The sequence below is a fragment of the Nyctibius grandis genome, chromosome 4 (genome assembly GCF_013368605.1).
Source record: "Nyctibius grandis isolate bNycGra1 chromosome 4, bNycGra1.pri, whole genome shotgun sequence".
Lineage (NCBI taxonomy): Eukaryota > Metazoa > Chordata > Aves > Nyctibiiformes > Nyctibiidae > Nyctibius > Nyctibius grandis.
The window spans coordinates 53,289,808-53,866,523 of record NC_090661.1 but is presented as its reverse complement, the minus strand read 5'-3'; the positions used below and the strand labels follow the sequence as shown (position 1 = coordinate 53,866,523).

Below are 576,716 nucleotides of genomic sequence, written 5' to 3'. Positions count from 1 at the left end.
GTCTCTTTACCTTGGAGAAGAGGAGACTGAGGGGTGACCTCATTAATGTTTATAAATATGTAAAGGGCAAGTGTCATGAGGATGGAGCCAGGCTCTTCTCAGTGACATCCCTTGACAGGACAAGGGGCAATGGGTGCAAGCTGGAACACAGGAGGTTCCACGTAAATATGAGGAAAAACTTCTTTACGGTGAGGGTGACCGAACACTGGCACAGGCTGCCCACAGAGGTTGTGGAATCTCCTTCTCTGGAGACTTTCAAATCCTGCCTGGATGCGTTCCTGTGTGACATGATCTAGGTAATCCTGCTCCAGCAGGGGGATTGGACTAGATGATCTTCCGAGGTCCCTTCCAATCCCTAACATTCTGTGATTCTGTGATCTGCCTGACGTGGGCAGATCCACTGAGGTGAGGTTGATGGAATTGCACTCCACAGAGAATCTCACCAGCTGTGTGGCGTAGGCCTTGTAATTTGGTCCAGGTTATTCTGCAAAAGATGTTTTACGAAATATCCATGGTAATTTTTATGTATTAGGCCTTTTTTTCTTTTTCTCTGCCCCAAATGCTCGCTGCTACAGAGGCCACTGAGCAGCGTTCACATGGGCTCCCAGGGAATCCAGGGTAATGAAGCTCTGGTCTTCGGTGCTTTTTGTGCTGTGTAGGCCATGCTTCCCCATTTATTTTGGCCAGATTAAGGTGCTGCTGGTCCTGGCCCACGGGGCTTAATGGCCTGTTCAGTGGTCTGTTCTCATGGAAAGGCCAAATGAAAACCCCATCCCATAACACTCGCCAGCAAATGCACATGAAATGGAGGTGAAAAAGAGGGAAGAAGAGTTCACAGCCGCCTTGGTGGGAAACCTTAAGGAGCAGGTAAAACCTGTAGGATTTGGGAAGAGCTAAGCAGAGCCAGCCCCAGTAAAGATGCTTTGGCTGGATTTGCTGTCCTCTTTATTTGTTGATGCGTCAGAAATGTCAGGATGGAGGACAGCGTAGACTCCGTTGCTTAACTGCCTTTTTTAGCTTGTATTTCCCCAGAATAAATCCAAGCTATTGTTTCAGGCTAGTTAAAACCTTAGGCAAAACTTCTTTATATGCCACTTAATGCCTAGGTAATAGCTTAAATTACTTTTGGTAATGTTTGTTAGAAATACTTTGTTTTTTTAAATTATTGCAGGTTAAAAATAAAAATTAATGGGAAATTACTTTGTTTTTTTCTTTTTTTTTTTTTTTCGATTCTCCTTTCTCACCAAACATTTGCAGCTTCTCAAGGAATTTCACAATTATCTGTAAATTGCAAACACAAGCTTCCCAGGGAATTTCCCTGAGTCAAAAAATTTTCCATTCAAGTTTCCAAGACAAAATGTTCCCTCTTCCTAGGGAAAGCAAGAGCACCCACACTGGCAGAGCTACTGCTATTCCTTTATTTTGAAAAAAAAATTTAAAACCAACCAAAAAGCAACAAAACACTCCAAAATGTGACACTAACAAACCTTACCTACTTCATCATGAGCAGATTGTAAAATATCTGTTCTCCTTCTGCTATTAATACCACAGTTCCTTGTGCAGCTCCTCATCGTTGGGGTGTGACAAGGATGAGTTTTGTGCCTAACTTTATTTGAAGATAGAAGATTGTTATTTATTATTATTTTCACTTTAAATTTATAGGGAAATTACTAGATTATTCCTCAGACCTAACTTTCATTGTGGTGACTTTATTTCTCATGCTGGCTTTATTTTTGCTTATTTTTTCCTTCCTTGAAGCAGCCATTCAAGCAGTGGTTAAATAAACCAAACATAAGTAACATGCAGCGTAGATGCCAAAGCATGAGTAAAATTATATAGTTACATTTTCTGTGAATGGTTATTTTTGCTTAGGTAAAGGAACTGGTAGGTACTTCCTTTTATAAATTTTTAATTTTATATTCTTAATGTTCTTGCTTATTACTGGCATGATTAGCTTAACAAACCCCAGATCATCCTTGTTGCATTGCGTTCCCCATCCCACCTGTAACAGGCAGGGTGAGTTATCCTTGGGAATTGAAGGAATTCTTTAGTAACTAAAGGACAAAAATATCGATTGTGCTTTTTTGCAAAAATCAGAGGGCTGCATTTGTCTTAACTTCAGATCTGCTGTTGATACTGACAAAGTGCTCTTTCTGCTGGCAGTTCATGACTCACATTTACTCTGGTCCTTTGCATAGAATTATGTTGTGAAATACCTTTGTAAGAGCTGCTATCAATAGGGCAACCGACTTGTTGTTGACTCCTAACTCAGTAACCCCTGATAGAATCTCATCACACAGCAAGTGAGCACCACTTACTTTTCATAAGCTTGTTCATCCTCCTGTCTGCTGGTATGTAGTGGTTATAAGTAACCGTTCGACTGCCTGTAGCTAAGAGTTCTGACTGTCCTGAATTTCCCTTTGAAATTATGTTACTTATACAGTAAAAAAGAGTATTTTTTTTTAGCAAACCTGGAACCTGTCAAAATCCAAACCCAAGTTACCTGTACTGCTTTCTTCATATCTTTTAGCTGAATGTTTCCAATTACATACCAAAAGTGTCACCTATGGGTATACAATATCTGTCATGCAGAAGGATCAGAGATAGATAAGGTGACATTTAAACTCCACATAGGTTTGCTTTGTTCATCAAAGGAATATAGCTGTTTCTGGTGTGGAATACAGTAAGTATTTTTCAGCAAAACTTTTTGCCATTTTGCAAACAGAATGTGATTACCTATCTTTTTTAAAAAAAAAAAAAAAAAACAGTAGAGAAATTTAAGGAAGATACATCTGCCCTTGGTAAAATGACTGAGACTTACTTTTGTCTTATCCTGAGGAACACCCCTCTGAAAGGCAGAAGCATTAACACTGTGCAAAGGAAATTATTTCCTTACTGGCTGGAGATCCAGCTGCTGTGAGTCCCATCTGGCTCCTGATGACATTAGCAGCAAAACTCTATCGATTAACAGTGGGAATGGAGTCCGTCTTTCCAAAGTCCAAATTTACCTCTGCAGTGCTTGAGGGTTGTGCCATTGTGCTATGGCCAAATTGAAATATTTTAAGAAGAATCTGTGCATGGTACTTCTAGCTGTATAACTATGGTTGAGATCCCTCAAGCAAATAAAATAGTCCATGTCAATAGGATTAAAAGCTTTAGGAACTGTCCCATGGACTTTCCTGAAAGAGCAAGGCACTGCTTTAAAACATGTGAAAATACTTCAGTTTCTGGAAATTTTGAAATAAAGTTCTGAACAAAAATTGGGGAAAAAATGAAGTATTGCTTTAAATAAATTTCCCCTTGCTGTTATAATAAGCACAGAATTCTTAAATAGCTTTTCTTCCCCTCTGTAATTTAAAAATAATCCAAACATCAGAGCAAGCACTTGTTTTAAAAAGTCTATTATTGTTTCAGTAATAAAGTTAGAGTTCCAGCCAGAACTGTGAGCAAAAATAGATTCCGCTGGCCAAAATCTGTCCCCTGAAACCCAGGGGAGTTCTGTCCACTGATGATCTAGATTGAGCTAAGTGAATCACCGATTCATTTCTTAGTGAGCGTGTGGCTGTATAGAATGTCTCAGAAGCATGTGCGGAATGTGAATGGTTTAGACATCAGTTTATTCAACTTCTATTAATCTACTAATATCAATTATAAGTAATTCTTCGTATCTTGTGTTTGAGCTACTGCGTATCAAGATGCAAATCAGATTAATTTACTTCCAGGGTACATACATGACTTTCGACTTTGTGAATATCCTAAAACACTCTGCCTGTACAACTCATTTTCATTTCTGTGAATATCCTTTGCTGATTCTCTCCTTGACCTGCTTTCTCTTCCTTTTTTATTTCCCCAAGCAGAACTGGTTGGAAATCTTTCAAAATGTAAGTGAAAATCAAAGATTTTTCTGAGATGCAAATGCTATCCATTTCCTGACCAGTTCCACCATAGATGCCTTTCTTCTGAAGTGTATTAGTATTTCCTTTCCTCCCATTTTTTTAAGTGATTTCTTTTTTGCACCTTTCTGTGGACTTCTGTTTTTCTTTGTCATCACCCCTATGTGCAGTCCCTCCCTGTGGGATGCTAACCCCATAGTAGCACACCTTCCCCCAGGACATTGCTTCTGAAATCCCCGGGTCTTTCATTCTATTTTTATGCTGTTTTGAAAGGATTGGGATCTGGAGTAAGTCCCATGGGCAGAGCTTTTGGATCCAAATTATAGCCCCTTTATGTAAAAGCAAACACTAGAGACTCAAGAGCAGAGTGAATCAGGGATGTCTTTTTGGCACATGGTCACTCTGCTCCATGGAACTGTAGCGTTCCTTTTATTGGTAGTCTCCCAGTACAAACTAACAAGTAGGAGTAGATCTGATAACAAGAAAATGGGCTTCTTGATTTAAATCTCATCTGTTAAAAGCCTTGTTCATTAATAACCTAGTCAGTAGGAATCCCATTTGAGGTCCCACCTATTCTGTCCTGTGTTTGTTTCCTTGGAGGAAGAATTTACTACTATTATTTAATCGAAAATTAGTAGCATGTGATTTTTATTGAGCCACATTGCTCTGACTATTAGCTGCCTAGTAAAATCAAATAACTTTAATTTTATGCTAATTTATGATAATTTTTAACATCTTTAAATGTAAATTTACCCTAAAAATGAAGAATCTGTCACTTAAAATGCATCCCGTGCTTCCTCGTAATGACTGATCTTAAGGAGTTGGTTATAAATTCACCTTACAACTAGTTTAGTATGGATGATTTCTTCTTTTAAGCATTTGGCATCGTCTAATGACAACCCCTGCAGTGGCAAACCATCACAGAGTAAATGCAGGTGGCTTGCTGCACAATCATGAATGACATTGCATTTAGTTATTAATAATTGAAGGAGCTTTGTGTATTCCTTCTGGGTTCTGTATATAATTTATGGATCATAAAGCTACTTGAAAATCTAGGGGAAATAATTTTGTTGAGCAAAAGAGGTTGGCAAGGGGCTTTCTTTGCTAATGACTGGGCCTTCTATTATATACATTTCTTTGAAAATACTGTAAATAAGAACATTTGGAATGACTGATTAATTTGCTGCCTTCTAGCATTGTCCTGTCACTGGTTCACAAAAGCCTGTTTCTTATTTCAACAAGCTCTACAGACAAGAGCATTTAGATGAACAGGAACTGCAGAATTACATACCACTTCTGCATTTTCCACCTTTCAGCCTTACCTTTCAGAAATGGATAATACTCTGCTGTTTCTTCTGTAAAGAAACCAGACGTGAGGTTCATTCCCTGAAAGCTAAAGCACTTTCCCATTTTTTAAGTAGAAGAGCAGTAATACTCTGGACTTGCCACTGTGCCATTCCTCTTAAGAAATATCTCTGTTCAACGTGTGCATTTAAGAGAAGGTTTTAATCCAACATGGCTGTGAGTGTGCAGAAGCACTCTAGTGATAGCATGAAGATGGCAAGAGTAGATTTTAAAGCAGTTTATCATGTGATAGTTTAAACAGTCTTGCTTGGTTGTTTTTTTCTAACTGATAGAGAGGTTCAAGGCTGGTGAACTGGCAGATGATGATGCCTTTACTCAATGAGCATCCTCCTCCTTTTTTTCAGCAGGAATTAAGCACTGCACAGGGTCAGTCCCTTCTTTAACAGACTGGCAAACAGTGTATTCTGTATTGTAAAGTCAGTGGCAATGCTCTAATACTTCCCAGTGCAGAAAGGAAAACTGTTAGTTTTTAAATATAGTGTGCTGCAGTAGTTCTCACAGCACCGAGTGCCATAAAACCAAAGGGGAAAATCACAAGTTCTAGAGCAAAACCAGATATTTTTTTTCTACTGTTTGTTTTTAAACATGTTTTAGTGTTTTGTTGGCAGCTACTGGCTTAAGATTGTATTGCTTTTAAGATTATTCATAAACTGATCACAATCAGAAATGTGACTGGACCTGGGTTTTATACTTAGTTGCTCCTTCTGTTGGAAAGAGTGCTAAATGGAAGCTGTGCTACTTCCAGGTGAAACATCTCCTACCCTTGAAATGCTAGAGCTGGAAAAGAGTCTTTGAGGGGAGGCAGGGAAGTACTCCAGAAAGCTAGTGTCTCTTCCCCATGTTTTTGGTAGTATCATTTTATATGGAAAAGGGGAGAGGAAATTCATGCAACTCATCAGAGTTTATTTAATATCCAGTAGATAAAATAATGAGGTTTTTTTTCTTTTTAGTTTTTTTGGAAGTGTAAACTATTAGTTGACGTAAATCAGGACTGTTCAGACATCATTTATTTGCAACCGTCCCCTACTTGGTCCTGCCTCTTATGCTGTTACGTGTCTTTTGGCTTGTTTTATGTGTGGAGTCCAATCCACAAGCAATTTGAGTCAGGCTTTGAAACCAGCTTGCATGGACATTGCTTTGATAGTCGTAATTTTAGATTATATGTCAGTTGGCTTTATCATCTTTTGCACTGAAGCAGGATCACATCTCTCTGGCTCCTAAGACTGCTTCGATTTGTTTTTACAGGAATGGAATAACAAACTGCCGGATGCGGACAGAAAGCGAACAGTCCTGTGGCTCTCCAGTTGTTAGCGGTGACCCAAAGGAGGACCACAACTACAGCAGTGCCAAATCTTCCAACCACAGGAGCACATCACCTGCTAGTGACTCCGTTTCCTCTTCCTCTGCTGACGACCAGTATGAATTTGCAACTAAAGGTAGCCAAGACAGCAGTGAAGGAAGTGAAGTTAGCTTCCAGAGCCATGAGAGCCATAGTGAAACAGAAGAGGAGGAGAAAAAGCAAAATCGGAAGGAGACCAAGGATTCTTTAGCTGACAGTGGGTATGCATCCCAGCACAAGAAAAGGCAACATTTAATGAAGGCGAAAAAAGTACCAAGTGACACACTGCCTCTTAAAAAGAGACGTACAGAAAAGCCCCCTGAGAGTGACGATGAGGAGATGAAAGAAGCAGCAGGATCGCTCCTGCATTTAGCAGGAATTCGATCCTGTTTGAACAACATCACCAATCGGACGGCAAAGGGGCAGAAAGAGCAAAAGGAAACCACAAAAAATTAGAACAAATCAATGATTTGTTTGAACTTACAAAGTTTTGTTTCAGCACGTCAGGTGAATTCTAATGATTTGTGGCAATATCAGAAATTTTTTCCTTTTTTTGTTTTTCTTTCTATTTGGTTTTGTTTTGTTTTGGGTTGTTTTTTTTTTTCTTTTGGACCCTTAAGATTTTTATTTTTAAAGGAGATTGAAGCCATAGAACTCATACTGACACTCAGCTAATTTACAAAAGTTTTTCATTACCTGAAGACAAAAAGTTAACAACAAAAAAAAAAAGCCAAAATCGCCATTGCTTTCTCCAGCTTGTCAAAAATGCATGGTGAATATGCAGTGACATCAACCTTAATGTGATGGGAGTAAAATTGGGCACTTGGAAATCACTCTTATACTAGAAGAGCTGTGCATAATTTAGTAATCATTCAGGCGTGGCCCTTAAGAATATTTTTTAATGGCCTTACGATTGGGTTAGAAGTGAATGTGAATAAAGAGATTTGGGGGAAAGAGGAGGCGCGTACTTCTCAACACCAACCCAAGAACCATCTAGTGGCACTTGGATGCGTTGTGCCGTAGAAGTCTTTGGACAGCCACTGGTGGCAACTGCGCAAACCGTAATGCACTTCTAGTGCTTCACGTACGATATGTGGCTCATAATGTGAAGACTGATAACTTTAAGTTTGGGGAAATTTGAACTATGTATGCAATGGGTTTCAGTGAAATAACGAGAAGAAATGGGAGGGAGGGGTCACTGGTAGTAGCATCATTAATCATTGAATTCTGTCTTCTGTATTAAATTAAGAGAATGTTCAAAAAGCCATAAGCCCGAAGATTGGCACTGCGTGCAAAAAATAATAGTAATAGGGAAAAACAAGCTATGTCTTCTAAACTGCCTGAGTGAAAAGCAATCAAGTCTAAGAAATTACAGTAGATATTAAAGAAGGAAATACATCAGAATCTTTTTCTGTGGATCAAGTCCTTGATCTAACTGGGGAAACAAAGCTACAAAACCTGCCATTAGTAGCATTCTGTATTTAAAAATAAAAGGAAAGCATATTGGTGAACAGTAAAATTCAGAAGTTCAACAAAAGAGCTCCTACACTGCCCTCAGAAGTGAGCGTGCAGTTACCGTCAGTCAGGATTCATCTGTTCAAAAATGGCAACAGATTTCCAGATTCAGCCAGCGTAGCCAGCAGAAGAAATTTGATCCACACTGCATGGATTCTTTTTGGGAGGGGGGGAATAAAAAAAGCAAACAATTTTTTTTTATTCAAAGATGACAAAGTTCTTGTAAGGTAAATAATGTATTTAGCATGAAGCATGAATTATTTTCATATAAATATAGAAAATAGAGAAAAAGGCTATGCCTCTAATTTTTAAGCCCTTAGGCTTAGAGTTTGTTTCTTTGGGTTTTTATTTTTTTCTTTTGTTTTTTGTTTTGGTTCTTTTTTGATGTTGTTGGGGTTTTTTTGAAGCAGGTGTTTAAGGTTTAACCTTCTTCAGGGACAAACACTGACTGTTGGGGAACTTACTCTGCAATATTAAAAAATAAAATCTTCATGCTCTGGTAGGGCTTGGATGGTTGAATTATACTGCCTTGTCTGCACATTCAGCCCCCCTCTCCCTACTTCTGTTTAAAAAAAAAAAGAAAAAAAAAAAAAAAGTGTGTCCTTTCTTCGTCTGTACATGTGTAACATGACGCAATAATCTGAGGGCAAATTTAGTAGTGAGTGTGTATGACAGAATCAAGAGAATAATGGGAGGTTAATTGAGGAAAACTCTCTGATTTGATTCAGGAATAAGTAGACAAGAAAATAGCTTTGCTAATTTGCCATGAGAAAATGAAGTTAGTAAAGAGCCTTACTGAGGTGTCAGAGAAAAAACAGTGTTAGAGAGAGTGTGACTGAGGTATAGTGCTGCTCTCCTGGTAACGACGACTGTTCTATTGGAGATCCCTACAGCAGGGGGAAGCTGTGAAAGAAGTAAGACAGTCTCTCTCACGTGGTTCATGAATTTGGCATGAAAAGTTCTACACTTAGAATATCCTAGAGGCAAGAAGAAAATCCCAGGAACCAACCACTTAACAAAATGGTCTGTTTCTTAAAAAGAATATAGGTTTATATTTATCCCTAGCAGCAGTTTCACCAAGACAGATCTAGTTTAGGAGGAGTGAGTTAGAGAAGGGTTTGAATTCCAGCTCAGTGGAGTGAACTAAACGTGGCGTTTGGAGATGCCCGTGGTGTGTGTTTGGTTAGGAAGTGGAAGGACTGAAGGGTGGGCTGGCCCGGACCTGCTCCTGTGCTCTGGAGGCATTTTGTCATGTAAAGAACAGGGCTGCACTGGGAGCAGCACAGCAAAACGGTGCCTCTCCCCCCATCCCAGCCAGCGTGTCCTGGGATCCAGGAGCTGCCTGACAGCTGCCAGAGCCCAGCACAACTGCCAGCTGTGCAGATAAGGAAGGAGAGAGCCAAGGATGGGGCAAGGAATAGCTCTGCGCTCCCCTCAGTTTGCTGGGGCCAACACATGCAGGGTTGATTCCCAGCCTTAGTTACTAAGTCAGGAGTACGTGGATACTAACTTTTGTTGGCTGCCTGCAGCCCTTAAGATAAAGTTGGGGAAAACAGGAAGGACCAGTGCCATGGCCAGGTAGCACAGAGATGAATGAGCCATCGCTTTTGCCTTGTGTGATTGGGCTGGGATAGTCGGCTTCTTCCCAGACCCATGCTCCCTGCAGCCAGGGTCCGCAGGCAGTGAACCACAAAACCCCTGCACAAGAAAACTTGGTCCTTCATCTTTTTACGGACTTTGGGGAGAGTCATTTGAAATATAAAATACTACAGTATCAGTTTGCCACCACCTTTGCTCATTAATGCATAATTGTACCAGCTTGGGAGCGGTTTAATATTTATCAAAAAAGCAACATTGAAAAGTCAAATTTAGTGGCAGAAAATACACTCAAAGCATGGCTCAGCCGTTTCTGTCCTCCAGAGAAAGCAATGCGGTTGTGTGCTGGTGGCCAGATTCTGTCCACAGTCACAACGTTCATTCCAGAGCAGCTTCACTGATGGCAGTGTGTCAACGCAAGTGAGATCAGTATCTGCTGAACAACAAGTACCATTCATTAACGTGGACTCTTGGTGGCTAAATATGTAATTACCACTAGTATTACGCACCTTAGAAAACAGTCATTTTGCATAAATATCTAATTAGAAAGGTTATCTTTATATATATATATATATAATCTATCTAAGACTTCAACAACTCCTTTATATACTTGCTGGTAAACCTAAAATGTTGGCAAGCATCTGTTTTCATGTAAAATATGTTGCTCCTAGTCTGATCTGCGAAGGAGGTATTACTTCAGTAGGAGTTCACAAAGTTGTGTTCAGGAACCAGCAGTTTGGCTGAGGGCTAATGCCGTCAACGGATTATTTCTGGAGTTTAAAAACAACTTGTCCTTACTGACCCTTACTCTGACTATTGATGAGAAGTACATAACTTGGATTTGTATAAAATATTTAGGAGTCACCTTTTAAAACATTTAATGCTTGGCTGACAATGGCAGCTTTGTCAGAACTAGTTCTACTTTATCAGAGAAGTTCTCTTTAATAAGAATTGAGACCGATTTCTTTTCCAACAGATACAATGTCAGCTTTTCAATCCAGTTGTCTCTACTTTGACTGAATCATGCCAAAACGGAGTGGTAGTTGCACTGTATTACGAACTCTCTCTTGCCAGACATGAGGTGGTTTGGTTTTGCTTGTTTCTTTGCTTACTAAGCCATTTTGGGGTGAGAAGTTGTTGAATCTCTAATTTCCCTTTTTCCTCACTCTATCAGTATTGCCAAATTAGCGTTTCTCCGAGCCAGGTGGGAGCTAGGGGAATCCCGGTAGGTCAGCAGGCATTGAGTGGCGAGTTTCACATAGGCGTGAATTGTCAGGGTCGCTGGACTTTGTGATGGGTTCCTTTGGAATATGCCTTTTGCAGCAAGAAGCTCTTGCAGGCCAGAGCTAATGCCACAAGCAGATTTCATCGGCGTCTGCAGGGAAACGAAATCTGCCAGTCATGCTTGCGTTCTGCAAGCAGCTGGATGTCCTACTGCATCTTGATGCAGATTTTGCCTGCATTTGAAAACTCAAGTGCAGGTCTTGAACAGCTTTAATGTATCACCCCATAGCTGTTTCTCAAAGCAGTCTTGAGTCTGATCTTCTCCTGGCAAAACCAGCAGTAGTTCTACCGAGGTCACAGGGTTTTACAGCTGGAAAGCCTGATGTGGGAGCGAGGAGGTGTGCCGTGTAGGACTAGAGAACTGTCCTGCGACTGTGTTCTCTTCTCTTCTCTCTGGCAATTCCATTGAGGTCTGTATCCTGGCTCTTCTCTTACCTTAGCGGGAGAAGGGAATCCCACAGGCGAGTCATCGGCTCCCAGTGTTCAACTGAATTACTGTCTGCCTTTGGAAAAGATACAGAGAAACTCGGGGGCTGCATTCTTCACTGGAGTGAGGTAGAGTTACATCGACAGACCTTGAAATCCTAAATTGTGCACCAAATGGCACCAGGGATAAAACGACCAAAACAACACTTGGTCCCGTGTGCTTGGTAGCCGCAATTGATTTTCACTGAGATTTTGGCTCCCAGATCGTCTAAAGATGTAGCCAGGCACAATCTGAGGTTTTCTAGAACCTGGAGGTGTCTAATCTCCTTTGCAGTCAGTGGAGCTATAGGCACCCAAGCGCTCCTGGAAATCTTTACCGTTTCACTATTATTATTATTATTACCATTTTTCCTTGAATCTCGCCTGAGACATTTTTGAAAACATTACTCTCCCATGCTCCAGGATCAGAATAAAACTACAGAGCGAATGCATTTCCAGTTTCAGATGCAATGCAGTTTACTTCACTTCATGGAGAATGCAAACCTGGCGGCTTCAGGTACGTCACTCCTGCCTGAACAGCTCCTTGGCATACTTTGCAGGAAATCTTTTGAAACATTTTCTTGACTTTGCCACCAAAAGAGCATTTGAACCATACATCCTCCTGATTGTAACAGATTATCAGTGTTGACCGTCTGACCAGTTAAGTTTTAGTAGTGTTCTTCACAGCCCTCCAGTAATATATCAAACACTGTTATGCACATAATGCAGCACTGTGATCTAATTTAAATAATACTTTTTTATTATTTATACTACTCTATGTAATATACATCAACACTTTGCTATATAACCTAAGTGATAACCCTCTTCTTAGTTATCTGCCAAACTTTGAATTTCTGTTTGGTTTCTATTGCAGTTAGCACAGTTGCCAAGTTGTAATGATGTCTCTTTTCCTTTGAAATGGGATGTGTAAGTCAAACTATACATTTTGTGTGTTTCTGTTTTGAGCTGGAGTTTATAAGGATTTACACACAACATTTGGTGTTCTGTATAAATCTGCATACATTTGTGAATTCATCTGTTAATCCCCTTTTATTTAGAAAGTATTAATTGATGGTGGTTTATTAGGGGTTTATATTTTTGCATTTTTGTTTTTCGTGCTGGTTATTCTTGAATTAAGCAGAGACTTGTCAGCTGGGTTGCTTTATCTTTGATCATGTACATGACCTTATAATTCTTCCACAGTTCAGCAAACAAGTGCTAGCTTCATTGACCAAAAAAAAAAAAAAAAGTCTCAACCTAATGTGTCTATGGTGCTGTATTTTGCTGGTGTACATTTAAAACCAGAAATGACTTAAAGGTCACTTTTGAGTTATTCTAATAAGTAGCCTTTCATTTGGGGAGTTTGGGGTTTGTTTTGTTTTAGCATTGAAACAAGGTATATTTATCTGAAGCTATGTAATGGTTTTTCTACTGTATCACATTTCCTTTTGCAAAGAGGGGGAAATCGACCTGATGTACCATCCTTTCACAGTCCGTGGAAGGGGGTTTTGTTTCGCTTTTTTATCTTCATTTGATTTTGTTGGGCTTTGGATCAGGCCAGCAGTTATGAGAGCTCATCAGCTGAGGGTTTAAGGGATAAATGACCACTTGTGCTGGCCCTCAGTGCTAGAAGGGATTTTGCTGGATGCTAAAATTACATGCTGGATTCTGGGATGGCTGATCGTCTAGAAATGGGATTCTTTTTTATTTGTTTACTCTGGCCTGAAATCCCAAGACTTTCTTTTTTCGTTCAGATGACATTGAACTCGAGTACATTTTTAAGTTGCTAGAGCATTGTACATTTCCTGAGTATGTGGGTGGGACAACAACTGAAAGTCATACCTGTATTTGATAACCAGTTCCATGCCTGCATCATTCACACTCACTACTTAAAACTGCCATGATGTAAATGTTGGGGGAATGATTTGTGTGTGTATGAAAAGCATTATGGACTTGTACATTTTTTTTATACTCTGATCTGTAATTTCTGAAATATTTTGTTTTACAGAAAAAAAGTGATAAAGCAATCAAAAGACCAAGAGATTTAGTATCAATGCTTAAGGGTCACAGGACCTTAACTGGCCAATAAGTTAATTTAGTGCAGTGATAAGCCAATTTTTTTTCCTGTACTTGGCGTCTGAAACTGCCAATTTCATCAATATTAAAATACGAACTGTGATGGGGAATGAACAGTGATGTTAAGTTGTATTTGTGTTTACCTAAATGAGCAGTCCGAAGGCAAGTGCAATCAGCTGATCTTTAGGAAATATGAAAATGTTGATTTAGAGGCATACTTGCATTTTACATTTTCTTGATGTGTAATCATATTGCCAAAGACAAACTATTTCATCAATTATTATTGTAAATAACACTTTCCCAAAACCTACCATAAAGTTTCTGTGATGTATTGTCTTCCAGTTGCAATAAAAATTACTGAGTTGCATCAATTGAACAATTGTAGTCGTGTGAGTATTGGCTTCAGAATATACCCAGATATTGAGGAGGAACAACAGCGATTTTTTTACAAATTACTTCCTTCATTATTAAATAGTTTTAGTCCCCGTGGGACGTTACCTGTATCTTTACTGCAGTAGATACCAGCTCATGTTAATTTGCTGCCATGTGCAAATGGCTAAACATACTAAATTGCTGTTCAGTTAGGCCTGACCTTCTGTTCCCACCAATCTTGCAGCCTGGAAACAAAGCTGATTTCACTGGGAATTGTACCTTCTTTTTGAAATTAGCAACAATTAGAAGAGTTTCAGTAACAAGACATGTCTAATGATATATATATAACATCCTGAAAAACATTGCTTTCTAATCTTTGCATCAACCCTCCCCGGGCTTTATTCTGGTTTCTGCAGCACCAGAACTCTTTAATTCTTTTGCCACGTTACTCCTTTGCCTTGCGGCCTGAAGGGACTGTTTGCAGGAGTATATCCTGTAAAGCCGAGAGCTTCAAAGCTAGTTCAAGCCTAAACTGGCTCGATCCATAACCACCTAGGAGGTATCTTGCTCTTCAAATACCTGGAACCTCCCCTGGTCACCTTGGGCTGCTACAGGAATCAGTAATGCTCTTTGTTCACCAGTGCTAAAAATGTGCCCATTTGGTGCCTCTGTATAGATCCAGCAATCCAGCCTAGGTCTGAAGTTGAAGAAAACAGTGCAAAAGTCATCTCTTCAGAGAGTGAATAACAGAGGGTATAAAAAAATTGTAGTTGCCTCGTAGCTTTTCCCAATTAAACTGAATAGTAAAATCTTACAAATAAAATCATCCCCTGAACACTGTGGTTTGAAAGTGTTCTATGAACAGCCTTAAGTATATATAGATTAAACTTTTTAAAGGATCAAGAAGAAAAAAGCCCCCTTCTTCTGGCAAACTAAAATCTTTCCTACGCCTGGTTCGAAACGCTGCTGAAGCAGGGGAGGATGGTTTCTTGGCTGATGGTGTGGCTGCTGAAGCTGGAACTCCAGCTGACCCGGAGCTATAAAAGTGTCCCCCGTCATTTGTCTCGATGCCATCCTGAGCGGTTGGTATTGGAGGCCACTGCAGTAGGCAGCTGAGGGACAAGATGGATGTAAACAGGTCCTGGGGGGAGTGGGGCAGAAGAAACAAATGTCCGAGATACACACAGAAAAGCATAAAAATGCCCAGCCCCGATACCTGACCAGGCAATTGATACTTCCCGTTTGTAACCTGTCCTCAGCGTCCACTGCCACTGCAGTGGAACAAAGAAGAGAAAAAAAAACCTCGGCCAAGGGGATGAGATGAGAGGAGACTGGTGAGAAGGAAGAAACACTTAACTATGCTCTGGACCGCCGTCCTCTAATGGACCCCCCTCCCATCCGCTGCCAGTTAAGCGGGTATCACGCAGCACGGTCTGAGGATGGATCCATAGTGACATGTAGAGGAGCAGGGAGACCCGCAGACTCCACAGAAAATGTAGCCTTTATACTCAAGCCAGCAAGCTTGCGAAGAGACTGCTCTGGGGCTTGTTTCAGTATAGGGCATTACATGAGGGCCTTAAACCGTTTAGATCAGGCACGCTACTTGAGATATGTTGAATCCCAGTTGTGCTACAGGCTTTTTGTGCAACCTTGCGATTTGCTTGTCATGGGCAAAACAGTCTCAAGTTAGTTTTACTTCACCGTCAATTAACATAGACTTCTGATCGCTCATGTGGGTATTCAGAAAGGACACAACCAAACAACTACTTACATAGACACCTGTCTTACCTCCTCTCCAGCCTCAACACCCTTATTTCCACCATGGGTTATGCTCAGTTTGCCAAACTGCCTCCAGCAAGCCGTTGGGCAGCGTGAGCAGTTGAAGTGATTTATGTACCGGCTCTTTCTGCTGCGCTTTGGCGCTCAATGGTTGTCCTGTTGGTTTGGGCATACCCGATTCCTCTGCTGCTCTTCCTTCAGGGTGTCCCTGCTCCAGCATGGGTGGCCCATGGGCTGCAGTCCCTCATGGTGTCCCTGCTCCAGCATGGGTGGCCCACGGGCTGCAGTCCCTCAGGGACGCACAGACCCCTTTTGACCTCAAGTGGGTCTCCAGCAGCCCTCCATTTGCTGGTTCCATTATTAGATACACCTGAGGAGGATCACCCCCTGCTCCCCTGACTGCCTGCAGCCGTGGCACCCAACGGGTTCCTCCCTGTTGTTGACCTCAGCCCTCAGCAGGCTGGAAGCGGCTGTGACCAGCTCACGGTGGCTCCTGGCCAGCTCCCACATGGGTGGTGCTGCCGCCCCCGTGCCAAAATCTGGTCCCTCCTGGCCACTGCAGCACCTCAGCGCCTCAGCTGCGGTGGCAGTGGTGTTTGGCCCGCTCAGGGGGCAGGCACCATGGCTGCGCTCTGGGACGGAGCCCGTGCGGGCCGCACGGGGCAGAGGGAGAGCACCAGCCGCCCTCGTGGCCCAGGCACCCACCCCTGGTACAGGCACCTGCCCCGGGGTGGCTGCCTCTGTGCTCCCAGCCCCTTGCATACCTCCCCTTTGGTAGTCCCCAGGAAAGTGTGATGGTAGGGCTCCTGCCCCTCCTCACTGGGTAGAAACAGATGTGATTGTGTGTGTGTGGTTGTGTAAGTGTGTAACACGTGTAGGACCATGAGCTTTTACATTGCCAGTTTTGGCTACAGAAGTCGGAACAGCCTAGGCAGCGCAGACGGGGTGCTGCCCACGGAGACAGCAGAGCTACCGCGCATCCCTGTCCGGACGCCTCTGTGGTCTCCTCGCTGAAGTTCAGCAGCTGTGGGGCCAGAGGTGCGAGGCTTTGGGGACCCAAATAAGCAACCAAGACAGACCTCGCCTGGCCAGGGCACTCGAGGGAAACTGTGAGTCCCCAGGCTCACCCGGCTTGCTTGCAGGAGCAGGGACCTCATGGGTGTCTTGCACAGAATGGGTACACACAAAATGCCCAAATCTGTATGGCCTCGTGTTAAATTCATTTCTTTACACATCTGTTACTCCGGATTCCCCTGTAAAGAAGCTGTATTTGACCCTTCTGCTCGCATCTGCGTGCTGCTGGGTGAAGTTGCCTAGAAAGAAAGAAGTGAATATTAAAAAAAACTACAAAAGGCTTTGTTCTATGTACTCCAGATCCTGTATTGTGCCAGGAAATGAAATAACAATGGCTTCTGTGACATCTGCTTTTTAAAGAAATATTGTAAAGGAATAAATCTTCAGCTTTAACACAGTGTGGTGCTTTGACTGGGCACGTTCTATCCACATAAGATAATTAAAGAGTTTTTAAGCTTCATCATAAAATACAGATGATTAACAATGGTGAGAAACTCCATGGAAAACACTCCACAGCAAACATCTGTCAGAATTAATAACAAACATACACCCTGCTTTTAATCTTATGCTGTTTGACATAATTTTGATTGCCTATAAATCTGCAGGTTTTGTTTATGTTTCTGTTTGCGTTAGGATTGGTTACCGCTTTATATTTGATCAGCAGTGCTGCTATTCACCGTGGTGTAAGAAATCAAATAACAATTGTGTATATATAGCCATCGGAGCAATACAGTGCAGGAGACTGTAAACACAAAATTTTAAAATCTCTGCTTATCATCATAAGCGATGTTCTCTCCAGGTCTTTAATGACAATCAATTTCTAGAGGCTTTTCCCAAGTAACTGTCATTGAAAACAACAGCATCTTTTTTGGTAGCTTGGTCCTGAAATGCAGTATCTTCCTGCTGCTGAGACACAACTTCTGGTTAGCTGTCTGTTTTCCATCAGTTAGACAATACACAAAGATAGTGACGACATTTTTTCTTTTCCTGCTTTTTTAAATGGATGTTAGGACATCAGCAAACAGGAGGAAGAACACTTTTCCCAGATGCACCTCAGGAGTCAGCAGCTGTGCATTAGGGACACCCTGTAACTCGGCTGCGTGCCGTGGGATGACGCAGCAGATTCCCCCTGAGCCGACATTTCCATATGTACGCACCCAGTCTTAAAAAACAAATGGCTTATTGGCAAAATATAATACAAAAAGTAGGATGAGATAGAGTGCCAACGAAGAGGCTGCTGGCATGGCTGCTTTGCCCTTAATTAGGCCAGGCAAACACAGAGCCCTTTAAAATAACACAGTCTCCTCTCGTGCCTTTGCAGCTTTTTTTTTTTGCATCTCTCAAACGCGGATCGGTCTGTGATGCAGGGACCTGATTTTAATCATCATCTTACATAATCTCTGCAATCACAGTAAAGAGCAGTGCTGTTCAGTGATTTTAAAAATAGCTTTATTCTGCTATCATCATACTAATTAATACACTTGCTTATTCCAACCTAGTTCATTCACCGTCTCAGTTAGCGAAGCCACGCTGCCTGCGGTGTAATCAAATACAACTGGCTTTGCGTATCACCGTACTGTAAGAAGCAGCTCATCAGTCAGGAGGAGAGACCCGGCTCCTGTTCCTGGTGGCCACCGCCTGCTGTCTCCTCCTGGCACGGCGGTGGGGAGGAGCCGTGCCTGCAGCGAGATCTGGCTTGCGATCCACCATGCAAAAAAAAAAAATATGGATTTAGGGAATTTTGTCTAAAAGGCTGCAAACAGCATTCAGCCAGCCATTTTGAACTGCTGAGCTTTACGAGCAGGCAGGGAGGAAGGGAAGGGAAGGGAAAGGAAAGCTCCCGCTGGATACTGAGGAGGCAAGGTGATAGCATGGGGGGTTCCTGGTGCTGCTGGGGCACCCAGGAGCCATGGGGAAAGGACCAGGGGAGAAGCCCTGTCGGAAGCGAGTGCTCAGCATCTGATGTAGGCTCTTTGTCTCTGCTAGCCCTTTGGTTTCTGAGGGTCTTCTCCCTCACCACTTTTTAAAGCATTCTGCTTACTCCAAAGCATCATGGCTGCCTGTTCTGTGCCACCGCTGCCACAGTCCCAGCACTGTGGCTGCCTGTGGCCATCTGGGGCCCAGCTGCCTTGTGTGACTTCCTCACCCAGGTGCCAAAATTAAATGCTGTTAAAAAACTGCCTGGAGGGCTTTCCTGAACCTCAGTTAGGCTAAACACCGGTACCTCCAGTGGGCTGGATGGAGGTTGATGAGTGCTGATGTGAGTGAGAACAAAATCACAGCCTTGAAATTATTGCACCTGTTAAATGACTTGGAAGAGAATCATCAACCGATTCCCAGGAACCACGTCAGGATACATCCCTGCTGCTGAAAAGTCATGTCTCCATCCTCCTTTCCTCTTCCTCACTATCGTGTTTTGCTTCGTTTCGAGCAACTGAACCATATCCTAGGTGGTGGCAGGCTGGCTGCCTCAGACGCAAAATCTGGGTACTAAGTACCTTGCGCCATTTTTTTCTTAGCTCTGTTTTTACAGCTATTTGCAAAGAGGGCCCCCGACTTAACCCGGTGCCTGACCTCTTAGGCAGGTCTCACCTTACACAGGCATTGTGTTTCTTTAGTAAGCTGGAGTGTCAACAAATGTGAAAACAGGGGACTGCTTAAATTCGGTGAACAAGAAGACTAATTGCTTGGGCATTTAGTGCTCCCACGCAGGCGGTAGCTGTTTGCTTGCCCCGCTGCTTTACCACTCCCTTCAAATGAGGCTGCAGTAAAATTAATAGTCTGTGACAATATATCTATCTGGAAGCAAATCAGTCACCTCCGTCACACTGGTAATACCATCTCCATCAACAGTGGTGTTTACAGCGACTGGAGGGATCATAGGGGCACCCTGGTGTGTAGGACAGGTTGCTGATGAAGAAGTAAGGACTGGGCATGGCCACGGAGCCATGAGTAGATGGGCTTCAAAGCCTACATTGCGTGACCTGTTTTAGGGTTAAGTAGCTGTGGCAAAAAAAAATGGATTAATTATTTCCAGGAGTTGGGAGATATTTTTTTTTAAGCAATTCATCTTGAACCAGCCAAGTAATAACTTGTGCCTGGCTGTGTTTGCAAGGGAGAATTATAATCATTTCTGGTTCAGGGTTCAGGGGCAGAAGAAAAGATTATTTGCTCAAAGGCAGGGAAAGCTGGTATCCCTTCAAGTGCCTCCAGTAGTTTATTCATGCAGATTGTAAATGTCACTAAAATACATGAGAGCTCGCTATAAGGACAACTATCTGGTGCATATAAACATAAAAAGACAAACATATTTAAAGAAGATCTGTTACTATAAAATATAGATTCTGAGACAAAATGAGAAGCTTGCAAGTAGCTGCCAACGGCAGTGCTGGGCTGCCAGAAGGATCAGCCCCGCAGAAGTTTTTCACTGGGCCCATGGCCACGGTTTGTCAGATGACACTTAGCCCACTCCTAATGTTAAGGTTAGGGTTAGGAGGGAGAAAAAGCCTGGAGCCCCGGTACCACTCAGGCTGCAAAGGGGCTGCCACAGGGAAGGGGTACGTCACCAAGACAGAAATTTTTCATGGGAGCCAGGGCTGGGATTCTGGGGCGAAGGCTCAGCCCACGCCCAGGCAGGGAGATGGACAGAGCCTGGAGCTGTGGTGTGAGCGGGGATGCAAAGGGCTGCCAAGGGAAGGGAGGGTCCCTCCCTGACAACATTTTCCTCTGGGCCAGGGTGTTTTGTTTGCGTCTCCTTACCAGTGAGTCTTATCAAATTGTTTGCATCTGCTGGGTTTCATCTGCTCAGTCTTCTGCTGAGGTACGAACTCATGGAAAAGACCCCGGTCCCAAACCCGACATTATCCAAGACATCTCACTGTCTATCTTTGAATTTGAACTTTCAAAATGCAGATTTTTTTGTCTCGGTCTCTGCTGTCACAGAGGCAAACACTGTGTGGATTTATTGCCTCTAAATACACAGCACATCCTGGCTGGGTTTTAGTCACCTCTGGCAATAGAGACTCGTACTTTCTCTTGTGCTGTGGCTCATGCGTACCCAGAGTCTGAATGTGGAAGTTAATTACACATCCAGAGAGGCATGTGGGGATATGGTGCAACATGCAAACCATTTTCCACTGCTAACTGGTGAGGAAAATCTTCAGCCTGCAAGCGCTAACCCCACTCGAGCTGCTAGGGAGGGTAGGAGACTGGTTGGTGGGACCCCTTGAGTGCAGGTACACAAGGCGGTTGGTGCCGAATGAGCTACCCAGGGGCCAGGTCAGCACACCCCAGCTGTGCTGTGCTCTGAGCAGCAGAGATCGGTTACCTGGAGAATAGCGCAGCAGGAACACACTTGGACCAGCCCTGACACCTCTGTATGGCATTGCTGTGGAGACATCAGCGGGACTGTGTACTTGGAGTGTTCGTTGTCTCACACTGGCAATAGGGATGATCAGTGTCTGTGAGATGCTTGAGCTAGATAGATAATACCTTTGCACTTCACTCTCCATGGGGGCTTTTGTGCTGTGCCAGTGGGTGAGCAGGCCAGACAGCAGCTGTGCTGGTCAAGGGACTCCTGTGTAAACGGTCAGAAATGCTTCCTGCATAGGTCCTTAACATGGCAAAGGAAGGTTGCGCTGCCTCACGTTATCTTCTAAGCAAACAACTGCTCTTCTCTAAGATAACCCACCCTGTGCTATTCCTAAAGTTTTCAGTGCAGGGGTGGATGCTCCAGAGCAAAATCCTGTTTAGACATAAAAGTATCCTGGCATGCTCAATTCATTCTCTTCGTGAGCTTTTCCTGCATGTGAAGTATTTACTATCATGACATGAGCAAACACTAGCTCCAAACTGAGGTTCTTGCTGAAGTGAAAAAGCAAGCATTTGTCTTGCACAATCAGATTTAATGTCAGGGCACTAACAGACCTTGATGGCCCTGACCAGCCTCATCTGGGATCTCCACCTGCACCCCTGCCCATGGACACAGGAGCCCCATTTCGGCTCAGCCCTGGGCTGTCAGTCTTTGCCTGAACTATATTGTAGGAGTGCCAGTCCCCAGCTCAGCCACAGCCATGCCCGTGCCTGGCCATGGACTGTGTTGATCCAGACCCTGACCAGCAGACTGACTTCCCAGCTTGACCCCAGACCTGCTTTGTCACTGTGGACCTGTCCAGCAATCCATTCAGTAGGCTGGAAAATATAACTAATTCATTTAAATTGCTACTGAAAAAAAGTTGTCTGTCTAATCAAGTCCAAATGGAAATCTAAATGGATTACATTTTCCATCAGGCTACAAATGACAGCCTTGTTTCTCATCACCAGTGCTGGTATCGAAGCCATGGTGTGGCATTCCCCGCAGCCCTGAGGGCGAACCTCCTGCATGCACGGCTGCTTTCCTACCAGAGCAGCTCACTGCTGGAGGTCACCTCCTGTCCGCACGGTGCAGAGCTGCTGTGCAGCTGAGAATTGGCATGCTCCATCATCTGCTGGACCTCAGACCTTCTTGCCAAACTGTTCCCCATGTCACCAAGGCTTCAGCAGCCCTTAACCAAAGTGCTGCCCACAATTCTGCCAATGGCACCACTGACTTCATCTGCACTCTACTGACATAAAACAATTATTCCCTTTGCTGAAGAAAGGGATTTGTCCTTTGATTTCACTTGACCCTCTACTTTGCCCTGCCCTGACCCTCACTTGAAGGAAATTTTGTATGTGAATAACCAAATAAGTATAACTAACTCTGAAGGTAAAGCAAGGAAGCAAGAGGAGCAAAACTAAACCTGTGCTCTCCCCCATTACCTGTTGTACCTGTTGCATATTCATATTCTCAGGTGAGAAAAAAAAAATCATGAGATGATTGTATTTTTGGCATTTCTCAGCTACAGTCTAATGGTCAGGCTCAGGTTTTCTTAATTTTCATACAAATAATGGTCTTTTTGTCCATATTGGCCCAAGAGTACGATGTTGGTAATCTTGTCAGAGATGCTGCCATCCAGCTAACCAGACCATCATTCCTGGTTCCACTAAAGCTGGCTGTGAAACTTAAATTGGCCGAAGACCAGGGCTATCCCTTCAGTAATGCACAGCTGTAGGTACGTCTATTTACATTTGGTCATTTTTAACAATTTTAAACTAATAGAAGACTCAGTTACTTCTTTTCCAAGCCTATAATTTTCTTGTCATTTCCCTGCTCCCTTTTCCTTTACACAGGCTCTTCTGTACAGCTGCTGCAAGTAATCTCCACAGGCACACACAAAAACATGGCAATGATTTTGCCTCTCTCACCCCATGCACATTATCTCGTTTTGCTCTAAAGAACCATCTTCTGGGCGGGGTACTGCAGATCCAATTAAATATGCTTCTGGATCAACACTGCTCCTAAGCAAAATATATTGATTGGTGAAGCTTTGGACCTACTTTAATCAAGTAATCTAAACAGGGCTTAAGCTTCAAAAGCCTGGTGATGCTCCTAGCTTCAAAGCTTTTACTTACACTGAATTAATTTATCCTGGATGTTCTAATGCTCCCAGCAACCCTATGGATTATAATGTTAGAGGTTGCAATCATGACTCTGATAATCTCTAAGCTTAGGCTGTATTGATCATAATGTAAAGGCAGAAAGGCGAGTGGGGAACACAAGGAGAGAACAAAAGGGTTTGATTTGAAGCGGGTGTGAATCTGTTCACCCCTGTAGCAGGCTGCTGGCAAGGAGTATCAGAAGGTGTTAACAGTTTTTTTTCTTGACTGAAGATCTATTCTGACGTGGACTGAGTGTCAAATGCTCATTTCCAGGCTCCTTCTTGCATAATATTGTAGGTGTATTATGTCATAAACACAATTCTTTGGCAAAAGGAAGGTTGGTTTGGATTTCATGTGCAGTAGCTAGCACAGCATTGTTGAACATCAGTACAAGTTACAGTATTAGTCTCAGCTCCACTCTGGGAAATGGGAATAACATTTTTCCCGAGTCCAAGCAAGAGCTAGAAGCCATTGTGTGTAGCCACCTGATGCTAAATTATATGTGCTAATCGCAACTGACACATGCTCAAGAAACAAACCTGGCAGTGTTAGGTTAACAGTTGGACTCGATGCTCTTAAGGGTCTTCCTAGGTTCTCGGCTTCTGTGAGTCTAAGAACATTCTCATCTTTACAAACCAACATGTTTGTATTTGTAAGAACCAGCAGTGCTCTTCCATACACCCCAGCTGATGCATTGCACACCTGTGCAAACACAGGGAAATGTCCAACCTGGTTTGCACTGTAGTCTAAAGATGTCATTAAATCTGATATGGTTTTGTCTTCATTAATGAGAAGAGAAACGTGACAGTGTTTGCTGAAACAAACGTAACTGCCCCCCTCCGGTGTTGATAAAGGGTCCCTCAGGGCTGCGGGCGTGTCAGCCAGTGGCACCTCGCAGTTTTATCAGAAACACACAGGGCTGGTGTCCTTTGCTTCTGTTCCCCATGTCAGACACCTGGGATGGTCTATATGGGTAGCTCCATCCTGGCAGGGTACTGCCTGGTGAGGTTTGCATAGGGGCTAGGCAGCAGGGCAGAGCTATCGTCCATCAGTGGAGGGCGGCAGAAACTCCTCTCCAGATAACCCCCAAAATTTCTTCAGTGGCCTTGCCCTGGGCCTTGCCTGTCTTCCAGACATTATCATTAAAACAGCGTATTGGTGAATGAAATAAAAGCTGATTTAAAGCAGAGATAACTTTCATGTTGTTATTAGGTAGCCAGGTAAAAGCTCATACTATTTTCAATACAATCTCCTGCTTTATGAAACTGAAAGCCTATGAAGCGATTTCACACAGAGAGCTCTGATTACTACAGCAATAATTTCTTCTAACAGCCTTTCAAACACTTATTAATAGAAAAAAATATCAGTTCAAACTGTCTTCCCATCACACAGAAAATATCAGTGTTCACAGTGTGAACTTTAAAATCCCATCTGATTAGTTAATGCCAACAATTATTAGTGTACTGTCAATTTAGATTTCTATTGTCCTCCATTGATCTCAGACTCCATATACTGTGCAGTGCACATCACTTAAAAGGCAACTTTTCTATGCTGACTGGCGAGGGATGATTTTCTGTCCTGCTGTCAGCTGGCAGTGAGTAAAATAGGAAACTTTGGCTACATTTTCCTGTGATGGGTTCCCACCTCTCTGCTTACCACGTAGGACAGTGTCTTTAAGGGTACAGAAAGTGGCTTCAGGAAGGGAGCAGGGGGGTGATAGCAAGAAGTGCCACTTGTTTTTGTTTCTTATACTCTTATTTCATAAACCTTTGGGCACACGCAGATGGCAACTTTTCTATTTTCGTCATGGCAGAGATGACTGGTACCTCCCGTGAGAAAAGACACAAAAAGGACCTAAAGGTCAGTCATGGTCTGGGTAAGATATCGGTAGTGCTGCACCTGGTGTTTGGAAGGCATCAGGGCTTCTAAAGTATTTCTTTCTTCTAGTCTGCTAGTGTCAGCAATCGTATTCCTCCAAGGGGTAAGGTAAGGCAGCCTCTGGCATTTTGGCATCCCTTCTCTCAGCCCTAATTAAGCTTGAATGCTATTACAGTACTATTTAAATTCTGATTGACTGTATTGTGGCCAACCTAAGCTTGCCCCTTTTTGCACTTAGGTTCTAGAATGGGTTGAATTATTCCATGGCCACTGATTTCTGAAGCAGGGTTAATATGGGCTGTAGCTGTGAAAGCCGTGAATGAGGGGATCGCACCAGACCCCGCTTCCCTTACAGTTCTCCCACCCTATACTCCGAGATCTCTTAAGAGAGACCAGGACATTTAGACAGCTGCATCCCAGTGGAAGGGAGGGACTTTTAGCTCTGGAAAATCTGCCTCTCAGGTTCACAGGTGCTGGAGAAGACTGAGGAGACCCAGTCCAGCTGATTAGTTTTGCTTAAAGTCACGTAACAGAACCTCAGTCCTGAATAAATGTGGACTCCTTGCATACACGCCTGGTGTTGTGAGACAGTACGGGTTTTTTTCTATTTTATTTCCAAAGCCCTTAGAAACTGTATATAAAGAACAGACATCTGGACTCCTAATTTCTCTCTCCCTGTTCCTGCCTCCCTCCCCCACAATAGTAATCCCTTTCTGTGCTGCCCGCAGGAGAAAATGAGTCCGCTTGTACCTCCTGTGCACTGCTGCCAGGCCGTTTTACGTAAGCATCCTTTCTGTTGTCCATCGCAGGACAGGACGTCCCATTGGAGCCAGTTGTTGTCTTTAATCTCTGAATGTAACCACGCAGATTACATTCCGTTCTGTCACCAGTGTTCGGTGGATAACAGACACGCTGTCGTATCTGTGCTGCTTTCCCTGGGCTGTGCTGATCGCTCTCCTACTGAGCAGGTGGCACCGGATCACTTGCCATCAATGATATCCAGGCCAGGAGAACCCTTCCTTGCCCCTCTCTTCCCAAGGCTTTGATACATGAGGCTGCTCCATTCAACCGTCTACGGGAAGCTTTAGCATCATCCTATTCATTCAGGGGTAGGAGGGCATCGCAATGGGCAGGCTGGGCTCTCTGTGGCTGTGGTCACATTTGGGAGTCTCCCCTTCGCCCTTAGAGTTTTCCAGTGTTTGACCTTCATGGCAGCTCCCCCAGAGTTGTCAGAGGTTGGAGAAGAGGTTTGAATTGAAATCCAGCTGTCACTAAAGTACTGTGTGGCCTGATTGCTCCAAACAGCTTAATGACAATGCAACCAGGAATGTTTGTCTTGGACAATTCCCCACCCCCAGCCTTGTCTCCTTCCACTGGTGGAGCTGTTTTTAGGGCAGGAGGCGGAATGATATAGCTTGAGATTAGTCAACAGTTGGACTCTGTGCAATGTCTTCACTGCTGGGGGTGGGTGTGGGAGGGGTAGGTGAGGGGTAGGTGTGTATCCACACGGATATAGGTGGGGGAATACAAGCTGCAACCTGCTATGTTGCTGCATGCTCCACCATCCTGTAGATATCATGGTTTGGCTGCAAACTCAGAAAGATGGGGTTACAGGCAAGATCTCAACATGGGGTAAGTCAAGGGAGTGTGTTAACAGCAGAGGGGACTGATTGGTTGTATGATCACATCAGACATGCATGTGACTCCTCACTGACAGAGAGCTGCAGGCAACGTGATTTTTTTTAAGTGCAGGTTGCTCCCTTCCACCCAAAGCCTGAGGTTTCCAACCCTCACCGTGTTTCGCTACACCATGGCTGAAAAAGACTCACATCTCGCGCAGCCATTGAAACCCTTGCTGCAGGTTTCTGTACTGGGTGATTAGCAGCTGCCTTCACAGCGCGTCAGAGCCCATTTTACCTGATTTTCATCGTGGCATGCAGTAAGGGCCTGAGAGCAGTACCAGAGAAGATCAAGCAACCTTATACTGAGGAGGGAATGGGAGTTCACTGAGAAGTTGCAAAGCTTTCTGAGTGCCTGATCACTCATTTTGTATTCATGTGGCGCTTTCAAGCAGAGGGTGGCAAGAGGGGGGCAAAACACCATGGTTCATTCAGTCACTAATTTAATAAATATAGGGAAAGGGTAGACAAAATTGGCTGTTTCCTTTGCTTAATGTTTTATCATTTGACCTTTATCTATGTCAGGAGATGAAGAATGGTGATATTGTACGTCAGCTGGCCTCTCTGAAAAAAGTGAATTTAGGGGGCTCCAATTTGAGAATTTGGGCCTCTTCTCAAGCTCAAGCTGGGGCATGGGCAACCAAAATGATGCTGTGAGGAACAAGCCCACAAATGGGACTTGACGCCCAGCTCTCCCTCACATCAGCAGTGTATGAGTGTGGAAAATTCATTGGCTTTCTGCACTGAAGGAATCCAACAGACTGCTTTACCTAACGCCAACACAAATCTCTAACACAGATCACGCAGAATCGAAGAGTGTTAGGGATTGGAAGGCACCTCGAAAGATCATCTAGTCCAATCCCCCTGCCGGAGCAGGATTACCTAGATCATGTCACACAGGAACACGTCCAGGAGGGTTTTGAATGTCTCCAGAGAAGGAGATTCCACAACCTCTCTGGGCAGCCTGTTCCAGTGTTCAGTCACCCTCACCGTAAAGAAGTTTTTCCTCATATTTAAGTGGAACCTCCTGTGTTCCAGCTTGCACCCATTGCCCCTTGTCTTGTCAAGGGATGTCACTGAGAAGAGCCTGGCTCCATCCTCATGACACTTGCCCTTTACATATTTAAAAACATTAATGAGGTCACCCCTCAGTCTCCTCTTCTCCAAGCTAAAGAGACCCAGCTCCCTCAGCCTCTTCTCATAAGGGAGATGTTCCACTCCCTTAATCATCTTTGTGGCTCTGCGCTGGACTCTCTCTAGCAGTTCCCTGTCCTTCTTGAACTGAGGGGCCCAGAACTGGACACAATATTCCAGATGCGGCCTCACCAGGGCAGAGTAGAGGGGGAGGAGAACCTCTCTTGACCTGCTAACCACACCCCTTCTAATACACCCCAGGATGCCATTGGCCTTCTTGGCCACAAGGGCACACTGCTGGCTCATGGTCATCCTGCTGTCCACTAGGACCCCCAGGTCCCTTTCCGCTACGCTGCTCTCCAACAGGTCTGTCCCCAACTTGTACTCATACATGGGGTTGTTCTTGCCCAAATGCAGGACTCTACACTTGCCCTTGTTATATTTCATTAAATTTCTCCCCGCCCAACTCTCCAGCCTGTCCAGGTCTCTCTGAATGGCTGCGCAGCCTTCCGGTGTGTCAGCCACTCCTCCCAGTTTTGTGTCATCAGCGAACTTGCTGACAGTGCACTCTATTCCCTCATCCAAGTCATTAATGAGTATATTGAATAGAACTGGTCCCAGTACCGACCCTTGAGGGACTCCGCTAGACACAGACCTCCAACTGGACTCTGTCCCATTGACCACCGCTCTCTGGCTTCTTTCCTTCAGCCAGTTCACAATCCACCTCACTACCCGATCATCCAGACCACACTTCCTCAGTTTAGCTGCGAGGATGCTGTGGGAGACCGTGTCAAACGCTTTACTGAAATCGAGATAGACCACATCCACAGCTCTACCATCATCTATCCACCGAGTTATGTCCTCATAAAAGGCTATCAAGTTGGTTAAGCATGACTTCCCCTTGGTGAAGCCATGTTGACTGCCCCTAATATTCCTCCTATCCTTGATATGCCTAGAGACAGCACCAAGGACAAGTTGTTCCATTACCTTTCCAGGGATGGAGGTGAGGCTGACCGGTCTATAGTTACCCGGGTCCTCCTTCTTGCCCTTTTTGAAGACTGGAGTGACATTCGCTTTCCTCCAGTCCTCAGGCACCTCTCCCGTTGCCCACGACTTAGCAAAGATAATGGAGAGAGGCCTAGCAATGACTTCCGCCAGCTCCCTCAGCACCCGCGGGTGCATCCCATCAGGGCCCATGGATTTATGGACGTCCAGATTGCTTAATTGGTCCCTGACCCAGCCCTCATCAACCAAGACAGATTCCTCCTCTATCCTGACTTCTTCTGGGACCGCAGGGGTCCGGGACTCCTCAGGACAGCCTCCAGCAGTATAGACAGAGGCAAAGAAGGCATTCAGTAACTCCGCCTTCTTTTTATCCTCTGTCTCCAGGACCCCCACCTCATTCATCAGTGGGCCTACATTGCCTCTAGTGTTGGTTTTACCTGCAATGTATTTGAAGAAGCCCTTTCTGTTGTCCTTGACCTCTCTTGCAAGGTTTAATTCCAAGGAGGCCTTAGCTTTCCTAGTTGCCTCCCTACATCCTCTGACAACAGACTTATATTCCTCCCAAGTGGCCAGCCCCTCCTTCCATGATCTGTACACCCTATTCTTCCACTTGAGTTTGCCCAGCAGTTCCCTGTTTAACCATGCAGGTCTCCTGGTACCCTTCCTTGACTTCCTACCTGCTGGGATGCTCTGATCTTGAGCTTGGAAGAAGCAGTCCTTGAACGCTAACCAACTATCTTGGGCCCCCTTACCTTCTAGTACCCTGTCCCATGGGATTTCCCCTAGCAATTGCTTGAAAAGGCCAAAGTTGGCCCTCCTGAAGTCCAGGGTTGTGATTTTGCTAGCTATTCTGTTCCTGCCACATGAGATCCTGAACTACCTGCACTGCTTCGAACACGCTTACCGAAGTTGAGAAGGTTGAAATAAAGGATGGCTTACAACCAGTTAACTGCATTTATTTTACAGGTTTCTACTGGATCACCGATCTACGTTGGTAACACCAGAGAAAATTTCCTAATATAACCAAATCCGAAGCGATAGAGCAAGCTGCAGCCCAGGCTGTGTACTAAATTGTTGTTCTCTTTCTTTCCAAGTCTTTGTCTTTCTCTCATTTTCACTCTCTCTCGTTTCTTTTTTCCTTTCTTCGTGCAGAGAAGAGAAATGATTGCTAATGAATTGCAAGCATGGGGTATGGAAAGATCAGTTAATATGGCCCAAGTGTTCAGTAATACAAATACATTAAAGTGATCAAGCAATGAATGAAAATTGACCCAAAGAGCAGGTTCCACTGAGAAAACATGTGAGAATGTAAATTAATGTGACTTGATGAAACTTGAAATGTCATAACACAGCAGGGCATACAACACATCAGAGGAAATGTGAAAATTATACTTTTTCCTGAAATAATAGTTTTCAAAAATAAGTGGCTTTTAAATTCTTCTAAAAATATAATAAAGGAATTAGTGTCAAGAAAAAGGTTATTGTTGTTTATCAGACTCCAGGCTCAGTCCATGGTGGCTTTTCACAAATATCCTCTTCTATTCCTCTGACTATGCAGTGGGAAAAAGAAAAGAAAAATCCTGAAGTCTTTCTATTTGTCTGGTTCCCTCTTCTTCTTAACTATGCAGAAGGGAATTTTTAAAGTTTTTTGGAGGGTAAATGGCATGATAATGTATAGCTTTTTTTTGCCTATTGGCCATCTGCTTTCATCCAAAGGTTCTAACGCTTAGAAACAAGCAAACAAAACAAGAGGAAAGGTCACCTGAAATTAGTTTGTCTTCTAATAAAACTTACTTAAAAGGGAAGGAAAAAAGCATCAGGAGACAGAATTAAATAGTTATGCTGGCAAGTTTCCAAACCCAAACAGAAAATGTAACATATTCTCCCCCATCCCAAGTGTCTGTATTTGTTTGGTGATGTCAGGACTGGCCCATGTGTTAGGAAAGTCTTTCCTCTTTTTCCATCATGAGAGATGTCAGATTTTTCTGCTGTCCTCCATGCTGGAATATGGTCCTCACAGGGGTCTAAGACATGACTAGGAGGGAAAGGACTTCTCCCCTATACTACACCACACAGCCAGCAGGTCCCTTTTCATCCGGCGCAGAGTGGATTTCTGTAGGAAGAACACCGAGAGTGCAGGTCTGCAGAGCAAAAGGAGAAATTGCCACACACCTCAAACTGTGACTTTGGTCCTCTGACTGCAGTGACCACGCGTGGAAAAGGGAGCCTCAGCCTCTCTGGCACCAAGTGCTCCACAGGAAGACTGTGTACTGGATTCTGGCTGAGGATGAGTATCCTCTATGGAGTATGTCCTAACTGTCCCTGTGCCTACCACCACCTCTCTGCACTGCTCCTGCTCAGATGCTTTCCTCAGGCTATATTTCTCAAGTTTTTATTTCCCTAGTCTCCAGCCCTCTTTCTCTCAATATGCATATAGGAAGGACTAACCAAAGCCTATGTCCAGGTAGGGAGATGAAAAGACTTTCATTCCATAGAAGAGAGTGGACTGGTAAGCAGGTGTCACAGTTTAAAGCTGGGCTGGCTATTAACCAGGTGGCAGATGCTCTCTGTTAACCCTCTCCCCCCCCCCCCAAGCGAAAGGGAAAGGGAAAAGGGAGAGAGACTTATGGGTTGGAAAGTTAAAACAGTTTTAATAAACTATAATAATGAAAAAGAGTATAATAACAATAATAATAGAAATAATCAAATATATACAAATATATACAAAACCAAGACTGAGAGCTTAGAAATCCTCCTCAGGCAAAGTTGCTCCCCCAGCATGGGCAGAGGGGAAAATGCAGTAGCTCCTCCTGCCATCACACCTGCAGGCTTTTAACTGGAGAATTGGCAAAGCTGGTACCAATCAGTGGGAGACAGGAGGGCCCCTCCCTCCTGGGCCCCACCTCCAGGAGGCAGTGGGTTAGTGATAAATAGGAAAGTGAGAATGACGTGTGTGGGATGGAATACCTCGTTGGTCAATCTTGGGTCACCTGCCCTGTCTGCTCCTCCCTGCAGGTCCGAGCTCCCTTCGGCTCTTCACTCATAAGCAGTGAGGAATTTAGCAGTGACCTTGGTTTCTCTAAGACTAATTGGCCTGGTTTGGGCCAAACCAGGACAGCAGGACAGTCTGAGTTACTAAGGGATACCTGAGCACAAGGTATTCTTGATGCAACCCAGCCCCATCTCTTTTCCCATGGAACTGCATGAAGGTGGGATGGTACTGTCCAAAGAGAAAGTTGGCAGGCTCCTGTATAGCAAAGCCTGTTCATACACAAAAGAAATAGAAAACGAAAATAGAGAATTCATGGAAGTGTGTCCTGGTTTTGCGGGGATAAAATTTATAGAGTCACTTTTCTGTTACATTTTGTTTCAGTTTGTGGCCAGCTGTGGGATGGTGATCAAGGCCATCAGCAGTGAAAGCCAGGGCAGCTGACCCAGGCTGGCCCACAGTGGTATTCTATAACATTAACGTCAGGTTCATTATAAATGGGAAAGCTGCTAAGGAGGGTGGGGCTGTTTGCTATGCTCTCTTCTGTGTCTTTTTCCTCTCTTCTCAAGGGTTACTATGCCTGGAGGGACTTGCCACTGCTCTGTGGGCTGAGTACAACTTTGTGTCTTTTATGTTAGTATTGATATTGGCTTTCTTATTTTATTAAATCTGTTTAAATTTCAACCCATGAGTTTCCCTCATTTTCCGAATTCCCTTTCTCAGCTGGGGAGGGGTCTGGGATAATAGAACAACTGGTGATTGTTTAGCCCTGGGTGTGGGCTAAGCAGTGACACAAGTGCAAAACATAAAAACCAGACTGGAAAGAAGAAATACAGCAGGTCAGTAAAGCTATTAGATAGCTAATTAAATAGCACAGTATGTAATGTCATCTTCTTATTTTTGTATAATAGATAATATTAATTTCATGAAATGTCATGATAATGACCAGAAACATAATTCTTGTTTTGTTTTTTAAACGAATGCAGGAAGCTGGCTGTAAAAGAGAAGGGGAAAAACAGGTTAAAGGTTATTTTACCACTCACAGCATGCTCAGAAAATTTGTGAATGCAACTTGCGTAGCTTTGCATTGGTGCAAATAAGCGGAGCATGAAGCTGGTTGGTCCATTTTTATCAGTCAGTGAGAACAGGTTGCAAATCTTCTGTCTTAGCCTAGGTAAATTTTTTTTTTTTTCACATTTTAATTTATATCCTGAAACATGAGGCCACTGTAAAGCAAATGACCAACAATACAATAGTTTTGTCATTCTGAACAAAAATGCAGCCTTTCAGAAAAATTCAGCACTTCATCTAAAGGAAAAAACGTTACAGTTTTCAAATGTTTTTAATGTGACTAAGCAAATGATAAATGGGAAATTATTGAATAGCTATTTTTTCTGAACATTTTCTTGGCATGGCTTATGTGTAGCTTCTCCAGTTGGATTATGGTGTAAATTGAAGTTATTTTTCTTGATAAGGTTTCTTACATATTTATAGTATGTCTACAGTTCATACAGAAAGTGGAGTCTGAGAAATGAGAACCTGAATAGTCCTATGCCTTCTACTAGTTATCAGCTAAAGCATACAGAAGAGCCTTCCACTCTTATTAGAAATAAATCTTGAGTATCAATGAAAAATACAATTGTTTAGTGTTGTCTGGTTAGGATCCAATTACAGATGATGTATTTATTTTAAACATATAAGATGCACACTAGAGATCTCCAGGAACAAAAATGAGATGAAATTGGTTGAGCACTGAATAGAAAAAATAATGATCTGTGTTATATATCTTGTGTACTGGAGACTACAGATGAGGAATTAAAAAATTAAGGTCATGGCTATTTACACTGCACAGCACAGATTGCTCTGAGTGTTATCTGAGTATTGGTACCCAGCAGATAGACATCCTGCTTTATCCATGATTTAAGTACATCTTCTGCAACACAAAAGGATGGCATGAGGTATGAGTGTAAGGTAGTAGCAACTATATCAAAGCCAAATGCCAGCTTTGTCCCTCAAATTGAACTCCTATATGTGCCGAAGTGCTCACGTGCCCTCCCTGCCCACGTGCGCTGCGCAAGAGGGGCCCTGATGCACAGGCAGCTCCTCCGAGTAGTCGGTACTTGTGAGAGCCAGCGTCCCGCGGCTGGAGGTGGAGATGTGTGGCAGAGCGTGTATCATTCACACAGATACAGACACATAGCCATGAAGGGGCCGTGAAAGCTTGCTTCTGCTCACTCCAGTGCCAGACACAGCTTCCCAGGATTACTGGTGTGAGGAAAAGCCTGGCGGTCATTTGTGTTCAGGCACATCTTTTTCCAACCAGTACTCTGACACAGCAGGTTAACGTGGGAGGTTTTGTCCATGGGCATGCAGAAACTGCTGTGGGGAGGAAGGGAAACTCTTTTCCAAAGGAGATGGCTGTTGAAGAGGGTTTCTAATTCCATAAGAATTGGTAGCAGCAAAACCATGGAAGTAGTGCCCCATCCACTTACTTGGTAGAGATAAGCTAAAGAAGCCACTTTGCTTTTGCAGTTCTCAGTGTGTGTGATCTGTCCAAGTTCCCTTTTTTTATTTAGTTATTTATGTATATCATTGCTGAGGAAGATGATTAAACTTCCCTGTTACAACCCACCTTTGACTCAATACATTATTATATTACTTTCCACGTCCTTCACTGCATGTGTTTAGACAGGACTTCTGAAATATCTTGCCTGTGTTTCCCGAAGGAGGAATTGGTGGCCTGCGGAAAACCTCTTCTGCCTCAGAAAGCCACAGGACTGCACACAGTCTTGCCTTGTTCTAAACAAACCTTACAAATGACCTTTCCCTGCTGGTAGACTTTTGCTGCTGGAAGTTATTTCTAAAGCAGTTTTATGTCTTGCCAGGTTGTCTGTATTTACACTGCAGCCCCATCTGTCTGCTTGCATTTGAGCCCTAAGAGTGCTTTCCTGCCCACTTTATTTTTTTCCATGGTGTGATGAGATATGTCCATGAGTGGGGAGTGACTGTTGTTAGGGCATTTCCAGAAGGATTAATTCTGGCTAGTTTCTTATAGCTGTACCCTTTTACTTCCCTGATACTTTTACTCTGGTTTTGGGTGGAAGCCTTTGTTTATTGCTTAGAACCAGCAATGCCAGAAGAAAAGACATTAACATGCTGCAGTGCAAGCCAGTTTTTAAGAAATAAACCTGTTTCGTTAGTAGCAACTGTGAACCACAAGTGGAAACTGAGCATCTGGGCAAGCTACACCTCAGAAGAACTTAAAGAGGATGAGCAGTTGGGGAAATTTTGAGCCAGGAGTACAAATGTTAGCCTAGATCATCCCAGACTGTAGAGTATCAACAGTGATCCCCATACTACTGGGATCACTGGTAGGAACCAGCTCTTTGAAAGCTTCTCACCAGGTTAAATAAGATCCGGTCACAGCAACTATCTATCTCTACATTGTTCAAGTCCTGGGACTGGTTTCCAATAAGTTTTGGAAACCAAATGAATTGGAAAACAAACAAATAAAAAATAGAAAGGGGGTAAAATATTTTACAGTTGCCTAATAGAAAATGGGACATTATAATGTTTTTTTTGTTGCAGAACAACTGTGCATGTTCTTTGGAACATTTACTCTTGACATATTTTTATAACAGCTATTCATATAAACAAATACTTTTTGCCAAGCAACCAGTACAGTTATATGATTTATGCAATCATATTAAAAATTATTTATCCAGATGATACAAAACTTGGAGAGCAGAGAGCTGACCCCTTAAGTCCCCAGAATATTGGTTTCACTAGGATCAGGATTTCGCTCTCATTTCTTAGTCTCTGACATACTCTGGTAAAATTGTTAATTATTGTATCTGATCTCCCTGTGCTAAACTCACTTACAATTTTCTAGCTCATAGGCAGCTGTCACAGTAGTGGAAAGGATTCACTATTTTTAAGCAAAACAGAGTCAAAAGATTTTTATGGCATTTTGGATATTGCAGTAGCCTTGGAAGAGCTTAGTGATGATACAGTTGGAATTAAGGTGTGAGTCTCAGCTAATATTTTGTGGCACTTGATGCTTGCTGTTATTAGCATGTTTGGTTGCCTTCCTTCTTAGAGAGTGTGTCAGCCATGTGTACGAATCACTGAGGTCCTGTACTATAGTGTTGGAGCATCTCTGTCTAATTCAATATGTAAATCCCATACCTTAAAACCAACAAAATTAAAGGAGGAGATCTCAGCTTAACTATTTAAGAGTGTCAGCCACCTTCATTTTACTGTCACCTGCCTGGAAACTAATGAAGAGAATAGATACAAGTGAATATGAATCGTAGGAATAAACACAAGGGTAAGGTCAGGCTGGTTTTTGCTCAGGAGCATGGGTTAGTGTCCATCAGGCAAGACTGTTGAGTACTGGCTTATGTCATCAGAAAACACCATGCTCCCACTGTAATCTGTACAAAATGGGATGGACTTAAACCTCTTTCTCATTCCCCAGCCACATCTCATTCCCTGCCACTGTTTCATTTTTTTGTGCTACGCCCCCTTACCGCACTTTATTTGCTAGCCACTGCTATCAGCAGCAGCAACAGCAGCAGCTCCCTGTCCATGCCAGGCCACGTCCTGCTCTGAAGCAGATTTTGTAGTGGTAGTATTATACATAACCACAAAAGGAATGTCTGCTCCACGCTACTCCTTCCTCCCCCAAGCCACCTCTCATTTCCTCCTACTCCCAGTCTTTGTTCTTTCAACTTAAATGTTCCTCCTATATATAATTTCCACCAGTCACGTTTGCATGCTTTTGCTGAGCCGCTGCTCCTTAGAACTTAAAAACATTTTTCTTTCTTCTGCATGGGAAGTCAGCAGTGAGTTTTGGGCTCCTAGTAGCAGCTATTGAGTGCTATTGTAGTCAGATAAGCTAAGAGATATCACCTGTCCTTCCTCTACCTCCTTTCAAAAAGGATATAGATCACCTGAGTCATATTTGCCATCATCTTGTGAAATCCTAAAGGATTTTAAAGTGGCACTAAAGACCCATGTTTAAACACCTAAATGGCTCTCCAGTTGTGGTCAGCCAGCTTCTTTCTCCAAAATTCCACATTATCATTTGTTATCAGATCTCATATCTTGGCTGTACCCAGTACTGTTCACAAACATGCAATGGACAGTATCTTAGTGGTAGAAATTCTCATTGCTCACATGAAGTCATGGGAACTGCCAAAGCCAAAGGAACTATGCCATTTATTACGCCAGCTCATGACATGACATGCTGTTGTAATATGTGCATTTTCTTATGCCTACAGATTTCTTGTGTATGTCTTAAGAGCAAAATCCTTGAAATAAGGATGGTTTTCTCAGCATAGAGCTGTACTTCAAGGTGTGAGTAACAGAAAATCTGAAGTATATCCCCCAAAGGACTGTCCAATTATACTAGTCAATTTTCAGCTCACTTATTTGTCTCTGTCACTTGCTTAACCATTCTGTAATATTCTGTTTGGAGGTTATATTACCCATTTTTAACTCAATGACAGTGTTCACATTACCTTGAATGGAAGGTGGCCTGGATTGCAACTGGATGTATAAATTACATGTAACAAGAACCTTTTGACAGTCTTCCAAATACTTCCATTCTTTCCAGAGTAGGTTATGATGTACCTTGTCAAGAGGAAAGTACTAAATTGCATCAGATTTGGCCAACTTTTCAAATAAAATGTTGAAGTTGAGATCAAGTATTATATCCTTACATTAACTAGTCAATGCAGATGTTACACAGATATACATTTTCGTAACTCTTGCATAAATTATCATATCCTAGTAACTATTTATATTAAAAGAATGAGTTGTACTCAAACACCTCTTCATATGTTGTGTATTCGATCCTGTACCTTTCTACATGTGTCATGTATTTATCAGCAGGAACCTGGGGACTAAATTATTGATAAGAGGTAAAGACAGGCAAAAGGCAAGTAAGCTGTCCTGAATGAAGGCCAGTAAAACCATACTGCTGTGCCGCAGAAGTCTGTACTCCACATATACCACAGGAAGATTGCTTTTGGATATATCCACGTTCTTCCAGTGCTTTCCACTCCATCCTTTCAGTCTCTTGTGAAGGAAGACTTCTTTCTTCAGTCTCTACCTACAGCATCATAAAAACTGTACTACTCCTCCCAGCCCCCCCAGCCTATCTGTGTCTACAAGTGTCATGAAAACAAAATGTGCTCTTCATCCGTTTGGAGAAAGGAGACATCTTTGATTAGCAGGAATCTCTTGTCTCTAGCTTGTAAGGTTTTTGAGGAATGGCCTGTCACCCATTCTATGTGTATGGCAGATAGCACAGGGGGGCTGCCCCACTGGAGGCCCGGGAGTGGTATTGCAATACAAATGTTAGCTGTGCAGGTTTGTGGTAAAATGATGAACTGCAGAGCCATGCGGCATCATTTATCACACAGCCTTCACTTCAACAAACAAAGCATAGAATATAATAATTTATAAAGATGTATATTACTTTTTCTTCCTCCCTTTTTGTTTTCTTCAGGGGGGAAATTTATACGGCACCATGGTAAATTATGACTAAGAGAGTTGGTACCATTAGAAAACAGGGCTGCGGAAATAGTATTGTTTCAAAATACTAAAATGCTTAAGAAAGCTTCACTAGAGGAGGCTGAAAAATACTTGATGATAATCCGCCCTCAGTCTAGGAAGAGTAAGATGATGCTGATAAAGTAACATTCGAAACTTGAGCATTTGTCTGTGGCGTTAGGGTTTTTTAATTACTCGGCTTTCCAAGTGCACTACAATTTATATCTGTGTTTGGCATTTAGTCATTGCAGATAGTAAACTGTACTTAGTAATCTTGTCTATTCCTCATGCATCTTCTTGACAGACAGATGGGAGCTGTACATCTGCATGAAGCCAAAGAGGTCCTCTCACACATGACAAAACCTATCAGCAAAACCAGACCAACAAAAATGACCTCTAAAGTCAGTGGTCCTGTGCTAGCAATGCATGGGAGAGCAGGAAAGGGTGGGAAAGGGAGCAAGATAGCTTGATGGGAAAGAGTCTGTGGGGTGGGCCAGGACCCGCCCAGGGATGGGGAAGATATGTCTGAGACTGCAGGGAAGGCCCAGGGACAAGCGACACAGTTTCCCACAGACCTGAACATGCAAATGGCCTTTGTCTCTCGCTACATCTGTCTCCCACAGGGAAAAGTCTGGCATCTCATCTCCTGGGTCACTGTGAAGGAGGGGGCTTGCCAGTGCCTCTGTGACTGGGAGCTCCCAGCTCCTCCTCACACCCACCACTTACTCTGCTGCTAAATGCAATATGCTTTGCCGTTACCTAGCTATAATTTGTTAAATCACTATAAAGAACTTTATCACTATAAAGAAAAGCTTCGGCTGCAGAGTTGAAAGGCTTGTTCCAAATGTGAATATTCCACATGAAAGAATTTCTCTTGTTTCAAACCATTTACATTTTCCTTACATGTTATTGATCTGATTGAACAGTTCCCAGATCAAAGGCACACTGGTAAACGAGCAGCCAAGGTGGCAATATGCGAAGTGGACAGCTGTTAGGAGAGCAGCTTAAATAATTGCTCAAGGATTTACTGGGTAACATGATTAATGATTATGGAAATATGATGACATGATACCAAAGAGTAGTGTGCAGTGATTGATGGGGAAGTTGGATAAGGCCAAGCTCAGACATCAGAGTATGGGAAACAGTAATATAGCTTGTAATCACGGTACACGTGGTGCTTAGTTGTTAGGAAATTTTGGTATTCATTTTTGCCTTCTGATAGGAACTCAAACTGCAAAGTATGCTATGTGTAATATTTCTCTTGCAATGAGGTAAGAAAAAAACCCCTGCTAACAGTGCATTGTAACAGCAGGACTGATTCAAAGAGACACCCTCACTTTTTTAAAAAAAAATCTTTTAAATCCCCACAAAACTTACTGGAAGCTCATGCTGCTGTTTTAATTAACACCTGAGAGAACTATACATAACACATTAAAGGAGAAAAAGATCTGTTTGTGGAATTGACAGTGGTTTGCATACAGACAGCTTTTTTCCTGTTTTCTTTTTTAACCTCAAATTCCAGCAGCCAGCAGTACCATAACACAGGAGCTGGGGAAGCAGAGGACCAAATGGCAGGCTAGAGCTACTCCACGGCAAAAATACTGCAAACTCCTGGAGTTGATACTCTGTTGAAAGTTGCATGAGATTCCTATTCACTCTGTGCTGGTGGGTGACGCAAAGCCTGCTCCTCCTTCAGAAATTTTTGTTTAAGAGCTCATGAAACAGGAGGTAATATTTGAAAAATTAATAAAAAGATATTGTAAAATGTGAAACATTAGCAGACAATTTTAGAGGTGAAAGCATGCAGTGAAATCCTCAGTGTGAAACCCCAGTCCAGGAAAATGGAGAGCAAAATTATTACTGACTTCAGTGTGGGCAGGATTCCATACTGGGGTTTTGTTTTGTTTTTTTTGGTTTTGTTTTTTTTTAATTTGATTTCCTGTATTTAATATACTTGAATATAAATAGGATCCTACACTGGATTTGAGACATACAATTTCTGTGTGCCAGAGACTTGGCTGCTGTAATTGAGGGGACCTCACCAAAATTTTCAGTTGGGTTGCAGTAGATGACAGCTATTAAGCCCAGAACACTAGATCCTGCCATTAAACGGCTGTGGTATGACAACAATTGTCATAGCTTTAAAAACAGAGTGATGTGGGTAGAGCTATTTAAATGAAAACAACATTGCTCATGATAGGCAAAGCAGACAGCTCTGCAAAGAAATATCTATATTTGAAACCTTGGAAATGTTGTTAATCTCTTCAGGGATGTGAGACAACAACAGAGATGGTATAGGATTTGAGAGAGATACCAGGAAGCCTGGAATTTTAAAGCCATAATCTAGTTTGCAAACCTCAAGAGTGAGAATTAGTGAGATTACAGTTTTGGTGAAGAGTTTTCACAACAGAAGGCAAGAGGTGGAGTTGGAGCATCTGTTGGCATTTAGGGACAGATTCATCTGTAGCCTTAAGGTGACCTCCTTGGCATTATTCAGGGCAAGGATTATGTGATGGGTGAAAACCCCAATGTTTAGTTATGGTCATGCTCAAACACCCTGAAATATTGTCTCTATTTAATCCATCACAAACACCATCCTCCCCACCACTCTTCACCACTGGGAAGCCCACACCTCATTCTATAGCACAGAGACTTCCCCATGAAAGAAAACTGGGATGTCTCTGCAGCCCTTTCACACCAGCTGGACGTGCCAACTCTGCCTGGCCCTTCTGAGAGCTGGTTTGAGGCAACTGCAAATAAGGGCCTGCTACAGGGTTCACATACCATTTCAGTTATTTCAGTATTTTCAAAGTGTAGTAAGTACTATGTGGCAAGGACTGTGTCTGCCCAAATGTCATGGTGTTAGAACCAGTGAACTATAGTTTATAACCTTGTACACACCTGAAAAAAAATCTGTTGTGTGTTTTTATCTTGTTCCAGAGATTTGTTCTTATAGAGTTTCTCAGGAATATCAGACTGCTGGCACTGGCCTTTTTTCTAATTATATTTATAACCAGCATCAAATCTGGCCCCCACCTGGCTTCTGCAATGCACCATGACAAATTTTGTGGTACACTGGGATTTCTGCAGTGGCATTCTTTCAAAACAAAAGCAAACAAAAAAACTGAAAAAGTTTGTAATTGATTTAAATGTAATCACAACAATTTTGTTTATCTACTTTGCTATAGCATTAATTTTTAAATACTTTGTTGACTGTTCTGATCATTTCAGTTCTCATTATTTTTCTGACTGCAGGTTATGCAAACCTGCACTGTAAAAGTTTGGAAAGCATGTTAATACCTCTGAAAATGTGTATGGGTCAGCTGAGGTTTTGTGCATCAAGTGGGGGTGGAAATGCTTACGATCTTGTTTCAAGAAGGTCTGACTGGCGGGTGCTCTGTCCTTTCTCACCCTCCACCAAGACCATAGCTCATTTCTGGCCAGCCCAGCTTTCACATCTCCTGGCAACCCCACTGGTGTTCCAGGTTCCTGGGACCCCGCCATGTACCCCTAACAGGCAATCCTGCTTCCAGGTCCCCCTCAACACCCAGAGAAGTGGGGAGATGGCTCTGCTGTTGCCTGGCCCCTGGACTGTTCCCTCTAGTACCTGCCTGCTTGGTGGCTGGGCAGCCAAAGCTATTTTTCAGCCTGCCCATCTTCCTGGCTGTGGTTCTCCCATGAGGAGCCCTTTACACCTTTAATGGGAAATTTTGTAGTTCTGCTCCATTTTGTATTTCTACTTGAGAATTTAATTTTTTCATTTAGTTATCTGAAAGTAGTTATATAGCTGCAGGACAGGAATTCAGGTAAGAATGAGTGATCAAACCTTTCATCTGTGACTCCAGCTTTAAGCTCAGGTTAAACTGCTCTCGCTGTGTCTGGTTATTGCAATCAAATTATTAGTAAAAATATTAACTGGGCTAATTTGAATCACTGTAAATGATTGATTAATACTGTAGGCATTATAAGTACCCAGTAGCTCAAGCAAAAAATGAATATGTTTTTTTTCCTTGAAGTACACTGGAAAGTTGCAAGGATCATTAATGAAATAGGGAGCATTTGGCACCTTTTGGAAGGTAGTGAGATTGGTAATGAAGCTCCTTTCACAGAACACGAGAGTGATTTGCATTGCAGGAATCCCTAAATCATTCTCAGATCGTGGGTGCTTGTTGGCATAATGAATCTGATCAATAGCTTCAAACCTCCTTCTGACAGAAAGGTGTGCAAACCATAGAACATCGCTGATACTTGAACACTTGTTGGAAGCTGTACCAAAGGACTGACGACTGAAAAAGTAAATGAGTGTGAAGACAAAGGCTCAGATCCAGAGAGGAACTAGAGTTGCCTGCATGATGGGTTCACTTCTGCGTCAGAACTGTGTCCAGTTCTGGGTTCCCCTGTACAAGACAGACATGGACTTACCAGAGTGAGTCCAGCCAAGGGTCATGAAGGTGACTAAGGGATTGGAGCACCTTTCATATGAGGAGAGGCTGGCACAGCTGGGACTGTTAAGCCTGGAGAAGAGAAGGCTTGGGGGGTGTGTGGAGGGTGGTGTGTGGATCTTACCAAGGCATATAAATACCCAGTAGGAAGGAATAAAGACAAGAGAGCCAGACTCTTCTCAGTAGTACCCAGTGACAGGACAAGAGACAATGGGCACAAGTTAAACCACATGAAATTCAAACTGAACACAAGAAGACTTTTTTTACTGTGAGGATGGTCAAACACTGACACAGGTTGCCCAGAAGGGTTATGACTCTCCATCTATGGAGATATTCAAAATCCAACCAGACACAGTCCTGGGCAACTGGCTCCAGGTGACCTTGCTTGAGCAGAGGGGTTGGACTAGATGATCTCAAGAGGTCCCTTCAAACTTCAGCCATTCTGTGATTCCATGATTCAAAACTGTATTCAGCTGCTGCTTAAATTCAGCTGGTACGTGCCATGTCTTCCCGTATATGTCTGCATCCAACAACTTGAGAGTCCCTTTGCTTCCTGGTCTCCTTGCCGTGTTGCCAGTGGAGTCCTAGGAACCCAAAGCACCTTGCTCCACCCTGTGCACAGCATTTCAGAGGTACCAAATTTCTGCTTCCACCTGTGCACAGAAGTGCTTCAGTACTGAGAAGATTCAGAAGCTGGGTACAGAAGATCATGAACACAGAGTGTTACACTCGGGTTTCAGAAACAGGCATTCCTTTGTTAGTCTGTTCTGGTTAAACCCGGTAAGTGGCCTGAGAACCTGCTATAGCGATCAGCTATGTGGGTCCAAAAGCAGCTGCTGCTGTTTTCTATAAAATGTAGCTGGAGAAAGAGTAAGCAATGGCATGTTATCTCTGCAGTAACTTAGTGGTTCTCTCTGTTAGAGAATCCACAAAGATGCAAGTTAAATTATTTCCTCAGCCTCAGATATTCAAACCCAAACCTTTCACTGCCCCAAAGTACCAGCTACAAAACTAGTCTATTGCAAAGTAGAAACATTCTTCAATTTTTCTGTTGAAATTACTCAACTGTACTTAAAATAATTCATACTTATTGCATCAGACTTGGAGGATGACAAGCTGCCCTAAAATCTGAAATTTTCACTTGGGTGTACAGCCCTTACCTAAGATCATTTTGTCTTGTAAAGCATCTACCTCAAAGTAGCCTACAGCCAAGTTATTGGGGTATTCCTGTGGGAGGCAGGAGCTGTGAGCATAAATCCTAAGTAGGAAGACATAATTAAGACCTTGCAGAGCCAGGAATTAAACCACACTGCTCTACTAAGCATTTCCTATTGTGGCAATTGCACACTCTGTGTGTTAGGTGTGAATGTCGCTGCAGATGTTGAATTCTGCAGCTGTGTGGACTCCATTTTGGAAGGTGCACACTTGAAAGATAGGAGTTGCAACAGTAAATGACAAGTGCCTAAGTGTCCTTCTGGATCTTGGCTTTGGTGGCCTAATTTCCAGTATGTTTCCCCAGATCAGAGCTGAGGTACTTAATCAGATGTGCCCGTGGGGGAAGGAGGGGGAGGTGGCATTGCAGTGCAGTGTTGCTGTATTTGCTTTTTGAATAGACTTCAGTTATTAGCGTTGTCACATCCCTGGAAATTCACTCAAAGATGACATTTGAAGGAGAACCTCTTTCTTCCTGCACAAACAAGCAAAGGTTTTTTGATGATGCTTTCAGATAAACAGCCACAGCAAAGCCCCCGTTTCATTTTATCTCCATAGATAGCTTCAGGAAAAAAAATCACTGCTTCTGCCTGCAGCCTAAACAACTCACTTTGCTGCCAAGTGCCATCTCAAAAAGAGGAACAATATAAACTAATTTCATACCTATTCAGTTCAATAATAGGTATTGTTCTAACTATACCTCTAGTGATAAGAGACAGAACAGCTTATTTGCCATTGCTAAGCAACTGTTAAAATAGTGTGCAGAATTCAGCCAGCTCTAATGGGCTGACAGGAATCAGCGTCTGAAGTTCTTGTTCGCATTCTGAAGTCAACAATAATTGTCCTTCTCTATTAATATTCATTTAAGATAGTTTATGGCTGCACCATGTTCAATCAGGATTCTGTCTTAATGGTGTTCCAAATGGCCTGCTCTCCCTTAGAAATATTTAACCATAATGCATTAAACTGCTTTAATCCACTTGTTTTATTTTGATGTAGAGATGAAGTGGCATAGAAGGTAACACAGCAAAAAAAAAAAGGTAATATGAAACACTCTGCAGAAATAAAAGCTGATGGTATGAATGGTACCAACTTGTAGGCAGAGAGTTTGAAGTATTTAGGTAGGGTTCCATAAATCACAAGATGGCATTTGTGTCTGAGATGAAAAGACATCTGCAAAATCCCTTATACATTTGGGAAAACAGAATCTAGGCAAGACAGATGTAAAAGCCTAAGTGCACTATACCATGGGATTTTTTTTCCGACCTTAATTTATGAGTTCAGATTTTAGTCATTTGTATACATGATTTAAGAGAAGGGACTTTCTGGCTCCGATCATGCCTTACCAAGATAAGGAATGGGCAAATGAATAAATGCAAAGGAAGAAATGTTGCACAAGAGGATCCTGCTTTCATAAGCATTTCTTTGTAGCTGTAGAATGATTTCTGTGACCTAAAACAAGAATGCATTATCGTGAGAGGATGATATCTCTTCAGATGCTCTGTTCCTTATCTGTGAGTAAGTAAAGATGCATGAGTAAGTAACGATGCATAAGCAGAGGTACTGAAGGCTCACTGCTGCTGGAGCTAGAATTCTGTGCTTGTACACAACACTGCTACATTGCTTTTATGGGTGCGTAAACATATGATTAATGCTTATGCATGTAAGCAATCCCATCACATTCAGCAGAACCACTACCGTTCCCTGTTAAGTAAGTGCTTAAATGCTCTGTTGGCACAGGCTGAGAAAACCAAAACCTTGTCAAATGGAGCCCATGCAGGTGAAACAACATGGCCTTGCTTAGCCCACTGGGTGTCACACCATGACTTGCAAGAGCCAGGTCTTAATGTAACAACAGAAGAATAAGTGCTTTGAAATAAGAACTTCAGCCAGTGCCTGAGTCACAAGACTAGCTCGTCACACAATGATATGAAAACATAGGGGTAAAAAGTTGAGACCATCCCTCCACGAAGCTTACAGCAATGTCTGAGTCACCACAGGACATGAGAAAGCTGCAGGCAATGGCATGCAAAGTAGGCTGGGTCTGACTTCTCTTATGTAACTCCTACGTTAGCATCTTCTCTGCTCCATATATAAACCCAGAACACATCAAAGAGCTGTTACTGAAAGCAGTGCTCTTATTTATTCATTTGTGTGAGCCAAACGTGACTTTAAAAATTAGATATTTTCCACGCAAGATTTAGTACGGGACCAGGCACTTTCTTTGCTGGTACTGGTAAGACCATTTATTTCAGGGCTCATTAAAAGGATGTTTGCACCCCCTAGTGCATAAGACTTTGCAAGAAATCAGGTTCTTACAACAGCCTTAGCTGAATGAGGATGTTTAATATTAAACCATAATAAAATCTCCCTGTTACAATTGTAACAACTTCAAGAGAAAGGATTGTAAGCTCTTAAGATCATCCTAGGTGTAAGTCCTCATGTCCCTGTACTCAGCAATTGTGGGACCTCAAAACAGGTTCTGCTGAGCTGGATTTTTATCCCACTGTAAGATATCAGGGATTTACAGTAAAACAATGAGACTGTACTGAAAACAGACAATTCAAATCCAGACCTTCCTGAAACTCAGGGATGTTGTATCCAGCTTCAGCCCATTAGTGAGATAAAGTCTGTAGCTGTGTTTCACTGCAGGACAGGGATCTTTGGATCTGGACTTTACTCCAGTTAACAGAAACTGTAAAAATGAGAGGCACGCACTTAACTGTCCTCCAAGAACTTCTGCCCAGATTGTGACAGGTAAGTAGACTTCTAACTTCTGACAGTGGCCTGCATCCCACTGTTCGGAGTTAGGTCTTAAAATACCTTTGACAAACTTCTTGCAGCTGTGGATCACTTTCTCATTCTTCAGATGTGACTTCACTTAAGCCAAGTTCTGCTCATCATGTTAAACAAGGTAGAAAGATGAGATGGTACTGAGATGAACCAACAGAGCTTGCCTTGTTCGGACCCAAAGTGGCAGTTCAGATCCCTGTGTCCAGCATAAGTCCAGAACCTGAGCAAAACCCAGGTGCTCCTGGTACCAAACCAAACCCAAGTGCTGACTCCTGGCTGTGAGCATGAGACGGGAATGGCTTACGGGCACATGTTCTGGTGGGTCTTGCACTGATTTTTGAAGGTTGGAATGTGTGACCCAGACCTTCACCGCATGGTCTGGTATGTGCTGTTTGGCTGCCTGTCACCAATGCAGTCATGGGCAGGCTCTGATCTGAACAAATGACATATATGTATTTTCAAGAATTCCTCTGCTCGCCCCTTCCACTGAAAACAGGATTTAACCATTTCCCCTGAGGTGTCTGAAACCCAGTCACTGCAGCTTTGGCAAGTGCCTGACAACCAGAAAAATGATATTGCCAAGGGAAAAAAGTGGTCTGTTTTCATTATCCAAGCAGAATTAAATGAAAAAAGCAAACAAACTGCATAAATGATGAAAATGAAATTATATTTTCTTTACTTTCATAATCTAAGTAGTTTCTTATAATAAATGTATTCTAAAATATGACTTTCAGCCAATGGTATTTACTATATTAAAAACACTGATTTTATTTACTGTACAATGCTTAATAGTCCCTCCAAGCCACTTTATTCTGTAATTTTAAATGAATTCTTTGGGCTTTTTTTCAAAACAAGGAACTTGGCTTGTTGACAGAATAGTCCTTAATAACTCACACTGAAAATACTGCCAGGAGCTGTGATGATGACTTCTGTCAGGTATTCTTTTCTTCCAGAACAATGGAGTCACCATGATATTAATGCAGAGTTCTTTTTGACATTTGTGTAAATAAATAATATTCACATAATATATGAAAAGCACCAGCATATCGCTGCTAAGTGTCCCCAAAGAGTTACATTTCAAGGCTCAGTAGTACCACTGTGATATAAACCAGGTGAACAGTATAATGAGAACATGTTTTTAAAAAGTACGTTAACAATAAGGAAATTATACTGGTATGTTCAGGTGCCAATTTTAAAAGGAACTCTCCACCCATATTTGGAAAATTAAATCTATCTACTTTAGAAGCTTGACTAGTTATTTGCAAACGCTTTTTTTTTAATTAAAAAGCCAGATCTTTCCATGTCCATTAATTTCTGGTTTAGAGCCTTTCTCTTTCACTAGTTATCATAACTAGATACCCAAAACTGTGATTTCTGTTAGACAAAATTCCAGCTGGAAAACTACTGAAGTTTGCAAACTCTTCACTGTAAATAAGAAAGTGCTGGGACCATGTGTCTCATTTCTAAGAATAGAGAGAAAAATGCTACCTGTTTCCTTCTGCAGATTTCGCGTTGGCATTAACTCCAGACCACTGAGGTTGGGCTGTGACAGTACTGCTTCGCCCTGGCCTCTCAATCTCTCAGCGGCTCTTGAATATAGGATGGGGGTTCCTGGTCACAGGGTGCAGAAATGTTGACTGTCAGGCTGAGGTTCAGATGCAGCTCGACTTGGTGATGATAAAGTCATCACTCTCGCAGCCTCTTTGAAGTGAGTTGGTGGAGTTTTAATTTACAGTAGATATTGCTATTGACAGTAAGCAAGCAGGAGCAGGAGACTGCTTGCAGTTTCAACAAATGGCCCAAGTGAACACTTGAATTCTTTTCCCAACCAAAACTGAGATGTTTTACTAGGAGAATATGGTGCTATTGGTACAGAGCCTGTTACTGGGATATAGAGCTCCTAGGTTTTCAACTAGAATAGCCCCATGACTCTAAATTAGCCACCTAAAAGCAGTGCGGATAGGAAACAAAAAGAACTTTTATTACACTGTAAAAAGAAGTCTTGCGTAAGCAAGCAAAACCTGCTCATCGCACCTGTCATTTTTCACAGGAGGGTGTCAACATAAAACGTAGGTAGAATGATATACTGCTTTTTGAGGGATTCAGCCGAAATCAAATGAAGGAGTGGAAGATGTGATACACCCCCACCCCAAATAGTGAAAATAACTCATGAATGTGGAGATATGACATGGCTTGCGATGAAAGATTCCTCGAATGTGTGGAGGACAAGTTCCTCATGCAAGTGGTAAATGAGCCCACTAGAGGAGGGGCCCTGCTTGACCTGTTGTTTGTGAACAGAGAAGGACTAGTGGGAGATGTGAGGGTCGGTGGCCGTCTTGGGAATAGCGACCACGAAATGTTAAGAGTTTTCGATAGTGGGGGAAGTAAGGAGGGGCAAGAGTAGAACTTCTGCCTTAGATTTCTGGCGGGCAGACTTTAGCCTGTTTAAGAGGCTGGTGGACTGAGTCCCTTGGGAGTCGGTCCTGAAGGGCAAAGGAGTCCAGGAAGGCTGGACATACTTCAAAAGGGAATTGCTAAATATTCAGGAGCAGGCTGTCCCGGTGTGTAGGAAGACAAGCCGTCGGGGAAAAAGACCGGCCTGGTTAAACAGAGAACTTAGGCTAGAAATTAAGGAAAAAAAGAGAGCCTACTTGCTCTGGAAGAAGGGTCGGGTAACTTGGGAGGTCTATAGGGACGTGGCCAGGTCGTGTAGGGAGAAGATTAGAAGGGCCAAAGCTCAATTAGAGCTCGATTTGGCTGCTACAGTCAAAGACAACAAAAAAAGCTTTTACAAATACATCAACAGCAAAAGGAGGGTCAAGGAGAGCCTCCACCACTTGCTGAATGAGGAGGGTAGTGTAGTGTCAGGGGATGAGGAAAAGGCAGAGGTGCTCAATGCCTTCTTTGCCTTGGTCTTTAATGTCAAGACCGGTTGTCCTCAGGAGACTAGGCCCCCAGAGCCTGAAGTTAGGGACGGGGGGCTGTGTGAACCCCCCGTAATCCAGGAGGAGACAGTTAGTGACCTGCTGTGCCAGTTGGACACCCACAAGGCTATGGGCCCGGATGGGATTCACCCCAGAGTAATGAAGGAACTGGCAAATGAACTTGCCAAACCACTCTCTATTATCTACCGGCAGTCCTGGTTAACTGGAGAAGTTCCAGCTGACTGCAAATTAGCAAATGTAACGCCCATCTACAAGAAGGGTCAGAAGGATGATCCAGGGAACTATAGGCCTGTCAGCCCGACCTCGGTACCAGGCAAGGTGATGGAGCAGATCATCCTGAGTGCCATTACACGGCACATGCAGGACAATCGGGGCATCGGAGCCAGCCAACATGGATTCATGAAAGGCAGGTCCTGCTTGACCAACCTGGTCTCCTTCTATGACCAAGTGACCCGCTTAGTAGATGAGGGCAGGGCTGTGGATGTAGTCTATCTAGACTTCAGTAAGGCATTCGACACTGTCTCCCACAGCATCCTCCTAGACAAACTGGCTGCCCGGGGCTTGGATGGGTGGACTCTTCGGTGGGTTAAAAACTGGCTGGATGGCCGAGCCCAGAGAGTGGTGGTGAATGGGGCAAAGTCCAACTGTCGGCCGGTCACTAGCGGTGTTCCCCAGGGCTCAGTTCTGGGGCCGGTGCTGTTCAATATCTTTATAGATGGTCTAGACGTAGGGATTGAGTGCACCCTCAGCAAATTTGCAGATGACACCAAGCTGGGTGGGAGTGTCGATCTGCTGGAGGGTAAGAAGGCCCTACAGAGGGATCTGGACAGGTTAGATAGATGGGCCGAGACCAACGGCATGAGGTTCAACAAGAACAAGTGCCGGGTCTTACACTTTGGCCACAACAACCCCATGCAGCGCTACAGGCTGGGGGAAGAGTGGTTAGAAAGCGGCCCGGCGGAAAGAGACCTGGGGGTGCTGATCGACAGCCAGCTAAACATGAGCCAGCAGTGTGCCCAGGTGGCCAAGAAGGCCAATGGCATCCTGGCCTCTATTAGGAATAGTGTAGCCAGCCGGTCTAGGGAAGTGATCGTCCCTCTGTACTCGGCACTGGTGAGGCCGCACCTTGAGTACTGTGCCCAGTTCTGGGCCCCGCACTTCAAGAAAGATGTTGAGGTGTTGGAGCGAGTCCAGAGGAGGGTGACCAAGCTGGTGAAGGGTCTGGAGGGTCTGACCTATGAGGAACGGCTGAGGGAGCTGGGGTTGTTTAGCCTGGAGAAGAGGTGGCTCAGAGGTGACCTTATTGCAGTCTACAACTACCTGAAGGGAGGTTGTAGTGAAGTGGGAGTTGGCCTCTTCTCCTGGGCAACTAGCGACAGGACAAGAGGACAGCCTCAAGCTTGGCCAGGGGAGGTTCAGGTTGGACATTAGGAAGAATTTCTTTTCAGAAAGGGTTATTAGACATTGGAATGGGCTGCCCAGGGAGGTGGTGGAGTCACCATCTCTGGAGGTGTTTAAGAAAAGACTTGACATGGCACTTAGTGCCATGGTCTAGTTGACATGGTGGTGTCAGGGCAACGGTTGGACTCGATGATCCCTGAGGTCTCTTCCAACCTGGTTGATTCTGTGATTCTGTGATTCTGTGAAATATACGGGCTACATTGAAATTCCATATAAACTGAAATGGGCCTTTGCTCTCAAGGCTCTCAAAGAGACTGTCGTACTTCCCTGGTCTTCCGGTAATGCTCAATGATGTTTCCATAGGAATGGCAGAGTGAGTTGCTTCTATTCCTTATGATATTGCACTGTGCAAAATAAAAATTACAGATGAGACAGGTCCCTGGATTGATTTTATAGCCAGGATTGTCTGAAATCATATTCGAGGTTTTGATTGTTTCTTTCTTTTTTAAGGAAAAGCAGTCCTGCTTTGTTGGTGGGGTGCTGTATATCATTTAATAAGCCATTCTTGTCCCTTTTGAATGTTCAATATGGTATTTTATATGAATATTAGGGTGCTTGTTCACAGGGAGGTTTTTTTCCCCTGCTTCAGCAAAGCTGAAGGATTCGAGCCTGTGCAAAGATGCTAATACTCGGTCAGATTTCCCAGCAGCCTCCTGCAGCTATTATTCCAAAAGGCATCACCTTAAAGTCTTGGAGAGAAACATTACAGTTAATGTAGTTTGGCAAGTCAGTGTAATATTCACTGCATTACCTTGACATGGTTTAATGGCATGAGCAGCATGCACTCCATGTCAGAGAAAATTACCTGTTGACCCTTGCTGTAGCTTGATGCCTGTTCTTAACTCGATAGCTACGAAATGGTGTGGAAAATCTTATATGAACTCCACTCCCCCCCAGCTCTGTCCCATAGGGAACTCATTTCCTGTCAGCTTGCCTATTAAATAAAGAAACTTTCTTTGGTGTTTTCATTTGCTACAGCATTATTTCATACACACAATGGAGCTGCCCAGCGAGCCTTCCTCCTGGCCTGCCCTCCTAATGAAAAGACAAACCAACAATGGAAGTGAATACAGAAGGAATTAAAGAGAGGGAATTGCAAAGGGACTTTTTTTATTGTGATGGGAAACAAAGAGACTGTGGCAGTCCCTTTGCAGGAAGCAGTCCTGGTCCACTCTCGGGAAATTCCTTCTTTGCTCAGGAAATAGGCTGACACAGTGAACACATAGGTGATCTTTATAGCTGTGTAATGTGAGAGAACTAAATTTTACCTCTCTGCATGAATAAATAGATTAATTGTGAGTGACAGCTGGAAAATGAGTTTCATGTTCTTGAAAGACACTGGCTGATGTCAAAATCCTCTGTTGATTCACAGCAGAGGCATGTCCTCTTCCAAGGACCTCACCCCTGACCAAGGGACCAAATTGGTAAGCAATGTTGTAAATGTGCAGGACAAATCAATTTCTTCCTTGGCTTGTCTGCTCAGACTGCCAGGAAGCTTCCCAGTCAGTGCCAGCCCCACTCATAGCTCCTGAATTGCACGCAGCTTCAGAGATGTGACCACCCAACTTCCCGCTTAAGACCCGGTTCTTCCTTACTTTGGTGGGAATTTAGGCAACTGGCTGGGATGGATCTTTGGAGCCCCATGTGCTGACCCTGCAAACTCATCCCTTTGGACTTTTGTCTCCTCCTCGTTGCCAGGAGACTTGTTGTTCAGGCATTTGCATCACAGCTCCAGCAGGAACCTTCTGCTTTGGCACGCCACTTGCCCAGCATGGGAGGTTTTACTGTGGGGAAAAAGGCAGCTGTGTGCAATGAAATGGAGGAACATGCTGTCAGGAACTGCTACCCCCACGCACAGCCTCGTGCTGTGGGTCCTAACCCATGCCATGACCTGGTGAGCTCAGGAGCAGGACCAGTCTGTGGTCCAAGGCATAAGCATGTCTAGCATGTGGCTAGATGTGACTAGACTTAGGCTCAAAGCTTCTAGGAGCTTGAAAGCTGTAAGCTGGAGGGTCTGACACAATAAAGGCTAGCATGCCACTCATGCACGGGGATGTGATTTTTGCAGTATGTTGTACTCATTAGGCGTGAGTGTCAGAGCCTGAAAAAGGTGAAAAACAGTAGAGGCAGGTCCTCAGTACCTCCCTTCCATGTCTCAGGTAACGTGAAAGGCAGCCTATGCCACCGTTCTGGTATGGTGACATTAAAAAAAAAAAAGAGAGGGAAATAATCAACTGTAGAGGTGATCCTCCAGTTTGGCAGTGCTCCCGATCCACAAAGCTTCTTTTCGATGTCTCCCATTAGCCCAACTGCAATATGTGCAGAACTAGATTACTTATCAGGCCAAAATATTAACGTTCACAGCATTAATGGTTTGAGGCCCTTAAAATGAAGAGCACTAACAGAAAAATCTTTTCAATCCTTTCATATGAAATCCCACTGTTCTGAATCGACAAAAATAAATGCAGTGAACTTTCAGTGATATTGCACCAATAAAAAGGTTATTAAAAATGTATTTGAAAGACTAGCTTTGTCAATACTAATGCACTGAAGAAACAGAGGGTTTCCCAGCTCAGGCACTGATGTACAGACTTAGTGAGGGAGTGATTACTGCAATAATAGATTTTGGTAGCTTAAGTTAGACAAGCATTTTTAGACTCCATATGCAAAGAATCGCCCTCTTTTATAAAAAGATTGGATACTCAGTAATATTGAGGTGAAATGAGAATATGTGTTTAAAGGAATATTGCCAAGTAGATATTGGTTCTGCTCTGAAAATGTGTTTGAAAGATGGCGGGGAGAGATAAAATAGAGCAGTGTAGAGGAATAGAAGAGTACTGGTAGGAATGCAAATGATTTATTGGTTTATTTGCTGATTCTTATTTCCATAGTAATCAGAAGGGTTTTTAGAGATGATCTGTACATTCCCTAAAGTGATGTGAACATAGCAACAAAGTGCCAGCGCATGAAGATTTTAAAGTACAGTTAGCTCCACTTTGAGAACCGGGTCCATTCTCTTATCTTGAATTCAGACACCTCTCACCTTGCCACTCATTTTTGGACTAAATAACTATAATATATATATAATATTATAGTTATATAATATAATATAAATATATAATATACATCATATAATATATATTATATACATTATATATTATAACATAATTTTAATATTCTATTTCAATAAATTATATATAATAATATAATTATATATTATATAATATAAAATATATATAATATTTTATATATATGAAATAAATAACTATAAATAATCTATCAAGATTCAGTATTTCTACTATAGGGTTTTGGCGCATGTCTTCCAGGACTAAATGAAAACCAGTCAATCTTGTTTTATTGCTGTAAATGAGCCTAGAATAAAGTGATAGTAAGGAAAGAAAAAGCCGAGCTTTCAAATCCTTACTTTCAGTCATTTAAGATGATAAGAGAGGTAAAAATTTATTCTTAATTATCATTGTGCAGTTTTTTGATAATGCTTCCTTTGAAGAATTCAGAAAATACTTTACTCCTCCCATTGATATGTGCTTTCAGTTTTGTTCTCCTCAAGTATCACAGCTGACTGACTGACTTCTGGTGTGTGAGGGAAGGTGAACATCTCTCCGTCAGGCCCTGTTGAAGTGAGAAGGTAAGTGCCAACTGCCTCAGCTGTGCTGCCAGCTCTCACACAGGTTTTGTACAATCCTGTCTTTGTGAGTCTCAGCTCCTAAAGAAAGTATCAGCTGCATTCTGTATCACTTTTTTCAGTGCAGAATTGTCCACGTTTCCCAGGTTAATTTAATCAGTGGAAGTGCCCGTTAGTTCTTGAGGACTGTCTTTCTTAAGAGCGTAAGGGTTTTAAATACTAAACCCAGTACAATTATTCTTGTTCAAAAATGGTCCCTTTGTCCTACAGCTGGAATCTGGGACAGCTCTTGCCCTAGGGGTGACAGATCCATCCCCATCAGGACTTTAAAAACCTTCTGAACTCTTTTTTTGGTTGTTATGCCTTAGCATTGATGTGCGGTAGCAGAAGAACACAACAGAGGTTTAAGAGAACAATACAGTAACATGCAACAAGTCTCCATAGAGTTTTTTTGTTGGGCTTTTTGTGCGGAGAGTGTGTGTTGTTTTTAATAATGCTTAAATATGTTCTGGACTTCTTGTGCATTGATGCACTTGAATGATAGCCTCCAGTGGGGATTTCACTGACTTTCCCAAGTTCACAGATGGGCATGTGGTAACATGGGCTGAGCGTGAAAAGGGGCACACAGGAGAAAATTGCAAGGTCTTTTACAAGATAATAGGCTTTTTTCTGTTTTCCAGGGTGTAACAACTCATCATGTCAATATGATCTTGATAATGAATAATCTATATGCCTTTGGTTTTCTACAATGTTGTTCTCTTAAACTTCCGTTGCATTACACACGTGCAGATAGACACACACATGCACACACACACCTATTATAAAATTTTCTGCTGAGATCCCTGCCATCTAGAAAAGCATTAATGCTGCCACTGGCAGTCATCATAGTTTTGGAGATCGAAAAGCCTGCAACCTGGCTTACTATCAAGTATAGTATCTCAGAGGAGACATGTCCCTAGCAAGAAACAACACAGCAAATAATGATAGATCTGTAATTTTAACAAGAGTATCTTTGTCATGATGACTAGAAATACAACTTAAGACTTTCTTGTTATTTCCAGAGTTACTACAGAATTAAGAGGAAACTCTTAGTGGATTTAAACACTTATCTTCACTGAATTTTTTCACAATAATTTGAATTCATACCCATGTAATGAGTATCATTCAGTGGAGAAAATGGACCTGCCCCCTGTCGCTTTGTTGACTGTATCTACCATCTAGCTGCCCCACGGTGCTTTGTTTTCCAAGAGTCAGCAATAATTGTTCAGAGTTTAATTTCAAATTTTACTGTTGTCACTTATTACAAACTATCAGGGGGTTAATGTGAGAAAATCCTTTGATAGGAAAACTCTTTGGGCAGAACTTGCATATGTATACATCTAGCGCCCAGAGTACTGCAGACCCTGGTCCTGCTGTGGACTTTGGGGTTTATTTCCATTGTATAACATTCTTTATAAGACTTCTCCAAGCCAAGCCAGGTTTATGAGCTATCCCATTACATCCCTTTCCCACCTGCTGATCCAAGTCTGAATTCCATAGAAATATATATTACCACAGAATCAAGGCAGGGCCCTGAATATTGCTTTTGGAAAGGCATACAACTGGAATTTAAGTAATTTTATCTGCATGCAGTTTAAAAAAAAAAAAAAAGTTGTCCATCCATATGTGACCGAAGCTCTTTGCAAGGCACCTGCTCTAACGTGTGCTATTGGGAGCGATGATACCCAGCACCAGCGCTGTCTGCGGTACACTTAAAAGGGTCCTGCAGCACTGCTGTCTTCAACCCTTTAGCTATTAGCTGAAGCTTCCACCTTCTAGCTCTGAACTCCATCACCTCTGCGGAGGTGGCTTGCAGGCACCAGGTGAGAGAACAAGCCAGAAGTCTGTTCTAAGGTTAATGCTTAGCGCTGCCCAGGGAGGTCCTGCAGCAAGTGCTGCTCAGGGAGCCCCGGGGCGGTACCTCTGTCCTCCAGCAGCGCCCGCAAACCTCCCCAGACGGCCCAGCCTCTTCGGAAAAAAACACCCTGCACCACCTTATACAGCTCTGTCGCGACAGTTTTTACTCCTAACTTGTAAAAACCAGGCCGTATCCCAAACATGCACCTACTTCTGATTGCTCCTCTTGTGGGGTTTTTTTGGCTTGACGGGACGTGTGCGTTTCCCATCTGTTTTGTTTCCTGGTTCGCGAGCGTCCCAGGGACCCTCCCGCGGCCTGTACGGCCCCACGCAGCCGCGGCGCCGAGCGGCTGGAAGCGCCGTGAGCGACCGCCCGGGGCCGGTGGGCGAGGCGGGGCAGCCGCCAGCTTCCCGCCGGCCGAGGAGCGGCTGCCGGCGGGCCGCGGGCTCCTCCCGGCGGCGGCCGCGACGCCGCTCCGCAGCCTGAGCCGCTTCCCGCCGGGGCGGCGGCGGGGCTGGCTGCGGGTGGCGTGCCCGGCCGCGCGGGGGGTCGCGGGCGCCCGGCGGGGGAAGGCGTGCGGCGGGCCGTTAGATACAGCCGGGAAACAATTCAAGGGGCGGCTCCATAGCTCAGTGGTTAGAGCACTGGTCTTGTAAACCAGGGGTCGCGAGTTCGATCCTCGCTGGGGCCTTGATGTGGTTTTTTTTAAGTGTCAGTGCATCCATGAACAAGAAGCCTTAATTTTAAGCTATTTTGGTGGCGGCAGATTAGAGCGTGTGTGCAGGCTCCGTGGGCTTGTTACTAAGGGGAACGCTTGGGAAACGAGCACTTTTGGTGAAATCTGAGCATTAACAATAATTTTAGTTACTGAATTAACTCATGGCTGTTGCTCGTGCTGGCAGGGGAGTGGGGGGAACAATAAGCTCTTTGGGAAGCAGCGTGGGGATGGCTGAGTAAATATTTGTACAGCTCACATCACAATTTTCCTGATGGGAGCTTTGGCAAAATGCTGTTAAAGGGTTTAAAGAGAACAAATTGCCCCTGAGTGGAGAATAAACTGAACAGGATTATCTGAGTCTTCACAGCTTGTCAGGCCAGCCGAGCTGTTGGTTTTATTTCTGTGCTGGAAGCTGGACAGAGGAGGTGTAATAATTCTTTGCCTTTTTTTTTTTTTTTTGCTTTTAGGTTATAGAAAGAGCTAGAAAACTCTGCACAAATCCTCCTGAGCACCACACTTTAAAAATACGTATTCATTTTTTTCAGAAATCTTGTGAGCAAGGCATTTAGTTTCTAGCACTGCAAACACTTCAGCAATCGTTACTGACATCAAGCAGGGAAATTAATACATATGCTTTGGTGAGGGGAAAGGACACCACCCGCAATGCACATGCTGCAAGGGGCTCAGGCCATGGCGGATCTGTTGAATGGGCAGGCAGCTGCTGGAGGCTGCGGCTCGGCGTGCCGGTGGCTGCAGCTTGATGTGTCGAGAAAGACGCGTGGGCTGTGGCATAGCACTGCAGCCTGTGTTACACCCTCTCGGCTGCTACCACAGCTTCTCTCCAGCCTCCTTTCTCTGCTGAAAGTAGATCAAATCTGTGGTGATGCACAGGGCTGTATGCCATTGCCGTGGTGAGAGGAGCAGGGGGCTGACAGGCTATTTCCCCCTTATGGCAGGAGGCATGCTATGCCACAAGGCCCAAAAAGCGTTTGAATTTGCTGTGATTGGGGTTCTTGCACATAAGGGTTTGCTTGGAATGACTCCTTGTTTGCATCATTGTCTCCCCATCCCATCCGGGAAAACAGTGCTGGGTCCTAATCTCAGTGTTACCAGTTGACTGTCATCCTAGACAGTCCCTTGGTTCAGCAGTCCTCCTGGAGTCCTTGCGGCAGGTTCATGGAGGTGGTGATAAAACCCATCCCTTGAGAGGATCTATTCTCTCCGGGGGGTCTGGTCAAAGGCTGGGTACAGTGTTTCTCTGCTGACAGGGAGCTGGGTTTCACCATGACCAACCAGAGCACGATCAGATCCCTGGGACGCCACAGACGGTCTTAAGAAGCAGTCACGCATGTGCTTATAAAGGCTGTGTAGTTTTAGTCTCTCGCGGGATCATCCAGAGCGATCGTGCAGGAAGCTGGGCCCAGCACAGCCCGGTGTAATCGGTGCATGGGTTCAGGAGATGGGACCATGCGCTTTAGCCGCAGAAGGGAGGATCACACATGCGATGCTTGGCTGCTGCGCTCCCCGCAGCCACGAAACAGCACAAGAATCAGGTTCAGCTACTCCTGTTTGTCGTAGCTATGTATACGAGCTGCCACGGAGGCTTTGCAAAACCCTGACAGGTTGCTACGTGTGCCGTTACAGCAGCTTGGCAGCGTGAGTGGGAGCTAAGCCCCGCAATGTGAGCGTTTAAATCGCGCTTCCATTTTAGGGTTCTCCCGAACGAGCCCTCGGCCTTCGCGGCGCGGTGGTTACACAAGCGGCGGAGCGCGGCTGATGCTGCCGGAGGCCTCCAGAGGGAGAGCCAGCTCCTCCGAGGGAGAGCCGCCTCCTCAGAGGCGGCTCCTCAGCGCCGGCCTCTCAGCGCCGGCCCCTCAGCGCCGGCCGGCCGCCGGGCAGAGCTCCCTGCTCCTGCGGCGGCAGCCCCGGCCCGCCGTGCGGAGGCGCGTTGTTGAACGCGGCCTTAAATTCTGAGTTTGCTGCAGATGTGATTGAATTTTCCTTTTGCAAAGATACTTCTTTACAATTAAACAGGGCCTATTCTAAAACAGCGGACTTAAAAGAAGAGTCCTTTACAGTTGTTCTGCTGTCATATCCCACGTACCAGGCTGGGTGACTTGCTGTTACCACTGACCCCGCAGAACCCTGCGGGCTCCTGCAGCTGGGGGCAGGACTGGGGCCAGCCGGGCACGCCGGCCCCTCGGTGACCGTGGCTGTACTGCGCCCAGGGTAGTTCCTCGTGGTGCCCCCTCTCCATGCCTTTCTGTGGGACCTGTTAGCACTGCCCCATGGCAAGAGCAGTCGGTGCCACCTCCCCCGCCCCAGTGCATTCCTGCACATGCCTGAGTGGAAAGCAGGAGATGCGCCCAGGCCTCCTCTGAGCTGATTTTCCCTGCTGTCTCCATCACCCATGGGACACCTATATACCATTCCCTGATCCCAGCCAAGGAATGACCCCAAAATTTCCTCCATCCTTGACAAGTGATGTCATCCGTACTCTATTTCTTACTATAAAGGAACCTTTATTAGTAGCTGTTGTTACTGAAGCTGAGAAATGTGTCAAAGCTTTGCTCAAAAAAGCTGAAGTGACCTTCACTATGTCCACTGATACAGTCATTGGTGATAATATTAGAAAACGTCTTTATGGTTTGTTTCTCCAAACTGTGGTGAGGGGCCTGGACAGTACTAATTGTTATTTTCATTTTGGACTGCTAGCAGAGCCCCTGAGAATTACCACAGTGTCTGGAAAGGCCGATACCTTGCCATCACTGCAAAGCATTCTGAGCTCATCTTGGAGATATTTCTCCTTGTTATTTTTTTTTTTTCCAGGAAATTAATACCCATCTTGCTCAGCTCAACAGCAGGAGCCCTTACACAAGAAGAGGTTGTTTTCTTCACGAGTCTACTATTTTTCTTTCCAGATATGTAACAAAAATTGACATATCTAAGCATGGCTTCCTGTAGTGTGATATCATTTTTGACAATGGGAATAGGGAATCAAAGTCAATTACTGTAAAACTGGTTTAGCCCACAGAGGAAAAATGAAATATAAACTCTTTCAATATTCCATATGCTTTAATATTGTAAAGATGCTGCCAAAACATCATAAATTTCTAAAAAACCCAAACAACCTCTCTCCCACCAAACTCCAAGCACTTTCAAAATCCGAGATTAATAGAGAATGTTTCCATTTGTTTAGTCAGAAAAGAACTAAAGAAATTCTAACTTGTGTTTCTGGACTTTCTGCAAGTATTTGAAGTTTGATGACTTTGGATTTCTGCCAGTGAGGTAAAGCCAAAAAGGGAAAGTTGCGACATTTTTTTCTGCACCTGGTGCAAATACAGCCATCAAGAAAGTCTTCAATGAACAGTGAAAATGTTTACTTGTAATAAACTAAAGTGTTAACAGTAACACCAAAAAGAAAAGTGTGTTTATCTTCTAAAGATACTATTTTTAGTCAGACATTGCTCTTTTAATTCTCTTCTGCTAGCTAAAACAACACAAAATTCCTTGTGCATGACAAGATATCATGCTCCTAGTCAGGCTCTTCAGGATGTTTGATGCCTGACCACTTATTTTTACAAGTTTAATGGTCCTGTTACTTTGTGTAGAGTTCCTTTCATAGGGTGTCATGAACAAATTTGCACGGGTTGTTTGAAGGTGGGTAGAAAGAAGTCTGAACACCACAATCACCAGCTGTAATATTGATCCAGTCTGGTACATCCTGACCTCCAGACCGAGTTGTCTCCTTGCCCCTTTTCCTCCTCCTCTGTCAAGAAATCTCTCCCTTTTAAAAGAAAGTAATTAAAATACCTCTGTTCAAGACCCGATACAGGCCAAATGCATCCCCAGATGAAGTGGGAGCCCAATACATTAGGACTTTGAATGATGATGCAAGGCAATCTTCACAGGGGAGTAACAGTAGATAAATCTGTTCTTACTGGTATTCTTGGCAAAAGACTGTATTTCTGAGCCAGTTAGCTATGGGTGGAGGGACAACTAATGAACCCGTTTGGCATCTAGTGTGGATGTTGTTTATTGTGATGTTAGCATATGAATAAGAATGCTTAAAAAGAACAGAGGCCTCTTTGGTAATCAGAAAGTGCAGATGAATTAAATCCCTCAGTGTTTGCCAGGAGAGTGACTGTTGTGTTTTAAAGAAAAATAATGTTTTCTATATTTTCAGGGAATCTTTTCTAACACTTGAAGGATAGAAGAAAAGCGAAGAGATATGTCTTATTGCAACTCCCCAAGATATTTAACTAACTACGCAATATGTGATACTAACCTTGCTTATATTTTAATGTCGATGCACTTATGATGGACAGGTTTTGATGATGCACTTCAGTAGAGAGATATTGCCTAAAATAAAACATGGCCTTTTTTCCATGCAGTTTATAGTCTAACGATGGAAACACCAGGTCCTAGCAGTACAGAATCTATGCACAATACAATAGGTTTGAATATAATTAAATGCATAGCACAGTAGAGGGGAAGGTCCTTTAAAAATCTTGTGTGTGTGTGTAATTTATGATGACTTGAGAATGGATGAAAATGAGCAAGAGAGCTTGAGTTTAGAAAGGATGAAGCACTGTTCATTTAGAATCTATGTGTTTTACGTATAGACAAAGAAATCCCTGCTGACATCACTAAAATCAATGGACTCTTCAGATTATTACAATATTTCTGGCTTTCACATAACCAAAAATTAGTATGCAAGTAGAACTAATCTTAGGGACAAGATGGAGCTTAAATAAAATTTAGAAATGCGACCCTAAAGTATTAGGAAAAATAAAAAGATAATTCAGCTTTCTTGCCTGCTTCTCTAGGACTGGTTCTCTAAATTTACCCAGTTCCAGCTTAGTTTAACATGAACATAAATTAACCTGGAGACTGTAAATGGAGAACTTTTACTATAAAATAAGGCTGGTATCAACTGTGTCAGTCTCTGTTCAAGGCAGAACACTACCTAATGCTGCATGTATCTGACTGCCCATCCGCATAAATCTGAGTACCTCTCAGCCAGACCCTGCGCATAGGCTTCTCACAAGTAAAGCACATTTATTCCTTCTGAAGATAAACAGAGGAGTTGTTCCTTTTGGCCACCAAGTTACAGACTATTTTTTGACAAGAATGCTGTTGCTTGCAATCCCTCTGCTGTATCTGTGAGACTTGCTAATGACTGTGGTGCCTGTGCATGTAAACGCTCTGAAATCACGATACATTCCCTCCTGAAAAGAGACTATGAATATGTCTGCTCATTCCCTTCAGAGGACTGGTACTGTTAATTGCATCGCCACAGCAAGAACTTTAAATCATAATAAAAGCCATTTGTAATAGAAATTAATAAAGAGCAAACCCACAAGGATGAGTATTTCTCACTGCATGTCACAGCTGTATAGAGACAGCTGTCTCTACCAAAATGCTAACATTTTTTTATATTGCTACAGCACAGCGTTGAAAAGCCATACAGCTGAATTATGCAATAAAGAGACTGTAGTTTAAACATGACCATGTCATTCTGTAGAGACATCCTCAAGACAAGGATGTAGAGTTTCTAAGCACTGTGTGTTTTTTAAAACAAAGTAAATAACACGAGAAAGCTTAAATTTAAGACACTGAAGTATAATCCATGAGAGACTTTCCTTGTAGATTAGAAATTCCTCAGCTGTTTATAACTTTTTAAGCATTGAGTAATGCGAGTATCACATTTTGTTTGGGCTCATCATTTTAGAGTTATCTGTGTAAGAACTTGGGATGTGCATGTTTAATTTGCAGCAAGGTACTTGCAGTTACTACTTGTAACTTGTTTTTTTCTAGAAGCTAGATGAAAAAAATCCCCAGGAACTGACTGCGTTAAGAGTATCTACCGTACTTGCAGGAGTGGGCTTCCATGAAGACCACTGATAGTTGGAAGAGTAAAACCAGATGATCTTCAATATGTAAGTTTTTTTTTTAAATCTTGGATTTGCAAAGAAACAATAGTATTTGCATCCAGCTATCATTCTGGGTGTTGTTTGTATTATAGATTGTTCATTGCTTTTTGATCATTACTCAGTTAAACTGTAAATGTGTTTGTGAATCAGAAAGAGTTCTGCTTTCTGGTGCAGAGAGCCCTGCCTTTGGTAACATACCCTTCCAGTCGACAGGCTACTAAGAAGAGGTATGAGAAAGCTTCCCCTGCTTCTTTTATGTTTCGAACAGAAGGGTTTTTTTCCTATGGTCTTTATATTTTTCCTTATATTTAATGAGTTTCCTAGGCTCTGCAGATCTCTTCTCCCATGAGGCTGATGGAAATGCTGGTGTATTTGAGTCCTCTTTCAATGAATAATAGCAGCTGTTATTCAGTGTAAAACTTCAAAAATGACAGTCACAGCACATGTGCAGCAGACCTCCAGGGCAATCAGATGTATGTGTGCCAGCAGAGTGTTCACTTCACCTTGCAAAGAAGGGCCATTTGAGTCTACTAGTTTTTTTGAACTATCCAGGCTGGATTTATTGGGGAAAAAAAAGCTTGTTCAGATGTTATAATTAACTGCTTAATAACTGGAGACCCTTTACCAGCAGAAAAGCGGGAACAAAATTGGAAAGCACTGTCATGACTGTTCTGATATCACCTGGTTGCCCCTTGAAAACATTTCTGCTGGGTGCTGGCCTGAGCAGTGCATCTCTGCTGCCTGCTCTGTGTACTCAAAGGGGGAAACATGTCCGTTTTTTTTACAAAAATTAGACCGTATTTCAAAGGATCTGTGGCAACTTACTGTGTTGCCATCGATGTGATTCTCAGAAGTGGTGAAATACCTCAGTGAGCTGTAACTTGTCCATGTTAAGTACCAATATCAGGGAAAATGCAGCAATCTAGAGTTCAGGAGCTTGACATTCGAGTCAGTGTCCAGCACCACGGGCTGGCTTTTTCAGCCCAAATTTAGCCTCTCATGCTTTGCTCCAGCTGTACCTTATGGCTGGTTTTCGGAAGCTTGAGCTCATTGCATCCAACATGCAGCCTGTGAGCCCGAGCTGGTCCTTCTGGGCTTATGCTTCCCACTTGGTGAAGCAGTTTGCTTGTTGCAGATTTGAGCCAGGGAGAAACCCAAAATGTGGGCCTTGTGGATGATAAAGGAGTTAGTGTTTGATGGAGAGCTTGAGCCCTGAGCGAGCACAGCAACAGAGAGATAACTGGAGACAGTGTGCTAGCTGTGACATGCTGCAACACCACTGCTGCTTGTTTAGCTTAAAAATGTCAGTCAGCCAGTTAGTTCACTGAAGCTTTTCAAAACATTGCCTGTGAGGTTATTATAATGAAAGTGCTAACACGAATAGCCTACATTCCAAGTTCTGAGCAGCATAGAAGAAATCTCAACACAGAGCTGAGTCTGGACCTGATAGAAACTGTGTAGATAAACCCCTGACATTAGGATCAGGGATTTTTAATGCCTAGTTTTCGCTGTGATTTTAATCTCTCTGCCCCATTCTGCATAGCTTGCTTAGCACGACAGCATGTTTGCTCAATTCCCTTCCAGCCAGATGATGAAAAAGCAGACTGATGAAGTATTACAGGTGTCCCTCATAAACTGGGGCTGTTACAGTATACAGCCCCATATAGCGCAGACAGGCTGTGTTCCAGCTGTGCTCCAGGGACGAGGGGAACTTGCTGTGCAGCTGTGCAGAGGATTAGTGACTGCATTCAAGCACAGCAACATCAGTCATGAAGAATCAATTCTTGCTCCTCCCCTCAGAGCTGTAAAGTGCCAGGGGCCAGCTGCCCTCAAACAGAGCTGATAAACACATCTGAGGAAATGTCAGACTGGCTCAGGCAAACCTAATACTCCTAAACCACCACTGACAGGAGCCCGTATCTCATCCAGCCCTCAGTGATGCTGCTACAACAGCTCAAGCCTCTGATCCAGCATGTCTTTTATCCATTCCTCCATCCTCCCCCGGGCTTTCCACACAGCCTTGCTCTCTTGGCTTCATGCTGCTTCGACCCTTCGTTTGCATTTATCTCTTACTGTTCTAATCTGCTTTTTAAAAGCCGGTCTTTAATTTATATCTCTTTGTTGCTTTATCCCACCAGAAAAGCCCTTAGATATGCTTTTTCAACACGCTCGCACAGACAAGTTCAATCTTTTTTTAAAAAAAAAATACCCCTCATAAAAATAGATTTTCCTGTGATGATTTTTCAGTTTCTTTTTTTTTGCAAGACATTTATATCCCACTACTCCAACATTTCCAATGTCATTTAATATTCAGTTTGATTTTTCTGCTTCCTCAGGGGTTCAATTTCCTTTTGGCTAAGACAGAGAATCTAGGTGAAGATGTAATGCAGCTGGACAATTAGCCACTAAAAATAGTTTGCAAAAGGTCTGGGCAATGCAGAGACCACTATAAACATCAGATTTGCAGACGGTGTGGATTCAGGCTGAGTAGTTTGCTTAATCCTCAATGCTCTGCTAAACGATTTACCAAGGCTGCTTTTTAATAAACCTTCCTGAACCAACTATATTCTCATTCTATAAACAATCCCCAAACTTGTAAATACAGTTGCCCACCATGGCCTACAGAGTTTAAGTTAGAAATAAAATCCTAAAATACAATTATGGTAACATCTATATTGTTTTGGCTCATAAAATTTATGCCATATTTGTTTAAGTCAAGAGGACATCCACATCAGTTATTTAATGGCAATTGAATTAAAGTCATGTAACTGAGTAGGTAAAATTAAAGTCCAGTGGGACTGAGTTACTAGAGTTTGAGACCTACTTCGTTCAGCTGTACCTCTTGGTTCAGTGTATTTCATTCAAATGAAAGCAATGCCAATTCGCTTATACTTCATGCTCTGTGGCAGCATCCCCAGTCAGCATTTTATTCATACCTACCTCAAAACTTCCACTGACTTCATCCTGAGGAAATGCTGGCTAGATGCTAAGTAAGGACTTCAGCGTTTGGCTCTCAGTGATGGTAAGTCCATCAGTCCACATGTAAAACGTGTGTGGATAGAAGGAACTGTATTGACACTGAATGTCAGTGAAGTGCGAGGGTGACAGCAGGAATTACACCGTAAGTTCTGCACAAGCTTGATTTTTAAGGGTATGTTAAAAGTTACTGCTTTTTAGCCTGTAACATCGGAATGGAAAGTTACTAAATTCTGTTCCAGACAGAGTGCTCATCTTTGGTTATCACATGCCCTGAATTTCTGAGATGTGGTTTTGTCAAAGCTGCAGACAAATTCTAAAATTGTTTGGATTCCTAAAGATCTCAAATAAAAATTATTTAATGAGTTAAACTGTTGTTTTCTGGGTAAATCAAGGTTATTGTACGATTCTTAATTAATTTATTACCTTCCCATGCACAATCATTCCTGCTTCACTTAATATTGACTCTCAACTTCCTCTAAGTTTTAGGTGTGTCCAAAAAAAACCCCAAAATCCCTCATTTCTTTGCCTCCCTTTTCTGATCCTACAGTGTGAAATTGTGTTTTCTAATGCTAGCCAGTAGTTTTTGCCCTGAAAGAAGCATGAGAAGGTTTCTGATATATTGGAGTTAGCACCAAATAATTTTGTGATAGCAAAGAGTGATGGTGAGAAAAGAGGGAAAAGGAAACCTTGCAGAAACTGAATGATGTTTGCCCAAACCAAATTTTGCTTTTTCCTGAGGCTTCCAAAGCACAATAACAATGCAACATGCCAGCTAATGCAAAGGATGATCAGACCTATGATCTTGATAAGGCTTACCTATTGAAAAATTAGTGAAGGATATAATTACACTGATGGTTAGCTGCATTCCAAATTATTATCTGAGAAAATAAAATTATTAACAGTTAAGCTTTAAAACGCCAGTCAACTAATTAGTTCAGGAGAACTATTCAAAACACTGTCCTGGAGGTTATTATAATTAAATTCCTAACGTACATAGCCTATATTTCAAACTTAAATTCTAGCGTAGCTTGCTCCACACAAATTGGCAGATGCCAGGACCTTGCAATATTGTAAAGAGTAGACCAGAGGCCCTCTTGTCCTAAAGTTGATGGAAGAATTCATTGGAATTTCAGTCAGTCACAAGAGGCAGCTGAGGCTGGGTGGACAAAGACAAATAAGTGCTACAGAGGAACAACTGGTGAGGCTGTTGGATCCAGAGATCAGGCACACATTCACACTAGCAAATTTCTGAGCTGCAAGTCATCTCTAATGAGGTCTCAGCAGCGGTATCAACAATAGTGAACTCTGTAGTGCCTCGGGGGCTGCATCTTTCTATTACCTTGACATTCAGTCAATACACAGCACAGTGGAAAAAAAGCTACTGTTCCCCTTTACCAACTTAACCTGTAGTACAAACACTCACAAACTCTTTTTACATTAGCATTTCTGTCGTTGCTACCAATGAATGAGGGAGGAGACACAGGAGAAGATTTATTCAGAGTGCTGGAAGTGGACAAAACCTGAGTCTTCTTTTTCCCTTTCACCTTGACCTCTTAACTGTTTTCTAATCTCTTTCTGATGAGCTACTGCCTCTTCTACTGCAGTTCATGTCTAGCTAAGAATGGCTTTGGCTGGATAGTAACTTGGCATAGCAATTTTAGACTCCTGTCATTACTCTTCTTCTCTCCCAAGCCCCACAGAACAAATGATATTTTATGTAAAGTTGTTTTGCTAATGTAGGTGATACTACTTTGATGGGGGATGCAGAAACAAATTTGGTAAAACACCTTGCTGTTGACTCAAAGATAAGGAATATGGGCTGTAGTTTGGACTTGTGATGAAGATTCCTCCCTTCCCTGCTCTCTACCCTCATCAAGCTGCAAGCAGGAATCTAAGCCAAAGATGTCATCACACTTGCTGTTTGACATGGAGCAATCATCTGCTATTACACCTTTGTTTTAACTGTTCGTTAATCACAGGCATTCTGCCTTTGTACTGTTTGCCTTTGCATGAAATCTTACCCCTTTTTTTGAGTGTCCCCTGTAGACAAGCCCTTAGGTGACTCTTGCTAATAACCTCGTTTCTATGACACCACAAAGGCGGCAAGCAGAAACTATAGATCAGTTTCTACTTGAACTTAAATCAGATAAGCTAAGTTATAATTTAAAATTCTCCTGAGGGAGATTAGCCTTGCATGGTCTGGTAGCTGTCCCTGACCTTGCTTATTGGAAGAAAATGACCCATAGGAAAGCTGATAGAAAAAGAAGCATTTTAGTTACAGAATATTTATTATTAAAGATGTATTTTTATTTCATGGTAAGGACAGAACCTATTACTTGATCTCCTGTTTTTAAAGACAAGAGGAACAGTCTTAACTGCTTTTATTAGTGAAGGACTACTATTATATATTAATAAAGAAGCCTAGAAAAGTTTAGGAAAGATGTATAAAAACATGGTGGACTACATCCAGATGTAATACAGGGCTTAGCCACATGTGATCCAATCCAATGTGATCCAATTAACTCTGGCAGCCTGTCAGCTAAAGTTACTATAGGGGACTGCATGTCTGCCTCAATTGCTCAGTTAATTGCTTAGTTCATGTATCTCAGCTGATGAAGATCAGTAACTTAGGAATATAATAATAAGTAACTTACTGATACTCTTTGTAAACAAATGTACATCTCTTTTTAAACAAATTTACATGTGCAAAATAATGCATGTTGTGTATTCAAAAAATCCCTTAATTCTTCCCACATTATCTATTTTACGGGAATTTCTATACGGCAAAATTTAGGACTTGTAGTTAATGACCCAAAAGTATCAATTCAGTCACTGTGAATTAGTATAAATATATTATTGTACAAACCGCGAATGAGTGAATATTTTTATAAAGTTGTAGATACTTTGAATTAGAAACAGTAAAGATGAGCTGGATGACTTAGGTTGTGGAGTCTCCTTCTCTGGAGACATTCAAAACCCGCCTGGACACGACCCTGTGCAACATGCTCAAGGTGAACCTGCTTTGGCAGGGGGTTGGACTAGATGATCTCCAGAGGTCCCTTCCAACCCTAACCATTCTGTGATTCTGTGATTCTGTGATTCTGTGATTCTGTGAATTTATATGGGCATGTGCCTTTCCCATCTGGGACTAAGTGTTAACAGATACTAGTCACAGGGTTGGTACAACCAGATTGAATTTGTTTGCTGTACTTCAAGGATATGATACAGGTATTTGTCTCCCTCTTTTCTACTGACATGCTGAACAAGGTGCTTCTTGAGATGCCCTCTGAGAGAGGCATTTTTTCCACCTGCCAGTCATACGATCTTCAGGCCAAAGGGTACCAGGGAAGAGAAAAGCAAGCGTAGCCAGATGCCACAATGATGTAGCGCAATACTAACCACTATTTCCTAGGAGTACTTTGGTTTATAGATGGAGATAAAACTGCTAATTGCATTGACAGTCACTGACAGTCAGGGTCACTGGAACTCAGTTGTGGCTATTTCCCTCTGCCCTGGCAGCATCAGTCACCCTGCACAGGCAGAAGACTGGCTTAGCAGCGGCTCTCCCGCAGAGATGTTTTAGTGCTTCCAGACTAACCATCTGCCTCAAGCTCCATCAGTTTGTCCTGTGATAAGCACAGGTATGGTCTGGCACGCTTCCTCTGCACAGGGATGCTCTTGCTGCTGGCTAGAAATCACCCCTTCCCATTACAGGTGTGCTGAGAACAGAAGCTCCATGCTGTGAAGGATTTCAGTATTTCAAAAGCTGGTGCAATTTCAAACCGGAGTGAGAATACTATTGACTATTCTTTGAGCAGGCCTTTTCCACAGCTGACAGGCTTATTTTATGGTGATATAATAGAGGCCACATCCCCCGACTGTGCTTGCGGAGAAGGTTTTCTGAGACTGCAACAACTTCACTAAACTGAACATCCATTTCCTCTACTACCTTCCCCCCAAAAAGGCAAGTTATTCTGAAAAGCCAAGTTATTCACTTGGAAAGAAGTTAGCTTGGTTTAACACACTTTATTTTGATAAATACAAGCTGGCTGTTTCTGATTGTGTTTATGTCTCTAGATGCTTATACACAGATTGTTTCCTTTTGTTGTGGTATCTTTCCAGGTATTAAACTTAAGCTGACTAGCCTACAATTTTCCAGCTTCTCCTTTTCCCTTTCTGCGGAAGAGCACTGTAGTTGTTCCAGTCAGTCCTCTGTGTGTCCTCAAAGTAGTTCATATTGTTTTGATTATTTCTTAATCTCCTAAGGTGAATTTCAGCAGGCTCTGTTATCATGCACACGTCTCAGCTAAATATTTGCTATCTGTTCTCTCCTAATTCTAGCCGGTGTCCCAGACCACTGAAATGTGTTAAGAACCTGGTCACAGCTACTCTTTTTATGAAGGCTCAGGCAGTGAACGCTTTGTCCTTTTACATTCCTTCATACATTTTTCACCATTCCTGCTTAAGACCAGTGCAATGCTCTCCATCTTTTATCCTGAATGTATTTATACAAGCTTTTCTCACTGCCTTTTATGTTCTTTGCTGGTTGCAGCTCATTTTATGCCTCAGATTTTCTGATGTTATCTGCAAATCACTTTAAGTTATGTTCAGTGAGCATCCGTGTTTGCATTTTTAAACAATTAATTTTTGATTTTTAGGTCATTAGCAAGCTTTTGATGTTCTTGATATTGAGCATTTACAATACTTCTTATCTATCCTCTGCAGAGGGATAACCTGCTATTGTTTCAATATAGAACACTGCTGTATTCTATTAAAAATGTCAAAAGGGTATGTCAACACTAGCTGAACTTTTTTCCAGTTTTATTCTATAAAAAAGAAATTGTAGCAAATCAATACAATTTCAGAAGTATGTGGATTTTGACAGACTGCATATAAGACTAAAATAAGATTTCATCAAACTTTTTTCAGCCAGCTGCTATTTTAATAATAGCGCTTCAAAAATGGACAACATCTGCAGGAACAGGAGAAAAGAAAGAAGAAATAAAAATGGTCTGAATATATCCAATATGGAAAAAAACATCAGACTGCTCCATTATAGCAATGCTACTGAAGACTTACTGGCAATAGAGAGCTGACAAAGAAAGCCCTTCTTGCCTTCTGCAGGACAAAAGTGCATGTGGGAGATCCATATCAAGGAACAAGTGTGCTGCCCTGAGGCCATTTCCATGGGGAATGCAGATCATTAGGACTGTGGTACCAGATGGCAGAACTTTCTATATGCCATAGTTATCCCTGATAATCTGCCAGGCCTGGTTTATAGGTGAACTCTGTACCCTTTTCTTGGATAACTCGGGTTCTTTGTTTCTAGCTAACTGTTGAATTTTCTTGGGTGAAGAAAGTTCAACTAAGAACAAATCAGTCAGTGAGAACTGTCAAAATAGTGGAAAAGGCATTGTTGGAAACAGTAGAGCTTAGGTCCAATAGATGTATATCTGATTTTTACATATGAATTGTCTTTGGAAAGCTGTCCTGCTATTCTGTATTTCTTAACTTGAATAGACTGTAACTATAACTTGTTATAATCTGTGTTAGATCCCTATTCTGGAGGTTTATTCTGCTGCTGAACTCAACCACAGTGATGAAGCAGTCACAGGACCTGACCCACAATGAACTCTGTGTCTTAATTTGGCATGGCAAAGCGTCCACTCATTTGCTTTCCTCTGGGTATGTGGAGCCCCACAGTCCAGCTGTCCTCAGCCCCAGGAGCTGTGCTGACTCCCCAGCTAGGTTAAGGACATCCTCCTGCAGACCATCTCCATCCCCACCTTCATAGATACTCTGATTAATAATTGCATCTTTCAAAGACTAGAAAAGTTTCATTAAGTTTTGCACATCTTTGTAAAAGCTGTTTTAAATTCAGACCATTTTGCTACTAGATATAGCGCATGAGATGTACAGTTCTAAAGACAGCCCGTGGCCAAAACCTGCAAAATCATCTCTAGGTTTTGGTGTCTTATTTGAGAGAACTTCCTATTGTAATAAGAGTCTTCCACAAATTAGAGCCTTTCTACTCCTTTGGCCAACTCCAGAAGTTTGTTTCAAACTGATTTCCCTGAGGTTTTTCTTCTCTCCACTCTGCCACTTTCAATTCTCTGTGGTGGTTACAGCAGATAAGCATCATTAGCAAATCAGTAGTGTTTGACAGGCTGTCTTCATTCTCCTGCTAGGGCAGAGTTATGCTGTCGTCAATAGTCCATCAGCCTTCTCAGATTTCACAGCAGACACTGAGGCACAGCGTTCAGCTCTTCTAAATGAATTATGTGATCCAGCTGGATCCAATCTTCTTGGAAGAGCAGACCCTGTGGCTCATTCTGGTGGCTGGGGAGAGGTGGATGCCACCAACTCACTCTGCTGACACTGTCTCAGTCCTGGAGTGAATGAAATATATACGTGCACTTGTGCCATGCAGCTTGGCAGGACAGGATGGTGTCAAGGGCCCTGGGCAGGGTGCTTTGGAAAGCTATGGCAATGGAGAGCAGACCACCCTGAACAGACTCAGCACACAGTCCATGAGCCAAAGGCTGAGCTCTTCTGATGTAATCAGAAGTATAGAGTAACAAGCATAAGAAGGTTATAGCCATATGGAGAGTTAATAAAGTCAGAATGTGTATATCGATTTATACAGATATCTCAGACTGTCAGGGGAACACTGTATGACTGACACAAAGCAAAGGATATTTTTTTCATGGAGAATCAGTTGTTTGATAAAAAGTAAACAGTTCCAAACTGCACAATGCACCTCACAAGGAATATATTCTGTTGGTAGCATTAGTTAGAATGGACCTTTCTTAGCAACTGGAAATGCTTGTATGACTGAGATGTGAGCAGTAAGTGTTAATGATGTCCAGCTCTGCTCATTGTCAGATGTGTTTATGTGTTGTGGCTTATATCTCTGAAAATACAGAAGTAGTAGAGAAGAGATGTTCTCAGCCAGCCTGATGTGGTGATTGGTACATAGCAAATTGCGATTATAACGAGACATTCCAGGACTCTTGTTATGATGGATATTGTCACTTCTGAGGGCGTTTGTTTCTTATTCAGATACTCAGCTTTGCCTCGTGCTTCGCAAATGCACTTGAGGCAGACTGACATTCGACACAGCTCATGGTGTGGTGTGTCTTAGCTCTGAATTTCAAACCAGTTATGTCTTAGCTCACTGCTCAAAGCAGCTGATAATATCAGAATGCCTTATAGTTTAGGCCAGATGGGACTCAGCCAAGTTTCTTAGAACAGCTGGCATCTCAATTGAAATAATTCTTGCAGCTAACCAGAAAAAGCTTGAAAGATCAAATTTAAAAATAAATACAGGAAGAAATCTGAAGCCTTTTGCATTTCTCTGACTGGAATATATTTGCTTTTCTGAGCTACCTCAGATTGTTTGGCCTTTTTTTATTATACTGCACCCCAACCCTACTATGTGTTAAAATATTTAACTAGTGCAGAAGATATAGAAGTTATTACACTATAAGGTCTTAAGACAAATACCAAGGCTGCATGCTGAAAGATTCTGTCTGATTGCCAGGGTTACACATCACGGAAGCAAAGCTAAGTTGGGGTTAACATGAGAGAAGCGTGGGCATAAAGAGTAAGATATTGAAGGAAAGGAAAAGGATGTTTACATGAACTTTGGAAATAGTACATTAGTGGAAACATTCCTTGTGCCTGAGTTTTGTTTTAGCTCAATATCTAGAGCTTATGCTGAAGCTGGTGAGAGCCATCTGGTTCTGTGAGTAATGCTCAGTCTTGATTTAAATAATATAAGGTCTCATTGCTCTTGATAAATTTCTGCTTTTGTAGATTGTTGACTTTGCTTGTAGTTATGCTTGCTTATTTTCTAGGAGAGTTTAGCTATGGCTGCTCATACCGTTTAGTGAAAAGCTGTCAAATTATTTGTGTGCCTCTGTCAAAACCTGCTTTGTGCTGAGACTGAAATGCTCTTCCCAGGCTCCAAACAGTCTCCACTCTCTGGGGGCTGGGCGCTTTCAGCCAATAGTGATGGTACTCCAATATCCCTGGTCTGTGACTGGAGGTGAGCAAAATGAAGGCAAGGGTTTTGGACACGGTTAGATTAAATACAATGGGCAAAATATACCACATAATAATATTTCTAATAAAAACATTGGAGTATGGATCTCCACTGGCTATTGAAAATCAGCTGCAGAAAACATGAACAATGTGTGTTCTGTCTCTTCCTGACTAGAGCCCATCAGTTCTCCATAGATCTATATTGTTCATCATGGACAGAGCTCCTCAAAATAAAGTCCCCCAGGCTGTGCAAGCGGTGTGTAATGAAACCATAACTGTTCTATTAAGCATATAGATATTTAATTTTGTGAGTGAAATGTACTACTTCCTTGCTCACAAATTTCAAAGTCTACTTGCACTTAAAAAGGTACATATAATGAGTTTTAAATCAGATGCCATTGCTACCACTCAACTTGGTGCTGGATTAATTATTCTCATTTGCTAAGAGAAGGGAACAAGAAATAGCAACTGACCTCCAATATCATAGAATCATAGAAAGGTTTTGGCTGGAAGGGACCTTAAAGATCATCTAGTTCCAACCCCTCTGCCACAAGCAGGGACACCTTTCCACTAGACTCAGAGCCCCATCCAATCTGGCCTTGAACACTTCCAGGGAGGGGGCATCCACAACTTCTCTGGGCAACCTGTTCCAGTGTCTCACCACCCTCACAGGAAAGATTTTCTTCCTAATATCCAATCTAAATCTACCCTCTTTAAAACCGTTCCCCTCGTCCTATCACTATCTGCCCTTGTAAAAAGTCTCTTTCCAGCTTTCTTGTAGGCCCCCTTCAGGTACTGGAAGGCTGCTATAAGGTCTCCCTGGAGCCTTCTCTTGTCCAGGCTGAACAGCCCCAACCCTCTCAGCCTGTCTTCATAGGAGAGGTACTCCAGCCCTCTGATCATCTTCGTGGCCCTCCTCTGGACTTGTTCCAAGAGCTCCATGTCCATATCTTAATATATTCTTCATGATTTGTATATCTATCCTGTATCCCCTTAGTTATCACTACATTTCCCAGAAAAAGAAAAAAAAAAGTCTTCAAATGGATTTTATTACTTGAAAAGAACCAAACCCCTTAGGATTATCTGACTTGGCTGGTTTTCCTTCACTTTAGAACTCCTAGAGCTGATTTTTTATTTTGTAGCTGTTATTAGCTGATTAGCTTTGATCACATTGGAAAGCAGTGTGAGATTTTTCACCACAGAGAATGTCTTCAAGTTTTTGGTTCTTTTTTATATAGAACACAAATGGATAAAAACTGCAGTTGAAAGGAAGGAAAATTATGAGTGTAGAATAAGGATTTGTTCTTTAGATTCTCTTTGCAGCACAAGCGGAAATAATTTTGACAGAGCATTTAAAGAGACATGAAATAGGAATGTGGAAAATATTTCTTCCTCAAGTTCTTTTTGACACAAATGTAAAAACAAGGAAGAAAACTTGTTTATAGGTTAGAAATTCAGTTTTTTATCTACTATGTTTTTCCATTTTTTTTATAAAAAATATGAAGGAAATAATGCTGAGCAACTGATAGGGGAGGACTTGCTTGTCCTGTTTTAAAATACTTTTTATTTTTTTGTGTTGCCTGTTGTTGCAATATATCCTCTCAAACACATAAACAGGTAGTTGGGGGGAAAGGTCTAATCATTGTTTTCACTGTTAAAGGCCCAACGTTCCTCCCCATGAAGGAAATGCTGAAAAATCTAACCCAGTGGGGACAGATAGTACCTGACATCTTGATATGTCCAAGGTGGTAAATCTAATACCTTATTTTTATTTTTTGTGGAAAAATATTGTTCCCCAGTATTCTGTCTTTCATGCTTACATATTTTAAAAAGGAATCAAATATTTTTTTTTTCTCTTTGGAAATCTGTATAAAAAGCCTGCACTATCCATATCAAAGTTACGACTGTTTACCTGGCTTTTCCTAACCTCTTTCAAAATGCATTAAGAGGACTGAAGCATGCTTTGCAGGGCCTGGATTCTTGTTAGATATCTCTAGGTAAACAAGGTCAGGTATGTTTAGCATTTGATTAAGATGTACTTAAAGAAAATGTAGGATACTGCTAAAACTTTACTAATGTTGTAGTTTTTTCTCTATGCAGTGTAGTATCAATTATCCAGAATACTGATAGAAGCTGGGTGAGGTCAGTAATGGCAGGCTCCAGATGAGCACAAAGACTCTATCTCTCTTTCACTAAGAACAGAGCCGTTAGCTTGATGTGTGGGTCCATTTCTAATTTGTGTAATTCTATCCTGCTTATCTCCACTTCCCGCTATTTCAGTGGATCACAGTGTCGTTCTCCCTACCATCTAATGCCTTGTGTAGTGGCACTGTGAGCTATTAAATAGGCTGTTGCCTTCCATCTCTGTGGGAGCAAAATGTTGGTTAGATGAAGTTACTTCTGAATTTATAAAGTGCACCGGAATCATTTGGGAGTGTAAGGCTCTCAAGCACTGTCAATATTTTTGCAACTTATTGGAGTCTGACATCTTTGATGCAATTATGTTTATTTACAAGAGATATCTACAAAACAGTGTTTCTCTGAATTAGTCTTTGATGTTAGTTCTGAGTTATTCAAATAGCACTTTGTCCCAAAAGGTTATTATTTCTAGACTTTTTAGGCTTTCCCCAAGGTGATATCTCATCAGTTTGTTCATCTGCTGCATTCTCTAACACAGTTGTTGTTCCTCCTCTTGAATTCCCCTACTTCTTCTGCCTCTGCTAAAGCAGTGTGCAGAAGCTGTTCTCCTGCATAACTCCAATTAATGACCAGACTTCTTTAGGCAATGACGTGTCTGGTTTTTTTTGCTTTTAAGATAATTTTTTTTTCCTTAGATTTATCCCAAATTATGGATTACTCTTATATTTCTCATTTTTCTTGAGGTTGGTTATAGTCTGTACTATATCTGGGGGTGGGGGGGAAATGTGCTGTAAAATGCAATATATTAATTTTTTCTCTAGTGGTTTCTTAGATATGGCTAAACTGATGCAAGCAAGCAATATTCAGCCCTTCCATCCACTCCCATCGCCTTTCCTCTCCCCTCCCTTACTAACACCAGGCTTCTTCCTCTGCGGTGTGTAAGCTGAGTTCACTTCTCAGAGGCTGTGAGCAGCTTCAGGCACTCAGACAGTGAAAGCATTGCACAGCCTTCCAAATAGGTTGCACATATACTGGCCAAACGTGCTGTGGTAGAGCTGGTATTTTCAATATTGTCAGCAAATGCTGGGCAGTACTTCTTGACTGAGAGAGTTAAATTGTTCCTTAGCTCTACAAGCTGTTGCAAAAACAACTTCTGACCTGCCACTCCTCTGAATGTGGAAGTTGTACCAATGTGAATGAAGGTTGAAGTATATGAGCCTGAGAAACAGTACTAAGCCTTATGAGGGAGCTTGTGTATTTCTCAACTAAATGAAAGTAGCCTAAAACACTTTCTGAAGACCTATCTGTAACCTAATGTCTCATCTATGTTAATATTCTTCAGGAGCTGAAGCCATTTTCCCGTGGACTTTGTGCAGCATGGTAGCGAAGCTTAGTCTGTGCAAGCAGCTAGGCTGTAGTGAACTATTGGCCATCAAAAAGATTTAAGTTGCTTTAAATAGACTTGTAGGAATCTGAAATACTTCAATCGCCTAGCTTGCAGCAACGCATTTGCAGTGTCTGGATTTATTTATATTCTCCTCACATCCTCTGGAGCAAGAGATAATGGCTGATAACATTTCCTTCTACCCCACTAGCTTCCCATAATTATTTTACAAAGGTTTCTGCACATGTCCCCGGACTTAAAACATGGTGACAGGGCTGCCTGGGCAGAACAGAGTATCTATTTAGAGAGTAAATAGGAAGTGAAGAGTCAGGATTAGATACATATTTTATGAATAAGCAATATGTGGAAAACAATTATTGTTGTGAAAGAGTAGGTGGTTCATTAAATTTTAAAGTGAAGGAATTTGAAATTACCCACTAGCTATAGCACAGTACGTTTGTCCTGGCCTTGGACAAGGGTAACGGTGAGGTGGAAATCTCCTTGCCATGAGGAAGGAAGCAATGTATATGACAGACATTACATCATAACTACACATTTAGTATCCACTCCTTAAAACTTATTTTGGAGTTGCCGGGACTCCCAGTGACCGGGAGATGCCGGCCATTACTGCACCCTGCTGCTTCCTTTCAGCCCCATTTCCAACTCACATCAGATTGGGTTTTCTTAATAAAATGTGAAATGCAACCTGGTATTTCTTTTTACCAGAAAGGTCAACATAAAGCTCATTTGGGAATGCTCTTTCATGACTTATATGCAGAGAGATCTCCCTTTAGGACAGAAAAACAGTTTGTCCTTCAGGGCTGGGCCCAGTCTTAACTTGCACATCTGCGTAAAATGTATCAATGGCTCATTTCAACATTCACTCTCAGTTCAGGACACCCCAGCCAGCTGGTTCCTCCACATACTTTTCACTTCAGTGATCTTTGATTTATGCTGAGTTTTTCCTTAATTTATGCCATCCACAAAAGTTTGAGCTTTTAGTGCCCATGGGGCACCCTGGTGAGACACAATGGGCTGTTGCTGACAGCGAGGAAACAGCTGGAGCTATGGACTGTCGTGATCTTTGGCTGGTCATTTGGGAGGCCACCCATGCCTGCTAGATAGCTGTCAAGCTGACAGAAGAGAGCACATTTTGCTGCACAGAAAATTTCTAATGAGATTTTTCTGCTTCTCTGAAGTCAGAAAACTAGAACCTGTGAATGCAGCTCTCCTACTAGGCAGGTTCAAGGCTCTTACAGAGGTGAACCTGCATTGCCAATATCTGAGTCTTGGTCTTGAACAGCCTAAAGTCTTGTGGGCAGCAATGATATTTCAGTTTGGGTTCTGTATTTTGATGGCATTCAGCTCTGAGTGTAAAAGAATCAGTAGTCAGAAGACACCTCCTACTCAAATAGTCATATTCCTCTAATCACAAGGACACAGAGGAAAAAATGTCACCTGATTTGGATGAATTTTCTCTACTAATTTTCAGTGATGCTTAGACACAAACAATGGTGGATATTTTCATAGACATACATACATACATAATCTAACATCCTACCACTTCTGTTAAAATACTTAAGGTACATTTTTTTTTAATTTGTGTAAAACTAGCACAATTTCATACACAGACACAGCTAGAAACGGCACTAAACTTAAGGCGAGGAACAGCTTAAACACAGGATCATATCGCTGATGTTGTTTGTGGACCAGCTACGGCTTTTCTTCTTTCTGCCTTTCTGCAGGGAACAACAGGTTTAACCAAGAGCTTCGCCAATGTCAAGGGTTACTCAGAGCTAGCAGGAAAGTTGATTTTTTCATAAAGGACAGTGAAGAAAAGACTGGATTTGACTGACAAGCATTTAGAGTTGTATATCCTGTTTCTGGTCAATGCAGAGGTGGAGATGAAATCGTTGTGTGGATTTCTTAGGTCCTTTCACTCTTCCCAAGATGGCCAGGGCGGTTCACGCAGCTAAGCTGGTACTCCAGATGACTGTCTTGCTTTGCGCAGTGTGTGTCACTCCCTCCTCGATACCAAGTCACACTTAACCTTGTTGACATAAATGTAATGGCCCAGGATCTCTCTCCGTGGGGACTTCCTGCCACATCTTGAATGAGCATGACTATTATATCACGGTAATTCGGTGTAAAAGAGGTCAGCAATATACAAGTTAAAAAAAAAAAAAAAAGAATTTGCTTCTAATTTGCTTCTTTGGACTGAAAGTAATGAATTTCCAGATATCTTTTACGGCTTCAGATTTCATTATTTGTTTTGGAAGACCCCTTCTCCCAAAGCTGACATTTTTTGGACAATTTTTTTGGTGACATTTTATCACATATTATTATTAGTTGTGATTTGTCTTTTTCCTAGAATCTGTCACAATGTTCCAGAGTTGTGTTATGTCAACAGAATTTTAAAAGTACAGCAGTTAAATGATTTTCATACAGCCATAAAAACAAATCTAGTGTTAGAAAGGATGAATAGGGCCTACATTCAGCTGCTGTTCGCATAGTAAATATTGATTTGCCATAAAGAAATAAATTTTATATACACTTGCAACAACTGGCAGCCTTGAAAAAAAGGCTGCTTAGATTTCCTATATTTATTACCATTTAGCCAAGATTTTTAGAATATGCAGTGCCTATGTGCAAGGTACAATAAGTGGTTTTTGTTTTTGTCATTAATCCATTTGAAAACTGGACATTTGTAGTGTCTGTGACTAAGATCGCTCAATCTTGTCTTGTATATTATGGTCTGTTTCTCAAAATGGCAGAGGTTCCCAGAATTAATGAAAAGAAAGCAGTCAAACAGCAAACATCCATTGGTCTGATACAAACTGGGACCCATAAGCCCATCACACAAGGAAGCAGCCATCCACATTTCCCACAGTCCCTGCGTGAAGTTCATGTAGCTGGGTCTTTCAATGACAAGTGAAGCTAGAATGAGCAGCAGTCACTCACCTGAACCATCTGTTCTGTTGTGCATTCAGTGGGAAAGGACAAATAAAATGGCGCTGTAAATTGAACTCAGGTATCTGCAAGCATCCAAGGCATGTGCAGCTTTTGTATTAGTGTGAGTCTTCTCTGAACTGATAGTTCTTCATCTGGGAACTGGAATGATTCTCGGTTTTGCATGTGTGCATTTGTGCGTGCATTTGTGTGCACTGAATCTGCAATATGTTAGACATGCAGATGATTAAGCATTTGCCAACATTTCTCAATACTGAGATTATTAATTTGGTACCACGAAGAAGAAGGAGGTAAATCATGGTTTAAAAGCTTCACAGCATAGCATGCACTGCTTAAAATGGTCCTCCTACTGTGTGTTCGTTTGACATAATACTGAAATTCTGAAATGTGATCTGTAATAGAGAGCAGTATTAGCCGTATCACTATAAAAGGTGGCTTTTTATATGCTACTTGTTTATTCAAATTTATTAAAAAGGCCTGAAAATTTCAAATGCTTTTGCATATGCATGAGTGTTTAAGAGACAGATCAGAATTCAGTCTGGCTGTTCTGATTTAGTGCATTGAATGATTAAAATCAGGAAATCTGGGCTTTCTTCCACGTTTTGCTGCTTGTTTCTCTATTTTTTTTAATCTGTTTGTGACTTGGTTTCCCCATCTCTAAAAAGTCCATATTTGTAAAGTGTTTTAAGACATGAACTAAATTTGGTCCATCAATGGAAGGTTTTATTTATCATCTCTTGTTCAGTGCAGGCTGCTCATGGACATTTTGGAAATGGATTCATCAGATGCAGATGCACTGGTGCATATATGAGATTATTTCCGTTCAAGAACTAATTAGAAAACCTCAAAATATTTCTGAATATGTTGAAAGAAAAAATAAAGTAAGATTTAACAAAGGACTAAAGTATCAAGAGCGTCATGAATGAAGAAATCTTGAAAAACTTAAATTAAATACTCATGATAAAGTTGGCCAGTTTTGTGCCTCAGTTTCTCTGTCAGCAGAATGGGATTAAGGAAATTAATGGCTTCCCAACAAAGCAGTGAGAACTCAATTCAGTCACAGCTACCCAGTGGATTGAAGATGTAAATTGCTAATCATAGCTTCATTTTTTTTAAAGCCACAATAAGGTAGAACTAAGGAACTGAGACTTCCTTAAAAAAACAAAAGTGGCTTCAAATGCTTGTTTACAAAAAGGTTATTGAATTCTCCAGGTGATATGTTCCCTTTGATATCCATGACAGAAATTAGGTAGACTTTTCTGGAAATAGCATGAGATTCTTCTTCTGATACATCTAAATCTAATGATGTCGTGTTTTGTAATTCATATGGTTAATAGTTGGCAGTACTCAGACAGATGTATCCTGACAACACCCAGATGTATACCAGGAGCAGCAGACAAGCAGCAAAGGCTGCAAGTGAATACATAATGAAAGTCAGAGGATACGGTTCATGAAAGCAGTTGAAGAAATTTGGATGAAAATCCAGTGACCTTCCTACTATTGGTTCTTGTTGACAAGTGGCAGATATCTGTCTACCCCGCCTGCCATCTTGCTAGGTGTCTCACAATCACACATGTTGGCTGTGGAAATGGAAGAGTCAGGGAAATGGAGCCCAATCCATTTAGGAGTGAACTCAGGTGGCATGTGGGGTTTTTTGTAGCTAGTTTCATGTAGTGACAATGAGCAACCATGTGGCATTGCAGCCTTCTCCTTATTCACATCATAAACCAGCTTTATTCCTGCAAGGGCAGAGCCAAATATTTTACAAGCAAGCAGTGTGCACATTTCAAATGAGCTGTTTCTAGAATTCTAGCACTTGGTAGTAAGAACTGAATAGCATAATTATACAGAAGGAAGTGGTGGTGTTGGGAGGAGATGGTGGAAGGGTTTTTCAGCAAACAGGCAGAGCTGGGAGCTTGTGTCCTGCTGCTGCTGAAGCATCACAATGTCCCCAGAAGTCACCAAAGGAAATCTTCAAAACATAAGAACATACAATGACCATATCCTAAACAAAAGCATGTCACATAAAAAGGAGTTCAAGTGTGCCTGGCCCATAACTAGCTTAGGAGATATGGACAGGAGTCCTCTGACCTGAGCTCAAGGCTGGCAGATGGCCAAACCATTCTATGACTCTGTTGTTCTATGGCTGCAGCCATGTAGGTAGCTCTGAATAGGTTACTTTTGAAAATGAAATAAAGATCAGTAAGAAGTAGGGTTTTTCTTTTTAGCTGCAGCAGCTCTGGTTTAAATTAACAAGATAGCTATACTGCGCTATGTTTTCCTTTTCACACTGCATAAAATTTGAGGAAGGCTGGTCTGTGGGCCTGCCCAGGTGCTATGGGGTCTCACCTTGTATCCAATAAATATTTTAACAATCAGTCACTCCTGTACAATATATAGAAGGGAATTTTGTTTATTTGATAATACATATTTATATGGAGAGCATAAAATTAGAAACTGTTAATATTTGGACATGTCTCAAGTTACACTATGTAGATAGACAATGTAATACATTGCATAAAATGTTGCACCAATGGTACGGCAAACCACTGTACTGCGCTCTGAAACTGTTTTTCCTTGTCACTATCTCCTGTCTCATAAGTAAGGACCCAATATGAATATGTTGATAATATGCAGAAGGAGCTTTTCACTGGTGTGAAGCAATTATGTATAATTCACATTGCACTGGGCATTCAGCCAGCCAGGATTGCAGGCAAGTGCCATATGTCATTTCTCAAGTACATGATACATCATTGCTTGAGACCCGAGCATATTTTACCACACACATTGCCCATCCATTTCTTGTTTTTATCTGTGGATTCGGCATGTTTCTCATTGCAAGCTCTCTGCCTTCTGTTCTCTTTGGAAATCACTTTGCTGATTATGGATACTGTCAGCACAACCAAGGGTGGAAATGATGCCATATCCTCACTTCATGCAAAACTGAAGGTTGTATTTGTGAGATTGATCTGTCATTATGATGCCCAGAGGAACCTGCAAAACCAAGGAACAATACAGCTCCTTCATTAGCAGATTAAAAAGAATAACACTCAAAGCAGTTACTGAAAAGGCCAGTATTTTTCTCTGGGTTCTACTCACAGGTGTCTGGTATCTTCCATAAGGCTTAAGGAGATAGCAGTTCTGTTTTATCTGCCTATTTATTCCTCTTGCAAAATTCCTCTTTAAGAAACCTTTATTTGGTTTATTTGTACGTTTATGACATTATGAATGACCAAGTGAGTATTTACTTCTCTATCACCAAATAAATCCTTGACAATGGACCACATAAATAGGACTATCTGAATAGTGATGAGGACAAAGACATTTTAAAACCTTTTCACATTGATGTCAGAGTTGTATTTCTGCGTGGGGTGTTCCGTTGGATCTGCGATAAAATACACTTTGTGGAAATGTGAGATTGAAAAAGGTGGTGAGTTAGATTTTCAATCTTGGAAGCAGAAGCCCTTAAGTGAGTAACACTGTGGTGAGGATTTTTTCCGAGGACACAGGAAACTCAGATTCAATTCTGTCCTTCTCAGCAGGATTAATCCCATGTTTTCTGGTTTTCCTCCTCTCTGTGCAGGTAAACTTCTGGCTGGCTTGTTTCACTTTGCACAAATAATTAACGAGTTCCCGGAACAGGAACTCGAGGTGCTTTCTCCAGGCTAGAATGTATTGTCACAGTCTGGCTCCATGGCTAGAAAAATCTTATATCGTCATCAGCATCGCCCTTCCAGGAGTGCTGTGGATCTAGCCATAGAAATCTGGCCAAAACTACCTAGCAAATTCACTGCGGATGTACAGATAGTCTGGGGAATGACTGAAACAGTATTATTCACTTATAATTATCTTTGTCATGAACAATTTGCACTCTAAAAGACACAAATAAAACTAAGAGTGCTGGAAGACCCCAAATTATCATTAATATAGTTGCATACCTCCTGTGTGGCGTTTTCTCTTTACTTCTTTTTCTGTGTGAAGGAGTTGGTCATCAGAATTTTGTGAGTAGTTGCTGACAGATATAGTGGAGGAAGAGCTCTGAAGGACATGAACAAGGAGAAGTTAGAGATGCCAGTTATCATGAGATTACATAGCTGTGTCATCCTTTGAGAATAGAAAAGGCACAGTGGCAAGGCTGGCAAAAAGAATCCAGTTTGGCTCTTCTCCCATATTCTGTAGGGCTCTGCCATGAGCACAGCACCCTGTCCTGGTTTCCCCTCTCAGTCACCAGCCTTCCTGTCCTTGGTTACAGCTTCAGGTCGCTGGTCAGCTGTAAATGAATGCCATTGCCAAGGGCTGACAGTGACCCATGGAAATACACAGTATTTATTACCTGATGAGCAGGTGTAGCCCTTGCAGAAACCAGCACCACTTCTGGTACCACTGTTTGCAGATTAGTTTGAGATGACCAGTAAAAGTTACCAAGCCATACAACGCTGAAGAAAAGTGATTATTACAGTTACTTTATTATGCTCTCTTTTTTGAGAAGACCATCAATGGAATCTTAGGGAGAAACATTTCCTGGATATGGTTTTTTTTTTAGCATTTGGGTGTCTTAATTCACAATGAACTCTCCTTATTAGGTAATTTGTACAGGTTTGGTGAGTGCAGGGAGGTGCCTCTGTTTGAGACTGATAGTGATGCTGCAGATGATGCCAGTTTGCACAGTACAGGTTACTGAATGGATGAAAGAAATGTTAATAGAATCTTACTTTGTAGTTTTGAATGGAATTTCTCAATCAAAATATTGACTTCATAATCCTTGTCTACTAAAACTATCCAGTATGCTTTTAAAATCATGTTCAAGGAGAATGCAGATATACTTGGAGAAAGAATAATTAAAAATAAAGTTTCAAAGCAATTAAAAGTGGCTAGGTTTCTGGATCAGTTTTACTTTGATCCTGAAATCCCACATAATCCAAGTACAACTCACTTTTAGTAGGACGATAATTGAATAGAGCTCTGCTTCTCTTCTTTGTAAGTCACTGTGCCATACTTTGGAATAGGCACAATATTTTTGCTGAAGCTTTAAAACTGGGAAATCAGACAACTGCCCCTCACTCCTGGTTTTGTCAGAGGCTAAATATGTGCACTTTAGGACACACTTTAGAACAGCACTGTTCCTTGTCAGGGTGTCCTTACCTGTGATTTGAGGATGATAACGTTCCTTTACTTCAGTATTACAAAGTTAAATTCATTAACATTCATGGCACTTGGGCTGAAGGTACTATAGAAATGCAACCCTTGCCACAATCATGCTAAGGGTTGGATGGTACTCGGTGCTGTACGTGATGGGTTTTGTGCAGCCTTAGGTAGGCTGTGGTTCAAGACCTATCCTCTCAGCTGGGCTTGGCTGTTCCTCCTCATCCTTTCCCTTCAAGAGTGCTTGGTTGTGAATCCCAGTCTTCGGTCCCAGTGTGTATCCCCATTTGCAGCAGAGGAAATGTAGCATCATGAACTCCATTCATGCTGTCATGCGTCTAAACTACATCATTGAATCACAGAATCACAGAATCACAGAATGTTAGGGATTGGAAGGGACCTCGAAAGATCATCTAGTCCAATCCCCCAGCCGGGGCAGGATTGCCTAGACCATATCACACAGGAACGCGTCCAGGCGGGTTTTGAATGTCTCCAAAGAAGGAGACTCCACAACCTCTCTGGGCAGCCTGTTCCAGTGTTCAGTCACCCTCACCGTAAAGAAGTTTTTCCTCATATTTAAGTGGAACCTCCTGTGTTCCAGCTTGCACCCGTTGCCCCTTGTCCTGTCAAGGGATGTCACTGAGAAGAGCCTGGCTCCATCCTCTTGACACTTGCCCTTTACATTTTATAAACATTAATGAGGTCCCCCCTCAGTCTCCTCTTCTCCAAGCTAAAGAGACCCAGCTCCCTCAGCCTCTCCTCATAAGGGAGATGTTCACTCCCTTAATCATCTTCGTGGCTCTGCGCTGGACTCTCTCTAGCAGTTCCCTGTCCTTCTTGAACTGAGGGGCCCAGAACTGGACACAATACTCCAGATGCGGCCTCACCAGGGCAGAGTAGAGGGGGAGGAGAACCTCTCTCGACCTGCTGACCACACCCCGTCTAATACACCCCAGGATGCCATTGGCCTTCTTGGCCACAAGGGCACACTGCTGGCTCATGGTCATCCTGTTGTTCACTAGGAACCCCAGGTCCCTTTCCCCTACGCTGCTTTCCAACAGGTCTGCCCCCAACTTGTACTCATACATGGGGTTGTTCTTGCCCAAATGCAGGACTCTACACTTGCCCTTGTTATATTTCATTAAATTTCTCCCCGCCCAACTCTCCAGCCTGTCCAGGTCCCTCTGAATGGCTGCGCAGCCTTCCGTTGTGTCAGCCACTCCTCTCAGTTTTGTGTCATCAGCGAACTTGCTGACAGCGCACTCTAATCCCTCATCCAAGTCATTAATGAATATATTGAATAGAACTGGTCCCAGAACCGACCCTTGCGGGACTCCGCTAGACACAGACCTCCAACTGGACTCTGTCCCATTGAACACCACTCTCTGGCTTCTTTCCTTCAGCCAGTTCACAATCCACCTCACTACCCGATCATCCAGACCACACTTCCCCAGTTTAGCTGCAAGGATGCTGTGGGAGACCGTGTCAAACGCTTTACTGAAATCGAGATAGACCACATCCACAGCTTTACCATCATCTATCCACCGGGTAACATCCTCATAAAAGGCTATCAAGTTGGTTGAGCATGACTTCCCATTGGTGAAGCCATGCTGAGTGCCCCTAATGATCCCCCTATCCTTGATGTGCCTAGAGACAGCACCAAGGACAAGTTGCTCCATCACCTTTCCGGGGATGGAGGTGAGGCTGACCGGTCTATAGTTACCCGGGTCCTCCTTCTTGCCCTTTTTGAAGACTGGAGTGACATTCGCTTTCCTCCAGTCCTCAGGCACCTCTCCCGTTGCCCACGACTTAGCAAAGATGATGGAGAGTGGCCTAGCAATGACTTCTGCCAGCTCCCTCAGCACCCGCGGGTGCATCCCATCAGGGCCCATGGATTTATGGACGTCCAGGTTGCTTAATTGGTCCCTGACCCAGCCCTCATCAACCAAGACAGATTCCTCCTCTATCCTGACTTCTTCTGAGGCCTCAGGGGTCCGGGGCTCCTCAGGACAGCCTCCAGCAGTACAGACAGAGGCAAAGAAGGCATTCAGTAACTCCGCCTTCTTTTTATCCTCTGTCTCCAGGACCCCCACCTCATTCATCAGTGGGCCTACATTGCCTCTAGTGTTGGCTTTACCTGCAATGTATTTGAAGAAGCCCTTTCTGTTGTCCTTGACCTCTCTTGCAAGGTTTAATTCCAAGGGAGGCCTTAGCTTTCCTAGTTGCCTCCCTACATCCTCTGATAACAGACTTATATTCCTCCCAAGTGGTCAGCCCCTCCTTCCACGATCTGTACACCCTCTTCTTCCACTTGAGTTTGCCCAGAAGTTCCCTGTTCAACCATGCAGGTCTCCTGGTACCCTTCCTTGACTTCCTACCTGTTGGGATGCTCTGATCTTGAGCTCGAAAGAAGCAGTCCTTGAATGCTAACCAACTATCTTGGGCCCCCTTACCTTCTAGTACCCTGTCCCATGGGATTTCCCCTAGTAATTGCTTGAAAAGGCCAAAGTTGGCTCTCCTGAAGTTCAGGGTTGTGATTCTGCTAGCTATTCTGTTCCTGCCACATGAGATCCTGAACTCTACCATCTCATGGTCACTACAACCAAGGCTGCCCTCAACCTTCACCTCTTCAACCAGACCCTCCTTGTTAGTGAGGATAAGATCCAGCAGCGCTCCTCTCCTAGTTGGCTCATCCACCATTTGCATCAGAAAGTTATCATCAACGCACTGGAGGAACCTCCTGGACTGGGGATGGCTGGTTGAATAGGCCTCCCAGCAAATATCAGGGTAGTTGAAATCCCCCATGACAACCAGGGCCTGTAATTGTGAGACTGCTCTCAGCTGCCTGTAGAAGGCCTCATCACCCTCCTCATCCTGATCCGGTGGCCTGTAATAGACACCCACAACAGTATCACCCCTGCCAGCCTGCCCCTTAATTCGCACCCACAAACTCTCAACTCGCTCCTGATCCGCCCCTGGACAGAACTCAATACATTCTAGCTGCTCACTCACATAAAGAGCAACTCCACCACCTCTCCTTAGCGGCCTGTCTTTCCTGAACAGGACATAGCCATCCATGACCACATTCCAGTCATGCGAGGCATCCCACCAAGTCTCTGTAATTGCCACTAGATCATAGCCCCCCAACCGAACACGGATTTCCAACTCCTCCTGTTTATTCCCCATGCTGCGTGCATTGGTGCACAGGCATTTCAGGGAGCGAGCTGGGCACACCGATCTCACCCCAGGGGGATGGGAGGCCTCCTGGTCTACCTCAACACTAGAGCATTGCCCCAGTGGTGCAAGCCCAGCTACTACCCCATCCCCCTTCGAATCTAGTTTAAAGCTCTCCGAATGAGCCCTTCTAATTCCTGTCCCAGAACTCTTTTGCCCCTATGACATAAACCTTTCCCATGTATTACGGTCACGCCTGGTGTCTTATAAAACCAGCCATTATCAAAGAACCCAAAGCCCTGCCTGTAGCACCAGTCTCGTAGCCAGGCATTAATAGAGAGAATCCTACTATTCCATCCCACGTCATCACCTGAAAATGGAAGGAGGGAGGAGAAAACAACTTGTGCCCCAGACTCTTTCACCAACCGTCCTAGGGCCTTGTAGTCTTTCTTCAGCCCCCTCAGACTACGGGATGCAGCTTCTTCCCCACCTGTCTGGAAGATCAGCAGGGGGTAGTAGTCTGTGGCCTTCACCAGGTTGGGGAGTTGCCTGGTGATATCCCTGATTCGGGCTCTAGGCAGGCTGCAGACCTCCCTGTGATGGGGGTCAGCTCTGCATATTGGGCCCTCAGATCCCTTTAGGAAGGAGTCTCCAACCACTAAAACTCTTCTCTTCTTCCTTGTGGAGGAGGTAGCTATACGCCTTTAATGTGCCCTTACATTCCCTGCTAATGTACTGGTTATCATCAGCTCCTCTTTTGCTGTGTAGTACCACTACTGGGGGCAGGGAAGTAGCAAATATATGAGACAGTATCAGCCAAAGACTCTAAAATTCTTTTTCTTTGCTACTTGACTGCACAGAACAAGATACAGTCTTGTTTTAGTCAGTAACAGTATCTTTACTTGCAGATGGAAATTCAGTGCTGATGATATGTTGGGTTCTTATCCTTAGCTGAATTTTAAATACATTAGCTGACATGTCAAACTGTAAGTATAAGCAAGATCTGAGATCTCACTTGTTAGGTTTTTAAGTCTTTCTGCCAAGTTTGAATTCAGTGCAGGACAAAAGATATCTGAATTTAAATATATTACTGTTTTACTTGTCATCAATAAAAATGTTAGACTTTTTCTTTTCAGAATATGGGACTGCACATCAGTACAAGTCATTAGCTGTAAACCCCTTTACTTTATGCAGCGTCATTTGCTGCTGGATTTGCATACATTTTTCTAATGACTCCACCTGTCAGCTGTCATGGTTTCTGCAGTATTTTAATATTTCACTGTTCAGAGTTAAGAAGACTTATGAGATCTTGGATCATTTATTGGTATTCAGCGTGGAGTTTCATTATTCCAGGATGGATTATGGAGGCAAAAACTGTTATTCTAATAGCTTCTTTGCAAGTGATGAACAATGTCTTATCAGGGGCATTTTATGTAGCTGTACAGTATGTTTAAAATAATACAATGTGGGGTGTGCAGTGGACAAGATACCAACATTTGTTTCGTTTGTATTCTAGGACACAAGGGTATTAAGGAGAAATGAAATGGCAGCTGCAGCTGTTGTAGGCATTCCCCAAAGGGATAGCGCTAATAGGATATATATCTTCATCCACAGCTGAGTTGATTTGGAAAGCAGAGGATGAAAAATGAAAGTAACTACATACAACAAAATCTTGGAACAGAGGTGGGGAGGAAGTAGCCGCCCTCACTAATCTGAGACATCATTGTGATAAAAAAACGAAATCTTTCAACTAGAAATCCTAAAAGACAAGGTTTTGCGAGGCAGATGAAGTATTAGTTTGTTGGAAAAAAAGAACACTTTGGGGAACTGTATGTCTGATGGACAGTGCTTAAAATCTGCAAATACTGTATATCTGGAGTGCTGGAAAAGCATTGCTCAAAAAGGGAATAACTTTAAATGTTTTTTAGGCCTGGCATTAATGGCTGTGTTTTCTATGTTTATGCTATAGATGAAATACGGTGATGGAAACACAAAGCCACAAAATCTGCAAGAGAAATTTAGCTTTTAGTCAGGCCCTCACTTCATTCTGACTAGATTTATATTCTGCATTTCTTCTGAAATGGTATAATTTTCTTAATGGAGTCAAATGTAGCATTTCATTTTGTCTTTGAGAAGCTTTCAGTCTGCCTCCTAGATCTCAGGGTTTATTTCTCTCTGGAAATTTGCCAGGTGCAATACTATGGAGAAAAATGCCTGAAACCTTTATTTAATCTTTACTTGACTCTCCCACCCAAAAAGCATGATTCACAGTAAAATGTCCTCATGTGCAATGATTTCTCCCCTGCACACTGATGGACTTCAATGTCTTAAAGCTGCATCTTTGCTGGCAATTCTAAAAAAAAAAAAAGGTCCAGAAAAAACACATCTGTCTACAGCCTGGCTCTCTGAGGCATAGTCAGCCTAATGCACCATTCTGTTCATAGAATCATAGAATCATTTTGGTCAGAAAGGACCTTGAGTTATTTTTTTAAACAGACTGATACCTAAGGAGCACAGCAACCTTGTCCTCTAAGGTTTCTTGCTAAAGGGTTTCCTTTTTATCTCCATGGTCTGTCTCTGTAAACCTATGGACATGCCACATTCTGCAATACTTGGGCCTTTACATAGAGCTGTCAAAGTAGTCTTGGGCAGAGTCTAAGCAACAGATGTATTTCCAGAATCAAATGCTGGTTGATTTTGTGAAGTATCATCCTGCCAGTTGCTCAGTCATTACAGAGTTTTGCAGGTGTCTCCAACCCTGTTTTAGGCTTTTTGAGGCTCTCATGCAGGAACAATGAATGTGTGTCTGAACTCTGTCCAACTCTAGGTATGTTTGAGCAGAAAACATTCACTGTTGGTATTAGGCTATGGGAAAATATTATGTTACAATATGGATATGCCATGTTAAGTGTACCAAGACAATAGACAAGCACCTTATAGGAATGTCCTTTTATAGTATAAGTGTCCTGTCACTTTGGAGTATGTCGCAGCAGTGTGGGGTGCTTTGGAAAAGAGGTTGCCAAGTCTTGGTGGTAAGACTATCAAAATCTGTAGGAACTTTATTACTTTTCCATTTTTTACATTCTTTAGTTCATAAGATATGTTTATAAAATTAAATGTCAGAGGGCAAATTTATGAGGACTGAATTTGGTCAAAGGCGCTAGCTGTACTCTTTCTGCTCTTCTTTATGTGCCTTTTTTTTCATTTCCTCTCATTCCAGGATTTTCTTCCAGGCTTGTGTGTCATTAAGGATGACAGCCACTAGCCCTTTCTCTAGTGTAGTATCTGAGGAGGTGCATGGGTAGATCTACATGTGTTCACAATTCTATTGGGTTCACAATTCAAGGTGAGGCCCCGCTCCCTGGGTTTAGCATGGTGAGTAAATAGGCCTGTGTCATTTATATTAAAATAGGAGATTGGGTCAAACTACAAAAGCCAAATTTAGGGTTTCAAACGTCCATTAGCTGCTAAGGTTCCAAAACTTCTCTTTATCCATTATGAACACTGAGGTTATTTTGTAAAATTCAGGTCTTTTTTAGGGTCTACTTTTTCTGGGTTTGCTGGTTCAGAATACCATTAAAATTTGGGAAGTTGCTGATTTAAGTTTATTTTGTGCTAATTTTGGCTCAAACTAGAAGGAAAATATCTGCCCATTTAAACCAATTATAACTAATAAAATCTTGATTGGGCATAATGGAACATAACAAAATAAGTTATATTAATACATAGAACATTTTAAAGTGATAAAAAGTCTTTGTTCTATACAATAAATAATCTTGGTAGGATATAAGAATAAATAAATCCTCTTTATAAGGTTTAAAGGTATTCAAAGCAATAATTTTTTACATCTTTTATGAGAAGTAGAGCAAAAATATGAGAAGCTTTCATTTTTCAATATAGCAACCATTCATTTGCTATGGTGAAGAAAAAATGTTTACTCATGCTCACTTGATCAGACTACTGGTTTTTGGTGTTTAATTTCCTTTTTCTGAAACATCAAGAATGGGTTGCATTGCACTGATTCAGTGGCCCTTTGGGTCGGTTTTCTTTTTCTGTTTAGTCCCTGTGGAAATAGTGTAGAAGCTGTTGCTAAGAGCTTGTGGAAACAGAGGCGATGGTGGATTCTTTACTACCATCCAGGAAGCTCATATTTTCCTTTGGTTCTCTTCCAGTTTTAGGAACCTATCATGTTTGCTAATAGGGAAGTTATCCATGGATATAAACATTTTTCATTCATTCTTTCTCTTCATCATTGTCGCTTTCCCCATCAGCATAATTAGTTATACTAATTACAATATAATTAGTTATACTAAGTTCCATATTAAACCCATGTATATTACCAACTGTTCTGCAGAAAAAAAGAGATGCACCTTAAAAGTAATGTCTGGAGATCTGAGGCAATATTCTAATGGATCAGCAGCTACAGCTGCATAGTGGGACTGACTTAGCTGACAGAGAGAAGATAGGTTTGTTTCTGATTTCACTGAGGCATGCACAGTGGTATTCTGCACCATGGAAACGCTCGTCTCAGTCCCTGCAGTGGAAGCAGTCAAGGATGAGGTTGTTTAAGTGACACAAATCATCTCTCCATCGGAGTGTGAGGTTGAGTTTTTCAAGCCCAGTGCTCAGAGGTTGCAGTAGCTTGGTGTCAGCACCAGCTCCTGCAGCAGTACTTACCATTGCACAGACAAAGTCTCCCCCAGTACACACTTTCCAAGGTAACCACTTGTCCTTCTGCCACTAAATCAAAGCTCTTTGCAGGACAAGAAGGCAAACTGAGAGAAACAACAAAGGAAAGAGAGAGAAAGCAATCAGCAATCCCATAATACTTTTCTTGGACTCTGTGGTAAATTGCCTCTTGAGTTTAACGAGTCTAAGTCTGGGTTCTGGGTAGTAAGGGAATTGTGCCCAGGTATCTGAATGTGGAACTCATTGTACACTTGATACTAATTTGGGGGCAACATTTCTCATCATGCTGCAGTCCCTTTTCTGAAGCCTGCCTGTAACCTAGACCGTCACATTCGTATTTAAAAAGAAGAGCGTATTGAGACCAATTACTGATATAGCACCCTGCTTGGTTCAAGTTATTGTTTTATTAATTCATTGTAATGAGATAATGGGAGATCATATAAAACCTGGCCACTTTTAGCACCTCAAGTGCTTTTGCCTGTCCTGGTGGTGCTTCACAGGTAATTGATAGTGACACAGCAGTGTCTTTGAACAGGGAACTGCTCATTCAGGTTACAAAGCACTTTCCAGAGAAGGAGTCCTTTGATAAAACCTACTAGAATTAATTTTTTTCCCCTTTGGGAGAATGGAAGAACTCTCCTGCTACACTTGCGTTGCTTCACGCCCAATGCCACACTGCCTGTTCTGCGGAGGCAGGGAACTCTCTCAAGCAATATATGCTGCAAGACTGGAGCCAGAGCAACCATCTGGCTCATTAAGGTGTAGCACTGGCAGAGATGAAGGTGAATCCTGCTAAATGCTCATATGACTCTGTAGGGTATAGGAAGAAAACTAATGGGGCAGAGAGTGATTTGGGCCTGAATGTGTTCACTCCTCTGCTTTCCCCCACTAATTGCTGAATAATTTGAGTAAAGGTTTTAAAGCACAAGGGTTTTTTTTTTTGTCATTAGCCAGTGGCTTTATAAAGTAACATTTATGGTTAAAGTAATCAAGAACCACTGTGGTCAAAACTCCTCTGTTCTGCTGCTGGCTTAGCCACTGGCTTCGTGTGTGATGGCGAGCAACACACCCACTGAATAATTCAGGTTATTTACAGTAATTACCATCCTGTGAATGAGGGCAGAATATGGTATAGCTTCTTGGAAATCATTAAGAACAAGCTTTACTCAAAACAAGAACTGGTTCTTTACTCAAACAACATGCCTGATGAAGTGATCTATGTGAACTTTGTGTTTTAAAATAGCCTTCATATTACGTTGGGTTTAATGTTCTAGCTGTTCTTTAAGGGAAAATGTGAGGGAAAAATATTTTGAAACCCTGTAACTGAGCACATCTTTTCCCTCTAATATATTTGACAATAGCATAATAACTTCTACCTGTAACTTCTATAGCTAGAATTTATCTTCGAGCTCATGGCAGGGAGAAACAGGAGTAGGTAAGCACATCAGCTACCGGATTTATCTAGTGCTTTTTCTGTGAAAACTTTTCAAATGGCTCAGCATTTCAAGTAACCCAGCATTTTAGAAAATGATTGCCTTACCAAATAGTTCAGCATGATGAGAATGGATGTCTAGAACAAAACTGCTGATGCTGTGGATCAGTTGCCCACACTATACACCTTCCAGGGGATTTCACTCCCGTCTGTTTCTTGATTGGTCTTGAGAACTGAGTTCCCATTAGTGGTTCATCTAATGATCTTCCAGTTTAGTTTAATTTGCAAAGAATCCAGGTTGTCTGCGGCAAGACAGCTTTCTGGTGTGACCCAAAGCACAGTAAAGTGAGCATTACTAGCAGTTCACTTCCAGAGTGCCCTCCTGACCTGAACTTAAACCTGAGTGTAGATACACCCTTCAGCTGATGCTGAATTAGCAGTAAGTATTTGTGGAATGTACTGTTAGAGGACCGCGCCTTCTCTGCTAAGTGCAGAGGAAGTATCTCCAAAAACAGCCTCTGTGCTTTAAACCTCCCCTAAGGCCTATGAAGCAGAGGAAATTGCATTTATCTGTGATCTCAGTTAATTCAAACAGCAGTTATTTGGAACAAATCGTAATCACTCCTTCCTGTAATGAATGCAGATATTCAGATTGCCAGATGGATCTGAATGAGCGACAGCCTAATTTTGGCTTACAAAAATAATAATAAAAAACTTAATTTAAAATATTTCTGCCTGTCATCTACAGTTAGAGCTAAAAATGAACAACATATGGAAATGTTTTGAGGAATAACAGACCTCAGACCACTATGTAGCATTTTGGCCATAGATTCCACCACATGGAGCCTTAATATGGTGCGGTAGAAAAAGTGTGTTATTTGCATAGAAGGTGTACACTATAGAATTATCAGTCATGTCCATGTGTGTTCAATGTTTATGCAGTTTCCCCAAAAGACCCTTGATTTCAGTAGTCTTAATCAAAAGTACCTGCTCGTTGACTATCTAGTATTTATATTCAAAACTCATCAATTCTCAGAGTGATAAATAACCAAGAGTATTGATCTTGGAGTATGAAAAATGACCCTTTCCTAGTTAGTGGAGCTACAGCTACAATGAGCAAAATATCTTGGGATTACCTACAAATCTGCACAAAATCCAATATTACTGGTGGCTTTGCACCTTCTGCTTTTACTTGCCTGATTTGACAGTTTATTTTCATTGCAAAGATGTCATTTCTTAGCTGCTTCTATTGCTGTGCCTGCTTTAGATGGAAAATATCTGGTTTTGCTGGAAAGACTATTTTCTGTGAGAATTATCACACTCTGAGACACACCAAGAACAAGGGAAACATTCATATTCACTATGGGACATATTTTATGGTGAAGTTCTTGTGTCAGAAGATGAGAGATGGGGAAAACCACTACAAACAATAGGCTGTTGAATATCCACTGTGTGTTGTTGCACAGCACAGGAGCCAATGGGGACTTCAGAGAACCACAGCTTTTTTCTGCTAACATGGTAAAAATAGTTCTCTGAGATCAAACTTCCAGACTGAACCAGCCAAGTAGGACAGGGCAATGCATGGAGTAATAGGCAGCGAGACAGATTGAGTACGCAAAGGGTTTTTTATTTGCAAATTAAGTATCTGTATCATGAATCAAAGGCAATAAGTACATCTTCAAGGTGACATTCCATAAGACGACCGTATCTAAATGCAATATTGATGTCTATGAGATGTAGCTGTGCATAAATAATGAAATAATCTCTCCAACTTGTCAAGTGGTGCATGTATCACTCTTGGTCATGTTAAGAATACAGAGGGTGTAGGCTAGAGGCTAGAGGAAACTGCTGTTTCTGGATAACCCTGATGTGCTTCTGAACAGGGGAGCTTGCTTTGGTGAAGATATTATCACATGCTCGTCTCAGCAGACTGTCTTCAAAGCCTCAGTGAGCCCTAAGGCTCCTCAATAGGAAGGTGGCTGACAATAAAGTGCTGGTTTCTAAGGAGAGCTCTCTTTCTGTTTTACTATCTTATCTGCACACATTAATTGTCCTGCTGTTACAGGAATAATTCACTTTGTATAATTCAATTTCAGATACTCTCTAGGTATGGAAGGTGGCTGGTGTATATGTAAGGAAATCAAAATGTCTTCTCTGTTCTGAGACCCTAGAAAGGAACAATGAGCCATTATTTGTCTTTTCTGCTGAATAGAAATTAAGGAACCCCTCTGTGCCAATGGACTTCTGATTGCAGGGAGATACAAAGAGTCAGAAGTCTTAGTTTTATTTTCTTTTTTTTTTTTTAATTCGTCTTGTTCCTTTTATCTTAGTTGTATGACATCCCCTTTATGCCTCGGGCTCCTTCAAGTCTCTGTAAAACAGCTATAAAAGGATTGCAGTATAACTTTTCTCGTCAACAAAAATCCTCCTCATCAGATAAATTGCTACCTTGAACAATCCTCTGAATGACAGCCAGCATCCTTGGAGCATCGGGAGGGGGTGAGAAAGGTGAGGCTGCCAGGACATTTTCAGAGATAGGGAAGAGTCTTCATATCACCTACCATCCACCCGGCCTTGCTGACATTGGCCTCTCCATACTGCAGTAGCCAGCTCTACTGCAGTTTACCCGACACGGGATATGCTATCTCGAGAGCCCCATGTCCCACGGTCACAGAAGTGACAGACACAAACAAGATGTGGTATGCCTCTGCTGTTCTTCTTAGGGATGGAAACTTTTGCTACTAGAACTTTTCTGTGATATACTAATGTTTCAACATCCTCAGGACAGGGCAAGGAAAAGTGAAAATGCATTGCCTATGACCATAACCAAAACCCAGGTCTCAGAGGAATTCTCAAAAATGATACATTTTCCTAAATGATATACTTCACTCTAAGAATGCCTTCAAGTAAGGAGATTATCATGTTCCTCTTGTAGCTCTCCCCAACTTGCCAGCCCTCAGGCATAGCAGCCCAGGCCCACACTCCTGCTTGTCAGCCCTCTTCCTTGCTGTTCCGTGCCCCAAACCTGGAAAAAGAGCAAAGAGGTCAAATGGGCTCAGCAGCTCTGCTTGTCAGACTGTTTCTATTTCAATTTGGGAGGTAATAGAAGGGCAGAGGAAGGGGAGTCTTTATAAATGGATTGTGGTTGGCAGTGCTTGTGCTGCTGCACAGAGAAGGTTCTGCCAGCTCTTCCTGGATATTATACTTCAGCCGTGAAAAATTGCGAGAGATTGGAATATGTCATCGGAAAGCTAAGCCTGCAAGGGCAGAGTTTTAGTTGTGAGGGTGCAAAGTGGTATTTGTCCACCTGTACTTTGAGGATTGTGTTTTACAAGTCCCTTAACTGTGAAAAGCTATAGGCATAATTCCTTCTGATGTTGGACACCCCCACCCATATCTAAATAACTTTGGAGCAGAAGTGAAGAAATACCTTATGACTCATTCTCCAAGTTTAGGTCAATTTGACCCCAATTAATCATTTTCATTTTTAACACCATTTACAATATATACTGTGCTGCCAATTCAGGTTCACCAGTTCTTTCCTGCCCAATGAACTGTAAGTTTCCTGATGTGCAAACATCTGTACTCTCCTCTAATAGGAATCATCTAATAGGTGAGGCATACTCTTGGGAAGGCACTTGAGAATGCCCATCTAAGCAGCTGGGGGAATACTGAGAAAAGTAGTTAAGACTTATTAGTCTCAAAGTCTTTAATGATGAGGAATTTCTATTCCCTGCATCCCTCTACAAAGCTATCATAAATTGAAAATGAGGATGCAGTAACAGTTATTGACCATTTCACTGTATAACTTAATGTAACTGAAAAAAAAATGTACTTCAGAAACTTGGAATAATAAAAAATGCATGCCATTTATTAGCTATTCTAATGAATCATGCTGCTATGAGAGTTCTGGAAAGGCATAAAATGTCTTCTGATTTAAAATTAAGTATATTATCATATATGAGGGCTTGTAAGTATCCGTCAGCACAGGATTTCAAATTGCTTTATGAAAAGGAAATGCTGAATCTTCATAAAAGATCTGCAAGGTAGGCTGATATTGTCAGTTACCCTGAAAGAAGGGAAACTGAGGAGCAAGGGGGCCATGCCACTTGCTCATTTGCTAAGGCCTGAAGAGAAACCCAGCACTTCTGCTTGCTAGTCTTGTGCTTTGACCACATGCAATTGCAGCAACTTTAAAGAATTACTGACTGTGATATGTCCCACTAGCATTAAAGCCTTGACCTGTCTCACAGGTCCAGGAGGCATAAGTTAGGGCATGGAAATTCACCTCCCAGGTTTACTCATGGCTGAAAACTGGTGAAAAAGGAAGAAGGCAAGCCTGCTGAACAGGTCAGATTATGGGGTCTTAGCTGTTACCCAATCTATACATCACTAAATGCTCACCAGAAATTTGCTAGAGTAAATAACAACTCACAATGAGGCTGAAATTCTGCTGCTCTCTCTCTCAGGTGATGGACTTGTGAGTGTTTCCAAGCTGCCACATCTGGGTGTGCACCCTGACTGTGTCTTAGCACCATCTCAGGATGATCTTTCCTGGTCGTCTGCCAGCAGCCTTCCTCAGGATTTCCGGGCAGCATCGGCTGCAATCAAGCCTCACCACCCTGGACTAGAGGCCAAGCACAGATTCCCCTGATTGCACCTGCTGGTCTTTTTAACACTTTCCTCTTAATTACCCAGATTTCCTACTAAAATAAGTGGAAGGTGTGAAGGATCAAGCCATCTGCACTTCAAGCTCTAGAGCTGGAACCTATGTTAAATATCATATGCTTGGCCTTTGGGTTTCACTCCAAACAAATAAAAACCACAGCTCAAATGATGCTGATAAGGTCATCACTGGTCCAGAAGGATTCCTGCAGAGATGTTTCCACTGAGGTGTGTTTCTGACTCATGGAGACTTGGTATGTCTATACATTAATTAAGAGGACACCTGCTGATCCAATGCATATGAAATATAGAAACTTTCCATGAAAAAAAATCATCATTCATGCAGGTGATTTTCCCACTCACTGTATGACTGGCCATAGATATGTTGTTGCCAAGTGTTGTTGCACTGCAGAGTATGTCTGGGCCAACATTTCTTTTTCTACAGATAACTGGAAATTAATGGCAGTTACATTCATAAGACTGAAGATAAAATTAGAACTTGAGAATATTTCATTTGAATAGATCCAGATGAAGGGCCAAATTCTCAGCCAATTTATGCAAGGTTAATTTTCAGATTAGTCCTGTCGATGACTGTTCATCTCTATTATCACTTAAACCAAAGTATATTGTTATCCTGTTAAAAAAAAATTGGATCTATGTATCATTGCTCGTCTTTGAGCAGCATCACACCTGAGACAAGCTTGTCTCACACACAGACTCGCACCATATCCACTTGATCTCACCTTCAGCTTTATTCCATCCTCTCTCATGATTCTGCTGTTTTTAACAACATTTTTTTTCCATTTATTTTTTTATTTGTTTTTAGAAATGAAAAACCAACTCCCAACAGAAAAATACCCCACAAACCCTGTCATTTGCATTTAAGGAATATCTTGCTTATTTAAAAACAGGTATAAAGGAAATCTCAGCATTTTATAATGAAGAGTGTTGCTGTGGTGATTTCAGTCTCATTATTCAATTATGTGTTCCTATAACTCCCATAATATGGATATGACATATGCATAAATGGAAATAAATTAGGTAGAACTGTCAGGAAGGCATCCATTTCATCTATAAATTTCTAATCTATTCAAAGACTCTTTCCCATTGGGTTCTTGTATTTTCAAGCTTTAACTGCTGCCAAAGAGATGGTGCACTCTTACACACCTTAACTGTCACAGATAAATAGAGGAAGTTTTACAGCAAATACCTTGCTGGTATCTACACGTCTGTGGGTAGGATTCAGTTCTCGAGACTTAGATTCCTAATACCATTTTTACATTTCCTAGGACATGCTGCCTGGCCTCTGTTTGGCACTGCAGACATGGTGCATGTTTCCCAGGGTCTGGAGTTTTTTAGGCAACTGAATCCAATGCTTCAGATACAGCACATGAAGAAGTGCTATTCATGCTAGAGACCATGAGGGATGGGCCCTGATAAAGGAATGGTTAAAAAAAAAAAAAATTTAAAAAGCTTTGTAGGGGCATCTTATGAAATTATCCTGAAATATCAAGGACAAGGAAAGCAGTCCCACTGGAACCACACCTGAAACTGTAGGGGTGAGTCAAATTAAGAAATTAGGAGTGGTACAGGTCAGGTAACCCTGATGAAACTGTTCCAGTTAGCAAAATTATCCTGTGTGCTGTTCCTGTCCCTGATTCTGAAGGACTTACTTTCCTGCCATGTGGTTGTCCAGCGACAGCAAGAGTGTTGAACTCTCAGTCAAACAGGACTGATTGATAGCTTTTCCTTGTTTCCGACAGGGAGCACCCTTTTCTAAGGTACCAGGGAGGCGAAAGGAAATTTGATATCACCCTGTATAATTTGCATTCTTTGAAATTATAGGCAGTAAACAAGGTCTGAATTGACTTAATCCCTGCTCTGGATGTAGCTGTTATTTGATTTAGGAGAAATACAAACTCTAATAGCAACAGACTGGCTGGGAAACCCAAACTACTAATTTTGTGTTTCATGAACAGGTATGTGCTCTCTGGTGCCTGGAACAAAGCTTTGTCTCTCAGAAAGTGCTTATTCAGTGCTTGTCATCACAACCAGAACTGCACACATTGAAAATCACATTTCCTTGTGTGTTTGTCATGCTGAGGTGTCATGGAAGGGAACTGTGGAACTGTGGATAGTTACCGAATAACAAGTCAGGAAATTAATAATATACAAACATATAAAATACTCTTTTTTTCCTTAAACATGGGACACACCGAGGCTGTCATTCAGGTCCTAGTAAGTGAGGGACACTCAGACATGCGATTTACTGCTTGTGTCATCTCTGGCTCTTCCCAATACCCAAATGATCCTGCTTCAGCATTACAGTTCACACGCCAGTTAGTTCTTATACTTTACTTGCCTGTCTTGAAGCAGTGTCAATTGATGTTACGGATGAATAATGAAACAAACTTAAAACCATGCCCTCTGGCAAAAAAAAAAATTTGCAAGGCAAGTAGGATGAATCATAGTCTAAAATGTTTAAAATATTTAAAAGTATGCCTGAAACCACCCCTGCATAACCTTCCTTTAGCAAATCAAAACCTATGGTAGGATTATGAAAGCTAGGCCATGTGTTGAGGTTCTTCAAAGTCAGTTATTACTGCTATTTGAGTAGATGACGTCAACATGACTTGTCAAAAAGCTAAGGAAAGAAACTAGGGAAAAACTGGCATTAACCTAGGTCTTCACGACTACACCCTTGTTCCCGGATAGAGAGCTAAACAGCATGGAAACTTGGTGGCTAGTGCTTTTTGGCAGTATTTTGATGGCCATGGGCATTGCCTATGAATCCTAATGCTCCAATAAGCCTCTATTTCATCCGCACATTTCTAAATGTGGGTCCTGGTCATAAGGGATGAATTCTGCCAGGTATCAGACCTGCCTTCACCCTTAAAACTGCAAGTGCTGAATTAATTTCTTTGATCTTGCCTTGCCTGCCATCCTTGCAACACCGAATAAACTGGTATCTTGTGGTTATCTGTAAGAGGAGAAAAATGAGACGACGTGAGCGGATAGGTCTTTTTGAGCACTGTATTTCTGAAGACCAAGAAGAGCAGCAAATACCTTCTTCTCTCTGTACTGTGCACAGTACAGTATCCTGCCTTTGGGGAAAGGAGGAAAGAAGAGTCAACACAGCACCCACTTTAATAGCTAAGCTTAATTCACTGTCAAAAATATTGAAGTCATGACAAAGTTATACAATCACATTTAGAAAAATATTGTTCCTATTTCAAGGATGAGCAATTGTAGAATCCTGCCTGTGCTGTTTTAAGGGAAACTATCCCTGAAAGATGGAAGAAGCAAGGAGTTAGCTGCGCTAGTTAGCTACTCATCTTTCAGCCCTGTTGCTCTCTAGAGGGTGGAGCCATTGGCAGTGGGGACTGTGGCTTTGCTCTGCTTTTCAGGGACAGTGAGCATGATGTACCAACCTGAAGGAGTCATACCAGCTTGTATGTATACTTCAGAGAGGTTGTTTTTTTCGCCAGGAAATTTTGACCGGGTTGTCTGATGTCTAGAAGTCATGGAGAGAATGTCTTTCTCAGCCTGAATATATGAAACATGCACAGTAATGTGCATGTCTCAGGCAGTTCTATGGGTGCTACACAAAAGCTTCCTCTTCCCTTTGCAACCCAGATGAAGTATGATGCTATTTAGCATAGGCAAAGGAATCAGAAAATGATCATCTGAAAAGTATTTGTCTCCTCCTTGCAGATCAATGGTTAACATTGCATAACAGGCTGTACCTGCTTCCACCAAGATGTAGAGCTGTCTACAAAAGTTGATACGAAAAATACACTGAGTAATTGCATTTGTCTTTCTGTTCTGTATTACAGACAACTGATGTTGAAAACAAATGTAGTTTGAATGCAATTCTGGTGGTAAATATGATCTTGGATATATGCAAGGCAGTAGTTTTATTATTGGAATTTTCTAAACGTGATATGATTTTTGAGGCTCTTAATTTTACATCAGTGACTGAAGCGGTTGTCAGGTTCCTTAGTGTGTCTCTGGCATAGTGAAAGGAAATAGCAGTATTTATTATTGTCTCTGCCACCTAAAAGATCAAGGCTTCCATGTGTTTTGACAGTCTCTTTGTACCTTTTTGGTGATGGTGGAAAAAAGGACTGATGTAGATGGAAGTTCCAGCAATGGATATTGAATGTTCTTTATACCTTACCCAGAAGAGAAGGTGGGTTTTAATGTATTTCTTGAAGGATGTGGAAAGCACTTCTGTACATCACCAGTACCCATCATCATAAAGCTGAAGCTTTAGGCAGTACTTTATTCCTGATAATAATTCAAAGCTACAAAGAGTTTTTTTAGGATCTTTGAGAACAGAGCAAAAGCTCAGCAGGAGCAGGAGCTCTAGATGCCCTAGAGCTTTCTTTTGAACAGGAAATCAAGAAAGGTCTCATGTCCTGAGCTCTCTGCATTTGGTGATTTCCCTGACCTTGTGACACAGTCCAAAGGAAGAAATATCAGCAGTGCCCGTCTGCAAGTTATCATTTAAGGAAATACCAGGGATAATTTTTTGGCCAACGACATATCTGGGGTGTAAATTCTTCTGATACTTATCAGTAATAATGCTGTATCCCAGTGATCCCACAATCGTTCTTCTGCCTAAGTAGATAGGCATAATTTCTGGAACAGACAGACAGTGACTGATCTTCAAATGTGGGATGGGCCTTGTACCTTCTCTGAAAAGATATGCATTTTGCTTGAGTTGATTTGATGGGATTTGCATCAGGGTGAGGCACAGTGCCTGTGCCGTTGGGTCAGTACTGAAGCAGCACTGTCCACTTTGATGCCCTCCCACTCTGGTCTCTGGGGTTTCAGAAAAAATTAATGCATCTAGTCAGCTAGGAGAGATGTTGGGCCAGAGTCTTTTGGGAGGATTTCCTTCCAGCTGCCCTGGAGCTAATTTCTTGTGAAATTTGCTGAGTCTCTGAACTGTTTAAAGTGCTAAGAATATCTTAGCAGCTGAGGGGGACAAAACCCCTGCCCCTGAAGTTACTGTGCTGGAAGCAATGAGTTCATCACTTCAATGGACTTCATCTAAGCAGAAGTTGTTCTTTTCCTTGTGTGTGTTTGGGGATGGGAGCTGCTCGTTTTTTTCTGTCTGTGTTAAAAGTGGGTCAAATCCAAAAGACTGGGAACTGCACTGCATGTTGAGCACATCAGGGTGCGTGCGGTTGTATTTCGAACATGACCACATTGCATTCATGCTCTGAATACTCCTCAGTGTGCTCTGCCTTCTGCCTAGAACCAGCTAGAAGTAATTTTTTCCTCAGGTATTAGTTTTGTTTACAAAAATGAAGTTATGTGGATGGTTACTGAAAATGGTTTATGAAATCCCATTGCAGTGGGACAATTAAGTTGGTCCATGTCAGTGAGATAAGGTGTATACAGTGCAGCTGTGGTTCAGCAGTGGACCAACATCCCCAAAAGCCGGAAGCCCAGCTACTCTGTGCTCTCCAGGATTATTACAGGTGCCTGTTCTGCAGTCCTAGTTCAAAAGCAACATGTGCGTGGGACACCCAGACACTGCGAGCTTCCATCTCCTGGCTATGCTGTAGCAGATGGTTCCTTTGGGATTTTCATCCACAAAATGCAATTGAATACGCTGGGATTCCTATATCATGTCCCCAACAGATCCACAGGCTAGGGATGAGGAAAGAAGAGATTATTACATGATTGCTTATTGCAGCTCTGACCGCCTTGTGATTCACTTGTGGTGATTCATGAGGTCTCTCCTGGTGGCACAGTTCTAATCTAGGAGTTTCAGAGAAAACTATAAATACTGAGCTTTGGACAAAGGACCCTATGAATGCAGGTGATAATCTCCAGTGTGATGGCAGCAATTGCCAGCTGCTTCTCTTTTTTGGAAACAAAGCGCACACATATAGAAAACACACGAACGCTTTATTTGGCCACAAAAGCATTCAGAAACATGCCCAAAATGACAGCAGCATTCAGCATGTTAAAATAGTCTGCATGAAAAAAGATTTCCTTCTATTCAGTAACTTGGCACAGATCCTATTACCTACTGCATTAGGTCACATCAGCGTGCGCTGCATGATATGATGTGACATAGCTTGAGAGCAACTGACACAGCGTTGCTTCTCCCCACCGCAGAGAGGTACACTGGATGCTTGGGCAGCAACTGCTGCAGTTATTAAATCCTCTCTGTTATCTGCAGTTAAGCAAGTGACCCTTGCATTTGGAAGGGTCAAATGCATCTGAAGCATTTGCATTTAATAGCAAATTGTTCTCTTTGTGCCAGCTTGGAGAAAGGGTTTTCTTACAGGGCACCTCCACTGCCATTGCCTTAGAAACTCCTGTTGTGCTGTCTGTTGATAGGTGACAGTGGAGTGCTTCAGAGACAGTGCAGCAGTGAGTGTGAGAAGCCTGCACATGCTACGGTGTGTGCCAGGCCATTCCCATGAAATTAGGCAGTTATATTCCTCCACAGCAATATTCAAATGGGAAGTATAAAAACAGAACCCTCATGGCTGTCCACAGGTATTGAGAGTTCTGCACTAATTTCTTAAACTATAACGTTAAACCATTGCAGGAAATAAATTTTTTGAAAATTGTGCTAAGAGGGCACCTTTCAAAATAAGAAGTTTGGGAAACTCATTGAGATAATGAACTCTAGGTGATTAACCCAATCACCTTTGAGGTCACCAGCAGTATTACAACCATACTCCCACTGATTTAAATTATTGTATAGTTTTGTAGCTCAATAACTTTTAGGTTGTACGTTTTTTGTTATGTCTTATTCTTGTTAGATGGTATGTAAGACTTTGCCAGAAATCAAGGGTAAATGTTGTTCAAATAGGTAACAGAGAAGACTGTACTTGCCCTGATCATTATGAAGCTATTTCCAGACTCTGTAAAATTTATTATTCTCTAATGATAATATGGGTGTTGAAGTGGAAAAAATATCAGGGCCTGATCCAAATCCTTTTTGACCTCATTGATATTAGTGGACTTCAAGTGAAGATACTAGATTGCAAATGCTGCCAATGTGTTGTTTCATTTAAGAACAAAAACGTGCCTCACTTCAGATATTTTATGGATGTCTGTTTTAGGTACAGAGGAGGAAAGTATGAGAGGAGTAACAAATGTCAGGTGTTGTTATGAGTCGTAAGTGGTCAGGCTAGTGGCCTCCGCAAACCTGTCCGCTGAATTAAAACCCCTAGTTACTTGGTTCAGACATTTTTATTTCTTTCTTTATTTTTTTCAAAAGCCTTAATGTTGACATCTCAACTCAAACAGTGTCTGCTCAGTGTAGTTGCCTGACAGCTTCAATTACAAGTCTTGCTTTATATGCTTTGAGCTGCTTGGAAGATTATTGGAGAGGAGATTGTACGGCTGCTGCTCACTGGGACCAGCATGATAACAGGGCAGCTATTTTGTTTGGCCACTTTATGAGTAACTGCATCAATAATATTCTGCTATAATGAAGGCTCAGGCAATAAAAAAACAACAGGAAGCACACTGCACATTACAGGAGTCAAATGAAATTCAAGGTGGAAAGCACAAACACATCTTATATTGGGCCACAGAATGGCCTATTTCCTCATCATATTTGACCCTTTGTTAGAAAGGGTCCATTTCTCTGTCCTAACTGCATCACATCCCCTGAGAAAGACCAAACGTCTTGCCAGGTGAGTGCAGGCTAGGGGAAGGAGTTGTGGCTTGGGTAAAAATGGGCTAGATTGGAGAATATGAAAAAAGTTGCTCCTGCTGTTCTCGGGCCCCATGTGTGCCCCTCTCTAGGCAGCGTGAATGACTTGAGGTGCGGCTCCCTGCTGCCAGTCCTGTTTTGTGCTTTGGGGGTCATGAGGTGATGTCGGTATTTTCCTGATCACGAGCACCAGGTCTGGAGCAGAGTGAGGACCAAGCCAGGAAGCCATTGGAGAGCTAGACTTAGGCTACTGTAATGGCTATGACAACTATGTTGCATTGAAGAGTCAATTGGAGCATCACAGTTGGAAGCTGGAAGGGGATTGCTGCCAGAGAGAGACAGAAGTGAACTGAGATGCCTGGCCTGGAGGTTACGGGCTGACAGCTGGGTATGCACATCCTTCTGTGGGTTGCTGATAGCCAAGTCAGAGGGTTTAAAAGGAAGATTAAAGTGAAGCCTCAGGTGCAATATTTCCTCTATTAAATTTGTAAACTGGCTCTTCTTACCTGTGGTGTTTAAGTAACTGAGTGCCCGTGATCTGTACTGGAGTCAGAGGGGATATGTAAGTCCAGACCCCTTTCTTTCCTGACACGTTTAGAAGCAGCTACAATAGGAGCATTTGGGATCAAACTGGTGGTGCCATGGCTGAGTAGGTATCTAGGTGTCTGCTCCCCTGACAGGGACTTGCAAATATTCGAGCTATCAGACAGACAAGTTGCAACAAGAAGGAAAAAAAACCAGGATACTGAATTGTTCTGAAAGCGTGGGGAGACCTAGTGACTGAACGTGCATGTAAAGCAGGGTAATGCTGCAGTCGCCATGGCAGCATCTCAAAATTGTACAGTAATATTTTGAAATGTAATATAAATTCTAATTTTTCAGTCTTAACCCATCAAATCAGTTTTACTATAAATATCCACACTATCCAGCCTCTGAAAGAACTAAGGCTGACAGTTATTTTAAGGCTGTCCAACCAAAGACCTAAAAATGTAATTTATGCTCCCTGCCAAAACACACTCCTTCAATTAGGAGAACAGAAGTATTTTTATTTTAGGCAGGCAAAAACAAGGAAATATAGAGATTATGGGAGGAACGTGATCTGTACTTCCTCATGTGTCTGGATTATGGCAGCCTTCATTTGCCCAGCATCTGAAAACACCAGGGCTTTGTAGGCATGTACACAGTCATGGCTAGCTACACTATGAAGGAAAGGAAAGGAAAGAATATATACAATTGCTTAGATGAGAGTGAAGCATTAATTTCCTTTAATAAAGTTTCACTCAGAGGCTCTGAGCGTTGCCCTTTGCAGCTACTGACAAAACTTAAATTAGCTTATTTGTCAAAACCAAACAAGACACCATTATAAGCATCTTGTGAGATAAGTTACCTGGGTGTTGTAATGAGCTTGAAGACCCTCCAAGAGTTTCATCCAGTCGTGCTGCCTCCATTTTGCTGTCTGACAGATGGAGATGTGCAGATGGACCCCACCTAGCCTCCGAGGTGGTCGACTCTGGCCCCAAAGCTTTGTAATTGCAGCAGCTTTACTTTCTGCCTGAGCTAGGTACACACTCAGGCTGGATTAACTGAATTTCCTCCTCCAGCTGAGGATATCTGGCTCTAGACTTCCTTGTATATACAAGAGGGAGGAACTAGCATTTTCTGGGCCTTGCTTTCCTTGCCATGTTCTAGAAGACATTTCTGCATGCATTTGTGGGAATGGTGTCTGTGGGTCCCTATGCATATGGATGGAGAAATAGTTACCAGAAAACAGGAGGCTTAAAAGATAAAAGTTTGCACAGAGAGGTAACATGTGAAAGCCTTCCAAGAGCTAATAAGTTCCAGAGACTTATGGTACTGTTGAATCCACAAGAACTGATAAACTCAGGACACAAAAAGGCTGCTGAAGCTACCAGCACACACCAGTGTCCACCATGGTGCATAACTCAGACCACATTCGAGAAGGCAGTGGCTGCTATATGCAGACAAAAACTACAGGCTTAAATAAACACCTAGTGAAACAAGAGACTCCAAGGGTGCTGCTGAACCCACTAGTGTGTCAGTAGGAGCCTCCATGTCTGAGGAACCAGCTGGGGTCGGCCCCCCAGCTGTTGCTCCAAGCAGGTAACTGGGAGCATGTGTGCCCACTCAAGGGAGTAATTGAATGTACTCTGTGATGGTTGTCTGGTCTCCATAATTCCATTCAGAATAACAGCTTAATTGAGAAAAGGTGTTCTAATGAATGTCAGTTGTGATCTGTGTCGCCAGCTGACTTTATCCTCTGTTGGGGAAATTCACAATGATCTTACAGGAGATGCTGAAAAGTTATTGGTGGAAAACATGCCCTTATTCCTCAATGTGCAAATGTAATTATTATGCAAAGAGCTGTAACTCATTCTGAAGATATTTGCATTTGTGGTGTAACTCTATATACAGATGCTGTTAGGTCTGAAATATTTGCTTAGTCGTTGTAGACCAGATTTTCTAACCCACTCCCATTTTTGCCCATGCATGCAGGCAGCTTGGATATCTGAACCCTGGACTGCACTTGCAGATTGGATGCTTTGAAGCCCAGATGAGAAAAGTTTTGGACAGACATGAAATGGTGTCCCCTATAAACACCAGAAGCCCAGTCTTACCCTCTGATGGAAAGCAATGGGCTACAATCTGCCAGTCAGGCATGACAGTTCTGACCCATGCTAGAAATACTAATTAAAAAAAAAGAAGTTACTCGTGCTCTTGGCAAGTTATATATTGCCATCTGTAGTAGCAGGTACATCACAGGCAGCATTTCTTTAGAAAATGAGAGTTCTGCAGCTGTTCTTTCCAATAACTGCAGAAACATTCAGGTGTTGCTAGCAGTTTTGCTGCTAATTACACTTACAACCAAAGCAAAATGAAATAAATAAATAGAGCATGAGATAATTACAAGGTGCTGAGAATGTCAGATAAATAAGAGAATAATCAATAAACAAATATTTCTAACAACTGTTTCTGTGGGAACTGGAGACTCTGATTATCAAATGGAGATACCAGCTTGGTGACTCAGGTGCTGGGCCTGAGCCAAAGATCTGCTGAGTACTAACCACTCCTTCCCAATGCAGTCAGTGCTTGTAGGATTAGGCCCATTTGCAGAGTGATGCATTTTAATACTTGCAATTAAATGAGAAAGCAGGGTTTGGCAAATGCTTGTCTATATGAGGTGTTGGGATTCAGTCCATCCAGTATGAGGCTGCAGCCGTCTCTGGATAAAACATGGCATCCGAATAAGAAAAAAACAGGAAATTACACAACAGTTTGAAGACAGTGTGGGACTCATTGCTCAAAGTCAGGAACCCAGTGCCAGCCGTGATGCTTGAGAGGATCCCCCTTGGTCTCCTAGAAGTCCCATGTTGTACCTGCTGACCCTGTGCAGATGCTTCAACTGCCCTGAACATGTATATATAGTCAGCATACACTAAGCAAAGCTAAATGCCAGTGGTCATTTTTTGGTCAAGTGTCTTCCCACTGCACCCACAGTCCTGCTGGTTTGTGTGCAGTCACTCCTTTGGCCTTGCGTGTCAGTCTCCTTCAGCTCTCAGGTGCTCACTGCAGGTCTGAACGGTGGCTGACATATTGCTCCATTGTTATCACTTTGGTAGCTCGGAGAACCCCAGGAGAAACCTGTGTGCTCAACTTCTGTACAAGAGTCAGAGGCTGCTCCACCTTCACCGGCAGCAGTGCGGATGGCAGGAACACATCTCAGCGCTCAGAGCTGCCTTTGCCTGCCTTTCATCTATAGCCACATCACGCACCCTTTCCAGCTGCCACCACCACCCATGTGTCTCTAGCTGCTTTGTAAACACAAGGTCCCTTTCCCTTCAAGACTGGGTTTGTCTTGGGAAGGTCTCTCTGAGGTTGGGGTTTTTCTGTCTTTGTCCCTCTCCTTCAGCTGGAGTGAGCGGGCTGCAACGGGAGCAGCGCTCCCTCCTTCACCCGATGCCAGTCCCCACTATGATGCAGAGCCCCACGTCTGCCCATCTCCAGCCCACCAGTACGACCTTTCCAGGCCCCAGAAAAGGAGGCAGAAGGGCTGAAATGCTAGCCCATGATGAAAAGTGAAGGACAGCCTGATAACATGGAGGTCACCGACTGAGATGTGTGGGCAGCACCAACAATAACCGGCAGCACCGTCTGATAGCTTCTACCTGAGCAGGAGGAGTTAGGAAGAAAGCTCATGTTATTGCACACGAGCCAAATGATTGCTCACGGTCATGTTCAGGCAGAAAATTTAGATGTGGTCTTTGGGCTTTTCTATTTGTACTACAGATGGTGAATAAATCACCCAGCTTGTCCCATTTTTTAGCTGTGACTGTGTATGTTTTCTGCACTTATTCTTCCCTTTGCAGGGACTCCCAGCACAGGTGTTATTCTCCCCAAAACCCTGAGCTGATCAGGAGTTACAATCACACACTTAGTGATGGAAAAAGTGAGGTATGTTAGAAAGTGGGAAGGTCACAGTTTCAAAAAGAACTCCCCGTCCCTCCTGCTTCTTCTAAGACCTCTTTTTAAAATCTTCTTTCTCTCCAGGGGCTGATTCTACCTTGTTATTTGTACAGTATCTGGTATTATCAAATATAAGTGTGGAACCCTTGGCATTACCATTGTATAAATGCTTTTAAAAATGTTCTTGATTTAGGAGAAATGAGATTATTTCTCTCTGTTTATATCCTAAGATTATACCTCTGACATTTTGGATAATTAAAATATACATAGAAGAAACTATGATTAATAAGAAAAAAATTACATTTTTATGCATTTCTGTATAAAACATGAAAAAATGTGCAAAGATGTTTCACAGTTCCAGAAATACTTATGATTACGTATTCTTTCTTAATCTTCAGGTCAATCTCAGTCAGAAACTACAGTTGATCAAAGCAAACCTTAACTCCCAGCTTAACGTTAAAACCTAAAAAACCAGTATATTGATTTAAAATAAGCAGGCACACCCTACAGGTATGAAATGCCACAGTTTCATACTGGACTGAACTTAATATGATAATAACATGAAATACAATGCAGAAAAACATTAATAATAAAAAAAACAAAATCCTTTTCTAAAAAGTGCTGCCTATTCCATGTTTATACGTATTTTAGAGAGGGATTTACTGTTCACAAAAGAAAAGCTGTGAAAATATATTCAGGCTTTTAGCTGTCAAAAGCACCATGCAGAATTCAAGGGAGACAAGTATGTGGCTTTTTGTCAGCGGGGTGGGGGGTGCTTTTCTAATGTATGATTTGGGAGCCTCAGAGAACTGTTTATTTTAGGACAAACCAAGGACTGAATCACGGAGAGTCATTTTTTATTTTATTTTACTTCACTTCTCTCTGGACAGGTGCCAGGACCTGGAGGACTCCCATTTTCTGCCTGGTGCTGCTCACTGCTGGTTTTCGCTGGTTGCATAACCTGGTCCCAGCCCCACAGTATAAGGTATCACCCTCCGTAGCAGTCGGTTGAGAGCAGCCTGTTTTATTGGACCTCCTAAATAATTCACGGTGCTTAAATGCCACAAGTCCTCGTTTCCAAACACCCGCCATTTCAAGCGACTCCTCCAGGCGCCTTGCGGCGGTGGTGCCAATGCAGGCTGCGGCCCTGCATGCCTCCCTCTACCCTCCCTGCAAAGCGAGGAGGCAAGGAGCTGGTGCTCGCTGCGACGCTCTCTGTCTCTCCTCATCCCACAACCACCCTTCTGCCCTTTGCAACACCTCTGACACCCCACGTGTGCCCATCTCTGCTGCCCTGTAGCTACTGCTAAGTGCCCGTGCTGGCCTGGGGAGGGGTAGCACCTTCTCACCCACAGCGCTGTGGGCAGCATAAGAAATACTTCTTGCTTCCAGATCCATCCAGGCTTTCCTGGTGAAATCAATCAGTGCCCATTGACCTCAAGTTCCCTAGAGACCCAGGGCTTCTGGCTCAGCTGGGCTTTGTGGTTTTGGTGCACACGGTCCCGGACTGGGCTTTGGACTCTGGGAACAGCTCGGAGAGAATTGGCTGTATTTGGATTTCCATGTCTCTGGTGGAGATGCAGCGTTTAAGCATTAATTTGTTCTGCATGAATTTGCACAGGAGGCAAACCCAGAGGCCAGACTGTGCCACATTGAATCATGAGGGCCTCTCAGTTCTACCTGCCTGCCTGCTGATCAAGGTTAATAAGAGCTGGCAAGATCCAGAGGCCCAGTTACACTGATTGCTTTAAAATCTTTCAAAGGCCACATTGACTATCACAAGTAGAATCAACTGTGATGGTCTCACTTGAGTTATGTTTGCTTGCCCCAATTGTCAGTTTATCTATTAAGCCTGAAATAAACTGCTGAAATAAACCACCTTTCTTAGGTCAATATTGGTTTAAGCTGAAACTGCCTTGAAATAGGGATTGAAAGCATTTGAATAAACAGACCGATAGAACATCTACTTGTGTTGCAGTTTTTGTATTGCACCTTCAACATCTGCAGTGCAAAGAAAGTTTTAGAATGGAATGAAATCTCATTCTTCTGTGGCTGACACCAGACACCCCCGTGACACGAGGACTGAAGAGAGTAGTCTTCCTTTCACACTAGAGATGGTGCAAAAAAAATCTATTGTTAAACAGAATTCTTGCTCCATCAAATAAGTCTACAGACACCTTCAGTTTGGCTCAGAGAAGCAACCCGGTGCTTCACGCCTGAGCTGAACTTCTCAAGTCTGGATTGCTGAGCTACAGTGCGAGGCCCATATTCTCACAAGAATGAAGGCAGCATTAAAGTTCAAGAGCAGCCCCACAGCCATTGCTGATGCCCTACACACTCAAAAGTCACAAGCCCCTAAGCCCTTGCTACTGAAGTTCTTGGTGTTCTGCTACTGCCCATGCCTGAAATACCTCCTTTTTGCATGGCTGGATGTCTCCACCCTTATCTCACATCTGCACTTTGATTAGAAATCAGAATTTCTTCAGCTTAATCCTCCCCTCACCATGCAAGCATAGTCTGGCATAGCTAGCACAGGTAACGGCTGTCCTGAGTTCAGGATAAAATTTAAATGTGATTTCACAGCAAACCAGTAACAGTGTTGCTGAGGCAAGAATGGGGAGAGATCATCTACTTGTTCTAGAGACTGTAAAGATGAATGTAGTATTGTCTGTGTTTAAAAAGAGCAAGTCCGCTGCCTGCTCTGAAAGAGATGGCTCAAATGTTTAAGTCCAAAGTGGGTACCAAGCTTTGAATACCAGGGTTACATAGGCACCAATCTCAGGTTACAGAGAAATGCCTGCATTCAGGGATGAAAACAAGATTTCTGACACCTCTTCTCAACATTTCTGCCTTAGGGGACTCCCTGCTCAGCCTTCTGTCTAGCAGGAATCCTATTTGGAGGTGGTTCTCAGCCCCAGCGCACCTCAGCAGAGCCGGTCTACGTAAAGCTGGTCAGGTCCCCCATCCAGAGGATGGGGAAGGTGGCAGGAAAACCACCATGTGGGAATTCCCAACACAGTGCCTAAGGGCCAGCTGCCCTCATCCTGACACCAAGGCAGGGCAGGAGGATAACCCTCTGTGCCACATGAGGCTACGAGGTGTATTGTCAGCTGCTGGGCAGAGGTACATCACCAAGTGATTGCAGAGCAGCGATGCTCTGGAGGAGAGGACTCATGCCACTGGGTTAGCTGCTCAGCATTAACCTGTCCTCTCAGCCTCAACACTGGGCTGCCTTTTGGCTATCGAATACTGATCTAAAAGAAGATATATGTAACCCAAACTATTTCATGGCCAAGCATTCGCAGATGCTGCCATCACAGCAAAAGCTTTGTGGCAATGTTACATTAATGAGAGCCCATGCGGGAGGGAACAGGGTGCCGCTTTGAGCTCAGTGCTGATGCTTTTGGTTAAGCATAATCCAGCTGAAGGTCTTTTCAGTACAGCAGAGTTCAGTGGAGGACTAGCTGAGCATGCTGGTTCAGAGGGCACTAATGCAATTGTGTGATAAATTTACGTCTGTGCTTTTGTTTGCTTTGAAGGCTGCGTTCGGTGGAGCCGGGCAACGTAATACAGTCAGTCACTCCTGCAGCGCTCACTGTCCTCTAACAAAGATGACTGCTGGCCTCTGAGAGGTGTCTCCTTCAGAGCAAGGATAAGTCGTTGCCCCTGGGTAAACAGTGAATGCTATGATGACAGTCACGATTGAAAGACAGTGAGGTGGAACAAACAAGGTAATTTCTTAATAAATATTTATTTCAAGGAAACATATTGGGCTTAATCCTTCTTCCACTGATGTTAATGAAAGTCTTGCATTGACAAAAGACGCTGCAGCATTTGTAACGTATATTGACATCTGTGGATGAAAGGTTCTAAATAATAGCTAAGGATTATGTATTCCTCAGTGGGAACATGAGCTAGCCTGCTGGATAAATTAATAAACACATTTATATTAAGCATGGTAAAATGCTTCTGATGCTTCATGCTTAAACTTGACATGTTGACAAAAAGGAAGCTGAGGATTTGATTTATTTTATTTTATTTTATTTTATTTTATTTTATTTTATTTTATTTTATTATTTCATTTCATTTTATATTATTTTATTTCATTTAATTTTATTTTATTTCATTTCATTTCCTCTTATTTTATTTTATTAAAATTTCATACTGGTAAGGCTTGCTTGAAAAATCTCCAAGTGCTTTCAGTTTTAAGATATTAAATCTCCAAACAGAGACAAATATTTTAGCTCTGTTTCACAGGTAGAGAAATTGAGGTATGCAAAATATCACTGAGATGTTAATGTCATGGGATCTGTGAACTAAAGGCTGCACCTCTGGTCATTACAGAGATACAAGAAGAGATACTGAATCATTCTCATAATGCAAAAACCTCCAAATGGTCTCACAAAAACAAAGGCACCTTCCTGGTGTAAAAATGTCAGAAAGCAGATGTTCTTTGGGGTTAGATATTTATTAACGGCCAAGAAAATTTACCATGCAGTCATTGTTGTGTATCTTATATTCTACCCTAAGTCTCACCATGAATGCTACAAGCGTGGAAGACCCCAGAAGGCTTTCTCTGCTGTGTGGGATACACGTTCTTGTAATTTCTCAAAGCTGCTTAAAAATTTTTTCTCATCTCTCCTCTCAGCTGAGTTTGTCATTGGAGACACTGTGCAGCATTGCTGGTGGGTGCTAAAGCCTGTCCTTGCACTCCGGCCCCAACGCTCCAGGTCTGCTAAGTGCCACTGTAATTAAGCCAAAGACCTACATTTCTCTTGTCTTTAACCTAGATCCCTGGACTTATTTTAAGCATTTGTGCAGTGGTCCTCACTGTGGTACTGGAGAATAATTTAAATACCAAACTTGATCTCAAAACTGAAATGTCTAGCACCTAAAAGTGATATCTAGTGATAACACAAAATCAAAATCTGTTCTCAAGCGTTAGACTATGTGGTACTTAACCGATTGGTGTTTGCTACTAAATGCTAGACAGCCTAGTATGGAGTGTTTATAACAAATTACAAAATATATAATGGAAGTTCTTTTTTCCAGATGCAGCCTACATCCTCCCTGCAAAGGAAACCCATAGAAATGACCAAGTGTCCGATTAGTTATCACCAGCCAAGTTCCAGTGCTTCTGGCTTAGTCTGGTATCGTATTTTCTGCACCTTCAGCAACTCCACAATTATTCTTCTGGACTTGGACAAAGTAAAGATTAAAAGATCACTTTCCAGTAGATGATAGTTTCCTTCAGAGCTGAAGAGGCTTTTGTGTTTTTTTTTATTTTTCCTTAAAAATTAGTGATTTGTACCTGAAAGAGTTTAGTACCCTGCCTTCTGTTTCTGGAACCCTGATCTGCAAAGACTGCTTTGATATCTATGCAATAAGATGTCAGGGTATTTAAAGGCTTTTTTTCATAATGACATTATACAGATTGGACATCTTGCCTTTCAGATGTTTGACTGGCAGCTTCTACTAAGAGACAAACAAATGATGCAACATCAAGTCATAGAGGGATGTAAATAAGAAAACAAACAGGCAAGCAAAAAAAAAAAATCAAGGAAACTTTGTGATATTTCCTGCCATCCTGTTTTCTGTTCTATCTGAAACTTGTTACTGTTTTCCTGTGGGAATGACGTTTGGCATGATTGTGTTGTCTATCTGTAGTCTCTCGGTATGCCTTCCAATTTCAGTGACATTTGGCAGAGAGATAATGGTCTGAAGGAGACAATGTTTTCACAATTCTCATAAACACAGGTGGTTCTGTGCAGGAGGCTGACTATAAGTGCATCGACTGGGAAGGAGCCGGGAAGGGAGTCTCACACACTATTAGACAGCAGAGTATTCAAGTGATAAAAGTCTTTTTATATATGCCAATCATAGATAAAACTCAAGAATTTATACCTTCTTCTGTACAAAAATAGTCACCTCAGAAAAAAATATCCTTGGGAAATCAGGTCTGCCTAGCCCTGGTGCCCAGGGATCTGCTTGTTCCCTTCCTTTTTCAAAAGTTTTATCCACTTAGATGACTCATGGGGACAAGGACTGTCTCTTAATAGACGTCTGTACCTAGCACAGTGAGTGCCAGTCTCATCTGAGTCAAGGGCTCTTCCACAGCAAAGGCAATTATGCACTGATGGAGCCTGCTTGCTATGAAACAATAATACTCAGATCAATCAGGTCAATCACTAATCTTCCTTTTCATCTCTTAGATACAAATAATGGAGATTCTGCCTTCCATTACTCCTCTGATATTAGTGAGAATTATTATTTATTACCACAGGAAACGAAAAAGCCAAAGACGAGACTGAAACTCATTCCAACATAGTGGAGTCTTTAAGTCTCTCATACCTGAGGCTTAATGCACAAAGAAAGGGTGAAGCCAGTGTCATGGGCTGGCAGTTCTAGCTTGTACCAAATTTGCTTGGAGGTAAGGGAGTATAAAAACCAAGGGTGGAAGAAAACTGGGCATTTCTCTGTTCTTTCTTTACAGGAGAGGGGGATGCATTCCCAAATGCAACTTGTCTTCATCCTACCATCGTGGTCATTGGTATCAAGAGCTTTTGTGTGCAAAGAGAGTGTCTGGCTGCTGGAGCAGCATCAGCAGCCATCGTCGCAGGTAGCACAGCTGGGGATGCCTCGTGGAGGTCACAGCCTGTGGGTTGCTGCAGACAGCCTAGGCCCAGCTCCTGTGTTTTTTCTTAGCTTTTAAACAGATACTCTGCTTGGTGTGGGGTGTTTCTCCCTGGACACAAATACAGCAGAGAGGAGGGCTTCCCTCCTCATGGCACAGCAGCTAGCATGCAGCTTGCTTCCCTGCCTCACGCTCTCTTTCGTCCTTTCCAAAATAATTGCAGACAGAAAGCAATTCCTTAAGCAGTATTGTTGGTAGGATGATCTCTGTGCTGCTGACCTTTTCCCAGTCCTGGGACACCAAACAGGCCTTTTGTCTTCTGCTCAGCCCTGCCAAACTCAACATCTGCCTGTGCAAGACCAATCTCTTGTCCCCTAGCCATGATGCTCTTCTGCCAGTATCACCCCCCCTTTCTCTCCATTTCCCTTCTCCACGTCTGCTTCCCTCTCACCAGCTCCTTTCCCCAGACAAGCCTTGGCCGGTCTCTCCGCACGCCATGCTCTGGCTCTCCCCTTCCCGGCGCAGCTCCCACTCAGCCCCTTTTCCACCCGGGCTGGCGCTCAGCCTGCCAGCTGCGGTGACCTTTCAAGCATGTGTAGTGCCGTGTGTGCTGCAAAAACATGCTCCCCTCCACGTGTTGGCACAGCCACAGCCTCTCATAAACTTTTGACCCTTGCTTAGCCTTCTGCCATCCCCTGGCAGAAACAATGGCAGGGTTATATGCCTGGGTTTAGTTACCGAGGGCTGGAGACTGCCAGGGAACAGAGTGTTGCAGCTCTGATTACACTCACATGGGAGAAAAATACTCTTAAGGCAGCAGCTGACATTTTCTTCTTGTTTGCATTTGTTTTTTAGGCTGTTTTTCCTCTTCTTTGATGTGTGTTTTCTTTTTTTTTTCCTATTATTTGTCTTTAGGTTGCTGCTCAGGAGCCAGCTGTGAAAGGCTACCTCCCTTGTAGTAATACAGCGCTGTGCTCCCTGAGCTGCATAGGAAGTCCCTGTTATGGGTGAAGGCAAGGAAGAGCATAGAAACAGAGGAATGGCTGCAGTCCTTTTGGGAGAGTGGGGAGAAGGCAGAAGCAGCAAGTCCATGTGTCTAAACCAGAGACTTAATGAAAGAAATGACACTTTCCTTGCTTCTAGGCAGCAGAAGAAAAATTCCTCCCCAGTCAAAAGCTGCACAGGGTACTGTCCATTGCTTTTTTCCTACTAGTAAACAAATAAAAGTGACTTTCCAATGAGCTCCAGTGCAACCTTAAGTGCTCTAATCAGTGCTTCGCTTTTCTTATTTTCAGCACATCATTCTCCCACTGCAGTTGTGCTCTGAAATATTTATAAACTTCAAAGCCTTGCTTAGAAAACATTTTGAAAAGTGTTGTCCTTTCACATAATTTATTTGTAATACAGTAGTTTTCTTTTCAGCTCCTGCCACCTTATTATATTACCCTCAACTTTCCTTCTTGATTCCTGCTCTTAAACTGTGTGTTCCACCATTTCTTCCACCCTTTTACAAGGTCCATGTTATTTAAGTGAAAAATAGTTAAGGAATGAATGATGTGCTCTAAAAGATGTTGCATTGGGCGTAGTCATACTGCAGAAGGGTTGGTTAAATGGCAAAAAGGCAATAGTGTCACTCTTTCAAGGGAAATTATCTAGTGAAGATATGTTTAGATGCATAAGATAACTGGTAATTTGCAGGACTTCTCAGAGAGCATTCAGAATCTGGGTTTCACTGTATGGTGCTTTAGCAGGAAATAAATCCCTCAGTTTGAGAGTTCACTTCTGTATAGAAATGTCATGTCTCACGTCTTTGGCATGAGCTTTGCTCCTTTAGCCCCAGTCTCTGCTGTTCATGTGGCTGGCCTCACGCATGCTGCAGTGAGGTCTCCATCACTGTGTGAGCTCACGTGCCTGATTTGCCTCCTCCTCAGTCAGACCAGCTGTGCTGGTGGGCAACATTTTGGAGTGGGAGACAAGCTGCGGCATTATCTGGCAGGCAGCTTGGCTTGAAGGGGTCTGGTCTCAGTATGAGCTAATGATCTGGAAAAGATGGGAGATCTCTCTCTGTTACTGATGCTGTCCAAGTGATCAATCTGAGCAGATGACAAATAAGCATGCAACAAATGAGGGGGCAGTCTGCTCTCTAGCAAAGTGTTTTGCTGGCTACTTATACCACAGTGCTCAGTTACATGGTCTCTGTTAACAAGAGCTCACCAATCCACTGGCCACGTGTCCTAGGGGTCATGGGAACCTGGGAAGGGCGTATGGTTCATGTGGCATACGTGTGTATATGTGCACATTATATATATGTATGTACAGTATGTGTGTGTATGTGTGGACTGTATGTATTATAGTCACCTATAACAATTTTTTTCAGTTCTTTGAGACTGGTAGCCTGTACATACTCAGGTGGCTTCTTTACCACCTCTCAGCCATTACTTCCCTTATCTATACCTGTCTCATTTAGGAAATAAAAATTGGACAGCTATTTCTCTAGTTGTTTTATTTTGTTTTGGGTTTAATTGTAAGTGATTTGTTTGAACTGCTCCTCACACCATCTTGAACAAACTCCTGAAGTTTTGCTGTGCTCCTTTATCCTCCTGTCCCTGTTCCTTCTCCCTGTTTAACCAGTGCGTTCATGGGGAGGCTGAAGCCCAGATAAGGTGCCTCTCTGCACCAAAGTCCTTGACGTAGACCAAACTGATAGTGAGACGGAGCTTGTGGTTTCTTCCTCTCCAACATATATCCTTCCTGCAAGCATTAGTCTGAATACAGGTCTTCCAATAACAGAAACCTTTTTTAGTTGCTTCTTTCTTGGACTCAGGCACTGCTTCCCTTAAAACCCATTGCTTCTTAGCTGTTGTAGATGCTGCCAGGCAAAAGCCACAGAGAGACAAACAAGCCCCTTGCACGTTGCCTCCCTCCCATTACCCTTGCAGTCACCCGACTCCCCTGGGGCTGCACCTGGCTGCAGAGCCAGGGCGAGTTTGCCCCCCACTTGAGGTGGTGCCCAGGGCTGATGCCTTGATACCCCTTTTTTCTATCATCTGTACCTACAGCATTGCTGAGGAAGAAGCGCTGGCCTCATTGCTCCAGGGAAGTAGAAGTGAAAAGACTCAGCAACTCTTGAGGTTGTCTAAGTTGCGTTTGTCTGAGTGGCCTGGGTGGAGAAAGGGTGACAGCAACACGCATGCTGCAATGGTTGTTCCAGGAATGCCCTTAGTGAGTGCATCTTTGTGAGGAAGGCTAAACCCAAGGAAGGACACACATGCTTCTCCTTACCCAGGTTTAAAGCCTGGGTAGCCATCAGCCTCTCCCGCTCTTCTGCGAGGCACAGCAAGCCAGAGTGCCCACAAGCCCAATGGTGTCTTGGTTTTCCCCTGGGGCTGCCGTTTGCCCTCAGTGAGACAACAAGCTCAGATTTCATTTGAAACCAAATCCACAGGGTGTTTCTTGCTGTTACAGAAAAGACAGAAAGCTCCAGAATATCTAGAATAACATAGGTCCAAACTGCTTTATATTTACAGTTGCTAGATTTTGGAGATGGGGGAGACTCAGGACTCCCTGTGCTTGACTTGGCAAAGTCCGCCAGCTTTTACCAGCTAGCTGTGCCTTGTGCCTCAGCCTCTGAATATTTGTCTGCTTCACTCCAGATATGTAACCCTGCAATGCAGATTATAGGCAGGACACATTATTATTTGTTTATTTTCTACATGGAAAAATATTTTCCTTTTGTATAGTTCAATGTCATCTAAATAAGCAGTTAATGTCTTTTGCGTCATTTTGAAACACCAGTTGATTCTGCAGGCAGCGCTGCACACAGCATTCAATGCTTAAACTGTTTAGCTCCATCCAGACACCATGGCCTTGAAGCGAACGTGTTACACCACAGCATAAACTCACTGCGGAGGAATAAGACTAATTCTAGTTACTGGATTTAACAGATTATGTTTACAAAGTAGCTGTTTGATTCTTTTCATTTCTTGTCATATCCTATTCCATTTAAATTTGATATCCTATTTTTTAACAGAACAGGTGCCACAACTTTAGTGACTGAGACACAGTATCTCATTATCCAAAAAAAACCCCTCAAAACAACCAACAAAAAGTTGGCAGCTTATTGTCAACTTTCATGAGAGAACTTGCAGACAGAGCAGGAAAGTGCAGTCAGGTTCAGGAACCTGATGAGGAATACAGAGAAATGTTAAATAAAATATTACTTATGCATTATTAAAAATAACAGTCACACTTCTATAGTTCCTCTCAGATAATGAACTCAAAGCCATTTATTATTAATTTCACAACTCCATGTAGGTGAAGGAACTATGCCACGTTGTTTTTACAAGCAAAGAGCTGAGACATCGAGAAGTGAAGTGTTTAAAGTCCTGTAGACCCCCCTTGAATAGCAGCAGGGAGTTTTTCCCAAAGGGCACTCCACCAGGTAAGTAAGGGTTGAAGGCATCCTGCTTGGTTCTCCAGGTTTTAAGCTCGTGGAGCTGGGACCATCTGTCTTGCCCAATGGAGTCTTCAGATTTGCCTGCTGAGGTACTGACCCAGCATCCCTAACTCCATGGGATACAGGCTGTTCAACTCATCATCCTGAAACCCGGAGCTGCCAAAAAGGTGTCTCACAGTGCAACGCTGTGACAGGGCACTGAGGGCTCCTGTCGCTGGTGGTGAAGCCTGAAAAATTGTAATGCTGCACAGAAGAGGGAAAAAAAGGCCACAACGCACAAATGCTGACTTAACTCATGGATGGGGGAGCTGCAGCTGCCGAGTCTGGAAGCCGTTGTGCCACGTGCTGATGGGAGGCAGCAGGGCAGTACTTGTCCGATCTGCCGACATGCAGCAAGGAAAGCATTCATCTGCTGCTGAACCCTACGAGAAAATTAAAATCCTACACCAAGTGATTTTCTAACATGGTACATTCCAAAAAAAAAGCAATGACATTTACTGGCATACTGACAGTAACATGAACATTACACATAACACAACCGAGTACTTTATCAGAGCTGTAGTCAAGTGTGCAGCCCGGATTACTTCCACTTTGTAGACTGCATCGCAGAGCGCTGGATGGCGTTTCAGGAAACGCCATGGTTAGAGAATGAGCCCCGCAAACCCAGGAGAGCATGACTTGCCCTCCTTTCCCCTGTGCTGCTTGGGTTTGCAAATGGCAATGTTTCTGTTTCCCAGCTTTCAGCCTTATTTTATTTCTCATTGGCAATTGAGTCATATTGCACTGTACATGTGGTATCCCAGGACTGTGTTCGTTATCGGGCAATGGCAATCCTTCTGTGAAACCACACATCTAAGTATTTCCTTACATTGCCATCCTTGCCCAGATGCAGGTACGCTGCAGTCGGTACCTCCTGCACCTGCTCACCGTGCTGCGCAGGGAGCAGCAGGGAGCTCCCGGAGCCAGCAAATGCTATTTTTGGTTCTGTACTTTAAACATGTATCTTTTTTTCCCTCCACCTAAAATTGCATTTATTATCTAGTCATATTTCAGAAAGGCAATGAATTTCTGCATTTAAAGCACTTCCCCAGAAAGTGGTGGGCTTTCTTGATAAAGAGGCAGGTGGGAAGAACCTGTTCCACTTCAAATCTCTGAAAATAAAAATCCTGGAAAATTATTGCTTCCTTCTCATTTTGCTTTTATTTAAGCTGTTCCAGAAGCTTGTATCAGGCAAGAGGTGTGTGGAAGTTGCCTTCAGTGTTGGGCTGCGAAGGGCCTAGGGAGAGTCAGGGAAGAGGATGATCATGATGAATGCTCACCTTCCCCTGGGGCCAGCAGGCTTCCTCCAGGGGGTGAAATCCAGACAGTGAAAACAGGTGATTAGCCATTCAGGTAGCAGTAGAAAGGCTGTCAGGACTCCAGCTGCTGGTGGATGAACTCTGGTCCTCACGAGGGTTTGTGTATTTTGTGACCGTGAGTTTTAGCTGCACTAAATATACGGTTTCCTTCCTCAAAGCACCATCCTTTTGATAGGAAATATTTTGTTAGCTCTTGTTCTGCAGCCTTCTACTGACCTAGGGGTTAAATATGCTACAAAAACTGCCCATAAAGTGGACTATATGAAGATTTGATTAATATTGTGATATTCTTAGTAATATGGTGAATAGTTGACTCTTATCTCTGTGTGTATGTGGAAGAGCATGAAGAGAGGAAATCTGTGACGAGTTATGGCCATATGAATAATTTATTTGATACAAAACTATTTCGTATCTTGACAAAAATCTTGTATCCCTACGAAAGCAGAAGTTCCCAAGGCAGCACAGTTTGCCTCTAGGGCAATATGCTTTTTTCTTATCTTCATTTCTCATTTTCTAGCAACAATCTTGTTTACTCTATCAATCAGAATTAATCACTAATAATCACTTGTCAGGAGTTTTCTGACTCTACCAGCAATTATTTTGCCATTCTGCATTACACCTTTCCAGAGTGAACAATAGACTATATATTCCGTATTTTGTAATAAAGATATGAAAAGAAAACATTTATGTTTTTGTGAATAAACAGAATGGATGTAAGATGGGAACAACAGAATGATGTACAGGTTTGGGATTTGATTGCATTTTTACCAAGTGAAAAATGACATTAGGATTAGAAGGGAAATACTTGCTGAAAATAAGAATAGGTTACCTCAACTTTTTTGTAGTTACAAGATGGTATTCAAAAGAGGTATTTTTATATTCATCAGGGAGCCATCCAGGGTTTATGCAGATTTGACATTTTCTTCTTTCTTCTCTATTTGTGTCTGGAGCCCAGGGTGAACAGCCTCCTTTTGTTTGCTCTCTCTAAATATCTTTGTCTAGGCAGCTGTTGATTCAGGCCCTGTGAATAAATAAAATGAAGAGGACCTCCTGTGTGATTTAAAAAGAAATGCTATTTTCTGAACCTCAACTTGCCATTTGTGGTGTTAGCATTATCTTAGACAAACAAACGGCCTCTTCTCCCTCCTCATGAACATATTGGCTTTTCACTTGCAGAAGCTGCAACAAGTGAACTTTCCTGATGTTAATGGGAGGTGACGGTGGGCAAGGGAAGATGCTGCCTTTCTCCAAGAGTAGAAGAAGCTCTGTGAGCCCAGCGTGTCCGCAGCACTCCGGCTCCCTGCACAGCTTTTATTCTCCCAGTGCTTGTGAGTGTTACTGAGGGAAATCAAAGACAACATCCTTCAGGACTCCAGTCCTGACACCTCCCCACACACTGCCTGTCATCTTCATTCAAGGAGGACTATTTACACAACAAACCCAGTGCTCACTGGGTGCAAGCACTGAAAAAGGGGGTCAGCTGACAGAAATGCAGTAATTTATAACAATAATAGCAGCAACAATCACATTAGTCTTATTTTACACATATGGAAGTGGAGGCACAGAAAAGCAGAGTGTGCTGAAGCTAGGAGCATCAGCTGGGGCTGGGACACAGGTGCTCGCCTTTCCAGATCTCTCTTCTAATGACTAGACCAAATTGCATGATCCCAACGTGTGTTTGCTATCTGATATTCTTTACCAAGCATGACTATAACTTGGTAAAGCCTCACACAGCTCTTTGAGGTATCCTTACTAACCCTCAGTCACATTTGCGCTGCCTCTTGAGGAGCACCAGGCAGTTTGGATGAACATTTGTATGATCTAGCTCACCTGAGCCTTTTTTTACACCCCACTAGCATGTCTGAAGGCCAGCATGTTAACTGCACCCTGTACCAATGTTTTAGCTCCCGTTCCTTTCGGACAGTCCATGCCTAGGGAGGAAGGAGGGGGAAAGGACAAAATCATAGAGACAATATGCCAAACACACTGTGTGATGGTAGGAAATGTTGGATACTAAGCACTCACCAGGATCACCAGGCTCACCCTGATAATGAGGTCAGACAAATCCATGTTCCTTGGCTGGCCCAATGTAAGGAGACATGGGAGCTGATGAACAGAAAGTGGAATGGACACTGTGGCTTCGCCGGCCATGGAAGAAGCCTGGGAAACCCTATGTTTTTATTTAAACCATACATAAAAATATGCTCTGTGAAAAACACTACTCCATGGCTGTTAAAGCTGAATGACACGTTGAAGCTCCAGTCTCCACGGCTCGTGCAGGTTGTGGGGGCTCCCTGTCCGGGCGGCTGCTCCATCAGTCCTCCCTCTCTGCCCCGTGCCAGAGGACATACAGCACAAAAGCTGCTGCGGCTGGGGAAGGACTAACTGCAGCAGCCAGACGGAGCATGTCTGCAGCAGGAAAGCAAGTTGGTAAATCAGGAATCTTCACCATGACAATTTGTTTCCAATAATCTCTTCAGGGCTTCCTACTCCCCTTTGCTTCTTGCCAGCTAAGAGGGATGTGCAGGTGACGGGGAGGTGAGGGTTCTGATTTCTAGGAAGATCTGGAAGGACTTTTGTGTTTACTGTGTCCTCATTAATGCTCTTGAAGGGCACACTTCTGGCAGATCAAAGCACTTAAATAAGCACCACTTCAGTGCTATTTAGCATGTGTTCTTCAATATTTGAAATCGGAAATAAGCTTTCAGGTCCTCTCTCTGATCCAGGAGATATTTGGTGGAGTAATGTTGTTATCAGCTGACTTGTGTTCAGATCTGACTGCTATTTTACCTTCTTCCAACATTATCCAGGAGTTTAGTCATCACAGTTTCTTCTCACCTCCCCTGTGATGACCTTATGCTGAGAACATGGCCCACATGTAACTGCTCAAAGCACGCTCCATCCCTTTCATGCTCCATCCCTTTCATGCTCCATCCCATTCTCTCCTGCCAGGGCGAACTCATTGCCACACGGCCTCCTGCAAATCTCATTGCTCCAGCAGGAGCCCAAAGTATCTGTCTGTGTGCCTGCAACTTCCCTTAGTCAAATGATATTTGATAGAATATGGAAATGGCTCGTGGGGATGACACATAACATGGTTATCAAGACACTATATGTGAACTTGGCAGTCCTATGTCCTATTTTCAGTACAATCCTTTCCTTCCTTTATTCTCTGAGTCCTTTCTGATACTGTTTATGATCTTTGTCCCTCAGCACCTCTACAGCATGGTGCCACGTTAAGATCTCCCTAGCATTGCTTCCTCCATGGTTCTTAGCTGCTTCTTGGTGTGACGCCACTCCCTGGCTGCCAGCTGGCTTGTGTTCGACTGTCTGCTGTCATGCAGGGCTACACAAGCAAAGTTATGTCTACTGGTGCAGACCTTTTACCACATCTGCGTCCCTTCGTGCCAGGTCCAGCACAGCAGGGACCATGATGGTGGTGTGAGCTTGTGGAACAGCAGCACAGGATGCCCTTGGGCAGCACAAGCTCCCCTGGAGGGTACAGATACACAACCTTGTGCTTGTCCAGGGACCTCCTGTGCCATCCGAAGTTGGCGAGCTGGCCACCAACAGGTCCAGCTTTCTGTTTGTGACTTGTAGGGTCACAAAGTGGAAAGCTATGGTATAGTGCTGTAAATGCGCAGTGAACGTACATGGCAAAGGAGATGGGTCTGGAAGTTGTCCAAATAGCAAGTCTCATGCTTAGCAGGGTGATTTGATGGGGCTGCTCTGAGTATCTCAGGGAAGATTATTCTAAGCAATATCTATTGTCACCATATATTTTAGAAATTGCAGAGAATTTAAAAAGTTCTGGAGTTTCCAGTGTGTTAGAGCAGGAGGCAGTGGATATAGATAGATAAAAGTAAATACCGCTCATGTCTACTGTTGCAATCTTCTAAACCTCCAGAACATAGGAAAAGAACATCAGATTAAATACAAGTTATCAGGCTGGAAAAGGATGAAATTCCTGCTAGTCAGCATGATCAATTAAATGAAATTTAATTTGCTTTCTGAGTGTGTGCACAGGACAAACCCAAAGCATCCAGCTGACAAGCCCAACCAAAATGGACTGTTCTGAGTTTCCACTCAAGCAAATGGCAAATCTGAACCACTTCCAGAGTTACTGGTGGCTGTGTGGCACGGCGACAGCTCGAGCGGATGGAGCTGAAGCTTGGCTGAGGAATTGATTTCTGTGGGAAAAGCCAGGCTTACGCAGTCAGCAGCTGGAGGAGGAAAGGAATGCTTTTGCGGTCATATAGACCAAACTGCCTGGAAACAGAACGTGAAGTCGCGGAGAGCGCAAGTACAGCATGGCAGGATGAACACATCCTGAGAGAAAAGGTGAAACTAGGTCATAAACACTGAGAAAAGAGGACAAACTACACCTATGATTTGTTAGTGATTCCTAGGCTGCTTGGTAGGTTAGATCAAGTGTCTGATCCAGAGATGGATTTCACAGTGATCAGAATGATTCCTGTTTTCAGCTCACTTTTAAGAAAAAAAACTTAAATTTTGCAAGTCTTATTCCAGAAACTAAAGGTATTTCTCATATCAGCTGTCATGTGCCAGTGCGCCTCAGCCACACAGCCGGGCTATAAGTCCCAGGAAAGGATTACAGCTCCCTTTCCTTATCTCACTGGTAGCATCCTCCTGAGCCTTTGGGAGCTAGGCAAAGCCCTGGGGCACCCACCTCTTCTCAACAACTTTCTTTTGAAGGTAAGACAAGCCTTAAAACAATGTCCTGGACTGTCTGTTGAGGTTTATATCAAGTGTGTCTTTAGCTGCTTAAAGCTTAATCAAAACCTGACTGGAGATGCTATATTCATACTGAAGCTTATCCATGTAAGAGAGCGTCTCTGACTGTGGGTGGGAGCACCACAGGGTGGTTGGTTTCCTCTTGCCCTGTGAGGTGTACTCAGCCTGAGAGTGCTCTCATTTCTCAGCAGCAATGAGGGGCTATCATATCCATTGTTTCCATGCTGAAAGCAGTTTCATCACCTAAGTAGAAATGAAAACATTGGTACAAAACTCTGAAATCAGGTTTGATGAAAAAAGTTGTTGTACTACAGGTATAATCAACTGATGGGAAGCACACCACTGACTACCTGCTGTGGGTATGTGTGGAAAAAAGAGCACCAAAGAAGCACTCATCTTTCTTGTATCTAGCTCCCTTGCTATTGTTAAAACAAAATTGTTATACTCAGCATGTCTGGTGATATGAACTCCCGAAGGGGCAGAAAAATGTTATGACCGTGCCCAGCACTGACTTCAAACGTGCATGGTCACAAAGAAAAGGCCGGCACTGCTCCCAGGAGCGTGGCAGCATGATGTTCCCCTGTGCTCTGTGGACCCCTTGAAGACCAATAGATTTATGGTAAACCACAAACTATTCAAGGTCTATTAAATTACCTGCTGTGATGTTTTAAACCTGAGCTAAAGTGGGACTTCCAGAGGGTTAAGGAGAATTTTTTATAGTATACACATCTTGGAGTCCCATGTAACAAGAGCATTTATTTTTCCTCAAGATGCTTGAGTAGACTCGTATGGGTAAAGTTTGTCTGTTTGCACATGGTTGTAAATGTCATTGTGCTGCAACAGAACTTAATCTTGGAAAAGTCACCTATGTTGCTCGGTGAAAATCTCCAAGACACCCAGAGGTACCTCTTAGTATAACATGAGAATATTGTTTCCAATCCAAATAACACTTTGCAGGTTTTCTCTTACTCTTCTTTGTTCCAGAGATTTGTGTCTGAACTACCTTGTTTGCCCAGAAATGACAGGTATTTAGCCAGAAAGGAATTTGCTTGCAATGTATGTTACTTTACATCGTGTCTTTGGCTTATGTTACAGCACAGTAGGGTCCACCAAGATAACATGATGTGAAGTTACAGGTGATGATGTGACAGGCGTCATGGGCTACACAAGAAACAACTCTCCCTCCCCTTCAAAATCAAATATCTGTCATTACTCAGGCTTTGTTTCAAGTTTTTTTAAAGTTTTGATCTAACAGGAAAGGCATCTGTTCTGGTGGTGGTGATTTTTGGTTTTAAAGGCATTGGAGCATCTGAAACTTCAGCTGAATTAGAACCACTTTCTGAGATTGCTGAGTATGTCTAACTTTAAAGGAAAAGATGATATTGTGTTCAGGTAAACAGTATGAGACATGTCACATAATGCCAGGGGTTTGAAAGTTTCTGAGCTTTGCTTGTAATTGTTTAAAAAAGAATCTGTTTGATAAATATATACACATCTGCTAATAAAGATAATAAAGATTATCATAGGTGTGGCTGCAAAGTATAAATGACCTCAGTCATTTATAAGTAGCCACATTATGCTCATTTACCATTAATTTTCTATATTCTGCAAATATACATATACTTTTGCAAAACAGGATCTCCCGTTCCACCCACCTTTCCCAGTGTTCAGTTAGACAGGGGTCTAAGGACCTCTTGGAGAGATGTTTCCTTCACTGTCTACAGCTACTGCCTGATTTGAAGACATAGGCTATTTGTGGATGTCTTGCACGTATGTTGTAATGATATCCCTGTATTACACTGCAGAGATTTTTGGTATATGACCTTGGCAGGGCTTGTGGTCCTCTGCTTCTTAGCTTGCCTTTCCAGGATTCATGCTGAATTTCAAATCTTGTGTTCATCCAAGTAGCTACCATTTAATATCATAATAAATAAATGCTTGGCAATGACACAGCATTTTAAGCGTATCCCTTAGACGTTGCAGGATTGCAGGCAGAAGTCGGGAGCTTTTAAAGTTTTTCTGCTGAGCCTCCCACATCAGTATCTCTGGAAGAACCAACAATTACATCCTTAAAAGCTAGGACAGATACATGTACCTCTTTTTGTTCTACCAATTAAAAAAAAATCAGTGACCATATATTTTAGAAGATTGTGGTTTTATCCAAACCCTGAACTGTTGGCTTATGGTAATTCAAAGGAATAAAAATAGTCTAGGATTATGTTCCTAAATTAGTTTTTGTGTGGTATCTCACATACAGATAGACCATAGCCTCTCGATTGATGATTCTATGACCCTTGGTTAGGATGATCTAAATTTATTGTATGTAAGGAATAATTAGTTAACGTGTGTAATAGTTTAAAGGTGCTTGGCATTATTATAGGATACAGACTTGGCAAAATATGGAACTGACAGTAGATAAAGTAATACCAAAGGTAAAATGTAAAATCTTGGCAATTACTTCATGTCTATGTAAACTGAATAAGCTGAAAATGAGATGAAATTGCTGGGATGGTCTCCTTGCTGAACCAAGCTTCCTGGCTCTTAATGAGTTTGCCCTTTCCATAGCACTGAGCAAGGTTTGCATCCTGCTGTTTCTTCTTGCATCTCATTTCTAATGGCTTCAAGACTTGTCTTTGAAGCAATACAATCGGTTTCACGGGCAATACCTGTCAAAAAGCAAAGAGGAAATGGGGAAAAAAACCCACATTTTTATGTGCTGATATATTCACATTCTCAATTAAACATAATGCATTATGTATTGGGAAGAGAGCTTTTTACTACAAACTCATTGATTTGATTTCTTTTTTTTTTTTTTTTTTGACATATTCTATACAGATCTAGTATCTAACTAGGAAGGCTTTTTCAGCTAAACCTTTATGACCCTTTTGTAAACTAAACATAAGAAGGGAGAAGGCTGTGCACTAAGCAGCTGCTGTAACTAACCAGCAAAAAGAAGAAGGTAAATACAGTACTTGTACAGATCATTCAGTTATTCAGCATAATTCAGGGTATGTTTACTTGATAGTTTTGCAATAAAAGCTGCTTTCTCTAGTGACATATCTCCCAGATTTAACCTGCCTACAGATGCTTCTGAGCATTTGCAGCTCCTGAGCACTCCTAAACTCTGAAAATGTGAATAGGGAAATTAGTAACATGACTATCTTAGTAGCACAGGAATTCAAATGCTATTGGAGAGTGACTGGAAATAGAAGCCTGTCTTAAGACTTGAATATCAGGGTTTCTTGACTTTTGCTTCATTCATCTTCTAAGGCACAAAGAGGAACTTAGTTTTGTTTTTATTTATAGAGAAAGGGGCATTTTGTCTACTACATCCACCATCTGCTCGCTTGTTCCCAGTGATGGCTGGGCTATCAGTAGAATAACTACTCTGTGGCCTGCAGAGCTTGGCAGTGCAAAATTACAATGCGTGTACACACAGGCATCTGCTGGGAACTGGAAGTTTGCAGCAGCCCTAGATCTTAAATAAATTCCAACAAGCGGAGAAAATTGTGCGAGCTGCCTCTTGTCCTGGCCCTCTGATGAAAGCTCACCCTTTGAGTCTGATTCCACAGTGGCTTCGTGCCCCATGCTTTATATTGCTGTGTGCAATATAAAATGTTTCATCTGGAAACATGCTAAAATGGCAATTCTGAGACTTCCTCTGGAGTAGGTGAGGAACAGGGTGGGATCCCCCAAAGCCTTTTACTCTGCTTATTTATCTTCCTGGTAGGCAGCTGCTTTTCCCCTGCACTTATCTCGAATGATTTTTGACCTGCATTTCAGACTGTCCAGTTCTGCCCTTGCTGAAGGGGCATAGCTGATACCTGCCACTAAGTTTTCACAGCAACTGCTTCTTGCTATTTGGAGTAAAACAGCATGTCCTAGTTTAGACAAGTGGGTTGGTGCAAAGGGTTCTTCTAAGCTCCCTATTTCATGCTTTCTATGGTAGGGAAACTGTATTTGGTCAAAAATAACCATCACAGGTGCCAGTGACAGCTCTGGTGACAGAGGCAAAGTAGGTATTGCCTAAAGGAGGCACAACGGCTGTGGTGCTACTCAGCTGTGGCAGATCCTAATGATGGTTCAGCTGCTGGTGCTGGTGTATAACGAGTACCCACTGGTTGGGGGTGCATGAAGGGGGGGACATGAATGAGCTTGAAATCATCCATCAGAAAGAACACATATGGTAGTGAGAGTGACTAAAACCAAAATCCTTCATGGACGATGCTGTAGCTTTTTTGTACCAAAACTTGCTGCTGCTCTGGCAGGTAATTGCTAGTCAAGCACAAACTGAGTTTATTAAAAAGAGCTCCTGGCTTAAAATGTTTGGCCTATGTCATATCAGAGATCAGCCTGAATGACCCCAAAATCTCTCCCTCTAGCCGACAAAGACAGGAAGCAATCAAAGAAGAAAACCACCACCTCCAGCAACAACAACAAAATGGGACCATTACTCAAAGTCTTACAGTGGCTGAACTGGCACCTAACAACAAACTGCTCCTGTCCTGCCCAACAACCTCTGAGGATGCCTTTTGCAGCCAAAATGGTCCACAACCCTTAACTGTGAACTCTGATTAATTTCAGCCACACATTTTTGGCTGGTGCTGTGGCTATAACATCTTGCAAAACGATCAAAACCTGTTAATAACCTAACCCTTCATTATCAACTTTTAAATGGATTCATCCATCAGAAAGGCCCCAGTAAGAGGGCTGGCCAGAAGGCTGACTGGAATCGGTGGTAACAGCCATAAACTGTACAGACCTTTCCTGCAGGGACACAGAAATTTCAAGATCTCCCAGCAATATGCTTTGAGCTTCCTTCCAGGCAGCATTGTTGTGGACAACATCTGCCTTGTAGATTAAAAAAATTGTTTGTGTTGTTTTTTCATTGTATTTTATTTTCTACTCCCAAGGGGCTTTATAAATGCTGGCTGGACATAGGTGGAGCTGTGCCACAGGTTAGAGGAAAAACGATTTTTGTGTTATAGAAATGCTGCTTGCAATATTAAGGTCACACCATCCTAACATAATCCTACCATGGAGATGAATACAGATTCTGATGTCTTGTGTTGTGCTATGTCGTCCTCAATCAACTGAAGGCGCTTTGCCCCCAGGCCTGCCGATTCATCTGTTCTTGGAGCTCGCACCGAACTAACATACAAGAAAATTGAAAGATTCTTCCACGACAAACAGCCTGCTCATTCATCTGTTGTTTCATTGTGCTGCTGTTCTCATTACCACATTTGATTTAATTTGTACATATGCTAGTCGTGAAAAAAATACTGTCATATCCCTTGCTTTGGGGCATGAAAGGTCGACAAAGCAAACAGCTGATGCCTTTTGGGGCAAACGAAACACACCGTGTAAGGCAAATTTGGAATGGCTTGCAGATGCTACACACTAGGGAGCTAAAAAGGTTTTACTCCTTATTTAGAACTTTGTTTGTTTGTGTGCGGGGTGGGGTTTTCTTTATAATTAATTTGCACAAGCATCTTGTGTAAAGGATTCCTGACCATACATGAGCCTTCTCCCTTTCAATCTCCACACATTCCCCAATATTAAAAGAACAATCATGTCAGATCTATGCTCTAAGGAGTACTGTTTGCTAAAAAGAAGAGCTACACAGATCATTAACTTGAGCAGTGATCACAGTAAGTAGGATCTTATAAGCACCTGTGAGGAACTACTGAGCTGCCACACTGGATTAAAACCTGAAGTTGGATTACTAGTTTCTGTCCCAGTTCATGTAGAAATAATCTTATTTACTATGCAATTTTAAAAATACTTTGAGTTAATAATATGACATTCAAAAATTCTCAACAGTTGTGTTTAAACTGCTAAGACGAACATTTTCATTTCTGGTAGCTTCCTAAGTTGAGCACTGTCAACTGGAAAGATTTAAGTACAGTAGATCAAAGGATGGAACTTCCCTATAAATTCTTCCTTTTTAGCAGAAAGTAAAATCTTATTTAGGTAGTGAAAATTACTGATAACTAAGGTTCTCTCTTCATTAGTTTGTGACAAATTTCTGACAATATAAAGATCAATGTGGAAAAAACAAAATTTCCATTAAAGATGCTGCATCTATTCAGCCAATAATGCTTTCGCGTTTCACAACATGATGTGACACCAGTTAACGACAGTGTTTCTAACTGTCACCTACAGACTGGTCTGTGGGGGAGCCTGTGGGTACACTTCTCTACGCTCCCCAGCATCTGCCTTCACCAGCTACAACAGTCATACAAAGATGAGGGTGGAGAATAGTAAAAAGGAAGACATAATATTCATAAGCATGTTTAGGCTTGCTCCCTAAACCAAGATAATCCCTTAATATATCAGAGAATCAGAGAGACATGAAAAGATTTTAAAGGGCTGTTCCAGGATGTGCCACTTCAGAATGCCGTAACATCCCACATTTCTTAAAGGTCTTTTAAAAAGGTGAAGTTGGCGAATCATGCAAATTTATCGTTTTTAGTTACAACACAGATATATGACAGAGAGAAAGTCTTTGTTTGTTGCAATTAGTAGTACTCTTGTAGTTAGGATGAAACAAATATTTATTTAGCAACAGTGCTCATGTGGTAGCACAGGTAACCACCCAATCAATGCTTTGTTCTCAATTATTACTACTTAACCCTGCAAACTTCTAAATATCGTTTGCCCTCACTGAGATCAAGAATAAACTCCCTCCTGGGCACAGAGGAACACACATATATAAGCTACTTTGTACCAGTTCTGCAGAGTCTTTCAAAATAACGTTAAGATTGCTGACTCTAATTTTCATGGCAATAAGGATGTAATTTTAACTTACATAAACAAACAAGACAAACCATACAAACTGGAATTTATTTAATTCATACAGTACAACAAGGAATATAAGAACTTCTGCTTTACATATGTATTTTAAATTCTTTTTAGGTATTTCAGTTTTAAAACTTAACATTCAGTAAGAAAGTATACTATCAAAAGTCAAGTTTGAAGACCAGTTAGGAAGTACCCTTACTCTGTGTTACTTGACAGACTGTCACACAGGAATATTTAAGAACACTTTTTTTCTGCAGAAAGTCAGAAAAAATCCTTTAAAATGTTCATTAATATTAATGCAGACTTACTTGCTCATATACCAGACAATTACTTCAAAGTTGTCATACTGGCAGTATCCTGCCATTTCGTAATCTCTCGTGTATGTAGCTGCAACATGTGTTTTAGCTACATTTTAATAAGTGACATGTTTTAAGATGACAGAAACTAATTAGGACTCAAACCTTTTCTGCTACTCAAAGTAACACAGGAACACATTAAGTATAGTTTATCTACTTTGAGCTAGTATTTTCGAAAAGATGTATGGGACATTTTCTCTGGCTAACTGTTCTTACATAATAAAAAATATGCTCATCAGAGCATAGCGAAGTGCTGTTTTAACTGTTTGATGAGCTGTTGTGTGTCAACATGGCCTGGAAATGCTTCTTCCGACTTCTGAGCAGCTGTGTAACTCCTCTGAAGATCTCCAACCTGTAAGAAGCACATAAACTCATTTTGTAAATCCAAGCACTGCAGTATTTGCATCATGTATTCTGTGCAGTACATTTCTGATGCTCACAAATGTTTAAACATAGCTGGTCCTGAGAGTGAACAAACAAAACACAGTCAGTGTGGAGGCTTTTGAATGCAGGGGTGCTTCAAGACAGTAACTGAATATCCCATTCCACTTGACTTCTTGGAGGATGGACAACAAGGTACACCATGCCCAGTGCTTGAAGCGAGGAGGAATAAAAAATGGAAGATTTGTTTTTAAACTCCATAGAAGTGCTGTTGTATATACAGGCAAAACACAACCAATCAGGCCTCTGTAAAAGCTGCAACTCCATGGGATTCCCTGCTTCCTCACAGAGAGGCACAACAGTCCTGGAGAGCTGATGTTGCTCCTCTGCTGCTTTTAGAAGTATGTTTCCACATTGTTCCCTACTTAGGGAACTTTATTTTTTCCTAAATAAGCATCATTTTTTGGAAGGAGGAATGTACATAAGGAGAGCATCTCAGAAAGTGGGTTCGATAAAAAAACCCAAATGTTTGGGAACACATCTAGTAAAAATGATAGCTCCCAGGTGGAAAGAAAGAAGCTATGGAGTGTCAGCAGGAGGCCTCTGTTGCCTCTGCATCAATCAACACAGAGTTTCAGTGCAGCAAGAATTCTCTGAAGGGGAAGAAACCAGGGTCCTGGCCAGAGAAGTTATGTTTTGTAAACCGTGGCCTTACACCGAATCTAAGGACTGCATTACCACACTGTATCAACAGCTAGCTGATCTGGCTATCTGTCTTCTCCCACAACCTATAAAGGTTCTTTGTGCAAAAGCTATGTAACAAGACATTTGCAGACTAGGATTTATTCCTTAATCAGTAAGTACAGCATGAAATTATTCAAAACCATCTTATATTTCACAATGGAGAGGATACACTTACAAATTAATGGGTTGTTCTCTCCTTGATGTATATACTTTAGTATCTGTAGGAGTTGGGCTGCCCACACAACACAGACTCGTAACAGAATCTTGAAGGTGTAGGCACAAGCAAAGGAGCAATTTTTTCTTGTGAAAAATGTAAGGACTTCTACAAGTTTCTCCTTATTAACAGAGATGTTGGACACACTGTTTATTCAGTGCCTGAGACACTGTATGCAAGAAATTATTAAACAAAATTCAAAGGTTGTAAAGCTGAAGAACAGACTTTCATTTTGAGATCAGTAAGAGCATGGGATGAATAAATGATATTCTTTCTATAATTACTGATAAATCATATGATACTATTTCACTTCACATCCTGAAAAAGCCAATGACTCTAAACAGTGTAGACAGAATTGTTAATGGATTCTTCATCTTCTGGACATTTGAAAAATTACAAAGTTACTTTACAGCTAGTTGGCCTCACTTATTCTCAAAAGCAAACATTTGAATGACTGCTTTTACATACAAAGCTTCTGGGTATTAAAATGGAAATGTAACTCTAGTTTTCCTTGAGTTTATGCACTCTGTATTCTTTTGTCTTACCTATTTGGAATACTCAGTAGTAACAATAAAAACCCAACTGCCCCACCAAGGCTCAATTGTTAGATTACGAGAATAGGATAGTACATTACCTTCTCTGAGAGTATTGCAAAATTGAAATGGGGCTCATACATATGAGGTGCTAAAGATGAAGCAGTCTGCAGCAAAGCTCTTGCCTATGTAGAGAAAGAAAAAAAAAAACCAGTGAAATCTGTGAGGGAGGGAGGATAACAAGAATCTAATGCAATTTTCATCATTCTTAAAAGAAATCATCCTGTGTTTTCTTTACTAGGCCTTTACTAAGAAAGCCATCTTCAACTATGTATGAGTTACACCAATAGTACATTTAGGCATAATACAGTTTAGTAGCATTGAAATGAATAAGGCTCCTGGTTGAGTCAGAAAAAAACATGTTGGGACTTACTCAATTAAGCAATTCAGTTCTAAACACTGAACAGAAAATATTGATTAAAAAAAGTATTTAAAGTCCCACCCCACTGTATTTATCTGTTGTCTCTGACAGCACTGTCTTAGGCATCCCTGAAAATCTAAATTTTGTCATGACACTGTTCACACTCAAAAATTTTTATAAAATTAACTCTTCTTTTCTGACTAACAAAATAGTAGCATTAAAAACTAATGCAAAATTACGTATCAGAGTGTGCATTTTCATGCTGTAAATCCAATACAAAATTCAGGTCAACTTGCAAATACTTTTACTAAAGAATGGAGAACTTTAGGGGAAAAAAACTGATCTTTTAAAACAAAAGTATCTGTAAACTGTTTGGAAAGGCAGAGTTGAGAACTTATTAAAACTCCCTAAGTCTGACAACTGTGAGTACCTGCAACAGTACTTATGAAAGAACGTTGTGAAATAAAATAAAATCCAAGATACGCAAAATATCTTCACATTTTTTATTCTTCTGTGCATGATTTTATTGCCATGATGATCCTGATTTTTAATTATACATGGGATACAAGAAGAAATTAGAAAATTTTAAGCTAAAAACTAAAACAGACACGAAACAACTGATTATAATGGAAAGGCTCTGCAGAGATTACAGAGTGATGGGTTTTGGTTTGGGTATGAATTTAGAAAAAAGATCTCAACAACAGCAAAGGCACTGTAAACCTTGTTTGTCTTCAATGAATCATTTGGATATGCCTAAGACTGAGCAGTTTAATGGGAGATGGCATGACAATGTGGAGGTTGCACTGAAACATGCATAACAGTTATCCATGTTTTCTGCCTGTAATAGTAAGCTAGATGTTCATATGATGCCTCCACCTCAGGGAAATGACATATTTCTTAAATACAAAAGGGCCAAAGAAAGCATTCTGCTTAGGCTGAGATTCGACACCAACCTGTTCAATGTGACCTTTTCGCATTTCCAGTACAGCCAAGTTGTTGTAAGCTTCTGCATAGTCATTATTGTTGACTAATGTTAGCTTGAAACACTGGTAAGCCAGATTTACGTCTCCTATCCCCTAAAAGTAAGATTGTATTTTAATTTGTAAAAAGATTGGAAACAACATGCATCTGTTTTGTTGTCTGGAGTATCTTTTCACCCATATGTACTACCACGGAATACAAACTACAATAAAAACACGCTGATCAGAACCATATGTCCTTTCTTCCCAGACCCTCTCATCTGCTTCTTAGTATTCCTCCAGACAGAATCGTTTCTCTCCAGCACAGATTTCCATGCTCCAAGTGATACTCACTTCACTTAATTTAACTTTTAGATGACTAAATTGTCATCTAAAGACTATGCTATCTGCTACTGTCTATAGCAGGGTAAGAAAAACAGAGATGTCTCCAGAGGGAAAGTCATCTTGCCTCTCCATCTCTACACAGATTAAAAGAAATCACCTGTAAGAACATAAAAATTAAGGGAGATGAATTTCTTTGTATGGAGCAGCTGACTCTCTTTAATGCTCTAGTGTTATGACCAACACTGATACAGCATCAGGTTAAACATTAAAAGTGACAAAAGCTGAAAAACATAGGCACATCAGATCAAATTTCAGTGTTTTAGGAAGTATAAATTAATGTGTTTATCCTAGTTGCAGTACAATCAAGACAAACAGTTCAGTTTCTCTCTGATTTAAGTTAAATCATAATCAGTATTTGAAGACAGCTCATATTAGAAAGCTGTCAAAAACTTTTTTCAGTAACCTTATTCTGGGCACGCAGCTAAACAGAAATCTAACACAATTTCTGGAAGAACATCTGCAAAAATGAGCAATAAATGTAGAAAGTTAACAAGCTATCACACAATTACACAATATTTCTATAGCTGCTTATGAGACAGACGAACGTGCCTTATCAACTACGACATACATAGTGCTTTAGTGCCTGCTGCATGCTGCTGAATACGCATTTTTATGACAACAGAATCGGTCTAATGCTCCATGTAACACAAATAACAGCTCAGAGAAAAATATCTTGAATTCAATTTTTTTTGTCAGATTAGCTTGTATTGCAGCAAAGGCCTTCAAGGGCTGGTACGTGTTGCAATTTTTTCAGAAAGAAGGGAGGGTTGGAGACGGTGGGGAGGAAGCATCTTTTAGCAGGAGTAAGTCACATTCTGTGAAGATGTACAGAACTTCTTTCTTTTGCCTGTTCCTCTCTACTGAAGTGCAAATAAACCTTTAATCTGTACTGCACTTCATCCTGTACACTATCAGGTTTCATATTTCAAAGTAGGGCAATGACTCCTCCCTAGTTAATTCTTTTTCCAGTTTTTGTAAAATTATATTTATACAGAAACGTTGTTAATATTTTTCCTACCACAGCCACGTGTCCCAAGTTGTACCACACATCTGCTGTCTCCTCCTCATTTTCAGCCAAAAACAGTGCACGTTCAAATGAAGATAGTGTCATATCATATTGCTGGGCATAGAAGCAACAGAGGCCCAGATTGTTAAAAAGTTGGCAGTTATAAACACCCATCTGCAGGAGCCGTCTAGATTGAAAGAAAATATTTATTTTTTTAGATTAATTTCAAATAAGAGTTCTATTCTAAATGACGAAGTTCTCTCCTCCTTTCTCCCTATTCTGAGAGGGTGTAATAACCAAGTGATACAGTCTTACACGCGGTAAAGGTTTCACAAAGGGCAGCACAGGGCATCTTTGATTAGTAGAATCAAAGCCATGCAGAACAGTCTTTGTGTAAATTAGGTAACCTCTTTTTGACTGTGCCACATGATCTGATGTTACTGTAAGAGAGCTGTACACAGACTTTCTCCGTTTCCTCTTTCCAATCCCTCAACTTCAATCAAGCTGTAATTTGTTGCAGTTACTTTTTATAACTCTTCAGACTTCAATTTTTTTGCTTGATTCTTGTCCTTCAGCACAGCTTTAATCAGTACTAATACATCTAGTATGTGAATCTGCATTAATCTTACATTTGAAGCATAACTCAGACTTTGATTCAAATTGATGTTGTTTAATGTGTCTTTTAGAATGGAGATGTTTTATAAAAATTCTGTTTATTAATATTTATAGGAAAACCAAATATGCTAAGAAGGCCAGGGAAAAAGAGGGCTGCTGTCTGCAGCACGACTGTGAGTTTCTGAACCTAAAGCATAAAAGAGCTCAGGTCCAACAGAAATGAGATGGTAGTGCTTATATTGAATTAATCTGCTCTTAGACTTAAAAACATGAGTCGGGCTCCTTTGCACTCTGACTGTATTGAAATAAAAAGCAAGCAGCATCATTTAACACTATCTTTTTATCACTTTCAGTAAAACATGGGGGAATCCCAGCCCACGTTCAAGTGAGGGATTTTGTCGTCACAACTGCACGTGACTTCAGGTGGAGTTTTTCAAAGAATACTCTTTTTCAAAGGGCTAAACAGGAACTCCATGTGCCTTCTGAATGCAACTGAAGTTGAGAATAAGGTCCACTGTTCTCAAACTGTCTCATGCTGTGAAAGGTCATTTCTTGTTTATTAACCAAATATCTCTTTTGATAATCTTTGTTGATACTTCTACATCTTCCACATGTAACGACAACAAATTTTTGAGAGATGTAATTATCACTGGCTGAGAAGATACTTAAGTTGGTATGCTGATTTTATGGTGATATTTGTCCAAATGCTCAATCACCCTCCCATGCCAGTCTCCTAATGTTCTTTTTTTTGCTATCAGCATTACAAAAATCAACCCTTTAAATTACTCTCCCACGTGTTCAGTTCCCCCTCCCTCCCCACAAGTGTAGATACCTATAAAACCGTAGAGCTATTTCAGGCTGGTCTGAATAAAAATGGTTACTGCCAATGCATGCAATGGCTTCCACGTGAGTATTGTCTTGTTTTAAAACGTCTTTATAGTACTCTGCAGCTGAGGAGATATTGTTCATTTCCTATACAATTGGAAAAAATTCAGATTAATTCTACTTTTTATCACTGATTTTTATCATAAAACTTATTAAAATGTCTATCTACTGAGTGCTTTATCTATGCCCTGTACAGTACTTAACTGAAGTTAATTATGTATGCTCTTACAGTTCTCTGATTGTACAATGCCACCTCACTGACTGGCATCTTCACAAGCGACACACATCCACGAGAAGAATGGATATTAATTTATCAGTGCTAGCTGTACCTGCCATTAACTCTATGCCATAGCTACAAAAAGAGATTTGGGTTTGTTTTTTTAGAAAAAGACATTGGTCAGCAGTTTAGCATGTGCAATAGGCATTTGGTACTTTTTGCATAATGCCTTGTGATAGACAGTACTGTGCAGTCGGTTTCCCAGTACAGTAACTTACAGTAGACTTATTTCCCCAGTCAATGTCTCAATTATTTTCAATGCTTTGTATGTCAACTCATGAATTGCTCTGAACACAAATGAGAACATAATTGCATATGAAGAATTATTACGTGCCTTTGAAAACAGGAATTATGGATTTATTACCAAAACTTGCACTAGCTAGGATATGCCAGTTAAGGGAACTATATTGTATAAAAATATATGCTTGGATGTATGCTACTGGGAAGATGAACTAGGGTGAACTCATTGCTGTAAACAATGTCACACTGTTTCTGAGGAGTGCAAGTCACCAGAGAACTCTACTCCATATCAGGAGAAAACAAGAGATCAAAGCACACTTCTGTGTTTAGAGAGGAATAATTTCTACCTGTGTGCTGTAGATATACTGTACTCTCAACATGACTAAAGAATAAGCTTTTATTTAACCTCAGCAGCATACTTAGCTATGAAAAAAATATATTTCCTGTGATTAAAGGAAATAGTACTAAAGCAGTTGCTTTAAAAATAATGTTTTTTCTAAAAACAAAAAAGGTCTACAACTCTTCCTACTGTCAAAAGGCAGTGACAGAGAAGAAAAGCTCTGATTAAGATGCCTGATGCATATATTCCACTTGTGAGTCTATGTAATGAGAACAGCCCTGTGCTGCAGTACAAATCTTTGCTATTGAAGCTATAATCCTGCACTCAGGTGTCAGTGCAAAACTAGATCCTGTCAACTATATGCTGCTATTTAATAATTCCTTAAAGGGTTATGCAATGTTATGTATGGTTCTGCAAAATAATATCCATATTAAAAACTGTTTAACAATTCAGAAAGAAAAACCTCCAAAAATTATGCAGCTGTTTTCTTCCTTGCTGAAGGACAAAAAGGATTTAATATGAAAATGGATTAATGCTTAGGGGTTAGATGAGAATGATGAGAACAGGAAAGAATGTCAAGTATGAATGTAGACCAAAAAAAATGAATTCATGACTTTGTTTAAAATATTTGTTCTGGAATAGCATCATTACCAACTTCCAGTGAAAAACAATATTAAGTCCACTGTTTGACATGAAAATACACACTTTAAAAATACAAAATACGTGGTTACTAAGCTAAAATGAAACTATTTTAAAACTAATCCTACTTAAAATAACATCTGCTTCCTGAACTATGAAACATTCACATTCCAACTGTTCTCACTGGCTTAAGAAATCAACAGTAACACATAGTGTTAATAAAGACAACATTGACGAGTAGACTGTTTTGCTGTTTAATCCTGCTAGCAGGCTGTTGGTGACTTGCGCAGTTTTAGTACGATAAAACATACATAAACTAGACCTAGCTACACGGACAACATCTGGACCACTTGACTTAACGTCGACTTGGTTCTGGGTCAAGGGTAAATAGGATCTCACTAGTGTCATTAACCATTTAAACAAATAAGCCTGCAAGGCTCCCCTAACACTACTTTGGTATCTTTGTGAAACGTTACCTGTTTTGCATTAGTGACACTGAAAATCAGCATAGTTAATTTTTGATGACTTTAAGTTATATTCAACTATTGGCTCTTTTTTCTTGCTCAGGCAGCTAACCTTCGTCACAATAAGGATTGCATAGTGGGTGCATACCTCGTAGATTCTGGCAATTCCACAAATAAGAGTCACTTCTCCAGGAAATCGATCTAACCCTTGCTTGAAAAGGTTCAAAGCTGTTACAGGCTGATCCAAGCGCAAATACACCTAAGCAATTAAAAAGTGTACATAAATGTCAAACGTCTGACTTTTATACTTGTACTGCTGTTTAATAAGGGAGATAAATAAAAGGGATGACACCTCCCTTTATGCAGTAAACCATTAGCTGAGATGGTGAATAATACTGGGAAAATAATGGAGTGAATATTGAATAAATCTCTGTAATGAAGATAAAATAGGCTAATTAAGATAATTAAATTTGCATGCATATCATCTAGACATTATTAACTCATCTGGACATCACTAATAAACCAAAAAAGTATCTTGTTACTTATTAACATATCAATATACTTTGACACTCATGTGAAGGTATCACCTTGAATATTTTCCTGTTTAATATATTTTTAAAAAGTTACGTTTAGGCTTGAAAAAAATGGATCTTCAGGTTGATAGTGCTGGAATACCAAAATATTTTACTTAGTCAAATAAGACTGCACCGCACATAGCAGTGACAAATTTCCTTACTGCTCTGCCCACCTCCCCTGTCACAAACAATAAAATCTCGTAAAAGAAAGAGGGCAGTTTGGTCTCTGTGATTTTGGCTTCTCTGTTGATTATGACAATGTGTGATGTAGACAATGTTGTGTGAGAACTGGATAGAGGACATCAACTTGTTGATAGAGGCTACCTCTGCAGCTGTCTGAGAGTATAACTGTAAAGCCCTCCTGTTGTGGGGTATGGTAAATACAGCTACAGCAAAGGAAAAAACCCCACACACTTACTTTGAGAAACTAGATGGCTAGAGTGATTAATCCGTCTCCCACTGAGTGGAAAAGTGTTTTGAGTGCTCCTGTTGGAGAAATATTACCTTAAAGAGTGCTACCCAGGGAGGTGGTGGAATGGGCTACCCAGGGAGGTGGTAGAATCACCACCCCTGGAGGTGTTTAAGAAAAGACTAGATGTGGCACTTAGTGCCATGGTCTAGTTGACACAGCGGTGCTAGGTCAAAGGTTGGACTCGATGATCCCAGAGGTCTCTTCCAACCTAGTTGATTCTGTGATTCTGTAATACTGAATACAGGACTGAAAAAAGGGAAAGAATCTGTGACTGGTATCCTGACACAAACATTTTGTGATGCAATGTAAGAAAAATACCAACGTTAACTGAACGCCTGTGAAACCTCCAAACACAGTTTCTGCTTATGCCATTGAGCTTCATGGACTTTTGAGTGCCAACAGTCAAAATACTAGTTAAAGTTTCAAGTTCTTTATTTGCATCCCTATAGATATATACTGCTGTAGACATTTGTAAAGAATTCTTTCCTATGACCACTCAAGTGACATTCTTAATTGTCAAAGAGCTGTTGACTCTGAGTGCCTTCCTAGTAAAGGGACAACCTTCTCAAGTTGATCACTGGCAAAAGACAAAAAAAATACAGGCAATTTTTTCCAGTCATTTTGCTAATATCACGTGCATTTCCTGTATTAAACTAGAAAACTAATTCCTTCTTGTGAAAAGCAATAGAAGAGTGAGGGGTTTGGGTTTTTTGGGAAGTGTGGCACTTGGTAGACTAGGACTGCACTAATGACACCATCAAGGAATATGCTTTAAATCAACAATTTATTCCTAATGCACTCTATCTGGGCATGTTGCTGTATCTAAAACAGACTTCAAGTCATTTGTTATATTTTTTCATTTATAAACCATATAGCAGTTCTGATGAATTTTATGTCTGCATTAATTTTTAAACTTCAAAAAATTGTCTCTGTTGTGACTGTCATGCTCCTTATTTTCTTCTAGCAACACTTTTCTACAACTAAATTACTCTGTAAAGAGTTTCAGTGGGAAGTACACAAATGAAAGAGAATACATGATAGCTGGGTATGACTTCTTAATTAACAACCTTGACTGGCTGTTTTACTCCTAGGTATCACCTATGTGACCGACTTGTTCAATTTATCCTAAATATGTGTAGTAAGCCAGTGCACACTGCCATACCTACAAATAATTTCATATTTTCTTTGCCCGAGAGAAAATTTTGATCAGCTGGGTTTTTTTGTTTTGTTTGCTTGCTTGTTTTTTGACCTGATCTAACTATGAAGCACAGCTATCTTCATATTCTTAGGGCAAAAAATGTAAAAAATGGAGGACAGGACACTCCACTAGATCTGCTCCTTTTTTATGTTTGTTTATGAAGTATGTTTTCTGAGCATTATGACTCAAGTCTGCTCTATTGCTTCATCTGGAGGTTCACTCCAAAGATGCACTCACTACAGATCCTCTGTACAAATATTATGCTAAGGCAACACAGCCACAGTACTCTGCTATGTAATTCCCATATCCAGTGGCACACCACACTGTCCAATATCTCTGCAGGCTACAGAGCTGCTGTTCAGATAAGTGCGAAAAGAAATTAAAAGATAGGTGGGACAACTTCCACCTGCTCAGACCTGCTTTGGGGAGACCCGCTCTTTAAGAGCACTACAGATAATAGTCATTAAGTTTCAGATGCTAAATGCAGAATGGCTCTATTTTCTCTTCAGTATCTCTCTTATCTCTGGTAAAAATAACCCCTTTCCAGCTCTTCTGGGTTAGAAGAGTTACTTTGTAACTCTTTGTAACTTCTGGGCAGCCCCAACTCCTTTAAAGACTCTTTAGCTTTTTAGTTTTCTTTTGGTCTTTTGTATTTTCATAAATTACATTTCAAGGGAGAGTTAGCTTTCAGGAAAATATTTAAAAAAACCCAGATAGCTGCTGTAATAATGAATATAAAGCAAAAACTAATTGGTACTATAGTATCGTTCTGTTTGCACAGAGCTTGATGTGATCCTATTATTTTTTTAATGGCTGCTTAACTCAAGTCTTACCTTCTCCGTACTGTCAGACTGAGCTATATCTCAGTGCCCTACTCTTGCCTGTCCACCCACAGCCACTAAATCATGTTGTGTGATGCTTTATACTTGAGTGAACTGGTCTATGGAGTGGGAGGTGGAAGTTCAAATGCAGCTCCTACTTGAGCTAGTAATGGTGTGGGGGGATGCATATCTCCCATAACGAATCACTGCTTGTTAATCCAATTACTCTGCCAATTTAATCACTCTGTGTAGCTCGTTGTGTTTTGCAGAATGACTCCTGGTAGTGACAGAAATCTAAAATTACTAAGCTCAATTGAGTAAACTAACTGCAACTGCTGTATTGAAGACAAGTCTCCAGATAGCAATGATGATTTAAATACAAAATGTAAATTGCCTAAGAAATGTAAAGGTAAAGCAAGTATCATAATATGAATATCTGAATTATCCACTAGTAGCGATGACTTTTGGATAGGCCTGTGACAGCTGGCTTAAAGGGAGCTGATGAAGAGCAACAAATGTCATCTCTTTCTAGCACAAGAGGAAGAAAAACGCAGTTTTAGTTTCTCACAGGCCACCTTTTCTTGAATGTCTTGGAAAATGTTTAGAATCTGATTTGTACCCTGGTAAACAAGTAATTCTGAGGCTTAGCTGTACCACTTGTTCTTTTGAAAGTACAAGCTTTTAATGCCTTTATTTTGACAGAACATTTTCTGTTTCAAGGTCTCTGCTTGCTTCCTTTAAGCTGCCTCTGTTTTGATTTTGCTCGTGAAACTAGGATTTTAAGCTTCACTCTTCACTTACTGATTGATTGCATTAGTTTCCTAGGAGACCATATATAGCTACATTGTTTTTCATACTGGAACTCCAATAATTCTTTAGTGATATAATCCTCACTGGAGTTTAGAACAAAGAATACAGTAACGTAGGAGATTATTTTTTTTTTTTTTTTGAAATCTGGAAGCTCCAAAATCTTTTTGTAAAGTACAGACTTCAATTTCAACTGTTAGCATGTATTACCTCAGGTCTATAAGGAGATCACACGCTATTAAACTTAATGGTGTATCAAGCTCAATATTCAGCTATTCCGGTGTATGGAATTATCAGGGATAGTATGGAATTTCACTTCATTCTTAAACAAGCAAATCTATGACTTACTTTTGCCAAATACAAGATTGTATCAACCATGTCCTGTTGCTTGAGAGCTGACTTAAATTGTTTTTCAGCTTCACGATATAATCCTAACCTAAAGAGACAACAGATAGATATAGAAAGTATGGTTTTTTTAAAAAAAAGCTTATTAAATAATGAAGCAGTGCACACTAAACCAAACATGAACTGCTCAAAAGCATACTTTAAGCTCTCATATTTGTGTGCATGTTAACAAAAAACAGGCTGTTAAATATGTTAAGGTTACAAAGACAACCATTCAAAACTATGAAAAAGGCAAACTCATGAAATTTGGCCCCATTTTGTACATGCCGCCTTCTGGTGCTAATTGAATAATGATGTACTCGTTTTCATAGGACTTCTTCCTACTCTTTGTACAGAACGGACAGTAGGAAATAAGCAATTAAAGTCATGCCTCAACCTCTACCCACATGGTTTTGGAGCAGCATTTCCTCACTCGTGGCAAAGATCATGTAGATACTGTCCATTGTAAAGTTTAGGGAATGCTTAATCATCTATAAAACACTTTCTCCCAGCCTCATATGGGAAATGGTGAAACTTCTGTTGCTGATATTAAAAATCTTTAACTGTGTGTTGAAAACGTGCTGTATTGTAAACGGTACCACAGCTTAAGACCACCCAAGCAGATCACTTGGGAGGGGGCAGTATATGGCACACGAACCTCACAGAAGTCTGTTTCATCTCAAAAGCGTTTGTTTTGCTGTACTACTGTAGAATATCTTGCAGTAATCTATCAATGCTACATAAGACTACAAAATTAAGAGGATTGTACCATTTCAACAACAGCAAAAAGGTACACTTTCTCATATGCAAGTTGCCTTTTTTTTCCTGCAGCCAAAGAGCACATAGACTTGGTGAAGAAACACAAAATACAGCCAGAACAAGCCAGCCAAAACAAAGAAACACAGGCAATGGGGCCGTAAGGTAATTTTGGATCCTGGAAGTACATGTGCCTGCTTGGATGCTTTAGTCTCTATAACACTATTCATAAAAATCCTGAAAGTGATGAATGACCTCTAAACTCAAAAAAAAAAATAATCAGTCTAATCTTCTATAGAACGTCAAATAAAGGTTATGGATAGTGAAGAATTTCATTAGTTCGGGCATCTAAAAAGAAGCGGTAAGTTTCAAGCCAAGATACAACATGGAATTTTAAAGGTCTAACTGCTTTATCAGCCTGTTCATACAGGAATTGCTTATAGAACTGTAAAGACTGAAGATGATGCTTCACTTTTCTAACAACCAATACAGTATGCATATGTGTTACATTCATGGGACAAACACATTGTAAAGAATGAAAGGGGGAGATGCCTCAGTACATGTTTGAATTACAGGAAGCAGGGCTGTATCAGGAGGAGTTTCATGTGATTTGGTAGAACTGGCTGTTACAACCATAGCTAGATCCTCAGCAACCACTCTAAACTGCTAGCAACAAGCTCTCCTCCCCACTGCTGCCACTTTCCTCCAAGAGGCATATCGCTGCACCATGTCAGGGTACTCCTAAGTCACGGGCATCAGATGCTTGAGTACGGGGTGTCAGCCCTGAGGCCTTGGCATCTTTGGAACTGGTACTTCTCAGGCCATGCACCTCTGGCAAAAAGTGTCTAATGTGAATATTTCACTTTTTATTATTTCATCAATCTGGAGCCCTCATTGACCGTTAATTTCTCAAGCTAATATTGTGATATTCATTTTTGTGTGGTCTGTTTTAGCAATAGTTCTTTGCATTTGTTTACTAACTTTTCAAACAACGACTTTGAAACACATTAACAGAGGTGAAGATGTAACTAATTCAGTTACTTAAAGGTACTCAACGTTGATGCCTTTACCTCAAACAGTTGAACATAATCTCCTTGTATATAAAAGGAGATTTAACTGTAAGCACAGCGCTCTCCAACTAAATACTTACCGAACTATTTGCCAGTGTTCAGCATTGCGCGATACACCCAGCAGTTCAGGTCCTGCACTCACACTCACTGATCACAGAAGTGAACAACGGCTTACCTATAGTAGCACTTCCCAATTTGGACTTTCCACCACCAGTCCTTGAATTGCACGTGCTCAGTGGCAAGGGCTGCCAAATCTAGAGCCTTCCAAAACAAACCCATCATCTTAATATTAGTACCTTCAATGTTTACACAAAGAAAAAGAACATAAAGTCAACAATGTAAAGACTTTTGTAAAGAGAAAATTTTGAACAAAAAGTGCTGGTAAACTTGGGGTGAGGGCACTGCTTTATGTTTACTATTTTTATAGCTTAGTGCATAAAGCAGCTGAAAGGATAATTTGTCTTTATAAGAACGTGTAATCCAAATAGCTTCTAGTAATTCAAAGGGAAAACATAAAATTAATTTGATCATACTCATGAAATGCTGCTTCAGAATACAGAGAATATTTTTTGTAAGCCGACACGCTTTTTCCAAGCTTCCCATTCTTGTTCACTAAAAGTTGTTAAAAACAAGTAAAAATATACTAAAATACAGAAATCAGTTCAGCCAGTTAGAAATACTGTAGAAATTGTCACCGCATTGCTAATATCACGCTGCCTCCACTTCTGGGAACTCTCAGATGTGTACAGTAAGAAATACTTCTTCCTTTAAAAAAATCTATGATGTAAATTATTTTATGACAGATAGGAAAGATAGAGAAGAGCACTCCTAGACAAACTGGCTGCTAGGGGCTTGGATGGGTGGACTCTTCGATGGGTTAAAAACTGGCTGGATGGCCGAGCCCAGAGAGTGGTGGTGAATGGGACAAAGTCCAACTGGTGGCTGGTCACTAGCGGTGTTCCCCAGGGCTCAGTTCTGGGGCCAGTGCTGTTCAATATCTTTATAGATGATCTAGACGTAGGGATTGAGTGCACCCTCAGCAAATTTGCAGATGACACCAAGCTGGGTGGGAGTGTTGATCTGCTGGAGGGTAGGAAGGCCCTACAGAGGGATCTGGACAGGTTAGATAGATGGGCCAAGACCAATGGCATGAGGTTCAACAAGAACAAGTGCCGGGTCTTACACTTGGGCCACAACAACCCCATGCAGCGCTACAGGCTGGGGGAAGAGTGGTTAGAAAGCGGCCCGGCGGAAAGAGACCCGGGGGGGCTGATCGACAGCCGGCTAAACATGAGCCAGCAGTGTGCCCAGGTGGCCAAGAAGGCCAATGGCATCCTGGCCTCTATTAGGAATAGTGTAGCCAGCCGGTCTAGGGAAGTGATCGTCCCTCTGTACTCGGCACTGGTGAGGCCGCACCTTGAGTACTGTGCCCAGTTCTGGGCCCCGCACTTCAAGGAAGATATTGAGGTGTTGGAGCGAGTCCAGAGGAGGGCGACCAAGCTGGTGAAGGGTCTGGAGGGTCTGACCTACAAGGAACGGCTGAGGGAGCTGGGGTTGTTTAGCCTGGAGAAGAGGAGGCTCAGAGGTGACCTTATCACAGTCTACAACTATCTGAAGGGAGGTTGTAGTGGAGTGGGAGTCAGCCTCTTCTCCCAGTCAACTAGCGATAGGACAAGAGGACATAGTCTCAAGCTTCACCAGGGGAGGTTCAGGTTAGACATTAGGAAGCATTTCTTCTCAGAAAGGGTCATTAGACATTGGAATGGGCTGCCCAGCGAGGTGGTGGAGTCACCATTTCTGGATGTGTTTAAGAAAAGACTGGACATGGCACTTAGTGCCATGATCTATTTGACATGGTGGTGTCAAGGCAATGGCTGGACTCAATCCCAGAGGTCTCTTCCAACTTGATTGATTCTGTGATTCTATGACAAGTACTCAAGGAGAAGAACTGAATTTCAGAAAACAATCCCTTCTGTAGCTACACATTCGGCTTTCTTTTGGGTACCCTAATTATTTCTGATAACTATTTTATGCAAGGCTAACAATTCTGGCTGCTATTGCAAAGTGGGAACTAAGACTGCTTCAGGCTTAGCAGACACTAACATCAGCAGTTTATCTGTTGGTGCAGATGCCAAACTCTTACTGGGATCTTATTACTAACATCAAGAAACAAAGCATGACTTCATTTTGAAATTAGATTCTGAAATTAAGTCCTGTTCTTATACTTTCCTATTAAGGAAGTAGGAAAGGAATATGCAAATCCTCTTTCTGATACATTACAAGTGATTACAAAAACTTTAATCCAAAAATACTACAAACTTTACCAACATTTCTAAAAAGCGTTTGCCTGAAAAGACTTTGTGCATATCAATGTCAGCTTTTCGCATGCTTAGCAGTTAGACATTCTGCTGGTATTAGAACAAAATCTTTTTGACAATGTGGCCTTTGAAATGTTAGCACATTGATTAAAATAGACTTCTAAAAGTCAAAGCTTTCACCTTGCCATGTCAATACCAACTGCTAGCATATTTCAATTTCAGTTTGCTGCAAACTTTTTTATTAATTGCACGGTTTAGGTACAAATCAATGTTCAATCTGCACAGCATGTTAATTTAAAATCAATCTATAATAGCAGCAGTAAGTGTTATGCCCGTCCTTCACTCCTGTGCATGGCTGAATGTTGGTGCAGTTGTACTAATAGCTAGAAGGGAAAACCAGCAGGGGTTGTGGATTGGTAGACACTGGTATGTCCTTTTAAGGATTTTTGCTTCTAAGACTGCCAAACTGTCTACCAGCTGTAACTCAGTCTAGAACAGATAGTAGGGTTGTGGTAATTTACTACTGTATTGCAAAATTAAAGAGGTAAATGTACATTTGTTTGAAACAGTAATTTCATACATAGTATTGTATGCACCAAGAAATTAGATAGATGGAAATGACAGCAAGTGTCTGCTGCTTCTTTCACGTGCTGTTGAACGGCAGTAATTCTCACAGCAACAGTTATTGACTGAAGTCTTATTTGTAGACAAATCAACACAGGATAGTCTATAAGATAGCTGAGTAAATGACATTAGCCATAGTCAATTTAACACTACTTCTTTTGGTGAGTGTCTTATGGATTTCTGTAGTTTGTAAATCTAATTAATTCCATTATAAATAGATTTCTATCAGAGAGTATAAACTTCGGAGTATTAGGAAGAACTAAGGAAACATCAGAGGTCATGACTTCTGGCCCCAAGTATATATTGTACACTCATTGTTCTTCCTCAGGGCAAAGCGTCTTGTATCATTACCCACCTGTGAATAACAGCAGAATATGATGTCACAGCCTACTGCTGAAAAAAGTAGCAGCTGAACTATTTCTGGACAAGTCTTTTAAACTGCCCTGCTCTTACAGAATTTAGCCCATAAAATGGCTTTTAGAAATAGCTCAAAGGGTACAGAAAGTCAGTTATTAAGTATATGTGTTCAAAAGGAAACAAGTCAAGAACAATAATCACAGAATCACAGAATCAATCAGGTTGGAAGAGACCTCAGGGATCATCGAGTCCAACCGTTGCCCTGGCACCACCCTGTCAACTAGATCATGGCACTAAGTGCCATGTCCAATCTTTTCTTAAACGTATCCAGAGATGGTGACTCCACCACCTCCCTGGGCAGCCCACTCCAATGTCTAACAACCCTTTCTGAAAAGAAATTCTTCCTAATTCTTCCTAATGTCTAACCTGAACTATTACCCTATAATGGATAGGGTAATAGTAATTTCTTCAAAGAAGTGTTTAATTTTTCATTAAATAAGATGAAAGACTTTTGAATACATCTTCAAGTGCTGAAAAAGCTCAGTGCTTCTCTCTTCTTGCATCCTCACATTTCTGATAATTGATAGGTTACAGATGTATTTACTTTTAATTTGAACCAAGTTCCTAGCATTATTTGTCCAGTTGAATCCACACTGATTAATAATATTTGTCAACTGAAATTGCTAAGGCTTTTTTTTTTTTCTTTCTATATACTGGCTGAATACTAAACAGAAGATAAAAAATAAAAATGCCTTTGCTTCTCAAAAAATAATGCAGTTGAGAACAGTACAGACTGTTCCAGATCAACACAGTGACAAAGGAAGGATATTGTCACTACTGCTTTTGTGTTTTACTTGCAAAACTGCAGGAACTGCTCTTCCAATTCTGCCTATGCAGAAAGTCCACAAGTAGAGGCTTTTCAGTCTATCAGTCACAAACTTAGGCCAATTTCCCAGGCTTCCAAGCCTTCCAAGCTCTTTCATCTCATCTCATGCAGAAAAGTGTTGGGTTTTTTTTTTTAAGGATGTCCAAAATCACACAGTAGCAGGTAACACAAAGATGCAAGAGATGTCAGTGAATGTTCTAACGGATGATCAAGCAAGATCCAGATCAACTTTTAATCAGTTAATATATGTGCTGTTTCTCTGCTGAATCCTAAGCAACCGAATTCTTTTCAGGGAGGAGCAAGAAAATAAAATATGAAATGCCATTGGTAGGAGAGGTGAATAAACAGTGACGCAGCCAAGCTTAAGCAGAAGTTAAAGTATTTCTTTTTTTTTGTTTAAGAAAAATTAATGCAGATGAGGTTCAAAAAGAAGGGAGGACAGTCTGGAGAATAGAATTACATTGAAAATGGTGTAGAAAGCACAGAAGAAAAGAGGAATGAAAGCAAATGAGAGAAAGCAAACTGAACAGTTAAAAAAAAATCTCTCAGAGATACACATTACATTATAAAGGCACCTCATACTGTGAAGTGTGACACAACTTGTTTTCCTATAAGATGCTATTGTTAACCAAACATGTCGATCTCCCTCTCATTACACAATAAACAGTGGTGACTAAGCTGACACTTCTTTTCTTACGGATATTTATTCAAATGGCTAGAGTGCATAAAAAACTATAGGCAAAACTTTTCCTGCAAGACAGTGATTCAGGATTCTCAGCAAGGATTTCAAAATACATTCACTAGAGTGTAAAAACATCTTACAATTTTTTTCTGAAGTGCGTGGAAAATTTCTTGCATTATACGAAATTATCTGTCCAGCCTATGATCCTGCATGTCCTTAAAGGGTAGGTCACAGGCATGTGTGGCATCTGATCGGGTGACCCTTTTATTCTTAGTCAACTGAGTTCTCAGTAACAAACAACATAAATTTTAATTATCAGTGGCATAAAACCCAGGCACTTACTTCATATTCAGTACCAGAATATGTAAGTGTTAATTGCTATTTCTCTCTGACATTTCTGACACTGGCACTTACTGTTTCAACTCTATTTTGGATTAATAGTGCATTGCAATTCAATCCTCTTACAAGAATGCTATGCAATAAACTGACAGTGTACAAATATAATAATTTGAAACTAGATTAAAAAGCTTCACATAGCAGTACATTTGGACATGGTTCTGATATATGCCAATAACAACAAAATATTTTTGTGTGTGTTATTGATTAACTGAAGAGTTTAACTTCAGATCTAATCACACACCAGTTAGTAGTATTGCAGAAAATGCAGTAATTGTTTAATCAGCTATGCATTATTGATACAAACAGTTCTTTCAAACTACCTTCAAGCAGAAATTTTGATTCCATTTCAACTGGGTGCATATATCTAACATAGTAATGAAATATTTTGACACTTTATTCATTGAATAAATTAATTATTTCCCTTGGTGAACTGCCAAAAAAGTTCTGCGACCTTCATCTATTTCTGAAAGTTTAAAAAATATGTACCTAAACTTGATCTTACCCATTCAGTGCAGTAACATCTGAAGAATCACAGAAGAAAAATTTTGGATAGGGCAAAAGGTAAACTGTATAATTAGGAAAACTTTTGGAGAAGCAATGTTATAGACAATCGTATGGACAATATAATCTTTCTCTTGATGCCACAAAACACCTCAGCACTATGGAATTAAATTTCTAGAAAAAGTGTCTGAAGTCCTATTGATATTTTATTTTTCTGCACTTTCACCAAATACCTTTCCTTTCTATTCACCCAAATGCATGAAGAATCATCTCAGTAGTTTAGAATGTCATATAATGTTCAATTAAATCACTAACTATTTTGTTAGATATTTTCACCCTCTGTTAACGGGACAGTCTTCCGTAACTTATTGCTTACTCTCAAGCCTCAGGAACTCTGAACTTTCTAGGCAGTTCGCTACCTGACATAGTGTCAGCTACTGCTCAGGCTCCAGTAAATTCTGTGAAACACGAAATCATTAGATACAGGGATCTTATCACGTTGATAGATGAGGGACCTAGTTTTAAGCAGTAGAATGTTTTGCTTCACGAAAAAGACAGAAATCTGTATCTTGGTATTTGCAAATTGTCATCCCTGATTATTGCCCCTGTAAGAAAGGATTTCTCTCTCTTCAACAACTTTTAATGCTTCACTTCTGTACTCAGATGTGATGTACTACCTGGATCTTTAGTTTAGAATACTGACAGAAATAACTGAATGATACTTAATAACAACTAAAAATGGAACATATGAATTACTCACATTTTTTACATCATTTTCATGGTGAAAAATATATTCGAACAATGCCTGTCAGAAGAATATTTAAAACATTGTCATATTTGAATATAAAATTTGATAATATTATTTTAGAGGAATACAGAATCTTGATGATGTTAGGCAGAAATTAATTCTTTGTGAAAGCAATCACATTCACACATCACAATTGCTGACATTTACATTGAATTAAGACTTGAAAAGACAAAAACTATAGATGTGCTACATTGTCATTACAGAAAAGCATTTTAATTCTTAAGTTGTTACAAGAGATTAGTGGAATTGTTTCTTATCTTTGATCCTTAAAGTCACTTAAAAAAAAAAAAGGCAGCTATAATTTGAAAGAGAATATAGATTTGAAAGCCTTGTATCATTTTCATGACTTTTAACTGTAAAATCAACAAGTGATCTAACAAAGACTTTTTGCAATGTAAGAAAATGTAAGCAAAGGTGCTTATGTAGTGCAAAATCTACTTAAATTAAACATAGGTTTATTAAGAATGTAAGCAGAGCAAATTTTGCCTTAGGGAAAAAAAATTCTAAAACTAGAGAATTTTGGGATCTGTGAAGGAAAAACTTCTTTTTTACTTGTAAACGATAAAAGCTAACAATATTGCGCTCCTGAAACTCAAACACACCATCATAATACCAAAACTTTAAGAAGTTACATGCATCAACTGTGCTGTGGTAACTTGCTCATAAGCCCACAACAACTGCACACCAAAATAGCTGCATCTTTGTTTACTCCTGTATAAAGCCAAGCATGTCATACTACCTTGTAGCTGTTCTGCACTAGAACACAGAAGAGTATATAACAGGTAATAGGGGTGGCATTTTAAGTGAATAAAATGATGTTGAAAGATACTAGATACCTAAATGGAGACTGGAAGCCTCTATTCCCAGAAATGTAGTATGGGTGCTAGTAACACAAGGTTCAATGGAGTTGAACCTTGATCTTTTTCTGCATCCAAATCCCAGGTCTTACTTGCTTCAAAAGAACAGTACATTTTTCTAAATTCTTATTATTCATTATAAAAAAACTAAAAGAAAATACTGCCTCATGAGGAAAGAAATAATGAGACAGCAGTCTTCTAAGGGCTTCCATGACTCTTCTGCCAGCTTGTCTTATATAAAATTCTTAAAAGATTTACCTTAAGGAAACTAGAGAATTACTAATGAATTGTCATGTCTGGTGAGGAAAGTAAACCACAACCTACTTTTCTTCTGCTTTTGGTCAGAAAAGACACCTAACAGATGATTAAAAGACATTAAAGAATTATAAATAAAAACACATTTATAGGAAGATTAGAATAGGTGGATAACAAAAGAATAGAAAATAAAGAAGTAGTGGAACATTTCCTCCTCTAGTTCAATAACGGAAGCACTCAGCAGAAGTGAGTATATCTAAAGTGATAAAAAAGATGTTTTCTTGCATGGCTGGCACAAGGAATTTACTGCTGTTATCTATAGGCCCTGACCTTCAAAAGGATTTAAATAACTGAACATTCACTTGGATAAAAATATCTAGAGTTATCTTAACAACTCTATTAAAAATCCACAAGCTAAAAAAGATAAAACTTCCTGTTTCATGCCATAAACCAGTTGCTAACTGAGATCTACCAGAGGCGCTCTCTGGCAACAGGTGATACCTCATATGTCTACTATGGGGTTTCCTGCGATAGTCCTTAACATGGCTGATGCTAGCCAGAGAGAAGCCACATTCCTTTATACTTTAAAACATCGGAAGACCTAGTCATGCAGTGAAAAGATAGATAATCTAACTTACAAAAAGATACAATGAGTACACTTTGCAAACACATAAGGAAGAAGTACATAGGAAGAGCATACACCAACAAGAATACACAGACTAATTATGTGAATTCAATAGTTGCAAGATTTATCATCTTTTTGCACCTGAAAGAGGTGACAGCTCAAAGAGTTTTAAAACTTTAATCAATGATTCTTAACACAGAGTGCAGTCTGCAGTCTCATCTCCTGCTCCGGCTTTAGCCTTAATGCCGTCTTTTTTAAAAAATGTTATAAATCCATATAGCTCCAAATTTAAACTTAGATCTTACATTCTGTGTGAAATGTTAATGTCATAATGTATTAGCTTCATAACACTGACAAGTACACTTGCTGCCTATGGATGTTTCTATGACTGTTGCTTTACATTTTTTGGCTTAAGCCTCTTTTCATACGAAACTGAAGGAAGACAGAGCTACCCCACTGTCCTAGAAAATGCTAATGAAAAAATGAAACTGTTAAAAATATATGTGTTTCTCATTCCTGAGAGCTGTTGCTGAGAATAAATATTTCACCTGAAAGCTAACTTACCTACTTAAAGAGTATACAGAGTTACCAAACACAATTAAAAGCTAGTCATCTTCAAGCAGAAGAACTAAGCCTAGTTTCTTATGGATGTGTCTTGTGTTTCTTCATCTTTCCCAGGTTTCTTACATTCTCCCTATTTCACAGACTGCGATGGATTTAGAACAATGTGTGTGCTGGCTGATTGCTAGCAAGAACATAATTGGACAAAAGGCCTGCAGTTTTTTTCAGACCTGATAAAGAACTGACTCATAGCTGCCCTCAGATGATAGTCTGGAAGTCTTTCATTATCTTGCCAAACTAGAACTTACTATTATTTGATACCTAGTCTTCTGCCTAGTTTGGTTAAGAGGCCAATGGGCAGACACGTAAGGAGCGGGTGAAGAACACAGTGCAATCACACAAAATTTCTTTCCTTTGAAAACCACATTGAAAAGCAATGCCCTACATCAGTCTAGATCAGGTTTTAAAAAGCAAAAGGAATTTGCTAATTGTTTATGAAAAATTGTTAACTAAAGTTTTGGACTGGAGGAGCTAATTTCCACCAGCAGATTATTAGGTACTTCTAGTCTTCTAACAGTGTTCACCACTATGTTTCTCAAAATACACTGAATACATACGGGTTCTTTCAACTCTATGTTGCTAGCCAAATACAGCTTCTAAGAGTGTGTCTGATAGTCGTTTGATACCTTGTGCAAAATGAGTTTTTGGTCTCAGCCCAACAGTTGTTTTTTGTGAACGAAGTACGTGCAGAAAACATCTTCATCTATACAACTAACTGGTTGCATTGGGGAAAGATTCAACTGAAAGGCCAGAGAGTGATAAATCATTACACAGCCTTTAGGTGTCTTCCACTCAGAGCTGAAACCCGTAAATTGGGCAGATAACCTGGATAAACCTGTTCTATTGGAAGATAGTCTCAGTTTCAATGGCTGTCAATGATAAGAGCTTAACTAAAAATGAAGAGGAATTCTGAACAAAAAGATGAAATCTTTTTATATAAAAAGTGTTAACTCATGCCATAAAATCAAAGGGAAAAATCCAAACCATTTGAACACCTTTAGGCCAGGGCTGACATCTATTTGTAAACACAACCGCATTTCCGGACACTAAGGACGGTTCTGCTGGGTTTTTTCCTCCTGGCTTTTTCCTTTTAGTTGCCCTTCATCACTCCTATATGCACAGTTCAAAGTTATTTACCAATGGAATATTTTATTCTATACAAATGTTTTTCCTAGGTTATACTTTCAACATAACCTCTTTAGACATATTTTTCAAGTCTGGTGACCACTGTCAAAAGATAAGTAACACACTATTTTTCTGAACTTTACATCTACAACACAGTTCATCATTGTTTGTGTCCCCAATCCCATGTACAGTTACATTAGAATGATGCCAGAAAATAAGAAAAAGATATCACAACATTAACCAGATTAGTTACATACCTTTGCCAGTTTGGGTTTTTGAGCATATTTTGCTAAATTCAATCGAGACATATTTATGAAAGGGCCATCTGGATTTGTTAGCATTGAAGCCTGAAGGGGAAAAAGAAGTTTTTAAGTGGGAAGATCTCCTACACTCTTCCTGAAAATTTTCAAAATATTAGTAGTATACAAAAAAAACACCAGCCCAAACAAAGCATTTGTAGATGCACTGCTTTACTGTGTAGTACAGACTCTTCTCATTGAATTTCATCTTTTCTGATAGCCAGGAATTTGTCCTACTCCCATACAGTCCCTGAAAGAGGTTGCATGAATTATCTCCTGGAATTATCTTTTTCTTCCCTCTCTCCACTATTTCCATAATGTGCCTAAGCATGTAGCCTGGACTGATGGACTGAAGGTAGCTAAGATACATAACAAAATAATCTTCAAGAAAGATTTAGGAAGATCAGTTCATTCCTGCAACAGTGAGAAGATATCACATTTTGCCCTCAATGTGATGCTAATTTGTATTACATATTTGTGACAGTTGCAGTTTATTGATTTTGTGAATAGAACAGGATAAAACTAGTATAGTTTATTTTCCTTATCTTCTGAAGTGACAGACACTGAGAAATTAGTAATTGTTTTGTAGTAAAGTGAAAAACTTGGAGAAGTTTTCAACATACTTATGGTGAAATCATTCAGTGAATAAAAATAAGTCTCATAGAACTTGTGAATTTGGAATTTATGTGAATTTTTGTGAATCTGTGAATTTATGCGTATTTTTTATATAAACTGACTAGCAAACTAACAAGAAGTAACATTTTCAAACTCTACTTTGAAAACAATTTAAACAAAAAATTAAAAATGCTTACCTCCTTCAAACTGGAGTTTAGATGCAGCTTTTAAGTCTAATACAATGTCACTGTACCAGATACTATGACCAAGAAAGCCATTGTTCTGAGAACAGAGTCAAACAACTTACCGTTCCTAGCCTGACGTATCTCCCAGAAGCACTAGTAATTGGACGAGCTGTGAGAGCTGTTCGAGGTGTTTTTATAGCCTGTTCCATAGTACTTGGCCGTCCACTTTGCGTGCTGGGTCTCACAAATCCTGTAATAGGTCTTCCTGATTGAGTTACTGGCCTGAAGATGTTAGGAACATTATCCTTATGTTGAGTGGCATTTATCAACAGAGAATTTAAACACTTATATCTGCAGCATTTCATTTTCACAAGTTAAATTTAGGATTTGCTGATTTGTAACTAGTCACATTTTTTAAAAAATAAACAATCACATACCTAACAGCTGGGCTGGGGCCTCCACCCTGGCTAGTTCCAGGGAGTTTCAAAGATGTTCCTGGTCCTACAAAATAAGAGCATTTCTCACTTCACATTGAGATACTACACCCTTGTCCAGGGGACTTTAAAAAGCGATTGTGTCTTACAATAAACTGGAAATGTCTTTGTTCAAACTGAGGGGACACAGCACTAGACAAAGACAATAAAAAAACAAATATTGCACTGTACTACTAATAAATTGTCACAGAATCACAGAATGTTAGGGATTGGAAGGAACCTCAAAAGATCATCTAGTCCAATCCCCCTGCCGGAGCAGGATTACCTAGACCATATCACACAGGAACACGTCCAGGAGGGTTTTGAAAGTCTCCAGAGAAGGAGACTTCACAACCTCTCTGGGCAGCCTGTTCCAGTGTTCGGTCACCCTCACCGTAAAGAAGTTTTTCCTCATATTTATGCGGAACCTCCTGTGTTCCAGCTTGCACCCATTGCCCCTTGTCCTGTCAAGGGATGTCACTGAGAAGAGCCTGGCTCCATCCTCATGACACTTGCCCTTTACATATTTATAAACATTAATGAGGTCACCCCTCAGTCTCCTCTTCTCCAAGCTAAAGAGACCCAGCTCCCTCAGCCTCTCCTCATAAGGGAGATGTTCCACTCCCTTAATCATCTTCGTGGCTCTGCGCTGGACTCTCTCTAGCAGTTCTCTGTCCTTCTTGAACTGAGGGGCCCAGAACTGGACACAATATTCCAGATGCGGCCTCACCAGGGCAGAGTAGAGGGGGAGGAGAACCTCTCTTGACCTACTAACCACACCCCTTCTAATACAGCCCAGGATGCCATTGGCCTTCTTGGCCACAAGGGCACACTGCTGGCTCACGGTCATCCTGCTGTCCACTAGGTCCCTTTCCCCTCCGCTGCTTTCCAACAGGTCTGTCCCCAACTTGTACTCATACATGGGGTTGTTCTTGCCCAGATGCAGGACTCTACACTTGCCCTTGTTATATTTCATTAAATTTCTCCCCGCCCAACTCTCCAGCCTGTCCAGGTCTCTCTGGATGGCAGCACAGCCTTCTGGTGTGTCAGCCACTCCTCCCAGTTTTGTGTCATCAGTAAACTTGCTGACAGTGCACTCTATGCCCTCATCCAAGTCATTAATGAATATATTGAATATACTGGTCCCAGTACTGACCCTTGAGGGACTCCGCTAGACACAGACCTCCAACTGGACTCTGTCCCATTGAACACCACTCTCTGGCTTCTTTCCTTCAGCCAGTTCACAATCCACCTCACTACCCGATCATCCAGACCACACTTCCCCAGTTTAGCTGCAAGGATGCTGTGGGAGACTGTGTCGCTTTACTGAAATCAAGATAGACCACATCCACAGCTTTACCATCATCTATCCACTGGGTTATGTCCTCATAAAAGGCTATCAGGTTGGTTAAGCACAACTTCCCCTTGGTGAAGCCATGTTGACTGCCCCTAATGGTCCTCCTATCCTTGGTATGCCTAGAGACAGCACCAAGGACAAGTTGTTCCATTACCTTTCCGGGGATGGAGGTGAGGCTGACCGGTCTATAGTTACCCGGGTCCTCCTTCTTGCCCTTTTTGAAGACTGGAGTGACATTCGCTTTCCTCCAGTCCTCAGGCACCTCTCCCGTTCCCCACGACCTAGCAAAGATGATGGAGAATGGCCTAGCAATGACTTCCGCCAGCTCCCTCAGCACCCGCGGGTGCATCCCATCAGGGCCCATGGATTTATGGATGTCCAGGTTGCTTAATTGGTCCCTGACCCAGCTCTCATCAACCAAGACAACTCCTCCTCTATCCTGACTTCCTCTGGAAGTCTCCAGCAGTATAGACAGAGGCAAAGGCGGCATTCAGTAACTCTGCCTTCTTTTTATCCTCTGTCTCCAGGGCACCCACCTCATTCATCAGTGGGCCTACATTGATTCTAGTGTTGGTTTTATCTGCAACGTATTTGAAGAAGCCCTTTCTGTTACCCTTGACCTCTCTTGCAAGGTTTAATTCCAAGGATGCCTTAGCTTTCCTAGTTGCCTCCCTACATCCTCTGACAACAGATTTATATTCCTCCCAAGTGGCCAGCCCCTCCTTCCGTGATCTGTACACTCTGCAGCTTTCAGACTATTGAAAGAAAGCTGCCACAATGAACATGGTTTTCTCACTTTTACCCTTCTTATTCTCTCCTCCATCCCGCTTGGGGGGAGTAAGCAAATGGCTGTGTGGGGCTTCGCTGCCTACCAGGGTTAACTCCACAACAATTCTGAAGAACATCCTAGGAGCAACAGATAGCACTGAAGTAAGAAAGGTTATGGAACAATAAGATAATGCTAATTTGAAATGGTATATTTTCTATCTGGGATTAAAATAGCACCCAGACTTGAGTAAGTAAACCAAAACCTTCAGCTACAGGGCAGATGGAGAATGATATCTCATGTCATTAGACCCACGCAAGACCCTCAACCACAATCTAGGGCACACTAAAGTTCAAACTCATCCATATCTAAACGTCATCAATGAAAATACTGAATTGGCTTGAACTCCAGTGAACAGATGAAGGGTCCTCCTTTTCACGTATTTCTGTTCTGACAGTGGATCATTAAGAATTATTAGTTCCTGCATGTAGTTTTTCCATCACCTTCACTGACATTTGATTATAGTCAGTTTTTCTAATCTCCTAAGTGAATGTCTAAGAGATGGTTTTAAAAACTTGGTAAAAAGCAAGGTATGACATCTATACCTTCTGGTCTGTTCACTGCTCACTACAATGTACAGAAAGAAATATGATTTAAGTTGACACATCCAGTTCTTGACAAATCACTGTTACTCATCTACTTACTTTCTAGATGCTTACGAACCGCTTTTATTTCAAATGTTTCCAAGAACTGAAGTTAAACTGATAGGTAGATAGTTTCCTTCCTTTTTTTCCCCCAAGATAAACCCCAGGTATGCCCTTTTTCAGTCTTCTCTCTCCCGCCCTCAAACTGTAATGACCTCTGAGATACTACCAGTCCATTGTTTAAGCAAGTTTAGTAGACTTGTCCAAATAACTTCTAACTCAATCTAAATACCTTCTAGCTTTTTTAATCCATGCTGATACCAAGCACCTCTGATTCCAATATTATAGCAGCCACCTGGCTACAGCTGTATTTAAAGTTAAATAATACAAAAAAGGTATTAACCATTATCTCCTAGGTAAAACCAACTAAATATGGAAGTTATTTAAAATAAGGACCAAAACTCAGGATTCTCTCTGTTCTGGTTGGCTGCACTTGGGATCTCTATTGCTTACTTGCTCTTTATAGTCCTGTGAATCTTGATTTTTTTACTCCACAACAGAAAGGGTGGACAGTCCACCCAGCAGAGTTTCTAACATGGTAACTATGGCACTCTTCTGAGAAATGGAGAAAGTGGCTTTCAGCTTTTCAGGCTAGTAGACAACAAACTAGTCTTCCACCTTCTGAGCTTTTTTTTTAACTATCGCAGTAATATAAAAGAGGTAGGGCATTAAAATCCCTTTTCCAGGCATGCTTTTTAAGAACTACAATTGTTTTGTGCTTTTGGTGTACTGGGAGAATGCTTACAGGATTTAGTTCCCTTGTTCTCATCCCAGGCAACTCAGTCGTTACTCTGAGAATCCCAACTGAACTAGCTATGAATAGGCATCAAGAGAGCACAGCAGTGCATGTGGCCACTAACCGAGACAGAATTTAAGAGCGTAATTTCAGCAGTTAGTGATGACTGCAGATGACTCCTTTAACTCTCTAGTTAATGAAATAGCTGCTGTTATCCATAATGCCAATTAGTATGAGCTTCTGAAAAATATGTTGTCAAGGTAACACTTTTAAACAAGATTACAACCTTAGCCAATAAAATTGAGGGTATTAATAGTCCAAAGGTAACCTACTGGGAATTTTATGTAAAGTGATGCTATAGGACATTTTTATTAATAAACAAGACTGATGGAAAATTAACACAGCAAAATTATAAAATTATAAAAATTCAAAAACTGGTGGAAGACAGATTTCATATATATGTGAAGAGGAACCACAGAAAAGTAGCTTTTTCCAGTGGACCCTATACAATTTAGTAATTATTTAATAATGCAAGACTGAGCAAAATCATTATTAAGATAGTTTAAACTGGAAACTAAGATAAGGAGAGATGCAAAATTGAAATGGACACATGACTGATGCAAAAGGACTTGAACTGCTTAGGAAGTGAAGTACAGACAATCCCAGTTGTAATATGGGAGGTATGACTACATATTTTTAAGTTTATAAGCACAGTTATAGTGGTGGAGGATATCCTGGAAGATTTGCTACAGTAAAAGACCCTGAGTGGACTGTTGTCTGGTTTGGTGACTACAACTGAAAAAGCATGCAGATTAATTGGAAAGGGTTAAGAAGAGAGTTTCAAGACTCAACTCAAAAATTAAAAGATGCACCTCGGAATGATAAGATTGTTTAGCTTATCAAATAAAAGATCACTGGATGACTTAATGACAGTTTTAACTATTTACACTGGAAATATATCTTTGAAAATAAAGACTTCCTATCAGGCATAGAATGTACACAAAGAAGCAACAGCTGGAGCTATAGTTGATAATTCCCACTAAAGATATGGCATACTCTGATAAAAGCTAGCAAATTTAATAATTTACTGAAGACTGCAGGGGGTTCTTTCTCTCTGGAAAGTTCTTATACTTTCTGAAATGGCTGGTTTTATAAGACAACAGGCGTGACAGTGATACATGGGAAAGGTTTATGTCGTAGGGGCAAAAGGGTTCTGGGACAGGAATTAGCAGGGCTCATTCGGAGAGCTTTAAACTAGATTCGAAGGGGGATGGGGTGGTAGCTGGGCTTGCACCACTGGGACAACGCTCTAGTGTTGAGGTAGACCAGGAGGCCTCCCGTCCCCCTGGGGTGAAATCAGGGGGTGAATCTGGGATGAAACTGGTGTGCCCAGCTCGCTCCCTGAAATGCCTGTACACCAATGCACGCAGCATGGGGAATAAGCAGGAGGAGTTAGAAATCCGTGTTCGGTCGGGGGGCTATGATCTAGTGGCAATTACAGAGACTTGGTGGGATGCCTCGCATGACTGGAATGTGGTCATGGATGGCTATGTCCTGTTCATGAACGATAGGCCGCTAAGGAGAGGTGGTGGAGTTGCTCTTTATGTGAGTGAGCAGCTAGAATGTATTGAGTTCTGTCCAGGGGCGGATCAGGAGCGAGTTGAGAGTTTGTGGGGGCAAATTAAGGGGCAGGCTGGCAGGGGTGATACTGTTGTGGGTGTCTATTACAGGCCACCAGATCACGATGAGGACGGTGATGAGGCCTTCTACAGGCAGCTGAGAGCAGTCTCACAATTACAGGGCCTGGTTGTCATGGGGGATTTCAACTACCCTGATATTTGCTGGGAGGCCTACTCAGCCAGCCATCCTCAGTCCAGGAGGTTCCTCCAGTGCGTTGATGACAACTTTCTGATGCAAATGGTGGATGAGCCAACTAGGAGAGGAGCGCTGCTGGATCTGATCCTCACTAACAAGGAGGGTCTGGTTGAAGAGGTGAAGGTTGAGGGCAGCCTTGGTTGTAGTGACCATGAGATGGTAGAGTTCAGGATCTCATGTGGCAGGAACAGAATAGCTAGCAGAATCACAACCCTGAACTTCAGGAGGGCCAACTTTGGCCTTTTCAAGCAATTGCTAGGGGAAATCCCATGGGACAGGGTACTAGAAGGTAAGGGGGCCCAAGATAGTTGGTTAGCATTCAAGGACTGCTTCTTCCGAGCTCAAGATCAGAGCATCCCAACAGGTAGGAAGTCAAGGACGGGTACCAGGAGACGTGCATGGTTAAACAGGGAACTGCTGGGCAAACTCAAGTGGAAGAAGGGGGTGTACAGATCATGGAAGGAGGGGCTGGCCACTTGGGAGGAATATAAGTCTGTTATCAGAGGATGTAGGGAGGCAACTAGGAAAGCTAAGGCCTCCTTGGAATTAAACCTTGCAAGAGAGGTCAAGGACAACAGAAAGGGCTTCTTCAAATACATTGCAGGTAAAGCCAACACTAGAGGCAATGTAGGCCCACTGATGAATGAGGTGGGGGTCCTGGAGACAGAGGATAAAAAGAAGGCGGAGTTACTGAATGCCTTCTTTGCCTCTGTCTATACTGTTGGAGGCTGTCCTGAGGAGCCCTGGACCCCTGTGGCCCCAGAAGAAGTCAGGATAGAGGAGGAATCTGTCTTGGTTGATGAGGGCTGGGTCAGGGACCAATTAAGCAATCTGGACGTCCATAAATCCATGGGCCCTGATGGGATGCACCCGCGGGTGCTGAGGGAGCTGGCGGAAGTCATTGCTAGGCCACTCTCCATCATCTTTGCTAGGTCGTGGGGAACGGGAGATGTGCCTGAGGACTGGAGGAAAGTGAATGTCACTCCAGTCTTCAAAAAGGGCAAGAAGGAGGACCTGGATAACTATAGACCGGTCAGCCTCACCTCCATCCCCGGAAAGGTGATGGAGCAACTTGTTCTTGGTGCTGTCTCTAGGCACATCAAGGATAGGGGGATCATTAGGGGCACTCAGGATGGCTTCACCAAGGGGAAGTCTTGCTCAACCAACTTGATAGCCTTTTATGAGGATGTTACCCGGTGGACAGATGATGGTAAAGCTGTGGATGTGGTCTATCTCGATTTCAGTAAAGCGTTTGACACGGTCTCCCACAGCATTCTCGCAGCTAAACTGGGGAAGTGCGGTCTGGATGATCGGGTAGTGAGGTGGATTGTGAACTGGCTGAAGGAAAGAAGCCAGAGAGTAGTGGTCAGTGGGACAGAGTCCAGTTGGAGGTCTGTGTCTAGCGGAGTTCCGCAAGGATCGGTTCTGGGACCAGTTCTATTCAATATATTCATTAATGACTTGGATGAGGGAATAGAGTGCACTGTCAGCAAGTTCGCTGATGACACAAAACTGGGAGGAGTGGCTGATGCGCCGGAAGGCTGCGCAGCCATTCAGAGAGACCTGGACAGGCTGGAGAGTTGGGCGGGGAGAAATTTAATGAAATATAACAAGGGCAAGTGTAGAGTCCTGCATCTGGGCAAGAACCACCCCATGTATGAGTACAAGTTGGGGGCAGAGCTGTTGGAGAGCAGCGGAGGGGAAAGGGACCTGAGGGTCCTAGTGGACAACAGGATGACCATGAGCCAGCAGTGTGCCCTTGTGGCCAAGAAGGCCAATGGCATCCTGGGCTGTATTAGAAGGGGTGTGGTCAGCAGGTCGAGAGAGGTTCTCCTCCCCCTCTACTCTGCCCTGGTGAGGCCGCATCTGGAGTATTGTGTCCAGTTCTGGGCCCCTCAGTTCAAGAAGGACAGGCAACTGCTAGAGAGAGTCCAGCGCAGAGCCACGAAGATGATTAAGGGAGTGGAACATCTCCCTTATGAGGAGAGGCTGAGGGAGCTGGGTCTCTTTAGCTTGGAGAAGAGGAGACTGAGGGGTGACCTCATTAATGTTTATAAATATGTAAAGGGCAAGTGTCATGAGGATGGAGCCAGGCTCTTCTCAGTGACATCCCTTGACAGGACAAGGGGCAATGGGTGCAAGCTGGAACACAGGAGGTTCCACTTAAATATGAGGAAAAACTTCTTTACGGTGAGGGTGACTGAACACTGGAACAGGCTGCCCAGAGAGGTTGTGGAGTCTCCTTCTCTGGAGACATTCAAAACCCGCCTGGACGCGTTCCTGTGTGATATGGTCTAGGCAATCCTGCCCCGGCAGGGGGATTGGACTAGATGATCTTTCGAGGTCCCTTCCAATCCCTAACATTCTGTGATTCTGTGATTCTGTGAAAAACTATATACTGGCTCAGGCACATGTAGTGGATTTGAAGCATGAATAGCAAAGTCTTATCTCAATGGTTTAGGATTGCAGGCTACACTATTATAATACTTTTCTTTGGCTTTGAAATCTGTGACTGCAGAAAGTCACCTTTTTTTTTCAGTTTAAATATAGTATGAATGTATTTTTCCAGAATGCCTTATTTCTCAATAATATTCATCAAATGATTTTTCTTGGCAGATGGTCTCTGCCACAGGGGGCATAAAATCAAATAAAAGTCTAAATTATATTATTATGCTATTTTAAGACAGATACATGTAATTAGATTATCATAATGTACAAACACAACTTGAGTACTGCTTGACTGTTTATATGTGACCAAGCATGTAATGACAATTTTCAAAACTGTCATCAGATAGATATGCAATTGCCTACTTCTATCCAGATGAGAAAAGCTTTTAATTCTTCAAGTATTAGTTCTGGCCTACATCCAGTTCTTCCCTTGAATTCCTTGACATGGTAGGTGGTTGAGAACCACATCCAATAAGATGCATAAAAATTCCCACATGGACTGTACTAAAGAAACAGAGAAAAATAGAAATAATGCCAAAAAGTAGTGGAAGACTTCTAAATACTGCCCACTTAGAAGCTGAAAAGAGCTGCATAGAAGAAACAATGACAGGGATGAAGAACCGCCCTGGGAAGGAACAGAGGAAAAAGTAGACAAAAGCAGAAGAGAGAAAACCAGTTTAGAAAATGTTTGTGGGAAATGATACAAAAAGGTGATGTCAGATTTGGCCAGACTGTTACCTACAGTACAGGCTTACAGATGAGAGTCACAGTACATCAAGGGCATGTATTTTTCTTTAGTTTCCCACAGTGCCTAAAGAAGCCAGAAAGGAGTAAAAGAAATCAATGCACTGATGGAAAAGAGCTAGCAAGTACAGAGGTCTAGAGGAAAAGCTGACAAAACACTATTTGTCTGATCCCCCATCTGACAGGCCTAAGCACTAGATCAAGATCATGTGGTGTATCTCAACATTGCCATGCAACCATAAAACAATCTAAAACTCTTCCTGCAGCAACAGCTAAAAGCCATATCAGGTCACCTCAGTAAGTACTATTTATGCTAGATGACAATCCTGACCAAAAGAGCTCTTATTGCGTTAATGTACTTAAGTGAAAGTCGTTCTTACGTGCGACTTGAGCAATGGCATTTTCATCTAGCATCATCTCTGCGATTCCTTCTTGATCCATATCGATTTCATCCACGTACACCATTTCCGTCAAAGCTCGTGTTTTCAGGCTCCAGGCAGCCTGAATAAGGATAAAGTAAAAAGTAAAATATCTTCAAGACACCAAGTAAATAACCTAATCAGCAATTTTGCCCTTTTTTTGATTATTATTCCCTTCACAGTTTTAATAGGCTTGAATAAGGTATTCACTTAAACAGCTGGGTATATCCATCAGTTGCCTGATGGAGGTGGAAAGGGGACCAACACTTTAGACCACTCTTGGAGTGGAACAGCTATAGTCACTGAGTTTGGAGGACAGAATTTCATGCCTCATGAAAAGTTATGACTAATTTAGGTCACAGGCAACTCTCTGAGATCTTGTGCTTCTGAAAAAATCCCCAGCTACCAGTGCCATTCAAAACCCACCACTTACAGAGACCTTATTTAAACTGGAATGGGAGAGGAAGGTAAGTAAACCACTGTACTGCAAAGTAATGCCCTTCCCAGGCATCTGTAGAGAAAGAAGGAAAACCTTCTAACCAGCAGTTAAAGATACTGTACATTGCCACCCACAAGTGACAGTCTTTAAAAAGATAATCTAAAACTCCTTCGCTGTAAAAAATGTGTAAATATATAGATTAAGTATCTCAGATTGTGAGATCGTTGGAGTACTTGTTACTGAACTGAACTGATAAATTACTACATTAAATGCCTTGGAGGATTATATGAGCAGTGTGCAAAGACAAGTGTAATTCCAGCCTATGTGACAAGCTTTGTGTAGACTGTAGAGACACCATATCAATGGGGAAAAGAAAAACCAGTGGCAGCCATACAGAAATACCAACAAATAAGTGCAGATCCAACCACTCTGATAACTTAATATGCCTGTAATGTACTCATAGAGCTGGCATGATACAGACCAATCCCTGATATTGAACAGATAATCATAAATTTTCCAGAGTAAAAATCGCTGCCAAAATTATTAGATTTGTTTCTTTCCTGACACGGGGTACAGCAGTCTGGTGAAAAAGCATGTTTGATATTTGCTAAGGAGACCTTTCAAAATAGAAACATACTGATGCTACCTTAATAGAACTAAAGGTCAAACACATGGAAACATTTGCTCTTTAAATAAGAAGCAGGAGAAGATCTGGACCTCAGGCTTATTTAATAATTTAAGTAATCATTTAATGGGACACTTCTCATTCATCATGTCTCAGACCATCCCTTGCTCTACAATTCCCTCATATTTCTATTCAACTTTATAAGACTATCATAAAGTATATCTAAAAATGTTGACATATTTAACTTTCCTTTTTAAAAGTGCTTTCTTCCAAGCAGAAGTAAAGAAGGGATTTAGCCAGCCAGTTCAACCACAATTAGAAACCATTGTTCAAGTATGAAGAGAAAGGAACAGGGCAGGATGATTTGAATCTAGGCCAGACAGACATAATCCAGATCTGCTTTATTATCTTTTAATTTCTTCTTCTGCAGTAGGGTGACAACCTTTAATTAGCGTTGAGATTTGCAGTTAGATGTTCAACACCCTTAACTGTTTTTCATTATTCTAGAGAAGTATCTAGTTTGTTGAATTTTTAAGACCTTGACAGTACTCTGCTTTTTTCAAAGACATATATGTCTGAAGTCAACATAACCATGTCTATATTCGGAATATGCTGAAATTAGAGCTCTCAGTATAGCCAAACACAGAATAATTTCCAAGTAGAGATAAGAAAAGCTGCCCATAGTAATGATCTTTTCCTGGGAATCGAAAGTAGTAACTTCTCTACACTAATTGCTAAAACTGAGGCCAGTTCTTAACATAGACATAAGTATATAATTGTGTTTTTTTCCAATAACAAACATGAGCTAATGTATTTTTAAAAGCAACATGTCTCTTCGTCATTATTGGACAAATATCTGTCATAAAAAATAGATTCCTTAGGCTGCTCTTCCATGTTCAGCTCCTAGTCTGAGGCTTCATAGCCAACAAAAAATTAAAGTATCACATATTATTCCCTAATTAAACATCACTCTGTAGACTAGAGTACTGCCTACAGCAATGTTTGTTACAGGACTTCTGATCAAGACAGTGAGAGAGAGAAAAATATCAAATTCATGACTTAAAACTATAGAAAAATGACCTTTATCTTGGGAGATAAGAAGACAATTCAAAATTCCTAACTACTAGTTACAAGACCCATATGAAACAAAAGTATCATTTCTATGCATGCACACAGTTATGCTGAATATCTGAAAAATCAAGGTGTGGGAAAAAGAATTAGAACTGTATACTGACACACAAATACAGAGCAAGATGTAGGAAAGATCTTTCTTTCAAAAGAATTAAATTAAATTTCTGACACCCTTTTCGTTCATAAAAAAAATGCTACTTATTCATAAAAAGTCACATAGGACTACGACATACGGCTATTGTCTTTTTAAAAGAAAACCTTAGAGATGTACATTTCTCTGTTAAAACAGACCCTCCCCAATAAATTTTGATTTTTTTTTTTTGTTCATAAGCTAAAAGTGTCTTTTATCACATGAGACTTAAAACTCATGCAAGGTTCAAAGATTTTCTTAACAGCTCAGTAATTTCAACTTTTGCTGACTTTCTATAAAGAATTTGTACCAGTAATCCTGGTATTTCCTATAGCAACTTTATCCTTGTATGAAGCCTACTTTCTGCGTTGCAGTTTTTAGTTATCTAGAAGAATGTTAACAATTCTGTTCAAAAGTACACAGTTGTAGTAATTTACTAGAGTACAACGCAGATTTTTCACTCACTGAAAACCTGTAAGGGTTTAATCTGAAATAAATGCAGAAGAACTTCAGCTGAAAAACTTCAATTAAAATGAGTAAGAGCAGCACAAAACTGGAAGAACCACACTGCCAACAGTGAGAGGAAGGCTCACTTATCATCACAAAAAGCCATAAAAATAAATGCACACATTTCTGAGTGATCCACATGACAATATTATTTACACCTCGACTTAGCACAAGTTTGTCCACTGAAACTGTTGCCTCAAATTCCATTTATATTATCTGCTCTCTCTCTTTGCGAGATCGATAATTTTGTTTTGTGACAAGCAACGTGTCTGTGTTTATGAAGAAAACTTGCATTTTTATGAAATGGAGGAACAGTAGAAAAAGAAAGGGACAGCTCATTTCAGACAACCCACATATTCACAACCTAACAGATTTAGCTTGCTTAACTCATAATCAGAACAGAACTTTACAATAACTAATAGTAATTAAAGAGGGAAGCAATATCTTAAGTACTGTAAGTACAGAAATGTGATATACTATTTCTTAAGTCTAAATTCCAGAAAGAAAAGTGACATAGTGTTTTTCACTTAGTTCCTGAGAACTGGTTTGTCTCTGAATCGAATATCTTCCTTTTGTTTCTGAAAAGTCCAAAAACCTAATTAAAAAAAATATTAACATAAAATCTAAACCTAAATGTATTTTCTGAATCTGGTAATGCACATTTCTCAGAGGTTTCATTCTCCAATAATCCTTTCCATTATCATAAATTTTATTTCGTACACAATGAAAACCCCAGAACACAACAACTGCCTTGTGAAGTGTAATCTTTAAAGTCAAGAAGATATCTGGCAGTATTTCACTGAAACCATTTTGTATGCAAACAACCCGCATGACTTCATTGAAATGTAATCGGAGACTTGTAAAATATGTTATTGAGCTGTATTTAAAGATGCAATTTCACATTGTGTTTAATCTCTTCTGACTGTGGGCTGGAGCAAAAAAGATGCCACCACCCACACATTACTATTCTTCCCATTGCAGTAATCTGGTGCTAATGTGGACGGAATGAAAACTAATCAATTACTCTCAGTCTTCCATCACTTACACAAAGCATCATCATGCAGCTTCAAGACTACCCGACTCTACACAAGGTAGACAGTGAGAATGATCTGTAGGAGCAGGAAGGGCATGGGTAACAAGCCCACCATTACACTGCATCAAATAAAACATAAAAGTGAGCCCTAAGAGCATAAACATTGTTCTGTCTGTGAAATACACATTGGCTTTTTCCTAATCTCCTCAGCAGATGAAGGGTCATTCAGCCCAAGATAGATTCAATTTAGCTTTTAGAAGGCACTCAGCCACTGAACTGCTGAACAGAACTATAGGAAATATATGAGAGAAATAATCTTCTATCACATATAAAAGCTGCTTATTTAAAATACCCCTTATCAAATGTACTGCCTTACCAATGATGAAAAACAAATTTATGCCATTAAAGATTTAACAACAAAACAAGTATTATTGAGTGTATCAGAAATTCTTCCTAATGATTGTATCTAATAATTGTATTTATGAAAAGAATTTTACCTGAAACACAGTGTATTCAGAATCAGGCTCCTGAAAAGAGAGGAAATAAGAACTGAAGAATGGAAATGCCAAACAATAAAAAGAACAACAAAAAATGGAATTATACTCTGTGACCACCTCATTTTGTATAAACATTTTCTCTCTGACACATATATCCAAATTTCCATTTTATTACATTATCTCAACTTACACACATTATGGAGCTAATCAATGTTTTACACAATGAAAGCAGATTTGCAGTAAGTACATTTTTCAGATACCTTTTGCTTTCTTGCTTCTGCTGGGTCATGTTGGCCAAATCTTAGATTAACATTAAAGAATTATTAAATTGAAAAATGGTACATTTTAAAAAAAAAAAAAAAAAGAAAAACTTGGAAGATGTAAGCAAATCTCTCAAAAGTTAACCACATTACTAGGCCATGGGCTTTAGAATGCCCACGTAATAAAATCCATCCTTGCGCATTTTTGTTAGCTGCTGATGGTGATCACACTGATATCACTGAAGTACATAAAAGAAAATTTCTGCACATATTAAATTTATTTTTGTACTTTTATGATGGAAATGATGTATTTATTGTATTCTGGACAGTAATGCTGTAAGTGAAATAAACATTAAACTAATGGCTTACTGCACCATCCAATAAACAAAAGGAAAACTACCAGATGAAGTTTACTACAAGCCAAAAAGCAGCAACTTGCATCTGCTTGAACACTTCAGGTAAAAGTAAGTAAATATTAATAACAGGAAATACAGGTTTATCATCATTTATTGTGTAATTACCATGTCTATATAATATCTAAACTATCCTTCAGGGCTTCTGCTGCTCACTTCCAGGGACTTGGGAGGAATTTTTCCTCTCTAGCGTATTACTTAGCTTTAGGGGGAAAGACAAGAAAGGCAGGAGATAGATATTACTTTCTCTCAATCACTATTAGTCTTTTGCAGAGTCAGATCATTTCTGCTCCTAGAGGCAGTGGAAAATTTCTTACATATGTGGGCCTTGTGTAAATCTATCACAGTGAAGCCAACTATATTAGATTGAATATAGAACCTTAGAGTAATTCAGACAAGAAAGGGACTTCAGGAGGTCTCTAGTCCAAAGCTGTGCTCAAAGCAAGATCAGTTATGAGGTCAGTTGAGGTTGCTCAGAGCTTTGTCCAGCTAGGTCTTGAAATATTCCAAGGATGGAGACTGCACAATGCCCCTGTGCAACCTCTTCCACTGCCTGACGGTCCTTACGGATAAATGTTTTTGCTTATATCAAGCCAAAGCCTCCTTCATTTCAATTTATGTTTGCTGTCTCTCACTCCATGCACCACTGTGAGGGGGGCTAGCTCCTAGTATGTATTTGAAGGCTGCTGTTAGATCACACCAACATCTTCTCCAAGCTGAAGCACTGCCCAGGATGCTGTTAGCTTCCTTTGTAGCCAGGGCACACTGCTGGCTCATGTTTCACCAAGAGAATGGCAAGGTCAAGTTCGCTCTTTTTCTCTGTAGTATGAGACATGGTCTACTTATTTCAATTTGAGCATTTTTACTCTGTAAATTCCATGACAGCAGGGACCTGGAAGACTGGTGATGCTGTTGCATCTTCCTTCTGTAGCATACTGGAATTTCTGTGGACTTTTAAGGATCACATCTGGCATCACAAACTTGTTCACCTGTGTCAGAGCGCATAACACAGCCTATAAATTGAGTACTCTGTGGAACTAAGTGTTAATTGAGGGATTAATCTCAGCTGTCTGTGATGTACCTGGGCTTGATTAAGGCACTGAAGCTGCCTTTATATTTTAGATGTATGATTAAGTGAACTCCAAGTTCTTTTAATATGTTGTTTTATTTATAGTACTTGTCTTCTAAAAAATAAACTGTTCTAGCTTTCTAAGTAAAAAAGAAAAGTACATTGAGATATTTCAGCTTGCATTTTATTCACCCCATTGTGTCCGAGTGCTACAGCACATATGGTGTACTAGAAAATGGTTTAAGAGCAGTAGGTGATCTTCTATACCATATGTGCTACAGTAACTAATGAGGACAAGGTTAGGAACATTATGTCAACCCTAACTCAAAAATGCCTTGATGTTACAGATGTGTATCTTACTTTAGGGGCACTGTTCATTAGTTTAAAAAATAATTCAAAAATAAAACAAATTTGCTTATGTAGGAGGATTCACATTACTGAAAAATTCAGAAATGACATCCCTCATCCCTTTGGAAAAAAGTAGAGTTGACCAATAATACTTGCTAAAACATTGCTCTCGTAACGGTAGGTGATAGTATTGCATTGTTCATACATCCTAATATATTGTTTCAGTATTTGACAAGAAGTAACTTAAGATTTTAAATAACCCTCAAGCAGGTGATAGAACCTTCCCATTAAATACCAATGTGGAACAACAAAAACTAGCACTAAAATATATTTTAATATGGGTGGATCCAGAATTTGGTACTCATGCCAGAAATCCACTGGAACGAGATTCTGAATTAAGATTTCTTTGAGAGGATTAACAAATAGCACTACCCTGTAAGCTTGTACCTCACAACAAAAGGTCAAATTTATTCTTCATTTACAAATATAAAGCACCTTTGAAATTAATAAGATTGTAAAAGCAATGAAGGAAGGATTTAACTCAGATTTCTAAATACACTGAGGGCATTTTAAAATTCAAGTTAATGTGTAAAGTCAGTTTACTTGAAGATCAAAAATATTTAGAAAAATAAAAGTCTTCTGATGCCTATAGCCTAGAAGAGGGAATGAAACAAGATTATATGCCTTACATTCTAATAAAGCTCCATTCTACAATTAATTTCACGTGTGTATGATTTAATCATGCAGAATATTAAAATTAGTATATTCTGAAAATGCTTTTCAAATAATTAAGAGCAGAAACACAGAAAAAACATTACCAAAGAACGACTTCACTGTATGTATCACTAATTTTTACGCTACAGTCTCTTGAACTAAAAACTGATTTTCTTGCATCATAAAAGATGCTTTTTCAAATCAAGTTCCACATATATAAACATTTTCATGATAACTTTATTATAACCTTACAAAATACAGCATGCAAGTAATAGTAGCTGAAAGTTCACCGTGGGAGAAGAAAGGACAACTGAAGAAAAGTAAATCCTCATAGCAGACCACTAATCAAGTTAAAGGCGGGACATCCACTGTATGTCTATTAATTACATCAGGCAATTTTTTTTTATTATTGTTAAACTACAGCAGGCCTCATACATTGGTGCTGGTTATTGCCTTGAATCTGACATATGGAACACAAAGAAGAGTAATCAGATTAGGTAACTAATCGGGATGATCAACAGAGACAGCCCTGGATTGTATTTCCTCTAGGTCATGCTATTACTATAAACACAGAAGGCAATGCCTGTTTGCTTACAATAGGAAATAAAAACTGAACATCAGTGCTTTATGTTTGTATGCCCAAATGCAAGTCATAGAAAATAGAGCTTTTATCTATCCTGAGATAAGACTGTCAGCATAGAAGTAAATTCCATCAATAAAATTTATATTCCTAATTATTAAATTAAGAAATGCACAGGACATTTTTGAGAAAAAAAATATTTCAGTCTTCCATAAAATCTAACTCAGTAGCAGCTAATTATTCTTCTATCAAAATGTTCAGCACATTGTATTCATTAACAACTCTTCAGGAAAACATAATAGATTTTAAAATGTTTTGATTTCATTGATGTGTTTGTTAAGAATTCAAGTTTATAATGGCATAGCATTTGATACTGCTACATAAGAAAATTCCCGATTCATGCCCAGATGGCTAAAAGGTCAACACCACACCTTAAAAACTCCCTAGGGCTTACCGCATCTGGTGACAAGAGTTCAAAGAGAGTTCTACACCAATTAAGATGCTTCTAAATGCATGTACATGTAACTAACAATTGACTGGATCATCAGTAAACTTATTTTTGAGACCTTCAAATCATCTTTTACCATGTTCTTAAAGGAGAATTTCTTAAACATCATTATACTCGTGATGAAAACATATTCTGAATACTAAGCATACGTACAGGGAGCAGTAAATTAAGAGGTATATAAAGATGTACTGGTCAAGAAAATTTCTTATTACATTTATAAGTGTGATTGGCAAAAATGCCTACTTCTAAGGCTATTGTAGAAAGCCGATTTTAGCTGCCCATAGTTTTGTGACAGTGTTGTGGATGCAATGGAGCAGGAGTGGTGCTATCACTTAGCAGACCAGCTGACACCTGGGAAAAATGGACAGGCTTTCAGACAAGCAAGGTCATCTCTTTCAGGTATGAAAACACTCTCAGATTATGCACTGTTAGTCTCTTCCTTTACTTACTTATTGTTACATTACATGCCTTAGAAGGGAGAAGGCTAGTTGCCTGAGCATGAAAAAGTTCTGACCTGTAACAGTCACAGTTTAACTCAACCATTCCTGAGCATCTCTTTAAAGAATACCATCTCCTGTTTGTCATACCCTAATGCATGCTGTTCAAAGAAGTGAATCCCTGAACAGTGTCCGAGGCTACTGTTCTTATAAGATCCTTCCTTCCCTGGCTGCAGAGGTTCGAAGGCACACGCTTAGCAGAATATGGAACAAGAGGATGAGAACAGATGGCATGGTGATTACAGCAGTTGAGTATTCCCTTGTGCTGCACAGCAGCTCACTTAATCCAAACTTTCCGTAAGTGTTGTCATTTGTCTGTTTGCTTTCTGGTGCCCAACATGACATACTTTGGGCCCGACTTGCAGAAGTGCTCCCATTAAGGGTTTGACCATGGAATGTTTCAGAATTGTTATGTGTTTTTTAAGCATAATAAACCACACATATTGGGTAAGGTACCAAAAATGATACATACTTAATTTTAGATATTTCTGCAGGTTATATTAAAACACTACTAATGTAATTCACAGAGATGGAAGACAGCACCATTTTATGGTAGGTGGCTGAAGAAGACAGAAATAAAGTTTCATCAAAATATTCAGGAACGACTGATTTCATTAACATGCCACCTTCAAAAGTAACACAGACTTCAGGAATCAACAGACAACCTGCCCGAGGATGGTCTTAGATTCTTAATTAACTTTAAAAAAGTAATCTTCAATCACTTCTCTGGTATTCACAACTACAGCAACTTAACTGACATGCTACTATTAGAATAAATACAGGATAATGTAAGATAGTATTAGACTAGGCATACCGGGAGAATTAAGTAATGTATGTCACTTATTTCAGTTCTAATCACCTCAGTGTTCAGCCTTGGAGTTTAGTATCTTTCAAAGGTTTTATAAAAATAACAGTTCTATTAAATGCCAAGTATACATGCTGCAATACATAAACATGATTTGCTTTTTCAGTCTCTTGTATTAAGTAGGTTCAAAATCCTTTGTAACGTTTCAACTACATATAAAACACATTCTTCAGGCATGTTACTATTTCCTTTACTCCATGCCCGAAGTCTACCAGGGCAAACGTGACAGATTGGTACCTGAAAGCAGCAAGTGTTAGAAAGCAATGAGCTGAAAGTGCAATGACAGAGCTAGGGAAAAGACCTGCAAGGCTTTACAAATGAGAAGCAGAATAATAAAACACAGGCTTACTTGGACAGATAATCAGTAAATATTAAGATTTTGCTTTGACTACAACAAAAAGTGTAAATCTAAAACATCATGAGCACAGTTGACAGAAGAAATGCCATTCCATGTTAAATCTGCCATGAATGTTAAAGCTATATTTTAACTAGATAATTAGAAAATGTTTTACTTGAAGAAATTTCAGGTGTAAGATTTTGTATGTTGAGTTGGTTTGAGTTTGGTTCAAGTTGCACTCTTCAAAGTTATTTACCCGATATTCTGGTTTCTCCAACCTGCTGTACCAAAATAAACAGATGGTATAAATAATGCTACATCTTTTCCTGTCAGGAGCTGTGCTCTTTGTCTGGACGAACAGAGATGGAAGAAGCTGTGTAGCCATTACATTATACACCATGAAGTACAGTAAACTCCATATTCTTTCTGAAGAAACATGCTGAATTGCCACTTAATAACCACCTCTCCATTTACTTTATTTTTAAAAAGTCTCTAAACTGTTACTCCAGTTACATAAAGTACTTATATAGAGCAAAATCCACTTGCTGGTGCCTGCAAACTTGTGATGTGCTTTACTCAAACACTGATCTATGAAATCTCTTTTCAGAGAAAGACTGCAATATCGTTCCATGCACTTTTAAAATGTTGAAGAAGTCCAAGCTAAAGTCGATGTATTTTTAAATATTTTTAGAAGTCATTAATTCCTGCTTAAAAAGAACTCTTAATAAGGATTCCTCAAGAAGATTATATGAGGCAAGAGCCAAGCTAACCATATTTCAAGTTTGCCTCTACAGAAAGCAAAGACATTTCTCTTCTATCTAAACTTTTGGGTAGGTTTGAAATATGCTGCTGATGAAGAGTACCTTTTTCACATAGAACTCCGAACAGGAATATAGCTCTGAAACGAACATACCTAAGTTATAAAGTCCAGTCCTTTGTAGGCAACCATGACCTGGAAGTCTCTTCAAAACACTGACGAAACTTTTTCTTAAAATTCAGACACTTCATATAGGACCTCTTCTAAGAGCTTGTGATTTGACGTAGTATAGACACCATTCATCTCTCTACTCTCCACTGTTTCTCAAAGCATAATTAGCTTAAATGTTTTCACTTTTTCATTCTTACAGAATATGAAGCTTATAGGCTGGTGTAATCATTTCATTGATTAAATTAGGTGATCAATTGGTTGTCCCAACTTTATACAGTATTTGGAAAAACCGGCATATTGCTACTATGTAAGGTCCTGGTTCTCTAAGAAGAATGTGTAGCTTTATCTAAGAAAACAATTTAATTTATATACTTAAATGTTTGCAGCAAGTGTGAACAATATTTGGAAGAAAGAAGGAAAACCAAACGGGATCTACATCCTCTCACTGCTGTTTTGTTATTTTCCTCCTAAACATTTTTCCCAGCCTTGTACACCTTCTGTTCCTTACCCCACTTCTGTCAGTTGCAGATGTCTTCAACAAGTTCTCCAATGCTACTGGAAACAGCCCAGCAAAAGTTTGGAGTTGCCAGGTGTAACAAAACAATTTTACACTTGAGCTCCAGCACACAGTAGAAATGCAGTTGTCTTTATATTTCCATGCTGAGATCATAGATTGGAAATTGTGCTACTAATTAAAAAAACATATAAATGAATAGCAACAGAAGCACTATGATCTTTATGACTCTTATTTACTGCTATTACCTGTACTGTTTCAAGAGTTTCTATCATGAATCTAGTGCTGTACTTCCATATGCAAACACTACACGTATCAAGACCCAATAATGTAAATATACATAAATGATGCAGGACTTGCACAGAACTAATACTCAATCTCATTTAGTGTTCAGGACCAATTTGCTTGGAATGTCTTCTCTGCTAAAAATTTTTCTGCTGATGGTGCCTTATTGGTGTTGTGTATATAACATAAACAAATGCATCTTTTAAATATCTATTGTAAACCAGTTTAAACAATTACTGTTCTTTACATTTACACAATTGTGTGACTGTGCAGCTTTTTTCCTTTTGTGATGAACAAGGTTCTTAAAATATGTAGCTATAGGATGCTTTGAGAGACTTATTAATTTACTGTAAAGTATTTATGATGAAGATAAAAGTCCATTCAATTACTGTATTCAAAATATGGCAGTAAAAATGTTTAAATGCATACAAATATTAATCCAGAAACAACATTCTCAAATCCTTCCTTCTTACAGAAGAGTGAGAAAATATGTAGGTATTGAACAAAACATGCTCAACGTTTCCAGAGACTTTGTAGCTGGAGAAAGAGCAAACACAGAGGCACGGAAATGCCTTCTGTCCCATGGTAATGCTCGTACGTAAGCTGAGCTAAGATGGGTGTCTCTTAACCTTATGAGGTTCAGTCCATACAGCAACTGCGATGTCTGAACATCGGTATAAAATCAACAGTAACATCCTTGAGCAGACCTGACTTTTAGTTTCGGCTTTTCTTCCTCTAACTCCACAAAATCTTGAGTGAGTTAAAATTCCTGTTGTGGGGAGCCCTGGGACCCAACCACTGTCACGGCGTCACTCCCAGTGGTACAACGTACCTGTCGCACTACTCCCCTCGCCTGACTTGGCTGGGGCTGGAGGGGTACTACCAGGGCGCGTCTGAGGGGCCAGCAGCCCCTCGCTCACCGCCCCCCGTTTCAGGAGAGCCGTAGGGAGCTCGGTGAGGAGGCGCTGCCCGGCCCTCCTCTGCCTCCTCCTCGCGGAGCACGGCGCGGCCCAGCCCTCCCCAGCCCGCTAACGGGGAGGTGACACCGGGCCTTCCCGGCAGCCGCAACTGGTAGAGAAGGAGTCCTGTGGTGCTCGGCCTGCGGGGCCGCTGAGGAAGCACGGACGCGGCCTGCCGCCGACCGACACCACCGCCTCCCGGCCCGGCCAGCCACTGCTCCCGGCCTCCCGGCCCGGCCCCCGCTACCTGCTCGCCAGGCGGCCTCTCCAGCAGCTGCGAGCAGAGCTCCGAGCACTGCCGGAACTTCCTCCGCCTGAAGTAGCTCCAGGCCTGGAACAGCGGCTCCAGCTCCATCCCCATCCCGCCGGCGGGACCGCCGCAGCGGCTCCGGCTGGGCCCCGGCGCCTCCTGGCCCGCTGCCTGCCGAGCGGGGCCCGGGACGGAGCGCGGGCGGCCGAGCGGCTGCCACGGAAACAGCAGGCCCCGCCTCGGCCTGGGAGGGCCTGCGCGCCGCGCCGTGCGGCCCCGGGGGAGGCGGGCGAGCAGGCAGGCAGCAGCCCTGGGCGATCTTCGCGGGGTCCTGCGGCCGGCCCCGGCGAGGCACGGTGCGGCTCTGGGCAGGGAGCTGCGGCCCCGCCGAGCCCCTCCCTGCGAGAGCCTCTCGGAGGCTGGTACGCTAATGACTAAAAGCAGAGTTTGATCTGCTTTGATTCCGACACTACCGTCTTAAAAGCCTCGTAATTAAAGTGCTACATGTAATTTTTTCTTTGTGAACACCTATTGTAAGGCGTAATATCTTAATGACTACTTCCAGACTACAAAGTGAATTAAATGTCTAAGGATGCTAGAATGTTTGATTATAACAGTCTTTTTAATGATTTCCATTTTGAGATAGTGAATCAAAACGAAACACAATGAAGTGGTGATTGCAGACTGACACAACGGATTAAGGTTTCCAAGTACGCTCTCAACCTGCCAGCTGTGGATTCAGGTGAGTAAGTAGTGGATTAGTTATAGATATCATCGACTACTCCGTGCTCTGGCTCACCTGAGGGTGTTTGGCTTGACAAGGAAACAGTGTTTTCTGTTTCCTAGAGAAAAGAATGGATCTTCAAGGAGACTTGGCTTTCCAGCAGAAAGCAGTGGAGACCCAGAAAGAGGCATGAAGCTGTATGCTTTATGGGGGATGAACTTGGAATTCCTCTGATGAAAGCTGATGACTTTTCAGAAGAAAAAAATGATATCAGGCTGTGTGACTAGAAACCAATGGGAATAAATTGTGAGCCATGTTGGCTGCCAGTATTTGGTCCCTGGTCATGGGAGGATGCCCCTGGAAACAAGAAGAACAGTAAGGATTTCAAATAGCTTTCTTGGGAGGAGAGGTGGAAAAATGCTTTTCATATAAAAGAATCGGTAATACACGTATTACTAGACTTCAGCCATAGTTTTATAGCACCAAGATTCTATCTATAGCAAGAAACATCACAGTCTTCCAAAGTTAGCCTGTTAGATACGGCATATAGATGTGGCTTCTCAGCAGAAGAAAGGGGAAAATGGTCCCGGAGCAATTTTTATCTGTTAGACTGTTGGGAAAGGTATTCATTGCACTTAGTGATCAAACTGAAGTAATGTTGTCCTATGGTAGCAATTAGATCAAGATGGATCTTCAGCTTTTTTAGAATGAGGAGATTTTACAGTGTTGAGAATGACAGGAAAAGTCTTTTTCCTTCTTTTCAAGCTGTAATGTGCAAGGGGTTTTTGCTCTTTGTTTGGCTGCAGATATGAGAAGGAGTTTTCAGTTTCCACATGATGGTATGCATTTAATTCAAATGTATAAAGCCAGAAAGAGTTGTCCTGGCAAGCCTAATGCGTCCACCCATGGCAAGGTGAACAACCAGAACTAAAATCACAAAGCAAAAAGCTGTACCTTAGATCAAAGTTCAAAGAAAGATGAATCTACATAATAATTTGTCAGCAATACTTGTGTGAGGAAGAGCCTTTGATTATTTCCTTTATACAGCTCCAAATGTAAAGCTACTGTGATTCTGGAAATTTAGCTTTTATCAAACCATTTACTTTCATGTCCTACCTGCCAGCATGTAGAACAGAAACACACTGTCAGTCTCCTCCTGCTCCCAGATCACATTGCAGTTTTGTCAGCGTTCCAGAAGCTACACACGGTGCATTGAACATTTCACTGATAAATGCTCTAGAGATACAAGTTTGTATAAGGGTAGGAAAAAGTGAAGATGGACAGAGAAAGGTGTGTCCACCCAAGTCGACGGTTACAGTACGTGTAAGTCCCTGCTCACGTATTGCCTCTCTATGTGCACTATTCACAGGATGAATATAGAACTGAGAGTATCTATGTTTGTCCTCCATAAAATCTTAGAGAACATCAATTCTCTAAACTGTGGCACTGTTTTATTCTTGGAAACAGCTGTCTAAAAAGTATGCCCTGATCCTAGAGGAACATTGCAAAGAAGACTCAATCCAATATTGACAGATTTCTGTATGAGCCGAGCACTTACTTAGATATAAAACTACACGATTAAACCTGTCCTGCCTTTCAAGTAAGGCCAATCCCCTGGTGCAGATGCTATTTGTATCCCCAGAGTCCAGTCCTACCTCAGTAGCACGCATAAAAATGCATTCTGTCTGTCATAGCCTGCTGCTGCTACCAGGTGAGGCCAAATCCCCAAGCATGCTGCAAGCCTTTACTGCAAATGCTGATGCTTATCCCAAAAAAGGGTACCATATGCATTTGGCTGATGCCAACAGTAAAAGTAAAAAGCCCAGCAACTGTCTTTCTGCAGAGTTGAGGTGTATATAAAAGAGCAAGTACAGAAGGCCAGTAACAAAGCTGATCGGATGCTGGCCTAGAATGCAATCCCCTGCTCCTGCCACCGCCTCTGGCCAGTTGCTGCTATTGATTTGTGTGAAGATGAAAAAAGAACTTGCTCTTCTCATTTCCCACAAAGACAAATTCCTGTCTAGTGCATAGTTGTGCAGTGTACCACATACCCCATTTTTCTAAAGCTGTTCTTATCTCAAAATTGGACCGGGTGAGTATGAGCCAAAGGTCAGTGGAAATTTGACTCTGCAAGAGTTTTCTACGTCAAAGCTTTTTGCTCTCAGAGCTTCATGCAGTTGCAACTCTGTACGCTAGTCCTCTGCGCATATGCCTCTTTATGCATGAAGTGAGCCACTGGTGACTTGCGAGTTAATCATCGTCATTTAAGCTGTACATGCTAGATCTAAAAAGAATTCAACCAACTGGGCAGCAAATGAGTGTCCTGTGTCCCATGTATGTAGCCACGCTACACAACTGGCCTGTAAATAAAATGACTCTGCAATCGAATTGTATTCGTCAGTAGGCTGACAGAAGCCTGGAGAGCCTGTTTGGCTTCTCAGTTGTTTTCTCACACAGGCTGCAGTGCAAGAAATAACTCTCAGTCGCACTCAAAGGGATGATACTTGTTGTGGGGAGTGCACAGTCACAGCTTGGGAGACTGAACATGCTGGCCTTTCTCCACAAAAGCGAGAACACGGTATCTTTCAGACTCTGATTAATATCTGTAAAGTATTAAGGAGTGGTTTTCAGCTCTGGTGTATTTCCTTCATGATGTCATTAATTCAAATATGTATCTGACACTCCATTTGAGAGCTGGAAGTGTTATCTATCATCACAAGACAGCTATTCAGTGGCTTATGGGAAATTAGTGTTTGGTTTCAGTAAAATTAGTAGTGCTTAAACCTCCATGTTATACTTCAGGAATGATCACTTTTGTCATACTTGTGTATAGTGTATGGAAAAAGAACAATTTTGAATGTGTGTGGAAACTGCTTAGTTTCTTTCCCATAGCTCCGGGCTAAGACACTGTTTGAGTAGCTTGCTAGAGCTATCTGCTTCTTTCACCCACTCCCTCCCAAAATGAGGAAAATTCATTCTGGGGAAAGGTGGACAAAATAAATTTGGAGGATTATACCTCAGATGTACTTGATTTGTGGGAGAAGAACAAATTACAAATTTCCTGTTTAACATTGATAGAAAAAAATCATTATTTAGTAACAGCGACATCCTGGGAGAGATTGTCTAGGTGGAAGATGGGTTTCACTGTGTGAAATGTTACAAGTAGTGTTTATGTGTGATATTATGAAAGGTGGAAGTTGCTTGGCTTGAGTGCAATATAGGCTTGTCTGCATTCTTTTTTCAAAAGTTTTGTAGTCTAGTGGTTAGTCCCTTGCATTACTTTAAGTAGAAGTGCTTAATTTGTTCATAATACTCAAATGCCCTCCAACTATAATGAATCCCTCCATGTTCATTGTGTCAACGCTATCTTGAGACAATAATCGGTAATGTGATTTATCTATAGAAATCACCAGTGTTTATTAAAGAAAAGTCCTGTGCTTGTCTTGTATATCTATGCACGTTCGTTGTATTGGAAGTGACCTGACCTTAGCTGGTATGTTTTGAGAGACTATTCTCATTTTCTGTGAAAGGACAGGAAATTCAGTGGTGCTGCTTTATTTACAGCTGGAGTATTGTGATGGTATCACTGTCTCATGGGTAATTTGAACCTTGCCTTCATTTATTTCAACCAAGAACAGAAAATTCAGGAATCAGAAGTAAGGGACACTTTAATTCCTCTTCTGTCTACGGTTTATTCTTCATTTGAAAACAAGATGTCCCTGAGAGCAGCTACAGGAAGAACTCTTATTATAATTATTTCTGAATGATAATATCAGGGAGCTCTACTGAATATCAGGAATCCGTTATTATTAATCTTTACTCATAAAACACATGGGTTTGTATAATTGCTTTTTATAGAACATAGGTTTTGTTGACATCTATATCTGTGTACTGGATTTCAGTTGTGTTTCAATTAATTGTTCAATTACTCGTCAAGATCACATGTCGCTTAGAGATTTAAATCTGCTTCGCATTTTCACCTTTTATTTTAATACAGTTTTTTTCTTCCTACTGACAAGGGCACTTTAAACTGATACTGAATACTGGTTCTAAAAGGACAGATGTATCTAATGTTTTTCTCCTTTACACATTCCTCCAGAATAAACTATTGGTATGCCTAAAATGCTTTGCATTTTCCAAATGTGCTTATGACTCTTCTGCATCAGTCTCCTAACATTTAAACTATGTGTATGAGATACATGAATTAGCTTCTTACAAAGTACGTATGGAAGAGGAGGACAGGACCCACTGATATCTAAGACACCTTTCATTTTAAAAACATAGATGCTATAGGCTGACTTTGCCTTTCTCTGTAAGTCTCCCATGGGGGTCTTCTGTGCACCAAGCAATCATACATGTTTCTTGAACTAGGAATGCTAATTCTCAGGCTTTATCTCTCATCATGACCTCACATTCTTATGATAAAACCAGGAATAGAACCTAAAAATAATTCCTAAAATTATGTTGGTACCTTAAAATTTCTTATGCAACTCTGTGGAGAAACACCCTGTATCCCTCAGTAGCTAAGTCATTCAGATGCAGGCTACTGCTTCTGTCAGTTACTCATCTCTCTCAAGATGTAAGAATACAGAAGAAAGATGTAATTTGCTGCTCAATACAATTAACAAGGGCTTGAAAATGAACATTGATGTTACCGCACATCTACCTGCAATTGCCTCAGCTAGAGACATCTGGCTTGCCTTTGAACAAGAGTTGGCATCATGAAAGATGACATGCAAAAAGGGTTCATTCTAATGATTCAGATACATTTGATGTTGGAAGAATTGAGAGCAACAGAGCATAGAGCGAGTTTTGTTTTGGGTTTTTTTGTGTACTTTGAATGAACCCAAACAGGACTACAGATCAGGTCATGCCAAGTGCCTGCTTTTTGGGAAGGCACACGGTTGTGGCAGAAGAGCACAAAGAATAAGTTCCCTCTTTTCAGCAAGGACCCTGCCATCTGAAGTTGAGTTCACATAATATTTACTTGTAGAACCCATTTCTTACTGACTGTAGAAAATTAGGAGAGGTCATGCAAATGAAATTGCATTAAGAGCAGAGTTTTGTGCTGAGGCTTAGATTCAGCATTGGGGAAAGTAATTTGTAGTAACAGCTGCAGGTTTCATTCTGTGACCAGCCAAGACAACAATATGCATCAATAGCAACTATTGCTGTCATAAATAAGAATACTGCTGCTTCTTGCCGATCATACATGATATCCTAACCATGGTTACCATGGTCTAGTTGAAAAGGGATCATCCAGCAGTTGATAACAGAACTTAGATGGCAATACTGTTCAGGTCCCAAGCCATTAGCCTTCATATGACTTTAGGTCTGCCCTGTTCTATTTACACATGGACTGAATACAATCTTTGTGATCAGATTCACACCTCCTTCAGTGTACAGGATGAACAGGATGTTTTTCAAGTTAGATTGTTCCTTTTTATCTTTAGTGGTTCATATGAGACACTGTTTCTTGTTCGATGCTCCGTATGCTGCGCTGAATATAGATTGGTGTTCATCACACTAGCAGAAATCAATGCAGCTACAAAAAAAACAGTGGCCTATGAAAAAGGCTGCTATGTTATTTCTGTTTAAAGATAGGTCGCAAAAAATTGCAAAGGATCCACAGATGACTGGATGTTCAGCTTAAAAAAACCTAGGCTTGACTCTTTTTCTTTCTTTTCAAGTTTAGAGCAACTAGACTAGCACACTTATTTGCAGTGGATCCTAAATATCAAAGTTGTAACCCTGGTAATAATACTAAGTTAACAATCATATCCAAAAAGCTTGATGTAAATGGGTTTGCTCATATAAATATATAAATATATATATCGAGAGATACACACACATATATATATATGGAAGCAGTGGAGAGAGAATACAGATCTGGTACTCAGTCTACTGTATTAATTACAAAGCCATACCAGCATCATCATTTGTGATATACCTGTTAGTTCCCACAGAAAATGATGTAGGTGCCCTACAAATCTACTTTCTTCCTTCTAGGAGTGTTAGTCTGTTTTGTTATTAATTTATCATTTTTAGAGCAAAAATGTGGGAAAAAGATCTATTTTTCTGCTGTGAGGGGTGGCTGTTTTATAGAGGCTTGTGCACAGTAAGTTACACTAAAAGGTTATATCATGTAGCAAATCATGTTTTCTTTTACAATTGGAATCACTTAAGATGAAGTATTTGCTGTCCTTAAAGTAGGCTTACTTTACTTCAGTCGGTAGACTGACTTAAGTGCATATGGCTGTAGGGAACCAGCCTACAGAACTGAGTATCTAAATCAAAGAATGATTTCAGTTGGAAGGGATCTTTGGAGGCTGTCTAATTCAACTTCCCACTCAAAACAGGGTTAACTTCAAAGTTGGATGAGGTTGCTCAGGGCCTTGTCCAGCTCAGATTAAAGAATCTCTGAGGATGGGGAATCCACAGCCTCTTTGGGCCACCTATTCCAGTCCTTAACCAATCTGTTCCAGTGCTTAGCCAAATCTGATACTATGGAGTCATACAATGAAATGAATTAATTCAAGGTTTGCATTCTGCTATAGTGCTATGCTATTTTTAAGTTTCTCAGCATTATGAGAGTTAATATTGTTGTTTTTTTAAATGTTTAAATATTTTATTTCCTTAGGTTCTTCTGAATATTTAAATTATCACTGGTAAATTTATTTGATAAACCTGCATTATCGTATATTGATTCTATGTAGTGACTTATAGCTAAGCTCTTTTATGATTCCTTTTGACAGCTATGCTTTTTGAGAGCTTTTGCAAAGTCAGTACTGTGCATTATATTTTGAAAACCTTGTCAACTACTGTGTAAAAAGATGTCATCTTGACCTGACAATTTTTAATCTAATAATTAGCATCAACCAGCTGAAATATTAATTTGCCCCCCAATAAATATTAACAACATGCTTTGGGGTTGATCATCCTACACTATCCTAGTTGTAAAGAAAAAAATAAAAACAGGTAGAAAAATTACCACTGCATGCAAAACACGCGTTGCTTCACATTGTTTTTGGTTATATCCTAAGATGGAGCCAGAGATAGCTGTCACATAAGTAGAATCTAAAATAAATTGCATTCTATATTTAGTGTAGTCAACAGTTGAAATCAATTGATTTTGAGAGTTCAGAATCAGATTTTCATCCTAAGTCTATTGATAGAAAATGCATTGGGATTTAATCAGCCTCTCTTTATGCGCCTCATTTAAGCCTGTTTAGGTTGTCATATGTTATATCAAGTGCTGGTGCTTGATACAAGTTCTTCAAATCACCTAGATGAATGACTTCTGTACACATATAATTATGCATAAAATGCAATCTGAAAAAAGCTGTTTAGATCCAAGTGTGTGTGTGGCAACTAGAGCCATGTTGTGTAAACACAATGTCATTGCTGAAAGAAACTGAGTGCTCCATTGAGTGTCTCCAAAACGCACTCTGGTGTCAGATTGTTGGCAGTCTGAAACACAGTAGTTTTTTCATTGTTTATAGACTAAAAAAAAATCTTTTAGTGAACTGTTCCCATGTGCTAACACAGATTTTAGGGCCAATTCTTAAAGTTTGTGACAGATATTTTAAGGAAGAACACAAATGTTAGTGCTTAACTTCTGAGACTAATATTAAACATCATTTTACTACAGCAACTTCAAATCTGGAACTAAATGTAGAAGTTCTTTTGCATTTGGGAAAAAATATGTGCTGTGATGGAAATCCTCAGACTGAGATTTTTGCCATTGAAATCATGGTAGAAACCCTTCTCTCAGTTTCAAAAGAGAGAGGATTTGAACTTTAGATTACAGGAGAGAGTCTAAAACAAGATCTTTTGGTAAAAATGTCGTGGCTAAGGAAGACAGTATATGGTTTTCAGTAATTGTGTTCCCTCTGCAGTTTCAGCTCGTATTGTTTACTGATGTACTTGCATCACCTCCTGTCCTAAACAGATTTATTTCTGCTTTAGAAAGTCCAGAAGAAGTTGTTGCTTTCTGTACTAATGATGGATGAATTTAATTTCAATGATGTTTGTATCTTGTCCATCTCTTTACCAGCCCTATGTTAGGAAACCGTTACATGAGGACATTTCTAAATCAAATTTATGTGAATAAACATATTGCAGCCCTAGTTGCTGCCTGCATTGTGAAAATTACATGTTCATTGTCTTTTCAATAGGGTGCCTATTTCTTCCAGTGCCCAGAATGAATGTTTACCAAATGAATAAAATTCCTACAATTATCAAGGTGTATTTTATCTTGCAGAAGCAGGACAAATTAATGTCTGTAATATTTAATTTCATACACATATAACTGTTTAACTTTCATTTCAACCATTGTATCTAGTTTATCAGTCAGTACCAAAAGAAAATGTATGGATTCATAGTTACCAAGCTTATAATAGAATTTGCTTTTAAAATGGTTACAGTGTTGGATGATGCTTCAACGTAGGACATGATTTTAAAAAGCAATTGCATTTTTCTCTTCAGAGCATGTCAGCTACAACATTTTGAAACTGTCAGAATTTTTGGAGGTATAGTATAATGTACTCATGGCTTGTTGGCTCTTTAGCTCATAATTTTCCAGCACCTCGTTATAAAGATATCTCCTTCTGTGACCATACTCTGTACGTGCTCCCATCTTGTATTTCCCAGACTCTTCTGTGTTGAGAAGAGATGTGAAGAAGTCAATAACTATTTTTCTGTGTGATCTTCTTAACCTTAATTGGTTTCTTTGCTTCTTAACGATGCAGTAGACCTACTGATTATTTTCAAGGCTTTCTACTTCCAATGTTACTTAAAAAAATTATCTCTCTATTGTTAATTTAATAATATATCTTATTCCTTTAAAATTTCTTAATAACTTGCATCTTATGTGTTAGGTGATATGGTATAAATATCTTGTTACATTTTCAATTTTCTGAAGGAGAATTAACTCAAATAGTGTTTGAGTTTGTGATGCTGTCTTTTTTCCTTGACTTCTTATTTTTATCTAGTAGTAACCAGGCCTTTGTGATCCTTAGTGTTTGCCTCAGTACTATTAAATGGTAACAGGTAATTCTCATTACTTTCTCTCTTAAATAGGTTTCTTAGTTTTGCAAAATATTAGTTTCAGACATTGTGAGACCTTTTTATCCCTAAGGATGTTGAAATTAATGTTGTCACTGTTGCTCATCTGTTTCACATTATATAATTACTACTTGAAGCAGCTACTCTGTATTCCTTAGGACTTAACAGAGAATAATCTCTCATCTTGTGTGCTCTGGAATTAGCTGTTCCAAGAGCATTTGTTTAAGAAATCACTTCTTTAAGCCTTGTTCCATTTAGAACATGAGATACATTGTAAATATATTTACATATGCTAGTAAGTACATCTTCTTATAAGTATGTATTGTGAGACATTAAAATGCCACTTATTTGATTTTATTTAGAGAAGTGATGTATTTGTGTCACTGTATACGAACAAAACATAATTTGCAGTGATGTATCCGATGTCATAGGAAAGATATAAAACCCCTCACAGGCAGCAGAGGCAGAACAAGTAAACAGCGTGTTTCACTTGTAAAATACTTTACTGGAAGCACATAAAATGTCGTATTTGGCTAAAAGCTCGTTTATTTGCCACTATAACCATAGGTCTAATAAAATGTACCTTTCCTGTCCCTGCGAACACCGCCTGGCCTCATGGATCCTGCCTACCGAGATCAGCACCACGGACAGCGCCGGCCGCGCCGCGCCTCTTCCGCCCCGCTCGGCCGCCCCGTCCTCGGCCCGGGCGGGCTGCGGGGGTGGCGGGGAGGTCCGGGAGCGGGGTCACAGGCTCTGAGGAGAGCTTGGAAACGACAGGCCACGCTCTGTTTGTATATCTACCAAGAAAAAGAACGGAGAGGGACTGGTGGCAGAGTCCTAGTGTGTATGTGCAACGTACACAAGAATGTAACACTAACAGAGGGATGTCGTGGGTGCTGGTGGCTCCTGAAGTGATGACTGCCTGGTACCAGTGACACTGGGTGGAGACGTCCAGGCTGGAAGAGGCCAAAGGAATTAAGCATGTCAGAGCTGAGCGTGAATGCTAGACAGAGTAAAGGTAGAGGAAGAGGTTGGCACACTACACTGCTTCCTATTCCTGGCAAAAAAAGATACCGAGTGTGTAAAATTTCACTTGCACCCCATATACATAGGCATAAGGTTAGCAAACTACAACCACGAATAATTTTCCTCTTGGAATTTTCTCTCAGGCATTTCCTCACCTTAGAGATGGTGGTCAATTCTAGAACAATCAAAAGGAAATACTGGCTGTTTGTGTGGTATGTGACATGTAGCTGTTCCCATCCTCTTTGCATTTCATATCCGTAGTTTTTCTGACTACAGTTTTGCGTTCTCCTGCTCATTACAGGAAATATGATCTGCAACTTCCAGTTTCAACTTCCATCTGCAGAGCCAATGTCACTACTTATTAAAGTTTCTTCTTGATTGCTGTTTTGCCTTTTCAGTTTTAGTAACACTGGGTTTGGAACCCGTGGCTGAAAACAGCCTATTCAGTTTCACTAACCAAATACTCTCCTGTTCTAATTTCTGAGCTGCGAATAAGACCACAAGATTAAAATGTTAGCTCCATTGAAGTTAATACCACACATTAGTATTGATCTCAAGAAGTCCAGAATTTCACTTTAAGTAATAACCCAACAAAAGCATATATTTATATAGAGTAGAAGAAAGTAGAGACACCATTATTATGGATTTTTGTACATTCGTGTTTAAATATGCAGTAAATGCAAAGTAAAGAGAAAATTAATATATTCTTAATTTATACCACAAAAATACTCCCACTTTCAAATGAGCTTTTACAACAGCAGAAGTCAAATATGTATCAAATGCCTATGTCTGCTGATAATCAATCCAATTAACATTTAAAAGCTTGAAACAAGTTATTTCAGTCATCATGTACATTCAGTATTTTGTGAACCTACTTTCTCATAAGCTTCAGCTTATGAAGGGAACAGTCTTGCAGTTGTGATCTTATTTTTAGCCTCAATATATTTGTAACTTTATGGAACTGCACAAAAGCTTACTAGCAGTTTGATTAAATATATATTGACATTCAAAACATTTTCTGTGGAATTCAAGGGGAAGCAAAGCAGAAATGCATTTTTTTTTGTTTTTGCTTTTCAAAAGGAAGCCAGTGTTCATTTCTTTTCCATATTATTTCCAGAATGAGACTATGCATCATTGTTATAGACTTTTTCTGTAACCACCTTTCCCACGAAAAGAGCTGGGATAGCAACACAGAACAGCCACGCAGAGTTAACGTCAGATTAGAAAGAATGATACATTCTGTACTTCTAAGATAAGCTAGCTGGGAATTTTCCAGTCTGTTTCCCTGGCTAGTCTCCCATCTTGGGGACACCTGAGAAACTGCGACTGCCCAAGTTCCAAGGTGCTCTGGTTGTTTAGGAAGCAAATAGAAGGGAAATAGACTGCTCATGATTCTTGTGGAAGTAACCCTTGCTTTAGCTGTTGGTGGATATATTATGACTTTTTGTCCTGATTAGGGATAAAAGCTCTTTTGTTTCTTTCTTTCTTTCAGAAAATTTAAATTTTTCATGGAAGGGGAAATTTCCTTGGCTGTATATTTGAGTCAAGTTTCAGGCTGCATGAATCTCTCCGCAGACTTCTGTTATGTGCCTTGTGTTGTTTTCAATAAACGTGTGGGACTGAAAGCTGCATCTGATCCTGGTGTCATGAAAATCCTTATTGTCAGAACTTGAGAAAAATGTCATCTCTCGGTGTTCTAGACTGAAAATATGTTAATATGAAGCTAATTGACTAGAATGCTTAAATGCATGTTTTTACAAAAGAATTCTTTTTCTAAAACAATGGAAGGAATAATATAATATTAAGTTTACTCAAGAAAGATCTAAGAGGAAAAACTCCCACTAATTAAAATGTAAACAGAATGGAAAAATGTCTCCAACATGAAGTAACTTGTTAGAAGTAGATGTTTTGTGGAAGAAATGTCAATATAACTAATGAAATAGTAGAAGTTAAAGAAATAGAGATTTAAAAATAAATCCTGACAAAATATATACACTTGGAAAGCTGAATCTGTGCTGAAAGTAATAGGAAAATGATTGGGTTTATTTTCAATTGTCAAACCAGGCTAGTTATCCAGGAGTTTTTAGAACAAGGATTCAAGTTTATAGTGCAAAACTGTTTGCATGACCATGTAATGCACATTTATTTAGCCAGCTAGGTACTCTATAGTGTGACAAAGCTGGGAGGGAGCATGTTCTCCTGACCAAAATTTTGGATGTGGCAGGGGGGGTCCTCTGCACTGCTGCCTCATGCAGCACAGAGAAGTCGCTTCCCCACCTGTGAGATGGGAAAATGGTGACTTTCCCATGTAAAACGCTTCAAGATCCAAGGATGAAAAGTTGTGTCGTGGGGAAATTAAGGCACGGATGGGAGGTGACTTTTGTGTGGTGTATGAGGCAGGCGGTGGGATTAAAGGTTTTAAATATTAGTCATTAAGAATTACAGCTGACATCATCTTCTTGGATGAAATGGAGCTGGTGTGCCGCTGGGCCCTCATGGGGAGCCGGGTGGGCGGTGGTTTCCACCCACGGCTGAGGAGGGACCCATCCAGCCCCAGCAGCCGCCGAGAGCCGGGCGGCAGCAGGTCGAACAGGAACAGGGACATTCCGCGAAGGGGCAGTAAAAAGAGAAAACTAAACTTGGGGAAGGGGGAGAAAACACGGCCTCGCTTAGAAAGGAAAAAAAAAGAAATTCGTAAATAAAAGAGCCCCCCTAAACCCAGGAAGGCGCGATGGCGGAGCCCGCTATCTCCTGCCCCCTCCCGCGACTGCTCGGCGGCCTGTCTGCCCCCTCTCCTCCCCTCGCCGCGCCGCCATCTCCCCACCGCAGCGCCTCGGCCCGCGCCTCCCGCCGCTCAGAGGCGGCCGCCGCGCGCATCCTTCCCGCCGCCGGCCGCGCAGGCCCACCTCGCCGCCTGGCGGCACTGCCCTCGGCGCAGGCGCAGGCCGGGCCGCGGCGGGGGGGGGGGTCGGAGCGGCGCCGGGCTGCGCCCTCGGTCCGCGTTCCGGGCGGTGTCTCGGTGCAGCCATGTCTGGCGGCGCGAGGCGGCGGGGCGGGCTCGGTCGGCGGCGCCCTCTGTGAGGCGGCGGCGGACGAGCGGTGGCGGCGGGCATTCATGTCGGCGGCCAGGGATTAGCGCGGCGGATACCGAGCCGAGCGAAGGGGGCGGCCGACCCGTCGCCCCCTTCCCGCGGGGTCTCCGGCGGGAGAGAGCCGTACCCGGCCAGCGGGGTCGGGGGGACATGGCTGACCGGAGCGCGCCGAGCTGCCACCTGCGGCTGGAGTGGGTCTACGGTTACCGGGGTCACCAGTGCCGCAACAACCTCTACTACACGGCGGCCAAGGAGATCGTCTACTTCGTGGCGGGGGTCGGCGTGGTCTACAGCCCCCGGGAGCACCGGCAGAAATTCTACCTAGGGCACCAGGACGACATCATCAGGTACCGCCACCGGGCCGCATCCCGCCGCGGGCCCCGGCCACCTCCGGGCGCCTCGGCCCCACAGCCTGGTTCGTCCCCCGCCCGCTCTTCCCGCCCCTCTGGAGCGGGGCGCGAGTATCCCCAGCTGCCGCCTGCCTCATGTGCCGTGCCGGGCTGCGCTTCCCGCGCCCAGTCAGCGCTGTGGGGATCCGGAGAGCGGGTCGAAATACGTCAAGGACAGTGAGCGCTTCCTCAGCCCCTTCCCCCCCCCCCCCCCCCGGGGGGGGAAATGGCTTTTGGCTGTCGGGTTTAACGGGCCGTGTCGTGTCTCCCCTCGCCGCCACCGGTGCGCGGGGCCGAAATTTGCACGGGCAGTTGTGCGCCGCGGTGACCCGGCGCAGCGGGCGGGTGGGTGGCCGCTGCTCGGCCCCGGCCGCCCCTGAATGTCAGAGGGCCGGCGGGAGGTGGAGGAGTAATCTCGTGTGTGCCCTGAAGTACTCGGGCTGCGGAGGAGGTTAATCTGCAGCAGGTGGACCTTTGGCTCGCGTTTAAAAGGCGACGATTACGTGGGCCACTAATTCCCCACCTGTAACTCCCGCAACTTTTAGGGTAATCTTAAAAGATCAGCCTTTCTTGCAAAATTGAGGCCTCTCCTGTACCTCAGTATTTCACTTGGTAGTGAATGTTATCAGGTGCTGAAGTTAATAAAAAAAAATAGTTGCAGACTGATGTTGAAGAAGAAATGTGCTAGTGTTATTTCTTAAATGTATGTTCACTCTAAGGATGCTTTTATAAGCCTAGTGGTGGTGTGAGATCGATGAGAGAATTTGAGGAGTATGAAGGGCAGATGTGAGCCTGAGTCATCAATCCTTTCCCTTCTAGTAGGTGTCATTGCGGATGGATTGTAAATTCTGATTTCCTTTACTCTTCCTGTTGGGGTAAGAGCTAGCAGTAGCCAATTTTGTAGGTAATTTACAGCACAAAATTTGTTTTTATAATGTTTAGTGCTCCAGGGCATACCTTCTGTGTGCGTTACTCATATGAGTAACAGGTATTGCCTGCAGAGAGCAGAATAGATGCTGTCTTTCGTTTTAGCTTTTAGACACACTAGAAAACTTGATCATAATGGCCAGTATTTTTCTTCTTTTAAATGTTCTTGACGAAATTTAAGGAGTTTTTTGAAGTATGGCTGTGAATGTCCCTTAGAAGGGTGTCACGTCTCCTTGGTGTATTTCTCCTTGGTGCTAAAAATGTGAAGAAAAAAGTAGGCAGACAATGTGCCACTACAGGCCATTGTATTAGGGGTGTTGAATCAAAAGTTTGAATCACTGTTGTTTGCATCATTTAACGATTTAACATTCTCATTTTAATCCAGGAAAAAGTGTTTCTTAAGAACTGCTAGCCACCTCTGATGTCAGGTGTTGTGGGAAATCCAGATCCGCAACTTCCCATTGTGCTAAGGAAGCGGTGGCTCATTACTGGTTCTAATCTAAGGTCCAAGGTTGCTGTAGTGTAATATTAAACGTCTAATACCATGTATTCATGAGTGCTTATGAATGATACCATTCGTTTAAGTAGGACTTCCTATACTATAAAGAATTACGTGGTTTGAGCTACAACTGGGGAAGTTGTTTATGTTTTCCTGTGGTAACAGTTTTTTTGCTCACTCTCTCTGTTTTGGTACCATGTGCTACATTTGGCCAAAATGTGACAGAACTCATTATTCAGAATGGTACTAAAGCAAAACAATATGTCAAAAGTCAGCAAACCAGAGAGAAAGAATATAATGAGTTTATCTGATTTCTGTGGGAATGTACGTTGATTTGTATGGTTCCATGACCTGGCATACTGGAGTTTCTCCTGCTTTGAATTGTACTGATGCTGAGAGAATATCATTCTAAATATGTTAAAGAATTAGAGTTTTATGCAGTTTTAATTTTGCATGCTTCTTAAATGCAAAAGCTATACAGGAATGTTAGTATACTTAAAGAAGAATGCTCCATTTAAAAGCAGCATGGCTGTTTCTAATAGTAAGATTAGACTTGCAGTGGTCAGTGTTTCACTCACTGCTTTTCCTAAAAGCAACATGGTACCATTTAAATGTCATCATCCCATGCTTTTCCTGACTGAACTTGGATACCTAGACATGCTAGTTCTCAATATTTAAAGCAGTCATAGTAGGAAGGTCAAGTATTAAAAAAATGGATTTTTAAAATACCAGAAAACAGGTGCAAAATGGAATTATATAATACAGTAATTGGTGTTACTGAATTTTCTCTTTGAAGATAGCAAACTCAGCTGTTGTATTGCAAAAAAAACCCCAATGTTTTGTGTTTTGATAGGCTCAGCAAGTACCATCCGAATGCTGAGGCATTTGTGACGTTTTAGCGAAAGCTACGGGGGATTGAGTGTCTTTGTACAAGTAGGGGATCTTATATGTGAAAGCAGGTCTGGTGTCTGAAAATCTTATATATTTAAAGAATCAAACTTCCATGAGCACAGCTCCATAGCTACAAAGACTAAGCAGTATATATTGCATGCTACATGGTGATATTATTAGTGCTCTTCATTATGAGAACTTTCATATCATTAGCATGCTTTGGATGACATTCTATTTTTAAGCATCAGTCAGGAAGAGAGGAATTGCAATTCTTAAGTCAGAGACCTGTTCTTTAATAATAGAAAACAGTATTAGATTAACGGACAGCTATAGGATATTTTACTTTGGAGAATTTCTTTCTAGTACTAGTAGTTAGTTTCTCTTCTGCTGTGAAGTTTTACCTCCTTTTATTAAACAAAAACCTATAAACGTGCTGTAAGATTTTTGGTATGATATATGATTAGATGTTGTAACATAATTTATTTCCACTATAAATGTCTAATCTCAATTTTAATCAGTGTCCACACACCACTCCCCGCCCCCCCCTCCCCCCTCAGCCTCAGTTAACTGTGTACTGAAGGTATGAGAGGTCTCTCTCAGTGTTTCATCCCTCAGTTCTATGGAACAGTCTTTTGGAATAGAAGAAGGTAATTAGGATCACTTGGGACCTGTTTTGGTGTTTGAATGGAACAATCTCGGTCATTAAGATCCAGTCTGTCTCTAAAAGGACTTCTCTTGCTTTCTAGTGGGCTTCTGTTTTTTATCTTTTGTTTCTTATCTCTTATGAGAGTTACTTTCCAGAAATCATCCCACTATTCTGGAGGATAGAGAGTATCATATTTTTGATCTTATTTATCTCCCATTTCTTATGCATCTGCACATTTTCATTGTTGAGGTCCTGTGTGTGTGTGGATACTTGTGGAATATGTCACTTAGATGCAGAAGTGCTTTGGAAATTTGCACCTTTTTGGAGTGCTGATAGTTGAGTTTTTTTGTTGCATTTTTAGGAGTAAATAAGGAGGAAAATCTTGTACGTGAAATCTCAAGTGACTTGCTTTGATAGCTCTATCCATTGCCAGCAGCATAACTTGGATGTCTGCTGTATTTGCAGAAGATAAATCTGGGCAAGAACAACCCCATGTACCAGTACAAGTTGGGGGCAGAGCTGTTGGAGAGCAGCGTAGGGGAAAGGGACCTGGGGGTCCTAGTGGATAACAGGATGACCATGAGCCAGCAGTGTGCCCTTGTGGCCAAGAAGGCCAATGGCATCCTGGGGTGTATTAGAAGGGGTGTGGTCAGCAGGTCGAGAGAGGTTCTCCTCCCCCTCTACTCTGCCCTGGTGAGGCCGCATCTGGAGTATTGTGTCCAGTTCTGGGCCCCTCAGTTCAAGAAGGACAGGCAACTGCTAGAGAGAGTCCAGCGCAGAGCCACGAAGATGATTAAGGGAGTGGAACATCTCCCTTATGAGGAGAGGCTGAGGGAGCTGGGTCTCTTTAGCTTAGAGAAGAGGAGACTGAGGGGTGACCTCATTAATGTTTATAAATATGTAAAGGGCAAGTGTCATGAGGATGGAGCCAGGCTCTTCTCAGTGACATCCCTTGACAGGACAAGGGGCAATGGGTGCAAGCTGGAGCACAGGAGGTTCCACTTAAATTTGAGGAAAAACTTCTTTACGGTGAGGGTGACTGAACACTGGAACAGGCTGCCCAGAGAGGTTGTGGAGTCTCCTTCTCTGGAGACATTCAAAACCCGCCTGGACGCTTTCCTGTGTGATATGGTCTAGGTAATCCTGCTCCGGCAGGGGGATTGGACTAGATGATCTTTCGAGGTCCCTTCCAATCCCTAACATTCTGTGATTCTGTGATAAGAACCCCTGTCCAGCCTGGGCTGCGTATATGTAGCAGATACTAATTTTGAATGAACATGTGAATTATTCCTGCAAAGTTACTGATTTAAACTGTGTGTTCTGTGGGATTTGATAAATTACCGAATTAGCTTGTGAGATGTAGATCGGTTTGCTTTACGGTAGAGGAGGAAGAAACAATGTCTTGGTATGTTCAGGTTAGAGCTTTCCTTTGTTCTCTCTTCATAATTCTAGTCATTTAGAGGAGCATGGGTTATTTAATGTAGGCTGTGCTTCCCTTGTCTGAGAGACCTTAGGGAGATCATATTTAATTCTGATCTGTATAAAGATTTCAGAAGATGCCCCCTCAGAGTATTAACTTGTCACACTGGAAACTGATGCTCATTTTGAGGCTCCTTATTTGTCTGGGCTAGCTAAAACATGTTTATGTACATTACGTTCTCTGATGGACAGTGAGCAAATTGAAAACCCTGAACTCATCCACCTTTTTAAATGGCTGTTTGCTGGCAAAAGCCTTTGATGTCACCAGGACTATTCTCTTTGCTGACATGCTCCAAGGAGACTTTGTAGAATAATTTTTCCTTTTGATCCATTTCTTCCTTTTTTTTTTTTTTTCCTTAGTGCTAGCCCTGTGACTGTTGTGAGCTTCAGAGTATTGGAATTTTACTGGGAATTAACTTTTCACCTGGCATTGATGATGCTATTGAAAAGCAAAAGAAAAACCTAAGATCAAACCAGTGCATCTTTTTGAGATCTTTAGTAGGCTTGGCAAAAATGCGTATTTTGCTTTCCATGATGTCTGTTCTTCAGTTCAAACTTTAGCACTCATTCATAAGTCTGTCCTTGTGCACCATTATCTCTATGCTAGAGCAAAACAACTGCACGACCATGCAGGTCAAAGAAAGAAGAACAATCACGTTTTTCTGTCAAAGGGACAGAAATTAGGAAGAGTTGTTCTTCCTCTCCTACTTTTTTAATATCCATCATGTGAGTTAGCTGGCAAATAATAGTTCTGTTGTATCTTCTTCCTAGAACTTTATCACCAGTAAACTGTGACTACTTGATTAAGATGTCTGATACGTTTAGGTTTTGTTGCTAAAGGTGGTAGCCAGTGCATCTTAAGCTAGAGAAGATGCTTGAATTTCTGCTGATAATGCCGTCTCTAGCTCTGCTGTAGAGCAACTATAGGTTGTCTAATAAGTTCATTTCCCTACTTGTCTAGAAATCTGTCTATTTTTCCTTGTCTCGGACTAAGTTGGGGGAAAGAAATCATGCATCGTCTGCCCTAGGACTCATGCAGAGTTTTGTTTTTAGGGCAGACATAACTTAAAAAATTATTCCAGAAACATTAACATTCTTTACTATTAGGAGTTCTAGTACCAGAAACTAACAGATCACCTGCTACAAAGACAGAGGAGAAAGAAATTGGTACTACCTTCAGTTTGGTTAAAAACATCTGGTTCTTTCCCGCTTTGTGTCCCTCTGTATCCAGGACTGTAGAGAGGTAAATTGCATGCTTACAGAAAGCAGGTATATGCCAGGCAGGTAGAAAGAATGGCAAAGCATTTCTCTGTATTCTGAGAGAGATAGAGTTTGGCTGTTTTCAGCAAAATAGTTCACTTGTCTAAATCACAGGGCCACAAAGATGATGAAGGAATTGGACCATATCTCCTGAGAAGAGGCTGAGAGAGCTGGAACCATTTAGCCTGGAAAATAAAAGCCTCAGAGAGGATCTTAGCAATATATACAAATACCTGAAGAGGAAGTGTAAAGAAAATAAAGCCAGTCTCTTTTTTCAGTGGTGGGACAGTGACAGGACAAGTGACTTTACAACCAAAAATCAAAACTGGAGCCCCAAGCTGAACAGTGGGGGCTTCGAGAATTGGAAGTTCAGTTCCAAAGCTTCAGGATTTTGACTACAAACATCCAGTTATGAAGTTCTTCCCACATGCAAATTCAAAAAAATATAATTTCATGTAAGTATATAGATAAGAAAATTATTTTTGAATTTTTTTTTCTTGAAGAAAATTAGACATTGAGACTAGATTGTGGGTTTTTTTGATATGCAATGGAGTTTACTGTTTACTGTGAAACTTAATAGCTTTAATAGTTTGTTTCCTGCAAAGAGCAGGCTTTGGAGAGTGTGCTGGTGCATCCTTGCTCAAACGTGACAACTGGGGTTCATTCTCCATTTGCAGTTGGTGAGGAAACTGCGTTCTTGCTTCAAAGGATGAAAGCAATGTAATACTGAAATCATGTAATGTGTACCATTCTGAGAGGTTTATTACAGCAACCCAAATCACTTGAATAGATTAATTCACCAAGCTATTGTACTTCTTTGTGAATAAGGCATTTTCATTTTCTGAATACAGTATTTTGAGGGACAGATAGGTTGTTGGTTTGTTTTTTTTTTCCCAGAAAGTTTAGACTTGCAGCTTAAAAATCAACTCTTCTCCTTAGCTTATTCTTAGGCTTGTATGATGGCATGTTTGTTTTGTTTGTACTAAGGATAAATCCATCTATTCTCACTTTGTCATCTCCAGGTGTTTTTTAAGGGCATAATCCCTAACATTCTGTGATAATCAGTTTATTTCCCTCCATTAAAGAACTCATGACTTAGTTATGACATAATTTAGGTCCCATTAAACTAATTAGTCCTCCTGTGAGCCTCTAGCTCAAGTATCTTTTGACTGACTGTCAGTCAAAATGCCATTTCTTACAGCAGAAGTAATTGCTAGGACAAGGAGTAAGATAATTACTGTGCTGACCACTTCTTTTATGCCATGGTTCACAAGGACAAAGTCGCAGTTAAGCTGTGTCCAGCTTTTCATGTCAAGTGATCTCAAATTGTCAAATGTGTAAAAGTCTGGAGGGAATATTTGTGTTCATATCTTAAGCAGATGAGAGGGAGAAAGGAGAGAGATGGTCTGCTTTTTCCTTGAGGGAAACAGAGTTTTCTGGGTAGTTCTAAAGCTGTTCTGGAACACGTGTTGTACCAGGCTGGATGATGTTCTTTGAGGGATTTGTTGTCGAATCTTCATTATGAGGTTGTTTTATCAAGAGCTCTTTGTGTCGTCTTTTTAAAATATCTTTTGCTTGAATTTAGTTTGATAAAATGAAAATATTTTAGGAATACAAAATAAAGTATTTCCTGGATTCAGTTCTGAAACGGGACTAGAGTGTGCCCATTGCTTAATATGCCTGCATACCATTGAAAACTTTGTTTTTCCTAATTAAAACCACATGAATAGAAGCACCAAAAATATCCAAGCAGAACTGAACATCCAGAACATACTAGAAGTTGATTAAAGTACATTGACACAGCAAGGAGCTACAGGCTTACGAGCTTGCATTCGTGCATCGTGCTTTTCATAGCCAGCAGTCACATCACCTTCTGATCTGCTTCTGTCAGCACTCACAGGCAGGGTCAAATCAGGTCAGTACTTAAATGAGAAAACATCTTGGTGCTGTAGAAAATGCTTTTCTTGATTTGGTAGTTGGCTCTTTCTCAGAACTAATGCAACAACATGAGGCTCTAGGACAATGTCAGAGAAGAGCAGGAAATATAATGAAAGGCTTAATAATGTTTGATCATTAAACATTTTAAAGGGTTTTCTGCAGAAATTTTGAGGTCTGCCCTAATTTTTTAGCTTTTCCAAGTTGCAGTCAAAGCAATTATGTTTCTGCTTACCTATGTTTTCGATGTTTTAATTTGTTAATCATACTCTTGATATAGATAGGAAAGTAGATTATGTTCCTGGCTGATTTTTTAACAGCATTATGAAGTAAACTTATTATTGTGTTTACAGTGTTATTATGATAGTGATATGCAGTAGTTTAGCATGTTTGAATAAAATTATTCTTTTGAAGAGTTAGTCTGAAGTCAAATGTTTGGGTATTTTTTAGTGCAAAATTTAAAGTTTTAGTTAAGACATAAAATAAACTTCAGGTTTAAAAGTTAATTATTTAAGAGTTGATTTATTTTTTTTCCCTGTCTAAGTGTTTTAGATTGAAAAACAGTATACTAGTTCTGTCTGATATATCAAAAAATGAGTTTAGATTTTACTGTAATTATAACACAAGCACTGTAGGCTTTTTAAAAAACATATACTTGAAACAAAACCTGAAATAGTTATAAAACCTCCCCAAACAACAGAAAATATAAAAAGTTATTTCTAGTTTTATGTCATCTACAATTTTGGGTTTTCAAAGTCTAAGCTGACAATGACATAAAGCTAAAAAAGCCAGAGAATTTAGTTTTACATTTTATAATATCTCAAGGATTTTATTTACTTCAAAATGTAGTTTACACAGTTTTTGAAAATGCTGTTATATCAGTTACAGAGTTACAATTGTGATTTAGGACAGCACTTCTGTCTAACATCAAGGACTTTAAAAGAAAAATAATTTATTACTCATACAAGTGGCAAAGCTGTCTAATCTGGACTGATAAGGATCAGTCATATGCTCAACTGAAAATTTAGATTACTTAAGATACACTTAGAATTATAATGCTGTTATAGTATTATCAAGGAAATTAGTTTATTCACAATATAGTTATTTGACTGGGAGTAATCTGTTGCTTTTGGTACTTTCACATGGTAGACTAAGTTACTGAGCACTTGAAATAAATTGAAAAGAAAAATAAAGTTATAATGGTCCTTGAACTTATGTGGCAGAGTGTGAAAGTTCCCCTAGCCATCTTAATTATTCAGTTGAATGTTTAATCTATACGCTATTGAATGTTCTCTTCAAAATACGTATAGTCAAGGTTTTCTACGTGTTGAGATTCTGGTGTGAGTGCCTTCTAGTGTAGTATGAATTTCCTCTGGTGCATCAGTGAAGCACCTTACAGAATATTATAGATACAGCTGACAGCGGCGGCAGCGACTTGAGGTTAGTGCGGGGGCGAGGGCGGCATCGGGCTTAACCGGGCGGTTTTCGTACTCTTAACCCCCCTGGAGCAGCAGCCCTGAGCTGCTTCCCCCCGACCCCGGACCCAGAGGTTCCCGGCAACGAATCAGGAGAGGAGGGGGCATAGCCAGAGGCACCGCGGGCAATTTAAACGCACCACCCCCTGTTGATTGGGGGTGGTGATTGATTGGGTGATAAAAAGCCTCCTGGAGGTCAGGGACTAGTCCCTGCCCAGAGGGGAGAGGGAGAGTCAGCTGTGACTGGGTGTGTCCCAGGGCAAGAGAGGCCGCAGCAGTTTGCAGCTCGTTGGGGAGGGCGCTGACTCCCTCCCAGTGCACAAGGCGAGGAAGGTGCCAAGGAGCTGTGAACCAGGGGTGTCACCAACAGGTATTTCCCAGTTCAGTGAAAGAACAATGGTATCTACCCGGCGGAAGAAGACCAAAATGGATGTGGGAACCCAGACAGAGCTCCCACGGAAGGAGGCGATGGTGCAGGTCGCAGGCTGCAGGGAATGCTACAGCGTCTCTGTGGTGTCAGGGGGCTGTGTGCGCTGTGAGCAAGTAGATGATCTGCTCGGCCGAGCGGCACAGCTGCAAAGCCAGGTTGAAAGGCTTCAAGCCGAAGTAGAAAGGCTTAGGAGCATTTGGGAGGCTGAAATGGAGATAGACTGGTGGAGCCAGGCTTTGCCCTCCCTGCAACAAAAATGGGAGCACCTGCCGGAGAGCTCCCAGGATCGAGGGACCCCTGTACTCTGCCCCTCTCAGGTGGAAAACAATAACTTAGAGGAGAGGAGTGAGTGGAGGCAAGTCTATGGCCGTGGCAAAAGGCAAGTGTCCTCCTTGCCTACTTTGCCTCCACAGGTGCCTCTGAGCAATAGATATGAAGCCCTAGTGGAATACAGCTGGTCCAATGGGGAAGTGGTGGAGAGGCAACCTATATCAGAGGTCCCACCACAGTCAGAAAAACCTGACAGGCATATAGCTACCTCCTCCACAAGGAAGAGGAGAAGAGTTTTAGTGGTTGGAGACTCCTTCCTAAAGGGATCTGAGGGCCCAATATGCAGAGCTGACCCCCATCACAGGGAGGTCTGCAGCCTGCCTAGAGCCCGAATCAGGGATATCACCAGGCAACTCCCCAACCTGGTGAAAGCCACAGACTACTACCCCCTGCTGATCTTCCAGACAGGTGGGGAAGAAGCTGCATCCCATAGTCTGAGGGGGCTGAAGAAAGACTACAAGGCCCTAGGACGGTTGGTGAAAGAGTCTGGGGCACAAGTTGTTTTCTCCTCCCTCCTTCCATTTTCAGGTGATGACGTGGGATGGAATAGTAGGATTCTCTCTATTAATGCCTGGCTACGAGACTGGTGCTACAGGCAGGGCTTTGGGTTCTTTGATAATGGCTGTTTTTATAAGACACCAGGCGTGACCGTAATACATGAGAAAGGTTTATGTCGTAGGGGCAAAAGGGTTCTGGGACAGGAATTAGCAGGGCTCATTCGGAGAGCTTTAAACTAGATTCGAAGGGGGATGGGGTAGTAGCTGGGCTTGCACCACTGGGGCAACGCTCTAGTGTTGAGGTAGACCAGGAGGCCTCCCATCCCCCTGGGGTGAAATCGGTGTGCCCAGCTCGCTCCCTGAAATGCCTGTACACCAATGCACGCAGCATGGGGAATAAACAGGAGGAGTTGGAAATCCGTGTTCAGTCGGGGGGCTATGATCTAGAGGCAATTACAAAGACTTGGTGGGACACCTTGCATGACTGGAATGTGGTCATGGATGGCTATGTCCTGTTCAGGAAAGACAGGCCGCTAAGGAGAGGTGGTGGAGTTGCTCTTTATGTGAGTGAGCAGCTAGAATGTATTGAGTTCTGTCCAGGGGCGGATCAGGAGCGAGTTGAGAGTTTGTGGGTGCGAATTAAGGGGCAGGCTGGCAGGGGTGATACTGTTGTGGGTGTCTATTACAGGCCACCGGATCAGGATGAGGAGGGTAATGAGGCCTTCTACAGGCAGCTGAGAGCAGTCTCACAATTACAGGGCCTGGTTGTCATGGGGGATTTCAACTACCCTGATATTTGCTGGGAGGCCTACTCAGCCAGCCATCCTCAGTCCAGGAGGTTCCTCCAGTGCGTTGATGATAACTTTCTGATGCAAATGGTGGATGAGCCAACTAGGAGAGGAGCGCTGCTGGATCTAATCCTTACTAACAAGGAGGGTCTGGTTGAAGAGGTGAAGGTTGAGGGCAGCCTTGGTTGTAGTGACCATGAGATGGTAGAGTTCAGGATCTCATGTGGCAGGACCAGAATAGCTAGCAGAATAACAACCCTGGACTTCAGGAGGGCCAACTTTGGCCTTTTCAAGCAATTGCTAGGGGAAATCCCATGGGACAGGGTACTAGAAGGTAAGGGGGCCCAAGATAGTTGGTTAGCATTCAAGGACTGCTTCTTCCGAGCTCAAGATCAGAGCATCCCAACAGGTAGGAAGTCAAGGAAGGGTACCAGGAGACGTGCATGGTTAAGCAGGGAAGTGCTGGGCAAACTCAAGTGGAGGAAGAGGGTGTACAGATCATGGAAGGAGGGGCTGGCCACTTGGGAGGAATATAAGTCTGTTATCAGAGGATGTAGGGAGGCAACTAGGAAAGCTAAGGCCTCCTTGGAATTAAACCTTGCAAGAGAGGTCAAGGACAACAGAAAGGGCTTCTTCAAATACATTGCAGGTAAAGCCAACACTAGAGGCAATGTAGGCCCACTGATGAATGAGGTGGGGGTCCTGGAGACAGAGGATAAAAAGAAGGCGGAGTTACTGAATGCCTTCTTTGCCTCTGTCTATACTGCTGGAGGCTGTCCTGAGGAGCCCCGGACCCCTGAAGCCCCAGAAGAAGTCAGGATAGAGGAGGAATCTGTCTTGGTAGATGAGGGCTGGGTCAGGGACCAATTAAGCAACCTGGACGTCCATAAATCCATGGGCCCTGATGGGATGCACCCGCGGGTGCTGAGGGAGCTGGCGGAAGTCATTGCTAGGCCACTCTCCATCATCTTTGCTAGGTCGTGGGCAACGGGAGATGTGCCTGAGGACTGGAGGAAAGCGAATGTCACTCCAGTCTTCAAAAAGGGCAAGAAGGAGGACCCGGATAACTATAGACCGGTCAGCCTCACCTCCATCCCTGGAAAGGTGATGGAACAACTTGTCCTTGGTGCTGTCTCTAGGCACATCAAGGATAGGGGGATCATTAGGGGCACTCAGCATGGCTTCACCAAGGGGAAGTCATGCTTAACCAACTTGATAGCCTTTTATGAGGACGTAACCCGGTGGATAGATGATGGTAAAGCTGTGGATGTGGTCTATCTCGATTTCAGTAAAGCGTTTGACACGGTCTCCCACAGCATCCTCGCAGCTAAACTGGGGAAGTGTGGTCTGGATGATCGGGTAGTGAGGTGGATTGTGAACTGGCTGAAGGAAAGAAGCCAGAGAGTGGTGTTCAATGGGACAGAGTCCAGTTGGAGGCCTGTGTCTAGCGGAGTCCCTCAAGGGTCGGTACTGGGACCAGTACTATTCAATATATTCATTAATGACTTGGATGAGGGAATAGAGTGCACTGTCAGCAAGTTCGCTGATGACACAAAACTGGGAGGAGTGGCTGACACACCGGAAGGCTGCGCAGCCATTCAGAGAGACCTGGACAGGCTGGAGAGTTGGGCGGGGAGAAATTTAATGAAATATAACAAGGGCAAGTGTAGAGTCCTGCATCTGGGCAAGAACCACCCCATGTACCAGTACAAGTTGGGGGCAGAGCTGTTGGAGAGCAGCGTAGGGGAAAGGGACCTGGGGGTCCTAGTGGACAGCAGGATGACCATGAGCCAGCAGTGTGCCCTTGTGGCCAAGAAGGCCAATGGCATCCTGGGGTGTATTAGAAGGGGTGTGGTTAGCAGGTCGAGAGAGGTTCTCCTCCCCCTCTACTCTGCCCTGGTGAGGCTGCATCTGGAATATTGTGTCCAGTTCTGGGCCCCTCAGTTCAAGAAGGACAGGGAGCTGCTAGAGAGAGTCCAGCGCAGAGCCACGAAGATGATTAAGGGAGTGGAACATCTCCCTTATGAGGAAAGGCTGAGGGAGCTGGGTCTCTTTAGCTTGGAGAAGAGGAGACTGAGGGGTGACCTCATTAATGTTTATAAATATGTAAAGGGCAAGTGTCATGAGGATGGAGCCAGGCTCTTCTCAGTGACATCCCTTGACAGGACAAGGGGCAACGGGTGCAAGCTGGAACACAGGAGGTTCCACATAAATATGAGGAAAAACTTCTTTACGGTGAGGGTGACTGAACACTGGAACAGGCTGCCCAGAGAGGTTGTGGAGTCTCCTTCTCTGGAGACATTCAAAACCCGCCTGGACGCTTTCCTGTGTGATATGGTCTAGGTAATCCTGCTCCGGCAGGGGGATTGGACGAGATGATCTTTCGAGGTCCCTTCCAATCCCTAACATTCTGTGATTCTGTGATTCTGTGATTCTGTGATTCTGTGTAAATTACATGCATTAGGGCACAGATTGCTCTGATTACTCCAGTGGCTACAGAAGACTCTCATTTCTACAAGAAATGACCACTATCATTATTTGTATTGCTGTTGTAGCTATTACGATAGTAATAGACTTTCAAAATGCAGTGCTTGATTTGCACAAAAAAAGGTCAGAGTCGGCCAAGATTGCCTTAACTCTTGGTAGCAAAAGATATGATTGAATTTTTAAGCAGGGCTTATGATACTTGTCAGTTGTATATTGCAAAAGATAGAAACCACAAAGAATTCCAGTGTGTGTACCATCTGATAACAAATCCCTGGAATATTTTTAGTGTTGACCACCTTTACTTTCATTGCTAGTTTTTGTCTTTCTTCGTTTAATTTCGGTCATGAAAATAGCAGAAGTGATGTTAGCATTACTAAGAAAGAGGACAAACTTTGGTCTTCATTAGTAACTGATATCTGAGTTGAGCAAAATCACTCTTGGAGATATCATCATCAGCCTGTGAACATGAAGAAAATCTGTCCTTTGAAGGCCCCATCCTGACGTACCTATTATTTTGGCGATAGGTGAGATATTACACTTCTACAGTGCGTTTAAAGCAAGATGTCTTTTTGTGACCATTTCTGTGAGAAGAGCAGTTTTTCTTGTTATTTTACCTAGCTGCTAGAGGATACCTGTATTATTAAATCTCTAGAGAAATATTATATTTCTTCTTCAGAATAACTTTCTTCAGCCTAGTTGAAAAAGACTTTCCTTTACTGGGAATCCTCATTACTGTTGACGGGCTTCCTGGTAGACTCCTTTTCTTTTGAATAGGGTCTGTAAGATGATGCCTGATGTTTATCTTTCTATGAAAGCCCTGGGTATTCAGATATTACTTCAGAAGATACAGTGGACAATCCTTCCATCCGTTTTTCACAGTTTTCTAATTTCATGTCACTGTTTGATCTTCCAAGCTTTTTCAGAGGAGTTTTCTTTATAGTGCCTATTGCTTTGGCCTGCAGATAGGATGGATCAAGACCCTTATCTGTATGCCCAGATCAGTCTCATTCTTTTGCTTTAAAAACATGTGTTACTTCCTCCCATTTTAGCCAAAAAAAAGTTTTATTTTAACTCCCATCCTAATAGCGATGTCCAACTTCTTATTGCCTAAATATTCATGGGGTCATCTTTGACAAATATTTCAGAAGGCTCACTTTTTTGGAGGTATTTTGGTATTATTTGTCTGTGGATTAGCATTGTTTTGCATCAGAATGATGTTCCTATGCTGAAAAGCAGTGGATTCGTACAACAGGAGTAATAACGTCTCTTGAGCTGTGAATTGAAATGCCTCTTTTTCTGAGCTGAGGTAAGCCAGTTTGTTCACAGGAATTTTTTTACTTTAGGCCGTCCAAATATAAACAGAATTACTAGGTTTTAAGATAGGTATGTGGAAATAAAACAATCTTAAACATATGCTTTAGATTAGTTCCAAGAGATTTCTCTGTGTTTGATTCAGCTAACAAGCTGCTGGTATGCTTATCCAGTCTCAGAACCAGGACCCTGTCTTCAGAAAATCCTCACCTATGCATCCTTTTAGAACAACCTATGCCTAGTCAGTGGATAGGATTTGTGGCTGGCACAGGAGGACACCTGAGCAGGCTCTGGCATTCTGTTCAGATTTAAACTTTCCTCTTCACAAGGGTTGCTGAGACTTGGAGTGGGTGTTTCTTGGGGATTTGAATTCAAGAAATGTGTCCAAAGAGTTAGTGCCATAACTTTGGAGAGAATGATGTCATTTTGAACAAAGTAATCAGCTTTATAGGTATCACAAGTGGTACTTCCATTGATGGTTTAGCTACATCTGTGACAGATGACATGCAGGGAATTCTTTCATTTGCTTTTTACATTGTGTTGACTATAGGATGTATTACAATTTAAACTTCTTTGACTTCATACAATGTATATTGATTAGATATTTGACATAAAATTATATGTAAATAAAATACTTGATTCAGGTGAAGAATTCAACTGAACAGAAGAGAAAGAGAACTGAGGCAAAGGACCAGACCTAGTAATAAAGCAAATGTGTCCAAGCTGAAAATCGTGTTTATAAAATGTTCATAGTAATAGTAAAATCATTGTGTTCTGACCTCTAGCTCACCCTTTTCACTACTGATTATGTTTTGTATTTTGTCTTTGCCAGAATTGGAGAATGAAATTTGTAGATATGACATAGTTTTATAACAATGTTCTAAAAGATTACATGGAAAAGAATTGTTTTACTGCTTCTTTCTGTTTATGTGGCACATTTCTTGTGACTACTTCTAGTTGGATGTAATGTTAAAATAACAGTAATACTTCAATTTTCTGAATTATAGGGTAACTATTTTAATAATAAAGCTTCTGAAAATGTCAGATGGTGATATAGGTGGGGGAAAAAAAGCCAAATATACTTAAGGGTAGAAGTCACTTAAAAGCATTTATGCATTTTAGTCATTTAAGGTGAGTGGTGGTGAGATGTCTCCATTTTATCAAGACAGCATGCATGCAGATTGAGTGGATTAATTCTGTGTTTTGGTTAGCTGACAACTGTATAAACCTTCTCCTGACTTTTAGAACTGTGTTAATCCTCGTTCCCTGCTTATAATCCCTCTACAAGAGCAAGCAAGGTGAATGATGCTTTATCTTAGGTCAAGACAAGGCATCTGACAGCATTTGGAAATTGCCTGAAGATTTATTGTGATGAGTGTGACATTTTAAGCTAAATAGTCTTCCAGAGTACTTAGGGAAATAACAGGAGAATTTGAAGAACTGGTAAATGTTTGGTTTGGTGTTTTTTACATTTGGATTGCACTTTAGATGATATTTGCATTTTTACAGGTTCCTCCTTTACCTATTGCTGTTTCTTCTACCATAGAAATTAATACCATAAAAATGAATAGCCTTTGGAACATTATTCAGTAATAAAATGATTTATAAATAATTGTGATTTTATCTTTTGCAGGTTACAGCATATGCTTATGATCATGAGTATACATTACATTACCTCATTGGGAATAGTCAACTGGATCAGTATTCTTGAGATAAACATAATTTTAGAGCAGAAGAGTTGTATTTTCTTGAAAGTGTTGCTCATGAATGCTCTCTATTCGTCTTCTCCTTTTTAGTGGTTTTTAGTGAATGAGTTTGCGAGCCCACATGTACAACAGCTTTCGTTGCCTACCAAATACACATTGACCTTGAAGTCCCTTTAGTTTTCTTGCATTTTCCCATGCTTCTTTCCTGTTTTGTTTATGCTTCTGGTACATGTGGGGTTTTTGTTTGTTTTAGCAGACAGTTTTTCCCGTAAATACTTCTGTTCTGTGGCCTCCATCACATTTTTATAGTGTTTCTAAACGATGGTTCAGATGTTGTCTCAACTTTAAGTGGTATCCTGGCTGGGCACGAAGTTAAATGCTGGGATGCTGAATTTGAGACAAGTGTTATAGATGCCCCTGGCTTTCCTTTTCTGTAGGTGAACACCTGGCTAACGCCTGCAGAACACCTGTAGGCCTGCTGTTCTCAAGAGTGTGGGAAGAAATCTAGTGTATCTGCAGTCTCCAAGGTTGGCAAGATAAAGATTGTCTTAGTGCTCTCTTCTGCTCTAAACCTTCTTTGGTTGGTAATGAAATACAGTCCATTGAAGCACAGAATATTGTGCTTTTTTCACTAGCAGCTCTGCCACTGTCTTCTTCCCACTATTCCTTATTTTAAGCCAACTGCTAATTTTATCAGGGTGACCTTTTTGTATAAAAGAACAACCTTTCAAAAGTTGTCACTAATTATTCTGTGACTCCACTCTTGAATATTCAGGTGGTAAGTTCTCACATATTCAGATAAGTTTTTCATAATATATCCCATAGGAGAGAAGACTGAATTGCTGTTCAATATGCTTATACAATCTGTGATTTTTTTATTCTATGTAATACTAGAAGATCTAGTATAAATTTCAAAAATAATAGAAGGAAGATTAATCTAGTAGTTAAAAACTGTTGTAAATCTCTTATGGAAAAGAAGCAAACAGTAATGACTGAATGAAGGGTTGTTTGAAGGGTTTTATCATAATAGTGAAAGATTTAGAATCAAGAAAATTGTGCACCTCAAGGAAGTTTATTTAGTTAACTTGTGAGGTCAGAAGCATCCAAAATATCCTTTTTCTGGAAGGAAATTTTTGAAATTTTCCTGGCTAAAAGATTTGGAGTAAATGCTTCTTTGCCCTTAAATCCTTTATTCTGCCTATTTCTAATTCAGCAAACAGTGCAATGAGTTTTTGTGCCGTGAAAAATGAGAGTGATTATAACTGTGATAAGGATTTTTGTCATTCAGTTACCCTTTCTAGCCTGTATTTCATTGCAAACTTTATTTGAAATTGTCTGTTTGAATTTTATAGCCATACTTGTCTCTGTGTCCACATAAGTAAGTGGCTACAGCATGATAATCTTTACTTAAGCTTATTAAGTAGTTTCTTAGCTTGTAAACTGGTTAGAATGGGAAATCAGTATTTCCACTTTAATTTTAGGCTGCCTTAGTTTTTTAATCTGTGATCATTTTGTAGGTTTGTATGCTTTTCACTGCTTGTATTAAGGAGTGAAGAACCGGTTTCTAACTTCACGACTGACAGATCCTAACCAAATCATTTAATAGTGTCTGCTGATTTGTTAAGGAATCTCTTTCAGGTCATCGAATGCAGTGACCCAAAGGAGATGAATAGCTGGACTGCCTCCCTCTTAAGTTATTGACAGCTGATTGCAGTACCTCTTGTTTCTTGCAGATCTTGCTTTTCTGTATTATTTTTTTTCCTTTTTTTTTTTCTCCCCCTTTTTTTTGCTGCTGGTACTGGGAGAGTTATGTTTGACAGTTGACATCTAATAATGGTTTAAAGAATGAGTCTTAAGTCCTTGCATTGTCTCATGAGGAAAGAAGGAAGTTGGATATTTTTTTAGGTGGGATTCCATTCCTTGGTTACCTTCAGGCTGTAGTATGTCACATTGTTGTACCACCAGTTATTATAATCAGAATTGCTTCTTTCATATGAGTAGCTAGTAAAAGATAACAGGATGTTGTCTAGCAAATTTATCTCCAGATCATTTTGGAGATTATGATATTTCTGACTTTTCTGTGAGAAGAATTTTTTGCTAGGAAAATGCAAGTAAGTTTGCTGCCTTCTTTTTCAAGGGACATGTTAGAAAAGAAACTTACCTCAGACAGTGAAAACCTGGTGATGGAAGTGTCAAGATCATGTAGAATTTGGAAAAAAAAACAGCGCCCCCTGCTCAGTCAAAACACGAGTTCTTCTATTGTTACTGGTGAAATCATTCATATTTGAAAAGAAGGGGAATATTTTTATTTTTACTCTATTTTCTAGAGATGGTAACTCTTTTTCTAGAAAGCTTAAGGCAATCCCTTCCTCAGCAATGGAGGACATGATTATGCAAGGCAAAAATGGGCATCAGCGTGAAGCAGCGTATAGTTCCCAGAATCTTTTTCCTCCATTCTCATATTTGATGAGTTGGGAACTTTGCATCAGTGTTACTGTTCTCACTCTCTAACTCTTTCCTTCTCTTTCAAGTTCATCTGGTCATTTTTTTTTCCCTTATGCTGAGTTTTCAAACAAATAGGAGCCCAAAGCGATTTTTAGGATTCTCTAGGTTGCTTATAAATGTTTTTTGTTAATCTAAAAAAATTCAGATCTGAGAGGGGAGAATATGGAATGGTAATGAGATAAATTGCAGCTGTGAATAATCAGTGTACAGTTTTAGTCCACCCTCCCTGTCCCCAGTTCAGACTCTCTTACTTTGAAGTTGGATGCTTGTACAATTTAAGGAATCTTCAGAAAGCAATATTTGGCATTATTGGCACTGTGACAGTAACTGTATGGAAGACCCAGTAGTGATGCTCTGTGATGAGTACTGCTTTGTTTTGCCTATGGGAAGTAAGTGTGCTCTGACTTGGTCTGTTTCAACTTTGATGAGAGATGTTTGCTGATTACAGCCCTTTCTGCTTTAACAAATTAAATAGTATGACAGAAATAGTTTGTAGTTTCTCCTGTCATTCTTTCTGGGAAAATATGGATAAATGGCAGCAAATAAGAAAATATCCACAACTGTATGGAAAATGTCTGTAAACATACGATGAAAATATTTTTCTGTATTTACTCATAGAAACAATTTCACACTTGAAATTAACTCTTAATTAATAGGTGCCTGAGATGCAGTTATTTTACTGCAGTATTCTTTTGTGCATTTTTACTGGTGCCCTAGTTTTATGAAGCTCGGAAGTAGTCACATGAATATATTCTTGGATTTTCATCCAATATTGTTGCTAAGGAAACATCATCTTTAATACTGTATCCTTGTCTGCAGCTTGTCTGTATTAATCAATGCCTGTTAATGCTCAGCACAAACCAAGTAAAGATGGAAAAATCTTAATTTCTTTTATTATAAAGTAGTTTATTATAGGCTATTCTCCTTCAGAAACCCCTGCCACTACAAACCTCATACAAATTGGAGGGTCATGTCCATGACTCTGATCTCACCCCAAACAGACATAGTATGGACAGTTTTTATACTTTTTTTCCATAAGCTGCCATTAATATTTAATATCATTAATTTAACATAGATATTGTACAGTGCATGGATCTGCTCAAAATGATGTGAATGCTTACATGCTGCTCTAAAAGGGAGAAAGAACCTTTCCTGTATGAAGTGTAAAAGAGGAGCTTGAATGCACTAAATTGAGAAACTTGCCCCTTTTCAGTATACTGTTAAAATTATAATACTGTATTTCAGCCTGCTTTGAGTATCTGTCTAGGAGAAGACCTGTCAGTCAGAGGTATCAGTGGAAATCTCAATTTCCTGCAGATCCAGCTATTTGGTTTTGTTGCAATAGTGACAGGCAGATTTTTCAAATTTTCTAACTTCTGAACTCTTCTGAGAAGTATCAAATTTTGTAGCCAATTTCGAAATTAATTTGACTTAGCAGTTTGTTAGCCTAATTCCTGCTTTGTGTCATGGTCACGTTTGCCTTTTGGGCATTTTCCTTCGTATCTGTCTCTTCAGAGACACTATGTTAGATCTAACATCTGTTCTTGAAAAGCCCAGGTCAGAAAGGCCAGAGGCAAGCAAGAAGGCTTGAAGAACTTGTCTTATTAGGAATATTTGTTTCCTTTTTTGGACGAGCAGCGATATCTCATTCATCAGCTTAGTCGTCCTTCAAGGAAGAGGAAAGAAATCAGGCACAAGTTTACAGTCTAGCTGTGTGGGCTAGGTGCAAGCAGAATTTCAGCAGTCTAACCTGGATAGGTCATCCCAGCTTTCATTACCAGGGCAGTAAAAGGAACATGAGTTCTCTCCTTCTGAGTGCAGAGCTTCTCATTCTGCTAAGCAATCATCTTCTCCCTAGGAGAAAAAATGTGAGAAGATCCATGTGAGGGATTCGGTGTACTTAAGTCCACAGAGCCCACGCCAACAGATTTGGCAGCTGTCTTAAGAGCTGAGCTACACTCATGCTTTTCTGCCTGTCTTCAGGGACTGACTGGATGGATAGTAAGCAACTACTTCAAATACCATCCCAATAGTTGTACGCTATTAACACCTCTGTAGAGGTGTCTTGGAGATCCTTGGAGACCAGGGTATCTAGAGACAAATATCACTCATTGTTTGATCCTGTTAACTTCATCATGCACATGAGTCAGCGTAGCCCCTGGACAGCAAATGTTTATACTTATCCATTTCTGGACAGCCATTCTAGTTATATTTTTTCTTCCTGCACTAAGAATCTATTTACAATGCATTGCACAGGACTGTTTTAGTAATGAAAGTTCCTGAATATGTGAGTTGTATTGATGCTTTTACTCTAGAGGTTAGACCAGGATACTATATTTTTGTATTAATTGCTATGCCCGTAAGGATTGCTTAATCAGTCATAGTCCAATGAAAGACCTGAAAAGGGTCTCCATATTGCTTAAAACTGGAGTCTAATCCTTGAGTTTTGATCAGGACTCAAATTCCAGACACGGAATTCTGCATGGTGATCCATGGGTGTAATAGTAGCCAGGACTTGAATATTAAGTAAAAGCACATCATTCACAGTTCATATGAAAATCATGTAAATAAGTGTGGTGGTTCCTTTTCTTAGTGTTGGTTATAGAAATAGCAGTCTCTTGACTCTTTCCATGCTTCCCTTTTCCATCTGTCCTGGTAGCCGCTGAGATAAAATACTTGCAAGTAGTACTTTAACCTAACTTCAGGTAGTACCTAACCTAACTTTACTCCTTGGTCTGGAAGAAATGATCAGGGAAGGTGTTTTCAGGTGAGTTTTTCTTCAGTCACTGCCAACAGCTCTGCTGTTGAGTTTCCCTGAAATCCCTGCATATCGGCACTTTTAAAAAAAAGCTTGGTGTTTTAAAATATTTATTGTATATTTGTTTTCTTCTGCTTCGAACGACTGTCTAGAAAGGTTGTTAGCAATTTACTATAGAGATGGAAGTGATAGGGGAAGGACATTGGTAATTCTACAGCATTGTCTGTTGTGATTAAAATGCAGACTTTGGATCTTAATTTGTGCTGCATTATTCCATATCAAGGCAAAATTTGAGCTCAGTTGTTTAAGCCAATATTTTATATCATGATATAGAAAGAACTAATACTATGATATTGCTATTAGTTATTATTTGCCATTTATTAATTAGAAAGAGAGGAAACATTCTCTATATTCACCTAATAAGTTTCGAGTGGAATTAATTGGCGCACTTGGCCTAGGACAATGTTTCCCTGGCCCTTGGTAGTGCCTTTACCACTGTCCCTTCCATCTCTGATGCATTGCGTTTGTTGCTTCTGGTCTTTAGTTAAAAACATACTAAGCTAATTTTTGGTTGCTGGAAAGTGTTATGTAAGGTGCGGCATGGAGGTGCTTTTTTGTGTGTCCAATTTGGTGCCTGAGCATTTTTCAAAGTTGCAGTTGTGGGGTGGTTTTTACTTGCCTGAAACTGCACAATGCTCTAATACCAGAGCTAACTATGGGACTGAAGAGGTTGTCAATCAGTCATACGACTGCTGTGTTTTTGCTTTTTCTCTTACTTTCAGTCTGTCTGTTTTTTTCCATTGCTTATTCTTTTCACTTCCTTTCTCTTCTTGAATTTGTTGTCCATATGGTCTTACCTCTCCGTCTCTATAGTGTCATTGTAAAAATTAGATCATTTCCAATGCAGCATTTTCTCCCCCTCCAGATGCTTTTCCTTTTTGCCCATGTGTAACCATCTGCCTGTGTGTGCTCTGGGGGATGCCCAGGTGTTGGTCAGGATTAGGTGGCAGAACTGACCAAATCTAAGTTCTGTGATAAGTTTTGCCTACCGTCTCCTTTCTGCATTGTTTTTTAATTATGAAGTTGCTCTGTCAAGTAAAGAAGGAAGGGAGGAACCAGAGAAATAACTATGGAATTGAAGAGAAGCGAAGTGGGGAAATGTTGGTTGATTGATCCCGGTGCTGAGGATAATGCAGAGTAGCAAAGAGGAATTGCCATAGAAAAGTTGAAAGGTCCAGAGGTTTTTTACTTTTTGTAGAAACTTTGAAGTTAAAGGTTCCTCTCAGAGTTGTGCATGTGGAATCTGTCAAGCAGTATCAACCAACTGAAATGCTATATAAAAATAGAAAAAATATAGAAGTGTATTGTGTGTAGCATGACCATGAAATATTAAGCAACCTCTAACATGTTTTTCTCTTGTTCTTTTTGTATATAGAAAATGTATACATCTTTTGAGTTCTTTTTTTTCTCTGGTCATTTCCTGATCACCTTTATCCTGGCTATTTCTTCTATGTTTATAGACTCCCCTTGTCTCCCCCCTTTGAACTTCATTTATCAAAATCTGTGTTCAGGTGTAAGATCATCTCACCATTGCAAAGTGCTCAACCTTTCTTCTTTCCAAGTGATGTTGAGAAGATAAATAAATCTAGTATATGTTGGTAGTGGTTCTGTCCACCAGTCTCTCAAGATCATTATTACTCTATCATTAGTTAGGAGGGGAAATTTTTTAGCCAAATTAAATAGCCAGCTTTTGAAATTTTATCTTCCTGACTCACGTATGGTATTTCTCACATCATTTTGGACTGCTGTACCTAGTCTGTGTAGAATGTCATCAAGTAGCTTGTTTGGGTCTCTATTAGAATATATTCTTTCTTACTTTTCTGTATTATGAAATACGAATCGTCAGACCTCATGTCCTCCCTTGCAGCTTGCTTGCATAACAAAACAAAAAACTATCTTGCTGACTAGCGTGCTTTCTCGCTTGGTCCGAGATTTGACAAAACAGTTGTGATGATCCTCTGTGGGCTTTGAAAGACTGTGAAATATGAACTATAAGAAAATTCTCTGCAATGTTAGAAATGTGAAAAGTTAATAAATATTCAGAATCAACTATTCCCAGTTGTTCTATATTAAAATTAAGATATTTAAGGTAATCTTAATCTCACTTCAGTTTAGTCATCTGAAGTCTAGTTGTAACATCTAGTCTAAGCTAGTCATGCCTTGGCTTTTTGTATGATGAGCAGAGAGATAGCTTCAGAAGACTATTCAGTCCTCTCATAAAAAGGATGTCAAATAGTATATGGAATGAAGTACTTCTGGAGATACATATATCTGTCTGTTGATGATAGATGTGTAGATAGCTAAACACTAACTTCTGTTTTCCATCCTTTGTGTTTTTAAATGTTAAGAAATAGAAAGAGAAAATAGGTGGGTTTTTTAGTGCATGAAAATCTTACCTAATTTAATAAACTCTGTGTTTTGAAACAGAGGATTAATGACTATTCTGCAACTAGTTTAATTGGAGAAGGCTTAAAGGTTCAAATTCAAGAAAGGTGGTGGCACATACTGTATTAAGGAAATTTTAGAGCTATTATGGAATCTGTGATACAAAGTGACTTGTTAATATCTATTATCAATGGGAAAATATTGTAAAATCATTTTTAAGGAAAAATATTAATGCAACCAACTAGGCAAATGTAAAAGTTTTGTGCAAAAATATTTTGTATCTTTTTCTTTGGCAGCCTTGCTTTGCATCCTGAACGTGTGTTGGTGGCAACAGGTCAAGTTGGAAAAGAACCATACATCTGCGTGTGGGACTCATACACTGTGCAGACTGTATCTGTTCTGAAAGATGTTCACACACATGGTATAGCTTGCTTGGCTTTTGATTTAGATGGTCAGGTATGTAATTAATACTCTTTTTTTCAAACAAATAAATTGTTTATCTGTCAGAAATCTTGTTATGTAGCTTTTTTTTTAAGGAAGTGTATTGACTCAGGTTTTATCTGCTTATTCTCAAGTTGAGGAAAAAAAGTTGGCATTAGTAGTGACTGACAAATATTCACATTTGGCAAGAAAAACATAACTTTGAAAGAGTTTTGAATGAAGATGAGGTGGTAGGGAGATTCTTGTGGTCTGTGGGCCACAGTTCAGGGTTACACCAAATGGTTGGAGATAGTGGACCTCTCCTGTGCAGGGGTGTCTTGTGCATAAAGTGATGGCAATGCCCTTGTGTTACTCATCTTGGACTCCAAATGTCTTCAACCAGTATACCCTTTTCTGTCATGCATTTTGCGTGCATTGGTGGCTCTCCATGTTTTGATTGTTTGTTCAGACTCATGTATCCTGGATCTAAGAGTCAAGAAAAAGGTTTTATTGGATTATAATTTTGTTACTTTAAAACATTCTCTGAGTAGTAAATTGGTTCTCAGAGCTGCTACTTATAAGGGAGATCATTTTTACCAGACACTTGCTCCTATGAGTAAAGAGGATTTCTTGACTGATGTATTAGAAATGGAAAATATGCATTAGGTAGCAGCTGAAGAGCTATTAGTCATGGAAGTCCTTTCTGCAGTTGTGTTCTCCTGGTCTTATGCAGCACTTCTTCCCCTCTCACTTAGCCTTGCAATGTGATATTCAGATTTAGCTATATTCTCGATTCCTTTTGCTTGCTAAAAAGGTCAATATCTGTTACTTATTACTGCTTTCTTGAGTAAGGATGTTTTGTAGAGACTAGTTGCTGTCCTTATTAAAACAATATCAAATGGAGCTCTACACAAATAGAGAAAAGCCTAACCGTAACTTGTTTCTGTTAATATATGCTGTAATTGTTGTAGGGAGGTTTTGAGTTTGTTGGAATGATCTACAGATTTTATCCTCTAAGTTTCTCATGGCTTAGAGGGTCAACTTCTAGAGTCAGCTTCTTTCTAGAACTTCATTTCTACTTGATGGTGATGTCTTTTCTCTGTGTTGTTCTTGTCTGTGTAAACTCGTGTCACTTCCTCTGAACAGCCTTGATAATTTAAGGTCAAGATGTATCTAATTAGGATAGAAGTCCCCTAACTCTTTTTCAGAATGCAGTTATGCATCCCCTGTGTGTTTTGGAAAGATCTGAATGTGGATCTGTCATTTTTTTCTAGGAGTACCCAGCAGTGATTCTTATGTTTAAAGCCATAAATGGTCAGAATTTTGTGGTGGATACAGGTTTTTCAAGATCTGCGCCTCCAGAATTGTCTCCGTATGGAAATATAGTAGAACACAAATCCAGTTCAGAAAGATCTGCAAAATATGTGTGTTTACATCTTGCCTATCCTTTTAAATCCACATTTGTCAGAGTCCCTGACCAGGTTCTTTTAGAGGGTTTAATGATTGATAATAAACGTTCTTATTTGGCATTATATGGGATTTTTATTCAGTGGTACAGCAATATAGTGAAATCACAACAGAAGCAATTGCAATATACAGACGAATAATAAGAAAAACATGGTTCCTGTTAGTGGTCTGTATATGATCACTGTCACGATGCTGGGCATCTCCAGTCACTGGGAAGGAATATGTGGATTGAAGTGAGGTCAAGCCCATTGCCCTCTTCAAAGTTTGTTTTATTAGTTGTTCAGTTTTTGTACTTCATGTTGGGCTGTGCCACATACACGCTCTCCTCCCCACCCCCAGCTGGTCTGGATAGCTCGGGAAGACATTATTTATTCTTTATTTATTGTCCTTTGTTAATTGTCTTGGGGAACCTGATGATTCACTGGTACAGCTGTGTTATCTAGAACCAAGGTTACCCTCCAGTCTCCCTGGTGTTGAGAGAAGTTCAGCTTGCTTTATGGTACATTCTTTCCCGAGCTCGCTGGTTTTTTTGCTCTTCTCTGGGCTGTACTCCACTGTGAGGGTGAGCTGGTTGGTAACAACATTTTTCTAGTTCTTAGGAGAACGGAGAACATCATTTAATCTCCCTTTTTGAGAAGTCAGAAGTTATGTCTGGAAAGGCATCACCCAGATTTTTTGTGATGGGGATGCAGTAATTTTAAAACTAGTTTATATTTACGCCTCTTATTCTACAGTAGGACTGGAAATGAATTACTTGGAAGTGTAGCTGGAATTGAAACTGATGTTTCTTCTGTGAGTGTTTTCAGAGATGGAATAGAAAGGTTGGACTTTGCAGTATCTGAAAAATTGAAGCTGGCATTAATAAATAGAGAGCATGGATAGCAATCATGTTGAACTTGTTTCTTTTTCTTCCCGTAAGCCTGGAGCTTTTTGGACAGTAAAGAAATGATGTTATTGGGAATAGGTTTCTGCCTTTGGGGAAAAAATTTACTTAAGTTTGGGATTTGCTTTTGCTTTTACAAACTTACTTTGATAATCTACATAGAAATTTAAACTGAATTTGTCTTTAATGTGTGTAGGTATTAACTGCTGAACAGTGAAACAACTTTGTCCTAAAGATTTGCAAAGATGTCAAAATTCATGCATAAACTGAACAAAAAGACTTAATTTTCTTTAAAAACAAAACTCAAAATCACTCAGTTTCTTTTTATCCGATCTTTAATACTGTTAGTCTTTCTGTTGAGAATTTCTATAGGAAAAATAACATTTTGACTGGTTAACAGATACAGTAAAAGTGGACTGTTGGCTAATATGGTCAATGATTTCTGTCAAGAAATCTGTGCAAAATATCTTCACAGTTGAAGACAAGACAGGCTGCAGAGCATAGGAAGATCTCAAACTTTTGTTTTTTTATATTTTCTTGGAACAATCTTTTTGTCCTTCCTGGTTTTACAGTTTAACTGGCTTCAGACTCTTTCTGAATGTTAAAAATGTCATGAAATTTGTACGTTTGGGGTCTCGTTGGATTCTGGTTTGAGAAAGGATTCAGAAAGGAATAGTTACTCATACACGTTTTGAAGAATCAAGCAAAAGACTCCTAAAGCTTTTAACTGTTTTTAATCTTTTGTTTGTTTCCAATAAGATTGAAGAAAATATTTTTTCTTTGTATCTCCTGAACTTGTGAAATAAATACTTAAATTCTGCAAGTTATATGTAATCAAAGGTAAACACATGTAGCTTCATTAACTTCAGTGGGATTATTCCTTTTTGCAAATGTCTCCTGTCTGCTGCTTGCCATGTGTGCTATATATAATTATCTATATCAAACATTATAAATCAGAAATATGTTGTTATCCGAGAAGATCTTACTTTTTTATGATCATGATGTTGTAACTGAAGAGATGCATCTATGGAAGCTTTGGCAAAAGGTGGTGTATCTTTAGTTTTCTTCTATAATAAAACGTAGCTATTGTTTCTAGCTGAAATATGTTATGAATTTGTTATCATTCAAAATGATGGCTCTAGCTTTCATTAATATATTGAGTTATTTGTATTTATTTAATTTGGACATTTTTAGCGTTTGGTCTCAGTTGGTTTGGATTCGAAAAACACAGTTTGTGTATGGGACTGGAGAAGAGGAAAATTGTTATCAGTGGCTCCTGGTCATACAGACAGAGTAAGTATAACTAAAGAACTTGAGTGTCAATGTAATTTTAGTTTGTTAAACCATGTCTGTGTATACATAGTAGAGCTATGTCTGAACAAAAACATTTTATGATTTAGAAATTGAATTTGCATAAAGCTTGGATATGTATTAAGGTATGTGAAGATCTTTAAGATAGGTACTTTTATTTCTAAAATAAAATGCATAACTCACTGTTTATTTGTGTATGGTTTGAGACTGTAAGTATGTAGGGGAAGTGCAAAATTAATGCACTTCCTAGACCTGAATCCCCATATGGGAAATCAAAATGCAAATAAACTCTTAAATTTTTCTAGTCCGTAAATGAACCTTTATGTTGTTTTATCATGTGTTGTAATTACTCGAGGGGTGAGGGGGGACCAAACAGAACTAATATGAGCTATATATTGCAATATCAGTATTGAACAAGGGAATAAAAAAGTCATTCCAATAGTTCCATTTAAAGCTTTTCAGATTGTGTATTAATTTGCTACAAGTTTTTACTGTTTTAACTGCCCCATGCTAGAAAGGCCATCTCTGCTGACATCCTTGGGGTTTTTTTGTGCAGATATTTGATATTTCTTGGGATTTGTACCAGCCAAACAAGCTCGTCAGCTGCGGTGTAAAACATATCAAGGTAATGAAATAGATGTTAATTCATAAAATATTTAAGCTTCAGTAGCTTATACTCTATAAAATATATAAAAATAGAATCTAAAACAAATATATAATTATACTATGAAAGGTCCTCTGTAAGAATAGTATTACTTCTTAGGAACTGCAATCATCGGTCACACCTGACTACACTAGACAGTTTACAAGATATATATATATATAGTGGAAAACAGACTGCCTCTGCTCAAAAGAGTTCATGCCCTGACAGGGAATGCAGAAGGAATGAAACAGTTGTCAGTAACATCGTATGTAATGATCGTAATATAGTTTAAAATTTACGTTGTCTAAAACATGCTGTTTGAATTCCCAAGTAGCATAAGACAGGATGCACACATTTAAGGTGAGTCCGGGTACTCAAGTTTATGATTGATGAACAGTTAATGAATTGTTACGCTGCCGAGGTGAAATGAGTTGAAAAAACATTTGTTACAGTTTGAGATAGTATGGGGATACCATAGAAAGAGAAAGGAAGATGCTTGATCTTTCTTTTAATTCTTTTCTTTTCCCTGCTGTTATTCCTACCTTTGTAATTTTGAACACTCTGTACATATTACTGGTTTCATAGTTTGGAAGTTCAAGTCTTTTCAAGCAGAGTGTTTTCTATGAAGCACCCTGCTTTTCTTGATCCACGTACCAACTGCCGTGCAGAAACAGCTGCTTTTTGAGGTTTAACTCCATCAGCAGGATTATCAATGCTTGACTATCATCAAATATGTTTCCTAAAGTCACTGCCTTCTCCCATGCACTGTCTTCTGTGTTACCACAAAACAGCAGTAGATGGCAGCTTCAGAGTTCTGTATGGCTCTTACGTGTAGGTTCCTGTGGTGGGAAAAATGTGTTGCTTTTTATACAGTGAACTTTTAGATTAATATGTATTAATTGTTTATTGGAAAAAGTGTTCAATGTGTTGGCTAGGTTGCATATGTCTTTGATTTAGCATAGTGTTTAGCATGTCGTGTACTCATTTCCATGAGCTTGATTAATAATAATCTTTTTTTTCTACTCCAAGATCTAAAAGGACCATTATGCCAATAGTGAGCTAATATTTGCCCACAGTGATTTAGTATATTTAAGGTGGCTTTATGATGTCAAAACGTATCTATTTAGATAAGCAAAAGTTTATCTGAGCAACTTTTAAGGCTCTACGAAGCTTTTTTAAATAAAAATGGCATTTTAAAAATAATTGGTGTTTTCTTTGAGGAAACATTAACTATAAATCTGAATCCTAGAGATTTATAGGCATTTGGGGTTGGAACTAGATGATCTTTAAGGTCCCTTCCAACACAAACCGTTCTATGATTCTGTGATTTGGATCAGGCAAGAGATTTTTGTTGATGTGTATTTTTCTTAAACCATCCCTTCTTGTTCTTTCAGATATCAATAATTACTTTCACGTTTGTAATACTATTGTATTTTTTCCTGACAGGATATTTTACGCGAATTGTAATACTACTTAATCAAGTTATGTAGATAATTCCGAGTGAACTGATATTGAGGAATTACTTTTCTTAGATACATTACCTACCTCCATATTGGAGCTAGGTTTTTAATTTATGCAGTGATTGTGCAGTTACTTCTCAAGCAACAATATAATCTATGACCTGTGTACTTTGATTAAAGAAATACTAGTTAAGATACAGGGATTTGTCTAATCAGTATATGGTTATTTCTTAATTACAGTATTTCTGGTACAAAAATCTGTTCATTGTAACTGCTTACATTATCATGTATTAATTGAAGTCTCTGCTCGAGTTTTGGATAGATTATTGGTAACAGAGAGACCTGCTGTGAAATACAGTTTCGTAAACATGTATACAGGGAACATGCTGAGGCAATATGAGAGTAACCTGTCAGCAGTGATTAAATAAATGCTTTCACATTTTGCACTGGATTACTCCAGCAGCTTGTTGACTTTCCAGTGCGTATTTACATGTTTGGACAGGAGGGTTTGAAAGGAATATGCAAGTGCTGCTTGTCTGCAGAGTTCTCAGAAACTGGAGTGTAGCTGGAGATTTGGTTGACAAGTATTGTGCTCTTGTCTTTAGTTTTGGGAGTCATTAGTACCTGTTGGAAATTCAGTCTCGTGATGGCTGATGAGAAGTAGTAAGTCTATAATAAAACCAGCTGCTTTTCAAACAGAGCAAATGACAACCTTATCAGAAATTTACATGCTTAGATTGCATCTTTAGATGCCTAAAGTAACAGCAAGTGCAAATGCAGCATTTGCAAAGTGGAAGTCTTACATCAAAGAAAGATCAGATAATTCTATTATGAAACACTTTTAAAAATGACTGAAAATACAACTGACTCACAAATTATAATTTGAAAGAATTTCAGTTTGATTTAATGCTGATATCCAGAAACTCCTTCCCAACTAGTCTGCTATGCTGATTTTATGGAAAGATAAAGTTAGTTAATAACATAAAAAGTTGTTAACCACCTGGAGAACTAAAGCAGGGAAAAGGGTAAGAATGATGATGTCTTTTTGAGGTAAGATACTTCTCTTCCAGATGTACATATTAAATTATAGGATATTAGACAAAATATCCATCTTTGTAAATAACTTTATGTTGCAGTTTTGGAGCTTGTGTGGCAATTCATTGACACCAAAACGTGGTGTTTTTGGCAAAACTGGTGATCTCCAAACTATATTGTGCCTAGCCTGTGCAAGGGATGAAGTGACATATTCTGGTGCACTGAATGGAGATATCTATGTATGGAAAGGAATCAACCTTGTACGGACAATACAGGGAGCGCATGCTGTAAGTATATCTCTTTAAATTAATATAAAATGTTAAATAGATTTCTGGAGAGCTGGAAAGGGCAGTGTAAGATCACCTGGTCTGTGTTCCTGAACAATTTCAATGATAGAGACTCAATATGTCTAATTTGAATTTTTTTTTTTTCCTCTCCTTTTTTTTCTGTTGCTTGAGATCACTGTTATGGTAGGCAGTGGATGCTAGATTGAGAAATATATTTAGGTTTCTATTTATGTACTGTTTCCCATTATTCTTGATGGGGCCTTAGTCAGTAACCAATAGAGCCTGGAATGCATTTAAGTTTAGCCTTAAGTAGACATGTATTTCTCTGTTCAGTTACCCGTGCATGGGTATATATAGTGACATTTAATATACCGGAGCTGAGTATGTAGCTGCCTTCCCCAAAGAATACGGATCTGCTTTATCTGACTTTGACTTTCTTTTGTGGATGTCTAATTAATCCAAAAGCATCTCAGAAGGCCTGGACTCCTGTATTTAGGCAGTTGGTGTTGAAACAAAGAAACAGGTCTCCAGAGAAGCTGTGGAGTCTCCATCCACATCTCTGTCCATTTGGAGATACTCACAACATGGCTGGACACAGCCCTGAGCAACCTGCTGTTATCTGATCCTGCTTTGGGCGGGGGTTTGGACGGTTCACCGTAGTTTTCCCCAACATCAGCTGTTCTGTCATTCCGTGAATTGAGTCTTAACTGGCTGGTTGTCTGATAGCTGTGTAGAGTCCATTGGGTCTAGGAACTGTGTTGTAAGCCTAAACACCTAGCTTGTTTGTAGACACATATGTTTAGTCATTTTAGCTTGACTCAATCACTTTTCCTTGTCCTATGTTGCTGCCTTTTACTGTATTCATTCAGCTTTTTAGAACAGTATACGGCTCTGAAAGTGAAGATATATCAGTGAAAGTTTAATAAAATTTTTCAAAAGTGCTTGGTAAGATTTTCTTTTAAGCAAAATGATTAATGCGACTATGATTATATTTTTGCTACATAAGTTTTCATTATATTTTCCATATGCTTTCCAAGCATATGGTGTTGTGATTAAAAGTAGGCAGCAAAAAACCACTTAGTGGTTTGCAATCGAATTTGTCCATGCCAAACTGTGAGAGTCCTCATTTCCTCTCATGGTAGTAAGTCATATATGGTAATATAATGCAAGATTCAACTTCTAACTTGTCCAAGTATCACTTTAAAGACAAAGCCAATCAATTTCTGATTGTTTTAACCTACAAGGCATAAAAGCGCTAAGGTAACTTTATGATGCCATATTAATTTGCTGGTTGAAGGCTGATTTTCATTTCGGAAAGCATTGTACTTTCCAGATAATACTTGAAGTTCCCTTATTAACAATCTAAAATAGTGTGATTTAGAAATGTGCATTCAGTGTTGAATTAACTAATAGTTTAAAAGCAATTGGACTGCTTGTTCAGACAACTGTATAATGACAGTGTATCTGATTACGAGCAAAAATAAAGTTACGAAGAACGTAAGTGTGGGAAACATATCCTAGATGATATTTTGCATTTGAGATTTCTTTATATACATACAAGTGTATGTATATTAAAAAATATATGTATACACACACACACACATATGCATACCCTCCTGTATGCATCTATAGAAATATTAAATGTATTCAAGAAGGCCCAAATTATAAACCGAGAAGTATGAGGGGATATTTTAGCCTTCAAATATTCCCTGATTCTTACTCTATACCTTCAGATCTGGTTTTAGTGTTCATATTTAGTGTTCAGTAGTGTTCTATTGTATTCTATATTTTCCTAAGGTGATGCGGACATTTACTTTTGGATGTTGACGTTAGTGAAATGAAATTTTAAAAATGCTTATATTGCATATGCAGACCTGGATTTGCAGAGGAAAGAATGCACTTTGTCTCCTATTCAAAACTGATCAGGAAAATAGCGTCCCATCCTGTTCGATGATGTAGGAGACATCTGTCCTGTATATTCACATATTTTTTACTTCACGTGGTTAGAATTACAACAGTTTATTTCTCAGAATCGTGCAGTGCTTTTCAGCTGTTTCAGTGGGAAATGACCCAACTGATAAACATAGGATGATGAGAGCTTGTTGCTTCATTACCTTCTGTGCTGTGTCAGTTCTTTGTTGACCACAAGATCAAATTTGAAGTGCTCTGCTCCTTATCTTCAGTAGTGTCGGTGGGACAGAGCTCAAGTGACCTTGGAGTAGGTCTCATCTAGCCTTCTATTTTTGGCTCTGTCCTTTAGGCTTAATGGAATTGTACTTTGCAGTACTGAAAATTAAGTAGAAGCACTAGTCCATGGGTTTGGAATTCATTTTCGCAGGAGATTAGAGCCACTACAAATCTCAACAATTTCAGAGAGAAAAAAAACCAATAAAATCTCTTCTGCAACCTTGCTTTCCAACAAAATGAAACCTTGTTTTTCAATAAAATGCTACCTTCAAGGATAATTTTGTCAGACTATTGTAAGCACAAAATATAGCAGGTTGGAATACAAGTGCCTCTTCAGCCAAACTAAACTATTACCATCATATTTTACAGTTATTTTGTACTTAATTTTATAAATCCTGATGCTCTTGTGAATTCTTTTAAAAGAAAATGCAAGTGTAAATGATAACATTTATGATGTGCATATGTTGTTAAAAACACAGTGTGCACATAGTAGGGAATTGATATAAATATCTGTTCAGTGTGCTAGTGTTGGAATTGACATCCCTGCATGCCTGCTTATCATCCTGCATCATTGCTCCTCAATGGGCTTGAATTAAATTGAAAATTTATTCAAGGAAAACATGTCTCATTATTTCCATAAAGTACCATGTATTCCTTTCTTGCAGCATAAACAGTAGGTATCTGAGATGCAGGAAAATGTTTTCTAAAGTACAGTAGTGATGTAGGGATATACATCCATCTGGCAGTGGTTGGCATTAATATAGAAAATGGGGGTTCTTTTCAAAGGTTGGCTGTCTTTGTTGCAGTTACCCTAGCTGAAAAGACACTTTTTATTTTAAGAGTAATTCAATGTGAAAAATAAACCATGCTGTCCTAGTATAAGCAACCAGAGAAACATATAGCAACTTTAACACTAGCAAGCAAAATAAGAATTCACAGCTAAGCCAGATTGTCTGTGTTCTGTCACAGCAGTGCTAAGAACTGTAGACAGAGGAAAGAGAGTTTCCGGCAGATTCCTATTTGAGTTTGTGTAGAAACAAAAAGTTGAAAGCAAATAGGTTGGGATGACTGAAGAATTAGTTGGACAAGGACTGGAGAGTTCACTTACTGTAGAAGAAGGAATGAAAAGTAGGAAAAGTTGGAAGCGAGCAGGGATGAAGAGTAAAAGCACAGAGTTCATGTGCAGGGAACACTGGATGGCAATGGGAAACTAAAATTCTTTTTAGTTTTGCTGATTTCTCCTAAATAATAATACTAATAATGAAAGTTTTAAAAGGGAGAAAGAAAACAGAGCAACATGAAAGCGTATGTAAGTTCATTGGCACTGGTAGTAGGTTGTTTGTAGGTAGTGCATCTGACTATGGAAAGTTAATATATACCTTGACTAAAAAGAAAATAAATCTTTTATTAGATGTCTCATTTTTGTACCAGTGCAAGGAACAGACTGTAGATTCTTCTATTTATTTTATCATCTTACATGTTCTAAAGTCAAGGTACTCCATGACTATTAAGATACATATACAAGATGTTACTCAGGTATTGAAACAAAATAGTATGCTTATTTAAAAACCCTGTATGTTTTAAAGATTCTTGTGTGCTATGCCTTTACCTTGCATAGTAAATGTACATAAGATGCTTTCTCAGCAGCTGAATAATTTATTTTGAGATAGTCTTTCAGAGGTACACATTAAAGTTGTGTGTATTGATGTCAGAAACTGAGGTTAAATAACAGGCTCGAGGTTAAATAACAGGCACTCTGTTAAAACTATTGCACGCCTATGTCAGTTGCTGAATACTAATTAAATATAGATGGAAGCAATATAATGAACTTAAATGAATGGTTTTAAGCTGGTATCATGTACCAACACATTAAGTCATGTAGTATTTTTCTCCTACTGCTTAGGCATGGATTTGACAGATAACTGTCCACTTACTTCAGCCAATAAAAGGTGTAAAGGCAACTACTTAATTTTTTTTATAGTAATATGCCCATTTTTAAACTGTTTTATGGGTGATTTGTTAGCTAGGAAGGTTAAATTTCGCAGTAGTGGCTCTCCACTGTAAACTTACTGACACCAACCTTAAATGTTTGCAATCCATTTTCTTGCTATGCAGTATATATTGGGAGAGACAATATCTTAGAATAAGTGCCGAACATCTTTGTTGCTTCACATGTTAGCGTCTATGTCCTGAATTGTATCTAGGAGTAAAAAGGAGGCAGTGGAGTTCTTACTGAACTGGTATAGTGTCTGTGTTCTCCATATTGCTCAGTTGTAGTCAGTTGCTTCTGAAGTTTCCATATGATCTTTCAAGCTTGGTCCTAATTATAGCTAACTGCAGTCATGTGTTTTAGGAATTGCATAGTCAGAGTTAGTGTGGTGGATCTTACATAAACGACTGCATTTAAATTAACACTTGATTTTTGTCTGTTGGAGGCAAGATAGGTCCAGCAGCAATAGAAAACCTGAGACTGCCTCACTATTGGAAGCTTCTTGGATACCAGCAGTGGCAAAATATTCATACAGTAGAGGCCATCTTTGTCAAGTTCTTCTCGTACTTCTCCAGCTTTCAACTATTGTTTCTGGTAGATCTGGGCATTTATTTCTTTGTTTGTGCTCATTCAACTCTTTTTTTCGAATTTGAGGGAACACAGATGTGATACCAGCTGGTTATATTGAAAAAACAGGAAACATTCTGCATTCTCAGAAAACTGCTGATCCATTTGAGATGTTATTTCCAGAACAGGAAGTGTAATGAAAAATTTGTAACAGAAGAACACAGTCCGTATGTCAAACTTTGTAACTTTTAAGATGGACGACTTTGATCTACACCTTTTATTTTGATTCAGGAGCACAACCAATCTTTGTTGCTCACGTTATACAATTGGATCAAACAAATGCAATGCAATTGTTTGCCTCTCATTACTGCTAGAAGGCTGTTGACCACCAAGACTCAAATTATGTTAATGACAGTTTCAGGGTGAAGGATTAAGAGGAGCATGAAGACTCCAAAGTTGATTTGCATTAACAATCTTAACAGTTTCTAAAAGGAAAGATTTAGTGAAAGAATTATGACTGGCCAAGCTACTAGAGTAAAGAATCTGTCTTTTCCCCATTAAGTGTGGGCCTAACAATTAAATGAAGAGTAGCTAAGCTTGGCTTCTTCCATTAGGTACTTACAGTCCCCATTAATAAGGGACCTTTTTTCTAGTTTTCATCTAATTCTTCTATTCCAGTGGCACATAGACTGAAATGAGAATGTCCTGTTGCATTTCAAGAGATTGAGCAAGCACAACATCTGCCAAATCTCCTTGACAACCAGTATGTCCTTTTCAAGATAAAGATATTCTGTGAAATGGAAAACAGATTAATCCTGAATCCACTTGATCTTATCTTCAGAACGTTCAGCCAGCTTCCCACATCACCAAATGTCTGATTCTTTTTTTTTAATACTGACTAATTAAATAATGGATTTTGGAAGGAGTTAATTAGAGAAAAGAGAATAATTATGTTATCAAGGTTGCATTCCAAAAAGAGCTTTAAAAGTTTTAACTATGCCAGAACTTGGGCGAAATTCAGTATATGGTACAAAAGGAGCCAAAATGCCTCTAGCCTTTTATTTGCTCAATGACACTGAAAGGTTAATGCAGTAAACCAGACAGACACATAGAGAAACAAATACAGTTTGGTTTGTATTTTCAAAAATCTCTAGGCTCCTAAAGAAACAGAAAGAGGATTTTCAGGATGTTAGAGATAATGGGAGTTAGCCTTCTAATCTGCTTATGACTTAAAAATTCCACTACATTTCTGTTTAGGCATGTACTGCTCCTGAAAATATGGCTTGTCTTAAAAGTCTGTATCCCGAGGGTGGACATGACACGTCAAAAATTTTGAATTCTGTCACCCTAGTCTTTCAGTTTTGATTGTCACTTGACATTCTAGTAATAATATGCTTTTTCTGTGAAAGCTGAGATTTCTTTTTTCTCAACTTGGAAAATAATATCCTTGTTACCTGATGCTAGAGAAGCAAACACAGTCCATAATTCATTATGATCAGTCCATTATGATATTTTCCTTAGTTATAATTTAAGAAGTAGTATTGCAGTATTGCAACAATTCTGTTACCTTACTGTTTGTCACTGAATGTGAATTCTGCTCAGTTTGAGTTTGTTTCCATTTCTGACTCTTTCATATTTAAAGCTTGTGTTTATGCTATTTTCAACAGCCTTAACAGGTAGGAAGACAGGAAGACAATCAATACCAGCATGGACAAGAGTTCCACTTTCCCTATTGGTATCTCTAATCTGGGTGTATTGTTAAAAATAACTTTCTTCTCTCTTTAGGCAGGAATTTTCAGCATGAATGCATGCGAAGAGGGGTTTGCCACTGGTGGCAGGGATGGCTGTGTTCGCTTGTGGGACTTAAGTTTTAAACCAATTACTGTGATTGATCTCAGGGAAACAGACCAGGGATATAAAGGTAAAAAGAAGTTTGTCACTTTTGATATACCAATAAGGTAGGAAATTTACAAGTGTTTTGAACAAGACAAGACTTTAAAAAGCCAAAAAGGTTGTTTCATGTATGTTACTGTGAACTGTTTGCTAAAAAAGAAGTTTGGTCATGGCCACCATGTATGAAGGTCACATAGTCCTTCAAAGTTACTGTAAAACATACTGTGAACTTAGACAGTGAGATCTGCAATGTAAAACAGTGGAGTACAGAAATTGCATTTACTAGTTACCCAAATTTTCATAAAAACTATTTGGAATTAATCTACAGTTTTGTAGTACTCAGAACGCTACTTACATATACCTATGATTTCAATTATAGTTTATGTCATGCTAAAATTTTACATCTAGCAATCTATAGCATGTTTTGTCAGTGTTCTAGATATTGTTGCTGTAGTGATTCAGGAAAAGAATACAAACATGTACTGAAGCGCTAATGTCACTTACAATATTGCTTTTGTTGGCATTTGGGTTTCTTTGCCCCCAGTCACTTTGTTATTTTCTAATACCTTGCCAAGAATTTGACAATGTGGTAGTGTCTGATGGCAATCAGATATTCAGGGTCAATGAATAACTGATTACAAGTTTAATCTTTGTATTCTGTAATTGACTTCGCATTCCCGCCAAGACTGTGAGATGTTGCAACAAGATGGAATACATTCCATTTTAAATGTCCTGTGGTACAGTGACTCTGTTTTAAATTTGAATTTACTCAGCTGCTGTTTCTCAGCTCTGTTGCATGTAGCTGAAAGCTGTTTGATTCCCTGTTTCATTCTTGCAAACTTGTTCTCCACTCCATATTGTCTCCTTTACTTTTGATGGAACAGACATATGCTGTGAAGTCTTTTCGTTCTTCTTGATAGCTTATGTGAACTCCTTCTATCCTCATCTTTTTGACTTGTCAAGTGCCCATGACAGAGCTAATAGCTTTTTAAAAATCCTATCCGTAATAAATTCAGTTTCCTGAATTGTTTCCCTTCAGTCTGTTTTTCTTATTCTATCGTTTAGAGGATTGCCTTTATGACTTGTCCTTCTGCTCATTTTCTTAATTGCATTTTCTGCTGCTCCTGCACCTCACCTCTTGGTAATTTTATCCGTGAACACGAACTCAAGTTCTGTGTCCCTGTGAATGGCTCACAGGGCAATTAGTTGACTCTAGATATATCTCCAAGTAGTCAAATTGTTTTTTACAATATCTCCCTCCACCATAAGAAGTTCCAAATTACTAAAACAGATGTCTTAATCATCCTTCATCAAAGATTCTGGTTGTTTGTTTCTTTCTTTTCTAATCACTGTAGACAATATAGCCATAGAATGCCTAGATTATAGGGCTGAATAGTAAGGTGGTTATATTCACAATTGCAGCACAATAGCAACAAATCTGTAAAGCAAAACAGTTGGTGTGGAGAGTTAGAGTAGCACAATATGTATGCATTTTGAGGGGTGTTTGAGGGGTGTTAGCTCTAGTCTGGTTCAGTGGACTGAACATTATCTTGCAGTTGGAGTGCACCGAGTGCACTCCTGGAGCACGTCTTTCAGTTCTGTTTCATATGGAGGGAGTCTTATTTGTGCATTTGAAGGCTATCTTGTAATGCAAAGCATGGTAAGTAGGCATGATCAGGAGCTTTGCTTTGGGAGCTGGCTTTGTCAGGATTAGAACATGAGTGCAGATGCACCAGACTGGCCCGCTAACCCACTCATTCACTGTTTCAGAGTCCTGCATTTTTTTCCAATGTAAATTTAATAACATAAGGCTCTTCTTTTCCCTCTGCATAGTTAAAAATATTTTTTGGAAGCACATCAACTCATACCTTTGCAATATTCTAACTTTGTCTAACATGTTAATCCAGAGTAGTTTTTTCAAAGATCATTCTTGAGCTACTCTCCACAAAAGTCAGTGTTTAGGCAAAGGGAATTAAGTTGGGCATCGCTACCATGTGGTTATCTACACCTGAAATTGGCAAAATTGACTTGCACTATCAGAATGTATTAAATACAGCCTGTTTTAATAGGTGCATATTCCTAAAATTGGGCACGTAAGACTGGGTTCTCAGTGTACAACTGTCCTGACTTCCATTTTATTATTCCCAACCTTATCTACAAATAAGTGCAGCCTGTGAGTGCTCACCTCCACTGTAAGCCTGAAAACTAATTCAGTTGTTAGAAAAGCATGTTAAATTTCATCTTAAACCCTTTTCATCTCTTTATATGTTGTTTCAGTTTGATTTAGTTTTATTTTCTGTTTAGTGGGAAAAATAATTCCAGTTACTATGGAGATGTTACAAAGTTTTGCTTTAGGGGGAGCATCTCAGAAACAAGCTGGGTAGAATTGGGCTCTTTGACTGTCTTATGTATAATGCATGTTCCACTGATGCTTCTGTCACATAATTTAGGTTCATCTAGCTAGTACTAAGGCCCATGGTTTGGTGAGAAATTGTAATTTATATTGTCTACTACTTTTGTTGAAATTTAAAGACATTAAATGTGTAATTTCAGATGCAAATGTCAGTATTGCCTTTCTCTGTCAGAGATCTTGTAATACAAGAATTGGCTATGTGTCCATTATTAAAATAAGGCTCACATTTTATTTTAGAATTTTTTAAATACTAAACTTGAAAAGTTAATGTTCCAAGGGTAGTATGTGTTATATGGAATAGATAAAATGAGTAAATGGAGGAATAAGAGAAGGTATATGGATACTACTTGACATTTTCTTGCTTTTATGTTTTATCATGTGCTACGTTACCTTTATTTCACAAATTCTCAGGATGTATCTCTTGGTAACAATCTCTTCTACAGGTCTGTCTGTAAGAAGTGTTTGCTGGAGAGGAGACCATATACTCGTCGGGACACAAGACAGTGAAATTTTTGAAATTGTGGTGCATGAGCGTAATAAGCCTTTCCTGATAATGCAGGGGCACTGTGAAGGAGAGCTGTGGGCTTTGGCTGTCCATCCTACAAAACCACTAGCAATGACTGGAAGTGACGATCGATCAGTCAGGTTAAACCTTGTTTGTTTGTTTAACTGCGTATAGTTTTATACAAACAGCTCATTTTGTAGATAACCTAATTGAAATGTATACATTTTAAAGGTATTAAAATGTGGCATTGGCGTGCTTCTGAACCAGTTAAGTTACACATGAAATCAGTGCTCTCCAGTAATAAAATATAGTGGAAATGTGTATTTCACAAAAATGGAATGTACTAAATTTCATTTAGCCTTACATTAAGCACTCATACACAAGTATCCTGTAAGTGTTTCCTTTTCAGGAGTTACGTTAAGCATTCACAGGTTACAGCGAAAAAAATTGTAATAAAAACTTACGATTTTTACTCTTACCATATTCACTTTTTCACATGCTGCGAATTAACTTTTAGCTTGGGAGTTTCATCACACTTAATGCATGCACAGTAAATAAAATCCATATTCTGAGAAAACCCAGTAGATTGCTCCCGTTTACAAGTTCATCTTTTTTTGTCAAAAACACCTTTTCTCTTCTTAGAAATCAAATGTGTTGGCATTTTTGTTAAATATCTTAAGTGCAATGTGGTTAAGCAAAACAGTAGTTGAATTATGAATATTGAAAAAAGGCTCTAGAATTCCAGATACATCTTGTAAATGATAGATGTTATAATGTGTCTTGTAGTAGAAACTTACACGTTATAATATTGTCTAGTTATATGTAAGGAGTTACAAATAATGATTTGTTAATAGGAAAGGATATGTTTACTGAGCCAAGTCTTTAATTGTTCTTTAATGTTCTTCTTGGCTAAAACGAATAACACCATAGTGGAATTTTCACAGAGTGATCTAAAAGTATATATTGTCATATGTTGTCATTCTTTTTATATTCAGAAAGTCAAACAAAATTAATCTGCCACTGCATTTTCTCATTAGATATTTTCTCGCTATTTTAAATATAAGAATATTCTCTGCTGTCTGCAAAATTCACACTTTTGTCTTAGATTTTCCTTGTGGAAAATTATTTTAAAATAGGACACTACCACATCCAGCATTCTGCAGAAATTTCAGGCTTCATGCTATCTATGACACAGCTACAAACCACTCCTTACACTTGTAATTATTACTTTATTTTAGAATTTGGAGTTTAATAGACCATGCTCTGATTGCCCGGTGCAATATGGAGGAACCCATTCGCTGTGCTGCGGTTAGTACTGATGGAATCCATCTTGCTCTTGGAATGAAGGATGGCTCTTTCACTGTGCTTCGAGTCAGGTATGTTACGAAAATTAAAAATAGATACATTATTAACTCTTTCAAGCATGTTATCTAATTGCTTTTTAAAATTGTATAGATATTAACACTATAGTGACCATACATGAGGAGATCACTTACATTTCTGTTTTAAATTACTGATCTTGAGGGTGCTTAGATTTTTTTAAATATGTGTACTACATGTGTCCATGTTGTTCCATAACAACAGATTTGAAAAAGTATATTGGTCTATTTGCAAAGAATGGCAGTGTTCTAGGAAGTCTGTTACTTTAGGTTTTAGCTTTATCCTTTAATTATTAAGAAATAAGTTTTCATTACTTCCTAAATTGTTTCCATGTGTTGGAATGCTGCTGTCAGCACATCATGCATACAAAAACAGTGCTGCCTTGTTGCTGTGATCCCACACTTATAAAGGGAAAATGAGATCTGTGTCTCATGTCAGTGACATTTCCTTCCCTGAATGAATAAAGATGTGGTAATCTACCTAATTAATTTTTTTTTGTGGACCCAGCTTGAACAGTTCGTTTTGTTCTCTCTCCTTCAGCCCAGTGCAGCACCTTCTTGTGTCACTCTTCCCTTCTCTTTTTTTGACCATGAAACCCTACCCAACTCTAAAAATAGCAATGTTGTATTTGCACCTATGATAGTAAAGTTCACTTTATCATTTCACAGTTTTGTCCGTTTTTAAAGCTGGGAACTTGACAGTATGATAAGGCTCTTGTATACTTATGACATGCTTTCTTTCATACTACAGAGATATGACTGAGGTTGTTCATATCAAAGACAGGAAAGAAGCTATTCATGAACTGAAATATTCACCAGATGGGAATTTCCTAGCTGTTGGTTCCAATGACAGCTCTGTGGATATATATGGTGTTGTTCAGCGATACAAGAAAGTTGGGGAATGTATTGGATCTTTAAGTTTCATCACCCATATGGATTGGTCTTCGGACAGTAAATACTTACAGACCAATGATGGCAATGGGAAGAGACTTTTTTACAGGATGCCAAGTAAGATTCTGAGTTGCCTTTATGATATTTGTTACTTATTACAGAAAGAATGTATCGTAGTTTTGTAAAAACAGCCAAATATAGATCCTGGTTCAAAGCATTCGATTATAGAGAAATTTTTTCAAAGTTCATATAAATATTTGCTATACTTGAATAAGTACAGCATTTTCTGGCAAAGCTACTTAAATATTTTTATCCTTATATGTTTGCTCTTCTTTATAATGCATCTTTTCATGGTAGAGTTGCTGGCTTATAATTTATTTCTCAAAATGAAATATTTGCTCCCACTTTTTTAGAAAAAGAAAAATACTGCATTGAACTCAATTTTGCAATAGTTTAATAGCCCTGTATTTATTGAGCTTGGATATTAAATGGATTATCATTTGCTTGCACTGTATGTTTTTTAAAATGTGTGGAAAAATCAATATATTGCATCTCGGAATAGTCGTCTGGTTTTCTGTAACTATGTTTGCAGCAGAACTGAGGAATTTAACTTAAAAGAGCTTTTACAGTGAGAAATTTTTAATAGATAGAAACAATTAGACTGAACTGTCCCATACTGCTGAAACACTCAAGACAGTTCCCTCTGCGGAGGATGTATGCACATAGTACATATATCTTAAAGCTTCAAATTTAAGTAGTCCTGATTACAGTATGTCAAGGGCAGTGTTTGTCACAATGTTTGACTTGTTTCTTCTGTGTGTGTGTACACTCTTTATGTAATATCATTCTATATTTTTCTCACTGGTCGTATTTGTACGAAGTAAGTATTATCATCACCACTTGCTATATTGTCCCTTCATTTGCTATACAATATTTATGCTTTGCACTGTGCATTATTCGTAGTTCCATGGAGCTTTTTGTGACTGTCTTTGCTGAAGCATCTAATTCATTCTATGCACAAGTTTGATTTTGTGCACTGAATGAGACAGAAGATATGTAAGAAAAGATAGTAAGTGAGAATTTAATTAGACTGTAACAAATACGTACACACAGGAGGAGCAATTTGAAGTTATATAGGCAGCTTTCAGCCTGGAGTTTCTTGATATATTAGAATGTGGGATTGTGAAAGCTTGTTTATGAAAAAAGTTTAGCAAAGTCAGTGGAGTTAGAGTAATCTCCTAAATGTTTTAAAATAGTGATTGGAAACATATAACACTTAAAATTCCACTATAAATGAGTAAGGAACTTACAGTTGCCTAATACAAGATCTGTAGGACTTAGTCATGGATATAGCCAGTATTAGTAGTCATCATTTACATGGATTAGTGATTGAAAGAGATTATAAGGTAAACCTTGTCAAAGGGTGCAGTTATTTCATCAGAGCTGAAGGATCTTCAAACAGGACACTTGAGTTCCTTTTCAGTTTTTGGTGGGGTATGTAGCAGTTAAACTTTTCAAGTGTGGGTGGTTTCTTTTTGGTTTTGTTTTTTTTTTGTTGTTGTTGGTTTTGGTTTTTTTTAAGTCTTCCTTTCTGATTTATTTGTCATTTTGCATATTTTTTCTCTGTGGCTGTTCTTTACTCTTGTTTATTCCAGTCCACTTGAGTTCTCCCTTGCCCTATCCCTCTGTTGAAGATTTACCTCCTTACAGTACCTGAGGCTGCTCCTCTCTACATCCCATCCCCTCCCCTCCCACTAGTCAGAATCCTATTAACAATAAGAAAACAGGAAAAAACCCAGCCCAGTTGCCTTTGATTTTGTTACCGCTAAAGACTGAGACGTGAATTGTTGGCAGTGTCCTGCTCAGGTTCTGCGGTTGCACACTCAGCCTGACTCACAGCTTGCGTTGTTCTTGTTTTGCTCCTGACCATTCTGCTTCTGACCATTCCTGATGACACAATATTTATTAAATGGGCCTTGGGTCTGACTCAGTACTTAAGCTCTTATATGAAACTTTGTGGGATTGGAACAATCTTATTACAGATATAGCTGATGTGAAATAATGTAACAAGGATCTAAGCATAAAATTGATATTTTCAGTAATTTACAGTGACCAGATCTAAATGAGTTCTTCAGTTTTTGCTCTAAATAATCCAGGTTTCTAGAATAGTTCAGCAACAGAATTTTTCCAAACTTTATCTTAGAATGGCTACATGTATTTTTTTGATAAACATTTAAAAATAACGCAACCTCAAACAGATATCAAGAAATACTAAAAACTGCAAAGTACCAAACCTATGATCTTTTAAGTAGTCTTGAGAAGCCTCACTGCTGATACTGTTGGTCACAATAGAGAATATTAGATCAGGACAGCCTTAGAAGTCAGCTTTTAATTCTGTCTCACTTGGACTTGATTTCTGGATAATTTTAAAATTTTTTACGTTCTTTAAAATTGCATAAGTGAATATTGAAAAATAGCTCTTTATTTTTGTTCTTAGGTGGAAAAGAAGTAACAAACAAGGAGGAATTAAAAGGCATTCAATGGGCATCATGGACTTGTGTTTCTGGCCTTGAAGTTAATGGAATCTGGCCCAAATATTCAGAAATAAATGATATAAATTCTGTGGATGCGAATTTTATTGGGCAAGTTATGGTTACAGCTGATGATTATGGAGTAGTAAAGCTCTTTCGATACCCATGTCTAAGAAAAGGTAGTACCTTTAAGTTCAATTATAAATGTGTATTTTTGAATTTTGGTTATTCAAGAAAAAGGTTTTAGAAAACTGGGTTTTTGAAAATTATATAAATGGCCAATATTTATTCTTAGAAGTTTAGTTTGAGCTCAAAGGTGGAAAACAATAGTAGGCTGGTGTATTGACAACTGTAATAGTAACAGTATTTTATTTGCATTTTGAGTAGGGTAGTCAAAAGTTTTACATACATTTTACTTTGTAAAATAGTCCTTTTTTTTTATTTGATAGTATTTCATGACGTGATGCACTATCTACCCTTTTGAGATACATATCTTTAAGTATTTCACCTTGGCCTTCAAGTAGTTTTCTTCCTTCCTCTGGATCTGTGATGGAGATTTGGGCTAGGAACTAGAAAAAAATAACCTTACTAAATGATTAGAGGAAATAAATAATTGAACAGCACATCGGTCCTGTAATCAGAGAGTATGCCACTGTATGTTACTTGAAGTTTAATAACTTTTCGAACACATTTTTCCTCAAAATTTTACTAGCAATAAGGACAAATCTCATGTGAAATTTTTAAAACTGAAGCCTAAAGCAAGGTATGTAATTTTCAAGTTTACTCTTCAGGACTGAGTGAACAGATGAGAAATGTATACCTTTTTAGATGAGAAAGGCTTCATTATTTTAAAGCTGTTTGAAGAACTCCATTCTAGACACCATTCAAGTTGAACTGCAACAAATTATTGATAGCAGAGGTCTCTGTCTTCAAGCTGGTAACATGGTGATGATCAGAGAAAGCCTGTGAAATGTTCCTGGCTTTTAAGAAGAGTCCTCTTAACCTAAGAACTTTGCCTGGGGACTAGATCAAATCTGTAAATTTTGAAAGGGGGAACAAAAAGTTGCACCATTGAATCATTGCAATTTGTAGCATTGCATGTTTAATGCTGGCTACAACTGCCTGATCTTCGTGATGGGTCTTAGGTTATGTCTTCAAGTAATATGTGCTTAAAGAAATGATTTTTTTAAAAAAATGACTGATATTCCCCTGTAGTTTTTTAATTCTTTTTGTAAAAGATGATATTAAAAAACATTTCATTTGAAACTTTCCAGTTTTATTTTTAAAGTGATAAGGCTTTTATTGGTACCTGAGGTAATCCAAAAGTATGTTCTTGAAAACAGTCTTCTGTCCATTTGAAGGAGACGGAGTTTGTTCCCTTTTTATCCCCTATTTTGCACTGGAATTATAAAACCAAAGAAAAGGCACAAGAATCTGTATAGTGATGTACTGTTAGGATCTTCTTTTTAGTAAGTGATCTAGTGATTGTGTTGTAATTATGTAGTAGTCAGTGAAAACATTAACTTGATGTAGTTATACTACCACTACTACTACTACTAAAGATGTGAGGATATGAATTGCTAGAACTGCTTAGCACTCAGATTGCACAAACAGCGGGAACCAGTGCTACGAGCACACATATAGGGGTGTTTTCACAGAGCTAAATATACATCATTTAACATTTAAATAGCTGCATCTTTTCAATGTAGAAATAATAATTGGCAAAATCTTGGTTTGTAAAAAATAAAATCAATAAAATCTTCCTTTAGTATACCTCATACAGCACTATCATATGTCTTCTCTCTTTGTGCTTGATTGTTAAAGATACTGTATCCTGGAATCCAAATTTTAAAATTTATCTTAAAGACAGATTAAAATTTGGGAATACTGCAAAAAGTTGCTACTATTAATTAAAATATCACTAGTAATTAGAATATCTTAATTAAACTATTACATTTTTTAAGGGTTCCTTGTTAAGTTTTCCTAAGGTGCTTCTGAAACATTTATTCCACATATATTGAAAGAGATTTTTATTCTTGTTCTAGGAGCAAAGTTTAAAAAATATCTTGGTCATTCTGCTCATGTGACAAATGTCAGATGGTCGCACGATCACCAGTGGGTTGTTTCCATTGGGGGAGCTGATCATTCTGTCTTTCAGTGGAAATTTGTCCCTGACCGGAAGTTGAAGGATTCCCTTCATATAGCACCCCAAGGTAAGTAACTTATTTAAAAAAAAAAAAACAACAAACACAAACAAACAAACAAACAAAAAGAGTGTGAGGATGGGAGGCTAAGGGAGAAGTAAAATTCTTTGGTGCAAGTATAGAAATAAATATTCAGAATTGTCAGTCTGCACAAAATTGTTGCTCTTTAAACTTTGCAGCTGCCTGAAGTACCTGGTAGTATTGCCTAATACTTGCCTGTATCCTGTATGCTCAATCTAGCAAGATTGTAAAAAAAAAAAAAATCACCGCTGTATTCCCTGTGCAAAGAGAAAATTTAAAAGTTCGGGTCATAGATATGAATTTATGATTTCTGTACATATCATCCTTTACTAAATTGACAGCAACTGGATGCCCAGATGTCAGCAGAAAAAAACAGATGTATATACTCATTAAGATTTTGAAGTATTTAGATGATAATTGAAGCATTGTAATTGTGTTTTTTATTTTTTTTTAAAGCAGACCTTAGGTTTTTAATGTTTGGGAAAAAAAACGTAGATCATATTTCCACTAGTGAATAATAGAGCAATTATTCTCATGACTGAGTTTCCCAAAATCAAACAGTTAACTGCGTGCCTCACTTGGCAATTCCTAAAGGAATTTAGGGAGGATTTGGGGGAAATAAATATATGGAGTTACAATGGAATAGGCTGTTTCACCCTTTAATTGCTGAGATCAGATGAAGATGTATCAGTGTGGACCCAGCCAATAGGTAAATCCCTCTTAGAACTAAAACTGGCAAAGAAAGTAAAAGAGAACAAAAAGGGCTTCTTCAAATATATCAGTAGCAAAAGGAAGAACAGGGAAAGTGTGGGCCCTCTGCTGAATGAGGCGGCAGCCCTGATAACTGAGGATGCAGAGAAGGCAGAGTTGCTGAATACCTTCTTTGCTTCGGTCTTTAATCCTAAGACCAGCTCTTATGATCTTCAGACCCTGGATATAGGAGAGAAAGCCTGGAGGAGGGAAGACTCTCCACTAGTCAGTGAAGACTGGGTTAGTGATCAGTTACGGAAATTGAATACACACAAGTCCATGGGCCCCGATGAGATGCACCCAAGAGTGTTGAGAGAACTGGCTGGTGTTGTTGCTCTACCGCTCTCCATCATTTTCGCAAGATTGTGGTGAGCAGGAGAGGTGCCTGAGGACTGGAGGAAAGCCAATGTCACTCCAGTCTTCAAAAAAGGCAAGAAGGAAGATCCAGCAAACTACAGACCAGTCAGCCTCACCTCCATCCCTGGAAAAATGATGGAGCGGATCATTCTGGAGGTCATCTCTAAGCACACGGAAGAGAAGAAGGTTATCAGGAGTAGTCAGCATGGATTTACCAAGGGGAAATGATGCTTGACTAACCTTATAGCTTTCTATGATGTCGTGACTGAATGGGTAGATGCAGGGAGACCAGTGGATGTAGTCTACCTTGACCTTAGCAAGGTGTTTGACACAGTTTCCCATGACATCCTCGTGAACAAACTCAGGAAGTGTGAGGTAGAAGAAGAGACAGTGAGATGGATTAAGAACTGGCTACACAATAGAGCCCAAAGAGTGGTAATCAATGGTGCCAAGTCCATCTGAAGACCTGTAACTAGTGGAGTCCCCCAGGGGATCAGTGCTGGGTCCAGTCCTGTTCAACATCTTCATCAATGACCTTGATGAAGGGTCAGAGTGTCTTCTCAGCAAGTTTGCTGATGATACGAAGCTGGGAGGTTTGGCTGATACACCTGAAGGCTGTGCAGCCATTCAGCGTGATTTGGACAGACTGAGAGCTGGGCAAAGAGGAACCTAATGAGGTTCAACAAGAATAAGTGCAGAGTCCTGCACCTGGGAAGAAGTAATAAAATGAACCAGTACAGGTTAGGAGGCAATCTGCTAGGGAGCAGCTCCGTGGAGAAGGACCTTGGAGTCCTGGTGGACAACAAGTTAACCACGGGACAGCAATGTGCCCTTGTGGCCAGGAAGGCCAGTGGTATCCTGGGGTGCATTAAGAAGAGTGTGTCCAGCAGATCGAGGGAGGTCCTTCTCCCCCTCTACTCTACCCTGGCGAGACCTCACCTGGAGTATTGTGTTCAGTTCTGGGCTCCCCAGTTCAAGAGGGACAGAGATCCACTGGAGAGAGTCCAACAGAGGGCTACGAGGATGATTAAGGGACTGGAACACTTGCCTTCCGAGGAAAGGTTGAAAGACCTGGGGCTTTTTAGCCTGGAGAAGAGAAGACTGAGAGGGGATCTTATTAATGTGTATAAATATATGAGGCCTGGGTGTCAAGAGGAAAGGTGCAACCTCTTTTCACTTGTGCCCTGCGATAGGACAAGGGGCAACGGATGCAAGCTAGAGCACAGGAAGTTCAACCTCAACATGAGGAAGAACTTCTTTACTGTAAGGTAGTTACAGAGCACTGGAATAGGCTCCCCAGAGAGGTTGTGTAGTCTCCTTCTCTGGAGACTTTCAAACCCTGTCTGGATGCGTTCCTGTGTAACCTGCCCTAGATTGGTCCGGCTCTGGCAGGGGGCTTGGACTCGATCTCCAGAGGTCCCTTCCAACCCCTAACATTCTATGATTCTATGATAAATGAATGCTGATTCAGTGCTGGCCTTGTCGGTGCCAAATGCAGAAAGAATCAATAGTTCTCTTCATCTCCTTGATGAAGCCTCCAAAAAGCCTTTAACTGGTTTGATCCTTCATGATATGAATGCATTTTCAACTAATTATTTCCCATGACCCAAATTTCTTGTTAACTACTGCTTCCCAAGCCAAAATTTCTATATATTAAGTGTTGTTTAGATTCCTTGTTCCTGTGTATATAACCTTACTTCTGGCTATCTGACAGTATGTGCAACATAAATCTGTTTTGTCACGCTATTGATAATTGCCCTGTTAATGGCTTTTCTGACTCCCTAATCTGCTACCTTTATTGGTAGCAGTATTGTTTTTCTCTAGATCACTGATAAAAATGTTAAGTAGTATAGCTCCAAAGATGGCACTTTTGCATATTTCTAGAAACATTTCTTACTGACTGGTGATTTTCTCTTTGCAATTACATTTTGAGATATTTTTAAATCCATTTGTGTTCCAGACTGATTTTGTGTCTGGTTTCTTAATTAAAAAAATACGCAACATTGAATCAAAGGTTGCAGAAAGATCCAAATATATTATCATTTATCAGCCAGGACATTCTTTTCAGTTTCTGTTGGAATGAAACTGTGCTACAACATTATCTAGCTTTCGCCAGATGTAAAACAGAAACATTGAATGACTACTCTTTTTCTCCACAGTCACCACAAATTTCTTCCTTCCCATATATGATTTTTTTTTTCCTAATCTACATTAAGATTTACTACTAATGTCAGTGGTTCACCTAACCATAAGTTTCTCTTTGGAGCCCTTTACTTCCCTTCTTAGTTTTCTGCAAGTCTTAGTTTCTGCTTTATACTCATTACTTCATTCTCTTCTTTCTTCCTTTTCTCCTAACATTAATGTTGATGAAATAATTTTAATGAATGAAAACTAACTCCCTCCCACAAACAAACAAAAAATCATACTTACAAGTTGGCTTATTTCTACTGTATCCACAGAATTGATCTTGTCAGCCTGTCAATTATTAGCAGTTTATGCTGTAGTTAATATAAGCATTGATTATAAAATCAAAAACATTAAGCAGTTACTTTAAACACTTTCTGGTTTGTGATTTAGGTTGCTTCATTTTCTGTTTCTGTTTTCTTGGTGGCAGAGAGTCTGGTTGATTCTAATAGTGATGAATCAGATTCAGATCAGTCTGATGTTCCAGAGCTGGACTCTGAAATTGAACAAGAGACACAGATCACCTATCGTCGACAGGTAAACATTTTAGTTTGAATGGCAGATGGAATGCTTTCCAGGGTTTAAGCTAGTCTTTTATGAAGACCTGTTGAAACTGGGGAGACTGAGAGCTGAGCAGGAACTGACCAAAACCTTTAGAATTGTTATTGTCTGATGCATTCAAAACGTTAAGATACAATAGAGAAAAAAAAAAAAAAGTGATTCCATGTATTCCTAGCATGTTCTATTAGAGTTTTGGTTGTAATTTGAAAACAAGTTAAGCTATACAATAACCAGCTAGAGTTATTGGAGATTTTTTTCAATGATGTCAGTATAACATTTTTGTGGGTGATAACTGGCTGAATTCTCAGTAGCATGCTTTTCTTATGAAAAGCATTTATTCTTAAATCTCTTAATTTATAGGTGTGCTCTTTCTTAAAGGTTTACAAAGAAGATCTACCTCAACTTAAAGAGCAATGCAAAGAAAAAAGAAAAAGTGCAGCTTCTAAGAGACGAGAGCGAGCTCCAGGGAACAGTATAAGATTGCATTTTGTTCATGGGTATGAAAACTAGGATTCTTTAAAATATACAAGCAGACTGTTTGTGTTTTGTAGATTGGTGTTTATTGGTCAGTTGCTTTCTGATTTACTGTTTTTATTTATTTCTGTAAAAATAAATTTACACTAAATTAATAGAAAGCTGTTATGCCAAGCTAGACTAATTCTGAACATGAATTCTGAAGTGAATTTGCACTGAAACTTTAGCTGATACTTATTATTTGAATAGAGGTAACTAAATGTAATATTTGGCTATCACTTGTATTTTTCAGAATCTGGAAAGTGATAGTTCTCTTTGGTATATTATTTTGGAAACTATGACAGAAACTTGGTGTAGCTGAAGATGACTGGGTTCTGTACTAAGTGGTGTTTCTACGAGTGTTTTATTAAAAAAAAAATATATAAACTGTTTGTACCTAATCTGAAACAATTTACATGTTCCTCTGTTAGTTTAGGAATTAAATTTAATTCTTAATATGTCCTGTAAGTGTGTTTAAAATTCAGTTTCATTCTCTTTTTGGTGCTAATTTGAGTAACAATGACTTTCAGATGCATCCTTGAAATCTTATGATTTTGTCTTTGGGATTGGTAGTTTCCCATAGCTCTTCATAAGTGAAGGCTTTTTCATCAGAACAAAGATGTGGTGCTTTAAAGCAAACTGGCAGTAGATGTTACTACATTAGAATAATGATCATAAATATAAATTCCCTTGATACAAAGCAAAACCAAAGCCTTTATTAAATTAAAGCATTGGAAATCAGGTAATATGGTGTGTTTCGTTTCAGAAGATACCTCTTTGCAGGAATACAACTTCTTTTTAGAGATAGCTAAATGCACAGATAAGTTACTGATACTGTCTATAATGACATGTAAACCATTTTAGAAGGGCTCCACGTGGAATGCTTAATAAATTAATTGGCTAAGAATAGTTAATCATTCAACTCAGCAATTTTGTCTGTAGGAGACATGGAGCCTGAGGAATAGCTTTGGAAATAATGACAACTGTGAAGCTTGGTACAGAGTGGTTTTTTTATTTCTATTTTTGACGGTCCAGAATTCTCAGTTGAAGATTTTTATATCTGTATAGAAAATGCATTAAGGTGGGTAGCTGTATGTAGTCTTTAAAGTTTGGTCTAAGAATCAAACCAAATGATCCTGAAGAAGATGTAGCACAACCAGGGGCCCTGGATCTTTGGGATTATTGTTATTTCCTTCGAAACAGAAGTGAAGCTTGACAAGAATATCCAGGAATGTCCAGAAGTAGAATGTCCAGTTGAGTTCTGTCTGGTTACCCAATGGGCATCGAGGAAACTAATGAAGAATCCATGCTGAACAACAGATTTTTCTCAGTGTCCAGGCTGTTAACTTTAAAGTGACCCACATCCAAGTGAGTAATAGGCATATTCTCTGATTCAGGAAGTCTGCTTTGCTTCATCTTTCTTTAGCTGCAATGGAAATGTCTTGGATGTTCCTTGAAAGTGTAAAAAGTGGTGCTTTTTTGAACTAGGGGAATAGGAAGCTCTTTTTCCTTTCTTTGTTTTTGAGCACGTTGTTTTTGTGTTTTGAATTTGTCAACTGCCTTGAAAGATGAACTTCTAAAATCATATCCTGTAAGAAATCTTTTAAACCTCTGGTTACTTACTGTTTTGGAAGGGGATAAAACCAATAATGCTCAGTATATGAGCCAGCCACTGACTAATACAGATGAGAAAGCAGCTTCTATTACCAGGTTAATCTTTAAGTGCGTCTTTCTCTTAAGAGATCTGATGCAATCATGATCAGAAACATGTTATTAAAGTGGTGTACTAGTTTGGCCTCTTTTTGACTATTCCTGTGTTTTCTTTCTGCCATGTCTTTGACAGTGGTGGTGGTTCAGAAATATAAAAAGGATACATCTTTTGATATATTCAGAGGAACCCCTTTCTCAGACTCAGTGCTTATAATACTTTCTTTTTGCTGCAGGGAACAAGGACGCACATATAATACTTACGTCCTGTATTCTTTCAAAGCTATGCTGCTGATCTCACAAGAATGATATTTTTTTTTTAATATTCAAAGGATTTAGGCAAAATCTAGTTTGAGTTTCAGGATATTCATTGAAGTGCCCTTATCGTAAGATGAAATTTGGTTACAGTTTCAAGATGACATGGGATTTCTCATGCTCTTAAATGAGTCTTATGACACCTTGCATGGATTCCTACCAGAGGGCTACAAATACCTACAAATAGCATCTGAAGGGAGTGAGTCCTATTGAGAAAACACTATTGCCATGTGAAAGTGTGGTTTTTGTTTTTCGTTTTTTGAATCTCTACCTTTATGCTAAAGACTTTGACCTCAGCCATGTTTATTTTGACATTTGGTTCTTCTGCAGATTTTTGGGGGAGGGTTGCACTACGTTTGGAGATTTCCCATATATACTTTGAAGAGTAACATACAAAGTTTGAAGCATAGCATCAAACAAACTTTGGACATTGACTCTTTTCCCAGAGAGGACACTACTTGTGAAGTTGCCCCTTAGCTGGCTATAGATGTGTAACTTGCAACTGTGGGTAGGATCCAGCTTCAGGTTAAAGAATTTACCGTTGTGTGCCTAGAAGTAGGTGGTTTTATGTGTGTATCTAAACTTCCATCACAGTCAACGGAGATCCAGTCAGTAGTCAGTGAAGCATAAGGAATGATTTGGCTCAAGTAAAATTAAATGTTGACTGGTTGGTCAGCTGAGTAGCCATGCAAGTTCCATTGACTGTATTGACTAGAACACTGTTCTTTAAAATACAGGTGTTAATATATCTAACACACAAGTGGACACCTGTGTTTACATGTCTTAATCTCAAACTGAATCTAGTCCCTGCTCTTCATGACCTTGGTAATGGCAAAATTTTTTTCCTACATTGAGGTAGCTATCTTTTCTTCTGGAAGTTACTGTCATATTAACTTGAGTCAGTCCTGGATTGATGGTTTGATTAGCTATTGCTGAAGACCACTTGAAAACATCAACTACTGCAGAATGCAGTGTTATGTTTATTGTGCCTTGTTGTGTATTATGCAGTAACTATGATGCAGAGCTTGCTTTCATTAGTTTCTAGTTGCTAATCAAGATGCCTTGTAAATTACTTCTGTGGCTTTTCTGCATGTGAAGAAATTGTTTCTCTTTGCGCTTTTTCTGAGATTAACTAATAATCTCAATTCTAAATTGGTTTAATAATATGGAGATGTAAGTATCGTGGAACTGTGTAGTATATTCTCAGGGAATGATCTTCTACACTGAAACATGCTGCTTTTCATCTCTGCTTGGACTGTCTAAGCCCATCACTTTATCATTCTGGTGAAAAGTACCTATATAGTAAGGGAGTTAGTAAACTGGCATGTGGGAAGACCAGATGTGTTTAACTGGGTTACAAAATGTGTTTGCACTGCTTGATATTTTGGCAAAATATGTTTTATTTTGGATGTTTTGGGTAGTCCTGTGCCACGGTTTAAACCTGGGCCAGCTATTAAACCGGTGGCAGACGCTCTCTATTAACGCTCCCCCCACCCCAGAAGGGAAAGGAGAAGAGAAAAGGGAGAGAGACTTATGGGTTGGAAAGTTAACACAGTTTTAAAGAACTATAATAATGAAAAAGAGTACAATAATAATAATATTGGAATAATCAAATATATACAAAACCAAGATTGAGCTCCCGTGAAGTCAGCCACGTCACCCCCGGCACTGCAGGGCAGGCTCCGGGAAGGCCCAGGCTGGGCCCAGTGATGGACGGGAACTGGATTCAGGAACGCACGGATCGGGATCGGGGGCAGCAGGAAAACGGACAGAGTCCTCTTCGGACACCGGCCATAGAAGAAAAGAGAGCGACCCGCGTGATCCCTCAGCTTCAAACTGAGAATGACGTGTATGGGATGGAATACCTCGTTGGTCAATTTTGGGTCACCTGTCCTGTCTGCTGCTCCCTGGAGGTGCCATCGAGAGGCACCTGGACAGGCCAGAGAACTGGGCAGGGAGGAATCTCATGAACTTCAAAAAGGGGAAATGCAACATTCTGCATCGGGGCCGGGGGGGGAATGGACCTGGACCATCTGCTGGTCTGTTTAAAAACTTTGTGAGAAGGTTTAGGAATTTTTCTCTAATCACGTGTGATCTGACCATTGCGTGTAGCGTAGGTGAGCCAACAGCATGTTCAGACCTGCTCCAGGTAGGTGCTGTGGTATTTTCCAGTAATGCATAGGTCTTAATATTTGTGAATGTGGATCATGGATCCATAGGTGGAGTTTTCAGAATAGCATCCATTGAGCTAAAGTTGGTCAGCTGCCTTAAAGATTCATTACTTGACCAGTGCATATGGTTGCACTGTGTATGCAAGGAAAGCTATATATAACTTTATGAAAGACTTTTCTACCTGTGCTGCATAATTTCTGTGTCATTTAAACCTTTTAAGTGTTTTATATGCAGTAATTGTCTTAATGCTATCCCATTCATTTTGTGTATGACACTTATTGGTATTTGTACAGATGCATCTTTGTCTTACGTGATAAAGACCTACACAGTTGCAAAAAGATCCTGAATTTGTTTTCTTCTTAAAAATAATGTGATTTGTTTTGATGATACATGCTTTTAATTAAGCAAAGACATTAATATGATGAGAAGTATAACATAGACAGCAGAGATTTCTTTTAGTTTGCAGTTGCTGATGGTGAAAATTTACTTATTTTGTTTGCCAAGAATGACTTGCTGATCATCTTCAGGGCTTTTCTCCAACTAGTTCAATTAGAGTGCAATTAGTTGAATTAGGGTGCAAAAATACTAACGTATTATGATCCCTAAATAAAGATAATTTGTGGGCAATTCAAACACATTCCAGTGTCATTCCCTTCCTGTAAATTTAACTATATATTTAGAAATGTGACCAGATTTTGCCTGCATCTTTGCAAAATAATTAAGAAGTTGATTTAGTGAAGATCTGTAAGAACAGAAGAAGGAACAGAAAGAGGTTAGCTAGGGAATTAATAGCATAGAAACAGGATGTGTCAGGAGTATATGGTGTATTGTTTGTATCAGAAGAAAGGAAGGAATGATTTTAAGTTACGCATTTTTAAATGTTATCTCCATTGACTACCAAGGATAGCATTATTAAAAACACTAATTTAAAACTTGCTTGTTTGTTTATTTTTTTAATGTTTCGTAGCCTCTTAAATTACTTCTGAAAGTAGGACCCTAGTCTTTTTGAAAACGCCACCTTTGGTTTATATGGGGTACTGAATCTTAATCACATCTAGGAAGAAATGTGTATACTGTGATAGTGCATACAGACCTCAGTTGGGAATTGGCCTACTCATGCCAGTTGCTGTATCAGTACAGAAAGGAGACAGGGTTTTCCTCAGAAAAGAAACTGATCTGGAAGAAAATTTATGTATTTGTTTTGTTAGCAAGTTTCCAGAAACTTTCAGTTTTATGATGTCCGTGTTGTCGACATTCTTGTGGAAACTTTTGCTGCCTGATTTTTGAGCAGTAAGAGGTAGAAAATGTCCAAAGTATTGGTTTTGGCTATTTCATTCAATTACATGTTGCATACCTGAATTCTTCATGTGGTCTGGAAAAATTACTAGCTATTACTTCCTCTTCTAAACTAGTTGTGGAGAGTAACTGTTAAATAGCAGCCACTTTCAAACTAATGCTAGTAGTACTGATGTCTGAATAGTAAATGAAATTGATAAATTGGTGTTCCTTTGGGAAAATATGTTAATAATCTTAAAACACCAAAACAATAATTGGTAAGTAATCTGAGTTTTTACATGTGCAAAATGCATCTTGCATAATTTTATCTCAGTTTCGGTATATATGGTTATGACCTTGATGAACAAACTTTTTTTCTTTAATTAGTTACAGAGCTTACGACTGTCGAAGCAATTTATTTTACACTCAGACGGGTGAAATTGTATACCATGTTGCAGCAGTGGGAGTGGTGTACAATCGACAGCAGAACACACAGCGCTTTTATCTAGGTCATGATGATGACATTCTTTGCCTTGGTATTCATCCCTTAAAGGACTATGTGGCAACAGGCCAGGTAGGATGTGTGTTTATCTGCAATAAGAATCTGAAGGTGTTACTACTGAATTTAGAAAAACCTATTTTGGAGGAAGGAGGTCCAGTCTGCATTTATTCGGGTGGACTGCATTTCTGTTACAGGTGGAATCATGTCAAAAAACTGCAACATAAGTGTTTTTTCCAGTTCTTTATATTAATTCTGATAAGAGTCTTTAGTTGATAGGTTTCTTTTAACCTCCTTTTTTATTTAAGTATAGATTAATATTTTTTATTCAGCATTATGTTGCTTCTTCATGATAACAAGTAGAGGAAATATACAATTAAAATATATTTTTTAGTATCTTATTTGTGAAGTTAGCTATGTTATTATTACATTCATGTCTTATGTATAACATGAAGTTAACAGTTGTTATTACTTTCTGGCATTTCAATTTCATGCATTATATTTTTGGTTATCACCTATAGCTAAACTATTTACTGTTTGTACGTGCAACACAGGTGTGTATGTTGCTACAGTATTTATAATAATTCATTTTATCTTTCACCAGACAGTAATTTTAGGTAAATTTTTTTCACTCTTATTTTATGACAAACATCTCTTCCCATAAATGTTTATACACCAGAACTTGAAGGTTTGATTTGATGTTTCAGGGTTTTTAAATTATTATCATTATTATTCTTGTTGTTGGAGAACATGTGAACTGAAATTTTTAATAGAAATAAACCTTTGCTTATAGAGCCCTTAATTTGTGTAAAAGTGTTTGAGATGAACATAAATTTACAGGTCAGTTTAGAGATTAAACCCCTAAATGTGAGAATTGATTCTATTTAATTTTGGAGTAGTAAAGACTGAATAAAAATGTGCCTGGATTTACTATATTTTAAAATATCTTATGCTATCAACAGAAAGATACACTCCATTATATGCTGGTTTACATACACATATTATATATTGTTGTATACTACATTATCTGCAGAAAATTAGGTAATGCAATAATCAAATTCCGCATGCAACACTAGTTCAGATTTTTCCTGATAGTGGACATTATGAAAAGCTTTGCAGACCTCACATATTAAGTTTGTGGCAAACGCAGAAATAGATCCTAGTTTTCTTGAGTCCTGCCCCTGATCTTAAACATAGGAGAGTGTTCTTGTGGTTTTGCAGCCTTTTTTTGTGTACTGAGGTGCAAAAACTTTGGAGTAGCAAATAATCTCGTTAATATTGACTAATAATGCTTGTACATAGTTGAAAAGAATAAGCTATATTTCATTTCTTACCAAGACCTAGTTACTTGCATTAGGACCATTCTAGTGGAGATTACTCCACAGGTATCAATGCATTAGAACCTGGCTCGTAGGCACTTGTAATGACACCAGAAAGCAACAGAAGTCACCTTGATTTCTCAAACATAGAGTAGCTTACATGCTAGCAATAAAAATAACCTTCTATTTTTAGACAGGGAATGATTGATAGAGAATTGATGGAATAAATTATGCCACAGTGCAATCAAGGAAGGGCTTCTCCCCCCTCCCCCAAGAGGACTCTAGTTAATTGTGATTAATGTGCCTGAGTTCTTTGGAGGGAACAAAGAGCCAGCTGGGGAATAGTATTTGTAAAGCAAGAGAAGGAACAACATACTGCTAGCCAGACAGAAGTAATACTAGGAAAAATTTATCACTGTAAATTTTTTCAAATACTTTTAAGACTGTTTGTCAATATACTTTTAAACAACTGTGTGAAATAATTGAGAAATGAAAAAAAAAATGGTTATAAATGTGTATATTTTCAGGTTGGTCGAGATTCCTCAATACACATTTGGGATACAGAAACAATAAAACCACTCTCAGTATTAAAGGGCTATCACCAGTATGGTGTTTGTGCTGTTGATTTTTCAGGTAATACTTTTTTATTTATTTATTTATATACAATTTTCCTTTTCTGTATGAAAATACAAGCTAATAAATTCTAATGAGCAATTGGGAATTCCTTTTCACTGACGATTTTGTATTAAAAATATTCTTCAGTGATCAATGTGAAATGAGAGAGGCTGTCTTAAAATTGTCATACATTAAAAATGCTCCTGTGGAGTCTTGCACATGAGGAAATGCAAAACCAGGTTCTGTGCCATTTGATAGCTGAACTGATTGCTTTGGAATTTCTTTTGGTTGTATGAGGTAGGATCACAGATCTTGAGTGTTGTGTCTGCATTACAACTGTGTAAGCAAATTTTGAACAAATTGGTCAGGTGTACACTTTTTTTTTTAAATTAAATCCTGCTAGCCAGTTGAGTAGCACACTGATAAATTCAGCAAGTCCAGTTACAGAGTTCTTCTGGGCAGAAACCCAGCCTCTCTCTACACTTTATGCTAACATAAGAGACTTTCAGTTAAATCTTGTGAGATTTTTGCACCCCATACATTGATTTCCTGTACCAATGTTAAATTTCCTTTTCTTTACTGGCTTCTATTAATTCTTTACTGGTTTGGATTTACTTGATAGGATCTCTGACCTCACAGTGAAGATGTGTGATCACAAAGATTGGTAGTTTAAGGTCTTTGATGCTTCTTACCTTTCTTTGGTTCTCCTTTTTCACTGAGACCTGAATCTCATTTCCCAAATTCTGGCATGGATACATAGCAATTTCAAAGGTGGATACATGTCAGAAAGTTGTTGATCGTGAGTGAGCACAAATAACTTCTTTCTTGGAGGTTGGTATGGAATATGTGTCAGAGCTTCTCAGAGACTTCACACTATTACTAAGTTTAAGAATATTTCAGAAACTTCAATATTGCTTCAATGCTTTCCTGTTTACAAATGAACAGGGATTTTCAGAGTGAACAGAAGATTCTCACAGTACAACCTGTGATGAAGGTTTTTGTGCAACTACGTCAGCAACTAGCTGAACAAAGGATTTGATAAAAGCACAGAGGATCTAAGTGCAATTTTTAGACAGGTTAACCCAAAGACCTAAACTCCATCCAACTGACCACTCAAGTTTGAAAGCAAACAGATGACAGATGTGCCTCTAAGCACATGTCATACAATTATTTATCTGTACATTTTTATTATTATAACGTCACAAATATTATATTCTTTAATATGGTTTCTTATTATTGCAACATAATTTTATCTATCTACTCTCTTAGTCATAAATTTGTTTTTCTAGCGGATGGGAAACGATTGGCTTCTGTTGGAATAGACGACAATCACACTGTTGTACTCTGGGATTGGAAGAAAGGAGAAAAGCTTTCAGCAGTAAGGTAGGAATTTAACTTTGTTTTAAAATTTGTACCTGGATTTACTCTTAAATGACAGTAAGCAAAATATATTCATTAAAGAATAATAGTTCTCTAATAAATCAGCAGTTTCTATCACTTAACTGATACAGGTGATAACATTTAGCACAGCCTTAAAACTTTCTTTGGAAGAAAAACCTGAAGCTATGATAGTCAACAAGAATTATTACAGTGACAGCTCAGCTGGTGAAGAAAGAAGACATAGATGACAAAGTTTATTTGTGTTTTGTTGATGTGTTGTGATATAATTTCTTTAAAACTCACTCTGTGTGCTTTTGTTGGCCCTCCCAGAGATGGTGATGTATGCTCTGCTTTTCAGATCTTTTTCATCAGAGGTTTTGTCTTTCTTGGGATCGTAGTTTGCAGTTGTTTTGCTCAGTTCTCTTCTCTTCAAGGTTCTTTCCTTTTCCTTTCTGACTCCTGAGCAGCCTAATCTGACTTTGGAGTTAGCTGTGCTTTGAACAGGAAGTTGGACTAAATAACCTTCAAAGGTTAAATGTTTTGGAAGTTTCTTTGACTCTGCACAGATTATTTCATATATGTTTATTAAATAGAGTTTTAATCTCCAAGACAGAATCTTATTTCTAATGTTGAGTAATGTTTTTGAAACCTTTGACTGTGTTATTTCTAAGGACCTATTGCTTTAAATAGAGCAGTAACGTGAGTGGGTTTTTCCCCCACTCTGTCTGGAATCAGTATGAATACTTTAAATATTGTTTTAGGTAGGTTTGAAAGGGATTTATCGTTCTCTGCAGATACAATTTAAAAAGTTTCAACTTCGTTTTTGTGCATTAAATTCATTATTGCTCTTCAATGACATTTACTCTCATTTTCTTTTTAAACATGCTTTTAGTTTCTTACCCACTGAGGAATGAAAATCCTGAATACATGATGTAGATAGAGAGTACTCCCTTCCCAGTTATCTGTCAGCCCAGTTAGCTTGGCTTCTCTGAAGAGACTGGTTTGGACCTTTCATTTTTTTGCCTTTCACGTGTTTTTTTTCCCAGCTTTTTTTTTTTTTTTTTTTAATCCCCCTACTCTCTGAACCCACCAATCTCACTTAATTCCTTTTTTAAATCAAACTTTAAACAGTTTATACTGGATTTAGTTTCTAGAGTATTTTTCCTCCTACCTACTCAGAGGAATTGAATAGGATTTTTGAGAGCAGCATCTATACTTTGAAGATTACAGTGTGAGTTTGGAAAGAAACTGGTTCGTGCTTTTTGCTACTAGTTCATTTAGTGGCCTGCAAATGACAGAAGGTAAAAGATTATTGCCACTCTTGAACAGGGAGCAAAAACTAGGGATTAGAGGCTCTTCTACATTTTAAAGAAAAAAACCCTACTAGTAAGCATTTCTTTCCTTGTATGGGTAGCAAACATAGTTGAAAGCTGTTTTTCAAACAATAGGACTAAAGCAAGGCATTGGTTTTATAGAAGCATAGTAAGAAATCTAAAACACACAACAGATTTTAATGTTTTTAGAAACAACTGAAATTTCCATTTAAAATTGATATAGCAGCATATGTTTTATTCTAACAAGAAAAATTAGTTAAAAGGTGGATGAGAATGGCAATTTATTTTCAAAACGAGAGACTTCTAAAGAAGACTTAAAACTTTAAACCTTTAAGTTTCATTATGGGCTCTCAGAGGTCTAAATGCCATATACCTAAACTTAATGCAAATATATATTCTTCAGCCATGAAAATGCCACCTAGTGGATTTCTGAAGTAACATGATTACTCACATGCTTTGGAAACTGAAGGGTTTGAAAGAATGAAAATAGAACAGGGCTCAGTATGTTAGTTCTTTGGCTTTCTTCCTCCTTGTAATAAATTACTGTTAATGATTTGGAAGTAAATGTTAGCAAGATAGTTTTTTTTGCTAATGTATACCTTCTCTATTTAAAAATATGAATAGTTACATTTTTATTTAAAATATTTTGCTTTGCATTTCAGGGGAAGCAAAGATAAGATTTTTGTTGTTAAGATTAATCCTTATATGCCTGATAAATTGATTACAGTTGGAATTAAACACATGAAATTCTGGCGTAGAGCAGGTAAGGAAACTTTTCAGAATTACATCATTTTCTGTTACTTAAAGTATAAATATTGCATCTCTTAATAGTATGTTTCATACACTAAAGGCAAATGTTTTCTCTGTATATCTCTCTAAGTTAGCTTTGGCCTAGTAGAAATAATGTTAATTGGCATTATGGCAGTAGTGGGAATTCTTTTTAAGACCGATTTGCCATGGAGCTAGAGCTATACAAGTAGAAAGGATGCTGGATTTCCTACTGTCTGTTTTTATATCTAATAATAATATAGCACATCTGAAAATGTTACAGAGCTGCTTTAAAATTATAGAACGGTTTATGGAAGAAGGACCTTGAGAACATGTATGTTATAGAGAAACACAAACATAAATTTAAGGTTATAAAAATCCACATATAAAAATTCAGACAGAGAACTTGAAGAGGATACATGTGCCACTTGAGACCTGTTTGTTTAGATATCTCTGTTGAACTTACAATTAAAAACCAAGAGAAAGCAGCTTGCTTTGTCTGCTTGAAAAATTTTGAAGAGTGAAAAATCCATTCCCTGGTATTAGCGTGAACTTCGTTGTTTCAAGCCTCAAAACATATATAAAGACATATGTGCTACAGAATACTAGCTTATCTGCTAAGAATGTTCTAACTATTTATTCAGAATTTATGCACATGAACTCACATGAGTCATTGATAAAGATTAACTGTGGAGAGAAAAGTCTGTGACGAAAACAATGACACTAGTTTTCTCAGTTCTGGCTCCAACAGAAATTAATCAAGGTTGCCTGACAGCAAGCGGTTGAAGTCTATATAAATTATTAATTTTAACAATTGTGCTTGCTAGCTATAGAAAGAACAAAGTGTGTCAGAATACTTACTGAACGAATTACTATAAATTCTTTAGAAAGTAATCTTAACTGTGATACAAGCCTGGAGATGGTGGTTTTGAATAAAGAAATGAAATTGTTTAACATGCCTCTTTTCCCTCTGGTATTGCTCAGTCGGCAGGAATCAAATTTCTCTAATGCTATAGCCCATCCGTGCCAAACTACAATGGCACACTGGCAAGGCAGTCACCGTGAAACACACTTAGCAGTGTTAATGTGAGGAGCAGAGTATCGGTGCACCTCAGCAAATGCCAAGTGTCTGAAACCTGCACTAGTGCAGGTGCACTTGATGTGAGAAGTAACACCAAAGTATATGCTTTGGACTAAATTTTCATTAGTGCCAAGTAATGGCAGAGAGGTTCAGAGACCTTACCTCTCTAAGTACGAGAACAGTACGAAGTGTCAGATCCTGAGGGGCTTCTGTGTTATGCACATGAAGTTTCTCTTGAGGATTGTGAAAGTGTAAATCTGACTTTCTAGCCCAAAGTTACTATGTGTTATACCTGTCAAATTATTTTAGGTATGGTATTTTAAAGAATTTTAAAATGTATATAGCTGTAATGTTTCTATTATCCAGCGGCCAATGTAGCAAACCTCTAAAATGAAATTAGCAATTCTCTCACTGAGAACATACCGTGAAAAGAATGGGATGTCAAGATTTAAACATTTTTTTTTCTTTCAATTTAATTTCATTAGGAAATTCTGTGGACTGTGTGGTAGATGTTTTTTGTTTAGATGCAAGTTTACAAATGCACATTCTCTTTGTATGTCTGTGTGGGTATATGTACATATTCAAATCCAGATTCAAGTAGTAAGTTAAAAGTAAGTTTTTTCTTGAAAGATGCCAAATAGTACAAAAATTTTCTTTTGTGAGAACTCTTCTCAGGCTCAGTTTTTTGGGAGCATGGGTGAACCAGAGGAAAAGGACTTGTTGCTCTGGGTAAGGTTGTATAGTTTTTGGAAAATAATTCTAAGCAAACATCTGATGACTTGCTTTTGGTTTGAACCAGGTGGAGGACTAATTGGGAGAAAGGGCTGCATAGGTGCATTGGGAAGAACCGATACAATGATGTGTGCAGTATATGGCTGGACTGAAGAGATGGCGTTCTCTGGAACTTCCACGGGGGATGTGTGTATTTGGAGAGACGTGTTTCTCCTAAAAACTGTCAAAGCACATGATGGTCCTGTGTTCAGCATGCACGCATTGGAAAAAGTAAATAAACTGCTTGTTGTTTTTTGATGTCTGGACAAAAAAGTCCAAAGCATGTGCTATTCATATTGCAAGAACTAAATTCTCCAAAGGGAAGTCCTAATGATTTCAGTATTAAGTATACCTGTTGCTTCATTAAATAGCTGTAAATAATTTTTGAAGACAGAATGGCACAAATATGCATATATTTGAACAATTTAAGCACTAATCACAGAATCACAGAATCAGCCAGGTTGGAAGAGACCTCAGGGATCATCGAGTCCAACCGTTGCCCTGACACCACCCTGTCGACTAGACCATGGCACTAAGTGCCATGTCCAGTCTTTTCTTAAACACATCCAGAGATGGTGACTCCACCACCTCCCTGGGCAGCCCATTCCAATGTCTAATAACCCTTTCTGAAAAGAAATTCTTCCTAATGTCCAACCTGAACCTCCCCTGGCGAAGCTTGAGGCTGTGTCCTCTTGTCCTATCGCTAGTTGCCCGGGAGAAGAGGCCAACTCCCACTTCCCTACAGCCTCCCTTCAGGTAGTTGTAGACTGCAATAAGGTCACCTCTGAGCCTCCTCTTCTCCAGGCTAAACAACCCCAGCTCCCTCAGCCATTCCTCATAGGTCAGACCCTCCAGACCCTTCACCAGCTTGGTCGCCCTCCTCTGGACTCGCTCCAACACCTCAACATCTTTCTTGAAGTGCGGGGCCCAGAACTGGACACAGTACTCAAGATGCAGCCTCACCAGTGCCGAGTACAGAGGGACGATCACTCCCCTAGACCGGCTGGCTACACTATTCCTAATAGAGGCCAGGATGCCATTGGCCTTCTTGGCCACCTGGGCACACTGCTGGCTCACGTTTAGCTGGCTGTCGATCAGCACCCCCAAATCTTTGTGTATGGTACTAAGTTTGGCTTGGAGTAACGAGGTGAAATGCCAAAGGGATATTGAGGCTAAATATAGAGGAAAACATTTCATTTTGTCAGTTAAATTATTTTTCTATAGGTAGAAGCTTATTGGTTAGAACTTTTAAATCCAGCCTGTGTACGTGGACTGTACAGAACTGTTCTGCCTTTGTCAGGAGGAGAATTCAATCATTTTGTTGCTCCTGATCTTTTCATCTCTAACATCTGTAGTTCTGTGCATTACAGTGTTGTATATAATCCATTTTCAGTATTGGCAGAAATCACTGAAAAATGAAGGAAAGATACTAAATGATTATAGTGATTTTTTTATTATTTTTTTTTTTTTTTTTTTTTCTTGCCAGGGATTTGTCACTGGAGGGAAGGATGGGGTAGTAGCTCTCTGGGACGATACCTTTGAACGTTGTCTCAAAACTTATGCCATCAAAAGGGCTGCTTTGGCCCCTGGGTCTAAAGGTAACACAGACTTTATCCTATTTTTTACTCTCTTTAAAATACTTCCTTTAGAAAACTCTTTCTGTGGAATTGCTTTCTCCAATAGGAGGAAATCCACATTTGACATAACGAATACTAAAAATTACTGTTTTAGCTTTATTGATTCTAAATAAGTCATTTTTCTGTTGGTAGGAAAATGGTATGTTGTTATGTCTGTTTGCACATTTGGTAGATGCAGATCATTATATTTACCTTATTAGCTGCCTGAATTAATTGATTTAACCTCGAGTCTCTTACCACACAGCTGTATTATTTTTTTTTTTAAAGTGGCAACCAAAAAGCCTGTTATATTTCTAATCATGAAGTATCTTGTCTGATCTTTTTTTGTTGTGGAGGAGGAATGGAATTCAGAATTGTGGTTAGTTTTGTAAGGTATTAGTACATTTTATGACTTAATTTGCTGTAAATGCATATGTCTTTTGAAATTAAGAACACTTTCATTCCTATCATTCCTATTTATTCTTGATCTTAGTGCTGATTTACAGTTTGCCCTTTTTGACATTCCGGATAGCCTTTTCTCTTCTGTCCCACCCACCCTCCCGCCTTAAAATTACATTTGCAGTGTTCTAATGTATATGATTTGATTTTTCAAAAATCATGAATGGAAACACCCGTTAACTAAAACATTCTACTCCAGAGTATCTCATTCTCCTATCTGTTTAATAAAAAGCTAGATTTGAAGGTACCATAAATGCTAGCAATATAGTAGTATAGGTGATACTTCACACGCACATTTTTTCACTAAGATAGCCAATGAGTCAGGCTGATTAAACCTCAGAGATATTCGATTGAGAAGAAAGATTAGTGCCAGTTAGGTAATTGCTAAATACTCCCAAATGAATCCAAATGTGTAAGTTCTTCCATGCAGAAATGTTTTTACTTGTTTACTACTGAGTATCTTTTTCTACAGTGAGAATGTGATGTGCATATGTGTGAAAAAATCCTCTTTAAGGCATACTTGAGAATAGTTTGTCTTCTAACATTTTAACGTTCTAGGTCTCCTCTTAGAAGATAATCCTTCTATACGTGCCATATCTTTAGGTCATGGTCATATTTTAGTGGGCACAAAGAATGGTGAAATATTGGAGGTGGATAAAAGCGGACCAATAACTCTGCTGGTTCAGGTACATGTTAATCGAATATTCCATACCACAAACACTATTTTATTTCTCAAGTAAAGGCTGTTGTGAAATAACAAGCATTTTGATTACTAGCGAAGTTAGCGAGTTACCATCAGTTCATAGTTTTTAATGCTGAGCTAGGCCATTATGACTCATTTTAATGAGCAAAACAGATCACAGAATTTCATGTACTAATTTGTTCAACAAGTTCATCCTTTCAAACAGACCAAGATCATTTTTCTGTTAAGAAGAAAAAAGTGTGTGAAACAGTAGATCCTCCACCAAATTCCTTATTAACTTTTTCTGAGTACTGGTTACTCTTATTATTTTTAAAAGCTCTCTCCTTGAGGTTCTTTGCCATACCAAACAGACTGCATTTCTTTAAGCTTGACTGCAAAACAGATTTTTTACATCGTATCATCATATGATTTTCTTTTCATGAAAGCTGCAGATCTTTATTTCACCCTTCTGAGTGGCCAATGCAGTATGTAAAGAACTTGATTTTTTTTAAAGAATATATTCGAACCTAAGGTAAAGAAAAAAATCTAGATCATAGAATCATAGAATAGTTTGGGTTGGAAGGGACCTTTAAAGGTCATCTAGTCTGAACCCCCCCCCATGCAGTGAGCAGGGACATCTTCAAGTAGATCAGATTGCTCAGAGCCTCATCCAGCCTGACCTTGAGTGTTTCCAGGGATGGGGCATCTGCCACCTCTCTGGGCAAACTCTTCCAGTGTTCTGCCACCCTCATTGTAAAAAATTTCTTCTTACAGCTAGTCTAAATCTACCCTCTTTTAGTTTAAAACCATTACCCCTTGTCCTCTTGCTACAGGCCCTGCTAAAAAGTTTGTCCCCATCTTTCTTATAAGCCCCCTTTAAGTAGTGAAAGGCCACAATAAGGTCTCCCCAGAGCCTTCTCTTCTCTAGGCTGAACAACCCCAACTCTCTCAGCCTTTCCTCGTAAGAGAGGTGCTCTATCTCTCTGATTATTTTTGTGGCCCTCCTCTGAACCTACTCCACAGGTCCCTGTCTTTCCTGTGCTGAGGACTCCAGAGCTGGACACAGTACTCCAGGTGGGGTCTCACGAGAGCGGAGTAGAGGGGCAGAATCACCTCCCTCGGCCTGCTGGCCACGCTTCTTTTGATGCAGCCCAGGATATGGTTGACTTTCTGGGCTGTGAGCGCACATTGCTGGCTCACGTCCAGCTTTTCATCCACCAGTACCCCCAATTCCTTCTCCTCAGGGCTGCTCTCAATGCCTTTATCCCCCAGCATGTATTGATACCGGGGATTGCCCTGACCCAGGTGCGGGACCTTGCACTTGGCCTTGCTAAACCTCATGAGGTTCACATGGGCCAACTTCTCAAGCTTGTCCAGGTCCCTCTGGATGGCATCCCATCCCTCAGGCATGTCAACCGCACCACTCAGCTCGGTGTCTTCTGCAAACTTGCTGAGGCTGTGCTCCATCCTACTGTCTGTCATTGACATAGATGTGTGTAAGGATTATTTCTCAGGGGAAAGTTTTCTCTAGTACTAATTACTGTAACTTGCACTTTCACTGTAAGTAGCAGGGTGAGGTTTTTTTCAGGTGTTCAGTGTTTCTATTCAGATTTTTTTTATTATCCTCTAAAGATATGTGTGTTCTCTCTCTGTTTTTTTTAACTTCCTTAAATGTATTATTTATTATTTCCATTTCAAATACAAAGTTATCTGATTCATTGTGTTTTTTCAGGGTCACATGGAGGGGGAAGTTTGGGGTCTAGCTACTCATCCTCATTTACCTATTTGTGCCACTGTAAGTGATGACAAAACCTTAAGAATATGGGATTTATCTCCTAGCCATTGTATGTTAGCTGTTCGCAAATTGAAGAAGGGTAAGATGCTCAGTATGAAAAAATATTTCACTGAATTCAGTTGACATTTACTAGCATTATGAATCTTTCAAAAGCAAGACTGAATAAATTCTGTTCTTTCCTCAGATTATTTTATCAATTCCATGTTCATGAGTTATGTAACCCTTAAGATAATGAATCTGTACGAAAGATTTCTCTGTAATACTATTCTTAAGATTATTTGCAATTGTAACATATTTAAGTCAGTGAATTTACAATAAAAGTTGAGCCAATTACATAAATCTGCCATGTTGCTTATAGTATTGCAAGCTTTTTTGAGTGGTGGAGGACTTTGAATCTAGAAATTTCTGGAAGAAATCTTAGAAGTAATGTTGAATTTCTCTTCTTTGTGAACATCAGAAGAATCTGGAATGTCAAGGAAAGAGAACAGTCATAAAAGTCTTACTTGTTGTCTCCTGTATAGCTAAATTCTATTTTGATAGATGGAAAATCTGTTGTAAGTGACATAAGGAGACTTTTTTTTAGGTTTAGACCAGACTGGCCTTAAGAAGCTTTTAATGATCTATATGCTTTGCTAGACAAAGGAATACAATAGGTTTTATCTGTTTGGCATTCAGTAAAGCATTTTGATCCAAACCTTATAGGAAGTTTAATTGAAGATGAGTTGGATTAATAAAGTAAGTGTAAGAAGAGTCATGAGCTGGCACAAGCAGGGATTAAACAAGAAAGTTTCAACTTGGTGAATTCTGCTCAAGTCTTAAAGCTGATATTTATCTTAATATTTTTAAGAGTAGTTTTGGCAGAAAAATAAGGACTGTGATGACTTCATTTGCTGATGAGGCATGTTTTGAGATGCTTTGGTGATCTTAAAAAGCACCTGTGTACACTGCAGAAAGAGCTGGATACTTCTGCAAACTGCAGTAATGGAAATGAGATAATATTTGGTAATTAAAAAAGGCAAGACTCGATGACTGTAAGAAAAATGTGTAGCTGAGGAGTAACTGAGGAGCAGAAGGCTCAGGATGTTCTACCCGACCACAGGATGACAATTATGTGTGATAGTGAGTTATTTTTCCCGGGACATTTTGAAGTATTCATGTAATTTACAAGAGACTAATCAGAATATTTTTGGTGTATGCTTCTCATCTGTGTTCAGATGAATGAAATTAAACCTAAGTTGAGTATGGAGAAAGAGGAGCTACAGGATAATGAAAGAGAAGCTTTGTGGTGGAGTCAGCTAAGTCAGATTACTGTCTACAAGTTAAGCGGAGGAACAAATAGTAGGGAGAAATATTTACACTAATGGAAAATTCTGGCATGGAAACAAATCTATATGAGCCGACTATACATAAATTTAAATTGGAAATTAAACTGTTTTTCAAACTTGAAACTTGTTTATTAAAAGGATTATATGACATAGTGACCGTGATAGGAAATGAATGGATTCTGTGAGTCCAGAAGGTCGTTTCCAGCTGTGTTCTCCTTACCAGAGCAAATGGCAACGAACAACTGACAACTAAGAAGGAGAGCAAATTAAAAATGTATAGACAATGGTGATTAATCTGTATTACTAATGTAGAACATATGACACTTAATATGCAAATAAATGTAATTGAAGATTCCGAGGCTGTGTACTTGTCGATTTGCCGATAGCTTCTGTGTGCTATCACAGATGTAGAGCTTGGAAATGATCTTGGCAGCATCTAAAAAAATCCATTAAAATATATACTATAAGAATAGCTTTCCTTTGCTACTGGAAAAATAAATCTAAAAGAGGGATTATGCACTGTAAATGTACCTGAATGCCATTTCTGTATTCCTCATAGGAGGTAGATGTTGCTGCTTTTCTCCTGATGGGAAAGCATTAGCCGTTGGTCTCAATGATGGAAGTTTTTTGATAGTTAATGCAGATACCCTGGAAGATCTAGTCTCTTTCCAGCACAGGAAAGATGTTATTTCAGAGATACGATTTTCTCCTGGTAAGTGATTTAAAATGAAGATTTTTACATCAAGGTTGTTCAAGCAAGCTTTATAACCTTTAAAAGATAAAAGAAGGTAGAGATTTGTAGTACTCTTTTGCATGTAACAAATAAGTCAGCAAGACTAATATTAACACTTCGAAAAATACTGGATAAGAAGTCCTGTGTTGCTCATTTAAGGATGAGATTATTGGAATAGGTTTGCTCATAGTAACCTCCTAAATGCAACAGTCAATTTTAAATCACGAACATCCAGCAGCCTGCCTAAGTCCCTAGGGTTCCACTTGATGAGCTGCATAAGTTTGGCTGTTCACTGAGGTTACTGTTAGCTAATGAGCATGCTTGAAACTGATGTGTCAGTAAGTTCTGGCACAAAAGTGTCATCTTTTTTCTTCTTTTTTCCCCCTACAGTGCGTAGCACTCCCAGTGGGGCTAGTTTTTTTTCAAACAGTACAGCTCTTATTTAGGAACTCTGGTGTGTGGCCTAAACTAATAATACTACTTCAGTGAAAGTACTCTTCTGTAGGAGAAATTTGATGCCAATTACTGATACCAATTCTCATGCAACATTACCTTCTGGTTACTTAAGCCTTTCCGCTCTCTGAGCACAACAAATGTTTAAAATTTCATCAAATAGTTTTTATTGTTTGAAGATGTAATGATGTAATGGTTGTATGTTTCATACTGATATTGATTACGTGATATGAACATTAGTCTGTCAGGGACTATGTATAAATTATCAAGCTCGTTTCAAAGAAATCTGAGTTGCATATAGCTAAATTCCAGAATGTACTTGTGTTTAAGATACAGAGCACTACAATTTTTGAAAACATTTTATGTTTCTACTGACGTGTTTTAGGGGCTGGAAAGTACTTAGCTGTGGCATCCTGTGACAACTTTGTAGATATTTACAATGTAATGAGCAGTAAACGAGTAGGCATCTGCAAGGGAGCCTCTAGCTATATCACACACATGGACTGGGACGTAAGAGGTAAGTAGCATTCATTCTAAAAACCTACTGGAAGACTGATTACATTATAGACTAAATACAGTACATCTACAATATGAATTTATGGTATCACTGACAGATTTGTTTCTTCAGTTTATGAATATGCTCACAGCATCTAAATATGAAAACATGATTTTTTCTACTACATATATTTAGAAGTTGTGCAATTTGAAGTAAAAGAGTTTGTCTCTATAGATTGGTTTCTTTGGGATTTTTTTTACACCTGTGTTTATTGTTTGACTTCTACTTCTTGAATAATGTACTGCATAATACAGGTCCATCTGTAGCTCAGGAATATGTATCCTTGTCAAAAATAGCAGAAAGACTATATTTTCTGTCTTCTTGGGTCTTTATACATGATTAATTTAAATACTAACTTTAGTCCTGTTTCATACAAAACCAATGCAGTACAATTGTGCAATCTGTTCGCTCCTGCTCTTATTCCTCTACATAATCGCTTTTGAAACAGTCCAATTTAGTTTGAAGAGTGTTATAAGTTAGCTTCCTCTGAGAATTTTGAAAACAGGAAGAGGACCAAAACATTAATGAGTATTTCCCTCAGAAAAGAAGTAGTATAAAGGCAAGCAGAAGTCAGCTGCTTGGAAGCAGCCATTGACCAGGCAGCATATGTGCTTCTCAATCCCAAGAGCACATGTGTACTGGTTGGCCAGTTGTCACAGACAAGCTCTGAATTAGACCCAGTACATTTTGTGTACCGTCTGATGGGACAACCATAAACAGGAGAGAAGAGTGATGCATTATTACAGTTTTCAAAGAGAGGAGGAAGGACTGTGAATTTAAGGGGTCAAAGGACTCAGATCTTCAGAAGCCCATACTTCCAGATCCACTGTTTATGTATGCAACTTTTTCCAATGGAAACAAATAATTTGTGTAATGCTGTTAGCAACAAAAATTGCAAAATAACCTCTTTTTTTTGTAAAATGGAATCTTCTATTTAATGTTAATATACAATATGTAATATGTTTTATAGGGAAGCTCTTGCAAGTCAACACTGGTGCTAAAGAGCAGTTGTTTTTTGAAGCTCCTCGTGGGAAAAAACAGACAATTCCTAGTTTGGAGGTGAGGAAATAGACTGCCTTCTTAAGTTGTTTGCAAATTAGAGTTATGATACAACTGTCTATACCACATAAGAGGGAATGATGTATAAAACTACAATTTTGACTGATCTGTTGAAAAAGCTTCTGTTTAGGCATTTGCTCTCCTTTATCCTTTTTTGCAGCCTCTTCAATTAGGTAATGTAATCAGAATTATACATATCACATTTGTCTCTTCTGTTAAAAAATGGACATTTGACTGACTTATGCACTCACGAAGATCTCACTGAACTTCAGGATGCCTCTTTTGGTACCTGAACACCTTTGAAAACCTATTGCAGATTACTTAGCCCTAACCTTGCTGTGGAAGACCTCGTGTCTATCTTTACATAACAATGCAATAGAGTATACACAATACACATAGGCAAGTGTAGTATATTGTAGCTATAATATCGTTGTCTCAGACACAGAGTGTTGTCATAGGGCAGAGAGTGAAAATGGATAATTTTCAAATATTATTTTCTATGAGATTGAAAGGCAGTGTTGAAAAATGTAATTCGTTTTCTCTAGTCTGGAAGGGCAGGTAAATACTTCTAGAGGTTTTGGAACTGGAAGTTAATAGAGGTGAAATTAAGGGTCTTGAATGAAATCCTGAATAGTCAGAAAATAAGTGGTTAATATGTTAAAATATTATCTTTTAGATGGGATGTATCTTTCAGTGCAAGAACTTTTTCTTGAAATCAGATATGGAAGAAAACTACCTGGGAAGAACCATGCTTTCTCAAACATGTTGTTTTTGTAGGTAGAAAAGATTGGCTGGGCATCATGGACAAGTGTTTTGGGCTCTTGCTGTGAAGGAATCTGGCCAATAATTGGTGAAGTCACAGATGTAACTGCTTCATGCCTCACTAGTGATAGTAAAGTATTAGCCACAGGAGATGATTTTGGATTTGTGAAACTGTTTCGATACCCTGCTAAAGTAAGTAATTTTCAGCTGTTCATGGAGGCGATTGATAAATAAAACTGCCTTTTCAAAACTAAAAATTCATCACTCAGAAAAAAATAGTGCTTTTATACTTTTGTCCTTATGATCAAAGAAGGCATTCAATATTACACTGCAATTTGCAATGCATTAAACTTTCGGTTAGTAAGAATGACCATTCCAGGTCAGACTAAAGAGCCATCTCATGTAGTGTCCTGTCACTGACAGTGGCAAATGCACAGGAAAACCTATAAGAATGGGAATGGGACAGGCACTGTCTACTAATATGTTAGGCATTAATATCCTCAGTGTGGTTTTTATCAGTGTCATTTTTAGCCCATTAAGCTCTTGTTTTGGAAGACAATGAACATTTCTTCCTCACCTTTATTTTACTCATGATTTTATAGACCTTCATTCTGTCCAACCTCAGTAGTTTTTCTCTAAGATGAAGAGCTTTAATATTATTTAACCATACATCATAGAAAAGCCATTCCAGGAGCACATTGTTACTGCTCGTCTAGGACCTTTCTAGTTTTCCTGTATATTTATCAGTAAATATGTCTTCAATTTTGAATATTTTGCCATGCTAGGGATGATAACAATGGGCAAGTATGGACTCAAAATATTCTGTGTGCATTTTATTCTTAATCTGTTAGATTATTTTCTCTCTTAGGAAAAGCCATCCAGTGTTTATTGCTGGAATCTCTTTATATCTGCATACTTGGTGTGGAGATATAGTTAACATTTCATGAAGTTGCTATAGGAGAGGAACTTGGCAAATCATGTGATAGATACAAATGCAAAACAGCTGAAGCATAAACTGTAAAGAAGTTACGAACATGTTGTTGTGCACTGGCAACTCATTTCAGTTTTATCTAGCAGACTGGTTAAATTTGATCTGTGCCTTTTCTTCTGCCTTCTTAGGGAAAGTTTGGGAAGTTTAAGAGGTATGTTGCTCACAGTACCCATGTAACAAATGTTCGTTGGACCTATGATGACAGTTTGTTGGTCACTGTTGGAGGAGCAGACACCTCTTTAATGCTGTGGACTTACGAGATGGAAGGACATCGGGATAGCAGACAGTGTGACAGTGAAGAGTCTGATCTAGATTCTGAAGAAGATGGAGGTCAGTAATAATTTCTAAAACTAGCTGGATTATGATATTTCAAGAAGACTTTATTAATGGAAAACTGCTGATTTAGAAATAATCAAGTTTTACCTATGATTGTTTTAATATTAAATAGTGAAGACGCTTCAAAAACGTTAAGTAAAATTTCTTTTTGGGCAAAGGACTGATAAACTGTTGTGAAGAAAATTATAATGAAGTGTTTGACTTACTGCTTTGAGTCAGAGTATATAAAAGGACTCGACATCTTTTAAATGAAAAAATATTAAGTGCCAGTTATAGGTAACTTCCAAAAATCTATATAGAAAAATACATTCATCACAGTTTAGGTTTGGGCAGTAATTCTAATGGAATTATGTTGAAATCTGTATAATGTGAGATCATCATTATCTTGATGTTACAGCATCTGTTTGCATAGTATGAAAGCATAGTAGACTGAGGTAGACTGATGTTCATATATGGAACAATCTATTGCAAGATCATAATACCAATAGTTATAAAGTGTTAATTACATTTCATAGAATTAACTTCTGTTGTTTTTGCCATACTTAATGTTTTCCTTTTCATGTTATAATTCTAAGGGTTCATGAGCCTCCAAACTTGTTCTCTCTGCTCCCAAGTGCAATTTTTCCTCCTTGTCAGTTCCTCAGTCTTCAAGCATTTTTAAACTGTCACTGCTACTCTTTAAATAGTTCTGTGTAATAAGTGAACTTCAGTTTTCACTAAAATTTGCTAAATGACCAGAGACACTCTAAATATTAGAGGCATGTTAAACGTTCATTGGAGAAGACTTTTTATGCACTGTCTTTCTGCTTAAAAATATTGAGGACTACATCTGCAAAGTCATTTAATTGCGTACAGGGAACTTGGTCAGCTTCAGCTTTCTGAATCAAAAATTGCAATCTTCAGAGTTTTTGTTCAGCTTCTGCCTATGACCTGTTAGCACATCTTTGCCTGATAACCTTCCCTAGGCTCTGGTGCTTTACACAGGAACCCGCTTAAGCTATGTGTTCAAAAATACTCTAAAAGAAAGAGAAGTCTGTTAAGCTTTACAAGAAAAGACATTGACATCTTTTTCCACAAAAGTTTTTCTTCATCAGTTCCTATTAATTTCAGTTAGAGTTAAGAACTATTCATAAAGTTGGCATTAGTAGTCTCAATCTTTGAAAAAAAAAAAAAAAAAAGTGGAGAGTAAGTAACAACCCTGTCACTATTTAGCTTTTTTTCTGTGTTTACTATACTAAACATCATCTTGATGTGCCTGAGTGTCCCTAAGCATTGTGTAGGAGTGCTGTGCAGAACCTATAGATACCATCCTAATGGATGGATCCTGAAACTGAGAATAACCTGGCACTAAATCTTCCAGAATTTCAACAGCAGGTGTCATGTAGCGAGGTCCTTTTAGTGACCCTGAGTTAAGGCCTGCCAAGCAGAAGGAGTAGCTTTGAATGTCCCTTGAATCTGTTAATCATTTCATCCACAAAGATATTGTAGGGAATTTTTTTCTTAGAATGTCTTTAATTAACAATGTTCATGATTCCCAGCTACTTTCTTTCTGTTGTGTATTTATGTTACTAATAATACATGGTATATTTGTTCTTATAATCCAGTACATTGTTGAAACCTGCACAAATTATGATTTAATTTTTTTTCTGGTATCTTAGTTTGTTTTGATACTGTTCACTCTGATTTTGTTAGGTTATGACAGTGATGTGACAAGGGAAAATGAAATTAATTACACCATCAAAGCCTTATCAACAAACATTAGACCAATGTTTGGAATTAAGCCTCATCTGCAACAAAAGGAGCCAACCTTAGATGAAAGGTAATTGCTAAATTACAATTCTAGCCAAGAAAGCAATCTGAAAAGGTAATTAATAGTAAAACATAATTATATTGGAATACATATACAGCTTAAAAGGGTATGTATAAAAAGAGTGGAAATATTTATTTGGAGAAAAAAAAAAAAACAACTTAAAACTTTTGCCTGAGGACTAGGCTGTATCTCTTTTTCAGAGAGAAAAAAAGACTACAAATGATGTATACATATTATTATGTTCGGGGAGTTTCTTGAGATAATTGAGTTATTTGCTGGTGTTTGATATTATGTTCTTTTTTAAACTTAAATACTGAGTGGTATCTGGTGATGGCATTATAGGCATGAACCTGTACAATCGTTTTATTGAAAGACAACTCTCAGTTTTTTGTTTTTGCCAACAAATTAATTCAGCTGTAATTGGTCCTTGCATTGTTTCTATCTCCAGATAACTTCTACCTTTCTTTGAGAAATTCTATCCACGGTGATTCTGCAGTTTCTATTAATAAGTCTTGGAAAATGAAGCTGATTGCTTTGCAGTGTTAGTTGTATTGCTTGGTTCACTATCATATGCTTTAGAAGAGAAGGGGGTGGGGAGCAGAGTAGGATAAGACCAGCAGGTAAAGTAGATGTGAAATAAGAAAAAGAATTTATAACCACTAGAACATAATCTGTTGTAGAATCTGCAATTGAGCACAACCCTGAAAGTTTTTGTTTGTTGTCAGCAAAATAGATGTGGACAGTGTATGTGAGGGAAAAGGAAAGAGAGATTCCTGACAGGATACAGTGGCAATTGAGGAACACTAGTATTGAAGAGAGGGAAGTGAGGAAAACATATGACAGTATAATTAGATGTAAGGACATGGAGAAACAGCAGATTGGAAACTTCCTGCAGGAATGTGAGGAGTTCTGTTATGATGCACATGCCTCTTTCCACAGTGAAGCTGACAGATCTGTGATGCCCTTCTTGAGAAATGCAACCTGATGTTTTGGGAGTTTTGGTGTTGTCTTTTGTTTTTAAGTTATGTTGCTGAAGGAGAGAACGGATGCCTATGTATAAAGCTGTGGCTCCCTGTCTTGCATTTGAAATAAGAAAAGGTCTTTCTGTTTATTAATTAGATGTATCTGATGTGGAAATCAAAAAAGAAATAATGTGCATGGTATCAACATTTTAGACTTATATTTACTCTTGTTAATGAAAGCTGTGATTAAAGATTCTTTTTTTTAAATGAAATTGTACCCTCTTGTATTTCAATAATTGTTTCTGCAAGCTGAGTGAGTTGTGTTTTTCAGTTTCAAATAAAATATTACAGAAAATTAATTCTGTAGTAAGATAACTAGGTTCTGATTCAGAATGCATAAAAGTTCATGAAAGAATTCCATTGCCTTCATTGTTTAAGTTTGGGGCCCTAAAACTTCAAAGAAAAGTTTTTGTGAAGAATAAACCCGAAGTTAATATTGTGTAAGATTGGTAAATGTTGTAGTAAGTCTACTTCCATAGATACTAATTTTATTTTTATTTCCCTTTCCTTTTGCTTCCTATGAAGGCAGGGGGTAGTGAGGTAAGTTCATTTACACAAAGTCCAGGATCAAACACATTTTAATAACTTAAGCTGCTTGGCAAAGTAGTTATACTTTGAAATAGAAGTGAAGGCTTTTACTCTTTACTAATAAATAGTAGCTTGTTAAAGAGTAGAAAAGGGATAAAGGACAAAGAATAAGCCCAGTTCTCAGTCTGAGTAGACATGAGTGAGTGCTAAACAGAGTATTTGGGAGAAGGTGATCAAACCTCATCCTCTTTTTTGCAATACTTTGGAGTAGCTAAGGAACAGCTTGACTTAAGTAGCTGTAGTCAGAGAGCTTGCCTGACTTCTTGTGGACTTCTGTAAAACTATATCACAGCGTTGGTGGAGAGGTCCAACAGGGAATAAAAAGTGCAGGGAGCACATTGCAGAGATGCCTGAAGTGGCTGTTTGAGCAGTATAACCACGTCTGCACCACTGAGTTGGAGCTAATGAAGCTTGAGGGATGAGAGGAGCATTGTTGACTTGGCTGTAGCATTTTACCAATGCACTTAAGGATCTGAGCTGCTAGGTCCACATAGCATTCATATGACATGAAGAGTTGCTAGCTTAGTTGCCTGCATTAGGTAGTGAGCTTTTGCACATACTCCGTTTAGAATATATGCATACTCAGAAACATGCTCTTATATTTGTAGCACAGCAAATCCTTAGGCTGTAGGCCACCCTTCAGGCTTGTAGACTGAGCTGCCAGGACACTTGGACCTACACTGGTTAAGAAAGGAGAAACCCTCCCATACCTACCTGGACCCTGTTTCCACAATGGAATCACATCCCTGTGGTGACAGATAGAATTCTGTTAATCTCTGTGTATCCTTCTGCAGACAAATTGACATAATCAAGAAAGCCACTGTCTTCATCGAAATTTTAGATCATACCACTAGCAACTTTTATCAAATTAATTCTGGTTTTATGCTTTTAAACACATGTATTAGTAAAGTCAATGTTCCTGTGTAAGTTATACAGAGCGTGTATAACTTATAGAGACTTTTATTCTGTTTGCTCATTTACAGGATATTTGGGTATACTGCTCAGAGTGTGGGTAGTACCTCTGTGTCATTCTGTGTTATGTGTAGGCTTGTTGTATTGACTGCCAAACATTAGAAGAGATACGTTTCTTGTAGTAACACTTTATTGGAATCCTTATATTCTTAGGATCACAGGTGCACACCAGTGCAGAATGCGCTTCTGAGAATGTTTTTCAAGTAATTTTGACTTTCTTTATAAAGGAGATTCCTTGTGAGAAAGTATCTGAACCTCTTTTAGGTTCAGATTTTTTAGTGTAGGAAGAGTTTAATTCTCTATGGGAGAAGATTGAGATAAATATTACCAGATAGTTGAACTCTAAGGCTATGTAGAAAGACTTTAAAGACTATACAAAAAATGTAGTTACTACTTAAGATTGTTGTACCTGACAGCTGAAGTGGAATTCATAAACCCTAGCTGAATAGTGAAGTTCCCTCTATATAGAAGGAATAGGATTTTCAGTATCCAGAGTATTAAATGAGATAAACAATAGGAGAACACTAAAGGAAGAAGCATACCTGAAATCTCATCTGTTTCCTACTTCTGTCTCACAAAAGCACATCTATGAGGCCAGGAGTTGTGGTCTGAGACTGTGACCTGGATTTAGAGTCAGAAATTACTCAATTGGGTACCAAAAATCGATTCACTAAAATTATTTTGATTCTAATAATATTAGAAAGGTTAAGTTGATGTCACCTTTTATGTTGTAAGTAGTAGGTTGACATATGAAATAAGAGTTTTAGGCCATTTAGTCTATCAAAAATTCAAATACACATCACCAAGTGGGTCAAAACATTGTCACTCCTTTTTGCTAGAGCTCTGCAGAAAGGGATGAAAGAATCCCTAGGGTCAGAAAGGGAGAATAAGCAAAAGAGGCTGCAAAACAATGCAGTCTGGTGGGTAGGTAACTTCTCTGTGAAGTATGGAACATGGGATTCTGCTTTTGGAGTAGCATAATAATTTTCTTCCAGTGACCCTTAATTCAAGATGTGAATGCAATTCCCAAGACATGAATCTGAACAAGTGATTATTTTTGCTCTCCAACAGAGTCACTGTTCTGTTCTCAATTTTCTGGTTTTGCTCATAAATTTTTTCCTTGAAATAACAGATGTTAAAAAAAAAATAATTATTTTCCCCTTCACAACAGCAGAGTTTACTTGGAGCAGTGGACATTTCTGTGTCTTGATCATTTTTATGGCTAACACATTGACTTGAGATGTGAGTTGCATCAACTCATACTTCTAGGCAGCACTGCCTTTATTTTTTCCTTCAGGACAAACATGACTTTCCCCACTTTTTCTGGGACTTTTTTTTTCCCTAACGATCTTATCTAAGCAATTCAGTTTTTGAAAGAAAATGAGAGAGACGGGTATTTTTTGAAAATGACATATGCTAGTGCTGTAAAAGTTGATATGCTGAATAGAAATACGTTGAAGCCTTAAATTTCAGGGATGTTTTTTGAAAAACGGATGCTAGGACTCAAGATTTCATTTGGATTCAATTAGTTTAAGGTCTGCTTGCAGTGTAGTTTAAGGCTACCTCTACTAATGATATGCTGTTCTCTAGTAGTAAAATTACCATAATATATCATTGACATTGGAATATTTATTTTAACTTCTATTGAAAACACAAAATGACATTGGCTGTGAGGCAGCACTTATATCTATAATTTGAATTATTTATGATTTCTGAATAATAATATTAAAATATATTATTTTTATGTGAAAAGATGTCTACTGTGTGTCTAATGTGGTTGTGTAATAACTTTGTGGAAATTCAGCAGCACAAAATAAATTGGAACTGTTTCTATCCTTTACTAAAAGTTCTTTCCTAGTATGTTTTTGTGCTAGGTAAATTGCTCAGAAGAAAAATCCATTATGGATAGTTAATTTTGAAAACACTTCTGGCTCAGCTACTCCCTGATCTGCAAATCGCTGAAGGTTGGGAGAAGAATCTGGAGAATATCACTCCATTCTTAGTCTGTTCTTATACTCCCTGAAGTGTTCGCTATTTGTCACTGTCAAAGGGATGATGCTCTGATGAATGTACCTTAGATAAGAATGGCTGCACCAAGAGATCTCAAAACTAAACAACCAGGAATTCTGGTTTAATTTTCCACCATAAATTTACCATACTAAAGACTTGCAAGCAACTTAAACTTCTGAAAGAGTTTGTCTCTCATAGTCACCACTATCCTGTTTTCTTAGTAGATACCATTACTCAGTCCATATGCTGAGATTTCTTGTGTGGGAAGATCCCAGTATTTTATGTCTTTTGAAAATTCTTTGGATGCTCTGCATCCACTCCCAGATGCAATTCAAAACCAGGCATTGTGGTCTTGAGGATTTTTTCTGTATGTGGAAGGGCATATGCAAAAATACATAACTATTTTAGATACTCATGTATTCACAGTGGGAAGGGAACTAACAAACTATTTACAAACTAGTCCTTTACTGATCCAGAAGTGAAAATTTTTTTTACCTGATACAGACAGTAAATAAACCTAAATTGTACTTCCAAGGGGGTGAGAAAGGGAGGAAGCTACTGCAATGAGGCTTCCTTTGTCTGAACCTCACAATTATCACCTTGTAATTGCCACTGAAAGAAAAATTTAGAGACTTTATACAAACATCTTCCAATGTTTTGGATAAATGAACAGAATGCAATTAGATTTTTCTGCTTGCCAGTCTAGTGACTTGTGATATGAATGTAAATAGCACAAATTCCGAAGTTGGTTTTGCAAAAAATCAGCTTTACCTTCTACTTTCACTCTGTCAACTTGTGTGATTTGGGAGAGGAGAGAAGCCAGGAATGAAAAATTATAGCAAGGGACTTTCTATTGGCAGCTTCTTCCCTCTCTCTGTTCACCATGTTTGCAGAATAAATGAGATTACAGGAAAGTTCAAATTTAAAGTTAACTCTTTTTTTTTAAAACAGTTTTAGAAAGAAAGCAGGGCTTTTTGAAGCTAACCTTTCTGTGAATCGGTTTCTGTGCTTTGGAATGTATGTTAGTGCAGTTGAGATTGAAAACCCTGAAATTTCTGGAGATTTCATTCTTCACAAGCAAGAATTTCATTATCATTAGTTACTTGTATTACTGTGCCTCTGAGCACTAGCAATAGACTAGAACAACATTATGGAAAGGAATGGTCTCCCTTTACCAGTTTGAGGTGATTATTTTTTCCTCTCAAAGCTGAGCTAAAACTCATGTCTTTGAAGAAATCGAAAAGCCAATTACCGAAGTATCAAGGTTTGCCAAATAATCTGCAGTTTTGAATGCAAGGAAAAAAAAACTGTTCGTTTTGCAACTAAAATAATCAGATGTGACCAGGAAAGAAATGTCTAGAGGAATGATTGCACGGCCCAGTGATGAGGGTTGGAAGATGTGTATTTGGGTTATGATCTGTGTAGACTGACTTTATCAGCACAACCAAGGAAGTTACGTGAACAATATGCATTTATCAAAGACCTCAAGAAGAGGATAACTGACACACAGGCGTATTGCTAGATAGGTTGAATACAGCTCTAAATAAGTCTTGCATATTTCAGTGATGAAGACAGCACAAAAGCCTTTTATGAAATCTGCCTTGTACCAATTAGGCATCCAGTCATATCTCCATATATGTAAATATTTGGCAGCTAATAATTAGATATGTCACATGTGGTCCATGTGGAAAATCTTGTTTTATACTTAAATCATAAGATTGAAAAAGTAGAACTAGAGATTAAAGAATTGAAATTGCCAAATGAAATCTACAAATTTTCCTCTGACTATATGAACATATTTGGTTCAGTGGACTGTAGTCCTTGAAGAATTGCATGTATTGACTGTAAAACTTGTTCAAGATACATCTGAATTTTTCTGGGAGAAAAGGTTTAGCTGTTTCCTATCTGAAGAAATAGTGCATCAGTCTTGCATTGCAGAATAAAGTTGGAACTAATTAGAAGAGATTCAGTGAAACAGATTATTTTCACTGCGGGGGGGGGGGGGGGAAATCCATTTATAAGTTGTTAACACTGTTTTCTTAATTTCCTGGAAAGTTCTTCCGAACAGATGAGAGAAAAATTATTTTTGCTTCACCTGTAAGTGAAAAAGACTGATAACTAGTGTCCTCCTTGCTGCAGTGGAATTGCTTGGTAGTTCTTAAAAGAAAAGCAAATCAAAACAAAGGAAGTGTACATGCTAATCAGACTAATGAAAAGTACCCATGCATAGCACAAATATTAGGCCACGCCCATATATTCTGATGGTTAATAATGATTTTTTGCTAGTCAAAGTATAGGAGTATGCATCATACGTGACTGAGAAAACCCATCCAGTGCAAGAAATTTGTGAAACAGATGCCGAAATACCTTCTGTCAACATAAATGGAATTAAATAATCATGAAAAAACAGTATATCAGCAGTGCTTAGTACCCCACACATTTTGACTAGCTGAGATAATTGTATTTTAGTGTAACTGCATGTATTTTTATGAGTGAACTTGAACATCTGTATTTAATAGTGAGTTGACTGTTCTATCCATCAGCTCATTTTGGGAAGTTAAACCTGCACAACCTTTCTTTCAATAATTCACGTGTTGTGTTTGCCAACTCTTTAAACACTTAATATACTTCAGAGGTTTTTGGGTCTGCTTCTGCTTGCTTTCTCTGTTTACAGTAGAAATCATTTGTAAGAATTATATTCTCATGCCAACACATATTCGTAATTCCCATTTAAGTGAATAGGAGTTTTCTGTACAAATAGATTTACATAACCTATGAAGTTGTGAATAATCTCCTTGTAAAAAGAAGTAAACAAACCAGAAAGTCAGTAATTATTTCTATGAATAATTCACTGGCACCTAGCTTTCAGCCAAACTTGTATAAGTAATCCTTTTCTCTTTCCCACCTGCTGCCGAAAAGAGGTTCCAGGTAATGCTTTTATTTTGCTATCTAGTCCATATTTTACTGTCATCTCCCATCTTCCTTAAAAAGCCGTCTGTCATGTTGGGTGCTATACCATGCACCTGTCACTCTTCAGAATATTTCTGTATTACAAATTTTAAATGTATATATATTCATTGTAGTTCTGTTCCATACAATAAGCTAGTTATTTATTTAACTACCAATATTAAATTAACTACATGGACCATTAAACTTGCCTATGTTTTACAAATAGTATTTTTCAATAATATTTATTAAAATATAGAGATTAGCACTCTCTCCCCTAATGGACAGCTATCCACCTCAAAAGTGGATTGTTTTACATTTGATGGGACAGTCTCACCTGACATGTCAAGGTGTACATGTTGCTAAATTATTTAAGTATTAGATTACCTATATCCACATTAATGCGTACGAAATGGCACTTTATAGTCTTAGGACACATGAAAATAATTATGACTAATCACTGTCAAGAAGCAGTATTTAAAAACTACCAGGTTTCATTGTCTTCTAATGGAAATCAGGTCTCTAAAGTTTCACAAGTGACTTTGAAAATCTTACCAAGAATGAATGGAAAGAACTCCTCCTTACTTTCAAAAAAAATTCTCTACTTCATGCTTGCCAGCACATTTTGAGGAGGGCAGTGAAAGTCACTTCATGTTGAAGGCTGGTGCACAATCAGTTGCTAAGTTCTTTGCAAGTCCCCCGAAGTACGAGGTGTGGCTGTGGTGACCCTCACAGGAAGGGACTTTTTCTTTTGTACCAACAGCTGTGATTTGCTCTATAAAATCATGCCCAAAATAACACTTGGATTTTTAAAACAGAAATAAGTGTTGTAATTGACATTGTCATAAGTTACTATAGAGCTCAAAGAATTGATAGCAGTTTATATTAACCACAGAAGACCATCCCTTGTTCTGTTAATAACTCAGCATCAATAATAAAAATAGGGAGTGAAATACAACATTATACAAGACAACATGTGTGGTAGTATCAATAATATTCAAACTATGTCTAAAAACATGAAAAAGTGATTTCTTTGTTTCACAAACTACTTCAAAATGCTTGTATTCCATTTTTATGGTCTCATAATAAGAAATATTAAAATATATATACCAATTCTGTTTTCATGTTGAAACTATAGTGCCATATTAAGGTATTTATTCCCCCTGTGATAGATGGCTGGAACTCTCCTTCCACATGTTAAAACTGACCCCATCCATATGTGCATTCACCCCAAAATGTTATTCATGCTCTCCTTCCCATCTTTTGCACACAGTTTTTGAGCATGCAGCCAGTTATACATGCAGCTATATGACCACTGTGTTGTATATGCCATTAGTCACTTTCCTGCACATTAAATAGTGAATGAAAAATACCTTCAGCTTTAACACTCTTAAAAATATATTACTTGGATAATGTATTCTGGTGTCCTTCAACATTCCTGCTTTTAAATGCACAAGTTGTCATCTTGAAACTTAATTGGGAAAAAAATACGTAATCCTTGTAATTTGCATTCCAGTTCCACTGCTCTGAATCGATATAGAGTTAGTCTTTCATAGATGGGTACTTGCATGAATTGTTTAGGTGACCTGTGAGATAATATAGCTGAATATAAATTGTCAAGTTTTATTGACCAATGTACATTTGCTTTATTCTTTTGTATGGTAATGTACAAATGTAAATGTACTCTAGTGATTGGCTAAGGATAGATATCAACCTGTATTTGTGTCTATTTATCTGTACAACCTTTAAGTACAGATGGTCTTTTCAAGCAGTTGTATAATATGAGATTATTTTACCTCTTCTCCCATTCTATGACAAGGGATTAGCAGACAGCAAATGTTACAAAAATGACACATTCTAGATCCAAGCAGCAGAGAAATCTTCACTTCAGTTCTAGTAACATAAACCTGTGCCAAAACCATGTCCTTTCAGTTTTTACTGCTTTCATGAAACTTCAGATATGCTCTCCTGCTCTGTTTAGTTTTCTTGCCTTTTTTTTCCTCTCACTCACTTTTTTTTCCTCTGTTTTTCCGGGACATAAATGAATGGGGGCTGGGAGGGAGAAAAGAAATGAGGCTTGAGCGCTCTGTGTCAAATGTCAGGTGACAAGTGGAAGAAGGGCTCTTTCTGCTGTGGTTTATTGATTTCTAGAGCAACAGTAATAAGACTGTTGCTGGATTGTCCATGATGAATCAGAAATTAAAAATATAAAATATTTGGAAGCATCCTGAAGTGAGTAGGAGGTGGATTGGGCAGTTTTGCTCAGTCTTCCCTTTCCCCATCTGTAAAGCAGGACTGACCTCCAGTGGTGGAGCCTACATACAGCCCTTGCATGCCGCCCGCCTGCTCAGCACCAGCGTTGTCACTCGCTTCTACTCCAGAGCTGGCTGGATGACGTATGGTCATCAGGTTTCCTACTGTTGTTAAATTTGGTTTTGGTGGTTGGGTTTTTTGGGTTTTTTTGTTTTGTTTTGTTATCAGGGAAAAACTTGTTGACCCTACTTTTCATTTTCTTTGCCTCAAATATGTAATTACACGGATTTCCTCTGCTGTTTTAGATGTATTCTCTTTGTTTCCTTGAATCTTCTCTGATCTGTGCAGTCCTCCCTCGGTCTCTGATTTTTATGTATCTTTGCAACAGCAGTCAAACAGCACTAGCTACTGATAACTGTACACCGTTCCTCCTAAATAATAGCGTTTCTGTGAAGGCCTTTTTTCTTCTTAGGAACTCTAAATTGAGATGGGCATAAAATTATTTTTATGGATAGATTGTTAAGAATTGTCCTAAGAGAACTGGGCTCAGTTCCCTACAGTTTGGACTTCTTGCTTCAGATCAGGTGGGGTTTTTTTTGATAGTAATGCATAGTGGTCTCCTGTCTTTGATACAAAATCTTCATTTGCTCTTCTGCTACTTTTCATAGATTTTTTTTTTTTTTTTAAGAGTGGCATTAGTTACTGATACGCTTCTTACTCTGCTGTTCAAAGTAATAGAGAAATTTATGCAAGATTAATAGCTCTAGAATCTGATATTCTTGTTCCATGTGCTGGCTGCAATGTAAGCTAAAGGAAGCGACATTTAAAGATTTCCTTGCTGTCTGAAAAGCATCAGAAATTATGCTTCTCTCTCAGGTAGAAAGTCTCTCTGGAACTGTAAGAGGAGAGTATCTTTTTCTACTTGCCTTTCTTCAAGAAGGTTTGGATTTTTTTCTGCTGCTGTATGTGTAGGCTGGCAATCATACCTTGGGTGCTGGTGCTTCACAGCTGGGTAAGGTGGCATTGTGATTTTCTTTTCAGTCCTTAATACATCATTGACAGCTGGATTTCTTTTTCTCCAGAAGCCTTTTTGAGTTCTACAACATGCCAGTAGAAGCATCATGCACAACAAACAGCATGCCAGTCTCACATTTCTGCAATACTCCCTACTGTAGTTGCTGTTTGATTTTTATAGCTGCTGCATGGGATGAAAGAAGAGGTAACATGACAGTGGAAAACTAGTGAACACTGATACTCTCTGTTGTAGGTTCCTCTTTTCCCTCCCTCTCTGATTCTTGGGAAAACTAACGGTTAGGACCAACAGAATCACTGGTATACAATTTTCCAATTTTCAGCCCTTCAGCGTTGTTCCTGATTTCCAAGTTTAAAAAGAGAAGGGTACATGTTGTGTTTGCTTAATTTAAAAAAGCGTTTAAAGTCAACATTATCTAAGTAGTTTTTAAGGAACCACTTTTGTATAAGTGTTTTTTAAGGAACTTCTTGCATTTATAAGTGTACCTACGTACCTAATAAATGAGCAGCAATTATGGAGGTATCAAAGTAATTAACGAATTTTAATTATAATTCAAAGTAACAAACTGTAGGTAGGAAAAAAGTTGGTTAGCAGCTCTTAGTATCATTAACCTGTTTTACAAATCCAGTATTAGATATATTTCAATAACTATAATTCTTAGCCATAAAATAACAGGATATATATAATCATGGGTATGTGCAATTCATTTAAATTGTTAACCCTGTTAATTCTTCAAAGACTTTTGATTGCACAGGCAGAGAAATTGTTATTATTTTGCTGTTTAACTTCAGAGATTGTAAGCACTAGAATTTGCTCAGGTTTAAGCCATACTTATATTCATATGCAAAAAAAAAACCAAAAAAAACAAAAAACCCCAAAAAACAACAAAACACTCCAAAACCCAAACAAAGATTTATTTGTTAGTATTTTGGGAGGTCAGTGTGACCATTTCAAAAAAGATATTGGGGGAAAAAAAGTTGTTCTTTATGGGAGAAGAGGGAATCTTAATGTAAATCTACCTCAAATGTTTGATGAAGCTGTCTGGCTTCCCCCCCAGCAAATTTTAATTGGATCTGGGCTGTATTAGTTTTTCTCTTTCTCTGTCTCTTCATTCACTTGAATGAGTAAGGGCAGGTTTTTATTCTCTGTATCACTGAAGTGTTTCAGAAAGCCCATTCCCCATACAGAATCTCTGCCTTTCAATTTTTGTTCATACATTTCAGTAGTTTTACTTGATTGGATTTGATTCGAGTAGCACACAGCAATAAGGAGGCTTCTATGGCATCGGGAGATACCTGTTGCCTCTTGATCAGTGTATTTGTAACTGAAATTGCTCAGCTACTGTGAAGGTGGGGAATGAATATGGTCAAAGATTTTTTTTCCTCTGCAAAACTTTAGATTACCTCTCTCCGTATATATTTAATATGATAGACATTGTGACCTATCGGGAGTGTTTTCTGTTGATAATTTAGAGACTTCTAAATAAAAGTGTAGTTTCTTTATTGTTTTAAAATTAAAAAGTGAGAATTTTAATTGTACTTAGCTGTACTATTGTAATATTCCTGTACTGGCCAACATGCCTGCATAGATGATGAGCGCAGCCCAGACTGTGCTTGTCCTCCTCTTTTCCAAAAATAAGGAGAACACTTTTTCACCTTTACAGACCAAGGGACAGGATGCTATGGCTGTGAGCTAGGTCCAGGCTATAACTGAAAAAGAAATTCAAATGCCTTGCTTTTACGTCTTGAGGTATATGTGAATTCCTTCTAACTGGAGAGCTTAGAGAGGAAAAAAAGATCTGTAACTGAGGACCTTTGAGAAAGATCTCTGGGGGTACATTCCCACCAGACATATTTCAAGCAGGACTGAAAGAGTGTATTTAAATGCTGCTGTCTTTTGATATTTGCCTCTGAGTGAGGAGACCCTTAGTGCATGTCTGCATCCCCCTTGGACTCCTTTTCTGACCTGCTTTGCTATATATGGTAGATATCCCCAGATTTTTCCTTTACTGCCAATTTATTAGAAGTCTGTTTTCCAAGAGTAAGAATTTTGGAGTAGCAAAAACCAATTGTTAGACTACCATTTTTTGTGAGGTTATAAAAGTCTTTCTCCATATTTCAATTAGTGTTCTGTGTTTTAATTTGCACTTATTTGTGACTGAATATGAAATAGGAGCCTCAGTTATTTTCCTTCATGCCTTAAATTTTCTTTTTAACTTTAAATTATTATTTCATACTTTGCTCTGGTAAGAATTTGTTTAATACAGCCCATATTCCCTCCCTGTGAAAAAACTCATTATGTTAACTATCCAATGTAAAGTAGCAGTAATTCTTTTTAGATCTCGATTTGGATTTTCTATTGTAAAGACCTTACATTTCGTAAAATCAAGATTTATGATGCTGAATTAAATATTTCAAGTACCTCCCTCTGGCCCTATGTAACACAATAGCGAGTTTTAATGAACTTGATCATGTTTGGGTGATCCAGGCATCTGACAGACTTCTTTACCGGACAGAAATCTTTCAGCATCTGTTTTTCTTTTGCAATTTTTTCTTTCTGTAAGTACTTTACAGGCTTCTAAGCACAGAGGAAGTAACTGAAGTATCTCAGAACACAGTTGCAGTATAATATGCATTATAATATGTACAAATATTTTGATTGGTGATATGACATCAATGTGTAAATTGTGCTAAAATTAGGCAGGGAAAATGGAGGAATAAAGCTCAGAAAATGGTATTTCATTTGAATAACTGAAAAAATACTTTTCAAATGTAGTTCAAAGTATACAGCGTATAAACAAATCATAGTCTGTTCTTAGACATGGTGATTATTTTGCATCAAAGTCATTATTCAAGAGCAGAGATGGAATTAAAAGTACTTCATACTAAAAAGGGAATGTGAAAGACAGCTGACCTATTGCTTTATGTGTAATGTTAGTCTGTCACAGTGCCTACTGGATTAAATCATTTGGATTTCATTGAATCTATATGTAGAATTTATTTTTAAATGTATTGTTCCTCTTAAGAGTCAAACTTACAAGTTTCTTTTCATGGCCACATGTGCCATATATATAGAATCAATAACCAATGCTCCTGCAAATTACTAAAAATAATTGCATGATTTTGATAAAACTTACTTGTTTGTGTGTTTGTATATGAACAGTTGAACATAATCTGAAAGATACGTTACAGATATTTATCAAACATATATAGTTGAGATTTCTTAATTAAATGTAGGCTATTCAGAACAGTGGAACATAAGTTATGGCTGATACTCATGCATTTGCATGGTGATGGTTTACTTCCAACTAAGCATTGATTGATAACTTGTTTCTGTTGTTGTAAGAGTGAATGGACAGGTGTACCTGGAGTTCTTTACAAACTATTACAAAAACAGGAAAATTTAGGGCCTACTGAAGGCATGTGGGAACAGGAATTATTATCTTAAATATTTAGATTAATGAGGTAAGCCTTTAGAGTTTATCCAATAAAAATTGCTCCAGAGAAGATGAAAGTATCTTAAGAATATAGCATGAAAAAGCGAGGAATATTGTATCAGTGGTCATTCATTGTAAAACAAGCTTTTGCATTAACCTCATGGATTGTTGAAGAATTGTCAGAAAACCTAGCATGTTAAACAAAGGTGTTTGGTTTTTTTTCCCCTTTGACAGAGGTTTTTCTTTTAAAGATTAATTCAAATATCAGTTAAGCAGGATAGGGCTGTAAGTTTTCCATAAGCAGTAGCAGGGTGGAATGTACTGTGTTAGTATGGAATGGGTGACGGACAGCCTTCTCTTATTCACAGTTCTTTATTTCAGACCACCAGTTAGTAGGGCATTGCCACAGCCGGAGAAACTTCAGACAAATAATGTTGGGAAAAAAAAGAGACCTATAGAGGTAAGAAAAACATTGATCTCATCTTCCTCTCCTTTTAGATTTTTTTTTTTGCAGAAATTGACATATTTCTGAACACACTAAATGATTGTTTCATTTTAAATGTATCAAAAATGGAAATACTGAATAGTGAGTAAACAGCAAAAAAGTGGGAGAGAATTTTTTTTTGTAAATCCAAAAAAGCCTGATGTTACTACTTCTTGCAAACAAAATGGAACACAACTTAATTCTTAGTAACAATAAAACCTTTTAAATGCAGTGCATAGAAAGCAATATGTCCTGTTCAGATAACTGGATTGTTAATGGGTGTATTATCGCTAATAAAACCAAGCATCTTTTACTACAATTTATTTTTTATTTATTTTAAAACTTTGTTTAAAATTCATCATTGTTAACAGTTTTAAAAATAAAATAATTTTTGAAAATCTATTAATGATGCCTTTACCTCAGGCACCTGTTTTTTTTCATTCCATGGCCCTTGCAAATAAATATACTCACTTTTGATTAATCTGAAGTGGAAATTCCATCTAACCTTGAAAAATGTAGTTCTTCCTATCACCTGAAATATTTTCTATAATATGATGCAAAATGTTTGGTGTAGCATAATGAACGGCCTTTTCCCATCGGTGTTCTAGAATTTTTAGGCTGTGATTCAGCTTTCTTAATTGCCACCTGGAATTAAATTGTGGCCCAATGTTTGTCATTCTTTGTTTCTTGGTATCTTCTGCATCAAAAGAGCTGTGTTCTTCTTGGCTCACTGTAATTTATTTATATGCATATGTATGAATATCTCTTTCTGTGTATATATATGTGTGTGTGTATACACATATAAATATTCTACAGCATCCACCAGACAGAGATGATAGGATGACACGACTGCACGACAAGAATGAGCAGCAATGTAAGCTGACAGGGAAGGCAGGATCTCAGTTTCTGTTGGTTTGAGACATCGTTAAACTCCTTTTCCTTTACTGCATAAGGACATATTTGAAAAATAACATCCTGGAAAAGATAGTAAAGTTCATAATTGCTTTAAGGTTGTTGAGTATCTAATAGATGTAAATACCTTTTTTAGGACCTAATTTTGGAGCTGGTATTTGGGTACCGAGGCAAGGACTGCAGAAACAACGTGCACTATTTGAATGATGGTGCTGATGTAATATATCATACTGCATCTATTGGGATCTTGTATAATGTGGCAACAGGTAGGAGAAAAACCACTTGAGGAGAAATGTTTCTTCACACACATGGAGTTACAGTTTATGAAGTAACTGGTATGCTTTATATCTTATAAAAGAATGTGGGAAAACTATTATTATTTGTTGCTGAACATTCAGTCTGTAGAGGTGATTCATGATAGCTGCATAAGCAAACTAAGTATCTTGAAATGTTTCTGGTGACTGAATTTTGGAGGAAGTAAAGATTTGGCTATTTTGGTATTAGCTTTCTGAAATTTGCTTGTTAAAACGATCATAGAAACTAAGACGGCTGAACAGTGGGGTCATTATACTTGTTTAATGTTTTTTGTAAGACTAAGTTAATTTTTTTTTTTGGTTGGTTTACTTTTCAGTCTCCATATCACATACATTCATTCCCAATAATCAATTTAGTTTAGATAGCTTAGACCTTTGAAAGAGTAACACAATGCCATTTGTTTCTGTGATATTTAAGCTACTTAGTGTAGAAAACTTGAGGGAATAGTTTGGAGTTATTGAGTGCTATGTGTTAAAATCGAGATAAAAAATTAGGAGTTTCTGTTTCCTGGTTTTAAGCTCCAAACTGCAACATCACTATAATGCTGTTTTCTAACAAATATTATAACTTTTTCAAACATTAACCGTGTCTATGTGTGTATAAATGCTTAATTAAAATTGGACTTTTTTATTATTTTTTTTAGGCTCTCAGTCTTTTTACCAGGAACACAATGATGATATTTTGTGCCTCACTGTAAATCAGCACCCCAAGTTTACCAACATAGTGGCAACTGGCCAAGTAGGTATGTTTGTATTTTTGTAAAAAAGAAATTAATATAAGAGCATGCAATTAGGGTCTTGTGAGTTCGTGATAAATCACAAAAAATATTTGATTATGCTATCTCCGTTTGTATGGGTGTTACTCAGTTACCTGTCCTCTTTATAAGTTTCTTTGAGAGTAATTTAATAAAGCTGAACAAAAAACATTGACGCATGAAAGAAGATTAAGCTTATATTTTGTTTGGAGTGTTATCAAAAATATTCTTTTAGAAATCTTAAGCCCCATCGCATTAGTCTGGTTTTATTTAACTATCAGCTTATGTTAGGCCTTCCAAAGAGTCATAGCCATTCCAAAGAAGCTTAATTGAGCTATCCTTCATTTTTATATGGGCTAAACTCGGAATTCTTAAAATAGATGTCACTTTATGTAGGTGTTATCTCATCAGGCGGATTTATAATACCTACTTGGTGTTTTGATAGTACATAGTTGTGATATTCTAAGCAGAATCAAAACCCTATTGGTGTTTCCCTACAGATACATTTAGATTTAGGGAGAAAATATTTATATTTCATAGTAATGTTAAAATTGGTCTATGACCTAACCAGGTTAGGAAAAAAAAAAAGAAAAGAAAAAGAAAAAAACCCACTGTATGTCTGCATAGCTGAACTAGTACTGCTCTTCCTGAATTTTGCAGAATAGTATAATTTTTGTAGTCCTACAACCCCATTGCAGTTTTCATGCCTTCAGTTTTTTCTCAGCAGATTCAAAACCACGTTGTTTTTCTTAGTGCATAGAATACAACAAAGCCCCTTAGTTTATTTTAGCCAGAATAGCCTTTTTTTTTTTCTGTAGGGCTTTTTTCGATGTTTCATCTAAATATGGTCAGTTTGTCAGAGTTTATTACCTGCTTCCCTCTGTCTTTTGGATTTTCAGGTGCATGTCTTATTAAAAGTGAGTCATTGATAGTAGTAACTGCTTAGCTAAAACACCTTAATTTCTTAGTGAGTTTCTTGCCTCACATCAATTTAAAGAAATCATTAATGGAAATTATTTAAATGGAAAAAATTATCAGCAGATTTTTTGCCTATGGTTTGATTGCAAGGAACATTTGCAGGAATTACAGACCTTTTATTGTCTTTAAGAATTTGCTTTTTGAGCGTATTTCTTAATCTGGCCCTGTTTGTGTTTCCATATTATAGAATATCCGGCAAAAATATAGGCATAATGTGGAAATTTGTTCTTTGCATGGAATTTCTTCAGTGCTCATCTTAACCAGGAAGAAACACAGGACCCTTAATGCTTTTTTATTTCATAATCATTTCTACATCAACTAGCAGTAGAACTAGACCACCTGGTCTAGTGGAAAGGTGTCCCTGCCTGTGGCAGGGGGGTTGGAACCAGGTGATACTTAAGGTCCCTTCCAACCCAAACCATTCTATGATTCTGTAATTTTAACTGTTTTGTAATGTGGATTAAGGCACACCAAACAGGTGCAGATGACACTTAAAAGTTAAACTACAAAACATATTTTTAAGGAGAGAATTACATCTGAAAAATGAGCTGGAAGCAAAATATCTTCAAACAACACTTACTTTTAGATTTTGAACAGATGTTAAGGAGTACGTACTCTATAAAGAACATACTTAACTGCTGCTACTTTTCCTACTGATATGACTGGCACAAACATAGCTCCACCATCATGATTTAAATCTTCAAAAGATTTGCAAAATATTATTTCAAGTATTTTTAAACTGTAATGCTGTTATGCAGAGTCTCAGTAATACTTCCCAATACCTGTACCTTTATAATCCTGATTTCTTAATGCTTCTGTAGAAGAACATGGGGTGTGTTTGCCACTTGTCAAGATCAGACTCAAACATTACTTCTTAGCAGAATAGCAATCAGCATTTTTTTCACTTAATTTGTTAAAATATCAGGAACATGTAAAATATGTTTTTTGTTTTGTTTGGCAAAGAGAGACCTAACATACACCAAAACTAGTTTTTTGTGTTGTAAGTCAAAACGGAAATCAAAATATATTCATTCTCTGAATTTTTCTTTCTGATGTGACCGCCTTTTATCAGTAATTGTTCATCTTTAACACTAAAAGCAGTATTGGTGCTGCTGCAATGCAAAGAGATGACATCAAGTTGTGTGTTAAGAAATTACACTAAATGTGGCATATATTTTCTTTAGCACTTATCTTATTTCTGGTCTAATTATTTTTCTGCTGCTTTTCCATTACAGGAGACTCAGCAGATATGTCAGGTAAGGGAAATAAAATTTTAACATCTTCAGGTGTAGTTAGCCTCTCTAGTAGCTGTCTACAGCTTTATAGAGCAATAAGTGACATGAATTCACTTTTAGTTTATTAAAACCTTGTATCAGTCACATTACTGTCAGCACTGAATATAAACCACAACAGCTCAGCAAATTGTGAAGACAGAAACAGTTAAAATGTTAGCACACACTTAAAAACTACTGTTATTGTAACATATTCCCTTCTTGCTGCCCAGTGATTAGTGAGTTCTAACACATACTGCTACTGTAGCATTTCTATGTACACTTGCAGGTTTTATAGACCTGTTGGGGCTGACAATTAACATTTTTTTTAGACACTCAATTGAGTATAATTTTACGTATGCATTTCTAAAGTAAATTCCATTGAGGAGGCCTAGGTGACTGAGTGAAAAAACCAATCACCTTTCACATTTATGTATGATGTCATGCAGTTATTACCACTGATCCAAAGTGCTTGTTATGATGTCAGTTTAATTTTTTTCTGCATCATTTTGGGTCTTTGACAGTTTGACAGTCTTGACTGAGCTATTTTTTATTAATATGTTCTTTCTTCAACTGTAATCTTAAAAATTCATCACTGTCCTGTGTGAGTGAGTTCATTGTTGAGCAGCCATAATTGTCTTGTGACACAACTTCAGAGATGCATAAATGTGTGTTCATGTGTACCTAGAACGTAAAATAATCTTCATGTGGATATAAAGCTTGTTCTGTGAAGAACAAATGTACAATGGCATTTTTAATGTGTGTTGACTTCTCTTAAATATGCCAAATTGTGCTTGCTCTAAGGATGGGAGGAAGAATATAGGTACCTTTTCCCACACTTTTAAACTGTAAAAGAAGCAGTGGTTATATGGTTGTTTATATGAAAGAACATCTCTAGTCCTGCATATAATGCCTGAAGACTTTCCCTCTCTCACTTGCCTTCTTCCTACTGCAACTTCAGTTTGAGCTTGTGTATATTACTAAATTCTGTTGTCACTGCCTGAAACCAGCACTCTTACTTTTTTCTTCTTTATGGAACCATTAGTCTGCAATACAAGCTGCTGCCTGCCTTCATTTGAAAGTTGCATAGTTTCACTTAAAATTTATCAATGACTATTTGGCACTTTTCTTACTGACAACTTTTGCGTTTCTAGTTCCAATTTTCCGTTGTCTACAGTGATGCAGGAGTTCTTGAAGCAGTAATGTTTGTAATGGGCTGGAATGGCAAGTTAAGTTTCATAATGACTTTGTATAAATTTGCTTCATTTTACTGAAGATATTTTTTTGTCCTGCCAGCCCATGGTAACTTTATCTAACTTCTCCCAGAAGGAGATGACACCTTAGAAAACATCTCTTGTGAGAGCAGATGTTGAGCAGCTGGAGTGCTCCACAAGCAGGATGCAATGTCAAGACAGAGACTTTCAGAAGAACACTGTCAAGTAGAAGGACTCAAGAGTCCGCGTTCTCTGTCCTGCAAATCTTGCTCTGAAAGATTTTGTTCAGTTCTTATTCATAAAATCTAGGTGCAAGTTTCTGTCTGCCACCCAAAAGAAAAATTTTGGCCAAGGTTATAGGGGAGGTGCACAGGTCAAGGGCAATACAGAGTTTTACCAAGGGGAGTGCTGAAGAGGGAAAAACAGTTCAGAGCCATAATAAAGCTTTCCCTTCCCTCAACTTTCTGTAAGGAGTGCAGGGAGGTTGCTGAAAATTTTGAGACACGCCAATTGTCACCAACCCCTGCCCTTTCGGTTTTGATGGCATGTCTATGCTATGCTGTAGTACCTCTCAAAAGGTGATGATAACAGCATGTTGGTGCCATGAGGGGAAATTCAAATGGGAAACAGAAGAAATTAGGAAGATTGTTCTAAAGCCTGTTTTGGAACAGCTGCAGAATTGTGCTCAAAAACTTAGTTTCATGTGGCTAAAATTTTACCCAGGTCCCTGTGCCTACTGTTTCCCATCATATGTGTGCCTTTGAGGGACTAGATTTAGATGATTAGAAACACAAAGCATGGAGCTGAAATAGAATTTAGTTTACTTGAATCTGGGTCTGTGACAATAACCAGTAACCTCCAGACTCTGCAGTCAGATTTACTATAGATCAGAAGTAAAGATGTTTGAGAGAGAACCTTACTGTCTTGGAAATGCCCTAGATGCTATTCAGAGATTGCAAACTATACATGGATTGCAAGATCTTTGGAGAAGGCATTGCATTTGGAAAAAAAACTAGCTGTCATCATAATAGAAATAATCACATACATTAGTCGCATGGAAAGACGGTTCTTACTGCGAAGAGCTTGCAGCCTAAACAATGCAGACTAAATTAAATACCCAAGTTCTTCTACATCAGTAAGCAAGCTGATTATTCAGCTGACGTTCTCCTAAGAGAGCATGCATTTCAGACAGATGGCCATTTTGTAGAAAAGGAGATTTTGGCCTTGCATTGTAAACTCATTTCTCTATACCTATCAGTTGTTCAAAAGCCCAATTAGAAATTACATTCTTCATGATCTACTCAGTATTTATGAAGGTTTTTGAGTTAGCATGCTGAGCTAAGATTTACTAGGACAAAAACAGGAGAAGACAGCTTGTTTTCAGAGCTTCTGCTATGCTTCAGAAGTCCAGTAAAGGTTAAGCAAAATTTTCATCTCCCATAGTGTAATTAGGCCAACTTCTTAGTCGTTCTTACTGATCCTGTTTGCCGTAAATTGGTTTCCAAAGGGAGGCTAAAATCTCCTTTCTTTTCTTTCTTTGTTCTGGTCAGATGGGGAAAAAAAATTTCATTTGTCATATTAAAAAATATGAATTGCTTCAATAAGCGAATCATTAGACATTTTCAAAATGTATACTAATTAAATGTTTTTATATTTGTGTAGCTACAGCTCCTTCTATTCACGTGTGGGATGCAATGAACAAACAGACGCTGTCAGTACTGCGGTGCTACCATTCAAAGGGCGTTTGCTCAGTCAGTTTCAGTGCCACTGGCAAACTGCTGCTCTCCGTAGGGCTGGATCCTGAACATACCATTACCATTTGGAAATGGCAGGAAGGTAGGAAAGTGATTGTTTTTGTAGAATGTCTTTGTATTGTTAGAGGTATCTTGGCTTGAGTCAAGAGCAGATGTAACATAAAGGTACCAGCAGCTCAAAAATTATTACAATAAATGCTGTGTACTATGCACTGTACAAGAAGAGGTAAAATAAATGTACTAACCCATTCTAGTAACTGCTAAATACTTTGGAACTGTTGTGTAAAGATCAAGATAGTTCACTGATTTCTAGTTAAAATAATTAAAGAAAATTGTAGTCTTCGTTCTTTTTTTTTTTTAATTTCAGTCATTTTTTGATGGTTGGTAAAAACTCTTTATAAAATCTTTTTTGCACCCAGAAGAAATTTTCTGTTATTCTCTGTTCTTACTCTTCTCTAAAGTCTGATTACTGACTAGGTTGTTGTACTCCTAAAATTATCCCCCAAAAGTTGCAAGTTGCAGAAATGTGATGCCAGTATAGCTTCTCTGTGCAGCTATGTAACTGGTGTCTTAACATGTTTTCAGATTGGCTTTGATCTGAGTTCCGGATTTTGGCTAAAGTGATTTGATCAACTCTTTTCCTCATCATCTTTCTGTCCAGCAAAACCATGCCCAGATTATGAAACTGATTCTCTAGTCTTAGGGTTTTATTTCCTCTCTCTTTGGAGATTTCCATTGATTAACTAGTATCTCTCAGAAGCTTAAAGATCAGCTATCAAGTTAATAAAAAGTGATCCTTCACAGCTTGTCTGCCAGATCCTGCGGAACTGGACACAATGTCAAATGTGTATTTATACAATCTTAGGTAGTGTGAAGGATGTGTGGTAAAAGCCCATGCAGCAATTCACTGCTGTTTCAGTCAGAACGTGCCTTTGCTCATTCTTAAGAGTTCATACAGATTCAACATGGCAGCTAAGGATCCAGCTTGAGGGTCAAAATGTCATATGGGTCAAAATGACTGATTTTAACACCTCTGAAGAGACTGGAAGAGCATTAGCTTTCGATCTAAGACCATATGTAACAAAGTCAGTTTCTGCATTTTCTGCAGAAAGAAGAAAGTTTTCTAACTTTGGACAAAATTTGTGGAGAAGTCATTCATTAGTCATTAGAATTTAAGAGGAGATGGAAACTTACTTGGATCTGAGGTCCTAACTCTTTTATACGCCTGAGGAAATTGAAAATTATAAGTAGATGGCACCTTCATTAGGTGCTACACTTTGCTACTGGATCTTATTGAATGATTTTTTATTATCTGCATCTTAATATAGGTTTAATTTAGGAACAGTTTATGCTTTTCTTCACGACCTGTGTGGTCTTGGATGACAACTCATTCTCCATAATTTTTTTTAACCATAAATGTATATTTTTCTCAGCAAACTCAAAATATCTGTTTTCTTTCTGCCAGGTGCCAAAATTGCCAGCCGAGCTGGTCATAACCAGCGTATATTTGTAGCAGAATTCAGACCAGATTCAGATACCCAGTTTGTTTCTGTGGGAGTAAAACACGTGAGGTTCTGGACACTGGCTGGAAGAGCTCTTCTCAGTAAAAAAGGGCTGCTGAGCTCCATAGAAGATGCCCGAATGCAAACAATGCTATCTGTAGCTTTTGGAGCGGTATGTACCTTAACAAACTATTTTAAAATGCCTACAAACAAAAATTTTTTGGCTCTTCTGCCTTTACTCAGTTCAATGAGACTTTTCTAAGCTGCTAATGAGTATGTCAGTTGCTTTAATAAACTCAGTTTAGTGTTTCTAATACTTGCCTGCTAGTTAGAAATAATGCCAGCTTTCTTTAGAACAGAAAGGAAAAAAGATCATGGATTTGTATGTTTTCAAGAAACAAACATAGATGCTTTGAACTGATAATACGCTGCTTGATATTTAATCCAGGTAAAACAGCTGACTCTAGAGTGCAGGAATCAAATAATAGAAATGAGGCTAATTTTATGCCCACCTGAGGGTGATTGTACTATAATCTGTATGCATTGCTGCTCATGGGTGATCTGGGAGCAGCATTGTCCTGGGGCATTCGTTAACATCTATGACTGTTAGATGACCTCAGTAGGGTTTGGTTTTGTTTTGTTTTGGGGCTTTTTTTGACAGATGCAAGCCTTGTTGCTAAGTTCCACATCTTTGCCATTTCAGGAGTTGCTCTGTATGAGCAGCACTCATCTCTTCAGCTGGGCAGATAGCCGTAGATCTCTTTTGTGAAGTGCTGCTTCTCTTTTATCACGTGCGTTACTGTCCCGCTCATTGATCTGCCTCTTGGGTCCAGACTGAATTTATGCTATTGATTTTGATTTTTGAAACTGTAACTGGCCTGTGGTTCCATTTTTCATGAGATTTTCTCTTTTCCAAAGTGGTGTCTCTCTCAGCTACCTCTGATTTAAGAGAGAGTCCTACAAAGCAATAAGATGTCTTACAAATTATAACTATTAGAGATGCACAGCCCAGGTATTGGGCTGGGGTTTTGAAAACCTCTCTTATGGAGGATCAGATTCTTAGCATGAAAATCAGGCTGTATGTCCTGGAGTATGGTATGAGGTTGGTTGAGGATGCAAAGCTTGCAGGGGTTTTGTAAAAAGCTGTGCAAACTGAAAAAGCCAAACCTGGTATATTCTCAGTACTTCCTGTAGGGAGCAGTTCTGGGAGTGCTTTTCTTCCTTGATTTTGTCTCAGAAGGAGATAGTTCAGGAGCTCCTAAAGAGGGGTCAGAAACAGCCCAACAGTTATGCTGTGAGGACATAAGAGGATCTGCTCCCAAGTTCACTTCCAGTCCTCTTATTTACTCATTTATTTGGGCATCCCCATATACACCCTGTAAAAAAAGGATGTAGAACATCAATCCACCTCAGTCAAGGAAAGTGTTCTTGCCAAATCTGTACATACATACTGAATTTGAGGATTGTTCACATACGTTACTAAAATAGTTTTGCTCAATAACCAGTTTCTGTTGGTTTTAAGTGTATCCTAATAAGCTGCCCTTAAATTTCAGAGGTAATTAAATGTATTTTTATTACCTTTCAAAAACAGCAAGCAGAAGTAAATAATAACAGGCAGCTTTTAGTTCTAAGTAAAGTCAGGCTGTTTTCTTCGTAAACTAATGGTTACTGTAATCCAGTGAGTAGCTTCACCTAACAACAAAAATGAAAGCAAACATAATGTACATAGCAAGGGGGTGCAAATTGCCTGTTTGTGTGAAAAGTCAAAACTGTTCTTGGTTTTCTACTTTTTTACCACAGTTTGCACACCTGATAGGCTGAAAACATAGATAACCCTATGGCTGAAGCTTAAGTCATTGCATTTCTTCTTGCAGTGCAGAGACTATTAGCTACAAGAAGGCATCTTTCAGACTTCAAGAAAGAATATAGTAGCTCATTGTTTTGTCCCTACAGGTTCTTATTACCCCTTCCACAATTTGCTGTTCTGCAGCAGGAAATAAGAGCAATCTAGCCTAAAAGCAAATGGTGATGATCTTTATTTCTGAATGTTTTTCTTCCTGCCTTACTCAGAATCAGATGATGAGTATATGTTTCCCCTTTCAGAATAACTTGACATTTACAGGTACTATCAGTGGAGATGTTTGTGTTTGGAAAGATCATGTGTTGATACGAATTGTGGCCAAAGCTCACAATGGACCTGTTTTCACAATGTATACCACATTAAGAGATGGTTTGATCGTTACAGGAGGCAAAGAAAGGCCGTGAGTCTTCTTTTTTCTTTTTTTCTGCATGCATGTGTATTCTTTAAAAATAGTTTGGATTCATACCATCTAACACTAAGCAGTTGAGATGTCAAAGCTAGAAGAGTAGTCACTTTCGGATCCCTGAATAGTTGGTAGGAAAAAAAGTAGCCACCACCTCCAAAGTGCAGGTAAACCCACATAAGCTTCAAGTACCTATTTTTTGCATTGATTATAAGAGAAAGTCTAGCGTGGCTAGGATCTGGACCTGGGTGCCTTGCTTAACTACCTAGAATCAAGGGAGATGAACCAGAATCTAAATGCTATACAAGTAGTTCATAATTGTAACTTCCAGGTAAGTCATCTTTCTAAAGCACATATGCAAGCTTCTTCAGGTATTTTATGACTTTACATTATTTTGGTTAAAAATAACAGGCAAATGTAAAATAAATTATGTGAATGTGTTATCAATTATATTGCATTATCAATTATACTGCATTACATCAGCCAGGTAATGTTTCTCCAAGTACAAATACACGAATTGTCAAAGAAATGATGCAGTTCTCCCTCGTTAAGCTGAAAAGGGTTGAACTATTATCATCAAAAGTAGCCTTGAAATCACCTTACCATTTTATGAAATGGCTCAATGGTATTTATCACAGCAGTGTTATTTTTGAGAGAAGGCAAAAAGATTTAGTTTGAAATACAGATTTAAGCATTAAAAAGTTACCTAGTCCTTGGTGGGTTACTACTTTTTCTGAAGTTGAACTGAGGTTGTTAATCCAAGTAATTTGCACAACTGTGATTAAATAAATGAATGATAAGTATTATAACAGCATAACGCACAGCTTCTTTTAAAGGAAGGATCTGTTTAGTTAGGATGGCAGAGGCAAACTTCTCTCAAATCTAAGGTACAGCAACCTTTGTTTCTGGGGTTGTAAACAAAATATCTCTCCAAGCATTTATTTATTTTCTTAATTCTTTAATTTTTTCCTTGCTAATGATAAAAGAAGAAAAAAAAAAAGCTTCAGCTGTCATACAGTCCATCTGATGGCATGATAGTGCCCCATTTTGCAGGACACAGGCCACTTACTACCTTTTTCTTAAACAGTCCTTAAAGATTCCAGTTGATATTCAGACCCAGCTGAAAACTTATTTATTCTTGTGCTTGAAATATTTTCTTCTAGTATTTATAAAACATCAGAGTAATTTTATTTGGAGAATGTTCTCTCTGCTGGTTAGCTTCAAAGCCTCTTAATAATTAGTATTTGACCTGAAAGAAACAGTAACGAATAACAGTAAGAAACAATAATTTGTCTCCTGTGGCAAAATGGAGTATTGAAAGTACACAAAACAAATTCTACATTTAGGAAAATTACGTGTTTGCTTCTGCCTTGGCATTCTTAATTGCAGTTCACCAGCCTCTTTTGATAAAATCTTTTTGCTGAGTATGATGACCAATCATATGTCAAAACAGTGGGACTGGGAAGCAGAGAATATTGCATTGCAAGGACTAGCAATTCATGATTCATTACAGTTCTTTTAGTAATAAGAGTACAAAAGCAGTAATTGTGATTAAACTTTCTGGAGTTCTTTGTCAGGGTTCATTCCATAATCAAAGTTGTATCACTGGCAGCTCAATACCATGGAACATTGTATTTTCTTTTCTGTTGGGGGAGATTCTTTTCTCTTTGAAGAGAGATAAAACTTATGTCCCAGTTCAACTGGAAATGCCAGATTTCTAACTGCTTCATTAAACATTATCTCCTTTTTAGAAACTTTTTATTTTAATGTGTTCTTTACTGAAATACCAGTTCTCTTGAAAGTGGATGGGAAATACTTAGTGCTTTCGTGATTAACACTTATTAGTTGGGTATCTTGTGCAATTAACATTGTGTGATTTTTCTCCTGTATCTTTGTCATTTATTTCACAGCAGTGAAAACAGTGAAATTTTCACAGAAGTGAAAATGTTTTGTCACTTATTTCACAGTAGTAAAATACATCTTTCCTGTTTCTCTCAACTATATTTTGATAATCTCTGCCTGTATTAATAGTAAGATGGAAGTTTTTTTCACACACTTACCTGTTTCTTTGACTAGACAAATTCCTAAGAGCTACTAATTCAGACTAAGCTTAGCAGCGACCATCTTTCAACTTGTTCTGTAAAGTAGTATGACGAGGACATTGAATCAGTATTTCGTGCTTAGGTAGGAGGCTCAGCATATTAACATCACCTGTTCAGTAAAAACAAATGGAATCTTTAGTGATTTAAAACATACTTAAATGCCTCATTTACAATACATTACGTTAATGACTATAGTTCATTTGCACATTAATTGTCTTTTTTTGTGCCAGCCATTGTACTCATGGTTGTTCCTGATTTTTTGATAGATCAAAGGAAGGAGGAGCAGTTAAGCTATGGGATCAAGAGCTGAAACGATGTCGTGCCTTCAGACTAGAGACAGGACAAATGACGGACTGTGTTCGCTCTGTTTGTAGAGGCAAGGTAAAGAAAGCATCATGTCTTTAAAATAAATCTTATAAATTGTGGGTTGATCTATAGCATTAAACATATGATAAATTGTTTACTTCCTCTTTCTCTTATAATTAGTATTTGAAATTAAAGGTTGAGCTAGAAGGTGTCTACAACTGATTTTACAGCAGGAAAAAAAAAAATCTGCTTTGGGACATCATAGTCTTACTTAGGATAATATTCTGTATGTATTTTTTTAAAGACTAAGGATTTCTTTTCTATTCTTTTCACACTTCAAATATCTGACTTACAAGCAATAACTCAACTAGCATCATGATTTATGTACAGCTTTGTACTTAAATTATAGATGAGTTTAAAAAATAACTTATCTTTGATTATTTGATAGCTTGATTTCAGCAAACGTTCTTGACAACTATAGCTTTGGATTATGTCTTCATTACTGTTCATCATGAGTAGTTAATGTATTATATATCAGAGAATATTCTTTACTGTTGTTCAGGGGAAAATTCTTGTTGGGACAAGAAATGCCGAAATAATTGAAGTTGGAGAGAAAAATGCTGCATGTAACATTCTAATAAATGGTCATATGGATGGACCAATCTGGGGCCTAGCAACACATCCTTCCAGAGATTTTTTCCTTTCTGCTGCAGAAGATGGCACAGTAAGACTCTGGGATATTGCTGAAAAGGTAGGTGTTGGAGAAGATCCTGGACTTGTGGTGGTGTTCAGGGCTTGAAACTTGTTTTTTAATGTATTCTGAGAATAATCCATCTGATAGTGGCAAACTGTTAGCATAAGGTATTTTTAAAATATGAACAAATAGAAACATTTACTCTTCTGGGTTTTTATTTCTCCACAGAAGATGCTGAACAAAGTCAGCCTGGGACATGCAGCTCGTACTGTTTGTTACAGCCCAGAAGGCGATATGGTAGCTATCGGCATGAAAAATGGAGAATTTATTATCTTGCTTGTGACTTCTCTAAAAATTTGGGGGAAAAAAAGGGACAGAAGATCAGCTATTCAAGATATCAGGTCAGAAAATATAATGCCTTTGTCTGTTGTAGTATTCGAGAAATCTGTATTATTTTGATTTTTAAAAAATACAGTTTTATGTTCTGAGGAGCATCACAGTGATATTTCAGAGAGCTGGAGTCCATGAGTGAATTGTGGAGTTTGTGATTACTCTGATACCAGGAATAAAAAGGAGGAGGAGGTACATGAAGATAAGAGATAGCAATCAGTCAAAAACCAGGCAGTACAGTAGGGCAAGTGTCAGATCATAATGCCAAGAGTTAGTTAAAAATGCAGGGTGAATGGGGAAGTAAATGGACAATAGGAACGGACCATCTTAATGAGGGGGCAGATGAGAAGGTGCGAAAAGGAGCAGGGTGAGATGATGTGTAGGCGGTAAAATGAGATCAGAAGTCTACAGATGAACACTGGCTTGTGAGAGATGATGGAAATGTCTGTCTGTCAGTTTGCTCTTTAATGTGTTTTGTTAGAAAGGAGTTAGCAGAAGTAAACTTTTGCTTCTGTTTCATGAATGGAGGACAAGGCTGTTCCTCTGTGAGATAAATTTATCGTTATCAGCTCAGAGAAGCGTCTGGAGAGCAAAGTGGGGTGAGTGTGAGGAATACAAGCTCAACAGGGACCATGCTGCAGGAAGGCAGGAGAGCCCTGCTTGGAATTAGGAGGTTGCTGGAATCAGAAAGCTGTCCCAAGATATGTCTTGGAGATAATAGAAATAAAGAAACTTCCCCAGTAACACAAAAGAGGCTGTAAGGAATTTGTTCAGCTCAGGAAGCTACTGAGTTTCAAGACTAGAAAGGAAAATTGGAGGAAAAAGCCACTGTGCAAAGGTACATTGGGCAGGTGAAAGATTTGATTTCATCTAGAAGGTGTGGATTTTCTTCATTTACAGCATTTCATTTTTCTAGTTTGTGGCCTTGTAAGTATAGAGAGTCAGTCATCAGGGGCATGTCACAAAGTTGTGAGAGTAACAAGATCGGATAATGAACAGAGTTATTCCAGAGATGTTCCCAGTTCACTTATGTATGACAGCTGTACCAAAATTATTGCCACCTTCTACTGCATCTACATTCCCTGAAAAATTTATTTGTTTCAAAAGTTACTTTGCTTAGCAGACGAAATATTCTGCCTCCTTCTTTAGTTCAGGATAGCAGATACATGAAATGCAAATTTACCTGTGCTTCTCCAATATTAGAATCTGTTGTAAGCGCCAACCTGTGCTCATAAAACCCTTTTATCTGTTCAGGTTTAGCCCAGATTCTCGTTACTTAGCAGTCGGCTCCAGTGAGAACGCAGTGGATTTTTATGATCTGACTTTGGGTCCCACACTAAATCGAGTCAGCTATTGCAAAGACATCCCAAGTTTTGTGATCCAGATGGACTTCTCTGCAGATAGCTCTTATCTCCAGGTATCAGTCATTAATTGTTCAAGATACCAAATGGAAAATGTACTCAAGATAGGTACTCTGCAAGTATTCTCCTTTGACAACTGCTAAATTTTGTAACGAAATATAGTAGGTTACTGTCACTAGACTACTACTTTGTTGTAGTGGTAAGTGGATGATGAAAATAGTTATCTTGGATATTAAATACAAAAAATAAGCATAGGAAGGAGAAACATTTCAAAATCACTGTAATGTGTCTCCCTGCCTTTTTATCTCTGGGATGCTGGTGGGCTGTCTTAAAAGAGGAAGGAGTACGGTCTATTATTCTGTAAGCCCCAGGGACCCATGAGTTCTTCATATCTCTGAACAGAATGGTAGCGGTAGCATTACATGTCATTTCAGTGCTAGCCTTTATGGAGCAGCACCAAAATCATGGTGTTAACAGCTCCCACCACAGGGCTCAAGACGTGTCTTAAAATAAAAAAAAGTAGGCGTACTTTGCTTTTTATATTTTGTTCATATCTGAGAGGAGGAATAAGCTTCTCTCACTATCAAATCAATATCTGCTGGCTGAGAGGAATACCTTTGTGTCAGTTTTAAAGATAGGAGTTTATTTTGCCTTATTCATATACACACATACATACTAACACACAGTATGTAGAGAAAATTAATATTATGTGCAGAATGCAACAGTTTCAGTTATTTTTTATTAATTAGACATTTTAAAATTGAAGATTTCTTATGCTTTCTGACTGTTGCTTTATGCTTGTATAGATTTTTGAGAATTTTCAACTCATTTATTAATAGATAAGTTACAGAGTAAAAGATAACTATGAAGAAAATGCTTTTCAAAGCCCTTTAGAATTATATCTTCACCTTATCAAACAAGTTCTTGTATTCTAAATTCTCTGTGGTCATCTCAAAGGTCTCTACTGGGTCTTACAAAAGGCAAGTCTATGAAGTGCCTTCAGGAAAACAGCTTGTGGACCAGGCTGTGATTGACAGAATAACGTGGGCTACTTGGACAAGGTAAATGATTCACACATCTACACCTGTTAAAACATTTGTCACTTCCAGGAGAAGCACCTACTGTTTACAAGCATATTTCATCCCTTCATTCAGTCAGATATTTTCTTTTAATGCACCTATCTACTCTGGCAACAGATCAGGTAAGTACAGTACAGCAAAAGAAAGCACATAGCAGGTGCCCTGAGTAGAACATGAGCTATTTGACCGGTGAGGGTATCTGATAAAAACTAATCTCTCTAATGTGTGCCTTTCTGTTCGTTGTGTATCACAGAATCACAGAATGTTAGGGATTGGAAGGGACCTCGAAAGATCATCTAGTCCAATCTCCCTGCCGGGGCAGGATTGCCTAGACCATATCACACAGGAACGCGTCCAGGTGGGTTTTGAATGTCTCCAGAGAAGGAGACTCCACAACCTCTCTGGGCAGCCTGTTCCAGTGTTCGGTCACCCTCACCGTAAAGAAGTTTTTCCTCATATTTAAGTGGAACCTCCTGTGTTCCAGCTTGCACCCATTGCCCCTTGTCCTGTCAAGGGATGTCACTGAGAAGAGCCTGGCTCCATCCTCATGACACTTGCCCTTTACATATTTATAAACATTAATGAGGTCACCCCTCGGTCTCCTCTTCTCCAAGCTAAAGAGACCCAGCTCCCTCAGCCTCTCCTCATAAGGGAGATGTTCCACTCCCTTAACCATCTTCGTGGCTCTGCGCTGGACTCTCTCTAGCAGTTGCCTGTCCTTCTTGAACTGAGGGGCCCAGAACTGGACACAATACTCCAGATGCGGCCTCACCAGGGCAGAGTAGAGGGGGGAGGAGAACCTCTCTCGACCTGCTGACCACACCCCTTCTAATACACCCCAGGATGCCATTGGCCTTCTTGGCCACAAGGGCACACTGCTGGCTCATGGTCATCCTGTTGTCCACTAGGACCCCCAGGTCCCTTTCCCCTACGCTGCTCTCCAACAGGTCTGTCCCCAACTTGTACTGGTACATGGGGTTGTTCTTGCCCAGATGCAGGACTCTACACTTGCCCTTGTTATATTTCATTAAATTTCTCCCCGCCCAACTCTCAGCCTGTCCAGGTCCCTCTGAATGGCTGCACAGCCTTCCGTTGTGTCAGCCACTCCTCCCAGTTTATGTGTCATCAGCGAACTTGCTGACAGCGCACTCTAATCCCTCATCCAAGTCATTAATGAATATATTGAATAGAACTGGTCCCAGTACCGACCCTTGAGGGACTCCCGCTAGACACAGACCTCCAACTGGACTCTGTCCCATTGACCACCACTCTCTGGCTTCTTTCCTTTCAGCCATTCACAATCCACCTCACTACCCAATCATCCAGACCACACTTCCCCAGTTTAGCTGCGAGGATGGCTGTGGGAGACCGTGTCAAACGCTTTACTGAAATCGAGATAGACCACATCCACAGCTTTACCATCATCTATCCACGGGGTAACATCCTCATAAAAGGCTATCAAGTTGGTTGAGCATGACTTCCCGTTGGTGAAGCCATGCTGAGTGCCCCTAATGATCCCCCTATCCTTGATGTGCCTAGAGACAGCACCAAGGACAAGTTGTTCCATCACCTTTCCGGGGATGGAGGTGAGGCTGACCGGTCTATAGTTACCCGGGTCCTCCTTCTTGCCCTTTTTGAAGACTGGAGTGACATTCGCTTTCCTCCAGTCCTCAGGCACCTCTCCCGTTGCCCACGACTTAGCAAAGATAATGGAGAGTGGCCTAGCAATGACTTCCGCCAGCTCCCTCAGCACCCGTGGGTGCATCCCATCAGGGCCCATGGATTTATGGACGTCCAGATTGCTTAATTGGTCCCTGACCCAGCCCTCATCAACCAAGACAGATTCCTCCTCTATCCTGACTTCTTCTGAGGCCTCAGGGGTCCGGGGCTCCTCAGGACAGCCTCCAACAGTATAGACAGAGGCAAGAAGGCATTCAGAAACTCCGCCTTCTTTTTATCCTCTGTCTCCAGGACCCCCACCTCATTCATCAGTGGGCCTACATTGCCTCTAGTGTTGGCTTTACCTGCAATGTATTTGAAGAAGCCCTTTCTGTTGTCCTTGACCTCTCTTGCAAGGTTTAATTCCAAGGAGGCCTTAGCTTTCCTAGTTGCCTCCCTACATCCTCTGACAACAGACTTATATTCCTCCCAAGTGGCCAGGCCCCTCCTTCCATGATCTGTACACCCTCTTCTTCCACTTGAGTTTGCCCAGCAGTTCCCTGTTTAACCATGCAGGTCTCCTGGAACCCTTCCTTGACTTCCTACTTGTTGGGATGCTCTGATCTTGAGCTCGGAAGAAGCAGTCCTTGAATGCTAACCAACTATCTTGGGCCCCCTTACCTTCTAGTACCCTGTCCCATGGGATTTCCCCTAGCAATTGCTTGAAAAGGCCAAAGTTGGCCCTCCTGAAGTTCAGGGTTGTGATTCTGCTAGCTATTCTGTTCCTGCCACATGAGATCCTGAACTCTACCATCTCATGGTCGCTACAACCAAGGCTGCCCTCAACCTTCACCTCTTCAACCAGGCCCTCCTTGTTAGTGAGGATAAGATCCAGCAGCGCTCCTCTCCTAGTTGGCTCATATATATACTGCACTATTTGCTTCAAAATAGCAATTTGGGGATAAGAGTACAGGGAAAATAAATACATATCAAAACATGAAAAGACAATACAAGACTGTGATAATTCAAGTTTTATTTACAGTATTACAGTAATGGTATCTGTCTATTAAAGTTTCTATTAATATTTGCATATTAAAAGGCATACAGAAGTACTTTTAAATACCTCAGTTATTATATTTAATTCAAAGTAGACTTAGAAATTACGTGAAGAATGATACGATATTTTATTTTTATTTCACATTTAAACAATTTATTTTATATTCTGTGCAAATCTATTTTCCTGTGGCTTATTTCAGGCTCCTTTGCCTGCTTTCAGTTATTGTCCTCTGATTGGCACCCTCAGACAAAAATTCAGAATAAATACTTGAAAATTTTCCACATATGAACCACTTTAAACAATAGTAATCCTGACTATGTTGCTGCAAGACGTGACTAAAACTACAAGCTTTTCAGAGGGCTCTGAAAAACTCATCTTGCTAGCTTTCTGTTTTTTTGCTTGGGTAATCCATTTTTGTCACCTTTTTGATATGAAAACAAGAAAACTGTTTTCTGACCCAGCTCAGTATGTCTGAAGTAAATAATTCCTTTTTGAATGTAGTATACTGTGCTCTGACTTGGGGGAAAGAATCACAGAAATATTCCCAAATCATTCACCTATTAACAAATGATAAAGTGCTTGTTTCTGTGCATTCTCGGAAGTGTGCATGTATGTTGTAAGCAGAACTGAATAAAAAGCAACTTTTCATAAGGCTTTGCAAAGGAAATTTTCTATGTCTGTCTGTTTTGCAATCTTAAGATAATTATGTTTTCTGTTTAGAACAATTTCGCTCTCTCTCTGATTATAACGAAGAATCTTCACTGGACTCAAGGAAACTTTTCATCTAATTGATATGAAAATGTTACAGAATGAACAAAACATAGTTATAATGAGAATATACATATTTTTATTTTCCAAAAGCTGAAACATTCATCTAATGCTTATGCTATGACATTCTATTTTTAATTGTCCTTTCTTTTTTAATTTTTTTGGCAAATGCCTCACTGGACAATATTAGTACTGTTGATTTCACCTCTGCTTCTTAGTGTTGTCATGGGCCACATTATTTTGGGAATTATATGCCTGAATCAGTTTCAGAAGCAATTATGGAACAATATAAAAATTAATTACAGAGTAAAACCTATATGAGATGTGTATGTGTAAGAATAAAATGTAAAAATTACATTTTTGTAAAACCAGTTACAATATGAGAGCTGCTTAGTATTTCCCTACCCTATTGCTGTCGTTCTCAAAAGAATCTCCTGCTCTTCTGTTTCAGTGTCCTAGGGGATGAAGTGATTGGAATCTGGTCCAGGCATGCTGAAAAAGCTGATGTGAACTGTGCCTGTGTCTCTCACTCGGGAATCAATCTTGTAACAGGCGATGATTTTGGCATGGTCAAACTGTTTGACTTTCCGTGTCCTGAAAAATTTGTAAGAACTTGTTTTTGCATTGTTACAAGTACTGTCGATATTATGGTCTTGTATTGTTTCTCTAGAAGGCGTATGATGGAAATATTTCCTTCTTTAAATTTGTAGCTTTTTTATGCATCTGTGTAACTTTAGCTCTGTCGTCTCATAAGCACACTTCCCCTCAAAGTTTTCCTGCCATTTTGTGCAATAGCTCTTGCCGTAAGCACTTGTAGGTGTTAATATTGTCTGCCAGTCTGCACTAGCATAGTACCTTCATACTGAAAAATCTCAAAGCCCTTAGTTATATCTATCGACATCTCCGATCTCCACTTGACAGTTGAGGAAGACAGCTGGTAATTTTAGTCCCATCTGTATATTTCCATGGATGAAGGGTTTACAGATTTTTTGCTAAAACTAGCACTATTAATTTTCAGGATTTGAGACTGCACAGTGTAAACTGCTTGCACACTTACACTGAAAGTATTTTTTTCAGCGTTAGGAATTTTACACAAAAGTTAGAGGTTAATCATGTGGCAAGATATATTTCATTTTATTGTGTTAGCTTGAGCATTGTTCCCAATTTGCAGATGCTGTCTCATTTGGTGACAATTTAATCTGCGTTGCAGCTCAATAGTAGTTCTCCTTCAGGAGATCGTTCACATTTGAAAACCTGTATAACATTCTGAATGATATAAATACATGATGCAATAAAAAGGTAGATAAAAACATGCATACCTTGTTTGATTTAGGAGGACACAGAGTATTTAGACTCTCTCATTTTATTGTTGGATTTTTTTTTCAGGCAAAACACAAACGATTTTTAGGTCACTCTGCCCACTTGACTAATATTCGATTTACAAGTGGAGATAGATATGTGGTCAGTGCTGGAGGGGATGACTGCAGGTATGTATCCTTTCCATTGTTCTCAGAAAAATACACAGCAGTGGACAGGGGCAGTCCATAACAGTATAAAGTTCAAGTTCAGAGTCTTCGAAGACTCTTTATCTGTGTGCTTGCTTTTCTGTTTGTATATAAAGAAATGGATATTTGCAACAAAATAAATAGCCCAGACGTTAATATGAACAGTTAAGATTAAAAAAAATAAAATATGTTTACATCAGTATTGAGAGCATCATATTTTTAACTGAAACATTTCTTTTGACTGTATTAGCCATTTCTTTGAACAATATTATACTCTTTTATATCTCATATTTAATATCTTTTTGAAAACACAGCTTGTTTGTTTGGAGATGTGTGCATATGCCGCATTGAGAAAGACAAGGAGACTTGCAAAGAGGACACTGCATGAAGTACCAGGCATGAAATACCCGGGATTGCAATGTGACGTTCTACTGTGCCCTGCATGCGTAAGAAATGGTGCTGACCCAAGACACAGAGCAATCTGTCTCTGAAAGACAAGTATCTAGAGTCTGTCAGAAGAATGGGCTGTAACAAATACGCTGAGGCCCTTAGATTTGCTTCAGTATCGGATAATCTGGGTTTGTATTTCACTCACTGCCAGATGCTGAAAATTAAGTACGTGGATGAAAGGAAAAAGTGAATTGTTAATCAATGTACAGTTTCGCAGTAGGATCCTGGGGTTTTAATCAAGAGATGTTATTTCTGACCTAGTGCTGTACATTGATCTGTTTTCAGCATGAATGTTTCTCCTTTAAGTTTTGGGGTCTGAATATAATTGAAAAAAGAGTATTTCTTATTTTATTACTGAAAGAAACCATATATTAACTCTTAAATATATATATATAGTATTTTATTAAATGTTTAATTATTATAATGGAAATGATATTTCTATGACTGGTCAAAAGGAAACATCATCTGGTGAAGCAGAAAATAAGAGAGCTGGTTCCTTAGGACTTAAATATTTCTGTATTTAGAAGCCTGGGTCACAGTCATGTCTGGTGAAAGCCATTAGATATGCATGATCTTCATGGCTAATTTAGTGTTTTTGTTGCACTTAAACATTAAATTAGTTCTGTGAGCAAAAATAGATTTGCTCACTTTGCGAGTGCCTTGCCCACAACCTAAAAGTCTAACTCCAATTTTTGCCTTGTGAATAAAAGTATCCTCAGTGGAAGAGAGATTATTGCTGTGTTACTTGACTGGGCTGTTAGCCTCTATGCTGGAAATGTGGACTAGGGTGAGCATTTTATAGTCGATAATGCTTGGGATGTCACCAGTTGCAAAAATAGAATTTCATAGCAATATGAATTGATTTTATTTTCTCAGCATCATTGGGGGGATTCAGAGAGAACAGAAACTTTCCAAACATTATATTTTGTACATGTGAACTTTTTAACAGAGTTCGGACTAGCTGGGAGTGTTCTCTACTCAGATTTCTCTCCCGATTGTAAAAAATGTCCAATCATATGCTTCTTTAAATGGACCTGCTGTCACCTCTAGCGTAAGTGCATTTATTCTATCCTGCAACATTAACTGAGACTCTTAAGCTGAAAAAACATTTCAGTGGTAATGAAAACCTGATCAGTGCTATGTTTTGGGTACAAGTGAGGAAGATTTCATCAGCTGTTTGTCTAAATCATATCATAGAGATGCATTACAGACTGAACCTGGTTTTTAATCAGTGCAGTTAATTTTCATGCAACATAGAAGGGAATAGAAGTCACTGATTATCACCACTACTCTCATAATGACATTCTGCTGTGAACATAAAGCTCTTTTTCTCTAAGCCAGCATTGCTTTAACAATGGCACTTGTTCAGGTCAGTCAGTAGGCTTTGATATTATTCACCTCTTGCATTCTCTTACGCCAGATAAAAGTAAAAAAGAAACAACTTCATCTCTTCATGTAAGCATCTTGTGTGTGTGGAGGTTGTAGAGGGAATGGGAGGGCCTGCATATGGAAGAGAAGGGGGAGAAAAGTTAATGAGCCAGACTTCAGTGCTCTCTCCTAGGTCCAAAAATGCTTGTTATGTGCTATGCAAAGCTAGTGACCCCAGCGGTCTTAGATAATATTTGTTATAGCTTGATATATAAAATATATTTATATTAAAGAAGCTGATGAACTAAACAATTATCGGGTTTCTCGGCATGATGGTTCTTAGCAAAGTCTTGCCAGTCGTGAAGCTGCTATTCTACAGGAGCAAAACTCTGTGGATTTGGTCATGAGTGTACAGGGAGATCTTGCCAGTAACGGTTTTGACTTCAGGGGAATTGCATATGAGAACTGAGATTAGACCTGATCTGTGTCATAATCTTGTTGCCTGCCTGCCTCTTTTATATGAAAAATAGTATCTGGCATTTAAATCTTATCTATGCCAGAGAAATCAGTTGCAGTATGCTCTTCTATAGCTGTGATTCTATCCCTTATTAAATACATCTGTGCAGGGCTTCTTGACTTGAAGTAAGATTTCTCCTGCCTCTATTTTAAAGTTGCCTTTCATCAGTTCAAGTTGGATGGCTGTTAAGAGCTCCCTCATGGTCTGTCCCACTCCGACTGCCAGATCAAAGTCCAAATTTTTCTGCCTCTTTCAGTTTTCCCCTCAAAATCCTAGGCTCAGTGTCTCCCAGCCTCGTGATCTTCTGTAGGCCCTCACCGAACGAAGGAGCTATGTGGACTATCAAGACGTGTTGATCCGAGGATCCCCGTCACTGGTCATGTCCTCCTCTTCTCCCACCCCCTTCATTAACGCTGTGCCTCTCCACTGATAATTTGTCCATTGGTGCTTATGCCCTGAGGAATCTCAAATGCCACGCCAGCGGTGGAGTACCAGTGATAAGCTGACGGGCAAACTGCAGCAGGGCTGCCCTCGGCAGTGCAAGGCCGATAGCTGCAGCGTGAAAGGGAAGTCTGAGCCTCCAGAGCTCCCTGCTTCCTCATGCTCTTCCAAACCTCACTGCTGCTGTAAAGGGCTGGGATGGGAGCTGGAAGCAGAGGAGCTCTTTAAAAACAAAACTACCAGACTTGTTCCTCCTATTGCAGCCAGCACTGGCAAACCGCTCAGTGGTTTGCCAGGTAAAATGGGGTCAGCCAGCTGGGAGTGGTCATGAATGTTGAGGAGTGAGTAGAACCTCAGTTGCAGCTTTCTTCCTGAGGAAAAATTTGGAGCGTATTTTGTAGGACAAGCTATGATTCTCTGCTGAAGAGAACAGCTGGCTGTAAGCATGCTTAAAGATTGGCAGCTTTGTGGGGTTTTTTGGTCTTTGTGATGGTGCTTGTTACTGTGCCTCATTTGCTGTTTACATGAAATGCTACTGTAGTAACTTGCTAATTGTTGCCACCCGAGCTTGAAGCACGTGGATACGGGAACAGATGGCCTGTTTCTGTAGGCAGTGGGAGCTCGTGACCGGTTGCTCAGCAGAAAAGTCAGAGGATGACATAACGCCGTAGGATAGGTCAGGGAAGAAGCTGGAATGTGAAGAGACTAGTGACAGCCTTTTGTTTAGAAGCATCGGAGAGAAGACCTGTGGGCAGGAGGGCTCTGAAGCTGGAGAAAGCCTTTTCTGTGGTTATACAGCACCAAGGAAGGGGAGACAATAGTTCTTTGTAAAATTTGCTCACTCGTAGTGGATGATCTTGTTCTCTAGCTTAATTGTCTTTCTAACTCTGGCTAGCAGCAAACATATGTCTTTGGGATCTTTAAAGTCAGCAATATTTTTTGTAATGAAAGAAATAAACTAGAGAACTGATTCAATAAAAGCAAAATGACATTTCACTTAAAAAAAATAAATGTGCCCTTGAAAGCTATATGAGTGTGCTTAGAAAGAAAGAGAATGACAGAAGGAAAATTCAGCTCCTAGGAGCAAGCAAAAATGAAAAACAAACACATTTAGAACTGAAAATTGCCGTAGTGCAGGAACTGAGGAACACAGCTGAGATTAGGACAGGGAGAACAAATTAGCCAAATGTATTGAATAATTTAGACTTGAAATCTTATTCTTTTTATTCTTAAGGAGGCAGTCATCGTATATGACTTTTATTTTGCTAGGGAAGGTAAGAGATGGTGTAAAACTAGAGATAAAGAAAGCATTTCAGAAAGTTAAGGCTACTTTATCACTTGTTGACAGTTGAAGGAAAGCACTCATTCAGAGTACTTCTGACTTCGCTCAATATCAGGGTTTCAATATTAGCAAGATTCATTTCAGAATAACTCTGAACTTCATACAAGTCGGGTTAATGCTGACCTGGAATTGTACCATCAGAAAACAGACACATTGTGGACAAGTTATCTCCTGATCTGGAAACTGGATCAAAATAAAGAACTTCAATACCAAGCACAGGACTTTGATAGCATCCAGGAGTGAGCTAGGTTAAAACTGTCATCCACTTCTCTCAGCTAAGCCCCCCCCGTTTGACTCACAAGTTTGCCAAGGCAAACAGTGCCCTTCTTTCAGCAAGGCCTGGGCATCTGCCTGTGCAGCCCCTCACCTGCTTTCTGGGTTGCACAGTGCTCAGGTCTCCACGTGCACATGGATTTCACTCTAGACCTGTGCACTGGACTCCCTTACTGGACTTGCTGTGCACGGTGTTGTAATGTGACAAGCAAAGGATCTTGGTTTCAAATACAATTCTTACATGGGCAAGGTGACATGTTTCCCTATTTCATTATCAGTGTCATAGATGTGACAAGCCTTAATCTTTAAAGATTTTTTAAAAATTCTATTACCATAAACTATAGAAAAATGTCATCTTGTCAGTATCTTGGACAAAGTGAATCGCCCTGTAGACTCTACAGAAAGGGAAGTAAGATTGCAAGTCACAAAATAAATTGCCCCATCAGTGACTTTAACATCCCTAGCTGTATTGCATTCGCATACTCTTTTGTTCTCATGGTTTTCTTATGCTTCCTTACAGTGTGCTCTCTTTTCCTACAGTTTATAGCTCCATTCGACTTCTGCTCATGTGGACAGATACATGAGCTTGCCAAAGCCTGCTACGCATTCTCTGTCCAGTCGCTGTGGTGTGGTTAGACCAAGCCCGTTTCCTTGGTTGTCTCCAGCTTCTGCTCTTCAATTAACTTTGACTTCAGACTTAAACTTTGCATATCTCATTTCAGAAAAAAGACTAGTTTTAGGTGTGTGTATAATATGCATAAAAGCCACAATAGGTTTCCTTGCCAAAATCATTCCTAAGTAGCTAAAAATTAGTGGGTGGGTTTGTTGGGGGGTTTTCTCCAGTCTACTTGACGCGAGAACAGGTCACCACTCACCATCCCCTTCTCAGATTACCAACAGCATACCAGTCATAACCCTGATCTATTTTTTTGTTAATGGTTAAATCAGCAATCCTACCAATTCACTTTTTCTCTGGGGAAAAAAAAAAAAGAAAAAAGAAAAAAAAAAGGCATGGAACATGTGTTCTCTTCCCCCCTAGTGTAAAACAAAACAACGAAAAAAAGTGTAAGGTCTGAGCATGGTGACAATAGGCAATTCTCATAATTTCCACTTCTTTTTGAAATTATGGAACATAGGATGGAGGAACCCGTAACAGGAAAGCAGTAAATATAAACCTGGAGAACTAAAAGAAGATGAAGGAAAACAGGGGAAGGAATGCTCATAAATAGGCAAAGGCAGGACCAAAGAACCCACCACACAGGTGGTGGTGGGCGGGGAGTCATACCTGGCAATCATCTTGCTTCATGTGGGCAGTATTCAGTGGTGGCTGTGGAGTGTCAGGATGGGAGAGCAGGAGAGTGCTCAAGGAAAGGCTGCGGGCAACTTTGCTCTGGTTTTGGGAAGATGCAGCTGCTCCCATCCATTGCTCTCTCCACTCCCACACCTACAGGACAACTATTTAGTGCTGAAGTACAGCAGCTAACACAGGTCAGCCACCGTTGCAGCGTACGCATGCTGGTAACAAAGAAAATGCTGTAAATATGAAAATGCTACGTAGTACTGAGAGCTCAGATAAAAGAGTTTAAGGATGTATTTGAAAATGCTACTCCTCTTTCCCACATATTACAACAATCCATGTTTGGTTTAAGCCTCTTCTGATTTATCCATATTTTAGTTTCCTGTGCAACTGGGCTTAAATGCATTCTTTAAACAAAAATATTACGCCAAAGAAATACTATACATTAGAAAACTCTTCATAACCAAGCTGTATCAATTACTGCCTCTTCCATTTCTTTCCTATTCAAGCACTATTCAGCAGTTCTTGGTTCTGTTCCCAGCCATGCACAACATTTAAGGTGACAGACATTAAAACTACGGCCCGTATTTGTTCCATTTAACTCGAGGTGTGATGGAGACAGGTATCTGCTGAGGGCAATTCACATCATACATGAGCTGAATTTTCCTTCGCTGATTCCTTGCCTTAGGCCTCCAAATATAGTAAGTCAGGGAAGGTGAATGTAGCGTAGGCCTGTGAATCCATATGAGTAGAAATAAATTAGTGAAGTTCTTGATTTTATCCCATAATAAACCGGTACAAAAGAAGACAATAATTGACTTAAGGTAAACTTTATATAAAAAAAATCCAAACTCATTACAGGTGCCACTTAACTGAACTGGACTTTCACCTCTAGCAGCTCTTGGTGGGAAACATGAAATCTGTGCACAAATAGCTGGACTGATGCTTCTCCACCCGCGAGAGGACAGTTGAGCTTGGATTTCTCTTCCAAAAGCCAAAACAGGAGTTTCCTGAGTTTCTGTTACGTGTTGTGGGATAACTTCAAGACCCTACAAAGTGATTTTGCCCTTAGTAGTACATATCGTGCTCAGTTTGGGCACAGATGTCATGTGAGCACTTATTTAAAAACAAAAAAAAAAAAAACAAACCAAACCAAGAAACCCCAAACTTTTCTTTTTTTTAAAGATACCCCCAAAATCATTGTCATGTTTATTCCAGTGATGTAAAGAAGTGTCTGATTCACGCCGTTCTACATTCTGAAAAGGAAGCTAGTTGTACCCACTTAACTATTCAGTGGCCACACCATGAGTGCTTTACCACTCTTTGGGAAGATGAATTCTTCTTTCACAGGGGATGAATGCTGCTGTCCCATCACTGTGTGTAAGTGCAGCTTTCAGCAAGCTGGTGCCATCTTCGGCTGGTCTCAGTGGGGCTGAGGCAGGAGCCGAGTGCTTAAGGGAAAAAATGTGGATTATAGAAACCAGGATTGTATTGGTGTGTTCTGAGAAAGGGAGGTAGTGGGTAGTTTTGTTTCAGTCCTCTGTAGGATTATAAGCAGTTGGGGAGGGGAGTTTTTAATGTAATATTCTCCGATTATTCATTCATAAGCTTTTGCCATTACTCTTTTTTCTCCTTTTTTTCTTTTTTCTTTTTCCTCTCTCTTCCCACAGTAGCCCTTAACCCAACTCCCACCTCCCAACCCCCAAATACATATTTTTCCCAATGCAGGGCTGTGAGAGGTCAGGCAGCTTTAACCACAGCTTTACGGTTACTGCGGTGGCTGACAGTACACAGCCCGTACAGAGCAGTGCGTTGCTGAAAAGGAATTTTCTATTAACTTAGTTGCAAAGTCGTGAGACTGGGGAGGAGAGGGGGGGAATCTTTCCATGCCCAGCAGGTAAAAAATCGGGTATTTATTCTTCCCAAGCAGCAAAGCAGTTAAATACCTTTTTCTAGCACATAAAATTTGAATGTGTCATGTTCAGCGATGGAGCTGTAAATGTTCCCCGACTCTGATTTTTTCAAACACCCAGTTGCACCCAGAGCATGCTCTATCCTGTACTCTTTGGGAATTTAATAAATATACTTTCTAAAGAATCTCCAAGCATGATCACAGGCACAAACTGCATGGAAAAAAAAAAATGGTTTTCTGTACTTTTGTGAAATGTTGGTGCTGTTGGGTAGTACTTTCCACATTTCTGGTCTTTTTTTCCTTTACTTGCTACTACTTGACCATTGTGTTGTGTTTTGAGGTGCGAAATAGCTTTTTTTTAAAAGCAGTATCTGGTAATTATAAGCTTCGTTTATGCTTTTTAGTTCAGTTATGGGTACACAGCATATTATATTAAGTAATGGAAAAGCTGCATTACTCATTTGTGAAGAAAATGAATGTGGTTTTAATATAAAGTTTCACATAAGAATACACTGAAGACCACAATGATGTAACAATTAAGTAAATGCATTAGAACCATTCCCTTTAAAAATACATAACGCTTTTAGCTTTGTGGCTTGGTTTAGTCACTTTTTTTTTTTAGCAGAGAAAAATCAGCAGCTTGCCTTGTGCTAAACATTGTACAGTAGGTTATAAAACATCAAAGCTGTCGAGATCCAGCAGTGGAGGTAGTACTAGTTCTCTGCTGCCCTTACAAATTACTAGCTCCTCATCTCACGGAAAACAGCTTCACGGTGGCAGCTGTTTCCGAAAGGGACAGCTAATGAAGGCGTGGGGACAGTCTCTGGACAAATAATGTAATTTGCAGTCTTTATCTGGAAATCCCTTTCAGCATTGCTCCATGCAACACAAGAGCCCATCCCCTCCTCCTCCACTCCTCTGTCAAGTCACCTTAGGAAAATATTTTACTGTAGTTCTTTAAGCTTAAAATCCAGTTGTCTGTTCAGATTTGTTGTGTTTCATTATGGAGTGTGTCAGATAATCCCTCTTGCTTTAACAAAAAAACAAACAAACGAAAAAAAAAGGGTATTTTAAACTAGTCCAAAGGTATGGTCATGTATTACTGTAATAAGGATCATGGTTTTAAGTGTACTCCATTTTGGTTTCCATCATGAACATCTAATCCCTGTAACAATGTTGTATGTTTATTTCAAGTATATATATATATATATATAAAAAAATTAAATGTCAGATTTTTGCATTAATTAAGATTTTTTTAAATTTGAATATGAACTTTGAGTACTTTATTTCACAAAAAAAAATTTAAAAATACTTTCCTGGAGTGTTAAGTTTCAGAGTTCAAGACTATATTTGTCAAATTTAAGTTTAAAATATGTAGCTAACAGTGTTTTCTGATATCGAATGTAAGTATTTGTAAAAATAAATTATTTTGTATATTTTTGTGAAAATGTAGTTCCCCAAAAGATACAAAAGATTTAATAAAAAAGTGCATTTATGTTATGCTCAACACTTTTCATCATTATAATACCACTTCAATATATTTATGGTGCTCACCTCCTGGGATTATTTTTTGCAATGGAACTTTCTCCAATGAGAATTCCCCAGTGTGCCCAGTAGCAAGGGGTACTGGAAGAAAAAGATTCTTCAGAAGGCGATTCAGAGAGGTACTTTCTCTCTTCCTGGCATAAATGGGGACATGGGAAACCATTTCTTTTCAAGTGAAGTGGTATTTAATTCATAGGCTTTTTAAGTGGAGCACAATACCATTGTTCAATTGTTCTTATGAAGCATTTTTGTTCCCTTGTCTTGTTTTTTCCCCCCATTTGAGAAAGTATCAGGGGTGTGATGGCTATCGCGTGGAACAAATGCCCAAAAGACAAAATTTTTACACTCTTTTTTTTTTTCCCTGTGAGTGGGTGAGGAGTTCAGTCACTATCTGCTAGGACAGCGGTGCATCTGTGTGCATTGTACCAAACATCTGCTGAACAAAAAATACTTCTACTATGATCCCCATACAGGAATAAGCTTTCTGAGACCTTCTGACGATCCACTCACTTCTTCAACACACCTAACCTTAAGCAAGAAACATTATCCAAACAGAACACAAAATGTGCTTTGAAAATTTTTAATGGAATTTAAAGTAAAACTTTTTTCTTACACAGACATTTTCTTCTTACAGTGTAAAAAAAAATGTAAAATTGCTCAAACTTACAAACTTGGAAAATTAGAGACATTTCAAATATGCAACCATCCTCATTTTATGAAACCAATGTATATTAAAAGTTCAAAATGCATGAATTTTTCTGAATTAATCCCGGTGGTTCATCTTCCTTTCCACTACTGTCCAAAGGAGGCAAAGTCCAGTCCCAAGTTGTATCATAATCATTCACTGGGGGGGAAGAGAAAAACAAGTCACCTGAGTAACAATCCCACCAGTCTGGAAAGGTCATTTGAGAACTGATTTGCATCCTGCCCCTGTCATGATTAAGACCTTTGCAGATGAGATTAGTTGGGAGTGAAAGGCTCTTTAAGCCAGAGCAATGAGTGCAGCTTTGAGAGGTTTGTTACCAGTTTATGCAATCAGGGATAGATGAGAGGAATGAGCTGTTCTGCCAGAAACACTCCGAGAAACATCTGAACATTGTGTGGAAAAGACAGCTTGGACACAAGATAAAACAACAGTAAAGCAGCGCTGCGGTTGGATTTTCAGCTTTATTCAAATAAAACTCAGTAAGCACAACATGTCTGGGTCGGTGACTGCCATATCCTAGCTGTGGGGCACTTGTTTCTCAGTGTTGCATCACATCATTAGTTAATGTTTATGCTACTAAAACCAAACAGTACAGAGTTCTCTTTAAAGGAAAGATGCCTATTGACAGATATCTTTCATCATACTTTCTTCACTGTTCATCACACACACATTACTCCTGTGAGTAAAACTACATTTGTGATGTAAGTCACAACATACACGCTAAACCTAACCAAGAAAAATAATTTTTTTTAAAAAGTATCTCACCTGGTTTGAGCTCGAGTCCATTTCAAGGCATGGCGTGGAGGTACAGCAACAGTGGGATGGTAAAACGTGCAGTCCGGCCTGGTACACTGGGTGTTAAATCTACAATGCTAAAAAAGAAAGCACTTGAGAAGACGTTGCTCAAAGCTGGCTGAGCTCCTGAACAAGCTAACCAAGAGTGTGTGAGGGGCAAGTTTAATATTACTGTATGACATATCTGATTGATTGATAGATAATTGAATCAACAGCTACAGAGACTAGTGCAATCAGTTCAACACAACGACAGAAGGAAATCCTTTTTCAAAAGTATTAATAAAGAGTTAGATGCTCCAAAACTGCCACTGCACTGACAGGTGGAAGTTCCTTTACTTTTAAGGGTTAATAGAGTTTAGTTTCAATTCATCTGTGCGCACAAGTTAGGAGCAAGACACAGCATCACCTGAAAGACTGAGGAAAAGCCAGAGTATCATCTGGCTAATCGTGTCTGGGAAGAGAGTCCTGGGGACCCAGTGCATTTCAGCATTGTTAGGGCTTGAAAAAGCACCAAACTTACTGGCAGGGACACAATTCTATAGAAGAGGAGTAGCTGAGTTATAAACTCTTGTACTATATAAATTACATTAATATACTCCAGGGAAACTGGGCAGTCTTTAAAGTTCCTGTGTATTGCAGCGCATCTGAATGAAAAGTCAAGAGTCTGAAACATATTCCTTCCATACAGGCTACAAGATGTCCTCCTCCTCTGCCCCCAGCATCCTGGCTGGGCAGATTTTGGTAAGTGCTAAGGCTGTCTGCCTGTTTGAAACTCCCCAGAAGCATCTGGTAGAAAGACTATTTAAAAATATAATTTTCCAAATTCTTTAAGTAAGTCACTGCTTCTGCATATTCTGTTTCAGAGCTAAAGTTAAAATGTGAAAAGTAAAAGCAAGAAGTATGAAAGGCTAGTGACGTTTCCTGACCCAAAGTAACATTGAGTATCTTTCTAGAAAGGAAGGGAAGAGGTAGGAGATGATTCTTACTTTTGGGTGGTAAAATGGACATTCCATTTTCTTACAAGCAGGAAAAAACTTGCACAGCGGGCTACTGGAGGATGGAGATGGTGTGGGTGGTGGTGCTAACAGCAGAAAAGAAAAGAACAGGAAGTGAGCCTGGATCAGAATAAACTGCTTTTTTAATAGAGTTCCACACAAATATATCAATCCTTCTGCAAGATACTATGTTTTATAATACACCAAAGTTCTTCAAGAAATATGTGAAGCATATCACAATGCACTGTGTGGATCTCATCCTGGGGTAGAACAAGACTATCAGGTAATTATTAGTCTGGTTTCTTCACCGTTTCAGGACATAAGGTACCATGGGCATGGCAATGCTTCCAGCAAATGAAGCAGAGATTCTGGTAGGCAGAGACATTCCAATGTCAAATTCAGACAGCAGCAAGCCTGTCAGAGTTGTTTAAGCTAACCGGACTGCAACGCGCAGGCAGGGCGCTTCCCAGGAATACACAGGAGCTGCTGGAAATGATACAGGAGACAAGCACATTGTCCTCTGCCTTCTGGCAGTGTAACAAAACTGCATCGTACTATGACTAAGGGCTAAACCACTTCCTAAAGATCATGGCTTCAGTGGAGGAAAGGCCCTCCACCTTGGCACTGCTTAACGGCTCAGGAATACCAAGCCATAATCCAAACACAGCTATTGCCTTCTCTGGGTAACCTCATCCCTGAAAGTCATCTCATCGTTGCAGAAAGTTAACTCCTACAGCTTCATTAAAGGAAAAAATGTTAAAAGACAGAAACCTCTGTTTTCAATTTGTGTCACAAGCTCTTGGCACAACGTGTATCCAATTTAAGAAACAAATTTGAGGAAAACTGCAGTGCTGGCTGATCCCTCCAGAAGGAGGGACTGCTTGTCTGCAAGTCACCGCTCTGGCCTTGCACAGATGTCATAGGGATTCTTGCGTAAGTGTTCAGGGATTCTTCTGATAACAGTTTTTGCAGTAACACTGGATTCTTCATCTAGCATTAAGGGTTGAAAGAAAATTAAGTCTAATCAAGCAAAAAATTTTTTTTTCACCACTCTCAGTTTCTGCTTCCAAATAATACACTGTTTTCCCTTCAGTGCCTTCATTTAAGGCTCAGAAAAACAAGAGGTGCTCACCTGGTTTAGGAGATGGATGGGGGGTTCGTCGACTGGCATGAGTGTAAGGACAGTCTGGCTTAGTGCACTTTGCATCGTATTTACAGTTTGGATGGATGAACAAGCATTTATCAGCAAATTTGCAGTTAGGAAAAACTCTGAGGGAAAAGAAATTCAGTCATAAGCCCATACTGGGAGCACAATCCCCGAGCAGCTGTTGCGCACGAAAGCCAGAATATCACAGAAAGCCAGAACTACAACAGGGCTTGCGCGGGGGTGTGAGTTACTTGCAAAGCAGGGCATGCGGGTGCAGTGTCCGAGCTGTACACGACCAGATCCGCAATCATTTTCCCTGTGGACACTCTTCACATGCAGTAAATAACGGAACTACCTCACACTCAGTGGAGTTCAGTAGCAAGCTAAGATGTGTTATTCTTAGCGTGCAGTGCAGACCAGCAAAGGCACTGTGAATTCAGACCTTGGCACAGAGGGGCACAGAACTGACTAAGTAATATGGTTCATTTACTGAAGAGAAAGTGTTCTTTTGAATTTAGTTATGTCAGATTTTAAAAGAAAATTCAAATGTCTGAGTAAATGACGCTACCCAATCTGGTAACATTTCTCTCAAAACAGAAATTATTTTTCTAGACTGTTGCTGCTTGTAGAAGAGAAGGCAAAGGTACAGCACACAGTCAAGAGTTAGCCTTTGCTTTCAAATAAAAAATTACTGCATTACCATGTAATGGCACCCTAACATGTTCAAAAGCATTTTGACAGCTAGCAGAAGAGTGCCTCTTGTTTTAAGAAGACACCAATTCCCACATCTCTAAGCAACACAAAAACACCAGCCTGTCTGCTAAACTCAGCTTTCTTCTGCATGAGCACAGCTGTGACTCTACTTATGAAAAACATCACTGTATTCTAACACATGATAGATGAGAGGAAAACAGAAGACATTACAGTGTGATAAACTAGCTGCGATCCCTGCCCTAACAGACTTGCACTGCCTTGGAATATTTACTAGCACAGAAGGGAAATTTGTAGCACCGAACTAAAAATAACAGGTCAAGTGGATGAGCTTTGCCCTACTCACTTGCAAGGTAGCGTGGGGTGATGGTACATACATTCATCTCCATTTTTACAGGCAGGCCAGTACTTGCATCGCTCCAGCACCTTCTCGGGTTTTTGCAGCACATTTAACTCTTCCATATCCACTAGGAAGGAAACAAAAAAGGAAAAAAAAGAAGCTGGGATGTTTATGATTGTATATGCAATCTGCTGTACACAATATAGCATAACTGAAATTCACAACGTTTCCTATTCTCTCTCTCCTTTTAACCCAATTCTTGATAAGCCTCTATTACCTAAAAGAAAGTCACGACAGTAAAAATTTATGTAGAATCATATTGTCTGAAGAAAATTTCCAAAACTACAACGTGAAAGAAGCCATAACATTGGACTGACAGCTGCCTTTGGTGATAAAAGATCAAACTTGTACTGTTTACAAGCAAAATAAATTAATTTTCTTCACAAATCCAAACTGAGGGGTGAAAGTCAAACAGACCAGATCTTGATCAGACAAGACAAAGATTCAACTGAACCTTAGTTATGACTGTTCTGCTGAGCCATGTGTTAATAACAGCTGTGCTTCCTTTCTCCAAGATATATTTGGCTCTAGAAAATTATTTCAAGAGACAAAGTAAAAAATCAATTTTTACACTAATCAGATATGATTTATTAGTATGGGGACACACACCAAAAAAGAGCCACTTTCATATGCTTTGCTCAGACAGATACCACATCCACTTCAGTTACCTGAACCCAGACTCCAATCCCCAAAGTATTTTAAGAAATTCCAAACTGAAACATTCAATGCCTTTAGTACTCTTACACGAACCTGGGACTTTGACTTTCTCCTATTTAACATTAGTTCTGAAACCTCATTCCGCAAATACAGGCAATTAAGCATATACCTTCACTGTTGTCTTATCTTCCCAAATCTGCCTGAAGCTTTGGCTTTTCAAAGCCTTCCAGCACTGCTAGACTTCGCTCTCTAACCTTACTAGTGACACACTTGCTCCAGCTCCGTTCCATCCTCAGCCTCATTTATGCCTTCTCCTTGCAATGCACCGAAGCCAAACGATGCCATCGTATTGTAAAACCTCACTGCTTGGACAAATCACACCCACGGTGACCCGATTCTGTGTGAACTTCAGTCACACCCGTGCTACTTCTGGCTAAGGTAGCTAATCAAATAAGAATCCCTAACAGAGATACAACTGTATCATCAACACTCTCCGGTACCAAAGAGCTTTAGTAAGGAGTACAAAAGAGACTATACTAGTAAAAGCACAGATTTGCAAGGGTGGTACTCTGATACATATTTCATTGTACTCGTAAAAATGTGCCAATAGATATGTAGTGTTCTTTTCTTCTTTAAGACTGCCTGATATGAGGAGTACTTCTGAATCCAGTGGGACTGAAAGGACATGGACTTAGAAGATCTTTTGCTTTCCCCCCGTGGTTCTCTCATAATTGCATTACACATTCACAGGTGGATCTATGAAATCTAAGTTCTCTGTATAGCATCAAACACTATTCTTTATTTAGTTCAGAAAATTTAGATGCACTGCTAGTACAGAAGACAAAAGGTCTTTTCATAAGAAAACTAAAAAAATTAATCCAAGCAACTATTCAACAGGTCTACAACAAAACAATATCCTCTGTATTTTTCATCACCTTTCCAGTATTCTAAACAATTCAAACATAGGCTTCAGCAAGCAACTTCCCACGTTAGTCAAAAGGTATCCTAAATATATAACGTTCAAGTAAAATCATGCACTGTTTCTGTGTAAGTCCTACTTTCAGTCATTCTAGCAACTTGACTCTACCAACACCTTATACTTAACAGGCTCCTTTTGATAACACAAATCTAGACAGAAACATTAAGATTAAAAAATACGTCATTTGGTATTAAAGTTCAAGGCACGGCAAAACGTTCATCGTAAGATCTCCTGTCCATCAACATGGGGACAAATGATAATGGGTCAACAAGTGCAGATTTCTGGCAGTGAAGATTAACTACATTTTCCAAAGAAAAAAAAACAAATTTCACCAATGCTGAGATGCGTGGAGAATTCCCTATGTGCCGTATTGCTCTAGTTTATGAAGATAAAGGCTTCTGAAGATATGGCCCCACTGAACTACCACATTTCATTTGCCTAAAGAATGTTCTAATTTGAAGAATAAACACCATCACTTCGATTTCTTAAGAAGGATATATCCAAGAGTTCTATCCACAGTCAAGCCACCACATTAATGTTAGATCCTGTTGGTAATTACCATCACAGCTCTCTAGCTGCCTGGTTACAATTTGCATCTGCTGTGCTCGAAGGCCTTTTAATCCTTTGCCGGTACACATATTTTGGGTAACTGGCTTTAATCCTTCAGTTATACACATATCTTCCTCTTCTTGATCAGAAAGGTATCCTGGTGGACTGGGCACGCCATCCAGTGTCACGATGAACTTGGGACTAGCGGGTTTCTCTGGCTGTGCAAGCTGGTCCCTATCAAACAAAGAAATGTAGTTAAAACAGATTTTCTGACTCCAGATGCTTGAGAAAAAGTGAGCTGCACTAGTAGCTAAAAGTAGTCCAAGCTAATCTATGGAGAGCCACGCAGTAATAAACCTTCTTTTAATACTACTAATAATATACTCCAATTAACAATCTGCCTTCTAGTTTCTCTGAAGCACCAGTGAGAAATACAGCTTTCAATGGCATACAATAGAGAATTTGTCAGGTACATTTAAGTTTGTTGCATTCTGCTCAACAGAGATACGAAATCTCATATACAGGCACAGTTAAATAAAGTGATTAATCTTTTGAGGAATTTACATTTTTGAGACAAAAAAAAAGTGAGGGTAAATACCATTCTTGGACTCGTGAACCTTTCAACACACAAACCAGGTGTCTCCTCAAAAATACTGAACCGTGCAATATGAAAGAGTGGGTGTAAAAGTTTTTAGGGCTAGGAAGAGAGAATTGAAATACTGACATTAAGAACTTTGATGCTCAGCCTGATGGAAAGATCGGTCTAGGCTAGTATCCTGTATCTGACAGTAGTCAACGTGGATAAAAGAGGGAGTATAAAACCAGGGGATGCATACGTTTCCTCCACTCTTCCACCATCCCACCGATTTCACCCAAGGGATTTCCTGAATGGCATGTGATTCTAAATATCTGGAAACGCACTATAGAGTTCTCACTTTGACAAACAGCAACAGTATAAACTTTGCTTCTCTATGAAATTAGGCTAAAAGCAACTACAGTGTAGAATGCCTTTAAGAAGAGAGAAAACCACCACATTAAAAACATCACTAGCCAGAACTTCCAAGTTCAAGCAGTCAGAAACTGATCTATTCACATGCAAAAATTTATCACTCTCCTGTAGCACAGTCACAGTGGAAAACTGTGACATTGCGAGGTTATCCTTTTGGGTTTGTTTGTTCATTGTTGGTTTTATTTTTAATTAACACAGGCTGTTTAAAGCCACTCATGGAAAGGAAACATTAACAGCTTCTCCAACACAGCAGCCCACACCAAAGTACATCACATTGTTCTGAGTGGTTTTTAACTCGAACAGGTAAGATACATAAAACTATTTGGTAGCAGGAACTATCAAGGCAAGTTAAGAAAATGACTGTGCACTGGCCGTTGTTCCTTTGGGGAAATGAAAAAACATCCACAACACATCATTTGAAGCTGATGTGAACTTTAAACTTCTCTTGGCCAAACTCACCAGTAAGGAGCCTTAAATCACTTCCCCCCACATGCCACTTCACTGTCTGTTGGCTTACGGGTAGTGAGCTACCTGCATGCAGAATGTGCTGTTTTCCCTCCAGCACTGAGACCTCAGGATCCACCGTACTCACTATTGCATTAAAAGGTTTTTCTTAAGAAATGTAATCTCAGGGTGAAACAGGGGTAAAACTAAAGGCAATTTAAGCAAAATTATTACTTAAATAAGATTTCAGAAATCAGAACAGCTATGACAAAAAAAGAGCAGTACTTTTCAGTTCCTTCTTCTTCTTTCTTGCAAATCAAAAACATGCTCAAGCTACAGTTGACCCTGGGAATTATTTTTCATTTAGAAGGATTTCTGGGAGTTTTTTTGCCCCTGTGTTTTTTCCTCTGCTATTCAATGTCAGTCATTTTCCATGATGTCACAGATCCTGACTGGACTGACAAAGCACAGGTATGACCGAATGAGTCCCTCTAAACCACAAACATTCTGACTAATAACAGTCCTAAAGGTAGTAACTTTTTACCGTGTCTGTATTAGACGTCCTGAGAGTACTCGTATTGCCTCTGTAGCCCTCTTTCCCGATTGCTGATTCTGTGACACTATTTCCTCAGATAACTTGGGCTTCTTCAGGATAAATGACCTAGTATCTGTATGGACCATAGATTCTGCATCATAGTAATCTGAATTGGGAGAAAAATTACATAGAAAAAGAGAAAAATAAGGTTGTACTCTTAACTTACAGCATATTTTTCAATATCAATTTACATGGCTGATAAGCTAATTTTATTTTGTTTTAATTTCTTACTAGTAGCTTCCAGAAAACATTTTTACTTCCTTGCTTATTCCACAGAAGTGGATCACCAGGAGACATAGACCATATTAGGCAAGACCAGGAAACTTTGTTACTGGAATGGCTGTGCTGAAACAGCATTGAAGAGGGTCCAAACACCCCCAAAATCTCTTAGGCTTTGAACACCTACTGATGTAATGCTTTTATTCCTTAGAGATGTAGAAACTAGAAAATATTAGAAATCAGTACAATTAATTGAAAAGCGAGTTATATTTTAACATTCACTGACCAGTAGTGTTCATTTGAAAACTAGCAATTTTTATTTAGGAATAAATGATCACAAGACTTAACCTTGAGTCACTTGCAAGGTATCTTCAATCACAGGATCAATCTGGAGCCGAGAAGAAAGCTCCTGTTGTTCAGCTCCTAAAAAAAAACAGTAGTTAGAAGCATATTTTACTGCATGTCAAAATTAAACTATACATTAAAGACCTGAAGCATACTCTTCTAATTCCTTTGATTAAAAAAAAACAACAACAACCTTCACACTTCTAACAAAAGGAAGCCATTCTCACTGTTATGAACCCCTTTCTCACTGTTTCAGAAACAGTAACAAGTCTTCTCCAGCCAGATGGCAAGGCAAAATCTAAATACTGAAAGGCTCTAGTCTTTCCCATAATCATTGTTCAGTACAAACTAGGTCTGTGGTATGGCAACTTACACAGACCAAGTTCTTCCTCATTTGTAGAGGTGTTGACTATTCAGAGAACACACACAGAGGAAAGCAGCTAACTACAAGGAACTACCTTATGGTCTTAAAAGGTGAAACAAATCAAAGCAGCACTCTTCTACAATTGACTTACGGTTTGAAAAAATGTAGTTTGCTTTCTGTACATTTCCTAAGCAAGCTGTCATTTCCATTTCAATGGCAAAAGAGCAAAAATACTTAGCATAAATATCTTCTGTACATTAATTCAAAGACTGATAAAGCGTTTTCTTACATACTTTACAGATACAATTTCTACTATTTTTTGTTGGCAGAAAGATTCCAAATACATCTATATGAGAAATGAGAGACTATTTTTTTAATAACTAATGTTTACCATTCCTTAATGACTGTGAGATGACATAATAAAGATGTTACTCAAACCAAATTTTACTCAACAATCTAAGTATCTAAAAACACTTAGCAAGAGTAAAATAAAAACTTCTTACAGAAGTGTTTTTCCACCACCTTATTTCTATGATTCCTTGTAACGAACACAGACACACACACACACACATTTCTTTCTTTGTAACAAAATCATGCTGAAAAGATACTTCAGCTGCCTTTAAATGTTACGCCATTTTCCTTGAGGAGTTTCGTAACAGAATGTCCTGGTTTGGCCTAAACCAGGCCGATTTTCCTTTCAGTGATTTTTACTTTCAGCTAAGTCTCCTCTAACTAACTGCATGTTTTTGCAGACAGTGTCTGCTTCCAGGACTGATAACGCTCGAAGTTTGTAGTTATCACTGAGGCACCGGTAGGGATGTTGTGCAGAAAGGCTCTTGCTGTACTTATTCTTGAGAGAAACCAAGGTCACTGCTGAATTCCTCATTGCTTACGAGTGAAGAGCCGAAGGGGGGGGTCGCAGCTGCAGAGGGGAGCGAACAGGGCAGGTGACCCAAAATTGACCAACGAGGGTATTCCATCCCATACACGTCATTCTCGGTATAAAGGGGGGGGATCACGAGGGTCTCGCTCTCTTTCTGCTATGGCCGGTGTCCAAGGAGGACTCCGTCTGTTTTCCTGCTGCCCCCGATCCCGATCTGTGCGTTCCTGAATCCAGCTCTCGACCATCGCTAGGCCCAGGCTGGGCCTTCCCGGAGCCTGCCCTGCAGTGCCGGTGGTGACGTGGCTGACTTCAGGGGAGCTCAATCTTGGTTTTGTATATATATTTGTATATATTTGATTATTTCTATTATTATTATTATACTTTTTTTTTTCATTATTATAGTTTATTAAAACTGTTTTAATTTTCCAACCCAGAAGTCTCTCTCCCTTTTCCCTTTCCCTTTCCCTCTGGGGGGAGGGGGGGGGATAACAGAGGGCATCTGCCGCAGGTTTAATCGCCAGCCCAGCTTTAAACCGTGACACAGAACTAAAAACAAAGCTTACTGTTCACCCAGTTATCCTGGTATCAGCTGTCCTGTAACAGCAAATACAGTACTCCAATGTTCACACAAAAAATTAAAACATTAGAACTACTTGTGTGGTAACAGTATGTTGGAAATAATCTTTTAATGCTTCATATGCTGCAAAATTATTCCAAATGTACAGTATCTTAACTCTCTCACATAAGCTTCGTGACAGAATTACTCCTATGCTTTAGAAAGCTTCTTGGTGTTCAGGGCATTTCCACATGCAAGTTTTGATGCCGACTTAAAAATCAAAAGCATTTCTCTTCTCTACTCAGCTTGTTGTAAAATAACATTCCCTGGTATAAATTTTTAAAGAACATTATCAGATGACCTTGAATTCCTTCAGCTGTCTGCTCCCTTGGCTCTTCTGCTTGAAGCTGAGAACTCAGAGCAGGTAGTCTGTTCTGCACATGGATTACTTCTAAGTGAGATTCTTCTGGGCTAATTCGAGTTCTTGGTGCAACTGGAACAGTCTGTTTCTGTGGAACTTCAAGTAAAGAGACAATGGTAAATTATTTACAGAATCACAGAATCAATCGGGTTGGAAGAGACCTCAGGGATTATCGAGTCCAACTGTTGCCCTGACACCACCATGTCAACTAGACCATGGCACTAAGTGCCATGTCCAGTCTTTTCTTAAACACATCCAGAGATGGTGACTCCACCACCTCCCTGGGCAGCCCATTCCAATGTCTAATGACCCTTTCTGAAAAGCAATTCTTCCTAATGTCCAACCTGAACCTCCCCTGGCGAAGCTTGAGGCTGTGTCCTCTTGTCCTATGGCTAGCTGCCTGGGAGAAGAGGCCGACTCCCACTTCCCTACAACCTCCCTTCAGGTAGTTGTAGACTGTGATAAGGTCACCTCTGAGCCTCCTCTTCTCCAGGCTAAACAACCCCAGCTCCCTCAGCCATTCCTCATAGGTCAGACCCTCCAGACCCTTCACCAGCTTGGTCGCCCTCCTCTGGACTCGCTCCAACACCTCAACATCTTTCTTGAAGTGCAGGGCCCAGAACTGGACACAGTATTCAAGGTGCGGCCTCACCAGTGCCGAGTACAGAGGGACGATCACTTCCCTAGACCGGCTGGCTACACTATTCCTAATAGAGGCCAGGATGCCATTGGCCTTCTTGGCCACCTGGGCACACTGCTGGCTCATGTTTAGCCAGCTGTCGATTAGCACCCCCAGGTCTCTTTCCGCCGGGCCGCTTTCTAACCACTCTTCCCCCAGCCTGTAGCGCTGCATGGGGTTATTGTGGCCCAAGTGTAAGACCCGGCACTTGTTCTTCTTGAACCTCATGCCGTTGGTCCCAGCCCATCTATCTAACCTGTCCAGATCCCTCTGTAGGGCCCTCCTACCCTCCAGCAGATCGACACTCCCACCCAGCTTGGTGTCATCTGCAAATTTACTGAGGGTGCACTCAATCCCTACGTCTAGATCATCTATAAAGATATTGAACAGCACCGGCCCCAGAACTGAGCCCTGGGGAACACCGCTAGTGACCGGTTACATACAACTCAATCATACAACACTTATTATTTTTACATATCATGCTAAAATAACTCTAATAAATCCCTATACACACACGCAAAAAAAAAAAATCCCAATCATTCGTCTCCACAAAAATCATCTTTAGCTACCTGTAAAATTCTTAGTATGAAACCACATTCATGCATGTGCATACAGCACTCTGAGTTGCACCTCAGAACATCTACTTGTAAGACAAAACATCATGAGAAGGATCAGAGTGCCATCAGCAAAGCATTCATCCACTTCTACACATAATTAATTTGGTACTTTCTTATGGTACTTAAATAAAACTTTTCATTCCACCTTTCAATAAACAATCATGGATTATCAATGTGTACTTTTCATACGGTGCCAGCTACCCTATGCTAAGGTACTTGCAAATAAAATATAACACTTGATGACAGTAGAATCACAGAATCATTTAGGTTGGAAATGACCCTTACAATCACCAAGTCCAAAACCTAACACTGCCAAGTCCACCACTAAACCATGTCCCTAAGCACCACATCAGAACCTCTTTTAAATACCTCCAAGGGTGGTGACTCAAGCACTTCCCTGGGCAGCCTGTTCCAATGTCTGACAACCCTTTCAGTGAAGAAATTTTTCATAATATCCAATGTAACCTCCCCTGGTGCAACTTGAGGCTGTTTCCTCTTGTCCTATCACTTGTTACTTGGAAGAGGAGACTGACACCCACCTTGCTACAACCTCCTTTCAGGTAGTTGTAGCATGGAATTTGCGGGTAGCAGGACAACAGGTTGACTTCTTTACTTGGCTTCTGCTAAGACCGTCAGAACTGGTTGTGAAAATCTGAGCATATTCTTCCCTTGGCTGAATATCACATCAGCGCTCAACTTTTCACACGTACAACTAAAACATACTGCTCAGTAATGGATTTATCATTTATGATCTTACCATTTTCGTTTACCTATGTATTTCAAATTAGCTTATTTCCATATTCCGCTCAAAATACTTAAAAAATTACATGAAATATTACCTCTGAAGTGGAAAAACCTGCATGATACTGCCAATAAAATTCACAAATCACCTCTGTATTAAACCACAAAGTGGTGCTTTTTGGTCTCCCCACTGAAATGTTCTTAACAAATATTCTTGTTGGTAAGCCAAACTACAAGATCACCACTATTAAAAATCAATAGTTTTAATTAATTTTAAAATTTTCTGGCTATGTCCTATTTCTTGCCATATTGCTATGTACACAGGAAAGAGCTTCCTGCATCACCTGAAAATACTGTTCCCTATGTTGCTGCTTTTTCCACCATTACCACTCCTTGCTGGATAACTGGCATCAGAACTTACAAGTATCAGTGCTCCTATCTCTCTTCCTAACAAACTGCTCATTCTGCTTACTATCTAGAATGAAGACAAGCTCTTAATGCTTGGGAGGCACTTACGTTATTTGCCATTAATGAAGAAGTATAACTTTATTTTAGAAGCTCATTTACTGTATGAAATATATTTTGTCAGCAGTCAAGCAATTCAATAGTTTACTAGATCTATTCTTAGTTAATTTTTCTTCAGTTCTAAGTTTGGCAACAATCTTTCTTAGTCATCCACAAAATTTATTCTGTTTTAAAACCAGCTCACTCTATATCCCACTTCTAACATGCACAGACATCTCCTCCAATTCAAGAGCCTTTGAACACAGAAAACTCCATACACATCTCATGCCTTTATATCTACTTATCAGCACCCACGCAACCCTGAAAATACACGTAACTACAAGAAAACAGGGAAGAAGTTAACAATGACCATTTTGTAAATATGTTAATGTAGAAGGAAGATATGTGTTTCTTACAGTTAGTCTGCAGGTTCTGAGAGAGAGCAGGCAAGCAATTTTATATAGCCTTCAATCTTGCTCCAGATGGCATAAAAGTCATGGTTAGGTATTTTAGTGAATGTTTCTTCCCTGGCAAAGTGCAATGCTTCCTGCTGACACCACTAGATTTATTAGCACCCAATGAAATGAAAGCACATGAGGTAACAGCTGGATTTGCCCTTCTTCAGCAGAAGTCTCTTGTAGCTAGGAGAACTGAACGCCTACACACAGGCAACCGCTCAGTTGCTCTATCAACTGCAACTCAATACCTAAAACCACTGAACTAAAATTGCAGCCTCACTGTTTAAAGACAATAAACACTGATATATCAATCAGTATGTTGCTTGTTATTTTGCACTTCTATTACCTACAGACAGTGAATTTGGATTTTTTGCTGTTTGGCTTTTTTTTCCTCCTCTCTCAGAAGGAAGAGAGTGCAGAAAGGGAGAAAAGAGCAACCGATTAGAACAAATGACCTGCCTAATACTGAGCACTTTCTCTTTGGCAACTATTAACTTCAGAAAATTTCTAGCACTTCCATTTTGTCTCTATACACTTTACAGACTTACTATCTTGATTAATATATTTTAAACAACTCTTTCCTCTCTTGTTTGTGCTTTCATAATTCATCACTGAAGATTAATGTAATATTCACAGGACATGGAAAATCCTTTACGTGTATCACTGACATGAGCTATTTAACACTCTGTTTTATATCTAAGTGCTATCTTTAGCTTGGATTTATAAAACAGGGCTAGGAAATATTATAGTTTAGCACAAAAAAAAAAAAGCTAATTACCAGTGGAATAATTGGTTGTTTTTGTAACCGATTCCTGTGCTTCAGAGATCGCTTTCAGTATTAAATTCTTATTGGCCTGTTTTGAAGGCGGCAATGAAGGTCTAAAGGAAATAAACAAAATAATGGTACATGAATTGCAACAGCAGCAGTATCCATGTTAAACACATATTTCAACAGGTTAACACAGTTATGCATAATACTGAGAGAAAAAAAATCATCATCTAAAATCACTTTATCTGTATTTGTTTTCAGCTCGTTAATCTATTCTCTGAGTAGATGGGGATCCACAAAATGCTCTCAAAAACCTAAGTCCGGAGGCGTGATTTCACCTCTCAGCTTAAGCTGCTGTAAAACCGTGCTGCATCTGAAAGGCACAAACTCTGCCATTCATTTTCTCCCACCTCTGCCCCTCACATGCCTGTTGCTACGTTTGTGTTGGCACTAGTAATTATGCTGCTGCCCCGGGGAGTAAGATCCAGCTGAAAACTGACTCTATCAAAAACATATTAGTTGTTAAAAAAAAGCTTTCTGTTTGTCTTTGAACATCAACAATAAGGAAGTTCAAATCAGATAAATGTGCTGTGGCGCTGAAGATAAATTCAATAAAGTGTATTAGCTTAAAACAAATCTTATACAAGCTAGCACTGTAGATCAGTAGAAACATCTCTTTCATAGTTTAAATGTTCTTCCTCTTATTGTTGAAAATCAGATACAAACCATTGATGTACTCTGACATTCAGACAGAATTATGGAGCAGAAAAAAAGGAAAAACCTCTCAAGTCCCTTGAAAAGTTAAAATCACCTTAAAGAACAAGGGATAATTGGTTTGAAAACTATTCCCAAAATAAAACAAAGCAATTAAAACACCTGGAAAATTATTTTACCACATTAAATACCTGGTCTGAAACATGCTAAGATTAATGTTCTTTTGCCAGTAAACTTTTCCCAAATAGTGTAAAAATTCACATTCCATTGCAGCGTATGCACAATAATAAAAACAGGTTACAAAATCAGAGAAAAAAAGGCAGTATAAACAGACATCTCACCCACAGAGTTGTGAGACCGTACAAAAAAAATAAAAACGGCTTACTGAATTTTGTCTGTCAATTTTCAAAACTGCAGCAGTTTTCCCCAACTTCCACTTTCAAAGTTTTTGTTCATTAAATTCATTCTGGAAACCACACATAATCACTGACATCTTAAGTACCTTCTTTCTGGCTTCGCAGGTACAGACACGCTGCTGGAGATGCTTCCTGTTCGCAATCCATAGTCTTCCTCCTCTTCATCATCTTCCCCATCATTATAGAACTTCTTCACTTTGACTACTGAGCTTACAACAGGCAACCGTCTCTTCCTGGAGCTTTCTTCCTACAGCAAACAGAGCAGCCAAAACAATTAATTTAGCATAAAACATGTACTAATAGGCCAGCAAAGAAAATATTGCAATTCTATCTATAGCCAGAAGATGGAGAACTTCCACTCAAGTTGCATGAGTCTAGGACTACCGCACTGTCTGCGGAAACAAGTGACAGCACTAGAGAATATGAAAATCAGACATATTTACACTGAAGTATCTCATTAAAAATGTAACTGTAAATAACATTTAGAAAAGGAGAAGAAAAAAGTCTAAAGTACAGACAATTTATCCAACATCTACAGAAAAAGCAGGGTTTTCCAAAGAAATTCATACTACCCTTCAAGATGCACCTGTTGAAAGTCACATAGAGAAAAGGGAAATCAGTATGAATGACTTTCTCCTCTGTGTCAACTCTAATTTCAGATTAGTGTAAGGATTAATTTCTAGCAAGCTGACATATTCCAAAGGATGCCAATAGGTCTGCAGAGCCAGGATGGTCCAGTTTAGGCAGTGCAAGGTCCCTGTTCTGACACAGCCACTCACCACCACCACAGTGCATGTAGTAGTGACAAATTTAAATGCTAGGCTGCATGAAAGCATAGGAGAAAGCACACGTCCATAATTCCCATAGGAACCATCACTCAGCACTGAACTACGCAGGAGCACAACGACGCATAGCGAGCCACTGCGTGGTGCTTGGTTGCCAGCTGGGGTTAATCCACGACATATCCTAAGGGAACGGACCTGGACTACACCAATACAGAAGATTCATACAGGAAAAAACCCAATACCTACAGAAATGACCTTTTTAAAGGTAAAACTTCCCAAAGCACAAGAACTTGCCTAAGGGAATGCGGAATACAGCAAAGGTCCACAGTTCCAAGAAACGCTTCTGAAATAGCCCTCTTGTGGACATTATTCAAGAAACAGTAACAGAAGAAAATTATCATGAGACCTTTTCCTAACATTTCCAAGGAGAGAAGTGACTCGTTTGTTCATCAATGACTTACCTACAGTCTTAAATAAATCACTGTATTCTCACTATATTCTCTTTTTCACTTCCCCATCTTAAAAAACAAAGACATCAGCACATATCTTTGTAAAGCATTCTAGATTTCCAAATAAAATTTGTGGTCCTTTACACAGAACTAAGTAAGTAGTAGCAAAGACAGAAAACTACATAAGCAGTAGCAAACACATATGTACTTGGAATACAAGGTATGTAAAATTCCTGCTTCGTTACAACATTAGCAGCCATAACAATCTTCATTCCCCTCACAAAGGGCTCTTAACTGATTCATATGGATAGTCTTAAAACTACCAGCTAGGACTACCACCCTGCATGGCTTAGTCTGGCCGCCAAAGTATGTAGGGCAGCAATCACCTTTTAGTTTGTCTTTGTACAACACCCATCCCAAAGCGTTCTTAAATGCCATGGTTCTGAATAGTACAATAATAATCCTAGTAAGTAACATATCCAGGCCTTAGAGACTAATGTATATCTAGCATAGCTATGAATAAACAGCAACTAAAAAATACAGATTTACAGAATTGTGTAAAGCTGGAGATTTACAAAGCACTTATGGAAGATCATGCTGTTCCAATGGTCTGGAGATCAAAATTATTATTTCTGATTCATCACACGCATCATAACAATGTGGTAACCCAGTAGTCCAACTCAATATGGCATGAAGATGTACAGCCGATTAACTCTGAGATGCAGCAGCCTGTCAGGTGATGATGTTAAACTATATAATTTCTTTTTATCAGTGGACCCAAAGAATGAAATCCCAAACCTACTGGTATCGCTACTTCGACTTCTCTGAGGTCAAGGTTTTATTGGAAGCGTACATAGCAATTTAGGTTCCTAGCAAGTGTAAAGTATTGCAATAGTTTAGATCATACTAACCTCACTGCTTACTTTATCGGCACTAAGTTTGGAGGTGGGTCTGCAACTCTCTGCTAAGTTGCCAACCACTTCTGGATTGCCCAGCTGGCCTGTTTCCAAAGACCTGCAGCTTTGCATGTCTAACTGCCGGCTCCCCTGTGAGTTGCCCTGCTGCGACAATCTGTGCACATGTATATTGCCATCTGCACTCCTGCTAGCTGGTGGTCGGTAGATTTCAGCGGAAGGACGAGAAGAACCATAAGTTACAGTTACAATAGGTTTCTTCCTTGACAAAGGATTCTCCTGCACGAAGTTTAAGTCTTCATCAATTAGATCATCTGGTTCAGGTTTAATGTCAATTACAGCTTCGGAAGGTGACAATTCCCTCAAAGGCTTGACTGTAGATGTTAAGCGGGATGCAGAACCATCTTCACAAGATTGCCTGATAAGTAAGAAATTGCCAACCATTAACTCATCTGCAAATAAAGTTCTGGAAAAGGAAAACTGTCTTAAACAAAGCCAGCAGGGAAGACACATTAAGGTGTTATTGTTTATACAAATCTAACGCACTGATCGCTATTTTTAGTTTGGTTAATTAATCTAAGCCCATCTGTCGCTTAAAGAAATGGAACTGAATTCCTGATTTAATGTCTTTTATACAACAAATTGTAACAATGCTTTACTCTCCAAAACTACTTGTTCTTTCCAAGTATCTGTGCTCTTCAGAATAACTACTACAGTCACACAACTACTAATGTCTGAATGTGTGTTAGTAAGTAACCAGAAGCTTTACCGTGAGGCGGTGTTCTTTTGTTCCTGTGAGCTAGTTGAAACTCTTGAGTCATTTTTTTCAGTCCGAGTGCTGGAAACTGCAAGAGGTGGCAAGATATCCTCATGCCTCCTCTCATCACCCACAGATGAACTGCTTTTGCTGGACGGAAGGTTGCTCTCAAAGATATTAGATTCTGAAGATTTTACACTAGTTGGTTCTGTGGAGACAAGTACCATTCATTTTTACATCAAAGCACAACAATACAGATTTTGCAGTAAATGTAGCTAAGAAACTGCAACAAGGCATTGTGTAGATCTGAAAACACAACAAGCTGAAAGCTGTTTCAGCTGAAAACATCAGCAAGAAACACCAGAAATAAATTCTGGACTCAGAAATAAATTCTTTATCTTAAAATATAAAGCAATTTTCTAAAGAGTCGGGACCCAAAAGACCATACAAATTGAAAATTAACAAAACATTTAGCTAAGATCTTTTCTGAAACTCATCAAACACAGAAAAGATAAACCTACTTTCACTCAAAATTAATTTTCTGGCTTACCAGTAGTCACAGATCGCAGCTTATCCAAAACACCATGGAGCCTGAAATAGATGGGGCACAGGGAAGGAAGAAAAAGAGAAAAAGAAGAAATAGAAGAAATTTAACTTACATTCAGAATAATAATCTTTCAGAAACCAACTGTCTTTCCCCCCTAGAACAAGAATCTCATTTATCTAAGACTTGACTTTCCATCAACTGACGTATGTTTAACCTCAAAAGGGGGGCTTTTAAGTGAGTCTTCATACGTGCAAGTAGGGTATTCATCACATCATCTACTTTTAGCATTTAACTCGTTTACATAGTTAAAGCCCATATTTTCCACTGTTCCACTACAATCAATGGTGTGAGTTAAGTGTCTTCAAAAGGAGGGATTCAAAAAACCTAAGTTAGAAGCCTAAAGTATAGCTGGAAATTTTACTTCAGATATGAAACTTTAATTACACAGCAAAGTTAAACATAATTGTAAATACAAACCTAAACAATATATAATTCAAAGCACTTTACATACTCAGGATTCTTCCAGCATGCTTTGTGTATACCAGCAATACTGTTTGAGACCTGTTGGTGAGCAAAAACATTTCAGCGAGGTATCAGATTTGCTGTTTGCCTGTGAAAAAGGCACCAAGCTGAAGCAATACAGAAAATCAAAAGGCTATAAAATAACACTGTTTAAAAATAAACACACATTGCAGTGAAAAGGGGAAAAAAAAGAAAAAAAATTCCAACACTTAAATGCACATCCTACTTGGAATTCAAACCTGGTCATGGGCATCTCCATAATTTAGACTGAGTATTAGAAGGGAGTTAAGGAACAAAAACATTGAAAACTGGGAAAAGTAAGACTGTATGTGAGTACAAGGAGGGCTTCTCAAACCTCCTTGTGAGTTTTCACTAGAACACTCTGAAAAGTTTTGTCAACTGAGCTCTGCTGATGCATACCAGTTTTCACACTGATCTCCAGATAACTGTGACTTGACAGTTGGTTCAGAGTAAGAAGTGCTGGCCAGCCAGCAGGATTGCCAGGTCTGCCACAGAATTGCTGTGAAACTTTTGCTAGATGACCCCAAATTACCAGCTATAGCATCAAACCAAGGAACACAGACCTTGCTGAGTATTGTATGTAGCCAGAGACCCAATGCTTAAGAATGTAAACATTCTGGGTTGCCTTTAAAAGAAATAAAAGCATGTAAAACTCCCAACTACAAGGCTATTTAACTTTTTTCCACCAAGTCCTCTTACAGCTTATTGCATAGGTCTCGTCTTCTTTTCCGTCATTCTTTTAACGAATACCTATTTCGTTACCTGATAAAGCACTCTGAAATTGAATTTGTATTTATAAGCTAATGTGGATACTGAATTGAGAATAAAACTCATTACATTTGGAATTTAAGCAGGTGTCAAAAGCAGCAGGAGGTATAATATCTACATATAGTTGACATCTAGTTCTAAATACATATAAAAAAAAAATCTTGATTTCTCTTCCTTGCTGAAATTTGCTTTCTTTACATTTTTATTATTTTTTTCAATGAAGTTTTAGTTTCATTTACAAAGCCATAAAAGCATTTTCTGCTACATATTATTGTGTTATTTCTTACTGTATATCAAGATTCAAAACCCTAGTACTGGAGTTACCCTCATCAACTTGTAAACCTTGCTAATTTGTCTAACTGATTCCCAAAACTACTATGAGTAAGACAACTACATGCCTGTGTACTTTTAAGAAAAAGGGTTACATGCCTAATTGCACTCCTTCCTTGTATTTTTGACAAATGCTGGGAAAAATGGAAAAATTTGAAAGCAAACTCAAATTACAACCATACAAGTCACTGACACATGGAAATACATCAGTTTAAATAGTTAATACGGTGAATTGTAACAGCTGGAACTAATTTTCACTTTTTGTCAATGATGTTTATCGTTTCATAATATACTCAACTTCCAAAATATTTCTCTCTGCTATTTAATAGCATAAAAGCTCCTAATCAAATAAAGAGGAACTTGACTAATCACGTAGAAGAAATACTGGAAGCGAATGTAACCAGTCAGTATGAAAATTTCAAAGGAAACAAACTGAAAAAGCAGAAAAAATGTAGTATTTCTCTAATCTATACAAAACAAAATAACACTCCTTAAAACTATACTAGATTAGAGACTCAGAAATAAGATTAACTTGAAAAAATACACAACCCTGAAAGGAAGAAAAATCTCTGGAGTGAAATATCTGTTTGGATACTCTGAAACATTGAGTTAATTAAAGGTTTATACTGTAAGTCAAATTCAGTATTAGAAAATGCATAACAAATATTATAATGGCTAAGGCTATCATGCAGCATAGCATAAATTAATCCACACTGTCAAGAGTTTAGGAAAGAGTTCATCTGTTGCTAATTTGTTCTGCTCACAATAATTCTGGGGTTGTAGTTTTGTTTTGTAGAGCTGAGTGGTGGTAATAAATAAACAGCCTGAGAGGTGGGAATACCTAAGCATTTGGTGCTAAGCTTTGTCAAAGACAGTATACAGAATTAGATCCACTGCTCATCTGTCCTGATATAGTAATTCCCACGCAGACCAGCAACCTGAAGCACTATTAGCATATTAGCAAATTATTATTTAGCAAATAACAGCTTGTCTTTGAAGAACTATTTTACATCTAACTACAGTGAATAACTCTCATGCTCACAGTGGGTTTTGCAGGAATGATTTTTTTAAGTCAACATGGCCCTCACCTACCTGAGCATTTCACACTTCATTAAAAAATTTGACTCCACTTGTGAGCAAACAAAGAATATAAGCCCTCCAGTCCTTTGCCACTTAATTGTCATTGCAACAGCCTAACTGTTGACAGACTAAAAATAATTTATTTATTACAGCTGCAAAGTTAAAGTTTTGATTAATGTCAATTACACAATGGGAAGACAAGTAATTTCTTAAATTCTCAGATTTCACTTATAGAAAGCAGTCCTGATTACTAATAAGAAGTGTGACAAATAGCTTACAAACATACCAGACAGTAAACCTGACAGTATTGTTTCCAAGAAAAAGGGAAAGGTCTTCTGTCATCTGCTCTTGACTCTTCTTATTGGCCACCATAACCATAATATAATCAGGGAGCTCTTCATCTAACAGAAAGAGAAATATGTTGCTTTAAAGTACAATAAATCATAAAAGATACAGCAAACATCCATAAACATGTCATCAGATTTTTTTTCCAGTTTTACTATAGACTCTGCAGGCAGAGGATTAAGTAAGCCAATTAACAAGACTTCCTTTTCCGCTGAGGTTCAATACAAGTTTCAGCTATGAGTGAGGAATAAAAGCCCATCAACTTCACAAGAGCATAAACTGAAGGTAGCAGTATATAAAAAGTGAGTAAATAACACACAGAAATGACAAGATAAAAGAAAGCCACTCTGCTGCCTATATCCTCTTGCTTGAACACTAACAACCATCTACAATTTTCATCACTTCAAATACTGCCAAATATAGCACCTTATGCTTGTCAAATTTCCTTTAGTTACAAAGACCAAACAGATAAATATGTCTTTCTGATTTGTGCATTAAACAAATCAAAACTGTATTAACTTCCAGATTTTCCATCTACAAAACTAATGAATATCAGGCCTTAAAAAAATAAAACCAGCAACCCCAAGAGTCTGATTCTCTAATTCCCAAACGTATGCAATTTCATACGCAGTGAGAAATCCATTCCCCTGCTGGATGGTTCACAGAGGGTACGCCTGCTCATCAGAATGGACAGGAAGGTGCTCAGAATCTGACATTAATACATTAAGGGTTTGGGAGTTTGGTATTTGGCTTTTCACTTTGGCCTAGCTCTGATCTACTCTGAAGGACTGAATGGTGCATTTGTTGCTCGAGGGCATTAGGTATGCTTCTTGAGCATGTATTTCAATTTAGTTTAATCAAGCACCTCATGTTCTCCAATACCACTCCATGACATGAACATAACAATAGTAAGTGAAGAGAGTTGGGAAATCCACTTCAAATTGTGAATTTGAACCAAGGCACTAATATAGCTGTACTCATTTCATCAAATTAAGTCTGTACACAACATTAAAAAGACCTAAAAAATGAAAAATCTTAAATAGAAGTCAAAATACAAATCAAAGGAATTGCCTTTCTTCTATGTCTATGTACCCTGTAAATAATTCATGTGTACGCTAGGTTACAGAAAGAACATTCATACATTGCACATGCACTCCACTATCACTATTCAAGTGTTCCAACATAACACATTCCTAGCCTAAAGCCTAACTTTTTTGTGTGTGTTTTTTTTTTTTAATGTAAACTACAAGTTGCACAAGATGGATGGATACCCAGATCTAGGAACTTAGAATGAATTTTATTTTTTGGCCAAGCTACTTTTAAACCTGATCAGCTCCTCAGGTCGTTCAACATATGATAAAGTAAAGAAGAAGATGCTTTAAGTATAGATCAAAACACAGGTTAGCACAATTACCTGTAACAGTACGATAGAAGAAGGAAACAAAGAAAGAAAACTGCTTCTCTCAGTGACTGTGTTGGCTTATGCCAATTTAAATTGTATGCAAAACTACAGCCTTTTGAAAATTTTGATAGTTGATGAATAACTATCTTTATTTTTCTTCACAGATGAATTTTTCCTTTGTAAGTTCTACACAACAAGTAAGTTTCAACATGTCTTCTTGTAGAAGACTTTTCGAAAGAAAAGAGCTAGCAGTTACAGAAAGAAACAAAAGCATGGCTCTTGCTCGCAGAGGCTAGAATGAGGGAGAACTGATTTTTACCAGTTACCTAAAAGAAGAAATACAGAGTTTTTGAAAAACATTACTTGGGAAGTTGTCCAAAATACTCTAGTCAAGAAAAGAAACCTGAAAAATGACATAAATATGAAAACAGAGGTTTAAAAGCAAAAAAGAGGCTAAGGGAAGTCAGACCTGGCAATAAAGAATACAAAGTTATTTAAAGAAGTTCAGAAGCTGAGTGAGAAGAAAGTGCAGACCTTGTATGCTGAATTGCCTTCTGACTACAGGAAACAGAAAGAAAAGAAAACAAAGAATAATCAGCCAGAGTTGGAATCAAAGATTACTAGTATTCTATGAGAATCTTGGTATTAGAGGTATTTTTTTCAGAAATGCAGGAAAAAGCAGACGAAGAATCAAAGACTGAGAAACAGAAACCTGGAATAACAGTAAAAAAACCAAAAACGAGTTACTGAAAAAGGCAACTTTTGAGATGGTGAAAAAAGATGACCTTACAATGAAAGAATTCTAAACACGGTTCCTTGGCACCTGCTGAATTCAGAACGTCAGCTCGTAGGTAACTCCATTCTATGGAGTCAATACATTTTAATTCCATAAATACAATGGCCCCCTTTAAATAGGAAATAAGATGAATTCAAGATCAAACTACAAACTTTGAACTTGGTCCTGAAACTCACAGGATCTCTGAACTACGTTCTCCATTCCTTTCCTTCACCTGAAACCTAAGAAGTATCACAGACAACAACAAGGCAGTTGCAGGACTGAGGTATTCTGCTTCCAACAGAACACTGTGTTAAGTTACCAACTTTTACTGTTGTGAAAAACAACTAAAGTGCAATATCCATTTAATCCTGGATCCAGGAAAAAAAAAACACCACACACAGACATTCACACTGCTCATCTCTCTCTCCTCACTATCCAAAGTAAAATCTCACCCTGGCTCTAAGATTCAGCTACATATGTTTCATCAACATTAGCTTAACGTAGCTTAGTTTTCCCCTCACCAATCAAGCTCTTACATTTTGCAGATTTGGCCTAAGTAATGTTTCTGACATGGCCTTTCCATCTCCTAAAACAGTCAGCCTATCTCTGTCTTACAGTAATATCCTTTCTCCTAATTTCGACAAATGTCTCACCCTGAATTCAAAAGGCTGTTGAAAAGATGCCTAAGACTGACTCCATCTCAAAGTGGTCACAGGTAACTGCTGTTATATTTTCAAGGACCTTACTTTATATAATGTTTCTCCTTGTGCTTGAAATAAACTTTCTTAAATATGCACAGACACATCATTGTTTGTTTTTCTTTCAAATCCCTTGCCACCATTTCACCTTGAAAGAGGAGACTGTTAGCCTTCTTCATTTTTTCCTTTTAGTTCTTCATACATTGATGTTTACGTACTGCCTCCTCTTAGGCTTAGACTATACATATTTTGTGAAGTAAGTCTTTTTCTTTCACACTAGTCCAGCACTTCAGATAATTCATCTCATGCTTAAGGGCACTGTATGCAGTTACACAAGTAATAAGTAAATACGCTCTTTCATTAACTAGCTGGTTGTTTCCTATCTAACAACAATGAACCTAAAGGTTGCTAAACACATGATAAAACTTACCAACATAAGCCCCCAGCTCCTGCAACTTTCCTTTTATAGCACCCTAAAAAATAATGAAATAACATTTAAGGGATGGAATAACAAAGTATTTCTCACTACAAAATAGTGGGAGGTTTGGCAAAGTGTTTCTCATTAACTGTTTGAATATGTTGGTTTAATGTATTACTTTTCCTATTCTCCACTGCTCATGATATAAACGTTGTAACGGTGAGGGACTGACAGTCAAATAGCGAGAACTGCCAGGAATTTCACACTCTATACCATATTTCCTATATACCAGTTCCTGGTGCTACCAGACAACCTCCAAGACCCAGCTGTCCCTTTTTAAGCAGAGACCATCCAGGCTCATGAGGTGCAAAGAAAACGACCCCCAGATGGTTTGATAAAAGCTCATTCCCAGCTCAACAAGAAAAAAAACCTGTCAGGATTTTCAAACTGTGATCGCTGAATGGGAGCAGCTGACAAGCTCTGACGGTAACGGGGGCTCCCACCGGAACGCCCGGCTACGGCTGCTCCCTCTCCCGGGCAGCCCCCGGTTCCTGGCCCGCGGCCCAAGCATGCCGCTGCAGGGCGAAAACTCCAGCTCCGGGGGAGAAATGGCAGCTGCCTTTTGGGGTACGGCAGGACCCCGACTCCGCTGCCCAAAACAATGACTCTCCCGTTCGTACCCCTCCCCAGGGAGCCCCGAGGCCGAAGGCCGCCGGAAGCTCCCGGTAACCCCGGCCCAGCCGGGGGCTCACCCTGCCGCTTCCTTCCGCCGGGGGAAGGGGGCTCGGCGGTGCAGGGCCCGCAGCGTCCCCGCCACCCCCGCGTCTGAGAGGAGGCTGGAGGGAGCCCGGCGTCTCGGCCATCGGCCGGGCCTGCCCCCCACAAGCGGGGTCAGGCCTCAGCCGCGGGTGGAGAGGGAGCGACCCGGCTGCTTCTCTCTCACCCGGATCTTGCGGCTGATCTCGGTGCCGATCTCCATGGTCGCGCAGCCCCGGTCCCTTCCCGCCGCGCCGTGCCCCGTCCCCTCCCGCCGCGGCCTCCCGGCTCCGCTCCCGCCACAGGCCGCGCCGCCGCTGGAGCGCCGCGCCGGAGAGTGTGCGGCCTCCGCCTGCGGCGCCCCCTGCCGGGCCGCCGTGCGGCCTCCGCACCGCCGCCGTCCCGGACGCCGCGCCCCGCCTGCCCCGCGGCAGGGCTCCCCGCGGCAGGGAGGCGCGCAGGTAACGCCGCGGCAGCCGGCTGGGCACTAACGGCGGGGTAAAGGGTGCGGGAGCTCACCTCCGTGCCCCTCAGCAACTCCCATCTTCTCCCGCGCCTCCCCTAGTCAGCTCCTTTGCGCTCGCGGCGCGCACCAAACTGCCCCTTCACCGTGATGCTCCGTGTGGCCTGTCAGCGCCTGGGCTCTGCAGCGTGCACGGGCCCCGGGGCGGCCTGGCGGGGCGGCGTACCCCTGCAGCCATGGCTGCGGGGAGAAGGGGGACACGTGGCCGCAGCCGGGAGGCCGGCGGGCAGGGAGGCTCGGCCGCCCTGGGCCGTCCGTCACCGCAAACCGCGCCTGAGCCCGTGGCTGCGGCCTGTCTTGCTCCGCAGGCACGAGGCAGCCACGCCACGCTCGGCAGTTTGGCCCTAGAGTAGAGAAAATAAATGCATCTTCTACCATATTTCTAAATAGTCGCGTGCTAGCGTGTCTACTCTTAATTACTCAAGTGTCACATTCAGCTTTTTTTAAGTTGCCTCTTTCTTCGTTCCCGGTTGTTATAAAACTGGTTTAAGTCCTGCCACATGGCTTAGGATAAGTCTGAATACAGTAAGATTAACTACAAGGTTATTTTAATATTAATGATCTTTCTGAAAAAGTACAAAAATTGAAGATTTAAATATCTTGTTAAAAATAAAACAAATAAATTATGGTATAGCAATACAAGAAGTATCAAAGGAACTTTCTAATGCCATACTGCAGCTATACTACAAAAGTATTTTAGTATTTAACTTCAGTTTTGTGACCTAGACTGATAACAAGCCTTAAAACAACATGCTTGCTTTTTTTTCTGAGAAAGGTTGCAGCATCTACTAGTCATATTGCTGCAAGGGATCAGTTGCAGAGGGATCAAGAACTATGGAGAAAACCCTACAGGGTGGGCAATAGTAAGCAGAAAAGAAGTAACATTTGAGGCATACCATTTAGCTTTTGCACCAGTGTCCCAGCTTCACTTCAGCTGATTTAGTGAGTAGTAACATTATACAAAGCCCAGCCTACAGGTAAAGAGTCTTTTACAAGTAATGCCACTGGGTAAAATAAACTCTGGGTGTTGTAGTTAACAGCTGTATTAATCTCTTTCTGCATCACTGCTCCTAATATAAACCAAACATCACACAGAGATAGCCTAGACTAATTATTACTAATGATCTGAGCTGTTTGCCTGGCTACACTTACAATATACTGGTGTTACGGTGAGATACAACTAGTAACAGATTAGTTTAATTACAACATTCCATTTTAACCTTCAAGAGACACATTTTGCTCTCAAGATTTCAAATAAGTTGTATTACTTTATTATTGGAACAAGAAAAATAATTATTGAAGGACAGAAATACGAATTGAGTTTATTTCATAACTAACTAATGGATTTACTTGGAACTAAATACTGTGTTTAAAAAACAAAGTATCCCTTGTGAATAACAACAGGAGCTCTTTGCTTCAAGTTCAGCACTGCATTATGTGTAGGAAAACTGCCTGTTTTGTTCCAATAGGAAAATTCTATAACCTTCATTAGTTATTTAGTAGAACATGGTTCAACATTTTACAGTGCCTTATAAGTAAAAATGAATCTTGCAAACACGAAATTTCAGGCTTCAAGCATGTAATAGACATATTGTACGCTCATTTTTGTAGCACCTTCCATTCTCCCCACTGCCATCAAGAAATATGTAATGATGCATAAAGACCCAGCTATATCTTGCTTTTTCACAAATAAGAAAGGGAATGGTGAAAAAACAGGGAGGCTTCAAACACAGAGCCAAAACATGGAAGTGATGAATAAAGCGAATTTGTTCAGAGAACAGCTTTAAGAGTCACATGTAGAATCAGAGGTATTCTGGCTTTCCTGATCATGAAGTCGCTATTTTGCACGGCTAGTGAGTAAATAAAGATGTTTTTCCACAGGACTTCATTGTTTCAGCATCCTGGGAATGCCCCTTTAACTACTAGTTTCTGGATTATCCTGCCTGTGTTTTTATCACAAATGGAAAACTCTCCACTAGGCTGTGGAGTAAATACGCACATACCACCTTTCTGCCTGGAGGGTGACTGATTCTGCTTCCCGTTAGGCTCACTTCCAACTTTCTGTCTTACCATTAGTCAATGCACAGACCTGATGCTGAACAGAGTTCCCGGAGACGGAACAAGGTGAATACTTGCGTCAGCCTTCACCCTGTTGGCTGATATGCTCAACTGCAATCACGTATTTGGACCAGGATGGAAAAAAAAATCAAAACTGTCCCAGAAGCGAAGAAGTCAATAAGAATGACATAGGTTTATCCCTGTTCCACTATGGGCAGGCAGTATTCAACTCAATGGGCAGAAACTTTTCTTTGTACTTACAGACAAGGGCTGCGACATTCAGCTGTAGGATATTAGTCTCTTCCTCCCATAATCTTCAACAAGAAAGTAAAGAGTACAGCAAAACATGTGGGTGTTTCTACCCATGCATGTCATGAGTGTTGACCAGGGGTTAAAGGGGAGAAGCAGAAGCACAGTACTGTGCCCTGAGGCAACCACTCTGTGTCTTATTGATGTGTCTCTATCAGAGTTCATCATGTGTTCATGGACGCCTTTGTCTCTTTGTCCTTTTTATTAGAGTTGATAGTTGGAGCAAAGCAGGTAATTTAGAGCTGATGAGGCAAAAAAATGAGATAGGGCAAAATGGAGAAAGTGCAGAAAAACACAAAGTTAGGATACAAACTGGGGTTATAGGAAGCAGAAGAAAAAAATGTAATTCAGGAGTTTGGTGAGCTTCAAAAGGAGAAAATGTAGGCTGCAGAGAAGCATATTGACAATGTCCTAGCTGTCTCTTTTAAGATGAGGTGTTGTCTTTAGTGTAAATACGAAGAAAGAAAATGCAGCAAGGACTAACTATGGAAAGTAAGAAAATTCTAATAAATGCAACTTCTAGGCAGGGAATCAGGCAGGAAATGGGTGGGATCAAGATTTAGAATAGGAAATGTGACAGATAAGAGAACTGAGACCTTGTTTCCAGTATGAATTGTTTAGAAATAGGAGGGGTTGCCTTTGTTACCCTGAATTTTCATGGCTTGGATTTGTCATGCATTGTATCAGTCAGTTTTCTCCATTGAATAACCGTAGTTCTGGCCTGTAGCAGATACCATTAGAAAAGGGTATCCATTTAGGTTAGTTCAAAGTGAGTTTATTTTATTCAATATAAAATTCCCCTGAATGAGTTCTTTATTTGGCTTATGTAGTGCTCATCATAACTATGGCTGATGTATGGAGGGGAAGAAAAAGAGATATTCCCCTGATCTGAGGAAAAGCCATTGCGTCTGAGAGAAGTAACTCAGAAGAATTCATCATAGTACAAAATTACCTACACATTTCAGCTGAGATTAGCATCCTCCTGAGTAACATGCTATTTGCGTAGTAGATCTGCAGGTTAGACCTGCTCAGATGGTAGCATGTTTGTGTGCTTTACATTACTAAAACACTTTCTAAGTTTTACAGTTCTGAGTCAGCGTTCACATACTCACTTTACGTTTTTCCTCATCCCTGACCCGTTTCAAGTTTGTGTACACTTTTGCCTGTCTCACACAATGTGGAGAGCCATAAAATTCCAAGTTGCCTACAACAATCGCTGATTTCACACTCGTGCAAACACACACACAGAGGTCTCCATATATTTGTGGGACTGGAGTGCAGCCCCTTATATGAGGTTTGCATTGGTTAAACACTATAAATATTACTTAATTGATACACATTTAATGCTTGCTAAGATAACTGTTGTTAAAGGCATAATTTCTACTGACACCTTTGGGAGTTTTAAGTCCAGACAAGGGCTGAAAGATCAGTCTTTAGTCTGCATTTTATTGCTGTGAATATTACCAACAGCTGAAACTTTGCAAGGACTTTTGTTTTTAGCTGCAGACATAAATGTATATGCATAGGTCATTTGATATGACACATACGGATTAAACCTTGGAAATATTTCCAAGCTGTGTGAAAATAAGAGCAACAGAATTTTTGGCAAGAGATTTGCCTTAATTGGAAAGGCTTAAAGTAAATGATCATATGATTTAAAAAAGCAAGGATTGCCTGCTATTTGTTGTAACCCCTATTTCTGTAATGCCCCCATAGCCAGAGAAGCAGCTGTTCATTGCTGACATTCTCCCTGCCAGGCATTCCAACTCTCTGAGGTAATGGGCTACAAGCATACGGGCCTTTGCTTTAATTCTTTCAGCGTATCCTTCCGCATGGATAGAGCGAGGGGAACGCCTCCAGGAAAAGAAATTAAATGCAGACACACAGAGGCACACAGAGACGAGCGATTTGAAAATATTTCCGAGAACGCAATTTGCGCTCATGCAGAGCAGCGTCACATGAAAGAGCCTGCCCGAAGAGCTGGCTGGCACAGGTTTATTTTGTTGTAGTATTTTCTTCCACCCCCAGCTCTTTACCCAGTGGAATGATATCCAGAGCAAGTTTTTTGAGACAGGAAGTGAGGAATGTTTTCACTATGAGTGATCTGAGAAGAAGGTGGGTTGGCCGAGATAGCAGCTGTTTCGGACAAGAGGAACACAGTAAGTCAGTTCGCAAGGAATACAGATGAGATGGCTCCAGGAGAAGAAGTCTTGGAGCGCTGCGGGGTTTTTTCGGCTACACGTATGTGAAAGGAGACTTGGTGCCTTTGGATCGCTGCACAAGGTAAGGGGAAAACAGCAGGCACAGTAAAAAAATAGCGGGTGATCTTCTCTGCTGTGTACTGTAAGACTGAGGAGTTTCAAGCATTTACTTTTTGAAAAGTAAAGGCTGTAGAAGTGTACTTCTGGAGGTAGGGGAGGTTTGAGATGTGCACTTATTGCTGTGCTCTCAGTCCAAGAGTCATGTCAAAGATTAACTGGTAAAACAAGGGGAGAGTGAAGTATTCTGATTTTTGTGACTCCTCAAATAAACATATTTATTTTAAGCATTTGAAATAATAGGAACCCTTATTCACCATCATATATTGCAGCTTTATTTTGCACGCTGTCATTCATGCAGGCTGTTTAAAAAACCTTTGTAAAGTAAAATGCTAATTATTGAGGGGGGAGTGGGATGTGTAGGTAAAGGGGAAAGATACCACAGAGCTCAGTAATTGTGCGCCAGTCACGGCCATGTTGCTGAAATTCTAATATAACATTTTGAAACTACATGTTTGTGTTGAGATATAGATGTACAAAGTTTGGCCACTAAAGACATTTTTAGCTGTTGCATGAAAATTCCAGGCTTGCTAAATAAAGGCTTGTTATTGTAGAGGTCATCAGTTGGATTTGTAACTCCTGGCAGTATGTAGTTCATTTTTTGCTAAAGTAGCTTTGTAACAATGCCGATGTGTCCGAATTTAAAGTAATGCAGAGGCAAATATGAGAGCACCTAGCATTGCTGAATAGAAACAGCACAGCTGTGTTTGGAAGAAGTACACATGGCTAGCAGTAGAAGTTACTGAATGATATCTCAGTGTTATTCATCAAACTTGCCTTTATTCTACAATATTTATTATATGTCAGGAATTTTTTTTTGAGTTGGTCATTTGTGACATGGACTGGAAGTTAGATACTTAAATTTTCCTTCTTATAAATATGTTTCAGAAGTAATGAAGATTATGTGAGACATATACTGAGATAAAATGAAATTGTTTAGGGTAAATGCTCAGTAGAGCAATAAATGCAAACAACAGATCATATCCCGAAGAGCACTCCTGGCATGTTCAGAAAATTCTGCTCTAAACTTCTTTCCTATGCTTGCATTGCTACCTGTCTCCATAGTGAAATAACTGAAAGTCTGAGATTGCCTAATGTCAGTATTAGACGGTTTGGAAATTTCACCTGTCAAGTCAGCCTCTGGTTAGTGATTTTTTAAATTTTTTTTTTCCATGCTCTTAGAATACTTTTCTAAGGGCCTGATGGGGGCATAAAAGTTTGAAAGTCTGTCATGTTCAGTGGTACTACATAAAAACTGAGATTAGAACAGCACTGTACTTCTGAGTGCAGCTTTCAAAAAGATGAGTAAGTTGGTTTCTCTCATTGCTGTAGCATCGAAGAAAGTGCATAACTGTGAAAAGAATGTATTGGAAAACAGGCCCCAGGGATGTGAGCTGAGGTCAGTCAGCCAAAAATTACTCTGCCAGGAATAAATCCAGTGCAAGATTCTGCTGGCAGTGGACAGGAAACTAAAAGCTTCTGTCTGTAGAGCATTCGCTGCATGCTGCTCCAGGGGGGCAGGATTTGGAGGATCAAAGCACAGAGTGAGTAATGAAGTGAGGAGTCCCTGTGTATCCCTAATTTTTTGAGGGAAACCTGTTGCTATCAGCTGTTATTTATTCTGTGGCTGCACACAAAAATAAATTAGTTGATGTTTGGGTCAGGGTTTTTTGATTCAATTAAGATTTTAGCTGGTATCTGTTGAGGATGGGGATTGTGTAGGATGGTAGACCAGCTTCCAGATTATTAGAAACACAGTCATGAAATATGCTTATGGTCATCCTTTGGAGTAGGGTTGCAAAGATGTCTTTGAGGAAAAACGCCGTGCTGCCTCCTCTTTCTCCCTGTTTTAGGCCTTTAGCAGCTTTCCGCCTCCCTTTTTTCTCTGCTGTGCTGTTCACAAGGGAGCAGGGAGTCTGATGAGGTTTTCAACCTAAAGAGTTTGTGGTTGTGTTGAGTAACATTAAATTTCTAGGTATGTATATAAATGTACAAGTAGTATGTGGCTATCTATTTGTTTATAGCTATACCTTTGGGTTTAAAAACAGGTGTGCTAGGAACACGATTCCTCCCGATTCCCCCACTCCAAATAAATGGATGTCTTCGCGTTATTCCTGTCTGACAATTCTAAGAGCCTTAAGAAATCAAATTATGCCTTTCAAAACGTGCTACTAATACATACCAGCCTGAAAAACACGTAGGTGGTTGTTTTCTGTTTTCCTTTCAGGCGGTGCGGCGCTGCCGCTGGAGGTCCCCAGGCGGAGCTCGTCCCGCCAACGGCACCTCACAGGGAGAGGAGGGAGCGCAGCTTCCCCTCAGGCGCGGCCCGGCCCTCAGGTGCGGCGCAGCGCGGCACAGCGCAGGGGCTGCGGGCAGCGCGGGCCTGGGCGCGGCTGACGGCTCGGCTCGGCTCGGCTCGGCTTGGCGCGGCGCGGGCACGGCAACGGCCGCGGCCTCACGGCGCTTGCTCCGTCCCGGGGGCCGCCGCCCCGCCCCACGGCAGCTCTGCCCCGTCCCGGGGGTGTTACGCGGGGCCCGGGGGGTGCCTCGCCCCCAGCCCCGCGGCCCGTCGCTGTGAGGGGGGCGGTGCAACTCCCCCCGCACCCCCGAGGCGATGGTGGCTTTATCTCGAGTGTGTGAAGCGCTTTCACTTCGGTGGTACCGCAGCACACAGCCTCGCTGCAGCGGCTGCTCTCAACACACGCGCTTCTGCAGAATAAACCCCTCTTTATTTAGAGAATGTTTTACGCGTCGTACTGAAAACCAGCACTAGTAAGAGTGACAAATTTCTTAGGCTAGGGTGCGTGGTAAGAGAACACTTGAAAGAGGAGAAAGGCGAAGCTTGTATGTTACGGAGTTGACAGGAGAGGAGGCGCGAAGGCGTTTGCAGAAGGTGGGGAAATGGGTGGCTACCATTAGACAGGGAATAAGTATGTTTTTCAAGGAAAAATTAGAAAACAAACGGTTCTCAGAATTCGCATACTCCCTTGGCGAGGTAAAGCGTAACGTGAAACATTGTACAGCAGTTTAGTATAAGAAATAATGGGTACAGCTAGCTGTAATTCAGGGAAAATTAGAGGAATTGGATTTTAATTGTCTGGTAGGAAATGGCCAAGGTGTGAGCTTTAATGCCTCTCTTCCTGCCTTTCTTTTTTTTATTTCTTAATCGTTTATGGGGCTTGGTTTTGTGTTTAATCCAACAGATAGCGGTTGGGGCTGCACGCCACTCTGAAAAACAAGCCAGATTGCTGGATTTGCTCTCAAAGAAAATGGCTTTGTTCAGTGTTAGAAATACCTTAGGAAACTCGGACTTCGTAGAGGTATTTCATTTAAATACTGATTCATTTTAGAAATACTTATTTTAAGACATTGCAGCCACATTTGATTAAGACTCATTATTCACTTGCGAGTTTAAAAAAAAAATCAACTTGCCGAAGACCAGTGTTGTCTGTGGAAAAACAGAAACTCTGGTGCTTATTTCATTATTTGAATGCGTAACAGCTCTGCATTTTGGAAAAGTAGACTGATTATTTAGATTTAGAAAAAATATACATGTTATTTTTCCCATATTACCATTCTCCTTCAGTCAAAGTATTTCTGATTCTCTTTCTCTTTTGCTCCTTACTAGGATTCCAGTGGATGCCCCTTCTCCTTGTCTCTTGGTGGAAAACTTGCTTGTCTTTAATGGATGCTGCTGCTGCTGGTTGATCTCTGGAGACTTTACAGCTCCTTACCTTTTGAGAGGAGATAGCTACTTGTCCCCTCTCAAGGTCCTGGTGGTAGTAGCTTTTTATCAGTAACCATCTGTTGGAGAAAAAGAAGATGCCTCTACCTTTTGGGTTAAAATTGAAACGAACTCGACGTTACACAGTATCCAGCAAGAGTTGCTTGGTGGCTCGTATCCAGCTGCTCAACAATGAATTTGTGGAGTTCACGCTGTCGGTGGAAAGCACGGGCCAGGAAAGTCTGGAAGCAGTGGCTCAGAGGCTTGAATTGCGGGAGGTAAGCGAACCTTACCATGAGTGAAGGCAAGATTTTTGTCTCTGGTGCTAGATGACCATTGTGGTGAATCCTTACCATTTGAGGCAGTCAGTTTATTGACTGGAGCAGCTATCCTGTGTTCCCCTTGTTTGTTTACCTTCTGGTCTTGATGGGGATTGCTCCAAAACAGTTGCAAAACGTGTGTTACGGAGCTAGGGGAATGCCCAAGGGGAGGACACGTGAGAAGTGGCATTGAATAGAAGCTTAGAGTGATAAACAAAGCTACTGTTTTTTTAAACCTGACAATGCTGAAAATGCTGTTTAAAAAAACCCGCAAAGCAACAAAAAAAAATTCTGCCTAAGCAACGTGGTTAAGAATTACTGCAGGACTCGAGACAACTTTTAGCTGAGGATATGAGTGTTATTTGTGTGCATGTATTTTTTTCTGATGGATTAGTCCTGTGAAAAGAACCTAAAGCACAAAATGTGATAAGTGTACCAGTGACAAATTGTTTGTATTGCTTGTTCAAATACCACAAACATGTTTGCAGACACTGTCTTGGAGCAAGCATATAGTCATTTAGATCGAGTGCTGGCCTCACGGGGAAACATGGTTTGCACTAGTTGAATCTGTATAGATCTGTGTAACCTGCCTTTTCCCCCAAAAAGTCCTTACTTGATATTTTGAAGGATAGTTTTGCAACTGAAATTTACTCTTCTCCCATGCATTTAGTGATTATTTATACATCTGTATTGAGTGTATTACTTCTGAAATGATGAGCTGCAAAATGTTGTTTATAGAAATCTGCATAGATTACCAACATATGAACTAATGTCATTGTTTTGTAATTTTGTTGAACACAGGTGGATTTGATTGCAGTAGTTGAATGCTCTTGATCCTGTGTAAACTGATATTTCCCACTAGAGTCTCAAAAGGTTTAGTTAATTTTGTAGTCATTAAACGGTGACAGCATGTGCACTTTTGGGGGGCAGCAGAGAGAAAACTTTTATAACAAGTTTAGTGTTGCTAACATTGTTCTGAAAAAGATGCTTTTTCTCTGTTACGTGGTCTGCCCTATAATGGTGTTTTGACTATGGGATTCAAATAATGAATGAAAACCCTAGACTTAGGTAACCATAATAAGTGTAATCGTGAAAATAATTGTTGTCTACTAACTATGAGTTTTTGGAAATAGTATATTTTCATTGTCAAACAATGGCAACTGCTTATAACCTTGCTCAAATATTGAGCAAATAAATGTAGGACTTAATCCTACAAACATTTATTACTGTACACAGCATGCATTACTCTAGGATTTCTCAGTAGGAAATGCTATATATAGTCAGTTGTTTTCAGAAGTATTTTTTTCTGTTTGAAGAATAATAAATAAATGAAATAGATATGAATCCATTAATCCCTAACTGTTTGTTTACTGTGGTTGATTTCAATCCCAATATGCATTCTTGTAGATTCTCCAAATATTTTTTTAGTGTACAGTTATTTTGGAAAAATGCAATTTTGTGCAACAGTATGACTTTTTTTTTATCTTGTTTCTTCTGGCAAAGGGAGAATCTAACTATTGTTGTAGCCTTAGTGTTTACTTAGAACACATCAGATATCCTATATTTAGAATTCAGTTATTGTTGTGTGAATAGTTTGTCAATTTTATCTTTCCACTTGCAGATGTCACTGCTAACTCAACAGAAGGTTAAGAATTGTAACTATATTTGGTTTGCAAAACGCAAAGGCTTTGTCTTCCTGAACGATGACTGCTAGCTTTTATTGAACTAGTCACAGAGTGTCGGAGATGCAGATTTTTTTAACTGTTCTTCATTATCTCTTTTCTTTGGAGCTACTCCTAAAAATCTGTTTTAAAAAAAAAAAAAGAGAAAGATGGCAATTCCCTCAATTAAGAGTCATGTATCAGACTAAGGGAGTTGACGTACACTATTGAACTCCGAGTGGATTCCTTCAGTCATGCATTCTTGCATGGATTATTTTGGCAGGAAAATGTGTTGCAATAAAAGGGAATGGAAAATAGGGATATAAATTACTTTCCAGAGCTTGCATTCAAAAAATGTGGTTCTGCCTTTAAGTAACCAGATTTGCCAAGCACATACTGGATCATTCCTGACTGCTTGCTTAGTAGAAAGTTTTTGGAAAGAAAAATTTGCTCAGCACTTTCCTTAAATCTGCAAAAACATTAGTCCTTGATACTATAAAATACTAAGTACTTTCTATAAGATGTTGTATATTGTTAATGCACTAAGCACCCTTAATGCGTGAGGGTGAATTCAAAGTGTTAAACATGAAAGTATGACTGTTTATTTGAATACTGAGTCTTAACACAGTTATGAAAACCGAGGCATCAGTTTCAGATTACTGTATATGGGCTACACAGTTAGGACATGTGGTTCCCATGTACCTTCAAAACAATTTATTACAGGAGGTGTGAGGGGAATCTCTACCTTTTTACACACTGAATGGTAAAATTTGTAAGTATCTCTTTCTCTCTGGTGTATTCTGCAACTACTGAATTTGGACAGTGAATTGAACGGCTTATTTTTAATGCTGTGCCATCTTTTAAGATTTTTTTTTAACAGAACTTTATGTAAATGAGCAATCCTCAAATTATGCTTTGTGTGGGTAAACACTGGTTTTCTTTTAATTTTCTAATTAATACTTCTCAGTTTCCAAGTTGTATACTAGTATGGATACATAGTTAGGGTTTAGGAAGTCTTAAGTATGTTGACAATTTTATTTTTTTACTGAATGATAGACTTCACAGAAAAGTTAAATGAATGCTTTAAACTAGGAAGATCTTTTGGTGTTCCCAGAATGTGACTCATCAGCAATGGGAATGTAATCCAGCTCTCTTAAACTGAGGAACTGGGGAAAAAAGCCAAAGGGAACAGGGAACATAAGTTACTTACCCTTTGTGGCACAGCCTGTCTTTTATCCTGTGGGAGAACTATAACCAAACTTGATTTATGCTGTGGAAAACCATTCTGGAATTACAAGTTTTGAAAAACTGCTGATAGCTCTGATTGTTAACTACCTTAAAAAGTATGTGCAACACTGCTCATGTTGCATCTAGGGCATGAGTATACAAATTAAATACTTGAAAATATGGATTTTTTTTTTTAATGTTAATACAGCTAGATATCTATAGGATGTTTGGCAGGAGATGTTAAGACTGATTTACCTCTCTTGACGCATCTTCTTTTATTTCTGTTTTCTAATAGCAGTTCTAAACCAGAATGAAGGGGCAAATTCTGCTACTGTGTACAAGCAGAGTCTGAAGTAACTGCAGATACATGGTAGGGATTTGGGCCCAAGTGCAAGAACTAAGAGTAGGGAACTTCTGTAGAGAGTTTGTGTTGTGCGTATGCAAGTTCCTGTGTTTGTTTTGGACATGAATAGGAAAGAAAGAATTAAGGTTATCCGGATCCTGAATAACTTTGAAGTTCTGAAGCAGTGCTTCAGAAATGCTGGAGCTATGCTGTAAAACTTTGCTCTGAATCCTAAAGTATCAGCTCTTGTTTGGAGAAAACACAAAAAAATACCTTTAATTCAGTGTGGTCGTTTCTTAAATGTGTGTTTTGCATACATAAAGAATGTTTTTAAAGTAAGACCAAGTGCAACTATAAATATTCTTACACGTATACGTATTAGTAAACATATTGACAGGCAAATAAAAGTTGGGCCAAGTCATGACAGAGGGGTCACTAACATAATTATGTTTATGCCTTGTATCAAAGTCTGATAGAATTTCAGCTAATGCTTGGAGAAATAAGAGGAGAAGCAGTGCTCATAGCTGAACTGCTATGGTTGCCTCTCTGAACAAAATTTGCCTTAAAATTAGGAAAGGAGAATTTGTCATGGAGGAATGTATGTAAAAATGCAGACCTTCAGTGCGTAATCCAATTAATTCAAAAGATGCTACTTTATTGAAAAACAAGCTTCACTCCATCTAGAACATATATTAATTATAAATATGCTGTAATTGTAATTTAGGAACCAAGATAAATTGACAGAGCAGTCATCCAGAAATCAGTAATTGCCTCAGTGCAATTACTGTAGTTCTTTTTTCTGAAGGTAAAAGGCTATTCATTCAGGTGTAGGATTTGCACTCAAGTCTTATTACACTGAGCAGCACAAAATTAAGGTTTTTCCATGAAAGCAGTAGTGGCAATTAGGAAGACTTGCCCCTGATTTCTTTAGCTTTTTTTTATAAAGTTAGGTCATAATTTGAATATATCACTTAATTGTGTTTTTTTCACTGTCACGATGTCTGTGAATTGCTTTACAGTTTTTACACTAATTTTGACAGAGGAGTTCTTCTTTACTTCTGAAGCAAAGACATAAGTTTATTGTTTAGTATTTTTAGACTACTTTGAAATTTTGCTTTTCCCTGTTGTAAAGCAATCCGAATTTAAGCCTCTGATGAATGGGAACGTGATACTCCTTTTAATGTCAGTGCTGCGTAGGGTGTGAGTCAAAAGCAAATATGTGAGTCCATCCTTCTTGGAGCCTTGGACAGTGGTGTGAAAAAGCAACATAATTTTAACAAAAGTATGTTTCTACATTTCTTGGTCATGTTGATAACTGACCTGTTTCGGCAAGAAGTTAAAACATGTCTTGGATATACTGTCTTCTGTGCACTATGAAGATATTGCTATTTAGTTCGTAGATTAGCCAGTTTACCTTTGTCTAATGTACTGATGAGCAGAATCTGCCTTGCCTGTCAGAAGACCGTTTATTCATGATATTTGAAGGTTGTAAAACACAGTGTATTGTGATTTGTGCAGTGTTTTAATTTGAATAAATTAGAATATGTCAGATTACCTTGCAAAGTATTGATTTTGTTTATTTCTTATCCCTGCTGTTTTGCTTTAAGCTGTAGTTGGCAGTTGCTTTGTGTAAATAGCATTTGTGAAACCCATATTGGAATAGTTAGGAGAAAATAATTGTGTGTGTGTGTTGGAAAAAAGGTTTCCATTATGAAAGAAATGAGACTTGAGACTGACTTCTCTCTCTATTCGTATAGCTACCCTGCTAAATACTCCCTCCTGCAGCTACAGTTGAAGATCTTGTCAGTACTAGAACAACAAAAATAGTATAAGCAAAAGTACCCTGAAGTGAGTAGCTTCAAGATGGGGAAAAGGGAGGGATTTTTCTAAGTCTAGCCAGCGGTCCTCCTTTTTCTTCAAGAAGATTTGGCCATGGTAGTATGGAGAGGAGTGCAACTTTCCACTCGGTGGCTGGTACATGGCAAGGCTCACAGGTTTTTTCTCCACCACTTCCAGGAAGTCTTGGATCTTGTACACTGGCCAGTCCAGGCTGCTCCAAATCCTTTCTCCCCTAGAGACTGGGAAGATTTGTGGAGGAGGTTGTCTGCTGTGATAAGAGTGGAGTTTCTGGATAATTTTCAGGGCCTCTTGTCTCCTTCCGTAGTTCTTAATGTTGGGCGTAGGGTAAAGCTTTCACTTGGTATCTGTCAGTCGTGCATAGTACAAGATTATTGACCCAGTTCTCCTGCATGAAGTTTATTTAAACTGTGATATCCTGATGGCAGGAGCTGTTTTGTGTCCAAGTATATAATAAAGCTAGATGCAGTGGAGCCCTTGGGCTAACTGGGATTTTGTAAATCCAACTGCAGTGCTTATCCTTCAATGACGAGAAGGTGTTTTCAGCACTCTGTTCAGGAAAGTCTTGTGGCTTGTTGTATTTGTATGTACCAGTGTAAAAGAGGAAAAGCCTGAAAATATATTTTGATTGCATACTTCTGTAAACCCGGTTATTGTTTTCTTTTTCTTAATTTTTTTGCCTCACATCTTAGGATGGTGATTCCTCAGGTCACTGTACCTTTGAGGCAGGTAGCAGATTGCATTAATTAGAAGGCACTGTATTAAAAATTAGAAAACAATTATCTTTTCCAGTCTGTTTGTAACCTGTGAGATATTCTGTAAGAATTATAATATAGGATATGGAAATTAGCTGGGAAACATATAATTAAATACATAAGTCCGAAGTAAACTTTGAACACTGCTATGCCTCAGGGGAATGTGTAGCAAAGTGTATTTGTCCTCCCTGCTTCCATCCAAAAAAAGTGGTTGTTTTTTTTTTTCTTTATTCTGAGGTTTTATAGAGAATGATTTTTTCCTTTTTTTCTTTTTTTTTTTTTTTAAAGATGGCAATAACAGTGTTATGTCAAAATCCTAGGGAACATAAGTTTTTCTTTATATTATATTGCCAAAAAATGGAAGGCACAGTCGAGTTTGGGGATCATAATAGGTGCTGTTAAATTCAAGTGAGAAGATTACACACTTTTGATATCTGGCATATACATTTGTCATTTTTATTTCTTTTCTAGGTAGTGTAAACTGTGACCAAAATAGACCCCGAGATTCTATATTAAAACACTTTTTTTTATACTACTAATCAGAGTAACTGATATATACAAATGATGTTTAGATTGAAGCCAAAGTGGAATTGTATTAGGGATGAGACTGATCCATATTAAGGAAAATAAAATGAAATGCAGCAGTTAGTTGTAGCTAACTAGTATCAGACAGTTGGTACAGGGAAGAAGGACTATCGCATTGATTCCATTTCAAATTGTAAAACAGATGAGGAACAGCAAAGTATGTTCCATAGATGTGGAAACTGTTGAGAATTTTAAGATTTAAAGCTCAGTTTTTAATGGGTTTGTAAAAGATAACACTTTTTTTTTTTTTTTAAAAAAAAGGTGTTGTTTAATTTGCATCCAAGAATTTCTCAGTAAGCTGTTTCTCTTTGTTGTTGCATGATCCCACCCTCTGCCCAGGAAGGCCAGCTTGGATCAGGTGGCTCAGGGGTTACCAGGGTGAGTTTGAGTGCCTCCAAGGATAGAGGGTTGACACCTTTTTGGGCTACCTGTTCCAGTGTTTGGCTAGTCTTGTTGTGAAATTTTTTTCCTGATCTAATTGGAATTTCCGACGTTTCAGCTTGTGCCCAGCACTTCTCATACTTGTAGTGAGCATTAACAAGAGTCTGGCTCTGTCTTCTCTATACCCTACTCTTAGACAATTGAAGTCCACTGTAAGATTTTACTTCAGTCTCTTCTTAAGACTGATCAGCCCCACTTTTCTGACTCTCATCATACATCATGCCAAAAGATGTAATATAGTCACCTACAGTAATGTAGTTTCGTGGCACTCGTACCTGACGAAGCTCCTCTGCTTAGCTTAGGAAGTCTGGTTGACTTCATAGATGAAGTCACTCCACTCCCACCAACTTGTGAGCTGTCATACTCTGTTGGGCTTTCGGCACTTTTGAGTTCTTGACAACTCTTGAATTTTTATGCAAAAATGCTTACTATTCCTGTCCGTAGTGGCAGAAAGCAGCTAGGTAGAAAGTAACTGTGCAGCAATTATATGTTCTTTTTATTTCTATTTGATTTTCTTCAAGGGGATTGGGTCACGAATAAGTCACTAAAATAAATGAACCTCAAAGTAGTGTTAATCTTAACAGCTTAACATATTTTAAGAATTATGTCATGACATTCTTTTTAGAATTGGGTGTTGTCCTGAGCTGCTAATAATAAAACGTTTTAGCCATGAATAAAAATGGATTCTATTTTAATCAGTGCGAATATTCCAGGGTGCATAAGCTCCTCTGAAAATTCACAGGATCAAATTCTGCCCTTGAAGTCAAGTGAAAGGTTTGCATACAAGTCAGAAGACAGGCTTTGGGCCGTAGTGTTTTGCTTGGCTTTCATTTTATTTTTGATAGTCCAGATTGGAGGAGTTTGTAAGGGAAAATACCATGGCAGAAAAATCTTATTTAAAGATATGCTGGATTCCAGAGAATATTTTAGAACGCAGAAACATTTTTCTTAGTCTGTTGTGCCAGTAACTACTTGGTTCTGTGCATTGCAAGAAAAAGTGGTCAGTGTTTTAAAGAAAGAGACCAGTGCAAGTGATCATCATGCCTTAAAAATAGGCTATACATTCAGTTTAGACTTCAGGGTGTGGAACCAGGAGTGTCTTACATCAGAGAGTTTGAAACGGTGGTGGTGTTAACAGAAGTTTGTGAACTTTCTCTCCTTAACTTTCTGTTACACGTCTTTGCTTCTCTGAGGCTTAAATACACCAAGGGTGCAGATGAAAGTTATTCAAACAGTTGTGTAGAAATTTTTGCATACACTTTTAGTAGGTTTCCAAGAGTGTTTGTGTGGTATCTTTTATAGAAGTCTTTCAACTTTGTTGGTGTGCTTCTGTGGTCCTGTAGCTGTTACCCTTCGGTTTCAGTCTCTGCCTTGGCCTCTGCTCTCCCCCAGAAGGTGGTGGTTCGGCATTTTGTGTCATACTCAGCCCAGGGCCGATGAGGTTGACCTGTTGGGCAGGTGGGCTGGGCCAGCATGGTAGGCTTTCTTTTTTGAGCCCTTGCTAGCAAGAGAGATCAAGTAGCTCATGGAATATAGTTGAACTCTAACTGTTATTTTAATTTTTCAGTCCTCTAGTTCACTTACTGTTGTGCATTATATATACGTTACATTTATAACACTCGGAAGTTGCAGGATGTCAGCATCACAGTCTGACTTTGGCTTCTGTGAGTGTGCACATGGTGTTAGCAGTCTTGTAATGAAAGAGAAATACAGCTTTTCACTTGTGTTCCTTTTCTCATTCAGTCTGCAGGAAGGATTGAAGAGCAGTCATTCAGTACATTTTATCCTTTTCAGTGTGTGATGTTGCAGTGAACATAATATTTATTTCTTAATGGCGTTTGTGTAGTACTACTGTTATAATTCCTAACATCTTATGGAATCTTAAGATACTTTCTTGTCAATATCCTTGTGGGGTGGCCGAGGTCACCGCACACTATATCTTATGGTTGGGGGGTTGAAGCACAGAAATAAAAGCAAATGTTGTCTAAGGTATCAGAAAACTTTGTGTGCCTGGACTGAAAAATGAGAAAACAGTGCTGTTTATTTGTATTCAGAGCCATATTTCTTTTGTCCTCCTGAAACTGGAAGTATTTATAACCTCTTAAATTTGACTCTTGGTTTTCAGAATTCAGAAGTGAAGAGCACATGGTGTCCACCTCTGAAAAATTTGGTTTATAGGATTTGCTTTACAAGAGAACTCTGTTTCTGATGTGGGAATACAGTCTGTTTATCTGTGGTGACTTTTAAACTTTCCCAACCATGAAACTATTTTGTATATATCAGCATTATGCCTTTTCTCCAGATATCTTCCACTCTATTGAAAAACTGCCTTTTTCTTCTATGAACAGTTCTAATTCAATTTAATTTTTGTATTACAGTCTGCCTTTGTATCAAATAGGAGCAGAGTTGTCTTGGAGTTTGCAGAAGGGATCTTAATTAAGGTTAAATGGGTAGACTTCATCCTAACATTTTTTTAATCTTCTGAATACTGGTTTTGCAATTAGATGGTAACAGTAATTTTAATTTAGAGGATTTTTTTTAAACATTGGGAAACCCCCCCCACAAAACCCACCAACAATCTACTTAAAACTGTGTTGATGCTAATTTAGAGGGGGCAAAGTAGTACATTTGGCCAGTATGCGACGTCAAAGGAACATTATACCTTAGAATTGACTCTAATTTCCCAGTTTTGCTAATTTCCCAGAGAAATGCTTTTATGGAATAGATGGTTTTATTAATTTAATGCTACACCTTAACTTTTGTGCCCAAAATTACTTAATGATCTCTGCTGCTCAGGAGCATTGACTTCACTGCTGTCCTTGAATTTTGGGATGTAGCATACCTGCCCATGCCATGGTTGTTACGCGCATAGTCAGCCTGTCAGAGCTGTAAGGGATAGCCAGAATCCCATGCGGGTAGACTCTTCATCCTATTTAGACTATAAACTAAGAAGATGTATGTGTATGAATTTTCAGATGTGTATATAGGTGCATTTTCACAGGAAAGTACTGAAGTGGCCTTTCTCTACTACCAGCTGATGCTCCCCAGTGAATTTCAAATCTGTGCTCCAAAGCATCAAAATGCTAGAGCTTCTGAGAAAACAGCAGTAAACACTTTGTTTGTTAGGTAGACAATTTTTCTAAGTCTAATTCACAGAAATTATTGATGTAAAAAAAAATTATGGTGAGTAGTCCTTTGTTTTATAAAACTTAATCCTTAATAGCTCTATTTTGTATAAGTTAAAAGCATATGAAAACATATAAAGAAAAGTGTTGGATTAAAGGTGTTGGTATTTCTGCCATTTCTACATATAATAATGTGCATGTAGCAAGGACTTGGAGATTTTCCATGTAAATACCTACAGATGTAATTGGTAATTCATAGCATTCTGTTATCTCCCTCCCTCAATTAAAAAACTTGTAATTATGTTTTCTAGTTTTGCTATGATAGTGACATGAATATTTTCCAGTCCACATCTGTTTGCTGCTCCGCAACTGAATGAAATAAGTACTGCAGGAGCAGACTTTAAACAGTTTAAACATAGTGGAGAAATTTAAATTTGAATGAGTGGCTCTGCAGTGTGAATTTAGAACTATACTGTGGAGTGACAGAAAAACATTCTGGTCCAAACTCCTTCTCAGAGGAGATCTAATCAAAGTTAGATTGTGTTGCTCAAGATGTTGTCCAGTGGGATTTTGACATTCCAAGGATGGGCATCCCTCAGCCTCTCGGGGCAATGTGTTCCAGTGCATACTGTGTTTTGTGTTTTGGCTTGGTCAAGAGTTGCCTGCGTAGCTTGCTGCTGTACCTGGTCATTTTCTTGCTCATGGGATGACCATACATGTGCTTTAACGAGCTTGTCTTTGACTGACGAGCTGTCCTGTGCTCTTTTGTCCTTCAGCATCCCACATGAGCCTGCCTGCCAGTTCCCCAGAGAAGCTGTACTTTGCTCTTCTGCTGTCCAGTGTCATTTTCTATTTGCATTCCTCACTTCCCTTAGTTTTCCTGTTACACATAAATGCTTACTACTAACGTCTGTGAGTTGCCACAACAGGGTCAGGGACTGTTTGCAAATAAAGAGTAGATTTGGTAATGTTTTAGGTGAGGGACCTTACATATGTGGATTGCTTATCTGGAAGTAATGTCTGCTTTTGATATTAAATGTCTCTCCAGTTCTCTAAGTTTTCAATAACCTATAGCCTTAGTCATTGTTTTAAAACCTTTATTTCTAAGTAGCAAGACTTTCATACAATATATTTTATATAATATCACAATATTAACTTTTTTTCATCATTGAAATGCCTCTTTTTCAGATTACATATTTCAGTCTGTGGTATTATAATAAGCAGAATCAGCGCAGATGGGTAGATTTGGACAAGCCTCTGAAAAAGCAGCTGGACAAATATGCCTTGGAGCCAACTGTGTATTTTGGAGTAGTGTTCTATGTGCCTACTGTTTCTCAGCTTCAACAGGAGATTACCAGGTAAACTTCAAACATGTGTCTATAACTTTGCTTTCAGCATTCTGGAATGTATGGTTTATTTAAAAATTGGCTGCTTTCCCCTCCCCCACCTCTATAGAAATGGAAATTATTACTTTAGGCAGAATTTATGTTCAAACTGTGTATTTGTTTCCCTTTTGAATATTTAAAACATGATAAACTAAGCAAAGAACTAACTTTTTGGTGATCTAAGGAATCTGTTCAAACCTGTTTTCAGTAATAGGCATACTTGCATGGTCAGACTTTTAATTGTTTTAGTCCCTTCATGTTTGTCTCTTTTTTTTTTTGTTTTGAATAGCCATATATTGCTCCATCCTGCACAAAGCACATGCAGGATGTTGATATTGAGCTATGCTTTCCTTTATTTTGCTTTCAGTACTTTCTGTGTTTTCAGTATAGCACATTGGCAAACTACAGACAAAGCTCAGCTTGTGATTTTTTTATGTATTCCTGGGCAATGAAGATGGATGTTAGCTTTGATATCATATATCCATTTCTACTGTGAATCTGGGGAACATCACATAAGTGCTGCTGACTGCAGGGGAAAAGTAAAACTGAGTATATATACTGGCCAGTCATTCCTATGGGCCTATAAATTGGCTTTTAGTGTCTTAATGCATACAGTTGTTCTGATTCAATTATTATTTTTAACAGGCAAATGAGTACAAAACCACTAACTGGATTACAAACGTATATTTGTTATTTCAGATATATCTACTTGCATTAATTAATCCGTTTAAGCTGGTAACTTCAAGTTGGCCCTGCTTTGAGTGGGGAGTTGAACCAGATGATCACTCAGAGGTCCTTTCCAGCTTAATTTATTCTGTGGTTACATGAAACTCTGGTGCTAAAATACCTTGCCGGACAGCTTTCCCACTAATTGTAGGTGAAAGCTTTTCAGGGAGATAAGTGTCTTGGTGCAGACACTGGTGGTGTAATGTATTGCTCAATGCCTGGCAGCTTTAGCTTTTATTTTATGTATAACTTCTGTAAGATTATTTTCTTGCTGAAAACTCTGAAGTTCTGAGCTTTTTCTCAGCAATTTTACTTGCTTAAAAGGTCATTCTAGTGGTCTTTATTTTTCTTTTTTTTTTTTTTTAATAAATCTTTGGTTCAGATTCTGTGCTTGTTGGTGCACTAGGATGCATTAAACTAAATGTCATGGTGTTGCGTTGAATAGTTAAATTGACTGAAAAACCTTGAACATTCTTCTCTGGCATTTATTTAAAGAATATGATGTTTATGCTGGAACTTTACAGCAATTTTACAGTGTGTTGCCATGTAGAAAGCAGGAATTTATGTGCCAACCTTATACTCAAGTCCTAGAGGGTGGTACTTGCTTTGATGTGCAATAGTGAGAGTCTGGATTCGTTTCAGAAATCTGTGGATTTTTTCATGCCTTTTCAATATAAATGAGAATGAACGTGTTTAAGCAAATTACATGCTTAATGTATACCAGGAAATGGAAATGTCATAGACAAAAGAGATGGTATTTGTACTATTATGAGGTAGCGTCAAGATTCTTCGTCTGTGTGTTTACTTTTAACAGTATTTCTATGGGAAGAGCTTATGTTTTACTGCTTGACTGGGAAGATTTATTTCCCCAAGTGCCTTGATATACGGTGGCTTTTTCCTTTCCTTTTTTTTGAGGCCTGGGTTTAGTCTCAGCTATTCTTGTATGTGTTGTGTAAGGATGTTACCTGCTGTCGTATGGTGTACTGCTTTTTTGTAGTAGGATCCAGAAGAGTCTAAACAATATTTTAAAATGCCAGTCTATTTAACAGGCTGTTAAATAGTGAGGCAAGAGAGCTGTTTTTTAGCCTGATGAGAACTTGTGTGGAGTTTACCTGAGCTTTCTAATCACTGAATGAATTGCAGCACATGCTTCCATTTTCTCAGTATTAAAGCCTTACTTCACAAGAGTTAACATACAATATGAGGAAGTTAAGAAGCTTTTAAAACTAGACTTATAGAAGACAAATGTCCTTCTTGGCAAAGTCTGTGTAGCTATAATTGCATTTTTGAGTTTTGAGGTGCTTTGGACTCAAGATAGGGTGTTCCATGGGTGTCTGAAAGGGGCAGAAGAATTCAAGAAAATAGTGGTTCAGACTGTGGACAAATGGTACAGCTAGTAGTGGTTGCATGTACAGAGATGACTCAGGAAAAGGTCAGATAAAAGGAAAAAAAATGATGCCTTGAAAGTGAGAACAAAATGTACTCAGAGGTTGTAATGCAGAAATGAAAGTCACTATTGTGATTAAAGGCATGTGCAATGTAGATCTGTTAGAAGAGAATATAGCAGCAGTGTACTGAATATTGTGAAGAGGAGATGATAAGAATATTAAGGAAGGAAGCGGTAAAAATAGAAAATTTGAGGGTATGGTAGTAGATAGAAATTGTGGAGATTCTTTGTTTTAAGAGGTAGCAGTATTTGATTCTGCAGAGATATGTGAAATAGTGGGTCCGAACAACGAGGAAGACTACCTTCCACACAAACTGGGGAATGCAGAGAGGAATAGGAAATGCAGGCATATTCATCTGCACTCTCTTTAATCTAAAGAAGCCCATGTTAGCTTTTTCTTTTTTTTCCCATGTAGGTATCAGTATTATTTGCAATTGAAGAAAGATATCTTGGAGGGCAACATTCCTTGCACACTGGAACAAGCAATACATCTGGCTGGTTTAGCTGTTCAGGGTAAGTAAGGCAATTGTGCCGATTAGCTGATGTTGCGTTAGAAACTTTGGTGATATATTTTCTATTGCATATTTTCTATTTATTGCTTAAAGACCCAATTCAGTAAGTTAAGAAAGGCTTGCTCCTTAGAACTTCGTCCTATGGGCTGAGGAGGGGGAACAGTGGGATCAGTGTCCCTGAACTTGCTGGTATTTCTGTGCAGTCCTCAGAAGTGTACCTGGTTATCTAACATATATTTTCAGGAGCTGGGTTTGAATTAGACATCAGAGTTCCTTTGGGGGCAAAGGCTTTAGTCGTCTGCTTACACTGACAGACCTTTCATCTGTTTCTGTTGATGAAGACTCTTTATTCTGACATGGTAACAAGAGAAAGAGACAGGTTTTAATAAATAAGCAAATTTGAATGTACAGTAGTACTGGTATCTCCACTTTTTCTCCTAGATATCCTAACACCTAAGATTATTTCAAGTTAGTATCCAAGACTGTTAACAATTCCTGTGTTCAAATTGCTCCTGAAGACCCATTTGTGTAATACCAACATGAAAATGGCTGGTTTATTTTTCCTAACTGGGGTCAGATGGGATAGAGTATACACTAGAGAACCACCAGTCCTAAGTCTGTCTGCACTGATCGTGTCTGGTGTACCCTGCTAACATGCTTGTTCGATCTTAAATCTCTCAAAGTAAAAGTTTATAATGGCAACAGCTTTGTTTAGTGTGTTTATATATTGCTTCACGGTAAATGCCACTCCAGTATATCTAACTGCAATTGTAAATCTGCCAGAATTGAAAGGGACTTAAAATCATTGGCAGTACATACAACTTAAAGTTTTTTTGTCTCTTTGTAGTTGTATATGTTGGTAGCATCACATTAAAGACGATGATTATGTTTCTGAAAATGTGGTTGCCAGTGGAGTAGGGTGAATTGTATTAGTCCCTTTTTATATAACACTGAATCTGTTTAATCCAAGCCAGGATTTAACGGTCTTCAACTGACAAAATCTTGCTTTGTTATTTTCATATCTTTGGACAGTGTAAATGTCTCTCTGCTCAGTGAGTTGTTTATAGAAAACTTTCAATATAATCCTCTTTCCAGATGGAAAATATTTATCCTTTATCTTTCACATTCCTTTTTCAGTCTTGTATAAGAGAGAAACTGTATGTGTTGATAACACAGTGAAAAAACGAATCAGAAAAAAATGCAGGTTCTAAAGTAATGTGCTCCAATGACTGAAGTAGCTTATACCAGGTAGGTTAGTTAATTTTAGCTGGTGAACGAACAGAAGCAGTTGTTTGCTGTTTTGAGTGAACTGGTTTCAAGAATGATCTGTATTTGAAATAATTACAATAGGCTAATTCTAAACACTGCTTTATCTCAAGTGCTGTGTTGGTGTAGCATGTCAGAAGTTCTCCCCTTTCGTCATAAATAACTTGCATATTAATTGTTAATGCTTAATACAAATTAGGTTCCTAAATGTCTCTAAAATTATACCATTATGGATGACAATCTGTGGTAATGTAAATAGGATCTGTATACTTGGAGATTGTGTTTATATTTCTGGGAGCAGCTGTTCTGTACAGACTGCTGTTCCATGGTTTCCTGTGAGACTGGTGTATAACTTTTCCAATTCAGACTGTTTTATTTCTCTTTGATATGTTGGCTAGTTTTTTTCCTGGAAACAGAAAAAGAGGCAAATTCCTTGGGATGCCCTTTGGCATGACGTAAAATCATAACTGTTATTACAATCAAAACTGTTATTAAGTTCCTTCTGAGCATCCCCCTGAGTCTGGAAAGGCTTCTAGGTCCCATTTTCTGCATGTCTGGGTGCAGAGAGGTGGAGAAGGCTTGAGAGCAGAAGGGTGCTCCAACTGCTCTGTGCAGTTTGAGTCCAACTGCAAGTTAGAGCAATCTGCCAGTGCTATGCTGCAAGTAATTAAGTGTCTGACAGGAGGGAGTAAAGAAAGAAGATGGAGGCAGACTCTTCTCAGGTAATAGGCACAGATTGAAATATCAATGTTTTATCATTTCTGCTACTTTCCTATCCCCAAGGAGCGTTATCAATTTTTTTGAACAAGGTAAAAAAGATGGGATGTGTTTTTACTTTTCCTCTTCAAAAACATTACTGGTTAGTTTGCTCCATTGTTTTACTTTCAGATCATAGTTCAATAGGATGGAGATTTGCTGCTTGGAGATCCTGCTGCAATTAATTGGGTATTGAATCATTTTGTTACAAATGTTTGAATCCAAGAAATTTTTTATTTTTTAGCTGATTTTGGAGACTATGATCAATATGAATCTCAGGAGTTTCTACAAAGATTTGCTTTGTTTCCAGTGGTAAGTATTTACTTTAAATTGATACATTTAAATTCTTAAATTGATAAATTTGACTTTAAATCTTTCTTTAGGTTGGTAAATGCAAATCATTATTAAAGACTCCATGATCCATCTAGCTTACTGCTCCCTAGATTGTCAAATTCAGTAAAGGTTTTCTTTGAGACTGGAGTGAGACATGATACTTTATATTATACAGAAGCAAAGATGTTGCAAGATTTTTTCCATTTCATTGTATATTACACTGAAAAGAAGGGTGAGGTGGAGATGGGAAAGTGAGTAAAACCACTTCAAAACAGTGTTTATGCTTTTTGGTTTTGTTTGTGTTCATATTACAGCATCTAAGCTCCAAGACTAGAAGGGAGGGTTGATTCACCTTTGTAGAGAAACTATAACCATTTAATTTTGTAGATTTTTTTGTATTTCATGCTATAAATGCTATCTTACGTTAAGGGTTGGCTACAAGAAGAAAAAATATTGGAAGAAGCGACACAGAAAGTTGCCTTGCTACATCAGAAGTACAGGTAACATTTCTAAAACACTATTTCTCAATTTTGATGTGATTGCTTCAGTAGCTCAGGAAGTTGGGAATCTCAGAAGACAGTTGAACTAATTTCACTTCCCATTTAAATGAGTTTTTCACTGATACATCTGCATTAAAATTACAAGAATTTTTGCTGAATGAAAGTGAAAAGAGAACAAAATGGCCATTAACATAAATGAGAGTATTCTACTTGAAAATTAGGAATACAGGACAAAATTAAATAGTGTAACTTCACCTGTATAATGTTTCTGAAACTTGTTTATATGAAGTTGTAACCCCAGTAAGGATGTTTCTTGATAAACAACATTGGCAGATACTGAGGGTAGTAGAAATGTAGAGACAGTCACTGTGCCAGAATGCTTATGATCTTAAGTAAAAGGTAGCTAGGATGCAGTAGTCCAAGACAAAGGAAAGTCAAGTTCTCTGTTGTCAGTTCATCAGTGAAAAATGTTTGTGACTATATGAGTAATAATGATTATTTTTTCCTGTATCGTCTTAAAACAACAGTTTGAAGATTTCAAATCCATTTACATTTGAAATGCTTTTGTAACAAGAGTGCATGGTTAAGGTTCAGCAAAGAAAACTTAATCTGCATGTCATTAGGAAAAAGTGAAAAAACAGAGAGATTGATGATTGAAAAAGTATTGAGAGACATAAGGATGAGCATGAGAGGATTTTGCAGGTAGAGATGATGTCTTCTATGAGATCAACTGAGGTAGGTAGGGCAACCCAAGTTTTTAATCCCTGTGACACTACTGCAAGTCTGGGAGAAAACTGTCTTTGCCAGTTTGTCTAACTAAAAAAAATATTACCTTTACCTGCAGATCTTGTCCTTCTCATGTTTTCAAACCATTACAGTTGAAATTCTGTCAGCATTTAGCTGACAGCACCTGAAATGTGAAGCATCAAACTTCATATTGGTCCTAAACACGTATACTGCAATAGGAGAAATTCAGAACTTGAACAAGTGTGCCAGAATAATCATTCTAATAAAGTGAGAAAATATGGTGACAATGATGAATTTGACGAAGAATGTGATAATTGTCTGCCTTTAGCAGAGATAATAATTTTAACTGGGTTTTTTTGTTGCCGTTTACCCCTAGAGAGAAAGAAGTTACTAGAATCAATGCGAAAAGGCTGAGACAAATGTATTAGCCATTGGTACAGATGAAAACAGCATGATTTGATGGTTGCCTGGATGTCTTGGGGATACTTTTCAAGCTTTGATGGTGTCATTCAGAGTAAAACAAATATGATTTTTTCTTACTGACAGTACTAGCTGATCCTTGTTTTCATTTGTAGAGGCCTTACTCCTCCTGATGCGGAAATGTTATATATGCAAGAAGTAGAGAGAATGGAGGGCTATGGTGAAGAGACCTATCCTGCAAAGGTAAACAGGATCTTTGTCTCAGTTGCTTTTTTTGCCCTATGTATAAAGGGTTGCTTCCTGCCAAAAAAAAATAAAAACCAAAAACCACATCACCCCTTTTCTCTCCCAGGATTGTAAAAGTAGTTGCTTCTCATGTAACTTTGCTTTCAAAGACTTTTTTCTGTATTTGCATAATTTTTTGTAACTTCTTACAGGACAGCCAAGGAAGTGACATATTCATTGGAGCATGCCTTGATGGTATCTTTGTGAAACACAAAAATGGTCGTCCTCCTGTTGTATTTAGGTTAGTATTGTTCTTTCTTTCTTAAGCTATCTTTGTTCACTTCACATTTTATGTGTGTTCTGCACTAGCATGAATGACTCTTAGATATGGTGTGTACTTATTAATCTGATAAACCTGAACATAGTCTTGTAGTCATCATGCTACAGTGAATACTGAAGTCCATGGGAATTTTTCAGTATATTGACTGCAGGATGTATCTCTTTAAGCCAGGTTAATTCTAAGAGATGAACATTTAATATACATTCCATTGCAAAATGTTTATTGAGTCAAAAAGGAGCAATTCTCTGCATATAGAACATCTTAAGTCCTGAGATGGGCACATCAATTTACTTAGAAATATTAAATTGTAAAATTATCCAGGAGTTCCTTTCATATATTACATATAAAAGAAATAGAGGAGAGTCACATGATAACATTTGTTTCGTTATTTTGGATTCATACATTGTTTTAGTTTATTATTTAATGTTCTGATTGTTAAATTGTAGACATAGGCGTGTCTGCAATTTACCTAACAGTTAAAATTCAGTCTTCATGTGAAATGGCCTGGTTCTCACTTACTTCAAGAGGGGTTGCTTGGGCATCTTTGAACGGAATTTGGAATAAATTTAAAAAAAATACATATTAAGATTTTTTTTAAATGAATCTTAGTAATCTGTAGTTATCGCTAGAGCAAGAAAGGTTTTATTCTTAGTGAACTTTAGTCTTCTAGAATTGAATTTTTCACTGAACATGAACAGAATCTTGAAACCCTGTGGTCCAACAGGTGCTGGAACTTGTGGTGAATTTCTGGGGTTAGAAAAGGTAGCAACTCTGCTTCTTTGTGTTAGCGGTTTTGGTTAATAGAATTTATAAACTCAGTACTGTTAACTGTCCTTCACAAAAATCTCTCTCTCTGCTGCTGATAGGAGAGCTGATGCAAAGTTCTTTTTGATTGTGTAGAGTGGTAGAAGTGCCCTACTCTGCTTTCGTGCAGAATGAAGCAAAACCAACAATCTGTCTGACTTTCTAAGCACACAGGGGAGAGGAATAAAGCTTTGTCCATGCATTTCACATAATTTCCCAAAGAATTGTGGTTGCAGTGTCTGTGTAAAAGTAAGAAAAAATTTGCACATTGGAGAGCATCAGAAAGTATTCATATTCCAATTTCAGGATCCAGTTTTCTGCTTTATTGCTTGCTTATTTGTTGTATGACTATGGGCAGCTCTACTGGGAATAGATACATCATGGTATTTGGGTGGCAAAAAAGCATAGACAAATGACCCACTAGTACAATTTACAAAGGCTGGATTATGCTTCAGATTGGTTCACATAATTTCATTATAATTGCATCTGTAAATGTCCATGAACCAAGGCCTTAAATTTGAGGGGTCTTTGTTCTACGTCAAAATGGGGACATTAATGTTTCTCTGCCTCATGCATATGATGGTGAGTAGCTATAGAAAATGCTATCAGCCACTTCTATATAATGAAAACAGAAGTCATATAAATACGTTTAGAGAGAGTCCTGTATGTAGATCATGCTTTTTTCCCTGTGTTTGTGCACTGCAGAATAATCTTTTAATAAATCATTGATATAGGCTTTATTTACACTAACATAATACTAATGGATCAAACTACATTTATATTTAACAAGAAGTTGAATAAATATATGGTATTATATTTCTCACAATCTAACTTTTTCTCATCTGTCAATATGAAAGAGACTTCTAGAAAATATGTGTAATAATGACTTAATGGCTTTGTTTAGTGTAGATTCTTTTTTTCCTAGAATGTATGGTTTGCTTTCAAGCAGTCAGGACGGTATAATTTACTGATAACTAAATTTGTCTAAATTTGATTTTAAAAAAAAAAAAAAACAACCTTGAAAGAATTTCAAGTGGAAGAAAAGTAATAAACTTATTACTGAACAGTTATGCATCTTCAGAAGAGTGAGTCACATACATATTTTCCTTTCAGCAGTCATTTAATGGATATGGAAGTGATGATCTGCAACTTGTTCAGATAGATTGATGAACTTTTTATTTGTCCTCAGTTCTTTATCCATATTCTTGGTGGTGGTTCTGTTCTTCAGTTGCATTTTCTGTGGTTTGAAAATCAGACCTTGCCAGTCATGTTCTATCCCTTTTGTCTGCAGGTGGCATGATATTGCCAACATGTCCCACAACAAATCCTTTTTCACGTTAGAGCTGGCAAACAAAGAAGAGACAATCCAATTCCAAACTGTGAGTAGATTTTTGTTTTTTCACTAAGGCAGCAGTAAATAAAAACACAAAATAAGAATGCTAATTTAACTCAAAGGATAAAAACTACTTTTTATGTATTTAGCAACTTTGAACTGTATGAGTGAGTCAAAAGTAATAATACTGTTGCTGGCTGGCTTTCTACGGGAAGGCATTAAAAATGTGACCTTTTATCTTGAGTACATTGACAATTTTGGTTCAGGTGGTCATAAATCTTTTCATTCACTCCAGTAAAATTTCTAGCATGTTTTTTTGACTTTTAAATCAGTGGCATTTAAAGATGAACATGGTCTTAGAGCTTTGCTAGAATGGGCTATGGCATTCCTTGCCAAATTAATTTTATGTATCATCTGCCAGTTGCCTTTGTCAATAAGGCAGCTGTTGACAATCTTATGGCATGATATATATATATATATACACTGTAAATTGTGTTAGTGTTATAGCTGATAAGAGTGTCTTCAACAAAAGGCTTCTAGTTTCAACTTTCCTAAATCTAATAAAATTGTTAGGCTAGAGTGCATGTTCAGGCCTGCAAAGTACAGTTTCATGGAAAACCTGGTGACATTAATGAAGTTATATTAAAACAAAATGGGTCAATACTAACTTAATCTTAAAAGTTTCAATGGCTTGTCTGAAAGCAAGTGAAGGGTACGCATATTTGGCCTAATATGCAAATTTTGTTTTTGTTTTTTGGCAGGAAGATATGGAAACAGCAAAATATGTGTGGAGGATGTGTGTGGCTAGACACAAATTTTACAGATTAAATAAATGCAGCCTGTAAGTAGAATGCATTAGCAGAACTCTTGCTGCCCTTGAAGCTTCCATTGGGAAGTGAAACCTTTTATAACCTCTGTAATGTCTTTACTGTCCTTTTTAGATGGTAGTAATTAATGAGTTAGGTATTTTTTCTTAATCCGTTTTGAGAAAATACTTATCACCAGTTTCTCAAACATGTTCTGTTTTATAACAGAGGACAATATTAAACACTGAAATATTACCAAAAGTAATAGTGTTTGGCCCCTGCTGCTGGATCTCAGTGCTGTGACAGACTTTAGTTGCTTTGGGGGCTACTATTGCTAGAATGTTTGCGAGCTGCTGGAATCACTGGGATTTTGGCCTGGGTTTGGGTGAACTGCTCTGAAAGGGAACACTCTAGAGGCCTTTAGAAGGGCGGGAAGTGTATGTGAAGCACTCCTGAAATGTGCTGGATTGACAGCTGAGAGGTATGTGGTCCTTTGGATATCCATGGAATCTGTGTAGCTCAAGTAGCACCAGTGCAAAGTAAATTTAATATAATTCATCAAATTAAATTTAAATGGGCTGCTCTCCAACTTGTAAATCAAGGGCTGGAATTTGGGCTACTCCACTGGTACAGCTTTTCTTCAGTTAAGTTACTTCAGTCAAAGAACAGACAATTAGACCCAGTGAATAGTCTGTCATAAAAAAGCATGATTCCCAAATGTTCCTTTCCTCTTTCTTCTTTGTACACGAGAAGGTAGCTATGGAGGGGTTGGTGCAAAATTTGCTGAGGTCAGTGGAAAGATAATGGAATATTTTGTACCAGAGATGACTCGCTAGTGTATTTAATGCTAATTTATTCTAGAAGAGTAAGATTAATTTGGAACAGAGTAGACCTCAGGCCTCTAAGCTTGTAAATGTGGCAACCTTTTGAGAGGGATAAGAAATATTGGTAGAAGTATTGCATTTGTGGGACTTGTGCATTGCTATCTGAATAATGTCAGTTCCATAGTTCTGTATCAAATGTCAGTCTCTAGGATTACTTATTTTAACCCTTTCACCACAACATGGATTTATTAATAGGTGAAGTCCTCAAAAGAACTTTTCTGATTATCTCTAAGATTCCTTGTCATCTGGTCCTGCTGCTGAAAACTGTCTTATGCATGCCTGTATTAAGTTCAGGGGGTTTTTTTCTTTATCTGTATGTACCTTGTCTTTAGAGACTCCATGGACTCTCCACCTGAGGAGGGCTCTCAGAAATCTTCCCTCATTCTTTCCCTTCCACGCTTTCCAATCCTTTCTCGTCCTTCACTTCCCAAAGGGTGAGCTTAAAAATCATCTTTCTCTCTGAAATCTGGCAGTTCATGCATTTGTATTATTCTGCTGTCTTTTGACCTCTGTCTTAGAATCATAGAATGGTTTAGGTTGGAAGGGACCTTAAAGATCATCTAGTTCCAACCCCCCTGCCACAGGCAGGGACACCTTTCCTCTAGACCAGGTTGCTCAAAGCCTCATCCAGCCTGGCCTTAAACACTACCAGGGAGGGGGCAGCCACAACTTCTCTGGGCAACCTGTTCCAGTGTCTCACCACCCTCACTCTGCTGCAAGATGCAGAGTGCAGGTGCAGTGTAGGGGTGGGGAAAAAGGAGCTTAAGGCTTCTGAACCTTACATCCTGGAGACAATCCAACAAACTATGAAAATTTATTACCGTTAGCTTGAATGTTAGAACATACAAATGCTCATGCAGTGTAGTCATGCTTTCCAGTTCCTGTAACGTCTGTAACATTACATTCTGTAAACAATTTTATGTCTGGTCTTGTAGAACAGGTGACTTACAATATGAGATTTTACATGGGGTTCAAATTTGGATCTAGTTCCCAGTTACTCTGCTGCTTTTTCTGCCCTGCTGCAGTGCTTCAGGGACGCCTCCTTTTTATGTCTCATAGAAAAGAGGCAAAGAAATAACTGAGATATTTTGATCCTGGTTTGTCTGCGATGGTGGTTTTTGCACAGAGCTCTTTCATTTTGAGACTGTTGGGGAGGACTATTTAACACAGGGCCTGGCTCCAAGAAATTTAGAGTGATTTTTAACTGAACTTTCCAAGTTTTCAAATAGGTCTTGGTGTTGTTAAGAATAATTTCTCACCATAAAATTCCTTCTGTAGACAAACCCAGCCCATTACAGTGAATCCTGTTAGAAGGCGGTCTTCATCCAGGATGTCTATGGTAAGGAGAGCAAATAGTTTTATATTTCCATTTGTATGGATTTCAATTGCCTTTATATCTGACATTAGTTTCCTTCAGTGAAATAAAATGGGCAGTGAAAAAGATTAGTTTAGTACGTGAGGAACAGTTTTGGACTTGTAGAAAAAGTTGCAATGTAATACCTGAATAATGGCATTAAAAGAATTGCGATGAAAAATATTTTAAACACTTCTTTTTTAGTTTGATTGCTCTGTCTCTAGGAGACTCATCTAGGAGACTCTCCTAGATGTCAGATGGCAAGATACAGTCTTTGGGTTGGTGGTGTATGGTTTTGGTTTTGTTTCCTTTTTTTTTTATTATTTCTTGTATGACCTCACAGGAGAAACTTACATTGCAGATTTAGAGAAATGGTTTAAGACTAAGGCTTTGTGTATGTGTGTGTGTATATTATATGTTATATGTAATATAATATTAAAATATTAAAAAATCTTCAAGACTTATTTTTAAAATAAATCATGAGTTTTTAACTAACAATAAGACGCTTGCTTTCTTAGCCCAAGCCTCAGCCTTATATGATGCCTCCACCACCTCAGCTGCATTACAATGGTCATTATACTGAACCATATGCATCCTCCCAAGGTAAGTTCATTAAATCCAAGGTCACACTACACAACTGTAGAAGGCAAAAGCTATAATTTGCATTTATAGATACTTTAGCTAGAGTGGAATAAATTCATAGGGTGAACATGGGATAGGTTTGTACTACAACACTCATTGAAGTGCTTGCTGCTATTTAGGCATATAGACTAGTCTGAAATAGAATCACAGAATCATAGAATTGTGTAGGTTGGAAAAGACCTTTAAGATCATCAAGTTCAACTGTTAACCTAACATTGCCAAGTCCACCACTAAACCATGTCCCTAAGCACCATATCAACACCTCTTTTAAATACCTCCAAGGATGGTGACTCCACTACTTCCCTGGGCAGCCTGTTCCAATGCTTGACAATGCTTTTGGTGAAGAAATTTTTCCCAATAGCTGATCAGAACCTCCCCTGGTGCAACTTGAGGTCATTTCCTCTCATCCTAGCACTTGTTACTTGGGAGAAGAGACCTATACCCACCTCGCTACAACCTCCTTTCAGGTAGTTGTAGAGAGCGATAAGGTCTCCCCTGAGCCTCCTTTTCTCCAGACTAAACAACCCCAGTTCCTTCAGCTGCTCATCCTCATATCCTCTCCTATGTGATATGAGCAAAGTTAGTTATGCTAGCATATACAGCAACTATAGACTGTGGTCCCTTGTGTGGTTAAATTATTAAATGTATATTGGATGTATAAACTGTTAGATCATTTTCTTTGCCCATCAGAGTGGGTATATGTTAATGTGCAAACAATATATGGTGGTGGTTTAAACTGTCTTCAAAATTCTGAGCCCCCAGACAATTCAGACAATTAAAAAATAAATTAAAAAATAATTAAACCCAGGATGCAGGAAGAGAGAAGTTTCTCTCAGAGTTTGCTAGACTACAGGGTGGAGGGGAATTCAAAGGCTAAGGAAGTCTGCCAGTTATGGAATTGGTATACATTTGATTAAAAAACAAGGAAAGAAAAAAATGCAAAACTCTAATTAGAATTCTCAAGGAATGCGCACTCCTAATCTAAGCAGTTTATGGTGGAGTCATGTCTGCTTTCTCTCCTTTTTTTTCGATTGTTAGACATTGTGTCTTTAATTAACAAAGTTGCTGCCCTGAAGGGCTTAATCTAATCTCTTGCAAAGATGCCTCAGTTTTGATAGGGAACTTCCACTCCTACAAGTCAAATGGATAAAAAAAGTACTAACAACTCACTGGTAAGGGAATAAGCAGTTTTCTGTCTAAATAGAGTTACACAAGTATTCATGAATGTACAGGTATATAAATTAAGAATGTAGCTGAATTCTTTCCAATGTAGTGTTGGAATTATTGCTGGATACTTGCTACTGCACACATCCTATTTTTAAACTTTTTTTTCACAAATAAAAGAATTTTTGATTGTCAGCAAACTCATTAACATAAATTTGGCAATTATTTTGTTGAACCTGAAGAGTTAAATCATGAAATGCATCTAAAGCAATGACTGAATTGTTCTCTTCCGGAGCTTGGCAAATTGCACATCCAAGTAATGGTTAAATTATTAAATGTATATTGGATGTATAAACTGTTAGATCATTTTCTTTGCCCATCAGAGTGGGTATATGTTAATGTGCAAACAATATATGGTGGTGGTTTAAACTGTCTTCAAAATTTCTGGAGAAAAGTTAATTTATCTATTTTTTTTTTTTTTAAAGGTCTTGTGGTACTATATCTACTTATGGCCTTAGAGGGGAGAAGAAGAGTGAGGGTTTTTTTATTTGGTTGTTGTGGGGGTGTTTTTAGGGTTTTAATGCTTTTTTTGTTTGCTTTTTTTTTTTCTTTCTTGCTGTTTAAACTGATCTCATTACATTAGTGCAAACTCTGGTGTAGACGTTCTTTCTTTCAATTAGTGTGGTTTAAGACTGATGTGGATTTTGTTTAACTTAGACTGAAACTTACCAAACCTGTCCTAAACAGAAGAAAGCTATTCTTAAACTGAGGCAATGTTTTCCACTAGGAATTTGCATCATCTAAATGAACATAATAGGTTAGCCTGATATACGTACATTAGGTATCAACAACAAAAGAGCTGGGGTTGTGGTTTTTTTTTTTTTCCTTTCCATTTCAATACATATCTAAGAATAACTGAGATTTTGAACATCTCAAACATTGGTTAGCTACATCTTAATAGAAGATATCTTTGTTTGATGTCTTGGCTGTAAAGATTGTTCTTGAACTTTGCTTTCAGATAACCTCTTTGTGAGCAATCAGAATGGATACTACTGTCACTCTCAGACTAGCTTGGATAGAGCCCCTCATGACTACAGTGGTCGGATCCGCAATGGTAGTGTCTATAGTGCACATAGCACAAACTCCTTGAACAATCCGCAGCATTACTTGCAGCCGTCCCCCATGTCCTCTAACCCAAGCATTACTGGAAGTGATGTTCTCAGAACTGATTATGTCCCATCGCATAGACATAGTGCACTAATACCACCTTCTTATCGTCCCACACCAGACTATGAAACTGTGATGAGACAGCTCAACAGGGGAATGGTGCACACAGATAGGCAGAGTCATTCAATGAGAAATCTTAACATCAGCAATTCATATGCTTACAGCAGGCCTGATGCCTTAGTTTACAGTCAACCTGAAATACGAGAACATGCTCACTTCGCTTCCCCACAATCTAACCATTATCCATTTAACCTAAACTACAGTTTTCATAGCCAATCCCCCTATCCCTATCCTCCTGAAAAGCGCCCAGTTGTTGGGGCAGTCAGTGTGCCTGAGTTGACAAATGTGCAGCTCCAGGCTCAGGACTATCCAGCACCAAATATAATGAAGACCCAAGTCTATCGACCACCTCCCCCGTACCCATACCCAAGACCTGCAAATAGTACTCCAGACCTTTCACGGCATATCTACATTAGCAGCAGCAATCCAGATCTTATCACAAGGCGAGTGCACCATTCTGTCCAGACATTTCAGGAAGACAGCCTGCCTGTGGCACATTCTCTTCAGGAAGTCAGTGAACCTCTAACATCGGCTCGCCATGCTCAGCTGCAGAAAAGGAACAGTATTGAAATAGCAGGCTTGACTCCCAGCTTTGAAGGAATGAGAATTAAAGAGAGGACCATGTCAGCTTCTGCAGCAGATGTGGCTCTTCCAAGAGTTATCTCAGAAGGGTCACAGCCCAACATTCTGATGGAGAGAACAAAGCAAAAAGAAACTGAGCAAGAAGAAAGTGTGAACTGTGATCATAAGAAAACCCTTTCAGATGCCACTATGCTGATTCACAGTAGTGAGGAAGAAGAAGAATTTGAAGAAGAAAACAAGGCTAGTACAACTCTTTCTCCTCTCCCTGAAGATCAAACCCAACTCTCATCTGTCATGGGTGGTTATTGTCATGATTCAGTACTGAACTACCCTTATAGCTCTGTTGCTTCATCTGCTGGCCCTTTGCATATTCTTGAGCCTAAATTACATATTACAGAGACAGAAAAGAGAATGAAAGATATGAGCCCCGTTCATTTACTAGTGGAAAGCCAGGTACAGAGAAGAGGGGAAGGACTGCTTACTCCATCTATGTCGGAATCTGATCTTACAACATCAGGGAGATACAGAGTAAGGAAAGATTCAGTAAAGAAGAGACCTGTGTCCGATCTTTTGTCTGGGAAGAAGAATATTGTGGAAGGCCTTCCCCCACTAGGTGTAAGTGGATACTATTCCTCTTGTTTTGGGTTGTTCTGTAGCGGGAGTTGTGTGGGGTTTTTGTTTGAGGTTTGTTTGGTTTTTTTTATCAACCTGAGATGCTTTTAAAATGTGAATTAAAAGATACCTTAAGCTTGACCTTTATTTTTCTGTTTTTCCCTGATTAACTTTGCTTAGCTATCTTTTATCCCCTTCTCTGCCGCTTTGTATAGTCCTCCACCACAAATCTAGCTGTGCAGCCTCCATCCATTTGATACACCTAACCTGGCTAGCAACTATAGAATGAGCTAATTTAAAGTCAGTTCTGGATCCCAAATTCTGCCCTACCTGTCCTTGTATGGAACAGAAACAACTCTTTCCATTCCATTACCAGCTTTCTAATCTTCCTTTCCCTGAAAAATCGGATGTAGCTGAATGTTTACTTTTTTTTGATTTGTTTGCTTTCTTCTTCTGACCTAAGAGGGGGACCTGACGCATTAGGCAATAAATTCTTTCCTTGCATTCTCTTCTTTCCTCCGTCGCTTCCCCTTTTCATATCCTTTCCCTTTTGCCTTCTCTTCAAGCTGTTTTTATCCCACTAAAGGTATTTCTTGCTTGCCGTGTCTGTTTCTGCTGCTCCAATCTTATGAAGCCATAAATAGTGAACAACTGCAAGTTTCACCTTCTCTGTAATTCCCACCTCATAGAAACGTCAAGGTCTGTGTGGGACTGTACAATTTCACTGACAGTCCTTACCACTCATTTTGTTTTAAACTTTTGTTCAGTTTTATGTAGTCTGTGGCATATTTCAGGTGCTGATGGAAGACGACCATTTTTATTATTATTTTGCCTTTTAAAATTGATTGTTGTTAACTTTGCCAGCCTGAGTTAGTGTCAGTTTTCTGCACAAATTGGACTGCAGTGGAACTACCGTATTAACTTCTACTGCTGTAGTAACTGTTACAGCTGATGCTGCAAAACCTAACCTATGCCAAAGCTATGTATTTAAATAGTTACTGCTCTCACAATTTTTAATTCATCAGACTTGCTATACATGGAGCTGAACACAATGAAATGAACCTTCAGCAGCTTCAATTAATTTTATAACTGTCTATGTTTTTCGAAATCTCATTCCTCCTGTTTGTTATGTGGACATAGGAAAAAAAGGTGTTACCTTTCTCCTAGTGTTCACATTTAGATAGTCACTTAGTATTTTGTTCTCCAAAAGACACATTTTCAGGCACTGATGTGTCTACCAAAATCATGCCCTGCCTTTTCCTTCTGATAGCTATGTAAATGTTCAAGTCAACCTTTTAAATGAAATTGATATTAAAACTTTTTCACTGGAAGTGTTCAATAAAATACTTTCTAGTTCCTTAACATTTAAGAGTGCCATTGCATAATAGAGAATATTACTTTCTGTATTCAATATGAGATGAATATTCTGGTAATGAATCTGGCCTGTACCAATGTTTGCATGTTTTGCTTTTCAATGAACTCTTACTGTCATGTTTGTGTTCACTTCACTTTTAAATGTGGTCTCATTCTCTTAGCTTTGTCTTCCTATTCCTTACTACTATTTAGCTTTTGAAAGCATTGATTATCATTCCAGCAGCATATACACTCACATTTTCAGTGTATTTTGTCAACAATCAAACTTAGCAACTGCAGGAATGATGAAGTTTTCTTGTGCACTTTTTAAAAGAATCATTTGAATTTATTCTTTCATAAAAATCCCCCTTTGGTTTCTCAAATAATGAGTGGTAACTTCAATAATTTAGATTTGTGGCCTGGTTCAGGGCTCAGATCTGTCTGCAGTTCTGCGTTCATGTTTTGTATGTGCAGTTTGTTGAAAACTTAGTCAAACATTTAACTATATTCAAGTATTTTAAAGATATGTGCTCATTGTTATGCCCGCTTCTGGGGAAAAAAAGTACCTGCAAGCTGAATAGTCTAGTAAGGAATCTTTTTTTATGTATTTGGGGTTGGAAAGTGATTTCAGTTCTGTCCAAGAATGTTAATTATCCAGAGTTGTCACCTCACACCCTCAGTTGTGAGCTTTGTAGGGAAAAATATTTGTCATTCTCATGCAGTTTCATTAACCTGTCTGGAATGAAGGCAGACTTGTCCTTGGTGGAATGTAGTCCCACCAGCCTAATCTCTCACTGCAGTGCTTATCAAAAAAAAAAAAAGTCAGAGCTCTTTGCTGGAGGGGTCAAAGAAGTATCCTTTGCTTAATTGAACTCATCAGGTTTCTGCTTTATAACTTAATCAGATAATTAAGAATATTTACAAGTTTTAGCTTTTCTTTTGCAGGGTATGAAAAAGAATAAAAATGATGCAAAAAAAATAGGGCCTCTAAAGCTAGCTGCCCTAAATGGACTAGCTTTGACTAGAATGCCTCTGCCAGATGAGGGGAAGGAGGAATCAACAAGAGCAACAAATGATGAACGGGTATGTTGAAGTTTTTTAATGCTTGATTTCTCTTTTACACTAGTGATTTTTCAAAATGAAATGCTTATGAATGGTGCTTTGGGTTGACTTTAAAATCCTTCAGATTCAAAGCAACTCAAATGCTGAGAATAGGAACAAAATAAAGAATGAGACATCTGATTGATAAGGCATTGCTAGAAGTATTGGGTGTAACTCAGATTTTTCTTTAAGATTTAAGATGACAGTGATTCAGATTCTACTTTACGCTTTGAACATAAAGGAAGCAAATTAACCAGTACCTACTGATACATTTTTGTGCCAAGTCTTTCCATTTTCTCTCTTAATTTTGGGGTTTTCCAGACTGAAAATGTATGAAAATTAAAATTCTGAGTGTGAGATTGAACTTAGATGTTGAATTATTAGTAATTCATACAATTTTTACAATAAATTTTGTAGTTAAATTGCATCCCCAGGGTACAGCTTGTGCAGATTCTATTTATCTGTTTTCCTCAGGTAGATCCCTGAAAATATAGATGGAACTTGTGTGATCTGCAGAAATTTTAAATTCTGTAAAAGATCTCAGATCACTGAGAGGACATCAAGTTCTAGAATTTGAGGATCATTCTTTGAGAAATATAAGACTCCATCTGCTTGTGTCAGGGTAAACAACATCAGTAAATATACTTCAGCCTGCATCACATATCATTAAATAGGTGCAGGAAAGTGAAATACAGTCAATATCCAGCCTGTGAAGGTCTGTGTAGAACAGTGCTGTCATCACACATCTCACCAGGGACCAACTAGACACACCAAGGTCTATGGTGATTATTGTGCATTCTGCAACCAGTGGTCTCTTTAGAATCCATTTCTGAGCATGATTGGGCATCCTCAGCTGCAGACCCCCTCTAGCTCAGTGTATTGACAGTCACTAGGCAGGGATTGAACCTGAAGGAACAGTCCTGCTCTCACCAGTGCAGTTTTAAGGAATAGGCCAAGAAAACTAATTGCAGGTCACAAAGTAGAAATTCAGTCTTAGAGTTTGAAGGCTTGGAGTGAGATCCACAGAAGGGAGATTTGACTGTTCCATTTCAACACAGCTGAAGTTCTTTTTGAACTATATATACACTCCTTAAAGGTGCTAAGGGACAAAAATTAATATTGTGTTACTGAGATACAGTTCTACATTTAGTACCTGTGCTGGTTATTTCCTCTTACTTACAGCCATTGTCTCTTCCTGGATTCACCATTATTCAATTCAGACATATTATTATTCAGTTAGCTCTGCCCAAAGTGTCGAGGTAAAAGAAGAATCCATAAAGTCAAGTTTATGAAAAAGACGTGTCACTATGCTTTCTCTTCAGGCAGTCACTTAGAGGCAGAATAGATACCATGAAATTGGAGTAGTTCCTAAAACAGTTGAGAAGAGGCAATGCAAAGCAGACATGTGACATGAAAGGAAGCCCAGACTGCAGATATTTTAGAAGATTACTTTAAAGTTGATTCAATGCCTGTTTTATTGCTCAGCTTCATGTTATTATCAGTTTAAATGAGGGAATTTAGCCTAAAGATAATAAAGGAGTTTGTACAGTTGATGTATTGATGTGAAAATTGCATATGATTGAGGTTTTACACCTTCCTCTGCAATATTTGGCATTACGGTTATTTGATATAAGACAGTTTTCTGACCTGATACCACAGAGCAGTTGCTGTGAGAGACTGGGGACATGTGACATAGATGAAATTTTCTGGCTGAAATCTTACATATTATTCCTCTAATTATTGTTGGCAAAGAGATGCTGAAATTCCAGAAGTGTCTTATGATTTAGAAAGAACTTGGTTTCAAAAGAATAAATCGGGAGTGGGGGGAAGGGAACAGCTTATTAAATAAAACAGATTGAATTTTACTAGTAGAAAAATTCCTGGGCTTATACCTCAGCTGCAGCAAGAGGTTCTAAGAAGGCTTTGCTGCTGTATGCAAAGTTTAGTATCTTCAGCCTAAGCAAATGTGGAATATTGGTAGTGAATTTTTAGCTCATTGACTGAGGCAAGTGTTTTGTTTCACATTTTTAGAGTTATTTTCCATTCAAATGAAGAAGTTGACTTAATTTTTTTTATTACAAGGTTAAAGGAAACCTTTTCAAATTATGTAATCTAACATGTTATATTGAGCAGGAGGATCAATGAGTATTTCTTGTTCAAAGGTATTTGAGGTGGTTTGTAGTATAGCACAGCTATCTGGTTTGGCCAAATATTTTTTTGCTTAACTGGGTTGTCTTTATAGATACTACGAAGTAATTTTTCTTTCACCAGTGATATCCACAGTCTTTGTGACCTCATGAAGTATAACAGGCTTAGTTTTCACTTGAACAAAATTCCTGCTGGTTAGGGTTGCTTCTAATTTATTCTGGTATGTAAACATTAATAGCTGGAAAAGCATTGAAAAAGTATGTAGGAGAGGAAAATAGATGAATTTTATCCTTCGTGAATTCTCTGTTAAAGTAGACTCGCCTTAGCATGTGACTTTGTATGGTTATCCGCGTTCTGTCTTTCAGTCTAAAGTTCTGGAACAACGGTTAGAGCAGGGGATGGTGTTTACTGAATACGAGCGCATTCAGAAAAAAAGACTTGTAGATGGTGAGTGCTCAATAGCTCGGCTTCCTGAAAATGCTGAAAGAAACCGGTTCCAGGACGTCCTTCCTTATGATGATACCAGAGTAGAGCTAGTCCCAACCAAAGAAAATAACACGGGTTACATCAATGCATCTCATATCAAGGTGAGAGAAATACTGTTGGAGAACTATTTTCCAGTTCATGTGGTAACTAAAAGTGGATTTGGCTATCGATTTTGGTTTGGTCAGATGAGTGAGAATCCCTCCATCTCTCTCTCTTTCCCTTCTTCTGCAGAGGTTTCTTTGGGGAAAGGAGGAACCTGTTTTTCCTCGTTACCTAGAATAATGGAGGGTTAATTATTGGGGAGGTCTTCTGCATTTCGCTTCTGTATTGATCTACTGTCTCCTTTCTCTCTCTTTGGTCTCTCTGTGGATTGGTGCTAACAGAAGGCATGTCCATTCTTCCCACAGTTAAGAAGACAAACAGCTTTATAACAAACTGGGGTCCTTGGCAATGATTATGATATTTTTGAACTGCAGTGACAATCATTATTTCTTCCTTTTCTGTACTCTCAGATTAGATCCACGACAGGCAGTAAGCTAGCTCCCAGCTTAAGCTTTTCTGGATGGTTAGAGGAACAGATGGAGCTGGGGGAAGTCTGGTCTTTCATAACCTTCAGTTGCCCCCTTTCCCCAGCCTTAGCTCTTTAAACTCTGTTTAAAAAAGTGAAGAAATTGCAGGGTGACCTCAAGAACCTTCAAGGCAGTTTGTTCATTTTCAATGCATTTACCTACTTAAAGTGTAACTACAAGTGGCTTTGTGCTTTCTCTGAAAAGATTTGAGGTCGTCAAAGCAGCAGCTGTAGTTGTGTTGCTGTCTTTTTTTAATAAATCTGTTTCTACATTGACATGGTACCATAGTTTCTATACTTCAACTCATTCACAAATGTTGAGTAACTCTTCTGACCCTTTTCAAACAAGATAATATTTTTTGAGGGAACATCAGCTAATTCTGACTTTTTAGTCCGTGTAATAGCATTTACAGCACCAGGGTATGAAAGCTTCTCTAAACCCGAATTGTCTAGAATACCTTAAATACACAGAAGACAAATACAATTTTATTTACTCACTTTTACATTATGCTTATGATGTAAAATACATTTATTTAGTTATGTGCCTATACAATTTTAAACATAGTGTCTCTTCTGCATCTAATGTGACAAGATGCAGCTAAAAAATGGAAGGCAGATATAACTCACAATGGGCTCCTACTTCTGCAGTGTTGCTGTCTTTTTCAGTTTGTGCGTCTTCAAATGGCTGACTTAATAATTGGGGAAAGAGAGTTTTCAATAATTACTAATCTAATGTCTTTCTTTTTACAGATCTCTGTTGGCGGCATAGAGTGGGATTACATTGCTACGCAGGGCCCCTTGCAGAATACATGTCAGGATTTCTGGCAGATGATCTGGGAACAAGGGATTGCCATCATAGCTATGGTGACAGCAGAGGAAGTGAGTATAAACTGAGTCAGGTTTCTCCCAGAAATTCCGCAATGATTTTGCTATGATCCGTTAGAGGAAGGAGATCTTTGTTCCAAAAAGATGACCAATCATCAAAGATAAATTTCTAGTAACCCCTGTGCCATTCTGTCGTGCTTTCCTTGGCAGAAAGATGTAAATTTGCACTCTTTCTGCTGAAAAGTTGGTTTACTCAGTGTGAAACCATAACACTGTAGTAGTACTTAATAGGGGAGAGATACAGTTGTTACAGGAGCATTAGTTGTATGAGTGTTCTTATGTTTCTTGTTAAGCAAGTGTTTTACTTTTAAGGAAAGTGGGCGAGAAAAAAGCTTCAGATACTGGCCACGTCTTGGTTCAAGACACAACACTGTAACATATGGAAGATTTAAGATTACCACACGATTCCGTACTGACTCAGGCTGCTATGCAACTACGGGTTTGAAGATTAAACATCTTCTCACAGGACAGGAGAGAACAGTTTGGCATCTGCAGTATACTGACTGGCCAGAGCATGGCTGTCCAGAGGATTTAAAGGGATTTCTCTGTAAGTTGTATTTAATAGCTTTGTTTTGGGGTTGGTGTTTTTTTTTTTTAAATACCTCCTAAAATGGCTGCTATACGTGAATTAGCTTTTAATAAGTGTGCCAAGCATTCTGCTGTAAAAGGTTTTTCACACCAGCAAGAGATACTGAATTATATTTTTGGCAGGAATATACGTGCGAGTTTGTTAAAGTGACTGTTTATGTTTAAAGCCAAATATATCATTTACTAAAAGTTCATATAGATTAAAACATAATTGCATCACATACTACATGTTTGAGTATGTTCCAGCAGTAGCAAGATGGCCATGAGCCACCTTTGGTGGGGAACAGGGGAACAAGGCAAGGAAAGCCGTACAGAAATTAGATGATCTTTATAGATCTGTATTGATTTGGTTGGGATATGACTTGTGATTTATACACTGTGTCATTTTTTTGTGGGATGTCATTTGTTAAATTACTACTTTTCTGGTGATCATACAGTGTAATAGCATGGCTTATGGGGCTTCATCTCCTAAATTTATTATTCTTATCTTGTTGAACTTAATAGCATACTTGGAAGAGATACAGTCAGTGCGGCGCCATACGAACAGCACTGCGGATCCTAAAAACTCTAATCCTCCTGTACTGGTACATTGCAGTGCAGGAGTAGGACGAACAGGAGTGGTCATACTGTCAGAGATCATGATCGCTTGCTTGGAACACAATGAGGTGATCTCTTTTTCTTTCTTGTGCTTTAAATAATGTTAGGTAGTGGAACAGTAAATAAGCTGCCTAATAAATATTTTATGGCTGTTCATCTGAGCTTTTCCAAGATGTGGCCTTTGGAAGGGCCCTTACAACTATGGTTGAAAGAGCTCTTGGCAATTCAGCAGAAGTTAATAATCTTCTAGAGTTGCCCACTTACACACTGGGTACTGGAATGCTCATTTGTATTCTTGACTCTGTAAGATGTTGAGTCACTGAGTGGAACAAGGTATGCTCTAGGCTACTAAGCATATTTCAGGATTTCACCCTGACTTTACCACTTCATGCTTTAGTTTTAATGGATGATATTCAAGAACATGCTTTATAGCTAGTCTCTGTGCTTGTTATTAAGTATTTTGTTCCTAAGTGTAGTGTATTTGCAGTATCAGGCTCAGCAGAGGACAAAGCGGAATTTTTATAGAATAAAACCTCATTCTATCAGCTCTTAGCCACAAGTGAACAGCTGTAAAGCTTTTATGAATAATATAATATGCCAGCTGAGACTCACAAACTTATTGTTTCATTGTGTATCCCTGTCCTAACACTGTGACAGACTTTTGCAGCCATTAGATTTGTGAAGACACATACCCTCCATGAGACAGGCAAGTTTAACATTAATGCATATTTGACAGATGAGGAGGTAGCCATGGTCAGTGGTGTAGTGCAGTCCATACTTCAGGTGTGGGCAATGAAGTGTCAGAGCTGAAATTAGAGCAGCTGAATCTGCCCTTAGATCACTGGTACTGCTCTGAACCTCCTGCTGAGAAAGTGCAAGCCAGTCTCCTTGCTCACCAGTCACTTGTAATGATTTGTTCTCTTCCTCCAGATGCTGGACATCCCACGAGTACTGGACATGTTGAGGCAGCAGAGAATGATGATGGTGCAGACTCTTTCACAGTACACTTTCGTCTATGGAGTTCTCATTCAGTTTCTTAAAAGTTCTAGGCTTATATAATCCCTGTCACTTCCTAAGGGACACTGCAAGAGTTTACAGAAAGAAAATTACAGTTGTCCAGGCAGACCTGCTCTCACTGGTGTTTTCTTCATATGATGAATCACAGTTACCTTTTAGGGCTGGTATGTGACTATTAATGCAAGTCAGTGTAACAGTCCCTGCAAAGCAGGATCTTCTCTGGACTAAATTCTTCCCATGTTCAGCTGCAGTCATATTGGGGAATGATTTTACTTGTACTGGTCTGTAGTACTTGAATACGTTCTTTAGAGTGGTGTTACTCTGAGCAAAATAAGTATCTTATGGAACAGAAGTACACGGCACAATTTTACTAACATTATGTTTTAAAACATAATTGTTACTGTGCAAAAGGTAAAATCTGTAGATGCGCGTGGGGCGAGAAACCTGCTCCTTGGGAATGTTAAGGGCTTATGCATTTTCATTCTGCTTTCAATTTTATATTTAGAACAATACATCTATAATTTTTAAAATGAACTTTTGGTTTCCTCTGGTTTACTCAGCAAAGTTAGCAGCTCTTAGATATTTTAAGCTGTTGCTTTAAGGACAGTTATTTTTATATTCAGCATTTTTTAATTAAAAAAAAAACAACAAACCACCACAATCCAAAACTTTTTAAACAGCATAATGTTTTCAGAGAAGACTGACAATGTTTGAACTAACTTTTCAAAAATCAGGCAGAAAGTACCAGGGGAAGCTATTGGTAGTTGTAATGCCGTGGAATAGAACTGACAAGTGAAAGATGATGTTAACTGTTGATAACTTCCATTTGAGCAGAGGCATGTTTATCTGCAACAAGCAGGGGAAAAATATTCTAATTATCTACAAGGTTATTGAAAACAAATGGATGAGAGAGAGTACATATTCAGTATTATTCATATATTTAGAGGACAGTTTGATTTTACTGGCTGAAATCAAAGTGGATGCAAATGTTTTAAGCACTTATTTTGCTCTGTTATTTATGTAGTTAAACATAGAAACTATAATCATGCATTGTTTCATATGGTAATATACCATTACTAACCTGTTATTTTAGGAAGAGCCTTTTAAGTTGATGAAGTGAGAGAACCAAAATTGGAGTAAGAAGGTGCATAGTGGCGAAGCGGAAATGATCGTATAAAACATAATGGAGGAGGCATGGCAGCTGTGATTGCTGGCTTACACAGTGCAGAGATGACCATTAAAAATGCTTATGTTCGCAGTCAGGAAAGCCTTTAAAGCACTGGAAGTTTCTGTAGAATCCTCCAGATTATTTTGTCAGTACTAGAACAGATTTTGCTAATGCTGTGCAGCGTTGCAATGAAGAATATCCACAGAAGCCGTTTGAAAACACCTGCAGAATGTAAGAGCTCTTAGAGGTAATGTGGGCGATGTGGGTGTTTTAGGAGCTGTGTAGGTGGCTGAGTCAATGGCTGTGGCATGGACCTGAAGATCAGTCATACCTTTGGTAGTTTCAGTTTTGTCTCATGGGTCTGGTCTAATAACAGTATCCCTAAATAATCCTCTGTATGTGGTTTTCAAATGGGGACAGTGTGGTTTTACCTGCCTTTCCAAGTGTTTTGAGATGCTGAGTTGTAAACCCTATTCAAAAGTGAGCTATTAGTTTGTAGATACCTGGTTTAATTTAAAAAAACCCCTATGGTAGACCAATCTGCAGGCATGTTTAAGTGTCCATTTCCCTTCATACCCACTTAGCAAAATGAAATAAGACTGAAAGTAATTTTTATTACTGGGGAAATTATGTTATTTTTCTGAGGTGTAACAAGGGTTTGGAAACTATTATGAATAAATAAAAACCCTTCAAAACAATAATTGTCTCCCAAAACATTAAGAGTAATAAATAGGTTGCCTCAATTTCCTCCGTAATGTTACTTCCACAAAGAAAAAGACATGATCCAAATGACATTGTGCTAATATGTCATTCTATACAAAATATATTACTTTAAAGTACACTGTCTTAATCTAGAGCATTTGGTCTGCTTTCAGGTGGTCTGAATTATTCTACTCTCAGTAGAAGTAAGATTGAATATTTCAGATGGCGAAAAAATTGTTCTTTTTGTAACTGTAAACTGCCTAGGAAGTATTGACTGCCAAATGTAAAACTGGAAGTGTAGAGGAAACCAGTTGCTGTAAGATTTCTATATAAAAAATCAGTCTTCAAACAAACCAATTTGACATTTCTGTGTTAACAGAGGTATTGAAAGAAACAAACATACTTAGCTATTTGTGTCATGCTGTGCTTTAAAAACATTGCTACTTTTTGCCACAGTTCACTTCTATCTTCAGAAATATTTTTGAATGGGAAGGTATTCTCTAAAGTGTAGCTTGTACCATTTCCATTTCTAAACTTTGGACTGTGATCTTCATAACCTGATACGAGCAACTTTTAATGAAATTATATCCAACCACAACTTCAAGCAACAATTTTTAGCTGTTCAGCAGTTACTGGGACAGAACATCAGCTGAAAGACATTAAAAGGCACAGCTAAAACCAGCAATTTAACCCAAAATTTACAGGATTATCTACGGTGGGTGAGCAAATGTGTGTTGTCTTGCTTTCTTTTCTGTTTTGCTGAAAGAAGTTGTGTTCACTTTTAAAGGCAGTTGCTCTCTAATCTGGTAGTCACAGTCTTGATTTATTTTTTTTAAGCATAATAGCGCTACCTCCTCCATTTCAGCTTTCAGTTCTGTCCATCAGCAGTCCATTTTTGCATTAATAGCATTGACTTTATGTGAGTTCTTCTACTGAAGTTAGCAGGATTGCTTTTGTATGTAAGCTTCTGGCTCCAAGTGAGCATTGAAAATGAGCAGTTTCTCTTCTAAAGATACCAAATGAAAATAAACTCCACAACCTCCTGTAACAAAATTAATTTTAAAACTATTGTTTAGATTTTGAGTTAACTTTTAAAAGAAAATTCAGTTTTTAGCACTTTGTTCTGAGCCTGGCAAAGGGATGCTTTTTTACATGTTGCTCTGAGTGCTTCATGAACTGTTGGACATTGTAAGAACAGCCACTGCCCAAATCCAGTCACAATGTGAATTGGAGGTGGAGTTATCTGTCAGAAGCTTAAAATTCCACTATAACCCTGCCCATTTTGCCAAATGTGCTTCTGTTTTTATGGGGATGAAACCAGATTATTATGCAAGATTTGAGCTGACTTTTTTTAGTAAGAAAAGTTGTATGAAGACACTCTTGCTGCAAATGGCAAAGATGATGCTGATCTCTAGGGATGTCAGAGCTCTCAGGGATAAATAAAGGTGCTATATACTGTCAAGAGACAGATTTGACTGTCTTTTGTGGGCTAGGTGGAAAATACTTTTAAGGATCAAATTGTATGAACAGTAAGGAGAAGAGTATATTTGTAATATACTTAAAAATTGTGGTAAGGGCTTCTGCACGTTTGATTTCTTGGTTGCTCTGATGAGAGATTTTATGGCTGGTGAATCTTTGTAGTCTTGGGCTAGCAGCCCTTCTATAAGAACAGAAGTCAGAGCCCTGTTTGTTGCAAAGATGTCACTGACTCTGCAGGCTTAGCTGTGGGCTGCAAATCACTCCTCGCCCTGTTCTGTGAGGGAGAAGCTCCATGGTACGCAGGGGAGCTTTGCATCGCTTTTCTGCAGCCTGCACAGCAGTGCTCTCCTTTTTCTGCTGTCCCTCATGATGAGCAGGAAAAAGTTTTATGCCTTAGTATTGCTGTGATTGTGATACCTTTTGCACAAGTTAACGGTAAAAACTACAAGTGCAGGTTTATATCTAGAAATACATTTAATTCAAAGCAGGTGAGCAAGGCAGAGTTCCTGTAATTTCTGAGGATGAAAAGCTGCTCTAAGTTATCATCAACATTTAGGAAAAAAGTAAAATAAAGTAATAACAAATAAAAGAAATGTGTACTAAAATGGAAAAAACTCTTGGCATTTTGAGAAATGTATTTTTGGCTCCTCTTGTAATCCTGTGTATCTCTTTTTGAAGTGGATGACGTTTGGAGCAATTTTCTCCAAAAATACCTTCTTAATTTTAATAAGTAGGACTACCTGAGGCTGCTGCTACATTTCTCTTGTTGGAGCAACTGTTAAAAGTTGAGTGGCTCACAGATTTCAATGGCCTCTGGACCAAACTTGGGAACTGCAGGGTCGTTTATCATACAAGCTAGCTGTGTAATGAGACCTCAGTTTTAATATCAGTAGTGTTACTAACATCCTGGACTTAAAAATAGTGGATTCATTACTATATTTCAATAGTTAGTTCAAATTATTAACTTAAAAGAAACAACACTTCAGTTGCTAAGAACTCTGTGCTTTAGAGTTTAGGGTTTGGGGTTTTTTTCAATACTGCAAAGTCATGCAAAGCCAGAGTCCAGTCCTGCAAGATGCAAAATTCCTGCAGTTCTTCCTGATACTGTAGGAATTCAAATGGGCTTAATGCCAATGAAAACCCTTAAAGCATGAATACTCATGTCTGGTTTAAATTTAAATGCAGATTAGAAGAATTAACCAAAAGAATGTAACAGGAATGTGCATCCATGAAGCTACGGCATTCAAAGGAAAGGTAGCTGAGGTAGTTCAGAAGAAATTCTCTTGTGAAAGTACAAAATGTTGGATGTAGAGGGTGAGGGTCTGAGGAACGGCTGAAGGCATTTGGAAGGGGATTTGGAAAGTTTTGTATCCACAGCAGAGCTGCTAGAAGGGTTTGATTCATATAGTATGTTTTTCATGGCATGATAGGGTAAGTGAATATGTAGTCATAGGTGTTATTTTTACTGGCTTTTTAAAATGTAATTTTTGAAACCCCAAATATTTTTTTTCAGAGGCTCTGTTATTTTTACATATCTTCCTTTCCAAATGTATTTAATGCAATCTGTCAGCTCAGTTTCTGTTTACTTATTAAAGGTCAGATTTTTCAAACTGTGGTCTCTGGTTTTACACATGCAAAATGCAGGGGGAGTAGGCATACATGCAATTTTGCAGTGATAATTTCTAATGGATGCACGTTAGATGATTTGAAAGTCTAAATACTTTTATGAATGCAGGCAGGTATTTACAGTAGGTGTGAATTGCACCAGGTTAAGGCTGGGCTGAGAATCATGCCCTTGAAATGTCGAGTTTAACATGTGCTTAGGAATTATGTTGCAGTGCAGCATTTGCAATACAGTGATATTAAAATAATATAATACTGTGCTGAGGTAGGTAAGGGAAAAAATCTTTAACTTTTAACAGCTGTTGCAAACACGTCTGTTAAAAAAAAACAAACCCAAACCAAAACATTTCTTAGTAAGATCCTGTTGGGGACCAGCTACCTTGGTACATTCTGTTGGCATCATGTATGTTACTTTAAGGTCTACAGGAGCTGAAAAAAAAAAAAAGGATTTATTAACTTCAGTAAGCATTTCAAAAAACAGTTACTAAACGGCCTTTGGTTCTATTCTTTGCCATTTTCCACGATGCTGCATTCAGTGGTGAAGTATAACCTCCAGTGTATTTGTTCTTTAGAAGTCTATTCTTTGTCTCTAATTAGGGAAAGAAGATAGAAATCAAATGCAAAGAATCTAATGAACAGAGTTTACAACAGATCCATCCTGTGGCAAGTTAGAGAGAAGTCTGTAGATACCGTAACGTTATTTTGTTTCAGATAAGCAGCAATCAAAACTACCAAATTATTAATTTTATGAGCACAGTTTCAGAAGGTGCCTAACTTTTATAAAGGGAATTTAAATGCTGTTTTTCCATTTGGAAATATTTAAGTAAAATTAGGAGACTTTTAAAATACTTTAAAGACTTTGCAAATGCCATTAATTTTTAGAATGGTAGGAAACTTGATGGGGGAAAAATAATGTAAAATCCTCCAGTCTGTCACCTTGCTAATCCTGGATAATTCTGGCAGACAAGGTGTATATGCTCTTCACAAAGATACTTTCTTAAATTGCTTTGAAATACCCAACATATCTGTCTTCTTTGGCTGATCAGGGGGGACTTGGATGGAAATTTTAGAGGCTTGACCTGGCAAGTCAGTAAGTATGTACACTCCTGCACATGGCTGAAATCTCTTCATTCAGTTAAAGCAAATGGGTGTTTGAAGTCCTTTCAGCAGTTTCACAGGATTGAGGCCTTAATGTCAGAGGAATGCAGGATCTGGCTCCATTTTCTTCCATTTTCATTTGAGCCAGTATGCAAGGATTTAAGTGGGACTTTGTTTAAACAGTAGCAAACATGAAGTATTATTTTCTAGTAGTAAGCTAGTGGTTAACATGTCTATTTTTTGCTGTCTTGCCACCAATACTGTAAAAATGTATAATCAAAACAGCTTTAATTCTTGTAAAACTGAAATTGGTTTGTAAAACAATGTACAAATTGTGTTTCATAGACAGAAAAGCTTGTATTACTGAATGTAATATATGTGAAATGAATATATTATAGTCTATTTTTGCCATGGAAATAAATATTTGAAGCAACTATGAGTTTTTATTGTTCCATTATTAAAAGAAAAATCAGAGAACTTTTCATGTGTAGTCCTAGGTTGGGACTTTACCTTCTGAACACAAAGGTGCTATCTCTGTTCTAAAGTGCTGCAAGTACTGTCCTGCATCTCAGTACGAATATAAAACTTGTACTGTCAAATACTAATAGCTACAATCTCTGTGGCAGCGAAGTCTTGTGCCTGCTGCCCTGTCATTATTGTTTATAATGTTTTGCATTTTCTAAAGCTATTTTCAGTATTGAACATTCAATTTGCCTGTAACCTTTAAGTTGGAGGAGGGATAAAAAGGTTTTGAAAGTTAAAAAACCCTTTCCAAAAGCATGTGAGAGAAGAAACAGTTGATTGTATACTTACTTACTATCAGTGGAGCTGCTACCAATAACTAACACTGAAGTAAGGGAGGTGGTGCAAAAGGCTTGCTGTATAACACCTGGGGCAGCACAAGACCTCATAACGTCATGATAAATGAATTGCACCCCAGACATCGCGATTTCACACTGGACAATTGCATTTCCCTTGTCTTTGCTAAATGCCTAGTGCACTGCCCAGTTAACTATGTGAAACGAACAGGCTTTTAACAAAAATTTTTATTCTAGGTATGCTCAGTTCGATGGCATTAATCAGCTTAAGGTAAGACAGTAACATACCAGCTATCTATGTATTTGTCTGATCAGTTCCCAAATCCTGGGGAATGTCCTGTGCGATGTTCAGTGTGGGCAAAGCTCCCTTATTTGACATAGATTGAAAGTCAGAAGAGGGAAATATGACTTCTTGGGGTCTTAAGCACATCGTAAGAACACCCAGCAGTTCTGATCAGACTTACTATTTATACTGGTTTTAGACCTGAGGCAAAGGTCTCTTCAGAAACCTAAATTTCCCCTAAATCCAAATTGCTCTAAAGTGTAGCTGTTCTTTTGCAGCCACTGTAAGATCCCCATTAGAGCCTTCTGGTGGCCAGAGCTGGCTGGCAGGGAAGCAGCTTGATTCTTGGGTCTGGCACAGCTGGCCAGTAGCTCTCCTGGGCAAGAGCTTCAGGACTTTGTACAACAGAAACTTAGGGGAGCTGATGAGAGAGGTTCCTAGCCTAGTGCCTTGATTAGGGGAACCAAAGTTAGCTCTCATTCAGCTGTTAGGGTTGTTTAAATCTGGAATGGTTGTGGATAGATGAAGGTTACATGAAACTCAGCAATGCTAGGTACCTAGCTGGAAGTTTTACATGTGACAGTTGCTCTCTTTAGGATCTGATAGGATTCTTTTTACACCCATTCCTTTTCCCTGAGGGGTCAATGGCAGCATATAAATGTGTGTTCTCTCTCTCTGCTATTTTTATGAGCATCCTCTGGAAGGCTGGACTCTGCTGCATGGAGACAGAAGCTGCCCAGTGCCACAGAAACGTTGCCAGTTTACATCCTGCAGCCTGAGAACTACTCGTGGATGATCACAATTTGTGGGCATGATGGGAAAGTCACTTACACAGGTATTGACTGGAGAATGGTGTTGCAGGAGAGTTGGAGCTGAGTGAGGACTGCGTGATAGGTGAATGCTCATCACCTCTGAACCAAGCAAGTGACTTCATATCGCTGTATATCCCATCGGCTTGATCTGGCTCTTGGGCAAGCTGAACCTTCTGCCATCAGCACTTGTGTTTGAGTGATGGCAGTTCTGTAGCTCCAGTGGAACATAATGCGTATGGAAACGGTGGTTCTGTTACTTAAAAACTATTTCTGTTGTTATTATAATTGCTTTAAACTAGCCTCATTAATTCAAAATGAAACAAAGCATAAGTAGGAGATGGGTGAGCCTGGGACTATTTTACCACAGAACTTCTTTATCTTTCAGAGTTGCACAAGTTTGAAGACACGCTGTAACATTTGACTTCATTACATTCTTTGGGAGCTTTTCTGAAGCAAGGACTTCAGGGCACATGGGTGTTCTTGGGCTCTCTGCCTGCAAAACGGTACAACATAGTTGTGGGAGCTAGAAGGGGTAGAGCTTAGAAAAATTCTGTCCCATTTCTGATCAATCACCACGTGTCCCAAACTGATCTACGTGTCAATCTTTCAGACGGGCACCTAAGTTTAAACCAAACATCTGCCATCGCCAGCATACCAAACCAGTATTATTTGCTGCCCTGCTTATTCTATGGATTTAAAATATCTGTTGTAATAAACAAAACAACCGGAAAAGACTTGGAGGGCTTGCAGATGAGGTTCAGATGATTATTATTATTAGCCATTTCTAAAATGACAATCATGTGCCTTACGTAAATTTAGAAGGACATCAAATCCTTCCACGAACAGACCCCGAATTAACATACCCAGAGGCGAATGAAGAATTTTCACTGGTGTTAAGTACCTATGAAGAAAGCCTCTGTCAAGCCTGGCTAATACTGATAATCAGTGATTCAAACGAACTGCATACCTCATGTGTGCATGTGTGTATCTGATTTCTTCTGTCTGCATGCTGTGCTATTCGTGACTGATTGAAGCTGAAAATGTCTTTCCATTGACAAAATCTTTAGCAAAAGACTTCAGAAAAATAGAAGATAGTTTGTTTTTAGTTTGATAATGTGGAAGATATTATTTTAGCAGATTTATCAGGGTTTATTGAGTTTTCTGCACCATAGCAGTATAGAAATATATTCATTTGTTCTGTAGTGACTGTCTCTGAGCCTCCAGAAATAGCAAGTGCTCACTCTGTGTTTCAAAAATGAGTTGTCTCCTGAAGACCAGAAGCTGTAGGTCTCTATCACTTTAAATTCCATCAGTTGCAAATGTTTACTTCTTTCCCTGAATTAGGAGAAGCAATTTAATTTGAAACTATAAATCTTGGGGAATTGTACTGCCTCAGTTTTTCTGTTTAAGCCATCCTTTCACTGACACACTAAAAATATGGCATTATTTTTGTTTCCTGATTCTTGTGGTCCTGAAAGCTATCTTGCAGAGGTAGGCCAGCTATGATAATCAGTAAATCTGATTAGATTGTCTTTGGGGGCAACTTCTGGCTTGAAAAAGAGAAGTATATAGACAAGAATCAAGTCTATCAAAACTCCAGGTTTGATTCAGTTCCTGACAGCAGCTCCAGAAGGATTAAGGAGAAAATCACATGCAACACAGTGGCTCAGCCAGTCTGAGACAGCTGGCCTGTTGATCCCACTTGTTCTGGTGAAATATCCCCCTGGGACGCTGAGCCCAAGGACTTATTCCTTCCAGGGTGCTGGTGGGTGATTGATTCTTCCTCTGTCCTGCTGGATGGCTCTTTCAGCCTTACCTGAAAATGATCCCTACCACCTTCTGTAGATGCACTGTGACTCTTGCTAGAGTGCATGGGTTCCTGTAGCAATGCCTTGTCCAAATGAGGACATCTGTTTTCTCCTTCATAAGGAGAAGGGAAACACTGCATTATGTTAGTAGTCAGGATCAAAATGTAATTAGGAAGGAGGAGAAAAGTGCAATTGTTCACCAAAAATAAAAACAAATGTAGATGGTTGATGAAGGATTTGTTTTCTTCCCAAGTTCCTTAGGTATAAAGAGCAGAAGGAGCTGTTCCACAGTCACCTCAATCAGAAGAGTGATAGGAATCCAAATGACAGGTATTAGATGCAGTAGCTTGGATGCACTGCAGATAAAACAATCATCTACCTAAAATAAGGAGCATTGCTGAGTATATGCACTCCCTGCAGTCAGAGCAAAATTTATCTTTAGTGCCATGGTGTTAGTTAGGAGGGCTGCCAAGGTGAGTTTAGCACTTTCAGTGCATTTATGCCATCAAGCTGGAAATAAGTGACCAAGTGACCCGCTTAGTAGATGAGGGCAGGGCTGTGGATGTAGTCTATCTAGACTTCAGTAAGGCATTCAACACTGTCTCCCACAGCATCCTCCTAGACAAACTGGCTGCCCGGGGCTTGGATGGGTGGACTCTTCAATGGGTTAAAAACTGGCTGGATGGCCGAGCCCAGAGAGTGGTGGTGAATGGGACAAAGTCCAACTGGCGGCCGGTCACTAGCGGTGTTCCCCAGGGCTCAGTTCTGGGGCCGGTGCTGTTCAATATCTTTATAGATGGTCTAGACGTGGGGATTGAGTGCACCCTCAGCAAATTTGCAGATGACACCAAGCTGGGTGGGAGTGTCGATCTGCTGGAGGGTAGGAAGGCCCTACAGAGGGATCTGGACAGGGTAGATAGATGGGCCAAGACCAACGGCATGAGGTTCAACAAGAACAAGTGCCGGGTCTTACACTTGGGCCACAACAACCCCATGCAGCGCTACAGGCTGGGGGAAGAGTGGTGAAAGCGGCCCAGTGGAAAGAGACCTGGGGGTGCTGATGGACAGCCGGCTAAACATGAGCCAGCAGTGTGCCCAGGTGGCCAAGAAGGCCAATGGCATCCTGGCCTCTATTAGGAATAGTGTAGCCAGCCAGTCTAGGGGAGTGATCGTCCCTCTGTACTCGGCACTGGTGAGGCCGCACCTTGAATACTGTGTCCAGTTCTGGGCCCCGCACTTCAAGGAAGATATTGAGGTGTTGGAGCGAGTCCAGAGGAGGGCGACCAAGCTGGTGAAGGGTCTGGAAGGTCTGACCTATGAGGAATGGCTGAGGGAGCTGGGGTTGTTTAGCCTGGAGAAGAGGAGGCTCAGAGGTGACCTTATTGCAGTCTACAACTACCTGAAGGGAGGTTGTAGTGAAGTGGGAGTTGGCCTCTTCTCCCGGGCAACTAGTGATAGGACAAGAGGGCACAGCCTCAAGCTTCGCCAGGGGAGGTTCAGGTTGGACATCAGGAAGAATTTCTTTTCAGAAAGGGTCATTAGACATTGGAATGGGCTGCCCAGGGAGGTGGTGGAGTCACCATCTCTGGATGTGTTTAAGAAAAGACTTGACATGGCACTTAGTGCCATGGTCTAGTTGACATGGTGGTGTCAGGGCAAGGGTTGGACTCGATGATCCCTGAGGTCTCTTCCAACCTGGTTGATTCTGTGATTCTGTAAAATGCTCTGTTTGAGCCTGTTTTCAGGACAAAAGGTCAGCCTTATGCCTCTGCACAATGCTGGTGTTTAAATAATGACAAATAAGCAGAACTGAGGCTAATTTACATTCTCTGTTGAAAGAAACTGGAAATACTGCACTAATACTATAGGCTGCATTGTCCTGATACCTGTGAAGCTAGCTTTGGCCATGGGCTGGCCCGTCCCATTGCTCACCTGCCCCGTAGCTTTGTTACTGGAGTGTGCCTGAGACTGCATCATGGGCGCTTTATGGCAGCGGTGTGCTCTCACCTGTCAGTTGCTTTTTTGGGTAAAGGGATGGACAACAAGGAGCTGGTTGTGGAGATGTGCCCAAGAACCCTTTGGAGAGATCTGATTGCACCATGAAGTGAACTGAACAGAGGCTCTAAGAAGTTCAAATATTGAGCAACAGCCATGGAGAAAACACATGCTATGGAAAGCTACAGCGAGGGCCTTTGAAAGACCTATGTTTAAGCTGAAAGACCCTGTGTAAGGCTTAACACTCTCAAGGTGGGAGGGGAGGACCCATCATGCAAGCTTGTTTCTGGGCAAAGGGAAACTGAGATGAGAACTCGAGCTCTTCTATCTTTCTCTTGCAATCCACTGTTATCTGAGATGGCTGTGCCCAGCATTTGGGAAGCCTCATAGCCAGCTCCCAAACCTATGCTATCATCTCTGGTCTTGCTTGTGTCAAACGTTGGGAAAAAGCATGGTGCCAAATGCCTCTGAGCTGAATGTCTGGTTGGAGAGGCTACACCTCTGAGGTTCTGCAAGGAATTCTCAGGCTGACAGGAGAGCTGGTGGCCTTTGACACGTTGCTTCACGTCTTATTTGGCATGTGAGCATGCTTATGAGTGAAACAGATAGCTGGGAAGAGCTGGGGTCACCTCATAGTTCTGTTACTCATCTTCTGGAACCAGGCTCTGGCTGCTGTGAGATGTGAGGTATGCTGCAGCCCTCGCGCAGATACTGTAAGGGGAGTCCTGCGGGCTTGCTGAATTCTTGGGATAACTGCAGAGAGCTCTGCACCTCGTGCTACAGATCACGCTGCCTGTCCTCTGTGAGAATGGGACAGCATAGCTCTGTGGCCTGCCAGGCTGAGGCTGTGTTCGAGTTTCTCTCTCTCTCAAGTTTCATATGCCTTCCTGCTCCATTTATGTAGCCTTTACTTGCCCTTCTCAAGGTCTAATTTCATTCCCCTGATGCAGTAGGGCTGGAAGGACTGCAGGGGAGACTATGTGTGCTGAAGCTTGTGATGCACAGGAGCAGCGAGGGCACCGCAGCAGCCCGTGCCTGTGCCCAGTGGGGATGGGTGTTCAGCCCCTCCGGCACTCCTCCAGCCCAAAATGTGGCTCTGGGCTGAGAGCCCACACCTTTTGCAGGCCAGTCTCACAGTTTAAAAGATGAATGCAAATGTACCTTGTGTGTTGTCACCTGGGTGTCAGGTGCACCTCCTGCCCTTTGCTGTCTGCAGGAATTAGCTTAGTGGGTGAGCTAAAAGGATCAGACCCTTTAGGAGCCCTGAAGAGAAAACCCAGCTGCTCTGGAGGCTTTCTGCAGAGAACAGAAACTCCTGTGCACAGTAGACACAGCATTCCTGATTTTGGGTCCCTTCACTTGAATTAACTCTTCTTGTTGCTACTCATGGACTGCCTGACATCCTGGAGTCCTCCTAGGTTTTCTTTAAGGTGATTGAGATGGACGTGAGCTACGGGTGCTCTACAGCTCGCCTGATGATTTGTCATGCCAGTGATAACTGCTGATTCTCCTTTCCCTTCCCAGCAATGCTTTATCCCTGTGACATGCTCAGCTTCCGCTGGCCCACGACCCGCTACAGGCTTTGAAACTGGATCCCTTGACTGGTTGTGCTGGTTGTGACCCATGCTGGTGCAGTGGCTGGTGCGGGAGATTAATTTACCACTCACCTGTTTGCGTATCACTTGCTTTGCTACTTGGAATAGAATGTGAAGATGGTTGTTTCTGAATGAAGCAGAATTCACGATTGATAAAGGAATCAGGAAGATGGGACTGCTTGAGTATATGGTTTGGTTGTTTTGGAGAGTGAGAAATTGTTTTTATTAAAATCACTGGTTGCTGTTCTGTTCCTTGTAATCTGTGTGCATCCCAGGTGTGAGCTCCTAGGAATGCCAGAGAGAAAGGTCTGGGTGGCTTTAGAGACATCATGCAGCTGCAGTGCCCTGCACTTGCTTATCAGAGTATGCTCCTGCCTTGGGTGTTCAGAAACTAAAGTGGGATGCTGGAGTTTCCCATAGCTCCCTGAAGCACACCCTGAGTTACAGTTTTGTGTTTTTTTTCCCTTTGTCATTAATTTTTATGTCACAAATACTGAAATACAAATGCTACAATACAGAGGTGGAAAAATTGAGGGAGGTCTAAAATATGTTTGAAGACATATTAACAAGGGGCATCTAAATTTCTACTCTGTACCTGTGTTCTACCCGATAATAGGTCTCACCATTTTTTAAAAAATGGAATAAATAATGATTTCCCCTTCCCCTTTCCTTTCTTCCTACATTCCCTTTAACATTCATTTTCCATTGCTCTTTCTCCTTCCCCCAGGCTGTGGCCTGCGACTGCTACCTTTCCCTTCACTGGTGCTCAGGCACAGAGGAACGGTAGCAGTGAAAGGTGTTACTGGGATGTCTTGTTGGTTAGAAGCTGTGCTGTCACCACATTGAAACAGCCTGTGTTAGGTGCTACAAATGAAACTCCTGGGCCTGATTTTTATTTATGCTGATGTTTCAGTACTCTTGTTCATACTCTTTGCACAGGAAAAAGCAGCCCTTCTTTTCCCCACTGTCTGGTGGAGCCATTTGTACGCAAATTATGAAACGTTATCAGTTGAGCTGCATCATTCTGTATCTACTGTTTCATAGCTATAAATGATGTGAAAATGTACAGAAATGCAGAGAAACAGGACCCTGGAGTCATTCTGCCACTAAGCCTAAATGAAAAATGTGTAGGTGTCCTAGACACAGGGTTGATCAGGGATAAAATGATAGCTTGGGTTTTGCTTGCAGGTTTTTGTTTTCTGGTTAACCCTAAGACATCTAAGCACCTTTTTCTTTCATCACATTAATCTTTACTTCAAATAACCAAAAGCCTCACTTTGCTTTGTAAATAAACAGAATCCTACCTTTGAAAACAAGAGCAGTGACAACAAAACTGTAGGCTTTAAAGATAAGACACCGGTTTGTAAGAGAGCAAGTAACAATAGCGCGCTTTTGTCCGATTGAAGTAAACATTGATGTTGTTATGCATGTGCTCATCACCCACATAAATCCGGGCAGAAATATGTCTTTACATTGCAGATCACAGATGCCGACTGCTCCTAAGTTTGTTGCTTCTGAAGCATTCAGATTTGTAATGGTGTTGCGACTGCCTTGTTCTGCTGTTGCTTGTGCCGAGACCTGAGTATATCACCAAGTAAAAGGTGACGAGACCAAAAACCCAAAGCTTGCACTGTTGATTAATCTTATCAGTGATGTGGGTCAGGCTTGCATGTCAAGCTGCTTAAACAACTTATGTTTGAAGCACGACCTTAAAGTAAATGTGAATAAAAGGGAGAAAGTTTTAAGCCCCGAGTAGCCCGAATTTGCTTTTGGATCTGTAGATAAAGTAATTGATTGCATATAGATAACATTCATCTAGAATGCTTTTTCCCTGCTGTCTTGTGGGAGTGGCTGTACAGTGAGAAACCAGTTCCTTGGACTGGGCTGACTGCTCCAGCTGCTAGGATACTGGAGTGCGTGATCTTCTGGTTCTGTACCAGAAATTTCACTCTGGATCCAAGAAATATTCACGGTTGTGGTTTAGGCAGACAGATGCTTTCTTTGTGAAAAGTCTTTTTTAATGGATTTATTTACTCTTTTAAGTTCCATCTACCCAGAAAAAATGTCATTGATGTTCAGACAGCTCATCAACAGGAAATATGGTCAAGGAACTGTTTTTGTTTATTTTTGTGTTACTCATACTACGGGAAATGAGTGTGTCATTATTTGCACTTTTCTGCAAGGTGATGTCATGACCACTTTCACTGTTGTGGTGTTTAAGTTTTTTTATTTGCAGAATTTAAAAGTGAAATTATTTTTAATCTTTAATCAGACTTGTGTTGACCAAGCCAAAGTCTCTTTTGAATCATCTTTTTTTATGACATGGAAGTTATACAGTGTAGTGATAGGCAGGGAAAAAAAAAACAAACCCCTAAATTCCATTATTGACTGAGATTGGAGAACTCGGAATGCAGGGCCCCAGGAGTGGGTGAAGTCCTGGCTGAGGAGCAAAGAGGCTTTATACTTGGATACACCTAACCACACTCTTTCGTTTTCTAACGCGTCCCTCTGTGTTAAAACTGTTCCAACAATAGTTCCCTAGGTGCGTTCTGCCCTTCAGCTCTGTGGGGTAAGGAATAGAGAGGGATCTTCCTTGGGGATGGGAGGTCTTTGATCACTCCTGATCGAGGACAAACCATCCCCGAACTGTACTGAATCATCAGCCCTGGGGGGGAGGTGTGTGTGTGTGTGTGGGGGGATGGGGTGGGTGGGTGGGTGGGGGGTGTGTGTGTGTCTTTTCAACCAGACAAGCTCTGATTGATAGAGGGATGCAAAATCCTCACATTATCTTACCTACTTTCCAGTGAGCCAGAGCACTCAAACTGCAGCCCAGATTTACAAGACAGCCAGCTGAGCGCAGCAGATGAAAGGGTAGTGCCCTTCTGCACCACCGCATGTACGTGGCTAAAATAAACCCTAGTCTGCTGTCATTGTCAACAAGTGTAATTTATTATTGTGGCCAAGGCAGCCCAGAAAGTGCCTTTTGCTGTTTTGGGAAATTATGTTCTGCACTGCAATGCTGATGACTGTGCCAGAAATTTTGCTTTTGTTTGGCTTTCTCTAGAGTTTTTTTGAATTTTTTTTTTCCCCCCAAAAAATTTTATGCTTCACACGTGAAGCAGTGGTCTACGTCTATCGGAGCTACTTATAGCTGCAATCAGTCTTCTAGCTTACAGAATCAATAGTCTTTGGTAGACACTCATGAGCCACAGGGGAGGCAGGTGGTAGTAGTTGTATGTATGAACTGTAACCACTTGGGTTTGTCCTTGGAGGAAGGAGATTAAGGCCAATCCTAAGAGGTATTTGGGGACAGGCTTTATCTGGTTCCTAAGGCTGCTTATAGTTCCTCACCTACAGCAAGACAATGTAACTTCCCAGCATTTCCTCAGAACCTATTGAGCTCATTCTGCAGTACCGTGAATGCCAGGTAACAGCTGTACTCTGATTAGACAAAAGAAATTGTGCAGTGCATGCGCTAACTTCAATTTAAACTTTAATCATCAGATCGACCACCTTTTCTCCGTTTGCTGTACAAGATGCCTGATGTGTCTTCTACTAGATAGTCTTAGTCATCAACCAGTACCCAACTCAATCTTTTTTCAAAACCAAAGTTTGATGCAGAATGTTATACCAAGGTTGTTGTTAACGCAAGAAATTGAACTGTTTATTTTAGTGTTGTTCAGTTTAAAAATTGTTGCAGTCTTTGCTTTCCAGAAATATCAGCTGAATCACGGACAGCGAGGATGAAACAGCTCAAGAGCTGTCATAAGCAGTAGCTAGAGATAAATGTCATTTTCAGGCCAGAAAGCTGACAGGAGGTTAGGCAAAGACTGAGAGCAGCTCATACTGCAAAATGGCTCTTTATACCTGTTGGTACAAGGAATAAGACAATTGAGTTCATGGTTGAGGGCTGAAGAAGGAATGATCATCCACCTGCACCAAAAGAAATAAATTCTTATGTTCGGAAAGCTGCCTATCCACACTCATTCCCATTTCACCCTAGGTAGTGCAAGGAAAAGGTATGTTTCTTATGTTCTACAGTTACTGTAAAAGGAAAAAAGTTGATTATAACACCTTCATGCCTCAATGGGATTTAACATCAAACAATGCGCTCTTCCAGGATGGACAAACAGTTCCATCTCTGCTCTGCAGGTATGTAGTATACCATGTTTTGATGTTGGATACATTGAATTCTTGCAGACTACAAAATCTTAGATCTTTATAGAAGGACCACAACTGCACTAGCAATGAATTTATTATAAATAAAAAACAATAAATATTTCATAACTTACAGCTTTCTAAAAATATACATCTAATTTTAATATTCTCAAAAGTTAGTTCCATTTATACAATTACAGACAAAATATACAAATTTTTTTTGATAACTGACACTGCCCTTTAGAGTCTACATTAATACAGAGATTAATTAATGCCCAATTAACAACATGCTGCTAGAGAGATTTTAGCAGTATTTAAACAGAAATAAACTGAAAATAAAACAAATAATTTACTACTATTTAACAAATGGCAATTCTCTACAGAATTAGCTCTATCCCTATTTAACAGCTAAGTTTTGGCTACTGTTACGGATAGTCATGTGAGACGTGAAGGGCCTCTGCAAAGCTTTCCTCGAGATCATCAAGTTGCTTGCTGGCTTCCAAATCACTGTCACAAGTAATCAAGTTTAAAGTTGCTTCACATGAGGGTGAAGCGTCTGGGTCTTCTTCAGATTTTACACAAGAATCAGACTCTGTCCCAGCGTTCACCATTTCCGCAACATCTTCTGAAAAGTAATCCTTGCTCTGTGTCTCCTTTGGACTTTCCCTGCATACTAGTGATTCACATTTGTTTGGTTCCTTTAATGATAAGTCCATAGTCCCAAAGAATTCTTCACTTTTTGTAGCTTTTTTTTGCTGCTGACTTTTACTGGTAAACTCAAGCTCTTCCATTGTATCAAACTCTTGCAGATCCAGCGAGTCAAAGGCTTCCCAGCCTGCGTGGGTTTGCTCTGCCTCGCTGCCCGGGCTGCAGCCGAGGTCTGCTTTCAGTACATCCAACAAGTGGCGCATTTTGCTCTAGGGGTGAAAGAAGAAAGGCGTGACACTCCTCCAGCCGCACGGCACCTATCTGCCCAGAACTCAGGGCTTAATTCTGACCTAAGGAAAGGCAGGCTGCTTGCAGTCAAGTGACTAAATTATACAGCAAGTGTCACCAAACTGAGCTGGCTATTGTCCCTTTTCTGTGACTGTACCTGTGACTCCTGATCTACCATGATCCGTGAGTCTGCAAATCTCATTTATGAAGAGAGATGCTCCCCACTGAGCACTCTGGTTACCTTTACCTGCAAATATACCAGTGCATTTCCACCGTACTTTGGAAACTTCGCTGAAGTAATATGCAGAGAGGGAGAATATTAGGGGGGCAGCACGTACCTCATCCAAACGGTTCTTATTTTCTTGAATATGACACTCAAACAGTTGTTCCAGAACTCTACAAATGAACAATTAAATGATTTCACGGGAAGAAAACCAACTTTAAACAAATCTACATAAATTAATGACCTTAGTTTTTTATTTTCATTTCTTAGCTGAATGAGACCACTAAGATTGTTTCAATTCTGCTCTGTCACAAAGAGGGCTACCTGGAGTCGGTATCCCACCGGACACGTGCTCAGCACGCAGACCCAGCTTTGGGAAGCAGACAGTAACCATGGGGTGATTTGTAGCACAACTTGGGGTGTGTTTGGTCTGTTGGATCTATGCGGTGGGAGAAACCAACAATCTAGTGGTGGTTCTGCTGGCATGCTGAAGTATCCAGAATCTCTTAGGTGCACCATAGTGGCCAATATACACAAGTGTAAATAAAGGGAAGGAATGAAATCCAGCTTCAGAAAAAAGTCCAGAGAAAAGTCCTCAGTCCTGAGAACTCTCTTCCATTGCTTAAGCAGGATGAGAAAAAATTTCAGCACAGAGGAAGTGTTCTGTGACAACTAAGGTACACAGTCACTGGAACAGATTTCCAGAAGGTCAAGTGAATTTAATCTAGCTTACATGAGAAATTATTAAAGAAAAAAAACCAAACAGTGTAAGAAGGGCTTTAAGGGAAGACAACGTTACTGTAAAAAAGAACCAGAGGGACATTGCTCTTGAAATTTCTCAAAGATTAATTTTTTTCATTTAGTGTACTTAACATTCTCATTGATAGCCTTGACACGAGGAAAAAAAATGGGAGTGCACAGAATAGAAAAACAGCTGGGAACATTATCAGAGGAAGATCGGAATATTATGCTGGACTGCCTTGAAAATAGAATTACAAAAACGGGTTAAAATTCTGTATCAGAAATACTGCAGTGTTTTGTTGTTTTTTTTGCTATAAACAGAGAGTTCTTTATCAGAAAGAACTGGCACAGAAAAGAATTCGGGAGTACTACTCAAATACATTAATTGTATCATAACTTATTGTTTAATTATTGAAAAAAATCTGATTTAGCAACTGGTGAACCCTTATCTAAAACAGTACGTAATCCTGACAACCCATGCTGAAGCCTGAATTCATATTGGAACAGGAACAAGGACAGAAGGAAAATGGAGGATCTGTTGTGTGGAAGATTAATAACTTGGTTTATTTAGCAAAACAGATGTTGCAGAGTAAAATGATTTCTTCTTAGCATTAGTCCACCTAGGGTTCCAGGTCAGTTTCTAACAGAGGGTTTATCTCACAGTACATAGCAGATTAAAGTAGATGACACACACATCTTTCCTAGTTCCCCTTTCTTACCTAAAGCAAAAAAGAAAAGGAAACAAAACAAAAGCAAGGGGGAACTATGTATCTATATATTCTTAAAGGCAAGGAAATGATTACTAAACACTACTTCCCTTTCTTACAGAGCCCATGTGCTTCTGACACACCATTACAAATTTGAAAAGAACCGTAACCTACCTGTTAGAAAATAGCCCAAGGCTAAGAATTTCATTTGTTACATCTTCAAGGAAAGCTAAATATAAAAGCTCTTCTTCTCTTCAGGGAGAATAGAAAACACAATGTTAAATGCTTTAAAATAGAGACACATATTACACATGCAATAGGTCCAATCACCTTTATGGGAAATGCCATTAAGAAGATTGTATAGTTCTTGGCACCAGCTGCTATTTTTCAAAAAGGTAATTCTATCAGGACAAACTAAGCCTTTCATTCACTTTGAATAATAATAAAAAACCCTGTGAAAAATATCAGACTGTTAGAAAGGTCGCTATGGTGCTTCGTGTTTATGTTAACTTTCTGTTGTGGTATAGATTAGCAGAGAGAACCTCAGTAAGGAAATTACCAAATCTTGGAAAGCGTTCACAACCTGCTTTGCGCTCAAGAAGAAAGGGGTGCTAACTGGGAAGAAAGTGTAAAATTGCAGTTTCATGCTCTGAGTAAAGGCTTCCAAAGGAGCTTCTACAGAATCTCACTGCACCTGAAAATTGCTAGTCCTCAGTGGAAGCTCAGAAAAATGTAAGTGCTTATTTGACAGTCTCCATTCCTTTCAAACACCAACTCTTTGATGTACAAAATCCTTGTTAGTGTGAGATGTGGCTTTCACCTCTTTGATCAAATTTCTCTCTAGTTTAATACCTCTTAAAGCCTTATTGATGCCAATCGCTCTAAATGGGAGACTCTCCAAAAGTCTGGAGTTCTCTTTGGAAAACAACAAAAAAAGAAAACCCCAGAAGAAAAGATTTCAGTGCTGCTTCTCTTTCATAGCATCCTTCTAAAGGATGGAGGATATCCTCAAGTATCCAATCAAGCTCTATTGAATCATCCTCCAGTCTTAATACAGAAAATAAAAAATGGGATACATCTTGCATGACTTTCATTATTTAAAATTTGTCATCCAGCCTCAAGATTGTCATTTTGGTTCCCGCTATAGTCAAGAAAGATCTCTATAGCTGATCTTTGATACCTATATTACATCCTTAAAGTTAGGCAAGAACAAACCTCTCCTAAAGCACAAAGATTTAAATGACTTTCCCAAGGTCACACGATAGAGGATTGGCAGTGTTTCTGAATATAACTCAAACCTCTTCTAATTCTCATCAAATTTCAGAGCAGAAGTGTGTTAAGAATGCCCTTCAACTTGATACTTCATTTTGCCAACATTTGCTTCAGAGATTATAGACCAAAAAAAAAGAACCGGGTTTAAAGTATAGCCACTGGAGAAGAAAAGTCTATCGTTTTTCCGAAGTTACAATGAATTTTCTTCATTTTTAGATTCACACGGAAATTTTTAAGTATTATATAACAATTCATAGTCATGTCAATTCTACTGTAAATTGTGAACAACAGTTTATTCTGAGTCCTCATTTACTGTTTCATCAGTTTTGAGGAAGAGTTTCTAGTTTAATGTTGCAAATTAGCAGAAAAACGGTTTAAGCATACTTACTGAGCCTCGATAGTCCTCCTTGCTGAAGACTGCTGAGAATACAACGATGTCTCTCTAATCAGAAAATCAGAGGGTAAGAAAGAAAGCAACATTCTAAAACCCCTTTACACTACCTTGCATTTCACTTTCTTCTGGAGCTGTGCCATTATCCCACTTCCTCTTGGAAAAACACCCACCAGAACACCCCCAAACCCTGCTCCAGTAGCAAAATCCACTGCTTACACTGAAGCCTGAAAGACTATGGTTCAAGTATTATAACACCCCACTAGATGCAGTGCTCTAATACCTCAAAACACCTCAGTATTACACAGACCTCCGCTACCCATGAGTGCTTTTTTTTACTCAGAGTACAATTTTTTCCTAAGGTAAAAATGCCTTTGTATGAAAAACCCAGAGAGCAAATCAGCAAGTCATGCATGATACTTAGGTCAGCAATGAGGAGAATCAGCTGGGAGCCCTTGGGTTCTGGTCTGATTTCCAACACTGTTCTTGTAGACAATATTCTAAATCTCAGTATTACATTTTCAGAAAAAGATGTGGGAAATGCCTCCGGTCTGCAATTCTTGCAGATCATAGATTCAAACGGCTGGATGTCTGGAGATCCTTTTTGCTGAAAGGAAACACCAATTGGAATACCAACCCAGTAATTGGTTGTAGTATTGTATAAGACATATATAGTCTGTATGCTTGGATGTACAGAACTAACAGCTGTATGAACATGTCATCGCTCTCACTCCTGACAAAAATACTCATACATTTCAGAGCTCTCTTTCTGAATTGGCTTCTCAGTGGAACTTTAATAACAAAATCATGGATTTTGAAGTTGGGGAAGGCCATTGATCTAAAAAACCCAATCAAACGAAAATACTGTGAGAAGAGACTTAAAAAGAAAAATGGTAGTGAAGGCTTATGGCCTAAGAAGCAACTGTACAGAAAGCAAGAAGGAATACTTCAAATATTCCTTCCTGCTGTAAATCAGGCACCTCAGGAAGGAGTATGGAAAAGCAGCTATTTCTTTCTCAGGCTCATCCACAGTATATCTTCTATCTTCAGCCTACAACACAGAGATAAAAATCTTTATTATCAGTGCAAATGCACAGCAAATTTTACCATTAAAATGAACCTAATAACTACCTGTGATTAAGCAGCCCTACAAATTTTATGTCTTTTCTGAGAAACTTTGGGTAAACTGAGACATATGGCATCAAAGGGTCATCAGCTTTGACATGCAAAATTTTAATCAGGGGCAACAGGAGATGTGGAACATTTCTCCCCTGACAAGTATGTCAAAGATGAATTCTCTAAAAGCCAGAGGGGGTTGATGTCACCAATAGGAGTAAAATTTGGTATGCAAAAACAGGAACCAGCACTCTAAATCACATCTCTTGAGCTGCTTGCACAAAACTGATGGGAAGTAAAGTTGCGAACTACCTGCATTTTAAATGATAATACTTTGAAAGGGCCACTGTAAAGCTACATGACTTATTATTGTCACTTTTACAACAGCCAAAGAAAAAGCCAGATATGATATTTTTGAAATGAAATCAGAAGCTCTTCATGGAACTGGAGTGAAGCCTTCTGAATAGTCATTTAACCTTTTCTTAATGAGGTCACATGCAGATCAATTCAGGTACTCTCTCTTCTGTTTTCAGTAAAGCTATAAATATGCTCTCTCACTGCTCTCCTCCAATGAATAAAGCATAATTATTTGCCTTGTTAAGCTAGAGACATAAAAAGTCTGACCCTGCAGCCTTTATTCAGGAAGAAAGTCCACAGTTACTCAAGTAGTTCTCTTACGTTTGACAGGGCTGTTTATTTAAGGACTTGTCTGTATAGTGGCTACAAGATAAAGCACAAAGTAAGAACCTAACTTCTGATCAGACTCTTCCATTCAAATATTGGTACAAATTAAGACAAAGTAACTTCAGATGTGAAGTCTTAAGAAATATTTTAGGTCTTTTGCCTGCTTCCCTCTGCCTCCCAAAGATGCTGGTATTCCATTTCATCTTTAAAATTTAATAATCTTAAACCACCACACACTAAGGCAATTTCTGAAAGACCAAATAACCAGAAAACTAAGTTCAACTGTCACAAACACTTAGCAATTCAAATCAAAATGATGGATGCAGACATTTCTGTGACTACAAGAAAAAAGTACTAGGAGCTGGTAGAATTTGAAGTGCTTTAATCTGAAATTAAAGCATTCCAGATACGTTGAGCAAGATAGAAAGCAAACGGTATCAAGGAAAACTTCACCACCCGCTGTTTTGGGTACTTCTCAGAGGAAGGGACTCCTTGGTTCCAATTCTTCTGTTGAGGGCTTTTTGGAATATGTTATCCAACGTAAAAATGAAGAAAAAAAATCCTTGAAAAAGAGCTACCTTCTTCTGCTGAAAAATAATATACCAATTATCTATGTCCTTAACAGATATTTAAGTGATAGTGCACTTCTAAAAACTGTTGAAAAAAAAGATTTTAAATTTTGTAATATCCTAAGATCTCTTCACATGCCTCAATATTTTTTCTTACTGTTTCCACTCATTCTTCTGAAACTCTCTCTCATCTACAGAACTAATTTATCTCATGGCAATAAAGAGAATGAAACAAAGCAGCTGTATACTGCTGGGGCAGAGATGAAGTATATACTTCAAAATGATGATGTATTACCTTCAATGTGATCTTCTGCTGTTCAGTCATAACTTTTCTCTCGGACGCTTTGTCTGCAGATGGAAAGCTACAAAATTTAGAGATGTATCAGATTTCCGAGAAGGCTACTTTAAAAATATGCAGGATGAGAATACCAGTGCCACTGTGGAAATTTCCCATCAATCTGATTGGGACCTAGTACTGATGTCTTGGACAGTTTAGAAGATTCCTGCCAGACTTCCATTCACATAACAAAACTAAGTTATAGTTCATTTTGAAGGATGATGACAGTCATATATAGGTGATCCAAATCCATTATTTGGCTGCATATTTACACGGGATAGCTGTAGTAGATTTATGAGGTAGTATCAGTAAAAACAAAACTAAATCAAAACTGTTTAATTTGCTAAGAAGGAGTTCAATGCAAGAGAAGGACATTAATTTTGTATAAAATATTTTATACAGGATACATCTGAAGGCATTTAAATTAAAATGATAAAACGACAATGAAGAGCTGCATTCAAGAGTTTATAAAAAAAAAGGATCTTTGCACGATGTATTAATTAGCAACTTAGAAAGTATGAGACTACAGGGGCAACAGTGGTGAACTACTTGCTAATAGTGGTTAATTCTGTAGAAGACAGAAAGCACAACTATATATCAGAGAAAGCAAAGAAAAGAGAGAGGAACAACTATCCCCAGCAGATGTGAGATCCCACAGTTTGGATTTAATGGCACTTTGTATCCAATTTGTATAGCTGAAACCAGTTGCTCCAATGAGCAGGTAACAAAATAGGCCGGTGAAAAAAGGAAAATCCCATTCTGTTCTAGCTTTTGCTAAGGCATGTCTAGAAGAATTTCAGAATAATTATTTTGGTTTTATAGAAATGTAAATGAGGGCAAAACGTGTTGCTTTTATGAAGATACTGTTATGATAACATCTAAATTCCACAGTTTCAAAATAAAGTTTTAATCTCTGTACCTGATCACATCAGTCTGCTTTTGAGATTCCACATGCTGCTTGCAGTGATTTTTCCTTTTCCTTCGAGCAGGAGTGTAATATCTGTACTCTGACAGGAAAGATTTAGCATCTGATATTAAGGTGCGTGGAGTAAAAGGTTTTCGTCTATCAGTAAAGAATTCAGAGTGCCTGTCTAGAAGATCCCCACTGTATGTTTTGGAGTTGCTTCCTTGACATCTCTGGGAACGACTAATGCTCACAAAACTATCAGTGGAGCAACTGCATGAAAGTCCAGAGCACTTTCTTGGTGTACTTGATGTACTGACACTTGAGTTTGAGTTAGATGCGTTAGATGTATTCCGAGAATCATTTCTGGCATATGTTACTGGACTGGCGTGAACCAAGCCATGCTTGCTGTAAGGAGACAGCACTCTTGATAGGTACTGTGCCTGCCGAGCACAGGGGAAGAGACCATCTTTGTCTTCTGCTTCCAAGAAACTCTAGAAAAAATTAAAACAAGATCTGATTGCTTTGCAAGTTATCAGCTTTGCTCAAGTTGTTACTCCCAGCTATGACTGTTACCAACTTGGAGGTATTTTGTAAGTAAAAACTTTACATTTTTGTAAAATCAAACTGGTTTCAGAGCAGCCCCAGTGCTAACACATTTTAAAACCTAGTCATTGGAAATAACAGAGTAATAAGAAAATGGTTTGCCTCAGTAGCAAAACATTGGTGCTTTGTTACAGTGTATTGACGGCTACATCAAACCAAGAATTTTAATCATTTTAGTCCAAAGGCTCAATGCATTTTTAAAAGTCAAGGAATCATTGCATTGAGGCAAATTATTTTATCTGGGTACGCTCTGTTCATACCACCCAGGCAAGGTAAGGTAGACAGTTGCCATAATTATCCCTCTGACTAGTTCATAGTACATATTCTCTTCAATTGTGGAGTTGCCTCTCTCTCCAAATCCTATTAGCTTCAAAACCTATCACACACTGGCTATCTTTATCAGATGTTATTCTGTAAGGGGCACTGCACACTGATTCAACTTAGACCAACATGGAAAATACTGAATGTAGTTTAAGACACAGAATAAGAAAACTGTAATTGTTTATTCCATGTGTGACACTTTTCTTCCTGTAAGTGGGAGATGCACATCTTCTGTAGGGCTGTACAAACACAGGATGTTACATGTGATGTGTAAGGGCATCCTGCTCCATGAGAAATGTATAGCTATGATAATACAATCATAATGTTCTCCAGCAGACATAGTCAAGTTTCTATCCTGCTCTCCTTTGGGTTTCTCAACCCAGCAGGTACATAGGCAGCTGTGAAACTTTCCCTCTAACACTACAGAAAGCCAACAGTGAAAGTAGTTAGCTTACTACAGTTGAACAGGACAGAGAACAATTTGCTGAGTTCATGAATAGATATACTCGATTTCAGGTGATGGTAGAGAAATGGTATTACTGCTCCTGCTTCTTAACTGTTCAACACATTAGAGTTTAAAAATGTGCTTCAGTTCTCAGAAGCAAACTCACATTCAATGTTACTTTAAAAGGATACAGTTAAAAGGCTAGTAGTTAGACAACAAACCAACAGAGACAAATCAGTAGTACCTGGTGGTGTGGCTAAGGTAAGATGTAGGCAGTGTGTGGTTCAGACTAAAATTATGGTCACCTAACTCACTCCTCACCCAAAGAAGCACAATGTGAGTCTATTTTATATACAGGTTGAAGTGCAGGTGCCAACTTTAGTTAGTAAGAATGCCTAATTGCGGTTTTCAGTAACCATCTATTTTGTATAGAATCTAGCCAAACAAATCTCCTCGATGAGGAGGACAATCACAACAAAATAGGAAATATTACAGCAAAAGCTCATCTATGCGTCTCTTTCTCTTTGAGATCTGTAAGGTTATTTTTAAGTCTTGAGTAAGTTAAAAAGTTAGTGAAGCACTGCAACAAATATTAAGAGTAGTTAATAAGGAGGAAGCCAAGTACACCAGAGACTAGTGATGACCATGAACACAAATCTGTCTTACGGAAGGTGATGGGGAATTTTCCAACACATTCAATTTTAGAAGGGCTGAGTCTTATCAGAAACATCATTTTAATGCCAGGGATATGACAACACTTGATAACCTAAAATCAAAATTTGAAAACTAAGTCTGTTATTGAGAAAGGTTAAAGAATGAGTTATTTGAAAAGACCATGCTATTTTTTCTGCTTTCTGAAAAAAAACCCCTTATTGCTTAAAAATTCAGCATTATTCCTGAATTGTATTACGACACTGTGGCAAAGACAAGTAAATCTAAGTGACATCTTGAGCTTTTTTTTTTCTGTCAAATGAGAAAGAACAATGACATAGAAATTTTATTTCTGTCATAGACAGACTTTTCAATAATTTTCAACTTCAAAGCATAAATACCTGGAAATGGTATTTATGATAACAGCTAACAAACCCAAATTAATTCAGTTTTAACTAACTAGCCAGATTTTTAAAAATAATTATTTTACTTTCCTTACACTCAGGCAGTTCATATAGCTCCACATCAACAGCAAGATTTAAGAGAATGTACATAAGTAGAGGTGTTGAGTCGACGGCAGCAGCGACAGCAGCGGCAGCGACTGAGGTGAGTGCGGGGCAAGGGGCGAGATCGGGCTGTACCGGGCGGTTTTCATACTCTGGCCCCCCCGAGCAGCACCCCCGAGCTGCTTCCCCGCCCCCCCCGGACCCGGAAGATACCGGCAACGAGTCAGGAGAGGAGGGGGCGTAGCACCACCCCCTGTGATCGGGTGATAAAGAGCCTCTGGGAGGACAGGGACTAGTCCCTGCCCAGAGGGGAGAGGGGGAATCAGCAGTGACTGTGTGTGTCTCAGGGCGGGGGAGGCCACAGCCGTTTGCAGCTCGTTGGGGAGGGCGCTGAATCCCTCCCAGTGCACAAGGCGAGGAAGGCGCCAAGGAGCTGTGAACCAGCCAAGCTGTGAAGGCGCCAAGGAGCTGTGAACCAGGGGTGTCACCAACAGGCATTTCCCAGCTCAGTGAAAGAACAATGGTCTCCACCCGGTGGAAGAAGACCAAAATGGATGTGGGAACCCAGACAGAGCTCCCACGGAAGGAGGCAATTGTGCAGGTCGCAGGCTGCAGGGAATGCTACAGCGTCTCTGTGGTGTCAGGGGGCTGTGTGCGCTGTGAGCAGGTAGATGATCTGCTCGGCCGAGCAGCACAGCTGCAAAGCCAGGTTGAAAGTCTTCAAGCCGAAGTAGAAAGGCTTAGGAGCATTCGGGAGGCTGAAATGGAGATAGACTGGTGGAGCCAGGCTCTGCCCTCCCTGCAACAAAAATGGGAGCACCTGCCGGAGAGCTCCCAGGATTGAGGGACACCTGTACTCTGCCCCTCTCAGGTGGAAAACAATAACCTAGAGGAGAGGAGTGAGTGGAGGCAAGTCTATGGCTGTGGCAAAAGGCGAGTGCCCTCCTTGCCTGCCTTGCCTCCACAGATGCCTCTGAGAAATAGATATGAAGCCCTAGTGGAATACAGCCGGTCCAATGGGGATGTGGTGGAGAGACAACCTATATCAGAGGTCCCACCACAGTCACAAAAACCTGACAGGCGTATAGCTACCTCCTCCACAAGGAAGAAGAGAGGAGTTTTAGTGGTTGGAGACTCCTTCCTAAAGGGATCTGAGGGCCCAATATGCAGAGCTGACCCCCATCACAGGGAGGTCTGCAGTCTGCCTGGAGCCCGAATTAGGGATATCACCAGGAAACTCCCCAACCTGGTGAAGGCCACAGACTACTACCCCCTGCTGATCTTCCAGACAGGTGGGGAAGAAGCTGCATCCCATAGTCTGAGGGGGATGAAGAAAGACTACAAGGCCCTAGGACGGTTGGTGAAAGAGTCTGGGGCACAAGTTGTTTTCTCCTCCCTCCTTCCATTTTCAGGTGATGACGTGGGATGGAATAGTAGGATTCTCTCTATTAATGCCTGGCTACGAGACTGGTGCTACAGGCAGGGCTTTGGGTTCTTTGATAATGGCTGGTTTTATAAGACACCAGGCGTGACAGTAATACATGGGAAAGGTTTATGTCGTAGGGGCAAAAGGGTTCTGGGAGAGGAATTAGCAGGACTCATTCGGAGAGCTTTAAACTAGATTCGAAGGGGGATGGGGTAGTAGCTGGGCTTGCACCACTGGGGCAATGCTCTAGTGTTGAGGTAGACCAGGAGGCCTCCCATCCCCCTGGGGTGAAACCGGTGTGCTCAGCTTGCTCCCTGAAATGCCTGTACACCAATGCACGCAGCATGGGGAATAAACAGGAGGAGTTGGAAATCCGTGTTCGGTCGGGGGGCTATGATCTAGTGGCAATTACAGAGACTTGGTGGGATGCCTCGCATGACTGGAATGTGGTCATGGATGGCTATGTCCTGTTCAGGAAAGACAGGCCACTAAGGAGAGGTGGTGGAGTTGCTCTTTATGTGAGTGAGCAGCTAGAATGTATTGAGTTCTGTCCAGGGGCGGATCAGGAGCGAGTTGAGAGTTTGTGGGTGCGAATTAAGGGGCAGGCTGGCAGGGGTGATACTGTTGTGGGTGTCTATTACAGGCCACCGGATCAGGATGAGGAGGGTGATGAGGCCTTCTACAGGCAGCTGAGAGCAGTCTCGCAATTGCAGGGCCTGGCTGTCGTGGGGGATTTCAACTACCCTGATATTTGCTGGGAGGCCTACTCAGCCAGCCATCCTCAGTCCAGGAGGTTCCTCCAGTGCATTGATGATAGCTTTCTGATGCAAATGGTGGATGAGCCAACTAGGAGAGGAGCGCTGCTGGATCTTATCCTCACTAACAAGGAGGGTCTGGTTGAAGCGGTGAAGTTTGAGGGCAGCCTTGGTTGTAGTGACCATGAGATGGTAGAGTTCAGGATCTCATGTGGCAGGAACAGAATAGCTAGCAGAATCACAACCCTGGACTTCAGCAGGGCCAACTTTGGCCTTTTCAAGCAATTACTAGGGGAAATCCCATGGGACAGGGTACTAGAAGGTAAGGGGGCCCAAGATAGTTGGTTAGCATTCAAGGACTGCTTCTTCCAAGCTCAAGATCAGAGCATCCCAGCAGGTAAGAAGTCAAGGAAGGGTACCAGGAGACCTGCATGGTTAAACAGAGAACTGCTGGGCAAACTCAAGTGGAAGAAGAGGGTGTACAGATCGTGGAAGGAGGGGCTGGCCACTTGGGAGGAATATAAGTCTGTTGTCAGAGGATGTAGGGAGGCAACTAGGAAAGCTAAGGCCTCCTTGGAATTAAACCTTGCAAGAGAGGTCAAGGACAACAGAAAGGGCTTCTTCAAATACATTGCAGGTAAAACCAACACTAGAGGCAATGTAGGCCCACTGATGAATGAGGTGGGGGTCCTGGAGACAGAGGATAAAAAGAAGGCGGAGTTACTGAATGCCTTCTTTGCCTCTGTCTATACTGCTGGAGGCTGTCCTGAGGAGCCCCGGACCCCTGAGGCCCCAGAAGAAGTCAGGATAGAGGAGGAATCTGTCTTGGTAGATGAGGGCTGGGTCAGGGACCAATTAAGCAGTCTGGACATCCATAAATCCATGGGCCCTGATGGGATGCACCTGCAGGTGCTGAGGGAGCTGGCGGAAGTCATTGCTAGGCCACTCTCCATCATCTTTGCTAAGTCGTGGGCAACGGGAGAGGTGCCTGAGGACTGGAGGAAAACGAATGTCACTCCAGTCTTCAAAAAGGGCAAGAAGGAGGACCCGGGTAACTATAGACCGGTCAGCCTCACCTCCATCTCCGGAAAGGTGATGGAGCAACTTGTCCTTGGTGCTGTCTCTAGGCACATCAAGGATAGGAGGAATATTAGGGGCACTCAACATGGCTTCACCAACGGGAAGTCATGCTTAACCAACTTGATAGCCTTTTATGAGGACATAACCCGGTGGATAGATGATGGTAAAGCTGTGGATGTGGTCTATCTCGATTTCAGTAAAGCGTTTGACACTGTCTCCCACAGCATCCTTGCAGCTAAACTGAGGAAGTGTGGTCTGGATGATCGGGTAGTGAGGTGGATTGTGAACTGGCTGAAGGAAGGAAGCCAGAGAGTGGTGGTCAATGGGACAGAGTCCAGTTGGAGGCCTGTGTCTAGCGGAGTCCCTCAAGGGTCGGTACTGGGACCAGTACTATTCAATATATTCATTAATGACTTGGATGAGGGAATAGAGTGCACTGTCAGCAAGTTCGCTGATGACACAAAACTAGGAGGAGTGGCTGACACACCGGAAGGCTGCGCAGCCATTCAGAGAGACCTGGACAGGCTGGAGAGTTGGGCGGGGAGAAATTTAATGAAATATAACAAGAGCAAGTGTAGAGTCCTGCATTTGGGCAAGAACAACCCCATGTACCAGGACAAGTTGGGGACAGACCTGTTGGAGAGCAGCGTAGGGGAAAGGGACCTGGGGGTCCTAGAGGACAGCAGGATGACCATGAGCCAGCAGTGTGCCCTTGTGGCCAAGAAGGCCAATGGCATCCTGGGGTGTATTAGAAGGGGTGTGGTTAGCAGGTCAAGAGAGGTTCTCCTCCCCCTCTGCTCTGCCCTGGTGAGGCCGTATCTGGAATATTGTGTCCAGTTCTGGGCCCCTCAGTTCAAGAAGGACAGGGAACTGCTAGAGAGAGTCCAGCGCAGAGCCACGAAGATGATTAAGGGAGTGAAACACCTCCCTTATGAGGAGAGGCTGAGGGAGCTGGGTCTCTTTAGCTTAGAGGAGACTGAGGGGTGACCTCATTAATGTTTATAAATATGTAAAGGGCAAGTGTCATGAGGATGGAGCCAGGCTCTTCTCAGTGACATCCCTTGACAGGACAAGGGGCAATGGGTGCAAGCTGGAACACAGGAGGTTCCACTTAAATATGAGGAAAAACTTCTTTACGGTGAGGGTGACCGAACACTGGAACAGGCTGCCCAGAGAGGTTGTGGAGTCTGCTTCTCTGGAGACATTCAAAACTCGCCTGGACGCATTCCTATGTCATATCGTCTAGGTAATCCTGCTCCGGCAGGGGGATTGGACTAGATGATCTTTCGAGGTCCCTTCCAATCCCGAACATTCTGTGATTCTGTGATTCTGTGTTTCCTAAGAAGAAAATTCAATTTCTAAGGCCAATTAAGGACCATATTTTTAATAAACCTGAAGTTTAGGTTCACATAGGCTAACACAGAGATTAACTTGTTGATGAACCTCCACCATCTGAACAAAGAACAGGATTATAAGGAGAGACCTGTACAGGCCATAAAGCTCTGCAGTGAAAAAAGGGAGAAAGGGAAGTTGATTTCCATATGTGTTCCATTAATTTCTATTATGCTTCTATCAAGCAAGTAAAACCTACTAAGTAGAAGCATTACCTTACTGAAGTCACTGAAGGAATAGCTCCCCTATAGAAAGCCTGAGAAAGAGTGGATCCAGTATGATATGACTTAAATATATGCTGATATGCATTTATTTATGACACACAACCCTAACTGTCAGTTGAGAAGATGCACAGATTCACCCAGCAGCCTATCCTGATCTTACAATTAATCCATGTGGAAATTATTTTGAGAGACTAACACTGAAGCATGGATTCAGTGGATTTCCAATGGTGCTTCATTGCCTGAGGACAATATAAACCTTGAGAAAATCCTCAAAAACACTTCACTTTTTGAAAATAATCAGATGATTAAGATGTGGATTGCAGGTTGGATTTTCCCCACCAGTATGTGACAATAGACTGAATGCCAACGAAAGTAGCAAAATCAACTCTAAAAGAAAGTAGCCGTGGGAATTCTGCAAGATAATCAATACTTGTTGTGAGACTTTTGAAGTCTCTACTGGGGGAGGTAGGGAGGGATAAAAAACCAACCAACCAAACTTGGAAATCCTTATACATTTGTTGAAAATTCATGACATTGTAACCTACTAATATATAGTATAGGATAGTAATGTATTCCTAGTAAGCTAGTAATATATAGTATAGTAACCTATGTAATTCATAGTATAGCTTGTAAATATACACAGATTTTCTATTTTATCATTCAAATCGTAAAAAAGGTGTTCTTAAAAGTTCTAAGCAATATGACTCTTACTGTGTAAATGCTGCATTTTCTTATAACACTGCTACTGTTATTGCTTTGAATCTACACTATTCCATTTTTTTGCTTTCAGAACCACTTAATATTTTAAATTAAAACTCAAGATCCCAAATATACATTTTGTGGCACATAGTAAATGCTATTTAGAGGAATATTAAAAAATGCATATAGTTTACCATCAAAATTAAGTCACAGATCACACTGCTGTCCTACCATATATTTCCTTCACAACAATTCCATGCAACAATTTTCTCCCACATCAGTAAGACCTACCTATGCTATGCCTGTACCCCAAAATTTCAGTAGTTGCTGATGCCTAATGCAAAGTGGTATTTTTTTTTGTTAGCTGAGCCAAAAGAAGCCCTTCTTGATTGTGTCTCACGTGAGCCAACTTTATTTTACTACTACAGCATAATTAAATGCTGAACTGATAACATGCAGTAACAATGCCAAGCAAATGCCTGTGTTAGCAAGCAGTATAATACGGCTTACCAGTGTGATTGTTTGCATATAAAGTACTTGCAGTAGTAGCTCAGCGCTATAGAAAACAGATAAGACTGGAAAGTTTCAGAATCCATCTATACAGGTGTTTTGAAAAGCTAACTCCATACCCTTCAGTATGTATTATAAACAGTTTAATTTTTCTTGTATACTTTTTACTCTCAGTGATTAAAACAGTTCATGGAGCTGCAATATAAATCAGATTGTAGAAGCATTTGTGAACGTACGATGATTGGTGCCCTGCAATATACAAAATAATAATAAAAAAATTACATTGTGATATTAGCCAATTACACAACTACACCTCATGAAAGCCACATGTTCTATTCCTTGGAAGCAGTTGAATCACAGAATCACAGAATCAACCAGGTTGGAAGAGACCTCAGGGATCATCGAGTCCAACCATTGCCTTGACTCACCATGTCAACTAGACCATGGCACTGAGTGCCATGTCCAGTCTTTTCTTAAACACATCCAGAGATGGTGACTCCACCACCTCCCTGGGCAGCCCGTTCCAATGTCTAATGACCCTTTCTGAGAAGAAATGTTTCCTAATGTCCAACCTGAACCTCCCCTGGCGAAGCTTGAGGCTATGTCCTCTTGTCCTATCGCTAGTTGCCCGGGAGAAGAGGCCGACTCCCACTCTGCTACAACCTCCCTTCAGGTAGTTGTAGACTGCAATAAGGTCACCTCTGAGCCTCCTCTTCTCCAGGCTAAACAACCCCAGCTCCCTCAGCCATTCCTCATAGGTCAGACCCTCCAGACCCTTCACCAGCTTGGTCGCCCTCCTCTGGACTCGCTCCAACACCTCAACATCTTTCTTGAAGTGCAGGGCCCAGAACTGGACACAGTATTCAAGGTGCGGCCTCACCGGTGCTGAGTACAGAGGGACGATCACTCCCCTAGACCGGCTGGCTACACTATTCCTAATAGAGGCCAGGATGCCATTGGCCAAGTTGAGCTGATCCTGAAACAAGACAAAGGTACAAGGTAAAAGCAGCGATATCTTAAATTTAAGCATTCCTTATTTATGAGGAAGCTTAGGGCAGTTCTCTTCTTCTCCACCTCAAACATATCGTAAGTAGAACAGACCAAGCAGCTAAGGTAGTGACTGGATAGAACTGCAAACCCACACCGTATTTTTGTCAGTCTTGAGATGTACTCATTCAAGTACTGAGAAAGAAGAATGTCTTTTGAAGCCCTTATCCTGGGGTAAACCTTTACTGCCCGAACAGGTAGGCAGGTTCAGCCTTTGGATACAGAAAGAAATGATATCAGGAACAAGGAACTATGTTGGTGACTTCAGAAAGATTTTAAGGAGTGTCAAAGAATGCTGTTTGTCTGCAATTTGTCACCAAGATTTCAGAAAATTATTTGTACACCTGTGTTGGTATAGGCAAGTTAACTGTAAGCAAGTATGTTCATTTTCTTCTCTAATCAGTATCTATAAAAACATCAGATGTTTAGCTGGAAAAAAAAAAGAAGACAAAAACTTGTCTACAAATATGCAGTAACACACTGATTGAAAGATATTTAGCTCTATTCTTCAGATACAATTAAAAAAAATATTCCATGGAAGTATCACAGCTTTGGACATTAGCAGTATGAAGAACTGACGTAATTTGGAGTCAAGAATCTTGATGCCTATCTTGCTTACCAATATATGTTCCTATTTTATTGATTCAACCAACTGTAATTTGTTTTGAAAGTTACATATTTACTCAATGATATATTTCAGCAAAAATAACCCCCTTAAAAAGGTTTCATAAATTACATATTTTTGCTTCAATTGTGTTAGTCACAAAACTGGGGTAAATGGAATATTACTTGCAGCAAGCTTGTATAGAGAGGACCCCTGAATCTTCACTGACTCTGTGGAAGAGAAAGTTCAGTAAAAACAGATCAAAGCATACCGCTGTCATCTGAAGGGCAACAGAAGTAACACAGAGAAGGAATCCAGATTTCCCTCTAAGTTACTTTTACTTCCTAAAAGAAGTTCAGTTTCTCAACTCAAAAGCTACTGAGGTATCAGCTGCCTTACAAAAACCAAACTTTGAAAAGAAAGCTTGCTAAATCTATTTTTACATAAAATGTCCAAAGGCACCTCTCACTGGGGTCACACCAAGATGAATTTAAGTGTGGAAATTAAATTGTTCTTGTATGAAAAGGTCTTCCAATAGTTCATCTACCATCACAAAGAGATCAGAGAGACACTTTATGAACTGCACTGTCAAGATACAGAAGCTGCAATTTTGTAATAAATGAGTGTCTGACTCTTTTAACTTGAGACAGCGCCATTTATAAGCCACTTTAATATTGCTGTAAGTGGGCTGTGTGTCTGCTCTCTGCTGCCCAGACAGAGTAAAAGTCTCCCGTACTAAGGGACAAGCTGCCTTTACAGTTGGTGCTCTCATAACCTCCTTGTATGTCATCTGTTCATTTCACTACACACTTCAATAATTAGCTAAGAATTGAGAAAGGCAAGAGAGAAGCCTCACACAAATATGTGAACAAATAAGACCTGTATGAATACAATCAGTCTGCATACTGGCATCATCAATAACCATTTCTCTCATTCAAAACTATGTCCCTGTTACATTGTTTCCTTTTATGTGTGCGTTGTATTCAATTGTATAATGTGGTATGTTCCTACTTTCATCAAATACTGTGATGTTATTAATAAGGGGTATTACTGAATGTGCACATGGAAATGTATTAATTCAAACAACCAGCATGGGAGGCAATTGTCACTATGAAGCCTGAAAGGAAACCTGTACTGAACATTCCTGATGAAAACATCTTTGATGCTCAGAAGGTTCTTCTGCTTTTTTTTAGTCACATCTCTCATTCTGACAGAACTAATTCAAGCACAATACATCTCCAGACTGTTAATATCATAACAGTATAATAAATTTTAAATATAAAGCATTTGAGTAGGCAATTCACATAGCCACGCATGTGTGCTGCACACAAAATTAACAAGAGAGATAAGAAACAGTTAATGGTGTTTCCTAATCTGTATTTCATATGCACAAGCACATGGTCATAACCGTCACTCTTAAGAAATGAAAAAACAGGCTGAAAAGGATCTTGAAACATAAAGGCAATGGCAACTATGCTTCAAACGGTTAAAAGAGAAAATTTACCCTCCTATGGAGCAGCCTTCCTCCAACTAACTTTTGGCATGGATTAATTTCTTTAAAAAAATTCGTTAGCAGCCAGAAATGCCTATTAATAGGATTATTTGAACATGGGATATGAAATACCAAATCTTGGTCAAATCAGAGATTTTACTCATGGCCAGCTCAATTGAGGTTTTCTTGCTTCAGAGATAAGTCATATTGAGCTTCACGCAGTTTGACCTGCTGAATTTCTCAGATGAATGTTTAAAAACCCAAATCAGTTTCGTACAGAAAAATAAAAATTAAAAATCTCAGCATTTCACTAGGATATAGCTTTCCATCCCCAGCAGCAGTTGGAAAGACTACATGGTAGTGGCGTTCTATGCATAGACATCACAGTATTTTCCTGACTCTGTCAAACAGCCTTTTCTATTGTGAAAAAACTTAAAAGTCATTCAAGAAGTGTAAGTAAGTAATTTGCTGACAGATAAATGAGTGGATACCAACAAATGTGCTGCTTATCCATCCTCAAGCTTTTCAGTCTAAATAAGTCTCTAAATACTCGCTTTAAAATTACATATTCACAAAGACACACAAAGTTAGCAGCCCTTTCAGCATCCGTATCTGTAGTTTATCATCCTGTTTTAACTTTTATATATGGTGTCAACCATCATTATTAAGCTACATGAAAAGAGAGGAGCAGAAGTACAGCTGTCCCCAGCACTTCTTATGCTTTCCCTGCCCCTCTACTTGACTGTGAGAAATAAACTACTGTCCTTGAAGTAATTCAGTTGCTAGTGATGCCATCCAAAGACTGCTTCATTGTGCCATTTGAAAACGAGCCTGCTCCTTAGCTTCTCACTTAGGTCTTCTGCTAAAAGTAGAGAAATGCATGATGCACCACAAACATCTATCACATCTCAACCCACGGCTCTAGACAGAATATTTTTCTCTCTTTTATCTCTTAACCCACGGCTCTAGATGCAATATTTTTCTCTCTTTTATCTCTTAACCCATGGCTCTAGATAGAATATTTTTATCTCTTTCATCTCTTTTATCAAAATACTCTTTCATTAAAATCACTGATTATTTCAAAAAGGCAGCAATGAAATCTAGGTAACCACAACAGAAGTAACTTTCTCAGTTCATTACATATCATAGTAGATTCTGACATTACAGTAACTTTACGTTTATAACTAGATATAACAGATAAAGAATTTGCTATTCTTGTGCATTTAAACCCTTGTACAAAACAGTCAAAGAGCAGGCCAGTCAGGTTCAAGACACATTATATAGCTATTCAGTTTCACAGTCACCTCAGTGTATAATAAAATACACTGACTAAATCACAGAGTTTTTAAGAAATGTATAATATGTATTATATGATTTAGAGGAATTATTTTTACTTCTTTTTGGTTTTACCATGCACAAAGCACAGTCCCAATTGAAAACAGTTTCTACACTCTATTGCAGCATTGAATAATAATAAATGCAGCTACATGAAAAACTAAAATGATGTAATAAAGGCACCAGACTTACCAGAATGCATAAAAAGTGAATGCTAATGAATGAAGCCTTTTGAAAACAGAAAAGTCACATGCATACATCAAAGCCAGTTAGCATGTATTTTAACTCTGACAGTTAGCATGTAACTCCGACATTGACCTTGTCGGAGTTACAAGGGTTGTTATATTTTTATATACATATATATGTATGTATGTTACTATTAAATTGATATACATTTTACAGGAGCCACATTTTATTAGACAGGAAATTATGCATTATGAAAGTAATTTCTTTAACTTCTGTATTCTTACACTTAAATGTAACAGTGAAAAAGCCAGGAGAATTCTACTTGTCTCTTTTTCTTACATTCCTCCTGTGATGTTGTAAGATGCTTATTAACCATGGGACCACATTCTACTCTTGCTATTACCTCCTTGGAAACCTGGAGTATTCCAAGGTTGATTGCTTTAAATTTGTGCTGAATCTCATCCCAACCCAGGAATATCCTAATTCAACACAACAATTTTTGCAGCAGTTCCACAAATAGAGGATGTATAATCAGCTTTTTCCTAATAGCAATAGTAACAGCAATAATGTAACTATGGTGTGGCAAAAATCCTCTACATTATCATATGCTTTAATAGGCATCCTTAGAATTTGTTTTCCAACTGTCACCTATTGATATATCCTGATAGGTAGAGAAATACAATTAGAACAGCTAACCATCCTCACAATGCATTAGAGGACATCTAATCATTGAAGTAGAAGAATCCTCCCTTGGTGTACAAACAAGCACAGGAAATCAATGTATATTTTGGCAAATGAAGTAAAGTTTAAATATGGCTTCATTTTTAGCACAAAAATATGACAGCCCCATTACCTTCACTGCCTACCCTTCTACCAGAAGGCTCACTTAGAGATTTCACTTCCTACTGACTCACTGGTGCTCATTTATACTACAGCGAAACATATTTTGTAAGTCCAGCAATCCATGATTTGATTAACAAAGTGCCAAATAGCATTTTAGCGAAGATTACTCTTTGCATTTGTAAAGTTAAAAAGAAAAAACCTAAAGGCAAAAAAAGTATCATATCTAAAAATTACTTTTTATGTGTGGTTAAACATTAATTGGCAAGTCTCCCAACATAACTTTCTAAAATATACTTTTCAGTTGATTGATAACTTGAAATTCAGACTCAGACAGTTTGCTGAATTACACCCTGAGGCTAGCAAACATAAGGAAAGCTGCAGTTTCCATTGGCATAATACAGACTACACTTTCAAGACAAATGTTAGTGGGAAGATACCTGTAAGTAATTAGAAGAACTGGGACATACATTATTTTAGAAAGATCTTGTTTTGCAAAAGATTAAAACAAAGGAAAAAAGTGAGAGTCTGTTATAATGCTATATTAAAGACCACAAGTGCATCCTTTCATTTTAAAACTGAGAATTTCTGCAGTAATTGGAGATACATTTTAAGCACACTTCAATTGGTTTCACAATGAAATAATTTAAGGAACTTCTTCTGCCCCCAGTTTGCAGAAAACAACACGGAGGGACAAAAATGTTATTAATAGAAAATAAAATTTATATTTTAAATATGACATTTCTCCCTTTTCTTATGCATGCCTGCACTTTTATCCATAACTAAGAGCCATGTACTGAATTTCAAAGCATTATTTCTCTGCCCTGCAATAAGGTCACACTCAGACTGCCTGCTGCAAAAACCGTCTAACAGAAAGAAACTAATGGTGAGTTTTCTGTACTACTTGGAAATATTCTCCAGCTCTACGGATATTTAAACAACATATGAAGCATTTGCTGTTAAAATCAACAGAGATAAAACATCATACACAATATGTGTAATTTATTAGGCTATTTATTTATTATTCGGAAATATACACCACACATCTGGATTAAATGCCAGTCAAAATAAGTGAACCTATGTATATAGACAGAAAAGCACTTTGATGGCTTAAGTACTATTTTCACTTTCAATAACTGCAGTTTGAGCATGTAGTATACTGTTAGATATGAAATGTATTTCCAAAGTAGGACTTTGGATACGGAAAAAAAATAGAAGATCCTCAATTCTTCTGCTAGGAAGGTTAGTGGTAACTAGAGTTCTGCCTTAGGAAATGGTAGAAAGCTCTGGAGTGACAGAGAGGAGACGGGAATTTCAGCTGAGATGAAAGCGAGAGAATTCAAGAGTAACTAGAGCTTGAATTTACCACAAGCACTCTTCATCCAGATACCTGCCATCTTTGTCAGAAGGCTGAGACGTGCATTTGGTGTTGGGCACATGCCAGAAAGACCCTTGTCTATTTTCTGCTGCTTGAAATATGCCAGCCCTCCTTCTAGAGCTGCTGCACAGCAGTGATCAGCTGTTACTATGGGAGGCAAGTAGACTACGATATCTACTGAACAAAATTAAAATATCTACCTTTCCAAAAGAAGATGGCAGCAGCCTTCCACTCCCTCTTGAGCTGGATCGGGAGGCAGTTTTACCCACACTCATTTCCTCTTCACACCTGGCTATCTTCTTTTTCAGTTTCTGTCTTCTTTGCTGGTCAGCAACTTAGGAAAGAGACAAAGTTTGTCAGATCCAAACTGAAATATTATTCTTTTTTTGTCCTAAGTGCTTTGAAAACATCATAGGAGTTTCCAATTGCTCAGCAAAGTCAGACTATTGAGATACATTCCACTTCCAACACACAGCAATGATAAAAAATTACCTCTATTTTAAGAAGAAAAATATTAAGAGTATGCTGGAAGCCGAAGCTGTATCTTAGCTAAAGCTGTACCTTAGCTTCCCTGAAGTATTCTCATCTCACAACTAATACACCACTATGCAGGAATTCCAAGATCAGTATTGCTGACAGAGCACTCTGCTCAAAAACTCACAAGTTTGCTCTCATTTTTTTATTGCTAGAACTCCTTTGACTGTACCCTCATCCAGTATTTCAGGAAAAAAACATGTTTATTTTTAGTAAATTTAACACGTAAAAAAATCCATGCTCACACCATGGAAAAACAGTGAGTAGTCTCCAGTACAGAAATCCACTGCAAAACAAGCATGTTCGTGTCCAGAACATAAAAAATGAAGGCAAACACTGTGAAAGGGCCACTGTGAGATCAGGAGGGGAAATTGTTATCAGTCTACATTGGTCTGCAGTCCAAGACCTTGTTCACAGTGTCCATGCAGCGCAGAAGATGAGTTAGGCATCTATGCCATCAGATAGAGGAGCCCAAAAGATGGGTGAATTTGCTGTATTTGAGTTTGCTACCAGTCACCTACATCTGATACCCTGCATATGCAGTCCAAAGTTTTTGTACACTGTTAGCACCCAGGTGCCACAGATGATGTTCACCAGATGTTTCATCAGATTTGAATGAAAATCCAAATAAGGCTGATGAAAAACATTAATAATTTCATTTCCAGATGGGAAAGAAGAGTGTTTATATAAGCAAGCACACTTTTGAAGACTGCATACACAATGAAACCTGTTTTAAGTTGACTACGTTTCTCATTCACTTAACACCGACCCAAGTGTAGGAATTTGATACAGACACACAGACAGAAAGGCCTTTGCCGACTTCTTCTTCAGTTTCTTAATGTATTTATATCATACTCTGGTAGACCCCAATCTTCATACACACTACTATACTTAACGCATGGAAATGTAAATAACTTCATGGATTGGTGTAGTACATTTTTCTAGACAGCTGAGAACTACAGCAATCTGAGGACATTTAATCAGCCTCTAAAATACACTCATCTGTGTACATTAACCCAACACACGTTAATCTCTAGGAACTATTTAAGTACATGTATTTATTTTATGGAACATTTTAGTCCTCTTTTAAACTAGAAATGATTCTTTCAGATGCAAAATCCTTGCTCTCATTCCTCAGAGAAATCCTTCTTTTTCTTTCAATTCTTACAATTGATATGTAAAATACAAAGTAATTTCTTTTGTGGCTGCTGATTTATTCAGCATATTCCATTAGAGTACTTACAATATGAAGTTGCTTTTATTACTGGAAAAACATTAGCTGAAGTTATGATATTCTAAATTCTGCAACTCGGAATTAAAAACATGCCTTGTAACAGAAGGAAAAAATATACTGTATCATTAAATAATTAAAACTCAGTATTTTTCTTCCTACACTAATTATTATTATGTGGCTATTCTAAATTACTATTATTTCTAATTGTGTTTGTCTTAAAAGTTACAGACCAGCACTCAAAAATTAGCTACAGGTCAGAAGTTTTATATGTTTGAGAGAAATAATTACTCATGCTGGGCCAACAGAGTGTGTCTGTGTGTGCACATGCATGGAAGCTGTAAAAACTCAAGTCGTGCCTACTGCTCAGGTAAAATAGTGATGGCTGAAATGAGTGTTGAATAAATATCTAGGGAAACAATGAATGAACAAGAGCTCTACAGAGCAAAAATGCAAATCATACAGAAGTATGGGTGTCTCATTTTGTAAGTGCTAGCAGATGCCTGAAACAGAGATTTCCTTACACTCAAGTGCTCAGGTGGAAAGTGGGTTTGTCTAAGACAATACAGGATTAATCACTTTACTGCATGTTCTGCCTGCACACCATGGCTTAACAGGAGTTTCTGGGCAAAGTGCAAAGCACTGTGAATATTATTACAAAATTCACTTCTCGTGTTGTCCTTATTCTGCTCTTTACAGGATAAAGACTCTGCCTTTACTACTGGTGTTCAAAGCTATAAAAGCCAACTACTACAAACATCCTCCAGGACCGTGTGCTATGACTTTTCTCAGCCAAAGCACGGCTTGTGCCCATGAGTAAAGACAGAAAGAACAGTACGTATGCCAGCTAAGGCTATCTTTGGATGTCAGAGTGACCCATTGGGACTACTGTCACCTGCATGGGAAATGTAAAGTCTTTGCCTTGCACCAGTCATATAGTGAGCTTAGCTCAGCTAATCCATTAAGTGCATTCCAAAAGCTATAAAGTCACTCATGCATACTGAAAGGCAGAGCAGACATATGCAAAACAGAATGGCAGAAAATCCCAGCAGTGTACCTGTCTTGTTGCCAAATTAGGGAATTTTCAGCCTAGATTTTCAGCAGTAAAAGCTGGGAAGTGTAAAACCAGCAAAGCAAGAGGTAAATCCTTCTTGAAAAGAGTTAATGTAGATGTAAACAGACACCTAGACGTAAGTTAGGATAGCCCTGAGGCAGTCAGCAAGTAACACAGACAAGGGTACGGGTACAGACAGAAAGACATGCACGCTGTCTCCCTCCCCTTACTTCCCATGTCCTTTCCCCAAGCAGGGACTAGAGAATCCAGTCTTTCCATTTGACTTTAGGCAGACAGAAAATGGTGTCAAACAAATGGCCTGAATCTTCGAGGCACTAATTACAATGTTAGAACTGATGGGAGCTGAAGATACTTAAGGCTGCCATACGTAACCACCTGTCCTGCAGCTGTGAATATATTAAATGCAGAGAGAATGAGACCAGCATTCAGGAAGAAACATGCAGCTTTAAAAGGGAGATTTATCTGTTAATTGAAAAGGTTACTCACTGTGGAAGATATCTTCTGCTTCAAATCAATCACAGATATAGCTTCTTTAGTTTTCAGTGAGGTTAATAAACTAAATTTGACAAGAGTGCCCTTGGCATACTGTCATAGACTAGTGGGAAGTAAACATTGACTGCATTTGTTAACAGATACTTAATAATTTCACTGCAAGTAGCTTTTACTGTATATCGGCTCCAGAAACATATCACATTTGTAGAGTTAAATATGCGAAAAGCTCAAGACAATAACTAGCTTGAGACAAACAAAAAAGAAAACCGCTGTGGTTTTTTTTCATCTCTTTAAAAAGGGAAAACTAGATGTTTTGGAATAAAAAATATACAGTCTATAGATCCAAAAAACATGAGTCCTTTTTAAAGCCTTATTAGAGAGTTTGAGATTAATTATATCTCATTAACTGCTGCGCTCAAAACCACCACAAAGATTTATAGTAAAGAGAAAATGTATTAGAATATAAACAAAGTAGTGATTTTTGTATATCACATAAATTCAGGGTCTGTGAAACTAAATTCCATAACATTGCACCCACCCCATGAATCTGTTCTCTTAATTCTGTTGTAAATGAGAGGAAGCACAAGAAAGACCATGAATTTTAGAAGTTGAACTGTAGCATTCTCCATAAAGAGCTACCTGTAAAACGCTGATCAACCCATCATAGAAGAAACCCTCTTGCCTAGGCAAATACCCTTTTTGCAAAGAGTACACCCCACTTCCAAAGCAGAGATCGCATCATTATATTTCCCTGTTAGAGCACTCCCTCTGTAGGCTGGATTCTTTTTTTCTTAAGCCTAAGCTGCAGCAGCATTTCTAGACACATGTTTAGAGTTATGGAACAAATGTCATAAACCTGGAAGAAACAAAATAATCATACATACCACACTCCTAAGCAGCTTGAAAGCTCTGAGCTGATAAGGACAGTACGATTTGGAATGCCAGCGGCTGTCCTTTGCTCTGAATTTCCAATCTCTAAATTTATCATATGTCACATCACGACACAAATAGCAGTTAACCTTCAAGTCATTTCATTTTTGATGTAAATAATCCACGGCAGACAATGAAATATTAAGTTAGATTTAAATTGAGTTCAGCTTGCAGAACAATATATCTCAAAAGAATTGTCCAACACTGAGCATTTCTCCGTTGTGTTTTTGTATCAGCTATTTTTGCAGTAACACACTTCTGGTTATTATTTCCCTTATGAATTCTCTTAGATAAACAATGCAAACATCAACCGCATTTCTGCTGAGCTTGAAGTGCCTGCAGTGACCGTAATTAAAGTGTTCAGCATATCAGTTGGTGATATTACTTCTGCAAGCAAGCTCTTCCTTCTGTAAGAATTTTTACTATCAGCTTCCTAGCACTACACAAATCCCCAATACACCATGATTTAATCACCTGGGGGGAGATCTCATCAAAGCAAACTGAATTTTGCCATTGGGTGTGAAGTTTGGGTTTCTCATAAGTCTAAATCCAAATTTCTTAAAACAGAAATTTTAATTTTCATAACTCTAAGAGATGATTCTTCAGTCCTTCATATTCATTGTCAGTAGCACTGTTTAGTCAAGTAAGGGAGGAATCACCATAAAAAGGGGACAAAGGATTTATTAAGGGCTTGATACTACAGCCTTGCTTGTATCAAATAGAAAGTAATGTCTGTATCAGGGTATGTACTTCAGAAATGTGATACCGCTTGGCAAAGCTACTAATGGCAAAATCTGACCATTGCTAAAGCTTGGAAATAAAGCCTAACAGCGAGACATGAATCCTTCAGAGGAATTTCAGGAGAGGCTAGAAGCACAGGATTATCCCAAATCCATCCACCTCTGATCCTCGTATGGGGTCCTCATCTGACAAGACATCTTGTAGATACTTCTGTCAGCTGTATGAAGAATACAGCAGCCTGGGCACAGCCTACTATATGGAAATTGTGAAAAGCTGCACCAATGCTGAAGAAAACTTCTGAGCCTGCTCAGGTAAACCTCCATTCATGTACCCTAGTCAGAGGTCCATCCGACTTCTAGGTGGGCTTGGACAGTGGATTTTGTCTCAGGGTACCACTGGGACAGCCCCCAAGGACAATTTAGACATATTGTGCTGAGCTAATGCTGAGAATAAGTGGAAAGCATAATTTTATTCCTGTTCTCTGGTATGTTATTGCTATTTTGTGATCCTCAGTAATAGTGGGAAACGGTATAAAACGAACAAACTCCCCAGTGGACTGATGGTAAAGCTGTGTAAATTCGATTAAAAAGTCAGGAACACATTTTCAATAACAACGATGATTAACTACTGAAACAACTACAAAAGGAAATTATGTTTTCTCTATTACTTGACCTTTACAGGTCAAGACTGCAGGCCTTTCTTGTTTATGTGCCTTATTTACCATATTCAGTACGGTTTTTGAGTTCCATATTAGCACAAGTGGATGCAAGTTTTGTTCTGCTTAACTCACAATGTCAGACTAGACCTAATGTCTTTTTGCAACTACAAACTCTGGGAAAAACGTGCTTTTTTGATGTACTGAATACAAATCTAAAATTAATTACCTCTCATAAAAAAAGAAAGAAAACCTTTCTGTAGAAGAAACTTTAAAGTAAATAACTTCTGCAAAAAGAAAGTAAAATTACTACAGTTAAAAGTACAGGTTCATGAAGTTTTTTTACACAGTGGGCTTTCCTGCTCTCCAAAAATTCAGACTTGATAAATACAATAGAACATCTTTCCAAAGACATACTTGAACTCTAAAAACATGTTAGAATTAGCTGAGTGTTTGACTTTAAAGACCGTATATTAGTTGCTTATAACTTTTATTTTCAGAAATGAATATGTAAGGACAACACTCAACAGAAAAGTTAAGAATCAAAGATGGGGAGATTTTGTGAAAGCTTCCTATAAAACAGTTGCAACAACAAAACACATAAGACAGCTTTTCATAGGTCCCTGCTTTTCATAGCATCAAGGGTAGACAGATAATAATGTAAAATATGTGATCATATAAAAAATTAAAATACAGAATTATATAAGAATATATATTTCTTGATATTTTTACTTCAACCTAACCCCCTAAAAAGTAGAAAAACAACATTACTGATCAGTCTGAATTGGTATCTCTCCCCACCTCTCAACCTCCATCCTAGTATGCAAGTTCCATCAGGCTAAAATAGACTTCTGGTGGGTAACTTCTCAGCATACTTTTTTTTTTTCCTTCTTTCTGCACCTCCCCCCCCGGGTATCAGAGAGACCTGCATTCCCAAGCACACTAATCACTGGGTTCAGGCTGTACTATCAATATGCCCTGTGGAAAAACCTCTAAACATATGGGTTGAAAAGTTAGTACTGTTAGAATCCAGGCATGTGTAGCAGCAGCTGTCTTACTTGGCATAGCTTTTGTCAAGTTTTCTGGCGCAAATTCCACAACCACAGACTTCTAATGGCCACTGGTATCAATCAACATGCTTGGACTAATTCTGAACATAGAAGTTTCACATTTCAAGAAGTTTCACATTTTAACAACTATTTTAAGTCAATAAGGCTGATCTAATACACAAGAACATGCTCACTGCTAGCCCAGTGGCATGGCAGCTTGCCTACTTTGCTGCCAGCTAAGATACCAGGAAAAGAACAGTGGAAACTAAATCCACTTTAAGGACAGAACACATTCAGTTGGCCAGGGAGAATGCCAACTACAGTATCATGTTTAATTCTTAAACACTAATGACTGATTCATGGCAACAACCCCAAAGGGAAATACTCACCTGCTATTTCAGCAGTACATGAAGCACATTTTCAGGGGATGTTTTTTAACACTATCTATCTGCAGGAATTCTGTTTTGTAACTCTATGCTATTAATAAATCTTAGCATTTCAAACTGAAAATTTATCCTCCTTCCCAGACCTCTTTTGAAATAGAGAAGGAACGGAAACCTTATTTGGGATGCAATAAGTAGTAAGACAAGGAATACAAAAAGAAAAAAGTAATATTATGCTTCAGTTGAGGCAATGACAGGCACAGAACTACTGGAAGAATAAAGCTGTAAACCCTCAACTGTAGAAATTTCCCCAATATTCAGTCATACTGGTGTTGCAGCTGTGCCTGGACAAATTGTGTGTCCCATCTCCATCAAGAAGAACGAAACTGGTTTTAAAATAGTCTAAAAATCCCTCTTCCTTACTTTCTTCCTCAGTACATTTTCAATATTCTTACTGCCCGAGCTATTGGCTGTCATCTCCACATAATCTGTTTCATAAAAGACAGAGGAAGAATATTCTCCGGTGGATTGCCAGAGACACTACAAATGATACCTTGCACTGAGCTTTACACCTGAACATGTAACACTTGGTTGTGCTATTATTACAGTACAGAAATTTGTAATTCTTGAGGAACAATGCACAGAACAGTAGGAACAACAAAGAAATTGAAATAATTTTCAGTTTCATTCTAAACATCTAGAGTTTATAAGAATAGTGCAGATACTGGACAATGGATGCCTGAGTACTTGTAACCTTAAATACCTTGAAGGCAGTGAGATCAATAATGAAGAATTTGAATGTAGATGTGCCCCATGGAATTATCCCTTTGCTAACTCCACACAACTTTCAGCCTGTATGGCAGAGTTTCTTATCTGTTTATAAAGTTATCTCAGTCAGGTGACAAAACATGAAGAAAGCAGGTCAGAAAAAAGTATCAGTTACATGCACACATTGAGTATAGATATTAATCCTCAAAGGTTTTATTAAGAAAGGATAATCTTAAGTATCCGGTACAAACGCATACACGAAAATCCTGGACCTGTTGCAGCTGAGACACTTTTGCCACTGACCATCATGAAACAACAATTTCAGCTATGGTATCTAAAACCTTTATATTCCACCATCCAAAATTTGCCTTTTAAAACCGGAATTACCAGGATAAATGCTTTCAAGTAAATTCAGTTCTAATCCTGACAGTGTTTGAATTGGACATCTGGAAAAAATCTTTTAGCTACACAGATATTGCAACATTGGAACAGGTTACTCAGGTTGCAGAATCTCCATCCCTGGTGGTTTCCAGGATTTGGCTGACTGATCCAGTGTTGGCAGAAGTCCTATCTTGAGCAGGAAGCTCAAGGTGGACTAAATGACCTCCGAAGGTCCCTTAAAACCAACATTTCTGTGATTCCACGAAGGCAAGTATGTGACAGAAGTTGAGCTTCCAAAACATTAGGAGAAAGGACAATGCATACAGATTGAGCTGTTGAAATCACTAGAGAGGAAATCTATGAACCAGTGTCCCTCATCTCTATCGGGTAGAAAGATCCTCTTCTGAAGTGCTACACAGAACCAGAAAGCAAGCTATATAACTTCTAGCCTTGTGTCTGGGGCAAGTGCCGAACTCCAGTGAAATCAGATGTTGAGACATGTCTCTCACTCTTGCAGAAAAGAAAATTGGGAACCTTCTACTGCAAGAAAAATAAAGTGTTTGTAGCACTTTACTCAGACAATTTAAGATGAAAATGTAATTTGGAACATTTTTCAGCATTGCAAAATAAAAACACTAAGTTGAGGAATATTCTAATAAAAAGATGTTGTTTCCATAAGTTTGCTTTACTACTTTGCTCTCTTTCACTCTGCACTCTCATTTTTATTAGAGAACATGAAGCACCTCACAAAATAAAACCTGAAAACTGGGGCAGAGACATAATACTGTTTTGAGAAGCCACTTTTAGGGGAAAAAATACAACATTATTTATTGCTTTGTTAAACAGATTCTTAAAAATGTCAAATTCTTTGTCACTTTATAACTGCACAATTCCTCTCAGTGCAGAACATCAAGCAAACTGTTTTAAAACTTAGCTAATCTAAGGATAAAAAGCTCTAGCCACACTGGGTGCTCAGCTCTGGGAGACCAAGAAGTCAGTTCAACATTTCTTCCAAATGAATCCTGTGCTACTGACTAGGATCCTGATCCTTGAGCTATGATGCTTAGCTTCACTTTATGAGCTAGCTCTTTTTTGTGAATATAACAAATTTCAACTAAGTAACAATTTGCACTCCCAAGTCTTAGGCTAGAATAACAGTAGGTAAACAAGGATTTTTTTTTTTGTAATCAAAGGCTTTTCTTTTTCCCTAGCTTTACGTTTCTTTCCTTTGTGAACAGGAAACATCTTCGAGGGCTGCGTTGGTTGTATGCATGTTCTAATAAGATAGGACACACAGCAGCTTTTTCCAGCCCAGTTTGAAAATAGGTGAAAGAGCAATTTAGCGAGGATTTAGTGTACCAATTTCATCAAACAGATGGGTAAAAACAAAAGCAGCAACAAAGGTGAAATGTTTCTGTCACACCCTGTATAGGAGATTAATGTTCTGTCTGTGACCAGGACAGAGTTACATAGTCAGACACAGGTCTGAGTAAGATGAACTGAAACAGAAACATATTGCACAAAGCCTTGCTATCTAAAATGGAAATTTCCTCACTACAGAGCACATCTGCCAGCGTCATGACAATTATCTGTTAAGGTTAAAGCACTGTCACTGTCTCCCAAAATGAATTCATTATTCAGGGAAACTCATTCTGGTGTGAAACACACAAGCTATCAGCTCAGAAGCATTTTATCTGTAAAGACAGCAGACTCTAAAATAAATGGGCATTTGTTGGTGTCAAGAAATACCCAAGACCTGAAAAGGTACGGGAGAATAATTGTTAATTAGGGAACCTAAGAAAGATTCTAGCAGATGCAGAAAGAAAAGCTACATGAGGGTTTTATTACAAAAACATGTAGGTGTAATTCTTCTTCTTACGCCAACCACGTATTTTCATGCTTGTTTCAAAGCAAATCTTGGCAGAACTGGAGCATGAGAAGGAAGACTTTTTTCAGATGACTTTGCAGAACAGGTGATCTGAAATTCCTACTGCAATCTGCAGACTCTAGATATCCCTGCAATACTGTTCCTGCTTGTGCTGCACCTTTTGAAAGCAGGAAAAGGCAAGGCCAACACACAGTATCTTTGATCCTGGTGCAGCTTGTTGCTTAATTCAACCCATTATGCAGAAGTACTGAAAAAAATTCTAAGCAAATTGAGCCCTTCTGCCAAAAGGATGACTGATTTCCTGCATCGGCTCTAGTTACTCTGTTCATTTTACAAGGCAATATCACTCTGGTTTGACTGGATTTGAGACTAACCACAAAGTATTCTGTCCTCAGAAGATTTATCTTTCCATCCTAAAAGAATACTTTGTTTTTCCGGTACTTCAGCAGTTGTAACTAAATATTAAATTTCTTTTTTCTCCAATTCATCTCATTACAGTACTGAAAAATACATATAGATAACAGAAATATACCTTTGTTACTTTAACAAACAGCTGCTATTTATCCCCTTTGACTAAGCACTTCTTTTACTTTCAATGATTTGAAAGTATTGCTCTTCAGCTAACACTATGAAGTAAGGCTACTGTACTGGCATCTTTAAACTGTGTTAAGAAATGAGACAACTCCCAGAAAAAGTAACTGCAGTTTAATCCAGGCTGTGGGGCTGTGCACTCTGTTTTCTGTGAAATGGAACAAGTTTCAATCCCAGTCCCCAGGCACTCACATTCCCAAAATTCCTCTTGACCTGGCTCTAATAAGCTCTCTTCTTGAAAGTTCAAGCTCACATCATATCAGAAGAAAGGAGAGAGAAAATGCTGAAATTCTCCTTATGTGCTCCATTAACTGTGTGTATGAAAAGAATCCTAAGCAAAATTAATTGTGATCCTAAGCACAACTAATCACTAACAGACTAGGTCCATCTCACTAGCATTACATTCACTGCAGAGTCCTACAAATAGCTGGAGCAGTATACAAAAAGCTGAAGAAACAAGCAGATACACGAATGCCTTATTAAGGGTTATATTCTATTATTACTCTTCTATTCCTCTGGCTCTTTTGTTTTGCTAAATTAGTTTTACAGAAGCTGTTGCAGAATTAACATATTACAAATACTTACATTTGATGCTGGTCAACCTACTTTTGGGCACTGAACAGTCTACAGCTGCTGGAAATAAAAAAATAATTGTGAGTGATTCAATATTTACTTAGTATTTGTGGTGGTTAGAAAAAAAAGTAGCAATAAAACAACACAGAACAAAGACTACTTTAGAATAGCAATTTTTCTCTATTTTAAAATATGCTAGTTACTGTGTATTCAAAGTATTAGATTGAGATTAATACAGTCAGAGAATTTTCAAGATTATGTTAAAGTAAAATATATATTTGAATGAAGAATCATAATTTAAATGAAGATTCCTTACAAAAGGTTTCTATACACTTTGTGCTGATGGCATTTAACTGCACACCTGAGGATACAGAGTATGTTACATGGTAGAGAGATGACAGTATGTTTGTGAGCATGGGCTCTGGCAGAATTCAAAGCCCCAATGTACCTTCCTTTAAGGTAGACATTAAGAAAAGGAGTGATGATTAAGAGAATCAGCAGAACCACCTCCAAAACCCTATTTCTGAAAATACCTAGAAAAAGAATGCACAGTGTTTTGGGAGGCATTAAAAAACATTTCTCTTGTAACTCATATCCTGCTAACTTTCATGCATTTAATTCAAATAATACTCAGGACATCCTGCCAAGCCCTAGCATTAATATTTCTAGGACTGAGATCCCCAAGACAAGTTTATGCCATGAAGAATGAAAATACGCTGTGAGCTGTAAACAACATTAACAACTATCTACAGACTTTTTCTTAGCTCTGTGCATGATATATAATTTCATAATTCATTATTTCACCAAAAGCAAAATGAACAGAATACAGCACAAAGTACCCTAAAATTAAAGTAGTATCTTTGCTAGCATTTAAGGAAAATGTTTTCATACAAAACTTCCCATTCCAATAATACAAAACTATTATTAAGTAGTAGCCATATCTCCTTGCTGACATCAGTCCTGAGTATGAAACAGGAAGAAAACTACTCTTCCTATAATCCAATTCATTCCCTCTTGATATAAACCTATTCTGAAAGAATGAGCTACATCTGGGAGTAGAAAGTTCATTCATATATGCACATTTTTACCTTTGGCTGAAAGGATTTTGTTATAATGAAACACCATGTGATCTCTGATCAGGTACTGGCTAGTTAGACTTTGGGAGGAGTCAATGCAGAAAGCTGTAAGATTAAAATATATTTAAACATTATAAAGGCAGGCACAAGAATACTAAAATTTTAAAGTTATTAACTGAAATTCAAAGTCACAAACTTTAAATTAGTGTGTTTAGCTTCTTTGCCCAATGGCAGTCATTTTTCTTTAGCAGCTACTATCACATGAAATCATCCGGTCTCCTTTGTTTTTTTTTCCCCACTGAGCCATTAACTCCACAAATAGCTACAGAAGTGGCTGAAGTTGGACTATGAAAACATCAGCATGGAAACTTCCCGTTTCTGACTTCTATGTTCTTTTGAAAAAAGTGTCTGAGGTGGCAGTATGGCACAGAAACATATACTAGCCCATGTAAACTACTGACTGTAAAGGAGTACGTTTAACCTCAAGCGTTCTTTAAAGCAGTAACCATATCTCTATTCCAGCTAATACAGATGTGACATACAGATATATTTGGGTATCTTGTTAACTGTTTCTAGCTAGCAGTACAGTTAAGGCAAAACTCATTCCTCAAAAGCATTTTCAGTAACGCATACTAAATGTAAGTACTATTAAACTTCACCAATTGAGCTCAATGCAAAGGTTTTAATTATAAAAACATTTTAATCATAAAATCAATGAATTCACATAAAAAGAACTATGTCAACCTTCAGATGAAAGCACATATGTTACTTACCATTACTCTTAGTACTCAACTGTCCTTTAAATGGACTTTCTGGACCACATCTGGGAATGCCAACAGCTGGGTATTCACTCACTTTAACAAAGTGTCAAACAAAACAAAACAGATGTTAGTAAAAAAGAAAACACGTATTTTGACAGACAAGATAAAGCAGAAAATCTTTCCCCAAAGAGCTCACAAATGACTGCAGTGGATCTTTTTCATAGAGAAAAAAAATCGCATTTAAACGTTATACTATTACTGAAATACAACAGTGTAGTTAAGTAACTTTATAAACACCAAGAAACAATGGTAGTGCTTTCACTGGTTCACGGAGCTAAACAGCGGAAGAAACCATTAGATCACTTCAGTCTGAATCTTACATTGGTCATTAAACTGCACAGAGATACGGCCACAGTTTTGTACCTACGCTAACCTCCCATTTGTTTTACACTTTTATTGATCGAATTTTATCATTATATCAAATAACTAGTGTGAAAAACATTCTGTACGTAGACAATGATTGTAGTATTACACTAAAATGCAAGTTTAATAGACTGAAGGAATTATGCTTGTGTGAAAATCATCCTATCAGTGAAAACACATTACTTCAAAAATCTATTATTAATGTAAGAGGAATTTGGTTTGCCATTCAATCTTCTGGCAGTTCGATAAGACTGGGAACTCTATAGACAAGTGTGGATGCTGACAAAACTTAAATAACCGGTTGTTCTGTAAAATGAAGGAATGTGAACTAAAAGCTCTACATCTCCTCCTTGAAAATAAATGCTGTACTGTCAGGCTCACAACCACTGTCTGTTACGTAACCTACGATTTAAAAATCTGCACCTGGATTAATTACGAATCTGAACCATTTTTTGAGCAAATTTTAGCAGGAGATATCCTATTACTACAAATACTAGTGTATACAAAGCATTCCTTTAAGGTTTCCAAGACCCTGCTTAAAATGTAAAGCAAAACAAACGCGATTTCTCTAACAGAGTAAATACACCACGCTTACTTAACATCACTTACAAAACTGTGCAGCCAATTTCTACAAATTTATTATTACTATCAAGGTCCATATGGTCTTCTCATTCCCGTCCTACTTCTCATCTGTCAACTCAAGAGCCTGCAATTGCCACGTAAGCGTTTCCTAGCAATGGGAGGCACTACAGCTCTGGGGCAGTAACTCTACCACTCTACACTTACTGGCCACCTCCAGCTTTCCAGCCTTCATGGGATAAGGCAGTGTGCTGGACCTACCCAAGATGAGTGGGAATCTCTTCTCAGTGTCCTTCAGCTGGGTCGACAAAGGCTGACATAATCACAAACTGACCGGGGGGGTGCAAGAAGCCACGCTGAAAGCCATGCCACACATGTTAAAAGCCCCTTAATTCTACCTCTCATGGCTTCCTACCTCCTCCATGCCCAGTACCTGGCTTTCCAGGGGTTTTATTTTCTATTTCCCACTGTCATACAATGACTGTTAAGAGTACTATTGCAACTATGTATGTAACTATTACATTCCGTAGCTCTACTTTAAGTGCAACAGCATGCTGCACAAGATGGTTAACACAGTGTCTGACTACTAATTAGTAAAGATTGCAGCAAAACAAATAGTTCCTTTAATAATGTTTTAATATCATTTCCGCAACGGCCTTATAAAAAGGCCTTATAAATTTCAAGTGACTAGGATTAGTTGGGGAAGCAACAAAATGTGTCTTGAGAAAATAAATAAAATGAAAATAATTAGCATATGTGGAAATTTGCAGAGTACTTTCTTGGGACTCTGTCATGAAATTACACTAAATCTGGATCAATAAACTCAATCTTCACTCTTATGAAGCCCAACAAATATCAAGACAACTTCGAATTAGTATGAGGATTTCACACTTAAAAAAGCCAGCCTTTATACAATACAGGATTCTGCAGCTTTACAGTATTAGAGGCAGGGTCTGCAATAATAGTGCTCCCACTACTCTTTGCTATGAAGTTGCCAGACCAGTAGTAGGAAAGAGACAAGAAAAAAAAAAAGAAAACGCTACTGTAGATTTTTTCAACCCCATCCTGCAATTGTTTTATCTTTATACTGTTTTCTTTACAGCCAAAGGACAACATTCCTGCTCAATCTGTATCAATTTCAAATGGTTCATTTTAAATTCCCCTTGTGGTACAATTCTTCCTAATCTCTATTTGTGATTTAAACATACATAGGGACAAACAACGCTAAATTATTTTTAGAATATTAAATTTCCAAAAATACAGCAAGAACTTTTTAATTTAGAATGACTGTCTCTGCAATGGTTGCAAACCTTTGTCAATAATGGCCTTCTTTCTTAAGATATTATATTTCTCTTCCATACACTATTAGGTATGAGTAGTATTCAGCGTCTAGCTGGATACCCACCCTGAAACTCATGATTTCCTTAAGTTACAAAGCTCATGTGTTTGAAGAATGCAACTCTTCAAGAGGACTCGAGTGTTAGATTATAATATTTTAGTAGATAAAAGTTTGTCCTAATGATAAAAAAGCAATGTATACACCAGAAATCTAGAATATAGCAGAACCTGAGAATCAGAACGGTTTCATTCACAGTTGTTCAAAATAACCTAAATATTCCAGTATTTTCTGTATTTCAGAGTTAAGTTATAATTCCAGAAGACACACATTGTTAGATAAACGCTTTTAAGACCACCTCTAACTCATTTTTATGTGACAGAATCACAGAGAGGTAAGCATGGGCATCTCAAAAATGCAGAGACGTTACAACTACAGTTGATTCTCTTCAGGTAACCTAAATGCCTTTGCCCTGAGTTAGAGATGATCAGAGACGCTCAGAAACTTGTTGCTTTTACTGTCTTCAGCTGGAGGCGCATCTGTTCAGCAGGACAGGAAAACCAGACGGTTGTGAAACGTTCACTTGCTGTGCACCCCCGGCAGATGGCACCCGGACCAGCGCCAGCGAAACAACGGCGCTCTCCTGGTCTCGTGCTTTACAATTAATCTGTATCAGGCGGGGAGAGGGAAAAAAAAAAGTCAGTTTCCCCCCCCGCCGCCCACCCAGCCTGATTATTTCATAGGCAAGAAAAACTGTCAGAAAGGGCCAGGAGGGAAAAGTTAAATATTTCAGTCCCTTTTTTAATTTTGATTATGGACACATGGAGAGCACAGAAATCACTTGTAATCCATGCAGAAACCACCCTATTTGCAGAAGTCCCAAAGGCAATGGAAACACAACACCATTTGTCAAGAAGTCACGGTCGTTGCGCAGGCGCTCGTGTCCCCGGCGCTATGTTCCCAAACCTCAGTTCCTCCTGCGTGCCGTAACTTCTGTGCCACAGGGGACAAGTTTCAAGTCCCTAATCCAACCAGCTGGATTTGCAACCCAGCTCTTGCTAACTGCAGGGTAACACCACCGCTCGGTGCTTTCACAGCTATCTCTGAACCCCCCTAGGAAGTACCTATGCCATTACAATATTGACCCATTTTCCAGGAAGCGGAGGACCTGGAATAAAAGTGCTCCTGACTGCTCTGATTTTAGGATAACTTTGAAACGCCAGGGTTGCAGCCCCACTAGTTTCTGGACCTGTTGAAACCTTTCATGCTATTAACAAATGACATTTTCTTGCTGTTTAGAATATTTCCTTGCCGAGCAAAAGTTTATGCTGAACAGCTTTTTTTTTTTTTTTTTTTAATATCTAGTTGGATTCTGGGGGCTCTATCCTGGCAAACTGTACATTTACTTATAGATTCAATTAAAGAACAGAACCATCTTTAACTTAAAAATATTTCCATAAACAGCAGAACTGGTGATGAAGGCTTCCTATGGTCCTCCCATGGTATCCCATGGTGCTTGCTCCTACACGCTCCGACTCTCGTGCCAAATAAAGGGACTAAGACATCTTTGTAACCTGCTCATCAATGAAGGCATTTGAGGCTCGCCCTCTGTGAACCACCTGTTTTCACAAAACATGTCAAAAATTTATCACAGAAAAAGGGTCAAAGACACTAAGTCGGCTGAAATAATGCTTAGCACTATTGAAAACAGAAGAGGCAAAGAACAGTAACAAGTAAACCTTTGTTTTCTTAGGATCCCAGGCTGTTTTACGTAGATGTTCCATCAAATGTATCTTTTCTACACTGAATTCGACTTATAATACCCTCTCTGTATCTTCAGTCTGAAACTCAAAACCGCTTATTATAGTGTCAAATATTTACAATGAAGATGTACGTTGCTAATGTCAGAGGACAAACTGGAGGATTTGGTATGTGGAGGATATGTGATGTCTTTAACTGTTTCTACAGAACGACTGAAGTGAGGTAGAAATTGCTAATGTTCAAATGTTTCGCAACTATAATTTCAGGTTGTTTACTGACTTGAACAGGTATTTGTTTAGATTCAGTCTGTGTTTTCAAAGTTATTTGCACAGTAGCAGAAACTGAACCTAAATTGAAGGCTTAGATATGTGAAGAGAATTTTAAAGGAGAAGGTGGGATTTTCATCAAATCACTTAGTAACCAAATATAAACCTGATAAAAAGACAGTAACTACAAAGCACAGTAATTTGAGCACCTGGATAGCTACAGGAGTGATGGAAGCTGTATTGGTTTAGGACTGTGAGCAGAGTGAAAGTAGTATGCGTTTTGGCTACTTTGCCTCTTTTTTTCCAAAACTGTGAGCAAGAATTTTTTCAGTGAAAAATTTTCTACTGATTTTGATGCTTCTTAAATAATAAATTATTTGGGAATAGGAGCACTTGTCTGAACTGGACTTAGCAGAACTGATCTTGCAGTACTTGCAGTACTATGGCAGGTTTCCTGACTAAAATGCACACTTTCTACTTCTTACAATAAAAACTTTCAGTCACAAATTGAAGGACTATGTAAATCTATTTCCTGAACTGGACTGGAAACTCTTCAAGACAATTTCATTTTGTTTAATAAATTATTTTCTGAGATTTAAACCTCAGAAACTGAGACGTATAATGGACTCCTATCTTTGATATACTATACCTGTAACTGTGATCTAAACAGTATGGATTGTCCACACTGAATATAAAAACCAATTCTCACACCGGGTGTTCTCCTAAAGTACAGAGAGCAAACAAGTATTTCTAAAAATTAATTCGATCTTTTACTTCCTTATTAGTGCCTCCCTTTGCTTTTTGTAAGCTTCCCCTGCAAGTGTGTGACACTACATAAGAAAGAGGAGAAAAAATTAAAATTTCTCTATAATTCTTTACAGCTGGTATCTACAGTAAGTAATAATTATATTATTCTGAAGAGATTTTTAAGATATTTTGTTTAAATTATCTTTTCATTTTCATTTAAAATGTATCCTATCTTTATTTCTAATTTTACAGTGTAAAAATTATGGAAAATGGTGGTTTCTATTTGTTACTTTGTTTCCTAGTTGTTAGTGGATATGCAGAATTGATGGAAATTATTTTTCTACAAAGCCATTTCAGGTTTGGAACGTGAACATGTACTGGAAAGAAGCCCAGTCTTCCATCACAATGTTCTCGTAGGAAGGATCTTAAACACAAGTATTAGACTTACTATTTTTACAACAAAACTACTTCAGACATAGCAAATAAAAAATACTGAAAAAAATCAATCAGGCTGCCCTTAGCCACCAAGACTTGTTACTTAAAAGATAATCCATAAAAAATACAGAGACCTTAGGTGGGATATTGGATAGGCATCTAAATCCAGCACTACAAGCCACAAAACCTCCACTTAATTGCGTAGAGATGTACTAACACTGTATTTTCCAAAGAGCAGCTCCTAGACCTTAGCTTAGGTTCAAACAACACACAGCCCCAGGTGGAGTTAGACTTCAGGTCTCCTCAGCTGTCGCAGAGAAATATGCACCTTTTGTGCACTGTTTTTTTGTTGGCTCCAGGACTCTTGCATTCCTGGCTGCACAGTGGCCACCTCTCAGCTGGAAATGTAGGCAGCACCTCTATCTCTAATGGACTAGAATTGCATTATTTCCATGAGATGTGAGGATTCGATCTACCTGAGGCTGATAAGGACACTCAACCCAAGTTGACAAATGCTTTGCAAACACTCTAGCCACTACACTAATTTATAAAGGTTTGCTGTTGTTGCCTCTTCCACCACCAGCTCCTTTTCTTCTCTTCTTCCCCAATACCTCAATGCTCTAAACCAAAAATAGTTAGTGAGACATCTTTGTCCAAGTGGGTAATTCAGGCAACTACATGCAGAAAAGGGTTTATACCGTGAATTTAATACAAGGCAAGGATGCTCTACCACTACCACCCTTGTTCTACTGACTAGGTTAGTGACTTTTCAGTTGGCTTCCTGATATGAATTCATTCTTCTAACTCTGTCCACACTAACAGGACACTACAGCACTAATGCTTTACACATGCTGAGGAAGGAACAGAAGTGGTTTCAATAATGTCCATGAAATCCTAAATGACTCAGCAGTAGTGATGGAAACCCCTTCAAGCATCTAATCTAACATATCTGAAAAGTCATATTTAAACGAATGACATTAGGACCTGAAATATAGGTTCCTCTCTTTTTGGTACTATGAGAATTTCTGAATCAAAGTATCCATTAACTCTTTATGCTACAAAAATTATTGTGCATATGAATACAACACAGAAATACAGAGTAAACACTACTATCTCAAAGTACATTAAGAGATTAACCTGATTATGAAAATCCACATTGGATTTAAACTTTATTTAAATAAGAAAATAATTTTTACATTTTTAATTATTTTTCTTTTATATTAACTTGATGATATACTTTGAAAAAAGAATAATAGGATGCTCTATTAGTAGTACTACTAATAGAGGCCTGCTTTCCTATCGATGCGGCTTACATCTTCCTGCCATATCCTCTAAACTCCTTTCAATTTCCACAATTTACTGCCTTTTCCTCACCTGCAGTCATTCTCCCCCTCACTCTAACATCCCCTTCTTGCTCAGCTGTGGCTGATGAGCCACTATAGGTGTTATAATTGGTCATCTAGTTTAAGCTTCTCTGGTTGCTTATCCCTGACTAATCCTTAGTCCTTATCCTCTAGTTGCATATCTGGGAATGAACACGGAACAGAATGACTTTCTCTAAAAAATGTACGTTAATTTATCGGGTTTTCTCCTACCCAGCCACTGACATTTGTACCACTAAGACTCCTACTTCTTACTCACAAGTGGGTGAAGCTGGCTAATAGATGCAGAACTGGAAAGAGGAAAAGGCCAGCAGAGAGCAGTGACCAACCCACAGACTCCTTCTTTAGGAGAACAGGTTATAACATGGCAAGTCTCCGCTGCTTTTCTGCAGCACCTATGCAATCACAAGAGACCTTCACCCACGGCTTTAGATTTAACTGGTTACTGAATGCATATAGTGTTCCATTTTATTTGAAAGTTACAGTGGGGCAAAACTGAGCACTTCATAATCACACCTGTATTTTTCTCCTGTTCATGCAAGTGAAACAGAAGCCTCTTTGACCCATTTTTGGTTTCAGTGATAACAAAACTCGTATCAATTCTGCAAATATAAAGTCTTAGATGTGAAGCCGGCTTTAACAGAATCACTTTTAAGATTTGTTAAGAAATGGCAGAATCCACCAGAGGAAAAAATACAGTCATTATTTTCTAAATTTTCTGAAGCAAACCTTGATGAATAAAGCCCCAAGAAGCTACAACACCTCGATTTTGAAATAAAGTCCCAAATGTTCCATCTGAATTTTGCACAGGATCATTTGTGTCAGAGGCAAAATATGATGAAAGTGATACAATGTATCACTCCCTGACATATGCACCATACATAATCTTCTAAGCCATTAATTAGATGGGTGCTATTTATATACCTGCTATGCTGGATTACACAAAAGCTCTTCTTTACACCTACTCCTAATGCTTAAAGAGTTAGGCCCCTCAGTCCTTTATAACTAATAATCTAATAGTATTCTGCATAAATTAAAACCATGCAACCAAAATTGTATCTCAGTTTCAAGAGTCAAACCCTCCTCTGATAAATTTAAGGAATCTAATGAAATAGTAGTGTACAGTAGCCTTAAAACATGCTAATTGAGTTATATTTGATGAAATAATTCTTGAAAAATGTTTGTTAAAATTTTCCTACGTACAGGCTTCACATGGCCAGTAAGGGAACTTTTGGATGCAGGTTATTGCTCTATTCATACCCTAAAAGCAGAAACAAACAATGGCTGTGTGTGCCAGCAGCACAGTTTGTGATACTAATTGCTGGCAGAAGCAAATGAACATAAGTCAGTCCCATCATCATTTGCCTGGGCCTCACCTCTAGAGTTAGCAGCGGCACCACCAGTTTTCGATTTTCTAGAAGGGTGTGTGAGAGACGGTGTTCCAGCAGTGACCTTATGCTACTTTTAAGTGTTACGTGTACAACTATCAATACTCACATCACAGTTTAGAAACTTCTGGCTTAAAAGGTTACTAACTTGAGATCACTGGAAAATAGCTAGTAGGGTTAATGATTTGAATTGTGTTCACTTTAGCACATATTTCACTTGAAGCATGCAAGAAATCTTCAATGAAATGGGACCACTCAGGTACTTAAGTCCTATTACAAATTTAAATTTGCTGAACTGAGATGGGATTGGTCACATTAAGTGACTAAAACTCACTTAATAGACTATTTGACTAATGGTCAAATTAAGGACAGGTTTAAGTGATTTCCTGAGCCAAGGTTTTAATTTGGTGAAAAGTTAAGGATGGTGATTAATATTTCCCAATTTCAGTTAAAATGTATGATTATGTTTCAAATATAACTTCTAAACACCCTTCCTTCCTTGAAGATACGAATAGATTCTCGACTTCCCTGCTGGTCAAAGGCAACTTCAGCTTCTGAAAAATCGAACTGGTATTATCAAACTAATGCTTGAGTTTAAAAACCCGTTTGTTCAAGTGCCAAATGAAGGAATACAGAGGAAAAAGAAAGAAGCTCACAAGTCACAGAGGTGTGTTAACACCCTTCCAGCTCCAGTCAGATTAGTGCAAGGATTTCCTGCAATGCAGGAAACATCTAAATAGGATGATGTTCTCTGTAAATATGCAAAGCATTTTAATTTTATTTTAGAATCTTTGAAGCCTGTGCAAACTGTCTAAACCTAACAGAAGCCTCCATGCAGCAATGATGGCGACTTCTCCATCACTGTAACGTGACACAAATACGTGTCATTGATTAACAATAAGCATATGATTTCATTACTGTTCAGATATGTGCCAATCACTGCCTGTGGGAATTACACAGCCCAATGCAGAAGACTGGATTTGAACAACAAAGCTGGTTTAGAATTACAGTATTCATATTATTTGAGATTATACTATAAATCTGTGACTGTACTAACTGACTCCTGAAATTACTACAGTAAATAACTTGGAGATTTATACCTGGAATTAGGCAAAAACATAAGGGATTAATTCTTCAATATTTTTATGGGGAAAAAAACCTCAGCCTTTTGAACCCTGAAAAGACATACAAGCAAATCCTATATAGTCCAATATATTAAAAAAAAAATAATTTTCTTTTTCCTCAGTATTCTCTCTAGAAAAAACAGAACAAAACAAGTATAAAATTTTGGTTCTTTCTTTACAATGACAATGCCAGGTCTGAACAAGAAACTCTGAACGGAGTACACCAGGACATAAAACGGGGTATCCCACCTCTTCTGTATTAACATTCTAGATAGACAGTGTGTGGATATAACTGTCTTATAGAGAAACCACAAATATGATGTGTTCTGCCTCTTTCGTAACCGGTCTGCAAGCAATTCAATGGCTGCTCTGCCAAGTTTGCTCAGGCACACAGATTTCTAGGTTAGCTCACCCTAAGGAATTAGCATCTCAGCCTTTGCTAATCCCTGTTGTCCGTTAGGATTCTTCCTGTGTGTCTGTGAAACTAGATACTGGGCTGTCCATTCACATACTACTGACTCTGTGATAACCTCCCATGTAGACAAGCAATAGCTTCCCATGTAAACAGACACACGTTCATTCTTTCCTACTTTTGAACATTTTTTTAAAAACAGGAGTCATTCACGCAGAGCCTGCTGCAACCTGAATGAAATTTAGATCTTGCATGCTATTTATTCTCATTTTATGGTCAACAGACAATCAGCATGCTTTCTGATAGTCTATAAAAATATATTGAGAATAAAAAATAAGAACAGTCAGAAAAAGGATAAATTTGTAATAAAATTGCGTTCACACTACATAAGAGAGCATAAAAATTGGATGCACAAGATACTAGTTTTTGCTCTGAATTTCATATTCCCATGTAGTATTAGAATTCATGTTCAAACTCTACTTTGATATCAGACATCTTCTGGAGTGACATCCGTCACTATCTCCAAAGACTGGAACCGACACTGACACGCAACATGAAAGCAGAACGTTATCTCAGAGGATCTGACCTTATGTATGATTTTGACATTACAGCGCAGCACTGAACAATTCCTACCATTGTTTTATATTATGCATGTCATCCAGTTCAGATCTAAAAATATTTTAGGTATTTTCCAAAGTTGGCTCATGCAAACATGAAAGTCATGAATGACAAATGCCCCTAAGATTATTCACAGGAATAGAGAATAACAGCAGCCCACAGCTGGTTAAATCTGGGTAAGGAATCACTTTATAAGAGTTTCAAAGCTTTTGAGTCTTTTATTTTTCAACTACAGTCGCATTAAAATCCCACCAAACCAAAAAACTTGGATGTACATCCAAATTCCATGTAAGTGATGTTCTACACACAGGGTAAAATCCACTATAATCCATGAATACCAGCTTTGGAGAAGAAAAGTGTTGACTCCAAAGAGCACAGAAATTTAGGCCCTGAAAACGAAGCGGCTGCTCCTGGCAGCCTGAAACACTCACCACAGCAGCACTAAATGCCGTTAAAATACTTATGCACACTCGTGACGATGGCTGTAAGCTGGACAATTTAAGGACACGTTTCCAGGAGGATTATAACCTCCCCCTTCCCGGCCCCGGGCCAGCTCCCCACGCATGACAAACAGTGTGGCACAGGCAAGGGCAGCCGAGTGTGACAGGGGCAAGCCCCGAGCCCCCTCAGAGCCACAGCGCCTCGAGGGGGTGACCGCAGCCCCGGGGCAGGCTCCCCGCCCGGCTCCCTGCCCGGCCCCCGCCATGCCTGCCGCCACACGCCGGCCGGGAAGGGGAAGCACCGCCCGCCCCCAGCCCCGGGCGGGAGACGGGGAGAAGGGCCGCGCCCGGCACCCCGCGCCCGGCAGGGAGGGGAGAGGCCGGGCGGCAGCGCGCCCCGCCGGCATGCAGCTCCCGCCCTGCCGCCTCCCGCGCCCCCCTCGCGGCCGCAGAGCCGCCATCAAGCCCCCCGCACCTTGGCTCCGCCTTCTGCCGCTCTCCATCCTCAGCCCCATGCTCCCGACCGAGCCCGGAGGGGCGGCGCAGGCCGGCGTTTCGGCTCAGCAGCGACGGTGGCTCAGCCGTCGCTGCGGGCGGGCGGGGCGGGGCGCTGGGCCTCGCCAGCCGCGGCCTGGCTCGGCCGCCTCCGGCGTTGCCATGGCCACAGGAGGGCGGTGCCGGGCGGCGGCGGGCGGGGCGGCCTGCCGCCCGCGGCCGCCGGGCCCCGCCGTGAGGGGAGCCCCCTCTCGCAGCCCCAGGCCCGCGTTGGCAGCGTGGAGGAGTCCCAGGGCGCTGCGGATGCGCCCTCGCTCCTCGGGCTCATCCCCAAATGCCTCTCCAAGCCGTGCATTGCACCCAAAGGACAGTTTTGTCCCGTCGGTGAAAGGTGCCCTAATTACTTACGCCTTTTTCTTGTAACTTGACAGGAAGTCGAAGAATAATGGTTGCCAGGGAGTGATTTAAGGCAAATTGCTCATATTTCAGAGGAGCGAATGACAAATCGAGAGCCTAAAGCATTCCCAGTGCATTACACTAGAGAAATTAATTTTCAGTATCTTTCAAAATAAACAACACCTTAGAAATGAGCCACAAAAGTAAACTTTTGAAAAGCAGCATTTGATCCCATCACTGATGAATGTGTTCATGCTGATGTGTTGGATTTTAACTTTTTGCAGAAGTGATAGGCTCGTATTTAGTTTTTGTCAGGCAGGCTGGTATTTTCCTTGATGTGAAATCTCGAGAATTTTTGCAAGAAAACCCTTTGTGTGTACATTTTGTGTGAAGATTTTTCTCACTGTTCAGCCAGGGTTACTGCGGTCACCTCCATAGCCAGACACCTCAAAAAAGGCTACGTGTCATCCCAGCTGGAGGGACATTCTCCTTCACTGTCTAGAAATTATTATTAATTATAGGCTACATACAGTTTTTTGTGTGATTTGCTACCCTTCTTTACATGCTAGGAAAAATAGTTTGAATGTAGTTCAAAATCATAGCAAAATCAAGGGGATGGTATTTTAAAACAATTTTTCTTCCTTATTTCTGCCTTATACAAAGCTACCAGTAAGTCACACAAACATTCATGCTGGATGAAACCTGTATTTTATCTACCCCAGAACTTTGTGTAGACTCTACCAAATACTTAGGAAAAATCTTCAGTAGTCGACTATTGAATGTTAGCTGAAATGTCTTGCAAACCCCTAGTTGTTGGTGGTCAGCATGTGACTTCCCTTATAATTTTAGATACTTCCATTAGCTATATGAAGTACTCTTTGGATATGGCCTTAGTTCTTGTGCTTCAAGACGTTGAGATCATCTTGGCAGTCTAATTGCTTTCTGTAAAGTCATCTATAAATGTAGCTGGTGCTAAATTTGTCTGGGAGAGGTCAGGAGAGGGAATATGTGCCTTGGAAACCCATCGGTCCTCAGGCCTATGTCTTTCTGACTGCTTTTTTTATGAAGTGTCTATTCCTGTGGCATTTCAACTACCGTCAACTGTGATGCCACAAATACCTTTTTGTCAAAACAAAGTAATTGGATAGCATTTTGTTATTTTCTCTTATGTCTCTTGCATGTGAGGGCAATGTCATGGAGAGTATCTGTTCTCCGCACTCCTCCATGCAAAACCTACAACAAAAACCCAGCGGGTTTTTTTTTTTCTTTTTCTCTAACACAGATTTTTATTGTGTGTGAAATTAGAGATTTGGGGAAAGGGCTTCAGGAAATTAGTTACCATAGTTCTTGTGTTTCAGGGTCTCTGATTTAGACTTTGATATAATCCAAATAGTTAAATCTGTAGGTTGTAGAGGTAGAGATAGTCTTAAAACTTTCCATTTCAAATACCTGAAGATACTAGAGAGAAGATAAGTGCATGAGATTCTTACCTCTACATGGTATCCTAACCGTTAGCTGTAATACTCTCTGTTGGCTGCAGAGATCATGCTACAGAAAACACTCTTCTCTGTTTTCCTTTCTTTTTTTTTTTTCAAATGAGCTGCTCATAGTAATATTTTTATACTTTTTAAATGCTTCTTTTGTTTCACTATCTGAATTCGGAATTTCAGGTTCCCAAATTCTCAGTGTGTGGTACGCAATGTGCAGTAAGTAGGCTGTTCAGTCCAACCCAAATGATGGATTTCTCATAGTCTCCTCCCTATTGTTCCTGTTCTTTTTTCCACCACGTAGATAATTAAAACACCCAAATGTAAGTGAGCGTTTTTAGAAACATATCACAACTATTCCCATGGTTTCTAGGCAACGCTGAAGGAATGTAGCGGATTTCCACTAGTTCCCTCTCAATCAGCAGCCACAGCATCCTAGAGATGTACTGGCTCTGAAATTTTTGACCTCCAATGGCAACACATACCAAAGTTTTATGTATTTCTAATTGGTCTGACTTCTGGTCCTTTGGCCTTTGGCTCCCTTTGGTCTGTGAGACTATATATATTCTAAATGTAATTAAAAAGTAACCCAGATGTACAGCAATGTGCTAAGACATTAAGTCCTGTAACATGTACTAAATAAAAATAAGCCTTAACAAATTGTATCAGTCCTGGACTTTGATCCATCCAAACAAGTACAGAAATAAATAAGATCGCTGCAGAGAGCCTGCCATTGTCAAAGAAGCAATAACATGACAAACCCTGTGAGATTTGTCCTTTCCCAATTTGAAAAGTGGAAACACAGAACTGAATGTTGTTGGCTGTCTTTTTCAGCAGGGCATTTTCCCCTTTTCCTTGCGTTACAACAGAATATGGTTTTAACACGTGCCTACACTGTGTGGGAATGAAAGCAGCAGGAATATGTTACGAGAGTCCCATTTGCAAGTGTAGATGGGCATCTGTCCCTACCCAGACACGGACTTACAGAACTGTCACTTTCTTGTCTACTACCTCTGCCCTGTGTATAATCCAAAGTAGACACCTAACTGCTGTGAAAATGTACAGTTAATAGTATTCAGCAACAAAACATCATTTTTTAGACCAGGGCAGTGTTTCTTTTTGTGGAAGAAATGAAGTCGTAAGAGAAAAAGATTTCAAAAAAAGGAAATACCCCATATGATGCCCACTTTCTTTTGCACACTTAGCCCATAGACAGGCCGAGTTTCCTCTGAAAAAGACTGCATGTCTGGCAGGACCTAAACAGCTACCTGCTCACTTGGGACAGAGATCTGTTCATAATGTCAGAACTATGCATTTGTGGGATTTGGCTTTCTTGGAAAAAATTGTTTGTATGTACACTGGAAAATTCAAATTAGCGTTTTTTTTGGAGAGTCTTTGCTCATTTCAAGCCCATGCTTGCTTTTCCTTACAGCTGTCTATCAAAGTAAGCCTACATACACAGGCAGAAAACATCCCAACAACCAGAGCTGCACACCATATTAACAGAGTATTCTGGAAAAACCCTAAATTCATCACACTGTGTACTTTATGATGGAAATAAATCTCCCGGGTTTAGTTGGGGTTTTATTTGGCAGCAGTGCCCTTTCTCAGTACGGGTTTGTCACCTTCCCGTGGCTCTGGGTGTCAGCGTTCCAAGCCCCTCGCTGCTGCTTGCAGCAGGCTGCCGCTGACTTGCAGCAATCCCCAGCCGGCGCATTCAGACCATTAACTTTGCAATCCATTCCTCTACAACTATCTGGAAAGAAAAACGTTCCCCTGAAAGATGAGAGACGGCAGTGCTTTCTAAATGCATTTAAACAGACTGACTGAGCAGGTTTTTTTGCTACCTACTTAGGAAATTCTTGTGTCAAACAATTGGAGTAGCTCTCACACAGCTGGTGTGAGGGGAAAAAAGAAAAGTCTTAATAACTACTGAAATAGGGTTTTTTTTTAAGCATAGTTTTCCAGGAGGAATGGTAGGTTCTTTTCTGCCTCATGCTTGCTGCATGTTCTTTGGTCATATGGTTCTTCGAGTTATTTAAAATCATGTACAGTCTTGAAATATCATTGTAACTTTCTAGATGATAGAAAGTTACGTGTTCTGGCAGGGCTGGAGACTCTTTCTCTTTCTTCACGGCAACACATTTAGTTGTTTTGTTATTGTTTGTATGCCAGCAGTAGTCAGAGGGTTTTGTAAAGCTAGGGCTCCAGTGGGGAAGATCATGCAGAAACAATTCAGAGGAGATGGTCCATACCTGAGAAACTGCAGCTTTTAATATCCTGCAATTTAAAATGCAATAAGGGAGCTAACTTAAAGTAAGAAGGAATGTGATAAGGAGGATGAGGGGAACTATAGGAATATATAATGACAAGGATTCTATGAACACAGTGTTAAACTGCCATACTATTTATCAGCTTAGAAGACAGTCTCCCTGTAGTATGAATAACTACTACCAAAACCCCTTCAGGAAGCTGCTGTGCAGAGGTACTCTATACAACTATTCTTTCTCTTCAGATCTATACAGAGTCTTATAATGCATCTATCCCCATGATGTAAGAGTATTTTTAAATGTGGCAAGGAAGAAACCTCTATAAATTGTATAAGATGTTATTCTCAGCTGTAACATAAAACCTAGCAGCTGGGGTGACTCAAGATCTGCTTATATTTATTCTTACACTGTGTCATTTTCTGTTTAGTGTTCCCATGAAAGTTTGCAGACAGGAGGCTTGTACATTAAAAACTGTCCTTCATTAGGGCTGACTGCTGAGAGCTCTTCTTTTCTCATTACTTTACTTGAACTATTAGGTATTAAAGAATGCAGACTGCAGTAACTAATGGAGTAATTGGAATTTTAAAGGGAAAAAACTATGTAAATGTCATAACCCTGTTGTCTAGACCATAAGAAATGCTTTATTAACAAAGGTGAAGGGTCTAGAGCACAAGTCTTATGAGGAGCGGCTGAGGGAACTGGGTTTGTTTAGTCTGCAGAAAAGGAGGCTCAGGGGAGACCTTGTTGCTCTCTACAACCACCTGAAAGGAGGTCGTAGTGAGGTGGGTGTCAGTCTCTTCTCCCAGGTAACAAGTTATAGGACGGGAGGAAATGACCTCCAGTTGCTTCAGTGGAGGTTTAGATTGGATATTAGGAAAAATTTCTTCACCAAAAGGGTTATCAAACATTGGAACATGCTGCCCAGGGAAGTGGTGGAGTCACCATCCCTGGAGGTATTTAAAAGACGTGTAGATGTGGTGCTTAGGGACATGGTTTTGTGGTCAAAGGCCTTTTCCAACCGAAATGATTCTATGTTTCTATTGTACCACATGGAAATGTTTACCCATAGTAATTAAAGAGAAACAGGATGGAAACATAATTTTACTATTTCAGTCAATATCAGAAACTTAGGACTCAGATTAGACACCTATAAATGATACAATGCCATTAAATACGGCGAACCTATTCCTGTTTAGGCTGAAATGGATCATCTATGTCTACCCACCCCATGGCAGGCAGACAGAAGAATGTGTGGCATTTTGTGTGGCCCATCCACCTCCTACACAGCTATTGCAGCATGCTCATGCTTGCCTAGCCATGTATTAATTCACACACATGCTTGAACAAATGGGATCCTCTGTGCTGAAGAGAGTTCCTTCAGCTTTGCCAAGGTCAAGTCTAGCAATTCTTGAGGACAGCTTTAGAATTGCCTACAAAAGAGAATACGGATGTATTCTCATTTTCCACTTTGATACATTTTCAGTATCTGCATGAATGTGAAATAAAGGCTGAAATTCCCAACTGGAGGAATTTGAGGGCTTTATTTTGCTTTAAAAAGGTACTGTAATGACATTGCCTCTGTGCTTATGCATACTGGAAGATGAGGAAAACAGACTGAGAAAATCTCGTGCATGCTGTGTTTCATAAGTAATAGCAATTTCAGTCATGTTAACCACTTGTAATTATGTGTGAAAGAAAGCGCAAGAAAATAACAGGAATCAAAAAGGAGGGTGTGAAGTTTAAGTGTTGCAATGAAATCCTCTAAGATGAATTTTTCTATGGATTAATTAATAGTAAAAACAATCTTAGGAAGAATTACCATAAGTATTTTCTGTTACGTTATCTAGGACTTCCCTTCAGCTAAAAGTTATATTCCAAGGAAAACATCTCCTACTTACTAAATTTGTATGTTGATACTGACATAAGACTTCAGGAATATCCATGTTCAGATTTATACAGACCTGAATTTTACTGTTTTAAAATTTGGTATAAAACCTTTTTTTTTTTCTCCCCTTGCCATAAATATGTACATGCATCAGAAAAGAAAGGGACTTCAGTTTGATGGAAGTTTCACAGGCCCAAGAGTCAGGATGCTCAGAGTCTGTTTATAGCTCTGTCAGTGACTTGTGTGACCTTGTGTACACCAATTCCTGAGTAGGCTGCAGTCTAAATCACCTTAATGTGATTCATTGTTGGTTGTAAAAATTAAGACACTTAGAGTTACTGCACTTGTCTGCATTTTTGGGATGAGTCTTTTTGCACTGTGCTTATCATCAATAGAAGCAGAAATGACGTCTATCCTTTCAATAATAAATATCAAAACTGCATATGATATGGATGAGACCTAAACATAGAATAATATTTATCCCTAATCTAATGTCATAGAAGCCAGTAGGGCCAGTGATTTTCAATATTAAACATGAAGATCTGTGGTTGTTAAGAAGGTAGCATAATGGAGTATAGCAATTCCACACAAGACTAGGAGGGATTGAATTTATTCTGAGTAAGCAAATCAGTTATACAATGTAGAAATAAAGGAAAATAGGACTAGGATAGGAAGCAGTCTTATGTGTTACAATGGTTTCTTCAGTGACAGACAACATCATGTAAATCTCTTCCACAAGCTGTTCAATCTCTGTCTTAAAAGTCGTATGCTTTTATTCTTGCAGCCCTCTTTAAAAGTTTGCTCAAAAATTCAATTCCTTAGCTAGCTAGAAAACTTTAAATTCATGATCAGTGTATACTCAGTTAATGTTGTACCAGTATTAGTCTCATGCTCTTCAATTCACTTTTCAGAAGTTAGGATTCCCATTCCCCCAATTCATGTTTTTCTTCATCTGTTCTAGTAAGATCTATGCTAGAAACATTTACCTGATTCATATGAATTTTGTTTTCCAAGACTTCCCATGTTCAGTTAATATTCCTGTGCCTCTTTCCTCCTGTGTCATCTACTGTTCATAATAACAATTATTCTTTGTCCTCCAATGCATGCCTTCACACTTGGTGCTGCTAATACTAATTCTATTCTAATCTGTACCGCACAAACTCCCAGTATCAATTAATACTTTCAAATTATAATCTGTTCCTTCTCAGTATTGGCAATACCTTCCAATTTCTGTCATTCCTATATCCCATACATTATAAATATGCATAATTAGCTATTTTACAAAAGGTACTGTGAACGTATCAAAAGTCTTCCAAGACTGGTCTTCTAGGATCATCACCAGTAACCTCTCTCCAGTCCTTGTAGTTTACCTATAAAGAAAACCCTTTTTGTCTGTCTTTTAGCTGAGTGCACCTCAAGAACCTCTCAGGTTCTATTTGGTTAGTAAAACCTATAAGGTTTGACTGCATTTACTAATTACTTCCACAGGCCCTTGGTTTCTGCTTTCTTTAAAATATATTCTTGAAGAGTGTTGAGGTCAAACTAGCAGGCCTGTCACTACCTGGATCCTTTCTAGATTAGAGATATTATGTTCACAATTTTCCAGTTATTTGTTATCACCTTGAGCTTGGTAGCTTGGTTATGGTTAGTCATGTTCCTCTCCCTCGTACAATTCTCTTCTCCTTTTTTCAGTTTTCTCAGAAATATGGAAGGATTTCTGGAGAAACTTCATTGTGTTGTGAAACTTCATAAGCTCACACTGTCTGATACATAAGGACCAGTGTCCTTCATCCATAAAGGACTGAGACACCTGACAATGGTAAGGCAACAAGCTCTTCAGTAAGTACTCAGTAAACTATATGTTAATACCATGAGTTAGAAAATATTAGTAGGTTCTTTCCACCTCAGCAGAAGTTATGGGGAAGGAATTTCTATTCACTTTACTGGACGTGTCATGATTTGATTCTTAATGGTGTTTGTTAATCATATCTCTAAGTCTAGGGATTAAGGAGATATAGCAATTTAAGACACAAGTTACTTGACTGATTAAAGCTTAATGCAAGTTTTAAATAGCCTCAGTTGTTCTTGGCCTTAACAACATTAACAATTTTTTAGGTGGAATAAAATACCTAAGAAGGAAGATGACACGTATGAAACAAAATACTCATGGTCAAAACAAAATGGAAGTGAACGCAAGGCTCCTTGTAAGACCATTGTCTTTAGATTTGTAAAAATGGAGATATATTTTCCTTGTTGCTTTGGAAATGACCGAAGAAAAATTGGTTCTTTTAGTAGAAGTCAAGACAGTAGCAAAAATCTTTGATTTATGAAGTACAAATGGGGATGGGGGTAGTTCAGTCATGTCAATTCTGCTTTTTTTTCTTGGTGCGTAAGAAAAAATGTAATTTCATTTGCTGAAAAGAGAGCTAGACTGCCTTTTTTTTTTTGTCTACTGATAATTTTCTTTTCAATTGAAGATTTCGGTGACCATTTCTTTTGGATCTCAGTAGGTTTTGAGGATTACATTACTGGTAACTATCTCATGTTTGCTGTGTTCTGGCTGCTGCAGTGTTACTGATCTGAAAACTTGATTCTCCAAAATAATGAAACGTATAGCTGTATTGGGTTACTTTTGTCAGTTCCCATGGCAGCCTCTCCAGCTCTAATGGTGCTATGGGCTGTCAGTCTGTTGTGTATCCAATGTTTGCAACAGCTGGATTTCCTCCTACCACTATGTGTGAATCAGAAACAACTGCTAACAAAAGGAAGTTGACTGCCTTTTATTACTAACCCGTGATTAATGAATAATGAATGTCCTGGTAGAGGATAAAGTAGGCCAAAAATAGATGTTTGTTTTAATGACATAATTCCTAAAGCCAAAACTGAAATATTATTCATTTTGGAAAATTTCATGACAAAGAGCCACAATCTTAGAGAATTTTCATGCACAAAGCACCTGTTCACTATATCTCAAAACTTACGGTTTTGTGTTTATTGCACAAACAAAGAAAAAAACTGACTTGTTTAAATATCCATCCCAAATCAGACTGAAGCAGAACCAAACTGCCATGAAGATGCCACACCTCTGAAGCAGAAAAAAACATGTTGAAGAGTCAAATACCAGATGCCACCTCATTTGTTTTAGGGCTTGTCACAGCTTAAGTGAGTACTGATTTCAGTGTTTCAGTGAGTTTCCTACATGAAACAAGGAAACAATAGGATCCCAGCATTTCTCTAGTTTGCCTTGAGTATATGTCTTTACCCAGTTATGAGAGAAACAAAATGCATTACAATGTTGAAAAGCATTGAAAATAGTGCAAAAAAAAAATGTTTGCTTTGTAATGGAATAGATTTGCAATAGATCTTTAATGAACGTATCTGTGTTTCATTTAGTTTTGGCCACTGCTTTTAAAGACAGCAGAATAAAGATTGAAAAGACAAAGAGAATTATGGGAGTGAGAAAGAGGAAGTTGACATACAAGGATAAATTGACAGGTATAGATTTCTGTGATTCCAGAAAATGAAAAATTAAAGAGCCTTTGTGATTTGTTCTTTTTGGAGTGCAATGTCAAGAATGAGATATTTATTATAATTAAAGGATGATGCTATATTGCCAGAAAGTAATATGAAATGCTGATTTATAACCCAAATAGCCAGCATGTATAATTTATAGATGTTTGTGGTAATTGAGAGGGAGGGTGGGTTTATGCGAAGATTTTGTATGAAATAAACTGCTGGAATAAGAGGTATATTTTTACCAAGCAAAATGATAGTAACAGATATGTATATGTCTTGATTCTTATATTATTTCTTTAACAACAGTATTTTTCAGTATACCAGTCTGGGTTCTTACATCGTAAAATTAACCTTTTTTTTTTTTTTTCTGATTGAGTAGTTGGGATTTGGAAAATCTCATTTTCATTTTTGACTGTATTCAGGATTCTCATGAAATTAGATGAGATGCTAAACCATTCTATACACCAATTACCTCATCTGTAAATGGCCATAATAATGTTTATTCTAAAAGGTTTCCATGATTCACTTTTGCTAGTAGAGTGTTTTCAGATACTCATCTGGAAGATGATAAAGAAAATAGAATTAGCTGCATTATGTTTCTCCTTGAAATATCAAGTACAGGCATTGACAAAGGCAAGTTATTGATCCATCTAGCAAGGACCTGTAATAGCAAACTTCCACACCTGTTTGTATATTTAGCAGCATCTAATGTTAGTGGAGTCAAATTTCTGTCAACATTTTTATAACCATAGCTGCTCTGAGTTCCAACTTGACATTCAGAAAACTTGCACCATAAATGTACACTTTTGCACTACTTCTGAACTCTACAATGGAGTCCATTTTTATTGCTGTCTGTGTGGATAGCTAATTAGGATGGTGACAGCCTTCATTCATTCCGTCTCCTTCCTTCACCCCAAATGCTCAACAATATAGTTCTGTGCTAAATTCTTTTCTTCTTTAAGTCCATTAGCATGGTTACAGTACTGATGGATTGGGTGGTGTGTGCCTAAAATGAGATCCACAAGATATTTACATGCTTAACTGCCATTAACTCAGAGTTGCTTGCCTAAATACCTTTGGGAACCTGTGCTATAGTAATTTATAACTATGAATCAGGACTAATTGTTTTGGATCCTTGAGTTCTTGAATGGTCAACAGGAGATTATTTAAAGAGGCATCTTTTTCTCAGAATGAATACTTAGCACTGTCTGAAAACTGTTTTTTTCAAGGTGTCTTCAGCTGGGGATGGAAAATCACTTGCCGCTTTTGAAAGCTTTTGTTGACAGCTGCTGAATAAAACAGTGACCAAACCCCAATACTCTTTAGTATTTCAAAGAAGTCTTCTAAATGAGGGGGAGGTCTTTCCTTTAATAGACAGCCTTGTGAAACTATTTCTTTGTGATAATAAAAAAAAAGAAAAAAAACCCCAGAGTGCTTATCTGACTTGTACATGCATTTTTTAGTACAAGTAATTTTGATCTGACTATTCAACAACCATGTTAAGTCACTGGGAACTAGAGATTACCTGCATCCCATTGTTTTGTATAGTAAGGAAGCAGATTAGAACTACTAAATGGTATCTTTATAGACAAATATGACGTAAAGATGTAAGAAATATATAGTGGTTTGTATCATTCCTTTTAAACAGAAGATCCCAAGTCTTTTCTCTGTATTGCATAGAGAAGTAAGTGCAGCCGTTTTAGAGCTGTGAGGATGTGTTCCTGAGTTACTCCATAAAAGGCTTAAAGAATGTGTGCATTCAAAGTGTAAATGGATGAAGGAGGCTGCTTGTAGACAACCTGTAACCATTAGCTTAGAAAGTTTATGCACATTATATTTTTCCCTTCTTCAGCAAAAAGATATCTCAGTACAATTCCCAACTCATTTAACCTCTTCATTGCCTTTATATTCCCAGACTACGTATAGTCCAGAAGCTTGCTATAACTACATGTGGTGACACATTTCTTTTCATGGGTAGCAGAAAGAAATGCATGTCACCTGTTGGTCTGTAGGCTGTAGCAGATCTGCTAACTGTGAGAAGCCACTGCCTATGGGTTGATTCACAGTGAGTTTCTCACTTTGCTGAGAGTATGCCATGTGTGAATAACACTACAGTCTCTTGCCATGTTGCATCTAAACTGTTGTAATTCCACTATATCTTCTCACACAAAATACTATGAAACAGTTAATGAAATGGAGAATGGTAGTTGTAGAAGGTGATGTTATATACTAGGATGAATCTAGTCTTTTCATTGCTTTCTTTTTTATCAAGTCCACTAGATTCCACTCACGGCTTTGTATTTTTATTTCTTATTCATGACTATATATGTGTGTGCATGTACAATTTGTGTAGAAACTCAAACTGGGATGCACCTACTATTAGGCTACGCATCTTCAGAAATGCAGGAATAGCTTTTTCCTTCCTAGCATATTAAGACATTCAGTTATGAGCTGTTTTCCTGATTGCTATTATAGTGCCTGCACACTGTTCCTATAATTGATATTAATAATTTCTAATTTACACTCAGAACATAGCCCCCACTCTTCCTACAACAGAAGAATAATTTATTGATTCGACTTTGCTTGAAATATCATCCTATTTCAAAGCCATTTTCCTCTGAGACATCCAGCACTGAAGGTGCCAGTGGTGTGCAGATACAGAGACCCAGGCAATTCAGAGTGTTAGCCTTTCAAACAATGGTTAAACTATGGGTTGCAAAAGTTCTACATCTGTGTGGCTGAAAAGACGCCTGTCCTGGGCTACAAAGTTGAGGGAAGGTGTGGGAGAGTGCTGGGAGTGAAACTGAAGAGGGAGCCTCATCTCATTCCTTATTCCACAGCTCCATACTAAATACCATTGCTTTCATATTTTGGGAACAACTTCTTACTCTATGAGCCATGTGAGAAAGATGTTACCTAATTTAGAAAGTAGTAAAGCTCTTTTAAGTACTATAAAAGTGATGATGATTAATGTAAGAGTTGTAGTCAGCCCTTTAAATGCTCAGTATATTCTTTCTTCCCCTGCTGTTCAGAGCAGAAAAGAAACAGTCACAACTGAAAGCTATAGGAGGACTGGTCACAGTGAATGTGTCTGTGCAGACTGTTCCTCCCTACTTTAACTATTCTATAGCTGCATTAATCCCCACATTAATAGGCTGCTGAGATGATATACTGTATTGAAAAACACTGAAAGGAACAGCTGCAATTTCTGGCATGCTTGATTTTGAGAAATGATGAAAGTTTTCAGTAAAATGGGTGGTAAGACAATGCTTCTGACACGAGCATTAACGTCTTTGGTGTGTATGGCCCCTGACCCTGCCCTACTGGCTGACAAGGCTGCTGTCATGTCTGCTGGAAGGAAGGTCAGAGTACAGAGTAAGCATTCTTCCATGTAGCTGAATTAGTTCTATGAGTCCTTGCAGATTAAGAAGGAAATAGTCAGGCTATGCATCAATACAGAAAATAATCTGAAGTCTTGCCCAAGATCCCTGTGTGTTCTAAGTACAAAGCTTTGTAAGTGTATTTTTTACATTTGAAGGTATTAAACAAAAAAGCATTAGAGCAGCAAGCATACACATAAAACTATGTTATTTGGCTCTTTTTCCTTGATCTACTCAAGTAGTGCAATATTATGCTACTCCTTGAATCACTCCTATATGTGCAGGTGTGATTTAAGATATTTCTGTAGTGCATTAAACACTTCCACTCATTTATCCCCTAATTCTGCCTTCAAGATAAAGAGTCTGTGTCCCACCCATTTGTCCTTACCCTTTTCACGTCAAGGCCATCTATTCACCAATCCTTCATTTGTGTCACAGGCTTTGTGGTTTTCCCATTCCCTTTTTACCTCATCACTAGCATGGCTGCCCGTACTTCTGTCAGTATGTTCCTGATGTTGACTGCCCTTCATCCGCTACCCCTCATTTTCCTGCTCCGGATATTTTGTGCGCTGCTCCTCCCCTGTGCCTGCTGCTACGTTCTTTCACAAAGTCTGCATTGCCACTGCATTGACACTGCAGTGCCTTGGCAGGCCATACTCTCACATGGGGCCAGGAAGCTCATGCACCAGGCAGGCTCATACCCATGTTTCCTTGCATCGCTTGTTTCTCCCCCACGACCGGCCCCAGGGGTCCGCCCAGCCCCGCCGGTGCCCGTGAGAGCGGTGTGTGAACGGACGGGCGGGTGGCAGAGGGCTGCCCGCCAGCGCGTCACTGTCCAGGGTCCTGAAGCCGCCAGCAGGCTGGGCTGACGTTTGCGTGTACCCTTCCTTGCGTGACTGCTGCTGGTGTGAATGTCAAAGAAACACAGGTATCTCCGAAAGCTAACCCCCAAATTTCCTGTTTAATATAGAGGAAAGTTATCAACCTGCTAAGGTAAAGCATCATATATCTATCTAGTAAGAAATCTTTAAAAAAAATACATGAGGGAAGAGAATAATACAGCTATAAAATGAATTTGGTGGCTTGTTTTTATTAATCAGGCTTGCTATTTTTGTCAGATATCAGCCTTTGATCTTATGAGGATTCTTCAGGGACATCATGGAAAGGCTAAGAGCCAGATTGTAATTCTCCCATGACTATGATTCAGGAGTAATTGTGCTGAAGTCAAATTAAACTAATGTGAAACAGATGTAAGTGGGTTCAGACAGAGACTCAATACTATGCAGCTTGAGTTAATACTTTTTTACATGGCAGATCTTTTACTGAAAAAAAGGCTACAATATACTATTACACTAATAACGTGCATGTACTTTTTCAGATAGAACAAAAAAGTGAGGTAACTACTCCACTGTAGTCCTTGCTGGCCATAAAAAAGGACTGATGTAACAGATGTCTGAAAGCTGGAGTTTGGCTTTCTGTAAGGCCATTGGAGGAATGGTTACCAGAAAAGAACTGAGAATTAAGAAGAAGATTACAAACTGTGAACCAGGTACCCCCTCTCCTATTCTGTCATTTAAAGGGTGGATGCTTAAAGTGGGTCTGAGGATATGAATGATATGTTAGGATATGAGAGGCAGGATCCATAGTGTATTCTGTTTACGGTCACTGGCCAAAGGAACATGCAGACAGGCTGTGGTAACTCAAACAGGTCAGATCTGAGAAGATACCATTCTGGCAAAGGTTATTACTGGGTTGTAGTTGCCTCAGGTAGACTGACTTCATTGAAACCATTCCTGCCAATAAATAAATTTTCTGTTCTGTGGAATTCATCCCTGAATGAATGAAGACACAGCACTGCATGCTACAACTTAAAAAGTGGTAATAAACTGCATGCAGTAGAAGACAATAAAAACAGTATGTTGCTTTTCCTTGCACAGTACATAGTAGTCCTAATCCTTTAGTTAACTTCTTGATTCCTAACTACACTAAAGCTTCTGAAAACCATCTGAAAAAAAGGTCTTCAGGTTACCCTAGAGAGAAGGCTTTAACTGTCCTCCTAGACAGAAGGCTTCCTAGAGAATAAAGAAGTTATAAAAGGATTCTGCACTGGATCCTGTCCAAATTCATACTGCTAAAGGGTGGGTGAATAGAATATAAAGAACAGGATGCACTTCGCTTGGGTTATTCTCTGGCTCTTTTGATCTGACTGTAAATAACAGCACTCCTGTGGCAATAAATTGAATGAAGAATGATCTTCACGATCAGAAATACCAAATTTCAAACCACCATATAGTTAACTATAAACCGAATAGTTATACACACAAATGAGCATATTGCAAAGTGATGACACAAAGACTGTCTAGACTTTCATCTAGCCATGTCTCATCTCTTCAGTGCATCCAAGAAATGGAACATGCAAGTTACAGATGGTTTCTATCTACTATTGATGCATTTTTCCATTCCTGCTCACTGGATTTAAGTAGGTATAAGAACTATTTATTCATCTGTTCTGCTATGGCTTTTTTTGAGTTACATCAGAACAGCTTCTAAATCACCCATGCCATATTACTAACGAACAGTGAAAGGGCACTTAGCATTTTATTTTTCTTTCAATGAGATTGCTTGTAATAAAAAGCCTCTTGTCTATTGTGTTGTGACTGTCACAGGCCGACTCCTGTAAGGCACTGATTCTCAATTAACACCAGCTCTGAGGACATTAAACGTGAACAATGAGCCCTAAATGAAAAGGAGGAATTTAGGCAGACCAGTTTGATAAACTACTGATATAAAGTCGAGTCCTGAAAATTCTTATGCAGATACTAAACTAGATTGATCATGCTAAACTTAGGTTTTTTTTCTTGGTGGTCTTTTATTTAAATATTAAACATTACTGATCCACTTATCTTATAACAGTTGACAGAGTAACAGCTTGAAACACCATAGCTTCAAGGCACCAGTTCCCTGTCATGAGAATTTGACATCACTGAGGGGTGAAAGGCCTTTTATTTGCATAAGATAATAGTTATGTTTCTATGCAACAGCTGTGCTGTCAGTGAAAGATGCGCACATTGTGCCAAATCCATCTCTGGAGTAACCCCATTGATTTTAAATGAGTTACTTTGGGAATAAATTGGCCCACTAGATAAAACTGCAGGTCTGAGGCACTGATATAATTGAGCAAGATGTCCATGATCATAACATGGTAAAAAGTTGCAAAACAATTACATGATGTCATGCATTTATGTACCTGAGAGATCACAATTGACTTGCCACAAGGTTTTAAAACCATATAGCTAGAGCAAATGTTTATGTAGAGCTTACAGACATTTTTTGTGGAATATGGTAACTTTAAGAGGGCACAAGAAACAGGAATATGGTATTGTGTCATTATTATCTACTTAGTGTTACTCTAGGTCAAACAAATATGAGACGTCTGTCTGAGGTCAGTTTAATAATAAAGGTTTCCTATGGCCACATGAAAATTCCTCTTCTTTAGACAGTAACAATCAGGATGTATTTCTGGTAATGAACTACCTGAAGATTTCACCTCTAGACTATAGACTTCCTGTGTATGTTAGCAGGAACTTAATCCTGTTGGCCTTTCAGTGGCCTATTTGAGTTTGGTGATCTTAGGTGAGTTCTCAGTGGACAGATGTTTGTGGCACAATACTCACCTCATCAGTTAACTGCTGATAGTTATGGCACAAAGACAGAGTAGTGCTTGGGTTAGTGTCACAACTGAGTAATATATGTCTGTATGTTAGTTTTTCCCAGTAATATACAAGGAAGATGCCAGTAAACTGGAAACTGTTTTGAATGCTGAGGAAAAGTTATATACATACATATATATGTTATATATATGTGTGTGTGCATTAATACATAAATAGTTCTTTATTGATACATATTTGATAAGTGAAAGTATTGGGGGTTCATAAGCCTTCTTTTTGGTTATTGGAATCATTAAACGATTTCCCACCCATGATCCAAGCAATCACACAGCACAATTTGCAAAGCCTACCCTCACTTTTATTTCCATTCAGTTTGCAGAAGTAACGTCAATAGGAATCCCGAAGCCTGTTCAGAATGCATCGTGGTTTGCTGGCAAAGGAAATACCTTGTGCTCCTGATGTCATCATTGCAATCATCTCAAATTCAAGTCTGACTGAGCAGACTCATTATCATTCTCGCCATGTCCTCCCTTAGAGCAGCCTCTCCTGCCTCCTCCTGTACAGCACAAAACAAGAGCCACAGGGGTGCTTGGATTAGGGAAAGGAGAGACACCCAGCACCTCCCCCCAAGGAAACTTGCTGCATTACTTCCATCTAGTTTCTTCAAACTGCATACTGCTTTATGGGACCTTGCACACCACCACCAAATTAAGGTGTGGATTCACAAATATTGATTCCCCCTTCCTGTTTAGGGCTGAACAAAGACTGGGGACAAGCATGAATGTGTGTATTTATTTAGCTTCTGAATGTGGATGTGGAAAGAGTCTGCCAACCTCCACAGTATTGAGTTTCCTGAGGAGAGCCACACATTTCAGACTGCTTTTTTTTTTTTTCACCAAGGCATATTTCTCCCTTTCGTCTTACAAGGTTAGCTAATATCTGAGCAACAGATAGGAAAGCAAGACAGAGAGGGCAGTTGAGCAAAAAGAAGTACAGAGCAAAAAGCAGGGGACAAACTGTCTCAGGCACCAGGTTTAGATCACAACCACATTTCCTGAAAATTCAGAACGTCCTGGCTATGGACCTCAGGACTGATTCTGCTACAGGTCTCTGACCCATGACCCGTGTGAATTTGTGGATCTCTCCCCTAAACTATCCCCAGTGAATAATCCCTTCACACAAGGAGTTGATTTCCACTGTGGAAGAGAGGAGGCAGGACAGGGTTAACCTCGCACAGTCTTTCTTCAGGCCCCCAGAGGGGCTGGGGTTTTGTTTTCCTGGCTAAGGGAGGGGAGCTGGGGCATGTATTGTAACCGGAACTGGAGTCCTTTCTGGTGTTACCAGCCTGTTTTGGGTTTGAGGGAAAGCCTGGAGCAGGAGGGAGAGGAGGGAGAATGCAGACTTGGAAAGCAGCGAGTGTCTGGTAATTACAAAAGGTAATGCCAAGGGCTCATTTCCCCGAAGCCCTCTGAGAGCTTAGAGTGGCTCCGAGAGGCCTCCAGCCTCCTGCCCAGCCTTCCTGCCCCCTCCCCGCAGCCTGGCCCCATCTTTCATCTCTGCCGTGCCAGCCTTTGCCTTGACGCCAGGTGTCTATCCCTGAGCACAGCGCGGAGCGCAGCGGGGACAGAAAGGGGAGCAGGAGGCCCCTGGCTTTCGGGGTGCCCGGTCCTGGTCCACTGGAGCCTGCGGGGGCTCGGACGATCCCCTGCCCTTCCCCTCCCCCTGCGCTGCAGAGGCTCTGGATGCTGCCGTACTCCTGCCATGTGCTGCCGCCGCCGCTGCTGCTGCTCGTAGCTTAGCCGAGCGTGTCTCCGGCTGCAAACTCCGCCAAACAAGCCTGCATCCTCCTGCGGGGAAGGATACCCAGTAAGTACCAGCCGGAGCCTGCCGGCTCCCTAGGGCACCCCGCCACCGCCTCTTACAAAGGGACTCGCAGCCTCTTCCCCTCGCTTCCTCTCCCCACCCCCTTTTTAAGCCAGAGCAGAGAGGGGCTCCGTGAATTCCCTCCAAAGCTATAGGGTGGCTCCCTCCTCCTCCTCCTCGTCCTTCTTCTTCTTCTCTTCCTGCTCCGGCTCTGCTCGGCGAGCCAGGCTGCTGCTGCATTCAGCCGTGGTGGTCCCCAGCCTCGCCCCAGCCATGCCGCTGCGGCTCACCCCCCATGGCTGACTTTTGTTACCCCCCAGTGCCCGGGGCTGAACTGAGGTGGGCTCGTTTTGGGGACTGGCTGAGGCTAGAGAGTGTGTGCGCTTGTGGGAGGTGTCCCTGGGGGCGGGGGGGCTGGCTGACTCCCCGATCCTTGCGAGCCCGCGGGCTCGCCAGCCCGGGTGCCCCCTCGGGTGGGCGCCAGAGAGGGGCCGGGTGGCAGCGGGGACCCGCCACCCCGGCATCCGCAGGTGGACTGGGCGAGCCAGCTGCGGGAGCCTCCCCAGGAGCCAGCAGCACCCTGGACCTGCTGCCCATCTCAGCCTGCTCCGCTCCTGCTCCCTCCCAGACCCTCTCCGGTCCTCACTCCATCTCTTCTCCCCCTCTCTCTGCTGGGGTGCCTGCACCCCCTCTTACCTCGCCAGTACAAACCCCTCCACTCCACTCCCCTCCCCGCCCCTCCCCACCTTCTTTGATTTATTTGTGTATTTCCTTCCTTGGCAACCACCAGTTCCCCTCAGTCAAACAGTGCAGGCTCCCTATAATTTGAAATTAATTTGTTTGACTGCAGCATTGAGACAGGAAGGTTGGGAATTTATTTAATTCTTTTTCCTCCCTGTGCAAAAAGGAAGCGATGAAATTTCCAATCGAGACTCCAAGAAAACAGGTGAACTGGGATCCTCAAGGTTGGTGATTCTCTATTACTATCATTACTATAATAATAACAATTATTATAATTCCTTGTGTCTAGTGACTCGTAGGAGACTATTTGACTCCAAATGGGAGGAGGCATTGGATTCTTGTCTGCTTCCCGTGTGCACTGCTCAGTCTTTCTTGCTCAGTCCTAGCAGTGCATTAGAAAATGCTCCTCAGATGTGGGGTTGGGTGGGTGTGTGGGTAAAACCTCTTCTAGGTGTAAGTTTTATAGTTCTATATTTGATATCTCTCTTCCCTCTCCTGCCCTCCCTTTTTCTTGAGTATTTTCATGGGAAACTTGCCTAGGATGACAGTGATCTCTGGCTCACAGCATTGTTTGTTTTATCTGTGGCTCCTTTGTTGTTTCTAGTGATCATTGTCTCTGCTAAATGGGTGGTACAGGAGTGGACACAGATGTGACTGCTTGCTCAGGGCTCCTTGATGGCAAATGTTTGTTGGCAAGCAACTGGAGCAAAATGCTGCTGCAATATAACCCGTAGTGTGGACGGTACAAAAAGACACATTAAATAATGGAGCCCAAAGGGACCTTTAGACTCTTTACTCTGTCCAGTTAACAATTGATCAGCCCAAGTGGATAGTTTGATTAACTCTATAGTTAGGTTTGGAGTCTGTCTTGAGGAGTGTGTTTGTGTGATGGTGGAAGGAGATTTACGCCAGTGCAGTGGTTTTCAATAAAATGATCCAAGTGGTGTTTTAAAATAAATCATAATGAAATGCTCTGCTTTCCTGGCATGGGGAGGAGGTTCATATGCAACCTACAGAAGAACTGACTGAAAAAAACCCTACTGGAAATTTGTATACTGGTTTGTCATATTTCTGTGTATCCGTGCAGGAGCAGAGCAACTTGAAGCCATATGATCAGGTTTGCAGCAGAACTGCTGGCAGCCAGTCGCTGTACAGCAGTGCTTGCAGGAAGTATGAAGCGATAGCACGGGCTTTGATTATTCATCTTTATTCCACAGGTTTGGTTTTAGTGGTCAATTTGTCTGTCATCCTCCATGCCCTCACATCTGCAAAATTAAATGTTAGAAACAGTTTCTCCTGGTGTAGAAGGAATACAGCAGAACAGATATCGTTCTGCTGAGAAGCTCTGATCTGCTTTTTGAATAGTATACACAATAAAGCTTTAGTTTAAGCCTTACTACATCTTTAATTAGGTGAAAGCTGCAATCGACACATCAGCCTCCTCTGCCCTCAGCTTCACAACGAACACATGGATAGTAGCGCTTACAGAGATTTGATTATTTTAATAACAGTATATTCCTTATCCTAGGGTCAAAATTCTGTGCGGTGAAAACTTGCTCTTGCCAGGTGCTTTTCTGAATGTGTGTTTGCTGTTGCTTCATTTTAATTAATTTTATGTATTGCAAAATGCCTTTTAATGCAGAAAGCCCTTTCCTTCCTTCCCCTGACAAGGCACACAGGAGGCTGTACTGATGGCATTCTGTATGCAGCTTCTTTGCTTGGCAATCAGCTTTAAAGCATATGGATCCAACAGGTGGTTGGTCACAGTTTACTACTGTGTCCAAAACCGTAGAGTACTGTAACAGGTAAAAGACCTCAAACTCAGCAGGTTTCTTCTCTGCCAAGCTGAATCCCTGCTGAGGACTGCAGAATCCTACCAGTTATATTTCCCCTCAGTGTATTGACTTTATTAGCCAGGCAGCAAAGATGCTAATGTATAGCCAGGAAGGAAGCAAAAAGTGTTAATTTCTAATTCTTCAAGGGACTCAGGAAATAGATAAAATTTGGTGGAATGGAAAAAGGCAAATTGGTAAAGAAAAGTTGTCTAAGGCCCAATCGTTTAACCAATAGGGGAACAGTGCAATGACATTGTACTCACATAGTCCCACTGAAGAATTAGTGATGTGGGTAGAAGACAAGGTAGATCAGAGTTCCTTTCTTTTTGAAATGAAAATATATTTATGTGGGTATCAATGTTAGCAAAGACCTACACAAAATCACTTAAAGCCCTAAAATAAATGTGATTTACAGTCAATATGTAGTCTGTTCTCTGCATTTACATGTGAAGAATAATGTTATGTCTTACTTCCTATGTGATATCCTTGGAGTTAACTGAAGTAGCTTTTCTCAGATACAAAGATCAACATGTAGAAAGCTGGTGGTGCAAGGATACAAGGAGTCCTAAGTATTAATAGCAGAGCTCGTGTCCAGTTAATGTTCACACTCAAATAGCAGTTAATTTCAGTGAGTATTGTATGATCGTGCCCTGTTCTGGTCGTCAGACAGAGAACGCGCAGTTTCCACAGTTTTGTCTAGTAGGAATTGTGCTAACTTGTGGTAACAGTACTCGAAATACATCAACTGATGTTCCTGGCAGGCAAGCTAGCAGTCTAATGATGTAAGTGAGAGCTATGGTATCTCAAAGATTGTTTAGATCTGATTATTCCAGGCAATATTTTCTAGAAACTATATACAGTTCCAAAGGCTAGGGCCCTTGTGGAGATATGGCTGGCTTGGGACTGATGATGTTGCTGGTTTGAACCCAGGTCAGAATGATAGTCATTGAAATGAATTAACGCTCAAACTCCATAATGCTGACTGAACTATAAATATTTACATAGATAAATAGATTAGAGTCTGCTGGTAGCTTTCATCTGGCATAAAACTGGTACTCTCAGTTCACATCAGCAAAGATCAATATACCATAGAAAGACTTTGTGGAGTGGACAGGTTTAAAAGAATAGAATTGACATGAGGGATGGTGCCTGACAGATAACTAATGGGAGGCTGATTTTTCAGCCATTAAACTGGAAAGAACAGGGCATGGAGGCTGAACTGTGCTTTTATCCTGTTGTGTAGTATCTTCACTTGTCTTGGGTATAGAGTACATCTGTGTGTTCCCTGTAAATGCAGAGTGTGTTTTCTAGATAAACCAAATGTTTCATAAACCTGGAAGTATATAGGGTCCAGATTCCTCCAGTGAAGTCCCCTACTATCCCAGGCAATCAAACTACATAATCCCATTAACAAACAGATCAAACTCCATCCCAAAAGTCACTGGGACTTGTCCCTAACAATCCAATGTAAAATATGTCCTAGAATCTCATATATATTGATTAAAAACCATACTATTCATATACAGTGAATGAATGGAGTAAGAAATGAGTAAAAAACCCAAGCAGGCACCTCAAGAACATTTTAGGAAGAGTTGGACACATTGAGTAGGGGTACAGGATCTCACACTACCTGGCCTTACATTTTAAAAAACAAGCCTGCCATTTGTGTTACTGGTGGAATCAGCCTGGATATACACAATGATAAAACATTTGATCTGCCTATCACTGATTTTTTGCTTCTCCCATTTGGTGCAATTCAGGTAAAGCAATAATAACTGAAATTAGTGAAAGACCAGATTTTTAGTTTCATACCTCATACAACTTCCCATCTATACTTTTCAGAATATAAGATTGGGTTTATAGCAGCATATGAAGACATTAGTTCTTGTAATTGTTGTTCTCATCTCTCCTCTTTCCTGTATTCCTCCTGCTGTTTGTTACACCCACCTGTTGTCTGTGCTTAAATTGGCTTATAATCTCTTTGCACATATATTTTTGTACAGTATCTAAAACACAGTGGGTCCCTCATCCTGACTGAGACATCTGGATGTTACAGCAATATAATTTTTTTTTCCTATGAATTATCTACTTAAAATTGCTGTTTCTTTGTAAAAAAGAAGGGTAGATGAGACCATTTCCAGCATGCTCAGAAATTATCCCCAAGCATGACTGTCTTGCAAAGTGATGGTGAGATCTCTTTTCCAAGGGAAGGCTTTCTATCTTGGTGATGCTCTTAGTTGGCAGAAAATGGAGTTCAGTCTTGTTCCATCCTTTGTGCCTGCAGTTTTTTGCTGTCATTACAGTGATATGGATTGTCAAAGCCTTTTGAATTTCTAAGTAGATGTTTATCTCTACACTGACCTTTTGAAACTCTGAAGTTTTGATACAAGTTCCCGCATCCTTTCACAAAGACATCATTTGTGTAGAATGGCTTTCTGCAGTTTGGAACCATAAAATCATGCATTTATTGTCATCCTTACATGACAGGGAGAGCAGTAGAAGCTCCCTGGCAGAAAAGGACCTGGGGGTTTTGATCCTTGGCTGGCTGAATATGAGCCAGCAGTGTGCCCAGGTGGCCAAGAAAGCCAACAGCATCCTGGCTTGTATCAAAAACAGCATGGCCAGCAGGACAAGGGAAGTGATCATCCCTCTGTACTTGGCACTGGTGAGGCCACACCTTGAATACTGTGTTCAGTTTTGGGCCCCTTACTACAAGAAAGACATTGAGGTGCTAGAGAGGGTCCAAAGAAGGGCAACGAAGCTGGTGAAGGGTCTGGAAAACAAGTCTTATGAGGAGTGGCTGAGGGAACTGGGGTTGTTTAGTCTGGAGAAAAGGAGGCTCAGGGGAGACCTTATCACTCTCTACAACTGCCTGAAAGGAGGTTGTAGCGGGGTGGATGTTAGTTTCTTCTCCCGGGTAACAAGCAATAGGACGAGAGGAAATGGCCTCAAGTTGCACCAGGGCAGGTTTAGATTGGATATTAGGAAAAATTTCTTCACTGAAAGAGTTATCGAGCAGTGGAACAGACTGCCCAGGGAAGCGGTGGAGTCACCATCCCTGGAGGAATTTAAAAGACAAGTAGTTGTGGTGCTTAGGGATATGGTTTAGTGGTGGACTTTGTAGTGTTAGGTTAATGGTTGAACTCGATGATCTTAAAGGTCCTTTCCAACCAAAACAATTCTGTGATTCTATGATTTAGCATGGGAGTTAGTGGTCTGTGGGGAATACAAACTGTGGTTGAGAGACTGGAGTTCCTCTTCAGATTTTGACACTGACTTACTGTTTAACCTTCTGTAAGCCACAGAATCACAGAATCACAGAATGATAGGGATTGGAAGGGACCTCGAAAGATCATCTAGTCCAATCCCCCTGCCGGAGCAGGATTACCTAGATCTTATCACGCAGGAACGCGTCCAGGCGGGTTTTGAATGTCTCCAGAGAAGGAGACTCCACAACCTCTCTGGGCAGCCTGTTCCAGTGTTCGGTCACCCTCACCGTAAAGAAGTTTTTCCTCATATTTAAGTGGAACCTCCTGTGTTCCAGCTTGCACCTGTTGCCCCTTGTCCTGTCAATGGATGTCACTGAGAAGAGCCTGGTTCCATTCTCGTGACACTTGCCCTTTACATATTTATAAACATTAATGAGGTCACCCCTCAGTCTCCTCTTTTCCAAGCTAAAGAGACCCAGCTCCCTCAGCCTCTCCTCATAAGGGAGATGTTCCACTCCCTTAATCATCTTCGTGGCTCTGCGCTGGACTCTCTCTAGCAGTTCCCTGTCCTTCTTGAACTGAGGGGCCCAGAACTGGACACAATATTCCAGATGCGGCCTCACCAGGGCAGAGTAGAGGGGGAGGAGAACCTCTCTTGACCTGCTAACCACACCCCTTCTAATACACCCCAGGATGCCATTGGCCTTCTTGGCCACAAGGGCACACTGCTGGCTCATGGTCATCCTGTTGTCCACTAGGACCCCCAGGTCCCTTTCCCCTACGCTGGTCTCCAACAGCTCTGCCCCCAACTTGTACTGGTACATGGGGTTGTTCTTGCCCAGATGCAGGACTCTACACTTGCCCTCGTTATATTTCATTAAATTTCTCCCCGCCCAACTCTCCAGCCTGTCCAGGTCCCTCTGAATGGCTGCGCAGCCTTCCGGTGTGTCAGCCACTCCTCCCAGTTTTGTGTCATCAGCGAACTTGCTGACAGTGCACTCTATTCCCTCATCCAAGTCATTAATGAATATATTGAATAGTACTGGTCCCAGTACCGACCCTTGAGGGACTCCGCTAGACACAGACCTCCAACTGGACTCTGTCCCATTGGCCACCACTCTCTGGCTTCTTTCCTTCAGCCAGTTCACAATCCACCTCACTACCCAATCATCCAGACCACACTTCCTCAGTTTAGCTGCGAGGATACTGTGGGAGACCATGTCAAACGCTTTACTGAAATCGAGATAGACCACATCCACAGCTTTACCATCATCTATCCACGGGGTAACATCCTCATAAAAGGCTATCAAGTTGGTTAAGCATGACTTCCCGTTGGTGAAGCCATGTTGAGTGCCCCTAATGATCCCCCTATCCTTGATGTGCCTAGAGACAGCACCAAGGACAAGTTGTTCCATTACCTTTCCAGGGATGGAGGTGAGGCTGACCGGTCTATAGTTACCCGGGTCCTCCTTCTTGCCCTTTTTGAAGACTGGAGTGACATTCGCTTTTCTCCAGTCCTCAGGCACTTCTCCCATCCCCCACGACTTAGCAAAGATGATGGAGAGTGGCCTAGCAATGACTTCCGCCAGCTCCCTCAGCACCCGCAGGTGCATCCCATCAGGGCCCATGGATTTATGGACGTCCAGGTTGCTTAATTGGTCCCTGACCCAGCCCTCATCAACCGAGACAGACTCCTCCTCTATCCTGACTTCCACTGGGGCCTCAGGGGACCAGGGCTCCTCAGGACAGCCTCCAGCAGCATAGACAGAGGCAAAGAAGGCATTCAGTAACTCTCCCTTCTTTTTATCCTCTGTCTCCAGGGCCCCCACCTCATTCATCAGTGGGCCTACATTGCCTCTAGTGTTGGCTTTACCTGCAATGTATTTGAAGAAGCCCTTTCTGTTGTCCTTGACCTCTCTTGCAAGGTTTAATTCCAAGGAGGCCTTAGCTTTCCTAGTTGCCTCCCTACATCCTCTGACAACAGACTTATATTCCTCCCAAGTGGCCAGCCCCTCCTTCCATGATCTGTACACTCTCTTCTTCCACTTGAGTTTGCCCAGCAGTTCCCTGTTTAACCATGCAGGTCTCCTGCTACCCTTTCTTGACTTCCTACCTGCTGGGATGCTCTGATCTTGAGCTTGGAAGAAGCAGTCCTTGAATGCTAACCAACTATCTTGGGCCCCCTTACCTTCTAGTACCCTGTCCCATGGGATTTCCCCTAGTAATTGCTTGAAAAGGCCAAAGTTGGCCCTCCTGAAGTCCAGGGTTGAGATTCTGCTAGCCACTTAGCCTTTCTTTTCCACCCTTTTTCCTTGACTGCAAAATGGGAATATTAATACTTCCCTCATGCACAAGGGTGTTGTGAAATATAATTAACTTGTTTAGAGCAGTCTAAGATCTGCTATTGAAAGAAGAGCATATGTATTGCAATCAAATGCTAAAATGATTAGGAGGGAGCAAAACAGTCTATCATCAGACACAGATCGCATCAATTAAGAAATAAGGTTATCATCGCTGCACTTTACAACTACAGGAAACTAGTATTACTTGCGCTTCTTTACAGACACTGAAGACTCAACTGAGTTTCCTATTAGAGGCATCTAGAGACCTTTGATATTCCCCAGCTGCTGCTCCAGAGGGGCTCAAGTCTTCTATAGATCCTGTGTCACCAGCCATGGGATTTCTCACTTCACATGAGATGCCTCAAGCAGCACTGGACACCTATATGTGGGACAACTGAGCTGAGTCTCAAATGCCTTCATGCAGGTATCAGGACTGGATCATTCCTTGATGACTGTTGGAAAAATCTTGAGGATCAGCTACTCAGTAAAACTGAAACTGACACTGCCAGCAGTGTTTTACAAACTGCTGCAGTTCCTGCTTTTCTGTCCTTTCATTCATAGACCAATATGCAGAAGGCAAACTTGATTATAAAGGCATAGATGAGGAGAATGAGGGTGTTCATTTCTGTCCTCTGTTTTCAAGAAGATGTATGAAAAGAAGTGAAGTGCAACTGTGAGCTAGACAATATTTTTCTGCACTAGTAAGTCAGTTATTAGTAGCTCAGTGTAAGAAGGCTATGGAAAGCTATAATATGTAAAAAAGTAGCTCTGATCCCAGCAAATAACCCATGGTCAGCAGAGTACTGACCATGTGCTACATGTATCACAAAATCGTATTGACAACGGACTCATCTGATAGACCAGGACTCTGCTGTGCCTAACAAGCATGGGTGGCAGAACAACTGTAAGGAGTTTATTTTAAAGAGAGGTTTGAAGGAGAATAGAAATTGGATAAACAGGAGCACACTCCTGTCAGTGCATGGTGTAAGCACAATAGTGCCAAATACAGTAAGGTGGAAAATTTGAAGAGTTTGGAAAGCAAATAAAAGAGAACGAAGAAATCAGAATTTTACTAAAGGCTATGTGGAGTCTGCAGGGGAGGCAGATGAATAGTGTGGACCCTAATGTGGTAGGAGATAGGAATATATGACTGAATTAGCAGGAGAGGAAGAAAGACAGCAGAGAGCTATTAGTTTCATCATTGTCGTGTTTAGGAAATCCTGGAAATGGAAAAACTGAAGATTCAGAAAAGTAAAATTAGTAATAAGAAAGTGGCAGGGTGAAAGACTGGACAGCGGCTTTCTTAGTGAGGAAAGACTGAACTCTAGTCAAGCTAAGGAAGATGAAGGGTAGGGTATCATTAAGATGTCATCTGTACTGTAAGAAAAAGGTAATGAAAAGAATCAAAGGCAATATGAAGCTGTAAGTCTAAGACAGGGAGAGCAGTAGCGTCGTCAGCAGTGGGAGAGGTTAAGATAGAATTATTATTTCAGTGAAGACTACCAATGCTATTTTTTGCCACATCTGTACAAGAGTAATCCATTAATAGACATTTGGACTGAAAAGTCCCTTGGGCAACTCTTGAAAACTGATGATACCTGCAGTGATGGAGTTTGCTTTTGGGAGAAAGGTATCTGATATCAGTTGTAATTGGGTAGGTTTTGGTTCAGCTTTTGGTGTTTATGTGGATTTATGTAGCTAGCATGTGGACTATATCAGCTTCAGACAGAAGAGTGCATATATATGGTGATACAGTTTAATTCTTACTCTCTTGATTTAATCCAGAGCTAGGAATTTTACCACTCACTTCAGTGCAAGCAACATGATATTCTTAATTTTAAAAGTATCAGGACTGTGTTGTCCCTGCAGGCTTTACTGAGTTAAAAGTGAAGGAGTGCTTCGAACCACTGGGAGAACAGGGGCCCTAGATGTTGTGTTGTAAATAGGGTAAGTACCTGGAGTGAAACAGGGAGGCAACAATGAGGAGGTCAAGATAAGAAAGGTGTAACACACACACTAGTATTCAACAGGTAGAGTATTACCAAATTCAGTGTGATGGGAATGCCTAACCTTTATTTTGTAGTAATCTCAGTGTAATAGCAAAAGTCAAAGTAGAGAATACAAATGCTGAACAGCTGTCTGTTTTTTACAGAGTTTTTATGTAAAAGAAGTGTCATTCAGCAAAAGGCTAAATACTACGTTTTTAATACCTTTTTAATCGGAATATCTCTGGTTTTTGTTTTCTGTAAGAAATTGAAAATATCCTGGGATCTGGCCATTGTCAGACAGAGGCTGCTTATATTCTAGTTCCTGAGACATTGTTATTGTTTGTCTGTAAAGCATGTATATGAAAAACATTTTAACTACAATGGAATATGTGCTCTAAGATGAACCCGCTGACTTTCATAAATAATGAGCCATGCAGTTCTCACTGGTTATCCCAATGAGATAAAACAACAAGTGAGAACAGCACATATCATGTACCCTTGTACTTCAGGGTGGTAGTACCAATCCTTTTTAGTCCATGGACCATTGTCATTCTCCCAACATGCTTTCTGGGCTGCTTTTCACAGTTACAATCAAACATTAACTGAGATTATTTAAACAAAACAATATTTCAGAAGTGAACTATGAATCTCTTACCATATTAATGAACCACAGAATTTAGGGGATATTTCCTTGGTCTGAGAATGCTGAGACCAAGAATTCAGATTTCATCTTTTTCTTTAACTGCTGATACAATTCTTATGCTATTACAAATCTTATTATTGGCAAGGAGTCCCAAATGCATGTATTATTATGTGTTATTCAGATGTCCCAAATACAAGCGTAGGGGATCACTGGTAGGATTTTGAGGTAAGAGTGGAAATTTCAGTATATCTTGGTGTTGGAAGTGGAAATGAAAGCCAGTAAGGTGTCAGAATCTGTTATCAAAACTTGTATAGAGGGAAAAAAAAGTTGGGAGAGAATACACAAGCCTGGCTTCGTTTTATTCTTCTGTTTTTAAAATGGATGGGGAACATCCTGCTGAAAGCTGGAGTTGTGACAAGGGGGATGAAATGGATTGAAACTTGTTGCATTTAGGATCTGGATTCCTGAATAAGGGTAGTGATTACCTGCAAAGTCTGGGTGTGGGTTCATTTTTTTTAAAAAGTCCAGACATAGTCAGGTCTAGCATTTTGTTTGAGTTTACTATTTGAAATTTTAGAGGACATTTGGAAAGAAATAAAGACCTACCAAGGAGAGACAAAGGAAAGCTGCTTCAGGTAATGTAGATTACAAAAAATGGACCCAAAGTGTGACAGGCTCAGATCTGCTGCCAAAGGTGCAGAAAATGAAGAATGAAAAGAGTGTACCTGTGGTAAGGCTAAAAATGCTCTGGAAAAAAAAACAGGTGGACATGAAGACAAGTTTCATAGAATCATAGAATGATTTGGGTTGGAAGCGACCTTAAAGATCATCTAGTTCCAATACCCCTGCCACGGGCAGGGATACCTTTCCACTAGACCAGGTTGCTCAAAGCCTCATCCAATCTGGCCGTGAACACTGCCAGGGAGGGGGCAGCCACAACTTCTCTGGGAAACCTGTTCCAGTGTCTCACCACCCTCACAATAAAGAATTTCTTCCTAATATCTAATCTAAATCTACCCTCTTTCAGTTTAAAACTGGTCCCCCTCGTCCTGTCACTACACGCCCTTGTAAAAACCCCTCTCCCGCTTTCCTGTAGGCCCCCTTCAGGTACTGTAAGACTGCTATAAGGTCCCTCTGGAGCCTTCTCTTCTCCAGGCTGAACAGCCCCAACTCTCTCAGCCTGTCTTCATAGGAGAGGTGCTCCAGCCCTCTGATCATCTTCGTGGACTTCCTCTGGACTCATTCCAACAGCTCCATGTCCTTCTTATGTTGGGGGCCCCAGAGCTGGATGCAGTACTCCAGGTGGGGTCTCATGAGAGCAGAGTAAAGGGGCAGTATCACCTCCCTCGACCTGCTGGCCACGCTGCTTTTGATGCAGCCCAGGATGCGGTTGGCCTTCTGGACCGCAAGCACACATTGCCAGCTCATGTTGAGCTTCTCGTCAACCATCACCCCCAAGTCCTTCTCCTCAGGGCTGCTCTCAATCCATTCTCTGCCCAGCCTGTATTTGTGCTTGGGATTGCTCCGACACACGTGCAGGACCTTGCACTGGGCCTTGTTGAGCTTCATGCAGTTAGCACAGGCCCAGCTCTCAAGCCTGTCAAGGTCCCTCTGGATGGCATCCCTTCCCTCTAGCATGTCAACCGCACCACACAGCTTGGTGTCGTCGGCAAACTTGCTGAGGGTGCACTCAATCTCACTGTCCATGTCGCTGACAAAGATGTTAAACAGGACTGGTCTCAATACTGTCCCTTGACGAACACCACTCATCACCGGTATCAACTTGGACATCGAGTCATTGACCACAACTCTTTGAGTGCGACTATCCAGCCAATTCTTTATCCACTGAGTGGTCCATCCATCAAGTCCATGTCTCTCCAATTTAGAGACAAGGACGTCATGTGGGACAGTATCAAATGCTTTGCACAAGTCCAGGTAGATTACATCAGTTGCTCCTCCCCTATCCACCAGCGCTGTAACACCGTTGTAGAAGGCCACCAAATTTGTCAGGCGTGATTTGCCCTTAGTGAAGCCCTTGGTTTGGCAGCCTCCAACTAGAATTCACTGTTTTCAAGCACATGATGTTCTTTCTACCTTTTAGATGTAAGCATGTAACTTAGGGCATATTTAAAAAAAAATTAAGTGTCTTTATTTATCCATTGGTTCCTCAAGTATGTATCAGATTCCTCCTCTGTGAGCAAAACTAAAGCACAGTATGAATCATCTTATGGACGTATTGCAAAATGTCTTCATCTCATGAAGTAAGTATCTTTAATAGATGATTATCTGTTTATTTGGCTAGTCCTTCATTGGAGAAACATGCTTATGTTTCTTCTGTTTGTTCCTCAATACTGCCCCCAAAGAGATGCATTCAATAGGTCTTTAAATTGCGTCAGTTCTCTGTCTTTCTGATAACCCATAGATTATGCATGACTGTGTAACTGTTGTTTGCTGAAGACATTCGACTGTTTAAACAGTAGGGGATAACAAAAGTTAACACCCTAAAAAACATCTTACAAAGCAATACAAGTTATTTTGGTATCACTATCCTACAGGATCATCACAGTGCTTTAAGCATCAAGCTTTGAGTACCTACATTTGCTAGAGCCATATGTTCATATCTCAGCAGGACTGACTAATCTTTTCTTCCCTAGGAAGAAAAACAGCACGTTACTGACATTACTGCATGAGGATTTTGGATTTTGTCACCTTAAACTTGTGCCACTGAGATTCTAAAGATTCAGTGATATGCTGTTAAAGGGTGCTTGGATATCTTACTCGATACTGTAATATAACAGTACTGGCATGGTTTGAAAACAGCAAATACATACTGACAGCTTGTCCAGGGCTTTTATCCTCTCAAATTTCAGCTTTTCATTTTAGAGAAACAAAAGACAGTCACTAGCTACTGTGTGTGAAAGACTGCAATGATGAAAGGATTACAAAAGCAATGGTACTGCAGAAACTCCCAGCTGAAATGAAGGAAGCAGTTCACACATCGCAAAGACATTCCTCTAAGTTAACTCAGGTCTACCACTGATTACTTAAATGTTAAGACTGCTAAGTTTGGATTGCACAAGAAAGGGTTGTGCAGAGAGGCCTTGGATAGCAGCAATCATGACAGCTACAGAAACAACACCAGAGCCACCTCTTCATGATGCTACAGCCACCATACTAATTTGCATTCATGAGAAGCAGAGTTCATTACTGGGTTACAGTGATATACTGACATACAACCTTGCGACCTGAGTTTCTCATTGCTAGCAGACATTATTTGTTGATTCAGTTTCCCAAAAATAGGCATCTGCTGCCATTTAAGGGACTGTAAGGCAGCTGAGACATTTGCATAGGCCTAGTATACGTGATAATGGACTTAAGGGACACCTCTGCCCTTCTGGAGCAACAGCTTAAGGCCAATTAGGATGTCCTAGGACCTCTCACTTGGTACTATATATTATGGATGGGCAACTGAATTACGCCATTTGAGTGTGACTTATTTGGAGAATAAAACACCTAAATATAGGCAGGTATCTGAAATGCAGAGGTATTATAGGTTTCTAAGGACCTGCTATGGTTAAGGGAGATATAGTCAAGTATGGTTCATATAGCCTGGAGAACTTTCAGTAGATGTCTGATTTAGGGGCAGCAGAATCACTCTCCAGGCTGCATTGACCAATTTGACCACATCTGTATTGACTCTAATGGGATGTATTCCAAGTTACAGCAAAGGAAAGAAACAAGACAAGGGTTGTTCCTGCTCATATTCTGAAGTTCAGCTCAAATGACTTTGGGTAGCTTCTCACTAGGAGGATTTAGGGCAGGTATACACCACTTTTTCCTGGTGGGTTAATTCTCAATTTGCACATGCTTTGAGGTTACAAGAAGTTACACTGTCATGGTTAGTGCTGCTCTGCTGAAAGTTATAAAATACTGCTTTGAGCTTGGCATTATCAGCAGTGATTGTATTTGTTTTCACCAGCTGAGTGCAGGAGAATGAGTTCATGTCCACTTGCTATACACTGTGCAGGCATACTTTTGCTTAGGTGAAGCTTAATTGTGGGCAAAACTGATTAGGGGGCCACAGCTGTCTCTTTCTTAAGTCTGATCTGTAAATGCATGTAGCTGCATGTCAGTGATGCAGTATGGCAACACTGTGAAGTACTGTGAGATGTTAGAAACCATACCATATCAGCAGATGCCATCCTTGTGTAGCTATAAAGTTTTATCATAGTTCAAATTACAACTGTATTTCTACAGTATTATCTGAATAGAACCTGAGCATGAGATCAGAAAAGTCTTGTGTAATTCAGTTGTTGTAGCAGACTCCTTATCATCTAAGATACCCTAAATTTTTTACTATATAGCAAACTCCAAGCCAACTTTGTGCAGCCAGAATCAGCCTGGCATTGACCTGGAGCTCTGTGAGCCCGACCAGCCTCCCAGTGACACTGTTAATCTATTCTGTTTATTATATACTGCTGTGAGCAGCATAATGGGTCTGAAGTCTCTTTAACCTACTTCCTTTTGCTTACCTGAGCTCTCTTTGATTCACAGTCACTTTCTAGTAATTGTCTTACATGCAGACTGGACACGTAAATCTTTCTGACTGTGGCAGCTTTACTGGTGCAACTTACACACTGGAAGTGTAAAAGAAAAATGTGTATGCTATAAATAATTTAGAATAAGAGAAAATAAAAATGGTTGTGCTGAACAAGTGCATTTCAAACAGCAACTTTCTCTTCCTTGTGAAAGATCTTTTCTGCACAGAGTAATTTTGTAATAGCTATCTTCTATTATATGTATTCTTTGTTCGGCCCCAGAATAGGTTTACAAACTATCTAAAAGCCTTCGTTCACTTTAACTAAGACTGTTATAGAAACTGCAGATGGCTAAATGGACTGGATCCTCAGGATATGCAAATAGTATATTTGATAGTGAACTGAAAAATAGCCCAATAGATGTGCTTCTTACAAGATTTCTGACCATTACCACATGATGAAAGATCCACTTGTATTGCTGTTGCCCAGAAAATTTGAGAAATTATCACTTAATTGAAGTGGGGGATCGTTAATGAGATTTGCTTGAATTCAAAGTATTTTGCTGTAGATTCCAATCATTAGCCAGATTGCAAAAGACACCACTAGACTGATGCAGAAATTCTTACTTCTTGTTTTTACAGAGGAGCATCAGTATGAGCTCTTTAGGCGTGGTCAGTAATGTGCAGATACATCCGTAAGGATGCCCCAAGAAAGAAATCTTTGAAGGGAAACAATTAATGCTGACACTATTCTTATTCTGGGGTTAGAGGTTATATTGAACCTGTTTTTCTGGCCTTGCTCATATGTGAAGGATCTTTTCCTTGGCTAAGAGAGTCCTGCAGGAGATATTGTACTGCCCCAGCTGAGCGATGTATTGGCGTCTCACAGTTCCAGTCTATACTATAGTCAGTGGTGCTGCTAAAGTCCCCTTCGAGTGACTGAGGTGATCAAGAGATTCCTTTACTTCACTGATATGCTGTAGCCCTGGCAGAGAGCCAGGATCAACCACATTTCAAATGTAGATTAGATAGCTTCCTGCTAGGAAGGCCAGCATGAATCTTTGCTTTGTTATTCCTCTCCTCTACTTCTTTGTCTTACCACTAGGTGTCTGTCGATAAGAATGTTCTTGCCTTTGTACACAGGCCTTGTTATGCTACGTTGCAAGCCTTAGGTTTCCTTCCTTGGTTGGTCTGGCCATGAGACCATTGGCTGAATTTCTTTTGTGAATCCTTGTGATAGGATATTTGGAAGATCCCAGTCCAGCTGTGCTAGCAGAAGGACACCAGCTAAAACCCTGACCCTGCATCATTCTATGAGCACTTTGAAGCAGAACACCTTGAACTCCTGTGGTGGGAGATACAGACTCTTCCTAAATGTTACTGGAATCCTGGGACACTTCCTGGTGTGGAAAAGTCATCAACTTGTTTCATCCAATGGCATGTCATGGTGCAATGGCAATTTTTATTAGTCTTTAAAAAGAAGATTATGGATAAGCAGCAGCATCACTGCTTCAATCTGTTGTTCATCGAAGGGTAAAGTCTGCAGAGAACCAGAGAGCAGCTATTTATTTCTTCGTGCTTGTACTTGAGGCTCGTGACATACTGACAAGAATGCAGTTTTTCTATATAATACCTAATAAGGAAAAACGGTGGTATGGTCATCTCTTCTGACAGGAACTCTTTTTCACAAAGTCATCTCTCTACCCCAAGATCTTGAGCCAAAAGCACTTGCTTCCTATTTGGCTCTTGCCAGAGCAGAGACCTGCATGAACTAGAACTCCCAGTTTTAGCAAGAGCAAGAAATAGTGATCTAATGCTGGGGAAACAGGTTTTAGCAGTGATCTATTTGTTTTAGTTTTATTTCAGAAAGGGAAAAGTGAGAATTTTTCTTGAGTTTCTCTGTATTCAGTTTCTCTATAAATAGCTTCATAAACCTGATGATAACACTGCTGCCAGGGGGTGTGTTGGAACAAACACAGTCACCAGCCTTGAAGCAGGAGGGCTCCTTATTTGGGACTTGCCCCTGTCAGTCACTTCTATTCTCCCCTCAACTCTTCCTGCTCCTCACTGTAATGTTCTTCTGCTCTATTTTCTGTTTTCCAATACCTGAAGTTCATTGATGAGTCCCGTCACATGCGAGCACGTGCTTGGCTCCTTGCTCTGGGCTTAAGCGTTAGAGACAATGGGGAGGGTAGCTGAGTAACGAGTGCCCGGAAGAGGAATTGAGCAGAGAGTTTACGGGTATGTTGCCTCCCACACTGCCAGCACGTTTGGAGAGAAGTGAGGGACAAGAGCAGATGGATGGATTTGGAGGAGGGAAGGGTGGAAGAGAGGTCAGGAGAGAGAGAAAGCAAAGTAAGGGAAACAAAATTCGAACTGCCCTCCAGCAGTGTAGAATCTGACTCCAGCACAAGACAAATCTCCCTCAAGTATTCGTCTGGACTTGGCAGCTCTGTAAGTAGTGCTACAAATGGTGTCAGTAGCAGTGCATCTTCATGTTAATGCCAATAAGCGTTAGCTAGGAACCCCCCGAGGACTGCTGTCCTGAAGCCAAACCAGAAAGAAAAAAAAAAAGATGGTTTCAGCTATTCCTGGAGTTCATGTCCTGCCTTAGCACATCCATTCTTTTGACCAGTGAGCTGTCACGCATGCCTTAGAAAAGTGCAGTGCCTGGGAGAGGGAGGAGGGAGGGGAAAGTATCCCAGCATCCCATGACCGTGACTTTTGCAGAGATTTTTTTAATGTCAGTGGATAAGTTCTGGCTGATACCTGCACAAGCCAGCCTTAGGCTTCCTGTTGCTTCCCTGCCATTTGCATAGCCTGAGTAGGAAGGAGCTCTAAGGCTGTGTTTGCAAGAGAGTAACTCTTGGGCAGTCCAGTTTAGGTTCCTGGGCAGGCTCTGACTGGGGTTCTGATAGCAGAGAGGCTGTGTCAGAATCTGGAAGTTCTTGTAAATAATCAGCAAGAGCAGCTTACACATGGGTATCATATTTTTTCCTTTATAACCAACAAAAGAAAGGAGCCTGATTTATGTCTGTCTATTAATCTTGTAATAGGCAGACCAGCATTTTGTCATGTATAGTGGAAAAGAGCATGTGCCCTGAAAGAACTTGAAGATTTGCTGATGCATTGATGACAAATCATTGTACCTGCTTGATGCACGTATGACAAAGACCTTGTTTGAATCAACTTTTGAACTTACTCTTGAATTTAATTAATTTGCTAACATCTCTGTGGCAGTGTTTATGAGACAAACTGTGAACACATAGAGCATTGTTTTTTCTCAGTGTCACAGGGGTTTATCTATTATTTGTGAAATGCTTTGAGACATTTCGATAATCGTGAAAGATTATTACAGACTTGGCACAACTGATGCAAAGAGGAATGTTGAGATGTGTTTGACTGTCTTACACAGAAGGGGAGGGAAAGGATTTCAAGAGCATTTTCCTGCTGTGAGTCAGGACTAGAATATCAAGATGAATGGTTTGGGTTTTTTTTAAATACCCTTAACATTTCACCAGTTTGTTTACAGATCCTAGATGATGAATACAAGCATACAACATTAGGCTGTTTTTCTTTGTTACCCTTCAGTGACAGCTTTTCTTCTTGGGTCCATAGGAGTATGCGAGGCACAGATTGAAAACACTGACCTAAATGATTTCTGGCAGATGATTTGATGTCCTGTTCTTAGATACTTCCAATTAAGGAGATTTCAATATCTCAATGGCTGTTCCCATGCTTAGCTATCCTTGTGGCTAGACTTTTTCCTAGTATATAATCCCCTACTTCCTTGGTACAGATTGATCAGTTATTTCTTGCCCTATTCTTAAGGGATCTAGGGAAGAATTCATGACAGTCTTCAGTTAGTCAGTGTCTTATTTTCATTTGTGACACTACAGTTCACATTTTTACACTTAGTCTGAACAGCATTTTCATTTATATTAAGATAAAACTTTGGAAAGTTGCAATGAAAATCGAAGTGGGATGTTGAAAAGATGACTGTGTTGATAATAATTTTGTGTAACGGACAAATGACATTTGAATATGTGGTAGAGTTACATTTACTGTGGTTCAAACCAAGATAAGAGATCAGTCAAAACTGATTGAAGGAAAAGATTGATATTTCCAATATTCTTTAAATACAGATCCAGTGTTTGCCTCCTGCAGTTTGCTAGCTTATTCCCTCCTTCTATATTGCTGTACTCTTAGCAATCAGTTATAATGAAGCACGTCAGTATTTAGTCACCATTCAATATTTGGGTGATAAGTGTAGCGGAGAAAGATATTGAATAGAGCAGGCTTGTCTGTGCCATTCAGAGTTTGCTTCTCTTTTCTATTAGCCTAAAGAAAGAAAAACATATCTTCATCTTCACTGGTTGCTAACTATATGCAGTCATATGAAAGGTTGTGCAGAAGCCAAAAATGGACATAAAGTTAAAGAAATGAAGTACAGATGTCCAAAATAGGAGTGGCTCTTTTTGGGTAGGTCTTAAAACACACAAGTCTGGGAGCAGGAGAGTGGATTTCTACTCCAGACTTATCGTTTGTTGTGTGATCTTGGTTAAGCAATTTCTTTTTTGTTTAGGCTATACCTACACAGTTGTACCCAGGAGAGTTGAACACTGCTGTCTGAACTAGGCCAGCCCGAGGAAACTGTGAACTTGAACCTACCTGGTACAGCACTGTTTTGAACCAAATATGTCCTGCTAAGTGGCTAGGCCTATCACCAGAAGGTCAGCACTATGCTAACAAAGCTACTCAGCTTTTCTTGTCTCGAACGTGGTTTCTGTGCAGATCTTAATGAGGATTAGTCTTCAAGAAGAAGCCTAAAAATACTTTTGAGTTCCTCACATGAAAGATTAAGGAAAATTATTGTTCTCCAGCATCAGGTTTTTCCAGAATGATTTGAAAGACAGTGATATATGGTAATTATTGCTATTGTAATATATTCAAGGCAGTGACATGCCTGTTCTAAACACTGTTGATGTTAGGGCCCCTGTTCTGAAGAGTTTATTCGCTGTGAAATAAATAATTATAATATGTAACTATTAGTAAGGACATATACAAAAACTGATTTAAGACTGGATTTGTTTGCATAGTGAGATTTTCTGTTTTTTATATGGTTAAAGGCACTGAGATTTTAGTCCTGCAGACTTCGTGGCCAAGAAGGCCAATGGCATCCTGGCCTCTATTAGGAATAGTGTAGCCAGCCGGTCTAGGGAAGTGATCGTCCCTCTCTACTCAGCACTGCTGAGGCCGCACCTTGAATACTGTGTCCAGTTCTGGGCCCTGCACTTCAAGAAAGATGTTGAGGTGTTGGAGCGAGTCCAGAGGAGGGCGACCAAGCTGGTGAAGGGTCTGGAGGGTCTGACCTACGAGGAACGGCTGAGGGAGCTGGGGTTGTTTAGCCTGGAGAAGAGGAGGCTCAGAGGTGACCTTATTGCAGTCTACAGCTACCTGAAGGGAGGTTGTAGTGAAGTGGGAGTTGGCCTCTTCTCCCGGGCAACTAGTGATAGGACAAGAGGACACAGCCTCAAGCTTCGCCAGGGGAGGTTCAGGTTGGACATTAGGAAGAATTTCTTTTCAGAAAGGGTTATTAGACATTGGAATGGGCTGCCCAGGGAGGTGGTGGAGTCACCATCTCTGGATGTGTTTAAGAAAAGACTGGACATGGCACTTAGTGCCATGGTCTAGTTGACATGGTGGTGTCAGGGCAACGGTTGGACTCGATGATCCCTGAGGTCTCTTCCAACCTGGTTGATTCTGTGATTCTGTGATTCTGTGATTCTGTGATTCTGTGACTTTTTGTTTTCCTAAGGAGCCATTCTGAGTTTTCTCTTTCCTGGCTTTGAAAGCTCCTTGTGAGATGGATGCTTGAACTGCCATTCTTCTGTGCTTTAAAGAATTTACAATTAGAAATGGCAGCATCTTTCAGACATGCAATAAGTATAAAAATGGTATTCAGACCCTCCTCTCTTTCTTACTATACTTCCTTGACTAAAATTAAATTAGCTTGTACATACTTCTTTTCTATCTCTTTAGGGAGACTAGGTTCAGAATTGCTAAAGTGAAATGACAGAATACCAGAGAGCCTTTCAACAGCCTCACAAAATCCATTGAAAACAAAGAAAAGGGACATGGCATAGCTCAGAGGAATGGTAATTGCATAGACTTTTTCATCTTTTACAGACTTGTTGAACTAATCACAACTAGATTAATAAGTAATCCAACCAGTCAAGTTTACCCAGCACCCAATTTCTAACTATTTAACATCTACAAGCAGATCATGATTTTCTTATATTTTTAAAAATTGTCGGTCAGAGATATCACATTGTATTGCTGCTTTTCCTTCATTTGTTAAGTGTATGCACTTCCTGCCAGAATGAAATATTTAATGAATTTGACATTTAGCTTTATGTGAAAATGTATGTTACTAACATCCATTTTCTTAAATGTGTATAGAAAATGAGTGAAATAAAATGCTTATGTGTGTGAAGGAAAAATGAGAATGAAAGATGATAAAAAGTGAAAAAGGCAAATCCACTCAACAAGACAAATGGATGTTTTTGTTCCATATTGACCCAACTCCAGTAGAGAGTGAAAAAAGGCATTAATGTTGGAAGGCTGCTTGCTCTCTCTGTAGCTAACTCGTGTTCATCACTGTAGTTTAAGTCCTGATCTATACATTGATATTCTTAGGGCATGATTGTAATGGACTGATGACTTTTTCACCAAAATCCATATGCACTCTGTGACTGGTGAGACTCAGAGGGAAATCAGTGCTGAACAATACAGTCTGAGTTGTGGCCTCATCTTTATTGCCCCTGTGCAAACTGTCTCTGGTGGGTTGACCTTGGCTGGCTGCCAGATGTCCACCCAGCCACTCTCTCACTCCTCCTCTTCAACAGGAGAGGGGGAGAAAATAAGACGGTAAAGTTTGAGGGTCCAGATAAAGACAGGGAGATCACTTAGTAATTACCATCATGGGCAAACCAGGCTCAACTTGGGGAAAATTAATTTAATTTGTTGCCTTTTAAAATAGATTTGGATGGTGAGAAACAAAGACAGAGGTTAAAATGCCTTCTCCCCTCCTTTATTTTTTTTCCTAGGCCCAACTTCACTCCTTCATTCCTGACTCCTCTTCCTCTTCCCCACCCCACATGGTACAGGGGGGATAGGGAATGGGGGATTGTGGTGAGTTCATAACAGTTCCTCTAGGCTGCATCTTCCTCCTCACACTTTTCCCTTGCTCCAGCATGGGTCCTTCCCATGGTCTGCAGTCCTTTAGGAAATATAAGCCTGCTTTGGTCCAGGGTCCTCCACATGCTGCAATGTGGATATCTGCTTTGGTGTGATCCCTTCCATGGGCTGCAGGGAAACACCTGCTCCACTGTGGTCTCTTCCAAAACTTGCACAGGCTGCAGGAGAATATCTCCTACAGCTCCTGGAGCACTTCTTTCTCCTTCACTGACCTTGGTGTCTTCAGGATTGTTTCTCACACTTTTTGCCCTCATTCCTCACTGCCTGCACAACATTTTTCCCTTTTTTAACTATGCTTTCACAGAGGTGCTGCCAGCTTCACTGATAGGCTCCGCTGTGTCCTGCGATGGGTCTGTTGGAGTCAGCAGGACCTGGCTGTGTCCGGCATGGGGCAGCCCCTGGCCTTCTCCCACAGAGAGCACCACTGTAGCCACCCTTCTACCAACACTTTGCCACCTAAACCAAATAATACATTGTCATGGAGACCAGATAGCCAGGTACTTGATTTCAGTCAGGCACTTGCTACGTAACTAAATAGAAGCAGTGACACTCTGGTAGTATGGACAGTAGAAACTGGAGAAGATTCCCACAAGATTTGTCCTTTGGAAGAAAGTGCTATCAAATGGGAGTGACAGTGTCCTTCAGTGGAAGGCAAGATTCATTCTGATGACTTACTGCATAGCTAAGTTTCTTGTTTGATGCTAAAGCGGCTCTCCAGGAACAGAGAAGAGGCTTAAGTTCCGCTTAGTTCTTCTGATCTCCAGTGCACCAGTATCACCACTCTGTGAAGACTCTCATAGTTGGTAAGCTCTTTCTACAGAAAGAGAGACCTTAACTCATACCACACTGATTACTTAATTTCTACCACGTTCCAATTTAGACTGTTTAAGATTTTTTATTTTTGTCTAAATTATAGTTTTCTAATGAAGAAGAACAAAAGCCACATTATAAAACCATGGTGTTTTTTTGTTTTCTCATAACAACTGCGTTCCAAATCAATTAAGCAGTTGGGGTATTCCAAGAGCTATTAATTAGTATGTTTCAATTATAACTGATGAAGCAGAATTATGTAGATTTTTTTGGAAACTTACCAAGAATCATAATTTTGAGCACTAGCTGGGGATATGTGACAAATGATACAAAAATTTCAGAAGCCTTTTTATGTGACATTTTCTCCAAAACTGCTGCCAGGGATGGCAAAGCAATGGTTAGACGTAATTCCCTCTGGTATGTATTACTGACATCTCTCTCCCCATCAACAGAGAGAACTCATATATGAACTTTTACTCTATTTCACTAGCATTACCCTATAATAGGAGCGCCGCAAAGAGGGCGGGCAAACAGGGAGTGGTGCGGCAGTTTGCGCGGCAGTTTGCATGGAAGGGCGTGCAGGAAGGGTGCTAAAGATCTGCTAAAGATCTGCTAAAGATCTGCCAACTCTACCAGGGAGCAATGGTTTCCGCCTGGCAGAGAGCCACGGCCTCTCTAAGGTCTGCACCTGCCACAACCGATGCAGCTCCCCAGACAGAGCTCCGGGGGGAACACGCTGCCACCCAGGTGTCAGGCTGCGGTGCCTGCCCTGCTCTCATGCCAGCACCGGACGGCAGCAGTGAGTACACCGGTGGGAGGTGCACGAGCTACGAGAGGAGATGAGTAGGATGATCAGGGAGTGAGAGAGAGAGAGAGAGAGAGAGAGAGAGACACACACTATGGGAATTGCACCCTATCTTCCCTGGGACAGTCCCGATAGGCAGACAGGATACATGACAGTGCGGATTCCCGGTCCTCTCTCCACATGTCTGGACAGAGGGACTTAAGGGATAAGGGGTAATGGCAGCAAGTTCCTGCCTGCCGCAGCAGGTACAGCAGGCGCGTCACCTCCATGACTGCCCCACCATCCCTGGTGCCCCTGAGTAATAGGTGTGAGGCTCTGCAAGGGGACCAGGACAGTAACGAGGAGGATGGTTCAACTAGCTTGGAGGTGTTGCCAAGGTTAAGTCGACCTAAGGCCTGCGTCAAAACAGCATCCACAAAGAAAAAAAGACGGGTCATTGTCTTGGGAGACTCCATCCTGAAGGGAACAGAAGGCCCAATATGCAGACCGAAGTCTGCTGCCTCCCTGGGGCCCGGGTTAAAGATGTGAAGAGGAAGCTTCCCACCCTGGTGAGGCCCTCAGACTGTTATCCGTTATTGATATTTCAGGTTGGCAGCGAGGAAGTAGCTATGAGAAGTCAGAAGGCAATTAAGGGAGACTTCAGGGCCTTGGGTCGACTGGTTAAGGGGTCAGGGGCACAAGTAGTGTTCTCCTCTATCCCTCCAGTTGCAGTGTATGATGAAGGAAGAAACAGGAAGAGCCAGGAGATCAATGCCTGGCTCTGGGACTGGTGTTACCGGCACGATTTTGGGTTCTTTGATCATGGGTCCATCTACATGACACCAGGCCTGCTGGATGCAGATGGGGTGCACCTGTCTCAAAGCGGAAAAAGGATCTATGCGGAGGAGTATAGCAGGGCTCATTGAAAGAGCTTTAAACTAGTATGGAAGGGGGAAGGGGATAAAACCAGGCTTGCTAGAGACAAGCCTGGGGGCGGCACACCAGTGTTTGAGGGACGGTGTGATAGCAAGGTCCTTCGGTCTGCCAGTTCAGTGGAGGCAGGGGATGGAAAGCCATGCAGCAATAGGGATGCAAGTGTTAGTGATGGGTTAGGAACCGTGCAAGTGCCTGAGAATGGTCATGCAGGAATTAGGGCTTCTCCCCCCACAAAGGTGGCAGGATCAATAGCCCAGCTGAAGTGCATCTACACCAATGCACACAGCATGGGCAACAAACAGGAGGAGCTGGAAGCCCTTGTGCAGCAGGAAAACTATGACATAGTTGCTGTCACAGAAACATGGTGGGATGACTCACACAACTGGAGTGCTACAATAGATGGTTGCTTTTCAGAAGGGATAGGCAAGGTAGGAGAGGCGGTAGGGTGGCCCTGTATGTTAGGGAGTGTTTTAACTGTCTAGAGCTTGAGGATGGTGACGATAGGGTTGAATGTTTATGGGTAAGTATCATAAACCTTTTTTGGGGAAAGCCAACAAGGCAGACATCATGGTGGGAGCCTTCTATAGACCACCCAGCCAGGATGAAAAGGTAAATGAAATATTCTATAAGCAGCTGGGAGAAGTCTCCTGATCAGTAGCCCTTGTTCTCATGGGGGACTTTAACTTACCGGATGTCTGCTGGAAATACAATAAAGCAGAGAGGAAACAGTCTCGGAGGTTCCTGGAGTATGTGGGAGATGATAACTTCCTGACACAGCTGGTGAGTGAGCCAACTAGGGAGGGTGCCCTGCTAGACCTGTTGTTTGTGAACAGGGAAGGACTTGTGGGTGATGTGATGGTTGGAGGCTGTCTTGGGCACAGTGATCATGAAATGGTAGAGTTTTCAATTCTTGGAGAAGTAAGGAAGGGGGTCAGCAGAACTGCTACCTTGGACTTCCGGAGGGCAGACTGGCCTGTTTAGGAGCCTGGTTGACAGGGTCCCTTGGGAGGCAGTCCTGAAGGGCAAAGGGGTTCAGGAAGGCTGGACACTCTTCAAGAAAGAAATCTTAAAGGCACAGGAGCAGGCTGTCCCCATGTGCCAGAAGACGAGCTGGTGGGGAAGGAGAACAGCCTGGCAGAACAGAGAGCTTTGGTTGGAACTTGGGGAAAAAAGGAGAGTTTACGAGCTTTGGAAGAAGGAGCAGGCCACTCAGGAGAACTACAAGGATGTTGTGAGGCTATGTGGGGAGAAAATTAGAAGGGCCAAAGCCCAGCTAGAACTTAATCTGGCCACTGCTGTAAAAGGCAATAAAAAATGTTTCTATAAATACATTAGCCACAAGAGGAGTGCCAAGGAGAATCTCCATCCTTTACTTGATGCGGGAGGTAACATAGTGACAAAGGATGAGGAAAAGGCTGAGGTGCTTAATGCCTTCTTTGCCTCAGTCTTTAGTAGTAAGACCACTTGTTTTCCAGGTACCCAGCCTCGTGAGCTGGAGGACAGGGACGGGGAGCAGGGTGAAGCTCCCATCATCCAAGGGGAAATGGTTAGACCTGCTACGCCACTTAGACGCACATGAGTCTATGGGGCTGGATGGGATCCACCCAAGGGTACTGAGAGAGCTGGTGGAAGTGCTCACCAAGCCACTTTCCGTCATTTATCAGCAGTCCTGGCTAAACGGGGAGGTGCCAGGTGACTGGAAATTAGCAAATGTGACGCCCATCTACAAGAAGGGCCAGAAGGAGGATCTGGGGAACTACAGGCCTGCTAGTCTGACTTCGGTGCCAGGGAAGATTATGGAGCAGATCATCTTGAGAGCCATCATGGGGCACATACAGGACAACCAGGCGATCAGGCCCAGTCAGCATGGGTTTATGAAAGACAGGTCCTGCTTGACTAACCTGATCTCCTTCTATGACAAGATGACCTGCTTACTGGATGAGGGAAAGGCTGTGAATGTTGTCTACCTGGACTTTAGTAAAGCCTTTAACGCTGTCTCCCACAGCATTCTCCTGGAGAAACTGGCTGCTCATGGCTTGGATGGGCATATGCTTCAGTGGGTAAAAAAACTGGCTGGATGGCTGGGCCCAAAGAGTTGTCGTGAATGGAGTTAAATCCAGTTGGCGGCCAGTCACAAGTGGTGTTCCCCAGGGCTCAGTATTGGGGCTAGTTCTCTTTAATATCTTTATCAATGATCTGGACAAGGGGATCGAGTGCACCCACAGTAAGTTGGCAGGTGACACCAAACTGGGCGGGAGTGTTGATCTGCTTGAGGGTAGGAAGGCTCTGCAGAGGGATCTGGACAGGCTGGATTGGTGGGCCGAGGCCAACTGTATGAGGTTCAACAAGGCAAGTGTTGGGTCCTGCACTGGGGCACAACAACCCCATGCAACGCTACAGGCTTGGGGAAGGGTGGCTGGAAAGCTGCCAGGCGGAAAAGGACCTGGGGGTGTTGGTCGATGGCCGACTGAATATGAGCCAGCAGTGTGCCCAGGTGGCCAAGAAGGCCAATGGCATCCTGGCTTATATCAGAAATAGCACGGCCAACAGGACCAGGGAAGTGATCGTCCCTCTGTACTCAGCACTGGTGAGGCCACACCTCAAATACTGTGTTCGCTTTTGGGCTCCTCACTACAAGAGAGTCATTGAGGTGCTGGAGTGAGTCCAGAGAAGGGCAACAAAGCTGGTGAAGGGTCTGGAGAAAAAGTCTTATGAGGAGTGGCTGAGGGAACTGGGGTTGTTTAGTCTGGAGAAAAGGAGGCTGAGGGGAGACCTTATTGTTGTCTACAAGTACCTGAAAGGAGCTTTTAGCAGGGATGGTGTTAGTCTCTTCTCGCAGGTAACAAGCAATAAGACGAGAGGAAACGGCCTCAAGTTTTGCCAGGGCAGGTTTAGACTGGATATCAGGAAAAATTTGTTCACGGAAAGGGTAATCAAGCATCGGAACAGGCTGCCCAGGGAAGTGGTGGAGTCACCATCCCTGGTGGTATTTAAAAGACGAGTAGATGTGGTGCTTAGGGACATGGTTTAGTGGTGGACTTGGCAGTGCTAGGTTAATGGTTGGACTTGATGATCTTAAAGGTCCTTTCCAACCAAAATGATTCTATGATTCTATCATTCTATGAAACAGTGACTTTATTCCTTATGTAGTTTTGTAATCTAACATACCTCTCCCTTCTCCCACCCCCATCTGGGAAAGGAGCAATTGGGAACAATCAGAGCTACCTTCTTTCTAACAGCACATTCAGTCTTTCTGCTGTAATGTATGTTGCCCTTTTTGCCTTTACCTGTCTCTCTTTCTGCACTTTGTTGCATGTCTTGCCACTGATGACTGCATTTGCAGCAGACTGCTGAGATGTTGCTGAAGTCAGCAGTGCTAATACTGCATTAGAGAATCCACTTCAGGGAAAAGCATGTTAGATTTAACCAGTGGGTTACTGCTGCAGTGAAAAGCTATATGCTCAGAGGCACTCTGTGCATTTTCCAAACAAACAATACGTCAAGCTTTGCTTTCGCGAACAGTAAATGTAATAGTAATGGTTCTCACTTCAATGGCAGTTTGCAGCAAAATGCTTTACAAACAGCAGGGTGAAATTCTCGCTCGTGATGACTTTCACTGCTCAAGTTGCATGGTTGGACACCTTGGGGATATGCAGAGGGACCAGGGCCAAATCAGTGTAAAATATGTCTGCGCTGAGAGCAGTTTTCTTGATCCGTGGCTGTATGGATCCCATGGTCCCCAGACAGCAGTGCTTATTATTATGCCTCAATCCAGAACAACAGCCACAGGGATACTAGCGTTCTGCCCCATGTCTAATTGTAGCCTGCGGGCAGGATTTTGTCTCCCATTTCTTGATCACAGCTGAAATGTCACCTGTTAATTAGCTCACATCATTCAAAGATGCTGCGCAAACACAAAGGCAGACACAATCATTGTCTACTGGGATTTTTGCTCTAAAAGTCAGACTTTCTAAACCAGCATCAGATTTTATGTAAAAATCCAACATTCATTGTGTTGGTTAAATGGATGCTCTCTACTTTACAAAACTCTCGTTAAAAGACCCTCAACAGACAGAGATGAAGATGGGGGGTGGGGAGAGGGCTGGAACAGCAAGCAAAGCAGGTGGTGGAAATGATTAGCCATGTCCTCATAATGCAAAATTTTAATGGCTTAATGATTTTTTGGTTATACAAGGACAGAAACTTCCACGTTTCATTACTTCCTTCAGGCATATAGTAACCACCCACTTCCTGCTGTTTGTATACCTCTGCACATTGTTGAATTGCCACTGTAGACCATCCTTTGATTTTAGTAAAACTTCTACTTGTTAAACTTCTGGAAGTTTATATAGCTTTTATGCTCATATGTTTGTGCAAAAATTGTACAGACATGTATTCTTACAGGACACTCATGTTAGAAAAGTAAGCATTATTTTATCTTTTTCTAGTTGGTGAAACCATGGTTTAAAGGTGAATGGTAGCACTTTTCTGAGAGCACAGGTTCATGGAGGCAGAGTTCCAATTAGAAATCAGGACTTCTGACTTCTTACTATGTGCTGAAGTCACAAACCCCACTCTCTTGTTGTAAAGAGTGAGACAGCTGCTAGATGGAGTATCTACACTGTTTTTCCAATACCTAACTTCTGCTTAACATCTACCCTGAAACATCTCTGGGGTTGACTGCAGTTGTGCTTTCTGCATCAGCATTGTAAGAGGACTGTCTCTGTTATACATCAGTTGCTCAACTAGCTGCTTTAGTAGAGTCTTCCTGTGTAGTAATTTATATCATATTAAAATTCTTTAGGATCAACATTTTCTACATACACTGGTGTACTAATAGCAGAAAATGAAAGCCTTTACCCAGTGATCTTACAAAAAGAGTTATCTTTTATTTTAGAGATAAGCAAGCCGAGCACAGTAATCCATTGAGCTGTTTAAGTGACACAATATTTATAAAAACATTTTACATTCCCTACCCTGAACTTCCCATCTTGTTCTTAAATCAGTACAACATATTTTCCTTTGAAGATGGAATCAAACGGGCCATGAATTTACTGTAAAGCTGTCATTAGCACTTTGCCAGAAATACGATTTGAATAAGAAACAACACTTATACTAGCAGAGAGGAAAAGAAAACTCACAAAAGCTGTTTTAACTCTACCAGCTCTTGACTTCCTTCTTCTTGACTTCCTTCCTCTTGACTTATCATGTGGGATATCAAAGTCGGGCATCTCTCTCCACTGAAAGACTCACCCAGTCTACACTGGACTATGCCAGTCATGGTAAGGTGGATAGCTGTTTCAAAAAATTGTAGCGTGCTGTTTCTGTCATAGGGATTCTGCTCTCTTCCTACCACACGAGCCTTGGATCCTGAGACTGTTTTGCTGTGTGCAAAATCAGCCCTCGGGCTTGCAGACTTTGTGTTGATTCACAATATACACAGTAGCTTTGGGCTCTAACTTAAATTGATTGAATTCCATGGAATCCATGGAAGTTATTCCATGGAATCCATGGAAGCTGATTTACATCAGCTGAGCCACTTCTGTGAATACTCAGATTTATTTAGTTCAGTAAGGAGACATTGTGACTCGGGTTTAAGATATTTGCCTATAGAGGAAGTGAGATTCTGCCTGCTTCACACAACCTCTCTATTTTACGTTTCTTCTGAATACTTTTCTGATATTTCCTGCTGAAACTCACTGTATCTATTACAATAATCCTTTCCTTTCAGGAGATTTAGAGAATGAAATAATTGATCTCTCTTACAAAAATAAGTGACTTCTTTTTAATACTGTCACTCTTCTCCCTGTTGTCACTTCAAGTTCTTAGAACTTAGGCGAAATATATGTGGAGGTAAGAGAAAGTATCCTTTTAAGTTTGATGTCACTCCATCCTGGCTGATAAGTGTTCGGAACCATAATGGCTCAAACTGAGCAGCTGTGCCACAGGGTGTTGCAGAACTGGGATACACACAAAGGGGATCAACCACAGAGGCTTTTCTCCTGATCCTGGATCCTTTCTAATCTATTTGGTATCTGGAGCCTCAAGTCACATATGAAAAGAAGTATTAACTGTAAGTGTAAAGCAACTATAGATTTTTGTAGTTTATTGGTTAGCAAGTAAGTTGGAAGCTCTATCCTCAATGCAATGCTTCAGAGATGTATCGCTTCTAGGAAAACATGACTGTAGTAAACAGTTGAGTTCTTAAATTATTCAGTATCATAAAATGGTTTCTATTGGGAAAGAGTTGTAGCCCACTTCAAACTCCAAGTGTAATCATGTTGTATGTTCAAATTATATAGAATCGGTTTATGGTGCCACTCTGATCAGATGTTATAAATCCTTCTGCTTTAATTTCTGAGCAAATCAGCAAAGACACTTTGGGAATAAGTTCAGAGAATGCAGCTAAAGTGACTGTATTTTAACTGTAATCTGATTTAGGTCTGATATGAAATAAATCAATCTAGTTTCAGAGAAATTACAGGCCAGTGACAGCTGCACCGTGGTAAGATTACAGCAGGGATTTGGTTTAAAATGAATCCAGCATCTTTAAAGCCTGCATGTGGTACCATTATACCAGTGGATGCTGAGGAACCCAGCCTCATCCTGCCATTGCTAACACTGGCAACAGAGAGTGGGGAAGTCTGATGCCGACACCTGAATTATTTGGAGGTGAGCCAGCTTTGATTTGGATGCGTTGGTAGCTTGACACAGTGGTCAAGCTAGTAAGTCTGGCTGGAAGTCAGGGCTTACTGTCTCTGATGTGCTGCTAAAATCATGTGTCTGAGTCCCAAGCTGGGAGGTCTGTCGTCGTGCTTGACATGTGAGTGACTGACCGTGGATATCTAGTATGCTTTGGCTGAAGAACGACTTATGCTAAAATTTGTGAAGCTTCCAGGCTTTAAGAACATTTTCAGAAGTGATTGTTTTGTGAATCCATGTAAATAATATGGGCCTACTTATGTTGGCAAGCCAAACAAACAGCATTGTGGTTTGCAAAGCATTTTCTGTTTCTGTCAATACCAGGCCAGATAGTGACCACTGATCATTAACAGTTCAATTTCCTAGCGCTATTAATAGTATTATGACTTAAGGACATAAATCACTGCCATGGTCCCTCACCAAAAAAACCACCTTGTGTATTTATATCCTAACTAGTGAAAATTTTCATGTTCTTATTGGATAAATAGTTTTCTGCATCCTGAAATTATGGTTATGCAACTGGCCTATCCATTCTAGAGGTAATGGATGAAGCAACCCTTGAGGTGGCTTGTGGTATGGATGGACAAAAACACACATGGAGCCTTCCAGATGAGAAGAATTGCATCTATGTGAATAACATGGTTTATGTGAGAGTCTTGAAAGTAGTATTTAGGAAGGTTGTATATGAAAAATCAAGGTCATGCCCTTAGGGATTTGATTTTGAATAAGATTTTTTTACTTTGTGTTTCAGTGGCTGTTCCCTCACCAGTGCCGGCTTGTGAACCTGAGCCCAAAACTAACGGGCATTACCCAGCTCCACGACTTTCCGTTTCCTCCCGAGCCACTGTCGTTGCTAGCATGGAAGCCCCTTCTCAAGGCCTACAGACAGTCAGAAGTGGAAAACAGTGGTGGCCATCTTTGTCGTGGTGGTAGTTTACCTGGTGACAGGAGGACTTGTCTTCCGTGCCCTGGAGCAGCCCTTTGAAAGCAGGCAGAAGAACACAATCGCGCTAGAGAAGGCTGACTTTCTTCGGGAGCATGTTTGTGTGACCCAGCTAGAGCTGGAGACGCTGATTCAGGTAGGCCACATGAAGAAGACAGTATTTCTTGGAAGTTAGGATAAACAGCTTGGGGGTTCGTTGATCAGCTGAGTTGGTGGGGAACACAACTCTTCACAGAGCCCTCACAATGGGCAGTGTGAAGAGCAGGCTCTTTCCCAGTCATTTTAAAGTCCAGGAAACAGAAACTATGTCTCCAAAACATTGTAAATAGAGGTTAAATGTATTCACTAGATTAATGAAAAATATGTGCAAAGAAAATCAGAACTTAGTATCTGGAAGACATTTTTGTGAGAGGTGCCCATCATCTCTGTAAATTTTCAAATTATATTAAGTTCTTAATTCTTCCTCCAAAATGAAACTTAGCAACCAGGAGAACAAACAGAAAATGATAGGTGGGAATTTTGAAATAAATATTCAGCCAAGAATTCTGAAATTACTGGTACATTAATTTGCAGGTTTGCTATTGCAAACTTTAGGTAAATGAACAATGGTGAGGTATACAATTAAAAATTGAAAATAATTGGCATTTAGGAACTACAGAATTTTTAGTCTGGTTTAGTATGCAAAGCTTTAGCATCAATTTTGAAGGAAATAAATATGAAGTATGTAGGAATAAGTGGAACAGGGAATAACATGGAAGAAAGTTCTAGCAAGGATAGAGTTATCTTTCGTTGATTAAAACTCTAGACAAGGAAAGTATTATAGATATTACAAGACTTCAGTAGAGTATCTTCTAGGATCCCATGTAGTAACCTATTGGTTAGCCTGGAGAAGACAGAGATTGGATAAGAAATCAGAGATACCTAAGAATATATTCCAAGGTTGAACTTCAGATTCATATTTCAGACCTGAATTCATGTCTGAGCCTTCCAAGAGCACAATGTGTTTCACTCTGGGGTGTTGTACTAGAGCTCCACTGTGATTTCAGGCTCTTTGAAAGAACACAGAGCTATCCCCTGGATTCTTGTGTCCATCCACCCAACTGTGTTATGAAACCATTTCTATAAGTGAATCAAATTTATAAGCTTAGTATTTCTTCTAAGAAGCTGTTCCAGTATCTCATTGCTGTGATGGAAAAAGCTTTCTCCTACTTTTCAGCTTAAACTTGTTCAGTTTCCTTGTAATTGGTCTTCCACAGATGATGTCCCATTGCTTAATTGATTCCTCTCTGTTGCCCACACGTACAGATAGCAATGCTCTTTTGTCTCCTAAGCAAAACAAATTCTTTCCATTTATTTGGAGATAGATATGGGCTCTCCCTGCTTGTGCTCTGTGTTCACAGAAGACAGGTCAGTTCTGAGTCAGAATCTGTGTACCTGTACCTTTGGGCAGCCTGGTACTGTAGCTAAGAAGCCAAACCTGCTTCAGCAGGAAGCAGTATTGTGCTTATGTGACTATACAGTTTTTGGATCAGGGATGGCTTGGATCACATCCTTCATCTCTCTGCAAAAGACAGGTGAACATGTTTGGCTGGCAGCGTGAATTCTGTTCAGGGGTGTTCTGTTCAGATGTGTTTCTCATGGCAGTGTTGCAGAGATCCATATTTCCCTCAACTCCTTAGGTATAATGTGTGCTGCCTGATTAAATGATTTAAAAAAAATACTAAAAGCAAGAAGTTTGTATTCCCTTGATGAGAATGTCACTATTAAAAGATATGCAAAATTCTTTCTTTTCTAGCAGAACACAAAATGTGTAATAGATACAATAAGAAAAGCACTTCAACGGGATGGTAGACTCCTGCATACCGACTGCAGTACAAAGATTTCTAAATAGCCCCTATTCTCTAGCCTAAGCTATGTGCCAGTTTTAATTCTTTGTTTTACAAAATATTTTCCCTTCTTTCACCTCAAAAGTGGTGACACTAAAATAAAAAACAGGCATTCTGTGTCATTAGAAGGCAGGTATTCTGAACAAATCTTATAATCGCCTGAGATTTCAGTATGTCCTCAGGCATTACACTGGCTAACTGGAAATCATTTTGCAAAGGTAAATTAAATGTGTTCAGCAGCTTAGCATGTGAATGTCTTAAGGCCAAGTGATGAGAAATATTGAAGCAGATTTGTCAATAAAGAACAAGTTCCTTTGGATTCTTCTGTATGTCTGGGAGTGAAACTGGCTCCAGGGATGTAGTTGGGTAAGCTGATATAGAAAACTCTGATTGTTACTGACTTGCACAGGAGAACAGTGAACCACTGCTTGAAGATAATGTCAGGGGGTTAACGTTGTGCTTTCATGCCTTCACGTTGATGATCTCAAAAGTGACATCTTCCTGGCTGGCACAATGCATTTCTGCATTGCACCAAATGCTGCATCTGCCTTTACAACTGTGATTTCAGACTGACGTGGCAACCTCCATGGGTCCTGGCTGCTGTGCTGTGTGCAGTTAGCACCTGGCTACTGCTGAGGGAGCTATTTATAATTAATGTTATTTGACCACCTGAAAGCCTTTAGATGAACACAAATCATACTCTCCAGAATGACTGTGTTGATTCACCTCTGTGCTTTGGAGAATATGGAAAAAATACAAAAAGAGAGTCCTTAGAACTGGCTTGTATCCTTTTACTGTGGGGGTGGCTCTGGAACAATCTTTTAAGGAGAAGAGGGGAGGAGTGTCATGATCTTTACAAGGTTAACGATGGAAAAATTTATTGCTTTGCCTAGATTTCAATATTTCAAATGATTCTCCTTTGGAAAACCTATAAGGAAGATGTACGGCACTGTATGAGGAAGCTGTTAAAATTTAGTGTGGATGAGACATCCTTTCCAACTTGATCTCCAATAATATTAGCACCGGTAGCGCAAATGTGAATTGCTGAGTCCAGACTGTGAAGTTCATTCATAGACTTAAGAACTAATATAGTGATGAAAGCAGTGCAAATCCCTAGGAACATTCAAAATATTTTAAATTTGTATTTATCTCTTGGGTTTTGGTTCAGGTCTGTTTAATACTAACACAATGATAGATAATTTTTTCTTAACAATAGCAAGTATTTCACAGTGCAGTCTATATTGTCTAAAGTCACCTGAAGTGGAAGTTCTTAACTGTACGTTTTGAAGCCCATTTCTGCTTCTGAAGACACTTGTTGCAGTGAAGCATGTTCATTATATAATGCCTTATGTGATCTACAACTTGGCATGGTGAGAATAAGAAAATGACAAAATCATATGCTCTATTTTAACACTTTTAACTTTTCAGAGTTAGAGAGAAGTGAAACCTAGAATATGCTAAAAGACAATGAAACTTCAGGTATTTCAAGTACATTTAGCTGTATTGTACCCATTTGAACAAATAGCAGAAGGCAGTAGGACTGATGTGACTGGACATCAGTTGAAAAGAAAAATAACATTGATAGTTACACCTGCTAGCATATTACAAAACCTTTTTGTTTTGTTCTTATACGTCGTAGCATAAGCTTATTAGTTGCTGGGGTCAAAAAGAAGTCATCTTGCCTTTGTAATAATTCACATTTAGGGTGTATAATGGGGAGGTCATGCCTCTCAGAAAGATCAGATGTAATCTATCATTAGGAGAGGCAGGCAGGAAGACCATCAATGTGTTTCGGCAAAGTAACTCCTATGGACCTGATAAGGGTATTCATATTCTGTTTCTATGTAGCCTGTGCACCGTGTACAAGTAAAAAATTTTGTAATGAGCCTTGCTTTCATAATGAGCCCTGCACAATGACGTAAGATAGAATGGCTTGCTACTGTAAGAAGTTACTTAGGTTATTGGCGGGCTGCTTTCTTCTTCCTTTTCCTTCAGGGTTTAATTTAGGAGTGTGAGTGATTATAGTATAAAAAAAAGAAACCACCCACCTGGGAACTAAGTCATATTATCAATGTCCACTAATGACTACAGCAACTCATTAGAGTTAGCCTGTAAGCTGAAAAGAAAGCAGAGCTGGAAATAAGCTAGTCAGGCTTTACTGCTAATTATGTTAGTAAGAGTTCATATTTTGGATAGGCACTTTTGATTACTGTTCTGAGCTACTTTTGCCTGAAGGTAAGCAAGAAAGGGAACATCCTGTAAAGGTGTTTCAGTTTTCAGCTGCTTAACAAGTTCATTAGTGTTATAAGCCAGCTTGTCTTTTCAGGGTGTTTCCTTGTAAAATGAAGAGAACTTGTATGGCTTTCATGTGCTAGAAGAAAGCTCTAGATGGGGCAGAAAAAAAAATGTATTTTGAGTTAACTATGGTGAAGACTTGTCTGTTGGTGAAGATAGGAAAAGACTATTTGAACTGTGAAGAAAAACAATGGTAAATATCTGATTATTGAACCTTCTGCCTGTGCCTCTGGAGGTTTTTTTCTATATATCCCAACTTCCTTCTGCTCTGATCTTTATTTACGTAATTCCCCCTAAAAGGATATGAAAAAAGAATTCAGATCTCTTGGGTTCTGTCTAAGTTGGTGCACACTAGTTTGTAACTCCAGTCCAGAGATACTCCAGTTGTATAGGAGACAGACTGAGCCTAGGATGCTGCAGAAGTCTGCAACTGTCCTGTAGCTACATTACTTCCAGAACTCAGCTAAGAAGTTTGCAGGGAGCTAAGCCCTTTGGACTTAGATCTCTGTGCATGTCCCTTGTTGAATGCTGTAGGTCTGCCATCAGGCACAGTGCATGCATGACAATCGAATCACTATAAGTGTAGGTAGATCACTATCTGGCTGATTGTCACCTAGAGACCTTTATGGGGTAGGCAGAAATATTTAAGGGATGCTTTAAAAGCTTTCTACTTTTGATTATACCTGAACAAAAATTGCTGGCCTTGGTCCTTAAAAATGCTGTTTTGGAAAAGTGAATAAATGAGAATTTATAATGAGGATCCCTTAATCACTCTGTGAGGGGTGGTGAGAATAAGTAGAGAGGTAGGGAGTATAAAGAAAAGTTATTAAGGAACTGGTCCTTAAAAGCTGCTTGTTAATGAGAAGCATGCTAATAATCATCATAGAGAAACATCAGAGCATGAAAGGCAATTGAAACAACTTTTTGTATGCTTGATAGGAATCTGCTTGGAAAAGAATTGTAGAGGGAGATAATCATTATTGGATTAGTATGATCTGTGGAGAGGAATTAATGGAACTAGAAAAAAGATGACAAGAATTTTCTTTTCTTATCAAATTCCTATCCTTGGTTACACATAGGGTACATCCTTTGAGTAGCTCAGCACTCAAGAAGGGTATTATGCTTGTCCTTGGAAAAGATTTGTCTTCTTCATGCCTGGGATTTTAGTGGAGAAATTAGAGAAATAAGAACAAGTGAATCAGATAAAAGCCTTTCTTCCCAGAGAAACCAGAAACAGTCTGTTTGGTTCCTGTCTCCTCCTCAGCTGTACCTGCTCCCAGCTCTCTTGTTGCCTATGTGCAAAATCTAGACTTTTCTTGATATGATTGTCTTAATTAGTGATCAAGGTATCATCTAATATGTTAGTGAAGGCTGGCATGTACTCACTCGTGCATCAAGGAGGTTCAGATGTGTGAGTATCTGAGCACAGTGAAGACCACCTGCACCCTAGGATACAGGGAGCTGGCAGCTGTGGACCCCACCACTGCCAGCCAGATAGCATTACGATAGTTGGATATTTATAAGTGAATGATGTCAGTCAAGCTTTAAAGAAAAAATGAATTTGTTCTGGATGAGAAGAGAGCCTGAGAAGCTCAAAGCTATCTAAGGCAACGGGACACTCCTTCACTTCAGGGGTTACTGCTTGGCCCTAATAGACTTGCTAAACTATGTAAACTCAAATGTGATTAAAGTGTTGTAATTAGCTCGCTGGCATTCACACACTCAAGGGGAAGGCAAGCAACATTCCTTGGCAGAAGTAACATGCCAGCGTAGCTGACAATGTGTCATGGCCTATTTAGACAGGCAACCTGTCTGTTACGCTGATTTACACTCTTCTCGGTAAAGAAACAAATGATCTCTGCTTTCACACCACCTGCAATATTCCAGCAACTGGTACAGAAGCCCTTTCAAAGGGTTTGGTCCTAAACATTTCCTTTCTCTGTATCCCTCTTTCTTGAGGTACAGACAGGTGCTGAGAAACCCTGGCCTTCTGCCCATATGAAATGCAACCACTCTAGTCTGGAGCTTGCTCATGCTGTAATTTCACAATCAGCTTAGCCTGGCATGTAGCAGCTCTAGTGTTAAAAAAGGCTGTCCCATACTGATCTCTCTGGATATACCTGGTCTCTGTTCTTGCCCAAGCACCTCTTCTCCCACTCCTTTCCCTTTTTGTGGGGCAATATGTGATGAATAACTAACAACTGGGGAACAGATTAGCTGAAACCAGCTCGAGGAAAAAAATGTGGTAGAGGAACCTTTGTCAGTTGGAAACATAGGCAAAAATGAGTGAGGAAAAGTGCAAAATGGAAGGGGAAGAAAAGAAAAAATGTGATAAATGAGCCATCAGAGGGAAGAGGTGCATGAGGAGAAAAGTGTAGCATGAAAGCTAGAGATAGAAGAGGTGTTAAGTGGATGTATTAAAAAGTCAGTGGTAAAAGCACAAGAAAATAGGAGGTTGTAGAGAAGATCAGGAGAGAAATCATAGACATGAACAGATGAGAAGCAGGGCAATGGTAAAATAGAATGATTAATTTGCTTTGTACATGGACTGTATAGAAAAAGGTGAAATAAAAAAAAATCACAGTGACAATTCATAGATCATAAGTCAGAGGGAAAAGAGAAGTGGTTAAAGAAATGGAATAAGAAAGGTCAAAACAAACTGGTATTGATAGGTGGGAATTCTGTGTTGAACAAAGTCAAAGAAAGAGAGAATGTAAGAAGCAGCACTTTGCCTTTCCTGTTGAGCCCGGCAATAAGTTCACTGAAATAACCAAGGCTAAAGGCTGGTGGCAATGTTTAGGAGGAGGAGCAAATACCAGCGTGAGAGAGAAGGGGAAGATTTGGCAGTAGCATGAGTAGCACGATAATAGCAACATGAAGCGCAGTTGGAACAGAGCGGGAGGAAGGCAAAGAGCTGGAAATGGTAAGAAGCAGAAAGAGAGAAGCTTGGTTCCTTTGCATTGGTTTTATGGAATTGAATCTCAGTTGGGAATATTTGGGAAGGAGAGGTTTGCTTTGAAAGGCAGTGATTTTAGCTGCTGTTCCAGAGTGACAGGCAATAGATTGCACGAGATCTGCAAGCAACTAGAGAATATGTACCAAAGGGCATCTCAAAAGTGAACTTGGAGCAATTCAGCTGAATGTGTCAGATGCTGATGAGAGATTTATTTCTGTGCTTTGGAGGCTGATGTATTTAGCTCTATCTTCCTTTGGACTGTGAAGCTGTAATGGAAGGCAAATGTGTATGTCCCCATGATACAATATGGTGCATTTTTAGAAATTCCCAAGCAAACGTTCAGCAGGCTGATATGTCTGCCTGGTTTGATTCAGTGCTGTGTAAGACATAGGACAGTGACCAGGAAGCAGTATAGCTACCTCAGCTTCTGCTCTGGATTTAGTTCATTTAAGCACTAGCTGAGAGTCTCTGTACCATGCTGTATTTGTGGACATGTGACCGTGTCCAGTGTGGCAACTGGGGAGTCCTAGCTGATCACAAAGATGTTTCATGATGTTTCCATAGCTATCCTATTTGTTCATTTCAAATGGGATATAAAGATCCTATTTTTTCTTTAGTTAGCATAAAATATAAATAACTTAATCAATTATTAATTGTATGGGAATTAAAATCCTTGGCTGACTAGCTTCAGTTGACTTCACAAACATCATTTGTATTTACCACCCTTCTTGCTGCTTCTAACATCAGCTGTTCCCATTGGGGAATTTTTCCTTTGGCAGTTATTGCTACAAGAACAATATTTATGGATCTCTTTGTGGTGTCAGTCCTCCACTTCTCAATTGCTTTGTATCTTTTGTCATTTGTCTATGCATGGTATCTTTCTTCCACCTTAAAAGCTATTTAGTTCAGTCATATATTCAGTGCTCAGAGGATGCTACTGTACTTTGAGCAGGTATTAAAAAGTTTAAATCTAAGCTGTTCCCATGGTCCTAGAGATTTCCCTTTGGAGCCTATACTGACTTGCATAGGATATGGTAAGGCATGCATAAGGCTGATTTCTTGTCTCTTTTTTGCAGCATGCTATTGATGCTGATAATGCAGGAGTCAGTCCCATAGGAAATTCCTCTAACAACAGCAGTCATTGGGACCTCGGAAGTGCCTTTTTCTTTGCTGGAACAGTCATCACAACTATAGGTATATTTACGTTTATCTTTTAAAATTCATAGTCACACTGAGACCTGGACAATGAAATAAATTTGAGGAAGGTAGATTACAAAGAAATAAAGTGTCTGAACTGTATTTCTCTCAATTCTCAGTGTCAAGGGCATTGAGTCTCTGGGTAAATATCAGAAGCTGTTTATATAATTAGGGTAGAAGAGCAATGCTGAACTGAAAACAAGTAGCACTGATGTAGCTAAGGCTTTATAACTCTGTTCTTCATGTAGATGCAGGTGGTTTTAATTTTCACTAAAAAGCTCAAGAACCAGTACCTGATGAAATAACTATTGTATGGTTGTTGGGAATTTGGATTTTAATATTTTAATTTACCCATAAGGGTAACTTTCTTCCCAAGTACATAAATTAATTTTGGCTTATGCTCTCAAGTTTGATATAATTAAGTCTTCTTATACCATACTCCTTGTAACTGGAAATGTGTTCATATAAGTATCACATCCTTTTTAAAATTCTTCCTCGCTTTCATACTAATAATTGGAAGGAATTCCACAAATTGTACATTGTGTAAAAAAAAACCCTATTTTTTTTTTCCATTCTAGAATTCATGGCCTTGAAATATTGACACATTTCTCTGTATTAGATAAAGGGCATACTGAACTGCTCCATTTACTTCTCTTGAACCACTAATTTTAGTAAGTTCATTATTCAGGCCCATGTCATCTGTGTCCCCTATACATTGTATCCAATGTACTTAGTCTCTTGATCTCTGAATGCTGGCCTTAGGTATACTAAGGTTTTTATCCTCTCCTCTGTGAACCAGTTCCTCTCTTGAAGATTGTTCAGGCAGCTGAACAAGTTGTGATGACATTGATGATGAGGTTAAACTGCTGACAGTTATACAGTGGTTTGATAATTTTAAGCTTGATTTCAGTGCCATCATGGTTAGAGGTCAAGAAATCTGTTTATTTGGAAACCACTGGCAAATTGTTGCTTTTTATTTGCATTGGCTTTGAGTGTTCTTCTAATTTAAATATGCGATAAAGTGCTTTTCCGTATTACAGCTGTGATACACACACTAGTGACTGTATAGACAAATAATCCGATAATCATGTAATTCTTCATTAAAGTGTGAGAATCTGACTGAATTCTGCAAGTTCTTTATGCAACTAATACAACAAAAAAATCCTGCGGCAGCTACAAGGCTCGCTGTGGTGATCATCTCAAGCAGTGGAGTCTGTGCCTTTGGCTCTGCCTTTTCTGTGTTGTCAGAGTGAGGGTGAAAGGGTGATTGTATAGAGCATACCCGTCCCTGTGTTCCTCTATATACTAAGCTACATTACCATGTATTTTTAATGGTAGCATAAAACCAGCAAGTGGTGAGAAAGAAAACATTTCTGAATCAAATGTAAGAAAACCCTCCGTTAATATTTGTTTACTCAATAGACCCAAGTGACAAGCTTTTAAATTACTCATTAAAATAAATGCCATTATGTAGGCGTAGTTTATGTAGACATATTATTGACATCTGCTTTTTAAATAACTTATTTAAAAGAGCTTGGATATTTGCCCATATTTGCTTTAAATTCTCCATGAATGAGTTTTTTATAGGCTGCATAAAGTCTATGTATTGTGTCTGGGCATGAAAATGATTTTATTTTATCCACCAGAGCCCTGTTAGGGCTCCTTTTAGGCAGACACTCAGCAGACTACCTGGTCAACCTCAGTCCACTGGCCTGAATTTTCTTGGACTTTTAGGAGAAATCTGGGATCACAGATGCAGCCATGAAAAGGACTGCGGGTTGACAGGGAGGCAGTGTTGTGTGTCAACATAGTCCTTTCACCATCCCATGACAGATATATCCAGTGCCAGTATCACAAACCTGACCGGATTAGGACCTGGAAGCCCAGCATTAATTCCCAAGGACCAGGAGGAATTACTGTAGATGAAGAGACGTCTCTCTGGATGCTCTGTGTTTCCACTTCAGTTCATCAGTGATTTGTGATTGTGTAATCATTTTTAATATTCAAATAATTACGTATAGTCAGAATAGAAATCTCTATAACATTTCAATAAAGATACCTGATCTTAAATAAAAATATGAAAATATTACTGCTACAATTGTTGTTTTTTCTCTTTAACATTAACATTTTAACAGAAATAGCATGGCTACTGGAGTCATAATGCTCTACGTAGATTCCTAAGGTTAAATTCACATGGGTGGTGTCAGGAACGGAAGAAGTGCCTGAACAAACTGTGGTGACTACAGGTAGTTTACTGCACAGGACAGGTGGAGAGCTGCCTTTCTGCCAGTATCAGGTGTTCCCAATGTTTTATCTGGAGTTACAAGGCTAGGAGTTGAAACCAAACGTGCCCAAACATGCTTAGGCCAAAATGAGAGTATTCACTCAGTTTATGCAGCTAGATAATTATGTCTTGGTCAGAATCTGTCATCTTTTCAACAGCCTCAGGTTACCCTAACAGAGGATTATTGTAGCATCAATACATGGTGAATATACATGAGGGATACAGGGAAATTGTCCAAGCAACCAAGGAGCACATTCAGAAAGCTAAAGCCCTGATAGAATTAAATCTAGCCAGGGACATCAAGGACAACAAGAAATGCTTCTATAGGTATGTCAGTGATAAAAGGAAGATGAGGGAAAATGTGGGCCCTCTCCAGAAGGAAATGGGAGACCTGATTACCAGGGATATAGAGAAGGCTGAGGTAGTCAATGACTTTTTTTGCCGCACTCTTCACCGGCAAGTGCTCTAGCCTCACTACCCAAGTCGCAGAAGGAAAAGGCAGGGACTGGAAGGATGAAGAACCACCCACTGTAGGAGAAGATCAGGTTCAAGACCATCTTAGGAACCTGAAGGTGCACAAGTCCATGGGACCTGATGAGGTGCACCCACAGGTCCTGAGAGAACTGGCAGATGAAGTTGCTAGGCCACTATCCATCATTTTTGAGAAGTCGTGGCAGTCTGGTGAAGTTCCCACTGACTGGAAAAGGGGAAACATAACCCCCATTTTTAAAAAGGGAAAAAAGGAAGACCTGGGCAACTACAGGCCATTCAGTCTCACCTCTGTGCCTGGCAAGATCATGGAGCAGATCCTCCTGGAAACTATACCGAGGCACACGGAAATCAAAGAGGTGATTGGTGACAGCCAACATGGCTTCACTAAGGGCAAATCGTGCCTGACAAATTTGGTGGCCTTCTACGACTGGGTTACAGCACTGGTGGATAAGAGAAGAGCGACTGATGTCATCTACCTGAACTTGTGCAAAACATTTGACACTGTCCTGCATGACATCCTTGTCTCTAAATTGGAGAGACATGGACTTGATGGATGGACCACTTGGTGGATAAAGAATTGGCTGGATGGTTGCACTCAAAGAGTTGTGGTCAATGACTCGATGTCCAAGTTGATACCGGTGATGAGTGGTGTTCGTCAAGGGACAGTATTGAGACCAGTCCTGTTTAACATCTTTGTCAGCGACATGGACAGTGGGATTGAGTGCACCCTCAGCAAGTTTGCCGACGACACCAAGCTGTGTGGTGCGGTCGACACGCTGGAGGGAAGGGATGCCATCCAGAGGGACCTCGTCAGGCTTGAGAGCTGGGCCTGTGCTAACTGCATGAAGTTCAACAAGGCCAAGTGCAAGGTCCTGCACGTGTGTCGGAGCAATCCCAAGCACAAATACAGGCTGGGCAGAGAATGGATTGAGAGCAGCCCTGAGGAGAAGGACTTGGGGGTGATGGTTGACGAGAAGCTCAACATGAGCCGGCAATGTGCGCTTGCAGCCTAGAAGAACAACCGTATCCTGGGCTGCATCAAAAGCAGCGTGGCCAGCAGGTCGAGGGAGGTGATTCTGCCCATCTACTCCGCTCTCGTGAGACCTCACCTGGAGTACTGCATCCAGCTCTGGGGCCCCCAACATAAGAAGGACATGGAGCTGTCGGAGCGAGTCCAGAGGAGGGCCACGAAGATGATCAGAGGGCTGGAGCCCTCTAAAATCAATAATGTTTTTAAATATAAATCTAGATAAAGTAGGATCTTCAAGGGGAAGGCTTAAAAACTTCCTTGTTAAAAGCTATTAAAAAAAACTCATGAAATACAAATGTTAGGCTCTTTATGTAAAATTGAAAGGGGAAGTGAACAAAGAGTTCAAGGGCAGATTTGCGTAGTGTGGGTACAGTTTGAAGGCTGCAGTATAACTAGTCAGTGTGATGAGGGTCTGAGGAAATTATGAGGTAACCACTAAAAATGAGCCTTGTCGGATGAATCACACTCCCATCAGGAAGTCATTGTCACAGCCCAAGAGGAGCAGCAGTGTGCAGGCACCAGGCCAGCACAGAGGGATTTTTGTGCCATGTAAATCAAGGTAGATTAATTAATTAAGCAACAACTTTAGATAGGACCTGAATCTATAGAAAATATGGGCAACAGAGCCTACAAGAAGAACTAAATCACAGGGGGTACCTTGCCTGGGAAATGACATCATGCCATGGAAAGTCTGTGAATGGGAATTGCATGTGGAACAAAGGTATGCCTGCAGGAACAGCAGTTTTTCTAAACCCATTAGTTTTTCTAAAAAGTCATGTATAAGTTCTGAGAGTCTGACAATTGTTTTTCTCCTCAGGATATGGGAATATTGCACCAAGCACTGTTGGAGGCAAGGTTTTCTGCATCTTGTATGCCATCTTTGGGATTCCACTGTTTGGCTTCTTGCTGGCTGGGATTGGAGACCAACTTGGAACCATCTTTGCAAAGGGTATCGCAAGGGTGGAAAAAGTTTTCAGAGTAAGTTCACTGTCAGTTTTTTGCTTGTGTTGTATAACTTGCTTTTAATTCTGTTGCTATTACCTGCAGTCCTTTTTACATGTTGGGCACCGTGAAATATTTACATGTCTAGTTGAGAAGATGCTTAATGTCCTTGGGGGCCTCTGTAGTCAGTGGAGAGAAACAGACTTCTCTAGATGGTGGTGCAGGGGTTAGAGATCAGGCTCTGAATTTCCTTCTTGAGGCTGTCTCTGGGGAATGTATCTCCTAAGCTAGGTTCCTTACATGGTCTGGTTGTAAAACAGCCTTCAAAACACCACAGGTTGCTTTGGACATGTACATCCATTCACTGAAAACAGAGAAAAGGTAGTGTAACTTCTGGAGGAACAGGGATGCAGAGTAGGTCCTGACTGTATTATTAAAAAAGCCTAAAAGACTTGGAAAGCAGGGTTACTGGAGTGAATGTGAATGTAGGAAGAGAGATGGCTGAGTGATATGCTTTCACTGCAAGAGGACAGATGCCTTGGAGTAGATCTGCAGCTGCAAAAACTGGCATAATGACACTGACTGGAATTGTCCTCATGGTATTTACCTGCCTTGCCTACCATGGATACATCCTACACTAGATTTCTGTGTAGAATTTCTCATACGTAATTTCCCTTCATGTTGCCAATGCTCTCTACTTTCGAGCCTGCATCACTGTAAGCAATTCTTTCGCAAGCGGTGCTGCAGACCTAGCAAATGCTGTTTTGCTAATTTGCCGATGGTTCACTTCAGGGATTCTCTCCTTGAAGCAGAACTTCTAGAAGTGACCTGTGTGATGCTTCTCTTGGAGGTGGTGTAACTGGAGATATGTCTTTGCAGGGATGGAGTGGATGAGAAGCTGTCCTAGCTGGTTAGTTTAATAGGCATCTATTTCCAAAACATACCCACAGATGAGAGTAAATTACTTGTAACTGTTTTTGAAAGGAAGTAATTGAGTATTAGGCTGGAGTATGAGCAATTTCCCTTTTCATTAAACTACTGTGAAGCGTCTCAGACCAGCCATAAGGAGTATCTCTCAGGTGAAATGTGGGAAAAGGTGACTAGTGATTATGGGTGAGGAAGCATGTACATGCCTGACTGGAGAGCACTTGAAAATGGCCTACATTTTCATGAAATGAAAATGGAGTTATTGAAAGGTGGCTCAGGTTGGGCCTGCAAAAACAGAAGTAGCTAAGATCCCTAGTTTCTTTTTTTACTTAGCTTCTTATTATACCTGCTTCACTTCAAAGGAATCTCTGAACTTTCCAGCCTGCTTCTGCCCAAGAAAAACTACAATCTCGAAGTCATGATATGAATTGAAAGTCAGAAAATCTTTGATTAATTGTCAGCTGTAGTATTGGCTTTCTGGGTGATGTGGACAAAACCATTAAACTGTCAGCATGATAGTTTATGAATAAAATAATAAATGCTCTACTTAAAGTATTTTAAGATTCACAGATGAATGCAGATATTAATGTTTCATACAGAATATAGCCCTTTGGCACATAATGGGAGTTCTTTTGATATTCAAAGTACTCCTTCCTTTTCTTGAGTTAATGCGGTTGCTTGTTGTTTATGACCATCTAAACTATTTCTTTTCCTCCTTGGTATTTTGTTAGTTTCCAGAGCAATTTAGAGATCTGTGGTCCCCTTGTTTAGCCAAGATGTATGTTTATTCCTTTTATTTTGATTCTCATAAATCCATTATATCTATTCTCTTGTGATTTGGTGGACAGGGTTATACACCATTGTTGGCCACCAGTTGGTGGCTGGTCACAAGTGGTGCTCCCTGGTGCTCAGTATTGGGGCCAGTTCTCTTTAGCATCTTCATCAATGATCTAGATGAGGGGATCGAGTGCACCCTCAGTAAGCTGGCAGATGACACGAAGTTGGGCAGGAGTGTCAGGCTTGGGGAAGAGTGGCTGGAAAGCTGCCTGGCGGAAAAGGACCTGGGGAGAGTTGATTGATAGCTGACTGAATATGAGCTAGCAGTGTGTCCAGATGGCCAAGAAGGCCAACAGCATCCTGGCTTGTATCAGAAACAGTGTGGCCAACAGGACTAGGGAAGTGACCGTCCCTCCGTACTCGGCACTGGTGAGGCCGCACCTTTAATAGTGTTCAGCTGTGGGCCCCTCACTACAAGAAAGACATTGAGGTGCTGGAGCGAGTCCAAAGAAGGGCAACGAAGCTGGTGAAGGGTCTAGAGCACAAGTTTTATGAAGAGCGTCTGAGGGAACTGGGGTGGTTTATTCTGGCGAAAAGGAGGCTCAGGGGACACCTTATTGCTGTCTACAACTGCCTGAAAGGATGTTGTAGCAAGATGGGTGTCAGTCTTTTCTCCCAGGTAACGTGATAGGACGAGAGGAAATGGCCTCAAGTTTTGCCAGGGCAGGTTTAGACTGGATATCAGGAAAAATTTCTTCACTGAAAGGGTTATCAGGCATTGGAACAGGCTGCCCAGGGAAGTGGTGGAGTCACCATCCCTGGAGGTATTTAAAAGTGTTGTAGATGTGGTGCTTAGGGACATGGTTTAGTGGTGGACTTGGCAGTGCTAGGTTAATGGTTGGACTTAATGATCTTAAAGGTCCTCTCCAACCAAAATGGTTCTATGATTCTGTGATAATTTCCTTCAATATTCCTAGTAATGAAGTTCAGCTATTTGAAACATTCCTGATATAGTTTACAATTTACATGCATCTTAGTGACTAGTCTTAATATCAGTGGTTTCACTTTATATGATTATTTACATAACATTTGTCATATCATATATGATCATTAATGTATTATACATGAGACATAATTTATATTGTTAGCTAATGTAGGATATAATAATCATTATAATTTTAGTAATTATGTAATTTATTATCACATTGTGTTTACATTGTTAGGCTCCATAAATGTTTGGACCTAATCAGATGAACCCACAAGTGGAGTAACAGTTCTTGATTTAATCCTGAGCAGTGAACAAAATGTAGTTCAATGGGTAACTCTTGTTTCTTACTTTGTAACTGTCTCCATAATGAACTCAAATTCAGCATGTTTGTGGGCATAAAGCACCTTGCTACAAACTTTAATGACAGGACGTAAAAATTAGGAGAATAGTTCGGAGGAAAATAGAAGGAACAAACTTACACTAAAAAGACACTGAAAAACATAATAAAATATTGCGTGGTGTGCCTCACAAATCTTTTGGAGCTAGCTGAGGGGTCACTGAGTGTGTATCAATGATCTAGTGACATAACAAATTGAATTTCCAGAAAACCTTTGACATGTTTTTTTCATCACAAGCTATAGGGAAATGAAGCTGGGATGAGGTAAAAGAGAAGGTCTCACATGTCAGTACATGTTTAAAGGGTAAATGGAGATTAGGAATAGATGGTAGCATTATTGGTGTGATTCTACTGGAATCCTTTCTGGGACCTTACTGTTTTAACGGAGGTGGCTTGGAATGGTTCAGACGAGAAGATGAATAAGCAGGTGACAGTGTCTGCAAATTATGTTTCTAGATGTTTCAGGATAGCTAAAATGGAAACTGCAAAAGGATGATAAGATGATAAATGGAATCCAGTGTTGGTGATGATACAAAATAATGCATATTTTTTCAGTTTGAGGAAATAAATCCTAATATATTCATACAGGGAGAGCATCAAATTTCACTACTCCAAAAGGGACCTGGGATTACTATGGATGGTTGTCTGAAAATAACACTGTGAAACTTAGCAGCAGTTAAAAAGGGAAAAAAAAGTGTCAGCAAAGGAGTTGAAAACCAAAAGACCATTTTGCCACTGCACAAATCCATGTTGCACTTGCACCATGAATATCATATGCAGTTCTAATCATCCCATTTTGAAAAGAAATTATCAGAAATGAAAATCAGTGCTAGGTCTGCCCTCACAGGCCTTGTCGCTGAGTCTCTGAGATGGCATTCACTAGCTACCTGTGTTATTTGCCTTCTAGTGGGTCCTCAACCAGAATTTGGGACAGTCTAGCTTGTATCCTTGGGGAAGGGAACGGGAAGAAACTTTGCATGTGTCCTGGACATTATAATAAATCAAGTTTCCATGTGCATAGGCCTCAACACTCTGCTTCTCTCTGTCTCCAGTTGCCTCTGTTCATCCCGTTCACCCTTAGGGAAGTTACGCAGCTGGTGTCAGGGCAGCCGAGAGTTCCTAAAATCCTTGCAACTTTGTCATCATCTGTACAGGTGTATGGGATTTGAAGGCAACTTGATCTTGCATTGTGGTTAGGATCATTTTTGAAGCTAGGTAATAGGCAGTATGCACACACTGGCAGGTGGGAAGGAGAGGAAGGCTTCTCTGTCAACACAGCAATCTTTTCACCCAACACATTTTCTTAACAGGTCTCTTGCTCCATCCAACAATGTAACTGTGAGCATGGAGCCCATGCCACACAAGGGACAGCTTCCCCTGGCATCCCCTGGAATAGCTGGGAAGATGAAAGGAGGATTCCTCCCAGAGGAGTTATGGTAGTGCACTTCTGCTGCCTCTGACGTGACCTGTGAGGAGCCCCACCAAACCTACATTGATTAGGAGCACAAATTAGAGCCTAAAAATGCCACATTTAGCTATTGCAGTGATCAGCCCACACACTCTGTGGGAATATTAAGAACAATTTGAACTCCATAAAGGGAGAAAGATATCTGCTCTTATCAAATACACACTACCCCCACAGTATTGACGGAATATTTCAGCAGAGGAACTGGGCACATGCTCATCTTGTAATCCAAAATGTTGCCACTATTTCGGTGTGTAGATAACCAGGAAAACAACTATTCATTTGTGACTAGGTAGGGCTGGAAGTATTGAATAGGAAAATAATGCTTTGTAAAACCAGGAACCTTTCATGTACCATTTTAGGAAAGGGAGGCACTGGCAGAGTGACGCTGCCTGGGATACGAGGACGTATCCCAAACACCACGCATTGGCTAGTTTATGCCATCTGTCCTACTGGAGTGATCGTGTTTGGTACAAGTAAACAACCATCAACCAGGCCAAAGACATAAACCACAGTGTCCCCCATGCAAGCCCTACCTACTCAGCTACTGATTATTCCTGTATGTCCCATCTTCAATAATCTGGGGCAGGACATGGTTACTAGTCTGTTCTCACATGCGTACAAGTCTGATTCCCCAGAAAACGGATACGTACAGGGTTGCCAGATTCACTATATGCACTGGTCACAAGCATTCACTATCTGGGTTCAGTGATGAATCAGTTCTCTCAGCCCATCTGAGAAAACCATGTACCCACTCAAAATCTAACTAAAAAATTGATAATTCTTATAAATAATTTTCACCTGGCAAAGCTTTCCAGACACTACATAAATGAAGTGTGTATTTATGCATTCCAATGTAACATAAAACCATAAAAACATTATCGTTATCTTACATATGTAAGGGATCTTATGAACGACCTGAGACTGTTTCTATAATAAACAGCAGAACAGACCCCATCCTTTTGGCTTGCTCTGTACACACAGAGGCTGCAAGCATCTAAAGATAGAAAGGAAAGCACTCCATAGACAGAGCGCACAGTTACAGCATGCAGCAGCTGTCATTATCATGAGTTAAATATAGGCTATATTCAGACAGTCTTTATTCAAAGCTTTTAATGAGTGTTTAGATTCTTACTGGAAGTAGATGGGATGAGCATAACCTGACAGATCTTCCCCCATCTTGCAGTTCAGTGCAGATGCATGCATTCAGCCTGGGCACAGCGTGCTTCTGAGAGCACTCCAGGATTGTCTGGCTTCTAAGTTGAAGCCACTGTGAGCAGCTCCTGGACTTGGTTACTGCTTTCACTCCTCTGGCTTACAGCATGATGCTGAGGACAGGTCTGGCAAGACAGCTGGTAGGGTGTGAATTGTAATACAGGGATGTGTGTGAGCAGCCAGAGATAGATGGTGGCAAGGCTGCACCTCTGAAGCTCACATCTCAAGAAAATACACTACTTTATGCAGAAACGCAATGCCTCTGTAAACAACTCACACTTCACTGAAGCAGGGACTTGTCAGAACAGACACATCTGCTACCTGTCTTTCAGGTTTTCATCTTAGAGAACCTGTTTGCCCATTGTTCTCTTGAAAAACGGTTTGCTCTAGATTTGAGAGACATTTAAGTGTTAAGAAAATGACATACACTTTTCTTTTTCTGAAAGACAGCAGTAGGCATTATCTTAACCTTGAAACAGTCCTGGGAAAAGTAGTTCTTATTCGGGAGATGGGGCTGGGTGGGAGTAAAAGAAGTCCCACTGAGCTGGTGGAAAGCTTTCTTTTAGCAACTGCCAAAGCTCTACCTTTTCTAAACTTTGTTGTTTGTCTTTCTGAATACATCAGATCTAGCCTAGCTACTCTTGCTCTTAGAGATTTGACTTCTTTTTAGAGAATTTGGCTTCTCTGATCCCTTTTGTTACTGTACAAGTGACAGGAATTGTCTTTACAAATTCCTTACCTGAAAATGAATGGAAATCAGATCCTCGGAAAGAATTGTTGTACAAGAGAGTAACTGTACAGAGGAGGAACACTTAAAAATACAGTCTTTTTTCTTTGTCTCCCCTCTGTCCGTCCATTTGCTCTATTATCTCTCCCCTTGCTCCCTCTCCTCCTTTCCCTTGGCTCACATCAAACCCGTAGCATTATACCTGACACCAGTGCGGGACTGGTGAGTGAGTTCTCAGCAAAGTTTGCTGTTCAAAGAAGTTGTTTGAAGTTTCCTTGAAGTACCACCTTTACCTCTTCTTCACTAAAGTAATGCCTTAGCCCAGGGACCCCGTCTGCTTCCTGCCAGGCAGATCCCACCCTGCGCTTTCTCTTCCAGCCCTGTATCAGCATTGATTCTTCTCATTTCTGACAGCTAAATCAAACTTTCAGATGAGATCGTTCCCAAAGACAGAAATTCAACTCCAGATCACTGCTTAGGCAAACCAGTGAAATTATTCTGGATTTTCACTCTTGTTACTGAATTAAAAATCTGGGACATGATTCATAGATAAATGTATTATAACCTAAGTAATATGCTAGCTTGTAAGATCCTATCTGTTCTGAATATATGGCCTGACACTTGCATTTCTGAGCAGATTAAGTTAATGGAAGACTGATGGAAAAGTTTTCTCTCTACTTCCTGACATCTAATCAAAATATACCGAAAATCAACACAATCTCTCTTTTTTTTTTTTAATTGCATTTCATTACTAGCTAGCATCAGTGTGTTATTACATCAGCTGCTAAAAACCCGCTGAGGATATTAACACTCTGTTTTTTCTTTTATAATATACTGTTATTAATTGTGATTTTCTGTAAGGAAAAAAGCTACATTTTTTTTAAAAAAATCATTCAAGAGTTTCCAAAGGGGAACAGTCCAGCGCAATGATCAATCTGCCATCTGCTGGCATCCTGTCTCTGGACAATTCTGTTAGGATCGGGTGTGAAATTCAACTATTGGTGTACATACGCAGTATTATTCCAAAATGATACTAGATTTATGAGTTGAAATTTCAGTCTTCAGAGCTTAGCCTAACAATTTCCTGGGTCATTTCCACCAAAATAAAATGGTTGAGAAATATAAAAAAAATCTGTCACGAGCAAAGAATCCTACATTTCCATAATGTAGTAAGAATTTCTTATTGTTGCAGTGAAGACAGTAGATTTAATTACATTCTGTCATTGGTTATTAGCACTTTGATACCATAGAAGCCAGCCAGGAACAGGGCCTCAGTGTACTAAGACTCCTTGGAAACACTGATTTGTAAACAATGTTTTTAAATGAACAGGAAAATATACAGGCAGAGAAAAGGATGCGATTGTAGCAAATGGCAGGTTGGTTGTGAAGCAGAAAGCTTTGGAGGGAAGAAGCCAGATGGAGATTAAAGACGAGGCTGAGCAGTTGGAAGAAGTGGTTAGGTATGATAGAAATTAAGTGAAGCTGATGTGAAGACACTGCTAGAAGAATAGGAAAGTAGGAGCAAACAGCCACTTACTCAGGAGGACTACAAGGATGTTGGGAGGTTATACAGGGAGAAAATTAGAAGGGCCAAAGCCCAACTAGAACTTAATCTGGCTACTGCCATGAAAGACAATAAAAATGTTTATATAAATACATTAGCAACAAAAGGAGGGCTAAGGAGAATCTCCATCCTTTATAGGATGCAGGGGGAAACATGTGTTGTTCTGCTTGAGGGCAGGAAGGCTCTGCAGAGGAATCTGGACAGGCTGGATCACTGGGCCAAGGCCAACTATATGAGATTCAACAACGCAAGTGTCGGGTCCTGCACTTGGGGCACAACAAGCCCATGCACCACTACAGGCTTGGGGAAGAGTGGCTGGAAAGCTGCCTGGCGGAAAAGGACCTGGGGGTGTTGATCGATGGCTGGCTGAATATGAGCCAGCAGTGTGCCCAGGTGGGCAAGAAGGGCACCAGCATCCTGGCTTGTATCAGAAATAGTGTGGCCACCAGGACAAGGGAAATGATCGTCCCTCTGTACTTGGCACTGGTGAGGCTGCACCTTGAATACTGTGTTCACTTTTGGGCCCCTCGCTACAAGAAAGACATTGAGGTGCCGGAGCGAGTTCAAAGAAGGGCAACAAAGCTGGTGAAGGGTCTAGAGCACAAGTTCTATGAGAAGCGGCTGAGGGAACTAGGGTTGTTTAGGCTGGAGAAAAGGAGGCTCGGGGACACCTTATTGCTCCCTACAACTGCCTGAAGGGAGATTGTAGCGAGGATGGTGTCAGTCTCTTTTCCCAGGTAACAAGCAATAGGACGAGAGGAAATGGCCTCAAGTTGTGCCAGGGGAGGTTTAGATTGGATATCAGGAAAAATTTCTTCACGGAAAGGGTTATCAAGCATTGGAACAGGCTGCCCAGGGAAGTGGTGGAGTCACCATCCCTGGTGGTATTTAAAAGACGAGTAGATGTAGTGCTTAGGGACATGGTTTAGTGGTGGACTTGGCAGTGCTAGGTTAATGTTCTTTTCCAATCTAAATGATTCTATAATTCTATGGCAGTGGAAATTTTCCCTCATAGTTGAAGCTGCGTCTGGTTTGCTCCCCACGCAGGAGAATAACTTGCTCAGGAAAAAAATAATCTGTGTGGTGAGACCTTGTACAGTTAAAAAGAAGAGTTTTAGAGCACTGATTTACAAACCCATAACAAACAGGTGTAAACAATCTCAGCCCACTATCTGTTCTTTTGCCTGTAACACCTTAAAGGTCCATCTGAGAGTCACAGTTCCCTGAAAAGGTTAAAAAAGGGGTGTTTGTAGGTCAACAAAGGATTGATTTACATATGTAGATGCTTATGTGGTGTTCATTTCTAGTAGGTATGCACCTGAATGTACATTTCAAATCTGAGCATCCTGAAATTTAGGGGTGATTTAAAACAAAACCTAGACCCTAGACCTTAGTTAACACTAAGTTTATGGATACATCTATAGCCTAATACTAACAAAAGAGATCTGCAGGCAATTTGTTGTCCTTCATAGTCCTCATAAAGCATATTTGGCTAAAAATGGACTTTACAACGTAAGAATAATAAAAAATCTAGATACAGTCTAGTGCTTGCCAGCAATACATCCATAGTGCCTTATGAATCTGGTAAGCATTTTAATTTCATTTTCAGTTCCCCTGTTTTAAATCTGAAGACATGCTTTTTGTAAATTAGCTGATGATAAAAGTGAAATTAAGGAACGCAGGTACTGTAAGAATCCAGAAATTGCAGCAACTGTGTAGGCTCTATACAAAAAGCATGGCAGAAAGCAGCTTGAAAGAGCAATATACAGCAGCTAGCATACTGAGCATGAACGCACCAGTCAGCCAATGCTCTGCCTCTGTTTATTTCAGCTTGTCTTCCTCATTAAACTTTATTTAGGCCAAAAGTAACTGTCTTTAAAAACCAGTCAGTGCTGAGATGTTAGACTCTGGAATGATTTGTCTCTAGCAATTTAAGGCTGATGTGCTCTCCTCAGGAAAATAAGACTTCAGCACTTTTTAAGTATATGGAAATTCAAACAGTTTATCTCCCACCACACTGGCATGGGTTGTGAACCACTTCTGATGGGTGCACTTCTTACTCCAGCCTCTTGAAAAGGAGTTTCACTCTGCAGAGAACAAAAGGGCATGGTGAGGAAGCATGTTTCAATCCTTTCAAAAAACGTTGTCTGACAACTGTTTAAGTCAAAATGCATGAGCACTCCTGAAATCCAGGACTTCATTGTCAAGATGCATTCTCCAGGTTGGAAAACTCTGGGTGCATTCTTCTCTACTTCATCAGTGGCAGATCTGTTATAAAGAGGACTGTTAGTCTCTTTGTACACTACAAATGTATCCCTCTCTCTGCTCCTTCCTGCCTGTACTCCTTCAATGCCCTTCTTTACAAGCGTTGTTCTAATTGCTTTTCTAGGATGTAAAGCAGTCCAGACCCAGGGCCATCTGGACACTTCACTGTAGTATGTCTAGCAATAGCAGAACTGTGACTGTAGACTCTTAAAAAGTTGAACTGGAGGATGAAAAGCAGTAGTGGTAAATTTACAACGCCTGTCTCTGAAATACTTTTCTCCTTGAGATACTGCAGGCCACATCTTTTTTTTTTTATGTTTCTAATCGGTGCTTTAATTATGGTGATGGAAAGATAGCAGGAAGTTTTATTTTTGCTTTTGATCATGACCTGCTATAGTAGTCCTTGTGCTCCAGTGCCAATACAAGATATAGGCAAATGATAATCCTATGGCTGAACTAAACGACTAATGATGCGTGCTGTGACTTCATTACATGCAGTGAATCTTCATCCACCAGAGCCAAATTTGTCTCTGAATTCTATTTTAGGTTTAACCACTGGGTTGTGGTATGGTCTTGAATATGTTGGTTTTACTCTCTGGATCACTTTCCCCCCTCCATTATATTTGAGCTGCAGGAAAATATATTTTTCTGCACAGTGCTGAGATAGTACACTAGTACTAAAAAATTCATGACAAAATCTATGGATCCCATCTTTTGGCATTTTATTTCTTCTAACTGGGTATTTAATTCAGTTAGTGATGCTTGCAGCTAATCTGCTTCAGGGAAAGTAACAAGTGCAGCAAACTTTTTGCTGATTTGTTCTTATCCACTGGTGTTTGTTGCTGAGTATAAGTTTAGAGTCTAAAGCTTGTGTGGGCTGGCTGTGGAGAACATCTTTGTTTAATCCTGCAAGTCAATAACCTCTTGCAAATTGGCATATAATTTAATGGTTAATATTAACCTCAACAGTTAAATTCAGATCTTGACATCTCTGAAAGATCTTTTAAACATTTTGGTTTTATCAACAATGTCTGTTAGGCCTGTAAGAGCTTGCGAGAAGTATAACATCAGCACGAGGCAACTTCAAAGGGAGGATCTTGAAGGTCTTGAAGCGAGTCTACCTCTAAAGGGAGCCCCAGGAGGTGTTGAGCCTGGTGGTAGTTGAAAGGGCATTGCTGGGGTTGCTAGAAAGAGAAAGCAGCAGCTCTAAGAAGGGAGAACGTGTCAATAGCAGGAAGAGATAATTGCTCCAATTTTAGAATCAAATCAGTCTCACTAAAAAAGGTGGTAGTATAAACAGAGGAGGAAAGACTATTCTAAAACCAGGCTTTAAAACTAGTTTAAATCCAGAGTATAGTGTTATCTGGAAATCTCAAGTCATCTCCAGTGCACCAAAACTGAAATCCAATATGCATTGAAGTCCATCCCCCAAAGTATTTATCACTGGTATTACTGTAACACTTCTTTCTGTGAGTGTTAGGCACTGCACAGTGTAGCTGTTGACTACAAGGCACTTCAGAGGAAATCTTGTACTGTTTTGCCTGGTTTTGTGAGGCCTTTTAATATTTTTTCATTATTTTTCTTCATTATTTAAAATTATTAGAGGTTCAAGCCTTCGAAAATTCTTCTTACTGGAGTCATACTCTTGTCACTGAACTGCAGTACCCATAATATTTTACAGCTCTTAAAAACAGAATATTGTACAAAAACCAGTCAGGAATCCATGATTAATACAAAGGCTTTATTTATCACTGTTCAGGTATCTATCTGTATTACAGTAAATTCCAATAGTTCATTTTTCATTTGGGAAGCAATTTTCATTACAGTGCTTTCTGATTGTGGATAGACTGCAGCTATTGTAGCATATGAACCCTAGATCCTCTGTTATCTTCAGGGTTTTTCTTCATCTACTTTAGCTTGCTTTTGTATGGTGCCTAATATTTTAGCACCTGTTTGAATGTTTACACACAATTACTTAATAAATCAAAGACAGGTGTAGTAGGCAATTAGTGGCTAAAAAACTGATTTAAGTGCAAGGTAAGAGAGCATTTGGCAATTGATGCTGAGTAGAAGGGTTTGCAATCCCTTCTATGGATGATGGATTGATCTATGGATGATGATTTATCATCCTTAAAGAACGTAAAAATAATAGAGTAATGATGAAGTAAGTTTTCAGGAAGGGGTTTTCTTCCACTGTTAATTTGAACGTACTCAAGCTATTTTTTACATATATCAGGGATTATCTCTAGAATAGGATCTCTGTCCTTTTGGCAGCTATTGTTCCATCTATCTGCTTCTTTTCTGTTTTACATGGTAAAAAAAGATGAGCACTATTTCTTTTTCTGTATCGAAGCTCAATCTTTGCCAGCTCTCATTTGGTTTGAAACCAGGCTGATATTTAGAATGATCTCAGGATAAGCAGTAGCAAGGAATTGCATTTCCATGCAGATCCTGAATCCCAATTTTCTTGTTAAGGAATTGAGTTAAATGGTCCTCCTTTATGGTTTGAAATGTTCAGGAACCACTACTCTAAAGGGTAAAACTATACATGCCTGCCTCCTGCTTAAATCAGTATTAGTCACATAGCTTTTAATTGCAGTGAAGTTCACTGGAAATAAAGCCCGTGGGTCTCAAGCAATTATCTCTTATGAAACATGAGACAAACAGGACCTGAAAGCATGATTAACAGTTTACTGAGCAGCTAGGGTTTCTTAGATAACCTGTATAAAGCTTAAAAAATAAGATACTTCAGTGGAAGCTGCTAGTTAATGCCAAACAACATGTGAACTTTTCAACCACCAGCCTGAAAGTTAAACTCTTTTCTAAGCACTAATGGTGAATATCCTCCTTTTGATATTGCCTTAAGTTTTGGTCATATTGCTGTGGAAACTTCTATGTATTCCTGACAGTGCAGTGCTGAAATACCAAACCCTGTGTGCCAGGGTTTTTGTAGGTGTTGCCATCTCTGAAAACCTGATTTATATCCTAAAGAAAATGCTAAACTCAAGATTGTTTAAGTTTGTTATATAGGGAGTAAAGGAAAAGCAAGACAGAAATGCAACTGCAACACAAAATCACTCATAACACAGTAATTGTTGATCCTCTCCCTCAACAAATGCGTAGAGCCATTCTTGTTAGTGTTCTTCAGAATATCCTCCAAAACTCCTGTGGGCAACCACTGGAGAAGCATCAAAGACTGAGTGTGAGGGGGGTGATGGATCTTGAAAGGCAATAGATAGAAATTACTTCATGAGGGTACCTGTACATGGTGCCTCATCTCAGGCATAAGGACTGTGCTATCTTTCCACTCACGAGATGCTGCTTCAAGGTTACGTACAGGCTGGATGAAGGTGGTGAATTTAGTGTTACGTTGCCTTACATATTCAACCTTCACCTTTCAGGACTGTCAAGCTATCATATTAACCACTTTAATGTAATTTACATGTTCATGTTTTCCCTCGGCACATACACGCATCATTGTGGCAATAAGAACTGTTTTGAACTGGGGGACAAAATATTTGATGCACCTTTCACCCTGTGCCAGACCTTTCCTTTTGAAGGTGCTCCCTGCTCTCCTTTTGCCTTTGCAGGTAAGCAGTGGCAGCTCCTGCAAAATGTTGGAGAAGGCTGGGAGGAGCAGGGGGAGAGTTGTGGCACGGAGGGACACTTATAGGGGTGACACATTTTCCACTCTTCCCACGTTTTTGCCTAGGCAGAGCTGCTCTGTCTTCCTCCTTTTACTTTCCTTCCACTCTTCTGGGATCTGTATCCCGCCTAGAGTAAAATTCACTCCCTGTGGGCTAGTTGCCTGAGAGAACGCTCTTTGCTTACTTGGCTAGTCACAAACAGTGTTTTTCTCTAGAAAGACTGCAATATTGCAATCTTTATATGTTAATATCTATAAGAAATCTCATAGTAAATACAAAATATACTTTGGAGGGTTCTGCAAGAATTTCTTGCAGAGAATGATGTGTGCTATTGTTCCCGAGAAGGGGAAAGGAAAAGCTGCTTAGCCAGTTATTCCAAACTAAGCAGAAACTGAGAACTGCAGGCTGGAAACAGATACAAGAAGTCTAGCCTGAAGATCTACTCCAAAAGGTCAGTATTTAACCTTTCGGTATCTAGTCCAACAAAGTATCTGCTCTAGCTTTACAAATGCTGATGTTGTTATGTTCCTAATCGCTAGGGAAATATTCTGAAAACTCAACAGTGGGAAGGAAGCTGGATGCTTTATTCCACTGTAGAGGAAGAAAACAAAACGAAAAAAATAACGGAACAAAAAAAAGAAAGCCCAAACAGAGCTAAGAAAAGGAATATTGAATTTCTCCACCCTGGTAAGAGGAGATAATTCTAACATGAAGTTCAATTTTTGTTTTCTTGCTAAGTCTTTGAAAGTGACCATGTCATGCAATAGATAACTAGATCTCTCATTGATCTAGCTACACTAATTGTCTTTCTCTGTCTCAGTGCATTTCTTAATTAGATGCTGAGCATATACTTATAAATCTAGCCTTGCTGCTATGTGGCACTTTTCTTTGCACCATCATCACTGCTGAATTGCACTGATGAACAAGATGAAAGCATTGACTCGGCACTGATCAAAATCAGGGTTACCAGGAATGGCAAGGTAAAATCCATTCAGGTACAGAAAAGTGATGTGGAACAACCATTATTAACCCATTCTTGTACTCTCTGGGAGAGGGGAATAGAGGTGTAACTCAGAAAGGAGTTGAAGGAAGGAAGGAAGGAGCAATGCACTGCAAATTTGGCCTCTGCAAGCATCATTTGAAATTGCTTAAGTCTGCCCATGAGCCTCTGTTGTCCTTTCTCTGCTCCAATGTCTGAGAAAAGCATATATATACATGGGTCCCTCTTACTCAACATTTATTTTTTTCTTGGGCTGAACACAGCTCAGCCAGAACAGAGGTTTGGGCTCATTATTGTTATTTTTGTTTCTTCAGTAGCATAATAAACAACATGCAGAAATTAATTGGTGCATATCAGGAAGCACTATGTGTGCTTTCTAGAGAGAGGAAGAAGGCTGAAAAGGAGTATATCAAGCCTAAAAAATTTCTGAGTCAGTATTTCTGTATTTTCATAACACAATATTAGTACTCACATTACGACTGCAGTAAAATCCATGCCTAGAGGTTTACAAAAATAACATTAGAGAAAGCTGCTGCTCTGTGAGAAGCTTGCTGCGTATTCCTTCTGAGTCTAGACAAACATCCTGCAGAAATGTGGTTTTATGGGGAAAAACAGCAACGTAAAACAAATAATTCTTTACTGTGACCTGTGCCTTGCCTGTATTCAGGGCTGTCTCTCTCAAGCTTAGTAACAAATGTGAGTGCTTACAGCTTTTTATATCTGTCTCCCCTATGGTACTTACTATAGTTAAGAAATAGGGGCTGGATTTTGCATCTTCTTGTGCAGCAATAGCAGCGTTCTTTATAAAACATGAGAATTAAAATAACACTGAGGCACCAAAAGAGCTGGTTAGAGAGAGTGGGGGAAGCCCGTCTCTAGTGGAACGGTTCAAACCACTGTTCTTAACCCATGGAGGTGTCTGAAATGTTGTATATATTTACAAATATGTTATTTAGAATTCTGCTGCTATGCTTTTAAGGGGTGTTGACTTCTTCACTGATGTGGTGAGCAGGCCCTGGCTGGCAGCAAACACCCACACAGCCTCTTGCTCACTCCCCTCCCTGCAGCGAGATGGGGAGAAAACAGGAAGAACAAGAGTGAGAAAACTCATGGGTCAAGACAGCAAAGTCACTTACCAAATACTGTCACAGGCAAAACAGACTTGATTTGAGGTATTTAATTTATTGCCCATTAGTATAAATTTTTAATTACTGAGTTGGGTATTTGGAAATAAAAAAAGAACAAACATTTAAATTGCCTTTCCTCCCCCTTTCCCAGGCTCAGCTTCTCTTCCAGGCTCACTTCACTCCAGAGACCTCTCCTTCACCCATGTTATCGCCGTAGGTGACACTCAGTCCCCCCAGTGTGTGAGTGAACAGCATTGGAGTTGGGGTCAGGACACAGTTGTTTCTCTCTGCCAGTCCTTCCTTTTCAACTCTTCCTCTGCTCCCGCGCTGGTCCTCCATGGGCCTCAGTCCCTCCAGGGAAGTACCTGCTCTGCCATCGAGCACCTCCCACTCCCCTGACTTTGTTATTCCCTCCTCTGTTTCCTCCTCCTCTACCTGTCCAGCATTTCTGCCCTCTCTTAAATACACTTTCCCAGGGGTGCCACCACGTTGGCTGAGGGCCTCAGTGGTGTCCTGCGGTGGGTCTGCTGGAGCTGGGTGGTACTGGCTCTGTTCAGAGAACACAGGTATAGGCAGCAGTGAGGTTGATGCGACCATACCATTGATCACCAAGGAGCTCTGTGAGCCCAGAGCTGTGCCAGTCTTTCTGTACAGTCTGTTGAGATGGGCATGCCACTTTACTGAGGTGTGTGCCAGGCTCTGGACCAGGGCTGGCTTGCATTTGACTGATCTGAAAGACAAGCAGTGTGAACCTATGTCTATCTGCACGGTCTACACTAGCCTAGCAAAAATGTTTTGACTAAGGACATACCTAATGTTAGTGGCAGAGAAAAAAATAGAACTGATATATCTGATATTCTGTTTTATGCTTTGAGTACAAAACTGGCTTTCCTCTTGTTAAAATATTTTGATCTGGAGAAAGTGTTTTAGAAGACAAGCTGTTTAATTAGTGCATGGGCAGAGACAATCTGTTCCAAGAATAGTTGGCAGCATGGGAGAGGGCATAAAGTTAAGAGTAGGTGAAGGGGACAAAAGAAATGTTAAAGAAATGTGTTTTCTTTGTGTGAGTGCTCCAAAATGCAGGGCCTTGTGAAGAGATGAAGACAGCATGTTCCATGAAGTATACTAGCACTAAAAATATGCCATTGGTCATCTAGCCAAAAAGGTGAACAACTTGCTTTGAGTCTTGGGAATATTTGTCAGGAATTCAGAAAAGGTTTGGAAGACAGAAGAACCATATGAGCTCACTGTGAAGCAGCAAATGTTCTAGTGCTATTTTCGGTTGAGTAGTACTGTATATTGGGGGAGTTTCTGTGAAATTGGAAGTGACACTACAAAATCTTGGAATATGCATATTTGAAATATGCTGTTCATGGAAATAATATATGTTCCATATATTTAGCACTTAGTCTAGTCTGAAAAGTGGCTGTAGCATCTTTTTATCCCATGCTTACTGTCTTCTACTTGGAAAAAACAATCTACTCCATTTTGGAAGGAATATATATCATCCCTGTGGCTTCAGCTTGGGAACTTAAGAACCTTGTTTGGTCCTTTTGTTGTCAACAGTTAGTTCAGAAAAAATTGTGCCTGAGTTAATGACCAGAGAGAGAGAGAAAAAAGGAAAAAGAAATAGGGATTTCTTTTAACTCTTGAAATTATTGGATAAGACCAAAACTGATAAGACCGCAGTGTATGTAATAGAAAACAAGGAAAAAGCAAGGTCACACTCATTGATGGAAAAGATACATAAGAACTAAATTCCACTGATAAGGTTGTCTCCATGAGAATGTCTGTCCTCATCCCTCTTAGCACTGGAGCAGAGTGACATTAGGTTGTTTGAATTAGTATGAGCAAGATGATGTCATATTCAGTGATGTTGCCTGTTCGGCACTTAACCACGTTAAGAGTAAAATCAGCACCTTCCTTAGTAAACGGAAATGATCCCTCATAGGTTGTTATATGATCAAAAACTCTTCATCTTTTCTTCTTAGATTCCTCCTTTAATATTTTCCAGATTACCTCTAGGAGGATTTAAATTGAAGCCTCTCTCATTAGCAGGCACGAATTTATTAAATATTTGATGAATGTCTCACAAATTACATGCTTCATCAGTGTGGAGAGAACTTGTTGGTAAAACAAAACTTAAAAAAAAAAAGTAGTAGAAAATGTCTCTTTCAAAAGTGTTTTCATTTTGCTTAAACCACTATGAGATGAACCACTATTCCTGGAGAAAGGCCTCTCTTACCATTTCATTTTGACACCTATAGAAAATTCGGTATTTGTGCCACATAATGGGCTCAGAGGACGTGTTAGCCTGGCTGGAGTTGCTCGCCTATTTGCTAGTGTTTGGCTTCAGTTTGCAAATACTATTTAAAACAAAAAGTTCTTTCAGTGTTAGAATCCTAAATGCAATTCTAGTTTGTTAGTAAAGCCAGTGTACAGCTGAAGACAATTTTCCACAAGGCTGTTAGAAGTTCATATACTGTGGGAATACTGGATATACCTAAGTTTCCTTGACAGACAGACCTATTACCCTGCAATGACCTGCAGTACTTGATGAGTTTATTTGGAGTCCTACTACAGAGTTCTGGATAGTAAGACAGGGCCAGGTAGGAGGAGAGAGAGTTGGCAAAAAGGTCAAGCAAGTGGGAAACCAATTCTGTACCATGATGATCAGGGCATTAGGCTGGAAAAAGAGAGCAAAAGTATCAAAAAGGCATAAATGGCTGTTCTTATGAAATATATTGTCCTGAGGAAAAAAACTTCTTTTGCAGAACTTATGTGGGGTTTTTTTTGTCTTCCTGTGAAAATACCAGCCTAATTTTTCAGACTCTGTAAGTCAAAGGCCTGAGGTATGAACCTTTTCAGATTTCTCAGCCATTAGTATACTTTTTTATATATGTATTTCTTTTAATAATGACTTGGTACAATGTAATACTGCAGTGGTTTAGGCTAATCTAGTCTCATCTTAACACAAACGTGCCAAAACTTGAATGTAAAGGCTGTGTTTCCTTATTCCTGAGAACCTGGCCAACACAAAATTATGTTCTTTGTAGGAAAATAGCAAGGCCAGCTCCATCCACAAGGAAAACATGCAAGCCAACCTTTTTGTAATGTGTGGTTACTACAGTGTACATATTCATGAATAATTACATTATGCCTTAGCATTTTTTGATCTATAGTAGTTACACTCTACTGTGAATGTCCCCAGAATGTGTATCTAACTGTAAAACGACCCCCTTTTCACTGGTATCCTGAATTTCATGTGTCATTGTCCATTAAGTAGTTCTGCTTCTGAGTATTGCTTTCGTGCTCTTTTCAGTAGCTCTAAAAATGCTGTGCCTGATTCACCATTGCTTTCTGACTTCATTTGTACCAGAGTAAGGAAAAAATAGATGCTCAGCTTCTCCGCTTTTGTGGGAGTGACTGAGGTGCACAATAACCATGAATCAGGCCTTTCTGCAGAGCCTCTCGTTAACATCGTTACCATTTTTACTTAAAAAAGCTAACAACCTTTGGCTGAATTTATCACTCATGAACAAGTGTATGTCCTGAACATTTGGTACTGATTTGTAGGCCATTCTTTCCACTCCTGTTTCTACCATGACACAAGACAATCCTGACCCATATTGAAATGCATTTTAATGTTGGTGTATGGGGACTGGAGGAAGGTTTACTATGCACAACTTTGCTTTACTAGTAGTTCTCGGCAGCTCCAAAGTACTTTTTGTCCAATGATTCCCAGTACTATACAGCACTGCATGTGCCTTGTAACTTCCACTGTAACGAGGTGTCTGCCATTTCATTTTTACATACCAGGAAACTGAAGCATTTAGCAGAAGTGAATAAGTCACCTTGGCCAAACCAGTAAATAAACAAGAATTTGGTTAAATCCTGGTCCTCCATGACAAAAAGCAAGTGTGCCAGTCTGACACCATGTCACATCCATGTGATCAGTTGCTTTCCCTTCACTACACATAAGTCTGAAATCCTGCCACTGTGAATGTGCATCCATAACTCCTAAAGAAGCTAGATCATCCTTTAGTATTTTAGCAAACTGCTCAAAATGGCTCCCCAGGGAAAGAGGAAATAAGTCAAGTCAGGTTTTATATTCTTGTGGTTTTTTTTCTCCTTGGTACTTCAGTGACAGTTTTTTCCATGTTTTGTATTTGATTAATCTTATTTATGGCATTACATTACTAATCCTATTTATTTTTGTTCAGCCAGACACAGAAAACAATGCACACACACAAAAAGAAAAAAAAATAAGCATAGGGATCGTCTTAAACAGTTTCAGAACTGAAACTATTTCTGAAATATGGTATACTTATTCTACTACCTGGGTTCTACATGCAGAGCATCCCAGGTCAGATGAGTGGCTAATGAGGGTCTGACATTGCACCTCTAAAATAAATGCTCATGCTTTAGTGGAAGCAGTAGTACTGCTCACAAGCTGGTTAGATATTAACAGTTCAGGCAATATCCCTTCTGTGTATTATAAAGATAACTTCTGAAACCTTATTTCCTGTCTAGGCAATGTCCTAATCTGAAATGAGATCTCATTTCTGGGTTAAGGGAGATGCTTTATTTGGAAAACTAATTTGGAAATATGTGATTTAGAGTGACCTCCACATTCCTTTTCCATGATAAATACAGAATTTACACTGCCACTGTAATTAATCCACAGTAAGATTTCTCGTAATTTCCAGGTTTCTCAGGAAACTCTATTGAATTTTGAGTTTACTTACAACAAAGAAAATCTGAAATAAATCCCTCAGTTGTATTAATCCAGGCTTGCATTAGTATTACAGGAAACAAAATCTAAGTTTATATTAAATAAAGTGAGAGTTTATATGATCTAGGAGTGTAAAATGTTGCAATTACACTGCTCGTATTTGTAGTCATAGAATCATAGAATCGTAGAATCATTTTGGTTGGAAAAGACCTTTAAGATCATCGAGTCCAACTGTTAACCTGCCAAGTCCACTACTAAACCATGTCCCTAAGCACCACATGTACACCACTTTTAAATACCTCCAGGGATGGTGACTCCACCACTTCCCTGGGCAGCCTGTTCCAATGCTTGGTAACCCTTTCCGTGAAGAAATTTTTCCTGATATCCAATCTAAACCTCCCCTGGCACCACTTGAGGGCCTTTCCTCTTGTCCTATTTGGTTTATAGCAGCCAGTAACCCACATACTCTTTGTTCAAGAGCTTTCCAGTGTGGATTTGCATAGGTAATTTTATCTCAGGTTGTTTGGTATTTGACATAAATCCTTTATTTCTGGATTGAACCAATAATATAGCGATCTATTTTTGAAAAGGAGATTTAACCTTCATATTTGTGAATGAAAGCTGGAAATCCTGAGTCAAGGAAAATCTAGAAAACCTGAAGCATGATTATTTCTACCTAAAATCTCAGTGTTTTAGAAGAAAAAAAAGGGTTTATTTTCATTTCAGTCTTGGTTCTTGCTTGTTGAATGCTTGGGGCTGGTGAGGCAATGTGGGTGTACATATATATGTATGGAGGTGTGAATGTGCACTTTTTCTTACACATCCAACCTGAACTGGAGAGTACTGGAGCCTTTGTGAAGCTCAGGACTGTATTTTCAGGCTGTGTTTCTGGTAGGTTAGTAACTGCCTAGTGCATGGAAAATGGGAATCACCATTTTTCTGGGGGCAGACATAGAAGTTCACTATTATCCAGGGAGGGCTGTCACTAATGGGGAGGGATGGTTGTTTTCTACCTAATAAGCTCACAAAAGGCAGAAAGAGAAATACCAGGTGACACCAGCATGATCAGTCTGCCATTCACAAGGTATACAGTCCAGGAAATCCACTCAAAAATATATTTTTTTCTTTTGTTATTTCCTTTTTCTAGAAAAAGCAAGTGAGTCAAACAAAGATCCGGGTGATCTCTACCATCCTCTTCATTCTGGCAGGCTGCATTGTCTTTGTGACCATTCCTGCAGTTATCTTCAAACACATCGAGGGATGGACAGCCTTGGAGTCCATCTACTTTGTGGTTGTCACTCTGACTACCGTTGGCTTCGGTGACTTCGTAGCAGGTGAGCAGCTTTGAGCCTAGACGCTGTGCACAAGGGCCTTAGCTCTTAGAATTTGTTTTCTGATGTAGAGAGGAGGCTTTTCACAATGTGTTATATTCCAGTGAAATGATGCCAGCTGTTCTGTTGGGGTTACTGTGCAATAGGACACCAGGCTGATTTAAGATCCAGGTGCCTTGCCATCTGCAGATTGCAAGCTTTCAGCAGTGCAGATAACGTGAGCCTGGGAAGTCCTGATTATCCTTTATCGTGCAATGAATTATGCACAAGTCAAATGACTTTCCCATTGAATTCAAGATTTGAATTAGTCCATTAGGCCTCAGTCTGAGGCTGATTGCTGAATCAAGTAGCCAAAATGATGAATGGATGAAGCATTTACAAAGTAGGGCTGAGCCATAGGGCTGGAGAAATCTCTGGTCTGATGCAGTAGTGGGCTGCTACTACAGGAGCTGCAGCATTTCAGAAGCTGCATTTTGTTCTCTAGCATTGGCAGAAATTTTGACATTACAGTTGTCCTGTTAAGGAAAAAAGATGTAGGAAGAGAAGGAGTAATGGGGTATGCATCTTGGTGCTAGGAGGATACTCTCCAAGATTAATACAGTACTAGCAGGAACTATAAATATCCATCCTTATCAATTTCCAAAGAGGGAGTCAAGACTGTTGGCTGGAGAGATGAGAGATTTTTTTTTTTTTTTTTGCTATACTGCTTTGCTAACAAAAAGGTGGTTAAAATAAGTGGACTTTTTTTTCCCATTAGTGCATGACCCCTACACCTCATTCCTGTTAGTGGTCCTAATTAAAGGCATTAAGATGCCTGTGTTACAAACAGCCACATTATGCTACTGTTTTGTTACTTTCTATAAATCAGTGAAATATGAATGAGTTAAAAACATCAAATGAGACTACAGGAATATATAAAATTTTCTTTGCTGAAGAGCTGTAGACAAGTCTTTTTGTAGACAAAACTGTGATCTTCCTTTTTTTATGACATAGTGGTACAGAAGACATGAATTGTTGAGGGAAAAAAGGCACTGAACAGAGAGAACCCCAGATATGAAAAAGAAGCATTTTATGAGCATTCAGATACAGAAGTGATTGTATGAGCTTGGTCCATTTTAACCACTTAAATGTGAAGAGAAGCTCACTGATATTCTGTCTTTGTGGTATCACAGTGTGAAATAAAAATAATTCACAATATTTTTCTTAAGTATATAACACTTCAGTATTGTTTTCTTTAATAATATAATAGTAAAAAAGCTCTGAATATTAAATTAAATTATTGTAAATCCAACATGATTAGGAGAATATAATCCACAGCTGGATGGCTACTAACAACCAGGATTTTTCAAAAATCAAATGGAGGACCCTGAATGAGAAAACATCAGAGAAGATCTCATGATAAGAGTTTAAGGCAGGTGATCACCAGGAGATTTGGGCTTTGTCGCTGGTTTTGGGACAGATTTTCTGTCAGTTTGATTTTCTGTCAGTTTGATTTTCTGTCACTTTGAACTCTCTCTATCTCTGTCCCTTTCACATCAAAGGGAAAATACTACATCGCACTGGGTAAAACCACATCAATGGAGCTGTTGCTGATTTATTCTTCCTAGAACATGTCCCAACTCTTGCCAAACTGGGAAAGTTTTTTTACTACTGTTGGAAATACAATTCTGGGTGGAGCCTGAAAAAACAGAATATCTGAGAGGCGGAAGAAAGTGGTTTCATACTTCTCAGTCGCCTCATTACTCCGTAAGACAGACCTAGACAACCTGTTTCATAGTAAGCTTCCTCAGGGACACGTATGATCAGAAGGGCCTCGTTGTACCATAGCAACAACAGCTCCCACCCCACATTGTTTCCTACTCTTGAAGACTGGAAAAAAGAGAGTGATTCATGCGGTGTATGGGAAGAGATTAGTATCAAAACTAATGTTTGGGTTGCTGCCGATTCTCAAATGTCTGAGCTTCCACAGGGACATTCAATCACTGTACGTACACTCATAACGAGTCTGGATAAAATTAAAGAGTCATAGGAATGTCTCAGATTGTAAAAAGTTCATGGGGAAACGCTGTACTGTGTTGTCCAGTGATTTTAATGGGGAAAAATCCTAAAAGCTCTCTGTAGTCATACAGAGGTACAGATTGGTGTCTAGCTCTTGTCTCACCAAGACTGGAGTCCAGAAAATATGCAATCCTCTGCCTGAGTCCCCTGGTAGGCTTGTTCTTCAGGCAGAGATTTACACAGGTACCACCAAGGGTGGTGTGTCTTCACCTACATTGAAGGATGTGGCTGTGCAGCCTCTGCCACCCTCTTCAGCTCAGGGCTGTGCCTGCCTCTCACTGTCTCTCCTTATCACAGTGTGACAGGACTGGGAGTCTCAAAAGTGAAGTTGTGGTTGCTTTCTTTTGGAAAAGTTTATTCTATTCTGTGGTAGTTAGCAGCCTGGCTGCTACTTCACTTACTTTAGGCTCTTCATAGTCCATTGGAGTTGCCAGATGTCTCACATAATTGTTTTATCAGCTCATCCTAAAACTTACAGGAAAACAATATAGGGTATTTGTTGCTTCATTTGACCCATATCTCCTCTCAAGTCACAGGCCAGAGAATGCATCCCTATAACTGATACCCAAGCAGACGGTATATCCTTATTATGAAGGCTGACGCAGGGTTGGCTTCCTGTCAGATATCCTAATCTGGAGAGGAAGACAAAGCTACTTTTCTTTCTCCTGCACATATGTCTCTAAATCCTGTAGTTAAAAACAAAAAAAAACCTGGAAACTCTATAACCTGAGAGGGTTGAACTGTAAAGTTTCTCAACTAGCAGGCTGCGGGCAGTTCAGAATAAGTAAGACTGGCCGTGTTGAACTTTTTTCCTGGAAATGTGTTCATGCTGTTGCAAGTACTGTCAAAGCAGGAATTTCAGACTTGCTTCAGAGTGTGAGCAATGTAAAGAAAAGTGTTTACTAGCTGCTCTGGCAGGTCACATAGCAATAGAACAATAGGTAATTTTAAAGAGTCTTAAATTAAGAACAGACTGTGTTCCTCCCATCTGACAGGCCTCTTGTCTATTATTAGAATTACAGTGGTGTTGGCAAGAGTCAAGAAATACTTTCAGGAATTTCTTAGAATTACAGACATTTTGTCATAATTTTGGCATCTCATGATTCCTAAGCATAGTATATGCTTATTTCAGGAGGAAATGCTGACATCCATTACCGGGAGTGGTATAAACCCTTAGTGTGGTTCTGGATCCTTGTTGGCCTTGCCTATTTTGCTGCTGTCCTGAGTATGATTGGAGACTGGTTAAGAGTCCTGTCCAAGAAGACAAAAGAAGAGGTATGACTAGTAATTTCTCAGTGGTTTGTCATTTTATAAGAAAGCTTTAAGTGCCTGGTTCCTGCTTGTATAAAGAAGGATGCTCCTCTGCATGACCTGTGCTCAATATTCCCTGTGGTTTAGTCCACTGGCTGCCTTTGGTATCCAGTTAGCTCTTGTCATGGTTTAAGGCTGGGACGGCTATTAAACTGGTGGCAGACGCTCTCTATTAGCCCTCCCCCCACCCCAGAAGGGGAAGGGAAAGAGAAGAGGGAGAGAGACTTATGGGTTGGAAAGTTAAAACAGTTTCAACGAACTATAATAATGAAAAAGAGTATAATAATAATAATGGAAATAATTAAATATATACAAATATACACAAAACCAAGATGGAGCTCCCCCGATGTCAGTCACGTCACTACTGGAGCTGCAGGGCAGGCTCTGGGAAGGCCCAGGCTGGGCCCAGCAACAGACAGGGACTGGATTCAGGGTTGCACGGATCAGGATTGGGGGCAGCAGGAAAACAGACCTCTTCGGACACCAGCCATGGCAGAAGGGGGCAAGACCCTCATGATCCCCCCGCTTTATACTGAGAATGACGTGTATGGGATGGAATACCTTCATTGGTCAATTTTGGGTCACCTGCCCTGTCTGCTGCTCGCTGGAGGTGTGACCCCCCTATGGCTTTTCACTCGTAATCAGTGAGGAATTTAGCAGTGACCTTGGTTTCTCTGAGAATAAGTACAGCAAGAGCCTTTCTGCACGATATCCCTACTGGTGCCTCAGTGGTAACTATAAACTTCGAGCGTTATCAGTCCTAGAAGCAGACACTGTCTGCAAGACATGCAGGTAGTTTCAGAAAGTGCAGTTACTTAGAAGAGACTTAGCGGAAAGTAAAAATCACTGAAAGGCAAATTGGTCTGTTTTAGGCCAAACCAGGACAGCTCTGATCTTTAGCTCTTTCACAAAGAGAGGAAAAACAGCCACTGAAGCAACCTAGGTTGCTACATCTCTATCAGTACTACGAAATACACAGAACACATGAGTAGGATTGCAATTGTGGAATAAGAGAGACCAGCCTTCGCTCTGAAACTAGCTACAAAATTGTGATAAAAATTTCAGTGTTCTCTCTTAAAAATTGGAGATGCATAGGTTTTGAAGACAGTTGGCTCTCTTCATTATGAAACAAGAATCTGCCTTTAAACCAGGGTTTTATATTGAGTTTTCCCACCTTTCCCTGTGTCAGGGAATAGGGAATAAGGGTTTAGATTCAGGCCCCTTACTGAGTACCATATTATTAAAAATTGAAGAAACTGAGTAGTCAGCATCAGGGAGAACATGATTAAATTCACTCAGAACATGTCCTCTGTGATTCAAAGACAGTATTGCTAATGCTTCACTCAAATAAGAATGGAAAATAGCAGACAATTGCCATGACTCTAGAGCTGAAGCCTATTGTGGAGGACGTTAATAATATAATTTCAGTTTTTAAGGCAATCTCCTCCTGCCTTACTAGCAAAGCTAACCTGTCAGGGTTAGCCAAAGAGTAGGCATAGACAGAGGGGTACTGCTGTTTATCACTTATGAAGGCACCTGCACTACCTGGGGCCCAGTGCATCCCCTGTGCACCTCCATGAATAAAGGGGGCTTCACAGAGAGTTTGGCTGTCAGGTTGGTCATCAGCAGGCACCTATAGATGGAAACCTGATCTCTCATGGTGAATGTGACATGCCTGCTGCCCCAAGTAATACAGTTCTAAATGGATACCTGCTCATCTGGCCTGAGGAACCAAAGATGACTTCCTGGTGGATCCCTGAATACAGAAACTGAGTTCTGGATACAGCAGACCCAGCAAACCATTGACCTTGGTGGGCTCCTGCATACATCGTAAGCCTGAATCTGTTCTCCTTTAGCTGAACGTTGGAAAAGGCATGTGTTGACTGAGATATTGCTTGGTCATTTATCTTTTTTTTTCTCATTTTGGAAGAAATATTTATTCACTACAGCAGCCATGTAGGTGCTTTCTTCTTAGCTATTATTCTGCTGTCAGGTGCAAAGGAGTAAAACAGAGCAAAGCAATGAGACATTTAAGGACATGCTTATGGTGCCCACACAGAATATATGTTGACAACTCCTCCAGCTGTCTTGAGAGGGTGGTATTTGGACAGTTACGCAATAGAAACCTCCATTAAAGACAGCTACATTTATCCCTGAGAATGAACCCTAGACTGGATCAGTCAGAGGTCCACTTGAAATTATCTAATAAGTATTTCCAAAGTTAATCACTCTGTGGCTCTGTGGCTCTGTGGCACTGAACAGAACTTGCAGTGGGACTGAACAGCTCCATCCATGCGCAATACGAGAAAATACATTACTGTATTCCTTCACTGGCTGTTGTGCTGTCCTGAAGCATATTGGTATAATTATATGTGATTAATTTTCCTTACTCCTGACCATCTACTTCTGACATTATAAGTCAGGAGTTTTGTTCTTAACCAAGGAGGGATTAGCATGAACGCCTCCCGTCACATAAGCCAGCTATGAAATGTGCAGGGTGGCAAAATGTGAAATAGGTAGATATGTTATATGCCACACAAGCCATTAGCTAGTCATTAGTTGGTGTGTTAGAGCTTGCCCAGTATAGCCACTTTGCTGCTGAAGTTTGGGTCCAGATGGGTGCACTGGAGCTGGGACCAGTCTCCGATTATACACCAGACAAGAAAGTGCTTGGGCTACTCTTCTATAGGAAAGACTGTCGCTTCATTTTGCTTTTTCTTTTTTTAAATTAATTTCTCTTTCTTGTTGTTGTAAAGGTTGGGGAAATAAAAGCCCATGCAGCTGAGTGGAAAGCGAACGTGACGGCTGAGTTCAGAGAGACACGGAGGCGGCTCAGCGTGGAGATCCACGACAAACTTCAGCGGGCAGCCACCATCCGGAGCATGGAGCGCAGACGCCTGGGCCTGGACCAGCGAGCCCACTCCTTAGACATGCTCTCTCCAGAGAAGCGCTCTGTCTTTACTGCCTTGGAAACAGGACGCTTCAAGGCCTCATCTCAGGAAAGTATCAACAACAGGCCTAACAACCTGCGCCTTAAAGGGTCAGATCAGCTCAACAAGCATGGGCAGGGGGCATCCGAGGACAACATCATTAACAAGTTTGGATCATCTGCTAAGATGACCAAAAGGAAAAACAAAGACCTCAAAAAGACCATCCCTGAGGATGTGCGTAAAATTTATGAGACCTTCCGAAACTACTCCTTAGATGAAGAAAAAAAGGAAGAGGAGACAGAGAAGATGTGTAATTCTGAGAACTCTTCTAGCACTGCAGTCCTGACCAACTGCATCCAGCAGCACTCAGACCTGGAGAATGGAGTGATCCCCAATGAAACCAAAGAAAGGGAACATGAAAACAAAGCGTTACTTGAAGACAGAAATTAAATGTAAAAGATGCTTGACTTGAATTGACAATGTTAGTGTTTTTATATACATATATATATTGAGACACGTGCCTTATACAGACTCCTTATTCAGTCTGAATTATATAGCATTGAAGAATATTTCACTGTGCCATAAAGACTCAAGCTTGCTCTGCCAAAACAATTCAGGAACACAGAACTGCAGAATGGCAACAGAAAGCTACGCACATGGAAATTTCAGCCTGTATAAGATTACCAGGGCAAGACACAAAGGAAGAGACTGAACCATGATAATATCACCAGAGCGCTCCTACCATGGCATAATATTAGACAAAGGGCAGCTATGTAAGAAGAGCCTTTGAAAGGGATGAAAAAAGAGTGTATCATCTTTGTAATGGAGTACGCATCCATAAAGCCTTCCCCTGGTGATTAAAAAGAGGAGAAATGATTGGAGTGAACTAGAAACTTTCAGTAAGGCTTAGTTTACGTTTTGGCACGTGATCCAAGCTAGATTTTTTTTTCCCCATTTTTGAATCAGATGCATTATCTTTCTAAAGTCCAAAAGAATGTCCATGGACACAGCCACCAGCTGGGTGCTGGTTTGAAAAATCAACAAAGACATATTTAAGGGTCGGATTGCTCTTTTCATTAAAAAAAAAAAAAAAGAAAAAAACTCTTGTGGGTTATTATTTTAACCAGTGACAAAAAAAAAAGAAACAAATGGATTTTTCTCTCGTGTAAGAAATATTCAATGTAAACTCACAGCAAGAAAGTGCATATGAAGAAAATGCAACGTCTCCGTGCTATGTTGTTTAAAAGAAGAGAAACATGAATTTAATTATATTTGGCTAGGTATATAAAACAGTGGGTCAACTGTTTTTTTTAAAATAATTTCTCATTTACACTTTCTACCACTGAAAAAAACCCTTTCAATTTTAATGCTGTAAGACTATGAATACAGAAGGAAAGCTATAGCTTTTGCATGTCAGCAATCTGCTGTTCTCTGTAGCTGAATCTGAATTTTTAAAAACAGACATAAGTGCATATACACTATTCAGATGAGGGCCAGGGCAACCATAGAATCTCAGGGCTCTCTACCCCTTTTCTGGGTTTGGGTTTAGACACGAGCTGCAGTTATAATCTCAGAAAAAAAAAAGAAAAAAAGAAAAATTTAGGAAAAGAAGTTGAGAAAAATATGGTGGTAATCTTTTAAGTGCTTATAGCTTTAAGTGCCATTAATGCTGTCATATTTTGTAACTTTTTAAACAAGTATTTTGAATTATTTGTTTTATTTCCTTTCAGGTACTATCTTTCTTTGACATTTGCTATCTATCTCTTTTCTTGATAAAATCTAAACATGAGCTCTCTGCATTTCTGGACTGAAGTGAAATGTAACCAAACTGCGGGCATTTTTTAAAAATCTTTTGTGGTGTCTGGACATATGGATATAAGAAATACAAATGTCCCTAGACTTGCTAGTAAATATTCAAAGAAAAGGCTGCAAAATAATTAATGGGAATTGCAAAACACACTAAATTTTGGTTGTCTCAGCCTGTGGGCTACTGTGTTTGCCATTGCAGATAGAAGATTTTGCATGCTGGAAATGAGATACACATGATTGCACCAGCGGTGCTTTCCCTGCGCCTTCACAAAATCCTAAATATCCTGTAATTCAAACTGTAGGCTTATAGGTAAAGTAAGCATGGCTGTAGACGGCAGAGACATACGGAATCTTACAAGCTAGTCAAACATACAGACACTCGCGGGTCATACAGACACTCGCGGGTCATACAGACACGGACTTTTGGAATTGCATGCCCATGTCTGCGCACATGAAAATGCCCACTTCATTTTCTGTGATAGCTTCTGAGATTTTATGCACAATAAGCCAACTCAAAATCTAACTGGTCACTGGAATACATGATTGCCATGGCTATGAATAGAAGCACGGCAATGCAAATGCAAATTTTGAGTATGCATATTTGCATATCTAATTGACTGCACAATTTGCAGGAGTGAGCCAAATACCACTAGTGCAGAGGAGGAAAGAAGTTCTTAGTGTGTTCTGTGTGCTGGTTCACTTCACTTGAAATATCGTCTCTTTCTAATCTTGTTCTCTCTCTGAAAGCTAAGGATGAAAAAACAATGTTTGAAAAATTTCAAGTCATTTGGGATTGCTTTAACACAGTAAGATCCAACAGAAATTGAATTCTGCTTAGTTCACCAATGAATCTCTTAATGTGCAGGGCTGTGCTCTGGCTTTAGCTTACTGGAGGCAGAGCAGTAAGCCCAGTCCCCAGGGACGGTTTCATCTGACTCAAGAGCTGCTGTGGCTTCTGGAGGCTTTTGTGCCACGCAGCCCTGTGCTCGGCTCCACAGTGATGCAGATAGCATCTTGTGGCCATCCTCAGATCCTGTCCTCCTCAAGCCACAGGCAGACACCAGCAAGATGCAGGTCTGTTCAAGCATGGGAGTCCTTTAGTCCTCCTGTTGCCCCTGGTTTTGGGCAGGCCTGGGATGAAGCCCAGCCTCCTGTGCCACACGTGAGCAAATCTTCTGAAATCTCACTCAGAAATACAGTGAATCATGTTGTGCTAATTCTGTAGTGCCAGGATAGATGAAGCATACTTGGATGTACTAAGGTTTTATGTTGTTCAGATCTGGGGTTTTACTGTGGCCTGGTGGGAAGTTAGGAGTGAAAGCTACAATTCAGATTTGCTTTTGAATTCCAAACAAGGTTCAGAAGAACTCAGACATACAATTTGAGTCCTGGGAATAAAAGTACTGCCTGGTTACACCATCCTGCGCTTTGCTTGTGTGAAGGATCAGGCACACGAAAGCATCTTATCTGACTCTGAAAGCATGCAATACCTACAGATTGTGCTAACAATTCGCCTTGGTTACCAAATGCCAAAACCAACATCATGCATGCAGTGTTATTTGTTCCTCAACTGAGTTCTTCTCGCAAGAAATGGTTGCCTGTAATGGAAAAGTCCTGCACAGATGCAGAGGCAGCTGTAAGGATATGGGAGATGCACTTCCTGTATGTGAAAGGGGCTTAGTCATAGCCAGAGCAGTTCTGCTGATCAGGGTCAGGGAAAGCAAAAGTCTGTCTTGTAGGACTTGTCTGTGTGAGGAAGGAGTTGGACAGTGGGCAAATCATGGAAAACAAGTCAATATGGACAAAGTGACTGAGGAGGCAAAGTTTGGTGGCCAAATTCAGAACTGGTTGCTCTGATGGGATAGAAGGACAATGCAATCTTGTCATATTCTTCATCTCTAAACTTTCTGACTTCTCAGTCTGTCCCCTGTCCAGATTCTAGCTGATGATGTGTGTGTCTCACTCTAGCTTCTGCCTGGCCATGCTGTGCAGGAGTCCCTGGCTGACATTTTATCAGCTGTGTCTTCAGCAGCTGCTGGTTTGGGATATGATAGTTTCAGGGACAAAGAGTGATGCTGAATAAACTCCCAGTGAGATACTGAACAGAGCATTTGATGACCTTTTACATGAAAGCAAAATGCTCTCTTTCATTCCCACCCATTTCTGTGTTTGTGAAACTTGCTGAGAAAGCTGCCAGTCTGCTACTGGAGTAAATATTTTCTCCTGTATGATTACCTATTAAATACCTCAGTATACATAATCTTTATTATAACATGGGAAGTGCAAATGGTGCATTGCATAGGGGGCCAGACAGAAATGTCTGACAACTAAAATGACATTTTAATGTCCTAAATTGCTTCACTCCTTGTAAAGGCCATCCCTTGGTTTTAGTTGTGTGCAACAGCTTGGGAGAGAATCTTGGTTCAAACATCAAGTGTTTTTATGGCTAAAATTCTCACCCTTTGGCATTTAATAATACTTACAAAAAACTTGTGATGTTATTTCTAGTGAGGCTGTTCCACCATTATTGAAAGTTTTAGCAAAAGGTAGTCTGAAGCATATCTGAAACTCCTTGCTCTAAATTACACACTTTCACAGCAGCCTGAAAATAAAAAGTCAAACAAAAAGGTGACTTACTAACTTCAACTCTCAGATCCTGCCCTGAGCACAACATGACTTGAGATGGGACTTGGGACCTGAAAGAACAAAGGAAACATAGATTTTCTGTAGCTGCAGCTCTCACACATAGAGGACAACTCAGCTTCTGTTTTCCTACAGCTTTCAGCTCTGCAATCCCACTTTTTACTGTCGTGCAGGAGAATTCTGGCATGCTCCTTTAGAGATCCTCCTGAACCATTAACAATCACTGAACTTGTGCAGATTTTGCATGAGTGGTTTTGAAAATGTTTGTAACTTCATCCATGTAGCAGTCTGTGAATTTCATTATTCTTTAATAGGGAACATTATTTCTAATAAATGTTATTAGAAATAATAGTAAATAAAACCCCCAGTGATCTATATTAATGAAATCTGATTTTGGTTGTTGCTGTGAAATTATAAATCGTCAGAGCTTCTGCTGTCAGGCTTTATGATATCTCTAGTACAAGTCTGCTTCTTCCAAAGCCATTAATGAGCTATGCCAGAGACATTCTGCAAAATTCTCTAACCCACAATAAATGAAAGTATGTCTGTGAGTTCAGGGTGTTAAAAACCCTTTCGTTAAAAAATCTGCATTTTCCTGAAAAATATGTTTATGCTGTACATGGGCTTTTTGTTTGCCAGTTTTGGTTTTCTCAGGGGCTTGTGTTGTCCGGTTGTATGATGTCTGCTAGTCTCACTTTTTCCATCATCCACTAAAAATAAATAACAGGCTAAGACCAAGCTTTATGTTATGTTGCGTACTAAAAGGTAACTGGGAACTGCTTCAGTCCTTCCTGTACATTTATTTGTTCTGAACTATGTTTGTCTAATCTAAGGCCAAAATCTGCACCCATCAAGTCAGTGCAGTAAAGTGGAGCTAGCTTGTTATTTTTAAGCTTTTTAGAGCAAAGATCTGCTGTTTTAACTCATTTCTACAGTGCCATTTATGCTTACTGGGATGGCATTATATCAATACTAAATACAAATAAGCACAGCTTCAGAAACAGTTCCCTAGGCAATTAAATATCAATGAAAACACAAATGCAAATCAACACAAATCTATGAAACTCAAATAAAGGCTTGTAGATTAATGTATGAAACTAGTTACCTGAAATATATAATGAAAAAAAATGCAGATCTGAAAATTCCTTTAGGTTGCCTAATTCTTCCCAAGGTCCCCATCTCCTTTGCTACCAGTAGCAGTTACCCTCCTTAATACTATTGCTGATCTGGACCATATTTTTTTTCCTCCTACCAGTGCAACTGAAGTACATAATGATGTTAGACTCTGTTGACTCATGCTGTTGAAATCAAACACTGAGGAAGCACTGTGAAAGCTAATTTGGGGGTGTCCTGATGTAGCCAGCACATGCTCAGTGAGCTAGATCATGCTGGGTTAAGCAGGTCTTATCCACAACACTGGTGAATTCTGAGGAACCAGTTGAAAAAAGGCCCCATGTGAACACGTGCACGTGCCCACCCTTCACATGGCATGTGTAATCGGTTCTTGCACCCAGATTCAGTGATGATGCCCCCTCCCCTCCATGCAGGTAGATGTGAACTTCTGTGCTCCCTCATCTCTGGTTACAGGTCACATCTGGTCTGAGTCTTATCACCAGGAAATACCAGTGCTGCTGCTTTGGGGGGAAAGTGGACATTTCTATAGCAGGTGGCCTTTTGAGGCAAAGAGGAATTGCTCTCCTTGGCTGAACTCCTTGAGAGCAAATCACAGGCAGGTGATATTTGGCATGTGAGAGAGAATATTTTAGTCTCCCAGATATATTCCACCCACACACTCCTTTTACCTTGTGAGAGCCGTGTGCTTGAAGAGGAAAGCTTACAGTGCCTATTGTGAGATATAAGCCAAACATACCAGCTTCCAGCCTACCATTTAGCAGTTTCTCAGATCCTGGAATCATGTAGTCACTATAATTAGAAAAAGGCAGGATTTGTATCTGGATCACAGCTTCCCAAAAATTAGATTTTATTCAGGCCAGTGTTCTAATGTAGTTTTAGATTGAATTTTTTCAAGTTCTAATAGAATTTGATCTGGACCTTGTGGACAGGGCTGAGAAACCATGATTAGTCATTTTCAGCCTTGCATTTGAAAAAAAAATTTCTTAAAATTTGGGGAAACATTTCAGTGGGATGCTGATCTACCATTTTTCCTGATTAACTTCAAATTATAATATAAGCAATCAGTAAATCCACTTGCAAGGATGTTCTATCTACTCTCTTGTCTCTGTCCCTCTTTGTCTCTCTGTAAGATTTTATGGTGCTTTAGAAAGACGTTTTCAGAAAAGGGACAATTTCATAAATGTCATTACCAGGGTACAGAGCAGAATGTGCTTGTACCATCTCGATAAGTTTTGCTGCTATTGTCTTTATTTTATTATGTAATGTTTTACAAAGATGGAAAAAAAAATTGCAACAAAGACCTTCTGGATGATGAAAACGCTTTTTGTGTTGTTTTTTTCTTTCTCTGTTGTCCTATCATTCAGCAAGGGCTGAGGAGCTGTAATTACTCTTCCCTTTTGTGTATCCCTGTGGAAAACAGTGCATTGCTGGTAATCTCACCATTGCCAGATCTTTGTGTTTGGTTTTGTCCCTCCTACCTTTTCTCTTTGGTTGACAATCCAGATTGCAGTGTTTTCTGGGTCTCTAATTTCGGAATTGGTGGTGCTGGGCTGGTTTCAAAAGAGAATCACAAACTTCCAGCCATACCTCTACTCATACTGAGCTGTGTTTCTGCACCTGGTGACCAGTCAATAAGGAAGCAAGAAGCAGAGCTTTGAGCAGGCTCTGCCTCTCTTTCTTAGTCTTTCTCCATAGAAATTATTTGCCAAGATGTCTGGAAAAACTTATTAATGCAGAGAAGAGGGAGGAGGTGAAGTTGGGGTTGTCTTTTTCTGTGAATTCTTTTGTCTTTTTGCAGCTTTTTTGGTAGCTCCATGATGACTACCTTCTATCTGAGGCCTCAGTTTCCCCTGCTACCTTGTTTTTTTCCATGAACTTGGGAAACTGCAACACAGGCCAGTCATAGTACACTCATGGAGGGTGCAAACTGTTGAACAGCTGTTCCTTTGTCAGCAGATGGAGGTGACAAAAAGTTCCTGCAAGCACAGCCGACACTTCTGTATAGTGTTTATAGAGACCCCTCAGGGCTGAGCCTTCCCTTGACTTTGAGAAAAAAAAAAAAAGAAAAAAAGCCTTCTCTGGACTGAGCAAAAAAAAATCTCCCCTGTTTTTGTGCTATTCTTTATATGCTGTTTATGCTGCACAGTCCATACTGGTTCTTGCTACTTGTTGTGTATTAATTGTGTAAGTCAAGACATATTTCTCCAAAGCCCACCCCCTATTTCCAAATTATCTCTCTTCCCCTATAAGCATGTGTCTCTTAATTGGACCTGCTTTAGCTACTCTGTATCACACTTTTTTTTTCTTGCAAAAATGGTTACTTGCATTTTCTAGCCTATGCACATTCTCATTCTGCTTGTTCACTTGATTTCCATTTTCAGGGCATGACCTTATCTAGCTACAGCTGTTTGCTCGGACTTTGTGACCTATTGCTTGGGATATACAGAAAGCTACTTCGTTTTTAGAATCTTCCAGCAAGCTGATCTATCTAGTCAACTGACCCAAGTAATTGTTCCTAGAGGTGATTGAGCAAGACAAGGAAAAAAACCCAAGAGGGTGGATGTGTGACAAGTTGTGAAATACTTTTTTTCTGCTCCAAAGTCTGGATGCAGGATGCTAAGGGTTGCACTAAGGTTCTTCCTGAAACATGATTTTCTCAGTACAGTCTGCTGTTTTGCATAACGCCAACTATTTTTGAAACAAATTGTTACATGGTGACAAAAAGATTAAAGTCGCATTAAAAATTAATAAATTTAGAACTAACATACTAAAACTGAATAGCGCAAGAGGAGGATCCCACACAGATTTCACAGCACACTGCTTGGGCTGGCAGGTGTCAAGCTGCTTTCCAGCAAAGCTTTAGATCATTTCCATGGAGGACACAGGAGACTTTCCCCACTGTAGGAGACTGCCTCTGGGTCATCCCTTCCTTCCCTTCTGGCACAGCGTGCTGATGTTTGTCTTGATGGTGCTTTCTTCACGGTGCCATTTCTTGGGCAGAGCCCCCTGCTCTCTTTTGGGAAAATGTCATTACTGAACCAAATTTAAACAGGACGAATGGACACCATAGGTTTGACTTGAAGCAGTTAGCTAAATGGACCTGTGCCACTATTTCCTTCTAAGTATTATTATACGACTAGGAAGAATAAAGCAGTAAAATAAGCTTGTATTATGTTCTAGAGCACGTTGGGACTGTGAGTCTTGGTTGTGCACATGAAGAACTCTATTAAACTGAACTGCAATGTGCCAGATAGGTTAATTGGTAGGGGTCCAAAGCTGCAGTCCTCTCTCATTTAGATCCAGGTGAATCACTTTAAAAAAAGAAGTGTGTAAAATGAGCAGCATAGTCCTACCTTTTAGCAGAATTATGAATATTTCTTGAGGTGGACAATTGACTTTCATGTTCAACCAAAAGCATGAAAAACCTGAATATTGTAATTTCTGGGAAAAAAGAAGAAAACAACAAAAAACCCCGGACCAAAACCTTGTCCCTAAGCCACTATCTCACTGAACATACCTGGACTTCTGTGCATTTCATGCTTTTGCAGGCGACATCAATGAAAAAAACAACATGCACACTGCATTTTGCTCTTGTTAACCTTTCAGAGCTAATCCAGCAAGGAGAAAGTCAGCTGGCTATTAATCCCTTGTATGCACTATGTACAGATCTAAAAATTGCAAGTTAATTACTTCCCCTTGCATGAATATCTGGGAAGAAAAAGAGACACAGAAAATTCCACAAAGGACAGAATTCGTCCTGCAAATCTCTTCTTCCTGGGAGGGTTTGTGGGAAAGAAAGTACCCAGCATGTTCCAGAACACAAGCTGGGAATGCAACGACTGACAAAGAAACAAAACAGCATAGAGGCTGTTTTGCAGCGTCATTAAAGACAGACAGGAACCTCACGAGGTCATTTTTCTGATGTCATGTTACAGACCTGGGGATGACTTTAAGATGTTACAACAGGAAAAACAAGAGCTCCAGCAATCATTGTCACTTCTCTTAAAGCGTGTTGAGAGGCTGGAGCTAGGCTAAGTGATACTCCTCCACAGCGTGAATACAGAGGCAGGCTTTCGAGGGATTAAGCACAAACAAACGATGGCTGTGTGTTTTGTTACAAGGGAAATAAGCACTATCTGATTAACAACAAGATTTCCAGTGAGCCTTAAGTGCAGAAAGATACAATTTGTGCTGTCAGATTTACACTGAAGTGTTTAATCCTCCAGCTATGGGGGTCTCAACGATGACAGCCTACTCAACTGTTCAGCCCATACTCTTTCCTAGAGCAGGTCCATCTTGAGGGGAATGCGTGCTGTGCTGTGAAGCCAATTATATTGTTTTACTTGCATTTCTCATTCTGATGTAGCTCAAATTGATAAACTAAACATAGTTTGTCAGGTTAAGAAAAAACAAAAACAAAATAACAACAAAAAGCCCCTTATAGGCTGCAATTGTCACCTTTTTCCCTTGAATCCCTTCTGCACAGCTGCCTGCTGAGAATGATTTATAACGAACAGCACAGTCTTGCTGTTTGAGGGAAGGTGTATGACAGGATCTTTCACAGGAAGGAAAAGAAGAGGGATCCTTCTGAAGTCTCGGCTTGTCTTAAAATAAACTGGAAAATAACATTTTTACTATCTCACCCTGCAAATATGAATTCCTTTTTAGCAGGAAGTTATTTTATTTTTCACAGCCTAACAAGAGCTTTAAATGAATAATTACATTTCTGCTTTTCATCGCTTAAGTTTCCTGCCTTGCTAAGTTTGCTCCGATCTATTAAAATAGGTGGTTTCCTCTCTGTAGACTGGACCTCCCTCCCTCATACTAATAAATTAGCCATACCCACTTGCAATCCTCCATGAAGCAATCTGATCTCATTAGCTCTTATTTGGCCGTTCCCAAACAAGCCAATTTAACGCAACAGCAAAACAGGTTCAGGCTGTGCTTGGCAATTTCTCTTGCCCATCATTGGTCACACATCCCTCCCTGGGTTTCCTGTTCCTCTTCGTCCCCTTCTCATTAACACCTCTGGCAAGGGGCCCACCTACAGTAAATTTAATCTAAGCTCTCTGCAAGTAGTTGCTGATGTATGTGTTTTCATGTGTGAGGGGAAGTTGTGAAGACCAAGAAAACCAAAGTACTTTCTATAAATATGATGGTGACTATCATATTTGTGGTCCTGAGGCTGTTTGTTTTAAGCAATGACCATCTCAGCCACTGCATGGATCTCTGCGTATTGGCCTAGACAGACTTATTTGTTATTAACATGTGTAGTGAATTCCCATCGAGCATCCAAGTTATGGGAAAATGTGTACACTTGGGATGCCCTCAGGTGCTGAAAAAAGTTTCAAAGAAATATAGTGTTATATATCCAAAAATGTAGCTCATTAAGAGATAATAGTTAAGTCTTTTCCTTCCTGTGTGCACTGGTATTTCGTAGTTACTTGATCAGTTTACTGGTCAGTTTGTACTAAGAATTAAAAGGAGACCTAGAGGTGCTTATGGACCCAGAAAAAGAGCTGTCTTTAACAGCCCTGCGAGCTTTGGAAAGGAAAACAAGCTTGTAGACAGAACCTGCAGACTCTTTGGAGGAGGTTTTCATGTCCATTAATGTGACCATTAATAGCTTCTGTCACAATCAATATGTATCCGGAGTGCAGAAGGTCAGAAAACATTGGTTGAAATGTCAACCTGTTAAGCAGTAAACTCGGATACGTCAGCGTCCCTTGGTTAGGCAAAGATTTGAACATGTTATCGGCTATGAAACAGGAGGATGTTAGGACACGCAGTGCCAACATTAAATGAGAAATAGTGCAGAGTAGAAAGATGCGGGTTTCTTCTTCTGCTGTGCTGGGGGGCCTTCTTTGGCATCTCTGGTCCATTTAGAGGGCACTCACTTTGTTTCTGAGTATTTTAATGACCAGAACAACCAAAGTCTTACCGTTTTTTTTTCATTGCAACAAAAATTCTATTATATTTTGACAGGTACTAGGAATAGTTTTCCAGAGAGGCAAACTCTGTTAAAGAACAAGTTGATTTTTTTTTTTCAATTTTAGGAAAGGAAAATGGGAGTGGATTGGATTAAGGGACACTATGTTTGGATCAGACTTTAAACAGGGGTTTGATCAAGATTAGGTGCAAAATTGCACAAGGTTAACAAAACACCATGGAAAAACCTCAGTCCCTGGGCTAAGAATAGACTGGAAAAGAGATGAAATCTTGGTAAAACTGGAGCACAGAATTACTGATCTTTCAGTTCAAAGATAACCTCTGGAAGACAAAAAACCAATTTGGGGGTCAAACCAAAATGCAATATTATCTTCTCAGTGAAATACAAAAGCAGTAAAAAAACTCCAGCCAAATTCAATTTGCTTTAAATATCTTTTAAACCTGAACCAATATGTCACGTTTCTATTTGAAATGAACTTTTCTCTGAAAGTTAAAGGAACCATCTATTACTTCAAATGAAAAAAATTTGGCTTACAAAGTGAAAAAACACTTTTCTTCCAGGTGAAATAAATCAACATATTATTCAACTGAATTTGGTTTGTCAACCCATATGAGAAGTAAGAGTCAAACGGTTTAGCCAGCAGGAGGCATATACGGTTCAGGTAGGAGGAGGCTGCTGCTTTCCTGTTGTACACTAAATCTGTGAGCAGCTCTGAAGCCTGCTCTCACCAGTATGCATTTAACAAAATCACTAGAAAAGACAAGCTAGTTCTTGGGAAATGCAGTCTTTTCGCAATAGGAGTTTAATGTAATGATCCAAACGTCATGTGAGAAGCCAATGCTAAGGTAAGGGCACATATGAAATCTTAATAATTTAAATTATTTTGGTAGCATAGTAAATTCTATCTGATTATTAACTTCAGCTCTGGGCAGAGGATGTTTTCTTCCTTGAGGTACTTGTATCAGCTTCATATTTAAGGTACTGCTTTGTATTTTAATAGTCACAGAATTTCCATGAAGCACTAAGAAGATGGGAAAACAGGATGTGTAGAACAAATTGTAGTGTTGTTAGTGACATGATGATTAATGTTTATTTACATTTTGGTTTTTAAATATTTTTTTTCATGGAACATTTCCTTGCCGGATCTCATGTGCCAGGCAGTAAAAATCAATTCTTGTCACAAATACCTAGGAAATATCATTATTCCTACTTTATAGCATATGAAGTAAATTATCTGAGGTTACACAGAAACCTGTGTCTGAGCCAGGGTTTTAGCTCTGACTTGCTACTTTGTGCTCTAGTAGCAGGCCAGCCTTCCTCTCTTGATTATACCATGACCTTCTCACAGGCACAACTTTCCCTACAAATAAAGTGCTAGGTTAAACTTTGATAGTATTCCATGTACTATTATTATTTTTTAAAATTCATTGTTAACTTTGTACTCAGGCACTCACAGGATTACAGCAGGGTATGAGAAGTGCCCTTGCAAGTCAGTCTGGCTAGTCACTCTGAAGCTAGGCAGTGGGCTCTTCCATGCATTCCAGTATCTCCTCTGCTGCTTTATGGAACAATCTTGCAGGAAGTGGGGACCCTCATGTTTGTCTCCCATGCTGTCCTTTTATGAACAATTTAGAGCTTTCTGGGTAGTATACCTCCCTCTAAACTTGATATTCAAAGCTCTCCTGAAAGCCCCTCCCATCAACTAGACCCAGCTATCTTCATCCTTCCCAGAGAAGTCCTTTATGACCATACACCCTTATGGCAACAGCTTTACTTTGAGCAGTAGTCTCCTTTTCTTTTTCTCCCTTTATTGTAGTTATTTGATAAGATCAGATGGACTTAACCCAATAGCTTTTCCGCTGTTTCATTCTCCAAAGGAAGAAAAAACTGCTCTGAGGTCCTGTGGAAAGTATCTTTCTCTTCCAAATCAATTCCAATCACAGATCTCAGCGAGAACTGGATTTGGTTTGCACTTCTGTAATCTGCAGTAAAAACTTTTAGTACAGCAACATTTTGCTTTGAAATTAGAAATCTACTGCTTGGCCACCCTTGTTTATACTTCATTGTATTTCCTTCTATTCATACATAATTATTTCTAAATATAATGACAACCTGTGTTTTTTCTTTAGTGCATCTCTTGTTTTATGGGCCGTGATTAGTTCTGCTTTTGTTGTGTGTGTTTTTTTTCTTATTTCTCTCTCTCTTTTTTTTTTTTTTTTTTTCAAATACCATAAAAATGCCCCAATTCATCCTCTGGTGATCCTGTAGGAAATATTGCTTTTTACATGGCTGTTGCAGACTGGGATTTTGAAGGCTTTGATCTGCAGCATCATGCAGAGTCATTTCTTTACTTCAATAGCCATAGTGAAGGTTTGTTTTTTTAAAGCTCTATCAGCCTTATGAGGCTGTTACCTCTTCCAGCCAAAACTCCTGTGATGGCTGAGCCACTCCATTGATCTCAGTGATGTTCAAGTAAAATGCAGAAAAAAAAAGAGTGCAGTTCTCTCTCACTTGTCTGCATTAATTGTGCTGGGCTAACAGGAATAAGAAGCAGAAGGTATTTAGTGTTGGCACTGCTTTCCTAAGGCTTTCAATACACACCACAAAATGGTCAAGTTCAATTATCAGTTTTATATAGCAACTTCTCTGAGTAGAACCACACTTTCAGCCTGATGTTTATTGGCTGCTTTTGAGATCAAGTCACTTATGCATTGATTTAGTCCTTTCTAGGTGCAAAAATCTTGTTCTCTAAAATGAAGAGGGTAGAACACATCACACATCACCTGTAAAATTTCAAGGAGAAAAATTTAAGGCTCATCCTGTAACTTTTCAACGTCTATTACAGGTATTGTAACCTAAAGGGTTTGAAATGAAAAAAGAATGGCATTTTCACCCAGCTCCAACAGACTGTGTTCTGAAAACCTTTATTTCTGAATCCAGTAGAATATTAATCATGGAACAGCAGGCTTTGCCAAAGAGTTCTGATTTATGTTCCAGTTAGAAATTTCTATATAGTAAATGTTTGTTTCAATTTCAAACTGAGGAAATGTCTTGGGCACAGTATTAACAAAGGACATTTCAATCTTTTATGAACAACACAGAGGAAGCAGAGAAGTAAATCTCTTTGGAATTTTACTTCTTATACAAGACAATTAAGTTTAATGTAGGGATTTGCGGACCTCTGTGAGCAAAGAGGAATGAAGAAATGGAAATTCACTCTTCAGTCCCATCAGGAAATATTCCGATTTACAGCCATAAATTGCAAAGACATTGAAGCAGAGTTTTCAAAGACCTCTTTATGCGCTGCATTTTCATGTTTAGCTGACAACTGAGCACGGCAGAGCCAGTGTGACGCTTGTCAGGTACGGGGACTGGTCAGGAGTGGGGACCTGTATCTCCTTGCTGCCTCATGTGGCCCTTATCCTTAGATCAAAGAGTTTTGTTTCCATTTGCTGATCCAGACAGTATTTAATTTATACTATACAAAAACAGCCATTGAAAGAGCCCCATTCTAGAAAACTGAGTGGCCAGGGTGTTTCTTTTCTGGAAAATGGGGAGAGATGAAGGATAAAATTCCTTCCAGGTATATCCCATAGCTGAGATTAGCTCTGTAACCAGTGAAGCCCTGAATAGACATCCATCCTCCTTGTGTTTAGTGGAAAAAAAAATGGCAGAGACATCTACTTCCAGATAAATCTTCATCTTTACTTTTCCCCCTAGAGCAGTGAGGTCTCTCGGGGACCCGAAGCAGGATATCTAAACATCTGAAGAGACAGGATTTTTCAGAAGCTTCCTTGTCCTTAGTGTGACTAATGATTCACCAAATCTTCAGGGATTTGGCAATGAAGCTGGGACCACTAGTACCTGTGCATTTTCTCTTTGCTGCTTTTGACAGGACTCCAGCTGCAGTCTTTTGACTCTACACCTTTTACTGACAATGAACTGAAACACGCAGAGATGAAGATGGGTATTAAGGCCAAAGAAGAACCACAGCAGCTTTGCTTACCTGCTGGGTTATGTCAGGAGTCAGATTAATTTAACGGGGAAGAGGGCACATTCTTGCATAGCATTGGATAGAACAGGTCCTGCAGTCACTGGGGACAAATCCTACAAACCAGGTCTTTCCAAGGTCCAGCATTCACAGGTCTTTCTTATTCCTTCTGCTGACAGCACTGTACTCATTTCACTGAAGAGTTTAGAAGTAGGAATGATGATAGGAAAACACATATTTCAAAATGAGAAATTTAAATATGTATTTTTAATTAAGTTTCAGAAAATATTCCTGTGGGGTTAATGGATAAGGACTGGGGGAAAAACAAAACAGTTGTTACCATTTGCTACATATAGAATGAAACATCTGAAACAAATTTTCTTCTTTTCAAGAAGTGAGGTCCTGGAGTACTGTGTAAAGACTAGCTCCTGGGCTCTTAGGCATGTAAATCCAAAATGACGCTGCTGGATTTACATACCAATATAAGTATACAGTGTTGTGTCGTGGATAAGGATGGAGACTTCATTTCAATATGGCAATATGTGTCTAAGGACCCTTGCTAATGATAACAGATAAATAAAAAAGGGCTGCGCACGTCCAGTATCATCACAGAATCACAGAATCACAGAATCACAGAATCACAGAATCACAGAATGTTAGGGATTGGAAGGGACCTCGAAAGATCATCTAGTCCAATCCCCCTGCCGGGGCAGGATTGCCTAGACCATATCACACAGGAACGCATCCAGGCGGGTTTTGAATGTCTCCAGAGAAGGAGACTCCACAACCTCTCTGGGCAGCCTGTTCCAGTGTTCAGTCACCCTCACCGTAAAGAAGTTTTTCCTCAAATTTAAGTGGAACCTCCTGTGCTCCAGCTTGCACCCATTGCCCCTTGTCCTGTCAAGGGATGTCACTGAGAAGAGCCTGGCTCCATCCTCTTGACACTTGCCCTTTACATATTTATAAACATTAATGAGGTCACCCCTCAGTCTCCTCTTCCCATTAACCACCACTCTCTGGCTTCTTTCCTTCATTCAAGAAATCTTCTGAATTATTGATTACGTTTTTCTTTTCTTTTTTCATTTTGTGACACTCACCACATTCCTGTTAGCCAGCCCTAGTCTTCTGAGGTTATCTGCATTAATTTACAAGTGGCTTCTAATTGTCACACTAGTTCAAAGTGGGATGTGCCCTTTTTTCCCCGAGATCGTCAGCAGCCAGTATGGAGTGATTAATGTGGATTCCTGCCTGCTGCAGAATGGCTTGACAGCAATACCTCCTTTCTGTTGTCTCCTAAGCAGGTATAAAGGCAACAATGGTCTTTGATTAATGAAAGAAGGCAAATTAAAACATGTCATTTAGAGGTGTTCACGTCTGCCTCTTTCAACCAGACCCACGAGTCTCCTGTCTCCCTCCCCCTCTTGGGACTTCATCCATTTTTACTGAAGATTAACTTCAAAAAGGGCTTGAGCTGTTTCATCTAGAGGGATGTACTGTCACTGTTCCTGGCAGGTGCTGACTGTCTGTCGGGGGACCAAAGTATCCAGAAAGTGAGGTTTGAAGGTAGTAAAAAGCCAGGAGAGAGGAGATGAGCTCTCCCATTTGAACAGGGGCTCCAGCATACCACCTGGGACCAGCTGTCCTTCGCGGCAATGCTATTGTGCATGCTGGATGCTTTGTGATAAAGTAGTTTTAGGCAAACAAGGAGATGACAAACCTGCTCTGCCCTCCATTGTGCAGTGCTGTGCATGGCTGCTTGGTACTCCCTCCACTCTGTAGAGGTGATTAGCTGTGCCTCTGAAGTGTGAGATTCCCCAACGCTGAAGAAATAGATGCTGGCTTCCTTCCAAGCTCAAGGGACCCACAGCAAAGGGAGAGAGAGATGAAATTGCCTCTGCAGAATGTCACTGGCTCCTTGAGGTCTCAGTGTTCAGCTAGATGGTTGAGTGATTCCTGATGAGCCTGCAGATAGCTCAAAGGACTATTGGAAACCATATGGCTTGGTCTTTTGTTTACTTATTCTAATACATTTTAGTATTCACAGCACAGTAAATACACAACTAGCAGATGGTAGGAAAGTAGAATCTACTCGTCAAGATGAGATGATCATTTTTGCATGAATATGCCCTTGCATGTGCTACGGTGGTTCTGGGCTTTATTGCCATCCCTTGGCAAGCGAGGTCCTGAGTGGCTGCTGTGCCATGCCATGAGGTGCCTGCTCAGTGTTCTTCCTCTGCCTCTTCTTGGTGGGGCAGCTCCTCTCCACCGCAGGCCTTCCACACCTGCCCTTTCCGTACTATGTCCTCATGACTCCCATGATAAGGAGGGAGACGATATGAGATGCTCTTCTAATCACTGAAAAACACCTCTTTTCAGTGTGGGGAAAACTGCAGCCATTGCATGGACTCATCAGAAGCACAGCAATGAAGCCATTGTTTCTTGAGTCTTACCTTTTAGAGTACTTATCTCCTTTTAATATACCTTTTCCACTATCCTGTTATCAGAGGAAAGTCTCTAGCCAACAAATGTCAGATTGTGTGGGTTTTTATACACAAGCTCTTGAAGTTATTTCATGTTGTTCATGATATACTTCTTTTAAAAGAAGCCACTGGGAACTTCTTATTACCTCCCTTTATTGTTTGTTTTCTCATATGAGACAGAGATGAAACCCCTCCTCTGATCATCTGAAGCCTTGCTAGAGCTCAGCATCACTTATTTAAGGTTTTCTAAATTACTTAGCCCATCAGCTGATGGACAAAACCTCAGGCTCCCAAACCATCTCTGCAAAGCATGTTCTGCTCCTCACTCCTAATTACATCACAGCTAATTGTAGTGCCTGGTGCTGCATAAAGTGCAGCTGGGGAGAGCTGCCACCTGCTCCCAGGGAAGGTCACTGATCACCAGACTCATGTGTGGACAGAGACCCTGCTGGGGTTAGAAGGCGAGGGAGTACTGCCAGGACATGCTTGTGCGCATCCTTGTGGGTAAAACCCATTGTGCTGCTGACAGTCATCACCCCTTTAATTCACAAGCGCACGGGAGAGGGAGAGCCTGGCTATTACAAGGGAATATTGACAAGGTTTTCTATTCCAGGAGAAGAGAGGAGTGAAAGTCTTTCTCAGGCATTTAGTGGAGTCCTTCAGAGAGCAGACTGACTTGCGAGTGATGAGCATCTATCGAGTATTTGCCACACAGTCAAAGGGACTCGTGCAGTTTAAGCTGTCCCATCAAGGAAGATAACTAATACTAATAAAATCCCAGTGGTCTCATATTGCTCTGTGTTTGAGCTACCAAGACTCCAGGGCTCCATGCACAGGGAAGAAAAGCTGTGCCCTCACCCTACTGCTCATGGCAAGTGCATGGATCTCACCCAAGCCACTCCTGCTCCAGCCAGCTCTCAGGACTTCATCCACTGAGTGATAACACTACACTGATATATCCACTTGAGAAAATCAACATGAATCACTGTGATAGCCCCTGGGGTAACCACATGGCTGAAATTGACTGAGGACTGGAGAACAACCAGATGGTAAATTATAAAGTTCTCCAGGGAGCTGAGCAGCCTGCCATAACAGTCTCTTATTTTGCTGATCTTCACTCTCTGGTGTTTTTCAGGCTGTTCCCTGGCTGATATTGAAGACAGAGCTACAGCATTTATCCCGAAAGTGGAGTGAATGTAGGTGGATATGGGAGGGAAACCTGCTGTTCTCTCCTCTGCACTATCTCCCCCCCCTACCACTCAGCATGGAGTTTGCAATCAAAAGAAGAAAAGAGGGAGTGCTGAACACTGCACAAACTAAGGCCGTTGTCCCCAGAGGCAGAAGATCTCTTACCTATTCAGTCCCTTGCCTGAGCATTGTGATAAATCCAAACACTTGAAATAAGCTTGGCAAGACCCAAGTGGTTAGTAACTATGTGCAGTCCTCAGAGGTTCAACCCAAGGAAAATAAATACTGCATAACACTACTGGGAAGATAGTTGTCTATTTGAGGATCATAGAGCATTTTAGAAATGTTCTTTAGCTCTCCATACCAAGTAAGAATATTGTTGTGCTGGGCCAGACCAGGTGTCTGTCTTGGCTTTATGTCTCACTAAACTCCCTGTTACATTTTACATGACAGTACCATGAGATACAGAGGTAGAAATCGAACACACACCAAATCCTCCTCCTCCTCCTCCTTGCTGCTTCTCTTCCACCTCCCTGTTCAAACTACCAGACAATATAGCTCCACATTTTCCCTTTCCCACTGAGACATCCTGGCTGATTATTACTATTATCAAAGCAGCCTGACTACACATTTCTCCTCCTTGCTGCATTTTAGCAAAGGTCACCAGTGTTAATAATTGAAGCAATCATTTATATTACTACTTATCATCCAGATGGCTCAAGGCACTAATGTAAAATACAATAGAAAACAATTTAAAATTAAAATAAATTAGTTCCTTGCTAGATTTAACTCTGATGCAGCAGCAGGAACTTTGGAAGGCAACAGTAATGGTGAACCTTTTAGTGCTGAACAAATACGTCAGAAGCAATTTCAGGACAGCTAGGTATCCCTGTAGCAGCTTCATAATAGCTAGTATAAGTAAGCAGGAGCAGACCTAGGAAGTGGGGGTGAGAGGGCTGTTACAGATCCAGAAGACTGAGTATATACACCAGCTGATTGGTGCTGAGAAGGAGAACAACTCCAGCCCTGGAAATCTGCACTCTGCTTGGCTTGCAGAGCTGTGTGGGAGTGCCCATGGCTGCATTGTCCCTGCCCTTGTTACCTGTGTTACAAGGTGAGAGCAGGATATATGTCCCTGCTGCCGCACACCTGCAGCCATGCCTGTAGACATGCTCAGCCAGGCCCAAATTTCCATGTGTTATGAAGATACGTTCCCTTTTTCTCTATTATTATAACCTATGGAATCAATTTTAGTACATATATTTCTTTTTCCTCAGAAAAAAATTTATCAGGGTTAGATACAGCTTGTTCCTTGGGACGTGAAACAAATGATTAGAGCAGATAAATATGCTGCTCTGTGGAAATTGTCTTCCCTGCGGGAAGCTCTCCCTGCTTGTGAACCCATCTGAAGCCAGATAATATAAAAAATATAAAATGCACTTGAAATCTCAGCCTCCATCACTCTGAACTGTCATAAATACGTAAAACTTCTAGTTTTATTGTTTATGTTAGACCTTGCCCAAACTCTGAAGGAGCTGCCTGCTCTAAACAGACTCCAGCCTGGAAAGCCTGCAGTGGCCAAATGACAGTCCTCAGAGCTGTGCATTAATTGTGGCACTGGGTAAATCTGAGTGCAATTCCTTGCCTTGCCATAACCTTGTTTGCTTTACTTTTTCATGCTTCTGACTTCCATCAGGGTGTTATGAATAGCAAGATACAACAAGGAGAGGGACAGTATAAGAGCATAAGATGGCTGAATGGTGGGGAAGTGATTAGAAGCCTTCATCAGGTGAGAGTTTAGACACCCAGCTCATGTTCCATGCTACGGGGAGTACTGAGGTGAGAAGTCAGTAGGTGTCTGCTTAGGTTTTGGTGATATGAATTGCTCCATTGCTTGTGCTTGCTGGGTATCCAATGGCCATAACATGTTTAGTGCTCCAACAGACACCTAAAGGTAGGTGTCCCCATCAGGACCCACTGCCTGAGACATCACATCCTATCACAGCTGGCTCGGCAGGCTGCCTCTCGCCAGCCATGGTGAAGTTTCATGCCACACAGTTTCCCTGTGTGCTCTCCAAAATCCGGGTGTGTGGCCAGGCCCTCGCTCACCAAGGGATGGCTGCAGCAGGCCTGAGCACACCTTTCCAGCCCCACTATGTTGCTCACACGTGCAAATGGAGGAGGAAGGGCAGGGCTGCCTGACCTCAGGGAGCCGGGCTCGCATTGCTTACGCAGGGCTGGAAAGGGCAGAGCTCTGGCCATGCTTCAAACCACGCTGGTGCTTCCTCTGGGTTAGGCAGGAGGAGACCTTCGGTTACTTACACAGTATTTAGCTCTGACAGCACCAGCTGCCCTCCTTCCCTCCCCTGCAGAGGCGCATAGGGCTGCCTGCTGGTCTAGGGGAAGGACAGAGGTCAAGGGCAGGATCAGCTCGCTGCTTCTTTGCTCTCCTTGTGTGAATTAAAGACATTTCTTTCTTTGCTCTCTTTTCACTGTTTTTTTTTCTCCTCAAAACATTCAAGGGCTCTTTTATCACAGTCCTCAAGTGTTTTCCATGTATGGGTGGTGTGGAGTAGAAAGGGCACATGGGTGTGGGAAGATCAGATAGACCTATGAGCTGGCAGTGGTGGCAGGAAGGAGGGAAGGGTGCCCGTATGTGGGTTAGCATGCTACAGGAGATCAGTGGGGAGGGACAAAGCTGGTAAGGCTGCAAGACAGTTATACTTTGTCTGATTGAAAAGGTGACATCTGAGAAGATATTAC

General features: G+C 40.0%; 7 protein-coding genes and 1 non-coding gene across 19 annotated transcripts in view; 5 read left to right on the top strand and 3 right to left on the bottom strand.

The window, feature by feature from the left end:
• FOXN3 (forkhead box N3) overlaps positions 1-13,912 on the top strand; it is a 146,117-nt gene extending 132,205 nt beyond the window's left edge. Inside the window, 1 exon segment of the mRNA XM_068398244.1 lies at positions 6,504-13,912. Coding sequence (XP_068254345.1) covers positions 6,504-7,053 — 550 coding nt within the window. The 3' untranslated portion in view covers positions 7,054-13,912.
• Positions 13,913-57,534: 43,622 nt separating this feature from the next.
• On the top strand, positions 57,535-57,607 carry TRNAT-UGU (transfer RNA threonine (anticodon UGU)). Its single transcript has one exon. It is a non-coding gene; the product is annotated as a tRNA-Thr (tRNA).
• A 78,796-nt stretch (positions 57,608-136,403) lies between these two features.
• Positions 136,404-184,687, bottom strand: TTC8 (tetratricopeptide repeat domain 8). 3 transcript variants are annotated; one of them, XM_068398439.1, is made up of 15 exons: positions 184,503-184,687; positions 175,979-176,008; positions 171,578-171,698; positions 162,532-162,595; positions 162,217-162,376; positions 161,253-161,342; positions 157,465-157,509; positions 151,113-151,198; positions 149,076-149,163; positions 145,003-145,113; positions 142,842-142,981; positions 141,407-141,581; positions 139,978-140,100; positions 138,705-138,788; positions 136,404-137,083 (listed from the first exon to the last, which is right to left on the bottom strand). In XM_068398439.1, exons 1-15 carry the CDS (start codon positions 184,614-184,616, stop codon positions 136,967-136,969), a joined length of 1,548 nt encoding a protein of 515 aa, XP_068254540.1. In that variant the 5' UTR covers positions 184,617-184,687; the 3' UTR covers positions 136,404-136,966. The 3 variants fall into 3 exon arrangements, with proteins under 3 accessions (XP_068254540.1, XP_068254541.1, XP_068254542.1); XM_068398440.1 differs by lacking the exon at positions 157,465-157,509; XM_068398441.1 differs by lacking the exons at positions 141,407-141,581; positions 142,842-142,981.
• Positions 184,688-198,368: 13,681 nt separating this feature from the next.
• Positions 198,369-322,841, top strand: EML5 (EMAP like 5). Of its 4 annotated transcripts, XR_011047910.1 has the most exons (43): positions 198,369-198,760; positions 223,468-223,627; positions 227,136-227,234; positions 227,809-227,877; positions 230,492-230,677; positions 237,207-237,342; positions 240,171-240,372; positions 241,471-241,608; positions 242,363-242,619; positions 245,000-245,212; positions 247,079-247,246; positions 250,980-251,086; positions 251,489-251,607; positions 257,480-257,666; positions 259,438-259,543; positions 260,815-260,908; positions 262,902-263,002; positions 264,888-265,090; positions 266,346-266,457; positions 267,493-267,620; positions 269,349-269,490; positions 271,296-271,448; positions 272,308-272,439; positions 273,449-273,537; positions 274,315-274,491; positions 275,419-275,620; positions 277,319-277,445; positions 292,078-292,156; positions 293,229-293,358; positions 294,051-294,149; positions 296,375-296,395; positions 299,287-299,460; positions 300,844-301,052; positions 302,984-303,141; positions 305,513-305,627; positions 306,115-306,303; positions 306,475-306,647; positions 307,891-308,053; positions 308,955-309,058; positions 313,012-313,165; positions 313,947-314,047; positions 314,380-314,643; positions 318,997-322,841. XR_011047910.1 is itself a non-coding variant. In XM_068397597.1 (42 exons), the coding sequence occupies exons 1-42, from the start codon at positions 198,564-198,566 to the stop codon at positions 314,414-314,416; spliced, it is 5,910 nt and encodes a 1,969-aa protein (XP_068253698.1). In that variant the 5' UTR covers positions 198,369-198,563; the 3' UTR covers positions 314,417-316,092. The 4 variants fall into 4 exon arrangements, 3 of the variants coding, with proteins under 3 accessions (XP_068253698.1, XP_068253699.1, XP_068253700.1); XM_068397597.1 differs by lacking the exon at positions 318,997-322,841 and having other exon boundaries at positions 314,380-316,092; XM_068397598.1 differs by lacking the exons at positions 292,078-292,156; positions 293,229-293,358; positions 294,051-294,149; ... (11 more) ...; positions 314,380-314,643; positions 318,997-322,841 and adding an exon at positions 277,885-278,587.
• Positions 322,842-323,769: 928 nt separating this feature from the next.
• ZC3H14 (zinc finger CCCH-type containing 14) lies at positions 323,770-351,162 on the bottom strand. 2 transcript variants are annotated; one of them, XM_068397910.1, is made up of 17 exons: positions 350,641-350,775; positions 349,710-349,752; positions 346,343-346,457; positions 343,339-343,379; positions 342,801-342,996; positions 342,029-342,449; positions 339,970-340,130; positions 338,763-338,863; positions 334,926-335,081; positions 332,765-332,839; positions 332,147-332,303; positions 330,160-330,383; positions 327,911-328,031; positions 326,839-326,975; positions 325,698-325,792; positions 324,682-324,788; positions 323,770-324,054 (listed from the first exon to the last, which is right to left on the bottom strand). In XM_068397910.1, exons 1-17 carry the CDS (start codon positions 350,674-350,676, stop codon positions 324,048-324,050), a joined length of 2,193 nt encoding a protein of 730 aa, XP_068254011.1. In that variant the 5' UTR covers positions 350,677-350,775; the 3' UTR covers positions 323,770-324,047. The 2 variants fall into 2 exon arrangements, with proteins under 2 accessions (XP_068254011.1, XP_068254012.1); XM_068397911.1 differs by lacking the exon at positions 350,641-350,775 and adding an exon at positions 350,973-351,162 and having other exon boundaries at positions 323,771-324,054.
• Positions 351,163-355,196: 4,034 nt separating this feature from the next.
• Positions 355,197-403,073, top strand: PTPN21 (protein tyrosine phosphatase non-receptor type 21). Of its 4 annotated transcripts, none has more exons than XM_068397873.1 (21): positions 355,197-355,626; positions 358,865-358,981; positions 359,290-359,663; positions 370,888-371,057; positions 373,673-373,770; positions 376,036-376,103; positions 376,554-376,624; positions 377,947-378,034; positions 378,229-378,317; positions 380,452-380,539; positions 381,255-381,334; positions 382,516-382,617; positions 383,462-383,522; positions 384,056-384,140; positions 386,362-387,827; positions 390,123-390,260; positions 392,792-393,013; positions 394,231-394,359; positions 394,678-394,912; positions 395,458-395,618; positions 396,481-403,073. In XM_068397873.1, the coding sequence occupies exons 3-21, from the start codon at positions 359,484-359,486 to the stop codon at positions 396,607-396,609; spliced, it is 3,660 nt and encodes a 1,219-aa protein (XP_068253974.1). In that variant the 5' UTR covers positions 355,197-355,626; positions 358,865-358,981; positions 359,290-359,483; the 3' UTR covers positions 396,610-403,073. The 4 variants fall into 4 exon arrangements, with proteins under 4 accessions (XP_068253974.1, XP_068253976.1, XP_068253978.1 ...); XM_068397876.1 differs by lacking the exon at positions 355,197-355,626 and adding an exon at positions 357,571-357,636; XM_068397875.1 differs by lacking the exon at positions 358,865-358,981.
• Positions 403,074-414,246: 11,173 nt separating this feature from the next.
• Positions 414,247-462,072, bottom strand: SPATA7 (spermatogenesis associated 7). Of its 3 annotated transcripts, none has more exons than XM_068399320.1 (12): positions 461,998-462,072; positions 450,624-450,704; positions 449,863-449,955; positions 448,787-448,834; positions 437,684-437,817; positions 422,002-422,480; positions 421,041-421,107; positions 419,357-419,427; positions 418,374-418,427; positions 416,888-416,965; positions 415,381-415,438; positions 414,247-415,023 (listed from the first exon to the last, which is right to left on the bottom strand). In XM_068399320.1, exons 1-12 carry the CDS (start codon positions 462,035-462,037, stop codon positions 414,532-414,534), a joined length of 1,695 nt encoding a protein of 564 aa, XP_068255421.1. In that variant the 5' UTR covers positions 462,038-462,072; the 3' UTR covers positions 414,247-414,531. The 3 variants fall into 3 exon arrangements, with proteins under 3 accessions (XP_068255421.1, XP_068255422.1, XP_068255423.1); XM_068399321.1 differs by lacking the exon at positions 461,998-462,072 and adding an exon at positions 453,468-453,554; XM_068399322.1 differs by lacking the exons at positions 448,787-448,834; positions 449,863-449,955; positions 450,624-450,704; positions 461,998-462,072 and adding an exon at positions 441,354-441,421.
• A 19,323-nt stretch (positions 462,073-481,395) lies between these two features.
• Positions 481,396-555,208, top strand: KCNK10 (potassium two pore domain channel subfamily K member 10). The gene is given in 8 exon segments (XM_068399397.1): positions 481,396-481,447; positions 513,021-513,158; positions 513,161-513,348; positions 521,426-521,543; positions 526,170-526,330; positions 548,276-548,462; positions 551,650-551,792; positions 554,585-555,208. Coding segments are annotated over 8 exon segments (1,611 nt in total).
• Positions 555,209-576,716: the final 21,508 nt, after the last annotated feature.

What these genes read in the sequence shown, in the direction of transcription:
- PTPN21 (XM_068397875.1), top strand. Translation starts at nt 359,484, where the DNA reads ATGCCTCTACCTTTTGGGTTAAAATTGAAACGAACTCGACGTTACACA. An exon ending in GGCTGGTTTAGCTGTTCAGG is followed by an intron (nt 373,771 to 376,035) that starts GTAAGTAAGGCA and finishes TTTATTTTTTAG; the next exon opens with CTGATTTTGGAGACTATGAT. An exon ending in CTTGCTTGGAACACAATGAG is followed by an intron (nt 395,619 to 396,480) that starts GTGATCTCTTTT and finishes CTCTTCCTCCAG; the next exon opens with ATGCTGGACATCCCACGAGT.
- TTC8 (XM_068398439.1), bottom strand. Translation starts at nt 184,616, where the DNA reads ATGGGGATGGAGCTGGAGCCGCTGTTCCAGGCCTGGAGCTACTTCAGG. An exon ending in CAATCTTGTATTTGGCAAAA is followed by an intron (nt 145,114 to 149,075) that starts GTAAGTCATAGA and finishes TTAATTGCTTAG; the next exon opens with GTGTATTTGCGCTTGGATCA. An exon ending in GAATTGCCAGAATCTACGAG is followed by an intron (nt 142,982 to 145,002) that starts GTATGCACCCAC and finishes CCAATTGTATAG; the next exon opens with GAAATGAACAATATCTCCTC.
- ZC3H14 (XM_068397910.1), bottom strand. Translation starts at nt 350,676, where the DNA reads ATGGAGATCGGCACCGAGATCAGCCGCAAGATCCGG. An exon ending in AACAACCAATTATTCCACTG is followed by an intron (nt 335,082 to 338,762) that starts GTAATTAGCTTT and finishes CTTTACTTGAAG; the next exon opens with TTCCACAGAAACAGACTGTT. An exon ending in CCATCCATCTCCTAAACCAG is followed by an intron (nt 325,793 to 326,838) that starts GTGAGCACCTCT and finishes TTCTGCTGTTAG; the next exon opens with CACCACCACCCACACCATCT.
- EML5 (XM_068397597.1), top strand. Translation starts at nt 198,564, where the DNA reads ATGGCTGACCGGAGCGCGCCGAGCTGCCACCTGCGGCTGGAGTGGGTC. An exon ending in GAAAAGCTTTCAGCAGTAAG is followed by an intron (nt 260,909 to 262,901) that starts GTAGGAATTTAA and finishes TTTGCATTTCAG; the next exon opens with GGGAAGCAAAGATAAGATTT. An exon ending in GCTCTGTTTGTAGAGGCAAG is followed by an intron (nt 305,628 to 306,114) that starts GTAAAGAAAGCA and finishes ACTGTTGTTCAG; the next exon opens with GGGAAAATTCTTGTTGGGAC.
- SPATA7 (XM_068399320.1), bottom strand. Translation starts at nt 462,037, where the DNA reads ATGGGGCTGAGGATGGAGAGCGGCAGAAGGCGGAGCCAAG. An exon ending in CAAAATCCTTTCAGCCAAAG is followed by an intron (nt 448,835 to 449,862) that starts GTAAAAATGTGC and finishes TTTTATTTCCAG; the next exon opens with CAGCTGTAGACTGTTCAGTG. An exon ending in TAGGTTGACCAGCATCAAAT is followed by an intron (nt 437,818 to 448,786) that starts GTAAGTATTTGT and finishes CTCTTTCCTAAG; the next exon opens with TTGCTGACCAGCAAAGAAGA.